The 576,716-nt window shown below is 42.4% G+C and overlaps 13 protein-coding genes across 51 annotated transcripts in view; 4 read left to right on the forward strand and 9 right to left on the reverse strand.

The window, feature by feature from the left end:
- Window positions 1-24,860: 24,860 nt before the first annotated feature.
- Window positions 24,861-142,245, forward strand: PPFIBP1 (PPFIA binding protein 1). Of its 15 annotated transcripts, none has more exons than XM_052789194.1 (31): window positions 24,861-24,964; window positions 57,292-57,367; window positions 86,423-86,584; window positions 88,616-88,821; window positions 99,627-99,713; window positions 100,940-101,053; window positions 101,607-101,738; window positions 108,191-108,283; window positions 108,783-108,875; window positions 110,649-110,763; window positions 112,329-112,361; window positions 113,688-113,749; window positions 114,465-114,549; window positions 118,093-118,250; window positions 119,189-119,319; window positions 120,868-120,918; window positions 122,099-122,159; window positions 123,271-123,309; window positions 124,495-124,666; window positions 126,161-126,193; window positions 128,489-128,630; window positions 128,911-129,039; window positions 129,711-129,861; window positions 131,098-131,209; window positions 131,359-131,447; window positions 135,497-135,619; window positions 136,443-136,568; window positions 137,427-137,615; window positions 138,171-138,350; window positions 138,709-138,774; window positions 139,541-142,245. In XM_052789194.1, the coding sequence occupies exons 3-31, from the start codon at window positions 86,521-86,523 to the stop codon at window positions 139,625-139,627; spliced, it is 3,123 nt and encodes a 1,040-aa protein (XP_052645154.1). In that variant the 5' UTR covers window positions 24,861-24,964; window positions 57,292-57,367; window positions 86,423-86,520; the 3' UTR covers window positions 139,628-142,245. The 15 variants fall into 15 exon arrangements, with proteins under 15 accessions (XP_052645154.1, XP_052645155.1, XP_052645156.1 ...); XM_052789195.1 differs by having other exon boundaries at window positions 123,271-123,300; window positions 124,492-124,666; XM_052789196.1 differs by having other exon boundaries at window positions 123,271-123,300.
- A 2,122-nt stretch (window positions 142,246-144,367) lies between these two features.
- On the forward strand, window positions 144,368-147,820 carry REP15 (RAB15 effector protein). The gene has a single exon (XM_052789210.1). The coding sequence runs from the start codon at window positions 144,524-144,526 to the stop codon at window positions 145,274-145,276; it is 753 nt and encodes a 250-aa protein (XP_052645170.1). The 5' UTR covers window positions 144,368-144,523; the 3' UTR covers window positions 145,277-147,820.
- A 1,722-nt stretch (window positions 147,821-149,542) lies between these two features.
- Window positions 149,543-171,455, reverse strand: LOC128142872 (NADH-cytochrome b5 reductase 3). Of its 5 annotated transcripts, none has more exons than XM_052789520.1 (9): window positions 171,395-171,455; window positions 166,497-166,628; window positions 162,145-162,217; window positions 159,416-159,522; window positions 157,914-158,043; window positions 156,077-156,160; window positions 155,854-155,939; window positions 153,459-153,558; window positions 149,543-151,866 (listed from the first exon to the last, which is right to left on the reverse strand). In XM_052789520.1, exons 1-9 carry the CDS (start codon window positions 171,413-171,415, stop codon window positions 151,694-151,696), a joined length of 906 nt encoding a protein of 301 aa, XP_052645480.1. In that variant the 5' UTR covers window positions 171,416-171,455; the 3' UTR covers window positions 149,543-151,693. The 5 variants fall into 5 exon arrangements, with proteins under 5 accessions (XP_052645480.1, XP_052645479.1, XP_052645478.1 ...); XM_052789519.1 differs by having other exon boundaries at window positions 156,077-156,155; window positions 157,909-158,043; window positions 171,395-171,444; XM_052789518.1 differs by lacking the exon at window positions 171,395-171,455 and adding an exon at window positions 170,631-171,104 and having other exon boundaries at window positions 156,077-156,155; window positions 157,909-158,043.
- Window positions 171,456-175,421: 3,966 nt separating this feature from the next.
- LOC128142762 (poly(U)-specific endoribonuclease-A-like) lies at window positions 175,422-185,615 on the forward strand. The gene is made up of 7 exons (XM_052789160.1): window positions 175,422-175,722; window positions 180,474-180,573; window positions 182,506-182,617; window positions 183,835-183,956; window positions 184,042-184,154; window positions 184,780-184,933; window positions 185,358-185,615. The coding sequence occupies exons 1-7, from the start codon at window positions 175,712-175,714 to the stop codon at window positions 185,613-185,615; spliced, it is 870 nt and encodes a 289-aa protein (XP_052645120.1). The 5' UTR covers window positions 175,422-175,711.
- A 1,459-nt stretch (window positions 185,616-187,074) lies between these two features.
- LOC128142760 (lactosylceramide 4-alpha-galactosyltransferase-like) lies at window positions 187,075-217,311 on the reverse strand. Of its 8 annotated transcripts, none has more exons than XM_052789154.1 (5): window positions 216,205-216,554; window positions 194,539-194,759; window positions 194,107-194,287; window positions 190,735-190,845; window positions 187,075-188,392 (listed from the first exon to the last, which is right to left on the reverse strand). In XM_052789154.1, exon 5 carries the CDS (start codon window positions 188,336-188,338, stop codon window positions 187,256-187,258), a length of 1,083 nt encoding a protein of 360 aa, XP_052645114.1. In that variant the 5' UTR covers window positions 188,339-188,392; window positions 190,735-190,845; window positions 194,107-194,287; window positions 194,539-194,759; window positions 216,205-216,554; the 3' UTR covers window positions 187,075-187,255. The 8 variants fall into 8 exon arrangements, with proteins under 8 accessions (XP_052645114.1, XP_052645115.1, XP_052645116.1 ...); XM_052789155.1 differs by lacking the exon at window positions 216,205-216,554 and adding an exon at window positions 194,893-195,949; XM_052789156.1 differs by lacking the exons at window positions 194,107-194,287; window positions 194,539-194,759; window positions 216,205-216,554 and adding exons at window positions 213,964-214,051; window positions 214,396-214,952.
- LOC128142761 (lactosylceramide 4-alpha-galactosyltransferase-like) lies at window positions 199,806-216,904 on the reverse strand. The gene is made up of 2 exons (XM_052789159.1): window positions 216,828-216,904; window positions 199,806-203,681 (listed from the first exon to the last, which is right to left on the reverse strand). The coding sequence occupies exon 2, from the start codon at window positions 203,634-203,636 to the stop codon at window positions 202,554-202,556; it is 1,083 nt and encodes a 360-aa protein (XP_052645119.1). The 5' UTR covers window positions 203,637-203,681; window positions 216,828-216,904; the 3' UTR covers window positions 199,806-202,553.
- Window positions 217,312-241,523: 24,212 nt separating the features above from the next.
- Window positions 241,524-276,651, reverse strand: ARFGAP3 (ADP ribosylation factor GTPase activating protein 3). 2 transcript variants are annotated; one of them, XM_052789831.1, is made up of 16 exons: window positions 276,502-276,651; window positions 270,338-270,456; window positions 269,042-269,114; window positions 266,020-266,151; window positions 263,869-263,952; window positions 262,101-262,188; window positions 261,645-261,701; window positions 259,823-259,869; window positions 257,470-257,615; window positions 253,818-253,943; window positions 253,109-253,231; window positions 249,866-250,003; window positions 248,476-248,599; window positions 247,362-247,452; window positions 243,325-243,446; window positions 241,524-242,633 (listed from the first exon to the last, which is right to left on the reverse strand). In XM_052789831.1, exons 1-16 carry the CDS (start codon window positions 276,568-276,570, stop codon window positions 242,616-242,618), a joined length of 1,557 nt encoding a protein of 518 aa, XP_052645791.1. In that variant the 5' UTR covers window positions 276,571-276,651; the 3' UTR covers window positions 241,524-242,615. The 2 variants fall into 2 exon arrangements, with proteins under 2 accessions (XP_052645791.1, XP_052645792.1); XM_052789832.1 differs by lacking the exon at window positions 249,866-250,003.
- A 10,977-nt stretch (window positions 276,652-287,628) lies between these two features.
- PACSIN2 (protein kinase C and casein kinase substrate in neurons 2) lies at window positions 287,629-351,359 on the reverse strand. 6 transcript variants are annotated; one of them, XM_052789546.1, is made up of 11 exons: window positions 351,206-351,359; window positions 316,312-316,422; window positions 304,102-304,258; window positions 303,113-303,348; window positions 302,257-302,412; window positions 300,975-301,150; window positions 298,024-298,144; window positions 295,808-295,932; window positions 295,010-295,123; window positions 293,855-294,051; window positions 287,629-289,451 (listed from the first exon to the last, which is right to left on the reverse strand). In XM_052789546.1, the coding sequence occupies exons 2-11, from the start codon at window positions 316,369-316,371 to the stop codon at window positions 289,339-289,341; spliced, it is 1,455 nt and encodes a 484-aa protein (XP_052645506.1). In that variant the 5' UTR covers window positions 316,372-316,422; window positions 351,206-351,359; the 3' UTR covers window positions 287,629-289,338. The 6 variants fall into 6 exon arrangements, with proteins under 6 accessions (XP_052645506.1, XP_052645501.1, XP_052645505.1 ...); XM_052789541.1 differs by having other exon boundaries at window positions 295,010-295,126; XM_052789545.1 differs by lacking the exon at window positions 351,206-351,359 and adding an exon at window positions 349,748-349,766 and having other exon boundaries at window positions 295,010-295,126.
- An 8,070-nt stretch (window positions 351,360-359,429) lies between these two features.
- On the reverse strand, window positions 359,430-379,681 carry TTLL1 (TTL family tubulin polyglutamylase complex subunit L1). Of its 4 annotated transcripts, XM_052789569.1 has the most exons (11): window positions 376,183-378,770; window positions 375,167-375,286; window positions 374,646-374,778; window positions 372,639-372,847; window positions 370,648-370,828; window positions 369,426-369,560; window positions 369,152-369,260; window positions 365,739-365,882; window positions 363,911-363,997; window positions 362,806-362,969; window positions 359,430-361,264 (listed from the first exon to the last, which is right to left on the reverse strand). In XM_052789569.1, the coding sequence occupies exons 3-11, from the start codon at window positions 374,756-374,758 to the stop codon at window positions 361,135-361,137; spliced, it is 1,272 nt and encodes a 423-aa protein (XP_052645529.1). In that variant the 5' UTR covers window positions 374,759-374,778; window positions 375,167-375,286; window positions 376,183-378,770; the 3' UTR covers window positions 359,430-361,134. The 4 variants fall into 4 exon arrangements, with proteins under 4 accessions (XP_052645529.1, XP_052645528.1, XP_052645530.1 ...); XM_052789568.1 differs by lacking the exons at window positions 375,167-375,286; window positions 376,183-378,770 and adding an exon at window positions 379,570-379,681; XM_052789570.1 differs by lacking the exon at window positions 375,167-375,286.
- A 22,338-nt stretch (window positions 379,682-402,019) lies between these two features.
- Window positions 402,020-404,555, reverse strand: MCAT (malonyl-CoA-acyl carrier protein transacylase). The gene is made up of 4 exons (XM_052789050.1): window positions 403,910-404,555; window positions 403,486-403,573; window positions 402,987-403,204; window positions 402,020-402,710 (listed from the first exon to the last, which is right to left on the reverse strand). Exons 1-4 carry the CDS (start codon window positions 404,363-404,365, stop codon window positions 402,288-402,290), a joined length of 1,185 nt encoding a protein of 394 aa, XP_052645010.1. The 5' UTR covers window positions 404,366-404,555; the 3' UTR covers window positions 402,020-402,287.
- Window positions 404,556-404,613: 58 nt separating this feature from the next.
- TSPO (translocator protein) lies at window positions 404,614-417,561 on the forward strand. 2 transcript variants are annotated; one of them, XM_052789051.1, is made up of 4 exons: window positions 404,614-404,713; window positions 412,408-412,608; window positions 415,757-415,895; window positions 416,793-417,561. In XM_052789051.1, exons 2-4 carry the CDS (start codon window positions 412,421-412,423, stop codon window positions 416,967-416,969), a joined length of 504 nt encoding a protein of 167 aa, XP_052645011.1. In that variant the 5' UTR covers window positions 404,614-404,713; window positions 412,408-412,420; the 3' UTR covers window positions 416,970-417,561. The 2 variants fall into 2 exon arrangements, with proteins under 2 accessions (XP_052645011.1, XP_052645012.1); XM_052789052.1 differs by lacking the exon at window positions 404,614-404,713 and adding an exon at window positions 405,267-405,435.
- Window positions 417,562-419,346: 1,785 nt separating this feature from the next.
- TTLL12 (tubulin tyrosine ligase like 12) lies at window positions 419,347-449,220 on the reverse strand. Its single transcript, XM_052789049.1, has 14 exons — window positions 449,036-449,220; window positions 442,417-442,592; window positions 440,189-440,387; window positions 438,189-438,348; window positions 437,410-437,543; window positions 434,120-434,196; window positions 427,927-428,043; window positions 427,625-427,819; window positions 425,870-425,981; window positions 424,814-424,965; window positions 424,648-424,729; window positions 424,208-424,276; window positions 421,819-421,957; window positions 419,347-419,876 (listed from the first exon to the last, which is right to left on the reverse strand). Exons 1-14 carry the CDS (start codon window positions 449,153-449,155, stop codon window positions 419,725-419,727), a joined length of 1,884 nt encoding a protein of 627 aa, XP_052645009.1. The 5' UTR covers window positions 449,156-449,220; the 3' UTR covers window positions 419,347-419,724.
- Window positions 449,221-456,346: 7,126 nt separating this feature from the next.
- Window positions 456,347-576,716, reverse strand: part of SCUBE1 (signal peptide, CUB domain and EGF like domain containing 1) — a 217,630-nt gene continuing 97,260 nt past the window's right edge. Inside the window, exons 5-23 of one of the 4 annotated variants that reach the window (XM_052790179.1) lie at window positions 566,817-566,942; window positions 558,697-558,813; window positions 555,737-555,826; window positions 534,629-534,745; window positions 513,620-513,742; window positions 491,090-491,206; window positions 486,412-486,534; window positions 482,874-482,993; window positions 481,145-481,237; window positions 479,492-479,608; window positions 476,959-477,096; window positions 475,698-475,901; window positions 474,099-474,260; window positions 470,792-470,959; window positions 469,733-469,894; window positions 468,062-468,259; window positions 465,432-465,584; window positions 464,317-464,396; window positions 456,347-463,167 (exon numbers count right to left, since the gene is read on the reverse strand). In XM_052790179.1, the coding sequence (XP_052646139.1) occupies window positions 463,015-463,167; window positions 464,317-464,396; window positions 465,432-465,584; window positions 468,062-468,259; window positions 469,733-469,894; window positions 470,792-470,959; window positions 474,099-474,260; window positions 475,698-475,901; window positions 476,959-477,096; window positions 479,492-479,608; window positions 481,145-481,237; window positions 482,874-482,993; window positions 486,412-486,534; window positions 491,090-491,206; window positions 513,620-513,742; window positions 534,629-534,745; window positions 555,737-555,826; window positions 558,697-558,813; window positions 566,817-566,942 (2,561 nt within the window). In that variant the 3' untranslated portion in view covers window positions 456,347-463,014. Of the gene's footprint in view, window positions 463,168-464,316; window positions 464,397-465,431; window positions 465,585-468,061; window positions 468,260-469,732; window positions 469,895-470,791; window positions 470,960-474,098; window positions 474,261-475,697; window positions 475,902-476,958; window positions 477,118-479,491; window positions 479,609-481,144; window positions 481,238-482,873; window positions 482,994-486,411; window positions 486,535-491,089; window positions 491,207-513,619; window positions 513,743-534,628; window positions 534,746-555,736; window positions 555,827-558,696; window positions 558,814-566,816; window positions 566,943-576,716 lie in introns of all 4 variants that reach the window. The other 3 variants (XM_052790178.1, XM_052790181.1, XM_052790180.1) reach the window with 3 other exon arrangements.

Genomic DNA, 576,716 nt, shown 5'->3' on the forward strand with positions numbered 1-576,716 from the left:
GTTCCTGTTCATGATCCAAACTGAAATGAAGAATTTATTCTTGCATAAGTGATGCTGCTTCTCCCCAGACCCTGGCTTTTGGCCTTTTTCACTTAGTCTTTTACTTCCTTTCTGTGGGTTGACATATATCATGTAAATTCATAAAATGTCCTTGACTTCCGGGAAGTAATCATCAGCTGGAAAGCTTTGTGCCACTTAGGACTTCTCTGGGGATGATAATTTTATTCCCCATCCCCGATGAGAATTATTTTGTTGTATGCAAATATGGAGGTCAAGAAGATACTTGGGGTTATAGGTTCTTGCAGGTTAAAAGATAGAAAACTATGTTTCAGAGCAGCAGAATTAGAGGATCCAGGAAAAAAAGCAATTGGAGAGTGGTGAATGAGCTGGTGAAATACAGCTGCTGCTGCTGTAGCACATTCTCTGTGTACCTCATTTCTAGAAGATTGATCTAGATAGCTCCCCTTTACTGTGACAGATGGCTGTCATGGCTAAATTTTCTGGGTTGTTCCTGGCTTAATTGCTTTCAGAAGCTTCATATCTTCTTGGTGAGGAAAAGACAGGCTTCCTGAGACGTCCTTCAGAAGTAGCCAGTTTTACTGGTGCAGATCCTGTGGTCCTGTGGAACTGCTGCCAAGCTATAGCAGCCTACTACTTTGTGGAATAAAAAAAACCCCAACCAACCAACCAACAAAAAATTAAGGGCCCAGAGAGCTGTGTATATTATGTGTCAGCTTCTGTGAAGTGCTTTTACCTTAGGTTAAATAGGAGAGAAAAGGTAATAAAGTACCTCAGCATACCTGATTTATAAGTTCATGTGTATGGGCAGTTACTACACATAACTTTTTATTCTTCATTTGTACTCTTCATGTCAAAACCTCTAGAAATAAACACGCAGTCTTTGGAAATCATAAAATTTTGTGGGAAAGATCTTCCTTGGTTGTTGCTCCCTCAATGCTGGCCCTGTCTGGGTGGTGAGTTTTCTTCCTTGGCATTTGCGGATCCCGAGTGTATACGACCTGACATCAGTAATCTGTCCTACAAAACTGAGGGAACTTTGGCACAACTGAGAGAAAGTAACATAATTAATGGGCTCTCTTGAAACAATGAAGTATATCGGTGTGTTTCTAGAAAGGACTGTAAGGTGAGCAGAAGAACTTTGAACTATACGGTATCTCAGGTAATATGCCATGCTTTTAACAAATCTGACTTCAAAGATTACTTCTTTCATAAATCTTACAGATAGGGCTATATGATAGAGAAGACTATTACCGGGGCTTTTGTATTTAGATGAAATAATTTAAGATGAGTTGATGAAAATTCTTTGACAGGAGTGGTTCCATCCTTAGACTTTGTCTTGTCAAATTAGGATGATAAGTAAATTGGTTTCTTAATCCCTTATACTTTATACACGTTTGATTTGCCAGGTCTTTAAGAATACTTTTTTTTTTTTTTTGCAAATATAGTTGCAGTATCAGATAATGTTTTTGTTATCACTGAAGAGATGGTAAATCTCTTTTAAAAAATCAACACAAAACAAAAAAACAGGCAGGTGAACTTGGTGTTATTTCAGCAAGATACAATCAGCTCTTACATGCTTGTGTTGAAGAGCTCCGAACTGGTTGCACTTCATTCTGCATGGAACGTTAAGACTAGCTACAGTGTTTAAGACTGCCCATTCAGCTGTGGGCAGCAATGGACATGAGCTGACTCCTAAAGAAAAAGTTAAGAGCAGGATAAGCACAGCAGCTGCTTCAATTGCTTTCAGCTTGGGGGATTTCCTGAGCTTGATTTGGTTTGTGCATTTGGTAAACCCTGAGGGATGTCGATTCCAAGTGTGTCTATTTGACCATCCCTCCACTGAGCCCATGGACACTACTTGTATCTGCAGATTCTGATAGGGAGTGCCACGGGCCTCCTCCCTACTGCAGGAAAAGCCACTTTTCTTTGTTTCGCTCCTGCTAGCTTCATTTGCAGATTACTACTTCATTTGTGGATAGCTGCTTCTGGTACTGGAAGAGACCGCAAACAGTTGTTTATCTTCTGTCTCTGTCCTACTCATGACTACTTAGGTTTTTGTGATGGTCCCCCTTTATGAACCCCCAGCTTTCAAACTTTTTATATCATACAGTTTTTCAGAGCTGTCTTGGTTGTGGTTTATTACAGTAATTTACAGCCTGCTCCTAGATTGTCTTTTCAAAAAAAAAAACAAACCCAAAACATGTATTTAGTTTCCTGTGGTATGTTTTAACTCTTGGGGGCATTTTGTATCCAAGTTCTGTAAGGAACTTGTAGTTTCCAGTATAAAAACATGTGTTGTGTATCTCAGAAATCAGAGGTCATTATTCCAGAGTTCTTACAGTTGCTTTGGTAGAAAGCCATGGGAAATGCTCCAATGTTGTGGGAGTTTGCAGATAAACAGAAAGATCAAATGGAGTGAAACTCCAGATACAGTTGCAGGAAAAATACACATTTAAAAAAAAAAAAAGAGAGAGAGAGAGGGTGATAGTCAGGACAACTACTTATATAAATAATCTAAAATGCAAATCTATACCATGCTGCAAGCACAATGCTTTTATGAGTGGGGCTGTGGCATGGTGCTCTGTCAGTTCCTTTGTAATAAAGCAAAGGGGGCTGGATTGTTTGTTCTTTTCTATCTATTTTTGCTGTATTTAAACCAAGTTACTGATTCTGGTAAGCTTTCTTATCATGATCGCTTTAATGGTGTTTCAGATTTGGTGATAAGCATAAGGGTTAGTAACTTTAAAAATGGTGAAGAGGATTACTGTTAGCAGTCTGAGGAGGAAATATTTTCAAGTAGATTATTTTCCTGCTTAGGCCAGTATCCAGCTGCTGCCTTTTCAGGCAGTCACTGAATAATCAAACCCGTTTCAAAATTGTTGATTTTAGGTTTCGATGGATTATCTAAACAGAATTTTAAACTTCACCTTATCAATCTGGAAGGAGCTGGGCACAGTGCTGAGTGGAACTTGCGCTGTTGGAACTGCTTGTTTGTGTTAGCAAACATGATCCTTTTTAGAAGGACTAGCAGTTACCATTTCTAACTCCTCATCTTGCTGCTTTCAGCCTGGTTTTGGTACCTTGCTTTAACCAAGCTAAGGCATTAAGACAGGGTAGTAGGGAATAAGGCTTTCAAAATTTGGATTTGAGACATTTGCAGTCTTGATGACTGTCCCACTCAAATACAGTGTCAAAGTTGTTCAGGTATTTTTGGAAAAAGAAATTTGGAAGGTGTAACTTAGAGTCCAGTAATTTACGTTTTTATGGTGGTGTCCTGGTTTCAGCTGGGATAGAGTTAACTGTCTTCCTAGTAGCTGGTACAGTGCTATGTTTTGGGTTCAGTATGCGAAGAATGTTGATAACACTGATGTTTTCAGTTGTTGCTCAGTAGTGTTTAGACTAATGTCAAGGATTTTTCAGCTTCTCATGCCCAGCCAGTGAGAAAGCTGGAGGGGCACAAGAAGTTGGCACAGGACACAGCCAGGGCAGCTGACCCAAACTGGCCAACGGGGTATTCCATACCATGTGACGTCCCATCCAGTACAGAAACGGGGAAGTGGGGGGCAGGGATTCGCCGCTCGGGGGACTGGCTGGGTGTCGGTCGGCGGGTGGTGAGCAATTGCACTGCGTATCATTTGTACATTCCAATCCTTTCATTATTGCTGTTGTCATTTTATTAGTGTTATCATTATCATTATTAGTTTCTTCTTTTCTGTTCTATTAAACCGTTCTTATCTCAACCCACGGGTTTTGCTTCTTTTCCCAATTTTCTCCCCCATCCCACTGGGTGGGGGGGGAGTGAGTGAGCGGCTGCGTGGTGTTTAGTTGCTGGCTGGGGTTAAACCACGACAGGTGGGAAGCTTTTCATTGGACAGAACCAACTTGTTCCAGTAGTCCTAATTCAGTCCATTGTATGTCAAGAAATAACTCTGGTTACTGATGTGGGAATTAGGCCCATACTGTATGGGATGACCAGATTGTCTTTTCCTCCTAAGTGATCAGACTTTCATAGGTATTTTCATTTGGTCACTGATATGCAAGGAAATTTACGGGCTCTTCTATCCGTAATTCAGTGAAATGACTGGTGTAACCTTATGTATGCCAATGGATGGTTAAGCCCTTCCTTGCCATTAAACAACTTGGGAAACTTCTTCCAACCCTTCATATAGCTGTAATGGAGAATGAGCATTTAGCTCTTTGCAGTTTTGTTTCTTCTGAAAGTTTCACTGAGAATGCAGACCAGAATTTATAGGACTTATTAATAAGTCCCAAGTGGACTTTAACTTGTAATTGATTTAACTAGCAAAAACTGAGTGCAAAGTTGACTCCACAACAATCGCTAAGATTCTTTGCCTTTAGCTTCAGCATGGCCAAGATCAATATTAAGAATAATTGCAAGGTGACTCTTAAAATTGAAGTTCAAAGTAGAAAAATGGGCTGGGTATAAATCCTCTACAGACAGGCTGTATTTTTTCTGTTCTTTCTCTGCAGTTAACATTGGATAGATGTATGGGCATTTAGATATGCAAATCAATGTTTATTTAATTCACATAGGCTGCAGATGAGATCATCATAGCAGAATTTGTTTTGTTGCTTTATAATAATGCATCTTTTAATAAGACCAAACCTTCTAAATGTAACTTTTCAGGAACTGATAAATTTAAGTCATGTATAGCTGTTGATAGCTAAGAAGCAAAAGAACCCCATGCAGCAATGCTCATGTACTGCACTCAAGGTTAGTGCCACAGTTAATGACATGGAAAACAAGTTATATTCAAAACCAGCGTTTTGGCAAGATGTTTGTGTCAAAACAATGAAATTAGTTCACATTTCACATAACTTCATAGATAAAAATAACAGCAAAAAGGTTCTTCAGTATTTCTACTGAGGATGCAGTGTGTTTCTGTGATCTCAGGGAATTATGTCTTTGAATAGTTTTTAAATTGTGTTTCACCATCTCAGCGGAAATACAAGTCGTATTCTAGCTAAGATATGCAGATGTCCACTTCACATTTTAAAATTAATATAACAGATTTTGCAAAAGGTGTAAATTGTTATAGAGTCTTAATGCTGTTTATTATCATTACTCTCTTTCATGATGGCTAAATTTAATCATCGGTTAAAAAACTGCAGTCCTTGGTAGCTGTTCAGGAGAAGTTCTACATAATATGATGTTCATTTTATGAGCTTTAGTTTTTAAATACTGGCCTAAAATTGATTATACATGTTTAATTTGAGCTGGAAATAGTATGACCAATAATTGGTTTTAAACAAGTGCTTTAAAAATATCTGCTGTGTATGAAAGGATGCTGGTGGTTTGGTTTTTTTTTTCAAAATGATGGAGCATTTTCCTGCAGAAGGATCCCTGCTTTACTGATACTACTAATGATGTGAAAATGCTGTGCAGTACCGTCTTGAGAAAGTCCAGGGCTAGTTCTGAACAGGTTGTTTTGTATATGGCACATTACAGCACCATCAGCACACCAGTGAATCCTAGAAATAATCTAGTTATGATAGCAAAGCCTGTAGGTCTAACCTAATAGGCTTGTCTTCCACCATGTACCTCCAGATCCAGCTTGGGTATCTCTACACAGCACTACTCAGCATGGTGTAAACATAGCCTAAAAGCTTAATCGCACAGATATTTTAATGTAAGTAGCTTTATTCACTTGACCTCTGTTTAGAATTAGCCACATGTTTAAATAATTATTTGCACATGGAGTGTACAAGGTAGAATTAAACTCCACAGCTTAAATTGCTGCTTTGGTTGGTGGTTAAGTGAAAGCTTGTGGCAGCACAGTAATTCTGCACTGGAAGTAAAAAAGAAAATAAGAAAAATGGGTGGAGTCACAGACAAAAAACCCCCCCCACAAACAAAACCAAAGAACTTTTTAGCAAAGGTTGACAGCATCAAAATTATATTGAGATATTTGTAAAATTGTAGTTAAAAATTAAATAGAAGTCACCTGCACCTCAATTTTAAAACTGATTTGATTTTTAGTGCAGCAATTTCAGTCAAAATATTTCTCAAAGAAACTCACAGGATCATTAACATTAGAAAAAGTATTAATAGCATTTTCTTGAGAACGTATTTCAGTAAACACTGATGCAGAAAGAACTTGATGATTTGTTAGAGACAACACTTTGGAGTTCAAGGGCTGTTTCCTGAAACTTCAGGACAAATGTTAATGACAGGCTGAGCAGGGCTTCTACTGTGGAAATAGGAAACTTCGCTGAAGAGCAAAGCCAGGATAAACATGTGAATTCAGCCTTCATTTAGCTTAAGCAAAGCCATACAGAAATAGCTGCAAACTTTACTAAGCAGATGTGACTTCCTTTTTGTAAACTTGGGATGCCACTCCCAGATTTTTAACTTTGCCTATCAGTTCTCAAATGTTATAGCTATTCTTACGATTGCTGTGTATTTTTAGCAATTAACTTACTTTCCCAAAGCCTATAAACTGAAATGAAAATGTTTTCCAGTACTGCCTGTTGAAATTCACGCCACTGTGCAGGAATAAGGGAAAGATTTGTGGGGCCAGAAGGAGACTGAGGAAGGGAGTATACTTCTGTTCACTAGAATGAATGAGTCTCTCCTGAAATGACCACATTACTTGTAATCTAGCTCAGGATGAAAACTGATCATTCACTGCCCAAGTTGGGTTGGTTTTTGTGTTTTTTTTCCAAATAGGTGAGATCTTTACGTACTCCTGAATTGTAAGGAAAATTAAGACTAATTGTTGGTTGGGATTTGAGTCGCCCAGCTGGCCTCACTACATATGCTCTTCTCTTTAAGCCTTTCTTTGGAAAAGGAGTGAGTTTAGTACTCTCAGTTGGCTTGTATTTTCAAAGTGTGTAATGGAGCAAGGTGCTGTCTCTGGCTGCACTTCATGAGAAGGGAAGGCGTAACCCTCTCATGCTTCTTCAAAAATATCTGCTCTTCAATCAATTGCACATACCCAGGTTTTTCCATATATAATAAGTTTTGGTGTAAAGACAAGTGTAAATTAAAACAGAGACATACTTAACAAGACTGACACTTTCATGTTTGAGTGTTATGCACTACCCCCAATCTCACTGTATGTGGTAGCAGAGGTAACTCAGAGCTGTGTCTCACCTCGTCTGCCTTCTGAAATAAGGAAGATTCAAATAGGTTTTTACCTAGTCTTCATAATGAGAAACCTGGAGTGAGATTAACTTAATCTACAGAATCTCATTATCTGGGTTTTCATTTGGGGCTATTTGTCAGTACTGTGGCAGAATTGCATCACTTAAATGAGTTTAATGCTGAGAAGAGGAATTGGACCATCCAATCTGAAACCCTGCTGGGATACCATGGGTGTTATTGCTGTTTGGAGCTCACCAAAGCCTATTACTGTGGGTTTTTTACCTGTAGTTTTGGAAGAGGAGGTCTTTTTTCTTAGTCTTTTACTAATGCTAAAATAACCTGGATTGATAATGTTACCAATGAAGTTTTTCTGCTCCAGGGACTGGCACAATGTAAACTAGCATAGGTATTTGTAGGTATAGGTTTGTGTACATTTAGCCACTGTGCAACTTCAAACATTACCCCCTGAACCTACATGTTAGTCTTTTTACAGAAGCAGAAACTTGGATTTAGACATCAAATGCCTTTGTCCCAAGGCCATGCTCAGAGATCCGAGTCCATCGATTTTTTTCATGCTGTGCTCTCTCTCAACACACCTGAACTTGGATGCAGAGATACTTCCCTCAGCCTAAGAGGATGCATCAAATTCACCTTCAGTTTCCTTGGCTGCTCTGCCAAGTTTGCAAATCCAGGTTCTAGCACAGCACCAGTTGTGATTGTATTTGTTTTGTAGTATGTAAATGCTTGTGCCTCCAATACTGGGGTGGCCCTACTCACAGTTTTTAATCCTCATTAATTTAGTAGGTTTGTAGTCAAAGGGTGCTATGCAGATGAGAGATGTTTGCAATTACCCATTCTGAGAGCCTTCAGGTAAAGGGTGATCCCTGCAACTGGGGCTTATGAGAGCAGGCAGGAAAGAGAAAATGTTGAGCTGAGACAAAACAAGCTAGGAAGACTCTTGGGACTACGCTCCCTCAGAGTTTTATTTCAAAGCTAGTCAGGATCCTCGAGCCAAAGTCAAAAACCTACTTGCTATTTTCATTGGTGTGATAAGGCTGAGACTGTCAGCCATGCGAAACTTTATTGCTCATAAAATCCCATGGTTTTGGGTAAAGGGCACAAGTGAACCAGTAGCTTTACTTCTTGGCAGTGTCTGGGGAGATGGATGGACTCCAGTGCTTTAACATCAGTGTCTACAACTTCACTTGCCTTCACGATGGCTACTGAGAGTTTTTCTTCAACCTCACAAGGAGCTAGGGCAGGCTTTTTAAACACAGTTGCATTCAAAGATGCGTGTTGATGTGGACATTTTTGTAAACCCAAGAAAGAGAAGGAAAATAGAAGGGAGCTCTTCCATTGCTATTTTTATTCTACCTTACATCACATATACAAGGATACCAAGTTCAACAACTGTGCATTTTAAACAACTAACCTGATGCTTGGATTAGCTGTGTCTAGTTTTGCTGCTTTGCTACAGGCAACATGTGTGACCTTTGGACTTCACTTAATACCGTTGTCTTTGTTTCCCACCTGTGAAAACAAGGCTCAAAGTACTCCACAGTTCAAAGGGCTTTTTTTGAGAATAATTGTTTTACTGTTACAGTAAGAACAATCATAAAAGTGCACAAAGCAGAGAAGCACCACACATTAGTGATACTCACCTACCTGGGAAGGTGGTGTGGTTTAACCCCAGCCAGCAACTAAACACCACGCAGCCGCTCACTCACTCCCCCCCCAGTGGGATGGGGGAGAAAATCGGGAAAAGAAGTAAAACTCGTGGGTTGAGATAAGAACGGTTTAATAGAACAGAAAGGAAGAAACTAATAATGATAATGATAACACTAATAAAATGACAACAGCAATAATGAAAGGATTGGAATGTACAAATGATGCGCAGTGCAATTGCTCACCACCCGCCGACCGACACCCAGCTAGTCCCCGAGCAGCGATCCCCCACTCCCTGTTCCTATACTAGATGGGACGTCCCATGGTATGGAATACCCCGTTGGCCAGTTTGGGTCAGGTGCCCTGGCTGTGTCCTGTGCCAACTTCCTGTGCCCCTCCAGCTTTCTCGCTGGCTGGGTATGAGAAGCTGAAAAATCCTTGACTTTAGTCTAAACACTACTGAGCAACAACTGAAAACATCAGTGTTATCAACATTCTTCGCATACTGAACCCAAAACATAGCACTGTACCAGCTACTAGGAAGACAGTTAACTCTATCCCAGCTGAAACTAGGACAGAAGGCAGCGCATATGGAGAGTTAATAATTGCCAAATGTAATTATTGTCAAGCTAAGGCTGCATTTCTGAACAATGTATAGAGTAGATAGCTAATGCCATACCAATATAAGGAAGTCGGTGTTGTAGCTTGTACTGTAGCTCAGGTATGGATGGAAAGTTCTTGCCAATTTGTTAGTGAATTAGTGTACCATTAGGTTAAAACCAAGAAGAGGAGTGTCAGAGAACACTGGAGTGGCTGGACTTCAAGACCTTGAGAAGTCTTGTCTCCTGCAGTTGGCTCTCCTTGCCTGTTAAGGAATGCTGCTGCAGCCTTAAAGTGATGGTTTTGTTGGTAGCTCTTCTTGAAAAGCAGAATAAGCATGGTGAACCAAACTTGAGTTGCGTATGAGAAGCTGCACTTGCAAGCAGCAACACCATTTTTCAGCTTGATTAATTAAAATGTAATCAATAGCTGGGACACAGCTGTTGACTAGAAAACCAGCATATGGAGCTGATCTGTGATTGTCTGAAGACAATAAGAACTTGTGCGCACATTAGCCCTACGCTTCTGTTATGGCAATCGCTGTTTGTATTTAAATCTCAGCAGATTGATGGTAAGTCTGAGTTCTTACTGTGACTTGACTTTTTTAAGGTTTTGGAGAAAATGGCATGTGAAGATGAGCTTTCTGCTAAAAGTGAATCCGGTACTGTGCTGCTATCTATAGTATTTCCTGCCTCACAATAGCCCACCCAGCTGTCTTCTCTATAGCTGAATATTCAACCCTGAGTAATGATGCACAGAAGACGTAATTCTGCAGTGCAGCACAGTGCCAATGGCAGCTGTAGATTTGCGATCCCCACACTTTAATACAGACTACAGAGACTTCGGTGTCTCACTGAAAAGAATTGTGTGGCCAAAACATGCTGTGTGGGAATTGCAGGTTTACCTGGGGGATTGCTGGGTTTGTACTTGTAACTGTTCCCTTAGGTAACTTTAGCACAGGTTCCCTGCAGCGTGCAGAGTGTAAACTGATGTTACTCCCTAAGACTGAGAGAGGTTTGAAATCTCTAAGAGGAGGCTATGTGTAACAGTACCCGAATCTACACACTTCTCTCTATCGGATGTAGCTAACCTCTATTTTGCACCTGACCTTGATGATCCATTCCTCATCATCAGATATTGCTGCCAAGTCAGCTACTTTGAGATGTATCTAGGATTAAGGGATTCTATAAAAGAAATCCCTCCTTTAGTTAAATGAGATTCCCAAAGTCAGGACTCTCAGTGCCATGTTTACTGCCAGTTACTGATCTGAGCAGTGCTGTTGCTGTGTGGTGGGTTGACCCTGGCTGGACACCAGGTGCCCCCCAAAGCCGCTCTATCACTCACCTCTTCAGCTGGACAGAGGAGAGAAAATATAACGAAAGGCTCGTGGGTTGAGATAAGGACAAGGAGAGATCACTCGCCAAATACCGTCACAGGCAAAACAGACTCGGCTTGGGGAAATTAGTTTAATTTATTACCAATCAAATCAGAGTAGGATAATGAGAAATAAAACCAAATCTTAAAAACACCTTCCCCCTACCCCTCCCTTCTTCCCAGGCTCAACTTCACTCCCAATTTTTCTTTACCTCCTCCCACCAGTGGCGCAGTGGGATGGGGAATGGGGGTTGGAGTCAGTTCATCACACATTGTCTGTGCTGCTCCTTCCTCCTCAGGGGCAGGACTCCTCACTCGTCCCCTGCTCCAGCATGGGGTCCTTCCCACGGGAGACAGTTCTCCATGAACTTCTCCAATGTGGGTCCTTCCCACAGACTGCAGTTCTTCACAAACTGCTCCAGCGTGGGTCCCTTCCATGGGCTGCAGTCCTTCAGGAACAGACTGCTCCAGCGCGGGGTTCCCACGGGGTCACAGCCTCCTTCGGGCACCCACCTGCTCCGGCGTGGGGTCCTCCACGGGCTGCTGGTGGAGATCTGCTCCACCGTGGACCTCCCTGGGCTGCAGGGGGACAGCCTGCCTCACCATGGTCTTCATCACCACGGGCTGCAGGGGAATCTCTGCTCCGGCGCCTGGAGCATCTCCTCCCCCTCCTTCTTCACTGGCCTGGGGGTCTGCAGGGTTGTTTCTCTCGCATATTCTCACTCCTCTCTCCGGCTGCAGAATGCCTAGGGGTTTTTTCCCCTTAGATCTGTTAACCCAGAAGCGCTACCATTGTCGCTGATGGGCTTGGCCTTGGCCAGCGGCGGGTCCGTCTTGGAGCCGGCTGGCATTGGCTCTGTCGGACATGGGGGAAGCTTCCAGCAGCTTCTCACAGAAGCCACCCCTGCAGCCCCCCCACTACCAAAACCTTGTCACACAAACTCACTACGCGCTGAAAGAGTCACCCAGAACGTTCCGTCACAGAGACGGCACTCAGATTAAGCCAGAAAAAGCATTTAGGTTTCTCTGAAATTCTGCAAAATGTTGGTCCCAATTACTAGAAAGCAGATGGGAGCAGATGATTCGCTATCTTGTGTGCGTAGCAGAGGCCAGGAATGTGTGAGGAACCCCAATGGCTCAAGGGGGGATCCTCCCTGGGTACCGCGCCTCCTCCCCAGCATGCATCGCCACACAAAATCGCGGTAATGGCACTGTCTTTCTCAGCATCTGGCCCGATATGTCACCGTGGGGAACCTTTGATTTAACTGACAGATACGGATGGCCACGGAGCCAGGTAAGTTCCCAGTGAGGGCACCAATGCACATGCAGCAAAACATTATGCCAAACAAAGTTTGTGCTAGCTTAGGTTCAGAAACAGCCCCTCCAGATCTGCCTGCTCTGGCAGGTAATGCTTTGCTTTAAATATCATTCTGTGCTGTTTTGACGTTTCTCCCTCCTGCAAGCTGCAGAGCTTGTCTAAAAGCTGGAGGGGCTTTTTTCATGAAGCGGGAGCATTCAAGCAGATAGGCAGACCTGCTGTAGGGCACCAACAAATAAATGATACCAACCCTCACTGAACATAGTGCAGATGCAAATTTCAGCTGCCAAAGAGATGCATTTGCTCCTCCTGTGCTATCATGGTATATACCTCACAAAGATGGAGGCACAGCTCTGCGGTGTCCTGCAGTGACATTACAGGTCCTTGCCTCCAGAAGCTGCTTATGTAGTTTCAAACAGAAGGTAAGTATCTATGACAGGTTACAGCAAGGGATGGAGGAGAAAGACAAGGGTAATACAACTGGACACTGCAGTTGTGTGTCTTGGCATCTCTTCTTCCTGAGATTCATTTCTGGTTTGTGTTCAAAGTGACACTGTCCTTGCCTCCTCAGTCCCCCTCCTTGTACTGCCTTGCTGGAGGAGCTGCTGCCCCCGGCCCAGGCACTCTGTGGGACAGTGGGACACATAAGCAAACTTTTCCCATAGCGTTGGAGTCACTAGAAACGGTGCATGTCCATCTGAGGTGCACGTGAGCGCAACATCTCCCAGTTTGGATGTGTACTACGCTTGTCCTCCCCGTTTGTTTCCCCCCAGACTACCTCCTCTCATTCTTGTCCTCCCCATAGCAATAGCCTGTGGAGTCTCGTTCAGCCATTTTCACAATAACACTTTACTGATGCTGGAAGTTCAAATCATTATTTACAGAGATTATTTCCCCCTGTGAAACTCCAAAAGTTACTGGCACAACGCTTGGGCTAACTGTTTCCCCACAAAAGCAAATTCCAGATTAAATCAATCTTGAGGCCGAAGGCAGGAGAGGGGACATGAGCTCTAAGCAGAGCGAGAACTCGCTTCCGATGACCCTCTTTTGGAAATGCCGTGGCTACATTTGGGTTGGATGAGACAAATTTTTTGAAACTGCCTGAAACTCATTTTGGTTGAAGTCACTGGGGGCCCGTGTCAGTCTCCTAGTTCTCCTTTGATGTGTGTTTCCCAGTTAATGCAGGAGCAATCAGCTGCATAATTTTTATGAAAAGCAGGAGTGCAGCTTGCCTTAATGTCCTTCTATATGTAAAATAAGATCTGTTTAATTTAAAAATACCACCACATACTTAATGCAGCTTTGGTACCTGACAGCCCAAACTGATTACTGTAGCCGATAGGGATCCTGTGGGCTGAATGACGATAGAGGACATGAAAGGCCTGTGATTTTTAAGTCTTTTTTTCCATCATACTTTATCAAAAGAAATGCAGCACAGTTTCTGTCCTGCGTTACCGAAACGTTCCCTGTGACCTCCTGTGTTCGCAGGAGGGGGCAGGTTCAGTTTGAAAAATTTTGCAGTAACTTCCTCATAATGAATTTGTTAGCAGGGGTTCACGACGAAATGCCAAACAACGTCCTTCCAGCACGCACGGCGGGGGGGGGGGTGTCTGTGGTGCTGGGCTGGAGGACTGGAGAGCAGAGCTGCTGGCTTCTGCCGCTGATGTCTAACCTTGGCAAAAGCCTCGCCTAAGTTGCTCGCTTTTGCTCGGCCTTACCAGTGAGGCAGCAGCAACGTTGCCCCAGGGGAAAGGCGTTGTGGCCCGGGCAATACAAACCCCCCCCGGGCAGGTGCCTGCGGCAGACCTTCGGCAGACCAGGGCCCCCGAAACAGCCGCCCGCCGAGACCTCGCTCGACCCCGCTCGAAGCCACGCGGCCGGCGGCTGCTTTGCGTCCGCCCGCCAGTGCCACCGCAGCGCCGCGAGACGGGGCAGGGGCAGGGGCAGGGGCGGGGGCGGCCGCGCGCGGCGTGTCCCGCGTCCCGTCCCCAGCCAGCCCAGGTGGCAGCCGAAGAAAGGAGGCTGGCCGCCGTGGCAGGACCGGGGCATCGGCAGGGGAGGTGGCAAGGAAGAGCTTGTTCAACCGCCGTCACCTGCTGAACCGTGGGGGCCCAGAGGTGCCCCCGAGCCACGCTTTTGCCATGAGCTTGCTCCGGTGGGCTGGCGGGGTGCCTACCCCAGCCACGGGTGGCCAAACCTCCCGCCTGGGGGCCGCCCCGGGTGCACCAGCAGGTCTCATCCACCCCAACGTGTTCCCACGGGCCGGGGCACCGTTTTGGGGCCACCCTCAGCCCCGGCCACGCACCCAGCTCCATCCCTTCCGTCCTGGCTCACAAATCCCCCCTTGGGGCTGGGGGTGTCTCGGGAGCTTTAGGCTGCTCCTTAAATTAATTTTCCAGCTTGCCTGAGTGGAAAGTTTTGGTTTGCGTTGTTTATTTGGTGGAGGTTCGTCTGGCGCGGTGGCCAGCGAGCCCCTCGAGGCGGGGCGGGCAGGGAGGTGGCGCGGCCAGCCCCGGGCGAAGCAGCGGTGCCCCGTGCGCTGCCGACGGCGCGTTTCATTCATTCACTCTCTGCCATGCCAGCTCTGGAGGACGTGACTGACTGTGCAGTACGGCCCCTTCCCCGTCTCTCTGAGGGGGTCACCTGCCGCTGCTGTGAATTCAGCGTATTGTTCAGAAATGTCTTTTAAGAGCGTATGTATCACGTATCTATGTCATATGTATCGTTCTCCCCTAACAAAGGTACTATTACTTACACAGGTATGGGTCCTGAGGCTAAAAATAAGTGTGGGCTGTAAGAGGTAAGCAAAGAGAAGCCAGCACACAGCAAATCAAGCTAAGCCTGGGCCAAAGGAGGCAAAAAAAAAAAAAAAAGTACCCATCTCACATGCAAGAATGAGAAAACGGAGTATTTACACGTCAGTGGTCAGTGTTTTACCCCTGCAGTGCCCATGTGCAGGGGTGGAAGCCCACTGCTTCCGAGCAGCCGCGGTGGGTGCTGGCATCTGGCTTGGTTCGTGGCTCGGTTCTCAGGGCACACGCACTGTTCAAAAACCCTCTCTCCTTCAGTATTTTTAACTAACCACCATTACAAGCATGCTGTCCACAGAAGAAACCATGCAAAGCTCATCGTGGTATATTTTTCATTAAAATGTAACTGATTTAGAAGGATCGTTTGCAGCGAGTGAATCGAAGTGCTTGCTGCTGATCACAGTGTCCCTCAAAACGTAAGCATGAAGAGAGGTGCTGCTTTCAGTCCTTGCTTTCATTCACAGCTAAGCAAGGAACACAAGCTTTTTGGTGTTTAGTTCCCAGTTCATTTCTTGGCTTTGAACTTATTGCTATATCTGTTTCAGATTATTCAACTTGTTCAGCTCCAATATTCTTTCTGCACATGTAGAAAAATCGCTTTTATCAAAAGCTCGTTCAGTTCAGCCAATACTTGTTCCAGATGGTAATTCCATTAGTTTGGTGATTTTATGTTCTCTAAAACTTTAACAGCAAACATTTATGGTTTTCACCTTGAATTTTATTTCATTCCTTTTAAAAAAAAAAGTATTAAACTTATGTTTTAATACCCACTGTAAGAATTTCACGCTTTATTTTAAATAGGCTTATGTCTTAAGTAGGCTATTGAATTATTAATGAATCCAGCATAAGTGTTTACTTATGTATATGTAAAAGTATATGCGTATACTTCAAAAGAAAACAAGATTTTAAAATGTCATGCAGTCTAAAGTCCTGATTTCTAAAGATTAAGGCGGACATTTATGTTTGCAAAACCCTTGCCAAAAGATAATGGTTACTTCTGACTCCTGTTTTATCTTAAATGTGAAAACATCATTTGTCAGATGCCTAAGATGGATTGAAAGTTCTTTTGAATGTTCCTTGCACATGTTTTGTATATGAATAAAAGACCTCATATGTGAACTTCTTGACATTTTTGTTTGAATTTTAAGGCAGTTTATGTACAAACATAGTAGCGCTGTATGCAGTTATACAAGAAGCCATCTGAGTAAGGGGAACTGGAGAGTAAGTTATTTGGAAATGCTTGAATAGTTCTTTACTGAACCCAGGCTTAGAAGAAATAGCCACAGATGTTAAGAAGAAATGACAATAACTTTGATCACTTAAGCTTGAAACTTTCTTTAAGAACCTTTTTAAGATAAAATATTTATTTTTAGGAACCAAAGACGTTTTTATAGAAGATGGACATAGATGTTCTCCCTGAAAACAGTTCTTCAGCTCTTGGAGGTCTTGATGAAACCTGCAGTGCATGGCACAAGGTTACCTGAATTAAAGGAGAACTGTCTCTTTAAAGATGTTCTCAGAAGTTTTTGGCACAAAGACAAAACCGCCACAACAGGACCGCTGATGCAGGATCCCGGCCCTCATGCCTGTGCATTAGCAAATTGTGCATTATTGAGCTGATAGGGCTAGTAAAATCATTTTGCACAACGGCATTTAGTCAACGAGACGTGACAGCCGCAGGTATTTTCATGAAGCCGAGCTGCTAGAGGAGGTGTGCCTTCCATCTTCAGCAAGATTAGACTCAGAGTATAGTTAATCTCATCTGAGATGCACATTTACTTATCCACCCTTATGTTGTTGTTGTTGTTTTGTTATGCTCGCCTGCTTTCTATGCCTTGCTTTTTCTTTTGCACGTTTAACCTTTCATCATTCACAAGCCCGCTCACTTCTGCAACCTGTGTTGCATCTAGCCTGTCCATCTTCTCCCTGTGAAGGACCTGCGGTGGTAGCGGCATACCTAAAATGACTGCAGAAGGTACAGCTCAACAAGACAGCGTGACCCTGCAGCCTGGCAGTACTTCTGTGCTGTTTGGTTTTGCCACTGTGCATCCATCCCAGCCTTCACCTCCTCGCTTGGTCAGCGCTGCTCTGGTTCATCCAGGTGGATGAACATTCGTGCGTTCCCATGAAATAGCTCAATATTTATATTCTGATTTTCCTATTAATTTGCTCAGCTGCTGTTCTTGGAATATTTCATTTAATGAAATCCTAAATACTCATCTCTTCATCCCAAATGCATTGCTCTGTTTCTCTCAAAATGTCAAAATCAACACTTTGTCTGGGATGGAAGTTAAAACATTTAACCAGCTTTAACAGAGACATTGTTGAATAAATGCAATCTGAAAAAGCATTTTGACATCGAGATTTAAATTGTCTGTGTAATAACTTCAGTAAGATATTCAGTGACTTTTGTAATGGGAAGAGGCAACTATTTCTCCTGTTAAGCAGCAGATAACTGAAATTCAGTTCGTCCTGCACACCTCCTGACAAGAATGCAGAAGTGTGATTTTAATTTTTTCCCCATTGCTTGTCTCATGAATGGTCCTTGTATTGTTTGGTTTTAGATAAATAATGTAAATATTTTTAATTCTATAGGTTTAGTGAAGTTCTATTTATAAACTGTTCGTATCAGCCATACTGACTCAGACACGACTTACTCCCCTCTTAAAATCCCTTTGTCTCCTCTTCTACTTATCCTTAACACAAAAAGACAGGGCTCACAAGCGATGTGGAGAATACAGATCATTTTGATGTTTTTTCTAACCTAAAAAATGTATCTTCCATAAATGGAAGCTTTATTCTCCTCATTCCTAAGGTGTAAAATCTCTGGAGAGAGAGGGAGGGAGACCAAAACCAATAGTAGCTAAATTGATGATCACCATCTCCTTGTGCTACCTCTGAGCTGTATTTTCCATGTTTTTCTCTTCTTTCTTTCAGAATAAAATAATCCCTGTTTTATGGTTGTCTGTCACTTTGCTTGGAGCAAGGCAAGTGTCACGCTGACTGATACAGTAAGGCAGCTTGGTGACTATCCTAGTCAGCCCCTAAGCTTTCGCTTGCCACCTCTTGTTTCTCTAGAGCAGAATATTTTAGTAACTTCAAGTGATTAATTTGCTTGGTGGTTGCCACCTGAAAGCATGCCTTCCTACCCGGCGTGCGCCCGGCGTGACTCAGCCTGGGAGCCTGCCCTCGTTTCCCACCTCGATGAGTCACCAGCAAAACCCATCTCCAGAGAAGTCAGCCCAGGAACAAACGAGGTGCGCCTATCTCGGGCTCTTGGAAATGGGAAGCAGACGCAGTTCCTGCTCTCGTCTAGGCAGGATGCTCTCGCCTTCGCCCGCAGCCCTCGCGGCCCTAGTTTTAAGGAATGTCTAAACCGGCGTTGCTTTCCTCTCCTGAAGGACGGTTAAAGCCTGAGCCTAGCGGCCAGCTGGCTGAGCTAGCTTTGACACTGACTCACTGTGTGATCTGGAGTAAGTCACTACAGTTACGTCCACAGTGTGCCGGGCAGAGATGTCTGCAGCTCTGGAAGCGGGGCTGGCACTGCACCGCGGCTGCTTTTGCCAGCTGTGCGGCAGAGGGGCTGGAGGGCTCGAAGATATTCAGCTATTCGGCTACTCCGCATTGTGCGAACGCACCGCCTTGCTCAGGGGTTGGCTCAGCAGACTCTACGGTGTTACAGTGTGAACTGAGATACACCCTTCCCCTTTTCATCCCTTGTTTTCTTCATTGGCACTGTGGAGAGAATAACTTCCATGCGGTAGGATCCAGTATTTGAGATTCTCTTAAGAAAGGCACTTTGTCGCTGTACTAGTGCTTTACTGGCTGGAGAGCCCTGCTAGAACTGCAGAACTGCAAAAAGACTGCATTCAGTAGCACTGGCAGTTTTTCATTGCAGTGCAATCTAGAAGTTGATGCTGAGAACAAATTGAACCAAGAGATGTGCTTGGGCGAGTATCTGAGAAACTGAGGAAAAACTTAAGGAAAAAACCCACATATTTCCCCAGGGAATGGGAATGGGAAAGTCATTATGAAAGGAACAAAAGGGTGATATCGCTGTGTCTGTATGTAAACAGTCCCAGGCAAACTGGAGCAGTATGAGCTCAGAATTAGTGGGAAATGAAAAGCGCGAGTTATCCCAGTGGTGAGGGCACAGAAGCTTGGCTGTAGGGTGTCATCACCGGCCAGGCACAGACGAAGGGTAGTGGTGAGGTCAGACATGATTAACAGTGTGAGTTGTACAAGGGATGAATTTGGCTGCATCTAGAAGAAAAGTCTCCTTCAGACTAGGCAGATGCTACAAACCGAGTTTCTGGCAGGGTTGTTATGTCCTGCTGCATCCACCATGCCTGCTTTTCTCTGATAACATTTTGCAGTACTTCATAGACCCGGGTATTTGCCTTGCTGGCTGGTCATTGTGCAAGCCGCGTGTGCGTGTTTCAGTGGAGATGTGCTTATTTGGTACATTCCACTGCGAGGTCTACCAGTAAAAGCTAGTGCCGCTACCTATACGCCAGTTCCTGACTACTCTTACACCACTAAGTTGTTGAACATTTTTTCCTGTGTCTGAAGCTAAACACTTTGAGTACCCAAAGGGCTTCCCTCTAGCTCTTGATCAAGCAGTCATCCTTGCTGAGTATACCAGAAAGCAGCTCCTGAGTGTAAGTACAAGAATTATCTGCTGCTAAAGAAACTGAGAACGCTGTGAAAATTGCATATGCGTGAACCTAATGAGGATTTCAGCCCAGTTAAGGTACACTTATAGCTAAACTAGTGAGTGGGAGACCTCCAGGGAGAGAAAAATAATGTTTTGTAGGCCTACAGAAATTGAAGAATGTAAAACTTTTGAACTGTAACCTCTCCTTTCCTGCTTTTAATGACAGCTATCATTCAAAATAATGGGAAGACAAAGCCCACCTGAAGCACCCAATCTTTTCAACAGCTACACTATGGCCAACATGTACGGATTTCTCCAGCCAAGCCTGTTGTGGTTCCTGCTCGTGCCAGGAGGTTTTCTCTTGCTTACATTTTATGTAAAATGTGCAGCATCTTCACCTTAGTAATACTATTTTTTGTGATTTCCAGATGCACACTGACACATCTCTGACGTTCATCTCAGTGTTCAGGCTGGAGAAGTTCCTGCAGCTAATTACTTTTTCCACCCTCGTGGGTGTGTGAAGTTTTATGGGAACCTTTCTTGCCCACTTGAGAAAGAACTTGAGTTTGCTTTTTCTTGGTTTTCAGGGGCTAATTGCACAAGGTTCCAGATAAAACACACAAGACTGGTCATCTCGATAGGCTGGTGATGGCCACACCAAGCACCTTATCAAAGACAGCATGGACAACACAGTGTGAAATAGCATCTCCTCTCCAGCACTTTCTGGGAGACTCAGTTTTATCCAGCCTTCAGGAAGACTCTTCACAGGTGGATTTCACTATTAACCCCTAGATCGCAGATTCTCCAGTGGAAAGGTGATGTGTGCTTTGCCTCCTCCTGCTGCAGTACCACCCCCTACTGCAGATGGAGGCTCTTAGGCCTGCAGGTAACCCCACCTCAGAGGATTAGGGGCACCTGAAACAATCCCATGCACAGGAGCAGATCGGTCGTTTCTTGAACGGCCGCCTCCTTTCTGGGGGGTTCAACTAGAAACTCTAGAGAGAAACTGCTTGTGTGAAGCACTTCAGCCCCGAGCAGGTCTGTTTGGCCAGTGCAGCAGAGCCGAGGCAGCATCCCTTCTATCAGTTTGGCAGCAGGTTCAGTGCGCGGGGCTTTTCTCACAGTGTTTTCCAAAGCTTGGCTGTGGGAAGACTCGGGGATGGGACAGCCGAGGTCAGAAGTTTGACTGTTCGGGGGGGGTATGGTTTGGGGGCATTTTTTACTTCAGCTGCTGTGGATTAAGTCGATCCTTTGGGCACTGAATCTCTCGTCTCCTCCTCTCCTTTTTAGGAAGGGATTGGAGGGGAATTTAAACATGAGGAGGAAGGTTAAATTATTGATTTGACAGCTAGAAACTGTGCAGTGCTTTGTCCCAGGACTGAAAATAGTGTCCTGCTGAAGCGTGAGGTTTTGGCTAAAATAATTTGCCCTGTTGAGTATTTAACAGTCAGGATACTTCAGGTAGTTGAAAGCCAGGACAGCTTTGATAGCAAAGCTACAGTAGTTGGTCAGAAGAGCAACCATTTCCAAGGTAGATGCAGCTTCTAACAGTAAAACCACGCTTTTGCTGAGACAGTGAATTCCAGCTTCCTCGAGCGAAATAAGCTACCCGGACAAAAGTGCCGTTTTCTCTGCTTATACCTACATCTGCACAAGGTGCTTTTGCTGGCACAGCTCTGCCTTCAAAGGACCTTATCTCATCACACCTCTGGCTGACACAACTGTGCCAGGACAGCCGGTAGCAGAGACCTGACCTGGCTCAGCTTTGGGGTTGTCCTGGTTTTGGCTGGGATAGAGTTAATTTTCTTTCTTGTAGCTGGTATAGTGTTATGTTTTGGATTTAGTATGACAATAATGTTGATAACACACTGATGTTTTCAGTTGTTGCTAAGTAGTGTTTATCCTCAGTCAAGGATTTTTCAGCTTCTCGTGCCCAGCCAGCAGGAAGGCTGGAGGGGCACAAGAAGTTGGGAGGGGACACAGCCAGGGCAGCTGACCCAAACTGGCCAACAGGGTATTCCATACCATGGGACGTCATGACCAGTATTTAAACTGGGGGGACTTGGCCTGCGGGGATCACTGCTCGAGAACTAACTGGGAATCGGTCAGCGAGTGGTGAGCAATTGCATTGTGCATCACTTGTTTTGTATATTCCAATTCTTTTATTATTATTGTATTTTATTATTATCATCATTATTATTTCTTCCCTTCTGTCCTATTAAACTGTCTTTATCTCAACCCACAAGTTTTACTTTTTCCTTCCGATTCTCTCCCCCATCCCACTGGGTGGGGGGGAGTGAGCGACCGGCTTCATGGTGCTTAGCTGCTGGCTGGGGTTAAACCACAACGGGGGTTAACACCCATCTGGGAATAAAGAGAGCGACTCACAGAATCCACTTTCTGAGCTGTCCTGAAATGAAAGCTGTGCACAACCTGGGTGTGAAATCATTGCCCTTTGGAAAGGAGATCCCTCGGCTCTTTCAGCTGCTGTATTTTGGGGAGTGGGTTTGGTCTAAAGGAAAACTTCCTGGGCCCAACAAGGTGCTGAAGTTTAAAAAAAAAAAAAGAAAAATTAAAAATTGGCTGCGATGTTCATGGCTTGTTATTGTATTTCAGGGCCCTGCCTGTGAGCTAGCACTGATACTGAGGCAATGGGACTAAGGACCATCATGCTGCTAAAACCAGATGACTTCCAGAGAAAGCTGAAATCTGGATCACTACAAGTCATTAACGCTCCCAATTAACCAAGGTGAGTCACTTAAACTATATAAAATGAGATAGTAACATTTGTGAGAATGTAGTAAGGATAACTGCATTAAAAACTGCACTATGTTTATATCACTCGGCACTGAGGCACGGGCAAAACCACAGAATAGATGCACTGCAGATTTAATAGGAGTGTTATTCATTGCTGTTTTGCAAGGGGCTTCATCTGAGAGTCACTGCCAGCGGGAGGCATGGTCCTGCTCGTGCCGCCACCCCTGACACCCAGACACCCGCTTTGTGCCAGTGATCTCGGAGGCTTGGAGCGTGTCTGCTCACCCCACTGATCCAGCTGAAAAATAATTGCGCTGCAACACCATATCTGTAGTTGTACCACACCGTGAACGTGCAGAGACTCAAAGTATCACCCAAAGAAGATCGTGTAAGACAGCATGTGCTGTGCCTTCAAAATGCCTCTGACAGCTCTTGAAATACTAGGCTTAATGCCATTTATTGATTTGTAACCACGGAGATGGTACGTGTTGCCGTTGCAAAGCGAGGGAGTAGCTTTTTCCCTTTGCCTCCTCAAGCAGTGAAGAATGTTGGAAAATACTCTTGCTCGTTGTAACCTCCTGCAGCCTTCATGGGAGGGGCGAGCGAGACGTTTGCCTTCTCAGAGGCTGCTGCATTTTCACAAAGGTGGAGGAAATCAACCTTCCCTTGCAAACCAGCCTGGAGCAAAAAGGGCTAAGCTATTTTGGGAGATGAGAGATAAGCAAGCCAGAAAGCCTTATCAGAGATTTGTCTTAACTTGCAAAGGTATTTTCTTTGATGAAAGAATTCAAACAGTTGTTTGCAATGTTCTGTCAGCTCAGATTTGTTTTCAGAGAGATCTCCCTCATACACCATGCTGACTAGCGAAGTCCTTCTGCATTAGGTTCTTTAGTAAGAATCTTCACTTTCTGAATTAAAAATTAATTAAAGTGTAAAAAAAGGAATCGACAGAATGGTCAATTCAGAAAACAAAGGCTGATGAATATCAGCCTTCAGCAGGGATCAGTATTTGTTCCAAGCGCTTGTTGTAGGGTGAGTCCCACTCCAGCCATTTCAGGAGGGACGCTTGCGCTGGATGCAGGAGCCCCGTGATTCAGCCTGGTGCTAGCACCTACCCATCGGCTGACAGCGAACTGGTTACACTTCCTCGAGATTTGATGAGGATTAGAGAAAATGGGCAAAAAGACCAGTTGTAGAAACTGATGCTACAGCATCAAAACCCATAGTTAGTCACCAGAGCTTTGAAACAGAAGTACTAGAAACAGCAGTCACCAAAGAAAACCAGGTGCTCTTAATTGCATGGCTGCACGGAATTCTTTTCTGGTAGCGTAAAACTCGGTCCTCCTGTTTAACCCGAGACACACTACGGCTGCGTGTGCGGCCAACACCAACAGGCTGGTCACTTGCCAGAAAAAAGAGTTTTGAATCGACTTCTGCTCTTTGCAAACTATCCTTAAAACAGCAAATGGTACCTTCCCATTTTCGTTGAGAATTCAAAATGTTTACTTTCAACGTGCTTTTGAATGGAAACTTCCCCCTTTTCAGAAGTTACGGTCTGACATGAAGCGCAGCCAAATCATTTTTTTCCACACAGAAAAACGTTACGTTAAGAGTTTTGTCTAACCCAGCCTTTGGAGAGGGGACGGGAGGAAGAGCTGTGAAATGAAAAAGGTTGGGGTCAACTCGAAACCAAACTAGGGCTCGCCAAGCCGAGCCCCCCCGCTCCTGAAGGAGCGCTCTCTCAGGCCTCTGCCGACCATTTTGCCGTGCCGGAGGCAAAGCCTTGCCTGCTCTTCGGGCTGGGACGCGAGGCAGCCGGCGGAGCGCGCCCGTCCCGCCGGCGGCCGGTGGGCTGTCTCCTTCCAGCGGCGGGAGCCGGCCTGCTGCCGGCGGAGCGGCGGCCAGCCCTCCTCCCCGTCCCACGGAGGGGTGGGGGGGATTCCACGGGCTCTGTCAGGGCCCGGGGGTGGAACCGTCGGCCGAGGGCCGCATCGTGAGGCGCGAAGGCGGGCGGGGGGAGCGCCGCGGCCCCGGGCCGGGCCGGGCCGGACGGGAAGGCCCGCCGGGGCGCCCTGGGCTGCTCCCCCGCGAGGGGCGCAGGGAACTGGGGGGCTCGCAGCCGGCCCGGAGCCAGCCCCCCCCGCTCCGCCCCAGGCGGGAGGCCGGCCCTGCCCTGCCCTTCACCCCGCCTCGGGCCCCGGCCCCGGCGGCGGGCGGTGCCTCCGCAGGCTCCCGTCGGGCGGGGCGGGGCGGGCGCCCCGCGGTGGGCAGGCCCGAGGCTGAGGCGGGGGCGGGGGGCTCCGGCCCGGGCCCCGGCGCCGAGCCCGCTCCGCCCTCCGGCGGCGGCGCCGAGTGACTGCCGTCGAGCCCAATCAGGGCGCCGGCCCGGCCCGGCGCTGCCGCCCGCCCCGTCGGGGAGGCCCGGCCCCGGGGCGGGGAGCGAGGCGAGCGCCCGGCGCGGCCCGGCCCGGCCCGGCCCGGCGCGGCCCCGCTGGGTCCCGGCCGCCGTGCGCGAGGCGGGGGCGCGGGCGGTCCGGGGCGGGGCGCGGGCGGGGCTGGCCGGGACGGGGCGGGCGGCGCGGAGCGGAGCGGAGGGCGGCGGGGGCTGCCCCGGAGCCGGCGGAGGCGCGGCCGCCGCGGCGTTTGAGGCGCAGGTAAGGGGCGCGCCGCGGAGCTCCCGGGACGCGGCCCCGCTCGGCCGTAAACGGAACCGAGCCCGACTGCGGCAACTTCGTGTCCCGGCGGGCCGAGCCCCCGCCGTGCCCTTCCCCGCGGCTGCCTGGCGCGGGCGGCGGCAGCGCGCACCGACGGTCCCGCCGCGCCGTGCGGGCCGCAGCGGGCCGGGCTCCGCCCGCCGCCATGGGCCCGGGCCGCCCGCCCCGCCTGGGGGCGGTGGGTTCCCCCCCCCCCCCCCACGCCGGGAGGGGCGGGAAACGGCCGCCACAGCGCGCCCCCCGCGTGGGCTGGGAGCCCGCCGTGAGCCCAGCGCCCCGGGCCGGGCACCCGCCGGCCGTCCGCCGGAGCGGCCGCGCACCGTGCGGGGAGCGGGCGGCTCTCGGGGTGGCGGCGGGGGGTGCGAGGACGGGCTCCCCCCCCCGCCTGCCTTCCTCCCTCCCTGCCTGCCAGAAACCAGCCGGCCCTCTGTCCGCAGGCTACGTTTAGGTGTTCCCGTGCTGCGTTTGCTGCATGCTAGCTGGAAGGGGGAACGAGAGCGGTTTCAGAGGGAGCGTCGGTAATTGGCTCCTGATCTTCTGTAACGTATCTATGTGCTGGCACCGACATCGTTTTTAGGGGAGTTTTGGGGAGAGGTAGGCTCCGGCTTAATCTTTTCGGGCTTTAGTAGGACGCTTCAGCTGCAAGTACTGTGAAACTTCAGTTGTGAGTTTTATCTTGAACTAACAAACGTGTTTTGATTTAAGGCTTGGGGTTCTTACATCCTGTAATTATTTCTTTTAGGTGTGTTTCATTTAGGTCTGTGACTTCTAAAAACTGAAATAGCTGTGCTAGCTCACACCCTGGCTGAGGTGCAGCTGTAGCAGTAAAAAGGTACTTTACACCTATGCAGTTATTTTTGCGGGGGGAAAAGTAAGCTTCAGTGTTAAATGCTTCGCTGTGGTGTAAAAACACGTGGGCTCTCTCGTGGAAGTGCAGTGCGGCCCATCTCGTGCAAAAACGCAGATGAAGGGTTCAGGACTCAGGCTTGGCTGTGTCTGAGCCTTCAGAGACTCTGCTGGCTCTCCTTATTTTGGCCCAAGCACAGATAGTACCAGCAGCACAATGCGTAAGCTCTGGTATGTGTTGCAGTGGCAGCACGATTGAGCAATACGACTGTCTCTGCATTCCAAAAAGTAAACAGCAAGAATGGGTCACAGAGTGAGAATATTCTCTGTGCTCACATGATCGAGTATCTGAGAGGAAGATGTTTCAGTGTGCCAACTCCGAATTTATCGCTTCCATTCAAGGTAGTAGCCGTAGCTTGAGGATTTACGTTTGTGAAGGACAAAAGGGACTTGTAATTATAATAAAAACCATGAGTATGGGTTTCAGTAAAACCAGTGCGCGCAGTGAGGCGGCATGGCAGGTTGGTTTGAGAGGCGTCCTGGAAACTAGGAAAACTGAACTCTGCTTAAACTCTCATTTCCAAATGCAGCACGGATTTTGGCTTCTTAACTTCCTCACATCAGTAAGAAATTAAGAGCCGAAGTGCTCCCTAGTTTGGCTTAGTACCCATCCCGGGGGAGTTTTGACAATAGGATTTAGCAGAGTTTCTTGGAACGCTGCATGAGATAGATGAACTCCTAGAAGCAGAGGGAGTTGTTCGGTTTGCCGGTTAGAATGACTGTCGATGGCGTGCTGCGTTGCTCGTAAATTAAGGTCGGTGTTCCCGTGCTTGGAGTATGAAGTTGATGTTTCTCTCCTCCCCGAAGGCAGTGGAGCTCTACCTGTTTGCCTGGCTGTGGAGCGGGGGCCCTTGGGAGCGGGTTCCCTCTTCAGCAGCGTTGCTCCTGCTTTGAGGCACGCTGCCTTTGAGCAAGGTGCTGTTAGGTATTCAGCAGCCCCTGTAACCCTCTCAAGTGAGATAAGGGCAAGAGCCTGAGTCCAGACACGTGGGTCCAGATTCAAGCGCTTCTTCAGCTTTGGTGAGTTTTGCCCTGGGTTTTCATCTGTTTGTTGGATCCGTTCTGGGTTTAAGAGTTCTGCTGAAGAATGTTTAAGTTGCTGTGTCCTGTACACGTGTGTCTGCAGCAGATCCGTGCCCTGGAAGAAAATTGGTGAGTAACATTTCCACTTGTCCCCGAAACGCAGGGTGGAGCGAGCGCCTTGAAATGAGGGTTGTCACGTGGGGCAGATAGCTGTGGTGAATGTCATCTTTTTTCCCCCTGCTTAGATGCAAGTCCTGTTTCCATTTTGCGTTGCACTGCCTATGCGGTGTAAAACACGTTGCAGGAAGGAATGGAGTCCTGATGAAAATGTCTGTGGAGGTGTGTGGGGAGACTTTGCTTGTGACCTGTGTCAACGTGAGGATAATTGTTAACATTCCTGAAATTACAGTCATTCCCAGGAGACTGAGGTTCCCAGGTGGTGCTGCCAGCCTGTCTGGTCCCATTGCTCGCTGGTGATGAGGAGGACAAAGTCTGGTCCCTGCTCACTGGTCAGGCCTGGATGGCCTGAGGACAGGCAGTGCTGCGTGTTATGAGGCGTACGGTACAGCATGCTTCACGAGGTTTTGTGTCTCTTGAGTCCATCCAAATGGGGTTTCTGTGATGTTTCTTTCACTGCTTCAAGGAGTAGTTTCAACTATGAAGTGAAAATCCTTACCCTGAAGAGGTTTAAAACCAAAGAAGGTTTAGTCACTTTCTTGACAGTGGCGTGATTGCATCAAAATATACCTTTGGCTTACTCGGGACCAGATAGTGTTGCTGTAAACTAGTTTGAATAACTGACTGATTTCCTTTGTTGTGCTTTGCATTATGTGTTTTCTGTGGAGGCGGGGGGAGCGCAGAGGTGGCCAGATCACAAATCCAGTACAGATGGTCCAAAAATGTATCCCTGACTCCTGGGGTGGGGCAAGAGGAGCACAAAAAAATGAATGCCTGTGACTGGGGAGTCCACTGGTTTGCAGTAGTTTTCAACAGATAAAGTAAGAGCCCAAATATTAGGCAGGATTTAGGGAGGTAATGGAGCATTCTGGAAATTCTTGTGGTGTTAGAGGTGGTCAGTAAAGCCCCAGCCCCTGCTGGTAACGTCTGCCTCGGCTTGTATGTGGCGGTACACAAGTTAGGCTGGTATGCCTGAGACAGCTTCTTCTCGCACTTACCTTTGTTATTCTCAGGCTTCAAAGCAAAACTCAAGTTACATTGCTTCTTTAAAGCTGTGCAATTATGATCTGACCTATTTCTGTCTGTCCAAGCCACATCTGTAAATTTATAAATGCAAGGAACAGGTTTATTGGGAGGTTCAGATGTGTGTTGTGTTCACTCTTCCTCTGTGGAGTTTGTGCATACAGCTGTGCATTAAGAATACATAAAACCACTTAATATCTTCATAAATAAAACCAGTTAGTACCTTCCTGTACTTAGGCTGAATAGTGGCTCCCCTCCCCCATTTGTAATTGTGAGATCCCATTAGTCATCCCATTAGCGACTTCGCTCTTGGATCCAGCCCAGGAGAGGTAAACTACATTGCCTTGCCTTGTGTTTACTGCTGGTGTTTATACCCAGGCGTTTATTTAGCATTTATTTAGCATGGAGTATAAATTCCCACCCTGACTTGCCATACTGTAAATTTCTTTGTGTCCCCAGAGCCTAACTGGTGTGTTGCAGTGTCTGCTTAGCAGATGTACTGTGCCTAGGTCTCTTCCTTTGTCAGTCTTTGCATTTGTGCTGACTTTTTTTAGTTTGAGTAGGACTAGGGCATCAACCTTCCCTGTATCTTGGTAGGAAACTTGACTGTTAGTGCTAAAAAGTTGGCTGCTGAACAGGTGATCTGTGAATGGAGAAAGGGTGGCCATTTAATGACAGCTTCAGAAATCAGTGAAGTTTACTGTTCAAATAGCTCTTTGAAGGTGGCAGATTTACAGGCATTAATCTCTGCGTAACGTAGGAAAGGCTCCGTGTTATTCCTGAGAGATTACATCTCTTGCCCCATGTTTGGAAAAGTCGGCATCCAGTCCAGAGTTAAAGCTTGGTCCTTCCTTTGGAAGACAGTGTTTCTCTTGCCGTGGGGTTATTAGCTGCAGTTGTTGCACATTTCCAACTTCAGGCAACTTTAGCAGATGATCACGCTAAGTCATAACATCTATCTCAGTGGTTTTCTGGTGGGATCTTTGCTTTGGATCTCTCCTTGTTTTGAGTGCCCTAGCGAGGGTGCTCAGCTGTGAACGCAGGGAATGATGCATCCATTTTTTCCCTTTTTTTTTCCCCACCTCTCTCTCACAAAGTGACTTGTGTGTTGGTTCAGCTCAGACTGAGGATAGTGGTTGTGTGTTATTTTTCTAGTAGTGTTTGCTGCCAAGATACTATTTTATTTCTGCTTAAAGGTTGGAATTTTCCATTAATAATTCAGTCATCAGACTGGATTCGCAGTTGCTTGCCTGTGATGTGTATTGCCCTTGCTATGGGCATATATGATTTCCTGATACCCTTTAGCTTCCAGGGCACTTTGTTGCTCTGTGACTTCTGCTGTACACAAGGAAAGTGTGGTGGGTTAAAACTTTATCCTTTTTCCAGCGGCTGTGCTTCTGTTTCTGTCAAAAGGCCAAGATAAACCAATTATGTAAAGAACTGATTTCTTTCATCAGTGGAAATATATTTAGATACAGGTCTTGCACCCAGTCATAGCTATAGCCTTTCTTCTCCTTGCCCCTGCCTGGGCCATCTTCATTGACGGGGGAGGCAGGTGGAGCACTTGGGAAGAGCTTAGGCTGTGCAGTATGGCCTCGCAAACCCGACATATCTCCTGGGTGGGAGTCCTGTGCTCTCTTGCTGTTGAGTGCTTGGCCCCTCTGGGCTGACGGAGCTAATGCTTCATCAGAGCACTCTTCGTTAGAGGTGCTGTCTTGGGGGAATGCTGTTAAATTCCACCCTCATGCCTTGCATGTTGCATCTTCTCCCGCATGTTATCTCAGGACCGTGAGGAATGGCTGCTGGTGAAGATCAGAATCGTTCTTCTCTTTCTTCAAAAGCATGGTGCAAGTCTGAATCTTGCTAAAACCTCTGGGAGATGCAAAAGCCTGGTTCCCCCTTATCACGAGAATACTTAGGCAGAGAGATTAGATCTCCTGTCCAGCGCTGGGCTGGAAGCCTGTGTCGCAGCTTATGTTGAGGTAAGGATGCTCACTTTCCCTTCTGCCATTCTGCATCATTCAACAGTGCAGGTTGTGTCAAAGAACCAGGACCAGAGGCCATTTAAGCAGTCTCTGGCTTGTGGTGTTTGAGGTAAGATAGAAATAACAAAAAGTGTGACTTTAAGCAGCCATTTGCATACGTCTTGATGGTAATCACACTTCCAGTAGGCACAGTGTTGTAACTCTTGCGTGAATAAAATCCCTTCGAATGCCACCTGTGAACAAAAGGCTCCAAGATCAAGTACACTGATCCAAACGTTGATTTGTACTTGCACCTTTCTTTCTAGGCTTTTTCCTAAATACTAGTGGAAAACTTAAGGCTAAGACTTGAGCCGGCTGTTTCAGCATCTGAACTCTAAACTGGAGAATCTTTGTGCTGTCAAAGACAGCTGTCTAATTATGTCTTGGATCCGAAAAATCTGATAACCACTAGCGTGAATCAGCACACTTTAAATCAAAGAATTCTCTTGGCTCCAAATGTGACGGATTTGGGAGAACAACTTTATTTTCTTGCTCTGTAATGCATGCGTCAAAATAAGAGGAAATGACAATGATTTGATCTTGCATGCCTTTTTTCAGACTGATCAATTCTGAAACAGAAATCTAGGGAAAAATATATGAATGTAGAATATAACCCCAAATAGTTCATGGGCACTGCAGTGGTCGAAGGGAGACAAAATGTACGCAATTTTTAGTTGGTAACAAAAATAGCTTTACTACTGTAAAAACAGACAAACTGCCAAACAACCCCCCAACCTCCTCATTTTTGAATCTTTGCCCCGTAGCGCTCTTTTAGGAATGACAGAAACAGGAACTCATATGCGTTTACCAGACCAGCACCAGGATCTGGTTTGGGGGATGAGGAAGGGCGGTTCCTTTTGTTGATGCTGTGGCAGCTGTGCACACAGCTGTCCATGTGCTCCGTCAGCAGGCATGGTCATGGGAGTCTGGTTCTCTCCCAGCTTCGTGGTTGGGCATTCACGGGCTAAAAGGTTCAGCCTAGCGCGGTGTGAGTCCTAAGGATTTCAGACCAAGTTCTAAAATTCAGAAGGAAGGTCCTTAAAAATGGTGTCTTTACTTGCTGTAAAGAAGAGTGGTTCGGTGAGAGTCTCAGGGGCTGTTTTGTTGGCCTTTGCCCCTCGATGCAGAGTTTGGCAAAAATGTCAGAGCTGGTTTCTCTCTCTGCAGCGGTAAGGTGTGGTTAAGGTTTATGATCTCACTTGTGCTTAAAGGAGTGACCAAGCCATGGCTTGCAGGCTGTGTGCTGTTCACAGTAGTTTTTGTGGCCTGTGGTTTACTGCTGGCTACCTGCTGTCCCAGGGACACTGCAGGTAGAGTGCAGGAGGAGTGTGGTTGATACACGCACAGAGCTTCATTGGAGGTTCTTGCAGTACGTCAGACGCTTTGAGGGTGTGCTTAGATTGTCTGTTCTGCGCTGCTGAGTGTCTTTCCACAGCATGGGTCTTGATCTGAGCAAAATTTAATTTCTGATTACCTACTCGGTTCAGGGAACTTCAAGTCCATTCAAAGGATCCAGAATAATCCAGGAAGTCTAGGTAGGTGTTCTACTGAAGTCTTGACTTGATATTTTCTCTCTAAAGTATATGTAGTCACTAGCTATAGCTATGTATGAAGCTTAGACAGAAATACAGCCTTTGCAAAACATGGGAAAGGTGTCAGCCCTGTTGAAGGAGGTTAGCTATTTAGACTAGCCCAGATCATAGGGAGTCCTAGGGATGGGGAAAAGAACACACAGGCCCTTTGGAGGCTGGTCTCCCTATTTTTGGATGTCATGAGATTGGCACATGAAGGTGTCTGTAGGATCAAATTAAGATTCTGCAGGGTGTAATGCTGATAATTAATGTCTGCCTTGAAGAGCAGGTGAGGAAGAGTATCTTAATTGTAAAAAAAGTGCTGAGCTGTTGCTGTGTTTCTGAAAATAGTTATTATCCCACGCGGTTGTAGCACTTGTGGTCTTGGGTTCTATACAGCTTAGCAAGGACACAGCTGGTGTGTGTTTGTAAAAATCAGTCTTGCCATATGGAGACTGCCAGAATCTGTTTTCCCCTAGGCTTGGATCAGGTAGTTTACTCGTATGGAAGAAGTCCTGTGGAGACAAGGCGTTGGCAAGGAGAGGGTGCGTGTAGACTATTGGGATCTCCTCAGCTTGAGCGTGAATGGGTATTAGATGTCCGCCGTGTGATTGTGTTGTTTTGCCTTATTTTGGAAGTTTTTCTTGTGGATTTGAAGCATCTCCTCTACCTCCCTGGTTTAGGTTTATAAATCCGCTAAAATGTAGCATGGGTTCATCTTTGTCCATCCCAGGGGAGCGTTGGGAGCGTGCTGCCTCTGAGAGCTGCTGTGTGCAGGATGGAGGGGAGGCGAAGGTGAAGGCCGGGGTGTGTATGAGGCTGTGGCTGCGTGGGAGCAGGGAGCGTTCCTGGTGCTGGGACCTGCATAGGTTTCCCTATCCAAATGTCCAAGCTGGGGAGCGCACTTTACGGTGGGAGGTGGTGGTCTGATGGCTGTGCTCCCTTTGCTGCTCACCTGGGGCCTTTTTTCTCACTGTCCTGCACTGGGAGCATCTCTGATAGACAAATGGCAGGGCGTGGGGTGGTACATCAAGCTCCTTTTTTTAAGAACCAGACAAAAATTTCATCCTCCCCAAAATGCTGGCACACTGAAAACGCAAGGTGCTCCGCACCACAGCTGACAAGCGCTCTGTGTAACCTACCTCCCGGGGACCTTCACATTGCAGCTGCAGGCTGAAGTAGCCGTCCTTTGTGGCTTCTCTCAAGATCCAAGTTTAAATGGCTGTTCTCCTGGAACGGCGTGTGTATTATAGACAATTTCAGTGGGTTAGTGGCTTACATAGAGGGAGGGGTATAAGGACGTGTTGGAGCAGCCAAGGCACACTGAGTGTTCCCAATTCCTGCCCACAGCTGTACGCACAGTGGAGCAAAGGTCTTCGAGAAGAGGTGGGTGTGTTGAGCAACTAATCTCCGGGAAAGGCATATGGTAGCTGGATGCCTCCTGGTGGGTTCGGGTGCCAGCTTTGTTGTAGTATCTTCTGTCCTGCTTCCAAAACAGGATTAAGCAAAGGAGACTGTTTCTTTACTCTTAATTTAAGTCTCTGGGAAGTCGGTTTTGGTTCAGAGCAGACCTGAAAAGGCTTGTCAGTTGGATCTTAGGCCATCAGCATTTTTTTTCCTTCACTTAACTGAAGCTCATTTAACTTGTGACAGCACTTTTAATTTGTTAATATTTGTAAAGGAAACATCAGGGGAAGGTTCAGAAATGCGTATTAATTTGTCTCTAAGAACTTGTCTTTCTTATTTCAATAAAGAAGAATATCTTGTCTTAGGCTGGGATTTTTTTCTGGGGGGCGTGTGTTTTGTTGTTTTTTGTTTTTTTTTTTTTTCCTTCTCCTCCTCCAAAAAGAGCGTATAGTGGCTTACCTTGGTCTACACCTTCCCTTGGATGTGAAACATCTAATTAACAGGTCCTAAACAGAAGTATCCTGTCAGAGGTTTCCTCACTCATCCTGGAGCTGGTGATGGACCTTGTGTGTAGTGCTGGGCAGGACCACTGCAACCTCTGATGGTGCTGGACAGAAACGTGGTTTTTTGGGGTATCCTCGGGATGTGCAGCACTACTGGCAATTTGGACACTGTGGGGGAGCGTGCATCTCGTCCCACCGCCCGTGCCTGGGAGGGCTGCAGCCCGTTTCGGTGGCGGACCCCAGGGAGGTGTGCGCAGCATGGCTCTGCTCTCCGAGTGAGCGGGAGGAGTGCTGCTGGGTCAGGGGTACGGATGCGGCCCCCTCCCAGCCTGGTGCCCCGGGGGAGGCGTGGAGCCATCCAGCAGCAGCGGCTGAGGCCGGGCTGTGCCCTGCGGCATGGGGATGCTGCAATCGCCTGGCGTGCCTCTGGCGCCTGGTGGGGCGTGCGACCAGATTCGTGGTACTGCTGCGAAACTGGGATGCTGCTGGTGGTGTTGGGGTGGCAGAAACATCTGGGAGCGGCTGGCTGTGGGATGGGGCGAGTCCCGTGGCCACCCTGTGGCGTTGCCCCTCTGGCTGGCTTGCCCCGCTCGCGGGGCAGCCCTGCGCTGGTGGGCACCGAGGCTGGGCGGCCTTGCTGGCCACTGGCTAGTAGCACCAGCCACAGAAGCACGTGGCAAAGCTGTGACCGGGGCGTTGGGAATGTGGGCCGATCGGACTGTCGCTGAGAGCAGTGAAAGAGTCTGTGTGCTGCCTAGACCGAGCGCTTCCGCCCGCAGCGGCTGGTGGCACCCGTACACCCCGAGGGCGGTGATGGCACTCCTCAGCTGGCTTCTTGGGGAGCTTAAAGGATGATTAATCCTTCCCCCCTTTCAAGCCTTCACATGAATTAACGAAGCAGTGGGGATGATGTGGTTGCGTAGACAGATGGGCGGGCATTGTGCGAAAGGAGCAGTAACAGGTCTGTCATAGGTGCAAACGCTTCTGCAGCAGCAGCATCTTGCTTGCTCTCCCTCCGTACGCGGTATTGCTTGAGCATGTCCTTTCGGTGAACAGCTGTGAGGCTTTAAATGCGATGTGGAGATGAAAAGATTGAGATTTGTTTTCAGGGTGGTGCTGGTAAACTTCCTGCAGCTTGGTGATAGAGATAATTCTGCACGCTCTGGCTCCATTGTTGTGACTGGGTCTAAGGTGAATTTAAGAAAAATGTTTTGGTCAAACAGGCTTTCCTTTCTGTTTTATCCAAAGGGAAAAATCTGTTAAGAGCCTGATCTGTTGCTGTCATTACTGAGGGAGTTTCTGAATGGGACCTAAATCCATAATTATTTGCACGTCCTTATCTGTGCGACACAGTGTTTCCCAGGACGGTATCTCGGGTTTCAGACTCGCTTGTTGTGATGCACGGTCTTAAATCCACATACGCAGAAGTGTTTGATCACAAAGGTGTCGTCATGGTGAAAGGCATTTCTCTCGGGATCATTTTGGGCACCATGGTAGAATCGGCTGCTGAGGACCAGCATTTGCTCAGCTTACAGCAAGCTCTCGAGCTGTTGTCGGCAGGAGGGTAAAGTGCAGGATTGTTCAACCCGTAGTCTATCGCAAGGCTGTAATGCCTGGGGAGGGTGGAGAGGAGGCACTGATTACCTGCAAGGCCTGCTGGGGATGAGGCTTCCATGTTAACTGCTTAGAGGGAGAGGGGAACATCCTGTAGACCAGCATGATGATTGCAAGGATGGAGTCCCACCATGTCTCCAGCGAGCTTTGTATCAGAACAAAACCACAGCATGCTGTTGAAGAGTGCCTCCTTTTATGCGGGGCGATGACAGTGGCAGCTAGAAACGTTCTTCCTTTCGGACTTGGTTGGCAGGCTACCCCTCTGTTGCCTGCATGCTATATAGTGGTATATGTTTACCTCCTTACTTGCAGAAGTACTAAAGCAGGACCTGGAGTTCAAGGCTACCTCCTGCAGGGAGCCTCCGTGCTGCCGTCTCCATCTGAAATCTGTTTCCATTTTCTTCAGCTTCTTACTCTCAGACCTTGTGGTACTTAAAACTCCCCCTTCCTTCCCCATTCTTCCAAGGAATTTTACAAAGAAATCAATAGCTGTCTAGTTATGACAGCAAAATGAAAAAGGCTCTAATGTCTCCATAGCTACCTAAAAAGTACTTGTAAAATGCTGGTGGAAGAGAGTGCCCTACAATTATCCCATACATTCCTTACATGCAGACTGAAAATCATTTGCATTAGTTAAGTAATCACTGCACACTTGTCCGGTGAGGAATGTTTGGTTACTGCAATAAATTTTTGTTCCTTTAACCCTGTGAAGCTCAAAAAAATTAATTTGTTTTACATAGAAAACTGACCTGAACTCTCAGTAGATGAACTGATTGTAAACGTACCAGCTTAATCCAGCTTGTATTTTTTTTCTTGTGTTTCATGTAGCATCTGAAAAGAGACCGCTTGTGGCAAATTAGCCAGGGTGAGGCTACAAAAAGATTGAATTATTCCTGTTTGAACAGTTCCCAGCATGCGAGCACTTGCTGCTTGGTTTGTACATCATCTGTATCTTGAGTTAGCTTGCCAGAGCTGCTGTGATTGAGGCAAAAGTAAATAACCTCCAACTGGAAATCTTGCCTTTGATGTAAATGATAATTTATTCATTCATCAGTGAAAATATCACGGAGATATGATGAACAAAAATTGTGGTTACTGTGTGTTTGAGTTTCTTGAAACAAATGTCTTGCCCTGTTGTGTTTCCATGAAGAGAAACTGTTTGACACGCTGTCCTGCGCTGTCCTGAAAAGTCACTTTGCTCCTAGTGAATCCCAACGCGGGTATGAAAATGCAGTTGTCAAAACATATGTGAGGTTATGCTTGGTGTGTGTCTGTGCCTTACACCGCTCCATTCACTTCGGGGCATGGCATAAAAATAACAGGCTGCAGAGTTAGGTCTGCCACGTTTAGGCAAGGCTAAGCTTACTGTCAGGCATCTGTAGATGCAGAAGTAGCTGAAACAAGATGATGTTTCTGTAGGGACTCGCCTTGATATACTGATGTATTGCAGCGCCTCTTTCAGAGGGGAGGGACTAAAGGGGGTAGGGAAGCTACAGCACATGTGGCAATAATTTAGGATCGGCTACCCAGTTGTTTGGAACGGTGTGTCCAGCTGGACTGCTGATGCCAAATTGGAATTTGGCTGTGATATTGCAGTTAATTCCTCTTCTTACTAAGTGTGCTGTATCATTTTTCTATGGCTGCAGTAATTAGGGCCTGGCTTTACTGTTGCACATGGTGAGGAACAACATTTCCCTTCCTTAGATCCAGCTGTGTTCATGTAGCTCCCACAGGGTGTGCATTTAGGAGCAAAACGAGGGGGCTGTCTCTGTTTTTCGGTGTTAAAAGGAAGAAATGGGACCCTGCCACCTTTCCTCTGAGCCTCGTTGGGTTTGCTGTCTCTTTTTGCCCTAAGATGTTGGGCCGTTTGTGGGTAAGATGTTACTTGCCATAAGCAGAGCGAGAAATAACAATGCGGTGCGTGAAATACCTGCTAGAGGCGATGGAAGTCCTGCTTTTGCTTCTAGTGAGACCTCAACTTTGCATTGTCTGACTTCCCTTGTTTTTCTGGAAAGGGAGAGGTTAATGGGGATGGAGACCCAACGATGGCCCAAGTAGAGGTGCCTGTGCTGTTGTCCCTTTTGTCTGGGCGAGCTGTTAGCGAGATGGTTGGTGAAGGGAGGAGGACATCCTGGTACTGCCTGCCCAGTGTGGAGGGGGTGGTGAGGTCTCTGCTGCTGAAGTCTTTGGGCATGGAAGCGAGAGGCAAGGAAACAGGCCCCCCATGGGGTGTAGGGGGGACTGGGCTGGTGGGGGTAGAGGTGGGCTTGTTGGGTGGTGAGGGCTCCTCCAGAGCCAGCTGCCGCAGAGCAGGTCATCCTGCTGGCTTGAGGAGTTAGAAGTCACAGGGTCGAGGATACAACAGCACAGTCCAAAATACCGTCGCTTGACGTGAAAATAACAAAAAAGACCCTTCCAGGCTGTGAAATTTTGGATCGGACGTGCTCAGCTAGCTGGCCGTCCCTGTGTGGCAGCTATCTGTCTTGCAAGCCCACATCGCTGTGCCGCTGCCTGGCTGGAGCCAGCATCCCCTGTCCCGCTGGTCCCTCCCGAGAGCCGGGGAGAGGAAGAGTGACCTCCGCAGCTGAAGCGTGTGTGACCCTCGGGTACCTCCACGGGACCTCTTGGAGGACATGCTCCTTACGTGGGCTGCCCCGAGCCGTGGGGCCCGGCCTCTAAGTGCACGTCCCTGCCCTCTGTACCGCAGCCCGCGGCCTCCCGCAGGCACACAAGGAAATTGAGAGCACCGTAATTTATGCGGTGTCATTTCCTTAATCCTTCTTATCTAGCTTGTACTGCAAAGCTTTGAGGCAGAGGTTTTGCCTCTTGTATCTAGAGCATCATGCCTGGATCTAGTTGATGTTTATACAGAAGCGTGAGGGCAGCCAGAGGTTCTCCAGGGTCTGATAGAAGCCATACGTGATATTAATCCAAATTAAACTGTGTTACTCATTCTGCGATAAACAGGAGGTTACAGCACAGACTCAACGTGTTGCATAGCTTTGAGACTATGAAGAATGAAAAGTGAATCCTCCTCTAAAAGTTGGCTGCGCCTGTACGAGGCTTGATGAAGTTTTGAGACAAGCCAGTACACCCAGCTCGCTGTGTAGGCGTTTGCAAGAAACGAGGCAGATTTATGGGAGAGGACTGTGGGTACAGGGAAGCAGAAGGGTGCAGGAGATGAAGTAAAGTAGCTGAACAAAACGGGGGCCTACTCGGGACGGATCTGTGCTTGTGGGCCAGCACGCTCCCCCTGTGGAGGAGGGAGAGGTCAGGCTGTGTGCCCTGCTAACGTGGGCCCAACCGGAGCTGGTTCGCTGGTGTGACAGGATTTCGCGTGCCGTTCTGGAACGCCTGCTTCCTCCTTGTGCTTTGCAGCGACGGAGTGTGTGGCGGGGTTGAGGGAAGCAGGGCAAAACAATCTGGTCGGGGCAGCCTTTGAGGGGGTGGGCGACAGCCCTGTTCGTGCTGCAGAGCCGCTCGTGGGGGTCGGGGAATGCTGGGGGTCGGTGGGTGCCCCAGCTGTCAGTGGGGGGCTTGGCACTCCCCACGACAGCAGGAGAACTGGGGCTGGCTCTGGCCCTCATCCCCTTTTCCCAGCACTGGGGTGGGTGTATGGTGGACTTCACAGCAGTGATGGCATTAAAGACAGCCTCAGAGGCTGGGATGATTTTCCCTGATGGAGTCGGAGTCGGCTCCCAGAGGCAAAGGGCTTTGCTGGCTTGTGTCTTTGGAGTGGGCACAATTCTCCCAGTGAGGTTTTTAGGCCTCGTGGAAAAAGCGTACAAAAATGCGCGTGCTCTGGGAGATGTGCTGGTGTCAAAGAGCAGTGGAGGCAAGAGGTGGACTGGTGTAGTTTTACAGCCCAGTTTATTCTGGGCTTGAACAGTCAGAGCACTGTGGTGCTCTGGAGGGTCTGCAGCGCCACGTGCTTCTTGCGAGGCTGGGAGTGGGGAGGGATGGATGCCACCTGGGAGTTTCAGACTGCAGGTCAGCATGGGAGTGCAGTGGTGCTTCTCCATGGGAAAGCAGCGCCCACGCGGTCCGGCTGCCTCTCCTGCCTGTGCAGAGATCGTGTTGGTCTGGTGGATGTAAATAGACTTGCAGCCTTTCTGCAGAGCTGTGATGGCTGAGGAGAGGCAGTTTCTGAGCGAAACACCGATTCTTAGGTGGTCCTGTGTGCTAATATTGGAGAAGAGGAGCAATTCTGTGTTACAGCGTTAGAATCACACACGTTGGGGTTTTTTCAAGCGTGCTACTTAGGAATAAAGGATGGAGGAAGGTACTGCTGGTGGTGAGGAAGGAACTTTCTAACTCTGCACTTGTGGGTCCCACCTTCACATGGGCCGTCTGCTTGGCACTGGGACCATACTAACTACTTGTGTTTGGATTTCCAGAGAAAAGGCTTCCTCTCGAGACTTCCTATTGTTACTCACATCTGTGAAGCTGAATGCAGATGCTGCCTGTCAGGCTGCAAAGATTCGTGTCCAGCTGTTGTATGTACAGAGGGGGAGAGATGTTATTTTGGCATCTGCAAAGACATCTTACTAAAAATAGGCTAAAGCCCATGAACCCGGGAGCAAAAGTAGTTGTCCCAAAAGACTTACTTGATGCATCTTTCTTTTTCTTTTTTTCCCCCTTAAGGAATATTTGTTTGGTATATGCTCTGTGTCTCAGCGTTTGCACAAAAGCTGGTTGTGCTCATGCCGGAGATGCTGCTGGGTGAACAGGGCCAGACTGAGCTCCCACTCGTTCCCTCTGAGGCTGGGATATGTTGCCTCCCTCGTTTTCACTGCTTTCCTGCTCTCCTGCTTTTTATCTGTCTTTCTACTTTTGGATATTGAGCTCCTCGCAGACGGGGCTGCCTGATGGCGTAGCATGCCGAGCCCTTGTGGTGTACAAGGGCGGACCGTGCAGCTGAGCGGGAGTGATGCTTTTCAGGGGGGCACGGGTGATCGAGTGGCATGTGGGGAGGTTGGTATGTTGAAGTGAGAGCTTTCCTGTGGTTTGGGCTGCTGCTTCTGGCCATGTTTTATGTATTCGGTGGGGACAACTGCCCACGTGCACGTAGCAGCCTTTGTCCCTGGGTTTCTTTGTTGTTTCGAGTCCTCTCTGCACCTTGATGCTGTCTGTCTTTGCATCTCTTGCGCTCATCCTTCTCGTGTGCATCCTCTGAGGTGACCTGTACTGAGGAATCCCTGCCAAGACCCCATGGCAGGTTTTGAGAGTGGAACTGCCAGGCTCCCTCCTTCATGAGTCTGGGGCCTCTGGCGGTGCAGAGCTGGCTTCGTTTTGGGAAAACAGAATAAAGCAGATCAGTATTAACTTGCCTTCATGGAGCTGATCCTGGCTGTGGCTCAGTTGGATTATGTTAGCTGGTACCCAGAGAATTCCAGGTTTTAAGACGGTGAAGCAACTTAGCCTGCGAACAAAGTGAGCAGTTGCTTGGCTGTGCTCTTGTAATTGTTTTCTGTTCATTGACTGCATCGCAGGAATAGTACGAGGTGGTGTTAAATTTCTGGACAAGGCTTTTAACAAGATCTTCCGTCAAAACACTTGATAAACCACCTACTGTAATGCAGAATGCTAGTCTGTCTTTTTGCAAATTGAATTGTCGGAGAGCTCTTACGATTATTAAAAGATGCTTTGTGTTAATTTAATTTCCTGTAAAAGACACAAGCTGGATGATTCAAAGAAACAACGCAAACAATCCAGCTAAAAGCAAAATTTCCATATCTGCGCATATGCAATACTTAAAGGTTTCCAATGGCATCATGTGCAGGGAGGAAGTATAAAAATAGACATAAAACCCCAATACTTTAAAATTTGTCAATTTTGAAGAAAGCATTTAGTTGTTGGGGAACTGAGTAATGAAAAACAGTCAAAGCAAGAATGGAGAAAGCATAGATTTAATATCTTTCCAGGGTGATGGGAGGTGGGAATTTTTTTCCCCATTGTATTTTAAATGAGTTTAAGACAGCTTGTGAACAGTCGAAATTCAGCGGTGGTTTTCTGAGCAGAAGGGCTATTATTTGGGCTTTCTGGCTGGGTTCCAACTCAAGGGATCCTGATTCAGGGTGAAATGCCTCCTTGCTCTCGGCAAGCATGACTGTTACTTCCCCCTCCTGTTCCAGAGGGACCAGCAACTTTACCTCCTTTTTTCCTGCTGACATCCTTCAGAACTGAGTTAAGCTCATAGCTATCTTGCCCACGTATATTGAGCTTGATATTAACTCCTGCTAGTGATGAAGGGCTTGTGTGCCCAAAATACTGAATGATGCTCTCACCACCCCTCCCCTGGTGAGTGGCCAAAGAGAAGAGCTTGTGGGGAGAGGTGGTCCCAGCTTTGTGTCCTGGTGGAGCTGGCCCCTCTTGAATGAGTTGAGCTCAAGCGATCTTGGGCATCCTTTGAAGGAAGGATATGGCTCTGGATAGCAGTAGCTGTGCTTGCAGGATGGCAAGGAGTCTGAATGCTCTGCTATATTTATATATAGCACTAAACTTTTAAAATAAATATATATTACATATATATATAAAAACATTGTGTTATATATAAATCTATATTAAAAAGTTGTGTTGCTTTCTGAATTTGTCCACAGGGTATGATGGTGTTGCAGTTGTGCGCACGGCAGGGGGAAAATAGCGGGGAAAACTTGGAGGACTTTGGTACCCCTGAGTGTTGCCTGCCTGTACCGGTGCTTAGGTATTGCTTAAATGTGCTTAATGAAACTCTTGCCTGTGTCTCCTGCCAACTCAAGTGAAAAGTGCCATGCTCAAATTAAAGATGTAGATGGGAGGTCAAGTTGGGGACAATGCTTGAGTTAATTTTTCAATGTAGACAAACTGTCTGCTAATTAGCTTGTTTATCTAAGTCCTGCAGCAGTTTAGCATTCTTGTTCTGTAATTTTTTCCCCCCTGTACCCTACCCTCCTGCTGCAATGCTGTTCAAAGTCCATCTTGCCTCAGAACTGGCTGCCTATCAATACTACATCAAGTGATGTTCCTCGGCCTGTGTGTGCATTATAAAATGCATTGTGTGTATAGCTGCTTGTATCATTTCCAAATGCTTTTTATAGCAAGAAGCATGCTAATACAGCATGGTTCATCAGGAACTGAATTTACTACTTAGTAATGTCTCTCTTACAAATACCCAGCCCGCCTGAAACTGTGAGTGAGGATGGCACGTGCATGTTATCTCGTTGGCGTTCTCTTTAACTGTGTTGTTAAAGAGCTTTTCTATCTCCCGTCGCTGCTGCAGACTCTGCTCTGAAGGAGTCCTAAACCTGCTGCTGTGTAGGAACTTGAGCAGGTGCCCTTTGCAGGACTGCTCCGTAGATCAGTAGTCCTCCACTCCTGCTCTCGCAGCGTCTTTCAGTCCATCTCTCTGCCCCGGTGTAATGCATTTCCGAGTTGAGTGCTCTGCGTGTGCAGCGTGGGTGTACCGAGCTGTTCCAAGGCGGTGACCTTCCTTGTGCTCCCAAACCGAACGCTGCAGGTCACAGGAAGTACAGCTGCATCGCTTGGAGTCTCCTAAATCCTTTAAAAGGATCTCCTGGTAATAAAGGCTCTTATTGCTCTTTTTCTTCGATTTCTCCCTCCGCCCCCTTTTTCTGTCTGTGAATAATCTTGGCTTCTTGTTCGCTGTTTTCTCCTTTTTTAAAAAGACTGGGGAAATAATGGTTTCTTTGTCTTTTCTTTCTGAACTGAGTTTGCTACGGCATCTGTAGGGCAAATAAATCTCCTTTTTGCTTCTTCCTGGCATAAGAATACCTTTCATTTGAGAGAAACTATAAATCTAAAATAACAAAAATTATAGTTTGACCTTTATTAGTTAGGAAAATAGTGATGTAATGAAATGGCTACTGGGAGGACCAGTGAGACAAATCACATGGGCCTTTATTTGTCGTTTTCCTGGCTCTGCTTTCCAGAAAGCCCTGCCCTTTGCCAAAATTAGTTCCTCACCATTGCGGCTATAACGCCCCATGGGGCTTTAAGTTTGCGTTGACGTAGGCACTCGCCCGGGTGATGAGCCCTATTGAATTTAGACCAAGCAAAGCTGGAGGGAGGACCGGCAAGGGGCTGCAGCAGAGTTTCCTGCTGCCCAGGCCGGCCCGGAGCAATCTCGCCCTGCTGAAGCTGGTGGCCACCCGTGGGAGCGGCTTGCCAGATGTGCCTGCCTGCAGCACAGCCCTTCTCCCTCCCTGGCTGGGCAGGCTGGAGCAGGAGGGTGGTGGGACAGCCGTGTGGCAGGGAGAGCCTCTCCCTCCAGCCCAGGTTAGAGGCAGCCTCCTCGGGGAGGGCCCTCAGGTGGCCGCACAGCCCCTCTCTCCTCCATCAGTCGTCTTCCCTTCTCCCACCCCACCCTGCCCCTTCAGAGCATCTTGGGTCTTAATTGCAGCTGCTTGGGGGAGCAAATGGCTCCAGCTCCTGAATCAGTGGGTACACGTATGTCTGGATCGCTCTCCCTCGGGGTTTGTGACTAGACTGTGTCTTCACAACTCCCACTATAAAGGATCTGCGACTGACATGAAAGAACTCAGAAAACATTCAAAATTGGTTTAGGCCTACCCTGCCACCTTCTCCCTCTGCTTTCATGATGTGCAAGGACGAGTGTCGGAACTTGGCTTTCTGGGACTAATCCAGCCTTGGCTCGAGGAAATGGATATTTAGATGGTTCTCCATTAAGTCAATGCTATAACCCTGTAAGAAGTGACCTTTGAATCAAAACTGCCTCCTTTATGTTCAGAGAGAACGCTTGGTGTTAGCCTGGGTTAGCAGACTCTCCTGTTGATCTTGTTCAACGCTCTCTTACTTTCTTGACTTGACAGCACTGTTGGTCATGCCTCATTTTGGCTCTTTGGTTTGCACGGTTGCCATATGGGAAATCCCAGATGCAATCCTCAAACTCTTGCAAATCTGATGGAAAATGTTGTAAAGCGCTTTACTTAAGCAAGGAGTTGAGGAGACTTGTAGTGGCTCGCTGACCCTTTGAAAAGACACTGAGGATGGGTTATGCAAAGTTCAGCCTTCAAAACCATTTCCTGGACCCTTGTGTGTTTGTTTGGTTTCGCCTGTACTAACAAAGCTTATTTTTAACTCTGTATCAGCATCCTTGTATGGAGGCTCAAAAATCACCTGTGCGTTTATTAGAGCTGACTTCACAGTGTTGGATTTGCATAGTCTTAACGTTACAATGTGCAATTTTAATTAAAAGTAGTAGAGCTGCTGGATAGGAAGTCAAAACCTTAATTGTTAATACAGTACAATTAAGTTTCTCAGTACCTAGCTAGTAATTATACAAAACTCACTGCAGTATGGAAAGACTGTTTGGAAACACAGAAGCATAGAGGTATGTAGAAGAAGGTTTTTGGAAATACCAACTGTCTGAATTGTTCTACTCTTTAAAAACAATTTCCTCCCTTTTGTCCTAAATAGTACTATTTTTGCTGTTCAGAGTCTGTAACTACAGCCTACTCCTTTGCTTGGGGTGGATGGTTTTAAACAGCTAAAGCAATGAGGTTTGTGTGTCAGGTGCTGCAAGCCAGTGATTCATTTTTCCTTCTTTGGCTAGCATTTACAGAAATTTTGAGGGTTCAGCAAGGACTTGGACTCAGCCAGAAGCAAAATAATCTGTCATGAACACTCTTGAATTACAGGGAAGGCTGGATACAAATCTGTATTCCCTATTTTTGACTCACTTGTAGGGAGTGGTAGTCAGTACAGGACAGTGGTTATTTCAGCAGTGACCTTTTTGGCATCCGGCATATTTATTGTCAAACAAAATGTTGAAAAAGCTATAGTGAGATTGGCCTTTAAAGTTTGGATTGCATGCACAGGACTGTAGTCTTAGCATAGAGTAACAGCTCTGAGTTTAGGCTGTCTTTTCTTGCTTTCCCTGAGGGAAGCCTGAAATGATATGGTAAAGAGATGTGCTGGAGCCCCCAGATGAGTTGGCAGCGGAGCCCCGAACCTGAAGCCAGAAGCCTGTGGCTTGCCAGACCACACTGCAGTGTAATTACCAGATAGCATTGCTGCGACTCCGGGGGCGAAGCGAGCCGGGGCAGACTGAGATCTGCATCGCTCTCATGCTCTGTGTGGTACGGGTGTCGTGCTCTCCTTTCCTGTGCTTGTTTTACATGGGTGTGACTCCTGAGCATCGGGTACACTCCATTTACTCTGCTCTGAGTGGAGAGTGGAATTCTTCAGTGCTCTCTGGGTTTTAGTTTGGTTTTGGTTTGGTTTTGTGGTTTTTTGGGGGGGGGGGGGTGGGGGGGGGTTGGGGTTTTGTTTGGTTTTTTTTTTGGAAGGAAGTTCATGGATTTCTTTTGGCAAGAAATGCCAAGTAAATTTAAAGATGTAAAGCTTCCTAAATTACTCATCTTTTCCACACAAAACTTGATGAAACATTGGGTTTCTCTGAGACATTTTCTAATGACCCAACATATCTGGCTTCATACAGAACATCTGAAAGAAACTTTTGGGAAGGAGAGCCATGGGATAAACAGCAAATGAAATCACTTTACAGCTCTGTCTCATTTGTATTACCAGGGGAAGAGGAAAGCGATTACTTCTTGGCAAATTAGGCTACATAAAGGAATTCTATATAAAGATTGTATGCCCTAATGAGTATGAATCAGTGATGCAAGCAGAAAGGGGAAATGCATTATCACCAGCTGCATTGCTGCCATGTATGTGAGGGTCACTGTGGTTTAATGAGCCTGGCAGGACGTGCGGTAAGTTGTCTTAGTAATTTCATCTTGAAGCAGGTGATCTCTCAGCCTGCAGGTCCCCAGCTTGCATAAAGAAGGGGAAAAAAATCCTGAATTAAAAAAGAATGTGGTGTTGCGTGTTGGCAGCCCTGTACTTGAGACGCATTTCTCTGCAGAAGAGAGCTAGCCGGCTTCTCTGTGTGGCAAGCTGTTCAGTGCTGCACACATGGCTCGTACAAATCTTCCCAATCTGTCCTTCTTTTCTCTGCACTTCATTTCTCATGTTCTTCTGGTTCGCCTAGATCACCCTCTGTAGAGCATTGCATTTGTGTAGTCCTGTCTGATGCTCGTATTAACTTGCATCCTCTCTTAAAGTCAGGGCTCTGCAAGTCTGGCATCTGCTAGACCTTGTCCTTGCTGGGGTTAGAGATGTGCTACATACCTAAGGAGTGTACAAGATAGTAAATGAGGAATGAATGAGAAGTGAAAGTTGTGTTGGAGCTCAGTAGCTAGGGTTTTTTTCAGAAATCAAAGTAAAATGGTCTTTGCCTCTTTTGGGGGAAGTGTTCCTGTTCCTAGCGAAAATCTTAACAACTGACTGCTTATGATCACAAAAGCACTTAAGGCAGCCACTGGAAAGTACTGGGGTACAAATTCAGAACAACTTACCTGTATTCTTACATCTTCCTTTGTACTGTACCCCATAAGACCCAAAGTTTTTGCAAGTGATGACTTGCCCTGTAGATAAAGCAGGAGCTGTATTTTGCTATTTGGTCAAGTATGGGAGGCTATTTTTTCCCCTTCCACAAATGTATAGGATTCTTAGGGGATCTTTGAGGATAAAAGGAACTGAGGCAGAAACCTGCTGTCACCTGAAAGCCTTTTCTCTATATCCTGACACCATCATTGAAGCAATCTCTCATATTGTCTGTGGAGGGGGCTCTAATGAGTGTAAATCACCATGTGTGGTAATGAGGGGTGGGTTGGATTGCAGAAGGTGAGAGGTATGATGGTGACTTTCTCTGAAAAGACCTTGTCTGCTTCTACCATCTCCATTGCTTCCACCATCTCCTCCATGGGACAGCAACACGTGCTCCTAGGTATGGCTCAAAGGGGTGGACTCTGCAGTCTTCCAGTCAAAGGCTTAGGTTTCACCTGGCCCTTCTGTGCAGGGGATGGGATCTCCCTGTGCTCCACCGCCTCTCAGAATATGCTCCTGAAGATGGTCCTTTGCGCAGTTTGTGTGGTGGAAAATAATCAGATTAAGTGACGTTGAAGTCTTTTTGCTATGGCCCAAAGTTTACACAGCAGTTAAAAATCTGTTTTGTGAAATTACTGGATTCTAGGAACATCCTTATGTATTATGTTTAATAGAGACGTGCTTGTGTAGGATGTATGTGGCTTCTAATATTAACTGTCCTCCATGGGAGAGATAGTTATTAGGTGATTTCTAAATGAAGATACAATGCAACACATACTTAATGATGGACTTGTTTGCCCCCAGCATCTTCCAAGTCGTTCTTTCACATCTGACTTTCGTTTTGGAGGCTGAGCAAAGTTTGCCTCTTTCCTTAAAAAAAAACAAGCAACCTCCCTTCCACAAAACAAACCAACCAACCAGTTAAATGTGAAATATTTATTCATATTTCATGTGAAATATGAAACTAGCTTTCACTGAACTAGTTTCTGCTTGGCTGCTATGGTGGTTAGGGCTGCTTGTTCTTCCATGAGAGAGAAAACTGGGTGGGTGAAGTAGGAGAGCTAATAGGACCAAGTTGAGTGGAAAGCTTGTAGGTGAATATACTGCTTTCTGGGGTCAGATATCCCCACCTGGCTGTTTCAGGCTCTACTATGATGCATTTCTTTGTTGTAATTCATTGTGATTTAAGGCTTATTGTTTTTGTTGGACACCTTTATGTTTATGCTCAGGCTCTGTCTTGTTCCCAGCCCCAGTGTTTTGAAGCTCTATTCCATAAACCTTGCCACCTTGCTCTTGACACACTGCAGTGCTTGGCTCAGAGCCCTGGGCTATAGATGCCAGTGCCCTGCTATTAATAAGAGGAGCCAAACTATTGCAGCTGGAGAGAGAGCATCACAGGACAGATCCAGCGCTCCTGACAGGACCAGCGTCTTTTCCACGCTGCCGTCAGGACATGTGTTGCTCTTGACCCGGGGCGTTTGCTGCAGCGGTGGAGCTCTTGGGGCTGTTGTGGCCATCCAGCCTTGCTTCCCGCAGAGCCTGCTGCCTGTGGTCACACAGGGCTTCAGTCTGAGGGCTGGATAAAGTGCCTTCTGGAAGGTGGGCTGCCATCGCAGACATTGTTTGCATATTAAGACCGTGGAGAGCTTGCAGGGAAGCTGGTGCTGGTGACTTTTTAAATTGTTGTGTAATCGGTCTGAACTTGAAGTGATGGTCTAGAAGGGGAAAATTATTTTGCATCTCGTGGTTTGTCCCGTGAGCCTTGTGCTCTGCCTGCATCTTTTCTGTGTTCCTTGAGAGAAAAACTGTTTTTTCTGTTGTTGCAAGACACTGACCTCTTTAAAGGAGAGAGACTGAAAGCTAATGAAGATTTTCCTCTGAGGATAATGCCCTGTAATTGTTAGTGAAAATGTGTTTAATGCTGGTGGCACCATCCTTACTTACTCCTTAAATAAACTGCTGTAATAGGTTGGTTATAAAGAAGATTCTTGAATAAAATCAGATTAAACCAGAAAGGCTTGTGGGGGTGTGGGAAGGAGATATTTGCATTCTGCTTTCATGGTGTAGAAACATTTGTGTCTAAGAACTGAGACAAATAAAGCCTCCTGCTGTCTATCTGCTAGCTGCTAAGCAGAGAGGGAGAGCCTCACTTGCCACTGGTGGCTGTGGGACTTGCCCTGGGGCTGCTCAGCCCTGGCTGGGGGTGGATGCCCATCCTGGCTCTGCAGGGTGCTCCCCTTCCCTGTGCTGGCTGCTTGGCACCTCTCAGGGTTGTTATTGCTTGTTTCTGGCCTTCAGCCCTCCCCTTCTTCTGAAGTAGGTTTAATTTGATCATACTTCTCATCCCCTAATAGCTGTCCAGGTTTATGATGCTGAGACCTCCTTGGGCAAAACCAACCCACATAGGTTGCAAGTGATCTTGATTCAGCTCGTAAGCTTTTGTTCCTTTTGTACTCCTTACAGGCAGTATTTTCTTGGTCATGTTTCAGTAGTGCCTCTGGGTTGCTTCCATTCCCTAGCAAGAGCTTCATGGGATGCGGTGTGCATTTCTCCTTCCCTGGGATGAAGAAGGAGGTGGCTGCAATTCATAGGTGACAGTTCTGGAGAGGGGTCTTACTTTCTGTTGCAGCTGTGACACAGGTGGGTTGAGGTGGATCTTGTCTACCCTGGCTCTTTCCCAAGCATGAGCTTAGTTGCTGCTGTGCTGTTCCTGTCCCATCTGCCAGCTGAAGGCATGGTCCGTTTGTGGCCCCAGTAGCGTCCAGCATTATTTGTGGGTATCTGAAGATGAAATATGGCTTGTAAAACAACTAGCCCAGCATGTGATGGGAGAATGGTTTGTTGTGGTCTTTCCAGGGGGGGTAGAAGGAGGGCAGGGAAGGGATGTTACTGTGCTTGTAGGTATGGAGATGGCAAAGAGCTGCCGCCAACTATCCCTCAGGTAGCAGAGCTGACAAAACCTAGTTCTTCAAAATTTTGTTTCCCCTGTGTGCGTTGGCCTTTTGTCCACCATGACCTGTGATCCTTCTCTTTGGACCTCTTAATTTTTGCTGTTCCTTAACTCCAGATTATCTTTTCCCTCCCTTTTGGCTTGGTCCATGGCTTCTCTCCGATGTCTTTCATGTTGGCCACACAGGAGTCAACACGTGTGCTGGATGCCCATGTGCAGATGCTGATGGAGCAGCTGCTGGGCCAAACAAAGCAGGGAGTTGTTGACTTCTTGCAGCAGAGTCTGAGTCCATGTGAAGCTAATTTGGATGTCTCCTCTACCTACATACTAATTTCTCCCAGAGATGTAAGAATGCGACACCTATTAGGATCTCTTTGCTTTCTGCCAAATGTGGTCAAAATTGACTAGCGAGTTGAAAATTTAATAGGGTGAGGACTGACAAACAACACTACCACATAAACTTAATTTCCTTTAGAATCCAGGCCAAAACTAAGTGGTAAGGGTTTTATTCTGCAATCATGTGCTTTAAAACTGTGTGGAACAATGTGATTAGTAGAAATGGTATTTTCAGGATTATTTGCAGTGCATATGATAACACGACAGCTGAATCCTGTTGTGTGCATGTATATCAGCACGTAACCAACTTAAAAGGGCTGAAACAACTGAAGTGTCTGCATGGAGAAATAGCAAAATAAATGTATAAAACTTTTTACTTGTGAAGCTGGCAAAGCATCTAGTTATGTTGGTCTTAATTTCTAGGGTTTTTAACTCAAGTCTTTTGGCTGCCTCCTCTTAACAACAACAAAAGAATGTATTTTGTTCCTTTTCCTGATAAGTGCTTTTGGTTTTTGCTGTTTGCATAGCTTCCACCTCACTTCTGAGCTCTGGAAACACAGAGTTCGGATGTGTGTGCCTCACTAACAAGATTTTCTAAGTTTGTGGTGTTGGAGCTATTTAAGTTCCTTCTAGGAATGGCAAAGTATTGCTGTGACTGAACTTCAAAGTGAAGGATGCCTGTTAACAATTTTGGATAATTGAAGGGTGGGCATCTTCCTGGAAAATGTTATGGCAAACCTTATGTGTGAGCCCAATCCCTTTTTGTTAAGGAACGTCTTGTGCTTATTTCTAGTAGAGTTGGGAAGGAAGACAGAAACCAGTGTGTGGCAACACCGGTCAGATTAAGAAGATGAACAGCACTGGTAGAGCAGCGCCTTTTGCATTTGACGGAGCATGCCAAGGTTGAAGGTGTCCCATAAACCTCCAGCCAAGAGGCACATGGAAGCTTTTGTTGGCTCTTTTACATGTGTAGAAGAGTGAGACCAAACTGGTGCCTATGAGAGAGAAAACACTGTGCTAATCTTAGTGTTAGTTTAGTGATAGCGGTGTTACAGCCCGTTGTGATCATGTCACCCTGAAAAGCAGTCTCCTGTGATGAAACTCTTGCAGCCTCTTGGCTTCCAGAACCAGGGCTGCTTGAAACGCCAACTGGTTATTGGTATTTACACAAGGACAGAAGTGATGCCTGAAGATGGCTGTCCACCCTGTGTGCTCTGGCTTGCTGTGTGATTAACAAGATCAGTGGCTTTAGTCACCTTGGTGTCAGCAAAGGTGACATAACTATGAAGGAGGCAGAATACTGACAAGACCAGTATTTGGTGGTATCAAATTCGTGCTATGGAAAATGTCTTCCAGGAGATTGAATTCTCTCATATATGACCGCACAGACTTCTTATCACACCCCCCATGGGTGCTGGGGGCATGAGATCTTCAATTAAGTTCATAAAATAATCCTCCATGTCTTACAGCCACTTCTACATCTTCCATCAGCTGATGTCTGCATTTACATAGACAGTAAGTTGCATATAACCCGTTGCTTTGGCTTGTAGAATTAAAACAAAGCACTAGCTGACAGAAACTGCATGGAGTGGCACTCCAATTCAGAGATGGACTCAGTCAGTGATTAATATAAAATTAGTCATAGATTAGTCATAAATTTTTTCCTTGCATAAATCATGCCTAGTTTCACTTAAAATCTGATAGGTTAGTAATTTGAAAGCCTTTACTTAAACCTTCTGCAGTTTGTTCTTGCTACTGATCTTACAAGTACTTCATTAAATGGTCTCTCTGGTGTTACTCTTCTCTGACTGAGGAGATTATCTGTAATATTTCATTATGCTTCCCGAAAGTGTTTCTTTGCTGTGGCAGTTGGCTATGTTGTCTATATCCTCCAATGCCGGTATGTTGATTCAGTGATGTTTGTGCTTGTACATTGTTCAAATGTACTGGTTTATGGTAGGAAATGTTGTTGTATGAGGTACCAGCTGCTTTGGTCACTGGAGTTAATGATGTGGTTAGTTTTCCTCAGGTCCCTTTAGTTTTCAGTTTGGGTTTCTGTGTGTGCCAGACCCCCTGTTTTTGGGTCGAAACTTGGTTTTGAAGCTCAAGGCTGGCACTTGCAGGATGGACAAGTACTGTTTCAGGTTTCAGCTGTGGGTTTAGTAATATCCAAAACCAGACTGGTTTGCTAATGTGGATGCTGTATGGTTTTTGTGTCAAAAGATGTACAGCCTTCTAGAAACCAAAAATAAAGATATGGGCTAAAGCATCTGTGTTTTATGCATTTGTCTCAGTGCAGCTAGGCTGTCCCATCATAAATAAGAGATGTGTTAGGTGGTCTGCAGCAGCTGAAAAATGTATCCAGGGACAGGGTGATTTAAATGTGAGAGAGATTGTGTGTTGGTGGGTGATACTTGGTGTGGATAGATGATGTATATGAATGTGGGGAAATGACTCAAGCTGCAGCCCTGATTACTTCCATTCAGGTTCAAACCAGCCTTTGCCCAAAGGCCTTTTACAAAAAATTGTACCATTGGCATAGCAAAATAAAAGATATGCGTCAAAGACTTTTCCCACAGAAAATCATTAGGTCCCCAAATCATTCCAGTGTTTCTTCATTGCTTTACTTCTTGGCTTTAAATCCTCTACCCACCTTTCCAAGTAAAGATAACTGGACGTGATCAGCCTGCATTGGTGACTTCCTTGGAAATATACATGTTATTAATCTTCCTTCATAAATTTTTGAGTCAAGTTGTAGCTATTGATTCATTCTTTAAAGAGCAAAGAAAAAATTAAAAAGAAAAATGGTCCATTAACACAGACTAAAGGCAGAGTGTACAAGCATCAGATATGCATCTCAAGCAAGAATCTTCTCAATGTAAGCTTTAAAAAAAATTAAAAAAAAAAAAAAATTCTTCCTACTGCCCAGCATAAGCTAGGTATTACCTACCATTGGAAAGGGTGAAAGTGTACGGCCAAGTTCTGCAAAAGTAACTTCTAATACATGGAGACCCGGGGGAAGCCGAATAACGAGATTGCAGAAATGCCTGTGCATGCCTCGACAAGAAGCAGCGCTGTGCCTGTGTGGGAGCCTCTGGACGGCCTCCGCGTACACTCGTGTGAAGCAGGGGCTCGGCCAAGCTCCTGCAAGTGTGGCTGGGCTTTCGGGAAGAGGGGTCTTGGCCGCGGGTGGAGGGTGGCTGGAGGAAGCCGAGCGCTGGCTCGTGTTTTGTTGCCCAGAGGGGTGTCTGTGGCAGAGGAGGCCTCTTGGCACCTCTTCTCCTGGCGGCCAAGTGGCAGAAGGGGACGGCTGCCAGAAGAGATCCAGGTGATCCTGCCTGGAGAAAGCAGAGGCTTTCGCGTCCCCGCTCTGAAGGGATGAGCGGTCAGGATGCGCGCGGAGCTGCTGACCGCCGGGGAAGCGCCGGCTGTGGCGAGATGTCTCCCGGAGAGGGAACCGTGCCTGCTGCGAGCTGTCGGCGTTACAGGCAGCAGCCGCTTCCATCGCAGGGCAGAGCGGCTTGTCTGAACCTTTGCTCTGGACTTCAAGAAGCACTCCCTGTCTGGGAAACTGTGGCCGCCGCCTTTTGTGCTCTGCCCTGCGGCAGGCTGAGCTTTGCTGTGCGGCTGATGCTGTCCTCGGCAGCCGCAGCCCCTCTGCCTGGGTCCCTTCTCCCCGTGTGATTTCTTGGTGCCGAAAGTCCCGAGTCCGTTGCCCAGATGACTTGCCCGCCAGTCTCACCATGTCCTCAAGGTGTAAATGGCCCAATTACAAAACCTTCCTTGATCAGAAACGATTAGGCAAAGCAGATCTTTATTTTTGTCCAGCAAAGAACAGACATAAACCAGATTATTTGCTTGCAGTACTCATGCGTTCTTCCAAAAAATGTTCCTGAAACAAAGCTTCTAGTAGGCACAAAGCAAAGAAATAGTGCTGCACCTTTCTTGCTAACCTGTGCCCCTTAATGCAGTGCAACATGAGAATTTTTCAGGTCTTTAGGCATAGAGTTGTGTCCTGTTTAAATTCATACAGCATGCAATTGTATGCAGTCGTGCTGCTTGAATTTGAAAAAGATGTGGGTGGCTATTGTAGAAAACCGTTGATTGGCAAGGAGAAATATTATTGCTGAACATGCAAGATTATAGGATTAGGATTTGTGTTTTCTTCCTGGTTAAGAGATTATAGTCTGGAAAGGACAAAAAATTTCATGTTGTGCACCTCCTTTTCTTTTGTCTTGCAGTACTTTTTTTTGTTGTTGTTGTTGTTGTTTCCTGGGGATACTGGAAAGGTTCCTCCAGGGCATCTATATTTTGCGATGTTCTCTGTATGAAAGCAAAAACCCAATTAACTTATATCTCACCTGGTTTGCCTAGTCTTGCACTTCTTAAATGATCGTTCCTAAAAATTGGCTCTTGATTATGGGAGTGGTTTTCTGGGAGGTTGGTTTTTTGATACTGAAATTGAACTTAGATTGAACTTGGTGGAGAGCTTATCTCTTGCTGTCGAGGCTGGAGAACTCCCGTCCCCCAGACACCTGGCTGCCTGTGTGCCCACTGATCGGGGCTTTGTGGCACATTTATCATGTGTGATGTAAGAGCAGCTATTCCCTCAGCTGCCGTTCTTGGATGATAATTTACCCTTCCAGCTAAACCAGGAAAACTCCACCCTTTCCCAAAAGTCCCCACAAGTCCCAGTTTTCACCCAGCGTCCCTGAGCTCCAGACTTCCCCTGGGGGCTGTCAGCCTTCCTGGCATCCTAATGCGGGTCACAGGGTAAATCCCCCCGGATCTCTGTGTCCTGTGGCCCGTTCAGCCGGGAGAAATACTGGGGTGAACATCATAGCCAGCCCTATTGGAATTACTTTTGAAAACAGTCTTCAGAGGCGAGGTGTGCAAGAGAGGTTTCCTTATCTCTAGGATTAGAGGGAGTCTGAGATTTCTGGGGAAGTTTGTTAGTAAAAATTAAATTGAGTTTGAGGAAGGAAGGAAACGGGGGGGTGGGAAATGTAGACTGCTTCCCTAGCAGCCTTTGAAACAAACTGAATCCTTCTGGTGACAGCACACAAGGCAGGGTCTTAAAGCGGTTAGTTCACTTTTGAGAAATGCCTGCAAGTGGTCCCTTCCTCGTTCGATAGCGAGCAGCCGTACAGCTTGCCCGAGGTGTGGGCTGTGTATGTGTAACTCTGACTCTGTTGAGAAGGAAATGACTAAACTTTCTGTCAAACCACAGTAACAAAGGACATCTTTGATTTACCAAAATAGTCACGGCAGAGAGGCTCAGGAATAGCTGTGGTGCTGCTGGCACCCCACGCCAGGGAGAGCAAATCAGTTGGAGATCGGTACTCACGGGGAGCGAGACTCGCCTGTCCTTAAAGACGGTGTCGATGGAGGGAGACAGACCTGGCAGGGCTGGGAGGGAGCTTCATTCTGAAGAGCTGCGGGGACTTCCCAGTGGCGGAGAAGACGATGAGGAAATTGGGGCAGGGTTGTTGACCACCTCTAAAGCGGGTGTCAAGACGGGCAGACCAGCTGGCCGGCCAGCCTCACGCCGCGGCGCACAGCATCAGAATCCCACAGCCGCTGTGCTCCGCGTCTCCTTCCCCGCTGCCCGACTGCTGCCTGCGGGTCCTGGCAGCCCGGGCGGTGGGAATCCCAAAGATGTCCTGTCAATTTGTGAGCCTCGTCTGGCTCAGCTGGAGTTGAGTATTTGGAATGAAGGGGAGAAGCTCCATCTAATTGTAGGTTTTCCATTTCAGCCCTTGGTATTACTTTAAGCAGACTTAAAATAACACTGTTAACTAACTTTTTTTTCCCTAGCTTTGTGGTTCCATATATGACATTCTGCAGTACCCTTTATAGAAACCTCAAATATTTTTTTTCCCCGCCTACCATGCCTTGTCTCTTTTTCCATCTAACAGATGTTTTTTTTTCCTGTCTTGTACAGGGCTCAGTACATAATTATTCTGTTGCAATAGCCTGAAGCCCCAGCTCTGTGACTGAGTCTGCTCGCACAGACTTACGTGTCCCTGTCATTTGTGTTCTGTGTAATTTTTTTCCATGGTGTTTTTGTTCAATCTAGTCAAAAAAACTGCTCTGAGAAGCAAGGAGCACCCAAATATTTGTGTGCCCTGAGACCATCTATTATAGCTTTTTAGTATCTAGACCTGAAAATGCTTTTGCCTTTTTTTTTTTTTTTTTCCTTTTCCTTCTGCTTATCTCCCAGTCATGCACAGGCTGAATTCTTTCTGTTCTAGTTTACACCTTCTGGATATTTGCAGTTGGTCTTTGTTGCCTCAAGTCAACAAGTAGTTAGTCTGTGTCTCTTTAGCCCTACATTTTTTTTGAGCTGATTCTTTGCTTTCCGATCGTATTGCTTGCTTGTCCTAAACTTCTGTTGGTTTGGCAAGATCTGTAATTGCTCATAGTGTGATTTTTGTTCAGAGAGCAGCATCTCACCATGTTGGTGCAGTGTCCCAGGTGGGGTACACTGGAGTGTTCCTGGTTGTTTCAATCATTCTACCAGCTGTATTTCACTGAGCACTCATATATGAGTTACTGATTCTTCTGTCTCTTCTAATGGGAGCTGAGTAATTGCCTAGGTTTAGAAGTTTTTTGTTATTGGTCTAGAGTTTCATTCCCCAAACTTCCCTTTTGCATTTCAAATTCAAAGTTTACCCAGAACCTTCTCCTGGAACAATTTTGTCAAGCTTCCTGCACCAAATAGCTCTTATTTTGACCACAGTCTGTAGATGGGAGTATCCGTGACTAAAACTTTCTGTCAAACCACAGTAACAGAGAACATCTTTGATTTACCAAAATAGTCACAGTAAAGAGACTCAGGAATAGCTGTTGGGAATGAGCTGTAGGATTGGTTCAGTGCTATGGGCTGCTCTGACTTCCACTGGCTTCACTTCACGCTCTGATCTCTAGACGTTCAATGCCGTGGGGTGCTTGGTTGGCGTTTTTGGAGGTGTCAATAGTAAGAAAGAAGCCTTGCAAGGCATCTTCACCTTCGTTTTGTGTTATATGTGTATGGTCAGCTGGAGAGGTGGAGGGCAGGCACAGGCCAACCATGTAATGTAGGAATACTGAGAGATAATGTTGCTGGGAATTATTTGGAATAAACAAGCTCATTTCCCTTTTGTACATCAGTTGTCATCCTTTAATCTCTTGGTATTGGCTTTTTTTTAACGCTGTTATGTACGTCATCCACTGTGCTTCCTGTATCCTGTGTCACATGATGATAAACTTTTATAAGACATCACTGTTAAGTCATCTCGGACTTTGTAGTGATTAATTAAATTATTTATTTCTCTCTTTTCAGTGTCAGAAGTTTATATGGATCAGTGGTACTCGCTCAAGAGTGACAGTGGAGATCAGCATTAAGTCTGCTCCTCTGGGTGAGTAATTAACCCACTGCGTCGTTGATGTCTATTATCTACGTATCTGCTGGTTTTGCTTGATACCTTACACAACAGTTCCTTTAGGCTTTTATTTCAAATGTCATTAAAATTATGTTGTATACAGCTTCCAACTGTTGGAGTTGTAGAAGAATGTCATGCTGCTTCTGCTTGTATAGACATCCATTTATTTGGTATCTTTTAAAGGATAGCCATCATTTAACACAGTCTGAGCTGCTGTTTAGATTCAGGGAGGCTTTCCACATTTTAAAGACAATGGATTTGGAGTTAACATATGGACTGTGGCAGAGTAATGAAGTGTATTTTGATTATCCAAGAAATAAAACTGAAGTGACCACTGGAGCTGTTCTGTGGCATATGATGGGCTCAAGCAGTGCCAGTGCTCCAGTACGAGGCCCACTGGACTTGCCGTGCCCGTGTGATGCAGCTGCGCTGCGTGCGTGCAGTTAATCTGACTCAGCAGGTCTATGGCAACGTGCAAAGAAACTGTCAAGAGCTTTCAGATTACTGGGGCAAGGTTATGTGAAAACGCATTCAGCAAGATAGACTATCTGTTGCATTAGCCCTTGGAAATGACCCAGTTTAGTTGACTTCAAGGAGTGGCATTTTGCATTGGTCCAGACTGATTTGATCCAAGTAGCTTAGTGCATGTCAGAGCTGGCAGTCTTGTTTCGGGGATGGTTATCCCTCATCTAGTTTGTTTTGGATATTACAGTATGATCTAGCATGATTTAGCACCCTAAATTCCAGCAGGAAAGCTGGGTTGAATTGCTGCGTCTGCACTTCAGCCATGTACCCTGCAGCTGGGATGTGCTCGCCCCTTACCACCACCCCGAGGTCCCAGCTGCTCGCTGGGTCTCTCCTGACTCGTGCTGCTGCACTCTTTCATATTCTACAACCGCTAGCCGAGACCAGCGTCTACCAGCATGCTGTATCCCGTGTCTTGGCTTGCTGCCCTTCAGCTGCTCTCGTCTCTGAACCGCTCATCCTTGCCTTGTCACTGGATGAGGATTGCAGTATTCGTTTGTACCGTCCTCTTTGAGGTGGTGTGTGTTAGCCTGCCAGAGAAGCAAGTGTACCTCCCTTTCTGTGATGCATCTACGTCAGGCACATCTGGTGACTTGTTCATATGTCCAGGGCCCCTGAAAGTCTGCCTGTGTCAGCTGCCAGCTTCTGCCCCAGAGCTCTACTGGGCTGCTTCATAAGGCTGTGTCCCCACTCCAGCTGGGACTTGTTGCCTTTTTGTCTACCCTTTCTGTGGTGGATGGGCTGGATCCCCCTCCTATTTCTCTGCATCCCAGATCTTCCCTGTGCCACCCTGGGGCCAGCTGATAGGGTCAGCGGTGGCTGCTGTTCCTCACGATGTTTAACAGCCTGAGACCCAAGGGGTGCTTGCCTTGCACCCACAGGTTTGCTAACAGTCATTGGGCTCTGGAAAGGGCAGCACGCACCTCCTCTGCTGCCTGGGACCACTGGTGCACTGCCACCAAGGGCTCGGGGCTCTCCTGGCTTTGGTCATTGCTGTTCCCTCGCGCTGTCCTACCTCTGTAGCCTTGCTGCAGGCCCACAGTATGCGAGGACTGGTGTCTCATTTGAAATGTTATTTCCCTTCTTTTACTCCCTTTCCCTCTCCATAGCCTTTGGAGTGCCTTTTCTTGGATCTCTGACACTTCCCACGCTAAATCACTGTGTGTGAGCTCTCTCTGGATTTCACAGGGTGCCTGAGGTCTCGCACCGGACCTGGAATGAAGTGGGTGTTGCTCCTTGTTTGTCAGGAACCCTAAACTCCAGTGCCAAATGCTTTTGTTCCCTGGGTTTTTAATCAGAGGTCCGCTGGCTCCAGGAGTGGTTATCACCTATTGTCTCTCATACTGGTAACGTTTCTTCAGTTGTATTGCTGCTTATCAGAGTTGCTGGGATTACAGTCCAGCTGGCCCTACACTCCAGCTGGATTTGAGTTGGTCGTGGCTGTAAAAACATCATTAAAAGTCCGATGCTGGCTGGCAGCCACGTTCTGCTGGATGCATGTTTGGAGACTTTCAGTCTGCTGGCATCACCGTGCAAATGTCTTGCCTTCACTGGAAGTCTCTACCTCTTTGCTCTCCAGATGCTGTGCTGGTTTCCCCTCCCAAGGAGCAGCAGAAGTTTTGGAACCAAAATCTGCTTTGTTTTCCCTGTTGCTTGTGCTATTGCTCGTGGGAAGAGGTGTGTGTGTCCATGTCCATCCTAGGCTGTGGTAGCAGGTGCTCAGTTCTCCTTTCTTTGTTCCTGTAGCTCCAGTACTGGTGTGTTTCTCTGGTATTTGAAGGCACGCTGCTTGAGTCAGCTCCATTGCCCATAGCAATCAGTCCAGAAAGCTGGAGCTGATTTCTCTGGCTGCTGCTGGCTTTCACCATTAAACAAATAAATAAGAGCCTCTCCTAACAAGATGGCAAGAAATTCCCATGCTTGACTTAGCGTTCACAGGAGCAGTGGGCTGTGTTTCAGGCAGCTGTCTGCTTCTCCCAGCCAGGGGGAGGAACACGGCCTTTCTTGTTGTGTTGCCCCAACTTCAGCCCAGATGTCTGAGCTCCGATCTCACCACACAGGATACCCTGATGTGTTTTGAGTGGAGTTTCAGTGCCTCTGCCTGCTGCCTCTATTTAGCCGTAGAAGCACAGATTCCCATCCCTTTGTTCCCTCCCTAGCAAGCACTGTGTTAAACATAGTGCTGACAGTCCAACCGTGACCCACAGCAAGGCAGCATGTATAAGTAATCCAGAAAAGCTAAATAATGCTTTTAAAATAAGCCTTAGCAGAGAGAGATGCTTTAGTGTGGTGCCATGAAGACACAAACCTGGCTATGTCCATGTAGCCAGATCCAGTCATACTTTCTGTGGCTGCTGCTCTTTCCTAGAAAAATCCGCACAGGTTTTCAGGTACATCTTCACCTTGTTCCACCAGTTCTTGGGACCACTTTTAGTTAAAGTCTGCGCTCCATGGCAGCAGATTGTCTGGGTGTCCAAAGCTGAGACAGAGCATGCACATGCAGCACTGAAATAGCACATGTCCAGTCCACCCTGTTACCATGCCTGCGTACAAAAGGCAGAAATTAGTATTTGTTGGTTTTGTTGGGGTTTTTTCCCCAATGTCGCTTTGAATATGGGAGGGACAGAACATCTCATTACTGCATTTATTAGCACTTGCTGCCTTGTTCTGCAGGGTCCAGCTGTCACAGAGCTTTTCTTGGGCTTTTAATAGTTGTGCTAAACTGAAATGTGCTCAAAATAGTTATAATTTAAAATATTTCCCCAGAGCCTGTGGCTGCTCTGCATGTTTGTGGGAGGTGTAACACTGCCCGCGGACGGGGTGCAGGGGTCCCCAGTCCCCCCCAGTCCCGCTCCTGCCTGGCTGCTGGAGCAGAGGGGTCGTGGTGTGCGTGCTGGGGCACGCGTGGGGCAGAGGCCCGTCGGGGCCAGGGCAGGGAGTGGGGCGGCTGTGGGACACGGCGCAGGGAGTGGGGCGGCTGTGGGACACGGCGCAGGGAGTGGGGCGGCTGTGGGACACGGCGCAGGGAGTGGGGCGGCTGTGGGACACGGCGCAGGGAGTGGGGCAGCTGTGGGACACGGCGCAGGGAGTGGGGCGGCTGTGGGACACGGCACAGGGAGCGGGGCAGGTGTGGGACACGGCACAGCTCACACTGCTGCAGCTTCAGGGTGCGTAGGGCAGGGGTATTGCCTTCGTGTTGACGTGTTACCCGAGACCGCTGCACAGCGAAGGGTCCAGTGCAAGGTAAAATTTGTCATTTGTAGGAAATGTGGTGCCTTCCCCTTGCCCAGACCTCCCCCTGCCATAACCCAGTATGTTGTCGGAGCAGTATTAGGAACCCAGTATGTTGTCAGAGCAGTACTGGGACATTAAATGACATGGGGATACTGATCAGAGGTCAGTTTTGATCTGATTTGCTGCTGGGTTTGGTAAGAGTTAAAACCACTGATCTATTTATTTATTTTTGAGTTAAGGTTTCTCTGGTGTGAATGACACCCTGTGTGCCGTGTAAGCCTGTCAGCTAAGCAACAATCCTTGGACTGGAGGCGATGGGGAAGGAGAGTGCCACCCTGGCAGGCAGTGGTGGGGATGGAAGGAGGCAGGATTTTCCGGGTTGTTTTTTCCTCCCTTTCTTCTGAGACGCAATATTGCTGCTTGCAGAAAGCAGTATGTCGTTATGCTTCTGCTCTTCGCATTTTATGTGATGTGGTTTGGGTAACGTTAATGTAACTTAACGTCATGCTCACCCACAGTACTGACGGTGGCTCTCCAATATACATAAATCTCTGCAGAGAGGGAGGAAGTTGTATTTATCTGTAAATAGTTAGCATACTGCCCCGTTTATCTAGCACATGACCTCTCTGTTGCACACTGCACTTCCCTGCCTCCCTCCCATCCGGTCCTTTTTATTTAATTGACTTTCCCAGTCCTGACAGTTGCTGTATGTTCACAAAGCATAAATTCATCCCCTCCAAAGCTTTCAAATCTAATTTCATTTCTTCCCTTACTTTTTGGGAAATTTTTTGCTCTCTTAAAGACTGAGAATGTATGTTTTCCCTATTTATTTAGACAAGCTTATTTTGTCTGCAGAAACCTGGTCAAATGTTACATTTCTTTTCTTGCATTTATAATTCTGTGAGGTTTATGTATTGGGAATAATCTTTGTGAGCTGGAAGAAGATTGTCCAATCTGTTTTAAGATGTCCCACTTTCTGAGTATTGCATCTCATTAGGAATACAGTTGGCTGTTTGCATGGCTTTTTTCTTCGTCTGTATAGCTTGGGGGAGAAAATACATCATTTCATCATCTAGTAATAATGCTTGGCACTTTGTTTGCGTCTTCAAAGAACTATACGGCTATGAATTGAATAATTTCTATAACATTGTGTAGTAGTTTCTCATTCTTATTTGCCCATTTTACAGATGGGGAAAGTGAACAAGAAGTCAAGTGACCTTAGGCCATGAAGGGAGAAACAAAATCAACTTGAGTTCTCAGCTCCCTGACTTGTACTAGAACAGCACCACACCTCTCTCTTGTTTAAACTAAAGAAGGGGGGTGAGGGGGGGAAAGAAAGTTTGATTCTGGTCAACAATAAAAGGAAAGGGAGAGCTGTTTATCTTTAATGATCTTGCCTAACCTTGTTAACTACTTAGTTAAGTGCATTTGGTGGTGGTGGTTTTTTGGTGTTTGTTTTTAAATATGTTGTCTAACTTACTGATGTGGTTGTCACTTCTCAGCGTATTGTTCGAAGTATGCGAGGAATTGTCTGGAGTTTATAAAGGCGCAGCAGTGTGTAAATTGGGTTAGGGTTGTTGTGGAGGGGAGGGTGTTGCTCACTGCCAGCTGGGGGATCTCTCTGCTCCTTCCCTCCTCTTCCCCCTTGAACCAGAAGAAGGGGAAACATTTTCTGTAGTATTTGGAAATATTTTTTCCCCATTTTGTTTTCTGTCTGAGACTGAGATGGGAAAAGCGAGCCATCCTAAGTGGGGACTGTGTTAACACATGGCATATATAGAAACTAATCCTTCTTGTCTCATCCACCACATGCCGTGTTAGGATTTTTTTTTTTCCCCTCATGGGCTGTAGTGGAAGCTGTTGGCTAGAGTGGTGTCTGGGATTACTTAATTTGCAGAAATAATTTTAGACAACTGCACTAGGCTATAGGGCTTGATTTACAGCTGCTTAATTAACTGACAAGGCCCCCAAATGTGTTGCATGTTGTATAGAAAAGGTGAGTGCCGCAAGTAGTGAACAGTGGAATTATGAGCTCTGTTACAGAGGGAAGTCATGGTAACAATATTGTTAACTACTTGTTTAAAGTTAGTTAAAACTACTTTTTTCAGGAACTCTGGCTTTTTACAAAGGTGCTTTGGAGCACCGGGCAGCGTTAGAACAGTTTAGTCCTCTTGGGGAGGACAGATAATCTGCATGGTGAAAAGTGGCTTGGTGCAGAGGAGCATGGAAATCACACAAAGAATTTCTCCATCTTTCTTTGGAAAATCCCGTGGCAGTTTCTCCACAGGTTCTCAGAGGTTCCCTGGCCACCTTCTGGCTGGCTTCAGAAGCCTTGTTTGATAAACTTTCTGGTGAAAGTCTTGCGTGACTCAACACAACTTTATTCTGGGCATGCCCTGCTAGTGAATGCAGTGGAGAAGGCAGCTGTCTTCAGCCACGCGCTCTATCTGGGGATGAAAAACTTTGCTGAGCCTTTTTTAGGGGCTGAAGATTTAACTCCAAGATTATATTTAGTTTTCTGTTTCTGGTGAATGGGACAGATATCCTGATGCCTTAGATGAGACCTTCAGTGCTGAAGAGCAGCACCGAGGTATTGTAGCCAGTATTTTTTTTTTCCTTTTCCTTTGAATCTTTTACGTAGCTGATAACCTCATTTATACATGCTTCCTTCTCCTGAGCCATGGCATGGTCACAGGGCTCCGGTTTCATCTAGCATTTCTCATGATACCCAAATTGCTGATTACTTGTCAGCTGACTTTTTGAGCACCTGAATGTGACTTTTCATTAATCTGGATGTTTTTCCCTTGCTGGGCTTGGGGAGCCTTCAGGGCTGGGTTGGGACCTGAACTTTGCAGCAATAAGTGCAGAGCAGCTGGTACGTAGGCTTTCATGCTTTACTTGCAGGGTGCGAGCACTTGTGGTGGGGTCTTTGTGTCTCTCCTTTGTCATCTGACAACTTCTCTCACTAGACTTTGATTTCAGCTGCTTAGAGGAAATGTCAGCAGCTCAGCGTCTGAGGAGCTGCATGTTTGCCTTGGGCTGTTTTGTTGTGTTTATTTTTTTTAATTTTGTGTTTTGTAATTTTTTTGAGGTATTGCATCCAAAAACGGGGAGTGCTTCCAAGAATGTGTTCAGGGCGAGTTGCTCAGAGCATGCTGATACCTTTACCAAGGAATTCTTTTGAGATACTTCAGCTATCTCTGTGTGTTACTTCGATATACAAAATTAAGAGAGGGAGGGAGCTACCTGACTGTCTGGATACTTCTTCCTTCTCCTTTTCCCCCCAGTGCAAATTCACCAAAACTCAGGTTAACTTCTCAGCTGTGAGAAGAATTGCATATCCTTCTGCTCGGCAGAGCCTGGAGAGTTGGATGCTGCACCTGGCCCCGCGTGGCAGCTGCTCCTTGGAGCACGGTTGCCCCAGGGTCCAACACAGTACTTGCGGGGCTGAAGAGGGCTTCTCCTGCTGTTGCCTCTTTGTGGCTGTGGTTGTGCCAAGCATGAGAACCAAGAGCAAGGTTGTTTGGGATTTTTTTTTTTTTTTTTTTTAATGCTTCCTCCTAACTGTTTGCAAACAGCAAAGAGAAGGGAGAAGCTGTCATGTATTACAGGTTGATTGCAAATCACAAACCATGGGCACTCAAGAGAGCAAGAAAGTATCGGGAGAGGGAGAAGGGTGGTGGGAGAGGGGACATCAGCTTGAATGGAAGGAAAGAAGTGGGAGATGGCAGCCAGAAGGTGATCACGGCCAGAGGGAAGCAGGGGGCAGGTACTGGGGTGGGTACCAGAGCCAGTGCGGTTCCCTGTGGTGAACTTTACTACTACCCTCCCCAGTTTTATTGGTATAACTAAGAAATTCCATTCTGCAATAACATAAGGGAACACAGAGTACTTTTTTCACTCCGAAGATCTCAAATTTGCAACTTCCATGCTAAACCTACCTGCCTAACCACCCATATCCCCACACCCTCATGTGCAAACCTTGCATGATAGCTGGACTTCTTGTTGCCCCCCTTTCTTAACAGTTCTACTTGGTGTAGTAGGTCTATCGTAATGTGACTCCAGGATTCGGGGTGGCTTTGGGAAATGGCTAGGATTAGCAGGACAGGTGATGATCTTTGGCAAAATTAAGTGGTATGAGCCAATGTTTAAGGGAAGCCACCTCAGCTGCTGCTTCAGGAGGAAGGTGTGTTGTGCCATGGGGTGCACAGGGTGTCAGCAGGCACACACCTTCCCCTGGGACCAGCTTGGGCATCCCCGGGCTGGGACGTGATGGCCCAGGTGTGCAGATGGCTCTTGGCCAAGAGGGGCTTGGATGGGGCTTTTTGTTTGGGTTTTTTTTTTTGTTTTGTTTTTTTTTTTGCCTGGGGCATTAAACTGCTGTCAGAAGGCTCTGGGAACTTTTAAGGTCTTGACAGAAAAACCAGCTGTTGTCATCTTTTCAGCTCTCCTTACAACAAATTGGCCGGTTTTCCGTTTCTCCTGTTTTTGAAAGGCTGAGTTGATGCTGACTAGGTTTGACAAGTGATAACCAGGAGCCTGGCTGTGTTCTCTTTTGTGATTAAAGCTATAAGCTGGCCCTCTGAAGTTAACATGGCAATAGCTTGCAGGTTGAGGTATCTGGAAAATATCAAGGAGTAGGCGACAAGGTGTGAAAGGCAAGGGCTGCTCAGAGTGGTGAGACCGCTCCAGAAACCTGCTGGGAGCAGGGACTGGGGATGGAGCAATGCTCCGCTGGCAGCATGGTTCACCACTGACAGTGGCAGCGATGGCAGCGCGAGTGGTGCTGGTTACAGCTAAAGATGGGCCGAAGCAGGAGCTCTGTGTCAAACCTCCCTGAGTTTTTCTGTTTGTCTGAGGGAGGCTCAGATCCATACTGCATAAAACTGATGTCTGTCTCAGCCTGCTTATCTGCTGGCCAGCCCATACACTCACTCCCAGGTGTTCTCTTATCTCAAAACCGGAGATGCACCTGAAATTGTCCTTTCAGGATTTGGAAGCTTTTTTGATAAGTCTGTCTGTCTGCAAGTGCTTTCAAGGACATGTCACACTTTGAAATCACGGTATTAAAATAATTGCCTTTGAAATGAAGGGAGGGTCATGTGCCCTACATCAGAAATTCCTCTTAGTGCTTATTAATCCAGTATATAAATGTCATGGCTTACATCCACAGGGTGTTTATATTGAATTTTTAGCTGTATCAGTATCTCTTACTCTTCAGAATAAATGCCGTATAATCTAGTTATGAGCAATATTCTTAATTTAGATACAAAAATAGGACATAGACAAATCTGAGTTACGGTAAGAAAGTAGGAGAGGAAATAGCCTTGCCTCATGAGGGGAGATCAAATTCAATTGAATCGTCTAGTGCTTAGTGTAATGGTAAGGCCAGAGAATTCAGTCTGTTTCATTAGGATGGCAGAACAATTGCCAAATTTTTCTCTTATCTTTGTTTTTTTTCTGAAGGCCTGATTCTCCTCTGGTGTGTCTGTACTGAGGTGTGTAACAAGGGGGTAGGTTGGGAAACACCCTTTCTCCTTTTTCCTCCCCCCTGAGCAGATCAGTGCACACATAAAGCAGTAGGGGCTTACGCTTATCCACCACCTCCAACCCCTGGTTTGAGCGAGATGAAGTTGTTCTTTAGAGACCTACAGTGAGCGACACTGACAAGGAAAAGATGCGCATTTTGGGAGCAGAATCATCCTTGCTGTGGCAGGCAGGCATCATCCGAGAGCTCGGACGTCTGAAACACCTTCCTTGCATAACTAAGCCAACGGTCCTACGCCTGGAGGAGGTCCATTTTCTCATGCCCTTAGCAGCTGTTTTTAAATAACAACAGTGAAACTAATAATCATGTAAGCATCAACCCTGTGACCTCTCTCATATGGTAGAGCAGCCCTTGTTTGCCCTGATTCGCTGAGTATTTTTTGTTTTCTGTATGGAGTCACGCTTATAGGTCACAGTGGTTCTATGTAACCGTAAGTAAATTTTTCCTAGAAATATCTTGGTAAAGAAGTTGCTTCTCTGTGCAATGGTGGTGTCACACTGAATCAGAGTGATCTGGAGCAAGATCCTTATCGGAAGAGAATGTGTCTTTGTTGCAGGTTTGATTTGAGTTTTGTAACTTCAGCATTTCCCTTGGGCCCAAACCACTGCCCCCCTTCCCCTGCCACCATAGGAGTGCTCTGGTAGTGCCTCGTAAGTGGAGAAGCAAGGCAGGCTGTAGCCACAGTGATCAGGATGCTTGTGGAGACTCGCTCGTGTTCAGTTTGTGACAGAGGTCGTGTCTGGTGGCTGATGGACTGAAGTCAGTCAAGGTGAGGAGAGCTGGTATTTTACTGTGGACCTTATAACAGAGGGCTGATATTACTGAAAGCACCCGCAGGTTGCACAAAGCTGGCAGGATCTGTATTTCGAGGGTCCTGATTTGGTCACTTAGTCAAACAGGCAGCCAGTGTTAAACATGTGCCCAGTACCGTTGACTTCAAGTGGCATGCTTTTGGACACAAGTGGTGTTTGGACACATGCTTGTCCAAATGTGGGCTTATGCAACTTGCTGATCTCAGGCTGGGTGGGTCTTGCTGAAAAGATCCTGTGCTGACAGAGAGACTGTCTCTGTTTCAGGCTGTGGTTCAGCCAGGTTGTCAATCCAATTTAAGGGGACCAGATTCTAAACACTGTGCAATGCTGAGCTGATGTAAAGCTGCTTTGCTGATAAGGAGCTGTTTAAAATATTTGGAAAGTTCAACTCTGCTGTGGGACTGGGCAACCAGTCCTGGCTGCACTCACAAGACTCAGCGCCAGGGGTGTTTTGGCTGGTTTGCCCACTTGGCTTGATGCTGACCGGTCGAGACTTGATGTGCCCTGAGTGGAGTTCTGCCTGAGGTCCACCAGGCAATAGCAGTGGTAAAGTAGCTGTGGTGGTTCTGCCACTTGGGCAGCAAACAGCCATCTGTGTCCATGTGCAGACAGAAAATAGGGTTATGCATCCCATCAGGTGCTGCAACGTTGCTGGGAAAACCAAAACTGAGCTGATGGCAGCTCTGGTCCCCTTTGTATCTGTTCCCAGCTCCCACCATGAGATGAAAATCAGATAGGTGTGGGGGGGTGCCATTCTCTGCCACATCTCTGGCTATCTGGGGGAGAGCCTTGTTGACTGTCAGTGTTTCATCCCAAAAATAGTCTGGCAACGGAGCAAAGACAGTCTGCAATTGCCAGCTTGCAAGTGCTCGCAGGAGCCTCTTTGTGGGTTTGGTGTTTTTTCTGTCCGAGACCTAGGCACGGATTTCCATTATTGCTGCCTTTCCTTTCCTTTCCTTTTTCCCTGCCTTTCCTTTCCTTTTTCCCTGCCTTTCCTTTCCTTTTTCCCTGCCTTTCCTTTCCTTTTTCCCTGCCTTTCCTTTCCTTTTTCCCTGCCTTTCCTTTCCTTTTTCCCTGCCTTTCCTTTCCTTTTTCCCTGCCTTTCCTTTCCTTTTTCCCTGCCTTTCCTTTCCTTTTTCCCTGCCTTTCCTTTCCTTTTTCCCTGCCTTTCCTTTCCTTTTTCCCTGCCTTTCCTTTCCTTTTTCCCTGCCTTTCCTTTCCTTTTTCCCTGCCTTTCCTTTCCTTTTTCCCTGCCTTTCCTTTCCTTTTTCCCTGCCTTTCCTTTCCTTTTTCCCTGCCTTTCCTTTCCTTTTTCCCTGCCTTTCCTTTCCTTTTTCCCTGCCTTTCCTTTCCTTTTTCCCTGCCTTTCCTTTCCTTTTTCCCTGCCTTTCCTCCCTCTGCTTCTGGTCCTTCTCAGCACAACAGTTTGCTACTGTTTATTGCTTCCCTTGCGGTTTTGGACACTGCTGGAAGTTAACACCTTTGCATCCTGTGAGTATCTAGAGTAGCTAACCTTGCCTTCGCTTGCATGTTCCTCCTCTTTTATAGCCTATCTTGTCATTTCATTTAGGGAACTTCTTTGCAGCTGTGCTCCTCTTCACAAGATCTCTGCCAGCTGTGCTGTGGTGCTCTGGGCAGAGAAGTAGGAGTGATGTGCACAGACCAGCACGAATGTGGTATTGTGTGCTCTGGATAGTTCCTGCAAGTGCTGATCTGGATCAGATGTCTGGTGCCAACGCGTTTCTTGGTGCCTGGGTGCAGTATTAAGGTATGCTTCTGTCTTCAGAGGGCTGTTGTCAGCCAGTGATAGTGCCCTGTCACTGAAGGTGGGGGCAGCACCGCTTCGAGCAACTGAAATAACTGCCTGTTGGGAGGATGGGAAAACAAGCCCAACAACATTTCTACATCAGAAGAAACTATTAGAGTAGTCAGTTATGACGGCAAGAAACTGTGTGCATACGCAACAAATAGTAATGGACTATGTCTGTCTGCTTTAATGCTTCTACTATCTGATTAGTTGTCAACGTCTGTTAATTTCTGCTACTGCAAAATATGTAGACAGTTCTGAGGTTTGCATTAATTGAGGGTGTGTGTTGTGTATAATTTACAGTGTATTATGACAGCCATAGTGAATGCAGTGATCCACACCATGGAGCACTGACATATGGCTGAGTTGCTATCTTCTGTATTATCTAGAACAAGTTTGGAGCCTTGCTGGCATTACAACAGGAGAGGAAACATGTGTAGTCATGTTACTCTCATTAAGCATTTGCATATGGCTCTTTGGAGCACAGCACAGCACAAGGTCCCTGGGCTGCAGCCACACCAGCTTCTTGGGATCTTGTCAGATCTTGCAAGCAAAGGAGCACCAGGCTGGGTCACAGTTCTTGAACAAGAAACCTCCAAGGAACAGCCTGCTCTTGCAGAGATACTGGAGATGTCCTTGTGGTGCCATGTGTGTTTTGGTTTTCATGCATACTGGGTGTGTTTCTCTTTTTTTTTTCTTTTTTTTTTTTTAATTGTTCCTTGATATTTTCTTACTTCAGAAGAGCACTGTATTATTTTCTGGTGTTAGTGGGAAATAACACTTGATTCTCCTCTCCCCCATACTGTACCCGGTTCTAAATGATTTGAAGATGAATTGCTTGAGATCTGTAGACAGGTATAGCGTTGATTATTTATGAGATAATGATTGCTCAGTCACAAGTTGAATATCCATCCACACTAAGTTTGGCCTTAGTAGCAGTGTGGAGCTGTGCTTGAGATTCCTGGATGCTATTTGCACGTGGAGCGCTGGCTTTTTCCCTACTGGTGAGAAGTTCCTACAAGTGAGAAGTTTGCACGGGTAGATAGATGTTCATGTGCTCTAGTCGGGTAAGCTAATGTGTTAAAATAGCCATGAAGACGAGAGTAACAGGAGTCCCAGCTCAGGTGAGCAACTTTTAACCTAAGCCCTTCAGGGCGACTGGTTTAGCTAAGATGTTTCTTTTGATTTAATGCCCAATTTACTTCATCTTTATGCCTGTCTTCAGTCAGGTTAGCTCTTTTGAGTTTGGCAGCTGGAATTAGGAAAATAATATATTTTTCACAGCATATCCTTTGTGTTGGTAGACTGCTGCATCAACACAGGACACAGGATTTGTCCTGGGGTCTGTCCTCAGCTGTGCTGTGTCGGAAGAGGGCGACTGGAACTGGGAATGCTCCCCAGCACTGAGGACAGAGTTGGTGTTGCAGTGTAGCAACAGCGAATTAAGGTTTTTTCTCCTTAAACAAAGAAATTTCCAGAAATCATAAGCAGCGTTTGCCTAAGTAACATTAAAATAGGTTTGCAGAAGCTTCAAACAGGCACAAAAGTGTCAGAAGTGTTGGCTGAGCATCAGTGTTTGTTTCATTGATAACTGAACCTCGGTTTAGAAAAATGGAATGCCATCTAGTAGTTGTCTTATTCATGTTATTTTCCTAAGACTTTTTTTAGAAATAATAATGCAACACAGGGAATTAAACCCCTACTTTTTTGAAGGTTTTTAATTGGCTGACACTACTGATTCAGGTCTTGCAGCCTGTAAAATATAGCACATCACACTACTTCATCTTGGATAGCGCTCCCACTTTCGTTTTAAAGACAATTTAAATAGAATATTAGGGGAGGGGAAAAAAAAAAATTAAACCAGAGCACAGAAATGGCAGTTTAGTATTCTTAACATTTCTCAGAAAGCTGCTTAAGATTATCTCCTTAAAATGGCAGATTTTGCCTGCAAGTCAAGTAGAGGAGCAGGAACTGATATTTCTTTAAAATACTATGAAAGGCCTCAATGCATTTGTGATCCTTGAGACATTTGCAGGAAAGAAGAGCTTGCTATTTGGAACTGTCAAAAGTTTTAATAAAGGGCAAAAAACAAATCCTAAAGGCCAACTGCATGACTCAGATACCTCCACTGCTAGAGATCTCTTTGTTACCACAGAGATACCTCTTCCTGGCTTTTTTTTTTTTTTCTTCTTTTTCTGAATGTACTTGTGAAACCTTTTATTTTAATGTTGGATGTTGAACCAGAATTTAGATAAACTGGAGTGATGATTGCTGTTATACATTGTTAAATGTACGGCCAGATGGACTTTTCTGCAAAAATTTATCAAGGATTGATGAAAAATGAGGAGACCACGGCTTTCTCAAGGATCTGCCATGTGGACAATGCTTTTTGGATGTTTTTTCATAGAATTGAGAGTTGTTCTGAGTGTTTTCCTTTTCTCTCACATCACAATATCAAGGAGTTGGGCTTCTGTCAAAGATTCTTTACTTTAGCTTGAAAAACAGAGTTGGAAAAGTTGGGAGATCAAAAGATAATCTGCTCAGTAAGGCCTGTAACAGCAGGAGTAGTTGTGTAGAGCCTGTTATTGTTCCATTTTGGAAAGCACTACTTTGGCACTTCTAATAAACTTGTATTTAAGGCAGCAAGTTTAATATCCGTCTGTATTTTCCGCTCAGATTGTATTGCAATAAATCTTACACTCCAAAAATGAGAAAGGAAACCCTTTTTTTCGATTTCTTACCTTCAGTCACTTTTTAAAGTAAGGCATGTTCCAGTTGGGGGAATTTGTTAGTGAAATGGAATTCACCGTAGCGATTTTGTAGTGTTGCTGGAGGGGGTGAGAGAAGCAGTGGACCTTTCTGTGAGCAGTTCAGCCCACTTGTGATCCAGAGCTACCCCATTTCTGTCTGGTGACTGAAGAGGCAACTTCACATAGCTGCTTAAATGCCTCTGCTGCAGGCTGTTACTGGATAGCGGTAAATAAATGATGAGCTGTAATATGACAGGGCCTCTGCATGAAGATGTATGATGATTTACATCCTGAAATAAGCAATGTTTCTTTTCCTAAACAGGGCTGAAGCTGTAGGTCTATTGTATATGTAAAGTAAACATTCTTGCCAGTTTTGGATTTACTTTTCCCTTTCTACGCAGCAGGATCATCATAGTTGGAGCCTTGGCATCACCAGTGTCTTCTGCAAGCCCAGACTGTCTCAGTGCTTGCTTTTTGTTCAGCAGAGTAAGAGTAAGATTCTCCTCTAAGGGAGGGTCCCATCCTAACTTTAGCCAGGGAAACAAAATCTGCAGTGCTTCAGAGCTAAATATAACCCCCCAGAATCAGTCCCTCCAGTGATGGCTCAGTAGGCACGTAGTCTTAATATAAATAATTATTTTTATAGATCTATTATATATGAAGCAAGAATCAACCTTTTAAAACTTCTTTAGTGCTTGAGAACAAGCAAGACATATCCAGGTAACTCTTGAGGCCTCCATGTATACCATGAAGGATTTGGCTCCAGATGTTCAAATGGTTGCTGAGGAAGCTGCTAGATCACAGTGATAATGAGAAGGTGTCACAATTTGTTTACTTGTGGTTGGTTTTGTTGGGTTTTTTTGGCATGGTAATAGACAGTGAGGACAACTTCTAGGACCTTCTTTTTTCAGCTGGTCCAGTGAAGTCCTTGGTTGAGGCACAAAAACCTGGTTCTATTTCAGTACATCTTGCCAGCCACCCCCTTCCCCTTTCACTGGCAACATTGGCAGTGTTTTGAGAGTCCTGTTGAGTTCTCCCCCTTGTCTCTGAAGAAGACCATTGAAGATGATCACCTCAGTTTGACAGTGCAGGTGGACCTTTGTTTTTCCCATGAACAGCCTCTTCCTTCCAGTGGTCTTCCTGGACTGGGCACTTGCATTGATCCCTCTCGATGTTGGCAAGACTATTTGCATCCTACAACTTAAACCTGTGCTGCTCATTGGGACCAGGACCTTCAGCTGAAGGGAGCACTGGGGCTGTACCCTCTTTCTATTTGACTCTGATATATGAACTTTTTCTTGATCAGCTGGCATAGTGAAAATCTGCATAGAGTTAATATATAACTTTCTACAAGACTGAGTTTTACCCCCCACCCCACCTGAAGGTTGGGAGAGCGGGAAACACTTTTAATGTCTGCTTCTTTTAGCCTCAGTTGTCTAACTTGATTTGTATGTAAGTAGGAAAACTTTGAAGTGTTGTTGAAATACAAAGGGAAGGTACTTCAAAGGAGTGTAACATTAAAAGTGTATCTGATCCCTTGAGGTTTTTGAAGTTCTATCTTGAGATTTTGTATTCGGAGGAACATTTTTATGGAAGTACTAAGGCTCATTAATCTATCCAAAACAGTTGGCATGCTGTGGTGTGTTGACCCTGGCTGGACACCAGGTGCCCCCCAAAGCCACTCTATCACTCCCCTCCTCAGCTTGGACAGAGGAGAGAAAATATAACTAAAGGCTCGTGGGTTGAGATAAGAACAAGGAGAGATCACTCGCCAGCTACCATCACAGGCAAAACAGACTCAACTCGGAGAAATTAGTTTAATTTATTACCAATCAAATCAGAGTAGTATAAGGAGAAAAATAAAACCACATCTTAAAAACACCTTCCCCCTACCCCTCCCTTCTTCCCAGGCTCAACTTCACTCCCAATTTTTCTCTACCTCCTCTTCCCAGTGGCACAGCGGGATGGGGAATGGGGGCTGGGGTCAGTTCACAGCACATTGTCTCTGCCGCTCCTTCATCCTCCTCAGGGGCAGGACTCCTCACACTCGTCCCCTGCTCCAGCGTGGGGTCCCTCCCACGGGAGACAGTCCTCCACAAACTTCTCCAACGTGGGTCCTTACCACAGACTGCGGTTCTTCACGACCTGCTCCAGCGTGGGTCCTTTCCACAGTGTGCAGTCCTTCAGGAGCACACTGCTCCAGCGTGGGTCCCTGCTCCAGCTCCCACAGCACCTCCTCCCCCTCCTTCACTGGCCTGGGGGTCTGCAGGGTTGTTTCTCTCGCATGTTCTCACTCCTCTCTCCAGCTGCAGTTTCTGTGCTGTAGCAATTTTTTTTTCCTCCTTAAATCCGTTAGTCCAGAGGCACTACCATTGTCGCTGATGGGGTCGGCCTTGGCCGGCAGCGGGTCCGTCTTGGAGCCGGCTGGCATTGGCTCTGTCGGACATGGGGGAAGCTTCCAGCAGCTTCTCACAGAAGCCACCCCTGCAGCCCCCCTCTACCAAAACCTTGCCACACAAACCCAATACACACGCATTGAACCGTTCTGTACTAGTTTTGATTTCACATCGTTGCGGGTGAGCATTCCCTCACTCATCTGTCTGCGTTGCCAATGTCCGTGACACAGTAAGAAGTTAACATAGTCTCTGACAGGGAAACCAGAGTGTGATGCTGCCACAGCGTGAGACTTCTTCAGTATTCTTATCCCATGTCCAGGAGAGATTCCTGGATATGGCCAAATAAAACCGCAGCGTGTTAAGCTCAAAAACTTCTGATTTGCATCGGTTGCTCTGCTGGAGTAGGACCATGGTGGTCCTTGGGAGGCAGTGGGGTGCTGGATTACAGATTTCTAATAAATATCTTGAACTTTGGGAGAGTTCAGATCTGAGATTTTTGGGCATCCACTCCTGTAAAAACATGCCCAGCTGTTCTGGTGGTTGTTCTTCCTTTTGGCAAACAAGGATTCTGGCATCGAAGTTTTTAATTGCAGGAATTATACTAGCAGTTCCCAGAGCTCAAGGGTGGGTGTGTGTGGGTGCAGGAGGAGCTAATTAGATGTGTATAAACCATGGGCTAGGCAGAGCTTTAAATCCTAGGTGTATTGTTCCATCCTTGCTATCTTCTGTTACATTGGGGCTTTGTAAAGTTAGAAAACTACAAAGTTACACAAGTACCACTTTTTTGCAGTACAACTATGAAGCAGCAGTGAGGTCTTTTGGTCTTTTTATGTTATAAAAACAGCTTTTAATTAAAATAGTATTACATTACTTTGAATTGTTTTTGAAGCTTTATTTTAATTACATCTGTGGGTTGAGGGAAGAGAAACAGTTAAGCAGCCTAAGCTGGTTTGGTTTTTTCCCCTCTATTGCAGACTTTAAAAAAAAAAAAAATTAAAAAAAAAAAGTCAGGTGATCCTGCTTCCCCCATCCACATCTAGTCTATGCCTTACTATATTACATGGCAAATAACGGGCTTCCTGTGTTCAAACTTTCAGGATTCCTTCGGCAACCATGTGGCTCAATAATATTTTTTTCTTTCTTAATGAAAACTAAGATCCTAGTGGAATTACTTCTCTGTAAGATCTTGAGTTTTGGGAGAAATTGGATATTGCAAGGTTTATGGTGTAAAAATGGCTTTCCAGCAGAGTCTGTAAACCCGACTGGCATATCAGTGTTGTAGACTGGCTTAAACATGTTGCAGATACTTAATAACAGAGAGGGGCAATTCACCTCTTGCACAGGACAGTATTTCTGCATTATTGTTGTTGTTGTGTGATTTAACCACACCTAAGTTTGATTCAGACTCACTGACTTGATCATGGCACCGCTGGCCTGGGCAGCATGGGGTGGTGTGTGTGCTGACCCATTCACTGCTTATCCTGTTGCCCGAGAAAGCTTTGCAGCCCCTTGCTTCAGTTAGACTGTTCTGAGTACCTGAACCAGGTGGTTTATAGGTGTGTTCACACTGTACTGCCACAACTGGATTGTAAACTTTCTTGCACTGCTCTTAGAAGTTACCTTATTCTCCATTTTAGTGCATTGTAGCCCTGTCTACTAAAGGCAGCCTACTGTTAGTAAGGTCAGTAATAAACCACAGTTTATTGTTGTATCTAATGAAACAGGCATTTTGCATTGTTCTATGTAAAAAAAAAAACAAAACATTGCTTTACATTTAGCAGATCATCTGTAGCAAGTAAACTCAGTCTCAGTAACCTTGTTAGCCCACAGAAAGCTAGGCAGATTTGTAGCAGCTACAATCCTGTCCCTAGTTGGGCATCAAACACGCATCGATGCAAGCATGTCTTAAGATTCTGACTGCTGAAATTTTTCTTCATCTCATGAGCTGCATCTTCCTCTGTTGTAAAGCCAGCGCTTTCTGCTCATCTTGCTGATGGGGCCATGGGTGATGCGTGGGATATTCCCCCCTCCTACATCTGTACAGAGGCTTGGCCACAGGATGGAGAGTGGCTGCTCCCCTCCATCCTAAGGTCTCTCTCTCTTCCTGGAGAAGAAGCAGAAAGAAGTCACCTTTTCCTCTGCCACCTCCTTTCTTCCCAGCTTCCATCCTCTTCCTGCTGCAGAAGAAAGGAAAGGCAGTAGGGCGAGGACCAGGTTTGTTTCATGCTCTGTTCCTGCAGAGGTCACAGCTCTGGCTTGATGCTGACCTCTTGCCTCCTTCCACCCTGCTGGTGAAAACCCTCCTACCCTTCAGTATCACCTGCCACCCCATGACCACATTATCAGTGTAGCCCTCCAGCCTGCTCCAGCATTGTTCCCCTTCTCCTAGCAGTGATATCTTCCTCTTGTGAGCTCCTCTGAGCCCCAGGCACAGCTCAGCCCCTGCTCCACTGAGTTTTTTAGCCTTGGGTGATGCTGGAGGCCAAAGGGCACCAGGGCATGAAAATATCTTTCTGCAAAGGGTGGTGAGGAGGTATCAGTCTGACAAGAGGAGGAGAGGTGGAGATGGGATGGAGAAGGCAGCACCTCTATCCTGAATAGCCGGCTGCGGACTTTCATGAAAAAGGAGTGGGCAGCAAGAGAGCTGGTTTCTGTGTCCTAGCTGCAAAATAGTCTTTGTGCTGAGAAGCGAGGCTGGCCCAAGGGTGGGCAGGACACATGGCTCCCCAGCTAAGCAAGGGTGAGCATTAGGCAGCAGCGAGAACAGCGTATGGCTCCTTAAAGCTGCACTGTAATAATAGGGTTTGGGGGTGGGATTTGTTTGCTTGCTACTCATCAGTGCAGGATTCGGAAGAGAAGAGAAGGACCCTTTCCTCCAACTGAGAGCATACGGCTTTTGTCCTTCATATCTTGGCACTGAAACTTTGGTGTTGAAAAAGCAAGACAAAATCAACAGTGCTCTGATCCTGGCTGAAAAAAAAAATAAAAAAAACTTTGCTTACTCCAGCGTTATGGAAATCTCTGGTTATCAGGCTTGGGGCTGTGTTGTCCTAGGAACTGGAGGTTGTATCCTGGGAAGGGACGTGGGGGACAGAAGCCGGTCAAGAGAAAGTGTGCAAAGGGCAGCGCTGGGAAAAAGCTATGTCTGTGAGTGCCTTTTTTTCACCTTGGGCTTGAATGAGCAGCTCTGGAGCTGGGCAGCAAACACAGACTGTGTCCCGGAGGAAGGGGAAGATGGTCCCAAGGGGACGGGGGAGAGCATCTCGCAGCCCTGCGCTCCCTGGGCAAGAGGTATCTCCTTGTCCTGCAGCGGGATAGTGTGTTGCACTGCAGGGTCCTTATGTGTGGCTGCTCTGGTTGGCAATGGTAGCACCCACAGCAGTTGTCAAAACACAAAGGTGACTACGTTCGCCTTTGTTTTCTCATTGATGAGAACAAACACGCACATTTCAGAATGTGTTTTGCACATGAACTACTTGGAGCCTTTTCAAAGCTGAGAACTAATTCAAATTTTGAAGTCTGTGTTTTGAAGTGCACAGTACCTACATCTGATATTTCAGGAATCTCAAAGGTACAATGTCCATTTTTAATAGTGATTAAAGTCATGTGCTGCCTTAAAGCAGGTTGTCTTCATGTAGAATGTCTCAGATTCCCAAGTGTACTACCTAAATATAAGCTGTTGGCAAAGCTCCAGCGTGAGCTATTGGCAAAGGGCTTTAGTTTGGGAGAAAAGATGAAAGAAGATGAAAACACATGTGTTTGAGGTGAACAAGAGAAAACTGGAGTGAAAATTGGCCTACAATTTATTATTTTTCACTTTTCTCCCCTATATTTTTCTCTTTAAAATTCAGTCCCATTTCCCCCCATAAGGGGGGAAAAAAAAAGTCCTCAACCATGTTGAATTTTACCCTGCTTAATTTTTAAAACGCCAAGAGGAGAGAGGTGGCTAATCGTGCTGTATCGGGATTGTTGGTGTATCAGTGGTTCAGTGGTGATACTGGCAACCTCAATTTCTCAGATAATCATGCGTCTTTAAAAAACAGAAGTATCCTCATGCACAAGGCATATACTTCAGATAATCACATTCTTCTTTTACATATTCCTCCTGGAAAAATAAATCTTAAGATAACAAAATCAGAGGCAGGCAGAAGGGCAAGGATGTAAAGCCTGGGGCTTTATATGAAAATTTTCCTCATGTAACAATTGATGCTGCAGTGTTACAAAGTATTGGTTTTTCTGTTGTTCTTTACAAGTGGTTGGTAGTTAAACATATGAAAATACTGTTCAAGCTAAATATATTTTATTTACTTTCTGGGCTTTTTGGTGGTGGATGCCCTCTACTTTTGCTTTGTGCAGTGACAACACTGAAACTGTGGATCTGGAAACTCCTAGACCAAAATGTAAAGCCAAACCCTTTCAAATCTGGAAGTTTGTGAATTTGATCTTTGGATCCAGCCCATTAACAGAAAGCGGCATGAGCTATGAAATTGGATCTAAACGTGGGTCTGCGCTCAGGATTTGGTGGTTCTTAAGGTATTTTGAAGAGCTACCTTTTGGACTCTGACCCAACAGTGCCTCTTTTGTTTCGTAGCCGGTATGGCCACAGTGTGTCAGTAACATGTTGCTGGGGAATGTGAGGCATTTCCTTGCTTGCATTAGCAGTCTCAGAGTGAGGAATGAATATCTCAATTGTTTTTTCTAATGACTGGACCCAAGCAAAATGTGAGAAAATAGCGTATTGATTTCTCAGACTCTCTAAGGTGAGTAGTTGAAGGCATTTACTAAATAGTTAACCAGTAAAACATGAACAGCCTGAAGTGAAGTATATCTGTGGGGTTTTTTTGCAAGCCTCTGTTTGACTTTGGATTGCTTGTGGGTAGAGTGAAAGTGAGTCTGAAGAGCGTTTGCAGACAGGTATTTGCATTACATGGCTGCTTTGCAGGTAAGGTACTGCTGCTCTGGCTGCCTCGGCGTCGTCCAGCGATCACAGAGCTCGCTTGTGCATCACGGAACAACGTAACCTGTCACCTGCTGTGTTTTGAAAATTCCTTTCAGTTACAACAAAAAAAAGCTGTTGGAGAATTGGGCAGCAGAGATAAGCAACCAGAATGATTTCAGTACTGCAGACCAAAATAAATGGTTTGTTTTGTAATTGGATATGAATCTAAGCCATAAGCCTTGACTCAGAGACTTTGGGCCTTTATATAAGCTGTTTGCTGTGTATACATCTCTGTCAAAGTGTCTGAAGGATGCTTAGCTTGTTGAGGCTTAGCTTTTGCATCATGACTAATGTGTTTAACAAATTTTAAGGCAAAGCGCAGAACGTGACTGAGCTGGTTGGTTACAAAAGTTGTTGTGTGATTTGAGGTAAGTTTTTCCCAGGTATAAACAGTTATATCTTGGAAGGACTTCTGTGCTTTATGCTCTTAAAATACTTTCAAGTGTCTTCTGTGCCTTGATACCTTTTATCTCAAGATGCTTCTTACATACTGTGGGATAGACTTTCAGCCTCAGTGTGTTTCCATTCATTTTTATCAGTTAGAGGAAATAAATAATGTTTGTTGTATAATAAAGAAATAATGAAATTCAGGGAGCAAAGAAAGGGTCTAAAGTTAGGGAACAAAGGGACATTTGTTGCTTTTTTTGTAGTCCTGCGTAATACGAGAACAGTATTGCTTTGATGTCACTGACTAGAGTTCAGCAAATTCAAGAAGAAATTTATTTATATACATATAAAAATAAATAGGCATTATCAGTTTAAGTAAGCCTTTGCCAACGTTTGGGTCGTTTTTTATTCCTAATAACGTTTATCCTTTTTGCACGGTCGAGCATTGGGCTCTCGGAGGGTGCTGAGCCTGCAGGCTGGCGGGGCCCTGAGCCTGGCCCCACTGGGCTCCCGCTTCAGGGCCAGGGCTCCTGGTGGCCATCCTCCTGAAAAGGAGGACTTGCGCCTGGAAGGACCAGCCAGAGGACGTCCCCGCTCTCGCCAGGCCGTCCTGCTTCATCCCGCGCCTAACGGCCGTTCGGCCGTCGCGGGGCAAGAGAGCGGCGGTGCCCGCGGAGGGGAGAGGGGGTGCCGGGAGGTGTCCCCGTGCCCGGGGGGACCTGGGCAGGGAGGGGTGCTGCCTCCACGTGGCCCCGGCCTCTCCTGGGGACGGCGAGCGATGTCTGAACGGCGCAACTCAAAGCATCTTGGGGACCTGACGGGTTTCCCGTCCCGGCCTCGTGCTAAGGTACTTCTCTACGTTATTCACATTAAGATATATCCAGCGTTTCCTGATTTTACTTTTTAAATTTCATTTGCTCGTCTCTTGCAAAATGCCAGAGCAATATATTCAGCAAGGGTCCGTTTTCTTTTTTAGTTTCTTCTTTCGGGCCTGGAGGGTATGAAATGGAGTCTTTTTTGTGTTAAAAGAAATGTCAATGACTCCTAGTGTAAATCAGCTGAATATGTTCGTTATTAAGTGTTAAAGTGCTACTGACTGGTGGCACTATACTTGAGTATCTTCAAAACATCCCGTGAGAAATCGTGGCAGAGATTTAGACGGAATTCATTTGAAGCCTGTTTTATTTGTGATTGAAATGCATTTTGCAAGTAAGTCTCTGTGTGTTCGTGTTTCTCTTCTGGTCAGCCAGAAGAAGCACAAACAGATGTGATAATGTGTCTGAAATGGCATTTATCTTCATGAAATAGAGCTTTACCTTGTAAAATTAATTGCTAAGGATGGCTTGTGAGGCGAGAGAGACAAATCCAGAAGATGCTTCAGACCTCTCGCAGTCGTCTCGTAAATGTAGGACCAAGAATGCAGGGACATTAATTTTGACAGCAAGGTGAAATTTGGGGTCTTACTTTTGCCATGGAACAGGTTCTCTCCTTCCACCTTTCCCATAAGAGGTGACTGCAGTTTGTTGGCTTTTTCATTGTATTTTTGTGGTAGACTGCTCTGGGGTAACAGCCTGCTCTTGGGGGTCCTTTTTTTACTCTCTGCAGTTCTCAGAAGCAAGCCCTAATCGAGATTTTTCATTCCTGTGTATCAAAATTTCCTGATTTAAGGAGTGTTATGTAGGAATGGGAGAGCTGGGAAACTCAAGTCATCCATCTTATTGCATCATATCATAAAAATAATCTGTAGCTGATGCTTTCTTTCCAAAGGCTGAGCGTTTGAGGAGCCTGTGCACAAAGAGGAAGGCGAGTGGGACGAAAGGCCAGCCCTTGCCCTTCCCCAGGGAGGTTGCACACAGGGTACGGTATGTCCTTTTGGCCTTCAGACCTGCTAGCAGGCAGCGGATTCTCCTCAGCTCTGCAAACCTCTGGGTTTTGAAGTGTGGTGTGTTTTGCAGGTGGACTTCCAGAATGAGACCACCTCAAAAAGAAAGAGGCTTGAAGATGTTGCCCCTAGATGCCTGTCTGTGTGTTGTTTGATCTAGGAAAGAGAGAGCCTCTGGGTGGGGAAACTATAATTTCCTACATATGTAAAATGTTTAAGTGCTTTTTTTTCTTTTTTTTCAAAGTCTGCCATCTTAATTAAATATCTGATTTTGAAATCCATATTCAGGCAGTTTTCCTGTTTGCATCCAGCAGACTGCAGTTCCCATTCACAAAGCCCCTTGTTTTTTTCTAGCTTTCCTTGGCTTTGCAGTACAGTGTTTTGTTTTCTCTGTAAGCCGTTTGGAATACATCTTCACTAGCGCTGTAGCCGGAGGGTTTGTATGTCATTCAAAAATAAAAATAAAAAATCTCCACCTACTGAAAAGTGAACAGCATAGCCCTAGCAACCGGCTGGTGTGTTCAAACCAGAGAAAGGGACATTAAACAAGTAAGACCAAATAACATCATCTCTGTAACAGCCAGGAATGCAGTAGAAATGCCAGCTAGTGATAAGATTAATTGTAACTGATAGTGGAGATAGCTGCATTTGTATTTTATTTTTTTAATGGTGGATTGTAAATACAGCCTTGATGAAGTGGTGCTTGTTCTTGCTGGCATGAGCGAGGTATTCAGCTGGGAGCTCTAGAAGGGCGATCGACTTCTGTAAAAACATCCCTCCCCACCCCATCTTGCACTGATTGTGTACGTATTGAAGGAATAAGGAAGGTAAGTCGTCATTTTCTTGGAAAGCAAGGGAAAACTTATTTTAAATGGTCTGTCACACAGGGTACTGTCAGTACTTTCCTCCCAGGTGTGTTCTTGATGGCGTTATGCCATGGGTGGCTTTCGTGCATCTGCCTCTCCATCTCTTGTGTGCCCCTTGGTTTCTCATTCATCTGCCATGTCATAGATCCATCTGTGTTAAAATGATGATTTTCTTTTTTTTTTCTCTTCCTTTTTGCTTTTGTGAATGAAAGGAATTTAAACTGCTTGACATCATCTGAAATATTAGCTATTCCTTATTTTCCTAAAGAGCTCCATTGCACTTATTAAAGATGGATTTTCATTCGTGTTACCTGACTGTGGTTTTCCTTAGTCACTGCCAAAAAAAACAACCCTGAAGCCTTGAGTTTTGTCTTAAGTTTTATTTCTATTAGACCAAAGCCATAAAAAACAAAATGAAGAAAGGAACATGTTTATCGGGGAAGGTCAGCCCAGGATCCTCTCAAAGTTTGTGAAGTCAGAGGCAGTCTCAGACCCCTTCAGCAGGTGGAGGGATTGGTCCGCTGGCGTTTCAGTATTGTCTTCTTCCCTGTAATCCATAAAGACTGCTGATTTATGACTTCTGTCTAATAACTGCCTTTATTTGACTCCCTCTGCACCTCCCCTTTTCACCCCCTTCCTCCTGCGGTTTGTTGTCTTTTCTTGTTTCATGCAGTTTGGTTCTTTGGTCTGCTGGTGTATGAGGTCTTTGATTTCCCCCTTGCCCATCTGTTCCCCGTGTGCCGGTGATGGTGTGCAAAGAATAAAAGGAATCCTCTGCCCTTTCTGGGGAAGGATGCCTCCAACAGTACTTTGCTATCACAGCGGTTTACTTCCTGACTGCTAGATGCGATGCACTGTGCTGGGAAGGTGGCCAGAGCAGGATGTGCCATTCCAGGCTAGTTTTCAATGACCACTTCCAGGACCAAATAACGGGGGAAATGGGATTTTGTTGCATCATCTCCAGCTGTTTGGCTTGAGGGCTTTTTGTTCTTTCTATTTCACCTCTCCCAAGTTTCTCAGCTGCAGGCTTGGTCAGGCTGCTAACAGATGCTCCATGAGTGTTGGAAGGGTTTTTGGAGATCACTGTGTTTGCATGGTCTCGCTTCACTATGTTTTATCTTAAAATTTCTCACTGCTGCTCTCGGCAGCACAGGTCCTTTTGCAGTAGCAGTGGAGGAAACACTGTAGACTGACATCTCTCCTTCCTTGGAGGTAGGACCTGGTAACACTGGGGTAAATGCTGGAGGTCTCCTGGTTGCTGTTAGTACCGCCGTCTGCCACTGCTGTTCCCTTCAGTAGAGCTGTCTTAGGGATTTTTGATAACCATGGACAAAACCCTTGTTTAGGAAAAGCAAGGAGTGCTTTTTTTGGAAACGTGAGGAGTGATTGTGCCTGGATGAAGTCCAGGGATGGTGATTTTTCTGTGCCTATGAGCCATGGCTTTATTGTGCAAATGTAAATTAGCAGTTCTTTGCTCCCAATTAATGTGTCTCCTTGACAGAAGGTGAGGAACAAGGGGTGCACTGTGAACAAGCGTGATTAGGGAGCACTCTGTTCCTTAGCACGTTTTTAGCCTGCAGCTTGGCTTTGCCTAGGCAGCCGCCTCAGTACTGTGTTTAATGATTGATCATGAGCTGTGCTGAGCTTAACGATGGCCGAGGTGGGAAGGCACCTCCGGAGGCCTCCAGCGCACCCCCTGCCCAAAGCAAGGTTGCCCAGGGCAGGCTGTGCTGGGCAGTCAGTCGTGAGTGGAGCTGTGAGTAGCTCCAAGGATGGAGACCCCAAAAGGGCAACTCCTTCCAGTGCTTGCCACCCTCACAGTAAAAACGATTTTTTTTTTAAACTTTTTTTTTATGCTTAAGTGGAATTTCCTTTGTTTTAATGTGTGCCCATTGCATCTTGTCATGTCACTGGGTGCCACTGAGAACAGTCTGGCTCTGTCTTCTTTACTCACCCCATCAGGTGTTTATGCACACTGGGAAGATCGTGGGCACTCCCAATTCCCAAGCATTAATTGGCTGTCGCCGGTTTGTGGATGCTTTGCGTTGTTGGTCCTTTTCCACTTAGAGCTGTGAGGAATCAGCATTTTGCCTGGAGCAGCAGCAGTCCTGGGGTGTCTCTGTGTGCTCTTTGCCTTCAGAGGGAAATCCAGCGCAGATGCCCATGTTCACTAGACTTCAGCAGGACCTGGTTATCCAAGCCAGGATATCCTAAAGGGGAAAGGACAAGACTGTCCTCAGAATTGTCCAAGTGAATGTTTTTGCAAAAGCTGTGTTTTCTGCTCATTTTTGTCAGGCGTAGAGGCACCAGACCAAATATCTTGAAGGATCTGCATATTATGGCAGGTATTGTACTGCTTGAAGTTTACTGTTTACATTGTGTTTAAATTGGGGGGCTTCCTTCTTGAAGCTTGGAAGTCTTCAGTTATGATGCTACTGCATTTTTTAAGATTTGCAATACCTTTACTTTACTTACAGGTATTTTGACTTTTTAAAGTTCTTTTGGCTTTTCTGTCTCTGGCAACTAAATAATAAAGCAAGGCATTTGTCAAAAGCATAGCAGTCTTTGTGCTGTCCTTCAAAAATTATCTTTGAGTTTGGACCTACTTTATGTAATAAAAGTTTTGATATGGAAGTTTAAATGTTGGTGTTTTACCGTAGCATTTCAGCAAAGCTATCTGGCGGTCTCCAATAAAAGCTACCTTCCAGCTGGGTCAAACCAATAAGGTGACTTGTAGGAGGGAAAATTCAGTTTATAATGTGAAGTTTTGTTTTGGTTTGGTTTGGTTTTTAGTGGACTGTTTTCCAGGACTTATGCCAGAGCAACTGTGAACAACTTTCTTAATTGCTTATGTTGGGGCAAATGTCAGCAGTGGTGTGGCCTAATACAAAAACCAAATGGCAGGGTATGCAAAAGGTTAAAGCGAGTTTTCCTTCCTGGTGTTTGTTTAGCTTTGTTCCCTAACTGTATTTATAGCAGAAGTAGTCTCGCGTGTCCTAGATTAAAGCCACTGCAGTCTGGGCTATTTCGGTGCCTTGTGTGTCCGTTGTGCTGGGGTGGAGGGATCGGGCACACCTCTGACCTCTGCAGCTCCGCTTCAGCAAAGTACCGACGCATGTGCTTAACTCAGGATTTCGTGTGTGGTAGTTCGCCTGCCCAGACAGCACATCGGGCAGGTTTGCTTTTCCAGGCTCTGCTGGAAATACTCCTCTGGGGACCACTTCTGGCTTTCAAAAGTTTGAGGGTAGGATCAGACTGCATCATTACAGTGTGAATCTCTGCTAAGCTCGGAGCAACATTGTCAGGGGGGATAGTCTGTGCGTGCATGCTGTGTCTAGTGAGTCCTGGGCATTTGAGATGTGCTGCCTGTAGGTAAATCATTGCATGCCCAGGACTTCTGGATTGTCAGACATCCAGAGATCTTGGGCAAATGGTCAGACTCTTTTTCTGTACCAGCAAATTCCTGGGGAGAAAAAATACACTGGATAGACTTGTGGTTTGTTGCTGAGTTGCAGCTTCCTTTTAGCGATAGAAGGCCTGTGTCTTCTATGCAAGCTTCCCTGAAGTGCCGTGTGGGGTTTCTGAGGTGCTCTATAGGATGCCCCTTCAGTGGCACGGACCTGCGGGCAGAGCAGGCCACGGACTGACCGACGGTAGGAACTGGATCATCAGGTTGGTGCTTTGATTCTTTGATGCCAGCTCATGCCTGGTGGTGAACAACTCCAAGTCTTGTGGTCAGCAAACGGTCCCAGTCTACCAGCTGGTCCGGCAACGGTGGTGTCTGAACTCAGAGAACATGCAGTGAAATGAAATTCTCTCTTGCAGATTGAATTGCAGACTTGAGGTTCTGGATCCAACTCACACTACCGGTGTTTTATTGCTCCTTATGGTGTAGCTGGTGATCGTTCCTGAGAAGAGAGAAGATGATGAGTGATGCAAGTGACATGCTCGCTGCGGCTCTGGAGCAGATGGATGGCATTATAGCAGGTAAACACTTGGGGCAGCTTGTTCCTTCAGCTGTTTCAGTCCTCCTTTGTCATACCTGGAGGGCAGAGTTTCAGGCTGAGAAGGGAACGTGTTTGGTGTCTTCCATTACAGCTCAGCGACTACAAATAAATGGAGTGGAGGGATTGCACAGACTTTCACACACAGACATGGCTAATTTTTACGGGCTTGTAATTTTTCTCCTAGCCTCCATCAAAATGCTGCTCAAAGTAGCTGAGTGATGCGGTTCAGCTGGTGCACACAGCACCATGAAAGCCAAGGACAAGGCATGTTTCAAATCAGGCTGAATGTGTTTAAAGAGCTGCTGCAAGGCAGGAAGAATAAGTTTGCCTAATACTGGCTACTCTGAACTTCTCTCAACTCTACAGAGTTAAAACATTAATTGAATTTTCCTTTTTTCAAAATTGGAATGCTCTGTGTCCAAACATTTGGTTTGGACCTGCCTTGAACATTTGAGGGTTTTATAAGTACTTGTAAATTGTAAGTGGACCAGGGAGAGGCATCGCAAAGTATACAGCCTCTGCTTTTAAGTTGAGTCTAGTGAGTTAGAAAATAATATAAGTACACAACACAGAGGAACAAAGCAACAAGAAGTTAATAGTTTAATCCTATTCCAGCAGAGCTATGCAAACAGCTACCCAAACTGAAAAAATATTCTGCAAGGATAGCAACACAGTTATAAAGTCTTTAAGAGTTCCACTTAAAATAATTTCCCTTAGGGAAAAAAATCATCGTACAGTGCGTGCTTTGTTTGAACAATGACTTTTCTCTGCAGTTTTCCTAAAGATATTAAGGACACATAGCAGGAACACATGTAAAGTGGATTCAGTTGGATCATAATGATCTCTAAAAATACATATAAGCTGTGACTTTAGTCATTTCCATAAGTAGATACTGGTATTTGGCTCCAATCATGTATCTGTGTTTCCAAGAGCCTAAGTTGGTTATGGCAGGATGAGGTTTAATATAAAAATAAAATGTGATGTTGAGATGTTTAAGTCACCACAGACTTCATTTACCCATGTGTCTGAACAGACCTATAAAGTAATGTAACAAAGGGTTATCAACTCCTATGCTGCTGGGGATTTTTTCTGTTTATTTTTTTCAAAGGGAATTAGCAGAATACTTGCATTTTTGTGGCTTGCCAGATGAGGTGAATGAAAGTTCGTGGAAGTGCATATATGGCATATCACTGTAGTTTCCAAAAGTTGACAGTACAAGTGATGCTCTGTCATGAACATGTCTCATTGTGCTGAGGCATTACAGTATTAAGGTCACAAATCAGTGTGCTGGAATTATAGTTGGAATTAGCTAGGTTGACTATAATCAACCTTAATCCTGAATTCATAGTTTCCTTCCTTACTTAATATATAGCGACTTTTAATGTAGGTCAAATATATGTACTGTGAGTTTATGCAAATAAGAGCTTTTTTCTTTATTAACATGCAAATGTCAGTGCTACCCTGTCATGTTGGGTTTAAAATCTATTCTCGTGTAGAAGTGATTTGGTCTTTTTATTTATCTTCATATTTTTCTTTATTCTTTTTAAAACATTCCAGTGCCTTGGAGCAGCATAACATACTCCTACATGAAAAATGCAGAGCACGGTTTCCTCTGGACACCATCACTGTCTGACTTGGGTCACGCAATCCCTACAGGGTGACTAAAGCATTAGCAGAGCCTGTTCCCCCCACGATACTTCCCACCTCTGATACATCCCGAGGAGCAGGAGCCCAGCCCGCGCCTTGAACCCGTGGGCACGGTTGTGGCGTACGCGTCCTCCGTCGGATCAGCCCTCCTCGTTCCTGCTGGAGCTTCCACCCATGTAGCATGCCAGCAAGGGCTTGCCCTTCTCCAAATTGTTGTGTGGTGCGGGCAGAATCGAGCACCAGCGCCGAGTTCGGTTCAGACAAATGCCTGCTGGGAGCAAACGCTGCCTAGCACTTCTCAACCTTGCTGTGTGTCTGACCCGCTTGCCTCGTGCCTGACCCCGCGTGATTTTGCTCCCCCCAGGTTCGAAGGCGCTGGAGTACTCCAACGGCATCTTTGACTGCCAGTCCCCCACCTCCCCCTTCATGGGGGGCCTGCGGGCACTGCACCTGGTGGAGGACTTGCGGGGCTTGCTGGAGATGATGGAAGCAGACGAGAGAGAGGGGCTGCGCTGCCAGGTCCCAGACTCGACGGCCGAGGCTCTGATCGAATGGCTCCAAAGTCAAATGGTACAGTCTTGCCTTGTTTCACCCGTAACGCACGCGCTTTTTTTGTATGTTAGATAGGCTGGCTCTGGCAGTGGGGCTGTGTTTTATGCAGGCATTTAAAAGTTTTAAAGTAGGTTTCAAAGAACCAAAGGGAAGAGATTTTGGTTTGGAGATGCTGCTGTGGGGCCTTGGAAAAGCTGTTGCTCAAATACCTCATGCAATGGGTTGGCCTGTGCTTTCTTTGATGTACCACCATGCCTCGATCTAGGGAGCAAATATTTTTGGTAACGAGTTTCATCTCAGAGGGTTGGGGAAAGACATTTTTATAGGAAACAGATGCTTAAATGTGGGGGGGGGGGAAGTTGTTTTCAATATGAACTTTTCACTAAAAAGCATTTTTGGCAGCTTATTTTCTACAAGGACCAGTGTTGTTGCTGAGCTTCCTTAACTGGTTTATAACAGAAGTGAGTGGTATAAGCTCAGCATCTCTTTAATCTGGATACCAAACCAAATTTTTATTTTCTGTGTTTGGGAATCTGCCAGGTTTTGTCACCTTGCTTTAAAAATACACCAAAATATACCCGACAAGGCTGTTTTTTCCCCCAAGACTTGCTTTTCCCAAAAATTCAAGTATTATTAGAGTAGAGGCTACTTGAAGACTACCCTGGGAAATAAAATGTTGTGCTTTTCAGAAGATGAGTTACATGGCATCATTTCCGAAGGACCCGCTGGTTTTGCCTCCGGGTGCCCTGTGACTGGTGACTTCCTAGCAGGGCCAAAGACGAGTCCTTGTGCTCGTGGTCTGTGGCAGGGTTTGCATTGTGGTAGTCCAGGTGTGCCCAGGTTTTGGGAAAGCTCCAGCAGTGGAAGTCAAGACTTATTTCTAGAGGCCATGCTTCAGGTTTTAAGTCAGTCTCTAGCTGTTACAACAATGGCAGTGGGTGTGCGCTTCTGCATATTTTGCCAAATCGGTTTTACAGCAGTGTCCAGGTCCTGTTGTCTCATACACTTGGTATTGGCCAAGGTAACACCGTGCTGCTGAAATGGGGATGCCAGATCTGATGAAGTCTGGGTCTGATGCAGGACAGGCCACCGTGGTGGCTCTGTGTTGCACCCTGTGCATTGCTGCTGTTGGGATGGGCAGCCACCGTCGCCTGGTCCCTTCCCAGGACGGGCATCACACCGCCTCAGAAAGGGTTTGGTCACCCTGGAGCCACCTCTGATCTTGCAAAAAGCGCTTTTATCTTGATAAATGGATTTATTTGAGCGCTGAGTTGCAGCCCGGAGTGGCAGGTGCAGGACTGTGCCTGCCAGACTGGTGGCTGGGGCTGGCGCTGGGTGACCCGACGTGCCGTCCAGTGGCACGGGACCTGTGCATGGCGCGGTGGGAAGAGACAGGGACCTGGGCTCGCTTCTGTAGCTCTTGCAGAAAGGTTTAAGGGGGGAGCTTTTTTTTTTCCCCTTTGCTTTGAACTACTCATTTGAAAATGCCTGAAACTTAATGAAGCACGTGGGAGCTTTCCCACTGCCTCCAGTGGGATTTGGATCTCGCCCCCGCTGTCAAAACATGGCAGCCAACGCTGAGATCGGGAGGAGGAGACGGGAGTGACATTCGAGTAGGATCTTTAAAACATGCAGAGTTCTCGCTAACATCAGCGTTTCCTTCCTGCGTAATGTACAGCAGTGAACATCGCTGTAACTAGTCTCTGCTCTGTGTGGAGCAGAAATCAAGGGACATAACAGGTTTCATGCAGGTATGGCCTTTAGAAATAAAAAAATGATCATATGCCAAATAAACAGCCTTGGGAAATTAACTGCTCCCCATGGAGTGCACAGACATCAGTAGTCCACGCTTAGTGATGCTGATCCACAGCACGTTATTCTGGAGTAAAGGGGCCCAGCAGCGTGGCTGGAGGCTGCAGTGCCTGTTGAGATTAATGAAGTGAAGGCCAGTCATTGCCCCTTGTGATGGCAAATGTGTGATTTAGGGATGTCTGGCTGTTAGGATCTGGAACGAGGTCCTTCAGACCGGTGTGATACGGATCACTGCATGGCAATGAGACAGTAATGGTTTTCATTGGAGCCGTGGGCTGAATCCAGGAAAGGAAGAGCTGTGCTGTGCCATTCAGCTTAGTGCCTCCTGAGCACTGGAAAAGACGTGCAGGGGTTGTGTGTACAAAAGATTGCAGAAAATGGCTATTCCATCTATGCTTCTCCTCAGTCTGCCTCAAATTATTCCCCTGTACTCTCTGGTATTCTTAAAGCCTCTAGTAGGAAAGACTGAACGTTACACTTTGTACTGTGCTGCAAAGCAGGGGATTTGCAGGTGTCACCAGTGTCGCTGGTCCCTGTCTGAGCAGGGAGGTGTTACGTGAATTCCCCAGATGATTTGCAGGAAGGCTTTCTGCAACTATGCCCAACCTTACCAAGGAAGGGAAGACACCTCCTTGGTTTGAAATTGGTTTAATCTGCCACGCATGAAGTAATTGCATCCACCGGGCTATTCCAAGCTGGTGGAACTGGTGTGTGACATCCCATCTGAAGCTGTAAGCAAGTCTCTTGTGTCTCAGAGGAAAACAAAAATAGTGTTCACTGCTGCCAAACAGTGTGTCACAAGAGAAAAATCCTTTCCTGGCCCCTGCAGGGAAACTGCTGATGCCCTAGTTGGGAAAAGGGTCTGACAGCGGTCTCCCAAAGTTGCTCGCTTCTGTAAAATGAGGCAGAGCATCCAGTTTTGCCATGCCAGAATTAGCTGCCCCGGGTCCCTGTACCGCTCTTCTTAGTGACCACTTCCTTTCTGCTCCTCTCGGTGTGTTAGACAAGTCTATGCAAGGACTCAAAAAGGGCCAACGAGTTAAAATGCCTCATGCTGATTTTTTTTAACCAGTGGATGTCAGATGGCCACGTGACACCAGGGTGCGCGTACAGTGCCCGGACATCTGGCAGAGCTCTTCCAAGAGAATCCATGGGATGGTCCCCACGGGGAGTTCAGAGAAGTTGTATGGGCAGCTTTCTGCTGCACAAATAAGCCAATTTAACTATAACACATAATTTCTAGTTGTCCATCTACAGCTCTCTGTGTTGCTGAAACCCTCCCCATGTCTCCATGCGCAAATGGAGGGCAGGTGAATGTCGTGGTTAAAATTACAAACTAGGCCATTTGTTCAAAATCTGGAGAGGGACTGAGGCCTTTTCTAAGCTCAGACGTGTTGGGAGTGTGTGCTTTCACTGGGGACCAGACCTGAAATCTATAGCCAGATCATAACTCTTCCAAAGTTTTGGAGTTTTTTCAGATTTCTCCGGATCAACAGAAATGTTTAATGTATTCTGACGTATACTTTAATAAAACATGTGCTGTACTCTGTGAAACGGAGCTTGTGGCTTGAATATAGACAGCGCGTGAGTAATCTGTAACATCGTCACCAGTAACAAGACCATTTTAAATGAAACTTGGCCTTTTGCAAGACCAAGGCAGCCCTGTTGTGTCTAGCTGGAAGTTGATAGATCCTTCTCTTGAAGAATAATTCTCAGAAACCTTGCTCCCAGTCATGAGTGTTGCTCCAGTTTTTCTTCAGTTGAAACAAACGAGACAGTTTTCTTTCAGGTTATTATTTTTCTTGACAGTGTTTTTTTGGTGTTTTTTTAAAAATTCATCTTATGCAACAACCTTCCCAGAAAGAAGAAACCAACTGTGTCTTGTTAAAAAGGAGGGTGAAGGGTAGAAGTGGGTGGACAGTCCCTTCCCACACCTCAGAGCCAGCTTCCCCGAGCTCCTGATCTGAACTTGTATATGTGGGTCCTGTTGTGTGCCTTCTCCTCTTTAAAGGATGTGCTTCTGGAATGAAAGAGCCAGGATAATACTTTAAAGTCCACAGCAAGTGCAACTGTGGTTTTAGCTTTGGAAGTGACTTTCTGAATTTGAGAAAAAAAAAAAAAATATATATATATATATATATATATATATAAAAAATAATTTTTTTTTTTTCACTCCAGAAGTGAATTTCTGAAGTTGGCTGTAAGATCATTAAAGCAAAACAAACTTTATGGTCTCCAGAGGTTTCTTGAAGAACATTTTTGGCTCATTTGAAGATGATAGTTAATTTGAGCTGTGATACCCATAGTGGCTTGTGCAATCCAGAGTGTTGCTGCTGTGAATAGCAGATCTGTGATCTCACGTTCCAGCCTCAGACTTTGACACTTCTTCAACAAGTTGGTTCTTCCAGAGAGTGGCTGGGAATAATGAGAGTTAATAAAAGGGGATATTAGATTTCAGAGAGAAATTTTCCTGGCTGGATAAACATAGCTTGTAATCTTACAGAGATATGTTGGCCTATTTGGACAACAGGGTAATTCCCAAGTGGAGGAAGCGGTTTGGTTAGCCAGAAATCATCTCATATTTCCTATTCATGGAAAAATCTTGTCTTCAAACCAAGGTTTGTTGTTTGATTGTCTTAGTGTGGGCGTACTGTGCGTTCATTTGGCTCTGCTTGTGCTTATGTTGAGTTTAGCTATGGAGAGGTCCTATGGTAATGTGTGGCACAGAGGCGTTTACCACCGAACACCCGTTTGAGATCCCTCCTCAAGTTGCAATATGAAAGGTGCCTTGTGATACCGTTTCAGCCTGTCATCATAAACTGCCTCCTGGCAATACTTTTTATCCATGAGAGAGAGATCTACCTCTCAAAGTTCTTGAAACACAGGACCCTGCTTCTTACTAAAGGTGATCATCCAGACTGGTGTGTTTTTGACACTGGAAGATAATACGGGCTCATTTATAGCACATCTTGGCATCTTCATGCATTGTGGATGAGTTCATCGGCAGTAAGAACAACCCCTGCGGTCCTATGCTGGAGCGTAGGGCAGCCCTGATGGCAGAGCTGTTGAAAGTCACCATTCCTAATCCAAAATGCATCAGTCTGGCTTAAAAAACTCAGCTTCTGCTCTGCTCTTTTGTTCTCGGTTATTCAGTATTCATGTTTTTGAGATTTTTACGTATCAACGGTAGTTGTAAATGTTTCTTTTTTACTATTAAAAGCTGTGGGTTTTGAGATAATCACAGGACTCCCAGAGCTAGGCTCTGTGGTCAAAAATACTAAGGATTTGTTATGCTGCTGCTGTTACTGGGTAAACTGGAACTTAAACGTGAGGACAGAGGTTGGTTGTAACCGTTGCATTTTACATCGTTTTTAAGTACGACATAAACTTCAGACAAGCCGCTCGTGAGACCTGGGACAGTTGAGTCAACTTTTTCCTTCCTCTCTTTCTTGGTGCCTACAAGTGAATTACACGTGTTCTTCCAGCTTTTACGATTAATCGCCCATCAAGAAAAGAAAATTCCCTCCCGTTTACCTTGTCAGGTGAAGGGATTGGAATCGCTCTTTTCTCACGTGTTTTTGCGTTGGATGATTCCCGCAGAGCCGGGAGGGTGCAAGGAGGGGGTTGCGTTGTTCGGTGAGGAGCGACAGCGGAGATGGCCAGCTGCCGCCGGCGTGGGGCTGTCCTTGCTCCCGGTCAGGTTTACACAGCTCCGCGCTCCCCTGCCTGCATCCTCATCTGCCTTGCTGCCTGGCCTTTGTGCGTCGGGATCCCGGTGGCAGGCTCAAGTTGGAAGAACTCCCGGGCTTTGATGTGTTAATTCCCCAGAGGAGCTGCTCGCTCTGCCTGAGGAGCGCTGCTGCTTCACGGCTCCGCTTCCCACATCTCCCGCTCCGCTGCCGCGTTCGCCTCCGTCCTGGGTTAGGCAAGGAAACCTGCCGTCGCTGAACCTCTCCGTCCGGGTTCGGAGGAGCCCCGACGGCACCGCTTGGCACGGCGGGCGCCCGCGGTGCTGGGGCTGCAGCGCTCAGCCTCGGCTGCCTGCCACAGTCGCTCGCGTCCTCCAGTGCATGAAGGTAGTCGTGACCAGCATGGAGTATAGCTGGGACATTCACGGACACTGCATCTGGCTAAATAAGGTAAGGCTATCGGTGTTTGTTCTGGCTCTTGCATCTCCCTGAGTGACAAGCCATAGCTGGGCGATGCTGGTAGGGAATAAGCGTTTTGTCTTTCTCTTGTATCAGATATCAACTGAGCTGCTGTTGGAGAAATTGAATATTTTGAAACGGTTGCATCTTCCTTATTCAACAGCCGTGTTACTTATATTTAGAAAATGTTTCAGGTAAACTCCTCAGAGTGAAGGTCTGTCTTAAGCTGGTTTTCTTTCAGAATTCACTTTTATTGTAGTGATTTTAAAATACAATGCGGTGGTGGGTTTTGAGTGGGTTTGTGGGGTTTTTTCCCCTGCTCATTCTGTGAGGAGGAACTAATCCATAAACTTTAGGAAAAGCTTAGCAGCAGGTCTGCCTGCCTGCTGCCAGACCATGTGGAGCAGGCTGCAAATATTCACAGCAGTGAGTAGGGAGGTGTGAAATGCAGGAGATGCCAGTTTTGGAGGGCAGTGGTGGGCTCCCACACAAACTGGTTAAACACTGGTACAGGTTGCATTCAGACAGACTTGACCGGTATGAATTTGGGACGGAATCAATACTTAGAGAGGGTAAAGCTGTCACAGCTCTGTATTGCAGAGGAAAGGGTGGCGAATACTTTGCTTGGAAAACCTGGAGGCTCTGCCCGTGGCACACCAAGTGATGTTGAGGTAGCTGAGGCTGGAGGAGCCCCCTTGCAAGGGACTCTCTAAAACTGAGTGAACAAGCAGAACAGCGTAGCTGTGCTTAACTAAGCGTAGGTAATGTGTGTTATAATGATCTGAACAACATAAGCATGTTGATGAGCTCTAATTTAACTCCAGATGGTCAGGAGAGAGATGTCAGGGACAGCTCACTTGCTCAACTGTTGACTGGACTGTGGTGGTCAAAACAGTCAGTGCAATCTGCCGTACAAGAAAATAATGCTGTGGAGTGGCAGCTCCTTCTATACAAATCAAATTGCATCTACAGCAAGAACAGTGTGATTTGTGCTGCTTATTTTGTCTCAAAAGCTGAAGAGAAAATGAAGGGAAATGAGGGTATCAGCTGCAGTAGGCTAAAAATGAGTTTTATTTTTGAAAGGAGAATTCAGCAATTGAGAGGAAATGGATTTTTTTTTTTCTTTTTTTATTATTGAGAGGTTGAAAACAGCAGCTATTAGAAACTTCCTTGTGGTTTGGAATGCTAACTCGCTTCCAGGGAACAGGGATTAACGACTGAGGGCAGGCAAGCTGTGAAAGTTTGGTGATGCATCTACTTATTACAGGAATAATTCCTTCCAGAGTAGTGTGGATTTTTACACTAACATGATTGCAGACAAAGCTTGCACACGTGTTTACCAGATTAGTCATGGATTGATCTTGCAGAGTTTTTAAGTGCACTGGGTCTGATCTTATAAGGCATTTTAAGTAAATGCTTAACCTCAAACTTCTGTGAAGCCTCAGTGGCATTGTGACAACTGTTCTTTTGTTTTTAGGATTAAGATCGGTATTGGTAAATCTGCATTCTCTTCCCATACAATGTTTTGCAGTTAATCCCTAAATTGAAAACATGTGCAAAGTCTAACTGCTTAATTGAAGATGGATTTTAAGTTGCTGATGAAAAAGAGCCTTCTTTGGAAAATGGCTAAACTTGTCTTACACAGCTAGTACACTATGTTAATCCTGTATTGACTTTGATGATACAAAATTGATCCAGAACTACCAAGTGCCCCAAATATGCTTGTAGTTGCTGTTGAATCAAATATTTAGTTTTCTTTTTTTCTTCTTTTTTTTTTTTCTTTTCAAAGTGGAGCCATTGCTCTGCAGGGTGAGTAGTTGCTACACTCAGTCCGAGGGGAGGCTGCGGGTTCCCAGGTGGAGAGAAACTCCTCTTGAAGGACACATCAAATGTTGCTCACCCAGGTTTTGCACACACCAGGTCTCCTGGCATCTTTCAGACCTCCCTGCAGCCCATTCCTCCCCGTTGGGGCTCCTTCCACCCCATCTCCTGATGCACTACTTTCCCGTATCCAGTGTTTGGGCATCTTCCCTTTCCATTTCTCTTCAGTCCTGCTCACTGGCCATCATTGCCCTGTTCTTTTTATGTGTTTCATCTCCTCTCTTCCTTCCTCATCTCTCTGGGAAGAAAATTGTGCCAGTTATCAACTTTTTACCTTTGAAAACAGCGAAACAGCGCAGAGGAGAGATGCGGGAAGGCATCATGTGGCCGTTGCCTGTGGGTCCCTGATCTCTGCACCACTATAGGAGATGCTGGGGCTGCTGCTCTGTGAAATAGCTGCCATGGCCTTTCTGTGTTGTCCTTTCTCCAACTCTCATCTTTTTGCCTGCTGAAACCAAAGTCAGTGACTTCCTTGCCTTTTCATACCTAAAATGAAGAGTTAGTCCCAGGTATTATGCAGAACTTAACAATGTTTCAGGCAAAAAGCAAACTGCTGTTGGGTTGTACACAAAGTTTTCTGTTTTCAGTGGACTACAGAAGGTTTGTTTTTATGCAGATTTTACAAAATATTTCTGGCGACAGCCAGCAAAGACATCTTTGTATTTGGTTTTGTGGGAGAGCAGCCTTTACTCCAGTCCTGTTTGGGGTTCCCGACACCTCCTCCCTCTTTCTTACAGCAATGTGCAGCTGCAGGCTGAACTCTTACTCTCTAAATGGTCCTATTTTAAAGCCAAGTATGACGTGCTGAGCAAAACAGGATTTTTTTCAGAAGCGTGAACGAAGTTTAACAACAAAGGTGTCTTGGCAAGATGCTAAGCACAATGACTAACATTCTACTTTAACACCTCGTTGGTTTTCACAGCATCATAAAGACATTTTCATTGTAGTGTGAAACCAATACTTACCTCCCTGTATTTTCTTCACGCAGTCTTTGGTTTTAGTTAATTTGTGTCTGGTTACTCTGAGGAGAGGTACCAGGAGGTTCAGTGGTTAGGGCACTGATGTGGTGGTGGTTGGGAGGCAGGGAGTTGAGTCTGCTTTGACAAGGACTTTCATGTTAGCCCCAGCAAGATGGAGGGGTGTCTTTGCACCTCGGCTGCCTGCTTGTAATGAGGGGTGAATATCACTTTCCTACATCAGACACGCACACTGGATTGATAAATGTGTTGTATATTACAAAATACAGATGCTGTTCTTATGGAGGCTGAGTAAGTGACTGAGATGTACTGGAGGACTTTAAATGAGAAGGGAGCTACAGAATAGCAAAAGTATGCAAAAACCTCAATTTTGTATTTCACGTACAAGTCAAGTTACAAATTAAAGCGTAACCTGTTAGTTGAGCAGCTAACAAGTTTATTTTGGAATCTGTTTGACTTCTTTCACCTAAATTAAAGTGTTACAAAACTGAAGATCTCGCTGATATTGAATGGAAATCCTATGGCATGAGCCAAATTCTGATAGAGGTCAGGGGAAAAACAGGGCAAACTCAGAGGTTTAGAGTACTTCTGCCTTGGTGCTTAGTGGCTGGATGGTCAGAAGGCCTAGTAATTTACTGCTAAGTAATTCAGATACAGGGTACCTTTACGATACGAGGTATTGGTACAAATTACTAGAGAGCATCCTTTCTTAGTCTGCTGTAGCTCTAGTGATTTCAGGGGAGATACTATGGTGACCTTGTAAAAGTTGCCCATGTATGCTTGGGAGACACATTTGCTACTGCACACTGATATAAAAGCTGCCGGGACACAGCCTGATTTCTTGAGAGCACTAAGGTGAGGTCAAATACTTTGTACCCCCTCCTGTTTGCTTTGTGTCTAATCTTTAAGTGGTGCTGGTGGGAGTTTTATTCTTTCAGTTTCAAGTGAGGCAGTTTCTCCCACCACCCAAGGTCAGACATGTAACTTAGAAAAGGAGTTCTAGCCAGCAGGTTTCCTGAGGCATCCTCTGAAATCACGGGAGATGAGCTGCTTGAAAGGGAGATTCAAAGCAGGAGCCCGAGGCTTGCAGCTCCTAAGTGGTGGTGGCCTCTCAAGGCAGGGCTGTGCAGCAGACTCACCGGGGCATGAGGATCAGTTGCCCGGCTTCTTTTCATCACATATTCAGAAGGAAATCAAGGCTTCTCAATGTTGGTGGGAGTCTCTGCTGAGTGCGCTGGATTTCAGAGCAGCTTCTCAGACTCCTCTAAACAATTTATGCAGTGACGGGAACAAGAATTTCTTTTCTGAGCTGAGATCTGATTGTGGCATCCATCACAAAGTGCTTTGAGACAGCTTTGAATATGGATAGAGTAAAATCCTTCTCGCTGCTCAAGAGCATTGAAGTTATTATGAAGAAAGAAAGTTGCTGATTCCTCTGAACCCTCTGATAGCATTAACATGTATTCTTGTTTCTCTTTAGCCTCAGGCAGCTTTACAAAGAGATGCGTTTAGAGTGCAGACATTCACCCATACCCAGTAAAATGTGCCTGATGTAAAAGGATGTCTCTTACTGTGTGTTTTAGAAAAGATTGTTTGACTTGCAAGAAGCATAATGCACATTTTGTAGATTGTATGTTGATTTTTTTCACTTGCTGAATGTCTCAGGGTATTTGTCTCTTTGCAAGTATGGCTTAGCATAGTACATCACTGAACACAAATTTTGTTAACAAAACGCTGAATACACAGTAAGTGAATTTTGCAGAATTGGGTCACCAGAAGGTTCTTCCTTTCTCATCTTTAAGCCCCTGAACAATTCTTGTCCTGAATGGTGGTACTGTATCCTTTGTTGACAGTTTATTTGATTTGTAACCCTTTGGGGGCTGGAGAATACTTTCAACCTGTTCTTGAACTGTGCAGACTAAAAATAATCCTGAAGCGTGTTGGTAAAGTTGAATTACACTTACGGTACAGTTGCTGACTATGCAGTATTTGCTGTCTTTTTCAGACGAATGGACACATATCTGGGAATGGAGATGTCTATCAAGAAAGGCTGGCTCGTCTGGAAAATGATAAGGAATCTCTTGTTCTGCAAGTGAGAGTCACCTAGATTAATTTTTTTTGCTCTTGCATTCATAAGACTTTTTGATAGTATGTGATAAAACCTCTGAGGATTTATTTGCAGTTGTGTCGTCCTGAACAGTGTTCAGAAGGCTTGCTGATACCTGAGAGTTAACCCAGATTAAGGATAGGTGTGAATTTAGATTGCAGGAAAAATCTTAAAGGCCTTTCTTTCTGTGTATCTGATATCTTTTTGAATCTTGTTATCTGAGCAGGTCTGCAGAGCAACCACCTTCTTACATTCATGTGTATCCTTAAGATCACCATTTTCCATGACCGTTCACATGCTGTCTGCATCAGGTGACAGATGTCCTGTCCTCCTGAAAGGTGACAAAAGCTGTGGGACTGGCCAGTGGGTGAGAGGAGACAAGCAGCTCCTCAGAGGTCCTGCTCACCTGCTCCTGGGCTGGACTGGGTCAGCCCCGGGTGCTCTTGCAAGCTGGCTTACTCTCGCCGTCGGAATTGGGACTACCTGGCACCCCTTGGTCGGCGCAGGTGTCCTGCCATCCCCTGATGCGGACATGTCCTGGGGATGTGACAATGCCAAGTGCTGCTCTAGGCAGCTTGCCCTCGTTCCCAGAAGTACTGCAGATTTCCTCGAAAGACCTGTTTAAAACAAAAGGTTTTCATTCAGAAAAGGCAAAATGGGAATCGATCTGCAGTCTCAAAAGGTGATGTCTTGGTCTTGCCTAGGCTCAGTCCCTGTGTTTTAACCTCCTTTGCTTTTATTGTTCTGAAAAGGAGAAGCTATGTGCTATGGTACACTGTGTGCAATCATTTGGAAAGGAGAATAAATGATATGCAGTGATGTTTAGCTATTTGGTTGTTAAGGTAGGAGCTAGTGGGTTTTAGTTAATGTATTGTCACAATAAAGGCATAATTGTTGGCTGTAAAATGCAGGAGCCACCCCTTATGAAAATTTCCGGGACAAGTCAGAAGGGGAGATGCAGAATTGCAATGCATCCACCAGAACTTTGGCTGAAATTCCAGTAAGCGTGAGGGGAGAGCTTTCCCTCCTCTCCTGTCGCCTTTGCCACATGTTGTGTCCACTGCAGAGCTCTGCTGCAACTCCTCCTCCCGCCATGGTCCCATTTAATCTTTGGCCCATCCAGCACTGTTATTCACATACAGTTCTTCAGGTGACACATATGGCGTGGGTGCAAGGTACTAAACGTGCATCACTTTTTCTCCACTGTGCAGGTAAGTGTGCTTACAGACCAGGTGGAGGCCCAAGGAGAAAAGATTCGGGATCTGGAGTTCTGTCTAGAGGAGCACAGGGAGAAGCTGAATGCCACGGAAGAGATGCTGCAGCAGGTATTTCACAGCCCCACGTCCGTCTTGCTGTCTGTCTTCATTCTGTCTTAAACTGCATTTTGCTTTGGTGAGAGCAGTGCACGTCAAGGTGTTGCACCCCTTGATGCCTCTTAACTAAGTGATAATTTTCTGCCATATTTGCTTTAAAGTTTTTGTACTTAGCAAAGTCAGTGCTGCTTTACACTGTAGGAATCCAGTTCTGCTCTTCTTTGAGCCTTTCCTCACTGAACTTCAAAGAGACTTGGATTAAAGCCTCTGGCAGGGTGGGTGGATTCTCCTCAAAGCTCCTTGCTGCCCAGAGCAACTGTGATGACAGAGAAGCTTTTTTCTTGTCCTGGCAGCCAACCCATGATAATGCCCCTGTGATCTCAGATGCATCCTGGGTGCCTGGAGTCTGTCAGATGGGTAATAGCTGTGTCCCAGGGCTCCAGATAGTGCAAGGAGGAGGGTGATGCTTTTCCCCATGAAAGAGGCCTTTAGCTGTAGAAATAAATTACTGATTTCTTCCTCTTGCCTGCATAATTCTGTTCTCTTCCTCTTCATGTTGAATCAGGAGCTTTTAAGCAGAACATCCCTTGAAACTCAGAAGCTGGATCTTATGGCAGAGATTTCCACTCTGAAGTTAAAGCTTACATCTGTAGAGAAGGATAGATTGGACTATGAGGACAGATTCAGAGACACCGAGGTGAGTAAAACCCAACTGAATAAATTGTGAAAGCTGTGTGTGGCTTCACGTTACCTGAAAATTTCCTGGGATTTTTTTTTTTTTTTTTTTGCCAGGCAACAGGGGAACTCACCTTTAAGGTTAAAACATGTATGTCTTAAAATAAAAAAGCGTCCTCTATGGTAAACTCTGGTTTTACAAAGAAAGATTTCCAAAACAAATTTTTGATTCTTGCCATCAGATCTCTGGAGGGATGGCATTTAGGAGGGATTTAAATAAAATCATGAACATTCTGCACTCTCCTGTCCCAACTTGAAACTGTCATCTTCCTAGTAAGGCGTGTCTGAGGCAAACACTTAAGCCCATTGCAGGTACAAAAAGCATGCACATGCGAAGACAGAGCACACTAAAAGACATAACTTTTGGGTTTGGTAACAGACAGAATGCGGTGACTCTGTGTGAGGGCAATTTGAAGCCTCACTTCAAACCCCAGCCTTACAGAATCCCAGGACTGAGAGGCCAGCAATTACTCGTCTCAGCCTGGCTTCAAGCCCAGCAGTGTACCGTGCCAGGCAGAGCTGCCATCCCTGGCAGCGCTCTCCTGAGGCATTGCCCTTGGTGTGCCGCAGATCTGTGTAGCTGAACCTTGCTCATGTTTGATGCCAGAAAGCCTCAAAGCAGGTGGGCAAACCCAGTTTTTCCAGGAAACTCCAAGAATCAGGCTGAGTTTTGCTGCCAGGGTGACATACCCTGTAGCAGAAGTACCTTGGAGTCTGCATAGGAAGCAGAAGAAGATTTCCAATTCTGGGTTCATAAATGAGCTGAAATGTCAGATGTTTGTATTGTGGATGTTCCAGATGTCATTCATTTCTAGAAGGAAAGAAGCCACAATGTCATCACAGGAGAAAAAAATTGCCCTTTCCACTTCAATCAGTGGTTTACCAACTCCCTTCCAGTTTCCTATATATTTTCCAGTGAAGTGTCATTCCTCACTTGTATTGCAAGCATAAGAGCAAAAGTTAGGCTTGCTTTTGAATTACTTTCTTTGGACCTGTCTGAAGTAATCTGCAGACCCAAAGAAGTCCACAGGTTGAAAACTAATGACTTGAATCATGTTCAAATTTGAAAGGTGGTGATCGTTTACGTAGCAATGGCAGCATCCGTTCCTGCAGTGTAGCACATCTGGGTGTTGCCAAGCTGTGGGTTGGATTCATGTTGCCTCCTGTAAGGTAACAGTTTGATACCAGGTGTTATGTGAAGCATCACAGCATTGCCTTAAAAGCAGCTGATTTTGCAGACCAGGTGAGTACTGTGTGTGGCAATGCTGGAGAAATTGGCAGGGGGAAAGGTGGAGGGAATTGCTGAAGGTCTTCTGCATCCATAGGAGGTGTGTTTAAGAGCTGGCTGCTTTCATAGCTCCCATGAGGTGTCTCTGCCCACACAGTGCTCGGCTCTTCCATGAATTACAGCATACAACAAATAACTCTCTTCACCCGTATAATGACTCCTATCATAAGCAGCCCAAATGGTAGTAGGGGAATGAGTTGACATCAGCAGTAAATGGCTTTGGGGAGGCGAGGTTTGGTCCAGGTGCTTTCAGAACTGGATTCCACTGCATCTCCACTTGTAGACACCCTGTGGTTTCTTGTGCTTTCCAAAACAGGTAACGAAAGTGTTTGGGCTTTGAGTGATTTGCTTCCTCTATTTCTATGCTTATTTTTACTGAATATGATTCATTGTTGAGCTTTCCTCTACTCCCCCTTCCTTCGTTTCTCCCCTGAACTGCAGTGTCTCTTAGTAGCACAACTCAGCATACCAAGAAGGTGGATATGGAGCTACCTCTGTTGCCAGAAAAGTGGTTACAGTGTGGGGACCACAACATGCACTGCAACTCCGTAGGCTCTCTGCAAGAGGCTTAGCTGCATGGCAGCTATGAAGACCTTTTTCTGTGAAATACCTTGAAATACGCTTAATGTCTTTGATAAAAATAAGATAACCTCAGTTATGTTTAAAAGGTTATTACTATAATTAGGGGCTATATAGATTTATATCCTGGATATTTATGCCAGAACTAATGAACTATTACTAAATGTTCCTCGCTCCCTTTGAAAACCAGAATGATGTGGTTTAGTGTGATAGAAATTATTATGTTGTTTCTTCTTTTTTTCAACACTTCATAGCTGTAAAAAGGCTTAGGCTTAGACACTGAAAGGGATAATATGTCTTAATTTCCATTTTGTTCAGTGGAAAACTGAATGGCTAATTAGTTGTAAGGGTCTCAGCCATGCAAAATCTCTAATAGGTATTTACGAGGCAGTACTTACTCAGAAGTACACGATATTTTGTTCAGTGTTGATCTAATTATATTCCTGTTTAAAGTAGTAGATGATCAATTGTTTCAGCATTATTTAAAATATTCAGCATTATTTAAAATATTCTACTGTAAAACACATTATGGCATTTACATGCAGTGTTCAAAATGGAAAAAATTTCATACCCAAACTGGGAAAGAAAAACTATGAATATTGCTTCTGGTTTTATTTAGGGAAAAGAAAAAAAAACCACTGACATCTTACAACAACTTTTGTGAGCTACTGTCTCCTACAGAATTACCATTTAGATTAAATCCTTCATAATATTGAGTTTTTACTTATGTCTATCATTGCAACTTCCCATTCCAGCTTCGTAGGTTTCTCATGTTCACCATTCTTTGTCTAAACAGATGCTTCACTAGATAGGTAAGCTTTTTTTGCTTTGTGCTCTAGGACTTTACTGTCTAAATGTTCTCAAATACACAGCTTTTTCAAAGCGAATTGTATACTTAATAGAGATTCATAATTGTTCTGTTCTTTAAGTCATTCCAGTCTTTCCACTTTCTCAGCAGACACCAGTATTATTTTCCTTAAGGAGCATGGGTGGTCTGAGTTGGGCTAGTTTATGTAAGAAAATATCGTACAAGGGAGTTTATTTAGGGAGGAGTCCATGACCAGACATGGTCTTTGAAGCAGCAGCCAGAGGGTAAACTGGCTCACTCACGGGGAGTTCTTCATAATTTAAACACCACCAGTCTCCTTTGTGCAGCTGAATTTCTGAGTGGAGCAAAATGACGAATGTAGTTTGTGTTTCCAGTGCCAGTAAGGAAGCCTCTGACCCCTGAAGCTTAAAGTTATCATTGCTTTTTTTGTGCCTCCCTGGCCCTGCTATGAAGAGCATGAGTAACATGAGCAGGGAAGTAAAAGGCTTTGGGAAATAGGCGTCTGTGTGTCCCACCCCATCAGCAGCATTCGCGGATCCATGCAAGGAACAGCTCTTGGGTGTTTGCATGGGGGGACCTGACTCTGGATCAGAAGAGGACCATTCCGTGGCTCTCTCCTGTTTTGCAGGTTTTTAAGACGGGAACGTGCGTTACGCCCAGGGCTGGTATTTTAACCCGTTTACAGGTGCCCGAAGAGGAGGTATTAAATGCAAGCAAAGCAGGTGCCATACACTGGCTACCATGTGGGTGACTGTTTTACTGCTGATTCATCCAAGTCAGCCAGGGAACTCAGTGGGTTTTTGGTCTGGTCTCAGATCCTGATGAACCTGTATAACACCCTGAGTGCTACGGGGACATACACACCTCAAGCATCACATTGGTCCCAAAACCTCTTTGGGTCATAAGCGGTTATAATGGTTGGCACCTTCAGATTTCAAACAATGCTGTGATCTCCTTGCTGGGGCTGCTGCAGGAGGGGGCAAGGCACAGTCCTTGCTGGGAAAGGTTTGCAGTCAAAATCAGTTGAACAGAGAATAGTGGAAGAAAAAGGTTAAGTGTTTCAGGGCAGCAAGGAGGAAAGTGAAATACACTGGGAGGATTAGGATTTCTTAGGGAACCTCAGTGCATTTGACAATCTCTACCTCCAGTAGCTTGCCCAGAGTTAAATAGTAATTCAACAGCAGGGGAGACAGCCCTGTTTGGGCCTTTTCTTTTTCCTCTGCTCATTTATGCAAGGCTTGACCATCTCTTTTGTACTAATAAGGATCTGTACATGGATCCTCACGAATCTTTGATGTACTCGTCTGCCTCAAAAAGATGAGAATGAATGTCATTTACAGTTACTGTGTTGTAGATAACTTCAGACATGAGTTAATGTTGCACTTGTAAGAGAGTTACTGAAAATATTTTTAGAGCAAAGCACGCTGTTAGGACTTGTCTTTAGTTTTATTTAACCCTTGAGAAATTGTACAGTATTTTTGGTGACCAGTTACCAGTGGTAAAGGATCCGATTACCCATGAGGCCCATAGCAGTTTAAGCAGAAGAATTTAGTTTCTGATCCAAGATCTTACACTCTTGGATTCTGGTTGCAAGATTGCTCTGTTTTCGGTGACATTGTGAGTGCATCTGGACACCGCTGTTAATCAATATGGGTTGTGCTAACTTTTTTTCATAAAAGGAGAAGAGTTTTGGTTTGTTACTCATTTTGCCTCACAGGGGCCTTTTGAATATGGATAACTGGTTTCCCTCTTCTCCTTCAGTATTTTAAAAGTCACACAGTTCAAGTGATAAATAGATAGGCAACAACGTCAGCAGTTACTGCTACACAGCATATTTTGATGTTGGATCATGCCAAAGCAAAAATGATGGCTGCAGGAGAGAAAAGCCCCAGACAAATCAATTGTCATAGCGTCAAAGCTGACCATCAGACCTGGGAACATAGATTTGTTAGAGATCTTGAACTCTTGCTGTTGATAAGAAACAGCTCAATTAATGTAGTCATGCAGACATACATCCATGTACATTTATACTTACAAAAGTGATGTGCTTTGTAAAGGTCACATTGAAGAATCAGTGAGGAATTGCAGGTGTACCCAAATCAGTCATACATTGGTAGCAGTAATTACTAATAGTATCAAAATGTTCTATATTTTTATTTTCCTTGTTGTTCTGGTAATTGAGCTTGGATCTTGCTAAAGAAATGCAGATGCTGCTCTGTTGCCATCAGATTCATTGAGCACAAAATAACAACCAGAGGCTTGTAAACTCAGAAAATGTGGCGTGGGGCTGGAAGGCAGGTGTTACTAGGGACCCATGAATACCCTCTAAATGCCAGCTGCTGGTTTGTTAATTTATAAATTATAAATCTCTATTAATTACACAGCTCTGAAAAAGTGTGCTTACAGTCGTTAGGTCGATGTACAGCGTTGCTTGACATGGATAGGATTTGCCTTACCATAGGAAGACAAGCAAACCTAAGTACCATACTACCTTCTTGGTAGTTTAAAAGCCGTTATGCTGCAGTTCAAGTCCTCTTACATTTTGTAGGGTGCACAAAGAGCTTATCTCCTCTTTTGAAGAGTTTCCTGGTGATTCAGCATTACAGTAGCTGTGAGAAACTGTTTTTCTTTTTTTATTTCTTTTTTTCACACAAGTGTAACACTGAGCTGGTGTCCATACATAAACTAAAGGTCAGTGAGATCTATGTGAAGCAGAAGCTTGCTAGACATCTTTTTGCTGTGTGAAAGCCACAGCTCTCTGGTAACGTGTTCCCCTGCTGAGCAGGAAGATCATTTTCCTAAAAAGCTGTGGTTTGTTATTTCTTATATGGAGGGACACTCTCTCCTGGCTGTCCCCCAGGCTTCCTGCAGGTCTGCAGCCAGCCACTTAAGATCCCATTTCCCCATCTAGAGGATGGGGAGGTTTGGAGAAAGAGCACCTTGCACCTTGGTGGGACAGTCAAACTCAGGGGTCGTTTGACCACTGCAGGAGGGGAGCTGTAGACCTGATGGCACTCAGGGCTGACGTCCAAACCTGGTACGTCTCGCCAGGAGGATGGCCAGGAGGTCGAGCCATTCTCCTGAAGAGCTCAGATGTGAGTTAGTGGTGGCTCTGAGTTTCTTCCAAACCAGGCTGAATTTGCAAAGCTCAGATGTAGTGTTGTCATTGATGCTTAAACACGTGTGCCTTTGTGCTTGTAGAAACTTGTGACAGGTCTTTCATTCAGTCCTCAGTTAGAGGGGCTCATTTGAGTGGCAGAAACATGGACTTACACTGTAATCACTTCATATTTTGAAAAGGCGGGTGATGGCTGGCGAGCCTGGGGAGAGGAGGATGTGGCTGCTGCATATTGCAGGATAGCTGCCACAGTTTTCCATTGCCTACTCGCAGTGGTGGACATCCAAGCAGTTGAGCAGCCAGAGGGGCAGGAGGCCTCTCTTGGCCCTCAGCACAGGGAACACAACTTCAATTTATGTCTTCCTTTGTCCTCTGTCCTCTTGCATTCAGTACAGTAATGCAGAAACTGAGAAATGCTGTCCCTGGATGTCTAGGAAGCTCTGAATTGCTTGACTTAAGCTATGAATTTGAGTGATGTGTTTTTGTGTACGGAGTGCCTTTTATTGCCACTGTGTTTTTATGGTCCCACCAATGGGTAGCTGTTCTGTTTTGTTTATTGAATTTCTTTGTTGTTTCTGGTCCTGTTTTTCCCCTACTCAGGATTTGATCCAGGAAATAAATGAATTGCGGTTGAGAGTGGGAGAAATGGACAATGAAAGACTTCAGTATGAGAAAAAACTGAAAACGACCAAAGTAAGTGAGGCTGAGGGCAAGAAGCAGAGATGGGTGTAAGTCAGGCTTTAGAAGTTTGTTCTTTTCCCTCGTCTTTGCCTGCACCCTGCAAAATCCTGAGTACACTCAGGCCCAGGGGTTTCATGGTACTCACTTAGCAACAGGGGTTATTTCCAAATTTCATGCCATGGTTTTCAGATCTGGGCATTGTTTTTTATGAAGGATAACTTACCATGCAGCTGGCTGTTAACAATGAATTTATTACCTGTTTAGACCCATTTTTCACATGTGTGTCAAGAGACACCAGTTGCAGTACATAAGGTGTGTGCCATAGGTGAGACCAAAGCTGAGCATTTATTTTCTCCTAAATGTGCTAAAAATCAGCCACTTCTGAAGAGAAAGCATTCACCTAAGTAATTCTAGGAGCCTGTTTCTCTAAGTGTCTAACTTCTCTTTGCCATTATAGCCTTGTCTCTTTTCTATCTTTAGTTTTCTCTCACTCCTCTGTCTCTGTTACCAGTCTTTAATGGCCAAACTTTCTAGTATGAAAATCAAAGTGGGTCAGATGCAGTATGAAAAGCAGCGGATGGAGCAAAAAAGCCAGATGCTAAAGGTGTAGTAGTTTCTGGGTAACATTGGGCCTGTTTTGAATCCTTCATGTTCCACCATTTTACGGTCTGTCTTGCATCGTGCTGTCATGCTCTGTTCTTCATTAATTGCTGTGTGTTGATATGCAGTGCACTCTTTCCCATTAGATGTGGAAAGCTCTTTATGTAGATATTCCTTGTAAACAGCTTTTACATTGGATGGGAGAGGGTTTTAGTGTTGTGAACTCTGCATAGGTTACACATAATGGAATTAGACTTGGGTTAAAATCATTCCCCTTCCAAGGGATGATTGCCTGTTCTGTAGCTTATGTCCATTATTCAAATGAAACTCTTTCTTACCTTTTAAGAGAAAATATATTCATGAAAACTAGCTAGAAAATAGTGTTTCTTTTATACTGTCCCCTCTCCCACCTGTAAATTTACATATTTTGTTTCTAATTCAGGGGAAGAAGTACACATCAACAACCACATGCAGCTCTAGTTGCCCATGGGTATCACAGCAGCTTCTCAAGTGACCAAGAGATGGTCTTGTTTTGGAGAAGCATGGGTCCTACACTGGCAGAAATCCCATCAAAATCAGTACCAGGTTGGAGCACTGGAGGATTGTATTGCCCAACCACTGTTCTGGAAGAAGCTTTGATTTCTTGAAAATTTCAAGATTGATCTATTTTTTAATGGTGCTTTAGAGCAAACAGGAACCAATTTCAGGAAATTCTGTAGTCTGGGCCATAGTTTGGGTCGCAGACATCATTATATATTTGCAACAGATCTTTTGAGGGAAGCTCAGGAATATATCTAAACCACAGTATTCTAGTTTGGTTTATTCCTTCAAGATTTTAAAACTTCAGTTAGAAGCTGTAAATGCCAAAATTATGAGTCTTGCCTTGTTTTGTTTTATTTACAAACTGAACAAATTAAATTTTCAGTGTTGGGTACATTTGCACTGAGGGTCCTGTCTTGATGATGCTGTTGCACAAGATATCCTCGGACATCAAAGAAACATGTTACTAAACTGGGTAGGATTTGACTCAAATTTTAAAAAGTTAAATGCATGGATCCGTGCCAGTCACTTGCTAGTGCAGATGGTTAGATCTAAGTTAAAATTTGACAGCATTTATCTAATACACCCCAACTCCCCCAAACACCATCTGTCTTATTCCCATGAATCTCAACTCTAAGCTTCCTTTCCTAATGCTTGATCAGCAAACCCAAACTGTGACAGAGGTACCGCATTTTTGTCTGAACTGCTTTCCAGTATGTGTTTATGTGCTTGATGGTGTCGTGATTGAGTTTTCTTTCATAGAAGCAGTGGTTATTTCTGAAACTGTCCTCAGCCTGGTGTAAGCACAGTTCCATAATTGTCCAGCTTTGAACATGCAAAATGCCCTATAAATACCGGAATATGTGTTCATAAATTTTAGCATTCAGCCTCATCACCTGCACTTTTTCTGTCTCTGCAAGGTTAAATAAATAAGAAAACTGCTTTTTTTGCTTTACTCTTTCTTTTTTAAATTTAGATGTAAAATCTCTTTTCAATTATACATGAGACTGACACTTTCAGACCATAGGCCCCTGGTTTTGCCCCCTTATGGACTCAGTGGTCTGTTGTGATGTTCAGAGTCAGTTTGGTGGGTGTACCCTCAGCCAGTGTAAATGTCGGGGCCCTCAGTCATTTCCACCAGCTGAGGACCTGTCCACTGTGGTTTATAGGAGGGAATTTTGGAAACGTCTCAGATGCGTGTGGAAGCTGTCACTGAGTGATTCTGTGTCTGTTACAGGATGAGCTAGCAGCTTTGAAAGACAAACTAGAGCAGAAGGAAGCCGAGGTAAAAAGGTTGCAAGAAAAGTTGGTTTGCAAGCTGAAAGGAGAAGGAATTGAAATACTGGACAGAGGTAAGAAGAAGGGAGGCTCTCTCACTATGTCCTCCTCAGTCACCTCATCTGAGATCGTGTTTCCATGAATGGTTGTACAGGATATAACAGATAAAAGCCTCAATTTTCATACACTTTCTGTCTTTGTGTTTACTTCTTTTAATATATTTAGTGGGTGTTTATGATGCAACTGCTGAACCTACTGGCATAGCAACTTCTTGATCAACTTAAAACTAGCCTCAGTAATCCCTAGTTAGCTCTTTATGTGGCTTGCATGGTGCCTCAAAAGATGCAGTTTATATTGGCAGAGAAATCCTTAAACTAATTTCAACAAGTTCCCCCAAAAGATTATATTGAGAAGGAAACTTGCTGTGTGGGTATCTATGCTGGGCTTTGCTTGTACACCCCTTACTGGTAAGGAGGGGCAAAAGCCATGCTGCAAACCAAAGTATGACGTGTACCAGCAAATCTTCAGTGTGGACCTAGCCTTAAGTAGGTGAAATTGAGGACTGGTTCTCGATTTGTGCACTGGTTAAGTCTAAATCCTAATTAAGCTTGAGTTAGCACAGAAATTTTACATGTCAGATAATTCTTTTATTTGCTTGCAAAGAAGCAGCAAAATCAGTATCTATTTGGGGGCAATTTGGATTCGGGAACTTATTTAAAAATATAAATTTTTCTTTAAAGCCTCACAAAAATTTTCCACAAGCTTTTCTGATGCAATTTCATTTCTGAATATATCTCACTGATAGTTACTGCTGATTTTAAGATTGTGCTTTTAAAGTATGTTTTTTAGAAAAATAAAGCCACAAGAGATTAATTAGTCTCCTCCTCTGACCTGAGGAGGAAAACGCTGTGTGTAGATTGTTGCATTTTATTTAATAAAATGATCTGTTTTCAAAACCACTGCATAAGATCACTAAAAGTGACCACGTTGAACCATGATTCCGCACCCCCCCCCCCCCCCCCCCCCCCCCGCTTTTTTAAAAGAACATTTAAATGTGAGCAAGGTCTGACTTTATTGCATTTATGACTACTTATATGGGGCTTTTCTTCCTGGGGGCTGCTGTGTATGTTGAACTCCTATTATCCTCTGGTTCTCAGCTTTAGTTGAGTTTTCAGTATAGCTCAGCAGAAGATCTTCTGCCATGATGAACCATGATTTTTCTGCCTTGGACGAATATTAAGTAATGCTGTCTGCAGATAACACAGGTTATCTGCCCCATTAGCTGAATTGTGCTTTCTGAACAAGTATATATATACGTTATCACTTAGCTGGCTTTTGCTAGTAAAGTGTTAGCTTAAGAGTGATCTCTTGGCATAAGCCTTTTCTGAGGCCTTACAAGTGAAAACATACAGTTGAAAAATATATCCTTGAGACAGGTAGTTTTGTATGAAAGCAGTGAGACTATTTTGTGTCATTAGGAAATTTAGCACCGGGGCAGTGCAGGGTGAAACCATGAACTGCTTGCTTCTGCAATAATAGTGAGGAATAGTTGACTCCTTAAGTATCAGTTTGGTCTTAAAAGTTACTTAATGTCATAACCTTCATGCTAATTTCAAATCCAATGGATTTTCCTGCACAGATGAAAATTGTAAAAAGAAGCTCAAAGATAAAAGTAAGGTTTCTGGTGTCTTTCCACAAGCATTTGCATTTCAGAAGTGCTTTCGAGAATAGCTTTCTGCATGTGTTTGCAAAACTGCTTTAACAAACATTGTTAGGTTGCATCATCTATAACCCTTAGTTACACTTACAGTAAAATTTGAGAATAAGGGTGATTATATCATACTTGAAATACAAAGTTTTCTGAAGAAAAGCTGGTAGACAGAGAAAGATTTGGTCTCAAGGAGACTCACAAAACCGTTGCCTCTCAATGTAATGCCGTCGCAATCCAGTAAACCAGATTTTCAGTTAGCATAACTGAGTGAAAATCATTGGAACTGGATCAGTTGCTGTTTTAGCCCAATGTGTCCAAATGTCTTTCATCTAGAAAGCCATCCAGGCAGCTTGTTTTCTTCCTGCATTTAATTAAGGAGGAAAATGTTCTTCCTACTCTGTTTTCCAGGAAATTTTAGCAAGTTAAAACAAGGTAAAATCCTTTCTTGCCTGTGAATTTGGCCACCTGCTTATGTTTGTAATGAAATTTAAAGTTTACTTCATTTATGCAAGGTAGATTTTTAGCAAAAATGGAGATATTTCCATTCTTTTTGAATTTCTAGTCCAGAACACCTCCAAAATCTAACCTTGTTAGAACATATATGTTTCTATGTATTTATACTTCTTTGTAAATAAGGATTCTAGATGAAGCACAGAACACTGTCATTTCTACTGGGGACCTTTTCAATGTCTGAACTACAATATATATTCTAGCATGACTGCTTATCACAGCAAATACTTGTATCATTCCATTGTGCTATGCTCATTTCTACATCCATACTGAATTAAGACTAAGCATCACTGCACAATGCTTTCTTCATCATATCCATTAATCCTGTTGCTTTGTATAGTGGGTTTTTGAGATGCCATCTGGGCTGTTTGTTGACTGTTGTAATGAGGATGTGTTTTATTGCACTCCAAATGTATTATTTTATATTTTGGACTTTTTGTTTTGCAATTATTTGATTATTTGAAAGATGGAGATTGTGAAAGTCAAGCAGTAGTTTTACTCTTGACTTTTCCATTTTCCTAAGGCTGGGGGGTGGGTAAGGAAATTTCCTGAATTTCATCATTTCCTTGATAAAAATGTCAGAGAAAAGATTTTGAAGAAAAAGGGTTTTCTTCTATATATTTCCATCTAAAATAGAATTTAAGTGGCTTATGTTTTGTCTTTTAATTTGTAAATTTACTTTCAGATATTACCGAGTTGCTTCTAGGTTTTTTGTTTTTCTTATTTCCTTACACTGTCTGATTTAAATTGACTTAGAGAACTGTATTGTGTTTTTAGATATAGAAGTACAGAAAATGAAGAAGGCGGTAGAATCTCTAATGGCAGCAAATGAAGAAAAGGTAGCAAAGTCATTATTTTTTTGGTAATCATTCATCAGATTGAGTTAAATCCTGAAAAAAATCTTCACATATGACCTTGTCACAATTCAATTAAAAAATTAAATTGTAAGAATCAATGATTCACTGTAGTAAGAAGCACTGCAGTGCCTTTAAGGGACTGTAACTGAGCATTTATGAGCTCTGTCGCATGTACACAGAGTCCTTATATTGTTGTGTCATTCAGTTCAGTGCAACTGTGATTTACACTGTGTTCTGAAAATGTAAAGAGCTCCATACAAGTCCCATGAGATATCACAGGCTGCGTTTCCAATAGGGCTTCCTGTAAAGTACGAATTGTTTTCATGTATGATTTTGCACATTCATATGCATGTGCATTTTGTAGGATGTTTTCTTTTGATCACCAAAGCCCTAAATCCTTTGATTACTGCTTTCTTTGTAGATGACAAACTTATTATACTCTACCTTTGACTTAACAAGGGAGCTGAAATCCACTTTCAAGGCTGGGACAATTCTGGTGATTAACCAGATGATCATTTTTGCTAAATACAAGTTTCAATATTTTCAAAGCCTCTTGGAGTTCTTGGTCCTGTCCCATCCACACATCCCATTTCTTCTAGTCTCACAACCAATTAAACTGAAGAATATCTAGTATTTGTATTTATTATTTTTGATTTGCTGAAGGAAGAAGCACAGTCACAACTTCCCTTTATTTTAGGATAGGAAGATAGAAGAGCTTCGGCAATCTCTGAATAGGTACAAGAAAGTTCAAGACATGGTGATATTGGCTCAAGGTAAAAAAGGTATTGTACAATCAAAAAAAATGTAAACTCTGCTCTTATTTAAACTCTAGGTGCATTGTGGTAGTGTTACATCGACTCCTAGACTTATTATCTTTGGAGGCATCTCTCGGGTAGAGTAAAAGCCAGGTCTTCAACTGGTGTGAACTGGTAAATTGCCTTTTTTCTCCAGGCAGCTGCACGTTTGGGTGCTGTCCCATTTATCATCTGGTAGTAGTAACTATTATTGTCACGTTGCTGATTTCCCCCTTGTAAAATTAGTTTGAATATGATAAGCTCCCAGGCTCTTTCCATAGCCTCCTGAAATGCCTTTCAGGGCTGGCTGCTACATTAACTGCTAAAAATTGCTGTTCCCCTCTCTTGCATGTATTCCTGGGGAGGGGTTGGTAGCTGAGCAGAGCAGTGCCTGAGCATGCACATTCCTACAAGCCAAACCAGCACCGCCCCAGTGGCTGCGCACGCTGTAATAGCAATGCCCGAGAGCTGCAAAAATGTCTGTAGCAAAGTGGATGTGCTGCCAGGACTGTGTTACGATGACATGCCGCATCTTTGGCATGTAATGAAGCCTTCACAAACCACCACGTGCAGCAGCTGTGGAATAGTTTCCCTTCCTTACCATAGTTGGGGGCCAGGCTGGCTTTTCTACCAGTCTTTTTTCACTTCGCGGCCCCCCCCCCCCCCCCTCAAAAAAGTCTTCTCTGCCACCAGATAATGAGCTTAACTGTGTGGCTGAAATGGTAGCTATAATGTGTACCATAACGTATGTTCCAAGACTGGCGGAGGTTTCCAAATCCAGGAGCTTCTGATCCCCAAAGGTGATAAATGTTGAGGTGGTCATCAGTTTGATGTAATTGCATTGAATACCCTATCTCTCTCCTTTCTCCCTTAGAAGAAAATTAGAAGAAACACATGTAGAACATTACACTGAAATCATTCTGGGTTTTCAGATGAAAACACTTAGATGTTAGAAAATTACCATATCCCTTTACAGCAGTAATCCTGCCCTGGTGGGGGTTTTCCCTGCATCATCCTGTTCTTTCAGCACTCAAGTTGCATTTTGTAGGTCACTGTCCTCTGAAAGACCTGTCCTCAACAAATTTTAGACATTAGCATTCTGGTAATGTATGCACATATAATATATGCACAACGTAAAAGTCTGTGGGCCCCAGTGTTGTATTACCACCTTATGGAAACCTCCTTTGTCACTGAGTCCTCTGAAGGCCAGAGAAGGCCAACCCAGCCTTCCACAGACCTCGAATTGACCCAGGCTCGTTACCTGAGCTTCTTTAGGACAGACAAGGGCTTGTGGCTTTTGTTGGCCATGCAAATGTTGGAGGTGGATGACCTTCCTAGGAGAGGGATGTGGGAGCCCCCAGGGCTGAAGATTGTTAGTAGCCAGAAAGGAGTGAGGAGGCACAATATGTATTTTTGTGGTGGTGGATTCACGTTTGGGCTTTTGGGCCAAGGCAAGTAAAGTAGACGGCAGAGCCCTATCTGGACACGCTGCCAAGACTGGGGCTAAGACCCAGGGAAAAGAGAGGTTCCTGGTGCCCCTCTGCTTCTGCCTGGCTTTTGAGAGGCCATCCCTGTGGGGAGGCGGTGATTGCAGCAAGGAGATCCTGAGCTCTGCTCCTGAGGGCACTGCCGTGGTTTAACCCCAGCCAGCAACTAAGCACCACGCAGCCGCTCACTCACTTCCCTCCCACCCAGTGGGATGAGGGAGAGAATTGTGAAAAAAAAAAGTAAAATTCCTGGGTTGAGATAAGAACAGTTTAATAGAACAGAAAGGAAGAAACTAATAATGATAGTAATAATAATAAAACGGCAATACTGATAGAACGATTGGAACGTACAAAACAAGTGATGCGCAATGCAATTGCTCACCACCCCGCCAACCGATGCCCAGTTAGTTCCCGAGCAGTGATTTCTCCGGGCCAGCTGCCCCCAGTTTATATACTGGGCATGACATCCCATGGTATGGAATACCCCACTGGCCAGTTTGGGTCAGCTGCCCTGGCTGTGTCCTGTGCCAACTTCTTGTGCCCCTCCAGCCTTCTTGCTGGCTGGGCATGAGAACCTGAAAAATCCTTGACTGAGGATAAACACCACGTAGCAACAACTGAAAACATCAGTGTGTTATCAACATTCTTCTCATACTAAATCCAAGACATAACACTATACCAGCTACTAGAAGGAAAATTAACCCTATCCCAGCCAAAACCAGGATAGGTGCCGGCTGATTTGCAGGTCTGCCTTGAAAGCCCTCGACCACGGTCTGCAGCTGCCTGTCCTGCTGCCCCACGAGCACTGCAGCCCTGAGGTGGGCGCAGCGGTGGGTACAGGCAGCAGCTTCTCCTCGTCCGGTGTCATGGACGTAAGCCTGGACGGGACCTGGCATGCGCCAGAGCACGCTGGGCTGGAAACTGTCTGTGGGCTTTGGATCTTGGTACGTAAGGACTTTTCCTTCCTCGAAACGACGGAGGGGCACTAAGGACATAGGTGCGTGTCTTCGATCTGCAAGGCTGGGAAAGCACGTTATCAGTGAGGGAAGAGGAAAGGTGGTGATGAGGGCGAAACACTGTGCCGAGTGTTGGAGGAGTAGCATTTTTTTGAATAGGTATGGCTCTTTCATGCAGTGCTATGCCTTCAAAGACAGGAGGATGTTAAAACAGACCTCAAGTCTCTGGGAACCGTGCTTTCTGGTCAATTCATGGACCATGGACAGAGATTTCAGACAGTGAAAAATGGGCGAGAGAGGTTTCTGCTGTGAACAGACTTTGGCTTGTCTTTGCATCAGATCTTTGGCGATGAGTGCTAGGTTTCTGCTCACTTTTTAGAAAGTATTGCTTGCCTTGAACTTTTTCTTGTCAGTGTCAGCACTCTGGTATCAATGGCAAGTGTGGAAATCCAAGCCTTTTGGTAGTACTGAGGTAGTTCAGGAGCAGCAAGTCGCTCGTTGGGAGCAGAGGATGCCAGATACTGGTGCAGTGGGGCTACAGCATTAACTAAATGAGACACACTCAGTTTGTGGCAGTCTGCAAACATAATGTAGTAACTTAAAAGCTGGTGTTAGACTCTTGGGCAGTGGGCTGCATTTTTCCTATGGGTAACTTGAAGATACCGTAGAGACATCTTAAGTTTCAGGCAGATTTGACCTCCTGGTCTTTCCCTAGTGAATAAGGGAAAAGAAGTGTTTAGAATGAAATTCCAGAACACGGGACAGGAAATAACTACTCCAGTTTATTCAGCTTGTTGAAACTGATCCCACTAAATGCCCTGAGCGTATTTGCTGGGCTTTTTGCTGTCAGATGTATGTCCTTCCTCTGCTCCAACCCTGCTGTGTTTTGGTGGTTGAATTGGGAAGTGACATTTGTCAATGACTCCCCTTCTTCTATTGTAGTCTGTCCTAAACAAACAAAGAAACAAACAAACAAAACCTTAGCTTCTTCCCTTTTTGGCCCATAAATGAGCACACCTTGTGTGGGAGCGAGGGTCATCATGTATCCATAAGTAAAGCCAACAAGTTTCCATCTTCTCTCCCTTCAGGCAAGGAAAGTGATGGTGAAGACTTCTTGAATTCAGGGTCTGTTTCCACGGTTTTACTGGACACACCAAGTCTGACTGACCCAGAGAAAAGCCCATCCCCAACCCCAGTAACAGCATCTCCAATCCATGATGAGTTTAACGTGAACATTCATGAAGAGGTATCTTTTTTTCTTCCTCATTTAATGCCATCACTCCTTGAAAACATTGCTTGTGCTGGATTCATATTGCAGATGCCAAAACTCAGGTTTCTGAAAAGATCTTTTTCTGGGTTGCACAGTTTTTAGTAATGTCCCATATCCTTTTGGAGAACGTAGTTTTCTTGTGAAAGCTGCTGAGGAGTTACATTTGAGTTTAAATTTATTTTTCTTAATCATCAGATGGGATCAGGAGACAGCAAATAGTTGTATTTGTCATGAGAATGGGTCTAAACTACTTTTCCTATCAAACATAGAAATTACTTTTCATATCAAACATAGCTGTTTTAGGAGCTGCATTTAATTTGTCAGGAACCTGAAGTAAACATCTTGGGACTTATTAAATATATCCTGTCATATTTAAAAGGATGCAGTCATCATTACATCCATTCAGTTAAATGGTAGGTAGGTTGTGGTCCAATGTCTGATTTTTACAATCACATTTTCCAGTAATAAAACTATAGATCTCTCCTCTTAAAGGTCTGAGAACAGGGACTTGACTTGCTTAACTAAACAGCATGAACACACCATGAAGAAAACCAAATTTAATTAAATGTTTAACAGCTTTTTGGTATTCTCTGAGTGGCTGAGGACAGGAGTAAACCTGAAAAGTGAACTACCCTTCATGGGGTCTGTGGTAGAGATAGATTTAGCAGGCAGCTTTGGGAGACTTGCGAGATTTTTGTCTATGCTGTAGCTTATCTGTGCAGTGATTCATGTTCTGTCTTCAGTGCCATCTTTCAAGTAGTAAATCATTGTATTACAACAGAAAGAAAAAAATCACTTTTAAAAATCTTATTTCAGAGCCTTCTTTTCATAGTTTATCTGTTACTCTTTTTTTCATTTATGAATGCTTAATTTCAGCTCAAAACAGTATAACATGTATTCTTCATTCTTTTTAGAATTCCTTACAGATCCACACCAGTATTTTACAGATTTCAATCCCTTCTTTTTCATCAACATCCAAGAGTTCAGAAACTGTTGCAGAGAAAGTGAAAGCACAGCCTAGGCCAGATCCTGCAAGTGAAACAAGGTATTATTGTTTCCAAGTATTTTTCAGTTGTAAATCCAATATTCTGTGGCATTCAATGAGAGTAATAATCTGTCAGTTACTGTATTGTCAAGTCATTAAGTCAGTTCAACAAGGCTAGCAGTCACTTGACTAGCTATAGCAAACTAAGCTCATGTTCGTGAAGCGCATCGATTAGATCTTTTCAGTAAGCAAGGATTAGTATGCTGTTGCTTGTAGCAGCACTCATACTTTATACCCGCTGCTTTGCAAGAAATGAACAGAAGGAGGGAAAAACTGATCTAACGTAATGAAGGACACAGAATCGTTATTTTTATCTAGGTTTACATCACCTAGGTATGGCTGAGATAGTGTTGGCTGTGCTAGCACAAATGCATTCCTGGTGATTTGCATTCAAACATTTTCCACAGTTGCTTAGAAGGCTGGTGTAAGGCACTGCCAAAACTGCAACAAAAGGACTGTCTGCCTCTAGCCTCGAGCTGTTAATGGAGCCCCAGAAGGAAACCCAAGTGGCGTTTCAGAAGATCGGAGAAAGAGATACCCTTGCTGCTGTCCTTTGGCATGATGAGATGCAAAGATACTTCTTCACTCGCTCTTAGGAGAGCCCTGCCTGAGACTTTGAAAGCCAGACGAAGTGTGTAGGCTGGGTGTCCCAGGGACGCTGGGGTGGGGATGCGTGGCTGCACCCCGGGGCTGTGGCTGAGCTGTGGCACCCAGGGGCCCCCAAGCTTGAATGCAGCGGCAGCCTCCTGGGTGAGAAGTGGCCGTGAGTTCCCTCCAGCCTTTCCAAGCCTGCACCCTCCTTGCCCTGGTGAGGAAAGCTGGCCCCTGCAGATCTGGACTGGCGCTGCAGGGAGTACTGAAAAGCACACCAGACTCGCAGGGAGGCAAAGGCTGTGCTAGGGTTTTTTCTTCTGGGTCCAAATCCCTGGCTTTATCTAAATGAGTATCAAATACTGAGAATCCAGAGGCAAGGAAATCTTGTGGCTGTAAACCATCATCGATCTCGATGTGAAAAATCAGTGCAAGCACAAGTTGATGTGTGATTTTTCCAGTTCCAGTCAAGGAAAGCATCCTATCCAGAAGACCAGCTTTGCTTGGTTTCTGCTGCGCTGTGCCTCATGCAGCTCTAGCCACCACCAGCAGGGATTTAATCTGTGTCCCCTCTTGGAAAAAAACAAACAAAGCACTAACCTGCAGCAAAATGCCCTGAGCTGTGGGTGACTCAGAGGGAGCCGGCGACCTCCACTACTTGGTGCTGCTGCAGACCCTGCACATGCTGTAACCTCTGCATTTATTTAAGCTGAATAGTGCAGTGTTGTCATCACAGTGCAAGCTGTCTTCCCTGGGGCTCTTGAGCTCACCTTTGTCCTTCATCTTTCACAAGACTTGCCACCGTAGAGGAGAAAATTTGCCATGCGTTAGTACTATAACAGCTGAAGTGAAAACAGGATTAAAGCAGGCTGAGATGCTAGGATTTCTGCATCAGCAAGGTGTTTGGATGGGATCCCCAAATGCCTTACTTTTTTCATATCTTTTTTGGTTTTACAGTGAAGGAAGAACAGGTTCCTCCCCAGAAACTCAGCTGTGTGATAGTCCAGTGTAAGTATAATAATCAAAAATGTTTAGGAAACATACTTACATGTGATCATTGACTTGAAACCCCCCCAACGCACCCCCCATATTTTACATACACATGTAAATATGTTCAACTAATTCTAGCCAAGATGATGTGTAGTGGTGGTGGTTTTCTGCTCATGTTCTGTGTTTTCGTGATCATTATTTTCCAATGCTTTATCTGTGCACATGTGCAGTTAATTTCTTCTACATTGTGAAGCATCTCTAATTGGGTTGTAGACTGTCAATATACTTTGGAATTTACAGTTTTCTGTAGTATATGTGCATGTGATTTGCTTTTTTCTTTTGATAGTGGGGGGAAGGTGATCAGCTGACTACAATGAGAAAATAATTTTAATTTCTGCCACAGAGCCATATTCCCTAGGGAAATCAGTGGGACTATTTATGAACTTGAAGTTGAGTCAAAGCAAGTTGTTAGTAAGGAGCCTAAGTCAACAGGGTTTGTCTGGTGCACAGTGTGAGGTTCAGCAGCTGTTTCTATTTTGAGTGACTTAGCGCCACGAGAATATTCCCAAAGCCAAATTCTACTCCCCTTATGTTGGTATAAAGATAGGTAACTTTGTAAAATTCAGTGAAGTTACTCTTAATTTATACCTGGTTGTGGGAAAAACTTTAATGGTAACTTTCTTTTCAACCAGACTTAAGTGTTCTAGACTGTAAATCCCACCAGAAGTTGGGGGATATCTGATCTGAAATGGAAAATGGAACTGAAGATAAAATACTAAAACATGCATGCTTGACTTAATATGCTTGGCTTCTTTAAGGATTAAATTAGTCAGAAGCCTGTTGCTAAAAATACTGGGTTTCATAGCTTTTGTTTATATCACTTCCTTTGCCTGTGTAACTTCTGGTTGTGCTTCTGAAAATATAACATTAAATAAGAAGCCAAAAATACCCAAAGGTAGGCATCATGTCACTGAGGCATTAGCAGCAGTAATTACGATGTGGAGGTTTTTACAGTATCTCATCAAATTGCGTGGGCTCTGATTAGTGCATTAGTTGCCTTAATTCAAAATGTCTTTGTTTTTAGTATATCTCATCATGTATTTTAATGCTTCCTTTCAAGCTGATTCCTGAGAGTGTGTTTATCTCAGCAAATTTAATTCCAGTAACTTGGCTTGGTTTTTTTATGTCGTTGTTTCAGAACTTCCTCTCTGCAGAAGTCCAGCAGTCTGAGCAGTTTGAGAAAAGAGACATCCGAAGCGGTTGGTTTAGTCTCTTACTTCCTCCCATCCCCTTAGAAATAGGGGTGACGTCTCTGTTGCAGCAGTGACCCTGTGGACGCTCTGTTGCCGCCTTCTGAGAAATTCTGAGTCAGAGTAGGGCTGCTCATGTCATGTGTTAGCTATGGTCACATACATGTGACATCTTCCAGATTTTATTAAAGGAGAAAATCTGTCCTTGAAAACACAGGTGCTTTTTTTTTTTTTTGCTTTTTTTTTTTTTTTTTTTGCATGAGGTGTTTACTTGAGAATCTCTTGCTGTGTTTTTCCTCAGATAATGAGGTGGGGTTTTTTTAGCTGATATGCTTTTCTGATTTAAGACAAGAAGAAAGTCCCACTACCACTTCCTACCCGTGTTTAAGGTGAAGAATTTTGGAAGGCCACGTAATTTATGCATTATAAAATACAGTCTGGGGTGACTATATGTTTTAGGTGGTCGGGAACAAAGTACTGAGCCTTTGTATGTCTGGTGATAGCTTCAGTTCAGGTCTCTTCTGAAGCGACCAAAAGCAGCTAGGCTCTAACAATATCACCAAATCAGGGCAATTCCTGTGCTCTTTTTTGACAGCCTAAGCTCCTAAAAGCTGAGTTCCCCAATACCCAAGCTGCTGAGCTGTGCCTTACAGCTCAGGAGGGATGTTGACAGAACTGAAAATGTAACCAGAACTTGATGATGAGAGCTAGAGTTCATTGGTTAGGGGTTTTTTTTTGTTGTTTATTTGGACAGCCAAGGAGTGGAGGCTGTGGATGTTTTTACCTATTTGGCTTCTACCATGTCTGATTCCTGTTTTGGGTCCCCTCAGCCAGCTGTGCCAATTAGTGCCTTAACAGACTGCATGTCACTAATTATGTACACAGCTAATCTTTTACAAAGTAAACCAAAGCAACTGTATTGTCATGTCAGCTCACTGACCTCAAAGAAAGCAGGAATTAATCTGTGTGAAATACAGCTCTGAAGAGATTTATTTTGGGGGAGAAAAAATAGGCAGGGAAGGGTGTTTCAGTCAGAATTTAACTCAGGGTAACCATAATGAATTGAATGCTGGCTATAAACCATGACTTGTTAAATGTCTTTCTTAATCTTCCCAAACAGGACAGAGACTCTGCACAGAAGCCAACAGAGGTAACGTGTGTGTGCGCACTCGTGCGTGTACATGGAGAAACACAGACAGTGAGCGGGTGTTGAAAGGCTCAGTTGTGTGAAATTGCGACATGCAGTTCCAGAGGGGGAATAGGAGACCTGCAGACAAAATAGCGAGGAGTATATGTGATGGTTGTCACCATCACTTCAGCGTCAGGCTTATAGTGTCTCGCACGTTCTTGTCTTCTTGCACATGGATTATGTTTCAGTCTGGTTGAGCAGAAGGTTGCCATCTAAGCTAATGTTTCCCCCACATATTCTACCACTAGATAATTAGCAAAGCTAACCATTAAGTATTTTACTGACTCTGTAATTACCTTTGATTAGTGTCTCTTTAAAAACCTTTGGCTTTCCAAATGTGAGTAGCAACTGTGTTCCTAAAAAGACTGTCATTGCAGAACAGTTACCCTGCGGTACTGTATGGCCATAGTTTGCATGCAACAATTATTACCTATAGGAAGACCTGAGCAGGGACAACATACCTCAGATACCAGTTGTAAGGTGAACGCTGTATCAATTCAGCAAAAGCCAAAGATCATATTTGGATTGTGAATGGGTTTGCTTCCTTCTTCTTTTAAAGAGACAGTGAAACAACCGGCAAGGTTAAAACTACTGCTTTAAATTGGTTAACTGGTGTGTCTGATGTCAGTCCTGACATTTATTCTTCTCGCTTGGTATTTAATTTCCTCTCAGCTTTGGCAGTGGACATAGTCAATTAATCCATTAATTCTGAAATTGCAGAGCAGTGATAGACAAAAAAGAGCTGTCTGACACTTGGCAGAGAACCGATATACTGTGGGGGTCCCATCTCTCTCTTTGCTTCCCACTGCCCCTACAGCTACCAGTGGGGGAGACAGAAACCCTGGAAAGCTGGAAAAGTTCAAAGCCTTCCAGGACTGTATTTTTACCTTTTCCATACCTGTAAGCCAGCCTTGCAGAAACTGAGAAACATCTTAGAGAAGACATGTTACTCTTAGAAGGTAGTGCTAGTAATCCTGCATCCTGAACGTATTCAAATGAAGATCTTGTTTATGTTTTCCTTTATGGCTTTTACATTCTGTTTTCTTGTAGTAACAAATGAGAGGGACTCTCCAGATTGTCTGCACTTTGCAGTCTCTCTCAAAAGGCCTTTTGCAATTCCCTGATACTGAATCTTTATTCCCCTAACTTCAGCAGGTTAAACCTCCTGTGGAAGGTAATAATTTTGCAACCCTCCCTCCAAAGTCTCCTTCTCATGGTGGCACAGGCGATGAGGATAGTTTTGGTACCCGTAAAGCCAGATCTTCGTTTGGACGAGGCTTTTTCAAGATAAAAAATAACAAGAGGACTGCAAGTGCCCCCAATCTGGGTAGGTATGACGCACCTGCATGCAGACTCTGTGCATTTTGAAGGGTCTTAACAACAGCTGTAGCTGTCTTAAGAAGTAGGAAGGCCAGCCTTAGTCTCACTGTGACTTGGTGGCACTTCTCTCAGTAGAATGTTTGGAAAATATCAAACAGCACCAAAAAAACCCAGAAAAAAACCTCACTGATGTAATGAAGTATTTGACCTGTTTCAACCTCTGCTGTGATATCTCCCCTGGGACCTTGTAGTGGATTGCTGCTGTTTTGAAATGCTAGCTGTCTGGCCATAGTTCACACATGGGATTTGTGGGCTTTGTTTCCCCCTGGCTCCATCCTCAGTTTATCTTTCCTAAGATTTTCAGATGTACAAAAACGAGGCAGCAGCACTCAGTCTTCCTCTTTATTTTATGTGTATTTAAGCAGCCTAGCAAAAGAGATGGTGACAACAGGAACAGGATTGACATGTTATTCAAGCTCATGTTGATTTTTGGACGTGTAATGGAGGGGGGGTTATTTTGGTATTGTCATTTGATTACATTTGCACGTGACAGAGAAATAAACAAAATGTTCTGCTTAATGCAGAAGTCGCTGTTGCCACCAACTGAAATCCTACTTGCATTCACTGCTCTGCTATAGTGGTCTTTCCACTGTTCCAGTTCAAGCATCACGTGATGTCTGTGCATCAGATCTACTGCCATTCATCTAAAGTTTTTGGCTTTCTCTTGCACAAGATTTAGGAATTTAGCTCTATCTTTCAGAAGCCTGAAGGGGGATAGCTTCTGCTTTGTTGAGCAGAAGAGTCTCCTGTTCTTACTTACTCAAAGATAATTTTAGACTTTTGTTCAAAAGAAGTAACATACCTACACATTTATTATACATTGCCCATATTTGCCTGTGACATCCAGCGTGGGAACTTGCTAGCTTACTTGGAATAGATGTACAGTCTATTCTGAGGGTTAGACTCTTTGCTTTGGTTTATTTCATGTGTGCTTTTGTGTAATCACTTGTTTCATCCTGAAATTAATTTGTCCAACAAAGTGGAGTACTTGTGGCTGTCTTAAAGGACTGGAAGATGGGCCATCTAGATCAGGGTCCTGTGAATTTGAGTAAGTTATTTTGTTACCCAGATTTCAGTGCTTCCATCTGTAAAGCTGGTGTCCAGATATTGCCACCTCATGGGAGCCTACCTGAGTCACTTGTCCAAAGTGTCATGGAGCAAGTGACCTCCCTGCACCAAAGTGACTGTGGTGTTGTTTTACCCTCTCCACCACAGACCTCTACTGCATTTCTTTTTTGTGAGAGGGGGATTAACAGTGAATTGGTAATCCCAATCTCTGTGTGAATTCAGCATTGCGTGTGGCGCATGTGTCTCATGTACCTCCCTCCTTTTGTCTTGTATTTTGCTGATGTAAGTTTTGAACTGTGTTTTACCTTGTCCCTCTGCGTGTTCTTTCCCGTTGTGCTGCGTGTGGTTATGTGCGTTGTTTGGATATCTGAAGATCGCAGTCGAAGTGCAAGTGCACCTACTTTAGGTATAGTAATCCTGCATGTCTGCCTGTACCAGCGCTGTGTTGTGACTGCTGCTAACAGCTGGTTATGGCCACACACTTTTCAAACAAGAACTAGACACCAGAGCTCTGCATCAAAACTTTTGTCCATCACTAAAAGGAGTTTTCATGTAACATCTGCCCTCTGCTGAAAGTCAGCTGCACCATTTCTCAGTAACTGCTACTAATGAGAGAGATTGCGGGTTAATTTGCAGAGTCCTTTGCCGTAACTTTGGGCACAAAGTTACCCACAGACTGAGGTAGCAGGTGAGCAGCAGTGATGTTTAAATACTGGACGCACCTTTGTGCTGTCATCTGTCCTGGAGTCCCTAGAAGAGCTTAAAGGGTGGCAAAGCAGGGAATGAGGTATATTTCCCAGGCATTCACTTAGGGGAGTTCTGGGGGGAAGGATACGTAATTCCTCTTCTAAGATGTAGTTTATTATATAATAAACAAATGAGAAATAATCGGGGCAGATGGGGATGGAGCTATTTGTGTAGTAAAAACCAGTCTTGTGTTGTGAGTGTTCCCTGGGTAGTTCTGGCAAGGGCAGGTAAGACCTGCAGGGTCTTGCCTTAGCAAGCAGAGCTGTGTCAGCTGGGGTGGTTGTACAGCCACCCGGTGTGCCCCTCGCTGACAAAGTGCTCTGGGCCCTCTCGGTTTCCTCTGCGGCCCCTTAAATGTTGGCTGTTTTATGGGGTTGTGTCAGTGCATGAAAGGGAGTGAGGTACAAGGAGCAAATGTTGCAATACCCGCAAATCTCTGCTACTAATGCACCCAACCTTGTCCTGGTATTCTCTCTCTAGAATGCTCTTTAAATGTGTTTTTTCTAAGCTAGCACTTTTTCTTATACAAGTAAAGCAAAAACCACAACCACAAAAGCCTGGTTTGACATTAGTGTTGTCTCTCACTGGCAGGATCCCCATATTTGATAGCGGTCAAACCAAAGTGCCTGGAAATAATCTTTTACGTGACCTTGTTGCTTCACTGCAAGGTTTAACATCTAAGGTATCGATGGAAAATGGGACATGTTCAGGTGTATTCTGGCTGAATCATTTAAACTTTGCCCGGCAGAAAGATAGGCTGGCAAAGCCTGCGGTTTGTTGCTGTTTGTGGCACATTGTGGCCACCTCAGCATTAACTCTGTGACTTGAGACCATATGTCCCAGCAATATATGCTCTACCTTGATTTACCTAACTTGTTTGCTTTTCTCCTGGAACTCTGAGAGTCAATTTCAAAAACAAATGATGGTCATCTAATTACACAGCCATGTTAAAAGATGGTAAAAGTGGTTACAGGCCTGACTGTCAGCCTGCTGCAGGCTGCCTTGCCATGGTTGCTTCATCTGAACAGGCTCATGCTGACACTGTTCCCCAGCAAGTAAGTGGCGTAAACTCCATGTGGTAGTTTTATTCAGCTATCTGGCACTTGCTGGCACATCTCTGCTTACGTAGTCTAGTAGATATTGCAATTCTTTTAGTTTTCTTTTTAAATGATCTTAAAATAGTTTTCTTCTTTGTTAGTTTAGCTTTTGTGACAACTTCCCTTTTGGGGACAGGAGCCCTCAGGTTTGTTGTCATAGAAAACAACACCTACAGATCAAAGATTCAATGCTTTTAGAGTGGGTGGTAATGTTCAGGGTCTCTAATCAGAGATGCTTTGTGCATCGCTCAGAAGATCTAGTTCAGACAGAGCCTAAACTCCATGGTGTTCCTCTGCAGAGGAACAAAATGTTCCACAATTTGCAGAAGCGAGGGGAAGAGGGCCCTCCTGCTCCTGGGGCAGGAGTTATTTGTTGCTGGAACTTCCTGGATGGGGAACTTACGGAATACTGTGGGTTATTAGGAAAGATGCCTGCAGGGAAATTATTTATTTTTCTGTGCTTTGGGGACTCCTCTTTTGGTTCCCTGCCTGTGCACTGAATTGTTTCTGGGCATCCATGTGCCTTGGCTCTGTCTGTGAAAGGACTGTAGGAGCAATCCCCACAGAACAGTAAACTTGGGATTTAATTCACTGATTGATTCACGAGGTGTTTTTCGCCCACCTTGCATGCAAGGCACTTAACTGGCGTAGAGCATTCATTGCATTGGAGTGTTCCCAGTCAGGCCCATGAAGGAGCAACATGTGTTGTCTCTCCTGGATTTTCCCATCCCTCTCTGCCCCATTTTCTTAACACGGTGGCTCTCAATAATTTTACCAAGAGTCCTTCCCAAGTTCAGGAGTGTGTCTGTACAGTCCTGCACAAGTGGGTTCTTGATGGGGCTTTTGTTTTCTAATAGCTGAAACAGAGAAGGGATCTGCAGATCACTTGGATCTGGCTGGCTTGCCCCCTCGCCCAAAAGAAACGGATAGTCTACAGATGACACCACCTTCTCCGGATTCCAAGAAAAAGGCCAGGGGGATCAAGAAGTTATTTGGAAAGTAAGTAAAAGATACAAAATGACCGTTCTCCAGAGCTGGGGCTTGCACGGGGGTTTGCTGGGAACACATCTTCCCTTTTTCCCCCTCCAACGCGTGGCTCCATGGTTTTCTGTCTCAAGACCAGGAGCCAGGGTGGCATTTGAGAGAGCTAACGGTAGGTTAGTGGCAGGCAGAAGAAGAGCTACAAACCCTGTAGGCGATCTTGCCTGTGTTGGTTGCAGTAGTAGCAGCATGCCTTTTCCTTAGCCAAATGTGAATATGCTTTCTTCCTTTAAACTAGACTTAAAAGAAGTCAGTCTACCACCTTCAACCCAGATGACATGTCCGAGACGGAGTTCAAAAGAGGAGGGACAAGAGCAACTGCTGGGCCACGACTGGGCTGGTCTCGAGACCTGGGGCAGTCTCACAAGTAAGACGAGTGGTGCTGAGTGTGCTGGTGCTTGCCTTCCTGGTAGCTCTGGTCGAGCACGGGGTCCAAAGGAGAAGCGCAGTGCAGAAATGAAACGTCCCCTCTCCTGGCAAAGGGAAACCTGTGGATCCAGGCCGTTTCCTCCTTTGAGCGATGGTCTTTGCAGGGCTGAGGTTGGTTGGGTCGTGGGGTCCTGCTGCTGAGCGGAGCCTTCCTTGGTCATGGCTTCACAGGGCTGCAGCTGTGGGGCCGCGTGAAGCAAGGCGTGAGCCTTCACGTGGCAGCGGCGGACATTCCTCTGGTGCGTTTCCTGCCGCGCTTCTGGGCATTAAAGGCTGAAGTGAAACATTATGGTCTCACTTCAGAGTTTTAGCCACGCTAGGTGGCAGAGGCGGCTCTCAGTAGCATTCATAGACCGAGTTTATTATGATAGGCGCAGGAGATCGGCCGCAATCAGCACTTCGTGGTGCTAACAGTTCAGAAGTAGAGGCACCCTCTTCCTCGCGAGGCTTACCTAACAGCCGACCATGATGCATGTTCTCCCCCGGCGATTGTCCCAACTTCCACAAAATACTCATAAATTAGGCTTAGGTTTTGGTTTTATTGTTATGTATAAGAACAGGCGATTTGAGGCACAGGATTTATCAGTCTTTCTTTGGTAAAATCTGTAGTGAGCTGGACATGCCATTTGCAAAGTGGACAAAGGAGCAGGTTTGCAGCTGGCTCCAGGACCAAGGGCTAGGCTCATACATAAGTAATGGCAAACACTGGATACTCTCCGGGCAAACACTTCTGCAGGCTTCTCAGCAGGATCTGGAAAAGGTGAGAAACACTGGAAACGCTGCTTTCAGTTAAACGTACAAAAAACCTGCTATTTCTGTGCATGTAAGCCATGTCTGTGAGGTGCACCCAGTAAAAATAAAAACATAAACAAGATGAGTGTTTAAAATATTGTCATCTGCAGTGATGCCAAATCCATTTCTTTTTAGTTGAAGTTTCACGGAAATTTAATGCTCCGTAATGAAACTAGTAATTATAAATATGTGATTTAACTTCATTAAGCATGGACATATTAATCAGCTATGCCACCTTCTAAAAATATGCATGCGAGAGTGCCTCATTATCATGGGTTTGTAGCCCTGATTCATTAGCACTCATATATGGTACACTTTTTATGCCTGTGTGAGAAGGGTGTAAAAAGCTGCTCATTTGGTCTGATGGTATTTTCTGCCCAGTTTACACGAAGAGGAGTGAGGACTTGTTACACACAGGGTGATCAGTCTCTTTGTCTTAAATCATTAATTTTTTGTCTTTTTTCTAAAACTAGAAACAGAAAAAAGTTGATTCAGTTTATACTTTGAACCCACAGTATTCGCTAACATTTGAATTTTCAGCTTTTAAAAAATCCCTCTCCTCACCAAATAGTAAGCTCATTTTCTCAATTAGGCAGTAAGCTGATTCAAAGTTGTGGTTATACTACAATTGGAATAATAAAAGTATCATATGAACATAGTGGCTTGTAATAGTGTTATCAGAGGTATCATTAACTAGCAAGCACTGGTGAAATTGTATAGGGGATTGAAGAGATCCTGGAATGGCTGCACTTGCACCTAAATTGGGGAAGGTGTTATGCATTTGAAAGCGTTATTAAATTTCAGTAATTCCTGGGACCTTTGTATGCTCTTAACTAAATAATTCTTTTAACCTTACCTGCCTAAGTGGGAGGGAAGGAAGTAATCCCATCAAGTATTTTTCTGAATGCTAACATGGTTTATATTGTGGGATATTTTTAACCTGGTATGAGAATATTTTGGCTGGCATTTTCATACACTTTGGAATCCACCACGTTTTGAAATTAATCCACCACAGTGAGTGGATCTTTCCCTAGTGCTGAACATGTGCTAAAATGATGCTGATATTCAGCAAATAGAAAATACACCTGCCAGGTCACCAGCAAGTGCTGTGTACAGTGTGACTCTGAAGCCATTTGTAATTCAGCAGAGGGAGAAATAAAATACAGTATCGTCTCTAGGTTTGCTGCTTTCATTCCTTTCACAGGAGCTTGGGATAAAGCACCCATTGCATCGGAAGAAGCTTCAGCTTGCTCTGCAGGCACTCGGATCTGAAGAGGAAAACAATCATGGAAAACTGGATTACCACTGGGTTACCAGTAAGATTTTTATTACATACTGAAGCAGTAACTTTAGGTAGGGGTTCCTAATCATGGCTAATTTGGGGCTCAAAGAATATGGGAAGAACACTAACTGGTCCTAGGTAACTTGGCTACCACACTAACACGAGTGTCTGTCTCTGCCTTAGGGTGGCTGGATGACATTGGCCTCCCCCAGTATAAGACCCAGTTTGATGAAGGAAAGGTGGATGGCCGAATGCTCCATTACATGAGCGTGGTGAGTCAATGGCTTTTCTTTTCCTGACATCTTTTTCATGTTCTTGGTTTCTCCCCACTTTAATGCACGCTGGCATACCTCCAGATAGCTCAGTAAAGACCAGGTGAGACTAGAGAGAGACCTGCTTTCACTATGCTTAGATATTAAATGCACGTAACACCCTCCAACCTCTCAATCCCAGCCTCCCTGTCCCTCCTGCTCCCTTTGGGTCAATTTGCCAGTGACAGCAACCTTTTTTGCACCCCACAGCACAAGCAGCCGTGTCCTACCATGCACTTCTGCGAACAGCCTCCTCCCCTTCCCACGTTCACCTCCTCTCAGCTGCCCCCAAGCCTTTCCCGGCAGCAGCCCCAGCCCCAAACGCACTCCTTGCCCCTGCTATACGTGGGGGGAAGAGGGGTGCAGGCAGCAGCTGGCCCCAAGAGACAGCTGGCTGCGGCTGGGGAGGAGGCACCGCCATTGCTACCTCTCTTCCCCTCCGCCCTCCCACTGGCCAAATCCCGGCTGGCCCCACAAGCGGGGTGCCCAAGGGGCTCTGCGGCTGCTTGGGCAGCTCTCGGGTCTCAGACAGCCATTCTGTCTGTCCGGGGAGAGCAGGACCAGACGGGCATCTTGGGGGGGTCCGGTGGCTGCAAAGAGCCAGAGAGCTGGATCGCGGTGATCTGGCTTGTAGCTTCCTAGAGCAGAAAGTCGGTGCCTGCCTGGAAGCCGGCAGACCACGTGTGCATTACTCTGGGCTTGCGTTAGAAGTTTTAGAGAGGAACGTAGAAGTGCCACATGGTCGCTGTCTCTGCCTGTGAGTTTTGCCCCAGATGACTAAATCTACTGAAAGGAAGCTAACGTTGGAGCTTACCCCGACTCGCTTTTGCAGCATCGTAGAGGCTACACCTATGCACATGCAATGTACCAAAAGTACAGACTTCTCTCCAACAGCTAAACATCTTGTGTGTCCCATTGGACTTCCTGACGATAATTTCAAAGCTGTTGAATGGCTCATAAATCAGGTCTTCAAATTTTCTGGGTGCTTGTAGGGAGAAGGCTGAGGGAGGTTAGTGTCAGAGGCATCGCTACTGCTAAAAGGATCTGCCGGAATGCCATATTTGTCTGTGTGCTTCACTGCAGTGTTTAAAGAACCCCTTGAAACCGTAGTGGGTGTCCTGTGTTAAGCTAATGCTAATAGCTGTAACCTATAGAAGACAGAAGGCCTGATACTACTACTCACCTGCAAGTATTTCCTATTTTTTTTCCAGCTTTAAAGATACTATCTTAAGGTGGAAGAGCAAACATAATAAGCAAGAGCCCAGAGTCATGCGTGAGAAATGGGCAATCTTGTGCTTAACAGTTGTGCATGACACCGATGTGCTCAGGCAGCATTTTTAAGTCCACAAAAGTGTGCAAATTCTGTGGTCACAGTTCATGCAGCTGGGCCTTTGATGTTCAGGTTGTTATTAATTAATAGAAATAGGTGGAATTTTTTTCTTCAGTGAGCAAACATTCGGTGTGCTTACCTATTCATGTGGATGCTTGGGTGAAGAAAACCCAGGCAATTTCCTTTGAAGAAAATTGCAGTTTTAAGAGCCAACTTGTTTGAAAACAGGCTACATTTAACAGCTTTTGCATAATGTATTTCAAAATGCTTAGCGCCAGCGTCAGCTCCCCACTTTACTGCTGGTCAGGTGAAGTCAACCCAGCAGGTTTCCTTTGTGTAAGGTCTCGGGTAAGATGAGATAAGACCTTTGTTCTTCTCTGGAGACAAAAATGCAAACTAAGCATCGCTAATATTAATTCCTTCTGTATAACAAAGAGCAAATCGATCACACTCCTGTTCTCTCATGAGCCGTGCCATGGGCAGAGTAAAAGTTACCTTTTTATGCCGTATTTGCATGTATTTTGTATAGGCTTTACAATTGCACCAGGAGAAAGCCTAGGGTTGATCCACCTAACTCTCCTCCTGTAAGACAAGCACAGCGCTGCTGAGGAACTGCAGCCGTTGCCCAGAACTGACATGCCTCGGCTACCTGGCATGACTTTGCTGTTGACTCCATTTCGGTCAAATGTTAAATACTCACTGCTTGTGTAAGTGGGGTTTGGTGTTTGTTTCCTTCAGTTCTTTTGAGTTCAGACATTAATATAAAAGTAGGAGGCAGTTTCTTTCTTCTGGTTCTTAAGCCTTGGAGATCTGATGCCGGTAAGCTCCATTGAGCTTGATCTTGTGTTGAGAGACTTTGCTACCACTGTATTAACTGGATGAGAATTGAATGCAGATAAGACGCAGCATAGGCTGTAATGTAAGGGAACTTGTATTATTCAACAGTCAGTCTTTTTTGTATTGAAAAAAGAAAGAAAAGTGAGAGGTGGGCAGAGAAAGGATGTGTAGCAGGAGCTTTGCCTTTTAAATAGGTATTCTTCCTGTCACTTCCCTTTAATTGTAGATCACTAGGGATATTTTTAGACAGAGTTTAACCATCAAATTATAACAACAGATTCAGTGTAAACGACCAACTAAATACAACTGTGTGCAAAGTATGAAAGTAATACTTTTAAAAATCTCGTGAAGTTACCCTGACTCAAAATAAATAATAGCAAATATTTGTTATTTTATAATGAATAAAATAGCAAACCATGACATAGAAACTCTACTCTTAGATTCATCATAAGGTTAGCCGAACGCAATGAAATGTTTGGGTAAGCAAAGAATCTAGTCATAAATGTTCTGACAAAATAGAGTCCAGTATTCATAACACATAAGTAATACTAAAACATATTAAGCCATGTTAACCCTGGCACAAGGACGCATCAATTTATCTAAGTCAGCCAACTTGCACCAGCAGAGAATTGGACTTTGAGACACTTAATGGCACAGTTAGGACTGAATTACAACTGAAGAGCCTACTTTAGCAGGAGTGCAAGTCCCGCAGCATGTGACCATAGTTGCAGTGCAGGGGAGGTTTTTCTTTCGTAGCACTCCTCTGGAGCGACAGCAGCAGCAAGCGAGCTGGGAAGTCTAGCTGGGCCTGTCACACAGTCCTCCTTCCAAGCTTTTCATGGCTGGGCTCCCTAAATCAGGGAGAATCTGATTATTTGGGGTTTGAAATGCTAAATTTCTGGGGCTAGACGTGGCCAGGATTGAGCTTTTGGAGGGAGAACCCGCTGCTTTTGTTAGAATCACTGATGCGTTGCAGGGAGGCGTGTGGCCATGCCTTTGCAGGCTCTTGCCCTGCAATGTGTGAGAAGTGGCTTATCCCACGCTGAAAATGGTGCGGTGTAAAGTGCACGGCCAGGTTGCCTCGCGGTGCCTTGTCACAGAGCCAAGCTGCAGGCTGCCTGTGTATCCAGCGTGCTCCTTCGGCACACGTGAGGGGGAACTGGTGCTCCTGGCCAACCTGCCCTCCTTCCCCCAAACCGTAGCGGGTGCCTGCACAAGGTAGGAGCTACAAAGTGATGGTGAGCCCCTCCGCAGCCTGGGTATGGTCACCCTTTCCATCATTCCATCACTTGTGACAAGCATTTTAAAAAACATTTAGCATTTGCTGTTGTGGGAGACCAACCTGACACAACATTGTATTTTTCTCCTTCCCTCTTTTTTTTCATTCTAACCATACAGAATGCCTCAATTTTCAGGGTAATTTATTGTTTTCAGCTAAACTTTTAGCTGGACATTTGTGGTACTAAAACTTTTGGCAGGATTAAATGCGAATGCCAGGTGAGTCTGATGCACTGTGTTTGGAAAAGTGTCCTGGCTGTAATCAGATCGCTGAGGATGTGTCATCTCACCCTCTCCCCTCCTTGTTATCCCAGGTTTCTTGTACTAAGCTCTGTAGCCTATGTGAAGAACATCGCTCAGGAGCTAGTACAGTGTAACACGGGAAGATTTTATTTTGGGACAGGTGGTTTGACGTTAATCACGTGCCTCTCATATTAAGATCTTACCCCTTAAAGTGTTAGATATGCCCTTTTAAGTCAGAGTGTGAAGGACTCTCCTCCAGTCAGGTGCTGGTTCCACCAATAAGTACATTTGTGTTTATTAACTCCCCCTTCCTCTTTGACAGGATGATTTGCTGTCCTTGAAAGTTGTCAGTGTCCTCCACCACCTCAGTATCAAAAGAGCCATTCAGGTTTTGAGAATAAACAACTTTGAGCCCAACTGTCTGCGCAGGAGGCCGTCTGATGAGGTACCGCTTTAAGATGAAGCTGTGAAGAGGAATCCTCTGGGGTTTTTGCCCTGGTGTTTCTGATTAATCCTGCTCTGCTATCTGCTCCTGTCTCTTCCCTCCTATTTCATTCTGTTTCATTTTCGGTTTCCTTTTTCTCACATTGTTCTTCCAGTCTCATGCTCTGCCATCACTACCTGGAACACTGCTTTCTTTCCTCCACCTGCCATGGCCCCAGACTCATGTCCCCTTTGCCAAGTCTCCTGCCTATCTTCCTAGCCAACAGCTGGCTGTTTTGGCCTAGTCTCTGATGTGCTGTCTGGAACTTAAATCATCTTGAACTCAGTGCACTGTTGCCGTGAGTCTTGTGTAACTCTCTGGAAAATTGATGGCTGTGTCAAGATTTTCTGTGTGAAAGGAGTTTGGCCCTGTTACCAGACAGGAGACTGCCATCAGTTTGTTTTGGAAGCAGCATATGCTGGATAGAGCAATGGATGATGAAGCAACCCATACTTTTGGATTTAGATTCACGATGCGTATCTGCAAGAAAAGCACAGTGGCTCATGGAGCTAGCTAAATTTTCAGTTCTACTTGTAGAAATTGCAAGTAGTCCTAGTGCACAGCAGGATAATCAAATGATGTGAAGCATAATACAGACCTGCCCACTGTCCAGACCCATCTCCACATTGGTATTGCTGCAAGGTAGCAATCCAAAAGAGCTTTTTCTCAAGTGCAAAGTGGGCTTGCATTCATTAAGGGCAGGAGAGGTTTGTTTCAGTAAAGACTGGGGCTGGCACAGCTGAGTTGGGAAGTCTCCTTAACTGCCCATTCCTCCTGTTCACAGAATAATGTCACACCTTCTGAGGTCACCCAGTGGACCAATCATCGTGTGATGGAGTGGTTACGCTCCGTTGATCTGGCAGAGTATGCACCTAACCTGCGGGGGAGCGGTGTGCATGGGGGACTGATGGTAAGGTTTTAGGCTGGCTTGTTCCATTTTACGAAAAAAAATACGGGTGAGAGTCGCTCGAGCAAAGTTCTGACATTATCTTTGCTGCACACACCTTATCTTCTTATTCTGCTTAATAAGAAGTCGCTATTAAAATTTATTACCCTATAGTTCAAAGGACATGAATGTCTTGGGCAGCATTAGTGTGGGTAGCAATGGGTTTGATTATCTGTATTCCCCTCACAATTTAATTTAGGTATGGCATTTTCCACCTCCTGTCCTATGATGCTGTACACTGCTATCATGCTGTTAAACAGCCACTGTCTTCCTTCCTAGACCTGGATATGTTTTTATTTTGTGAGGAAGGCCTGTTACTTTTGTAAAATTTGTGATTTCAATGTCAAAGCAGGATTGTTTTTAATTGCTCTAGCATCAGATACTCCAGACAAGGGACTTACACTTGTAGAAGTTTGTTGTGGTGATTAAGAGGTATATCCCTGCTGCAAACATTTTATGTCTGTTTATTTTCCATCATTCCTCTGGCTACGTTTTCCAGAATTAAAGAGGATGTGGGTAAACATTTTGTGGCAGCTTCACACATTACATGAGTTAAGGGTGGATTTATCTGTTCCTGTCGTCTTACCTGCCAATTTGTTTCTGTTTATAACTCAAGAAGGAAAGCCTGGAGGTAGCATTTTATGAATCCTTTAACTAGGTAACTCTCTTTTCTCCCTCTTTGTTGTATGTTTCCTCTCAAAAACCAACAAAAACCCCAAAGCAACCCTAGGAAGTGACCAAGATAGATGTGCCTGTTGATGTCCTTGAGACCTCATCAGACAGTACTGGCTTCAGTTGGGTTCTCTGTGATTTGATTAATAGGTTTTAGAGCCTCGTTTCAATGTAGAAACCATGGCACAGTTGCTGAACATCCCACCAAACAAGACGCTACTGAGACGGCACTTGGCGACTCATTTCAACCTCCTCATTGGGCAGGAGGCCCAGCAGCAGAAACGCGAAGCCATGGAGTCCCCAGACTATGTCCTCTTAACAGCAACAGCCAAAGTAAAGGTAGGTCACTTGTTCTGAGTCGGTGCATGAGCTTCCAGGCAGACGTTTCGATCTCCAGTGTGCTGGTTTTATCCATGTTTGGAGGGCAGTTCAGTAAGGTCTGAGAAAAGGGGATGGCTGCTAATGAAAGAAGCATGAGAGCAGGACTCGGCAGACCTGGGTTTGACGCTTGGGTCTGCCATGAACGTACCACACCTCAGCCTCTCAAATGCACGGACAAGAGGTAGCAGTCTTGTGTGTTGTCCTTCTGTCTGTACTATAAAATGTTTGGGAGGGAGACTGTCTCTTACTGTTCATACGCTCATGGTTTAATGCAGTGGGATTCTGATCTCATTTGGGATCCTTTAAATGGTGTTGTCTTAACAATGGTAGAATGAGGGCACACATCTTGTTCTTTCAGATGCAATTATCGTGAAATACAGCTATTCAGAAGATCTTTGTTTAGGAGAGCAGTGGGGTTTTGACCCTTTATCATTGAAACACCAATGCAAGAGTGAGAGATCTGTTAATCCTTTGCTGATTCTCTTTCTTGTAAATTTTCTCCTCACTTGTAAGCCAAAGAAACTTGCCTTCAGCAATTTTGGGAGCCTGAGGAAGAAGAAGCAAGATGATGTGGAAGAGTATGTGTGTCCTATGGAGCTGGGGCAGGCATCTGGAAGTGGGTCGAAGAAGGGTTTTAAGCCTGGCCTGGATATCCGAGTATATGATGATGATGACTTGGACAGGCTGGAGCAGGTAAGCCAGTTCTAGCAGTTTGGAGTCCTTGACTGTGCTGTCGGGTTCGGTGGAAAACCTTCCTTTTCCCAGGGAAGCCTTCCTTTTGCTTTGGCCTGTGAAGGTCCTGGCTTCTTGCAGTCACATAGCATTACTAACAAAAGTGTCTCTTGGCCCAAGGAGGTTCGAGCTGTGAATGCAGTGCCCTTAGGACCTACTCTGGCATAACTGTCCTCTCCCAACAGGGCACGCTCCTCCCTTGCTCTGACCATGTCAGGTGTAATCAAGCAGTTACTTATGTGCTGCATTTAATTGCCACTCTGTTGTGGCTTACAATGAATTTATTATTGATTCATTATTCATTATCTGTCTTTTGTAGATGGAAGATTCAGAAGGGACAGTGAGGCAAATAGGAGCATTTTCTGAAGGCATCAACAACTTGACAGTAAGGCTGAAAAGTGGGGTCTGTGGAATAAGATCTCTATTTATGTAAGATGGGTATAAACCCCTTGGCAGTTACTAGTATTAAACAGTGATGCTATTTAATACAAATACACGAAGTACAACTTTTGTTTGCTATTACTGGCTCTGTCAAGCAGCTGAGGTTTGTAGTTTTTGGGGCAATTGCTTTGATCGATTTCAGTGCGTAGCGGGACCTAGTCTTTGGATAGAGCGAAGCGCCACCGGTCTCTGAGGGCTAGAGTATATAAAATACTGTACAAATTGTGGGTAACAGCGAAGCCTCATCAGAACTAGGGGTCCACCGAGGTCCTTTGGTTTTTGTACAGGACAGAGGGGAAAGGAAAAATTAGCGGTTCAGGAAGATACCCGCCCATCCTGGCGCGGAGGTTGCCCCAGCTGGGAGTGGTGGCCCGGGGTCACCAGCAATTCCTCGCTGGCTCCGCACCCTCCGGGGGGGGCAGAGCATGGGACACCCAGCTCCAGGCCGGCGGCTCGCCCTTGGGCGGCCAGTTGCCAGCTGAGGGTAGTGGCACGTTTTCTGGGTGGAAGCTCAGCCCCAGCCTGCGCTCCCCGAGCCGTTTGGGCCAGCGGACAGCAGCGAGCTCGTTTTCCACAGCGTGGGTGAAAAACGTCCTCCGCAGAACGAAGCGGTGGCTGCAGGGCCGATGGCGGTGTGACTGGACCGTCACACGTGCCTGATTTTAGTTGTGAGGGCCTGAACCTTGACTCTTCCCTCCTTTCCTTTCTAGCACATGCTGAAAGAAGATGAAATGTTTAAAGACTTTGCGACTCGCTCTCCTAGCACCAGTATAACAGATGAGGACTCCAACGTGTGACAGTCACCACCAGGCACTGACAAAGGCTCACTTTCCTATGTACAAGAAACGTCATCATTATACGTGACGGGCAGCAGATCATGTACATTACATTGCTCTTGCTTCTGTTTGTTAGAAGTAACATTGGGGGGTGGAGAATTTTTAGAAAAAACAGGAGAAAAAAAAAAAGGTGCCTACTCCAAAGTTGCCATAAGAAACACCCAGACACTGGTGAATGGTAATTGTTTTTACTATATTTAATGTACAAACTGGTGATATGTTTCTGAGTGTTGCATTTAAATTTACGTGGTATGATAGTGCTCCTTTTGCTTATTCACAGCCTCAGATAATCATTTATACTGTTTCAAAAGAACAGAAGATGTTAGGTAGAAGTATTGCATCTGTAGATATCGTGCATCACCTTTCTCTAGACTCTCAGCAGAAAAAAGATGCGACTGCTCTTTTTCAAGTGCATTTGTTCGGCACAGATACCAGTTCTGCCCTTCCTACAGTATCCAGTGTAGGATTTTAGTCATCCATGCCTTGCATAAACTCCCCAGTAGCTCTTGACTGTTGCTCTTACTTTTATACTGTTTTATTTAAAAAAAAAAAAAAAGAAAAAGAAAAAAGAAGTATATGAAGTACATATAAAAGCAAAAATTTAAATTTTGTGAGATAAAATGATGGAAAGTTTGAGGTGTGGGGGAAGGGGAGAGGGTTGTAAAAAAAATTATGCCAGTTTGCATACCAGCTGGTTACTGGAAAAGGCAGGCTGACCTTTGGAACTGTTTGCTTTCGTGCTTTTTACAAAGTGCACAGTTTAATGATCTTCCATTTGGGATGAAACAATTATAACGCATGTTTCTTCTAGCAGTGACTTGCACGGAAACTGCACATTTTAAAATGTCTTCTTTCTTGTTCCCAGCAGCAGTAGTTATAGCATTCAAACAAGGTTATTAACACTTCTGTGATTTAAAAAATTTCCTTAAAGTTGAGAGTACTCCCTGCATATGGAAGGGATATTTCTGTGCTGTGACTGATGTAAAGATGATGTAGTTGCAAAAAAAATAAAGTTATATAGAGAAATGTATAGGAAATATATTATTTCATAATATTAAACCTAAGGTGGGACTTCTCCTCCAAAATTCAAGTATCAAACATGTTGCTCATTTTACTTTCTTAAAGCACAGCTCCTCTGCTTTTGAAGATCATCAGATTTTAAAAATCCTAACTAGCCAGTGAAAACCTTCTGTCAGACTTTCGGTATTGCAAGGTGTACTCACCGAATGGAAACAAAAAAAAGTAACTCTGTTTATTACAGTGGTCATTCGTATGGTGTTGAACGTTGCATGTATTTTAGCACAGTGGCATGAAGCTTCTTTGCTTTGTAAAGGCAAAAAAAGTACAGCTGGAATTGTTCCTTGTGGTGGTGTGTTGCTTTACCAAGTGTTTGTCACTCGTTTCATTGCTCTCCTTGCTGGAAGTGAGACCGTTTTGAACACATTGCTGGCATGGTGCAAGGGATGGTGGATTTGCATTGACTTTGTGGGTATTTCTGAAACACTATTAACAAAGCTAGGAAAGGAAGAAAGGTTCTTTCAGGGTTTTCCAGGGAGCTCCTATCAGATGTTGGGGTAGATTGGAGACGTATTCCAGCATTATATTATTGTAACCTGATAAGCTATTACCAGCCTGGTTCTTTGAAGGATGTGCAGCATAGGCTATTATTTATGTACCAAGATGAAAAATATGATGTGGACTGGTTGTGTTACACATAACATGAAGCTCTGCCATTTTCTCTTTGGTAACTGGAGCCAGGCAAACAATCCATAATGTGTGGTTTGCGCTGCTTACCATTTTGTCTACAAACAGATCACAACTGGTGCTTTATTCAATATTCCTGACTAATTCCTGTCTGCAGATAATTTGCTTTCTGTTGTTTCTTCCTCTGCAGTCTTGGGGGTGTTTGAGCTATTTTATTCGGGCAGAAATACTACATGGTGTAATGCCTGCTTGTCAGCTTTAGGGTGCAGATGCTTGGGATGTGAATTCAGGGCTTGCTTTCTGTGAATACTCTGCAATACAGTTGTTATTTACACGTAGGTTGAGCTTAAGGCCCTGCTCTCCCAAATACTGCAGAAGTACTGGGAAGATGTGGTGCAGGCTTCTGAGCAAAATTATTCCTCCAGATTAGCTCTCACTAGGTGCTGGCTAGTGAACATGATGGGATATTCACGGGGGGGAAAAAGGAGGGCTAGTGATACAATATTATGTGCTGAAATAGGCACAAACAAATACTCTCCGATTTCTCTTCAGGCCAGTGCTATTAGCAAGCATATCAACAATGGCAGATGATGGTTTATTTAAGTCCAGTGTAAGTAGCATTCTGCTCCAAACAACCCGTTCCTGCATTCAGTGGTTGGAAGCCAGGTCATCCCCTCGAAGCTGCTTATCATCTGAACCTTGGTTATTTTATGGGGGTGGAATATGAAAGTAAGTGATAAAGTCAGGAAGTTCATGAGCATAGGTGCACACAATTGATACCATTGGGGTATTTTAATTTGTGCGTGTTTGAAGAGGGCATCTTAACTACTGTGTATTGCCATGTAAAATCCAATAAAGTCTGTGGAAAATGCCAAGTGTTTCTGGAAGCTGGTTCTTTTTTAATTTATCCTCTTTTTTCCTTTTTATTTTCCTAGGAAGCTCATTTTGTTCTATTTAAAAGACAAAGGAGGGAGAATTTTTTGTGGACTCATTAGTTTGTCGATAGTGCCTGCAGAAGGACTTAGGTAACAGCTAAGAAATCAACTGCCCCAAGTCTTTTTACATATTTATGGGATCCAGATTTGAACCATCTTGGGTTGTTTGGTATGGTGTGATGAGAAAGCGCTTCCCCGTTGCTCGGTGTGTGCTCCTCAGGGAGTCCTCGCAGGGTGCTGAAGGAAGGACCAGCTCTGGCCCTTCTTGCTGTGAAGGGCAGTGGTCTCTCTGGTCCCAGGTGTCATCCCCCTCCCCGTGCCCTTGCAGCCCTCAGCAGTCGTAGGAGGTCCGGCTACTTTGCCAACAGGAGTTGAGCTTCCCCAAACTGCATTTTGTTGCTGGGGTGCAGGTACAAATGATGATCGGTGTTTTGCCTGGTGTAGCCCAGATAAGGGACCAGAAAATGCAGAACCCCTATTGTGACCTTCATTTCTGTGGTTTTGTTCATCAGCTCAACATTTCAGTGGGAACGCTGAGGATAAGCACCTTGAAACCTAGAGTATGATAAACTTCTGTTTGTTTATTTACAGTGATGAGGAAAAGATAGATGTGTATTGATCAAGAGCCTATGGAGATTAAACCCAGCTTTTTTCAGTTTGCTTAAATTACATGTATGCTTAGGAATGGAGAAGTAATCCAGAATAACTTCTGGAATGACTCTTCTGATTCCCATCCACCAGGTATTGTTGCATCCTGGCTTTCCCTTCAGGAGAGAAGTTGCACTTACCCTACCTGCATCCTTTTTATATCTTGCACCGCTTTGTTGTTTACGAATGTTTAGCGCCTACTTTATGCTTCACCTTAGTATTTTGGCATTTTCATTTGCAGCAAGAGCTTTTCCTACTGAGCCTCTTTATCCACAGTTGGGAGGAAGAAGATAGTGCTCTTTGAGGCAGCTAAGAAGCAAAATCATCTGAGTTACCAGTAGATTTGGAGCAGTCGTCAGCAAGGAGAGAGTATTAGGTGCTGGGGAACCCTTGAATAGAAAGGAAATCAGAGTTACGGTGAGAGAGAAGAGCAGAAGCAGCAGCATGCTCCCTAATCATAGCTGTGAGAAGGTCCTGAAGGAATGGAGATGGGCCCATGACACATTTGAAGACCTGTGGAAGAAGAGACACGTAATATGTAGGCCATGATCTGTTTCTTAGAGAGAGCGACCCAAGCGCAGCAGCGGGACTGACCAGCCTGTGCACCTGAGAAGGTGTTTCTCTGGGTTGGCAGGAGTACAAGAACATCTGTAGGCAGAAGGAAAGAGATATCAAATGAAGATGTTTCGAGCAATGAGAGTAAAGAGGGCAGAGAAAGACATATCCTCGATGCTTTTTCACTCATTCAGAATGAAGAGGAGGAGGAAGAGCAGCTTTCAGCAGGACAGAGCCTGTTTCTTAAGAATGGTGGTGGGATCCCGGGCCAACGAAGAGACCGTAGCGGTGCATTTTGGCACCAGCAACATCCAGAGCTGAACGGGGCTGGCTTCTGCTGTAGTGGTAACGTATGTTCCCGCTTTCACAGCTAGGGAGATGGGATTTTGTGAGATTAGGAAGCTTGTTTATTTGTAGCTGTATTTGATAGTTGTGGATGGTGGTGCGTTGACTGTCCAAGCTTCCCTGAGATAACCCAGTTACAGGCAGCAACAGCACGAGCTTCTCGGTTGAGCCAGAAGTCCACCTGATTCCGAGTGCATTGCCATGGGACAACTAATGCCACTGACAGCAGCAGCACCCTTCTCTGGGTGATTAAAAGAAAAAGGTTGTTTCATCTCCAGGAAACACCCAGCGCCAATCAAATGGCTTCTCTGTAATAGTCCTAGAAAGGAGATCAAAGGAGATAAGATCAGACTGGAATGAGATAGCATCAGCTAAAGCAATGGTGCCAGAATTAACAGTAAGGAAAACAAGCCCAGATGAATTCAGGAGGTGTGAAAGTTACTGGGCCTGTTGCGCTGATGGCTGCTCAGTCAGCTGTGGAGAAACACACCCAGGAGAAAGCCATCTGCCTGCTGGGCGGCAGCTTGCTCGAAGAGCCCATCTCTGCTGCTGCCGTGACCTTCATCTGGAAGGCAACGGGTAACCATGTGCATGCTTGATAGGTCTGGCTGAGCCCAGCACCTACAAAGCCTTCGCTGGAAAAGGAAGGGACTTCCCCGAGGCAGTCTGCATGTGGAAACGACCTCCTCCTGCACAGAAAATGGGCCAGAAGGTCTCACACGAGGACAACCAAGAGAACAAGGCTGAAACTCTGGTCATCTGCGAAGTCTTCAGCCAAGGTGTGGTCCATGCATCTCAAAGGCTGAAGGACTATCTTGGGGTTGTGGATCCTCAGAGCAAATTCCAGCCAGCCACAAACACACTGAGCGAGATCTTTTTGGTCAACTTCATCAGCTTCTGCGTGGAAAAGGGAGTGGAGGAACGTATCGTGACCAGCAAAATGACCAAGCGGCAGTCCTCCCTGTTCGGGGTGGACTGGGTTTGGACTCCGTCTGGAGCTGACAAGCAAATCAAACTTCAGATCGCTGTGCAGGCTTTACAGCTGGCTGAGCTTCCCTGCAGCGACGGCGGCCCCGCTGAGGCGGTGGAGGGCTGCTGCCGGGAAGCCGTGCTGGCAGATGAGTGCTTCCAAAACGGGAGCAGGTTTGAGGAGCTGGCGGAGTTCTGCCACTTGGTGGGACGGGACTGCCTGGGCTTGTTCATCATGTTCGGTGTGCCAGGGAAGCCCAAGGCCATCCGAGGAGTCATGCTAGACAGCATTGCCAAGGAGGAGCAAAAATGCTGCCTGTTGGGCAGGGATGCGCTACGGCAATTTGTCACCAGTACTGACAGCTTCCTGCCCACAAAAGACATGCTGGAAAACTGCCTCGGTGCAAAAAATGGACCGAAAGAGGTGGGCAATGTGTACATAAACCTTCTGTAAACCACTGGTTAACGGCAGTGGCTCTCTGCATGCCAGCACCAGAGGCTGCGTGGGGCTCAGCTCTGCCTCCCTCGCTTTTCTGGCATGCCGTTCCCTCCACCCCCTTATTTCCCACCTTCCCCTCCACCCATCACATTCCCTTAGCTCCTGCAGAAGGCGGGCTGAGTCAGTCTTTCCAGGTTTTAAAACAACAGAATGTACCTGCCAGAAAAATGTGTTTATAGAAGGTATGTCATTTTTCCAGAACGTTTTGTTCGCCAGACATTAAGTCGTGGCCAGAGCTGATGAAAGCTTTGTCACCCTGAGCCTTTAGGAGGCCATGGTAGATTTGACTCACAGCCTTTGTTTACTGTGTGGCAGATTTTTTTTTTCTGCAGTAGGAGGTTGAGTCTGTAATAAAATATACTGGTGCTGGTCAGAAGATTTGCACTGAGCGTGAAGGACAGTACTAGGGCTTAAAAATGCTGGTTTGGAGGAGTGAGCTGGTTCCCAACTAAGAGGAAAAGCACTTCCCCGTGATAGAAATGGGCTATATGAGAAACCTATTAATTACCTGCCCCTTAAAAGTAGATCAGTGCCAGGCTACGGAGGACCTTGGAGCTGTGCCCAAAATGCAGGGGTAGGGTTGGTCCCAGCTGCAAAGCCTGTTCTTGCTGAGTGGCTGTCTCAGGTCATTGTGTGGCAAAAGGCAGTGGCAGTTGTTAAAGAAAACTTGGGGGGAAAATCAACCAGGGAGACAAAAACCTGGCCCTGGAGATGCTGGTGGGTTTGTGCTTTTCATGGCAGCAGGGGCAGCTCCTGACCACTGGTGGCAGAGAGCAAAAGTCTGGAGGAGGCAGAATTATTTCGTTTTGAATTTGTTTTCAGTAGCTTAGCAGCTGATTGTGTTTATGGACTAATTTATTCCATTTCCCCCAGCTTTTAGTGGACAAAGTGAGACTTTTGGGTTGCACAATTGTGATTACTTGCTTTCAGCCACTGTTAACCAGTGAAAGAAGACCTGATCAGTTTTCAAACTGGTAAACTCACTTTTTGTTCATAGCTATCCGAATAGTTTTGTCAGTGCAAACCTCCTCTACCTGTAGTTTTCTTGTAATTTTATTCATCTTATTTAACAGAATAAAAATAATTTCAAAAGCTCATGCATATTTTACTATTTACTATTTATTTGAGTTATAAGATGGGGCAGCTGCAACAGCTGAGAAATAAAGGCTGTTCTTTACACAGCCATTAAAAAAGGGCATAAAGAAGCTGCAGCATCAGTGCCAGAATTGTTCGCAGCTTTTCCATGGCGTAGGCACAGAGGCTGAAAGGTGAACTGAAATAAAAACATACAGAGAACTGTGACATTTTTGCCGAATCACAAATATGTAGATGGGTATGGAGAAGGGAGGCCTTTTAGTTTTGAAATAGTTCATTGAGATACAGTTGTTTTTAAAGAGCTAGTGTCATTGTATTTTTTGTGTGTAGCAGGGGTTTGAGGGGATAGTTCTGGTGTTTTACATAGAAAACACGCATAGCTATGGCGATATGTGCAGAGCATGAGGACTCCTCTACACCTGTTCAGGAAGGTTGGGGGTTTTTTTGCCTGTTTAAAGTTACAGCATAACCAATACTGCAGCAGGATTGATTGGTTTATAAAAGATCAGCACAAAAGCTTTAATTTTGCATTAAATTGGTATCTTATAACTAGTGCGTGTCTCTTAAGCTATTCAGTTCTGCAGGAATGCTGTCTCTGAAAACTGGTTGGGCTTTCTCCTTTGGATGTTATGCATGCTTTTTCAGTGTTGGAAAGGGGAAAATCAAAATGTCTTGACTATATGGAGTTGGAACTATGGAAGTTACACATTGGGGCAGTTGCCAATTTGATTTGTGTTCTCCAAAGTGGCTCTGGTACCTCAGAGATGTCAGGCAGGCTTGGTGTTTATTCTGGGAGCCAGGGTATATCGCCCAGGCTGCGCTGCACTCTGCCTGGTTGCCTTGTGGGTTTTAGCTCAGGAGCCTGGGCCCTCAGCAACGGTGGGAACTGGCCAAGGCTTTGTGCTAGGGCTAATAATGGTGCAGATGCACAACAAAGTATTTAACAATGTAAATTTGACCATGTTCATTTATTCAGCCAAGCTGGAGTCTCAGCTCAGGTGACTCACAGCCATACCACAAGCTTCTGTAACACCAAATACTGATTTACCAGGTAAGGTGCTGACCGCAGACAGTTTAATCCCATGGTAATTAAGGTTAGTAAAAGCAAAGTGAACGGGTTGGGTTGGGTTGGTTGTTTGGGTTTTTTTTGCTTTGGACACCATTTGCTAATGTATACGTTATTACAATTTGTACAGTTTATAGTGTAGTTGAGCTCGAGAGCTCACGGAAGCGTAGCTCAGTGAAGAAAGGCTCTCAGAAGAGGAAACATGCAGCACTGCTGCTGTTGGCTGGTTTGCTTAGCCAGGTAGGTCTTCCTAGCAAGAAAAAAAAAGCACAACACCTTACCCCACCCTTTTTAAAGAAACTTTAATGTAAGAAGCATTAGTTTATCACAGGATACAGGTATCCACCCTACCTGGGTCCACCAGGCACTTCTGACTCAAGCAGAGATGACCTGGGCCCTTGGCGCCAGTCCTTAATTACTCCAGGCGGGGGTCTGGCATCACCCCCCCACCGTTTCTGCTCCCCTGTTGCAGAAGTGGCAGCGTGGTCTGTGTACCCCGAGCTGTATGCTACACAGACACTACCTGGCAGGGGCCTTCACCTACAGCTGTCCCATCCCTCAGCCACCCCGTGACCCCTCTCCTGCCCTTCCTCCCACCCCCACTTTCTTTTCTGTCTCCCACTCCCTGCTGTACAGACATTTCCCTTCCACTGCTGCAAGGACTCTTGTTCTATGGTTAGCTCAGCACGGGATGCTGCTTGATAGCATCCACCACAAGCGAACAGTTGCAACGGAGATGATTTGGTTAGACACCATGTACTTGCAGGAATTTGCTGCAACTAGCTGCCTGTGTATGCTCTTAACACCCATTGCTGGGAGCCTGATGCAGGTGTCTTGTGTTTGATGCAGTGGGAGTGCTGCATGCTGACTGTGGTAGATCTGTTTAAAAACAGGGCCCTGTTCTATTAATTCAAACTGTGGAGTGGGGTGGCAGGCAGGGCACGATCCCCAGAGGCATTAAGCAAATGCTACCGCTCACCTGTTAGGCTGTTCCAAGCAAGAAAAGTCACAGATCCCTGCTGCTCCAATCCTGTCCTGCTCTTCCCCACTCACACCCAACGCATACGTCTAAGAAGTTAACAAACACAAGGGAGAGCCTGGCTGCTGCACTGGCTTTGTGCAGGTAACACTCCTCTTCACTGAGGCAGGCTCAAGAAGAGAAAAGCTCAGGAACAATATGAGGCTCCTTTCTGTAAACCAAGTTATTTTTATCAGAAACTTTTGGAGAACACTATTAAACCCCTAAGGCAGTATGTACTTCCTTACCTGTCATATGGTGCCTTGAAAGATTAAAGCAGAGCCCCCCCCCAGTCATACAGGCAGCTGGGAAGCAGGACAGGCGAGGACTTGCTTTGGGCAAGCAGCCCATTCACCACATGCAGCCCAGAACCAAGAGCTGCTCGCAGCTCTGGCCCCTGTGGCTGGGACAGGGCCAACACCAGCACAGACCAGCAGACCCACAGCTGGGACTGCTGCGGCACCCCTAGAAGCGCAGGCTCAAGACCCAGCTACGAGAGCGAGATTAAGGACCAGCTCATTTCTCACCTCCTTCCTCTCGGATCCTCTGTTGCAACAGGAGCAGTATCCAGAGAAAGACCCCGCCGTATGCCAGCACGCCTTTGCTATTCATGGCACAGGGATACCTGCCTTTGCACAGCGGTAAGTGGAGGCAACCTTCCTCTGGTAAAGCTGAAGCTGCAGCAGCCCTTCCAATCCTGTTTCTCTCAGGAAACACCTTTCATGCAGGAGGTTCATGTTTCCCCAGCTGCTTTATAACATGGAGGTTAGTAGTACTCAGCACATTCTGCCAGAAAAATGACAGAATACTCATATTTTCTGTAAGACAGATGAATTGGCTCAAAGGAAAAAAAAAAAGTAAAACCAACTTTAACGCTGACTTGTTTAAATGGTATAGTACAGGACCATCAAGCCAAAGGGACTGTGACTCAGTTTTGTTTCAGTAGATATTATATAACAAACATCCCTCTTTTTGTTTATTAAAAGGGCCTCATGGTCACAAGGAAGATGTACAAAATAAAGGTAAAAAGAGGAGACTGGAGTGATAGGGAGAGAAAGACAGTTTACTCCTTGACTCAGCATCCAAATACAACAGTTTTCACCAAACTCAAACAAAAGAAAGAGATAAGCACTTGGGTAAACAAATCTAATGCTTTCTCTTTTTTTTTTTTTGAACCTTCACTTTATAGAGTGTTTTACAATTACAGTCTGTCTCTTATGAGGTTGAAGATGATGTTCTGCTCAGTAACACACAGGTGATTCACCTGCAAGATACTTTATTTCTTACACAGATATGAAAAAAGCCAGTAATTGAATAAGCAGAGTAAGTAATACAAAATAGTTGATGAGTAACCAGGTAGAGTTATTTTTTTACAAGAAAACTTTATTAAATACAATAATGAAAAAAATTTATGTGTATCCCACAGTGATATAAACCAGCAGCAAGATAATTTCTCTCATATTTCTGCTTTTTGCCTCCTAAAAAAGGGACTGAAACTTACTTGAGGAGTAATTGAATTTTGGAGCATAGTATTAAAGAACAAGTTTCAGAAGCGCACATCAAAAATTCAAGACTTCAGAGGCAAGCATCTAATTAATAAAATTAATAACAGTAGTATCCATTTGAGGTTCCTTAAATTAACTGTACTATCTTTTTCTCCTTTTAATTCATGCTGAAAAATTAACCTTTTAAGTGCACAGTACCCATCTGCTGTACAAACACAAGAGAAAACATGGCAAGCTATAACCTCAGATACCTACCCGAATCTTTAAAAAAGTGGTATTATACACTGACATTTGTAGCTAACTAACTAGCATCCACATTACTTCATATATGACTAAACATCCTTTTGGTCACTCTGATTTCATCACCAGAGCAAGATTTTTAGTTTCACAGATTCCTTGCAGGACAGCTCCGATCTCAGCAGCATCTCTGCTGTTCAGAAGCAGAAGGTTTGGCATGCAAGATGCCTTAAGTTTACTAAAGGCTGCTGTAAAAAAAAAGTGTATTTAAAAAAAATAAAAATCAGAGCTATAATAAACAGCATCTAAGAAACAGTTTTAGATTCAGTGAAACATCTGAATTTGCTGTCAGTTTGGTGACTTAAGGCTGTTCCTATGCATCCTTAGCAAGCAAAACCCTTTGGAGATTTGCCTGAGCAAGACACACAGGCGGGTCCCCCGACTGTATACATACCGCATCCCAAGCTGGGCTACCTGCTGAAACCCACCCTGTCAATGAAACCTGAGCTCCCTTTGTTCCAAATCCATCTCTGGGAAACAAGAAACTAAAACTAGATCCAATTTTCACCCAGCATTTTTTTTTCACTGCACAGGACATGCAGAACACATGCTTTTGTACTCCTATGGCACCACCCACTATTCAAAAGTAAATGCAAAAGTTAGTATTTTTTTTTTTCTTCAGTATTCCACACACATACAAGCAAAAAATTCCAGCTATTTGTGGAACAGTGCACAAAGCTGCTTGCTTTCTGTAGCTTCTTTCATTGCTCAGGGATGAAAACTGTGACCAGCTGGAAAAGTGTTTGCATTTGAGAGGCTATTCCCAAATACAAAGCAAACAAATTTTGTGCTGCTGTCTACCTCTCTGTTTTGATTAACAAGGCAGCTTGAACAACTTCAGTCGTAAATGGTTAACTGTCACCCTTCAACTGAACAAGCATCTTCTTTAAGCTTCTGATGTTGCAAAGATTATGCATACAAGGCAAACACTCCTGGCCCTCATAGTGTAAAAGCTCTGTAAGTATTAAAATTTGGCATAAGCAAGGTGAATAATCCAGCACTTTCTATATATTTTCATACTTCATACCATAAAATACTGGGTATGCACAGTGTTAGGAAGTAGGATATTACTGCCATTTGATTACAGTGCTAAGAAAAAGTGTAAATGAGTGTTTACTGTCCTCCCTTGAGACAGAGTATACAGTATAGCCAAGCACTAGGCATGACTACCATTCCACAATACAGTTGTTTCTGTGCAACATACAGTACAGTTTTAGTACAGTTGAGCTTAAGTGTCTTACTTGCCAGAGATTCAGAAAAAATGAAGCATTTTTTTAATGTAAATGCAGCTTCCCAGCACTGTGCATCAGCCATGTCTGTAGCTTTGTCCTGTTCCCCATTAAATGTTTTTTCTTCCCTTCTACACAAGATCACTGAATTATCAGTCTTCTTTAGAAGGAGAACCTCATGTCCTTGGTGTAGCCCAGTTTGTCCAGATTGGGAATGCAAGCATACTGGATCATCGGAGGAGGTCCACACATGAGGATCAGAACATCATTTTGAGGTGGGGGCAGGTGGTCTCTGATCATCTCTTGGTTCACAAATCCTTGGCTGTAGTCCCAATCTGTAAAAAAAAATGAAAGTAGGGGAAAGGGAACGAGGGAAAAAGGAGGAAAAGATAGACACAAGTCACTTTAGAATGAAGTGTGGGGGGTCTGGGGTTTTTTCGTAACATTCTGGAGTGTAGCATTTGTACACTCCACTCGCATTAGTGTCCTCAACACAGTTATGCTACATGGAAAAACTGTCACCTCTGCTTTTCAGATGCAAAACTGATGTATGGAGAAAACAAGGGCTAACTTTTAATAAAGCTTGCTAAAAGCCCCAAGGAAATCTCAAGCAGAGCTGTGAACAGAAGGTGAAACTCTTCAGCTCCAGCACTGTGAAATAACAACATCCATCCTCCCTACCCCACTGTTTACAAGTTCACTAGGGGAAATCTAGCTGGTGAAGTTGTTCCTGGTTGGAACACTCACGGTGCTAATCAGTTAATACTAGGATTCAGGTTTACCCATCACATCTCCAGCCCTGGATGCAAAAAGCTGCCGACCCAAACCTTTGGACACAGTAAGACTGACACATTTTTCTCCCACAGATTATCCAAAAATTTCCAGGTTTGGTCTGGTTTGACATAGGGTAGTCAAAGTCTGCAGAACAGCATTGAGCGGGTCTAAGGAGGAACTTTTATGGCAACTGCTAAGATCAGTTCACAATTCATACATATCAAACAAAAGGAACAGTGATTAGAAATTCCAGAACACTAATTGCAGAAGATGACATGACAGCAACAGACTGTGGGGACAGCAAGACCCTTCCCCCCACCCTACCAGAGGTGTATTCTTGGTCACAAGGTAGGAGAAGGCATATAGCTTTTCCTCCTCTGCCCCAAACTACCAGTGAATAGGAGTATGAATCTAGCCTGATGTGGGTGGGTGTGATGAGGAATGGTAAGAAAGGAAACGACACGGAATGACACAGAATCTATTGCACCTTTTCACAACGGCAGTAACTATTTAGCCTTTTCTTCCTCAAACTTGCACAGCTGAGGGAGGCACATTCAGCTGGTTCATCCTCCCACCTAGACCAGCCAACTATATCACATTATCTTTAAAACTGGACTGCACCAAGCTGGAACAGTATTTTCATTGAGAAACACTGTTAATACAAAGCCAATTCCATTGCCTAGGAAGAAGATCAGCTACCATGAACTGCCATACAGTGACAGCTAGGTAGGTGTCTGCACTTGGCCACATCTCCGTGAGGTAACAGTGCCTCTGACACTCCCACTGCAGCTGCCTTAATGTATGCTTTAAACATAAGACAGTAAGATAGCACGTTATATTTATGTCTGTGGGGAAGAAGGAAAGTCACCTTCCAGAGTAAATAATGGTAAATATTCAGGTGTAGTCATGGAAGGAACACCGCACTGCCATTCACCTGAGGTGAGCTTTGTAGCGTTGCAAACACTGCCTGATTACATCTAAGAGTTTCTGTGCATCGCTGTGTGAAGAGTGATGCTACTGGATGCATTCAGACACAATTCATTAAGCAAGAAAGGAGCTCAGAAATATGAACATGACATAGCATGTCTCCTGTCAAACACATGCATTATACTCGTAACTTAAGCTTCAGTGGAAGTAGCATGTTAGATCTTACTTTCAGGTGCTCTGTCCAGTGTGTACCAACACTTAAAGCGACCGGGATTCTGAACCTGGATCTCCTCTAGGTCAGAACGTAACAGGATATCCTTCTCCGTCTGCAGGGTAAGGAAAACAACAATTATGCTCTACATTTGAGTGCAGCCCTCAGATGACCACAGAGCATTAGCTACTCTACAGACCTATGAGATGAACAGATTATTCAACTCCATTTTACAGGCTGAAGAGAGCAAACACAAGTTATTTCATGACTATCCTGTGGCAGAGCTAATAAAAGGATTCATAACTTTCCCAAATCCTGACCATGCAATGCCTTCCCTCTAAAAAATAAAACAAAGCAAAACCTGTATCAAAACACAGAACCTTCTTGTTCAGAGAAGTAGTGGTAGAATCAGGAGAGTAAAACCCTCTTTTAGCACTCCTATTACAAAAAAAACTTTCATCAAAAAATAACCATGACTGCACACAGGTATCTCCCTACCCCTCCATACTGTGCCATTCAGTCAGGAAAATGCCCGGTTTTTCACCTTTGCCACTTCAAATTTCATCAGCACCACCATACAGAGATTTCTTGTTTTTTTTTAAACAGGATGTGGAACAAATAACCAAAAGGGTATCAAGTTGTGATTGGAACAACAAATATTACCCAGGGTATCAAGTTCTGCTCCTCCCTGATGCAACATAATTGAAGGCCAAAAGAAAGCCTTATTCCTGTAACAGCAGCGGCAGTTTGGGAAGGAGGGAAAAGGGTAGAGACTAAAAGTGGTACCATCCTCTGCAACCTTAATAATTCAGCACTGAGGGCACCACTATGTCTGTAACTGTGGGGGTAAGGAGGAATGTGCCAGCAACTATTGCCGAGAAGGTGCCTATTTCTGGATCTGCAGTTACATGTGTTCCAGAAAAGCTATTACTGGGTCTGACCAACTCAAAGCATGCCAGTCAGAAGCACAGTATTAGCCCACGTACATTGTCATCTGTAATCCAACACGGCTCTTTCAGGAAGGCCAAAATAAAAGATCAGCAAAACATGTATTAAAAAAAAAATCTAAATATTCAGTATTAAAAAACATCTAGTCTGGAGGCTTTCCTGACTGACCATTTGTCACGAGGCTGCTTTATATTTGTGCAGTTACTGGGTACGAGGACTCTTCAAAGCCAAGGATTGATGTTTGTTTACACAGGCTGTTGCTAATACACAGGCAACTGTTCCCCAAGTCCTCCCTGCAAGAAGCAGTAGGTTTTCTAGGTTGCTAAAGCAGCAGCTCTATCCCTGTAGTAGTCATTCTGAATTACTCATAGCAAATCCTGGCCCTTTTGCCCTGATACCGGCTGCACTTTATGCCAACTCCTAGGGCTCAGCAGAGACCAGCTGCTGCAGCCGCACCAGCCAGCACCAGAGGGCACCAGCAGGGCTCTTGAGGAGGTCTTACTGGAATAAAGCATCAGAATAGGGCATCTGTTGGCACTTGGATCGTAGCTTCTGGGTAGAAAAATCTTGGTTTGTAATTCAGATGTGGTACAAAGAAAACGAGGACACACTGAGTATCAGAGGAGAAAGGAATGACAGAGGAGACCCTAAAGAAGCTAAAAAACACAGGCATGAAGTGAGGTTCACCACAAACAATGGCTCATAATCCAGAAACAAGTACTTATTTTGATGGAGAAATTTAAAAGCAAAATGATTAGTGCTAGAAGAACATCAGGCAAAGAAGGGGCATTGCAGTTCAGCAGCACAACACCATTTGGGTTGCCTGGTCATCCAAGAAATCTCTCGCAAGGATTCCATGCATGAGAGATCTTCCCTTTGTCCAGCACAGCAGTATGATACATCTCAAAGAGCAATAGAAACACACGAAGAACTGACAGAGGAAATGGAAATGAAAGGAGACAGCCATGCAGAATCACAGCTCCATAGCTGAGGGAGCTGCTGGAGACCACTGTTAATTTTAGCCTCACCTAAGGTGTTCTCAAACAGAAAGATTCCATGTACAAACCCTGCTGTGAAGTTGGGGAGTTTTACAATCGCTGAAGGAGACACATGTCCACCTCCTTGATGTTTCCACAAAGAGAGACAGCTTTGAAAGTCTGCCCAAAACATTAACAACTTCCACAAAGGAATGTAGAGTTTTAAAACATTTATAAACTGGATTAGAAACAGAGCAATAAGACACAGGAAAGCAAGCATTAGCTGGGAGGAGAGTGGTATTTCTGTAGAAACATTAAAAAAACAATTCATTATAGTGCTTTTATATGGGAAGTTTTCAACATTTCAGTTCACTTTTCCCCTCAGAGTTTGTATTTCTGTACCAGGCTTTCTCAGCAAGAATATAATTTGCTGAGTGGAGTTCTGTTAAGTAAAACTTTATAAAAAGAAAAAAGGACAGAATTACCTGATTAGCAAACAGCAGCTGACAAATGGTAGGGTCATCTTTGTCATTTATGATTGCTTTAATGATCTGCAGCATAGGTGTTATCCCTGAAAGAGAAAGGCAGGTCAATGATGCGAGAATGCGAAGGAGCAAAAGAAAGCACAAGTGAGCACATGAGAGAAAATATGAACAAATACATCTACCAGCTGTCAGAAACCAAGGATTAATCTTTATATATACATACCTGTCCCGCCTGCAATCATCCCCACATATTTCACTTTCTTAGTAACCGGTTCAGCTTTCTTTTCAGGCCGAATAGCAAACTCGCCTGGAGAGAGAGAGGGGGGGGAACGGGGGGGAGAGAGAGATATTGATGGAAAACATTGAAGAAAGCAGGAAACAGCGCCTGTGATCCCTTCCCAGCCTATTCAGCTAATTGACTTTGTTCCAGCCCTGTCACCCTTCCCCCTCCATAAAGCAGGAGCAGGAAACGAGACAAAGGTGAAGAAGTCGCAAATTAAAACAAATCCTGGAAGATGATTAGAGATTGTAAGACACATGATGATAACAGCCGACGCCGACATGGGTTATTGCTTACTCCTGACTATAGCATCAAGCCATCACTACCTGTACTTCTATTTGCTCATGTCCCATACCCCCAGCGATATTCAGAAGCCCAGATTCTGGAAACAGTTCTACACAAAGGAATTAATCTGCTCGGAGAGGTTTTTTTACCCCATGCAGATTATTTTAAGGGAAAACCTGAAATAGGCAGGGTGTACTTTTTTGTATATTTATCTCCTCTTTTTGAGCTGATTTGCCAGTTTCAGCCAAACCTGACAGAGTTTGAAATTGCCCAAAATGATGTATTTGTTGTATTCACACCTCTCTTCATCCAGGATAACATGAACACAATATACAAAGCTCTGGAAAACCACGTCTCTGAGTTCTGCTGCTCACAAAACTGCCAGAAGGCTTTTGTGACACATTTGTGGCTGCACTATGCCAAAGTGAGATATTTTATATTGGCATAAAAGTACTTCCTACTGATAACATTCATCTTCACTTGGGAAATTAGCATTGCACAGCGCATATACCAAGTGTTTTTATCAGTGTATAAATTGTGTCCATATAAGCAGGGAGAGAATTCCCTTCCTTGAGATTAGTATCAATAACAAGCACTTCGATAGTCACATAACAATCCCCCTCAAGACGGCTGTTGACTTAATTAAGACACTAGAAGTTTCTTTTGTGCAGAGATGCTAACAACAGAAAAGAATCCCCATGTCTAGTGGGAGAGCGTGAGTATACCGAGAGTATCAGCCCAAATAATAAACAGAGGTGATGATAGCTAAGGTTCAGTTTATGCAGTATGTGTAATCAAAATGTAGCCACAGACTTTCTGCCCCTCTGCTCCGCTCTGGTGAGAGCCCACCTGGAGTACTGCATCCAGCTTTGGAGTCCTCAGCAGAGGAAAGACATGGACCTGTTGGAGTGGGTCCAGAGGAGGGTCACAAAAATGATCAGAGGGCTGGAGCACCTCTCCCATGAAGAAAAGCTGAGAGAGTTGGGGTTGTTCAGTCTGGAGAAGAGAAGGCTCCGGGAAGACCTTACTGCAGCCTTTCAGTACTTAAAGGGGGCTTTTAAGAAAGATGGGGACAGACTTTTTAGCAGGGCCTGTAGCAACACGACAAGGGGTAATGCTTTTAAACTAAAAGAAGGTAGATTTAGACTAGATATAAGGAAGAAATATTTTATGATGAGGGTGGTGAAACACTGGAACAGGTTGCCCAGGGAGGCTGTAGATGCCCCATCCCTGGAAACACTCAAGGTCAGGTTGGACGGGGCTCTGAGCAACCTGCTCTAGTTGAAGGTGTCCCTGCTCATTGCAGGGGGAGTTGGACTAGATGACCTTTAAAGGTTCCTTCCAACCCAAACTCTTCTACGATTCTATGATACTATGATTCTATAAAAACTTGAACCCAGCCGGAAAAAACTGTGACCAGTGTTACTACTACTTTATGATGTTTTTTTCTGTATTGTTTACTCTGGATAAACTATATCTTCCGAGTCAGCCTTGCCTTTTCCTTTGTAGACAAGTAGACCACTTGGTCCTCTGAAGTCAATAGTATCCCCTATTTTCAGGCTGTCTAAGTATTGAGACATCTTCCCTCCATCAGGAAACTTCGGATGGACACTTCTAAAGTAGATCTGTTAAAAATAACAATGAAGCAATTAATCTCACAGCTCAAAGACGAGCATTTGCCCTTTAAATATTTAGGTACCCATAATCCTCATGCAAAGAATACAATCAGTACATAAAAACACTACCAATGCAGATTTGACTGACAATAAAACAGAAGCACTGAGTTTTCAGAAAAAGATTAAAATGCCAGCCTTGCCCTAATTTTGATCAGATTGGACACAGACTGGCAATTTCTCCATTGTATTTCTGTAACATAGAAAATATATCTAAATAATCAGCATGATTTACACCCAAGTTCAAAAGGGGAAAAAAAACAAAGGCAGGAAAAAAAAAAAAAACCAACACTGTGATTTCAAACAGAAAAACTTCTGAGAAAGATCCCTGACAGCTCAGTTGCAAAGGGATATACCCAAACCACCTTCTTGGGATGCCGACTATTTGCACCTCAAAGAAGTTAGAGTAACCAAAAAAGTGGATACCAACTAACTGAATATTCAACTGTTCACCAACAGGTATCAGTGGGTGTAGTTACATTGCTGGAACTGTGCTGGGGTTTGTTTTAAATCACATGGGTGTTAAAGACTTCAAGCTGAGACTAGCTACACTTTTACAAGAACAGCACCATTTGCATACATGGAGAGCCACACTGGGAAGGAGGAGTCTTGTGAAACATTTCTGAGTCAAATATTTAAATTTTTCCCTTGTCATGTCTTTCATGTGCAACGCCATACTCATGAAGGTAAGTAGGTAGTAAAAGGCAAATTCATGTCTAGTTTCACAATAAACAAAGTGTTATTAGTTGCGAAGAAGAAAGAAACTTAAGAGTAAAATTCTAAGAGGAAATCCAGTGCAGATATTCAGGTTTTAAATTCCTGCCAGCTTTAAATATATTTGCTTAGTCTAGCTACCAAGAGACAAAACAAAAGGACATTATCACAAGACTCAATCATATTCTTGCCAATTAAACCAGTCATTCACACTGTCTGGATCAGTAATGATAATGATCACCACTCTTAACGATCATAATGACCGTATTACATTAGCTTCAGAAGAAGCTGACAGTTCAGGCAAGGTTAATTCCTTATTTCAGAAGGATTAAAAAAGTGTGTGAACATCTGCAGGTCTACACAGATTTTGGAAAACTGCAGTATGCAAATACAGAAAATCATGCAGCATCTCATGAGACACACTCACTAAAGAAGTGCTTGCAAATGCCATATGGATTGTAGGTAATTGCAGATCACTTGTTACAACAGTGGAACTCCACAGTGGCACATACCTGAACAGAAGGCAGCACATCAGACTACACATAGCACTGCAAGTGTAAAGGTGGGCTCAGAAGTTGCCCAGCCTGATAAAAGAGCATGACATTCTCACCTTGACAACAAGGTCCACAAAGCCCTTGTCACCATCACTGGAAACTGGAGTGTAAGGTCTGACAACCAGAGCTCCATCAATCCGTGCAGAAAGGTAGATATGCTGTCCTGTACGCAGGGAAGAAAAAAAGCAGTCTGCTTTCAGAAGATTTTTCTTTCAGTGGATGTATTGAGTTGGCACGGACTGCAAACGCAGTCTCAAAGTTCTCCTAACTACCTTTTTGGGGGGCACCACATTTTCCTCTCTCATTTTCCTGACCTTGTAACGCATTGCCAGAGTTGTTAACCATGCACAGATTCAACCTGGAAGGGCAGACAACTCCAGTGCTAATTTTATATGTTAGTCATATCTGTTCCGATAGTTTCATGCATTTACATTTACCAAAGCCCTAACTGTACGTGAGATCTTGCAAAAGATGTGATATGTCTCTCCCATACAGACACGTAAAAAGGACAAAGGAGAGGAAAACCATCAAGTGCTGTTCACACTTCTTTATTAACGTGTTAGTTATAAACTGTTACAGTTTAGTTACAGCTGCGTTTATAACTGTTCTTACTTTGACAACAGATCGTTCATGTCTACCAGGAAGTCTTCTAGCTGCCATTGCTAAGGCTGCCTAGACATAAAGCACTTTTCTAACCCTGCTATTCCTCCAGCTTAACATTTGAATGTAGCAATCACGTTTCAATGTCGCACATTCACCGAACTTTCTACAATAGTTTCTTTTCTCAATGTCTATGTTTCTGATGAAAAAAACTAAAATTAACACCTTTGAAAGGTTTTCCTATAAAATTCCAACACCCTGAAGAGACCCAAATGAAGAATACCTAGGGGGGAATTTGTTTTTTGTCATTTTATCACCACTAGGTCAACAGAACAAACTATCTCTTAAGATGAACGCAGCTCCCCAAAGACGGTGCAGCTCCTCTGCCTGTTACAGGAACACAAAGAGGAGGTTTTACTGGGAGCTGGTTTGCCAAGCTGGAGGGCCAGTGAGGCAAACCAGTAGGTGAATGAGGATGTGCTACCTGGTGACTTGGGAAATGAGCAACCATACCTCACTTGAAGCTGTACACGGACATAATGCAAGGGTGATTCAGATAACCCTCTCAGCAAAGCCTATACACATCTGGCAGCACATGTTTGCTGCTAGGGAAGACCTGAGGGGAGCTGCAGGAGCAGCCCCTCATTCCTCCTCCAGGCAAGGGGTGGCCTCGCCGCCCCCCCTCCAGGAACAGGCCCATGGGGACCACTGCAGACTGTGAAACTGGGCAGACGGGACTGCTGCTGGGGCATGCGTCACAGGAATTAGTACAAATTCAAAAAAGGTGCTCCTCCCAAAGGGAAAACATGCCTTACGCTTTTACTGTTATGGTTTAACCCCAGCCAGCAACTAAGCACCATGCAGCCACTCAGTCAGTTCCTCCCCAGCCAGTGGGATGGGGGAGAGAATTGGGGAAAAAAAGTAAAACTCTACCCCAGCTGAAACGAGGACACCCACACTGACAGGACAGCAGCTGGCAGCCTCTGCATGGGGCCATACACAATCCCACTCTCCCTCAGAGTGAATCGCGTTCTTTCCTGTAACGCTCCAGCTGGTGGTAAAAGCGAAATGCTGGGGCTGGACTAAACATCCAGGCCAGTATCTGTGCCACGGCTGCCAAGCCTGCTGCTCCCAGCTGCTTCTACCACCCTCACCAGCCTTCACCCATCTTTGCTTCCCCAGTCGTGCCCAGTAAACCACTCCCTCAGTCACCCACAGATTAGCCCGTGCAGAGCACCTTCGAGATCACGACTACGCTGCTCCTGGGATTGTGCAGGGCAGGCATGCACCTTCTCGGGCTACGCTGAAACAACTGGCTGATTTGCCCTGACCTTACTAAAACACTGGAGGAAGCCGTGGCATCCAGCAGGCCAAATTCACCCCAGACGGCTCCTTTTCTGTTGGCGTGTAGGACAAGAACAATTACAGATGTGAGACAGCTCACTCCTCAATGTTCATTATGGGCAAGGGAGGGAAACTAGCTTTGCCCTCGTGGCTACTTAACAGGATCAAGAGAATAATATATCCCAAACGAGAGGGAACCTAAACACGATGGACCGTAATGCTGGAAAGGTGCTGAGGACTACCGCGAAGCACTTGATCCACAGATGATTGCAACAGGTTCTTAAGGCAGAAGTCCCTATTAAACACAAGCCACAATTAAATGCTTTTTATATAAGCAGTCGGAAACAATAGCACTAAGCTATTATGGAAGGCAACACCCCACATGGCAAGGCCTAAGGAAACATCTACCCCATGGTGATTAAGAAGTTCCATGAGACTGGCTGCAAATTCAGAAGTGAGCAGATCATCTGGTAAACCGCATGTGTTAGAGGAGGAGCAGCTGAGTGCGCTGCCTCAGGGGATGGAAAGGGACCACAGAGACCAAGCACCACAGGAATAACACACGCTGGAAAGTCGAGACTGGAAAAATACAAGTAACGACCAGTCCACTGTCTTTACAGAAACAAGCTGGATGTACACTCTCTGTAAGTACACAAGATATCAGACCCTGCAGATGACTCACAGCATGAGGATAATGTTGCAAAGCTCTAAATACTGGCTCAAGCCATGTGGACAGTATTCGAAATTCAACAGTTCAAAATGTAGGAAAAAAATCCCCACAAAATCTCTTATAGTATACGTAACAACACTTGGATTCTCAGTAAGGAAAGACAGAACGTACCTACAGGCAGACCCAGAACGTGATCTATGGAAGGGAGAGCAAATCGAAATCTTCTTGTGTCATGAGTAACTTCCTGAAAGAGGAAAATAAAAAGAACAATCAGCTATGTTGTTGGGATTTAATGTTTGTGATTTCACTTGTAACACCAATACGCTAGTCTTGCTTCCTGCAGGATTAAATATTCTGGGGAGAGCAGCATCCTAACTGAGATTTTTGCATAATGCAAATATGAACTCCTCTGAAAATGGCAGTCCAGCAGAGGTCAACTTTTCATTCAAACTCCCTGAAAACTTAACTTTATCTCAAAATATTTTGAGAAGTAATACAGAAGTAGAAATAGAAATAAAACAGACAAATGCAAATACGGTTTTGATGTATATTTAAATGTGAATAGCAAAACTTAATAAAATACTTATATACAGATTAAGACTAAACAATAACTTTCTCAATAGTATGAACATTTACATTGCCTTCTGTGAGAAGGCCACAAGATAAAAATTAATCAGTTCTTCAGTTCTCATTTAAAGTTTAAATATGCAGGAGTTAAAGGCCAAAAATTTTGATTTTGATGTCTCAAAATCAGACGAATTAACCATTTCAATGTAGATGATTTCAGAAGACACTAGTGGATGTCAAGAAAATCAGGAAGTAGCAACCTGGTCCCCTTTGCTATGCTGAGAGCCTTAAAAATATTTTCTCTGTAAAAATTGAATTAATTCTTAACTAAAATTGAAAAGAACACTCTATCTAGATAAGAATTTCATTATAAAAGTATTATGGAGTCCAGCTGGGATAATTATTCTAATCTTTTACTAGGAAAGTCATATCTTGAATAAAATGTTTGTAATGAGTAAATAAAATGTTATTTCTTATACTATGTAATTTCTATCTCTTAAAAATCAGGTCACATTCATGGGACTGAAAGACAGCAAAAAAAGACAGAAACAGCATACAGCCTAATGCCTCATCCAATTACTTTCTTTTTTTAAAGCCCTATGGGACATAATATCCCTTCTAGAGAAAATTTCATAAGCATCCTATAAAATATTGTAACCCTCTTCTTGTTTGTTTTTTTGTTTTTAAAGTAACCAATGGAGACAGATTCCTTTCTCATCACAGTTCGTCTAGTCTTCCCTTCTGAGTTCTGGTCACACCGATGAAATTTTCTTCACAATAAATCATTTTAAGGTAAATGCGGAAGAAAGAAGGGAACCGAGCAGCAGCCTAAAAATGACTTCTCTGTACTTATGTCTATTCAGGAACAGTAACTGCCACTGAAAATTCCACTAGAATGACAGCTAATGTGGACTTAACGCTGCTACTCTCGCACTGACCGCTGCTGTTTCTGTATGGAAATTTCAGCACCAGCTTCACTACTTCAAAGCTCAATTTTGCCAATAATCTTTTAAAATGCTGTCTTTAACAGCACGCAGAAAGAACAAAGTTCTGAATTCCCAGTTAATCATCTCATGAATTAAAGTCGAGACAGCTTGGCCAAGTGGCCAAGACACTGAGCATGCCATTCAGCAAGTTGTTAGTCAAGGCCAGATTAAAGACAGCCTTAAAACAGGACAAAGAAGCCACTTCCAGTATGGGGGCATCTCCACTGCATTCCCCAATGCTATCATCTGGCAGCACTCTAAGCCCTTGGCCTCCAGACACCAGCACGCATTTCTGTCTCAAGTAGCAGGTGCTGTGGAGTCTTCCACACTTGCAACTGCAAATGCAAAGCTGGAGAACAGTTTTTGCAGGCTGGTGCTTTGCTGAAGCCACTGAAAGGCAACAAATGAATTATGCTTACCATCACAAAAAAAACCCTGAGGTTGTCGGCTTTTTTAAGGCATAAAATAAATTAGCACACCTAACCATATTATGACAGTTTTTTCCTATGATAAAACACTAGAAAGCAGCCTTGTGACCCCTATTTCTCCATTCAACAGACGGGAGGTATGGCATACCCAATTTGGGCAGATGTTAACATTTCAGCTGGTGGGTAAAAGGCAGACAGCAGGTAGAGGAAGAAAGGCTTCTGCTCGCAACAGCTTGACAACATGGTACGTTCGATTTCCAGCTCTCATACACAAAAATCTAAGCTGCGTTAAAAGATACTTATATGTCAAACTAGGCATTCGCTAGACCAGTGCTTTTCAAACTTTAGCCTGGAGACACCTAAAAACTGTTTCTACGTAACTGCGGAATCCTTCTGAAATTTCACATACATGTATTGCTGTATGGCAGCCCAGTACATGCAACTCAGTCTTCCGTTGCCACCAGCAGCCCATTTTCTTTAGCTGTAAAATCAGTCTAAGCAGTTCCTGCCACTTCCCTTCCCGGTCAAGCTTCTTGTTCCTTTGCTTGGGCCACAGTCCACTAAGAAAACTTTCTGCAAGGCCATACTCTCAATTATATCATCAAAATACATCAGGTTAAAAATTACAACCCCCAAAACAGGGAGTTCATTTGTTCATTTTTTGTTTTAAACACAAAACATTTTGGTGCTCTGCCAGTGAAAGTACCAGCAGCTTCATAGTCACAAAAAGGGAATAAATACCAACATGGTAATGGGAATAGCAGAAACTTTTAAAATATGAGGGTCTTTAGCTAGGCTGGGCACTAGGTAAAGGCAAAACCAGCGTACTGAAATTCCTCTTACAATGGAAGGTAAACTCTAGCCAACCATACAGATGTCTTGAGTAGGCTCCACAACCACACCGAGAGCCACGATTCTCCTCCCAAGTTAAAACATTTTTGTGTAATGACAGGTGGGTTTAGATTACAGTTCTCATCTACTTCAAATTTAATAGCTTGTAAAGTACAAACTGAAGCATGTCAGAAAGACTCTGACTAATTTCACCTTTCACAGACAGGTGGATATGGCAATGTTGAGAAGTTTAGTACCAAAGATCAGAGCGTTTGCACCAGATTTTTGGCAGGATGTTAGAAACTACTAGCACTTACTGTACCAAATTATTATTTTTCAAAATTAACTTCTGTTCCAGGACACATTTCCCATTTAGGCAAAAAATTATAAACATCCATCAGTCAATATTCTCAGCTGATCAAGGTACCCCTTGCAGCAGCATTTGACCTGGTTATGAAAGAGCTGTTCCTCCATCCCAACGTTAAAAAAAAGTATATAAAAAATAACAAGAGTGAGAAAAAAAATCAGTATTTAGCCAAAAAAATCAAGTGAACTGTGAATTCTCTTCTGCTACAAACTAGCAGAAACCTGCAAGTAGCTTGGTTCTCAGAAGCATGTGCAGTGCCTCAAGCTTCCCTCCCCTCCTGCAGGTCAGGCAGACTGTACCTGCAACCACGTGCTACAGATCTCATGAGAAAGTGGGGAGTATATAATAATAGCATTGTTCCAGTACATATGGGAAATAAATTTAGGAAGTACACACAGGAAATAAATTCAGTAATGCCACCCAGCCCAAGCCATGGGGAAGCTTTCAGTTCCCACGAAACTAGGACTCGGAATGACAGTAACCGTTTTCTTAGACAGACAGAACAAACGAAAGCCAAGCTATCAGTGCACTCCCTATACCTCAAACAAAGCTCTGTGCCAGTCCAAAGTGCTTTTCATTGAAATTCTTCTGATAACTTTCTGACTAGCTCATTGACTTAAAAAGTCAACACTAAATATATCTTGAAAAGCCAAGATTTCTCTCTCATGCATTTGATGGTGCGTTTATCCAAGGGAAATCTGGACTTTTCACCTTTCATGGCTTTGGTCTCCTTCCCACAAGTTGAGTCACCAACTTCTGATAGCAAGATCAACTCCTGAAAGGGTCATGGCTTTCCTCTGAAAACCCAGTTGAGCAGCCCAGGAGGTACAGAACAGCTTCTACTTTTAACAGAGAGAAAGAGAAGCTGAGACAGCTCAGGTGCTGTCAGGACTACACCATCTAAACACCCTTCTTCCTGTAAAACATTAGAGTACATAAATCCAATAACATGAATCAGTATCAACATAGTTCTGACAACTACTATGCTGAATGCTACTGACCATGAAAAAACTGCCTGCTCTGCCTGACAGCATGACTTCTGTCTCACAGCCAATCTAGTAGTGCAGAGTTTAGGAATTTCTGCTGATGTACTCCATGACATGAGACACACCTGACAGAAACTATGAGTTTGGTCATTTCTAAAGCAGCATTCTCCTCTCTAACTTGCTTGGAAACAAACTGCTTGCAGAACCCAGTTATACTAGGCAAGGAGCATTTAGAAAGAAGTCCTTTCCTTAAAATACAAGTATTTGCCCTGCTGCAACATTACCCAAGATTTAAGATGCCATAAGCATTTCACAGTATCCATGGAGAAGTCATGCTCAGCACTGTACATGCACTTACCTCCTTATCAATCAGCCTCAACGCATACTTCAGTTCAGGATCCTTCAGAGTAATCGCAGGATGGGGATTCCTGAACAGCCTCAGGAAGGTGGCATAGATAAGCCGTACTGGGTATGTCACAAGCCAACCCAACTGCAGCAATACAGAAAGAGTGTTAAGACACGTGTGTATAACAAGAGAAAGTTATTTTGGTGAGAAGGAAGATGGTAGCATGACATGACAATCTAACCACCAAAAAAATGTGTTTCTTTGTACTGATATGAGCAGCAGGAGGAAGTATTAAAAAAACACCAGCCAGCGTAACAGACAAATTTGCTTTATGAATACCTGACGTTACTCCTACATTGAGGCACTTGGCATACCGGCAGAGGGTTACCAAACCCCGTAGCTCGACAGAAACAAGGCTGTCACAGCTCCACGTCCCCAGGTCCAACCATTAGCAAGGCTGAGCAGGCATGTACATGGACACGCATACACAACGCGTGCCCAAATATGCACGTGGCTGGCCACACTGATCAACACAGACAGATGCTCACACAAACAGTATTGATGGCCTCATCCTGCTCCCCTCCCTGACTGATAAGGATGAAGGTCCATTATTGGGAAATACACATACATGCATGTGTACAAGGTGGATCCAGCAGTAGCTGGCTTAGTCTTCGCAGCAGCTGTCCCCAGACTCCAGTCTCCCCAGTAGCTGGCATCTGGACGTAGAAGCCACTGTTGCACAGACCCCTTCATACACCCCCAAGTAACTGGGGGTCTCACACTCGACCACAGACTCCACTGTCTCTCTGGCAACTGGCCAGGACCCGTGGCCCCTCCGGCGGCCAATGCCTTCGGTGGTCTCACCCTCAGAGATGCACGTACGCCTGCCACCCAGGCCACCTCGCCTACTTCCTGGCTAGTCCGTCTTGACCTTTGCTAGCCATCACACACTCATGCTGGGTGCTGGCACCACAGACACACAGGCCCTCCGACCCACCATCTGGCTCCAGGTACTGGTGCTTACACCTCCACACAGACACGTGCGTGCAGAACAGCGTCCCTTCCCCAGGAAGGCAGCTACGGAGGAGTTTAATGAGGACACGGGACAGACTCCGCTGACGGGTTGCAGGACACAGCCAGATAAAGGTACACACACAGCAGACCTGTTGACGCAGGGTCAGTCCTTTTTATCCCTTTATCCTTTTATTTTCCCCACATTTGTTCCTCCCCAAACGGCCTCGATCCCTGCCTTTAGTTCCTCCCCTAAACGTCTTCACAACCCCACGCGCTCAACCCCTGCATCCCGTGCCCCCCCCAGCCTGCAAGGGGAGCCAGCCCCCCGCTGATGTGTGCAGACAGGGGTCACCCCTGGCCCACAGGGCAATGGCTCCCCCAGGCAGCTCTGGGAAGGCTGGGGCTCATTTCTGGGAGTGGGTTATTGGGGCTCCCCCACCTGCCAGCGTCTCTGTGCTCCTTTGCGTGCACGTGTGTAGAGACAAGCCTTCGCAAGTTGGCTGCTCTCCTGTGATGGGCCTGGTAGTAGCTGGGTCAGGGCATCACCCAGGCTCCCCACCCACCGTTGTGCCTCTGTGCTCCTTGGTGCACGCAGGCGCAGACAGGCCCCTCAACCACATCACCTAACGTGCACCACTGCTTTGGGCCTTTTACATCACAGCACTTGGAGGCAGATAAGACATGGTCATGTCGCCTGCTGCAGGGATAAGCTTCACCCCCGGGGTTAAAGCCCCAGAAGACGGGAGCAGGTTATGCCCCCACACCACAGCACCCTCTCCATCCCCAACACCGCACACAGGCTGCCTAGCCAGGAGAGACCGAGCGGTCACACCAGCCCAGGAAAGCACAGAAGAGGCCACGCTGCTGCAACTACAGCTGTGCGGACAAGACGGAAGGACGATGTCACCTCCCCAGCCCAGCGCCATACGCCTCAGGCGCTTGGTGGGTCTATGGGATCGAAGATGGGTCACTCAGACTGCAAGTGCAGAGCCTGCCGGGATCATGCTCAGCTAGAGGCCCGTGCCTTCGTTTCTAGTGCCTGTTCCCAGGGACAGTCCTATGCTTGCGAGGTTAGATAAGCACTACAACAGCCTACAAACTCACCTGTGTAAGCAGACTTGGTCCTAACTTAGGACAGGAGAATACACTGAACAACTACTTATAAAAATCCTCTCCAACTCTGTAATTTATTATTCAACACTTCAACAGAGGGGAGAGAGAAAAAAAAAAAAAGCAGCAAATACTCAAGATTGCATACAATGCACTAATTTTTGAAAGAGCTCAAACTCCTGCCTGGTTAACTTTCACTTTCATTTCACTTTAAAGGGACCTGACCAGTCTTTTAGAAGCACATCTCCACCAGTGTGACATTTCTCAGGAGGCTATAAAAAGAAAAAAGTCCTACATTATCATTACTAAAACTGTGGCAAGTGTAAAATTTTAAAAAAAGGGACAGCATAAACTCTCTCTTCTTAAAATGCTGCTGTACAGGTTTAAAATATATCAACACTAGGTACAGCTTGAAGGCACACCATGCCATACACACACACACACACACATTGCATTTCTCACTTTTATTTGAAAATAGTGAAAGACCTCCACACAGGTTGCTTCTGAAGAAGCTGAAGTTTACAGGAATATTATTCCTTAATTCCTGCAGATCCACCAGATTACTGCAGCTCCAGGAAGAACTTTTGTTATTGAGTCATAAAACAGGGGGGAGGGAGTGGAGTTGCTAAAGGAAGTGAGAGAGCAGCAAATAAACTCCCTACTGAGAACTGCAACAAGTGAATTGAGACCTGATGGAGATAGCAAGCTGTATCTGCAGCAGATGATGTTTCAAATAAGACACTAATATGTTAAAATAAACTAGTTTCATTTACGGATGCGGCTACCTAAAACAGACCAAAAAAAGCGCAGCTGTGGTCTAGCAAAATTGCAGTTGAAAATGGGAATTCAAAAACTTAGGCTCAGTCCCAGCTTCAACACTAACGTATGTCAGTAACATGATCAGGAAGGCAGGAGGAGAGTGGAGTTCAAAATATCATCTCTGCAAGTCAGCTTCTCCACCTGTGTGCAAAGATAAATGTTTTCTCCCATCTTTGCAAATAATTTCCGGGTCATCAGATGTCAAGTGAAAACTACCGCAGCTGTTCAATAAATGAGATTAACACACCCCTTCCCCAAATGTGCATAACGATAACTTTTCGAAGCAACGCACCAGATCTGAGTCTATTGGAACAGAATGTAGTTTAATTTTGACAAATACTTTTAACACAGTGTCAGCCTCGTGGAAGGCAATTTGTTATTCATGGTCAATTAGTGCAAAAGCCTCATGGGATTTAGCCTGGAAAGAAACAGCACACCCACCAATTCAGATAGCTGTTTTAGTTCCTTACTCAGAAGGTATCAGCTGGTGGGCAGGAAAAAAGGGAAGAACTGAAGGCTGAATGATTACAAGAAGTTATCCTTGCTAAGAATGCATTCTATGGGTTAAAAGTTATCTATATACTCTTACCACAGGGTATATCAAGATATTCGTGAAGATAACTGCACTGCAACCACGGAAGCTGTGTCAGATCTACAGCAGCAGAGGGAGTGGCTGGCTGACCATAAGGCCAGGAATCACTAAATGAAGATCTGGCGACTCATCGTTTGCAGTTGCACAAATCTTTGCTAACAGAGATCACAAAATAAGTAACTGAGCAGAATTTTTATTAATGGAAACAGACCTCTGCAGGATAACAAAAAGGCCACAAGAAAGAGAAAAGCCATAGCATCGAGATTGCCAGTCCTTTCCACTCGGGCGTGGTGAGCAAAACACAGTTAAACGCATAAGCTTATGGCAGGACACTCCACTACTGAACGGCCCTACAAACACACAAACCAAATGCTGCTTTGGCAAGAAGAATCTTGTACCCTCAGCTGCAATCCCCCCTCCCCCGCTTCCTCATTCAAACCCTATTTTTAAGTGATTTTAGTTAAACATTCTTCTCATCCGTTTTAGAAAATTATGAGAGGATTAAGGGACAGGCATTTCTTCGCTTCTGCAGGTTTAGCATCTGCCTCATCCTCTTCTGTTCAAGCAACCTAATAAGCAGCTGTAGGCAAACTAGCGTATGTCGCACCCACCTCCGTCCTGCTCCTCTCACAAATCCAGAGCCAGAAACGTTTGAGCAGGTGCATCAGAGGAAAGGAACGATGTGTCAGGCAGCCGCAGAAGAGGGTAACGATGCTCGCTACAGATAACACCACCGCAAACCCCCTGCTCGGCAGACATGATCCCGAAAGAGCTCTCCACTACAACAGCAGCCGCCAGGCTTACGGTTTTAAGGCCATCGGCGCGGACACCGAGGAACTACTCGGGGAACCGAGAGAAGAACAACGCCCGCACCACGGCAGCCAACACAGGCTCCATTACCCCAGGCACACGAGCGGCGGGCGTCCACGCTGGCACACGAGCCCCAGCCCACGCCAGCCGCAAGAAGGTCCCGGAGCCGCCGCACCGCGGCGCGGGGACGCAGGCGGCTCCCAACACCGGCACCCCCGCTCTCCCTCCCGGATGACGGGGACACGGCAGGGGCCTCGGGCACCCCGTGACACCGCCCGACGGCCCCCGCTCTGCTCAGGCACCCCGGGACGGGCCGGCCCGGCCCGCGGCCGCCGCGCCTCTCCCTTCGCCCGCGGCCAGGCCTCGGGGCCTCAGCTGGCTCAAGGCCTCGGGGCCTCAGCTGGCTCAAGGCCTCGGCGGGAGGAACGGGGCGGGAGGAACGGGGCGGGAGGAACGGGGCGGGAGGAACGGGGCGGGAGGAACGGGGCACGAACGCAGCCCCCCGGCAGCCGGCACCCCGACGGCCCGCTGCCCGCCGCCGCCGCCCGGGGTGGGCCGCACTCACCGTGCTGAGCTGCGCCCCCATGGCTGCCCCCTGCCAGACGCGAAGGCACCGCCCGCCCCGCCCCGCCCCGCGACGTCGCACGGCGCCCCGCCAATCAGCGCCGAGCCGCTGCCTCCCCCCCCCCCCCCCGCTGGCCGCCAGCTGCCTTCCCCTGCCCTACTCCCCCCCCCACCCCTTCCCCGCGCGGGCCAGCGGCCCCGCCCACCCGGCCGGCGCCCGCCGCGGCCGCCAGGGGGCGCCCGCTCCCCGGCGGGGCTCCCCGGGGCGGCGGCCGCGGCACCCGGGGCCGGAGGGGGGGGGGGGGGCCGGGCCGGGCCGGGCGCTGGGCCCCTCGCCCGGTGCCAGCGGGAGGCGTGGAGATCACACCGCGGGCGAAATCGGGTAGTTCGTGCTCCCACCGCAGGCGAAATGCGGTGGCTGATGCTCTTCTCACCGCTCGCCGCCCCCCCGCTTACCTTCCGCGCCCCCCGCCCCCAGCGCAGGCGGCACACCGGCGTGGTTTCCGTTACCGCCACCGCCTCCGCGGGGCCGCGTCTGACCGCGTAACGCCCTTCCGCCCTTCATTAACTGCGCAACAGCCGGGGGGAAAGCAAGGGTAGTAAAATTACAGTACCTTCCTTTTCTAACAGCCTAGCCATCGAAGCCCTGCTATCTTTTCGAGATAAGAGGATAACTAACTCCTGTATGTCCACGCTTCAACATCTCAAATAAGCGTCACACGCCTTAACTTTCCCCACCTGTACTGCTCGGAGCCCGGAGGAAGGCGCCAGGATGGCCTGCACTGGCACTTCGAATCCCTCTGTGAATCGACTCCGTCTCGTCTAGGCCAGTGATGGCCCACAGCCTGACTCATTAACGGCGATGTTTATCCAAAAAGCACAAGAACTGAGCTGTGCGACAAGAAAGGATGTTTCAGCCAGACCGCCTAAAATCTTGGTTTACATCGATGTGTACAAATTAATGACTAATAAGCAAATGCGTCTTTGTGCTAAATGTGAAGTGCTTCAAAGCTCTTTAATTAATACGTCTTAACTTGCAGTACACAGGCCTCGATGATTCCTAGACACAGTTTCTCCTTACAAAATCAAGGCAGGCATATGCTTGACAGTCCTAATATTAAGATTAAAAAAAAAAAAAGCAATAAAAAATTTCCTCCCTTAGCCCCTCAGCTCACACGGGGGTACTGAGCCACCTGCATCCCCAAGCACCTGCTTTCTCCCAGCCTCTGGGTTTGCTGACCGTGCAGGCACCTTATCTGGCCGTAAGAACATTCATAAGTGAGCCATGGCTTAGCTATTAAACTTGGGAATTAGCACTGGTAAATAAAGGCAGGTTAACAGACCAACCTAAAGGTAAGCAGCTCACGTCACTGCACAGGCTAGGTAAAGACATCTAGCTGCAGGAATGGAGTTATTTATTCCCAGCATTCCTATGACAAAAACACACCTGGCTGTGTAATACTCTTTTCTCTTTGAGGACAGCTGCTGCACCAGAAACTCCCGAGTAAGCGGAGGGATTATGACACCACTGGCTAGAGAGAAGGACTTCAGGACTGAGAGGCTGAGGCTTAGGAAACTGGGGAGATAGCTAAGAGACAGGCTGGGCACAGGGACCGTGGAGTTTGGTGGGAGACAATCTGCCAGGTGAGGCTCCAGCTTGAGAATTAATACTTAAGGAAGGGTGGAGACCTCACAGTCCCTGCTCTCAGTGAGCTCTGACTGGGCTAGGTTCCCACCAACCAGCCCAGGCTGAGTCTCCACTGCTTTTCAGTGTTGGTCAGCTTGTGGAGACTTGGCAGCAATAGCCAAAGCTCCCATGGGAATGTCCAGCAAACTCAGTGTCTCAGAAACTTTCCTCTTCCCTATATCCATGCACAAAAGGATATCCGTGACCCAAAGGCCTGCTCTGGCTTCTCTGGGGAAAGGACCGAGCCTGCTACAGATCTGCACGCTGTTTGTTCCAGCTGCCGGCTTTTACTCAGTCTCCCTGAGTGAGCCTGTCCAGCCCAAATGTGACCTTCATGCATGTGTGAGCCCTGGCTGCTTTGGTCTGGAAGCCTGTAAAAGCACAGTGTTTCCGCTCACCCTCTCTAAATCCACCAAAGAGGTTTAAATTAACTCTGAATGAGCCCTTTCCCTCTTCAGGGAAGTTTAGGCACCTGACTAGAAGCGACTAGCACTTATCCGTTGGCCACCCTGGTTAGAAAAGCAAAATACTTGGGCCAGAAATGCACAGAGATGTCTACATGCTTTAGAAACAAGTCTTATTCACAGGGTTTCCTCGACCTTGGCAGAGGTCAGCATCTGATGCTTAAGGTGGCAGTTTTGTTAGGCAGAGCATCTTCCACAAGTCTATTGCTCCATTCCTTTGGAAATGCTGTTCGCATGTGAGTGACACAGCGCCAAATACTCTCCCCATTCTCTTGTGCCAGAAAAGAGGGACAGAGAGCAGGGGGAGCCTGACGTCAGCTCCTGTGCAGCAAATGTACACTGCCCTGTGCAATGGGTTTGACAAAGCATTGCCTGATCTCTTCAGTAGAGAAAGCCAACCCACGGTGTTAGCAAGGCCGCTCTCTGGACACTCGGGTTTTCTTACTGCCTGCATTAGACCTGGGAACGACCCAGATTCTGCGCGGATCTCATCTGCCTTTGATCAGCGCTTCAGTTCTGTTGGCAAACACACCCTTTTATACTCTTCGGGATCCTTAAGTTTTTCTTAGCTCAACATCTGAATCATAGGACAGAAGTTTTACAACAGATTTAAGTACATATTTGGTTATGAAATTGCTAGCGATGCTACTGATCAGACCTGTAATTTTATCACAGATTAACTTAAATCCGCTGATTCCAGTGATGATGCTTGTAAATGGAAATTCCCTAGGCTCCCACCTGGGCTCTCTTTGCTAATGTGAATAAAGGAGTTGCAACTTCCTTATAGACAGAATATGCCCAATAGCTGTTGTATTTTAAATGAAAGCCTAGAAAAAGCGTTCCTGCATTCAGTTGGTAAACACAGGCACTCTATTTTTTTGTCATTTACCTTGCTTACCCAGAACTACAATCAACACTTACAAAAAATGGTACAGAAAATTTCTGTTAAAATTAAGGATATTCAATTTTCAGATACATTAATTTCCCCTACCAGTGTCAGAAGGAAGCTTCACTTTTAAGTGTTTTAAGTGAGCTAGCTGCATGCCTTGCTCCCTATGCAATTCCACGTGTTGGACATCTTTATTACTGGGAGCTTTGTTTGGCTCTAATACGATTCTGTGAAAGGGTACATGGACCAGATGTGCAGAACCATTTGTATAACTGGTAGCCTAATATCAAACCATTTTGGCTTCTGTCTATACAAATACACAGCTTAAACCTGAAGCTATGTTTTTCGGGAATTAATTATTATGAAGAAGAAAATTTTAAAAGTATCAATCGAACAAAAATAAGCTTTAAGCCATCTGAATGTTAATTTAGCCATATAATGAATGCACGCTTCCCAGTGCAGGCACTGGAGTGGGTATCTGCACTTACCAGCATCTGCCACCACTTGCTTCCAGCCATGCCTGCAAAGTGCTGCCTTTGTAAAACACTTCCTGATTATAATGCCTCCTAATATTTACAAAGTTGCAACTAGCAATTTCAGCTGTAAATAGAGAAGCATATGTTGGGGTTTTTTTCTTCCCCACCTCTAAGTTTTTTGATCTCTGCTTTATTATTATCTTCCCTTCTATTGTCAAATAATAACTGTATATAGACCAGCAAGACTAGAATGCCCCGTCCATCTCAGTCAAGGTTTTCAGACTTCAAGTGCTTGTATCTGGGCCCAAAATTCACACAGAGATCTAAAATCTGTTACCACATAATCCAGCATAACTCCAGACGCAATGCCGTGACTCATGTCTGAAGTTCGTGCAAGGACCTCGGGATTGCATCCGAAAACCCAGGTGGGAGAAGGCGGCGGTCGCCGTGTGTATCTCTGCTGTCACCTTCTGTATTCCCTGCCAGACTGGTTATCTGCGGCGATAAGGCGAAGCAGGAGCCCGGTAAAGGTGCCTCCGAGTTCCTGGTCTGAGCGTGCCGGTGCTGAGAGGCGCGAGACGTAGGACCGTCCTTCCACTCAACGTCTTCTTGCGGGGTTGGCCACCTCCTGCCTCTCCCCTGCCTTCCCTGCGCTGCGTCAGTCGGAGTGACAGTCCTCAGCGCACAAGCCGAGTATAAGAGGGAGACAGCCCTGCGCCTTGGACTACCAGGAGGATTTCTGAGCTTCAGGTTGCCTTATCCCTGGTCAGTGTATTTGCTAAGAGAAAAACTTCTTCCTGGCATGGCTAATGGGTAAGAGAAAAATCATACTAATTCTTCTCTAACACAAAGGGCAGTGGGGATGGGATATATTCGTCTGGGAGATGTGTGTGAAATGCAGCACTGCAACAACCCTGCTTCCTGTTTCTATTCCGTTTTACTAACCTCAGCGTCAAAAGTTGGTGAGACAACTGAATCGTAAGCTGTTTTAGCTAAAATAGGCGATGCTAAGATTGATTTTGCTTAAACATAGCTAATAATGTAGAATCAGTTCTCCAAACCACCACCTGCCTGCTCAGGACCTTGACAGAGTGTTTGCCAAGTAACTGCCCACTCAATGTTTGTCCCTTGACAATGCATTTTTCTTTCCACCTACAAAACCTGTCTTATTTATCCTTTGGTATTTCAAATACCAGCTTTAAACTAAGAAAAACATCACGGGACTCAAGCAAAAGACATACACACTCGCATAAGAGGAATATCGTGAGAATTGCTTGTATCTTCTATTAACCATATAAGCTGATGCATGTATTTCACAACATTTGAACCGATTTTTTTAAACGATTGGAAACTTCTTGTGAACAGCTGCTCATCAGTCAGGCTGTCCAAATGCTTTCCTTCTCTATGCCAAGATTAAAGGCTTTTTAAAATTGGATGTTGTTCAAAGGATCTCTGAAGGTAAATTTACTTTAGAGAAGATGTTCAATCAAACCTTCTTTGCAGGGCTTCATGTGACCCATTTCCAATATATGTTTTTCTTGCTTTGACACTGTTGACTTGCTCACATGATTCACCACTGACCCTTTAATTCTCTTCATGTCTCGAGTCATTTCTGGTTTATAGCAATAAAAGACTTCTTCTTGGGGCATTGTTTTGGATAGAATGAAGGTTTCATACAAGAAAATCACTTGGAAAAAACAGGCACACCATGTGAATGTTTCACTTGAAAGCTACAATAAAATGGAGATGTTAGCTTCTTTTGCTCTAGCCACACTGCTGGTGCATTAGTTACTATTGCAAAGAGCCTCCCCCTAAAAGTTCTCAGCTCTTACAAGTGCAGACTAAGAGTTCTTGTTATTGGGGTGGTGCTTTGCACACGTATGCACATCCAAGCAAGACTCCAACTGCACAAAATCCAACTGGCCAGACTTCTTGCACAGAAATATTCTATGTGAAAGCACAAATCTAATAACTGAGAGATTTCACCATAGGGAGGGGATTGAGAATTAATGATAAAAATCTGTCTTGAGTCATACATGCAATCGTATTGAAAACCAGAGAGTAAAGACACAATACTGTGTTTCAGGAAAACCCTACCTAAACGCTGTGTGTCACAGATTTGCATGAAGGTGTTGGGCGGCTTCTCTTTGAAGTTGTCTCACCTCATATGTGTAAGCTAAGTTTATGGACCTTTTTTAAAGAAATACTGTCCAGAGAGAGTTTTTACAAGATGACTATGTAAGTTGCTAAACAAGTTCTTTGCTTTGGCAGGGATATATTTTTCTTTATGCTAACCTTCAGTTACAAAGTACACAGGTGCTCTGCTCTGTTTGAAAACTAAAGGGACAACAAAAAGGAGAGGAAAAGTCCATGATGATATTGTGGTAGCACCCAGCAAAGAAAAAGGAGAGAAAATACTTTTATTTTATAAAATTAAGTGACTTCAGAGCTTTGGGACACATTTTCTGAATGCAGGAATACATTTAGTAGAAGTGTATTTATTAAATAAGTATGAGGATTGAAGTCTGTAGGTACACTCTTGCTGTAACCCTCTCTGCAGTAGACACCTTGAGCTTGCCTCCATGAGCTCATGCAATATTCCATAACATTTCTAGAGAAGGAAAGATCAAACAGAGCCCTACAGTGCTCTATAAACACAGGACAAATCTGCCAAGAGCAGACCAAGAACAAGCAGTGGGTATTGAAGGAATGACAGATTTCCTGTATAAGTGACTTACCAAAATACATACATACTAAAATATGTGTATATAAAATACTATATATATGGAACAAAATATTAAAAAAAAAAAAAAAAACCAACCTGACATCCCCCCTAATATTTCACATACCTTGGATGTTCAACAGACAGCAGACTCGTATCTGCCACTGGTAGTTACTTCCAAAGTAAAAACTCTATTAAACATATGGCGGTAGTCAAACAGATGGGATAAACTGATGCAGAGGAGTAGACATCAGGAGGGTCCAGAACCCAGGAGAAAAGTAATCCAATAAAATTAGGTCAGTCCAAGGTAACATGAATGCAGACATGAAGTTTGAAAAACATCTCCAGTACTGCTCTGTGAACTTGCCAATCCAGTTCTTGGGACTTCAGCTGAGCTGGTGAGATGAACCATTTTCTGTTTAGTGTTGTTTGTAAGCTCTTTTGAGAAGGAATTGCTCTTCTTAAGACTCTGGGAAGAATGTGGAGGTGCTGCTGAAAAGAAATAAAAATGCCGCTGTTGGTGGCTTCTGTGATATGCCGTGAGGCTGACTGCCTGTGAAGTTGAGCAGGTTCCTCGTTTGGGCTGCACAGCCCGTATTGGTAATGGGATGCCACAAGCCACACTTCTGCTGTATAAGCAGAGCCCAGGCTTTAGGCAAGGGCTGAATATAGCTCCTCTGTGACAGCCTCCTTCTGCTCCACTGCAAGATCCATGCAAGTACTTGTTCCAAGCAAAAATTTTCCTTCATTTTTGTGTTTAACCCTAGCAACAAACATACCCTCTGGCTCACACATACTAGGATTTTTTAGTCCTTTTCCTTCTTTCAGGTATTGACACCTATTAAGGCCCAGTTCAAAATTCAAGTGATCCTGTAGATTTCCCATCAACAATGATGCCAAAGTATCACAGAGCGGAGCAAAACCAGACTGCAAGTGCCTCCAGTGTAGGTGAGGTACAGGGTGGCTCAGATTCCCAGTTGCAGGCAGACTGAGGTGTGGCAGCCCAAGCAGTTACAGTTGTCTGCCCTGCCCTTCTGTAGGAGGTTGCTCTCCCCACTCTAATGCTGTGTAGAATATGAATACCATATATGTTCTTTATGCTCCTCAGCTGCTGCAGCTTATCCTCTCGTGCATTAATGTAAAGTGGCTGCTTTGGGCTGTTAATTCAGGGATATGAATTCCTTTGGGCAACAGGCTGTCAAGGAGTTAAGCACAGATTGCTTATGCTTTTCAGCATTTTAATCTTAAGGCTGTATGAGTTCCATCCCACAGTTACACAGACAATTCTGAAGAAAAAAGGATTGCTCAATAATGGGGGGGGGGGGGGGGGGGGGTGTCTCAGTTCTCCAGGCACAGCTTGCAACTTTCTGTTTCTTTCAATATGGAGCTTAGACCAGCAGTTTCTGAGCCAGCCAGAAAGTGCAGTCCAGGACAGGAGCAGGCACATAAAATCTTGCTGTATTGCTTCTAGACTATTCTCCCACTATTTGATTAATGCCCTCTTTTCTGCTATGACTTCTATTCCCTCCCTGCCAACAATAAGGCAGGTGCCTGCCTGGCTCACTTTTTGCTCTTCCTGGCTCTCAAGCTGCCTCACATCAAGGCTGCCATGTCAGAAGACTGTGACCTTATCACAATATTTGTTTGCTCTATCTGCTAGAGAGCATGGGATTTGCCACTGGCAGGAGACTGCAGCAAGCAGCTCCATCCTGGCCAGAACAGAAGGAGAAGACGTAACAGTAATCAGTTAGGAGGTCTACAGTTGGGCTTGAAGGTGCCTTGGTTCAGTGTGGGAGAACCAGTTGTTAAAATCATGGCAAGTCACGCAAATGGCTATCTGAAAGAAGTGCCCATTGTTGACAAATTTATGCACTTTTTTTCTTTTCTTGAGAACATCTGCTTTGGAGCAGAAATTCAAAATTATCAAGTGGTTCTTCTCTGGACTGCAATGCATGTGCTGGTTTCTAACCGATTAATTCAACTGTCAGTCATTTAAAGATTAATCCACTTCTTTTTTTTCTCCACTCTGTTCTTTGGCTTGATCTTATGTGTTAGTGTGGACATAATGCCCTTGAAACTGGAGATACCTTTGGGTGGTTCATCACATTAAAAACGCTTCCTAAACCTTGTTGATGGATAGATAGACTTCTGAAAGCTATACATTATTATGTGGGACAAAATTCCATTAAAATGAGGAAAGGACCAGCCTGGGTAGGTTTGTATGTGCATCAGAGACCAGTGCATGACAGAATTTTATTTTATGCAGACCCTATGTTTAGAGTCTTAGTCACCCTCTAACTTTATGCTAGGATAAGCACACATATGGGCTAAGGAAAGCATCTCTAGTGTGGAGTCTTGCACGAAAAAAGGTAGGAAGAGTATATGTAAGATTGCTGCTAGAAAAGCTTCATAGAGAGAATTCTTTGCGTCCTGTTCTGTTGTGTAGTGTTGCTGCAGGCTGATAATAAGCCCCTGCTTGCCTCTGGTTTGTACATAGAATCCTCCTGAATGAACCACCACCATCTTCGTTTTTATTTCAGTGCACGGAAAACCACAGGAAGGCTTATTAACAAGAACTTTGTTAAAATATACTCCAAAATAACCTTAGGGAAGGCTCAAGTTTCCTTACAGGCTACCTGCATTCTTTACATATCAATATGAACTGTAAGCTCTGTGGTTTTTAGAGCAGAAGTGACAGGAAGGTGTGGGGAGAAGGGAAAGCTCTCCTGATGACAAGCTAGTATCCAGAACATAGAGTGACAGAAGACTCTAGAAGTGATTTGCAGAAATAACAGCATGTGTCTTTTTTTTAACATGTGTATTTCTCCGCATTTCGTGGCAGGAAGGCCTTAAATCATGAACTTTCTAAACTTTTCAATGAGATGTGGGATATGGATGTTAACCGCCTTATGCCTGGGAAAGACTACACAATCGATTTGCAGGTAACCAATTGCTAAGTCACATGAGGGTTAAGGGCAGTACGGCACTGCAGGGAGAGGTGTCTGCAAAACTGCCTTTTGCTGAAAGAGTTGCCTGTGCTTCGTCATTTCCACTAATGGCATAGGCAGGACTTCCTAATGACAAAGAATCACTTAGGAGAGGGAGCAGTACAGAGAACACATTAATGGCCCACACTACCTGGACGTTGGTTACAAGTGGAGTCTCTCAGGTGTCTGTCGTGGGCCCCGTAACATTTAATATCTTTATCAGCGGCCTGGAGGAGGAGGTGGAGTGCAACCTTTCCGCTTTTGCACATGACAGCAAACTGTGGCAATGAAGTTGGTACACTCAAACACAGGGCTTCTCTTCAGCTGGACCTAGGCAGGCTGGAGGAATAGGCTAAGGAAGGAACATCATGAAATTCAACAAGGACAAATGCAACCAGAACAGGATGCCCAAAGAAGCTGTGAAATCCCCATCTCTGGAGGTTTTCAAGACCCAACAAGATGACACCCCGAGCAATACGGTCTGAATTCAGTGTTGACCATACTCCGAGCAGGACTAGAGATGTCCTGAGGTCCCTTCCACCCTGGATGTTTCTCTGTGTGTATGACTGCTTGTGGGTATGGTCTGGGTGACTTGCAGCGAGGGAGAAGGGGAGATAGGTCCCAAGTCATTCTTGGGGGAATAAGGGAGGAATTTGAGGAATTCCTGGGTCCCCCCTGGAGAGTGTGGTGTAGCACAGAGGTGTAAGTGAGGAGGGTTTCAGGGTTGTTGCTACCAGTCCCAGGGAACTGTGAGGGAGGAGCGGGTATCAGATTTGATGAGCAGCCATTTCACTCCTTGCCAGCTCAGTGGAGTGCAAACGTGACCATGTGTTTTGGCCACAAATTGCAGCAGGCCACTGAATATTCAGTATCCAATTTTGTACTCACACAAGTGCTCGAACACTTTATTTCAATGCTGCTTCCTATTATAAGATATATTTTTCTGTTGCGGATAAACTTGAAAAAGGGGTACCTACCTCAGGCCAAAATGTGTGTGGGGAAAAATTCTCCCATATGGTTTCTCCATTTCTCAGAGCAAGGCTCTAGTCATCCCTTGCCCATGTTAACAAATTGCTACTCATCTTTTCTCCTCTTTCCTTGAGAATGCCCTTTTTGGAACAGAAATTTGAAAATTGTCAGGAAAGCCTCCTTTCCGTTTTAGATGTGCTTATTGGTAACGTTGATAAAAATGCCCTTAAATATGGCCAACCAGAAGTCTTTGAAAACTTCAGAGCACCACGATGCACCAGTCCAAAGCTGGTGGAGGTGCACAGAACTATCCTGGCATCTCCCTGGCCCTCGGGCAATGGCTGGAGCTGCAGTCACAAAGTCAGAAAACAAAGGCTGAGACTGAGGGAGCCTACTCAGGAGTTGGGTTGCTTAAGCATTTATTACGGAGGAGAGGAGAATTAGACTGGCTAGCCTGGGGAGTAGGGACTCAGGACAGAAACAACCCCTCTGCCGCACTGCACGGCCTCATAAATTGTATGCAGTGGGTCTGCGAGTTACAAATGAGCAGAGAAGGAAGGTGCCCAAATCTCCTTTTATTTATTTGTGGTGGGAGGGAGCCTTGGCTCTATGTTACTTCTCTTTAGCATTTGTGATGTATATAGCATAGTAGCACAGCTGGTTACTGATCAGAACTGAGCTATCACATGGGTCATCACAATCATCTCTGAAAATGAGTCAATGGAGAAATTTCAGGCTCTTACAGTGTCAGAGATTATGTCTTTTCTGTAACATGTTCTCTTGTCTTGTAGGAAGATAATTCCTAACAAAGAATCCTGATGGCATTATGGGTTTTGTTTTGATGATTATAAAGGCAGGCACTGTCTCCTCTAAGGACATCTTACTTCTTTCATTGTTTCACTCTGGTGTTTCTCCTAGGGAAAAGCAGGTGCCGCACAGCAAGGTGACAGTGCTGTCCAGGACAGCGCAGCCAGACATCTGTTTCACAACGTAAATGAAGAACGCCTGAAGAGCATAAAAACTTTTGCAAGTGAGACCCATTGTTTTGTTAATCGTGGAAATGACGTGAAGTATCTGTGTTGGGTTTTATGTGTTTGCCTAAAATATAACATCATACATAATTTGGATGGTGGTGAGGATCATCAGGCCGCATGTCATTTGAAGGTAGTTTCCACAACATTTGCATGGAGATTACCCGTAGCCTCAGCCTCAGGAAGAACATCCTTTTGTGCCTTAGCCAAAATCTGAATTTCTCTGTGGTTCTTCCACTACAAAGTGAAATGGATGAGGCTCCTGTCATTGCTTTGATGTTATTCTATGTATTGAAAAAGACGCCAAAGTCATCTTTCCTTCTTTGCTCACAGCTTCTAGCCCTTTCAGATAGCACTAGGTCCACAGCTACTTCTTGCATTTCTGTTGGGAGCTATACTTCAAGCATGTGTATGAATGTATGTTTCCTTCCCTGATTTTTCTTTTCCCCTGATAGAGTTACATCAGGCTGATCAAACAGCCAGCATAATGGGGAGCACCATTTTCCTCTGTTCCCCCCACTCCTCTCTGAGCCGCGCAATCCTGTGTCTCGCGAGGGCAGCTCTGGTACTTGCCGAACCCTACGCCGAGTCCCCTCAGCTCACTAACCTGGCAGGAATTTACTTCGGGTTTTGACCTCAAGCATTTTTCTATCCATCTGGTGTGCTGAATCAGCCCTCAAGAGTCCACTGAGTGCCAGAGCATGAGTAGATGAAGTGACGGGAGGAGGCAGGTGGCAAAAGGCGTGCAAAGGAGAAAATGAACCCATCCACTCAGTGGCTATGCACTCAAGCCATCTCATGTAGGTTTATGCTGCATTATTCCTCTACTGAAGTAATGCCCACAAAGCCTTCTGCCAGCACAGATCAAGTTCATAAGCCTCTATCTGTAATTTTGTTGTTCAGATATGATTTGTTTTGGTAGAAGGTCATTATTGCTTCAGCACTTGGTTCTGTAAGGAAGCTTAGTAGCGGGCTGTTTATCTTAAAAAGAAGTACAGCAGTGGTCTGGCCTTGAGTCACCTCTAGACCTACACCCAACAGTGCACCTGAGAATGAAATTTGACATATAAAGGAATGTCTTTCTCTAAGGGCTGTCAAGGCATATCATATGGCATCTTTTTATGATGGCACTCTCTAATGTCTGGATCACAGGTACGATTAGGCATATGGCCTGTTCATCAGGATGAGCATACTGCAAGTTTCTCTTTTTCTGCAGCCTTTATTTCCTTATTGGACAACTATGAGGCATCAACCGGTGTAGCAGAAGTAGTGACTCCAGAAGAAAGAGCTGAAAACAATTGTTTTCTTGATGCTATCTTAGCAACAGAAGTCATGAAAGTGAGTAACACAGATCTTTTTTAGTTGCTGAAAACTCTGGATTAAAAAGTAAACTGTGTATACATCTTGGTTTTCTATCCTTCAGCTAGCTCATGAATATCTGCTTAAAAAAAACCTAGCAAAGCCAAACCTTGCCGATTTCAAATACCAGCTCTATGACATCTGGTTCCAGCTCTATGCCAGGAAAGAAGGAGACAGGTATGTTTGATGAATATGGCCCCTGATAATCTCTACACTATTGTGACTTTGGTAAATATAAGCCCAAGTGCCATCTGTTACACACAGAACTGGAAGACAGCCCCTGAATATGGCCTAAATCAGGTGTTCATTCCTTCCACACAGATTGTGTTTAAAGGCTTACTGATCAGATACTAACAGTATTGACCCTTGGGCTACACCACTGGTGAACTGCCTCCAGCTGCACTTTGTGTCCCTAATCACAAGCCTTCAACCGCAGACATTCATCCACTTTTCAGCCCACCACATCATCCACTTTTCTAATCTGTGCTTCATCAGTTTGTCTATGAGTCTGTTATGGGAGACAGTGTCAGAAGCCTTGCTAAAATCTGGATAAGCAGCAGTGAAGCCTCTGTGGCATTTACTAGCAACCTTCATCATCAGATACAAATATAGACTTCGTGGCTAGATTTCATTGCAAATTTTGTGCAAAGTAAGAAAGAAAACCCAACAAACCCAGACAAATAAAAAAACTGCTCACAAATCAAGCTAAGCAAGCTTGTGCATCTTCTTGCCTTTTACCTCTGCCAATTTGAACTATTTAAACACATAAAAGACCTACATATTATTCTTTCGTTTATTACAGACCCGATTCTTGTGGTTTTGAACATGTTTTTGTTGGAGAAACAAGGCGTGGTAAACAGATCTTAGGTTTGCACAACTGGGTGCAGTTTTACCTTCAGGAAAAGCGCAACCAAATTGACTACAAGGGATATGTCGCTCGGAAGAACAAAACCAGGGTAAGAACAAGCAGGTGCCTTTGCAAATAAGACAAATGGATACAGAAATAAAAGCTGTGGTTACAAATCAAGGCACAATGAGGTAATCATAGGCTCAACTGTTTTGAACCTAATTTGCCCAGGTGTATATAAGCAGAAAAAATACTAGCATGCCCTCAAGTCCAGCTTTTGATTTTTCACAAAAACTATTTAAAAAAAGTAGTGCTGGTGTTTACAGAATTGCAACACTGCTGAAGCTTAATTGAGGTAAATGATCATGTATGCTCCAGAGGACAGGGAAGAGGCTGTGCTCCAGCTATAGCACCCTGGCACAGCAAGGATGGCTGAATTTTGCAATGCTCTCAAAAATCTGGAGTTGGAAATTGTATCTGTCTGGTCACAGCTGTGTTGGGAGATTATTCTGTTGTTTTGTTTATGCTTTCAGCCTGACAAAGATGACCAAGTTTTGAGCATCCAGTTCAGCTGGAAGGGCTCAGTCAAGCCAATTGGAAGCACCTTTATTGGTGTCAGCCCAGAGTTTGAATTTGCCCTTTACACCGTCATTTTCCTGCTGGCTGAAGAAAGAGTCACACGTGAAACAGTGAAGATAGAGGAATATGAGCTACAGATGGTTGTTTGCCGTCATGGGCACCACATTGGAACAGCATATCCAGTACTCCTCGGCACCAGTAGCGAAGGCTAGTAGTTAGAGCGATCAGGCAAAATTTACGGCGTTTTTTGGGGGGAGGGGATGGACACGGGACCGGTCGGCAGAGTAAGTTGATGTGTTGTTTAACACAGCTCATTTTGAGTAAAAATTGATGACTCACTCGATTTTGGTCTGCAATGGAGTGTTTAATCAACAGTGTGCTGTGGCTCAGCGTCTGACAAACCTTGAAACGTGCTGCTGCTCATATTAAAGGCTGGATCAAACTTACATCAGCCTTCCTTCGTGCATGACAACACTGTACTTTTCAGCAGATAATGGAATTTAGGAAAAGGCCATATGAAAATTGATACACATATTTCTCTTACTTGTTAGCTACTGCATATCTGAAAGAGCAATAACCACACATTGCTTACACTTTGCCTTCCAGACAGGAACGCTGATTTGGCACGAGCAGAACCACAGTACATTCTTTTTCTCCATTCCTCATTTCATAAGAGGTCAATTTCAAATGCGTTTTTACAATTACAGTGCCCTGGACACACAGGAAACATTCAGATGCGAGAACGGTCATCAGAGCAACAGCAGGTCTATCACTGCATTGGCTTTGCCCAGGTTTGCTAGAAGCCACAGTCAGCTTTATCTCACCTAACTTTAAAAGTCCGTGGTATGGGCACCTGTGTTCCCATTACAGGCAGCGATGTCTGCAATCACTTATCTGCTTGTGTAATCTGCAGTAGGGTTAGATGAATGACCCCACATAATCCACTGACTAGATCCCCAGTGACAATAATAAGATGTCACTGGGGACACTGGTCCTAGTCCTGGACATGGTCACTGGTCCTTCTTCCACAATGTGTTCAATACTCCAGTGAAAGGAACATAATGCTTTTCCTTCCCATACCAATGCAGAAACGGGCAGATGCTGAGACCTTCTGAGAGTGCGACAAGGACTGGTTAGATACTCACATGCCACAAGAATTTCTTCAACAATCTTTACTCACACTGGTAAAAGAACAGCTTTTGTCTATTTGTTTCCCTGAAGAAGGCCAGAAAAGTCAGCCTATCGCTGTGGAATGTAAAACAGTAGAAAAGATCATTTGAAATAAAGTACCTTTGGAAACCAAGATAAACTTTACACTGAGCCATGCAGAAATTTGACATGTTTTCCACTTCTTAAAGCAATTTTCATATACTCCCCATATACTTCACCAGCTGTAAGAATCTTTACCCCCCAGGGAATTTGGTCCTAAGCTCCAGTAAGCCGTGTACTATAGCACCGGCTGGCATTTATTTACATACTTAGAAACATTACAGAGAGCAAGCCAAGGGTTCCTACAGCTGTTGAAACTACACGAGAGGCTTTTCAGGCCTGATACACAGGTGAAGCAATTGAGAGAACAGCAACAGGGGAGCAACTGATAGGCAGCGATGAACAAGTTCACCCTTCCCTGCAGCATCAAGGGCTACTGAAGAACAACAAGAGAGTCTGAACTCAGGTTCTGGTGTATATTTGAAGCATGTAGGATCTGAGGCAGATATCGGAAATGGTACAAAATCACTGAGCTGTCACACAGAATACCTGCTTCATGGGCTAGAAACCAACTCTGGGGAAGGTGAAAGGCACTCAGTTTCCTTCAGGGTGTGGAACTTCCCTGCAGCCAAGGGCCCACAGGTCACACTGCAGGCCTTGACTGCTCTTCAGAGTCCTTCTTCATCTTCGTGTATGTGGCAGGGCAGAACTGAGAATACAGCTGAGCCAGCAAAGCCTGGGACGTTATGTCTAGCTTTGTCCCATGGCTCAGTTTGTTCCACACATGCACCGCGTAGGTGTTCTTAAGGAGCTTGTGAAGGTCTGAGGAGCTGATTGCTTCAAATAACTTCTTCCAGTCCTCCCAGGGAATAGGATAAAAGGCTTCTGTGGAAAGAACATTCATGCCTTTGCAGCTCATAGGATTCTGGATTTGACTGGTGGAGCACCACTTCTTGAAGACACGTGTTAGGAGCTCTGGGCCCTGGTGCGCCCAGATCCAGCCGTTGTAGTTATCCACAAAGTCCTGCATGCAAAGCTGCATGAACTCATACTTGGGTTCAAAGGACAGAAAAGCTCCGTTCAGTACATCCTGAGACTGCATACCGAGGGCATTGGTGAGGTTCTTTAAGTTCTTAAGCACAATGAAGTCTGTGTCCAGGTAGATGCCACCAAATTTCCACATGATGGTAATTCTGCAGGCGTCAGACAGGACGGGTAAGAAATAAGGCTCCCAGCGCTGCTGAGCCTGCAAGTACCACTTTGCCAGAGGTGTGCCAGAGAAAAGCTCTGTCAAGTCCAGGGGCCGGACTTCCACGTTGGGGAAGCAGCTCAGCAACGAGAATGCCCAGTTGTTGGGTAACGAGGCGTTACCACTTGCCAAACCTTTCATGAGCACCACGACCCTTGTCTCAGGGTGCGTCCGGGCCGCTGACTCCACGGAGCACATGAACAGGTAACTCGGGTTAGTTCGCTCCGAGGTCTCCACAAAAAACACATCCCCTGGGGAAGGAGGGGGCCCCCCGACAGTGGGATGGGGAGGAGGAGGCACAGAGTGAGCACAGTGGATTTCAGCGGGCAAGCTGTAGAGCTGGCCCTCAGCATCCTCCCCAGTTCTCCAGTAGAACATGACAGAGGCAAAGAACACAAATGAAATGGTGAGGATAAACAGAGCCCCGAGCCTGTGGCTCAGCAGCACCGTGGTCAGTTTTGGCAGGCAGCTGGACATCCTGGGCAGTCTCGCTCCCGTCCGAGCCTGTTCTCCCAAGACAACCGTCGTGATCTGAAGGGGAGGAAAGAAGAAAAAGAAACTGACAGGCAAGGCAGCGGGCCACGAGCCTTGGGACAGTGCCCCAGCAGAGCAGAACTCTCCTCCCTTCACCTCAGGGCAGCATGCTTAAATTAGGCCTTTTGGTCACTTCTGAAACTGTCTCCTGGCTTCTCTGTATTGTCACAGGGCCTTCAGATCCCTACATCAGAAACCACTGCCCATCTTTGGATCCCTCTTTCAAAACACAAAATAAGGACAGGTTTCTCCATTCTGTATATCACAAACCAAGACCTGATCCTCAGTTCTGTCCATGTAAGCTGTGCTTGCCACTTGGAAGGATATACAGCATTTGACACACAAATGGCATGCCTTCATGGTGGTGCACAACAAACTCTGGGAACAGCATTAGAGACCTTATCTATCATCTTCTAGAATTTCAGGTCACCCTCGATATGAGACATATATGCCAAAAACCCTAGGACAAGGAAATAGGAATGCTCCTTATGAACATTCCTGGAGCTCTGTCTACAGACATTGTGTGGAACTGATGCCCTGATGATAGCTTTTTCTGATTATGAGAGTTTTTTCTCCTGATACACAACCTGTCCTTCCCCAAAACCAAACACAATACTAAAATCCCAGTGCTGTCATCAGTTCCTATTAAGAAGCCTCAGTCTCCCAGGCTGTTGAACCAGCAGTTGTGCTGCCTTTCAACATCAACCACTCATCCCTACAGAGAGCCTGGCTCATTTTTCATGGCACTGTAGCATAGCAAAATGGAGGGACAGTGGGAAGGGAATTGATACAAGGCAGCTCTGGAGGCAGATGCAGACAATAAGGACAAGAACTGCCTAGGTAATGAGAGTTTCAAGGCTGCTTCCCAATCCTGCTCCCCTGCCAAGTCCTCACTTCTACCTCCTCTGGTAGATGGTGCTGGCTAACCCAACTGTCACCAATCCAGGATGCAAAGGCCACGCTGGCTGTGACCTGCTCAGCTCTGCCAGTAGAATCACCTGGTGATGGATATGCAATCCCCCCTCCACCCTACCCTTACTTCCTCTCTTCCTCCTGCAAAAGGGAGGGATGGAGAGGAAAAGATTATTAACAAGGCAGCAACAAAAAGACAAGTCATTCTAGCTACATTCTCAGCATTAGCATCAGCATTTCTGCTCTTGCCTCCCCTTAAAGTGAAGGACAGCAGAACCAGCACCTCCTTGGCCCACCACTGGCGCCCCAAAGGTCAATGCGCAAAAGCACGTGAAGAAGCAGCGAGGAGGATTGTGGCATTTAGGGTAAGAGGAAACGGCCTCAAGTTGTGCCAGGGCAGGTTTAGATTGGATATTAGGAAAAATTTATTCACTAAAAGGGTTGTCAAGCATTGGAACAGGCTGTCCAGGGAAGTGGTTGAGTCACCATCCTTGGAGGTACTTAAAAGATGCGTAGATGTGGCACTTAGGGACATGGTTTAGTGGTGGATGTGGCAGTGTTAGATTTATGGTTGGACCCAATAATCTTAAAGGTCTTTTCCAACCTAAATGATTCTATGATTCCTCCTGCCTCCCTCTGCTTCATCTCCAAATCCAAATCCCCATGCTCCAGAACAGAGAGCTTCAGGAAACAGCAAAAGCTTTAATCAAACAGCTGTAACCAAACAGACAGGGAACAGGACAGAGAACCCAGCTGGCACAATCCCATGTGTCATTCACCCCTGGTAACTGCGCCTGGGTCACATACTAAACTCTCCATGTAGCCAGAAAATGACTTGTCAGCTGCACTGGGAGGTTTCCAAATGCAACAGCACAGAGCCACTGCTCTCCACTAGGCACTGGGGTTTGGGGGACAGAGGAGAGGCAGCCGAGATACAAATCATCAGCTCTGGATTCCCAGAACATTTTCTTCTCCTGCAGAGAAATGCCAGCATGTGCTGTGAGTGTTACAGGCAGCAAAAAAACCCCACTCTGCTTTTTACATACCCATTTCCCCCTCCCTCCATGCCACAGCTGGTTGAATCCTGTAAATCATTTTTAGCTTGGTAAGTTGTAGAAGAGAAAGCAGGTACAGGCTTGAGGGGACAGAGCCTTTGCTGTAGAGAAGGCAGGAAAGCGCAGCTCTAATCTAACAGTGAGCAAGCTTCAAGGTTACATGCATATTTTTAGTAAGAGGAGGAACTTCTGCTACAATTGCACTTCTATGTATTTAGAAATACATTTCTGCTTCTGTAGCGGATAAGAGGACATTTTAGATGCTGCATTAGCCAGTCCGCTTATTTCACAAAACAAACACAGGAAATCTGGCGCTCTACCTTCCTCTGAAATTGCAAGTGCCATTGCACAGAAACTGCAAATACTACTCACCTGTCCCCGCTTTCAAGACACCACAGAGGTCACTGCTCAGCTGGACAAGATTTTCAAGAGGATAGTGTCTCTGAGAGCGCCTATAACTCTATGGTCTGGCACTTCCTTTTTCTGAAAAGAAATTGTGAAAGATGGAGTCTGAACACATGGAGAAAACAAGCAGATCAAGGAGGATGTGACGACATACGTTCAACTAACAGTGGCCGATATAAGGGTCATGCAGCTGTGCTGTGAAGAACCCATCTAATTAGAAATGAATCAGAAAAAAAAAGAAAAAACAAAAGAAGGAGGAAATTGAAACTCCATTATTGCTACACATTAAGCTTTATACTGTGGCAGGAAACTGGTTGCTGTTTTGTTTTCTACTCCTTTGCTAAGAATTCCCAGTGCTCACACGGCTTGGGTGGCTGCCACGAGAACTGAGCTGAGAGTTTCATAGACCTGCCTCTTCCCACCCCAAGACTTCTGTTCTGAATGCTCCTTTGAACATACACTCTTTCAACCAATTAATTTACTCATTTGTTTGGGAGTACTCCCTCTTATGCCAGATACTTCATTGAATGACTTTGCCAAATTGAAGTGTCCCTCATTTTATGATAGAGTTCCCCCTTGTCCCTGTGCTTGATGGCAGTTGACCTTCCCTTACAGAAGGCATGTTAACACGTTCATAAAATACCGCCTTTATCCATACAACCACTAAGTTTAGGGTTTAGTGCAGTTTCTACGCAGTTGCCTACAACAAATGTCAGGCCTATTGCTCTGTAGCTTCCCCGACCCCTCTCCCCTCCCCAAATCCTTCCAAGCACCGCAGTACTACGGACAGACTCATAAGATGCCAACACTGGGGAAGCTCTTTGGAAAGCACCTGAAGCTATTCCCAGCCCTTTCATCGATGTTGCTCTCCAGGCCTCAGATCAGGTCCCATCTAGTCACAGAACCACAGGAGGGTTGGGGTTGGAAGGCACCTCCGGAGATCATTTGTCCAACTCCACTGCTCAAAGCAGAGTCATCTACAGCAGGTTGCTCAGGACCATGTCCTCTTGGCTTTTGACCTTGTCCAAGGACAGACTCCACAACCTCTCTGGGCAACCTGTTCCAGTGTTTCACCACCATTTCTTTCATTCTAATTTCCCGTATTTCAATTTGTGCCCATCGTGTCTCATCCCATCACTGGATTCTACAGAGAAGAGTCTGGCTTGTGTTCTTTACCCCACCCGTCTTCAATCAGGTTATTTATACACTTTGACAAGACACCTCCCAAACCTGCTCTTCTCCAAGAAAAATGATCAGAGCTCCCTCAACCTCTCTTTGTACAGCATGCGCTGAGTCCCCTTCTCATCTTAGCTGCCTTTTGCTGGACTTGCTCCCATATGTCCACGTCTCGCTTTTACTGGGGAGCCCAGAACCAGCACTCCAGATGTGTCTCACCAGTGCTGAACAGCGGGGAAGGATTGCTTCCCTTGGCCTTGCACACAGTGCTCTACGTAACACAGCCCAGCAGGCTGTTGGCCACCTTTGCCACAAGGGCACACTGCTGGCTCCTGGTCAGCTTGTTGTCCACGGGACCATCAGGTCCTTTTCTCCCAAGATGCTTTCCAGCTGGTCAGCCCATGTACTTTTCTCCTCTCCTCAAGTCTGTCACTGCATCAGCTTTGCCCAGGTTTGCTAGAAGCCACGGTCAGCTTTATCTCACCTAACTTTAAAAGTCCGTGGTATGGGCACCTGTGTTCCCATTACAGGCAGCGATGTCTGCAATCACTTATCTGCTTGTGTAATCTGCAGTAGGGTTAGATGAATGACCCCACATAATCCACTGACTAGATCCCCAGTGACAATAATAAGATGTCACTGGGGACACTGGTCCTGCTGATGTGGACATGTCTGCCCCTGTTCTTCCACAATGTGTTCAATACTCCAGTGAAAGGAACATAATGCTTTTCCTTCCCATACCAATGCAGAAACGGGCAGATGCTGAGACCCTCCGAGAGTGCGACAAGGACTGGTTAGACACTCACATGCCACAAGAACTTCTTCAACAGAGCAAGAAACGTGCTCATGCATATTTTCTGACAATACATGATTTGCAAAATACTGCATATAAGTTTCACAACCTTGCTTGCTAAATTTAAAAGCCTAGCTAAGCAGTGCATGCAAAGAAAACAAAACAAAACAAAAAACCCGGTCCAAACAAAAATTGTAAAACGTACAGAGACACCTTACTGCATAAGGTAAAGGCTGACCATTTAAATGACAGCAAGTCTCCCTTGTTCCAAGCACAAAAAGGATAAAATGTAGTACAAAGCTGTGCGAGGACTTCAACCAATCTGATGCTGCTGGACAAACACATGCTCACATCTACTCTTGGTGCCCCTAAGGGGTACCGGTGCACCCTGCACTGAGCAAAGGGGTTTCCTGACCTACGTGACTGTAAATGTGCTTCACTGATATTTTCCTTGGTAGCAAAACCACAGACAGCAAAACATGGCAACAACCAAAACCGGATAATTCGATGACTGGGTGATGGTACAACATTAATTGTACATGAAGGCAACTGACATGAAGCCAAACAAGCATCACCAGTTCCTGCAATCCTCTACTTTTCAAATTGTAACAGCAGATACTCAGAAGTACCTGAAACCTGGCAAATCATTCCTAATAGGAAAAATGTACACTGTTGAGTGATATTGTTATAGAACATCATCAGATCTTCATGACAGTTCAAGTAGTGATAATAAATGGCAAGAAATAAGCTGTACAAATTCTTTAAGGGCATGCATTTAATGACATCAGAGGATGAAACGTTACTTTCTCAGTTTACACGGAAAGCAATTAGAATTGCTTTTACATAATTACATTAGAACTGTATAATTCTCAGATTATGACTTCTTCTCAAACCTCCAGGCCTACACCTTAGTATAACCACTACAAACAACTGTCTTAGCCAGAGGCAATCGGATGTTTACAGGAAAACTGTGGCTGTGTATATTGCAGATGTTGTTTGCAAAGTAGAATATAAACTAAGGATGCGAATAAGGACTTTCTTTTCTTTTGTTTTCCTTCTGTGATTTAATTGATACAGCTTATGCGTAGGCAATTAGTGGGTTTAACCTATGAAGCTGGACACACCTGCAAATAAGCAGAAAATTATAGGAAAGAAGGTGCAAAGGGATCATCTAGCTATTAGCAAATACACGTGCTGAGCAAAAGGGGAGAAGAGGGAGAACAGAGAGCAATAGAAACAGAGGCACAGACTAAGGATTCCGTTTTGCCTAAAATGTTGCAAGAATAGAACTGCAAAAGAGAAGCCAAATGATCCCTGATACCCAGGCACTCACTGATCACCTGCCCAAAAGGACCGGGAAGGGTGATCACCTGGGTGCCTGTGACTTTGGTCGCCGGAGCTCATGCTTGCTGTTAAGTACACTCTTTGTCTTGACAACCAGGCTGCGCTCTCCTAAGCTGGCCTGCCTGTGGAGTGCAGGGAACCAACAAACCCAGCTCCTAGGCTGTGGAGAGGAGAGAAGCTGAACTGTTGAGCAGGCAGCGGCTGAGGCTGTAGAAAACAGGAATAAGAGTCAATTTAGAATTTTAATATTTGATCAATTCACAATACTCCCAAACGAGAGGACCCCTAGGAAAATGGGAATTGTGACTGAGTGTTCCCACAGTGTAGAAAGAGGAATTACAATCACTAACAGCATTCAGCTGACATAACCCCACGTAGAGGGAGAAACTTCTCCTTCCAGTCTCGTGAGCTCTTTGAACCAGTCTTAAAAGGAAAATAACGAGTGCCTGTGAGCCTACCTGCACATACTGCACATCCCTAGGGTTGCTGGGAAGAAGACCCAAACCTAGTGGCCCTGTGTTCAGAGGAGATGAGGTGGATTCTCTGTCCTCAATGCCTTCCCACCGCCCTCCCTTTTTGTGCATTGTGTTGGCTTCTTGGTCCTCACATTTGCACAATCTCACCCAGCAGTGACAGAAAACACAAGGTGGCTCTCACACTCATCCCTGAAGAAGGGAACCTGTAAGAGAAACATAACCTACATCTACCTCTATTATTAACTAAAACAGATCGAGAATGTAATTCTTTGATGTCCCTCAGAACATGCTTAAGTACAGATTTACAACAGAGACTGGTTAGAGATGGTTTTTTACCTTAAACCGAGCAAGATGCCTTGGATGGTCCCTTTCATAGCCATTTTAAAGCAACAGCTGTGCCCTCTCATGGTCAATTCCACTATCATTCCTGCAGTTCTATGCATTAAAAATAGCCTTCTGGGTTTAAGGCAGGCACTGCTGGGGAAGCAAAGGAGAGAGTTGCAGCTTTTAGCATGGGACCCAGTGCTAGAGGCATCGAGACTGGGGCTGGGCTGGAGAATCTTGTACAGTTGAGATTGGCCAGAATGTGTCATGAACATCCAAATCTAGCTTCACAGGCTAAATGAAAGTACTCTGTGGTATACCTTCCCTTCTTTCTTTGTCTTATCATTGCTTGTCTTTGTTGCATAATTTTAGTGCAACTTCAACTACCTTATGCCATTAAACTATTCAAAAGCTACGTTTATGGTACATCAAGTAGAAACACGGCAACATAGCCCTGATCAGCCGTGGAAGAATTGATTGCACCAGTCCCAGTTGTCTTTAGAAGAATGAACCAAGTACTCTTGAGTTTAGTGATGTCCCTTCAAGTAAGCGTGTGGACCTATGAACAGAAAAACAGTGGAGGGGGTGTGTAAATTTGCTACAAATTCAATAACAAAAACAGAGAGGAAAAAGGTCCAGCAAAGTGCTGTTGCATACCCAGGTAGCTGCTAGGGGTCTTGAACGATATCACTGACCACAAGCAGCCTAAGAGCATTTTGGGGACCCACCAGAAAACAGCTGAAGATCTCCATTTTCCCCAGATTTACATTACCAACAAGAGTAGAAGAGGTAAGTTTAACAATACCAACATTCAGTGGGTGACTAATCGGTCTGTTAGGCACAGAAGAGCAGAGCGGTGCCAAACACGGATGAATCCACCTGCTAATTCCCCTAGTATTTAGGGGAAATTAGTATTTAGCATTTTAGCAACAGCTTTAGAGCTCCTCCTTCTGACCCCAGAGAGAATGGCAGACCAAGCACGAGCGAATATTTGAGGCGAGATGAGAATATTGTAATTGTAATGGGTATATTAGACCAAGCCATAAGATACTGCAGCTATAGACAGAGGAGGCTTAAGGCATCTGCCTCTTAACTGCATCCTTTGTACTTAATCACAACTTCACCTTTCCAGAGTGAATCCTGCAATACCCAATTTCACTTACATGTTTTTTAGAACTAAGTTTTCTCCGGAAAAAAAAGGAAAGAACAGTGAAAATACCCACTCGTATTGGGTATGTAGTGCTGGATAGACACTCCGTGGGGTAAGACGAATTAAAAGCAAGCCACAGCAAAGAGTCAGAGGATGATATCAGCAAGTTTCTGCAAAAAATAAACAGATTGTGGGGAGAAATGATATGGCAGTTTTTATAGCTGTTCATTCCCAAATCACTGTGCAGAAAGCAGCCATAGGTGTGATGGCATCTCGCTGAAGTTTGGCATCTCGCTGAAGTTATCCAGAAAAAATTATACAGACTGTCTGTTATTTGCAACAGAGAGAACCAATGAGGTAAGTAAGTAATGGCCACAAACAGAAAATCACATAGCCAGTCATGGTGACATCATTAAGCTTCAATTCAGCTTCATCCTCCCTAAATACAATAAGCAGTAGTCTAACATTAGTGGAAAATGGTCAGTAATGCTATTACATTTAGACAGAATAGGAAATTTATTGAATGAATTAAGATAGAGCTGTAACAGGTTCCAAAAAACCAGGCATGCTCAATTTCAGTTAAGTGAGCTTGCTCAGTAGCTTCATCAATTGTAAAAAAAACGCTAGCAGGAGCTGTTATTTTCTCAGACAGTAACCCTCTGACAGGATTAGTTTGCACCCAGTGATGGTGCTATTTGAGAACGGTGGCATATGACTTCATAACAGAGAAGCGTTCTTCTAACGTTACCAGTGCTGTTAGCTACAGCCACAATGTAAGCTGCTTGCTGGGCAAGCTCAGAGAGAGTGCAGCGGTGCTCCAGAACAGCGCACGCAAGCACTAACCCCTGAGCCAACTGGGGAGCCCAGAAGCGGACACAGCACCCCAGACGCGTTTCACCAGCACCGAGCAGAGGGGAAGGATTGCTTCCCTTGACCTTGCAGGTAATGCATTACATCACACAGCCCAGCAGGCTGTTGACCTTCTTTGCCAAAAGCGCACACTGCTGGCTCCTGGTCAACTCCTTGTCCACAGGTGCATGGAGTTATCCCTCACCAGCTGCATCTCTCTTTGTTGAACTTCATGAGATTCCCGTTGGCTCGTTTCTCCACCTTGCTGAGGTCGCTCTGAAAGGCAGCTCAACCACCTTGTGTATCAACCATTCCTCCCAGTTTTGCATCATCTGCAAACTTGTCGAGGTTGCCTCCATCCCACCATCATCAAGGTCATTAATAAAGACATTAAACAGTACCGGCCCCAGAGCAGATCCTTGGAGTATACCACTAGTTACTGCTCTCCACCTGGACTTTGTGTCACTCATCACAATCCTTCAAGTCCAGACGTTCAGCCAGTTTTCAGTCCACCTCACTGCGTTTATGCAGTCCACGTTTCATCAGTACATCTACAAGGCTGTTATGGAGACTGTGTCAAAAGCCTTACTAAAGTTGCAATAAACAATATCCGATGCTCTTCTCCTGTCCACTGAGCTGGTCATTTCATCATAGAAGGCTATCAGTTTGGCCAAGTATGATTCCCCCTTTGTAAACCCATGCCGGTTACTCCTAATCACCTTTTTGTCCTTAATACATTTGTAGATGACTTCCAGGAGGATTTGCTCCATCACCTTCCCAGTGTTCAATGTTACACTGACTGGCCTATAGTTCCCTGGATTCTCTTCCTTGCATGTCTTGAAGATAAGCAAGATAGGAGTGACTTTTGCTTCCCTCCACTTCCCCCGATCTCTATGACCTTTCAAGCATGACAAAGAGAGGTCTCACAATGACATCAGCCAGCTCCCACAGTGCTCATGGATGCATCCCATCGCCTCCCATTATCTGTCTGTTCATTCACTCCTGATGTGTATTCCATGGACATGTGATGCACAAGAGACTGTGGCATGCATCCCCCACAAGGAGGGATTACAGTGTAGAGAAACATCCCCAAGTTCCTCATACCTGTAGCCAGATGCAGAAATTAATTTTGGTTTGCTTCAAACTGACCTCTGAACTCCCTTTCAATCTCTCATCTCCTCCTGACCTTGCGCCTCTCTAGCAGGCTTCCTGTTCCTTCTGCAGTTGGAAAGAAAGAATAACAACATTGGTAGCTTTAATATCTTTTGGAAATTGTTTCTCAAACAATGTTTTCTATAGCCTTATGGTGTTTTCATATTTAACTTGCCAGACTTTATGCGCCTACGTAATTTTCCCCCTGGACATAGATTCCACTTTGTGAAGAGTACTTTCTTACTTCTCGTACCTCTACCGACATACTGCAGAGCCATGGCAGCTACTATTTGGCTCCATCATTATATACAAATTTAAAGGTCAAGATCTCAGCTTGAGCTGTAATAGCAGGGTGCAGCTGAAATTACTTCCTCCTGTAGTTTTCTCTTTGGGAATATGCCTATTCATCTGAGTTCCAGGCACGGTTGCAAAGAAGATACCAGAGAGACCACAAGCCAAACGCACGCAGGGAATGGTCACAAATACTTGAGACAGTTGAAGCTGAAGTACACATGAAAGACCAGAGTGCCAGTGTTCGCAAATGGCATATCCAAACAGAGCATGTGGAGAGCTTTGTTCTTCCTCTTCTCTCCTGCTGAGGACCAACCAGCCCTAGGCAGACCTCAGCTCCCAACACATATAGGATTGAGGCAGGTAGCTGCACTTCCCCGCCCCCCCCCCCCCCCCAGGAAGGGCTCTTAACTTACTTTGCACCACAGCCTTCCTGGACTACACGTTTTGGGAGGAGGAAGAAGAAACAGGGAGGAGAAGAACAGGGAAAAAAGAGCCCTACAGAGCATTACTACTTCCTGCGCATCCCAGATCCCCCCAACACAAGAGGTCCTGGCATAGGAGAGCTCTCAGCCAGTACAGAGAAAGTAATCATAATTCAGTCTCTTCCCAGGAGACTGGATCCAGGGTTACCCTGCTGATCCTTCCTTACTCCTCTTCTGTTGCACTGTCCAATTTTGCATCTCCAACCCCCACCCCTGGCTTCTCTCCTTGATGTACTGCACACCTGTGTACCCGCTAACCTTCACGAGCTCAAGGATAAAGGAGACGGGGCAAGAAACAGTTAGTGCCTTCTCACCGCTTCCATCATCTTGACTGCATATAAGCAACGAAGAAAGCACAGGCAACTATTTTACATCTTAAGGGAAAACTGTTTCCCTGGCTCTTGACTCAAGGTGTCACAATAAAACTCCTCTGCACACCAGACCCCACCAGTCCTTTCACAGCCTCTCAAATGCTCCCCTGGACTCCAGGGTCTTTACATCAGGCTCTGAAAGGCAGGTGGGAAAATGAATGCCTGCAGCACAAGCTTGCCACTTTTAGGTCTACACGAGCACAGACGCTGTCACTACTAAGGGACGCTGTAGCCCATCACCCAGGGAAAAAGCAACACAACTTCTCATGGAGTTTCCTATTCCATAACATCCAGACCTTCAGAGTGAGACTAAAATGCCTTGCTTCAAATAGATTGCAGGTCACGAATGAAGGGGTGATACCTGGTTGGATAAGGAATCAGTACCACACACTGTGCTTTCCTCTGTTTCCTCTGGTCAAGTCCCAAAATGGCATGTAGTCACGGTCCGCAGAGCCTTCCTTCCACGTGTGCTTATGCTCAACTTGTCTCATGTTCATTCCACACTCCTAATTTTAGTGAGTCACTTCAGGACACAACTTTAAAATGCTTTTCCGCATAACTAACAGATTGCTCAGACCTACCACCAATGCCTTGCAGAACAAAATGGAACATCTTGGCAGAGAGAAGTAATAGTAAAAACTGTATTTATTTTTCTTTCACAAGACAAAGGGAAAAAGGCCAAAGGCTGCTTTGGTTTGACTCTCTCCTTATCAAACCTTGGAACATTGACAAAAACAAAGAAAAACAACAACAAAAAAATCACTCCACTTACCCAAAAAGGCACTTTTCTAGAATAAGCAGTGGTACATTAAGCCAGATACTCATTGCAGTGGGTCCCAAACAATCCCATAATCAGTTCATGGTATTGCCACAGTGGAGTCCCCTGTGATGCCTTTATGATCACCAACCACCATTTTACCATCTCTGACAGGGGCTCCTAGCTCACTAGGATTTCTGTTGTTTAGCCCAAAGGGCCCAAAACAGAAGGAACCAGTAGAAGGAGAAACCATGCCTCACTGACCACACGCTAGGCCAGGGCTGACAATTTTGCGGCTGCTTCTAAAGAAAGCAGTGAAAAAAACCCCACAGAGTAGTGATAGTGAGAATAGGGAGTGAAAAGAACATCCACTTATACCACTTAGTGTGTTGAAGAATGCTTATACAGTCAGGAGGATCTGCTGTTTCCCTGTGAAGTCTTTGCTCTTAAAGATGTTCAGTGTTGGGAGAGCTGCAGACATTCAAAATCCTGAATGCCTCCAGGATATACCATAAAGCTGAGCGGAACAGAGGGGCAGAACTGCCAACATACACGCATGTGGTGCCAGCTGCTGCAGGGGTGTTTCCAGCACCTTCTTCACTCCAGAGTAGCTACTTGTGCACAGACCTCACACCCTGCCCAACTCACAGGCAGGTACCTTTCAATCAAAGCAGCACTGGCCTCCACAAAAAAAAAAAAAAAAAAAAAAAAAAAAAAAAAAAAAAAGTGCACACCCTCCTCAAGCTCCCATGGCCATGTCCCTGAGGGACAGGGAACTGTAAAAGTGATAGGCAATTTGTCTTTCTTATTTTTATCATCAAAGAAGAGACAAATAAACCCGAGACAGAGAAATGTATGCACAGTCTTTTACATTTTTGACCACTGCCTTGGCTGAACTGAGCAAACCTCACTCTGCTTATGGTTGACCTAGGAAACAGAAGAGGCCTCAGACAACTGCAGATCTAGAAATCATTTGAGTCACACTCAGAGGACTTGCAGGAAGCATCACGTGAAAGAGCTGTCGCTTTGGGGCAAGGTGACATTGAAGATCTCACCAAGTTGTGGTCATCAAAGGGACCACTGGACCACCCCACTGCTGTTCCCAAGCATAAGAAGAGGAGGCACACTGGAGGCAGAAAAGATTTTACAGTGAGATCATAATCTCTTAGTAGTGTAGGAGAGGAGAAGGCCAATGCTCTGCGCATCTGCATTAACTCTATCATAGTGCCAAGCTCATGTGCCTCAGCAATCCCCTTTAGATTGTGGTGGGAACCAGATGTAACAATGCTGACGGTCTCGACCATCTCAACCATTCTTGTTTCTCGCTGCTCTTTCTCCATTATTTTCCAACAAGAACTGTAAGAGCATACATACATCCTTTTGGGCATCAAGGCAAGGGACGAGTTTTCTCCCACAGTTTGTCCAACAAACTCGCCTCTGTGGTAGGAACCCTCAAAGGCACAACAGCACCTTGCAAGAGATATGTTAACTTTCTCCAATGCAATTCAGGAAGATGCTCAGGGTAAAGCTTTCCACTGCCCTCCTCAAGACCTCCCAGGAGAGATTTGTACTCCTGGACAGTGAGTACTCCAGGCTACTTGAAGAGGTCCACCATAAATGACTCATAAATGGACTTGAATTTAGACAGTACAGGCTCCCTACCAAGCTCTCTGTAACCTTGGAAATACTTGGAAATATCATGACTTTCCTTTAGGATCCATCCAAGTGCTGAAAGATCTGGTGCATCTTAGACGCAGTTATGGATATTTGGTCACAGAGACAAACTCAGTGTAAAAGATAGTTCAGCTCTTCCTGAGTCAGGTGCAATGTGAGGTGTGATTTGGATGAGCTCTCCTGCTCATTGTAGGGTGTTAATTTGCCACTACTATAAAATAAATCATTGCTGTGCAAAAGCTCCTTCTAAACGATGAGCTGGCCTCAGATCCTCATGTTCCGATTCACACCAAATTTCCATGTCTTTAGATCTATGACATTGAACAGAGACTGCAGCATCCTGCTGCCTCCTGAAACCAGACATGAGAAAGTCTCCTCCACCAAAGGCTTCAGAAGAGAAGGGAATGAAAAGAAAAAGAAGTTGCTTTAGCCCTTTCTTTCTTCTCTGTTTTCCTCTACGTTTTTCGCAGGACACCTCCTGTAGCACATCCTTAACTTCATCCTCAGTTCCTGTTCTTTGCTATCCCATCCTTTTGTTGCTTTGAGGACTGCACTTCAGAAGCCCTGAGAATCGGGTGATGAGATATGCGTTTCTATGAAGGCCTCTTCAAGGTTTACAGTTATAGGAAGGGGCCTTACTCCTCTGAAAGGCTGATGGAGGCTGCCACAAGTGGCCCAGCACTTGCTCCCCTCCTGAGATTTCTCTACCTGACCAAGCGGAGCAGAAGAAAGGTCCTGCAGAGAAACAAAACGTTGCTGGTAGGGAGCTAAAGTCAAGACAAAGAGCTGCACAGACATCAGCTGAAGCTACAGGCTCCAGCTACGTCCCACAAATGGCTTTCGTCCTCAACTCTCACCACCTCACTTCAAAAGAAGGTTCATTTGCGATGGAACAGCTGGAGACTTGTGGGCTCCCAGGCAGCATCTCTTAGCTGACCCTTGAGTCACTGCCGTTCAGAGTCCTTCTTCATGATATCATACGTGGCAGGGCAGAAGTGAGAATGTAGCTGAGCCAGCAAAGCCTGGGATGTGATCTCTAGCCTGGTCCCTTGGCTCTTCTTGTTCCATACATGCACTGCATAGGTGTTATTAAAGAGGTGGTGAAGCTCCGAAGAGTTCACCACTTCAAAGTATTTCTTCCAGTCCTGCCACCGAATGGGATAAAAAGCCTCACGGGGCAGAGCACGCACTCCTTTGCAGCTCGTACTGCTCCGAAGACTCCTGATGGAGCACCACTTCTTGAAGACACGTGTTAGGAGCTGTGGGCCCTGGTGCCCCCAGATCCAGCTGTTGTAGTTATCCACAAAGTCCTGCATGCAAAGCTCCATGAACTTGTGTTTGGGCTTAAAGGACAAAAAGGCTCCGTTCAGAACGTACTTGGACTGGGTACCAAGCACATTGGTGAGGTTCTTTAAGTTCTTAAGCACAATGAAGTCTGTATCCAGGTAGATGCCACCAAATTTCCACATGATGGCAATTCTGCAGGCATCAGACAGGACGGGTAAGAAATAAGGCTCCCAGCGCTGCTGAGCCTGCAAGTACCACTTTGCCAGAGGTGTGCCAGAGAAAAGCTCTGTCAAGTCCAGGGGCCGGACTTCCACGTTGGGGAAGCAGCTCAGCAACGAGAATGCCCAGTTGTTGGGTAACGAGGCGTTACCACTTGCCAAACCTTTCATGAGCACCACGACCCTTGTCTCAGGGTGCGTCCGGGCCGCTGACTCCACGGAGCACATGAACAGGTAACTCGGGTTAGTTCGCTCCGAGGTCTCCACAAAAAACACATCCCCTGGGGAAGGAGGGGGCCCCCCGACAGTGGGATGGGGAGGAGGAGGCACAGAGTGAGCACAGCGGATTTCAGCGGGCAAGCTGTAGAGCTGGCCTCTGCCCTTAGGGTGCTCCGCGATTCTCCAGTATAACATGATGGAGGCAAAGGACATGAACTTAAAGGCGAGGATAAACAGAGCCCCGAGCTTGTGGCTCAGCACCACCCTGGTCAGTTTTAGCAGGCAGCTGGGCATCCTGAGCATTCTTGCTCCCGTCAGAGCCTGCTCTCCCAAGACAACCGTCGTGATCTGAAGGGGAGGAAAGAAGAAAAAATTGATAGGGAAGGCAACAGACCCACGAGCCTCAGGACAGTACTATGGCAGAGCCACATGCTGAACTCTCCTTCATGCTGGCATGCTTGAATTATGCCTTGAGGTCATCTTTAAAAAGGCATCCTGGCTTCTCTGCTGCCACAGTGCCCACGGGGCCCCATTAGAAACCACAGCCCACGTTCAGGTTGTGAGGTTACGTGACAAAGCTCATCTGCACATGCACAAAAAGCTCAAAGGGACAACGGCAGGAGGGGGAGCCCAAACATACCGTGCCGGGCTACTCCCAGGCCCATCACAGGGGCCATCAGAGGCCCATCTGCCCAAGCCCAGAGGAGCACGGGAGCACAACGGCAGGCGGGATCCCAGATCAAGGACTGGAGGGGAACCAGCACCTTGCCTGGGCTCCTCCCACGGCTGTCCCAGTGTCCAGCCGTGAAACCCATCACCAGGGTCACCAGAAGCAGCTTTCCACATCACCCTTCAGACTAAGGGGGTCACTGCCTCGGGGCGGGACATATTATGGCGTGCAGGGGAAGAACAGTTTGGAACTGCACAGGACTTATTACGAGATATTTAGCAAAGGAACCAAAGGTGGGGCAAGGGAGGGGTTTAGGTGATTTTGGGAGGAACAAGAGTGGGAAAATAGAAGTGTAAGGGGATAACAAGGGCCAGACGCAGGGAAATAGCTTGCTGGTCAGTACGCTTGTCTGGCTGTGCCCTGTGACTGATCAGCACAGCCTCTGTTGTCTTCTTGCTAAATTCCGACTCTTTCGTGGGTGAGGGCTTTTGATTCTGTGTGCACGTGTGCATATCGGGGTGTGGACCCAGCAACTGGGGTCAGACCGCCGGTCAGAGGGCCCACGTGTCCGCGGTACCAGCAACCGGAGTGCCTGCGGGCGTGCAAGCGCGCGATGGGTAGCAAAGATCAAGTGGACCTGCCCATGAGTATGCGAAGCAGCCTGGGAGCCAGGAGGGTGCGCGGGTCCCTAAGGGCCAGCTCTGGGTGTGAGAGCACCTGCGTGTCTCTAAGGGCGAGAGCGCAGAGGGGGCAGCTACGGGACACGGAAAGTCCCGGCCAGTTGCGTGTGTGTGACAGTTTGTACCAGCAACTGGCACAGGGCTGTCGCCCTGGGGACTTGCATGTCCGGGTGCCAGCAACTGGGGAGACTGGGATCCAGGGGCAGCTACTGGGCTGAGTGTCTAAGCCCAGCTGCTGGAGGGATCCACCTTGTATGTATGTCTGTGTATATTCTCACTTGTGGACTTCCATCCTGTCCAGCCAGAGAGGGGAGCAGGATGAGGCTGCCGGTGCTGCCTACGTTCACTTGGGTGCTCTGAGTGTCTGTCTGCCTGTGATCTGTGTGGCCAGCCATGTATATGTACATACATATGTAGCCTATATGTGTGCTTTGTGTGCCTGTGTCTGCTGAATACATCTTCAGCCTCACTACCCTCTGGACATGGAGCAGCAGCAGTCTCACCTCTCTTGGGCTGTTGGATCTGGTATGATATATTGTCCTCCAGCAAATATAACTCTCCTTCAAAGACAAAGTATGGTCAAACCTCTCCGTTTATCACAAACCAAGACTGTCCCTTACTTCCCTGGATGCACACTGTGCTTGCCATTTGTAAGGATATACAGCACGTATTCCATTTTATCTTCATCAGTCCATTATTTTCAAATCAGACATGTACAAGAAGAATTCTAGATACTGGGATTTTAGATTCTCTTTTGTCCTCCAGTTTGCTGCCATACTAATGATCCTGAAACCTGACAGTGAGCGGGACAGCTGCTTCTGAGGTGTTTCATTTCCCCAGAGGAGAGCCACCTGCCAGCCTTCCCCAAAACTGAGAATTCATCTAAAACCCCAGTGCTATCATCTGTTCCTGTCAAGAGGTCTCAGCTCCCAGAATCACAGAAGGGTATTTGTTTCCCTTCCATTTATTCCTCGATAACCACCCTGTGTCCCATATTTGCTACAGAGCTCCACAACATGGTAGTCTTTATTATGTTCCTTTGCACGGCACCTCTGTTCTTGGCCATGCTCTTAATTTTATGTTTAAGCCTCTAGACTTAAAGTACTTAACACTTTCCTCCACTGGAAAAAAAAAAAAAAAAAAAAAATCAGGTTTTTCCCTTCTTTCAGCATTTAAAAACCACACTTTGTAAAAGAGAATCGAACATGACTGTTAAGCCTTCAGTACAGCAGTTGTCTTTAAAAGACACATTCTCCTCTTTTCCCACCTATTCTACCCACAGAGCCAGACCTTCTCCAGCAGTATGCTCAAGTGTAGGGGGACACCTATATTCCCTCCTGTCAGGCATTTGAGCTGGGATACACAGTGCTATTTCTGCTTTTACAAGCCTAGTGTGACTGTCCTGGCCAGCCCCCAAGTTTAGATCTCTGAAGTCCAAAGTGTAGATTTAACCATAAAGAGATATGTTGCAGCAGATGGAAGAGCAGAGCTGAGTTTCTCTCCCAGAAGGTCCAACAGTTTTTAATGGTCTGAAATAAGGTGTATCAATGCACAGTCTAATTGAAGGGCACTGTCATCAGTGTGCCAATGCCTTCCTCAAAGCCTGCATAGTCAAAGTGGTGCCAGGCTCTTAGTAAAGAAAAAAGAACAGTAAGGTTTCACAAGGAATATACTCTTTTAGAAAAAAAAAAAAAAAAAAAAAAAGAAGTCTGAAAGATGCAAAACATTTTAGTGTCTTCTCTGCTTTAATCCCTGTTTCCCTTTTGGTAAAAGGTTGCGTAATTTAAAAGAAGTAAAATCAATACAATCCAACAGTAAATATAGAAGTTTTGTGAGACAAACCAAAAATGTGCAGAATGTAATAGAGAATTATATTATGCCTGCTACAGATAGGTACGGATCAGCTTAATAACAGAACAGAATTTTCCATTTCAGATTAATCGTTCTTCAGTTGAAAAAAAAAGAAAAATCTCCTCTGAGATTTTTTTCTTTCTCAATTTTTTTCCTCCATTTGAACAAAAGCCATATCATCCTATGATTTTTCAGCACATGTTCAGTCTCTCAGAGAGACCACTTTGGAGCGTTTCTACTCTACCTGTAGACAATGACACATCATCCGGCTGGTAGCACCAGGCACCGGCCTGCCTGGGAACAGCCACGTCACGGTGAGCTGCCTTTCCCCTCCGTACCCTCTGCTTTCCTTCACACATTAAGAGTCTTTCTTCCCATATAGCTGCAAGAAATAGCAAGACCCTGCCATCTTCCCTCCCCCTCTTCTCTCCCTTTTCTCTCTATTGCTCCACTCACGTTTGGAAGGAAGAGGAGCGAGGGACTGATTTTTTTTTTTTTAACCACATTACACCTGAAGTACACGGTATAGTTACTACTAGGCTAGCAGTACTGCACCAGCAAAGAGTTTGGGGGTGGGGGAAAAAAAGAGATGGCTATGCAACTCCACCCTGCAGAAACAGCACATCGATGGCAGAAGTTTACTCCAGCTCTGCCCCACAATGAATCTTTTTCAGCCTGAATATAAGGGTTTACAAACAAAACTGCATCTATTCTATGGCTTTTGCCTACTCAACTTGTTCAAAGATCACCACCTGTGAATGCCTGCAACTGGCTGGTGCTGGCCCTTCTCTAGAAAGCTGTACTTGGTAAAATGCCAAAGCACAGAGGCAGCGGTACAGGGGTATGCCAGCCTCGCACGTGGAGAAGGGAGACTCAACCCAGATGACACCCACGTGGGGTTTGTACTGTTTGGCCATGTCACTGCTAAACCACTTCACATCCCAGCATAATGAATATACTGCCATAGGCAAAAAACATTCTTGCCTTGGGAAATTTCACTTAATTTAATTTATTACAAATTAACATAAGCTTTTAATTACTGATTCAGGTACTGGGGCGGGGGGGGGGGGGGAGACGACCAACCAACAATTAAACAAGCACTTTGGGAAACACCTTTCCTCCTCTCCTCCTCTGTCCCCAGGCTCATCTTCAGTCCAACACCTCTCCTCCCCCCTTCCTAGTCTCAACTTCCCTCGTTATCACTGTGGGTTACACTCAGTCTGTCTCAAGTCCTTCAGTGAGGCAACAGGCGGCACAGGAGGCTATGGGTCGGTGCGTAACCGTTTCTTTTGGTTGCTCCTTGCTTCTTACTGCTCCTCTGCCCCAGCACTGGTCCTCCACAGCCTGCAGTCTCTTGGTGCGTACCTGCGCTGGCACAGGTTCTCCATGGGCCACAGTCCCTCCGGGGTGTCCCTGTCCCAGTGTGGGTCCTCCACAGGCCACAGATCCTCAGGGGTGTCCCTGCCCCGGCAAGGGTGGCTGTCCCTCAAGGGTACCTCCTCCAGCACGGAGCGCTTCCTTCCAAGAGAGCATCTCCAGCCAGGTATCCAGCCATGTTCCCAACCCTTCCACATGTGTCCTCCACTTCTTCCTCCCTTTACTCCAGACACATCTCTTCACATATCTCCTCGTATCTCCTATTGCACATCCTCTTGTAACTCCTCTAATATCTCCTCCTGTGTCTCCTCACATCTTTGCTTTTGTGTCTCCTTTTATTTATCCTCACCCACGTTCTTTGGTGCCTCCTGCCTCATGTCACCTTTTCATGGCCTTTTCTGTGACTCGTCATGTCTCCTTTTTTGCATCCTCACGTGTGTCCTCCCATATTTGCCCTCACGTGTGCCCTTCTGTGTCTCCTCACGCACCTCCTCCCATGTGTGTCCTGTCCCTAGCAGCTACCACCCTTTCTGAAAAACATTCGAGCAAAGGCACCGTGTGCTGCTCTCACCGGTTGCGGTTTTGGTGTGCAATGGGCTGGTTTTGTCTGTTTTGGAGCTGGCTGGAATGACCTGGAACTGGCGCAGGGCAGCTCATGGCCCCTTTCCACACAGGTCACGCCTGCAGCCCCCGGCTCCCCAAACCCTGCCAGTTACACCTAATAGAGAGTACCTTGTAACGTTTAAATACAGAGAAGTCCCTAGCTTTTTTTTTTTTTCCCCCCTGTAAGAGTGAAATCTGGGTTTGGATGTTGGATTACCAACTGGTGAACAGTTCTTAACTACCTAGTGCAAACAAAACTGGTTATAAAACAGGTTAGGTGGCCAAGGTTACTAACTTCCTGAATGACTCATGTATTTATTTCCCTTTGTGGTAACATCTGCTTCCAAAAGCTCCCTGTACAATTCTGTAGAAATTCTTTAAACAAAGAAAATGAGCAACCCTAAGTGACACATCATCATTTACCTACTTGCAACACAAACGGCTTGCCAACAATTTACTGATGGCTTCACATTCCAGAGAACGCATTTTATTATTTGCTCAAGCCTGTCAACAGCTTACCCTAAATGGCTCCTTAGCACATGCCAAATGACTATCTACCAGTTAAGCAGGAGGGTAAGGACATCCCAGCACTGCCACCCGCCCATACATTCTTCTCCAGAAAGCAAGGCTTTGTGTTGCAGTTAAACCAACCTAAGGAGAAGTTTCTGCCAAAAGGGGGATTCCCTCAGGTATCTGAGGCAGAAAATTTCACCTACAAAATAAATATGAAGCTTTTCTGATAGTTTAGCTTCCACAGAACAGCTTGACTGAAGCACAAATCTGAGGGAGAGTAGTTAAGAGAGCACTACTGCTCCCTCAACACTTCTCCCTTATGAACAGCAAGGAAATAGCAATGTCCCAGTCTGATTTCTTTTAACAATACTCAGTGGCTGAACAGTAGAGAAATATCTCAGGCAGTAAATAGGTGCAGTAGATGACAACAGCTGTTTCAGCAACAAAGTGAAAGCACCAGGGAAATCACAGGCTCCTTCAAGGGCAGTGCAAGCACCTCTAGAGCTAGAGCAAAAGCTCCATTTCCTCCTATCACGTCTGCTGAAGTCTTATCTGAAGCTACAAGATAGCCGATGGTGATACACCACTGAAGTCTCATCCAGTAATTTTGATTAATGAAACAAAGCAAGAGGAAGTGACCACAAGCACAGAAACGACTGCCACACCAACACAAACATGCAGCTGCGTTTGTTCAAAATTCACTCATGTTTTTACTTTAGAGGTGCTTTGTGTCCAAAAAGCAAAGCAAACATTAATAAGCTCTGAGCAAGGGAGTTTCCTGACCCTGTCAGGAAGAGGCGCTTAAAACTTTTCTGGGACAATGCAGAGATGACTTAGCAGCAAACAGGTATCACAGCAGCAAAAGTCAAGAGCCAGGTCCTCCCTCACAGAAGCCAGGCTGCACTTTCCATGGGGCAGGGGACCGATCTGTTGAGTTCTTTCACTGTGGTGCACACGCCAAGGAAGAAACTTGTTTGTTATTTTAAAGTACCTTTAGTATAGTATTTTCTGTGCAGGACAGTGTGCCACATCCCAGCATCAATCACAACATCCATCCCACAAAGTGTCCTTCACATGCTGCCAGGTACCTCCTCCCATTTCAGCCCCGATGGTGAGTTAATCATGGCTGAAGCAATATACTGTTGGCTCAACAAGGCACAGAGCATGCCATTCAAGTGTTTCCACAAGGCAGACAGAGCTGCAATTCACTGAAGATGACATAATAGAAGTTTAGAACTTTTAGAAGTTTCTACATGGGTCAGGTAAAGTGCTGGTTTTAAATGCTTTGTTAAATACGCTCCCTAACATTGAGTCCAGGATGTTTTCCCAGATTAACACTTATTAAAGAGCCAGAGTCTTTTTGCTCCTGCTTCGTGGAGATGGTCAAATCCATAATTCCATTCCCCTCTGCCGACAGGTTTTAGCCCTTGCTTTTGTTTTTCTCGGAAAGCCTTGACAAGTTTTTTGGGGGGTGCACCTATAGCTTTTCCTCTAAAAGCCACTGGAAACATAAGTCACAAGAAAGTATACGAAGTCTTAAAATCTCAAACTAGTATCAAAGGAGAATTGTCAAGGTAGGCTTTAAGTAACATTTGGTGCACCAAAATTAAATACATTAAGCTTCAATCTAGAGCTAAGGGAATTTAGAATAACCAGTGATTCCCATCAAATACATTTGGTGTTAAGGCACCCTTAAGTATAACCAAAGAAAAAAAAGCTCCTGAAAGTTTACATAAATCAGTTCCCAGTTACTGTGTTTCAGAGCAGCTACAGATAAGCATTTCCTTCCTTACAATCACAATGGAAAATTAGAGCTTGCAAAGCTTTCATCAAGAACAAATTAGGAAAAAAACAGATCTACAGACTACGCAAATTGTCAAAGCAAAGTGTGCAGCGTCTTTCAGTCCAAAGACCATACACAGCACTGCTCTGCACTGTCCCTTCTGCTTTCACCCCTTTGCTCTTGCAAGTTTAGCACATTTGCCAAGGACAGTAAATAGTAACAATTCAGAACATCTCTTCCTATGCGCTGTGGAGAGTTATGGTCAAGAGCCGTCTCTAGAAATCCTTGGAATAAGGCAGCCTGCGGCAGAAAGGTGGACAAAGGACTCACATTTGGAGCTTTTTGGCTCTGCCCCTGTGCTACAGATTGTATGGAAGCAGTTGCGGGTCAGTTTGTATGAAGCCATTCCCACAATCACAGCCTAAGGGGGAAACACGGTGGCCTTTCCAAAGGGTACACCAGGTACCACAGTTAACACATTTAAAATGCCTTGACTTTTTACACAATCTGAATCTAAGTTTATTGCTTATTAAGGCTTCCCTCAATACTAATACTGTACATATGAAACACCAAGAGATAATGCATTTGATTCTGTTCACTTCTGCACACTTCATGATAATATGCTATTTGCACTTCGCTCAACCAGCGCGTATCAGCATCATACGTAACCGCCCTGAATGCGCTCCTATTCACACTCCACACGGCGTTCACGTAGAGAATTTAGCTACCCGATCCAAGAGCAGAGATTTCCACTATTGAAATCGTGACTGCCTGCTCAAACGAACACAGGGCTGAACGGCTCAGACAAACACAGGGCTGAGGGGGCAGCGTCACTGCTGACTCGCAGCTTCCCCAGAGCCTGCCAGGGAGCTCGCAGGCGGGAGCAGCACCTCTGCGGCGAGGCCACCAAGGTGCGGGGTGCAGGGCAGGAGGACCCTCTGGTGGGTATCTGCTCCTCAGCCCCACAGGCTGCACCTGCTCAGGGACACCCGAGGTTACCCAAAAAGCCCCAGGAAGATTAATTTTCTTCTTAACTTTATGAAAAGCTGTTGCTAGTATTTAGACTATTTATTGAAATATAAGACTCCGCGTGTCCTTGCAAGGACCTCAAATGATCTTGATTTCTTCAAGAAGCTTCATAAGCAAGAGTAACACACTACAGCCTGGTGTCTTCCTGAGATTTCTATGCCTATTTCATGAATAAAGTGGTGAGATTTACACGCACCTGACAGACAACAGCAGAACATACCGCAAAGCCCCAGCACCAGGTATTGTACAGCTGGCCAGCACTCCCAGCCGCAGAGTACAGCACCCCAGTGATGTGGGAGCTGTAACCTGCCTCCCCGCTCGGAAAGCCCTGCGGTAATTTGAAGCACACGTGTCATTTTCTTTTTTTGAACCTCCATCCCTCCTTCACGGTGGACCGTAGCCCCTTCACCTCCTCATCGCAGGTGCACCCTCCCCCCCGTCACCCTGCTCCACACCTTCCTCCCCGCTCTGCCACGGCCCTTTAGCCCAGCACAGGAGACACTGGGGAGCAGCAGCTACGCAGGACAGCGCCAGCAATCAGAGATGGCAACAGCAAGCACCACCAACCCAGAAACCCCGACCCGCGAGGCAGGACAGAAGATGGAATTGCTCAGCAGAGGAGAAAGCACTGTATGAGGCAGCCGGGTTGCAGGCAGGGAACCGGGAGGGAGCTGAGAAACGTGGAGAGGGCTTTTAAGCTGAGGCTCTTGCCCCTGACATTACAGCCATGCCTACGTCTGGCCCTGTACCCCATCAACCCAGACCCTGCCCCACAGACTGACCCCAGAGCCGCGTCACCTCCGTGGCCGGGTCTCGTGTGGGGCTCCTGCCTGAGCCCACGCGCCCCACTCGGCTCACGGGGGCTGGCGTGGGTCAGGGTGGGCCTGCCCAGCCCCCTCATTCCCCAGTGCCCCCCGTGGCTCCCCAGCGTACTGCTGGGGTAACACCATACAGTGTCGGGGTGCTGGGCTCCACTGTGCCAAACCAAGGTCCCTGGCGGAGCGGTGAAGGGTTTTGCCTCGGTGGGAGCACCAAGCAACCCGACGAGTGCGGTGGAGCGAGGGGATACGCCAGGGTCACCGCGGTGCACAAAGGGGAGCAGGAGCATTTAGGGACAGACCTGGGTAGAGAAACACCGGCAAAATCAGGAACGCAGCTACAGTGCGTAGTCAGACTGGTATCTCCCCTTCTTCTGTACTATTGTACAGGAGCATCTTACTCTGCATCCTGTGAAGAAAAGTTTCCCAACGCTTTTTTTCTAGGTCTTAGCATTTGGGTCTTCTTTACCTGAAAGGAGCAGGTTTTGTACCTCACAGCTTTTAGCTTTCAAGAAACAGACCACATAAACCCCTCATCAATACTTAAAAGAGAAGGCAGACTTTGGCTGCGGAAAGCTGCTGGAAAGGACAAACAGACAAAAGGGACAGATGCTAGCAGCAGATCAGCTAGCAAACTGATACAGCTCTTTGCCACCAACAGCTTTCAAATAGCAGTTTCCTATTACTGCGTATTTGTAGAAAGCCACGCACACTTACTGTATAACAGGGCTGGAAACTGTGTATAAAATTAAGTCTAAACACTATTTTAACCCTCACAGCTCAAGAAAATACTGGCACATGGCTAGAAAAGGAGCAGCTCTTTGGAATGACGTGCACATATAAAGAGACTATGAGAATACGGAAGTCAGAACTACGCCTGGCCAGGAAGTGAGCAAATCCCGTTAATCACCAGTGTGACTCCTGCCTACGAGCTTATGCAAGGGCTTCGCAGCAGATCTTGCAAAACAGAGCGAAGGTACTGAAGATGCTGTCCGCTTCTACGGGGAGGTTGGACATATGTGACCGGGCATCCAGCAGCATTAACAAGTGAAGACATACAGCGTATCAGAGCATACTAATAATTAAACACTTCAAGCCTAATAGGCCAATATGTAGTGATTTTTCCTTCCCCTAATCTGGACAACAGTTTCTTTCTCTGTTTTTAAAATCCAGAGACACGCTGGAAAGATGGTCCAACAGCAGACTGCACATGGATTCAGGGGATTTCTATTTGTTTTGCTGCTTCGGAACAGGTTTCTTATAGGCCAAGGAACAGGTCAGTTAAAACTGAAGCATAAAATCTCACCTCCAACTTGAGATCACAGTGAAGTCAATGTCTAAGTTTCTTCAAGGATCTCGGGGGTTGTTTTTCTGTCTCTAACACAACCTTCCTCCTGTGAATATGGAAGAAGTACTTTCCTATCTGAAAGAGCCACTGCAAGGCTAAACATATTAAAGACCAGGAGGTACTAACCCACGTATCTTGCACAGACGGGAGGTCCTGTGCAATTATACAAAAACATAGAGTGCGAACACTCTCCTTTTTAACAGAAAAATCTAAATACTAACATGATTGTACTTAATCTTTCACTCACAGAGGAGTGGTTGGTTCACAATGCCATAATCTGAAGTTCCACCAGACCTCATTTAAACTGTTGGGCAGAGTTCCCAGCCCTGGTTTAAGATAATTGTAAAAGCCAGTAGAGACAAACGAAGAAGTGAGTTGGTAACATATCACCTGTTTCCCAGTGAAAGCACCACCCAAAATAAGATCTGTGAATCTGTTCTGGAATCTGAATGACCCAGCAACTCCAGTAAGGAGTTTTAAGTGTTTGTTCGGTCAGGAGTGCCTGTGAAGAAAACCAACCCCAGAAGAGAGCAGAGAAAGGGATCTCAAAGCCAGAAGACACAGTCCAAGCTTTTAACAAGCATGGGAAGCACAACCCTTAGGGAGCTGAATGATAGTACAGCTACACTAATTTACTGAGGGGCTGCCAGTAAAGACAAGAGGCGTGTCCCCAATCTCTCCTGCCATCACACACTGGAACTTGATCCAAACCACAGCAGCGCTGATAGCAAGACGCATCCAGCGCTATACACTGCTCGTCTGGTCTCCCCTCTATATATGGAACAGGCGCATCTGTATGATTTTATATGGTAACTGCGACAGAGGGTGGCTTCTCTCTGTACTCATGACCAATCAAATGCAACGAAGGTAAGATGGAAGCAGAATTACACCTAAGTACCTTGTGCCAAAGTATCCGCTGATGACACAAGAAAACCAAGGCAATGGCTAACTGTTGCTAAAGAAAGTGGCCCCGCTTCCTTCCTCCTCGGGCTCTTCTTTGACACTCCTCTGACCCTGCTGTGACCAGCCCTGAAAGCTAAAGCACCAAAAAGCCAGTTCTGCTGAAGGATTTTATTTTCTTACTGGAATAGCTCCCAGAACTGGTTTTGCTCCACTGCAGGGTGAGACAGGCACAAATATTGGCAGAGAGAGAGATGCAAGAACAGGCAGCCAGGAGGCTGCATCCTTTTAGTATCACTGAATTTAGCTCCGTGGTAACGCCAAATTGCACACCGAGGCCTTCACAGTCCACAACTACTGAGCCTGGCCCTGTGATACTCCTGAGCAAGAAAAACTTCATTAGAGCCACTGTCAGATGGAGACAGCCAATGCCTTGAGAGCCAGTAGAAGTTCCGTGAGAAGGAAAACTTGGGACACAGCTACCAGCTGCTACCTGAATGACGCACCTAAAACTAACTGACAGCAGGCAGATTGCTATTCACCCAAGATCACGCCCTCCGGCCCTCAAGAATGACTGCCATTTTTGTGTTGTCAAATGAGGGGCATGCAAACAAGAGAAGGGCATTCACGTATGACTCCTTAGTCAGTGCTTCCTCCTACAGAGCCCGTGCTTCAAGATGCTACTGGAATTGCTACAAGAACCAAAAAAAGGGAATTTGAGTTCTGTAAGATTTGCTCCTCTGACTTCCACGGCAACAAAACCCATGAATAATAGTGCAGACCTACTGGAGCTCAGCAGAAGCTAGAGAGGGTTTCTTCAGGGTTAAGAAACATCCAGTCTATTCTGAGCAACCTCTCATGCATTAGGAAACAACACGTTAGTTTAACTGGGATAGTTCCTTCTCAGCCAAAGCTTCTAAACTCGCCTTCTTTCAGCAGCATTGCTAGTTTTAGCTTACTACAGTTACAAGAGTTATGCATTTTCTTATGCCTCTTTCACAAGAGCTTTCTCCCCCCCCACCCCCGCAAGCATTTCTATAGCTCTATTGCGAGTCTCTCTCTCTTCCTCAGACCTTATCCCTGCTCAGACTCCGATGTTTTTCAGGGCACGTCTGCCTGGGAACACGACGGCCACCTGCACACACACACACACACACACACACACCCCCCCCCCCCATCACCAGCGCTGCTGTCTTTCCACCCCCTCACCCAAGCCAGCCTGTCGCCGCTGGCGGAGAAGAATTCCACATTTCTCCGACCCTTCTCTCTCTGTCCTCCCACCGCGCTGCTGCCATTCACCTGGACCTGCAGTTTCAGCGGGTGCCTAGTCCTCCTCAAGCGGGACGGAGCCCTCCCAGCCGGCAGCACAGGCGGGCACTGTACGCGCAGCTCCCGTCCCCACGGCTGCTATATTCAGCCGCACCTCCGCCAGCTCCCGCTGACAGCGATGCCTGCGCAGCAGCAACCCTCACAAAGCCGTGCGGGGATCCAAGAGAAGCTCTCCTTCGCAAACCCCAGCCGAAAAGCCTCGCCGCCACCGGGAGGCAGACCTCCCCGTCTGCCCGGACCGCAGGAGCCGCTCTCCGCAGAGCTCCGACCGGGCACGGCGGCCGCACGGAGCCAGCTCGGAGCCGCCCGGGGGTCCCGGCCGAGGGCAGACCGGCTGCCAGGCCTCCCCCCTCCGCTCCCCGCCCCGGCCCGGCAGCCCTCCCGGCCGCTGCGCCCGACGGGGCGAGCGGAGCCGCCGACCCGCACGGAAGGGCTGCCCGCGGGGCGGCTGGTGGCCGGCACCGCGCCGGACGCGGGCGGGCTCCGCTCGTGGAAGAGCTCCCCGTGGAGAAACGCACCTTCCCCCCGAGCGAGGAAGGAGAGCGAAGCCCCCCGAGACCCGCCTCGTCGTCCCCCCCCCCGCCCCGCCTCACCTCCGGGGCCGCCGCTCCGCGCCCTCCGAGCAGCGCGGCCGCCCCCCCCCCGCCCCGTCACCCCGGGCATCGCCGACGGCGCCCGCCCCCCGCGCCGGTCCCGCCTCCGGAGGGGCCCCGGCCGCCCCCTCCCGGGGCCTCCCCGTCGGGTCGGAGGGAGCCGGCGGGGCAGCGCAGCCGTTACCCGCCGGAGACGCGGGGCCGGCGGCGGCGGCGCCGCCCGAGCCCCGGAGCGGGCGGCATCGCTCCCCTGACGGCCGCGGGAAGCGGCACCTCCCTGGGCAGGGCCGCTGCTGCTTTTGGGGTGGTGGCTTTGGGGTTTCTCAGCTTTGCTCCCTTCATAACAAGGCATTTTAAATCGCCGTACGGCTTTTTCTCTCTCCCCCACCTCCAGGAATTGCTCCTCTCACCCCACGGCCGGTCGGGAGCTTGTAATCCGAGCCACGCTTTTCGTCGCAATTTTACCTGTTGTCACGCTGCGATACCTCAAGCGGGGTCGGGATGCCCGTCGGTGGTTGGCAGCGCACGGCCCTCGGCCGGCGGGGGCTGAACCCGAGGCCGGCTGGAGACCCGAAGGGCTGGTGAACGGCGGGCAGAAGGAAGAGCGGGGCCGGACGGGCGCTTCCTACATCGTTTGACGGCGAGGCAGATGATTACAAAGCTGACACGAGTCAACAAAGACGTGAAACCGAAAATTTTAGTTAAAAAAAAGCAAACCAAAACAAAACGCAGCCCGCAGATGAGCTGCTTACATGTTGCAAAGCAAGTTTCATATCTACCCTCAGGCAGAAGGAAGTTTTGCCCAAATTATCCCTGGCAAATGATTGCTTAACAAGTTCTTAATGAGCGCGAATAAAGGAGGGAAATGTGGGCTTTCATTTAGAAAAGCACTTTTAACTGGAAGGCTGTTATGGGGTGGAGGAAATTGCACGGGAAGATCACCAGAGATTTTGGGAAGCAGGTTAGATGATAATCGGGAACGGTTTAGATGGACGTAATCCTACCTGGAGCACGGCTTGGACACAAGCTCTTTTGAGATGCCTTCCAGCCCTGTTTTTTACGATTCCCATGATACAGTATGTTATTTACATGTTACAAAACAGTGTACCTATGACAAACACTTCCATGAAAGAAATGTTGACATTGCTTTAAAAAAAAATACATTTTCCCCACAATTTAGTAGTCCAAAACTGCCCCCCCCCCCCGCCAATAATGTTAAGCCATTTCTTGTATGAGAGCAGGACTTAATCAAATTTGAAGTTAAAATGGACTTCAAGATACTTTTGTCTGCCCCACTGAGCAGAATTTAGATTAACGAGACAGAGTTGCTGCTGAAGGTGTCAGTGCTCACCCTCCTTGGAGCAAGGGTTTGGACCAGATGACCTCCTGAGATCCCTTCCCACCCTGGTTTTTCTGCACTTCTGAGCTGCGCGGGCAGCACCCTCAGCAGCCCGTGGTGCTGAGCCCAGAGGTGCTGTTCCTCACCTGGTCCCTGAGTGAAAGCAGGCGTCGGACGCAGGGGAAGGCAAGATGGGATTTGTGAACCTGGGCTGGGTGTGTTCAGGGGCAAACAGCTACATCACGGGAGCTGGCAGGGCAAAAGCGCAGGGCAAGTGCAGTACCTGCAGCGCTGCCGTACACAGGCACCCTCTGGAACGGCAACGAAGTGGGGAAGGAGGATCTGAAGCCCAGAGATCTCTCCAGAAGATTGCCAGAGCCAGGATTTAATTCCTGTGGGGCTACTGCAGCAGGGACAGTAAAGTCTTTGTCTCTGGACATGCAGACGTGTCTAAACAGCAGAATTTGGATCATGCATGTGCCTCCGGACCATTTTATCATTAGTTCCTGAACTGTCAGCTTACAGCCCTGTGTCAACTACCACTGGTTTGGATTTGCCTTAAAGCGCTGACACGCAAGCGGCACAGCTGCCCCCGTGCTTGAAGGAGGCAATGACCTGGTGAGCACCCCAAGGATGCCAGCCAGCCCCGCTTGCAAATCAGAGCTGGGGTACGCTGGGTTTCAGGTAGCCGAGACAGGCTGGAGGAGGTAAACGACCTACCCCAGCCACCCTAAAGAGCACAGCACCATGCAAATCATCCTTCAAAGCACCTGGCAGAACAGCATCGCCTGTGAGCTAATTTCACAGCTGCAAATCGCCTCAGTAAACAGTTTTTAAGTGCTTTCAGCTGGTTTTGATTTGATGAGCAGTTTCCTACCTGGTCTGTCAGCCAGTGAGGTGGCTTCGGTTTGAACTGGGAGAGGACAGCCGCTGGGGAGGGTTGCTATGACACTACAGGTGGCTTCATCTTCATCCCTGTTTCAAAATAAGCCAGCGAGCTGTCAGCCAGGGCTGAGTCCTGCTGCTGGAAAGGTCTGTGCGTCAGGTGCTGGCAGGAGCATATGCAAAAATTATTCCTCTGAAAGACACGTAATTACGGCACCGGTGTCTTAGCCTGGGAAATAAGTAAACGGCTTACCGAAGGCGGGGAGGGAGAAGGGTGTGGTGTGGCTGGCACTCAGCAAGGAGATCGTAACATCCCGATGGGGAGCGGGGTGGGAGGAGGAGGAAGGACACATGTCTGTTCATGGGGGCTGAAGAAGCAGCACATGCCAGAGGCTTTGGGTCACCTGCATGCAGTTCAGGGGGAAGGAAGATGGCCAGCGGGGTCACTAAGCCCTCGTGGTATCAGTCTCCCAGATATTATACATGCTTTACTGCTGTTGTACATACCTTTTCCTTGATGCACAGGCTGTAGCCTAGATGTCTGTGTAGCTGAAACGCCCGAAGTGGTAAATGGGCATAACCGAGGGCTCTGCCTTGCCCTCGGGGCTGTGTTTCCCTGCCCGAGGCCTGCCTCCGGCTGGCACCGGAGATGTCTGGTGCAGCGCTGCTCCCACCTTTCCGTCCGGCAGCTCCTCACGGGCTCGCATCAGGGGGTGGCTCGTCCCCAGGGGCTGCAGACGGTGACTGAGTGGCCGGGCTGAAAGACGCCCGCATCTGCTCTCCTTCCTCCCAGTTTTCAACCTCAGCTGTTGGCTTCACTCCTGCTGTCTCTTCTGGCTTTGGTTTTAAGCAAACCAGAAGCATTCTTCTCTCTTCGGAAAAGCAGATCAAACCCTCTCATGATGCAGCCGCCAGCCCTTGTCCGGTCTTCTCCTGATAGGAGCTAGATTGCAGACTGAGACCCTTAAACCACCTGCCTTTTTTGTGCTACGGTGCCAAAGGGATGGTATTCCCAATCAGCCACAACACAAGCGAAACTGGAGTGTGTTCCTGTTGCTGCGTTTTCTTGATCAAATTTCTGTGAGAGGAAAGAAGAAAAAAAAAACCACAGTGAATGGTTTTGCTAGCAGACACTCGGCCCTTGAAATGAAGTTGCTGAGCCTCTACCAAGAGATTTTTTTTTTTTTTAAATGAAGTTGGCAGATACAAATAAATCCTTTTAGAAGCATTAGCTTGGTGTTGTTAGGACGTCATCATATTTATTGATTAGTATGCACCAACGAGGGAGGCACTCTGATAAATTTTGCCAATTGAGTCAAGCGTGACAGTAAACGCTGTGTCCAGCGAGCGGATTAGAAGTGAAGATGTGATCAGAGAGAAATTGGAACAGCGCGGTACCTTCAGGCAGAAGGCAGGGTGGCTGCTACGTAATTTAAACCCAAAGGGAGATGTACTACCACAGGTGTAAGAGCCTTCAGCTGGACAAAAGGCCAGGAGCCATCTGCTTTGCACAAAAATGGGCCAAGCACATCTCTGCTTCAGCTTTCTACCCGGCCAAGCTCACTCTGGACAGGAATCAGTAAGCATGATGCCCATGTATCTGTAGCTGGCTGCAGGGGAGCCGCAGGAACAGCTGGCAACATTTGAGTAGTGGAAATCAAGGACTTTTTTTCCCACTCTATAGGAGCCTGAGATTGCAAAAGCTTTCCCTGGCCCAAGTCCAAAGTAAAAGAGTATTGAATTAATACTCACCTCCACATTGGGTTGGATCATATTTAAAAGTTTTGTGCTTATTGTATCAAATAATTTTAATTTCTATCGTATTTAAATAACTCAAAGTTCAAATAATGTTTCAAAAGGAATAATTGTTTTGAGTTGGAGGGAAAATATTTGCTTAGAAAGTGTCAAATTTGGAAAATTTTTGTCCATCTTTATTTCCCTGCACCACATTTTCTTCTATTTTTTGATATTCACTAAAATTCACTCCTTCCTGCCAGAAGGCCAGTTTGAAAGAAATGTCAGAAAACCCCAGATCCTTGGAAAATCCCAGACTGACTCCACCGATTATAGCAATGGTTTTCTAGGGCAAATTTTGTGGCTAATAATAAGGGCCCAAATCTGTAAAGCTGTAGTTGGAAAGAGTTGCCCGTTCCCATAAATCAGGTGATTCTGATCTGGGCACCAAGATTAAGTCACAAACACCCAGTGTTTGACTCTCCCCTGACCCTGTGTTTCCATGTATTTGTTAATGCTTACCGCTTATCAGACTAATATTACCATCCACAGGCGTAACACGGAGTTTTCCTAACATAAGGAAAGCAGTTGTAGCATTTCCCAGGTCCAGTGCAGCATGCAATAAAGTACTCCTGTTTTTCACACCTAAACCTACCATGGGGCATAGATGTAATTAAGACGGTGAGGGTGGTCCTAAAAACAACTGACCACTGTGTTCCTACAAAAATAAAGGTCATTAATGAAGTCCTCTGCTACTCCTTTGTTCAACATGGGGTTTAAGGGTATTTGTTGAGTTAAATATTACACTTCAAATGTGAATTACTCTTTACTCTGAGGCTATTTGGAAGTAAAATACATTTAGGACTATAAACATAGGCAGATGCCGAAGGTCCATTTGCAAAAAATCTGGCTGGCTAGTTATTGATCTGGGGCTGCTCCCTCGAGGTCCTAATGCACCTTCCAGAAAGCGGATGGTCTAGTCTGAGTGCTGGGCTTTGGGGAGTTGGACGTTTTAATCTAAAAGTTTCCTGTTGACTTGAAGTAGATGTACCATTTTGATATGAAACCTGTAGCAATTTGAAAGCAGCGCAGGACTGACAGATTTCTGGGCCACCGAAGTTAACTTCTACAGGCAAAAAAGACTCAAGTAGGGGAATAGGCGTGGGTACATTCATGCTCGTCAGCCAGCTCACAGAAATATTGTGTAATAGAGGGGGTTTTCCACTTCTTTGTGTGTTGCAAAGGGTTTGACGTTTGTCTGGGCTAGTTCCAGAGGAGCTGTCTTGTTTTCCCGTCAGCAGTATCCCTCCTCAGTCCCACCTCGGTCCCTGCTGGTCCGGCTGGGCAGAGCTCCAGGCTCCTGAGCGTGAGGCCAGAGCCTGAGTCTGAAGGATTAGCAGGTGCTTAAGCAGTGACCTAGCCATGTACTAGAGGTGCTGTATAAGCCAAAAAGCCCACAAACCAGAAATTACTCGGCCCCAGTGAAATCCATCCAGCTCCAGGATGGGGCATGACAGCAGGGTTAAGAGACCCACCAAAATACCACGAAAAGCACAGTCACAGAAGATTTTCACTCCCCCTGAGACAACCAATGCCAACACACAGCACTTATCAAGTTTAAAGTAAGTATTTAACTAGTGAAATAGAGTCCCTTTGTTCACACGCAGAACTGCTGATATTTATTGAGGTTTTCCTGGTCGCCAGCAGGCCGTTGATTAGGTAATATTTTCTGCAATTCATCTTCTCCTTAAAGCTTAATGGTCTTTCAACAATCCCAATGTCTTTCCTGGGTATTGTGTCGGGCTTAATTTCATTTGGTTTTAATTTGAAAAGTAGAATTGGTAGCCCATGGGTAATATTTGCCATTTCCTCTAATCACGTGTCCTAGCCACCTCTGAGTTGATGAGGAAGGAGGAGCAGGCATGAAAACCAGAGTGGTTTTCTGCTGTAGTCATAGAATCAGTAAACACGGCAGGACCGCGCTGCTCTTACCAACTGGTCAGGAGTAACTAACTCGTGTATTCACCGCTAACAGCAGACAGGTCTGCCTTAAGCCCTTGGTACAACAGAGAGAGAAGGAAAAACATCATTGCTTACAACGGCAGGGGAGGATTAGGAATTCATGACACCGCCATGACTGCAGGGCTCCTGGCACCGCGGCCTCCCAGCCCTGGGAAGACAGGCACTCCCTTTCTTGGGAAAACATTTGCTTGGGTTAAGAGCCCAGAGCAGGCACAGCCTTGGGGCCAGCTTAGGAGACTCTTGCACGGCAGACGTCCCCTGCGCTGTGAAGCTGCGGTCGGTGCAAACAGAAGGTGCCCACGCTTTCCCCAAAGCTGCTGCTGCCACTCAGGGCTCGCCCACCGCAGGCAGCTCGCTTGGAGAGCTGCGGCGGTCAGGGGAGCCTCGATAAGCATTGCAAATTTTTGCTTTCCCTGGCTTCAGAGCGAAAATAACAGCCAATCCGCAGTCGGTTAACTAAAATAAAATGAACCTAAAATAAAATGAAGCTAAAAACAGCAGAGCTGTGTGCAGTGGTGTTAGCGGTTTGGGGACGGTCAGCTGGAGAGGCCACGCTTGCGCGTGTCCCGGGCAGGTGAAGTTCAGAGGACCTTTCCCAAGCTGTGATGTCCATCTCCAAGGGCGGGGGTGGCGGGGGCAGTAGAAACTCATACCCTCTCCACATTTTCCTCAAGAGTGTCTAAGGCGGCAAATGCCAGGATCGCCGGGAGCCACAACTCTAATTTTGGCTCTGATGCAACACTTGGCCCTGGGAGCAGCGGCAGTAGGGACTTCCCTGCCATAAATCAGCACTGAGAGCAGAGATCTCCCAGCTGGAGGCATCGTTTGCTGAGAGCATGGCCCCTGTGCTGGCCTCTTCCCAGCCCTTTTACTCCATGAGTAAAGGCACAGGTCCTAAAAAAAGGCCGCTTCAGCTCTTTCCAAAGTGGATGAGTTGGCAATACACCCCGGCGCGGAGAGCAGGCAGCTGCAGCCCGGGCAGGTCGGTCTCTCCTGGTGCATCTTCCCTGTGCCCTCTCTGCACCCTCCCTGCACCCTAAGGGCTTTCAGGGCTCCTCTTCTTAAACAGAAATGGCAGGCAAAGCCTCTCCTGTGTTTTACACCCCTTCTGCTCTGTTCAACTCCAGGGCCAAGGCTGTGGCGAGGCAGTGCTTGCTGCCCGTGGCCAGACCTCCTGCCGAGGGGATGGCCGCCCCACAACATACCTGCTCCTGCAGCTGGAAATGGCCCTGCCAGCTTCCCTGGGATGGGAGAACCATCCCCAAACCCCGGTGCTGCTGCCGCACAGGTAGCGATGAGAGCACTGGGATAAGCAACGGCACAGAGATCAGTGGGGAAGCGAGGGTTTGGTGACCGCCGGCGCACGCGGTCCGGGTGCTGTCCCCCAGCAGCGTCCGCCCTCGCTTACACGTCGCCTGCTCCCGGCCCCTGCCTTTGCCAGACACGGAGGTGCAGAGCCCTGGGAAGCAGCTCCCGAAAGAGCTGACCCGGGGGAGCCTCTTAACACGCCCGTGGCTGCCAGCACATCAGGTACAGGAGCGAGTGCTGTCAGCTGTCACGATCACTGGGGCCAGAGCTGCCTTCTTGTGCTCTTACATGCTCCACTAACACGTAAAAACAGCCGTCGAGACCACTCGTGCCCTCCTGGGGCTTTGGGGATACCTAAATCATTCCAGGTGCTCGGACACCTTTGGTTCCTAGCTAGTAGCTTCCTAATTTTGGTCAGTAAGGATTTCTCTCAGATGCCGATGGCTCTGCATGTTAATGTCAGAACAAGGTTCGTGTCCTGGCTGGAAGCCTAGAGGTGGGATCTCGGCCACCTGGAGGGACTTACTGGGGGGGGTGCTTGTTTCAAGCTATTGTCTCACCTCCTGCTTTTTTTCCCCAATAACTCAACCGATCAATACATCGTTGCAGTAAAAACTTAAACTGTGTTTGGATTTGCACAAAATATTTGGACATTCTGCCAGACCAGGGTTTGGCCTGCACGCTGCATCTAGTGCCCTGAGTTCCCGCAGTCAGCACGAAGCTGCTGCACACCTGTACGATGCACCTGGCTAATTCTGCTTGCTCCCCTCCGCTCCAGATCCCGGGTCTCCTCGCCGCTCCGATGGGCTGTCCCTCCTCCACGGGGTAACATCCACGCGCAGGAACCTACCCATGGAGCTGATCCGGTTGCTCCAAGCTCTTTCTGAGTGACCGGCCCGCAGCAGGCAGATGTACCCCGCTGACGCACCCCTGGGCGCCCAGCGGGTACCCGGGTCCTGTGTGGGATGCTCCCACTCAGCCCTTCCCACGGCGCCCTGCTTTCCAGCTCTGGCTCTCACCCGGCCGTGCAGCCAGCCCGACCCGCAGGGACATCGCCGGGCTCCTGGGGAAGCCGGCCAGGAGCTTCACGGCACACCTGGGTGATCCTGCCTGTCCGGCTACAAGAGGCACATTGCTTCATCTGAACAACTTAATGGCAGCTAACGACGGCACGGTCCACCGGCGCTGCCTGGTCAGGATGCTCCTTCCAAAGGCCTTGAAAAAATACAGGGCATTCTGAACTGCAATGGTAACTTTTAAATGATTGCCTTGAATAGCTCTTAGTCTTGAAGCAAGTTTAAGAAATTAAAAAGAAAGCAAACCCCATAATAAGGAACAGCAGCAAAGTTTTCTGTCTCTTATCCCTCAAATCCCCCCACACTTTTAAGGAAAAGCATTTTTCTGAAGAAAAGGGTAGGGGGAAAAAAAGGCAGAAGAAAGGCCACCGACCCTAGTCTGCCGGACAGTTTTTTGGTAGTGTGTGGATTTCGCGGGGTGTTGGGTCTCAGCTGGGGAATTGCAACACATGTCACAACACGGGGAACGGACTCCTTCTGCTCTGTCCTGAGAGCAGGGATGGACATAAAATTATTTTAAAGTTGCTTGCGAAATGGTGTGCGGGTTCGCAGATCGCATTTTCCCTTTTCTAATGATGCCAGGGGATTGCCTCACCCATGAACATGAGACCATCTGGAAAATGTCATCTGGCGCGTTATTCCCTGTGCAGAGGGATATTTATAGATAAAGTAAATCATGTTGTCATGATTGAAACAAATAAGGAAAGGCCCCAGGGGGGTGGAACGCCTCTGCCCCCGTCTCTGTGCATGGCTTTGCCCGACGAGGGGACGCCAGTGCCCGGTGGCCCTCCATGCCCACGGGGTACCATCGCCCCCCAGAAGCTGGGTGTCCCTGCCGCACCACGCAGGACCGGTGCAGGACCAGCCAGACACGCGTGCCCAGCCGCAGCACCGGGGTGGCACGTGCAAGACCAGGCACACTGAGGCATCCTTGTTTTGCGAGCAAGCCGTGGCGTGATGCCTGCCCTGGTCCAAAAGGCGAGCGAGACGTTGGCTCCCCCCGACGCAGCTGGGGGTGGCCTGGCCTCTCACTCCCACCCGTGTCCAAGAGGGGCCGAAATACCTCACCAGCTCGGGCGCAGCCCCACCACCACGTGCGGTCAGCGCAGCCTCACGTTTTGATGGCGGCGACCAGCGGTTCCCGCACACCGCCGCCGCGCTCCCTCTCCTTCGGCGACGCGCGTGCCAATAACAGAAACCCAGAGGCTTTGCTTGGTCTTCACCCATCCTCCAAAACTCTGCTTTGATACGGCAAACTGAGGAACTGAATGTTTTCACCTCCAAAGCCAGTCTGTTTTGAAGAGCAGACAGGGGTACTTGAAGCACTCCCTCCAGCAGATGTGCCCTTCTGTGACCAGGGCCCCCCTCAGTCCCTTGCCCAAATTTGCTGCATTTCACCTAACTTTGCATCAGCTGGGATGGCCAATGGTGCAGCCACAAAAGCAGGTATGGCTCAAAAGTATGTGTATTTTGGACACAAAATGACATCATTTCAAAGGAGTTTCTCACAAGAAGTGAAACCCTTCCCCTCAGCTGAGCAGTTCAGAGTATTATTAACCATTTGAACGTAACCCACTTATCAAAATACTGCCTTTGCCTTCAGGCAAGTACAATCTATTGAGTTCAGGCCAGCTCTCACTGCAGGCTTCCTAAATTTATTAGTGGAAAATTAAATACTCACTTTAGATAGGCATGTATTTGCACATCTGCATCTCCAAAATGGTTTTGGGTTCTCCATTTGTAAACTAATCAATATTATTTGCTTTGCAGTGCTACCTCGGGTGACTGACCTACCACAGCTCAGGTCTGTCTTCCCAAATGCTTCTGGCTGGGGATCACCAAGTGTCTGTTTTATCCTGTATTTCCTTCCTGTTGAAGGTTTATCTCATCATTTGCAGGAGCGTAGGAAATCGTGTTGCAAGACAGCCCATTCCGGCCCACTGGCCCTGTGCTGGAGGGAAGGCAGCATTGGGTTTTGGGGGGTTTCCCCGAGGAAAAGCCAGGCGGCTTTTCCTGCTGAGCGGGTGTCACAGCCCACACACAGGCGGCGGTGGGGCCATCGATGCCAGGATGCCCCGGTGAGCGACCTTAACTGGGTGCCCACCGTGGAAAAACTAGCAGAAAAATAAGTCGCTCTTAAAAAGTGACACAGAGAATTATCCCCGCAGAGGTTGTACCCAAAACCCGCCGCCATCAGCTCTAAAAAAACCCCGAACGCCTGCCCTGTACCCAAGAGCCGCTTGTGCCCAGCGCGGCGCAGCTTCCTTTGCCATCCCGGCATCTGCGGCAAACACCGGCCAGCGCCGCGGCCCTGCACCGGGGTGTAAGGCTGCTTTACCGGGCCGGCAACGGGCTGCAAGCGGTGAAGCGCTCGCATGGGTTTCAGAGGAGGGACACCCCTGCGTGTACCGGGAAGCCCGAGGAAGCGGGTGGGAAGGGGGGTCCCCAGGCACGTTTTGGGGGAGAGGCACGCCAACAGGTTACGCCCACACGCAAACACCTACGACTCGCCACGGCGAGCCAGGGCTTGCCAAGCCGGGACGGGAAACCTCTGACGTGCCACAGTCGCCGCCCCGGTGGGACAGCGGCGGGAGCAAGGACTCCCTGCAAACCGCCGGCAAGCGCGGCCCCGGGGAGGTTAATGATTACACGTCGGTGGGAGTCAAAACCGTGACACTTGAGGGATGCAGCCGCCCCCCCGGCCCCTGCCCAGCCGTGTCCACCAGCAGCAACGCATGAGCGGCCCCAGGTCAGGTCACCCTCAGCTCCCAGCATGGGAGGCTTTAGGTCAGACCCCTCTGTGGCCTGGGGAAAACAAAGGGAGGAGAGAAAACAGAGTAATTTGGCAGAAGAACCAAGCTAAGTAGGGCTTGCATTGAACAGGTATAGCCAGACTGAGATGAAACTGGTCCGTGTTTCCACAACAGTATAGACATCTTATTTTCAAAATGTGCAGACCAGGAATGCTTGGTTTTACATGAAAATATCAAATAATGTTTTGAGCATTTGATGAAGAAAAGATGGTCCTCGGGATGCAGCACTTTGCAAATTACAGAGAAACAGTGATGAACCCCATGCTGGGCGGGGGGATGTTATCCATCAATTCAGTGGACAGCAATTTCCCTCTGCCTGGTTTGGGGGAAGCTGCTGCTTTATCAAACAAATACTGCTGAGTTTTGGTCCTCTCTGCAGCCATGTATCACACGCACTTGCTATGCAAATTCCCAGCAGTTTCAGATATCAGGAGAAGGAAATAGAACGCTGCAGCTGCAACAAAAGGCTTTGTAGAAATATTTTAACACCTCAAAAAACCCCCCCAAACCTGAACTAAAAGAGCAAGCCATTTTATACAAGGCACTACAGTGCTGTTGTACTCATCCCAGCGGACTTAAGATTAACACAACAAGCCCACGGACCTTCCGCAGCACGCTCTTGAAAATCAAGCACGTGCAAAACCCATCCCGGCAGACCTTGCCTGTCACTGCCCGCCGATTTTTGGAGCAGGGCAGGCCCCCCGAGAGCCTCCTGCCCGTTCCAGCAGCCCAAGCCACAGCACTTGCTCCCCACAGAGCACCCAGCCCCAGGGGTGGGTGCCTCCGTGGCCGTGGTTGGGGGCGTGCGGCCGCTCTGACCCCACCTGGCCGCAGGGACCCGAGCTCGGGCGCAGCTTTCTCCCCCTGCGCTGCTTTGGCCATGCCACTGCCTTTTGCCTGGAGGTGCTCCCTTGGTGGGGGTGTCACCCACCTCGCTGCCTACGGACGCGGCTCTGTACTCCGTGGCTGGAGATGGCGAGCAGATTCTGCCAAAAATCACACCAGGTGCCACCGATGGACCTCCGTTACAGGACACCCTTTTACTGGGCTGTCAGGACAAGCGGCCGTGTCCCCGAGGTCGGGGCCGGAGGGCCAGAGCTGGTTGTCCTCTTACCAGGAGATCCTCGTGCCAGGAGGACGAGGAAGACAGAAGCTTAAAATTGCCCTCCATCTGGCCACCCTGCTGATGGAAAAAAGGAAAAAAGGAAAAAACCCAACCAGGTACCTGCTGCGTAAGCGGCCAGTCGCCCCCATCTTGCACGTCTTTTCCAGCTGGGACCCCTCGGGGCGGCCGGGCTCCTCGGTGCAGCTCTCCTGATTGTGGCCATCACACGTGCCACCTGAACAGCAGGAAGAGCTGAGGGGAACTGGGACATTAACCTTGCTACTGCAGGTTTTGTAGAGGGTCAGGCAGAAGTGACTCCTAGTCACATTCATTTTAAGTTATTTCCTCAACTATGAGTGTGAGATTTTTTTTTTTAATTCATTTTTAGTGAAAACTTGGATTTTGCCTAAATGTGAATACTCTCATGCAAACAGGAATCTCCCTAAAGATACTTTACTGGAGGTTTTGTTGTGTAACTTCATTATATTCCTGTAGTCTGAATTTCTTAAACATTAATTTTTTTCATCAAAACTGATGCCTTGAAAAAAACTAACATACTCAGCTAACATACTCCCTTAAGTTAGCTTTTTATTACTGTCCACTCTCCAAATACCCTGCTGAATTTTCTGGCAATTAAGATATAATACAGACAAAAAGCCTTAGGGGCCAGCCGCGGGCAAGGCATGGAAAGGCTGGCAGTGCTGCGGCTGCTGGAGCCGGAACAGCCCTTCCAGATCAGGGTGCGGCAAGCTCTTTACATCCGCAGCGCTACCGACTCACCGGGGCAGGCTGTGGACACCATTTGGCCTGAGCCGAAACCAAACAGAAACCGTAAACACTGTTGACCAGCGCAAATAAAGGCTTGCTTTAACGTGTCGGGGTGTGCAGGTGTGCGCACACAGAGCGGCCGCACCTTGGCGCAGGGATCCAAGGCCGTTATCGTGGCTCCTGCCAAGGCTGCGGACCTGCTCGGGCACCCGACCTCGCACCTGCCCCGGGTCTAGATGGAGAGATGGGATTTTACTTATCTGCTTCTGAGGGAATTGCTAAATCGGTGGCTCGGTGCCACGGGAAGCATCCGTGGGTGGGGGGGATCTCCGGTGAGCCCAGCTGCTCCAGCCAGGGAAAACCAGACCCGCTCTCACCAGCTCGCCTGCGGGGCTGCCTGCCCGGGCACCCCCCGCTTCTCACGCCTTAGTATCTTGCCCTTCCTCCTCCTCTTCCTCCTGGCTCTGCTGCTTCGCCTGCAGCAGCCCCCCTGCCGCAGATGCCGGACGGAAGCTGACCCCCTCCTTTCGGGTGCTGAGTGCATGGCTGAGCATCCCAATTACTTCTTTTCTCCCCCCACCCATCTCTCAGGCTCCTTTTTAATCAAGTAAAAGATTTTTTGGAGCAGGGTGTGGGCTTCCATCCTGACCCAAGCAGGCAGGAATTGAGTGTGGGAGCCCAGTTTGGATGTCTTTTAGCTACAGCTCCGCGTTTCTCTATGAGGATACCGGGCTTTCCTCTCCACCGTGCACTGGGGTTACAGCCCCCCCTTCACCCCATGCATCCCCAGCGAGGGGATCTCTCCTCACCTGTACCAGTGGAGAAGGGAGACTGGAAGCAATCTGGGAAATGAGCTGTAACTTACCCTGTGCACACAGTAAGGGAGAGGCCAGGAAAAAGACCCAAACAACCAAACAAAAAAAATCCCCCACCAAACCCAGAAGAAGCTTTTTCCAACACAAAGCACAGATTTGATGCCAAGAAAACATTTTGTGGATTCCAGACTGTTCATGCCAAAAAACCAAATGGGGAAATAAAAGGAAAGGGTCAGAGAAAAGATAATTTCTTCCTGGCGTTTTTGATCAGTCTTTTTGGTTTTCATTTAAGTGCATTTAAGATGTCCTTCAACTGAAAGGTCTCCATCTTGAAAGAAAATATTGCCTCTCAGGCTGAACAACATATTTAGTTTGATCCAAAACTTTTTTTTTTAACCTGATATTTTTTAATTGCTTCGAGTGAGAACAAAACTTTTTTTCTCCAGTTTTTTTCCAAACTAATTAAAAAAGGGAATTATTCACATAGCTCTGTATACACTGCTCTGCATGATGGACTCACCAGTGTCCACAACAGCCTGTACTCACTCATACTTATTTGCATTTACATCACAGTTTTGATGCTTCCCAAAAATGACACACCCTTTTGCTTGAAATCCTGTAAGATTTCAGAAAACTCCCTTCCCTTGGTATTTCTGGCATTGTCTGCTATAGGAAAGGCTGCAGCTGGAGCTGAACCACCTGTATGTGTCCGCTCACGGCAGAGGGGCTTCCCCTATAGCCTGGGACCTCACTCTGTGCCGCTCATCTGCTGCCGGCGGGGCGATGGGGGCTGCAGCTCTTCTCCCCCACGCTCGCGGCACCTCAGTGACTCTCTGAAATCAGTGAGGTAGCTTTTCCTCTCTCATCCATGAAGACGGGCCGGTGCGTCCAGGGGATGAGTCAGAGCAGAGGCCATTTTTTCACTCCCTGAGGTGTCTGGACTTCATACCAAACTTTTCTTTGGGGGGGGGGGGGGGGAACAAAAAGTGCATTAATCTAGAGCGGTGCAGGAGCCAAGACTGAAGAAAACCAGGCTGCAGCCCAGGCCTGCTTGCTCTGCCTGGCAAAGTCAAGCAGCTCCGCGCTCCTGCACACTTGCTGCCTTGCCTGCCGCTCAGACCCACCTCCCCGGCGGCAGAAACCCGCTGCAACCAGGGCAGATGCGCACAGATCCAGCCCGCTGCCGGGTCCTGCAAAAGGCGGAGCGCCGCAGCTTTCACGCAGAGAAGGTGGAGACGAAAATGTTAAACTATATTTCTATGGATGCTTAGAAAACTTAGAAAAAAGAGAAAAAAAGCCAGAGAGGGTGATGTTTAAGATGAGGCAAAAAGCTACTGTAAACACTTGCTGCTGCTTTGCTACATCACCTCTTCTCTGTTGGCCACGTTTGATCAGAACAGCAGTTATATCTCAGTTATGCAGTTATATATCAGTTATACACTTACGTAATGCCTTACTTAACATTTCTGCCCACTCCCCATTTTCTCAAGCCTTGGGTGCATGCAGTCCCACCTCCCTGGTCCATCACGTCATTCAGCATCTCATTTCAGGCAAGCACATTTTATTTGCATTTGAAGCCTGCAAACTGGGTTTGTAATAGCTTCCAGAAACAACCGTTGCTTTCCATCAAAGCTGCGGGAATGAGATCCCAAGGCCGAGCAGCTTCTTCCCTGCCCTGCTGGGCCAAGAAAGCTTTCACGCTTAATGCCGTGGCTCCGTTCCTGCATATTGCAGCGGCTCTAAAGCAAAGCTCAGATGGCCTCAGACAGAAGTGAGTGCCAGTGTACATATCGTAAAAGCAATTACCAGTAGAAGAAATATGGGAAGGAGGATGCCAGGAGCAGCAGGGCGAGGCTGATTTTGGGAGACAAGGTGCGGTGAGCAGCAGTTTGGGGAGCCCAAGGATGCCCCGGCTGCACACAGACCCACGCTCGGTCTCACCGTGGCCAAAACCAGGTCAGTGCCAGGCACCCCATATTATTAATTCCTTGTGGAAATGTTTGCTGTTCAAAGCAGTGCAAGTTAATGGCTGTGCAGGAAGAAACTAAGGCGTTTGGGGAGCGGGGCTTGGGGTGGCAGTGCCCAAGCTCCCTCTCCAGCCACAGAAGACCCAGGCAACACCGACCAAACGTAAACAGCCCGTGGCTCGCCAGCCGCCTGCTCCTGCGGGCCCAGCGCCCCGGTCTCTGCCGGCTGTGAAGGGAGCTCAGACGCTGACCTGAGGTGTCGATCTCAAACCAAATCCCAACAGCAATGCCCAGCCCATCAGCATGAATGATGCCTACAGCCACAGTGCCCAAGAGTCTCAGCCCTCCATCCATCCCCAGCAGGTGGAGGAGCTGGAACTGGTCATCTGGGAGCATAAATTTGAATTAGTTGGTGCTCTCAGCAGGACTATAGCACTGTAACATCAAAATAACCAGCAGTGTATAGGTGAGGGAGGAGCTGGTGTTCTGCATCAGGTCTCACCTCCATCCACGCCACCAGACGAGGCACCAGCCTCAGCCAGGATCTCACCCCACACCGGCCATGTGGGTGACGGGAGCACATCTCCATAACTTTGAGAACGGGGAGGAGGGGGGGGAAGTCACTGTGACTAATATGTGCTGGAGGCCTCCCGCTGCCACTGTGGAAACAGCCCCGGGGTTTGTGAAAACTTGTAGATGACAGTTTTCGTGAAGAAATTTTGCACTCGTCTATTAGGTCTCGGGAAATGAAGAGAAATTGAGCACAGAACTGAAACTGGCATCAGTAAGTGCTATTAATGTCATTAAAGAATGGGAGGAATCAAACCACTGTAAGTACAAACAGTGCATAATGTTAAAAATAGCTGCAAGGCAAATCACTTGAGGGGAAAGAAACGAAACAGAAAAGGACGAGGGGTAGAAGTGCCGAGAACAGGAGGTCAGAAGCTACAAAAGCTAGCGTCGCCTAACTGGAAAAAATGATTGCTGAGAGATGAGCACAGATAGCTCTAGGCAGAAAAAAGACGTGGGAGGAGAGGAGGAGAAGGCGACGTGAGCAAACACGACAGAGAAGGTAAAATTTCCGAGAGACACAGGACATAGTTAATACTGTCACTTCAGGAAGGATAAAGAGCTTGTGAAGTGAAGAGGATGAGCAGGGAAGTTTGTGGAAGCTGGTTTTTGCCCACGACGCCGCTTCCGGACCTTCTGCTCCTGGTGGTGAGGGTCCAGCTTGGCGGGTCGATGCCCGCTGCTGGTTTCTGCCCATCTGCGCACCTCCCGGCTCCCCGCTCAGTCACCCCTCCAGCAGCTGCTGGCAGAAACCGGTTCAGGCCCGGAGGCTCTCGAGCCCCCATCTTCTGTGTTTCTCAGGCCGAGACGGCGAGCCGTCGGTCCTTCCCTGCCTCGATGCCCTGTCCTCGGCTTCCAGTCACGGTCTGTCTTCTTGCTGTGGCAGAAAGCCCAGGACAGGGAGGCGGGAGGACACACGCCCGGGGTGGCTGGGCGAGAGCTGCCAGACAGGCTGCGAACGACTGCCAGAGCACAAAGTCTTTTGTCCTGACCTCTGCGGTCCTCCCATCACCTGGCACCAAGCTGAACGCTCCTCTGGGGAGCTCCATGACAGACACCCCCGGCATCACCCCAGCCAGGCGCAGGGAGAAGGAGGCGCATCCTTCCAGGAGCGGTCCTCTTCCCTCCGGCCCTGGCAGCCTGGGACCCCAGGCACCCTCAGCAGTGCAGCCCCCTCCCGCCACGGCCGCCCCTTGCCGGCACTTCCATTTAGAAAACAAGCAGCTGCCAAAAACCTCAGTAAAACAAGAGAGGCTTCACAAAACTCACTCCCCTCCCAGGGAAGGAACGCGAGGCAGATGCTGGCAATGCCACGCGGTGACAGAGAAGTCCCTCGGGCAGGAAAAACAGGGCGCAAGAGGATGAGACGTTCATTAAGCAAAAGTGGGATGCCAGAGTCCGGACAAGCGATCACGCACGCCTTTTAATCAAGTATTGCCCCATCTTGGCCAGCTGAACTGCTTGGCATTCATTTGGTAGAAATGCCAGTAGGATGAAAGACACAAATAAGGCGCACCTTTGCAGGGGGGGAACAATCAACATTTGCTTTTATGTATTTTAAATCAATTTTCCCCAATTTCATTGATAATGTCTCACAAGTCATAAAGCAAAAGAAATGTCCTAGTTATTTGAATGCTGTTCATGTATTTTGTTTCCTTTGTTTTTCAATTCATTTGTTCATCAGAGCAGACTGGTTTCATTTTGTGGTTTTCATAAATTACCACAGTTAATGTTTTTAACAAATTTTTAACCTCAAGTCCTACTTCAGGAACATGAAGTAAGACTCGACCCATTTGCCAGACTCGAGGCCAACAGCTTTGTAAGGCTTTAACACCTTTATACCACACAGTGAATTTCAGAAAATAACCACTGAATAACTTTGTAACAGAAAACTGCCTTTAATTTTTTAATGAGGTTGGATACACGTAGGTAATAATGCTATGATTTAAATCATTATTTTGGCAATTGACTTAGCACTTAAAATGACCACAGCAGTTCATACCTCTAAACTACAACATAAGCAAACACAGGCAAGATTATCTAAGCTGAAAGTTTCCTGAAAACCTTTTAATAAACTTCGTAGCTGTAAGAATAAAACCAAACGCGAGTCCACCACCCCCAAACTCTGGAGGCCATGCAAAGCAGAACCATCTTGTGCATGGTGGCCCTTCACCCCCCCGAATGAGCAGCCCTCCCACCCCCAGCAGTATGTGACACACATCTCTGCTTCCACTCGGAAACTGCCAAGGTGGGTCTGAAGGATTTAAGGCCTTCCACTCAACAACAAGAAAAAAAATAATTTCAACATTATTCTGCCCAGAGGTACCCAAACCCTCTTTTCTCCCCCTACATTTTCCTTTTGGATATGACTTATTTTGCAGAAGAGCAGCATTTTCAGTATAAACTCATAGGCACAGATTTTTTTTTTTTTTCCCCCAAGAGCAGGATGTTTGGGTTCACTTTATCATTGTTATGTGCTTTAATTCTGCCCCTTCACATCCATAATCACAGGTTTCCTTCACATTTCAAGGTCAGTTGAAAGCATTTAAGGGTTTGGGAACACTATGATGGCCTGTGTAAGTTCTTCATCTGGCCTTCACAAACCAGATAATGGTGGTGGTGCTTACCTCCAGCAATGGTCTTCAGGGAGGAACTGGAGCTCTCATCATGTCTCAGGAGAGACTTCTCTCGGTGCAGAGAAATCCTATTTCCAGTTGCATTTACAGAAGCGGGACAGCAGCCTGCAGGTTTCCTTAGGTCTGCTGGACAACTGGATGTTGCTGCTTGAGTGCCCACAGTTTCGCCAGGCCTAATAAAGGGCAGACCCAGCAGGCTGTGGCATCAGAAAACTTCCCTCAGACATGATAGCAGCATTTTGTCTCCATGTCCATAACAGCTGCCAGGGAGGTCTGTGGAGCACCTTTAGAATACAGCTCAGAGCAAAGCTGTCCTCCGTTTGTAAAGAAGCTAAAACAGCTGGGGGGGGTGTCAGTGGTCTCATTTTCTCCTCACTGAATTTAGCAAAGGGTTTCAGACAGCAAAAACTATGGAGACAAACATCAGCTTATTTTTAAAATGAAGACAATTTTGTGTTAATCAGAATTAGAAAAAAGGGAATCGTTTCTTTCTCAATTCAGCCAAACTGGGGAAGAGAGGAAGAGATCTTTCCCCTAAGAAAAACCCAGCCTTGGTGAGCATTCCCCTGGGGCTGAAGCCAGGTTGCTACGATCACCTTCATTCTCTTCGTGAAGGGTCGACTTCCAAAATCTTGGGAAAACTCTCACTGAACATAGCCACGACTTCGTTTTGCCTGGCTGGGAAAGCCCACTCCAGCAGTTGCCCCCTCAGTTCACGACCTTCCACTGTGACTACACGGTTCTGAAAGACTGGCTCACCCCAATGATCAAAGCACCCGAACCAAACCCATCCCTGAAGCTGTGTTGCCTCTCCGTTTGATTTTTCTTACCCAGCTTCTTCTAAGCTTGAACAGGAGGGCAGGGAAAGAGGGTGACAAAGCATAGCCCAGGAGCAGGAAAGGGACATGTACCAATAAAAACTGCTATTAAATCCATCATCAGATTACTAGCACACAAGCAGCAGCACCTGCCTTATCTTAGTAAGGCGCTCAGTTCCATGGCAGTTATTCCCTGTTGCAATCAGATATTAAAAACACGTTCCTCTTTGGTGGATGACTGGTGTTAATTAAGATGCTAGCTAGAAAAATTCACCGATAGCTCTGCATTTCCTTTATTTTCTAATGTTCTCGAATTTGAGACAGAAAAGGGTGGTATTTAGTATTGCAGAATGTAACCGTCATCTTCAGATATTGAAAACAAGGAGCTGCACATGTGGATTGGAAAATTCGTGCAGTCCAGCCTGTTACAAACACAATACAGCCCATTCACTTCCAATTGGTCAAGCTTCTTGTGAACTGTGTGTCTCCAGAGCATCCTATTAATGCTTCTGGATCCCCCAGCATTGCTCACATTTGTAACTGCATTAATCATGAATTATTACTGTGTCGAGTAATTTTGATATAAACAGGAAAGAACTGTCAGACAAATAGGAGACATTATGAGCACATTATGTATTACCAGAAAGGAACGCAGAAATTCATATCAATATAATGAGAAAACTGAAAAAGAAAGCGGGTGCCTCTTCAATGGCTGGCTGCTATACTTCAGAAATCCAGCTCTACATCAGCTTTTAAAAGGGATTCCTATGCAGAGTTAGAAGTGTTAGCTCATGCCCAAGCACTGTGAGCTTCAAATGCTGCCTTTCGATGAAGCCACTACTCAGAGATTGCACAGAGTGTGGCAGATGAGTATGTTTGGGTAACAAATGAAATTTTTCTCTGCAGGAACACTGGCATCTCCACTTCCTTTCCCTTTTAACATTTTCAGTAATAGCTCCTAGATCTTTCCCTGCTATGGGCACATGTTTTGTCATGCAACTGGTCTTCACAGACCATGACAATGGAGCTTCTCTTAGCAACACGAGTGCATCAGCACCTTCCCTCTCTATACGTCAAACCACTGGGCGGGAGGTAAGTAATGGAATGGCAATGCATTCATCAGTATAATTTAATTCTGGAATCTATATAATTTCTGATCAAGCTGTTCTGCTAGCAATCTTCACATCCCTAAAGCACTGCACGATGTTCATCTCCCTAAGGATTTTGTCGCCTTAATCATTACAGTAACAGAAACCAAGAGAAAACCACATCAGTTTATAAATACAGATATAAATGCTGGTTTATGTTGATTGGCTCATTGGGTGACGAACCAATGAAGAATTTGACATACAAACTTCAGACTGCAGAATCTTCAGTCCTCATGCTGTAGGATCCTGCAGTGTTGAGGATTGTTGAGGACCTGCCTCCTGCGTATCCCAGTCTTCTGCACCTTGTCTCGTGGACAATCCTGCTGTGTGTCCTCTAAAACCAGCCTGTCAACATATTTTCTCCACCCTCCACTAAGGAAAGCCCCAGCTCTTCCATAGCAGTCTCCCAATTAAGAGAAAATGTAGGAGTCCTTGCTGTAAACACATGGAGCATCAGAACAAATGGTGGGGAGTAGATATCTATATTGCTCAATGAACACCAGCTACACGGGGCCCAATCCTGGTGCCCACCTGTAGATACTGTAGATGCCCTTATGACACAGCACTACAGGAGACCCACACCTTCTGGCGTCACAGCCAGTGATCAGGCAAGGTATGCTAAGACTTTTCTAATGGCAACAGATGTCCATAAGTAGGCAACCGATTTGAACTCTCAGTAGCCAAGATACAGAAATGGTTACCTTTAAGGTCAAACTCTGCTCTTAGACACAACTGAAGAGAACAGAAAGGTCAGACTAACCACACAGAATCCAAACATACAAATGAAGAAATAAATGTTGCAGAGCTTCAGTACAGAGCTGCAAGCCAAGCTGTAGATGGAGAGAAGTTCCAAGTCCTCTATCACTCCTTTCCTTCTTTTATGTCTAAAAACAGGGAGGTTGTTGAAGAAGGTGCACTCTTAGAGGCTTGCAAACCAGAGGCGAAACTGTTCTTGCATGGTTTGCAAACAGGACGGGCACAACCCTCTACTTACCCTCCAAGCACCACAAGGCTCTCTGGACTGCTTCAACAGGGCTATACTTCTCTGTTGTCACATCTTCTTGGGAAGAAAGCAACATTGCTTACCATGTAAAGGGAAGGAAAAGTCTCACAGAAATTGAAGTTGAAAAAGTACCATGAGATCATACTGCTTTGTGTAGTAGACCACATGGCTAGACTCCCTTTTAAAGTTTTAAATAGTAGAGACTAAGAACAAATTTAAATTGAAAGCACTAAAATTAGAAGTAACATATTCTGACGGTTTGCAGCTGATCTTGCAAGAAGACAAAGGCAGTGCTACTGTTTGTCTTTGAAGTTGTGAGCAGCAGAGCAAAGGATGACTACAACTTTTTCTGTGTTCTACAGACCTCCAGGTCTGTAGGACACCAGTTTGACCATTACTGATCAAAGAGAATCCAGTCTCATACACATGGATATGCAAAAAAGCTAATTTGTGTAGAAGCCCCTCAAAACCAAATCAAGCACAGACCATTTTATGTAGTCTTCAGCTTCACCCTTGATTTACAATGACAGCTAGACTTCTTTGACTCAAGAGCAGGAAAAAAGCAGTGTTAAGATACATGTAGCTAAAGCAACGTTTACAGACTCCTATGCTATGGAGCCACTCAGCCCACTCTTGCACTACAAAATCCTTCTAAAACAAAAGCTTACAACAGCATCAAAATGGCTCTGGAATTGCTTCTCCCAGCAGTGGAACAAACTGATGTGAAGCAGACCAGAAATGACAGCATTGAGCATTTCCCATTTTGCAGAAAGCAAGAGAAACAGACGGTAACAAGATTCCCTTCATAGTTTACGCAGGGAAGGAGACTACAGGTCTCTGCATCGAATTAATGCTGGTTCTGGCATTTTAATAACTAACTTTCAACATTTTTCTAACCCTTTTCAATTTAACCTACAAAAATTAACTCCCTGAATGATGAAGTATTAAATAATTCTCTTTCCCCTCCCCTTACATGCAGTGTCCTTACTGGACTTTAAGAAGAGGAAAGTTTACCTTGAACGGTTCACAGTTGCTGCTGCCATCATTCGGTTCCAGCTTTGAAAAAGCAAGATGTGTAACGGTAGTAAAAGAGGATTAAGGGAAGAAGAACTGCAACAAAATGCAACTGGTGACCAATGTCAAGTTTCACTTGGAAACTTGTCACAAAACCAGATCCAATATGTGGTTTTATCACACGTTCTAAAACCTGTGATGCCTGCAGCAGCATCAGTCACTTGCCCCTCTTTACCAGAGGCTGACAAATGTGTTTGAAGGCAAAAGATGAGAGAAAGGAAAAGGACACACAAGAAAGCAGGAATGCAAACCTAATTTTAGGTTTAGACTTTTTCTGCCTTTGATCCAGTCCAATCAAATCCTGCAAGGTCAGCGGTGCCATGGCATCCTGAATTCCCAGGAGACTAGGGGAGTTATAGCTGGCTCTTCCAGTGTACATGGCAACCCCTCCCCACCTCTATTTGATGAAACGCAGTGACAACTCATGGGTTTATTAAAGACACAAACAGGTGTATTGGGGGTCAAGAGCTATTCATCCACCCATTACGTCAAGAGAATGTCAAGAGAACGTATTAGTGGTACACAAGTTGCCATAATCTGCAAGAATAAATCCAATTTATGTTGAACTGGACAGTATTCCTGAAAGTATTGAATTGTTGTTCATGTGTAAGAATTCTGTGGTGTAATCTTCAGATTGCAGCAAAGAAGAAAAAGATTATACATCTGTTAGAGAGTTGCAGATGTTTTATGGCATTTAAGATAACCCCATAGGTGTTTCCTCCTAGAATTTCTTCTTATTTTGTACTGAAAATGTCAATTTTTTGTATTTTTCCATCTGTCAGTGGTTCAATGTATTGCAATGATGCATAAAAATGCACACAGTTATTTCAGTGTAGGTGATCTCACATACATTGTTACATATGAGAAACCACAAGAGGGGAGAGAACTACATTTTGTTATACTTCACTGCCTTAATTTAAGCAACTGCATCCATACACAAAGGTCTAAATATGCAGCCTAGTTATTGGAGGAGCAGCTCTTCTGCAAGTCACAGGATGCTGCTGGTATATTGCAACTCTGAAAAGCAGATCACTTATTACTTGTAATAAATTTACTACTGAGTGTACACTTAACAGAAAGAGTAGTCTGAAAACTAAGAATCTACCTGTAATTAGGGAAACCAAAGCAAGCCCTGACCAGTACATTTTCTTGTTATATTAGCAAAATTATCTCTATACAGTGGGAAAGGAGAAAACAAAGCAAGTCTTTTATTGTAAAGCTCTACAGTTAAGCAGAATAAATGCTTATCTTGTGCTACTCTTAAAAAAAAAAAAAAAAAAAAAGGATCATTTTTGGATTAATAAATCTAAACGCAACAGCCACAAGAGAAAGTTACAAGAACGAAGAGTTAGATATAAGAGGCAGCTAGAAATTAAAAAACAAATACAGCTATACTGTTAACTGTATTTCAACACAGTATTTCAATACAGTAGCTTATTTTCCACTCCAGCCTTAGGGTTTTGATTTCTAAATCACTATAGCAATTTAATAAGAAAGCGTTTCACTAATTGAAATGAAAGGCTAATTTTACTGGACTATTGTATAGATAGAATACAGATGGCAGTATTTAGAAAGCTGGAGACTGGTGTCTGCACACAGAAATTTAATTAAAAAATGAGTTTGTATCAATTTTTTTATTAGATATCAGCAGTTTACAAATTTGCATTAAGAAATAAAGTTACAGAACGGAAATAGCTTGAGCTCATTCTTGGTTGTGAGGTTTTTTTTCTTTAAGGTCATAATCATTTTTATACAGGATGCTATCAGCAAGAAATTCTAGACTGTCTAAAACACAGCCCCACTATTTACTCATTCAATATTTCATAATTTATCAAAAAACTAAGATTGTTCTAAACATTTTTAACAAATACTTAATTAACTACTCTATTAGGCCCTATATATATTTTAAATTTTTTTCAATTTGTACACAATACAGATTTTTAAAAAGCACTTAAGGATTCTATATTGCAATTTTTTGTAACTTTCAAAACTAGGAATAAAGAGATTGTTCCCATGACAAGATGAAATCCACTATTCAATATACCATGTGTCTTGTCTTCCCCATACCTCACACCTAAGCATACAATTTTCTAGCAGGAATATTGTTTTAAAACACTAATTCCCCATTGTTTTAATAATGCACATCAATTTATGACTGCAAGAGGTTCTATTTCTTGATAAGCGCAGGTATAACTTAATTCTATATTTTGTTACAGTCCACTAAATACCACCTCAGCATATGCTTAATTTACATTTTCTTCTCCACAGCTCATAAGACAGAAGACAAATTATGCCTGGTGAGTAAGGATGCAACTGCACTGAGATTTCTATCGGGAAGCCTCATTTCCAATATATGTGTTCATCCTTCTTTCTCTTTCCTGCCTCACAGTCAAAACCAGTAATACAATAAAGCTCCCAACATCTAACATTAAGGTTGCTAAAAAATACAGGACTGTTAAGGAGGGGAAAAAAAAAAAAAAAAGCATATGCAATGTAACAAGTTGCTACAAGATTTCTGCTCTGTAAAGATGAAATAGCAGTAAGAAGAGGTTGAGCCAGAAAGCTGCACAAGGGAACAAATATGCTGGAACAAATAAAAACATCAACAGTCTTAAGGCAACCTTCATTTGAATCAGCAGTGTGATTACTTGTATATCTGAAGAGAAATCCTTCTTTAGTTTACTTAATTATGTCAATACAAAAGATGTTACGAACCATATCGATCCTAAAAAAGTAAAAAAACCAGACATGAGTATGTTTTCCATTGAAAGAAATTACTTTTACCTACATTTGTAAAATAAATAGTACTTTAATTCTTAAAGACTTAAAAAAAACCTGACCAGTGCTTCCAAGAACTGGAGTTTATAGTTAAACTCCAGGATAATTGGCCTGATTTTCAAACACCCAAGAGCTCCCACTGACCTCATATAGGAAATGCAAATTAACTGGAGCATGAAGGATGCTTTATACTATTGAGACAAGGATGTCTTAATTTTGTGCACAAACATGGATCAAAGGTATTACTGTCAAGTCATTTAAAGAGCCAATAGAGTTAGATGATTGCTGTGGGTCCCTTCCAACTGAACTATTCTATTCCGACTTATGAACTATTAATACTTTAAAATAAAGTGACAGCAAGTAACTTCCATGATGGAATTTCTGTTTCAATCGTAAGAAAAGAAATAAACTATATAAGGGAAAAGGCAAAAAAGATATTCTAAGGAAGGTGAGCTATCAGCTACAGATGTGGTTTTAAACAGATAAAGATCTACTGTCTACCATGAGAGGTCTACAAAGCTCAAAACCAAATTCATTCTGTTCTCCCTAAAGACGATTCAATGGCAGGATCCATGATACTAAATCCCTACAAAAAGAATTCCAACTGATGGTTAATGTATTGTAATATTTTTACTAACCTGTATAGATGTCATGACCCCATTAGCAAGTACAGAAAGTTTTCCAGCCACTGATTTCACTCCTTGTTTAAACTGAGCTATATCAGGAGCTGAAGGCAAGACATTTGTAATATTGTAGCTTCCTAAAAGGGGAACACACACACACAAGAAGAAAACAATTTTATATTAAAAGCAGCCTTTTTTTTCCTGCTGAAGTACAATATACTACTAGGAGCACTAAACACCAATATCTGCTCAGCACTGTAAAAAACACTAGGCACAGATCTCAAATTTCTTAAATGCATCTTCCTTTTAATTTTTTTCAGTTGTTCATAATTCCACCCAGAGTGTCATCTTCTATACTTTGTATTCCCAGCTGAGCAATTAATGTTTGGATAACGTATGATTTATTCTGCACTTTCAATCTGCTGCAATGTTATTTGTCTTGTATCCTAATCAGCTGTTACTACCTTGCAATTTAAAGATGAATGCACTTCAGTGGTGGCTGAAGTGATGAACCCTATTTGTGTGCATGCATAGGTATGCTTTGCGTGCTGTATATACACACATATCTTGCATTACTATGTCTGAGGCTTGGAAAATTCTACAGAAATTATAGTAAAGGTAAGTAAGTTTTAAAACTCCAAAACAAAGCTGGCAATCCAGCCTTCCTTAAAGCCAATGTAGTTTGGCCAGTGTTAGCTCTGCTGCTATTATGAAAAGTATAGGCCTAAAGGTAACAGAAATTAAAGATGTTTCAAAACTAACTGCATGGTAAGTATTAACATGCTAATAATTACAATCACCGGCTCATTTGCAAAAAGAATTACCTGCACACCTTAATATTAAATATCTGATACTGTAAAAGGCATAAATGGCAGTAAACCAGCATCACAGAACTATGATCTCAGGAATAAATGGGGCTCCTGAGAGGAAGCATCCCAAAACAGACCATTTTCAAAATGAAGACTGCAGCCTGTAGCCTTAATTCAGACACATAGCCAACTGATAGTCGTGACCAGTTGGGACACAACTGGTAAGTTGTGAGCAGTTACTGAACCTCGGACAAGCTTGTCCGCCACAGACTCCACACCTGCACAACTCCAACTCCTTTTGCCAGCAGCTCCGTGCAGGACATTGCTACACGCTGGCAGCCCCTTCTTCTCCTTTTTTTCTTTTTGAACAGGGGTGGAGAAGAAAGAGAGAGACAACCTGCAGCTCCTCTTTTCATGGGAAGTTAAAGGCACCTGCCTCGTTAGGCAGGCTCAGAAAGACATTAATCTAGATAATTCGATTTACCTACGGTAAGTGGCTAGTTCGTAATGGCAGATGCATAGTCACATTCAGAGAGCTTCCCGCTCCATTCTTTAAAGCCAGCTAGTAGCTGCTTCTGCAATGCATGGGCACACTTGTTTATAGATTATTTTCAAAAATTCACTGCCACTGAGGCAGACCTATTTCTGAACTGTAATTTTGACCTCTGTATGACCTGTTCCACTTATCAAATGCTTCAGCATTTTTGTTATTAAAGTCAGAGTCATGGAAATAAAATTTGCAGATATAAATAACCTGAGAAAAGCTCTAACCACTTCTCAGTGACATGAATTTTCTCACGTTTTTCTGATCATGTATGGTCATCTGAAAAACTTTTGTAAATGAGACAGGAAAGCCACTCCTTTTCTTGTGATTTCCTTCAAAATCAGCACCTACAAGTCAGCCGTCTGACATGCCATCTTTCACAAGCAACTGGTCTGAAATAATGCAAAGTAAAAGCATTTTCTTGCAGCCCCCTCTTTTTGGTAAATGGCTCCTACAGCATTCTGTACAAAAGCAAGCATCTCAAGACTGTTCTACCCTAAGATCTCAGCAGTGCTCATAAAAACAACTTTAGATTCAAAGGACATTTTATTCTGGCAAGGACCCCAGAATTACAGCAGCATTTTTGTTGCCAGCCTCTGGTCTCCTGATTACCTTTATTTTATGGAACTGATGGCCTTGGCATTAATTCAACACCAGACAAGCTATTAGTGCAGTAAAATTTTTCTAAGAAGGGCCACTGTCAAAAGATAAGTCTTTGGGGTGGGGGGTGTAACAGAAAGACATGCAGGAAAGGAAGATTCTGTAGATTGAATATAGTGTGAATTTATAATACACAATTATTATTATAAATAATTCCTGGTATATTTTTTCCTCACTATTATTTTAGAGCAGTTAACAACCTACAAAATTTAGCAGAAGTTTAGTCTTTGTAATATAACTTTACATTTACTGTTGGGTTACGTGCCAGTCACAGAGAGTAACTAACCTCAAGTCGCAGGCAGGTATTTTTCATCCCATTATTAGGAATCTCTGCATTCCCCCACAAGACCCAAGAACCTTTCCAAGTGGTCAGTGATGAATAATCATGTGTGCACAATTCACATACACCCAATAAACATTATATAATTGCCTGTAAGTACCCTTATTCAGAACATGGTGAGAATTTTATCACATATATAGGTATGTGTACATAGAAAGGTACATTCATATATATACACACACAGATACACATATATATATATATCTCAGATCACACAATTTGCCCCATCTTTAACTTGTATTTACCTTTTCCTAGTTCATTCTCTTATTCATTACTGTGTAAAAGCCCCACATATATTACACAAATTAAAGGAAAGATTAATTCCATATAAAATAATCTATATGCAAGAAAATTAAAAGAAAAAGGACGAAGAAAGTTCTAGTCAATGATAGATTGAAAAAAAAAATAGTATTTGTTATCACAATCCCATGCATAATTGAAAACACAGTTTACAAACTCAGAAAGAAACACTGTTTCTTTGCTTATGTTCCCCACATCTTTTTTTCTTTTTTTAAGCACATGTACAACACCGTGTTGCAAATACTCTTTCAAGTGGCCAAAGTAAGTTACTGCAATTTCTGCTTTATGTTTCCTCCCCTCCTTATGCGATTTCTGCTCTATGTCTCTCCCCCCCTTAATTTTTTTTTTTTTTTAATTTCAAATCACTAAAATCCAGCTCTTAAGTAACTGGTAACAGGAGTTATTTCTCTACTAGCCAGTGTATTCAAAACTTGCTTTCAGGAGATCAAAACTGAACAGTCACTGTTTTTCTTTTTCCCCTGACTTTTCCAAAGTAAAATCAGATGCTGAATACTGTTTGCTTTTCTAGCCTATTTATGTAATTACTCACAGATTTCAAGTTCTTCAGTAATTCTTTTTTTTCCATTTCTTCACAAGTTAAGGAGCGAAACCCAACTGATCAAGTCAATAAAATGTTCCAGTATTTCCTACCTTCTCTATTTCACATTATTGCACTACCCAAAAAGGGTGTTGGAAAAAAAACATGCGAGATTTTCAATAGCCTAAGGGGCTACTTTTCAGTCACTCTAATGTAATACTTCTATCTTTCTAATTTGATGAACTATACTCTCCAATGTAAGATGTTCCAACAAATCTTTTAAACAGACAAACCAATTGAAAAATTTCGTTAATAATTTGGCAAGACTGGTGTTAGAAGCAGATATCCTGATGAATGAATATGCCATGCAACAGATTACATGGGAATTTCAAGGCTACTAACATTTTATTAAAGATTCTTCTTAGATTCAATATTATTAAGACAGCTATTTTCACATATATAAATATACAAGTCGCTTAAACATAACTTATCAAAAAAACTACCTGATAGTCAATTTAGGTGTTATCTCATTTTTGTAACAAAATATTACAGTTTTCCTTTGATAAAAATTATTTACAATATAGTTAGTCTATTATTTGCAACAATTCACATAAAAAACCCGGTATAAAATATTGAACATACTGAACTGAAAATACAGAACTTGAAATTTAAGATATTAAATTTTTTAAAATAATGACCACACCTGCTAGGCTTGTTTGACCTATTAGCAATACTAATGCATACTGCACTTTGCACACTTCTTGCAGCATACAGCACCAGCTAGCTGACAGTGTAACTAGAAGCAGAGTAAAGCAATGTATTCACTGCATGATAAAGTTTCTCACTCTGTTCAATATGTACCTGTTGGTTGTTTTTTCTGATCTTCAAACAAGTCAGCTGAACTTATAGATGAGCTTCCAGAAAGTCTTTCTAGTCGAGCCCTTGCTTCATACTAGAAAAGAATTGAGAACAAAAAGTATTCTAACAGTATGCTGCGATCTTTCAAGGTCATATCAGATAATTCATGAGATTATAGATACAGTTTTAAAACATACAATCCAGCTAAAGCTGACTGTTCTGAAAGTTGTACCCATTTCATAGTTTTCACATGACCTACATGGTGTTTGTCATCATCTCAACTCATTTCTGAGTTGATCAAATAGTGACATTTACCATTGCAACACCAAGAGGCCTACTCACTGTTAGCTACCCAAAAATTGCTGAAAAACTATGCAACCATTAAAAACAACAACTAAAAAATGTGAAATAGAGTGGTTGAGTAGGATAAGGAAAAAGCACTGCAGTAACATCATGTTAACCCTTCTAATCACATGATACTTTTAATTCAACTTTTTTCCTGAGTTCCCTGGGAACAATATACATTGATTGTATTTTTTTACATTACTCTTTACATTGTTATTTTTTCATTAAAAATAGATTTTTTAAAATGATCCCTTGCCTCCAAAATGCAACACAAATATTAATCTGTTTTTTATTTCTAGTCTGATTCAATTACATGTCATTTGTCGAACAATTTATCTGCTTAGTTAGCCTTATAACAGCAATAATGTTTCCATGTAACAAATACAGAGGGGACAGCTGTTTTAACAACAGTTTGTTGGCATCAGTTTGGGTATTTAGAACAAATGAAGTAGGCCTTCACCCAGCATCAGGCTGATTCTTTCAAAACTAAAGACTGCTGAATCATAGTCTACCACTTCTATCACAGAAGAATGATGTTGGAGGTAAGGTCCTACTTGCAGCTGCAACTCCTTAAAATGAAATACTAAACTATCAGAGTTATCAGAAACTTGTACATTTCTAACAAACAAATATTCAAGTGGACATAATTCTATAAGCTTACCAATTCTACCAACATTAACTATTTATTGCCTTCTCTTTATACAAGAGCACCATGTTTATAGTCAAAGAATATTTTAACATTTAAAAATATTTATCACTGCTTTCTACTTACATCAGCATGATCTTGTCTTCCAAAATACATGTCTGATGAAATTGCTTTTACATTGCCAAATTTTTTTTGTGCCTCATCTGTGTTTAAAGATGGTTCATATTCAGGCTTACGACGAGATGCAGGCCTAGAAGAAAAATAAACTGCATTAGCGACCATAACTTATTTACATCATGGCAGAATGCAGTAAGTCAAACAAGAAGCACTATCATCTTTGCTTTCTGAAGCCTAAAAGTATAATAATGATTTTTTTTTTTTAATAAAAATTAAATCAGTATCAACCCAGGATAAAGATAACTAAAGATAACTAAAATAAAGATAACTAAGTTGATAGAGCAGCAAATAAAATTTCAGTGACAATTGTACAAGATGGTGAGCATATAGTATTTCAAATTCATTCATCTTGTATCTTTATTTTCAGAGTTCATTTAAAAAGCAAGCTAAATTATATGAACAAGGACAGAATATGTCTACAAAACTTCAAAAAACCCAAAACACAATGTCAGTGAAATTCAGATTTAAACGTAACAGCACAAAAAGGTTTGACACCTTTTGAACTGTCACTGCCTTCCACCTCAAACATACATATTCAATACCTGCTCCTCCTCCCCCCCCCCCCTTTTTTTTTTAAAGTAAATGTAAATAAGGAAGTAATAGTGTTATGGACATGAACCCCTATTTTGTGTAATATGGATCACTGGTCCACTCTTTAGGAAACAACAGAATATGCTTGTGTTAAAAAAAAAAAAGAAAAAAAGTTGTACTTAAGTGCACAAACTGCATTTTACAGGTAAATGAAAAATACAGTTTTAAGTAAGAAGAACAGAAGCAGGAAACACCAACCAAGCACACAAAACCTCACATTCTTACATTTTCCACTTGAGTACAAAGATAAAACCACAGCTGTCAAAGAAGAAGTACATTCATTTTCTATCATCACAACAATCAGACCTGTGGTTTGCAAGTATCTTCAATACCTTCATCCTAAAAGCTGAGTACCCTACAGTTTTACTCATTTGGTAACTGGGTTCTCTTTGGTTCATTAGGCAATAAACAAAGCAAGTAAAGCAAGTATGCTTTCAGAACAGTGCAAATATTTGAGTTTCTCTCCACAACTTTTGTCTACTTCTTTTTTTGCTGAAGTGCTTTGGAAATTACCTCCAATACATATACTGTACAGCACTGAGCAAAACAGACAAGTGCTTAAAATGTAAACAGCAAATTCAGCTTACAAAAGAAATTCAGCCAGGAAGTCCCTTGACTGCTGATGAAAGTTATGGCCAAATTCTCCTTCTAGACTAAAAAAAAAATCCCACTACTACGACCAGGACTCAAATCATATTAACAAACTTGGGCTTTCTGTACAAAAATTAGTTAGGTTTTCTTGGTTTACCTGTCTGAAAACCCTGTACTTTTTGAAGTTAACATTATATCAACGTCTCTACTATTATTTTCTTTCTTCCAAAAAGAATCTGAATTGTCATCCCATTTAGAGAAAGTGTTGCTCCTCAAATCTGAAGAATCATAGTACCTAAAATAAAAGAAGCAAAAAAAAAAAAAGTATTTAAAAAGTGGGAATTTTATATTGTTAGGTAAATATTGCTATAATAAGTGTTCACTAGCAAGTAAGTTTTCAGCACAATGATAGTTGTCAGAGAATAATCTGGATTTCATAATATTGCTTAGACGCTTTGTACAGCTGAATCCAACGGATTTTGGGGTTTTTTACACGTGTATTTAACCGATTCAAAAGTTCAGCCTTTCTTTAGGCTGGATAGGGTGATGCATATGCAGTGGACTGCCTGAAAGATGTGGTCCGCCCAAAACCAGCAAAGTTGTTATTACTTCAAAGTATTACATCTTTAGTGTCAGGCAAAGCACTGGGAAGAACATTGTCAAGATATCTGGCTGGTTTAAGAGCAACGCTAAGAAAACTTCAGGATAGACCCTGCGAGCAAGGCACCATGATGACTCTACAAGGTATTCTTCTCATAAAGGCCTGGCATTCTTGACACTCCACGCTAAGATACCAGCTATGAAAAAAGCCACCACAACTTTCGAGGCACTTTGAACACTCCAGAGATCCAAGAGCACCTAACTAACCCATGGCGTCCAACTGCGCTGTGGTTCCACATGGGGTAAAGTTTTCTAACTAAGGGGCTGATGGTGGCTAATCTCACAGTTCCATATGAGTCAATCTGTAAGCTATGCAAGCAGAGAATCTGCTCTCATTTTCTGAGGCATCAACAAACACAGTTCAGAAAAGTAAGGAAAGCCCTCATCTCTGGTTCTGTATATTTTTGTTTAATACAAGTATTAAGTACCTCTGAGTTTTGTAACATGTTTTATTAAAACAATGCTAAAGAACATATTTCTTAAAAGCAAGTCTTAATTTTATAAGACAATCTTCTCTTGCATATCAAAACTGCAGGGAAAACACAAACAGAAAGAAAAGTGAAAAAAATGAAGCATGTTTGTCAATTCTGGTGGTATGTTATCTTGACCTTTTCCCCTTTTATTACCTACACATATCTAAACATCTATGGAAAATACTTGGAAAAAAACACTATTAAAATGCCAAAGACTAAGAATTTCCCTTTGTGGTTAAATAAATTTTCTTAAAGTTTGGATATGACCAGGATAGGGAGTAAGATGATCAAAACAACAGGAGGCTAGCAGTATGGAATCATTCAGTAGAACAAGCATGGGATATTGAAGTCTGCATCTGTATTTTGTGAAAAGCACTCTTTAAAAAAAAAAAAAAAAAAAAGTTCTCCATGTTTGTGTTATGATTAGTCAGGACGCTTGTTTTTGCAGTTTATAAGAAATGTGACACCTTCAGCAGCAAAGCTTCCCACCACTGCACACAGAAAATAGCAAGGACAGATCTGGAATGAACTTCTACAAAAAGCAGGAGTCTCTCCCCTTCTCTCCTGACAGACAAAAAGCCACAGCAAACTTTGTCAGTGCCATATGGATGTGTAATAACAAACAAGGTGTTCATATACATATGAAGCTATCCAATCTCACAATGGCCATCAAAACCATGGGATGGGGCAGGGGCTACAAGAGCTGATTTTAATAAAAAATGACTTATTTTCTCCATCCTTCCCCCAGAGATTTTCATAACTTTGCAAAATACTTCTTCAGTATTCGGGGGGTGGGGGGAGGAGAAAGGAAAAACTGCATTCAATAGAAAATAAGATTTTACATTGTTATGTTAATAAAGATTTTATTAATTGTAGCAAAAAGAAAAATCAAAATCCAAGGATTTTGAGAGGCTTCAATTATATATATAAACCTTGAGACATTTAGCTTGCTTAATTTACAGATACTTATCAGCACTCTAATATCCAGCATGATTATTTTGCTTTTGGGCATAGACTAAGATGATAGTAAAATTACTTTATCTCTATTTCAAAGTCACAGCTTGGAATAAAGGAGAACAACCACCTTACAAACCTTATGAAGTCCAACAATCTGACTTTATACTTTCTTTGAAGAGAATGAATTTGTATACCAACTCCAATTAGATTCTACTATTGCTGTAACTAGAAGAACAAGAGCCGGGAACAGCTAGGTTACAATTTATCTTCTAATTATTGAACCAAAACACATTAAAAAGCCTCTTCCATAATTTATCCTTTGCCTGCTAGTAGGCTTATGAATAATTTGAGAGCAGTAACAGTTCTTTTTAAGGAACAAATAGGGAAGCACTGAAATGATACTTTCTATTCTACAAGACTGCTGCCAGTTCACTTGGTACCACATTTGCATTTCTGCCACTAGTGATTACACTACAAAGTAATGACACAAAGGCCTTTGTGTTTTTATTTTCCTGTCTACAAGTAATTAGGTACAAATTTTCATATTTCTGTGGCACCAATCCAATAAAGGCAGTTTATAAAAGCAACACCTGTTGCCATCTATCAGCCCAGAAACAGCTGTTTCATTGCAATTAGTGCCTGTAGGACTAATTATTTTTTTCTCCCTCCCAACAGCAGTATTTTATAATTTGCATTGCATTCATACGCTGATCAAAAATTCGTCAATTATTTTTTCCTTACATTTTCTGTTCAAATACATAAAAGTCTATCAAATAAGACTGCAGACACCTACACAATACAACCAACACACAATACCTCAAAAAGATTTAAGTTTTTGCACTTGGCATGCATCCATGCAACTGTAGGATATCTAGTATCGCACTTCAATACTTGTTTAATTTTAAATTGGAAGTTGAAGACAGTACCACAAGAAAGAAAAAAAAAAAAAGAACAAACACAAGTCATTCTGACAAAAATTCATTGGATTTGGTATACAGTAAATAAAAGCTTATATGGCAACTGTCTGTAAAAGTAGAGGCTAGACCCTAAAAAAGACAAAACCTGTAAACCCATAATTCAGACTACCTTCTCAGAAAAAGTAGCTCTTCTTTATAAATACATCTGTCATTGAGGTAAGGCCAACTATTCCACAACTTTCCTGATTCAGATGTCCCCTGAAAAAATCCTAAGTGTGTAGACATGTCCAATGTTTTCTGTTTTGCTCGTAAGTTCCAAATATATGTGTATACTTGAATACATAACTTGCGTATACTTCTGCCCCCACTCAAAATAAAAAGCTTACACATTACCTTGAACTTGAAGAGAAATATGAGTCTTCTACATCATCAGTGTACTTTTTCTTCGGCTTTGCAATTGCAGGTGTTTCCTGCTCTATTGTTTGCATATCTGAGGTGACTGAGTGAGAAATGCCACTGGGGACAGGAAGAAAATAAGTATGTAAAGAGATGACAAAGCTCACACCCTAAAAAAAAAAGAAATGAAAGCCCAAATCTAGTTTCTGAAGCTTGCTGATAAAACCCAAGCTACACAAACATCTAAGAATAAAGGAGGGGGAAAAAAAAAAAAAAAAAAGGCCCTGGAAAACTCAACTGTCGTTCTCTGAAGTAGTGACAGGACTTCTGAACACACAGACCATTCCAACAGCTGGAAAACACAGCAATGTGACTTTTTAGAGTTTTGGCTTGTAAAAGACAGACTATACTTAGGTTGGTAGTGTTCACTGAAAACATCCTGACTACCTTCCTCAGAGTCAGCTAATGGAGGCAAACATCCTACAGACATCCTACAATTTAGGTTAACACCTGTCTGGCAGGTTAGAACTTAAATCTATCAGAAGCAAACCTGCCTCCTCCCCCTGACAAATACTAGATTCTTTTATGATATTGTTTAAGTTTCCACAACATACTTTAGTATATTTTTTCATTTCCTAAGCAAAATGAAGGATAACTGCATAAAGCCACAGAGTATTTTAAAGACAGTTTATAGAACTTCACATACCTTCTGTTGCTGCCAAATCCCATGCCAAGTCTCTCCAATTCATTTTTCTTCTTACCAGATAGATTTAACTTTTCTTCTTTTGTTTTGATATCAAGATCTCTGTAGGCCAACCGTAAAGATGATACGCTAGAACAAAACATGCAGTTAACATATAACTGTAAAATGCTATACTGAAAGCCCAACCCAATAATATTGGTAGAAAATTAACAATATATATTGTAGCACTGTATTTTGTATGTTCTGTGTTTACTGAAAATAATATTAATTGGATTAAATGCCAACTATAAGGATGGGAGAAAGCCAGTAGAGGAGCCTGTCTAAACAGTACCCCAGCCTGTGTATGAGCAGGTAGTCTTTTTCAAAACAAATGTGAAACATGCTACCGCTAAAGTTCAGGATGGAGTTTTGCATCACCATTAAGTCAACCTGGAAGAGTCTTTTTTCCACAGTCCTAACCCTATATGACACCAAATAATTGTCAAAATTATCCAACTCTGACATACTCAAGTACTGTGGCATTCATGATATAATACGAATAATGCTTTCCCCTAATGCACAGCTTGGCCCTGCTGTGTCTCCCTCCCCTCACTCCCTGCATGCTCCTACTGGTTTTAACACTTGCTATACATACACTCATGAGACAAGTGCTAGAGGCAGATCACACTACATTGATGCTGCCCTTCCCTATGCCCCAAAAGGTGTCTCAGAAGAGGGGAGAGAGTCTTTGTACTCCCAAAATGGAATATACTCTGTATTACGGAAACTTTGAAGCATCCAAAACTTATCAGTTCCTGCACAGCTGGCAACACATTTTCTCATCTGAAACATCCTCACAGTTTAGGTACAGTAAGCTGTCTTTCTGAGATGCCATGAACCTTCCTATACCTCAAAACAATCTTAACTATTTTCCAGTAATACCAGTGTAGCAGAGACAGAAGTTTCTAATCCTGATTACAGAATTGTAGAAACACTGCTTAAACTTAATTTGTTAGTTTAAAAAGGACACAAATAGTAACTTGAATGAGCAATGAAGCAATATTTTAATTCATAAGTTGTGACTGGCATAAAGTATAAAGGAACACTATCAGAAGAAAAGTAAATGAGACTTGGGATGCTGCTGGTAGACATCCTGCTGCAAGTAGAAAGGAAGTATATAAGTCTGAAAATCCCTTGTAACTTTCCATCCATTTTGTGCAGAAGCAGGAATGAAAAGACAAGTTTTTGACCAAGAAGTATTTTCTTCCAGTGTCTCTCCTAACTATTTGATTACTAACAGGCTCTTCCGAGCTTGATTTTTTCTGGTCCGATGCATACTGACTTAACTTTAACCGAGAGTACAAGATGCCCCTACCAAAGTTCATACCCTGCTGGTTAGTGCATCTCCTGCAAGACAGGAGCTGTGTGGCTGAACCTGTCAGAACGAAAAGGGCACAGCATCTAGTCATCTCCTTCACAGACAAGGGATGTAAGTACCAGCCTGCTATAAGGAACGAGACATCACTCCTCCGCTGACGAGGCATTTCAAAAAGGAGGAGAGCCATCACAATCTTGCGATGATTAGGTATCCTTTGACTGGGGCTTTCCAAAGGACTTGGAGCCAGGACTAAAAAAAATCACTACATCTTATGTTTAGATGCTTATAACAATAAAAGTCAGACACAAACCAGGATGCATCTGTGGAATGACTTCTGAAACCAATAAAATCAGAAAAATACATCTTCAAAGCACAGAGTATGTTCAGGGATGTTTTAAATCAATTCTTACAGTTTAGGACCAACTGTTACACAGAAAATTGAAAATGTTCTCCAAAATTCAACTTGAAACCACTACTGATAAAATCTACCCAGCAATTTAAGGTAGACTGCTAATCTTTCTACTTATGAAATCTGTTTTATGAAAATCTTATTTGCTGTTGATTAAAACAAATGGGGATACTGATCAATTTTTTTTAAAGTAACTCCAGTTACCTATTCTCTTGTCAGTGCACAGCAGAAAATAAAGAAACTGTTTACCAATTATAAAATCGCATTTTAAGTTTTAAGCCTCAGGACTCTTTCTAAGTACTAGACTATAAAAGCATCGCTTCAATTCCCACCACGTAACAAAGCCACACCGAGTTAATTTACTAAAGGTCATTACTCAAACTTTTAAAATTAAAACCGCCACACAAATTAGTTGGAAGCAAATGCAATTTTAAAAGTATTCACCCTTCTTTAATTTTGGTATATACTGCCATCTACAGTTAAAAATCAAAAAAAATTAATCTCAAGGGAAATGCAGTTATCTTGCCTCTATTGGGATTGGATCTATAAACTGAGGTGTATGTGCACCTCTCATGTTTGCAGACATTTCTAGAGGATTCCGGCCACTGCAGAAAGCTTGTAGCGACCTTACAGTAAAGGTTGCCTTGGATCTATACAGATTTATACACTTCTGAGACAAAACCCAAATCACTACTTGGGACTTTCTTCCAAACTGAATAATATCATTAAAGAATAATAACAAATAATAATGAACAATCATTTTTTCTTGTTATTTAGTAGTCCATTCCTCCGAGTCACTCTACAGGTAGTTTTTGGCAAGCACTGAAAAGCATGACTTTGTGGTAAAAATACTTCAGAAAAAATAAATTATTCCCTTGTGATTAATATTTTCAATGCACGCAAAACATCTGTTTCTGCAGAGGCTACATAAAAGTGAGCAAAAGGAGTAGGGAGGAGATTACAGACCAAAGAGCTTGGTACTATGAGCTCCAACTGATCCTGTAATTATGTAATAATTCAGAAAATTTCTCAATAGGTTATAAAAATGATGCATCTTAGCACTTGAGAGGATGTTAAACTTTACAACAGTAAAAGTGTACACTAACCAACTCTTTAATAGTCTACTTTTGATGACAACTAACAAAATGTTAGAAATCAAAAACGTGTAGCAGAGAAATGTAGTGGAAGGAACCAAGAACAGCACCCTCTGAGCTTTAGGGTTCAGTATTTATTAATTAAGATGGACTAACAGATTTGAGGCCTCAGACAAAAATATTCAAAGGGTTTTGGTGAAAATGAAGGCAGTTCCAGTATAAAACAGCTGAAACTTAAGCAGATGATTCTAGCCATACTTAAATTCCCCCCTGCCTTCAGCATAGAAACTATTGCCCTGAGCTGAGTATTTGTATGTTCCCTATGCTCTTAGAAAGACTGTTTCAAACAGTATTCAGTTCACTACACCAAAATAAACTAGGTAACTAGCATGGGGTAAAGAAAGTTCAAGAGGCAAGAGTCTTCTGTGATAATACTTAAATTTAACATATTTTAGATTTATTTCACTTTTTATTCACATGTATCAGTAGAATGACTCCTAATTTTCTGTGTTAAATAAGAATAACACTAAGGTTATTTTTAAAGATAGCGTTTGGCTATTTCTACAGTAAATCATCAACTGTAGAAACATATACTTAATGGCAAAAGAAAAAGGGCAATGGCAGAATTACTGTTTGGCCCACCTCATCCACATTTGTTTGTTATTTTTTTAAACCAAGAACTGAAGTTTTATTTGCATGACCTAATCTCTGGTAGTATTTAAAATGTTGACAATTACTTCATTAATGTGAAATTAGGCTTCATGGTTTACCATTGTATATATAATTCATACTTACAGTGGCTCTTCCTTCTCAGTTTTCTTAGTGCTATGAAGATCCTCTTGTTCCTTCATTTTATCTACAGCTTGTGCTTGTTTTTCAATCTCATTAAAGCTTTGGCTGCTCACTTTTTGTGCCCCCAAACCACCTTTTTTGGCACCAAGCTTGATTTATCGAAAAATAAAAACAAAAGCCCCAACATTATAACTGAGACAATCACCTCAACTGACTTAACAGTCAACTTTGAATGCAACAGCAAACACTATACACTGTTCGGGAGCATATGCAAACAACAATGAAAATCTGGAGCAGAGAAAATATTTTTTCATGTTTTGAGCCTCTACACGCTCCTTCTAAGTCTTACAAATTTATTTAGCTCTGCAGTCAACCATCTCAGGGTAACGAAACTATTATAGTTTTAATTGTTCAGAGGTTGGCATGTTCAAATAAATATTATAATATATAGCACAACTTTAGTTTCTTAATAATGATTTTGTTGCATAGGAATAACAACAAAATTTGTTGCAATGGAACCCTTTGGTGCTCATTCACTTAATTCACAATTTACATTTAGAAGTTGCAAAGATTCTTGATTTAGTTCTCATTGGCCAGTGCTACTGTGTTATCTTAAGTATTGATTTATTCATATTTTTAATAAACATGTACATAGGTATTTACTGATTTATGGTAGGAGAGCAATACACAAGTTTTGTATATACTTATATGCATGATTAGCCTTTGCATGTGACAAAGCATTGTAAACTTTTTCTAGATAAACACATCAGCTGAGAGGTTCCAGTTTTGCACTCGTTCTTTTAAAATAATGCTATTTCTAGTTCATATTACTTCAATACAGGGATACATATTCTTTCATTCTGATTATCAAAGATTTGAAAACACTTAATACTACAAATACGAATAGATACAATGATGCTGATTCAGATGGTGGCACAGCACTCAAACTGCTGTTCTTAGTCTCCTGTGTGTTTAGTTCCTCATCAGCAACACTGCAGCAATATTAATTTTCACAATACATTTCCCTTAACCTTTTAACACTTTAAAGTCTTCATGTAAAAGCTCTGGTCTATGTACATACAGTTTTAGGCTCTGACACTACAGTTCACAAACTGTATGTGCATCTGTGAACCCAGTTATGTTGTTCTTGCTGTAAGGGAACATACCTGCATATACCACTTAAAGTAAGAAATTCCTCTTGCGTATTAGGGCCCTCTAGTGGGAGCAAGAAATAATAGGTTTCAATCTAAATTAATCTGCTCCAACAAACCTTCAAAATCTTTTGCCATACAACAGCCCAGACTTAAAAGAAGTGACTCTCTGTAACATATTATCACCCTAATAGCGTAATATTAGGGCTAGTTTCATGGGCCTCAAGAGCCATACATTCAAACCCTAGCTTTTCCTAGCTAACTTGAGTTAACTTGAGCTGTCTTACTCAGTTTTCAGGTTCCTTGAACCATCATTCTGACATACTCAACTCTCTCATGCCTTCTTTACAGAGACCAGATGCCTAAGAAAGTGCTAAGTCCCCATACAGAAATAAGTCTGTAAACTATCTTGAACCTATCTTGAATTGAATGCAGCTGCAAGTTATCTATAACTACAACCAAATACCATAGTGCTGTGTGGTACGAGATAAGGACTGCTCCAGAAATACAGGTCTGAATGTCTCAAACTCACTTTGTATTGACAGATTACGCCACACATGCACATTTAGCCACTCAAAAGTGCTACTGGAACTCCCTCTATTTTCAGGATTTGCTACAAAAAGATCTCAGTGCCAACCAACTTAGGTGAAAGCCTGAAGAAGCCCTGCAACCCAGTATCAGCAAGTGAGAAGAAAGGTTACAGGGCACCAGCAGAGTTACAGGGACAACGGTTGTGAGAAGAACTGAAGAGAAGTGGGATACAGATCTTGACATCAATATATGCTTTGACATTTTTATTTTACTCATTTTTGAAAAAATATCACCTGCTGTTCAGGTCCAGACAGCACAAAGAAAATGACACTCAGATATGCATGTGGACGTCTAGACAGTTCACTGAGCAATATACATGCAAACAGACTTAGAATTTATCTGAGATCCGAAAACAACCCACAGATCTGAAGCACGCTACTACATAATAACAGTAACCTGTTAGACAAATTCATCTTAACAGTAATCCATTTTCAAACAGACCACTGAATGTTTTGATATAGAAATGGTTTTCAATTCCATTTTAGTTTCATAAATTGTTACCGATGCAAGTACTGTTTAGTGCTAACTTACATGATACATTTCCATATTGCAATCTACATATTTCTAGAGATCTATAATACAGTTAAAAATATGCATTATTTATATACACTTACCCCCTTCTTAGCTTGATTTGGCTTCTTTTTTAGGAAGGTGGTGTTGTCTGCAAGGGTTAAATGTACATTACTTGACATACAATTTCATTAATTCCAGAACTGCAGAAGATAATTTCCACAATATCAGCCTCAAAATAGTTTTTGGAATTTATTTTAACAGTTTCTGCACTAAGAGACTGAGATACTAAATGAGTTACAGGGAACAGAACTGTGAATATCTCCAAGAAAATGTGGGAAACTGCCTCTGTTGGAGGATACGGCATCTCTTGCAAATACAATAGGAATAAAATTACAGCTCAGTTTTCAGTTGTGGATACCTGCCAGTAAACAGACCAAGAATGCAGGACTTGCTATTCTGAATCAGACTAGAGGTCCACCTGATCCCATACCATTTCCAAGACGAATTGTTTCCTGGATAGAAAGGTATTGGCTATGTTTAAACCCACCAATGATACAGATAAAACATACCTGTATCATCATAAACAAAATCACAAGCATTATCAGTGGGGACAACATACTCTATCACTAGATTGAACAGATTTGTTCAATTGCCTAAGTACAGTATTGGGAGTCTAGATTTATACATAAAGTTTGAAAGTCCCCGTCTTAATGCTTTGTATTAAATCTTGAAACATAGAAATGAACCTATGTTCTGCTCTGCATGGTCTGACACAACTCCTAATCTTGATATTTTTAATGAGACCCTAGTAGGACTCACTACATTCTGTAAGACACTGTATTGTGCCTTCTTGACAGCTACCCTGAGCCCAGGTAAATCTCCCACAATCAGAAGTTTTCAATCAACAACTCCTATTGAATGCTTGTATATAGAGAAAAACTGGTTCGAGCTGAAATTTGGTTGGAAACAGGCATACACAGGACAGAGATTCTTCATAGAAGATACAACTTGTGATGTCCAAAACAAACAAGAAAAGCCCTTGCTTTATGACAACATGTGTTAAAGATACAAATGAGAAAACCAGGAAGTGTATGCAGTTAACTATTTTTCCTAGTCTCCAGCTCTCAAAAAAACCCCCCAAAACCACAACCAAACCCAACCAAGTGAATATAAAACAGTGAAGACGACCATATCTTCCTGAAGTACTGAGTTAGTCCCAGCCACCACTTCTTTACCACCCCTGTGCTGCTGAGAATCAATACTCTTTACTCTCAGAAACCTGCTCCTGCAGGATGATCCTCAAAATGATAAATCACTGATGTATTTTATTCTATTCTATTTTCCTCAACTTCTTTTTACTTACTTATAGTATGATACACTCTTCAGTGTTAAGTAAATTAAGACTCTGGACATTGAAGATATTGTATTACAAATACAAGATTTTTCTAGTCTAAATTTTTGTGTTCAGTTTTCTGAAAAGGGAGCCAAAACTGCATCTACATAGAAAGACTAACTATTAGTACAAGATGTGTTTGCTTAACATAAGTAACAGGCTATTAATCACAGCACAATGCTCTATTTCACCCATGTGCTTTAAATGCAGAACTTAAAGCAGTCTAACAGGAGGTGTAAAGCATTAATGGTCACCTTTATTAGGTGTGCTACCTGTAGCATTTAAATTCATCAGGTCAGCTAAGATAAGATAGATAAACCCAGAAGAACACTGACTAAAATTGATTTCTTAGAAGGAGTACACTGTTTAACAGAAGAAGTTGTAATACAAATTCAGATGTTTCAACTAACTCATGCACACTGATAGTAAAGTAAGAATTCCACATCTCTTCCCAGTCATATATTCCCTGTACAAATGAATATTTAAGCACACTATACTGGCTGCTATCTTCTTCCGCTTACACTCATTACCTAATGCAGCTTTTGGTGATGTACCAAGGCAATCAACACTTGGTCCATGATCTGGTCCTAAAACATAATGAATAACAAGGGTAAGAACATCAGAAGGCTCTTTAGAATGCTTAAAATGCCAAAACACAACTCACTGTACTCAGGGTACTGTTTGATACATATAGTGTAATGTGTTATTTCTATCACAGCTTTACCAGTTACTAAAAGAACAGCAGGCACCCAAATTCATCTGGAATCTTTTGAATCAAATTTTAATTTGGATTTCTATTAAACATTATTGAAGGAACATGCAGTCCCACACATTCTACCATAACTCTTCTAAAAGTCCATCCTCTCCAAAATTCTTGCATTACTAGCATGGTTAGGTTATTTAACTATTAAAGTAGGGTAAAAAGAGCCTAAACAAAGAGACTACCAGAAAGATGCAGCTTATTGTTAACAAAAATTCAGTCGTACCTTCACAGCATTCTGGAATATTTTCTGAAGTTTTCTGCTGTAGAGAAACTGGGTCTGGCTCTGATAACACCCACTCTGTATTCTTTGCCTTGAAAAAAATTATAAAATCAAAAATGCACACAAAATAGAATACAGCAAATACATACAAGCACTAAGCTCAAAGACTGCCTAAGCATCACTGACTACTTAATATTGGATTCTTATGACTACAGCTTCTAGGTTTAAAACCTGTTCCCAGAAGGGCAGTTATTAAAGTTACAAGAAATGCCTACCCTTATTAAAAACGAGCTCGTTTCAAACCGCTCCTGAGCACCTGTATTTCCCTCTCAGGAATTTCAGTATGTTTACCATCCAAAAAATAATATGCATTTTAATTGTACTTTAGGTTTATTTATTGTATGCTGGCTATTAATTGTCTTTATTCATAACAGTAATACAGTACAGGAAATCTGGATCATTTATTTACATATAATCACCAAGCCTTCTCCCCATGCTAAGCTCTTGCACTTCCAATTTTCTAACACTTAATTTTTGATTGTGAGCAGTCCTCCCAAGTCCTCCTCATGAGTCCTCCCACTTCCCTCAGACACATCCTCCCCTACAGGCAGGTTTGTGACCTGGTCACAACAATATCAGCTTAGTATTATCTTTTCCACCAGTGCTGTGCCACTGCCAGTTCATGTTTATTCAATCTCAAAACTTCCTGACATCTCTCTCAAAACATCCATACCCAAATAATCTCTTGCCCTGAGGTACCCAGACCGCTTGTCTCTAACCTCCTGCCTTTGCAGCTACCCGAAAAGTTTGCTGTGAAAATTTAATTTATCCTACCCATACATTCTCTTAAGAGGGTTTGTATCAAGTTCCTACTTCTTGTCCTCAACCACAAAAATATTTACAACACTTTTCTGCTTAAACTTCTTTCTCTTTAGCTTGTCTCAGTTTATGCTTTTCCCACTCAACTGCAAGCATTCTTCCAAGTTGCCTTTTGCAAACAGAAATATTCCATTTATTTTTCTACTATCAGGACAGATGATCTTCTGGTGAAGACACTAGACTAGAATTCACAATAACTGATTTTTTTGGTCTTGGCAATGACCATTTCTGAGTAATACAACAATGTTCCCAGTCTGTAAAATGTAAATACTCTTTCACTGTTTCGAAGATGCTGAAATTAATTTTTATAAGACATTCAAATATTTGCTGAAGTAGAAGTTCCTAAAATAAAACAAATAAATAGCAAAAAGGCTGAATTTCCCTTTAAAATGCACCATTTTTGAAACCTCACAAATACAACAAAAACCAAAATGAAAACCAACAGTAGCCATAGTCTTCAGAAAGCTACTTTAACATTTTCAAAGAGGATGCAAGTATTCTGGAGGAAGAAAAAAAGCTTCTGCTTAGCAAATGTTTTAAGAACCATTAAACTTCACTGATTAAAAACCAAAGTTATCACATAGTATACTTAAATCAGAGCACTCCCAAGCAAGGAATCATGAGTCCAAGTGGAACTGTATGCACACAAAAAAACCATAGTTTCATTCCACATTTAGCTACTATTTGGGTCATTCTAAATTATCACCTTAGAAAGTGGTTCACATCCAGGAAGAATTCTGAGACCCACAGAAGGAAAAGCAGATAAATGTTAACTCACTGACCTACCCTTTCTCTGTGAGGTTTTCTTTCAGGGTTTAATCTTCATCATAGAGCACACAGTTAACCTAAGTGTTTAGAAAGCTAGCAAGAATTAAATACAGGTAATCTATACCTTGAGAGAAACATGGGATGCAAAAAAGTCTTCCTCTTTGTTTTGAGGTGACACAGGTGGCATTCCACATCCATCTGTCCACAGCTAGAATTAGGAGAGAAAGCGAGAGAATTTTACAGGACAACACCATTAATATATTTTTTTCAAATGCACTAATCTTATAACTACTTTTTTTTTTCCAGGTTAAAATTTCTGTGATCTTTTTTTTCCTGGTACATAATTTTTCCTTACAAATTTATTCAAGCTTCAATATATGACATTCCTTTTTTTTTTTATTTCATACATCTTTGATGTGTTCCTTCACATTACCCATTTCCTTCCTAACAAAATGCTCAGTATAAGCTCTGCTACAATAATACTATCAATATTTAGTATCACTAGACCTTTATAATAAGTAAGGTTTTTCATATTCTCATATAAGGTATTTTCTCTCTAATATTCTTACTTTGCCCAAAGCAAAAAAACCTGAAAACATAACACTAGCAGTCACTGGAAACAGTTTTCAGAATAGTACCAGTGTGGCCTGGTACTCTGACGAATTTTCCCACCTAGTCAGAGAGTCCTCAAACCTGTGCTACACTTAAAGCACAGTTTTGCAAGACGCTAACAGCTTTGAGCAATGCCTGATCTCAGGGCAGGCTGGAGGGCCCGCAGTGCCACAGATCGTTCTTAGCATCGTGCAGGACAGGACTATAACCTGTGATCTGCACTCCAAGGTTACTCACAGGCAAATAATTTCTCATGGTTCTTCCTACTACGTGCAAAAGATACATGACCAAAAAGAATTACCTCTGTCAAAAAGGTTACTGAATGTGCAACAAGCTTACCTCATCATTCAACAATTGACTCTACCAGTAAGTTAGAGAAGAAATTTTTTAAAATGTGACAGGGGAGGGGATGGTTGGTACTAAATCGAATTATCTGAATAATTTACTTCAGCAATTTAGATAGCACATAATCACTTACGTTTGCAATATATAATTAAGAAATATATTTACTAATTTTTTTAAATAAAAAATACATAATTAATATCAAACAATTGGGTGGAATCTGTAATTGAAGCAAGATAATCACAGTTCTTCAAAGTGTCATTTGGGGAACTTACCCTCAACTTAAATGCACGTGGTATATTATATTTACTTGAACACGTTTTATGTCTAAAGCTGTTTAGTAAGTCAAAAGAAATATCCTCCGAAGTTAGTGATGTGAACTATACTGTCTATAACATTTATAATATAGCATAATTACAATCCATTAAATTTCATGCAATTTGATGCATAGATTAGAAAAAAAATGAAGCTTTCTTGCGTTTCTTTTAATTCCCACTCATCTGATCAACTTCAAATGAATCAGTCATGGACTTTAACAAGCTGAATTAAACAATCAAAGCATGCTTTCTGTGTATGCAGAAGAGAACTGTTGTCAAACTTATTTAACACCTCAGCAAACTAATTCTGCATATTTTTCTAATAACGTCTTCCTGTCAGCAACCTCACAATGTTTTGACAGTATGCATGAACTGTTTCAGCATTTTTATGGAGAACAACAAGTTCAGGACATATAAAACCTGCCAATTTTTCCAATATTATTTTTGTAGGGAAAAAAGCAAAACCACACATTTATTTACCTGTTCAAATCAAATCCCAAAGTACAAATATTTTGTAGTTAATTCTATTAGCACTTTTACATTTTTACATGCTGTACTTCTCAATAATAATTCAGTTCCAGATAAGCAAAAATAAAACCACTACATCGTTCACGGAGAAGTGCTGACATTTTTGTTATGCAATACCACTAATGTAATTTTGGAGCACACCTGCAAACAAACAAATTTCCATTTTGTAGAATACCTGAAGTTTCTCCCTAGAACTCCTATAAGTTACTGCAAATGCTAAAAATTACTATTTTGAATAACGCAGAAATGATCCTGAAATACCCAGTTGAGCTCTATCTCAATATTCTTTTTCCAAACAAAAAAGGTAAGCTACAAGTAGTTTACTCCCCAGCTTGCCTATTCACTGCAATGTGTACCAGTACCTCCCCAAGACAGATAATCTTTTGCATTACTAATTAGAAACTTAAAATGACTCTAGGGAGAAAGAAGACAAAATTTTTCAGAAATCTGAATGACACAGGACACACACTACTCACATCAGTACCATACTTTCTTGTTGCCTGTGTTGCAAGAGATTTAATCTTCTCCTTGTAAAGCTGAGCACCACGACTGTTATACTTTGCATTGCTATCATTTGTTGTGCATCCATGTTGATGGAAAAAAGCAGACTATGAAGCAGAACACAGAAAATGCTATGAGAAACAGGTTTGAAAACTAACATCATTTAACATAAAAATATATCGCAATGCAGCAAAATACTGTGCTCCTCTACCTAAATGTAATCTTTTAAATTATGAAGTCCATGTGTATTTCCGAAATAAAAAGAAAACTCCATTCTGGCAACCTCTTTACATATAAATAAAACAACAGAAAAAACAAATACATTAGTGGGATGTGTTAAAAGCATATACAAATGCAAGCTTGCCATCATATACAAAGAATCCTAGTTCTGAAATTAAGTGTAGAAAGGAAGAGGTAAAATTGATTGCCAATACCTGTGCTTCAAAGGACACTCCTGATACTCTAAAAAGCATTGCTTGGCTTCATCTCTAGCATGCTAGAGAGAACAATGTATGTTCAATAGCATCAAAATGACTGTATAAAAATGGTCTTCCTTCAAAAGAAAAGTGTGTATGCACATATATATGTACCCATATATATTTATATGCTTGTGTATTTATAAAAAAATATAAATATGTAAATGAAAAATTTTATTCTGATTTAGGATCTTAAAACAAAAGCAAATCAATACATTTATATCAGAGTTCCACAAGTGTTTGAAAGATAAAAAAACAACAAAAAAAATCATTTTCTCAGTACCTATAATTGACTAGCAAATCATATCATACATTCTTGCATGGAAGAACATGTCAGACTATTACAGTAAAAAATAATAAACAAGTTTCTGATAGGATCAGCAAGTCTAGATAACCTAAGGTTATGACCTCATATGCTGCAATTGCAAAGCATAAATCTAGCATACAAGTACCAGGCTTCATATAAAAATTCAGCAACAACCATGCAGGAGAGAGATAATGCCAGTCACTTCAGCGATTACAACAGAAAGTCTTGAACATCACAGATGCCAAAAAGACTGCATTTTTGCATTTAATTATATACACCTATGAACTTGATATCAGAGCTTTTTTTTGTAAGCCCTAATTCCAATCATCAGAGAGATTTGTTCTGAAAATAAAAGGAATTAACATTTCAGATTTTCTAGCAATCTGATACACAGCTACGAAGCTCGGGACTGCTGTTAGCCAAGACTCAGCATCATCAGGCAATTATAGAATACAAAGGATTAATGTTAATCTGATAGTGCTTCTAAACAGTAGTTAGTAAAAATAGAATTTGGCATTTAATTGAAACAAAAAGGGAATTTTTTTTAATGCAATTAGAAGAAAAATGTTAATTTTACTTTTTAAAATGTCTAGACACTTTACTAAACTGGTCTTTAAAGGTTCAGGTATTAATCTTCCTAGGCAATCCAAAACAGGCCTTAGTGAATTTGAGGTATTTGAGGAGTGGCTATGGGTATATATCACCTCTTGGTACAATGTATGATAGGAAACAGTGACATCCAAACAGAAAGACAAAAACTCATAAAATTAAATAATAAAGGTTTACTGTTATTCTTCTGGTAATATACTTTCTAAGATTAACTGAAGTACTTTTCAAACTTTGCCGTCTCTTCTTTCCAACTGCCTTAAACCCTTTGCATAGCAAAGTTTATATTGTCTAACCAAAGCTTTTAAGCCTTTGGCTAAAAAAGAAAATATTTTTCATGCAAAATCTCTTTCTTCTGATTAGCCAAAACTGTGATTTTTATGTACTAAGTGGCATAACAGAAACTCAAGGGCAGTATTAAGACAGAAAGGTGTAACTTAGAAAGGACAGGCAGAAGAAAAAGAGGGAGAGGACACCATGCAACCGCTCAGATCTGTAAGACAGAGGCAGTGACCTGCTGAATGCCTTATTCAAAGAAAAAGGTTTGATTGGAAAATGCAGAAATGGAAGATAAATAATAACGATCCTGAATTAATAATTTTTTGTATGGAAATAGGAAAAAAAAAACAAACCAGCAGAATATTAAAGTGTTAGACTTAAGGAAAGCAGATTGCTAAGAAAATTGTTAAGAAAAAGCCTGTGGAAAGCAAGTTTGGGTGAAGTTTCTTAAAAGAAACAACATTAAGGACAAAGCACAAATGAAGAAAGATAAGGGGTAAGCATTCAGGGAATTAGAAGAAAAGCAGAAATTGCTTAGGGAAGTTGCATGGTGGTTGCAGGATGGGTCAACTTAGGGAAGCAATCTCAGTTGTTGATGGTCAATCTGAAAAAAACATGCAAAAACAAGCAAGATTCCAAAAGAGTTGACAAAGGAAAACATCCTCTTTTTAAAAGGAGATTGAGAACAATACAGCAGTCAACATAACTTCAATTTACAAAAATATTGTGTAACAAACTTATTCGTAAGTACATAAAAAAATCAAGTTGAAAGTGACAGCCAATATGAAGTGGCCCAAACCAAAGCACTGCTATTCCCTCTCTGACAGTGTAGCATGTCTTATCGTGACTTCAGTTGTACCTCAGGTATAAGTCAGATCTCGACTTCAGTGTGACTTTTGACAGTGACATGATTTTTGGCATAATATTTTCATAAACCATGTAAGGAAAACACAGTCACAGGAAGATACTCATAAGCTAGGTTTACAAGCTGTTGGAAAGCCATCTTTCAGCAGCTGTCAAGGTTTCCCTGTTACATTAGACACGTATTGACGAGGAATCTGATCTGGCCTTTTCAGTGATTTTTATTAATGACTTGTAAGAAAAAAATAAAACATTTCCAGATTATACCAAGATGAAAAAGTTGCAAGAAGTATGGAGGATGAAATCAGCATTCAAAGGAATTCTTAAAAACAAGAGGGGGGGGGGGGGGAAGAGAGATATGGACTGGAAAAATAAAAATATGTCCAAGATGCGAGTCGATAAGGACAGACAATAGCTTCCAAGCCTAACAAGCTTCAATGTGCAAAGCAAATTCTCAGGAGTACATACAGCATTTGCATTTCCTCCAACTTGCATGCATCTCAGTTGAAACCAAGACCAATTTGAATCCAGTTCTGTAGATCTAAATAGAAGGAAACATTTTTAATGTTATCTTCAAAGCCATTTAAAATCTCTCTTCCCTTTTTTTTTTTGTAAAGTGTTTCTCTCCCCCCCTTTTTTTTTGTAATGTGAAAAACAGGCATCTATAGAAAAAAAAAAATCTGTGACAATACGCTATGTGCAAAACAAATTAATAAAGCCATGTAGAACTGCCACAGTTTTTCAAACTGTAAAAGCTTGAAAAAAATGCACCCTCTGGCTGACAGGTTTTCCCTTTTAAAAAGCACCAGTAAGATACATTTTCAGGAATCACATTTTAACTCTGTCAACAGCAGATGACAATCGCATGTAACGGACAAAGTGACAATTTGCGTGTCATATCACAACAAAAATTTGGGGCTCAGTAAGTATAAGGAGAATTAAGACTGTGATCATTAGGAGTGGATTCTTTAGAGGCCTCTCGTAATGCTCTTGTATACAGTGAAAAGGCAGCAGAGGAAGAATTTTAGTTGATGGAAAATGGCTGCTTTTATTTGCAATCCACTCTTGGACACATTGCTCTCACTCACCTCAAGCAGAACCTTCCATTTCAAATATGTAATTATTTATTAGGCCAAAAAGGCCCACAGGCCATCAGTTAGGATACTCACCTGAAATGTGACAAGGTCAGGGTGCAGATTTACTGCACCGAATGATTGACCGAGCTAAACAGCTGCCAAAACGGGTAGCCCTTTACACCACCCCAGTACTAGCAGTCAGGTAACACCATCATGAACTGCTTCAGGAAGCAAAACTGGCAAAACGCTACTTAGCTCTCTGAACTAGCTTTGCTGGGGGTCAGATTAGCTTTATGATCAATACACTGTAACACTGTTGAAGATAATAAACTAATATTTGCCTCAGTCTTGATGTGGAGGAATGATAAAACACTTCAACATGCTTACTCCGTTCTTCATTTTCATCATCTCCAATGTAGAAACAGACCTGCCAACAAATGCGCGCTACTAACACAACAAGAAGGTAATGGGAATGGGTGCATGGTACAAATTCTGCTGAACCCTATCTATTTACCAAATTCCCAAGCAGCTACCAGATACATCAAAGCCAATACAAACATTAAAAAGGTCTGAATCAGTAGTTGAGAGAAGAATGGGTTTTCCTCTCTGAGCAGGTATCTGAACAAACAAACAAAAAAATTAAAAGATGCCATTTTTACTATAAAAATATACAAACTTATATACTTACCGAATGAAACTCAAATGAACACCAAGTGATCGATGGGTCCCTGAACAATCAATACAGAGAAAAACTCCATACGTTATGCTTGCCCAGCTAGGGTTCTTTGCTCCGCAGTCAAAACACACCTTAAAGAAAATAAAGATCGGTAACAGGACTTGAGCATAACCACATCTTACAGTTGTATTATAGGTCATGCTAACACCCTTGCAGTGATCAAGCTTAATTAACTCACCCTTACAGCATTTGTTGACATGACAACTTCATATTATCCTAATTTTATAAATATAAAGAGGAGTTACACAATCTGCTCACACTTGTGTGTCTTTGCCCTAACTAGCCAGGACTGCATGCCTTCCCGGTTTCCAACTATAACCAGTGTACACAGGGACCACAGGCTGAGAAACCGCGTCAGAGAACCTACATCAGTCTAGTTCAAACACACATTTAACGCAGTACTTCCAGCACTTCTGAAACACGAAAGCATTTAAGAAATATTTTCCCAAGGGCAGGCTCTCTTCATGACGTACCACTGAGCCTACTCTTTCCTCAGAGCGTACATGCTACTGCAGTTATCAGCAGCACTAATGACATCATTAGCTACTTTCATAAATAGAATCCTTGACCTTTAGAGCAAGCCTCTGAAATCCAGCTGTGTGAAGAAAGCGTCCACACTGTACTGCCTAGCCTAGCCCTCTCTGCCAGACGTGACTATTTGTAAGATATATCACACACATGTATTGCTGTATCAACCTTTTAACTGTCCGTAACACAGACCGGTTAGAAAGCAAATATGCCCACAACTACTGCATAGACAAACCCAGGAATTTCTTATCCTCTGCCACCACATTAGACTCCTAACATTCAACTAAAACTGCAAGAGGTATCTGTGTCTATATCTCATATACTTTGCAGGTCTGCAGGCCACAACTTTTACATCCTGTGTCAGTTATTCTGAATTTTGTGCTTCTTTGGCCGAAGAAAGCAAGAACAAAAAATTTATCTGACACAAATCAATTTTCAAATGCAAGGAAGAACACAAATTTAAACAGAAACAGCTATTCCTTATAAATGCCATGTGCACACGTCTGTTCCTGTATGAAAGCACTTCATTATCTGATCAATGCTTTTTCAGTGGTATTTATAAAGGCTGCAAAGAAGTACTTCTACTGTAAAAGCATCCATCTATAGGTACAGTCAGTGGCATCTACTAAGAATTAACTTGAGAGAGACAAGCTTTTACACAAAAATTGATGGAGTTCCAATCTGCAATTTTATCCTTTAACATCCTCCTATAAATCTAATGCATCTTCAGACAGCAAGGGAGGTTCTAGCTATACACAGAAAGAAAAAAGAAAGTTTCTTCCAAGTCAGCTGGGGACACACAGTACACCCTACACGCAGGCCACAATGCTTCCAGCACCTCCTCATCAAGCTGGAAAAATAAAAAGTTAAGAAGTCTCCTTGCTAGAAACTCCATTCATACAACTCAATAGAGATTTTTGTCTCTATATTTTTGTACATACCCAGCCAAACAAGACCCGGGTTTGCACTCAAGTCAGCTCACCTATCATTCACCCAAATTAATTCAAGTGCACACCCAGGAGTAGTTTGAGGCTAAACTCCTCATTTTAGTGTGGGTCTATTTAAGCTTGTACAGTCCAAATTTATCAGGTACAAGCAAAGTTCACCAGCAGATCCAGCATTAGCTTTTCCGACACATCAACTTTTTAAGCCTGAGCTTCAGGTAGGCTAATGATCGGTAACACAAACAGAAAGCATGGAGGTCGCAGTTTCTGCGTGTGCAAGTCCCCTCTTTCAACAGAGACTTAACATTTATTAATGTTAAGTCATTTATGCATCCCATATCGTATGTGGAAATGGGGTCATGCACTGACATATAGCAGAAAGAAGAAATAAGATAAAAGCTACAGAGAATGAGTGACAAAAGGAATATTAGAGGGTGTCCCTGAAACAAGCACAGGTGGAATAATGATATAGAGGGAGTTAGGGAAAAGGAAGAATGAGTAACTTCACGTATGCCATTTCTAAGAAAACACATCGCCTTAGTAGTCAGAACTCATTCTCTTTTTTCCAATTCTCTCCATTCTTTGAAGTACTTCCTTAAAAAACAACATGAGCCTTGTCTTAATTTTAAATTGGCTATTTTCAGGCTTTTTCTTACAAGGCCAAAAGGAGGATGAGGACAACAAAACAGGAGAAGATTCTGCTTGAAACCAAAGCTAACAGAACAGCACAGCCTCTCTTCTAATACAGGAGAGCAAAGCAGGCTTACAGTCCTAAGTCTTGTGGAAATCACCTGGAGTACAAATAGGAAACAGGAATCTTGAGTATCAGTGGGTGGTTAAAAAAAAAATCCCATGTTTAAAAATGTTCAGCTATAAACATCCCTAAAGATTCTCCTCCCCTCCCCGGTACAATTATAAGCACTTCTTAATTTCAACATCTTAAAAGTCAGTTGCATCACCTTGGAAGCTAGCTGCCACAAAGCAGTACAGCTCAGTATCTCACTCCCGCAGGACTCTCCATCAGCTATTTACCAGACACGTGTGAAAATTATTCATATGCATAAAACCTGTAGCTTTTAGGATTGTGATGCAAGTAGGAACATCTAATTTTCTTGTGAAAGTAATGTAAAAACTGCCATTTCCATCATGCTATGCAACAGATATAGAAGCATGTCATTAACACTTACTCATTTTGCTTAGTTTTCTCAATTTTTGAAGTGCTTCCCACCACAGAAATTGTAACAAGAATTAAAAAAAAAAAAAAAATTAAAACCAATTTCAGAGCCATCCTACAAAATCATTTCCATTTCAGAAACAGATAAAGTGTATTTTCTGTACTGATTTAGGTACAACTACAATATCAAAATCATTATAAAAATCAATTTGAAGGAAATGCATAAATAAGTTACTGCTTTTAAAACACACTTGAATTCTTTTTGCTTATTTTGTGTTAAAGCATTTCAGGACAGCCTAGATTCAGTAAGAGTCACTTTGAAAATAAGAGCAAAAGGCCTAATCAAGAAGTTTGTACCTGAGCAAACACAAAGACTCAGGTATAATCCACAGCAAGTGGTCATTAAATCCATCTTGCACACGATAGCCATGTTAATAAATAAATATATAGTTTATATTGTTATTGGATATGGAAACACAATAATATATAGCCTATAGAAATGTTAGTTTTGGCACTTTGGAAGAGGTGAGCAGGTTCAGCAAGCTTATCCCTGAGCTGAGAGTTACGTAGACACTTCCAACCTCCCACATAGCGGGGCTACTGCCACAGGGTCGCTCGGCATCTCCTTGTGCTTGCCATTCCTAGCATGCAAGGCTACCATACAGCTGCATCAACACTAAACCAGCTAAAACTCATTAGACAGTTTCATACTTGGTCGAAGGTGATCTAAAACCAAGCAGCTACTCTCTTAGTTACCAGCCACCGTATCCCGATATGCTTTCCTTCTCTTGCATCAGCAATAATAATCACACTTGTTGATCCTACTGGAAACCAGCACTGCACTGCTTTGACTCAGAGCAAAGGTAGGTCCAACTCAGATCACAGCCACATGACCAGTAATGCCAATATAAGGGAGGGAACAGGAGTGTTTGCCACAGGAAGAAGACGGGACTGCCCATTTTGGAAGTGTCATGGTCTTAAAATGACTTAAGTGAGACATTATATACTACACTCTACTCTGGGGCAAAAAAACCCCTGCCCTCCAACACACACACAAACCACACCTACAATACACACTGTAATAACAAAACTGAACAACTGATAAACCACCACCACAACACACATGCTTAGTTTTCAGCCAGTTCAGATCCTTGATCTGGGTGTCCAAGCAGAGACACAAATACTATCATCAACAAAAGAACAGAAAGAACCAGAGAGAAAAGAATGAAAAACTAACAGTTTCGGAGAAATAGATCTACGCCAAATTAAAAGGAACTATATAGCACAGCCTCAGGGTGCAAGTCTTCAAAACAGGTGAGCTTCACAAACACTCAAGTTAACAATACCAGGTAGCTTAAGGACTATGAACATTTTTATATGTACAAAATACATCCCATTTAATAATTGTAACATGTTTGTTAAGTGTGGTCAGGCAGCTCTATATTACGTAATACCCAAAGACACGTCAAGAACTCAAAAAAAGCTATTTCTCATGCTACACAAAGGAAAGGAAACTAAGATCAAATTACAGATACGTTAATTTCAAGACAATTACTCAAATACCAGTTTAAACACACTATAATCCACAAACTAAACTGTGCATTTAAATGAGAATTGTTTTCCTAAGCTCATGTGCACCAAGAACTGCTGCAGAGCACCTAGCCCAGTGTAAGTGTACATGCCTGCTTATAGTAGGCAGTCAGTAAACCCAGATGCTGCATAGAAGAGATCCCAGTTCTTCCCAAACTGTATAAACAACACAGTTAAAGCATATTACTAAGCTTCTAATACAGAACCTTTCCAATATTTGCACCTTCCTGTGTCTGTCTTTCCCAGCAGAAAAGCCCTACAAATAAAAGGGGCAGACTGCATAAGAAGAACACAAGAGAAAGGACACAAAACAAGATGTGATGAAACACAAGAGGATAAACTGATGGCAGCAACAACTTTTACTTAAGAAGACTGGTCAGATACATGGGCATGGGAGAGTTGTGAGATCTAAGCTGTTGATGTTTCCCACTCTCCTTCCTCTCTGTCGTTATAGGTCAGTAAGAGCAGGCTTCATTGCAGTGCTAATATGAGTTATCTGCACCTGAGCTACTTCTTTCAAACTGACCTAGTCTGAATGGCAGCACACACTGTGCCAATATTGCTTTGTTAGCGTTGGCACTAAATTTCTATGTAGCACCTGACAGGACTGCAAGGAGAGACAGATATGCCTGAGCAACCACAGGTACCACAACCACCTTACTAATGTAGCACAGTAACGACGAGTCCAGAACCGTTCGAGGCACTCCATCCTCGGGTTTTCCATCCTCACCAGCTATGGGCAGTACCTTCTGATCCTCTTGTGATCCCAATACAGAAAAAGCACCGCGACAGCATTACAGAACTACTCAACCTCTTAAACACAGTGCCAGTGAATTTCAGGAGCCTGTAGACTTATCTTCTCTCTGACTCTCCCTGTTGGGATTAGGACCTTTTCTTGATGAACAAAGGCAAGTTTTAGGAACGCTTGTGCTAAAACTAATCGGTGAGGGCTCATCTTTGAGCTCTGCTTTCTGAGAAACCAGATGCATGTCCATTGCCTGTACAGTCTTAACGATTTGTGTTCAAAGTGTGGGAGTCAGTTTTGGACCAAAGACAGACCTCCAGACTCGTATTCCCAGAAAACAAAACCAAGGTGTTTCTTCACAATGCTAATCCAAAGTTTCCTAGTGTATTTTTCAGATACGTTCACAGCATATACCATAATGCCAGTACAATGGAGCAGATGGCACTAAAAAGCAGCACAGGAGCATTTAACTGCAAACAGTACTTCTGCCGTGTCACCTTGCAGTCTGAGGCACCTTTCCCAGTTCCCGGCTAGCCACTGCACACCTTCATACGTAACGAATACTAAAAAACCAACCGGGCTTCACAACACTGAAAAATCAGTCACCACCGGACGAGTCCAACGCGATGAGAAAACATCAAACTTCCATTGCCACAGAAGCGGCTGTGCCACAATGGGCTTTTGCTTCTTTGATTACAACAAAAAAAACCCCACATTCAACAAGCTACGTTGTCACCGTTTGGGAACTCGCTTTTTATTTTTAGCCGCGCTGACCCTCCTTCCAGCAATCCTTGGACACCCGGTACGCGGGAGGAGCTGCACTTCCCCCGGTGAGTGCTCGAACGCCCAGCCGGACCCCGGGACGGCCGGAGGGCGGGCAGAGCTGCCCAGCCGACGGCGACACGGGCTTCCCCCGGTTCCGGGACGGCCGCCGCCGGGGAGCTGCCCGGTCCTTCCCTCCTCCCTCCCGCAGAGCACCGCCGGCAGCGGGCCGGGCCGGGCCGGGCCACCGGGGGCTCGGCGGGGCGGGGCGGCCCGCGTCGGGCCCTCCCCCTCCCCGGCGGCAGTGCGACGTGTCACAACGGCGGAGCGCAGACCTTGCCGCCCCCCCCCCCCCACCCCCCGCCGCCCTTACCTTGTTGGTGGGGACGGAGCGGAGCCGCTTGAAGATGGCGGAAATGTCCTGCTTGCTGGGCTCGCACATGGCGCCGGGGGGCAGGTGGGGGCGGAGGCGGGAGGGCTGCGCAGGAGAACCGCCGCCGCCGCCGCTCGCTCGCACCGCCGGGACGCCCCACGCCGCGGCGGGACGCTCCGCCCCGCCCCGCCCCGCCCCGCCCGGGAGGCGGCCACGCAGCGCGCGCCCCCTCAGCCCGGCGGGGCGCGGCCTGCGGTCGCCGGCGTGGCGCGAGGGGGCGACTGCCCCCCCCCCCCGGTCGCTGTGGAGACGAGCGGCTCTGCTGCGTCAGCGCCTGCCGTTGGGCGCGCTAACCGCCGCGGGGCGGGGGACGGCGGTGAGCGGGAGAGGGCCGTGAGGCGGCCGGCTCGGGGCTGAGGCACGGGAGGGGGCGGGGCGGGCCCGCCGCGCCGGCCTCGCTTCCTCGGGGCGGCGATGGGGCCGCGGGAAGAAAACCCGCGGAAGAACACCACCCCGCGGCCTCTTCACTGGACGTGGAAAAAGCGGAGCGGCCGCATTCCCCTCGAGACAGGTGGTAAAGCGCGTTATTACGCTTGCGGCTAGGCCTGTTTGTGCTCTTGGACTCAACAAGTAGGTTTCAAGGGCTCGGTGAAAATTCTAGTTAGAACCGTCGTTCCCGCTCCTCGCTAGCACTAAAGTACGCAGTCAGGGACAAATGAGTCGGTGCCAAACCGGCAGAACGAAAAGACGACAGGTTTTAACTGCTTCCGAAAGCAGCATGCTCAGATCGAAAATCTGAAATCATAAAGCCTCTCGGAACAGGAAACAGAATAATAGAAATATAATCAGGAACCGTGTAACTTACTGGTATCCCTACTTGGAAAACCTTGAGTGCCCAAACCACACCACACTGAAATTGGTTGCGCGCAGAGACCTTCTGTCACAGCTGTCTGCCTCACGCTCCACCTTACAGGAGGATTCATCACTCGGGCCATGAAGCTCAGCAAAGGCAGAGATGCCAGGCTAATGAACCCTTTTGCTGGAACACTGGCCAGGATGCTGCAGAGGTCCTGCGGCGGCCACTCCAGGTCCCTCATGGCCAGCACTGAACTAAACGTTCAGTCCTTAACAAAGCCCTTAATGGCGGCCCTCGCAAAACAGCGCAAAGACAACTTTGTGGCTCTATAGAACTCGGCTCAGATCCATAACAGGATCTTCAGAGCTTGGTGTCTTAGCACTCTTCTTCATCAGAGACCATCAAGGCTCGCAAGGCTGTATTCCCTTCTCCCTTACGCTTCTGACACAGACAGGTAAGACTGCATGGTTATCCGTATATGGAAAAAACAGAGTTTAGACAAAAGTTCTATAATTTATCATTTTCTTTCAGAAACGTCTAGGTTGGAAGGGACCTCTGGAGATTGTCTGCTCTAACCTTCTTTTAAAAACAGGGCCATAGATAGAGTTATCTAGCTATCTAATTAGTCAAGTTCAAAGCTTTGCATGAAAATCCAGCTTCAGCCCCTCGGCCTCAAACCTGCGTCACCTTCAGTGCCTTAAGTACAGGAGGTTCACTGTCCCCCATGGAAGCTAACAACCCCCAGTTCTTACTGGTCAGTTGGGGAAGTCATGCAGGGTGAGGAGACGCATTACTGCCTCAGTTCTGGCCACTCTGCATGAGGCAGTCACGTGGTGAGCACAGTCTTGAGCACTGGATTTCTGCTGGAGCATATGCTGCGTGCTGTCCCTGCGCGGGGCCCTCAGCACTGCAACTCAGAGCCATGCCCTGACCCTGTAGCACCTTGCTGATCACCAGGAGTCAGTCAGTAGTTATCCTGGCAGGCAGCTGAACGCACAAACGTTTTACTCTTATTTTCAGAGTGTGGATGTTTGCCGGCAGCAGGCCAGCAACTTCTTTACTCCAGGTTAACTTTGTTCAGTCTGGCACTATCACAGGTAGGGGGCCTGATCAAAGTATAGGATAGCTGTCCAAAAAATCCATCTGTATGCATATAGCCAAGTAACATGGAGTCTAGACTTAAAACATCTGAGCCTGTAGAAGCATAAGTTGTTACCTATTCCATAGCAACAAATACAATCACCCCCTTCACAATCACTTGGGGTCAAGAATGCCTATCAAGAGACCTCCCTTTACAACTGAAGTTTACATTTCAGGAAGACATTGCCTGTGTAGTCATAGGTGCTCCCTACAGCGCACTCCCCTCCAGAGATACTTGCCAAATCCCATCTGACTGCATGAGGATTGTCATCCCAGCCTACAGCTGCTGGCCTCACAAAGAGAAAGAGTTGCCAAGTTTCCACAAAGGAAAAAAAGTCCATTATGTCATCTTTATAAGTACTATTAAAAAAAAAAAAAAAAAGCAGGAGAGGTACAGTCTTGCCAGTTAAATTGGAACAATTAACAGCAGAAAAACAAGGTCATTCTGAAGATTGACCTGTCTGGCACAATCCTAGAAAAGGATACTTATCGTCCCATACTTTCCCCAGCTGCACTGCTGCCTCCCCAGGCAATGGCACACAAAGGCAGCTACCTCCTGCCACTGTGGCAACCTGAGAGACCCAAAGTGCATATTTGGGAAGCACAGGCAAGTAACACCATAGCGGGGCTGGTTCTTCTGTCTTCTGCTGGCTTCCTATTTCAGGAAGTGGTACCTCTCTGCCCCTGAGTTGGAATGTCAAAAAGCTGCTAGCTGTTCAGGGCCACCTTGCACACACAGCTCACAAGTCTCTGTCCAGGAAGTAAGAAGTATATCAGCCCTTGACAGTGTTCAGAAACACACTGCGCTGCCTCTACCTGGACTCACACAGCACCTCTGTCCTAAGGCCGTACTTTGCAATTCAACTATGTGGGTGTGCATGCTAGACAGATTCCTGTTGCAGACTGCAAGCTCAGCTGATTGCTAGGAGATGAGTTCTAGACAAGATGGAAGAAAAGCACTTAGCACATGCTTATGAACCTGAGGGAGGCAAGCAGGTCCTGGAGGCAATCTTAGAGCAGCCTCTAAGTTGTGGGAGAAAGGTAATGTAGCAAATGGAGATAACAGTAGAAGGAAGAGATGAGCTGGTCCATCTCCGTCAGGGAAAAGGCAGTGCTCATAATTCACTGGCTGTTCTGCACGTTGAGTAAATAAAACAAACAAAAAACCCCAAAAACTTACCTTCAAGGGTGCCTGTAGATTAGGCACTGGAGTGTCCTCTGCTTTGGCAAGCAGCTGTTACGTGCAATGCAGGTCCTTACTCAGACCCAGTAGTAAACCAGCAAAGCAAGCAAGACTGACTCCCCTGGTCTGACATTGCTTATGTCCTCAATCCTCAGCAGATTTTCATCTTGACAAAAAAACTGTCCAAAGAGCACAGATTCCTTTCCTGGTCCCATTATCCACAGCATGTTGTACTGTCATTTTCTTTGTCCGTGCAGAAGAATGCCAATTTATTCAAGAGATTTTGGAAATAGCCTCCATATCCTATTCTCCCCCTAATGGTGACCTTGCCCAGCCCCAGGGTAGAAGCAAACTAGAGTCTAAATAATGGAAACCATCAGAATAAGCCCTGAAAGGTGATGAATGTTTCCAGGAATAGAGGTGGGCCTCTTGTTCTTCAGCAAGTGTGTGGTTTGAGTGGATTGCAGAAAGAGGGAAGGCACAGAGAAGAGCAGCAGTGGTGGGAAAGCGGACCACAGCTGCTGCTTTGCCAGTTATGCCTCAGTGTAGTAATATCATGTCTTGCTAGTGGTTTCCAAGAATGTCCAAAATACACGCATTTGTATTCCCACTGCACACAGTACCATTTAAAAATTGCTTCCATGCCAGCTGGTCTGACAAAGATATACATGGAGGAAGACTGCTATATGTGTACCCTCAGAAACTAATGCCTGGCAACTATGGCATTCCCTAGAAAGGCTGTGTGTATTATAAGCCCTCTCATCAGGTGCAAATGCAGAGCAATTCACTGCCCACATGCTAGAATATGACACTGGGCGTTGCTGTTTTGCAAATCAAAACCCAAGTGCTCTTATTCTTACTAACAACCCAGAATACAGTTCCAGTTTGATATGAAGAGAAGATTTCATGATGAGGAGAATCAAACATTGGAGAAGTTTGCCCACAGCAACTGTGGAAACTCTGCCCTTGGAGGTTTTTAGGACCCGACCAGACAAAGCCCTCAGCAGCCTGCTCCTAGTTCAGTGCTGACCCCACTTTGAGCAGGAAATTGGACTGGAGACATTTTGAGGCCCCTCCTCCCTGAATGATTCTGTGCTAATACCCCCTTCTCTGCCTAGCCAGGCTAGGCCTGAAATGGATGGGTTCTCCCTGTAATACTTTGTTGGCACCCAGTTTTGGGGTGCCAGAGCAATTCTGTGAGCTGGTGCAGCACAGGCAAAGCAACCTGTTCCAATGCTTTCTCCTACTCTCACCTATCCAACTGCTGCAACACAGGTCTTGGGCTCCTGGATCTTGCCAGCCAGTCCTGCCAGGACGCATGAACACAAAGGAGGATAGCCGTTCAGGATTATCTCTTGAGAAGTGTCTGTTCTCTAGGTCTTTGGCTGATTTGATAACCAGAGATAGGCACTTGCATCTGCATGGAGTTGTGTGGAATTACAGGTTCAGTGGCCACCTGCTGTCTCACAGGTCTAAAAGATTTGCTGCCATTCCCAACTTTCAAAGCTTTTAGTTCTGTAAAATTCTACTAGTGCTGTTCTCCAGTTATTATCAAGCCTCCCGTTTGCTTTCTCTTCACATCGCTGCTGAGAAATGATGGAATATAGGTATAGTCCCAGGTCAATGCTAGCTAGATCTTCATTACCCTCCCAGTGCCAAAGGTTCTCTTAGAGCCAGAAGATACATATGAATTGGGCGTGGTGCCCTTTGGAAAACTTGGTCACACTGAGCAAAATTTGTCACCGCTCACAGCTACATTGTGCATAATGAAAATATGTTGCCTTATGACAGTTGTAGCCTGAGAAGTTTTAGGCCAGGCTCCCTCTGCAAATGATATCCTCAAAGACACAACGTAGTCCCAGACATGTATCATTCCAGTACAAACAGTCCATACAGAAAATCTCTTCTCTAGAGCAGAAAGATCAAGCATCCAAATGCCTACTCCCACAATATGGAAATGAAGTTTAGTAACTACATTAAAAACCAGTTGAAACTAGTTCAACACATCAATAATACATTTTTATTTAGTACTAATGCATTGTTTGTACTGATAACATCAAGAAGCATAACCACTTCAAACAGGTGAGGTTTTTTGGAGCTTTCCACTCATGAAAGTCATCTACATCTCAACAACATGGACCAGTACAGAGCCAGAAAGTTACTATACTGTAATTTACAGACAACCCCTCTGCACACTCAATAATCAGTTGTGCTTAGGCAAGCCTGTTTGTATTAGCAAAGCAAGGGACTTGCAAAGCTACAAGAGGTAGCATCCCATTGCAAAAACCACCTACATTTGCCACACGATAGCATTTCATCTATGCCAGGGTAATCAAATGTCAGTGTTTTCTGCATAGGGATTCTAGAAATATCTGTCATCATAGTACTTCACAACTGATATGACTGTTTACCTCACACCGTTGGAGATTTCATGGAAAAGTGATCTAGCTAAGGTAATAGGTGACTTGGATTTTCAAAGAGTTCTTGCTAATGTCCCTCAGAAAAGCTGAAGCAAACTGCCATGAAATAAAGGAAATGATCATTTAATAAATCAGTTATTAACTACAGTAATAAAAAGTGGAAAGTTAACAGTGTCCCCTCCAGAGGGATTCATGCCTGGACTAGTAGATTTAAGTATTTATTTACAAAAAGGGCAAGTAGAAAGGTGGCAGTTTATTGATATTAAATTACTTACAATCACAGAAGTAGAAAACAGCTGCAAAGGGATCTTGTACAGGACTGATTGACCAGATAAAGCAACAAGGGAATTTCAAAGTCAAATGCAAAACAAAAATACAGTCTGAACCTATCTAATGGGGTGAGAACTAGCAACTGCTAAGAAAAAGCATTACTGGCTGTCTTTCTGGAACTGATTACAGGTTCTCTTTTCTGAACTACTTCATTTAGATCTGTATGAACAATAGTGTGGTGTTCAGTGGTTGCCAAAGCAGTGAACTGAATTTTCAAAATTACGAGGAAAGAATTAAATTTTTCTTATTTAATAGGACCAAAGACAGAGATCATTAAAAATTGAAAATAACATGGCTGAAGTATCATTGTGTGTCATCCTGTTCCTACACTCTTCCCAAGGCACCGACTACACAGCACTGACCCAGACCTCATCTGACCTACTATAGTCATTCTTAGAGAAGAGGTTGCACCTTTAGAAATGTGGACAGGCACACAGTAAAACTTTCAGATGTACATGGGTACTGTCCCCCGAATGAAAGGTTCAAGAAGCACCTGAAGTATTTTTGAAATTTTGTGCTAAAGGATTAATATAGTATCTCACAGGAATCTGAATTTCTAACGGGAGAAAGCAAGTAAAGCAGGCTGATAATGATACATACTGAGCATTAGCAGGTAAACTGCTAGGTGTCAAACACACTGAAGGTATTGTCTACTGCAGTAATTACCAAATGACCCTTCTCAGGTTCTGAAATTGCTGTTTATATTTTAGTTCAAACAAAATGAGGAAGTATTCCAGTAAAACTGGGATTATATTGTATTCTCTCATTTCAGGAACAGAATCTGCAGCTCTTCAAATTGACCACTAGGTATGCTTTCAGCCACAATTAGCAAGCTCCCTGTTGTTTTGAGGTGAATGAACAACTTTCTGCCAAACCAGAAATGTTAGAGAAAGATTATGTAATCTTAAATTATTTTTTAAAACAGATGCAACTCCAGGAGAACAGGAAGTATTGCTGCTGGATATCCAACCCTCAGTATAGCATTCTCCATTCTATCCCTTTTCTTCTTTGTTTTACAATAATATACAGCGAACAACTGTTATTTTAAAAATCATGCAAATCATATCAGATTAGTACAAAACCATCCCGTTTATTGTCTGTTTGGATTTCCCACTAGAAGCCTCAGTATTTCTATTTATCTCCAATTGTGAAGTCTGCCTTAATTTTTGCTTTGCAAGTGTTATGAATAAAGACATAATTGGAAGAAAGATGTTAGAACAGAAAAAAAAAATCAGTTTAGCCATCGTGAGAACAGTATTAGTACATCAGACAAACTTCACAGACATCTCAACAGGAGGTAATAGGAATGGATTTATTACACTGAGGGTATAGCTTTACTTTTGGCTTCTTGTATGTGTATAGCAAATATCGTATATATGTTCATATTATAGCTTACAGGTAAGTTAAGTTAAGAGGCAGTTTGGGGAAAGTGTGTTCAAAATTTTGGTGTCAAGCTTTCAGTCTCAGAAGCAACAACTTAAGAGAAATTTTAATATTACTTTGTATTGTGTATCAGGAACTGCTTACCTCTGCACCTTCTCTAATAAAATAGCCTGTTATTTTCCTGAAAAGATTCTCTGGATGTTCCATCTTAACTAGATGAATTCATCGGTGTTATCAATTACTGGAAATAAATACCAAAATTATACTAAAAAAAAGACAAAGCACCTAATTTGTTCAGTGATCACTGCAAATATCACTGTGGTGAATGGATGCAGTTGGCAGCCGGTCACAAGTGGTGTTCCCCAGGGCTCAGTATTGGGGCCAATTGTCTTTAATATCTTTATCAGTGATCTGGATGAGGGGATCGAGTGCACCCTCAGTAAGTTTGCAGATGACACCAAGCTGGGAGGGAATGTTGATCTACTTGAGGGCAGGAAGGCTCTACAGAGGGATCTGGACAGGCTGGATCGACGGGCTGAGCCCAATTGTATGAGGTTCAACAAGGCTCAGTGCCGGGTCCTGCACTTGGGACACAACAACCCCACGCAGCGCTACAGGCTTGGGGAAGAGCGGCTGGAAAGCTGCCCGGCAGAAAAGGACCTGGGGGTGCTGGTCAACAGCCGGCTGAATACAGGCCAGCAGTGTGCCCAGGTAGCCAAGAAGGCCAACGGCATCCTGGCCTGTATCAGAAATAGTGTGGCCAGCAGGAGCAGGGCAGTGATGGTCCCCCTGTACTCGGCACTGGTGAGGCTGCACCTCAAATGCTATGTTCAGTTTTGGGCCCCTCACTACAAGACAGACCTTGAGGTGCTGGAGCGTGTTCAGAGAAGGGCAGTGAAGCTGGTGAAGGGTCTAGAGCACAAGTCTTATGAGGAGAGGCTGAGGGAACTGGGGTTGTTTAGGCTGGAGAAAAGGAGGCTGAGGGGAGACCTTATCGCTCTCTGCAACTACCTGAAAGGCAGTTGCAGCGAGGTGGGTGTCAGTCTATTCTCCCAAGTAACAAGCAATAGGACAAGAGGAAACGGCCTCAAGTTGCACCAGGGGAGGTTTAGATAAGATATTAGGAAAAATTTCTTCACTGAAAAGGTTGTCAAGCATAGGAACAAGCTGCTCAGGGAAGTGGTTGAGTCACCATCCCTGGAGGTATTTAAAAGACATGTGGACATGGTACTTGGGGACATGGTTTAGTGCTGGACTTGGCAGTGTTAGTTTAACAGTTGTACTCAATGATCTTAAAGGTCTTTTCCAACCTAAATGATTCTATGATTCTATCCTGATTAAAAAGTCAACAGCTTTTGTGAAACCAGGCACTACGTGTTTTCAAAGCATTTAAGAAATGCTGTGCAAGTGGCAAGTATTTTCATGCTGTAAGACTGAAACATGCCTAAGGTCACAGGAATGTTTGGGGAGCTCAATCAGTACAAGCAAATATACACAAGTAAGTTTTGAAACATACTATTTCCCTTCAGAATGTTAAGGGAAATGGGACAGGATGGGGAGAAATTACATTCTGAGCAGCATACTCTCCTTTTATACCTTGTAACTTTAATCCTGTGAAAGTGAAGTATAGCTGCTTAAACACAGGATAAACTTACAAGGAAAATTTCTCTATTGTTGCTCAACAGGCTTCATTACTTACTTTTACTGACTGTAGCAAGGCTTTTGACACAGGCTCCCATAGTACCCTTACAGCCAAACAGGTGACTAAATAGACTGGGTAGAAAATTGTCTGGACTGTCAGGCTCAAAGGGTTGTGACTGGGCATACAAAACCCAACTGAAATCCTGAGGGATGGACACTAGGGCCAATATTATTTAATGCCTTTATAACCTGGATGATGGGACAGAACACACTCTCGACAAGCCTGCAGATGGTACCAGATTAGAGAGATTATAGAGGGCCACTGCTTAGAGGGAGCTCAACTCTCGAGAACCAGGCTGACAGGAACCTCATGAACACCAAAGGCAAATGCAGCGTCCTGTACCTGCACGGAGTTACTCCATCTCAGCAGGACAGATTGGATGCTGACAGGATAAAAAGAAGCTCTCCAGAAAAAGACCTAGGTATCCAAGTGAACAACATGAATCAGCAGCATGTCCTTGCAGTAAAGGCAGCCCACGGCACACCAGGCTGTATTAGTACAAGTGTAGCTAGCAGGCTAAAGCTACCTAATGGAAAAGCATAGAGAAGCTGGTGCCAGACTCTTAAAGGTGCACAAGCGAAGTGCAAGAGGAAACATGAGAAATTCTTATATACGTAAGGAAAAAAATTCCTCATGGTGAAAGTGATGAACCACTAAAACAGGCTGCTCAGAAAGGTGGTGGACTCTTCATCCTTGGAGATGTTCAAGACTCAGCTGGACAAGCCCTGAACAACCTGCTCTAACTGGACCTGCTTTGAGGTTCCCTGGCTGGGCTAGGCAGCCACCAGAAGTCCCTTGCATTCTCATTCTAAATTTGGTTATGATGAGTATATGCAAACTTTATATACTAGATAATGAGATAAGATCCATGTTCTTAAAGCAAAATTCTCAACTGAATTCATCTGTGCAAGGTAAACAGCTGTCCATTCAAAATGAGGATGAAACTAGCAGTTTTCATTTGACCAAATCCAAGTCTGTTAACCAAAGCTCTCATTGAAATTAAGTCTAATAAGAGCTTCAAGCACTTAAAATGGCCTATTGTTTATACTTGTTAGCAGTCAAATAAAAATACTTTATTATTTTTAAAATGTTTTATAAGTAAGTTTGCCATTAGCTTCTGCTACTCAGTATTATGGAAGACTTTTGTCTGGTTTTGGACACCCTCCCCACCCACACTTAGTATAAGATCCTGATAAACTTGAGCAAGTACAGTGGAGGGATGTGAGGGGGCTGGAGCACTGTGAGGAGAGGCTGAGGGAATGGGGCTTGTTCAGCCTGGAGAAGAGATTAGTCTGGGGGTCCCAAGAGCAGCCTTCCAGCACCTATGAGGAGGCTACCAAAATGACAGAGCCAGGCTCCATCCAAGCCCAGCAGAATGACACTCAACAGTCATAAATTGCAATAGGGCAGGTTCTAATCACAAATAAAATGGGGAAAAAAATATAATTAAACATTGTAAGAATTGGAACAGAGAGGTTTGGAAGTTTTTCAGACTAGCTCAAAGGCCTGAGCAACCTGGTCTGAATGCAGAGTTGACTGCACTTTAAATAGGACACTGGACTAGAGACCTCCCTTGGTCCCTCCCACTTGGATTCCATGGTGCCTTCACTGAATTGGACAGCCAGCATAAAGAACTAGTACTTTATTTAGATTAAAAGATGCAGTATGGATGGGGGAGACAAGATAAACTTTCAGCTAGCCATCACAAACACTACTACACTAATCACTACCAGTCAACCAGAAAACTCAAAAGAGGCAGAAAAGATTCAGATATTATTTAATAAAAAAAAAAAAAAAGCCTAGCTGCTCACCCAAGTTATATCAGACTTGACTCCACCACAGAAAGCAGCATCACAGTAGATTCTGCATACCCATAAAAGACATGGTCTCCTCTTCCATAAAGGTTTTGCTGGAATGTCTTGCCAAGAGCTGCTATGCACTGCAGCTCCCCTTTTTTGTTAACAGCACAATGCCACTAATGTCCTAATCCTCTTTATGGCTCTTTTAGACAGTGCAGATTTTGTCACCTTGAATTGCAATGAAATGCACAGATTATTTGCTTCATAAGACTATTTTCACATACATTGAAATAGTAAAAGGTGCATTCTGTGTATTTAAGAGATTAACAGATTTTATTGTTTTCTAAAATATTTTACAATACAGAGACCCAAACCAGTAATTCCTGACAATTTTAGTAACCATCTTGTGGATGAACAATTATGTTGGTAAGTTTTCCGTGACAGACATATACATACATCCACTTTCTAAGCTTGCACATTTTGATTCATTGAAAACGATGACTAAATATATCTATAAGCTCAAAAAGCAAATGATAAAGTCCAAGACTACCAACAGTGTTCTATAGTTACCTCAAAACAGGTTTGTTAGCTTCATTACAGTGTAGCTTCCTAACATAAGCATATCTACTTACCTGATACTTAAGTTTTTTTAAACACAAATCTGCTGTAATTTTACAACCCAGTTTTAAGTGTCACAAATGCATACTCTTTGACATGATTACAGATGGCCGAGTTGTAACTGCAAACAAATGTAGATTTTACAGTGTTCTGCTACAATAATCCATGTAAGGACTAAAGCTAGTTTATATTTTGACCCACAAATTTATCCACAAATACTGATTTTGAGTATGTTACTGTATTTACTGTACTTCTGAAAAATCTAATCACAGAATACTTTGTCTATGGTACAGTAATGAATATGGCAGGAAAGCAGATTTAAATATACCTATAATTTAAACTCTTAAAATAGTCTAAATCTTATTGACATTGAAAGGCTTGATAAGTAATAGCCATGCTCTTTATATTTTGGAATATCAAATTATATGTACATATACACAACATAGATATGCTCTTAATAAAAAGCATTTAGTCTATTTTACAGTCTTCTCTGTTCAAAAAAGTTAGCCTTCACAGATTTAACATTTCAAACCACCCAAAAGTCATTAGCAGTTTAAAGGAGATTATTTTGTTTCCCTGCAAACGTGCTGGAAATAGCTAGTATTCTGGGACTTATGCATAATTCATCTTTGAGTGCCATTTAAGATCTAGATGGAAAATCTTAGTTTAAGTGTCAAACCGCATAAACAACATTCATAATAGAATCCCAACCCATGACACCTGCAGATATCTCTGCTACAAATAACCTCCTGTAACAGATATTTATTAAATACAGTATTTGTTTTACAACTTCAAGCCATGCTGACAACATAGAAAGATTACTACAACATGGAAAGAGTTTTCATTCAGTCAACTGGTGACTAAATCTATGACATAATTTAAGTAAAGATAAATCCAAGCATACAAAAAGGTGCTTAACTACGTAGCATTTAAATAAAAAAATACTGCATCTTTCAGACATCGCTAAGAACAAATAGAAAATTAACTATAATCTTTAAAATTCAAGTTGCAAGTTACTGAAGGTCACTTAAAATAACTGATTAAACAAAAGTGAGCATAAGCCACATACCTAGGGTAGGGTGAGGCACAAGCATAGAAAATGCAAAAATGTTTAGGATTCACAATAACAGACCATGTGGGAAGAAAAAGCTTAAAAAGTATTTTTCCTATCATACTATTTTTTCAACCTAACCCCTTTCCTTTACATTGTGCACAAGTTGTGAAAACAATGTCAAATTATTAGTTCAAACTTTTGTCTTTAAATCACCATGATTTCAGTATCAAGCTCTCACCTTTTCATTAAAATATATACACTCTATACATCATTCAGCTTCCTCTCACTTTAAATATATACTGTACAGGCCTACAGAGCTTTTGTAACACTTCTTTATTAACTTTGTCCTTTGTCACTGGATTGGTTCTACATAGTTTGCTGGGTATAAACCAACTTGTCCGTTGTCCAGACGTCCTTTGCACCAACCCTGCTCATCTTCATTCTCCATTTTAGTTAACTCATCCCCTGAACAAAGAATGAACATTGTTAACGAACTGTAACCTTTGAAGTAACACCAGGAAGATATGACACATGTCCCCTTTTCTTCCCCTGCCCACCCCAGGCCCCAGTAGAAACCCTCCCTTCTTTGCTCTTCATGCTTTTGATACTAAGAATACCACTCACAGATCTGCATATGGGATGAAAGGCCCCCAATTTCAAGAAAATGAGAAGCAGCAAGCTACTTTGAAACTAAAACATTACATTGATGGTGTTTCAAAAAGGTCATAGCATTTTTTAAAGCACAATAAAGAATGCAAACTTTTGAAGCTATATGCAGTGTTATTTCACTATAAGATCAAAGACACCCATATATCTAAAGGGTGTGAACAGTCGAAGATAGTTGCAGATAGTACAACTACCGCTAAACAAGCGGAATAATCCTACATTTATGACCCTCAGCAAAATGTCAGTGCAAGTGAAATAAATGTTTCGTTAGGCTTACTGTCAGTATATACTCCTCTAAGAGTTTGTGGAACATACGGAGGAAAATGCTACAAAAAAAATCAAGAGAATTTTACTGCCATGCCTTAAATGATACTTGCAGCTTTTCAGTATACCACTACTAGGCTGTGATGCAGAAAGATTTAAAGGAATTTTCTACCTTACACTTTGTTACATCTCTCTCTCTCTCTCTCCTTTCCTCATCTTTTTAAGAAATACAAGGATTGGGATTTAACTTCCCCTTTTACTGCTCTAGCTTTATGTTGTTGGAAGCTGATGTACAGTTGTAGCTCCAGAAAAAGTAACTCAGAATTTGCTTCCTAACTTGCACAGCAAAAGCTGACACTGATTATCCATTCAGGCACTTAGGAACTATAACGTGACCTCATTTTGATTATCATGCACATCTAATCTTCTACATCCTCAGGAAATACTGTGGCATTAGAAAGTCTGCAGACTCCAAGATGCTGTATATAAGCAAATGAATGTCCACCTCAGCCAGGCAAAAAAGGCTACGTTGAGTAACAATTATTTCCTTGTACAACTTATTTGTGTCAAATTATTTCCCTAGATAAAACTGATTTGTGTTTCATCTTAGTTAGCAATAGGAAATACATGCTGAAGATACTAACCACTTAATACAGTCCCAAATGGCTATGAATATACAGAGTCTTGGTATCATTTAGGAGAACGTGAACTAGCCTGGGGACTATAAATTCTTTGGTAGAAATGGACAAGCTTCATATTAAATCTCCACAAAATATCTAGCTTCTATGGCTCCTCTGTTAGATAAAAAAGGTTAAAGCCTCAGATAACTAATTAAAGAACATTATGAACAAATGTCTGGCATTGCAGACTGTACTTGGCTTATGGAGACAATTTACAATTTTTCCCACCGCTTCTAGTGCTGCAGAATGAGAGAGTATACAATTTCAAGCGTTCCTACTACTTCTATGCAGTGTATGTTAATAAAGAGTGAAAACAATGACTATCAAAAAGCCACACTGCATTAACAGTAAGCCCCAATGCAATTGTACTTGTATTAAAAGCTAGGACTTGGAAACTCAGTGATCCTGGAGGTCTATGAAAATATTACCACTTTTAATGTCATCTGCACAACAGTTACAATGAAAACAGTCTAACAACTGTGATAAAGATAGCATATACAATAACACATTTTGACAACATTGCATGGTCTACATTTACTGTAGCTATTTATTCTCAGCCACAGCAGAGAGACAGTAGGGCGAGAGATACATATGGTAGATGGTTATGTCCCATCCTGTTACACAATTATAAAACCTCTCACAAGATATGAATAAACAAAGTTATTCTTCCTCTTTGGAAGACTCCCACAGTTGTTTGCCAACAAAAAACCCACCAGATGTATAAAGTATTCCACTAATAAAAAGGAGTTTCATGTATTAAAGTACATTTAATGGACACTGTGCAGAGCATATATTCTACAGCATGTACCTAGAAGTGATCGCAAAAGCTTTGTAGCCAAATTCTTTGAATACCCAAGGAAATCCCATCTGAGAATATCTGAGTACATTTAAACCGATCCCTAAAATGCATTAATCCTCTGTTGACAGCTGCTTAGGAGTCTAGGCATAGTCTATGTAGGAGCACAGAAGTGAGTACATTTTAAATTGGCTCCTGCATGACCTGGTGATTTTTTTTCCTTAGTCTTTTGTATGTTCAGTGTAAACCTAGTCACACTAATACTTCTACCTAAAAACTAACTAAGTTTGACTATAGCCATACGATAATTCAGCTTCTGTAAGGGGATTCATAGCCTAGCATGTCATCCCTTTCCTATGATTGATAAAGTCATGTAATTTGGTGTTATAATGTACTTTAATGCTCTTCCTGCAAAGGTATTAAGCTATTTTTAAGTTAAGTGTACGTACATCTCAGTTCATACTTCCTGTACTTTATTTCTACAGACCTCACACTGAGAACTACTTGGTTCAAATAGTTTAATGCAAGTCACACAGCTGCTACTGAAGCACAGAATACCTAACTTTGTATTTAACTATTACATCTGTGTGTATAAACATTGCATAGTTTTGCCACTGAAAGGCCCGTTACTGTAAACCCTTGGAATGCCACCCTGTTGCTTCACAGGCACAATATATATATTTCGAGAGGATTAGCATACTTGCATCCCCTGCTGACAAAAAAGGAGCAGTTAAAGTCTACAGAATGAAGAATAATTTTAGCTGCTGTGCATTCCAGAGAAAGCTCCACATATTTTGTTAGTACTGTCCTTCTGTCAGGGCACAATTCAGCAAAGTTAATGGAGAAACCAACCCATTCCTCCTCTCCAGAAGCCTACAATACTTTTCTACAAAGAAGAAAAGTGAGATGTATAGAGTTTCACTACTGAGAAAGGAGCAAGGCGAGTGAAAGGCAGGAGCACTACCACCTGAGTTTTGGGGCTTTCTAGTTTAAAAACCACAAACTGCATTTAGGATATGACCTAGAAATACACTGTTCTGAGCAGCACCTTTCTCCATAAGCAGAATGGAAGTCTAGCAGTTCACTGACTAGCTACATTATTAACTTTCAGCTGTAACATCCATCTAAGACCCATAATAGATGGTGTAGAAGTAGCATACTTCTTAGAAACCCCAGCCGAAAGGGAAGTAGAACCAAAAGTTCTCTCAAACTTTTTTTCAACACTTGAATCCTGTTTCTCCTCTACAACTAAGCTATTACAGAAGGGAATAAACAACAAGCAAATGGGAAGAGACAAGATCAATGAGACTGCCTATCTCATTTTCACAAACTGAAGTTCTGTTTGCTTTTGCTAAAGTACTCGTGCAATCTTGTTCTGGAATTCCTGGTTAGTAAACTTCATGTGCAATTCTGGGAAAGAGTAGAATGGTTGGCTGAAATTAGAGCTCGGAAAGCATGGACAGGGTGTAGCTTTCACCTTTCATCACTAGAGGGTGCTGCCTCCAGGCTGGCCAGATTATTAAAAACTTGGAAGTCTCCTGCTTTGGGGGCTGAGTATGATGCCCAGGCACTTGCTCAGCACACAACGACTGGTAGAACTAGCCCAGACAAACTGAAGGCCACAGCGTCCATGGCGTGCTGCCATCATACCCCTGTGCCAGCTTCGTATGTGTGCAAACATACTATGGCATGAGTTTCTCCTGTCACTAGCCTCTATTGTGTTCTCTCAACTCCTATAGCAGCGAGATAAAATGTAAAAAAAAAAAAAAGAAAAAAAAAAAAGAAAAAAAAAGAAAAAACAAAAAGAAAAAACACCTCAAGGGAACTACCACATCCTAAGAAGGGAGATGTATAGTCAGTGTACTGTAACATAATGTAAGATTAAAAAAAACAGGTAAAGACAATTACTGTGCTTAACATACACTGAAGGGGGATGGAAAGAGAGAACAAGAAATTACGTGTTCATGACTAAGTTTTCAACCTTAAAAAGTTAGCACTTGTAGGCCAAAAAAGGGATGCTTCCAGTTTAAACAGAATAAAAATCAGTTGATTAGATATTGTTTTAAGATTAGCTGCTGTGGTCTTTTCCTTTTAAAAGCAAACTTTGTAGGTTTGGCATTTCTGTACAGCTAAAAGCAGCAGCTGTTACTGTCACCAGCTAAGAAAAGGAGGAGATAGGATTATCAATTCTGCAGCTCATTTTGTTTAACACAAGATGGTAAGAAAGGAATAGCCCAAACAGATGCATCCCAACACATTCCAAACAGATTAGAAGCCAGTGCTTCCAAACAGGGGATACTAAGAAGCACTATCAGGAGGGGTGAGGGTTAGATAGGATCCTCTAAGTGGAGTTGTACATTCAGAGAAACAGGGGACTTCAGAAAATAAAACCTGAAGAGGAAAAACACCTCCCCCCCTTTCTCCTTTTGATAAATATGTTAAAGTGAATGCTGTAAACTTACCAGCTTTAAAGCTGAGTTCATCTTGCTCTTGGCCCTCATAGTCATAGAGTGCACGTACTCTCACCTCCATTGCAGGAGAGGTATCTTCATCAAATGGATTGGTGTCTCCATTTGCATCAGTGGAAGAGAAGGGATTATTGGACTCTTCATCAGACCAATCTGTAGGGTAGCTTTGGTTTTTTTCATAGCTGCTAACACTGAAAACAATTTTTAAATTATTCTTTTCTGCTCTTAAAACAGGACACTGGAAATACCACTAAGATATCAGTTCCTCTAATTAAGCTTAAACTCCACTCTAAGGCCCAGTTTTGAAACTTTATTGCTGGTATCTTCTCTATCTTTAGCGGACAATGCCTCATTAAAAAAAATAAATTCTTGCAATATATTTACAAAGTTAGAAAAAGGCAAAAGAAAAAAGATATCAAAGATAACCTCCCCACAAACTCCAAAAACTTCTCTATCAAGAAATCTATATAATCCATGGGATTATTTACTCTAGAAAGGTAAAAGGTGTGCAGGCAGTAGATGAGAGCAATGATCTGGTTTAGGGTAAGACATTTACATTGTTTAGTGGAACCTTCCTCCCAAATGTCTATGCACCTCTACAATAGCTTTCAACACTTTTTGTATGTTGCAATCCACCAATAACGAAGCTTCATTATACTGCAACAACTTGATCACTTAAAGAAAAGTTCACTGTTGAGCATGCACATGCCATTTAAGAGAGTGGTATGACATCCCTAGGTGTGCATACTGAAGCAACAGGCAGCTGTTTGAGAAGGTCCTAAATAAAAAGAAAGCAATCGTAAAAGCAGATTTATTCAGTGAGAACACACAGAGCAGTAAAGCTCCAGAAGTAGTTTCACTAGAAAAACCCGTCGGTTTTAACATTTTTATAGGACTGTTATAGGAAGGAAAAAAGCAACAGCAGTTCTGTTAGCAACTACCAATAACCCCAGCTGTTTCAAACCAAAGATCACGACAACAGATATGGCATCTGTTAGGAAAGACAAGGTAGGTTACAGTGTTGCTTACATAACCACTCAAAAGGACTTCATGCACTGACCGGCATAGTGTTATAGAAACCAAAACCAGAAAACCCTGGATAGAGAAAGTGCAAGTGTGAAAACAATTAAAAAACAACATTTCACCAACTTTTTGATCTTATTGTCCTCCTTTTCACTGACAGTACTCCCAGTATCTTCTTCATCTTCAAAGGGATTGTAACTTGATTGTACTGACTGCACTGTGTTACTCTGGACACTAAGACTGCTAATTTGGAAAAGAAAGAGCATTATGGTGACCCTATCTGTTTAAAAGTAAAACAGTCATTGGTGTCCCACTAAGTAGTTTCTTAGCAGACCCCTTCTCCAGCCAAAAAAACCCAAACAAACCCAAAAACCACCAAATGAAAAACCAAACGTCTATCAAGTGTAGCATAAGACCCAAGAAAGTTCGGAAAGTCTCACATACGATACATTTGTCCAGAATTAGAATATCCTTCGTGTACCATAATTTCTTTTTCTTACTGCCTGCAATAAAAGGCAGTGCGATTTTTCTAGCCAGTTTCATTCCTTTCTAAAGCAGCGGATGTTAACAGTTTTGTATTAATCACATCCAGAATTCTGAAGTGACTAAACGCTTTGCAAGCTACGATTTCAAAGTATAATTGTCATTTCTAGAAATAGGAAGGTAGCAACAGACTAACTACCAGATTAGCTACAGAAAGTGCAGTTTCTCATGAAGTTTGGTTTCTTTTAATTCCCAAATGGAAAGAGAACTGTAAAATGGAGAATAATTCTCAAAATATTTTGTGAGCTGCACAATCACTAAAAACGCTCACAGATAATTAACATTTGGTTGGACAGCAACTTTTTGATCCTCTAGAGCTTAGTGTTCTTGAAGTTAACAATCCTTTCCAAATAGTCTTTTTAGGCATGAAAAACAAAATACCTGCTATGTTTGTTAGGCTGCGAAACTTGATCTCCCGTCTGATTAATACCGGTCAGAGTCACTCCATCAGAAGCCTTCTTCTTCTCTCTTCTACTGAGAGTGCGATTCAGATCTGCAGACCACTCCTATCAATGAATGCAAAATGTGATTGAGAAATTTAATTGAACAAGCAATTATCACATTTAATTTGCAGGCTGAGTAATGGAACATACATTTATACATACAACAGTACAAATAATTATTAAAAAAGATAAGTTACTCTAAATGTTTCAGTTATAGTTCTCATCTAGTTCCTACCCTAGCTATGCAAACAGATACCTGTGCTACTTGCAAAATCCCAAGGTTACCTGTACTTCCCTGCTTAGTATTCTGAATACCTTGAAAAGACTTAAAATACCAGATATCTGGCATATAACTGGAGAAATCAAAGGAGCTGGCCAGTGCAGGTCTTTATAAGTTGTATTGAGAGGGCTTACTGTTTCAAATAATGCCAAGACATCTGGCTTTAAAAGGTAAACCTTACATTTAATTTAAAAAGGTATTATAATCTAATTTAAGACAGGGCTTACTTCTCAAGAAGTCATCCAAGTATGACCTACGAAGCAGCTCATTTTTAAACTAATTGTATAACACTTCTCCTGCCCCTAAGATTTGAGCCCCTAAGGTACTTCAGTCTAGATTTAGTGAAATTTATTGTCCTTAAAAGCCATCCATAAAAGTTAAGGCTCAAATCAACACAACAATTCAGATGTTTTTAGAAGGCAGACAGACAGGAATGATGAGACCTAAACACAACTTCTCCCTATCAAGTCAAACTAAGCTGCGTACTGATATAAACCAGGAACCAACAGAGAACAAACTGGATGCCAGCAAATATCCTATGCTGAGGCATTTTTCATCTCAGAAGACTTAAAGGTAAAAAGAAGTCAGAAGATAGTTTGCTATACAAAAGATAGCATTTGAGATAAGTATTTTTAACAGGAAAAGAAGATTTTGCGAGTTGCTATTACTACTGCTTTATATATGTAGGTCAGTCAGTCTTCAGTGATTTCTGGCCAACTTTTCAGAGATAGTTCATCATTTTAACTTTGTACAGATACTTATTGGATTTCTGAGTTACCATAGTATAAAGACCACTGACCTAAGCATATTTGCAGTTTATAATGCAATTTCATATTCATTTGATCGTGACTTTTTTTTTTACTTACGTCATCCTTGTAGCATGTAAATGAGAAAAAACTTGATTAGAAAAATAGTAACAGTATTTAATCTGTTAATTATAATGCTTATGGAAAAGGATGATAATTTCCCCACGCAGAAGTAACTGTAGTTCAGTGTTTCAGGCAAAGAAATTCTGCAGTACTGTTACGAGCTTTCTTCCTCAAACCGTCTAATCAAAAGTTACTCAATATTTTAAAAACAAGTGATATTTTCCATTATGGTTAATAAGGGAACAGTGAACACTCCAGAGTTGATGCTTCCACTCCATTAATTTAATGCCTAGAAATTATATCAACTAAATCCCTGATTCTGGTCAGACAAACTCATCTCAGTTCCAGACATTTGATACTTTGATAGTATGATCTGCACTGATACATTCTGGTACTTGTTTCTTGTAAGCTATGTTGGCAGAACACTACTTCAAAAACCTCCTTTCTTTTGAAGATGGCATTCAGCAGTAAAATTACCAACTGGTTAAAGGTGGAACTTTTTTTACTCAAAAAGTAGTTAAGACTTATAAATACCAATTTTCAGAACTGACTGAAGTATTTAGTTCAAACTTTTTCAAAGTCTTTGCTGCCTGCACTATAATTACGTGCTAACAGCAAGGAGATTCAAATTGAAGTCTGACACCAAAGGGGAAAAGTAAAAACATATAGGATAACATATACAAGTGTCAGAGGTGTATCAACTAAACCATGGCTTACTAATGAGTTCAGTAATGACTTTAGCTTAAAAAAGAAAAATCACTATAGAGTTTCCTGTTTTACCCCTTTTTCTCTTTAAATAGGTGCCTGATATAATCACCTCCAAAAGTTGGAGGATGAGGAGACCCAATGGAAATCAAGAAAAGAAAACTACTATGACTTGTAAAAACAAAAAAAATTCACTGCTAGAAGCCTGAATTTAAGAGTTACACCAGAAAGGAATATGACAAAAAGCAAAGAGGAAAAAATAGACAAAACAAAACTGGATTTTAAGTACTCTGACCTTACCTCAAACTGAGGCCAATTCATTGACATCCCTGGACCTTGATTAGCTCTAAACCACCGCAAGTCTTCCACAGCATCTGCTGTTTTGATATTCTGTTCCAGTTCACGGTAGATATTTTTGTAACTGCAAAACAAATTTGTCTTTGAATTTAGTATAACATTCAGAAACATGGCAAATCCCCTAGTCAAATTAAAAAAAAAAAAATTTCAAAGTTCACAACAGTATTGGAAAAAAAAAAACTTACATCAAGACAGACTTTTAAAAACTTTATGACAGACCTATTAATTGCCTGTAAAAGAAGAATAGTAGTCCAACAAGTAAGCTTGCTGGAAGTTCACAAAAACATAAAATCCTTATTTGCCAAGATTTTAGAATTCTGACTCTTGTGTAAAGTAACTTAATGGGCTGTCATTAAATGTAGGATTTACATACAAATGTATTTAAATTACTGAATGCCAATCTTGAAGTTTCTTGAATTTAAAAGCTTGCCTACAAAACAGTAGAAACTGGTTTTGTGATAAATCCATAGCATTCTATGAAAACTCCTGTCTTAATCCAATGGGAATTATAAATCATTATAAAAATCTCAAGCCTGAAGCAGAGTTAAATGGATTAAACATTTTCCTGTGCAGGTATAATATCTGCTAGCTGCTTTTATTGTTTTAGGTACTCTATGATATTACTAACTGTACTATTTATACAAAATATCAAATACTATAAAAAAGAACCTTACTACTTTTACTTATCTCTTAGTCTGTTTTTCATTAAAGTTGAGTTCTCATAAGTATAACATTTTACAGAATAGAAGTCATGGTGCAGATACAACTTTGATCCCCTGATCCTAGACCATACACATGATGTATTTGCTCTACAGGCTGTGACTACAAATACAATTGTTTTATACAAAAAAAAGGAGTATAAAGAGGTCTTAACACAACAGCCACAAGGCTTAAAATAAGAGACGCAGAACTGCTAGTCTGTATTCAAGCTAGAGAGAATTTGGGGAAATCCTTCCAGACTAAGTCACACAAAATTTAGAACTAGAATTCATTAGTGCTACATTGTCAAGGAATCAAACTTTCTCAATATACTTCCAGACTTCTCAATTTCTATATATTACTTGACTAACATGTATGTGGTACGTTTGGGGTTTTTTTGCGTGGGTGGTTTTTTTTGTTTTTTTTTTTTTTTACATCAGTGGTTCTTTGAAAGCATTTAAGCAATAGAAAGGCATGTATTTTGAGAAATGGAATAAATAATTTCAGATGACTCACTGGCCATCAGTTAAATAACGATAAACTGGAGGTCTGCATCTGTAGAAAACCAGGCCGGGCTATTTTCTGGACTGTGCTCTTCAGCATTATTAGTCTTAAGAAAGTTAAAAATCAGACTTCCTTTTGGGAGTTTATTCTACACTTTTAATCTCTGTGTATTCAAAGAGGCAGAGATTAGGAAATAGACAAACAGTTACAGTTGCTTTATCCCTAGTTTTATCCTAATAGTTCTTTTATTTGTTTGCACCTTATTAACATACCATAAGACACCAATCCTGAACCTCTTGCATATCTTAAAAGGAAATCATTGCCTCTCCACTTGGTCATCTTCTGTAGTCTTCCCCCACCCTTACCCTTTAAGTCAGCTATTTCTCATTTATTTCTGTTCTGTAGTTTCTTTCAACCTGATTAAACTGAATTCAAATGGGCAGCAATCCTATCTATCTACTCTGAGAATAAAAAGAAACTGTCTTCCACAGCAGTTCCATAAGAACTTTGAAGCAACCCAGAATGATAATGATGCTGAAATAAGTGATCTTGCCCTTACCTATTGCTTGCTCTGTATTTGTTCTTGCCCCTGTGTCACCCCCTTCACTTATGCCAGCGCTAACATTCGTGTGACTGCATAGCAAGTCAATTTGGAACACTAATCAGGGTTAAAACCAAATTAGATTCTTCTTGCCCTAGGTTACTTTGATCAGCTCCTTAATTCCACTGGTTGGACTACCATAAGAGTTTTGACACTAGCAGAAGAGGGAACAGAAATGAGCGGCTAGCCAGGAACACACTTGTCTCCTTTTAATTAAAGTGCCAACCAGAATGCACATGAAACTCTGCTGTTGCAAGTGGGATTTAAAATTCCACTAGTGTTACAGCATTTGCTGCTGGTATTCCAGTGTCTGTCTTCTCAAATGCAAGAGAAAACAAAAACATTATAACCACTGGCTTGCTGACATACTGAAGTAGCTTAGTATCAAAATGGCCTGTAGTAGTTGATGACATGCCACACAGTCTGACAAAATAAGCTGTATGAGCTCTGGTTTTAGTTCACTAGCAGAAGTTTAGATTTCTTGGAATGTAGTGAGGAGGGTCCAGGCAGAAAGAACAAAGTAAAATAAAAGACATGCTTTATCCATACCACAGTATAAAGAGCAGACTTTAAGATGGACAAGTTTTCAGTGACAGTCAAACAATTTATCAACCAACATTTATCCCCTAGTTAAGGTAATTACTTGAGACTGAGCTCTCATATTTTAACAATAGATGTGTTTATGCTATGAAGTTCATGTGTCTTACACTAATAAATTCTAGCTTGTTCTCCAATAAACATGCAAGATGCATAATACACCAAACCCCTCCTTTCCCAATCTTTGATCCAGCATTTTTTGATTCTAGGCTCTGAAACCATTCTAATTGGCACACATTTGATTATAAAAATACAAGAATGAGGGTTTCTTGGTTAATTTAACACGGTGTTAAATAAAACTAGTAAATGTTAGAGATAGATGCTAATCTGATCTTAGACAAAACGAATTAAGCTCTTTCACTTACACTTTAAACAAATTGAAGCAACACATTAGAAACAAATCAGATTCTAAACTCTAATCTACTTGGAAGCATGGATTACTTTTCATTGAAAAGTATTAAGCATTAATTTTTGAAGTCTTACACAGTTTTACCTTGCAACATTAGACAAGTCAAGGTGTTTTTGAACTTCCAGCAACACTTCTCGAAAGAAACGTAAGCGTTTTTCCTCAAACTGCTGACACTGTTCAAATACCTGCTCCATGTTTTCCATATATTGAGGAGTGGCATTATCTAATTCTTTCAGTGATTTTTCATACTTTTCTTTTGTCTGGGGGTGGAAAAAAACCCAATTAGTAATGTATTTTATTACTACCCTACGTAACAGACTTATCAATGTAGTAATGGCCAAGATTTAGACCAGAAGTTCCCAAAACGCATTCTCTCTTCATGACCACAGTACCTAAGTTAGGTCACGATGAGAGTTATCTAACAAAACTGCAGAACAGTTACAATAAAGTTCTAAGCCCCTTACCTGGCTTTTTAACAGAAGCCATGACAAATGTTAATGTAATACTAAAGATAAAAACCAAAGGAGCAACAGAGTAAATCAGACCAGGCAGTCTTTCAAGTTACAGGTCCCTTATTTAAAGATCTCCAAATAATTTCAAAGTGTTGTCTTTTCCCCTTCAGTAATTTACATAGTCAACTGAGTTATGACCAAAACAACCAAACATTGTATGCATCCCTGTGAATATAAATTGCGTACACTGTGAGCTCAGTTAACAGATAGAACCTCAGTGTCTACACTAATTTACAGAATTAGTCCACAGACAGGAATTAAAAGATCCCATCCCATGTAACATCAGCCTTCCAGATCACAGAACAGCATTCTCAAAGGGAAAAGATGTCTTTGAAGAAAGTCACACAAGAAAAGCCTTTTGGTAGCAGCCCGCTGAAGAGAGAAATCAAACTGGACAATAGAATGGTATTTCCACAATTGTATTTACTTTTATTTAAATGGATTATATCAGTTTACTTTCTTAAAAAATGCATTCTACAGTCAAGAATGACTACAAGTTTAGACGTTGTCAGCAAGCTTTAAGCACCTATCTCAAAGCCTCTCAAGTGAAATAACTCAACCCTCACTACTAAATGAGTAGAACTCTGTCCTAGAACTTCACTGTCTTTTTCTGCTTCCTTCCCTGCTGAAAGTACCTACATGAAATAGAGGCAATACATAATCTATTCTTCACAGAAGAACAACTTGGCAATCACATATGCTTTGAAGAAAACTCTAAGTTTTGGTATAGGACCGTAACTGAAAGCTGCACTGCAGTCCAGAGCACATTAAGGAAGAAAAAAAAAAAGCTTAAATATGCACAAGCTATAGGTTAAAAATACTGCATATGAACAGTATGTTAGTATACAGTATACCTTTAGTACATCTTGTTTGCTTCTCTCCACTTTGTCTTGTAATTTCTTAAGTTGTTCAGGATTTAGTGCTGGATCAGCTTTGCTATTTGTTTCTCTGGATACAGCCAGTTTCTCCTCTTTGCAGGCCGCATGGTATGCTTTCTTTGCAGCTTCCACCTACAAAGTAGATTTGAATCTTTGCATCTGCGACAGTTTATAAAACAACCATCAACTGAATTGTTTAGCCTTATAATTGTGTTGCAATGAAGAAAGTGTCAGGGTTTGATTCAGGATGTTCTTTCTTTTTTTGAAAAAAAATTTTTTTTTTTCATTTAGACCAAGGAATGAACAATATACAAGAATGAAAGTAAGGAAATTATTGTAGTACTTATGAATCATCATTCTCTCACCATACAAGAAATGTCACTCATACAGCTTAGAGAAGCGTGGAACAGACTCAAGAAAAGGTTTACAGAAAGTGCCCAATAGAACGTTTTTTCTTCATGCCCATGTTCTCCTGCTCCCCTTCTTCTACAAGCCTCTTATTTAAGAATAATGTTGTATGACAAGGAAAAAAAGCCCACAAATACTTTTCCCCTGCTCATTCCTTTGAGCAATTCATAACTTTCAAACGCATGAAATCAGATACTGTTAAAATGATAGCTTAAATTCCACTTTTTCCGGATTTTCACTGAAGTCATCAAGATTAGTAGAGACCAAGAGAAAAATACTTATTTTCAGAAGAGGACAGAAAGCAAGAGATCTTTTTGAGAAAGGAGGGTCCAGCAGAGAGAATAGGGAGTGTACTCCCTTATAGAGATTTGAGACATTAATATATTGTAACACAGGATATCTAATACATAATCTACTGCTGTACCTCTTTCAGCTTTTTTGCCCAGGGTTTCTGAGCTTTCCTAAATCCATCTTCTGCTTCTTTGGTTTCCTTAAATCCTCCCATCATTTGCTTATGAAAGGCTTCCTTCTGCCAGTTCTTGATTTTTTCAAAGTCTTCATTCATCAGTGAACCTTTTACTTCTAGATGTAGTTCACTCACTTTTTCAGCTTCTGACATAAAAGCACACCAAGCCCTTTCTACTGTTCCATACTGGGGGCCTAAACACAACAGAAAGTGTCATTCTCAGTAACCATCACCCACATGGAACTTATATTCCCAAGAAACTTCCTGAAGCTATTGACTTATATTCACTTGTAAACAGCAATATTGATGCAAACCTAGAAAAGGGAACAGTTTCTTTTCAGATAAATTTAGAACATTACAAATTTTTACACCAGAAGAAATAATACTCATTTAGTCTGGCCTCCTTCTCCCTGTACTATGATTCTCCATATTCCACCTATTAGCTCCTCTTTGAACTGCCTTCAATTTCTCAACACACTTTTTGAAGCATGAATAACCAGGAAAGGACAAACTGTTTCAGAATATATTAAAATGGTATCAGGTTAGTCTTCCATTAGAGCAATGCCTAGCTCTTATTACTAGTTTTTCCCCCACAACCACTGCCCCTCATTGTTCAGATACACTTCTCAAACTGTGTTCTATGCCATTAGTTGCCTAGAAACAGCCAGTTCTCTAGAACTGAATCTATTTGGATACCCCAACACTGGAGGCAAGATTCACCTGCTTCAGTAAGAAACAAGCAAACTAGCAAAGGAGCAGGGCTTTGTTTGTTTGTTTTTAATCAAGAAAAGCTTGATCATTTGTTACATTACTGAGCCTTTTGCAAAGGCTCCATTATAGGCTAAAAAGTACAAAATTTCTACTTTGTACTTACCAAAACAAAGATATACAGAAACATTTCTTTCCATTTGAGAAAGTTTTCGGAGTTCAAAATCAGAATGCATTACCTTTTTCCACAAGCTGTTTCCACCTTTTTGCCCATTCTGTCAGCTGCTGAGCATAGACCTTCTCTATTCGTGCCCGTTCATGAATACAATTCATAAGATCATTGCAAAGTCTGTGACCATCATCAATTCGTTTTACTGTCCGCTTGTAATTTCCAACCTATAAAGAGACAAATACTTAACAATTCCTGCTTTAAAGCTCTGAAAACAAGAAAAATCTCTGATTAACAAAAATACTGTTACCTAGGAGCAAGATAATCTACTAGCAGGAATTAATCAATTATAGCATAAGGTATTTTCCAATTAGTCTTAACACCTAACTGCAACACCACCACAAAGGCCACAAGTTCTTCTGTAAAAAAAGTTATTAAATTTAAAAGTGAAAGCTTTATTATATTTTATTAGTCCCGCAATGTAATTATGGACAGTCATCACAATTGTTCTGCATTATTATTGCTTAGTAATGTTTTGGATAATCAAGATATTTAACACAAATACAGTATTTCCCTCTTCCATGCTTATTATTAAGTACCTAATACCTTAATTTTATGCTGTGTTTAATCTTTCAGGATTAATAAAACTGTAAAGACATGCAAAAGAGTATTGCAACATCTCTATCAAGCATAATAATAGTTTTTGTTTAAGAATGCAGTACAGAAAAAGCACAACCACTATACATACAGCAGAGACCGGATGTGCCCTTTGTTACAGCTGTGCTTCACTGCTGACAAACTAGATAGCAACTATTTTGAAAGTATATGGTAGAATTTCATGTGGGAAGATACTGACAGCAATGACGTGGAGTTCCCATACCTAGAATTAACTTGCGAATGCTAAAGAAAAAAACCCATAGTTGCTCAGTGTACAAGCTACAAAAGGATGAGGACAGAGAAAAATGCACACTATATAATGAAAGTCCATTATATAATGAATCCTTTCACTTTTGTGTACACACCAATATGGAATCACCAATCTAGATAACTGAAGGGGAAAAAAAAAAAAAGCAGCCTGATACTGCTCCCAGAGTAATATTTCCACCAATTTCAAGGTCACTCAAGTTGGCTTTTGTAAACATTAAACAAGACATAAGAACTTGGATAACAGAATTTGCACAGCCTATTAAATATCACAGTTTCTTATCTGCCCTAACCACCTGACTGAAAAATAAAGATTAGCAGTAAGGCAGTAGATTAAACATTCAAATACTTAAAGCATGTTTGTAATTTTTACATTTGAATCATATCTGATTCACATCTTAAATACATTAAACCATCCAACTTTTAGGTTTGCATTTATTCGCAATTTTGTCAGCAGATGTACATGCAAGCCATCTGCTTGAGGAAAAACTCCTCAAAGTATATAGGGAAATACTCTTAAAAAGGGAAAAACCTCTATTAAGTGCTGGAAAAATGGAAAAATAGGTGACTATGCTGATAAATATAGATGTATGTTAGGACTCCTCATCAAAGCGGGGGGGATCAAAATCATCAGTGACAAGGACAAAACTAATTCCTTTAGTGGCCTCAAAGCATTCATTTGGGCATGGTTTTGGACTAGATCTGTTTCAACAGATCAAAGAAATTTAGGTAGCATCTACAAAAAGCATTAGTTAGCAGTCACTGATTTGTCTAAATCATGTAAAAAAAAAAAAGTACACACACCCCACCACCACCTTTAAACTTAAGTCACAATATAATTGAAGATAAGAAGCTACCAGCATCACAAAGAAGCTAACATCAAAAATCGAGATAGTCAATTCATCCATGTCAAAACAGATTTCATCTATTAACAAGAAAGTATGAAAAATAACCTCTCATTTTCAGGAGAAATAGAAATTGAGAAGTAGGTAGTTTCAAACTAACACTGTACGCTAACAAATATAATATACATATGTAATCAAAGCATTAAGAAAATTAAGTATCTCAAAGAATACTTTCTAAAGCCTTTGTATTGGAAGGGCAAATCATTCATCTGCTCAAAATTACTCCAGCTGTAGGTTCACAGCCAAGCAGACTTAAAACAGGTTATGCTAGCTTGGCACAACTACTGAAGCCTTACATTAGCATCAATTTGTGTCTCCAGTTATATGCCCAGGGATTTATGTCTCTAGCACGAACACTTCCTTTCATAAATTTTCACTATTAAATTAGCATTTTAAATGCTAATATTGAATGGGAGCTGGCTGCCTGATGGTATTTTTAATGCTTTCATTTTGTGTTGTCTGAGCAAATTCTAACCTCATGGTAATATCTAGCAGTTGCCAAATCTCAGGCAGGTATTCAGAGAACTGAATTAGTTTACCTATTATGGTCCACTCACTATTATCGCATAAGGCCACCTTTAAAGAACTGCATGCAGACCACAGGTAATTGACCCAAGCCACCTCCTTCTCCACAGGAGGACTGAAGGAACTAGCATCACAGTTTAGAACCAGTATAAAGAAGAACCAGGCCTACAATACTAGAAAATAACAACCTAGTATTCCAAAGAGAGCTTTTTATACTAATATTTTTTGAGCAAAAAAAAAAAATTCACTTGATTTATGAAACAGTAGTTTACAATATGTTAGACATCACATTCAAATTTCATGCCCTATGAGGAATGCTAGAATTTTGGAAATACAGCATTTTCCTGTGTTTCATGACACAGAACTTAAGTTATATATGTGGCATTTAACATTTTTAAAAACCCAGTGGTTTATTAAAAAAAAATTTCCTTTTAAGTTATGGACACTGCAATGATAAATGTTTTTGAGAAATGGAATGTGCAGCCTGCCATTGTAAGAGGCAGACTCAGAGGTACAAGAGCGCAGGGTATTTAGACCACAGAGCCAAGTAAAGGGAAAAGAACTCTAGTCTTTATGCAGCCAAGGAACTACTAGGTTAACTGTAGATAAGTTAAAACAATTAAATTAAAAACCTATAAACACACTAAAGACACACTGAATTCTGGAGAAGAAAAACACGACTTAATACATTGTTTTATTCAATACTATTTTCTCCGATTCCCGAGGTAGACTACAAACATTCTGCAACACTTCCCCCTTCCCCTTCACAAGAAGTATTTGAGCTAAAACAAAAATGACAGATTCCTTTATTTGTAGGAACTGACCGGGGGGGGGGGGATAAAAAAATCCTGTGTTTCTTTGTTTCAGTCAGAGCCACATTTACATAACGCCTTGCAATTTTCAGATTTCTCGATTAGCACTGTTCAGTACATGAACATATGATTTTACTAGTTAGAATAACTTTCTGATGATTCTGAGCATTGGGCTATCGCCTGTTAAACAGACAGCAGACAACAGAGACATGAAGTTATTAGTTCCCTTGTCCTACAATTGAAAATTTGTTTCAGAAAGGTAAATAGCAAGATTATAAACTTTCTTACAGTTTCAAGAAGAATATTTTAAAACTATATCCTGCTTTAATTTTAGCACCAACACTTCACCCATCTGAAAGAGACATTTTATTACACAGTACCAAATTCAGTTGCTGTTTACCCTTAGTTGCCAGAAACACTTCAAAAGGAAGTAACTCCAAGAGTTTATTTCTGCAAAATACCACTATAATCGTCACTTTCTTGATGCAATTCTGTGAAAATTGTGATTCAGGTTTGTGTCACCCCCCCACCACCCTTTTCTAAGTTGAGTTATCCACCAATTTCCCCTTTTCCACTGCAAAAAATAGAGCTTTGCTACTAATAAGGCTCAGCTGATCCCATTTTGCCCCATTTATCTCTTACAGGCATTATAGATGCCTTCAGATCTCCATTTTGCTTAGTCAATAAAACATTCCTTCTCATTTTGATATTTCCTCTCATACATGAACACAGCAATGTCACCTCAAATTCTTTGTCAAATCTAAGATTTAGGGAATCTGTAATAACCAGAGAAAAAACACACAAGCACACTGTGATGAGGCATTTAGTATTGTATAGTTAGCAGTCCAATCATCTCTCCTTTGTGACTGCCAGTGTACTAACGTAGCCAAACACCAATATGATCTTTAGTGGGAATATTTAAGAGCTTACAACCTCATTATTTTACAATTTCACAGCACTAAACACAACAGGGGAGTCTTAAATTATCTAGGCTCCTTTACCTCAAATAGACTTTTTCTTTTTAAGCATGTTCATAGAGCAGGATAAAAGCCTATAGAGAGTTAAACACACTTAGCAGGTTTTTCTGGTACACTGAATGAAAAATAAGGGTATTTTAATTTGTTAGCAGCCCAGAAGGTGGCAAACGTTCAGCTATTGCTAAACTCCAGTCAGTTAATTCTAGTATATCATGATAATTGTTATAACCACAAATATTTCAGGAGTTTCAAATGCCTCAAGTAAGATTTGATGTCAACTCTTTTTCCAAGCTTGCCTAGCTTATTCATAACTAGTCAGCCTTTATGAACTGGAACCATCTGAAAGAAAGTCCGTCACCATAGCATACAACAAGGGGTTTTTTTATGGGCAAATATTCATAGGGAGGAAACACAATAATGAGCTTTGAAGGCTCGTAGTCAAACCCACGCATACCGATGGCCAATGTGGGGACACACTTACTATTTCCAGCATTCCATTTAACCACGAGTACAATTTCTTTCCAGTTACGTCAAACAGGAAGTTTCCAAACATTTCAACCAGCATTAACATCTATAATACTGTGGGGGTTTTGTAAATAAAAATAATTATCTTGGTGCATAATTAGCACATACACAGTCCAAGTACCTATGAGCACTAGCTCTGTGTAAGTTTTGTAAGTTTACCCATATAAATCCACCACTGGTTGCAAGAAAAATCCTGAGGAAGCTCTTAAACCCACAAAATCTAAAGCCAAACATACCAGTAAACAAACACCTGGCAATATAAATGGAGAACATTATGTTGCTCAATGTTATAAGGAGAAAAAAAAAATGCATATAGGAGATACGACAGGAATCCACTATTGCAGAGTCCAAATATTTTTAAAATGAAAAAGCTAAACAGTCCAGTTTGCTTCATCAGCAAAAAGCATTCATTGACAAGTAACTGAAATCCCTCAACATAGGAACAACTTTTCATTATTCAAGAGTGAGTTTTGGGAGCTTCTCCCTCTTAAATTCCCTGCATTCAACATACACCCCCTCAACAGATAACCTCATGTAGATGTTGGCTGATAGTAGTAGGCAAGAAACACAGGTATCAAGAGTACCAAATGGGCAGGACCAAGACCATCTGAGCAGACAGCTTATAATGCAGTTCGTGGGAAGCATGTCCCAGATCGGCTGCTTCTGCTATCCAGAGTGTTGGGTTTGGGCCTTGCTTTGGGGTTTCTTTTGGGGGAGAATGGGAATGCATATGGTGGCCAAATTTGATTCATTCATACTACATAGGGGACCAACTTCCCCCTTCTGAATGAATTATCTTGCTAATGGATACCTTCACACATACTTCAGAATGCAATGAAAACCACGTGCTCAGTACCTCAAAATGCACACCAGGTCCTGCCCTCCAGGGGAATCAGCCACAGGCCTAAGTTCACAGTGCTAGTGCCAGTTGCTGGTTTAGCAGCTGTTCAGAATGACTATTTTTGTTTGGATAAGTAGGTGTTTTCACAGGGCAGTTAAACACCTCTGCAATAAATGGAGAGGGCTCCATATTGCTGATGCCAGCAGAAAATAAGGGAGTAAGGACTCACATCTACGGTATAAGTGGCACACAGTCTGTGAGGTACCCATGGCTCATTAAAAATAAGTGCTTCTATAGGCAGGGTAGCTCTTTCTTTTGATGTCTTACCTTGCAAGATATGCACACACTTCTACTTTGATCTCCTTTCTTACCTTCCCAGGTATCTAAGTGAACAATAGCATTGGTCTCAGCTTGCTCAAGGCATTTTTCTTCTATTGTGACCATAACAGTGATTAGCAAGCATAAGGCCAGAGCTTAATTAACAAAACACATCACAAAAATTGGCCTTCCATTTATTATTAACATACCAAATTCTTTCACGTGCATTTCAAAACTTCTTCAGTAGAACAAAGGCAATAGGGTTGTCCATGTCTTGTCTTCTACTAGAGCAGTACAATGTTGGAACCAACCAGTTTTGCCAGTCTATTTTTGGATGCAAGAAAGTGGCATGAATGATTATGACACTGAGATGTATATACAGCAGTCATGCAAATGCTGAGAGTCTATGTGACAGATGAGAAAGAAATACAAAGGGTTTCAAATTGCACATCGGGTTCCAAATTTTCCACTTTCCCTTGGAAAAGTTACTGCCATCCTGCTCCAGGTTATCAGCAATAACCTTTGATTACCCAAAGCATGCCACCCTTGTCAGCTAGATAACAGAGATGAAGGAATTCCTTCTTAGAGCATATCAACAAGATTCCTTGGTCTTAAAAAATTTCTGCACCCTGAGAGAGCCATAAGCTTAACCAGATACATCAAGGTACACTGAGGCTTGTTAGAAAGATGAAGAATGAAAGAGAAGCTTCCATTTCTTAAGTAAATTAAGGCATTACTACAACTGAAACTTTGATAAAATCTTCCACTGTTATTGTGGCAATATCTTTCAGAATGTCTTTTCTTACTATTTTGCAATTCCTTGCTCTTGAAGCAAGCTTAGATGAAAACATCTACAAAATTGTCTGTTTCCTAAAGTACTTCTACTTGGTAAACACCTGGACATATCAGAGGAAAAAATAAAGATTTTTTCCTCCTGAAAAGGATTTATCCTGCTAGAAGGGAAAAAACTTTAGTAGTAGCTTGGATTCACTAAATACTGAGAAAATTCCACAATTTAATTGTGAAAGCTGCTATTTCTACTGCATGCTAAAAATAGATGCATATTTCTGAGCTCCTAATTTTTCAGTTATATCAGCTGTTCTGATACAAGATACTACCTATGCCTAAACCTTATCCTACCTACATTTTTTGACTGATACATCTACAGTAAGTCAACACCAAGAACACAAGTCCAAACAGCAACTTCTCCAGTTCCCTTTCACTAAGACGACAATTTCCCAACCACAAATCTGAACCTGATAACAATATCTATGTAGTAATAAAAAAATACTAGTCTTTAAAGGAAACAAATTACTATTTGTATTGGATTTCAAGCATTGAGCTTGACTCTCAATGCCAGAACTGGAAGTTTCCATGAACAGTGTTGAAATAGAAACCTAATAAAAAAAGCTTCATAGATGAAGTAACCTGCATTGAATTGCTCCATGGACAGTTTCAGCATATGCAACCAGACAAAGTTAGAGCAGTAAGTTTAGTACCATGCAACCATATACTACAGATTCACATTTTTAAATGTGATCAGACTGCTAGTAATTACCTTTGTAATAAGGAACCCTAGCAAAGGCAGTGACAACTCCAAAAGAAAGCAAACACTTCTAGAGCCAGAAAACTGATTAAGAACTGTTTTATTCCCTAAAGACAACATTGTATGAAATTTCTGTCAACAGCAATGGCAAAAACTTTCAAGTTGGTTTATCAACATTTTATTAAGTGTAGTTCTTATTGTCAGCTCAACAGAACATCAACATTCAAGAAATAAAAGTGGTTTAATTTCAAAGATATGCAGTGAGCAAAAAACAGGTTTCACAGTAAGTTCTTCAGATAGGTCCCACACCCGGCCACCTCACTCTTTCCTAAATGTCTTTCAAGAAAAAGATGGGCTTTGCAGCACACTCCAAAGGTAAATAAATTTGAGTTATTTTGGAGTGTGAGGCAACAAACTCAAAAGCTCATCCTGCCAGACTGTGTCTTCTGTGCCATGGCCAAATTTAAATACTTTCACTGCTTTCAGCTGTGGCAGTAAAACATAGCAAGGTAGCTTTTAACAAAGTGCAGGCTGTCTTTAAAAACAAAGAAAAAACCCTATTGTGTCAAATATCTTAAAAACCTCTAATGAAAGAGTGCAAATGACAAAATCCGCAGTGATGATACAACTTCCAAATCGATTAAGAGTTCTTTACTTCTTGTTACCTGAGACATGAAGTACTGAGGCTGGCATTCCAGAGACACCGCATCTTTTCTAATTAAGTCAGACAAAACACATTAATCAAAGCAGTTTAGTTATCCATTTTGAGAAAGATTAAGACTAGAATTCAAAGTTGCAATCTTCAGAAACAAAATAACTGATTCAGAAAATATGGAAAAGGGACAAGTTTTAGACTAAAATTCAGCCAAATTTAGTTTGGAAAGATGGCTCCAAGCCAGAAGTACTTAAACAAGAGTTTGGTAATTAAGTTTGACAAGCTTGCTGTTAGTTTCTGCATGTCACTTAACACTGAAGAGTTATTCTTAAGTTAAATTTATTAAGACTTGCACAGGGCTTCCTTTACTTTAGGTTTGTGTTCTACCAACAGAAGCCTGGCAAACCTCCCCCCTCTTAACTCTTGATCTGAAGGGTAATTCCAGTCTTACTGTTTTGTCAGGCTTCTCTGTAGAAAGGTAAGGTTTAAAGTCAAATGGTACATTCTGCCAAGGCATTACTTGACCTAAGCAAACTGCTGGATACCTTAATTATTCACTCAAATAATCAGAAGTATATACAAACCAAAATACATTCCAGGCTAGTATCAGGCATGCATGTCAAAATGCAGTTTCCTCACATAAATGCACAGAAGTAGAGTGCAGAGGTCACAAGAAAAATACTCCTGGACAAAAGTAATCACTCAAAATATCCTATATAAAGGCTACACTGCAGCGGACAGCACAGCTTTAGGTACTTTACCACCTTCCCTTATGTTGTGTGCTTTAGTCCAAGCATTTTGTTCAGTGTGGGACAAAACCCCACATTCCCTGCCACACAATGCTACATGCAACTATAAAGGCTGTCAATGAACACGCAAGTTCCACATTATTCACATTTCTCACTATAATAGGGTATTGCCAAGACTACTGGTCTTCTGAACAGTTTAATACCCAGTAATAAGGAGTCATCCCATGATAAGTGTCAGAGTGCAAAGAAACAGCAGTTTCCACTGAGAGAAAAGTTTATATACATGTTTTTCTTAAGACAGCTTTGTAAACATGTTAATTCTCTCAAACTACACAAACTTTGTAAATTTACCAAGCATAGCATGCATGAATGTCAAAATTCACTACCATGTCAAACCTTCCTGTTAATAGTTCAGCATTACTATAAAATAAGCTATCATTTATATCAGAGTACTCTTTTTCATGTTTAGTTCAAAGTAACTTAGTGAATCCATAAAAGCTCCATCTCCACAGAATGCCAGGGATGTCATACCACACATTTTTCAACTCTCCATGCAGTTACATAAACATTTAGGCATACCTACTACAGTCTTTCAGCTATACATACAGCACTTTATGATAACGTGCTATATCTTTTGAACTCGCTAACCTATTCTATGTTGGTTTTTGCTTTTCTTTTTTTAACCACCACACAAATGTCAGAGTTGATATTTTAAGCACTAACCAACTATAAGACTTTCACAGCCTCCCCTGTTTCACTGAAATACCACTTAATTTCAACATATTGAAAATTCAAGCCTTTAGTCACTTTGCTAAAATAATGACAAAGCCTTTAAATCCATAGTAAGAACACAACCATCTCTATTAACGTTTTTTAAAGAATTGGCATTGGTAGCCACAAAACTCCCAAACTTGTCTGTCCTAAGAATCAAACACCACAAAGCAGATGAACAGCAAAACAAGTGGTGTTTCCTACATAATTCAATACTCAAAACTCCAAAATTCAGTGAAATATTTCCTTTTATATTGCTAAACTGTCAAAAGCTTAGTACAAGGAAATACAGGATTTTTTCTTTTTTTTTTTTTTTTTTTTACTGTGGTCATCAATTCCATGGAAAGTCCAATTCTGCTTTCAGAAATACTGTTAATACTTTTAACATCCTTAACGTCACTTCAGTAACAAAGCCATTGACTTATCATTGGGATTGATTTTTTTACTGCAGCCAAACCTTTGTTTCACTCCCTGAAGAATGAGTGTGAAGATGGTCTCTAGAATTTTTAATTAACTGAAACCATTCCCTGAGAATATAATTGCATCTTCAATTTTGGAGACTACTTTTAACCGATTTTAGCATATTATTAGTTAATATGATCTATGCAATGCTAGTTTTCCCCTTTGAACAACTTGCATACCTGTTCTAGTCAGCATTTGTCAACTCTCAGAACATATTACTTTTCCAGCCTGATGTACTTAAAGTTTCAGAAAAAAATAAACTAATTATTCAATCTGTATTTTTTCCTTTTGACCATTTTAATTTAACAACCTTTGTGGTTATACATCAAAAAAAGAGAAAGAACAGAGAAAATAATTAAACCTATAAGGAAAGAAACTGATTGCAATACTGAAGTCAAACTTTTTTATCCAAGGATAAATAAAGATATACTCATGCATTACACATTACCCTACTGACATTGCTTATGAAACAGACTGCAGTTCTGATCTTTTGGAAGGAATACATAGAAAAGTCCAAAGAAACAGATTAAGAAGTACTGTTTACAAAATGATATAAGTCACCAACGGCACAAACATCTTTAACCCACCTACAATAAGCATCAAATACATTTAAGCTATGCTTCATAAAGGTCCTAGCTTAGGCTAATTGCTATTTCTGATCATCTATCATCCTTTAATATTAAATGCTTGAGTTCACATTTGTCCAAACAATCATACTAGTTTACAGAATTCCCATTCTCATTCATTCATCTTTTATGCTTCCAGACACGATTACTTGATGGAAGACAACAGCTTGGTACAGAATAACCAGGCAGAAGTCGTGTTTTCCTGCCAAGTATAGGATGCCCAACACACATCCAAAAAAATCCCTTTTGATCCAGGATTCTTTTTTCCTGACTGCCTCCTTATTTTGTTTTGAAAGACTTCTACCAAGGAAGCCTGCCCAGAAAGTTGCCTCAGCATAAAATAAAAAACACAGAATAATTGAGGTCGGAAGGAACCTCTGGAGATCATCTAGTCCAATCCCCTGCTCAAAGCATGTCTGATAGATCAGATTGCTCAGGACCATGTCCAGTTGAGTCTTAGACACCTCCAAGAGTAGAGGTCCCACATCCTCTCTGCAGTCATACCACAGAGTACCCATACAACAAAAGGGGTTAAGACTTAGAACCCAGTAATTTTAAACCCACCTCTTTATAAATAGGATAGACATATTTAACATAATAGTAAATATGTCTCCTCAAAAAACGATAGCTGTCTACTAAACAAGAACCTCACTGGCATTAGGTCTTTTAGATAATGTATCGAAAAATAATGGCAGATCTGCATCAAAATGCAGTATGTCACCACCACCACCACAGGTTAGTGGTCTAGAAAAGCTTTCATTTAAAAGGAAGCACAGTGTTAGGGCACCAAAACCAAGCTGTCTTACATAGTCTCTGGTAACAGAAATATTCAGACATTTTCCTCCTAGCCATTTTCATCTTTGCTACAGTTCAAACTCAAAAGACCTCCGAGGCACATAGTAGAAATTTGCCCCACTGAATACAGTTCATCTGGACAGCATACTTACCTCCAATTAGGTCAGTATTGACACTGTCAAACCTTTCCTTTTTCTTGCAAGAAGCTTTTTTTTTTTTTTTTTGTAAAATGCTTTCTGCTTTATGAAGTTTGCTCTCTTTAAATCTTAATCAAATTATCATAACATCCAAAAGCCTTCTTCAGATTTGGGCAGCACAAATTATTGATACTACAATATGCTTTGTACTATCTTTCTGCATGTATGCTCTTACATTGAGATAAACATAAGATAACTTCTCTCAAAACAGTTTATACTTGTATCTAGACAAAAACAGGAGGCATACAGTACTTTCACACACTATCTCATATCTGTAATTTATGTACACTTACAGTAGCCTTTAACCAGTTACTTCAGATTTAACATTGATCACTCGACCCCCTTGGTAATTTTAAAAGCTATCCACTCACACCCCTCTTCAGCAATAAAAACTGACAAAGGTTTAATTCTGAATTTCATATCCTACCCAAATGGATGATCCTCAAGTTTTTTGCCAGTTAAAAACCCTTGACAGAATTAGGCCAAAATCTGAAAGGTCATTTCTACACTGAAGGCTATTTCTGCAGATCACAATAACCAAAGGCATCTTGTATTGCAGCTCTCTCCACAGTTTATAATGTACAAAAATCAGATTTTCTATAGTAAGGGTAAGAAATAAAATTAAAATATTGTGATAAAACATTTGGATTACCTCCCAGAAGCTATCACTAGAAACTTCTACTCCAACAGAATCATCGTATGAGCCAGACATTTCTAGGTATGAAGAGCTTGTAAGTATTCAGAGCTTAAACACCTTCAGAATCTGTAGAGAGATACAAAAAATTATTTATGAGCATTATTAATGAAAAACAGTTATCAAAAGAGAAATGAAGTTAGGTAGCATCCTTCAATTCTTTGATATCTAGGGATGCCAAATAAAAACAAGAGGTAACAACGCAGGGCATGTAAATAAGTGGGTTTCACAACAGAACACTATTCTACCACACAAAGTTCTTGGCTTTTATGACATAGGTCATCCAGAAAATCTGCCTATATCACTTTCACCGAACTCTTGAATTTATTTTATCATAAAATTTCCTATTACAACCAAAAGAAAAGATGGAGCAGCGTGATGCTTACTCAGTAAGTATTCTGCTTCAAAGCATTCCACAAGACAATCAACTGACCTTTGCTACTGATACAATAACCTGCATTGCTTCCTACTCCTTTTTCACTGGAAATCTATATTACATAATGAAACCCACTGGAAATATTTAAGGCCAAAACCACTTGCTGAGTTAAAGAAAAATAAATAAATCTTTTCAGAAGGAAAAAGTTTTATTTCTGTAAGAATTTTAGATTCAAATCACCTACTTGAAATCTAAAGGCATCCACAAATGCAAAACAGATCTTCCTCAGAAGCAACATAAAGCAAAAACAACGTGAAGGGCATTGCAGCTACGCAAGTCAAATGCAGGAGACAAGACCCGCCTCCTTCCCCAAAGTCTTTGTACAGTTTATGATATTCAGACAGCCCCAGTTATCTCGCTCAGCCAGCTGTGACTAGGTCTCTTACTGGGCTAGTAACTACCTGAGCTACTTTTGTTACTTTCTTGCCACCACTCTTGTGCATTTTAAAGCAGATAATAGATTCTAAATGATGGTATGATGCACATATCTACTGTTCCACATGTACCAAGTAAACGGCTATAGGCTCCATGACAGAAGGTCTCCTTGAAGCTGAGAATTACTTTCCCTAGAAGTTGAAACTCCTGCACCTAGTTTTACTGTATTTCATTTGTGACATGTTACCATACTATTTCATTTTTTTTCTTTTAGCAAAACAAACAAACAGAAAAAAATCAACTTTATTAAAATCAAGTCATTACTTTAACAGTTCAGGCATTCTCACTTATATAGACACAGCTGCATGGAAGAAAAACATGATCTATCCTCATCGAAGGAGATGGCTCTTTATAAAGCACTGTGTATAAAAAAAATTAGGGTTACAGTAAGCTAACATTTAATGTAAGTATCAAAACCAGCACTGAGGCAAAAATTCAGGCAAAAATTCACATCCACAAATGCACTTTGCGGGGTGGAGACCAAGAGGTAGGAGAGGAAGGAAACAGCTCCCTCACACAACACACACATGCAAATCCCTGCCTGATCTCTATAGATAGTTAGTTCATCAAGTTCTGTTCAGATTTCTCCTATCAAGTTTCCCTACAACTATGGCCAGGGCTACATATGGGTAAACAGATTTTACCACCCCTTCTGGGATGAATACCTTTATTAGCAGACTACAAGGTAAAGCTCCCTCTCTCTTTTGCCCTATGAATCTTACTTGCCATAATGCAACAGGGCCACTTCAAAAGGAAGAGCAGAAAATGCCTACAAACCTGGCCTAACTTGCAACCTAGTGGTTATGACATGCTGCTGAGAGCAACAGAATTGAAAGCCGCCAAGGAAAATTCAACACTAACTTCGCATTTCTTGGATATTCTGAAAATAACCATGCCATAAGGGTAGGCATACACCACTTGTTTGTAACAAAAATGAGCTACTGAAACAAAACAGTTGTTTGGACAGTTACAGCACAAACAGAACAAAACTGCTGTGGCTGGGAAGGCAAGCTGCTTCTCCTGAACAGTTTTTCATCCAACTCATCTCCATAATCCAATTCACAGAAAGCTTAAATAACCATAACACTGAATACAGAACTGAAACCTACAACAGAAACATCAGTTGTTAGATTTTTATTTTGAAAAGAGAGCCAAAAATACAGGAAGGGTTCTGCAAAATGGCAACAATTAGAAAGGAAGATGATACATTGAGACAAAGTATTTTTACATGTTAGTGTAACAATCTTCAACTTGATTATGTTATTAGTAATTACCAAAAAACCTGCTTTTCCACCTGTGCTTTTATTGAATCAAGAGGGAAAAGTGCATTAAAACACTGTTCAATTGTCAGTTTCTTAGCAGCACACCTGTACATTTAATGTGTTCTTTCCAGATAAATTTTGGCCCTTGCAATTCTTACAATACATCAAGATAAGCAAAGATCACATTTGTCAGCATTTATATTTTCTGATAGCCTTTCTTAGATAGCCATAAGCAGCATGAGGAGGAAACAAAAGTGCAATAACTTGCAACTAGTTGGACATACTCAAAAGAATAGTTTGACGTTAAACAGCTTTTTCTAAGAAGTTTGTTTTAAAGTTTTCACAAAAATATAAGGTTATGCAGTGGTATCTTTAACCATAATTTCTGGTATTATTTTATCTGATCAAAAGGAGACCTAGAGTTTAACAACAACTTGTTAGATTGATGAACATTGCTAGCTAGACTCTTAGCTGTTTGCGTCCTCTTGCCTTTTTCCCATTAAAGCAACACTAACACTTGCATTATTCTGAAACCAAGTAAGCGATTGAAGCAAGCGTGTGACCCAGGCATGCTATGCAAAACAAGGGAAGGAACAAGATTCCAAAGGTTCTCAGGAAGGGTTATAGTTGTTTTTCTATAGCACACAAAGATCTTTCAACCAAAGTGTTTACTGCCATTTGGAAGAGATCAGGCAGACAACTGTAGAGTTCAGCAACTTGGAAAAAGAAACCCTTACGCAAAAATATAAACCTAAGAGAAAATTTCAACAGGTCATCCATCATCCCAACCCCCCACCCCCCACCAGAAGTATTTTGTCCCCTCCAGTTACAAAAAGAACAGACAGTGATAGCGTTCTGAAGTAATAATACAGTGTCCACTTACCTTTAACAAAATAGCCTAAACTATGCCAGTGCTGGAAATTTAATCTGAAAAGCTACATGGGAAAATTGGAAAAGCTGAAGCAGAGGAACATTTTCTTAAATGAGGGAACAGGTTGTGGAGACTTTTTTTTCTTTTTAACTTTTATTCCTCCTCAACTAAAACTACATAATACACAGAGCTATCCCTTTTTTTTTTTTTTTTTTTTCCATAAAAGCATGAAAATGATCAGCACTCCGGAAATTCTGATGGATTTAAGGTTTTTATATGCCAAATTCTATGCTGTGAGAAAGTATGAGCAAGCGTATTTAGGGAAATATTATGAAGTCATAGCAACAACTGGCACAGAAAAACACTATTTGTACAGCGCTACTTAAAAATAAAGTGAATACTGAGATAGGAACATTAAGCAGTATGAGTCATGCTACCCTCATGAAACAGAATTATTACAGCAGCCAGTCTTTTAGCACATTTTTTGTTAGGGTTTGGTTCTCCCATCCTTCAAGTGAATTTGCAGAGGTTTCACAATGAAAGTTCATTGCACTTTGATTTGCAGGGTCTTCCATTTCACTGTAAGAAGTAAACCTATGAACAACTAAGGCTGTCAGTATAAAATCTGGGAAATTTAGATCAAGACAACAGAAAAGATGAGTTCTGCACAGATTCTCCACAAATGATCACCTACATCTCACAAAATTGGGGGTTCTTTGGTCAGCTAGATTGCAACAGAACCAGTAACTCCATAGGAAAGCATGGTGCACACACCCAGTTCCTACATTCCCGCAACAGCTTGGCTTCATCCGCTCTGGCCTTTATCTTCTCATTCCACGACTCCAGGCCAAACTCTTTAGGAGTACCTGCACTGCCTTTTTCTTGTCCCTCTGCTACTCCCTGAGCAAGCAGTAGCACAGTGCTCTAGTAGTTTCCACCCACCTTCACACTGATTGGTAAACCAGCTCGCCAAACAGGACAGATTATTACTGAGCTCACACTAAGATTTTCTTGAGTGGGTACATCAGGTTTAGATTTCTCCCATCCAGCTGCCAATTTTCATGAAACTGATAAGAAATGTGTATCTCTATATCTGCTCATCTTTAACATCTGTCTGAAACTGACCAATCGATTAAAAAATTATGGAAGCGGAAAGTTAGAGAAGGCAAAGGTCTAAGCCTCGTTTACCTCAGAAGGCAGATTAAAGATCTTCACTGAATAGAAACCACCTCTGGATCACGCTCTGTGCCTCTTCCTCAGCATGCTCTTGGCCAACACAAATGAAATCTCATAACTTTCATACTTCTAAGGATATTTTCTTCCCCTGTGCCAAAGAACTTTGGCATTTCCATTAAAAAAACAAAATCTCAATATTTTATTAATCATCAAGTCCAAAGGTCTTTAAACAAATTTTTACCCATGTCACCACAGGCACATAAACCACCAAACATGAAGCAGCACAGAGAAAGCCATACCAGTTCAGAGCCCTTGTTGCCTTTTGTCATAAAAAGTCCCAGCACACATTAGGTAAGAGAACTTATACAGGCTAAAAATAAACCATGAATTCCAACTGAAAAAAGTAACTATATACTGAATAGTACATACTGTAATAGCTACAGAAATGGTGCAAACAAGCAAGGCCCAAGTTTCCTGACAGTGATTTTTTAAGCAATTCCTGTAAATTAGTATACACTGATCTTAGACACAAGGAAACTGGCCAATAAGTGAGACTTTTTTTAAAGCTTCCTCTTAGGGAACATTCTAGCAATACTATATGCTAAAGACCTTGAATTTCTTCTCTACTGCTAGTGCCCTACAATGTGAAAACAATTGCTATAAATATCCTGAAGGCTTAGCACATGAGGATTTTAGAAAATATTAACTAATAATGAGCAAGCAGACCTTCAGATACTGCACACAAGAACATCTGAATAGAATATGCTGCCTCTGCTCTCAAGAAGATGGTTTTGATGCTGTTATCTTGAAAGCAATTTACAAAAATCCTTGCTTCATTCATGTTGAAATACTTCGGGGGTTTTTTTTTTTACTCCCTTTTTCTTCATGTGTCAGGTGGCAGAGATTAGCACAACACACAACTTGCAAAAAATCTGTGCAACAAATGCAGACTTTTAAGATGCTAAAATAATCCAGTGAATCCCAAAGCTTCTCTTAAGGTGTTTTCCAACAGGAAGAGGGGAAGAAACGTTTAAAGAAACCCTTCAGTTTAGCCCCCCCCAGCCACCAATAACAGATTAATTTGTTTTATGAACTCTTACTGTGAAACGGGTAGGGTTGTTTGTTGAAAGATAGGTCTTAACGTTCTGAACCCCCTTGGAAGATGTTTATTTTGATTAGATACTTCACTATAATTCAAAAAGATAGTATTAAAAAGAAAAAAAAAATCTAAGGTCTCAGTGCTGCCTACTGAATCCTATGATGAGAAAGAATAGATTCTGAGTCTGATATTCCAACACAAAGAATGTCTGCAGACAAAACACAATTTCAAATACTTGAAACCTGAAGGCAATACCACACAGCCTTGTCCTGCAGACCTGATCAACATTTCCCAATATGTACAATCCAGATGACAAACAGATGTGACTTCTCATACCTTACTTCCAGAACTTCACAGTTTCTAGAACAGAAAGAACTGACAGAAGTTCTCAGTGCCAACATGACATAATACTTATCTCTTCAATTATTCTCTCATGTATGATAGGCTGCTTTAAAGCAAGGCAATTGCTAGTACTATGGCTCTAGGTGACAAACTGGTCCCCAACAGAGAAAAATCTCAGAATCACAGAACGACAGAATCAAGTAGGGTCAGCCCAGGTTGCTCAGGGCTTTATATAGTCAGATCTTGAAAACCTCCAGGGATGGAGACTGCACAACTTCTCTGTGCAACCGATTTCAGTGTTTAGCTGTCCTCAAGATGAGAGACAGAAGAAAATAAATTAATCCATATTTAGAAAACCAAACGATCTCTTCAGCTATTAATATTAACCTTCTGTTGTCTCTAAGGACTCTACAGATGCAAGCTCAGACGAAGACAGTCCACTAGCCTCTAGAAGAGAAAAGCACCTGGTCACATTACCTTTTAAACTTATTTTTAGAATGACAGGACTTGTCACTATGGATCTGACTCAGCAGGATTCCAAGTTTCATGACTAGGGAATGAAAGACTTAGGTATAAGGACACCATTCAACTTGGATTAGCTGCTCATAAAAACTTTCAGCCATAGTATTTTTCCTTATTACTCACTGAAGTCTCAGGTTTTGTTCCACACAGAATAGGAAGGAAATGGGACTTCATTGTACAGAAACAAACATATCCTATGCTTTAAGTGCAAACTATTGTGGCTCGCTACCAAGTGTAGCTACCATGAATATGCTGTGTCTCATATTTCCTGATTAAATAAAGCAATTTAGACATTGCTTCCTTTTCTATTCTGTCTAAAGAACTTGCTCTATAAGAGTTCCCAGTTTCTTCAGGGTTGCAATTTCTTTACTGTTTACATGGAGAGAAAAAAAGTGACATAACTTCTTTAGCAATTTTGTGAAATCACATACCAAAACCTGTTTAGAATCACAGCTATTGACACCGAAAAGTCCATAAATTAACAGGACAAGTAACTATAGGAAAAAAGGTTGCTTTGGTTTACACATTCAAGTGACACCAAGAAATTCTAGCCCCTGGATGCAGGGAACAAATGCATCAAACCATGATTAGTCACTACTACTCATGCTGTGAACTCTTCTAATTGCAATCAGTAGATATGAGTGCATGCTCTACTAATAGAAGTCAGGCCTTAGACTTTCAAAGGTAGAGCCTCAAATCAATGACTTTGGCCTAATTCTTAGTCTTCAATCTATAAAATAGGGAGAACAGCACCCTCTCTCACAGAGATTTAAGAAAACCCCTTAGTCTCTGCCAAGAAAACAATTACAGCAACAAACACCAGAGAGAAGTCCATAAAAGGAAGCTGAATCACTACTTCCTGGGGAATTCAGCATGTCTGTTAAAGTTAGCAGAGCCACACAGCAAACGATTTTTTGAAACAAGTTGACAGCAACCCATTTGGTGAACCCTATATCCTGAGCACTAAAGGAAGGAATCTAGGAAACGCACACTATCACAAACTGTGTAAGCGTATTTCCTATTATGCATGCTCCTCTGAGACTGGGAGCTATATTTTCTAGTTTGAATACCTGAGTATTTTGCCACCTGGACATTTTTCAGTTAGCAAATTCTATTTAATGTAGTTTTACATTAAGAAGCTACTAGTTTGTACTAGCCATTCATAACTGTAAGAGTAACAAGAGATTCATCGCACTCTGTGGCCCGCAGGTGCTGGGAAAAGGAGCAAGAAGCAGCCAGAAGCTGGTAGAAACTGGAAGGGACAGCGTACGAGCCACCAGGGTAAGAGGGACAGTGGTGGGAGTGGGGAGGACAGCAGAGAGAAAAGGCTTCCACAGGCGTGTGATTGCTTCTGGGTCATGCCCCCTCCCCACGCTCCAGTCAGAAATCAGAAGCTGGTGTTAAATGCCAGTTAAATTCCCTGAGTCGAGGCTGCTTGGTTCCCCAACAGCTTCCTTGCTGCTGGATTATGTTCACCCATACCCATGTTTGTTAAATGCTGTACGTGTAACATGCAATAGAAAACCACTGAAAGTAGCATTAATTCACTGCCTAAATATGCAAGCAACGAACACACATTCAAGCCATAGTTCTAGCACACATCAGAAGATCACTAAAGCAGTTAAAATTTCCTTTTACCACATGTAATAAAAACCACCCACACAACTATAGTGAGAAGGCAGTATCTCAAATTAAACTCTCCAGGCATATCAACACTGTGTGACTGAAATTTTACAACGTACAAATTTCACAACGCATAATTATAAGGAATAAGAACAGCTATTTTAGTCATTACATTTTATTAAGCACAGTTTGAATATTTTATTAAATAAATGAAACTTAAAATTACTGATTAAGCTCCATCATTTTGAATAACATACACAGCACAGAAATGCATCTCTGAAATGCGAGACAATGACCCAAACATTATCAAACAGACTCTTAGCCTGCACGTTATGTTTCATATATGTACAAGTATTATCTCACTCTCACACTCTAGAGAAGATAGGCCCAAGTAATGAGCCACTGTTTCTGTCTGGTTTTATATTCAAAGACAATATAACCGAACCCTTCAAGCCTCTCGGGAATTCTCCCTTGGAATTGCATGTCTTTGCTGCAGGCATGAGCAGCAATGGCAGAGCAATGTAGTTGTCAGAGAACTAGCTCTCATCTCCTATCCTTCTTCGCCTTAATTTGCTATTAGACATGCTGGTTTTTTGCAGATTCAAGACCTTACGAGCTCCTACATGCTGCCAGCATACCTCACTCTGCATTTTTCCAACTAACCAGGAGATGCCTTAAATAGCAAAATACTAACTTTGGGGAAAAATATTTTTTTATTCTTTGCCTGACAAGCCACTCTGTGTAGATGTATTGCTTTAATTGTGCATTTTTTTGTTTTAACCAGTAAAGTTATTAATCGCCTTCAGAGGCTTTGCAGAGGTTTCTGATTTTAAGATAAATGGCCACTGACCACAGGAAATTATTAACACTGCAAACTACAAGCTTTAAATGACATAGCTATACCAGCTAAGGACACAAAGTCCTTATGCATATATGGCACAAAAGGAACTGTGCAATTAATATGTATTAAACAGACATTATAATTTGTTTGATAAAGGATCTGATTTAACCCTTATTTAGCACTTGTTTTTTAGGCTAACGTATTCAACATAGGCTTCTAAACTCTTGCATTACCACTAAAATTTTTTAAAATTCTTAAGATTAGGAGAAATCTGAACTCATTACAGGAATTAGATAGAGCCAAAGGCTCAGCTATTTCATTTCATCCCACTGGAGGATATAAACACCTCATCTGTTTGTACACTATGCTTTAAAAATTAGTATCTTCTATTTAGAGTAGTTTTGATACACTATACAGAGTTGTATCTTGTTCCTGGATCAACAGGACTTCTTGGCAAATTAATTCTCCCTGTTGAAATCATTATTAGCAACATTTCCTTCAGGATTCTTCTGTAGAAGAAAAAGGCAACTTAGTAACATATCTGAAGCTGAAATCAAGGTGACCTTGATACATGAAAAAAAAGTAATTGCTAAATCACATGAAAAGCCCTAAATCATAAGCATTATGTCTTTACTTCTGTAAGTTGTAGAATATGTATCTTAGCACAAACTCATTGTATATTAATCCGTAACCATTGAAGGGAGACAACTGATCCCTAAATTCTCTCTCCAAATTTTCAGCCTGATTTCTATATTGACTGTTCTTATAAGCATAAAAGGAGACATTGCAAAATAATGGAATTTTAATTTAAAGTACTGTAATTAGGCTAAAAAACAACTTTTAAAAAAGCATCTCAGAAGACTATTTCATAATGAGTAAGATGAAGATTGTATTAAATTGTTTCACACACAGACTAACAGATCCTGGCTTTAATCAGTATTTAATTTTTGAAACAAACTTTGGAGGTGTGCTGTCTTGTTGAGTACTGAGTGCTACCTGCAGATTCTTCAGGGAACAAGGGAAAACACATAACAAAGTACACTTGAATAGTATCCTTCACTGACATTAGGTGCAGAACCTAACCATAAAACATAAAAACAAGTAAAATGTCCTCCTGTTTCTGTTATGTTGCTTCTTTTTTGTGCATCTCGAGAGAACAATTTCACAGTAGACTTTCTGGTCACAAAACACTTGTGGTTTAGATTTTAAACCCTGCAACACTGTTGTTTATTATGGAAGAAATTTCCCATTCTAAAGACGTACTGCTTGAATTTTAGATCCAGGAAAGGACTGTAAGGTACCTAGAGCCATAAGACCTAGGTATTATGCTATCTAAGTGGTCATCCTCTAAATAAAGAATCTTAAAACTTTTTTCTTTAAGAGCCTTGGGCGTTTCTGATCAAGGAAAAATCCACATTAACATTTTCTTCACTGCAGAAAAAAAGCACATCAAAATTGGCTTTGAGTAAATTTTGCCAGAAAACCACCTGAAAAACTCAGGACCATTTGGCAATGAAAATAACTTGAAAGATCGAAGAGTTTTTTTAAATCAGAGGTTTCCATTATTTAGGTTTGAGTGATTAAAATGTTAAAGTGCAAAAAACCCTTCAATTTTTAATTAGGATTGTTCACCATTTTCTAACGTTCACTTTTGTAGTGCCTGCGACATCACCCACTAATTCACATGTCCTGTCAAAGTCTCCTAAAACGAAATTAACCTTAATATTTTGGCATCCTCCCCAAATAAATAAAATTGAGATAAATATGCCTTTGGGTTTGTTTCAAAGAAGCAAGAAGGGGGCACAAGACCACATGCGTTCAACTTGCAAATTAGACTTGGTTAGCATTTAGTTAACAAGAAATCTTTAAAGTGCCCAGATACTTTAAAAATAAATAAATAAATCTTTAGTTAGTGGAATTAGATGGCTAGTTATATGCATTCATAATGAAAACTTATTTTAGCAAAATCTTAAGGCAAATACCTAAAGCATACATGCTTAATATTTACTTTAAGTAGAATTTTACAACAGTGCGAAAAGAAGAATAGTGCAGAGGAATAGTACTGATGTATTCCCTAGCAGAGAAAACATGAAACAGCATTTATAGCTGCACTGGAAGCAGCTGCAGAGAAAAGTGACATGTATACAACTGTTCTAAAATGGCACATAATTAAGATGCAAAATAGAACATTACAGGAAGCACTGCCTCAGACATCAAGACTTTCTGAAGAGAAAAGGTACCATGGTACTTCTCTGACCACGCAAGTACCACAAAAAATTAACACTGCTATACTTGAAAATAGAAAATCCCACAGAATTACAAAAATAAAAAGTAATACAATAACCATTCTAGAAAGAGATGTGTGTTTTAGCAGACTGAGCCCAGAACCACCATTTCAAACATGATCAAACACACTCTCTTACATGCAAACAAACATTGCAAATTATCACATTCACTTGGCCAAAAATACTTTACCAGCTATGACACAGATAGTCAATTTTTGGTAGGAAAAAAGCAACTATGAGAGTTGTTTGGCAAGTCATTCAATATACTGTTTGCAAAATACTTACCTTAAAAGACATGCCTTAATTCACTTGCATTTTTTCCAAACACTGAGTTCAGTAACAAAACTGCATGTATAGCTGCAGTACTTGCACGGCTTTGCCTGACCTCCATTTCCACAAACAGAATTCTCTCATCAAAGCGTACTTCATAATTTCCTGTGGGCTGATGAAAACCTTGTAGCTCAAGCTAAGGTAATTTCCCCCCCCCACACACTGCAGCACTCAAACCAACACAGGGTTTTCAGTCACACACATTTCTAATGGTTCTGTATAGCCATGAATTTGAGTATTCAGGTTCACTATAATTTTTAGGAAAGACCACAGGTAGCCCATACTAAAGTAAGGTACTTTTAATGATACAACTGGCTTTGGTGGAGAAGAGTGTTTTTAAATACCTCAGTGAAACATGTAGGCACATTTTGCAGATGTGTCACTTAGGAAGCAGCTGTGTTGTTTTGGTGTTTCACAGTCAAAAGCCATATTTTTCCATCTCAGGAAATATGGGGCTGTAATATTAATTAAATACTGACGTGCATTGAATAGAAGCATATCTAAACCCTTAAATTAAGGTGAAGCATGCCAGTCTTCCTGAATCTGAAGGTTACATTAAGGACCTACTGCTCTTTACTTCAGGAGAGAACCAATTCAGAGACCTCATTTGAACCAAATCTAGCCCTGAGATTTGTCTCTACCAGGTATTTGTTTCCAAAGACTAACACACTGTTAGAAACTGTAAAAATGTGCATTAACAACATGTCAGCATACTCTACCCTCTGTTATTCTTAGGGAGATACCAGATGATTATGCTTGGTAGAAACTAGTAAGACTGACTGGGGCAGGGGAAACTAGTGGCACGGGTGGACCTAGACAAACCTGTGCACTCTTCAAGTTAATTATCCTGTCACTTTTTTGAGATGTAAGTAAAATCAAGAAAAAAGGAAAATGGGAAGTGATGGTTTTCTTACCACGGTGAAGGTAAGGGAAAGCACAAACAAAAACAGGCCTTCATATATAGTGTCTCAGAAGGACGTTACTGAAGATGATAGAGGAAAATACTCCCAGACCTAGTAAAATAACTCATTTTCTCAGACCACAATGCACTCATATTATACTTAATTTAAAACAGTGCAGAGGCATCACGTTTCCGCACAGAACTCCTTGGGGCTGAACAGATTATTCTCTACTAGACAAAAACACCAGCTTTCTAGGACTCAACACACAGACAGTACCAGAAATATCCTATAACATCAGAAATGTTTTTCAAGTATAGCTTTTTGTTCAAGGCACCAGCGTAAGCTAGTAAAGAACTGTACTCTAGGACCCTTGCTAAAGCAGAAATGAAATAACCACCCCATAATTGTCAGCTTAGTTCAGCACTGCAAAACAGTTCTAAACAGTAGCTTCAATTATTACCAATTCTTTCTGCAGCCATTATCCCCTCACTAGCCCTGCTGACAAAAAGCAGGTCAAACCATCATGCAACATTCCTCAATTCTCAAGATACACTCAAGAGTAATTTCGTATTTGGGGACAACACTACCAATGTAAAAATTGATAATGAAGATAGCCTTACTACTTAAAAGCAACCTTTCCAGCTGTGATCACTGTCAGATAAACTTTATACATCACTTCAGCAGTGTAATTTCTGGAACTGACACAGAATTTATAGACCTCTGCAGAATGCAATTCATAAATGTAGAAAGAAAACAACAGGCACACTTAGCCTCGACTATCCTTTCCCGTAAGTTAAATAACCAATTATTCTTTCAGGAACAATAAAAGATCTGTTCAAGTGTTTCAAAATCAATGCTATACTGTAACAGTACAAAAGACCATGTGACAGTATTTCATATTTCAGACTAAATAAGATTAATTCAGATTTTAAGGCAAACTGAATCCAGCTTCTAAAGAACAGTTAGGAGCATTTAAATCGTTTGCTTGTGTTAAGGTGGGGGAGAAGGTTGCTTAATATTTAGTTTCATTAACATGGCCACTGAAAAAAAAACTCAAATTCCATTTAAACAGATTTTCAGCTCAGTCAATCTGAGGTAAACTTTAGCCAGGACTTCTCATGTTTCTAGTCAATTTAATTTTCTGGTCCTGAAATGGTAATTACTGCAACAAGGACAGAAGACCTTTACTTACCATTTAGTAATCTGCACAACATGGGCTGCTGACCTAGTAGAATTAAATATTCCCTAAATCCACTTAATTTTTCTTTTAAATAAGTGTAACAAACTGGCTCTTTACCATGTACTAAACTCTAAGCTACCTGGAAGTATCACTCAAATATTAAGGTCACAGATCTCATTTTATGGCCTTCCTTGTACACATGATTTGACAAGCTAAGCTAGAAGTTAATTTTTTTTGTGTGTGGTGGGTTTTTGGTTTTTTTTATAGTCACATACAGTACACTCAAACCTACTTCAACCCTAACGCAACTGAAAATCTAAAGTTTTCAGTGTGCAAAACAAGGTGCTGCTTTACAACAGGCATATGAGATCAAGGTTAGGCAAAAAAGGTGGAAGTTTTTCTTTGGTTCTCAAGGTTTCAGTAATCTTATTAAGGGTTTAGAAAAAAAAAAACAAAAAGAAAAACACCAAACACAACGGAGTAGCCAGTCCTCCTTATGATTTTCAGAGATCTGGTTACACATTACTTGACCTTACATAGCTCTCAAACACACAAATCACTCAAATGTACAATCTCTAAATGCAACAATGTGAAATGAATGCTTAATTTGATCAACTAATCTCAGAAAGACCAGTCTTTTCTACCCTTCTGCTTTTCAGGAAAAGGAAAGCTTTTTATGCTATTTTCAATTAATGCTTGACTGAAGTACAAGTAGGTCAGCCATCTACTCTACAATCTAAATTGGGCTTAAGTTCAAGGAAACTGGGACAAGAGGCTGCATTAGCTACCAGTTCTTACAATTGCGATTACCATTGTGTTTTTTCCATTTAATAAGGCTGTGTCATCACTGACTATGGAGCATTTAAACAGCAGCCTTTAACCTGCATCTCAGCAACAATTAAAAGACAGAAAGGAGAGAGGTAAATAATACAAAGTTCAATTTAGTGCTCTCTCAAGATTAGAGTCTGAGAACCAGTAGTGATGAAAATTCAAGTATGCAAGACTACTTTTTCAAATATATATGGTCCAGATCCAGTGGATCAAACTGTTGAAGCAAAGTCTTAGTAAAAGCACATAATACACAACTTTTCTTGTCATACATGCTGCTGAGTAACTTCAGCATTTTAAATAGTTCCACAATGATTCTCAAAAACAGAATCAATTGCTGCTAAAGGTAGAATTATACACCTTTTTTGCTTTATGAACTAACTTAATCTAAATTCCAATGACAATAACCTCTACACTCACAAACTAGCAGTATGATAGTCACAACCGTTGAGAAATAGCAGGCACAAATAGCTTCAGAATAAAGTGATCAAATTTCATAAGCTATTTAGTTTACTGTAAATCATTCTACACATTGTAATCAAACTGAAAAGCTGTATAACATTAGACTCCAGAAAGTCTGGAGTCATTACATTCAAATGCAACATGCCATTTTAAATTAAAATAGAATTCAATTTTTATTTTTGCATGGTGCATAGTAACATGAAGTAATCAGAATAGAAAAGGCTAGTATCATGCAATAAAATCATTCTGGAATCAAAGTACCAAACTTGCACACACTCAAAACAAATGGCTTAAGCCAGATTTCTAAAATGTACTTTGTGTATAAACCATATATATATATGGCTTATATGCACACACATATAAAAACAGCTAGGAATGGGTAATAATTCTCCTCAGTACTACAGAGTTTTTGTGCCATTAGCCTAAAGCTATGTTTAACACATTGGTAATTTCCAGCAATCTTACAAAAGGTGCTACCAGAGTCCCCCTTCAACTCAAGATTTTACTAACTAGCTAGCAATCTTGTGCTTGTGAATTCAGCTTGAATGTCTGAAAAGATTACACACCATATTTCCCTGTGAAGTGCTGAATTTGTCTTCCAGGATTTGAATGCACTGTATTCGAGCTGACAGCTAGGATGGTAACACCATGCTTATTTCCAGGTAGGGGGGTTGGGGGACAATGACATATAGACAGAACTGCACCATGACACTATGAAGGCAGGTCTCCGTGTCACTGGTCACACTAATATCTCAGCCAGTGTTCTAGAATAGTTCGTGGTTACTGAAATGAGTCACCTGTCTACATATGACTACAGTTAGAAAGCTGTATCTCCATATGGCTCGTCAGTTAAGAGGTTGAGCAGCAAAGGGATCAAAAAAGAAAAAGATTGAATGGTTCAGCAGCTGAAACAGCTGCAAGTTGAAAGCTTCAATTATGCAGAAATGCCTTAAAGGCATCACTGAAAATAAGATTTCTATTTGACCAAATATTGCCCAAGAATAAGAAAACCAAGCCATGTGCTTACTCAATGAATAATAAACTTCACGTTTAACTGTCTTTACCATATGGTAGTGGGAAGAACAAAAGAGGTAAGATTGTAAAATACTGCAGAAAAAAGCTTAGACAAATAAAGGCAATGAAGAAAGTGGGACAAAAACTGATATACAAAGTATATTACAAATAAATATTTACAAGTAACATATAATGATCTTTTTCAAAATCATACTCTTTAATGTCACAGGTCAAGTCAAGAACATTTCAGCTGAGAACACCTGTGAAACTTACATACAGGCATTTTCCACTTCTGGTTCTGAAGACTTAAAAGCCTTAATGTAATCATCTAATATAAACAACATTAGAAAAAGTAAGCCTGCATCTAAAAAGTCTCCTAAAACCTCTTCATTTCTTGTTTCTGCACACCATTTTTCAATTTTCATGACTTCAAAATACAATGGCTTTACTGGAGGGGCAAGGCATTCTCCCTTTAGTTCCTAGCATAAATCAGAGGCAAACTGTGATCTGCCCAAATAGCAAAGCATAGCAAATCCAGGAGGCTTTAGACTGACAAAAGCCCAACTACACCCACAAAGGTAATGTCAGCTCTAGTAATAAATAGTACACATAGTAACTCTAAGTTATTCATTGTAAGCTTTCTTGGGAAGGCCAGAAGTTTCTCTAACCCACTAAGAGAACCCCTCCAGTAACTACAGCTATTATCTCGGTAACATTTGTTTTTAATAGAGACAGCTCAATAGCTAAAGAGTCATCATCACAAGTAACCTTCACGCAATCAAGCCAGGTCTCAGACCACTGTTTTAAAGAGCGATCAACTGTCCTTACTCCCTGTACTGGCGACGATAAGCAGTACAGCAAACAGTGAAAGCAAAAAGCAGCCACTAATGAGCACTAGACTCTAATATACGGTAAGGGAAGCAAGCACCATGGCAAGCACAGGAGCCTGCCAATTAAAAGCTGAACAGCAATAACAGCTATAAATTTGATCTAGCACATTCCAATCAAATCTGTTGTTATCGCAAACCCTTCGAGCCCCATCCAGGGACACCAAAAAGTACTGTCATGGTTTAACCCCAGCCAGCAACTAAGCACCACACAGCCACTCACTCACTTCCCCCCCACCCAGTAGGATGAGGGAGAGAATCAGGAAAAAAAGTAAAACTCATGGGTTGAGATAAGAACAGTTTAATAGGTAAAGCAAATGCCAGGCATGCAAGCAAAACAAAACAAGGAATTCATTCACTAGTTCCCATCAGCAGGCAGGTGTTCAGCCATCTCCAGGAAAGCAGGGCTCCATCACACATAACAGTTACTTGGGAAGACAAAACGCCATCACTCCAGACATCCCCCGCTTCCTTCTTCCTCCCCCAGCTTTATATACTGAGCATGACGTGATATGGTCTGGGACGTCCCTTGGGTCAGTTGGGGTCAGCTGTCCCGGCTGTGTCCCCTCCCAACTTCTTGTGCACCCCCAGCCTACTCACTGGTGGGGTGCTGCGAGAAGCAGAAAAGGCCTTGACTCTGTAAGCACTGCTCAGCAATAACAAAAACATCTCTGTATTATCAACACTGTTTTCAGCACAAATCCAAAACAGAGTACCACACCAGCTACTATGAAGAAAATGAACTCTATCCCAGCCAAAACCAACACACTCCTAAGCTTAAGGCTACAAAGAACTCAAAAGAACAAAAGTAATTTCAAATATATTTTACAAATATACTTTGGGGATGTATATTTTGATTTACTAAGGTTATTTCAGAGCATGCAAAGAAGTGTTTCAGACATATGTACAATTAAAAAAAAAAAAAAGAACACTAAAAATATGAAAGAGATGAGTCTAGCTGTAAGGTTTTTCTTGCCATTGAGTATTATTAACCTCTGGTACAACTATCTGAAGTGTCCACACATACATACTCCTGTAGCAAAGTTTCTTCCCTTTTGTAACAAGGAGGCTATCATCACAACAGAAGTAGGAATACTAATATTGCTGTTAAACTTGAAATTCAGTTTATACCAAAAGAACTGGTACAACTGTCCATATCTGAAAGATAAAATAGCAGCTGCTTCACTGAGGCAGAATATCTGTGTATCTGATGCAGAGCCACCCAGAAAAACAGGTATTATACTTAAAACTTAATTGTATTTTACCACATCTAAAAAACCAGCATTAGTAAAGTATGCTATGTAGAATATTCAAGAGCTCAATAACCTTAAGTTGATTCCTTAGACAATGTGTATTTATTCTGTACCTTGCAATTTATGAAAATGAAAATGAAATTATGTCCAATTCTAACACCTTCAAACAAATTGCTTACCTTTTTCCCCTCATAACTGCTACAAATAATTTGAATATTCAGTATGTTTCACAGGAAAAGAAACAGTTTTATTACCTAGTTCACATTTGCCACACTATCTTAAAAAGCCTGTAGCCATAATCCCAACTTGAAAACAAAGCAAGCTAATGTTTATTAATCCCTTCACAGACTGGTAACACTTTAGCATTGGAAACATTTTGCTCCATTTGACTCGGACAATCAATGAGCTAGTTAACTGTGACAGAGGACAGTCTACCAGACTTTGTTTGCAACAGGAAAGAAATCCCTTTCCTTTCAGCCTCTCAGAAAATAAAGGTAAGATCTATTCACATTTTTAACACTAGATTTTATGGGAAGTCAACGCAATAATTGATTAGAATGGCAAAAGATTAGTATTATAGTGAAGGTCACAGGGATCCTGAAAACAAGATCATGTCCATGGAGTTGATGAGGCTGGACTACTCAATATGTCAAGTAGGTCTTCAGAAGAATGTTCAATAGCCACACTTTGCTACAGTAATCAGATCCCATAAGAAATACTTCAACTGAGTATTTTTCAATTTCTAATGATCGCAGAATCACAGAAAAGCCCAGGTTGGAAGGGGCCTCCAAAGATCATCTAGTCCAACCTTTCATGGGAAAGGGAGCCTAGAAGAGATTATCTAGCACCCTGTCCAGTCGCATCTTGAAAACCTCCAGTGATGGGGACTCTATCTATGGTATCTATCAGTTCACAAGACATCTTCAATCATTCAACTTCCAAAAGACAAGAACTAGATCACTATCACAAGAGCACCATTCTCACAGCCAGTTGCATTTCATTTGCTTGTTTACCTCCTGCACACAATTGTAGTCCATTTTTCTTTTTTCCTTATGCTAAAGGAGAAGGCTACACAGCTGAATCTTGCAAAGCCATTAACTAATCCTTTAACTACGAATTCCAATACCTTAAGAAAAATTTCATGGTAACATAACATTTTTCTGGTACAACACAGAAAATTTAAGCTATACCTAATTCATGTAATGATATAGGATTTCCATTATGGTCCACTTTGCATAACGTAAATTGGAAATATGCAACTAACATCTTGAAAGAACACTCATTTGGTACACACATACTCAACAAAATAGTCTTTGTCCTGGGCTTGTTACATCCTGGTATAACTATCTGTTTCTTATCATGTGAATATCCTTTTATTGTAACATCCATTGGCATGAGGTTTGTCCTCTTTATTACCCCCCTCCCCCGCAGTATTTGCATTATCTCATATTACCCTCACACAATTATTAAACATTAAATTATCTGATCTTGGGCTTAATGCTGCTTTGAGACCATAGGCAATCCAATATTAGAATTCTCAATTCAAATCACAAGAATGTGAAGAGACTCAGTAATGATCAATGCCCAACTACATTCCCCAAAAAAGATAAAACTCTGAACTCAAATTATTTCAGTCTTGCATTTCTACCACTAGCACCAAAAACTCCTTTCAAAGGAAGGCAACTATTCTTTCAGAAATGTTTATGTGTTTATTCTTATTTTCACGCAAATTGAAGAATTCTAATGACATCAAACCAGTCTAAGTCTAGCCAACTTTTTGTTAGAATATAGTATCCACCTGTAGTTCAGATTTGAGAGCTTTTGGTAAAAGAAGCAACAGTAGTTGACACAAATCTGTTGGTCTTCATTCTGAGGCTTTGAATAACAATGCCTGGTACTAACATGAACAATTTAGAATTGCAGCATAAGGAGTGTTATGCGATACCAGAAGAGTCCTAAGGGTTTTTCCAAGTTCTCCCTCGTTGCTCGTATGAGAATATATGAACTATATGCCTACAGTATTCATCAAATAAAGAAGTTTCTAAAGATAGCCTTTTCAACCTAAAAATAGTGCAGCATCAAAGGCCATTGGAACAGGTTTAGTGCCGACTCACAGCTTTGACTAAGTTCTAGCAAAATTAACATTGAAATTAGTTTTACTAACTCCACATGGTTCCAATTGACAGAGGTGAATCAAAATACAACACAACTGTCCATTTTCTAGTGTCTGTGAAAGTCAACAGAAGCTAGCACCAATGTAAGAAGGATCAGAAAAAAGAAGGAAAAAAAAGTCTTAGTAATGTCACTGACACAAAGTAAATCGGAATACAATGCCATAGAAAGGGTTCTTTTAGCTACGCAAAAAACTTCTGGCTCATGGTCCAAGATACACAAGTACAAATCCAGCACTTTTGCCTATAAGATAAAAGCACCGAAAGCTTATCCAAATTCTTAAAATCTCTACACTCATCTTTTACAATCCCCTAGTTAGGGTATTTCAACAGTAACGTTCCAAGAATTTATTCAACAACTTCAGGTCTGGATGCAAGTTACCATCTGAATTCATTCAGCTTAACCCAGATAACCAGTAATTCTATATCAAGTTTTCAACTGTAGACAAAATCAGAAGAAATCCAATAACAAATTGTTCAATATTTAAGTTTCAGTAGGCTAGCTTTAGACAAAGCTTTAAGTTGTTCCATTGCCATTTTATGCATTTGACATATGTATGCCAAATCCCTACTTGTACTTGTCTTTCACCCAAGATGATGATTTTTTTTTCTTATAACAGAAAAACATTCATAAAAGTTAGCCAACTGAGAAACAAGATTTTAAAATGTCTTTTTAAGCTTACGTAGTTAGATTTCCAGCATCCCTTTTAGTATTCACAGCTACATAAAGGAGTTAAGCACTTGAAATTGGGCGATGGTGAAATACATGGAAGACATGACTTGCATTCCTTCCTCTTTTAGGGCAGATACTATAGCCAGATTGAGATTTTTCACGGTAGTCCAAATTTAAACATGCATGCTGACTCTGATGTACATGCCTAGGTGCAATATGCTATTCTTTGCACATTCCAATAATTCTCATAAGCCAACACAGCTGCATAACTAGAGAAAGTAGCTCAAATTTAATTCATTCTGGAAGACAGACCCATGCTCTGAAGAACAATGCAGAGATTCCTGGAGGACTGTAATTAATTTTAAAACAAATTCAGACACACGTATCCTCTTATTTATTACATAAATTAATAGGACAGGCAGCAACTAACCCTCAACTAGTATGGGGTAGTGCTCCCTGTTTGGAAATTTTAGGCTATTCGTAATTAATGGATACAGTCTTAATACTACTTAAAATGGGGGAGGAAGTTAATGACAACCTCATTCAGACACACATCCCCCAAACGATCAGAAGCCCCACATCAATTGTCCAATAAAAAAAAAAACAAACAAAAAACAACCAACAACCAAACCACGCCACAAAAAAAACCCCCAGAACTGGGAGAGCCATCACAACAGTGCCAAAGCAATTTCACAATAGCTGTAAGTTTTACATTGCATATTTCTCCCCATTTGCAGGGCTAAACACTGCCCAAGTCAATTGCTATTGCATTATAAAGAGTGTTTCGGAAGATTTTTATAAAAGCTTTTTTTCTGAAATGAGATTACATAACTTTGTCCTCTAACCATTCACTGCAATAAAAATTGAAAGTTTCATGTGATATATTTTTCCTTAAATTCAAAACACATTTTTTAAGAAGCATGTTTATAAAATCTTCAGCTTTAAAGAGCCAATTTGTACAACAGCTTTTCACAGTATTTTTCCTACCTAATAAATTGCATTCCAGTGAGTATGCTAGCCAAATTAGATACTTTACACATCCCTGAAAATTAAAAGTCTCATAGAAACTTTATAAACTTCACAGTTGAATTACTAACATAATTCACAACTCAACAGATAATCTCAAAAAACTATGATAATGGGACAGCATTATTCATTCAAAAAATGTAGCATTTTATCCATATGTATGAAAAAGTGAAACAAAGACTGCAAACGCAAAAAATATAAGATGCACACAATGAAAGTATCTTTAGATATACTTGAAAACATCAAAACCTGTTCAACTCTTTCCATATTTCCTTGCTGTGCAGTAAGATCTCTTGGAAACAGCATAAAAACTGCTAAAATTATACTGTAACACTAGTCATTTTGTTCTGCAATACATTGGTAGGCATTATGTGCTAATTTTAGCACAGTTTGTCCTTAATTACACAAAGGAAAGTGTTTCTGCAGTACCTAATAATATGTAGAAGCAAAGGTGCTTCCTATCTAGCCTCTTTTGCAAGAAAGGGGAGGAGGGAAAAAGGGCAGAAATATCAGAGATCTCCAATTGCACGTTTAGTTTCTCTACAGAGCTAGTAAAATACCCCAGCTAACTGGATCTTTGGAGAAAGTGAGACTACATCATATTTTATTAGACTGATCAAAGTCTAAAGCAAAGAAGCTATAAGTTGTCTTGCATAACCTAAATAAATCCAGAATTCACGTATATTTGTTTTATCTATTCATATGTATCAGTTACTGAACTGCTTGTTACTGACTTGACAATGATTAAAATTGCACGACACAGATTTTACTTGTGATACCCATATAACTCACAGGATTTACATTCTACCAGAAACTATGCAATACCCTGATCTACACCAAGTGCTAAAAATACAGTAATTAGATACAGACCAGACCCACATATTGTTCTCTGATACAGGGATACTACAAGCCAAAGCAGAAGCAGCTGCTTATATGCTACTTTGGACAAAGGATTTCTTATCCAAATTCAAACCAATTTTAAGATCAAATCTTATTTCAAATCAATTTTAAGGTTCACCTACAGAGCCTTTAAAACTATATGGATCGTCCTTTAATCTCCTCGATTTTGTGTTTAGAAACATAAATAACAGATTTGGTCCTACTTCAATGAACGGACAAGATATTAATGAATATCTAGTGAATGAACTTTCACCTTTCCCAGTGCAGAGAACAATTAAACAAAGAAAAGCACAAAGTGTCCTGCAATACTTTCAGCCTGCTTGCTTGGAAAGATGTTCTCTGCTAGCCAATCTGTGCACCTGCTTCAAAAAAAACATCAGGTGGAACAGCACTTTGCTGAGAACAGCCAAGAAAGCAGACTGGGCAGTATCATAAAACAAAAGTAACAGGAGGATCCAACTAATTCTATTCAATTATTTTTGTGAGAGAAAAGAGAACAAAACAAAAACACAAAGAGGTTACAATGAGGTAGGGAAGCAGTTTTTCCAGTCTAGGAGATGAGAGCTGGCATGGTCTTTATGTATACCTAGATATTTCCCTGTTAAAAAAACCAAAACCAACTAACATTCTAAAAACCCCCTTGATTCCACAAGATTGACTCAATTTTGGAAATTAAATATTGAGTTGGAATTCAAAGCTAGCTCTTCAACACCTGGTTTAACAATAAAGTGTTAATAGATTAATTTAAATCTTCTGCTAGGAGTTTCAAAAAGTTATTTAGCATTCACTTTTTTAAAATAAATATAGTATTTCATTACATAAGAATATATATCAGCGTTACACATTAGAAACATCTAAGTTACTTACAAGTGAGTATTCTAGAAGTCAAAAGCCAAAGATTTTTAGCTCCTTTCTACTTGGAACTTGTTCAACTTCAAAAAGTATTTCAATTCTGTCTTCTGGTCCTTCCACATTAAAATATTTTAAGCAAAAATTCAAGAAAAGAACAGCAAGTTTACCTTTAAATTTATGAATTCGAGATCATTTGATACGTATTACCTGTTCAACTATGCATTCAAAATTGGTAAAAATCAAGAAACTAAGTTGAAGCGCATCTTCAATTGCCTTAACTATAAATAGTTTAAGGGTACAGTCTCTAGGCAGTAAGTGTTAAAACCTCTCAGCTGTATTTCAGCAGCTCATGTAGCACAGATTCAGCTGGTAGGATGAGCAACGCTGTTTCATTTTCCTTACTTTGTTACAACCTGACCACCTTTGGCATACATGGGATTATAAAAGCACTTATACAAAGTCTTGTTTACATCCAACATTCACTTTATAGCTCAACTTTATAGAAATTATTCACTGTACTGCTCATCTGAATACCTAGCCTGATTACTTTATTACAGTATAAATTTGTTCCACTGACAAAGATTGATCTGGTCTTCTCCCACATCCCCAGTCACTCCTCCTGACTCATACCTATGCCGATTCTATTTGGGAAGCCAGGTGCTAAGCTTTATGCAGCTGAAAATTACTCTGGAGAAAAAAAAAAAAAAAAAAGTTTCTTGCTGGAGCAGGGAACCAACTCTGGTCACAGCACAGCCACATGCATAGAGCCAACACAGAGCACATAACAAGAACAAATAGCTGGGCACCAGGTAAAGAACCTGATTTGCTGTTTTAGTAGCAACACAGACTGTCACTGGTTTTGAAGTTACTTGCCTTATCACTGTGAGTAGAAGTGGCAACAACTTCTGAGCTAGTTTAATGAGTTACAAGATGTTATGCTAACAACAGGAGTAAGCAAGTACACATACAACACAAAAGATACTCTTCAGAAAGTCTGAGACCCTGAAAGACAGGCAAAAAGGTATTGTCATTTTTTATGTGTAAGTGATAGGCATACAAGAAATTAGATTTTTGCATTTGGGAACATAAATCAAGGCCATTTAATATCACTGAAGCTTCACTGTACAAGTCACATGACTGAACAGTTTGTAAGTTGTTATAATGTAGGTAGAGAGGATTAAGTGGTCAAGAAGGGAGTGGTGACACTGCAATAATATTCATTACTCATTTGAATTATTAACAACTTTAAAGAGCACTAACACTCCACAGATGTTCTGGAACGTCTTCCAATAGCTCATGCACGACACGGGCACTAACAGGTATCTACCAGAGACCACTAAAACACGCTAAACAACACAGCACAGCCAGCTCCTTCTGCAGTGAGCTGCTGTGTGAAGGAGAATGCCGCATTACCATGGGCCCCTGTGGTCCCACTGACATATATTCCATGTTTCACTTTCTCAATTCTAAAATTGGCATGGAATTTAACATGCGTTATAGGTCACAATGCCCTAACTTAAGGAGCACATTGCATCCAACATGAAGGAACTCCATGTATACCGTACCTCAAAAGAGAATGGATGACTGTCCTGGGTTCAGCTGGGATAGAGTTAATTTTTACAGGAACCTGGGAGGTGGGGGCCATAGCCGGGGCAGCCGACCTGAACTAGCCAAGGAGCTATTCCATACCATGGGATATCATGCTCAGTATATAAACGGGGAGCGGGCCGGGGGGAGCGCTCTGGACTTTCGGTGGCGGAGCGTCGGGTTCCGGGTGGTGAGCAGTTGCACTGTGCATCACTCTTTTTGTATATTCTTTCATTAGTACCGTTGTTGTTGTTGTAACCTTTTTTTGTGTTGTCCCAGTAAACTGCCCTTATCTCAACCCTCGAGGTTCCAGGTTTTTTTTCTTTTCTCTCCTCCATCTCCTCCCTATCCCACCGGAGGGGGCGGGAGGAGTGAGCGAGCGGCTGCGTGGTCCTTTGTTACCGGTGGGCTGAAACCACGACAATGACAGAAATAAAAGAAGTGACCACCTGCATACCAGTCCTGAGCTGACTCAGACCATTTCCAGCTTCAACTGAGAAGACTCAGATTTGGCAATCTGATAAAATAATATTACTTTATCACACAAGAATCACAGGGAATCAGATAGGATTTTTTAATAGCTGTCTCCAAAGCCACAGTAGAAGAAGAAAACAAAGTAACTACAGAAATAGCTATACATTAAGTGAAAAAGAGGAGAAATTCATGGTAACAAATGTAACAAAAGCTAGCAATGATGAAAGACAGCAGAAAGAACACTGAAATCCTTGTAGTGGTAGACCTCAAACAGACTTAAAGCTCTTTTATTATATAACAACCTTAGCAACAATGCTATCATCCATAAGGTATTAACATTTTAATGTAGTAACAGAGGCAGAGGATCTATGAATGCTGACAAATAATCACATCTGAGTGATATGATTATTAGCCCTCAAATTGGAAAACAAGAGAGCTTAGGAGTCCAAACAAGCATGTTCGAATTAGCTTTTGTTCAGGAATTTTAAAATATCATTTGGGAGGCTGTAAGTCATGAACTTTTAAGAAATTCTGAATAATGGGGAAGTTCCAGAAGACTAGGGAAAAGCTGGTATCACACAAGCATTTCAAAGGGGACATGGTTAGTTTAGTAAAGACAAGTCAATCAAAATGGAACAAATAAGATTCCACTTAAGCATAACAGGTTGATAATTATTATTACATAAGTAAAAAGAAAAATCAATACAACCAACTTCTTAACAGCATCCTCTTTGTATGAGGTCACCATCCTGAGTGATAATGATTATACTGAGGACAATAAGTTTCAACACAGCATTCAACTTGCTGTCACAAGGTATTCAGATTAAGATACAGAATGATACAAGCTCAGTCTGATATTACATTTATTTTAAGCTCTCAAAATACAGAGTCAAGAAATATTACGAAGCAGGATGTGTCCACTGAACTACCATTAAGCTATTTACCATTATTATCAGTGACCTCAAAAAAGATCAGGAATCATGACTGATCTACTGCACAGCCAATTTAAGAAAAAGCCTGAGGAAACAGTAAACAACAGAGAATCCAGTGCTGATAAACCTGTTTGGATTGTTTGCTGAAATGAGCACAAGCTAAAGACACTAATTTGGAAGTCACATTGGGCTGTACCAAGACAAAGTTTAATTTTCCTATCTCATAAAGATGGCCTAATATTTTAGGCATAAAGTTGGGAGAATTCTGAAATGGAGAGGAATACTCCATTGAATGTGCTCAATGAATTGTAGGATATAAACAAAATGCTGTGAGGTAGGCAGCTAGAAGGATGTATTATCTGACTATACATCAGAAAGAGTACCCCATTTCAGACAGCAGGACTAATTAGCCAACTGGGCAACTAACAGGGTTGTGGTGGACTCTACATCCATTCTTTCTAAGTGGGAAGCTTTCTTTGTGGCTATATCAAATTCCAACAGGGATTCATTCACAGAAGTCCTATGGCTTGTCTTTTTCAGATAAAACCAGATGGTTTAAAAACAAATGGTTCCTTCCTGGATTAAAATCTATTAACCGTTCTTTTGCATTTGTACTGTGTACTATTAGCAACTGGATAATCAAACTACTTTAACTTTTTAAGAGCAGCAGCAATTAAAATCTGTTTATGCAAAAGATCATCTCTTTAGATGTCTATAGAACGTCAATGCATGATCCACACATTTAACAGTGCCTATCCATTTAAGCTATCTCCAAAACATGCTCCTGAGGATATACCCAAAATTGCAAGAAAAGAAGATAAGGAACAAACAGAAGAATAGGAATTTAATTCTAAATTTGCAAATAAGTTTACTTTTCCTGCACACTACATAAGTGGGGTACATCTCATTAAAACATCTTAAAAAAAAAAAATCTGCATCAAATCATCGCATGTATTAAACCAAAAGGCATAACTTCCAGTATAACACAACTGCCATCAAATTCATTGTTAGGCCATGTATTGGGTTTGTGTGGCAAGGTTTTGGTAGAGGGGGGCTGCAGGGGTGGCTTCCGTGAGAAGCTGCTGGAAGCTTCCCCCATGTCCGACAGAGCCAATGCCAGCCGGCTCTGAGACAGACCCGCCGCTGGCCAAGGCCGAGCCCATCAGCGACCGTGGTAGTGCCTCTGTGATAACAGATTTAAGGGGAAAAAAAAACCTGCTGCACAATAGCAGCTGGGAGAGAGGAGTGAGAACATGCGAGAGAAACAACCCTGCAGACCCCCAGGCCAGTGAAGGAGGGGGAGGAGGTGCTGCGGGTGCCGGAGCAGAGATTCCCCTGCAGCCCGTGGTGATGAAGACCGTGGTGAGGCAGGCTGTCCCCCTGCAGCCCATGGAGGTCCATGGTGGAGCAGATATCCACCTGCAGCCCGGGGAGAATCCCACGCTGGAGCAGGTGGGTGCCCGAAGGAGGCTGTGACCCCGTGGGAAGCCCATGCTGGAGCAGGCTCCTGGCAGGACCTGCAGATCTGTGGAGAGAGGAGCCCATGCTGGAGCAGGTTTTGTGGCAGGACTTGTGACCCCGTGGGGGACCCACACTGGAGCAGTGTGCTCCTGAAGGACTGCACCCCATGGTAGGGACCCACGCTGGAGCAGGTCGTGAAGAACCGCAGTCTGTGGTAAGGACCCACGTTGGAGAAGTTCGTGGAGAACTGTCTCCCGTGGGAGGGACCCCACGCTGGAGCAGGGGAAGAGTGTGAGGAGTCCTGCACCAGAGGAAGAAGGAGCGGCAGAGACAATGTGCTGTGAACTGACCCCAGCCCCCATTCCCCATCCCGCTGCGCCACTGGGAAGAGGAGGTAGACAAAATCGGCAGTGAAATTGAGCCCAGGAAGAAAGTAGGCATGGAGGGAAGGTGTTTTAAGATTTGGTTTTAGTTCTTATTACCCTACTCTGATTTGATTGGCAATAAACTAAACTGATTTCCCCAAGTCAAGTCTGTTTTGCCCGTGATGGCAATTGGCAAGTGATCTCTCCCTGTCCTTATCTTGACCCACGAGCCTTTTGTGGTATTTTCTCTCCTCTGTCCAGTTGAGGAAAAGAGAGTGATAGAGCGGCTTTGGGGGACACCTGGTGTCCAGCCAGGTTCAACCCACCACAGGCCATCAACGATACAGTAACAGTATACAACTTGTTTCACTTACCTTTCCATTTAGGACTCTGTTCGCTTAAGACAGCATGAAAGTTCGCTTTAGGAAGTGACACTATGAATCACAGGTTATTGATTGATCATACTTTATCCATATGTGCTGGTTGTTCCTACATTCAGTTGAACCAGCTGTCAAAGACGACAAAAGCCTCAACTCAAAGCAAGAATGACTTGCAGTCCTAAAAGTTCCCTGGGCCAAAAAAACTGCTAGTAGAAAGCAGAACAGCAGTAAAATACACTCACCTTGGTGTAAACCAATGGAAACACTAGTGGCCTACCATAATAGTGGACCAATACAAATAATCAATGAGATGGCAATACTCCCAGCTGTGGGCATAAGAGTTTCTAAGAAATTTAATTGCCCAAAAGAGGAAAAGCTAACCAGTCAATTTATTTCTCACTGTATTTGAATGACATAAGACTGACGGCGTTCTTTATAGGAAGTTCTCTCCTAACAAACAAAAATTAAAGAAAAGTTGTTTAAAGGAAATGGTTATCCAGTTTCAGTTCTCACGTGTAAACCAGAGGGCTCACATTTTGGAATGGAACCATCACCTCAACCCAGCAAGAGCTTAGGAATAATTCCCTTTGGTTAAGTTCATCCTAGAGCTTAACCAAGCTATTCAATAGCTCCTTCAAGTTAAGCACAATTGTATGCTGACCAGATATTAATTACTTAGATTGTTAGATTATTTCAGGTAAATGACAAAAAAAAAAAAAAGTTTTGAAGCTTTTTTCTGTAACAATTAAGGGACAGAGAGAGCCTGAAGCCTTTGGAAAAAAATGCTTTTAAAAATGTTATTCAAGGACTGTGGAAGTAAGCATGCCTACAAGTTGATGTTGTATACATGTGGTTCCATTAAATACAAAAAGAGTTGCTTTAACATACCTAGACCTGTTTGTTATAGATTTATCAATTCTCCTGACAAGAAAGCAGTGTTGTTCCACTCAGCAGTGATCCAGGTATCTGTCAATCCGCCAAGAAAGCCTCTATTGAGGGAGAGGATCAGAGGCATAAGTCAAACTAAAAAGATGTCCTGTTTGTCCTATGACTCATGGCAGATCATTTATTGAAATCTGTACTCCACATTACCCCTTTGAAGAAGGACACATTAAGCATATTCACCCTGCGCCCTTCATTTGACATATTAAGTCAGCAATTAAAGAAAAACAAAACAGGTAAGCTTAAAAGAATAGCAAAGTATGGCTGTGCATCTGCTGTTGAAATAAGAATTTTATTTGTTCTCAATATTCACCTACCATTACTATGCTAAGTAAGAAGGTCTGTGCAAGTTGCTATTGGAACCCAGAACCCTTGGCTATGCTCAGAAAGCAGAGTTTGAGATGCCAGGTACGAGAACTCTGCTAGTCCTTTCAGAACTCAGTCAATACACACTTTTTGTTGTTACAGTCACGAGCTGGCAATGCATCAGCCTGATATGTGGGGAAGATTAACTTATTATCATACATAAAAATCAGATTTATGAGTCCTATTTGTGCTACTCATGTACAAAGACACAATAAGGCAGAAAGAATATCACCCTTCTGTAAAAAGACACTTCACAACGAAGATTACAGGAACACCACAGTCATCCAGTGTTAATACTAGTAAACAACCCACTACTTTATAATCAAAAGCTAAGAGTCTGCAAGTACATCATGATTCTGTGATACATAAGTCACAACAGGCATGAGAAGATATTTAAAACACATAACTCTGAACTCCTCCAAGTTCACTGCGTCACTTAAAACCTGCATGGTACCCATTCTCAGGGCATCTACTATGTTGCATCTGTAAATTTATGTCAAAAGATTACATAAAATCCAGCCTTTTTGGTTTCAGTAAAACTGTTTGAAACAAATATTTAATAATATTATTTAACAGACTGTTCTCATCATCGCCATTGTTGCTGTTATATTGTAGTCTGGTTTGTTATTCAGTGGTCTAGAGTATATGATAAAAGGCAAAGAAGCTTGTTCAAAATTTTTGGTCTGTAGATGCCTTGGAATTAATTCTTAACTTAAAGCAGAGTCCTACACAAGCAAAAAGGATTAATAACATGCATTGGCCCAAAAAACCCCAATGCAAGATACGGGTTTCCAACACTGTCAAAATATTTACAATATGTTGTGTAAACCAGGAGATTTTTTAAATATTTGCATATTCTAAAAAGTTGAACCAAACCACATCACTTAAAGTCTTAGAGATGTTTTCTTTTTGCTTCAGAGCTCATTACTGTGCAGCGTTACAATATCCATGCTAGCTCTATCCCTATTTACCATGTAGGGCTGGGTACCTTCTCAAATATTGACACATCCTGTCCACCAAGATTCACAGGACTCGACCAATGCACACCAGTTCACAGTGGCTCAAGCAGAATCACTCACACTCCAAGGAGCACACATCAAGGCAGATTCTAGACCAACATCATTAGAGAAATTTTGACTGTTCCCTTCCCTCAAGCAAGGTACCTTGCAGGATAGCACATAGAGAAATGACATTCAAGTCTTGTGACAAATTTGACTATGACTGTATACTGGAAATCAGCCCTGGGATACAACAGCCTTTTTACTATCAACTTCAGGTTATTCTTCCCAACCCCAGTGAGCCGACTAGCCAGGTAACATTCATATTAAGTACACCATTCTATTCAACCACAGACTCAGAATACTTAGCTCGGTTTATCTTAGTACAGTTACATCACTGTTATTTCCTGCTTTCTTCTTTTTCACGTTCTGAGAACAATTCATCATTGCATTAAGTCAAGCCAAAAATCAGTAACTAGGTTTAGTTGAAAGGAACACCACCACTTCTTGAAGGTTTATGGATTAAGACAGAATTTGAATTTAATCCTATGTTACAAAAAAGTTGTTCACCTCATAGACTAGTCTTCAATTCAAGCATTAGAGACTTCATTCCAGGTCTCAGGCAATGAGTAAGTCACTAAATCTTAGAATTTATTTTAAAAAGCAGAGATCCCAAGAAGCAACAAAACACTACTCCAATGTATTAGTTTACATGCATGTTTAAACATCTATCTATTAAAAACCCCTTCAATCTGCATCCACCATTCTCCTGGCTCATTGTATGAGAAGATGCAACTTTTTCCAGAACCTGCTACTCCCACCACATTGAGAAAACCATGCACCATCTTGGAAGCAGAAAGCTACCTTTTAGCTAGTTTGTATTATTCCCATAGATTCATAGAAGCACAGGCAATTATTGACTAGCAGCACTGCTAAGCATTTTATCCTTTGCCATTCCTGTGACAAGCACAGAAGTCTCGTCCTGCATTTACAGGCTGCCAATTCGAGTCACAGTAACCTTCAGGCTCATTTTAACCACAATCAGGGAAGTACAGAATTGACATAAGGACATCTTTAAGCAAGTAGCTCGCTCAGCTCTAGAGAAGGAAAAGGTACTATTATGCTGCATAAACAGACCATGAGAACAAAACTTCTCATGCCTAAGACTAAGTCATCCAAACACGTCACCTGGTAAAAATAACAGGTTCACAAAACTGATTTTCAGAACCCTTTACAACAAAAGAAAGCAGACATCTACCCATTAAAAAAATATATCATCTAGGTATTTTCTGAAAGTATTACTTACAAACATTCATAGATCAAAATGGTGCCCGGAATATCACTGCACAGTCAGAAAGCCATGTTACTATAATGGTATTTCAAATACTAAAGGAATAAAAAAGAAAAATCAGAAGAATACAGTTAAATATACACTACAAAGTAAAATGAAGTTTTTGTTACAGAGATGACTTGTGGAATTTAGAAACGCTCTCATAAAACTATGACAGTTAAAAAAGTTAAAGAACACTTAAGACCATCCACAAAGACACATACAGCTAACAAACCATCCACTTAGACACATACAGCTAACATCAAGCCCAGCAATCACAAATGCCATCTAATTTGTCAGCTCAATATTAACTACTGCATCTTGCAGCACACCCCCTTCAAAATGAGAGAAAAAACACTCCAAGCAAAAAAAAAATTCCAAAACAGTTTTGCCTATCAACCATCAATAAAACTATTTCATCATTAAGTACAATTGTGCTATGCATCTTCCTTTTAATACTGATATTGTTGCTTGATGTGTGGTATGCAGTGTAACCCCCAGGGCAGTTTTTAATGTTTACTCTAGTATGGCACTGCACAACACATAGACCCTGAGCCAAAGAAACTGACTCTAGAACTGTAAACTATGCACCAAGGCGAGTTTGGAGCACTTGAACACTGAACAGCCACGCCAAGGCTAACACTACAGAGGATGAGGTAGCACCTGCAGTCCTCTCCTGCTTACCATACCTAAGCTGTGGCATAATATGATCAGAGACCTCTGAAGTGATGCTGCATTGTGCTAATTAGACATGCCCCGTGTGCTAATACATGCTACTGTTTAAGCTCATTCAGTCATAATTAGCAGAATATAACCCTACTATCTTTGAAGGCAAATTGCAAGTTTGACAAAATATAATTTCAGGCAGGTACAGGTATGAAAGAGCAAGCACATTAGCCCTCAGTGCTAATAACCTTAATAGTTAAAAACACAGTTAAGAAGTTTTGCCCATCTGAAATATAGTTGGCAAACTGTTTTAGTTACCTCTCACGTTTAGGCAGAAATACAAGTCTTCTTCCACCCCCTCCCCTGCCCAACAAAGCAATGAAGCAACATTTTTCTATTGGTCTCATCACAGATGTACAAGAATGAGCTTTTTGTTGCACTAAAACCAGAATGAAAACTCAGTTGCTTACATAATGCCGTCTTCACTACTACTATTATAATAACGCACTGTTAACGTTTTTACCTCTTCAAAGTAGTGGAGAGGTTTTGTCTTTAGAGAAGGGTTGAACAAACTCTGGAATTAAATCCAAGTTAGCAGAAGGAGAAAAATCCCCCCTGCAGCAAGAAAAAACAGCCTCATGGCAACCTTTGAAGCAGTCTGTTATGAGATAGTGGAGTGCAACAGAAGAAAGGAAAAGCGTCTAGCCCACCTGAAGGCTCATTTTTTACCCCAGTCTGGGTCACGTACAAACGGTCAAACTTACTGAAATAGGTACAGGAAACGTGAGCAGTGGCGTACTTGTTTTAAATTATCTTAACTAATCTACAGTTTTAATAAAGAATGGCTACCAAGAGAACTGAACATTTAAAGATTACATTTAGTTTTCAAACGTTCAGTTTACAAAGGGCAGCCTATTGTCACTTGCACCTTTCTGGCTTCCTTTACCGCTAGGGCAAAAGGGTGAAGCTTCAGAAGATTGAGTCTATCGGCTTCTGAGTCACTACAACCAGAGCAAGCCAAGCAGCTGGGAAAGATGGATACAGCGAGCCAGGCAGACACTGTAGATACCCGCTCTTTCTCTAACCAGGTAGCGTCGATGCACATAAGGAGACTTCTGTCTCTCACACCGACGTTTCACTTCGGGAGACGAAAAGATTCCTTCCACGAGCCAAAAAAGGGAAAGTCAAGAGAGAAGGCGGCAATGGCAAGCCCAAGAACCCTGACTTAGCTGGGTTACTACCGGTACTCAGGAGGCTGTGAGCCCCTTAAAACCTCACTCTCCCCCGTGGGAGAAACACCTCCTCCCACCAAATCGGCATCGTTACGTGCCATCATCCCGGACGCCGGGATTGCAAAGCCGGGAGGAAAAACCCAACGGCTCGACCTCAGGTCTCCCTCCTCCTCCCCTCCCAAACCCAAAGCCGTCACCACCACCGAGTGGGTCACTAAACTTCCCCGAGCAGCGAGCCCTTCCCTCCTACAGGAACCGAGCCTCCCCACAGCCAGTGTCGTCATCCCTCGCAAGCCCCAGCCCTGCCCTTCCCCGCCGGGCGCCCAGCAAGGAGAGCTTCACCTTCCCCGCGCCCGCCGGAGACGAAGCCCCGCACCGCCGCGGGGCTCGCCGGCCTGCACCCCCCCGGCCCCGGCCCCCCGCTCCCTCCCCTCCGCGCCGCCGTCGCGCCTCGCCACTGCCGCTCCCGCCCGCCTCACCGCAGGGGCGCCGAGCCCCCGCCGGTACCCAACGGGGCCTTCGCGGCGCGGCACCCGCCCCGCCCCGCGCGGCCTGACCCCGCCACGGGGCACGGGCGCGACGGCTGAACCCACCGCCCGCCCCGCCGCCGCCGCCGCCGGTGGGACCCCGCTGCCCGCCATCCCGCGCCCCCTCCTCCCTCCCAAAGGCTCCGACGGGGATCGAAGCCCCGGCCTCCGCCTCAAGCCTCCCCCTGAGGGTAGAGCCCAAGACGACGGCGCCGCCCTCACCTGAAGGGCCGGGAACCGCCCGTCTCCCGCGCCCACCGGCGGCGAAGGAGGGAGGGAGGGAGGGACGACGGGGCTGACGAGACGGCGAGAGAACGCGGAGGAACGCGAGAGACGCCCCGCTCCGCTCCCCGCCGCGCCGCCGCACCGACTGCCGCCCGCCCGCCTCCGCCCGCCCCTCCGATTGGGCGGACGCCCAGCCGCCTCTCCATTGGGCGAGAGCGAAGGGCCGGCTCCCGCCCCGCCGCCGCCCAATTGGCTTTCCGCGACTGCCAATTAACGCCGCTTCCTTAGTCGATGGCTGGAAGGGGCGGCGGGGGCAAAGGTAGTTGGCGGGCGGGCGGCGCGAGGCCCCCGGCGGCTGTGGGAGGCCGTTAGCGCCCCTCGGCCCGGCGGCCCCTCATGAGGGGAGCACGGCAGGGCGCGACGTGAATAGAAACGTTGCGTCCGTGTCCCGTTTCCACCGGGGAGGGGGGGGGGGGGGACGGGACGGACCGTGCGTGAGCGGAGGGTTTCGTCTCCCGAAGCGGAATTTGCCCGAGCCGGTAGATCCCGCGAAGTGCCGGGGCCTTTTTAGCGCCCGACAAGCGTCGAAGGCTGCCGCGTCCCTTCCGATGCCCGCCGTGGAGCGCGGTGCCCGCTAACGCCGCGGTGCGGCGACGGTGGGGCTGCGTTTGTTAGCGCTTCTCCCCGGGCTCCCGCCCGCCAGCCGCAGCCGCGCCGTGCGGGGGGAGACAGCGCAGGACGCGGCGGGCTGGTCTGCCGGCTGCGCGGGAGGCAGAGGCGGCTGAAGGACGGAGCCGCCTTTGAAACGAGGTGGCTGAGCGGGTTAAACCTCTGCGGGAGGCGGTACGGGAACGGTATCACGGGCAGGACCGTCGCTCCAGCCCTCGCCTATCTTTGGGACTTATTTGTTTTAGACAGAGGGTTACTTCAAGTTCCAAGCAGCGGCCGTCACGGCGACCTTATTTTGTCCCTTCAGCCTTTGCCTTCTCCTCCACCGGCCTCAGCATTTCCCTCCCACCTGCCCTTCTCATCGCTGATCTGCCTCCGGCGTTGTCCCAGAGGACAGCCGGGTTTGAGGACAGCGAGAGCTCTGGATCATTGGGTAGGGCCGCAAAACAGTCCCAAGAGTACTTTTCCTCTTGGCCGTGCTTCTTATGCAAGTCTGCATATAATCAGCATAGACGCCAAGTCTTCCTGTACTCTTTCGCTAAACGCGTGACTCATTAACTTAAGGAGTTTTAAGTTCACCGGGAATTTAGATTAGCTCGGTAGGGCTGCGAGGCCATAGCACGGGGGTAAATTTTACCTTCTGAAGAAATGTCCTGGAAAAATGGATTTTAATTAATTGCAATTAACGTTACTGCAAAATTTGGTCAGGTTGGTAAGCTTTCCAAGATTTAACATGGTTTCTCCCTTCCCTAATCTTTTCTTCTCTCTCCTGTGTTGAAAGTTAAAAGTTCAGGTCTGAGAGGAGAAATCTTGAAATTTACTGTTTCTTCTCTCGCTTCTGACCACAGATGCACTTCAGTTTTCCACGCAGCCTGCCTCATTAAATAGGAGATCAAGCTTTGCATAAACCAGCTCTTTACAGGAGATTACAAGTGATACATATAATCGTAAATACAGCTCTTTCTGTATGGACACGAATCAAGCTTCCGTTTTGCCTAGAGCATTGTCAAAGCTGGAAATCCTCCCTGCCAGAACACTTAGACTTTCTTCAACCTCAACATCAAAACAGTCATTCATCTCTTTGTATGGTCAAATAATGCTCAAACTTGTTTAAAGATTGAAGAAACAGAACAGGAATTCAGCGTAAATCATAGCGCTCCCTCGTAGAACTAAGTTCATGCTATGATGAAAGGGAATTCCATTTTGGTAGAGGACAGAAGTTCAACCTGCAGCCGGTGGTGGACTGACACCAAAAAACCCCAACTATTCCACACAGAGTTGACTGAATACTGCCTTGTGCCCCCCAAATCACTTCACTGTGCACAAAACCAGTGCCAATCACATATATGCTACCGCCTGTGAAAACCAGGGCTCACGTTCTTATATAAAGCCAGTATGGGGGCAATAACTGCAAATGGAGCAAGAGATGTATATTCAGGCCCTGAGTCTGGTTGCAAAAACTGTCAGATACCCTTTTAACAACGAGGAAAATAGTGCCTTATTCTTCAAATCAGCTACTCTCGTGCATGGACTTTGCTAGGCCTCTGTACTGCTTATACATTTTATATATATATCTCTCTATAAAATATACATTATTATATATATTACATTATAATGTCAATATATACACAGTATATATTTTATTACTATATTTACATACATATTTACATATATATTTACTATACTATATATTTTTAAAAATACATATACACATATAGGTACAGTAAATTTAGCCCTTGTGTCATAGTGCAAAGGCAGCGGCATTGTTTTGGGATTCCCCTTCATATGGAACTTGAACTGGTTCTGCCTTCCAAGGGAATGGAGGGTGATCAGAAATGAGTAATTTATACAACATTTTTGTCCTAACAACTGGATTCAGATTTTAATACAACTTGAGAAGTAACAATTGTGTCTTCCAACTTTTCACTTAAAGATCTTTATAAATCTATTAACATCTTTATAAATGCTATGAAATTATAATTTTAAAGATAAAAAGGTAAAGGCAGGACTATTAATTGGAAAACAGAAAGATCACCAAATGACAACAGTCTTATGAACATTTTAATTTACTATTTGGAGGTTTCTTGAGGCACCACTTTAGGGAACAGTATTTTCAAGCTGCTGAATATTCTCTTCTGTTTGCAAGATCTTTCCTGTGCTTTTTACGTTTAGATGAAAAATGTTTAGACACCTTTGGAAGCCAGTAAGACAATAACAGCTATCAGAATTTTAAAAATACATTTTTACTTGTAAAGTTTTTGCCCCTTTTCCAAGTGTACCATTTGAAACAATTCAGAAACAACAATATTAGAGTCGTCTTAGTCTACTTTTTGGATCAACACTATTGATCTTCCTGTGAATTACCTCTATACGTGAAAGCAGAATTTGTCTGCATTGGGGTTACATGCTGGTGCAGTAATTTGACTTCATTACTTAGAGTAACACAGTTTAATGTATGTATAAATATATAAAGGCTTGAGGCCACATGCACTGAATAAATACATATATGCACTTGAAAAACTGCTTGGGGAAATATACCTCCCTAGTTAATAAAGTACTATTTTTTTTCAATTTATAAAATGTAAATTATCTTTATACATATTCAAACACTAAGTTTTTCTTGAAGTGAATTAAAAGAGATTACTGGTCTAATTATATCTGTCATCAGTCATGCAGCCTCCCAGCATGATGACACTATTATGATGCCATAAATAATTTACTGATATAGTGAATCATACTTTAACATATTAAACATTTTGATTTTAGTATTTTGATATTTTTTTCCTAAATATTAAAATTCAGTTGTTCTCTGAACATTTTCAGTTATATTCAGAATGTGACATCCTGGGAAAGATTATCTCAATCTTTTTTCTTAGAAGAAAGGCTAACAGTCTATGCAGCCCTGCTGCTGAGCATTTGATTTAGACTGTTAGGAACAGGACAGGAAGTTTCAGGGGGAAAAAAACCAGAAAAATCCTCTCTCATTTTAGATAAGTATCCCACGGTTATTTTTACTTTTAACACAATCTATTTTTAACTATGCTTCTTGTGTCTTCTGCTGTCCTCAGAAATTCCATGTGTCCTTTTAAGCACTAATACTTTCTTTGTAAAGAAATTCTCTTGGCTTCACTCAGTGCAAATGTTATTGGTGTTTCTTGACTCCTGCAATAACATTTCAGCATTCTCTTCAGAATGTTTCTCTACCTAAGAAAGCCCAGGTGTTATATATATTTATTTATTTACACTTTAAATCTAAATTTAAATCCCAAACTATATTTTGATTGCAAATGTAATGTCATTAGTGATTATATATGCCAACCAATGACACAGAATTTCAGAATATTAAATTTAATTCCACTCAAATCAATCAATTTCACTGTTTCACTGCTCAGCTTTCACTGGGAAAGAACTTTTCACATGTAACACATGTCCTTGTCTGAAATATTCTTTATTATCTCCTTGGTTTTCACATTAATGTTTTTAATTACTGTTTCATACTGTCCAAACTTTTCTATTTCACGACAATTGTCTATGATTATCTCAGATGTGAATGATATGCTTTTAATAGGTACAGAATTTGAGAATAATTAAGGCATAGAAGACTCTCTGTCAATGGTAAAGATATCTCTATGTCATGATAACAGTTGGGAAAGTTCTGGCTATGGACTGCTTCAAGAATGGAGAGTTTCTTTAAGCTTGCCTAAGCTTTGATGGCAACTTTAAAGAAGTGGAAAAAAAATATGGTCTAGCACAAACAACTTCCTACTATTCAGTAAAAACAATCAGTTTTCCAAGATACTCGTTTATGTTCCTATTTCCTCTTAATAATACAATTTTTAACAAAATTGTGGCTAAAGTCAGCTTTTCCCAGCTATACACATTTAATTTATTTTCTGCAGAGAATACAGAAATAAAGTTTTTGTTTGTTTTTGTTAAGGAACCATACAGGTTAGCATAACTAGCTATGGACACCAGTGTTATATTTTGATACCTATGCACCAGATGGCATGGAGTCCTTCCCACTGACCTGAAGGCTTGAGTGAGCTATTTTAATAAAGTGGGCACAAAACATAAGTTGCCTTCTGTTTTTTCTACCTAAGTAAACTGACCAGTAACTACTTCAGAAACAGCACTGTTTATGATGAAGTAAAGCCCTTCCTTTACTACAGATAAATGAGCTCTGCCTGACATGTTCTGCTGCTGAAATGCAGGACTATGTATCTTCTGTGAAATGTCTATTGTTTTGCTAAGTTTATAGCAGGAAGTGAATCAGGAGACGGGGACATTTTAGGCAGAAGTTCTATTGTAAAGCCAACAGCAACAAAGTAGCTTTAGGGATAATACTGTTTCTTTTATTCTAATTAAGTTCCTAAAGCCATATAAAGAAGCTATTCTGTGGGAATCTTATTAATTCCTTCCATGTCAAAGAATTAATAGGGAGAAAGGTTAGTGCCCAGGAAGCAAGCCCCACTATTCAACCCTAGCAATAAGCTCCTTCTACACTGATGTCATTATAACAATTCCCCTAGCTGTTCAGAGCTTGTCTATTTAATTCTTCATACAATACTGTCGTTATGCCAGTGATCACTTGAGCATATGAAGAACAGTATTTTAGGACTGAGACGCACATTTATTTTAGCTCTGCCTGGCAAGTTATTACACTAGCCGGTCAGAACTTTTGAGAACTGTTACTTCTGATTTATTTTGCTCCACTGAAAGCCAAAACAGTTTCTTTATCCTACAGTTAGATACATTTGGAGGATGATTGGCCTAGGGCCACAGTTAGTTACTCAGAACTAAGAGCTTCTCTGCTTGCAGTCACTCAGATTTAAGCCCACTTAAGCCCTCTCAGTCAGAGGTAAAACAGTCTTTAATCTTTTGGAGAATTAGGCTCCAGCAAAAAGAGCTACCTTACCTTTGAATGAGAGCATCCACACAAGGTATAACATCTTTTATTATCCATGTTAGCATCACACCTTTAGTCAACTCCCCTTAACTCCTATAGTAGACACATGCCCCAAGTGGCGTACACATCTCCCTAATCACCGCAGTTCCAGCTGATAGCAGAGCACGCCCCAGGCTGTTACCAGCTTGTACACCACTTTGTACCATCAGTTCTATCCTACGAAAGCAATAGATTTAGTTAAGGATGTAGAAGTGAAAAGTTAAAGATTTTATCCCTGAGTAGACAATGAAAGTTTTAATTTCCCGTTTCTCTTCCTCCTTAACAGATTTTCACTTTTACCTTTCAAGACCATGTACAGACAAGCATCTCGCAAGGTGATACCCACATACTACCCTCCTTCTCCTCCCCCTGAACTATTAGCTATGACTGCTTTTGTTTCCTTGTCATCCTCCTGTTTCTGAGTCTGCAGACAAGCTGCTTCATGCACAGAGCAAACTCTCATTCCAGCTAACACAGACCATGACCCTTTCCTTATTCAAATTCCTTCAGAGAACCATTGTATTTTTCAACAGGTCTTACACGGAAAAATAGATGTTACGTAGCAATGGAGATTCCTAATTTTGAGTTTCTCAAGAACATTTCACTTACGTACGTGAGGCCTCAAGTTCTTCATAGAAAAGGAAGACTTCCCGCTTGCTTACAGCTTTTTGGGGGTTGGTTTGTTACTGATAATCAGAAAGCCAATCTTAAGTCATCTAGAATTTCATGTTATTTCAGTTTTGTTACTTAAAACTCCCTTTGCATCCACAGGTTTTTCAGGTATTAGAAGTGAAAATATAGTTAGGCCTTCAAACTTCAACCTCTGCAAAAAGCCTGTTGGAAAAGGAAATGAGGAGAAAGCAGTCTGATGTATCTAATCACTAGTCTATTGTTTTTAAAAAGAAAGTGGAATGAGATCAGGAAAAGAGGGTCACTGTATCTGCAGTCTCTTTGACTTTTTGCTCTCTGAAAAAGGACATTGCATTACTGAACTCATGTTTGGGTCAGCAGGATAAATTACTAGCAATACATTGGTTGGAGATATAACTGTGTAAAATATGACATCATAAACGCTAGTTCTGAGATTAAGTACTACATAGTCAAAGATTCCTATCAGAGGTTTTTTTTCTTTTTTCTTTTTCCCCCAATTAGTAATACTTGAATGTTTTGATTTTGAGTTAGTAATGATAATTTACTAGATATTTTACAGAGATGTTTCATCCTCAAGTGTTTGAAATATGCTTTCCCAATACTACAGTGAGTGGCCAGAGAGAAGGATTTGCTTGTTCCAGATAGCTCTGCTACAAAAATATTTTCCATATAAAATACTGCTCTGCAAATACTATATGTGAATGAAATATATCTGCTACACACTGGGACAGAAATCCTTATTCTTTGAAAGCAATAGTAAGATTTCCACTGATTTAACATGATGACAACTTTTCAGAAGTCAGGACTGGAAGAGATGCATTCTTATACTGAATAGTAAGAGTGCAAGCTCAAATGAGTTGACACTTTCCAAGCCATTAGAAAACCCCCAAACGATTAAATAAGGATTATTCAATATTAGTAATATTACACATAGCACCATTCCTATTCTGTCTTGTCAATGTCTGTGTTCTGGAGGCCCTGATTCGACTTGCTGCCCAGCTGTAAAGACACCACTGCCAAGACAGAGTACCACCTACAAACAAGTTTGGAAGAACAAGATTGTTTAGATGCTACCATCAGTTTTGGTTCATTGTGAAATTACAGCTAAAAAGTATCCCCTGGATTAAGTCTCCAAAGCTTTCTACAGCAATAAATCCTAATAACCCAGACCTGTTTTTGCTTTCACATTAAGCCTTCCCAAAAGGGAGACTGAAAGTCACTGCAGCTCAGTTAGTATGTTATGACTTCTACATCCTTAAAAAGTAAGTGTGAAGTTGACTTTTTTACCAGAATCTGCATTTCTCAATATATTTCTTCCCTATAAAGTCCCACCAGTGTAGGCTGCACGAACAGGAAAGAAGATAAAGGAAAGGAGTAATCATTCTATTGTAGCCATCCTTGCTAGTGCTACTGTTATGATAGAACAAGACTACTACAACAACATCCTCCTTTGTCCAAGCTAATAAAGAAATGAATTACAAGCAGTGGAAATGAAAGTGAGAGAAAGCTCCATTTTCCTTTTATCAGAGTATCCTTGTTGTGTTGCCTGTCTGCAAGAAATATAACCATACTACCAAATACTATTTACTACTCATAGTTCCTAAGGCTGTCACTACTTCCTACTTTACCCCCAACAGGCAGTTGGGGGTAAAGCCGGAAACATCTGCCCACTAAATATCACATCATTAAAACAACACTTAATATCTGACCACACATCCACTTAAGAGTAGCTTAACAGTCAAGGTTCAAATATACAAGCAAGACTCACACTTAGGAACTAAGAAAAACCAAACCAAACCAAACAGAAAACCCCAACCCCCAAAACTATGAGACCTGGAATGTAGATGAGCTTTACTATCCTGCAATAATCATCTTTTCTTAGCCTTATTTCAAGAGCCAACTTGAATATGCTTTTGTGAAGACCAATGAGAAGATTCAAGTTTGATGACCAGAGAATCAGTTGGATTTTGGTCTTTATTTTAATGGAATATACAGATCAGTCAAGATGAGGATTACACTTGAAGTGACTCATTCAGCCTACATATTTCATTCTTTATTGCAAGGATGAATCCCAGATCATGTGTAAGAGTATTGGTCAGCCCAGCCCACATCTGCCCTTCCTCCCCAGCCCAAACTGCTCTAGCTGGATTGTGTTCAGACTGAGTTATCAACACCAACTGTCCCAAAGACCACAGCTTGCGAGCAGCTACCCTCTTCTAGGAGGACTTTCAAAAGCAGGAAAAGGACTGACATTTTCTGTGATGCAGGTAGTCTGTTTTACGTGTTCAAGAAACTCAAAATTTTGGGAGAGGTTAAGTTTACTTTGCATGCACTTTACTGGCCTGCCACATAGGAGGGCAAAGCATGCAGCCTGCTGTGGCAGGCAGATAGAGTGTCACTGCACTAGTGGCATCCAGATTAGAGTGTATTATGTTTACATGGACATTTGCAAGTCTCAGCCTCCTTCGGCTTTCTCTCCGCAATACTCCACTATCAAAAAAAAAAGAAAAATAAAAGGGATGAGGGGGAAGGAGAATAAATACAACCAGAACTGCACATTGACATTTATAAATAACTGCCCAATAACTGGTGGAAATGCAAGTGGAAGCAACAGCCAATCACAGACCCAACTAGTTTATTTATATGCTATGCTGTTAGAGGACTGCAATACCTATTTTTAACTTTTGCTCTATACATTTTGGTAGCTAATCATCACAACTTTTGTTATCATAGCTACCAGAAATAGCTTACCATGTGCAACAATTTTGTTACAGTGCACACAAAATATACAAAAATATATAGATATTGTACTTATATTCATGCATAAATACATGAAGAGATTCTGATGGAAATAAGGATTTATCATCGGCTTCAAGCAATGAGATATATTACAGTATGTAGTTGTTTTGTCTGTTTTTCCACAGACATATATTATCTTGAAATAAAAATTAATGGCTAGTGAAATAATGCATCAATATACCACTTGAAACACTCCTTCAGTCCATGAAACTTTCTACCTTTAAAGAGTTAGCAGCTTAAAACACTTAAACGAAATAAACCAACCGAAACCCCTCAGCATATGAAGAGTTGCTTTTCATTTTCTTAATACTGGTTATAAATCATTAGCTGCATTAATTGACAATAGCCTCAAGCCCATGTATTACTATTTTTTCTAGTTGCTCTTCTTTTACTAGCAAGAATCTGAACCATCACTGTGACAATATTAACACTCACCACTACCACCCTTTTACCAAATCCACAGCTCATTTATTATAGGGGGCTAGGGATAGGCTACTATAGGAAATAAATTATATCCAGAACAGCAAGGGGTTTCTTTCAGAATGCATATTTTGAGTTGTCATCTTTATAAAGAAAGTTCTTAATCATTACTAAGAGAATATTAGTTTATACGAAGTATATATATATAAAAAATAATTATATATACATACATACTACATGTATTATTGTAATAATCATCAAGTCAGTGTATGTCTAGTACAGTTGCTGGTTTTAGAGTGTTTGTTTCACTTCTTTTCAAAGGCTGCATTGTCCTCTTTTAATATTTCCCACATGCAATGTAGCAAAATAGAGGAATCTGTTCAAAAACTGCATTTTTGTTCATGATGTCTTCCTACCAAGAGTGCAGCTGTTTTTTCTGTTATCACTTCCAGGTGGTTAGCACAGGCTTTCCTGAATCTCTTGCACGATTTCCTTTTACTCCCATTGATTGTCCAGAACGACTTCGTAAGTCACGATCAGGCCCATCACTTTGTGCCATCTCTTCATCGTATCTGAAAATAAGATAACCCATTCAATGCTTTGTCCTGCTATTCACTACACAAACAAGAGTGGGTCCCCCGTATTCTATTTTGCTTAATATCTAGCACTCAAATGTAATACAAGCTGTTCTACACACAGGTTTACATGTGCATAGTTTGATATGCAGCTATTATTCAAGGAAATATACTACCACATGATGTTACAATACAGATCAACTAAAACATCTTCAGCTACTTTTTGAAAGAAAGAAATCATCTGGTAGCTTTGGTTAAACTCCAGAGTCTGTGAAATTTTGTGCTTGTGAAATTTCCCCTGTACTTCTGTATTTCTCCTCACTACATAGGTCTGTAACCACAGCAGGAACATCAAACTGCTGGCAGTTTAATAAAGTCTTAAGTTATTGCTCCAGAGGATTGTTAGCTGCAGTGTTAAAAAACTCCATTGTTGCATCAGAGAGCGAGTAGGGAAAGAACAAGGTGAACAAACAACAGTGTGCTTAAATTAAATGCATTTGATGACATATGTTTTGTAACACTTAACCACAGTGACAAGTAGTTCTTTAAATATCCAAGCCCATTATGGCCTCAGATAACCTCAGTGTATACTTACCTCTCAGCTGCTACAAATTCCAAGCACAAATTGGCTATAGATGCATAATTATAATTATTGAAAGATAATACTACAATATTTTGTACAACAGTCATAATATGTACTTAGTTACACTATTGTATAGGTATTTGCAGCTACCATGTATATAACATTCATTAGAACTTAAATCGTAATTCAGCCAATATTATATTTAACTGTCTTTACTAGTATATAGAAAGAGTATTTAAGATCAGTATGAACTAGTGGATCAACTATGTACATAACCACATTCCTGACATACTGAACAATTGTACCACTAGTGCTAGAGAACCCATCTGAACATTTTCTCAAAAAAATATGAGAAACTGTATCATCAATATGATATTTATATCAGTGTTCCTCTGCATAAGACCAATCAATCCTAGATAAATCCTTCAGACACTCCAATATAAAGATCTCTGTCTCCTTCATTTCTCTCTTTCTAATACAGATTGGGGAATTTAAAAAATATCTGACAACTCATTATTATTACATCCATGAAATACAGGAGTCAAGAGGCATCATTTCTACGAACTGAGACAAAATTTGTATCAAATAGCTATTATATCTATGTAACTACCATCTATATATTACACTCAATACAATTAAAGTTCTACACACGTAGAAGACAAACACTCTCTTTGCCTCTATCCCTCAAATCTAGCTGCTGGAAGCTCAGAAGGTGCAGGCAGGGGCTTATCAGACAAGTAACATTCCCTCTGGAGATGGGGTGAGGCAACTCTGCTTTAATGCACTCCTGCCTCCAACATTGCTATTGCAGCTCCAAAAAGAAAGAAGTGGTACTTTCTGCCCATTTTTCACATCAGAATGAAGTTCACCTTATCTTTGTGGTCTACATTACACATTAAAAAGGTGAGGTGACTGAAAAACATTTGCATTTATATAGAACATTGATAAAACTTACAAGACTTCATAATTGCCAAGAACCTCTTTTGGTGGAGATTTATTCCATTTACAGTCCGGAATTTCCCCATTAGGCACAGCAATGTTAAGTGTGTCATTAATAAGATTATACTTCAAGATGCGATCATTAGCAGTACTGGAAGTAAGAGAAGGGGAAGCATTAACCTACAAAAGAAAAAAAAAGTCAGCATCAATTTTTTGAGTGGTATATAGTTCTCCAAACAGCATGTGTGATGACTATATGTACTATTTGGGAAATTAAGACTCAGCGTCTCACAGCACATCTTTCAGTTCCTCAGACAATGGAAGGAATCCCCTACTGGGTATTTTTCTTTTTACTTAAAAAAAAAAAAGCAGCACACCACTAAGTGTCTGCAGCGTCAGCCTGAAGATTTGTGTTGAGACTAGATTCATCAGGGTTAATCAGACAAGACACAGATTTTTGTTTAATTTTCTAAGCTTACATGGATACAAACCGCATAAATTTCGGTGCTTACAATTTGCCTGGTTCACTCCAACAGCTGTTATATACAGGAATCTGTGGGTTTCTTCTAAGTAAACAGCTTTTATTTATGTTCTTAATCCGAGTTCTCCCCTGTTAAACTGTGAGCTGGAGAAACACATACATGCTGTCTATTCAAAGCACTACATTGCATCTCGTTTTAATTACAACTGGGCTTCATTTAACTTATCTCTTGGGTTCCACCCCTCTTCCTTCCCCTCAACCTGCAACATTAAGGACATGACAGCATTTAAAACTTAAGTTTGATGTTACGCTCCATCAAGCCAATGCCAATTTACCAGCTACTGATACAGTATCTAACAGGGCTTCTAACATTCAGACTGCTTCTGAAGTCCAGTTGTATGGACGCACTGTATTTAAAACACAAAACAGAAAGCCACAAACAAATAGAAACACTGAACAAATAGGAAACAAAAGCACATGCCAGCTTGGTCATCACATGGCCTATTTTACTTTCCAACATTTTTCTTAATCCACTTACCTGAGGAACAAAAGATATTTTTTCAAAAGAGGAAAGACTACCTTGAAATCTACTTAGTTTTATTCTGTGAAATGAGAAGGAAGTTATTTTATGTAACTTTACCTCAATTAGCCATGGTTTAAGCTTGTCATCAATGATAATGTCATATCCATAACACTCAAAGCAGTGTTTATCATTATTCATTACAGGCTAAAAAAAAAAAAAAAGACAACAATATGTATTAATATCAACAATTCAGTACGTAACCTGATTACACACTTTGTTTGCTAGAACAACAACAGTTTTCAGTGTTGCAACTCTAATATAAGCTTGCTAACTAGTAAGTTCAGGATTGCCTCTTTTTTCCAAGCTGTTAAGTCAATATTTCAGTATTAATGATCACATTAACGCCAAGTACTAAGTTACATTAATTTTCCATTATGTTTCCAGCGTGAAAATAAAAGTGTTTTCATATTTTGCAAGAGTAATAATAATATTTAAAGCCTCCATGCATCAGGAGAAATCAGGAAGTTTTAAAATTTACATAACACAGCTTCACATAATTGTGAATTCATTAAACTTCAGAAAATGGAGACTTATTCAAAGACATTTCTTTTATTATGCTGCTGTAACTACGCTGAAATTTGAGGTCAAACAATTACCAGATACATTTTAGAATTATAATTAGCTTGTCAACTATGAGCCCGAACGCCAAGAGAGACCAAGGACCAAGTTGTGCTTAGATTCACATCCTCTAGAGAATCAGCAGTTTTCCAGCATCTGCTAAACATTCGCAGTATGCACGGTAAGACTCGTCTTCTACACAAATCTCATCAGATCTTTTAAAAAAACCTTTGTAACAGGTTAGCAAGACGTTTTCCCTTAGACTAATAATGAAAGCTTTTCAGTTCTTCAGAGAGTGAAAGGAGGAAGGAGGAACAAGCATCTCTCATTACATTTGCCATTGTCAGAAAGACAGAGGACCAAAACATTTCATGCTCAATCATTCTCAACACTTTTTCTCTTCTCTTTTAAGGTTCTGCTAACATTTGGTTCAAATCCTTTTTCTTCTCACATCTGGTTTCAAATATGATTGCACAGCAGAGGCTGAGTTGAGCCATGCTTCCCCACCTCCTACTGATCCTACCTTCATGACCTTGTCCCTCTTTCTCGTGCTGATTCTGGTGTTCGTCTGGTCCTTCAGTGAGGTGATTCAGCTTACTACACTGGCAGAATACCAACCCATCAATAAAGACAGTAATTGTCAGTTGGGCAAGTGAGCTGATTCAGCTCATGATGGTGCCAGGACCAACTCAGAAGAGATGACAGGACCACGCACTTGGGAACAGGACATTCCTTGGCACCAGTGAGCTCTTCAGTTTCCCCAGCTGACCCACAGAGTGATACCTGCTCTCTAATGTAATCATGGGATATTACCCAAACACTAGAAAGTCACTCAAGCAGAGGATTGGTTGGTTTTGGTTTTTTTTAAGTAAGAGTTCATGATAACTACGTGACTCGTGTATAAGAGATCAAAGTAAGTTATGTAACTCTGCTGAACTAATAGCCTTACCTTTTCTTTGACAAATTGTCCTCCAGAGCTATTTTTTCTTTGACACATTTGTTATTGCTGAAATGACGTCATGCACCTTGGCAGAGCTTAATACTATTCACAAGGGCAGTACCAAGTCATATTAAATAGTTCACAGAGCCCTCAAGGAAAGAGATTAATTCACTTAAATATGCACAGATAGCTCACCCACCCAAGATTCAAGTTCACTCAGCTCAGAGAAATCAAGAGAGAACAGAATTGCAGAAATCAGCATCAACACCATCACTCAAATAGCAGGAAATAGATTTCAGGGGGTTTGATGGCAAACTCACTTTCATGGTTATGAGAAGCCTGCAGCCATAACGCTATCGCTGGCAGCATTCCAGGAACAGTACTCACCGCAACAGCCTTTAGTGACTGCACAATTATCCAGTGAATTTCATCAAATAATTTGTTTGTGACTTCCTTTCCACGGGTGCTCTCCAGATACAGGCGTAAGTTACTCACTGTCCACTTGCCTCCATGGATATGATTGTAATCATCCTGAAGAGTTAAGGAGTTAATTCAGTCTAAGATTTTGAAGTTGTTCAGCAGTTTTGTTTCATTCACACAAAAAGCCCACTTATACTTACATACAAGTATTGCTCTAAAAACAAACTCAGCAAATTTTTTTCACTCTATTTTACAGCTTTATGAAGACTTCAGCTTTACTTTGAACTGCCCTCTCTATAAACAACTGTTTTTATTATAGCTGTATATGTTTATATCACACATTGCAAATCAAGTAATAAATCTTTCTTAGAACTAAAAAACAACTGGTACTTTGACAGTTTTATGGTAAAATGTAATTTATGATTTGGAAATACAAGTTTTAAAATGTGAAAGGAAAGAATTGAACTTTTTCCTCCTCTGGGGATAAGGGAGAAATAATTAAGTGAGCAATAGCTAAATTTCACTGAAGTTTGCTGTTTTAAAATTCAGCACTTGAAAGTGCTTGCCTGTGTTTTTATTCATTTAAAATGCAACTTGACTATTTCCCAAAAGGCAAACACAGTATCTTCTTAATGGTGCTACTGACAACAGTTACATTCAAGACGACAGTGAAATGACACCTGAATTATTTTTAAAGGTTAATTTTTCAAGTAATTCAGTATTTTGATATAGAAAAAACACTAAGTGCTACTGAAACAGAACAGGGGAAAAAAGGTTACCTTGTATTTGTCTTTTCAGAGGCTATCAAGGCTCTGCATTATATTCTCTTTAAATGGAAAGACAAGAGCAAACCGAGGGTATTCTTACTGATGGAAAGACACACATTCAGCCCTTGAATAACTCTCAGGACAAATGCTTTGTCCCTTTATAAAGGTTCTCCTCAGAGCATTTCTAAGAATTAATGATTGTATGCCTGCTAAATTATAAAACACAGAATGCACAGAGCAGAAAAAAGTTCTCAGAGGAACAAAATCTGTCATCCTCTAAGACAAGGTCAGAAAAGCCTCTATCTATTTTTAGGCTTTTTCTACAGCTCTCCCCTTAGTGAATTTGGAAAACTGGACTGTACAAATAAAGATCTGAAACATGGTTCTCAGGACTTGTTGCATGGAAAAAATGTCTTGAGACCAGATTCCAGCAAGGGAACAGAGATCAAAGTTTCAACCCTCTTTGCATTTCAGAACAAGTACTCAAATCAAAATAGATTGCAACTGGGTAGAGCTTTACACAATCACAGCTGTTTAATTAAAAATATGAAAACAAAGTAGAATATTGCAGGCTACATAAAAGATCACTAACTGAAAATAATTAAGTAGAAGAATTACTGTTGTTTTGTTTGTATTACACATGCAGTGAATAACGACTTAGAACTGTATTTTCCAGCACAAACATTACAACGGGTATACTGACTTACCCTCCTTCCTTCACTTTCCTTCCCTTTACCCTTTCCCTCTCCCTGATACTGACTTTTACACTTTTCAAATTACCGCTGTTTTCCCATGAGCTTGTAGGGTACAAACACACTGGAACTCTACAGTTCACATAGGGCTTAGAATAGAGATTAACAGCTAGAACTTAAAAGAGTTTTTCCAGACCTCATCATAATTTGGATAAATTACCTGACAGTTCAGATTAGGTTCTTCTAAAACTGTACAGCCTAAGTGCCTCCAAAGTTACAGACACATTTAAAACAGAAGGACAGATAGGATGGATAGAGTGGCTTTACATTAAATTTCTCTCACTTCTTTCTGCAAAACTCAACAGATATTAGTGGTTCAGAATTTATAAAAAGTTTTTCAAATACTCTAGTAATGACTCCACATTTTTAAGCTGCTACTTCTATACCCATTTCTGTTGTTCTTTCTTCTCTCAAAGTGACCTCACCACTATTTTTACTTCTACTTTTATTTGGGAGAGATCTTGAAGGCCATTCTTTAACTGGTAGAGAAGATGAAAGGGTGCATAATAACGGGATAGGCAACATATCATATGCCTCACTTCTTCACTGCCACTGGCAACAACAGCATGATTTGTGCTCTAAGTTGCACGGGATCTGCTTTCACCACAACTAATTCTCAAGTGTGCCCTGTCAAACCATAATGTGTTTGAAGCACTTCACAAATCAGCAAAAGAGCAAGAAAATGTTTGTATTACTGAAAAATGCCACATTTTGACACTTTACCTTAGTTATAACTACCACCATAAGTGATATTTGTAATTCACATTGTTGTTACAGGAATATCCAGATAAAAACAGTTCTGCTATGCTGCACATCTTACAGAACAGTAACAGACAAGGCACATTTAGCAAGGTTGTAATTTATTATACATCATATGTATCTTGTGTGTGAGTGTATGTATGTACATACATGTTTATTTTCCATACTCTTAAAATAAAACCTACGAAATTAGGAAGTGCGACAATAGAGTTTTAATTACTGTAACAGAGGCATGGTTTATAAATCACAGACATCTGCTAAAAATGCAAAAGGGACAGTCATCATCATCAAGTGGATTCCCTGAAGAAATAAGGCTTGGGCAGCGATCGTGTATGCCCATCTGCTCATGTCACCCTTGACCCACTAGCCTTTCCTCCCACTGGTGAATTTCAGCCTATTTTGAGATAGGGAAGTGCCGTCAAAGCTATCACGTTTCCACATGTTTTATAAATGTCAATGGCAAATTACAGGACAGAACCATTCTGCAGGCAGAACTCCATCTTTGTCGACTCAAGAGGAAGTCACCAGCTGGCCAGGCAGCAAACATTTAACTCCAAGCTCACAACTGCACATTCCCTTTCTTACCCAGAGAAGGAAGGTGGGGGCAGGAGGGGAGGGAAACATAGGAAGAAGTTGGAAAGTACTGTGATGAACAAGTGCTGTAAATAGGAAAGCTGAATTAACTGCATGGGAGAGAAAGAGAGGGAAGGAGAGATCAGGAAGGTGATATTAAAGTGCTATTATAAAATACAAATCCACAGGAACCAGGCTTCATTAATTCCACTGCTCACAGAATCAATTGCTAAGTGAGCATATTAGCATTTAAATGACAGGAGACTTGAAAAAGAAAACCCCTGCTTTCAACTGCTGCAAGACAATACTGAAGATATCACAGTCTATTACAGAGCTGCAACTCATTATCTTGCATACTTTTGATCTGCAGTCTTCTAAAATTTATTTACTTGTAAGTTCAAGTTGAAGTATTTTAATTGCAAGATTATGAAGAATATGACAAATAAAACCTTTTTATTCCAAGTTTTTGGGACAATTTAAGAAAATCAGTCTTGCAACAAAAGAGCACCTAAGAACTCGGTACACTTACCCCATGTTTCTGAATGGCAACATTTGTAAGATGGACAAACATGTTATCCAATTCACTTGTACTTGGTGTATATTTTACTGTGCAAAACCGGCAAAATCCAAGTTTATACCTTAAATGCAAAAAGTCATTAAAATGTGTTAAACCCCAATAAGAAATAAGGAAAAGAGCATCCTAGGATACCATGTACATGTTAAACTTCTTTGTACAAGCACAACGTTATTTTCACTACATTAAACATTCTCTCAAAACAAAATACAAATATATAAAATCTTACATGTAACATCTCAGTGGACGATATGTAGATACTAAAACATATAGACGAAGATCAAATTTCTTTCCACCAATAAGTAACGGATTGTTGATATAGAGAGAAATCACATAGGCTTCTTTGGAAGACTGAGATACAAACCTGAAAAACACAAATCACGTTTCAGAATGTGACAATTGCAATGATATAATCTGATAAACCGTCATCGTCTTTAGAAGCAGTCTCTAAATTTGGGATTGACTGAAATCTTGCATCTTTTGCCAAGACAATGTATAAAGTTGTAGTGGTTAATAATACACACTTGGCATCAGGCATTATATACCAAAAAGTTAAACTAAACAATGACCAAGATCAATTAACCATTTAAACTCAGTTTGGAAGTTAACAGGGTAGCTGACCAAGCCATTCAGAAAGCAGCTCTACAAGACAGTCTTCCTTGGAGAGCATTTAGAGCTTGGCATGGTTCAGACAAGCCAAGAGTACGTATTACGTTACCTTCATTAGTCAAGGTCTTATACTCCTAGAATATTTGTAGTTATGCTTGGTGTGCAATTGCAAACCACTGTGAAAAGCTAAGATAACTTTCAGATTGTGACATTCTTCAGATTCCAAGTCAAACAGGAAGGGGGTGAAACACTCAAGTGATATTCAGCCAGTCACTTTATAACATGAAAAAAATTAACATTAGTTGTGTGATCAAAATTTTTACTAGGCAGAGAAAAACATAGATTGCTGACCTGTTTCATCCATTTGGAAGCAGATCACCAACATGAAGTGTATTATTTTGTGCTCCAAACGGATAATGTATTTATTTCCTATAAATGCATTCTTCCTTTTTAATAATTTAAAAAGTCATTTAATATATATTAAATAAAAAAATGATTGAAATTGCTTAGGGAAATATTTTTCTCTTGCTTCCTGGTATTTAATACTATGAAGCAGAACAATTTATTTTTGTGCAATTTTTTCCCCAACAACATTGAAAGCATTTTTATAAAGAATAGTTAACTGAACAGTTCTTTATACCTCCTCATACCAAAACAAATCGTAATAAAACCTGCTTGAAGGAGGAATTCAGATAACAACTGAGATTAAATGCAAAACTAACTATATAATGACAAAGCAATAATAATGGAATACTTTTCCCATGCATCAGACAATTAGCATGTTGATGTGGTACACCTGATTACAGAAAGTACAATAAAGGGTTTGGGTTTAAAGAACTTACGAAGATGTTTTGCTATCTCGAGACCATTTTTTAATTTGGGAGAGTTTATTGATTAGAAATATTCCTTTTCCTTGAGCTTTGCCACAAGGTTTCATAATCCAAGTGCTGGAGGGATTTTTTCTGAATTCTTCAACGAAGAGATTATAATCGGCAGGAAGCATAAAAGTAACAGGAACAAAATCTGAGTTAAGGGGGGGAAAAAAAAAAGGTGCACAATTAAGGACACTATATCTGATAAGGCTATTGACACATATAGACTAAGAAAAATTTCTGTCTTTTCAGTTTTCCAGTCTGGCATGATCCACCCTCATCAAGACTCATGTTGCTTTTTATCTCATTTAAATTCTGGTTTTTAGTTTTTACTTAAAAAAACACTTGCAAAATACTGCATGCTGCTAACTTCAGAATAATAGATTTTAATTCACATGAATCAATTTTCTTCTTCTGTTTCTATGCTGTGAAATTAGAGTATTATACACCATTCCAACTTAACTTTATCAAACTCTCTCAATTTCTTATGTCAGCTTTTACCATTCCACTAACCACCGTATCATCCTCTGTGCATGCAAAAATGTGAATGTTGATGTTGCTTCCCCTTTGGATGTGGTAATTTTTATTTCCATGTAACTCCCATTAGTAATTCTTATTTGCTGCCACAATTGGTATTACCATGCCTGCTGAAATCTAAAGAAAATCTTGCTTTTTGTCAGATTATCTTCACTTCCATCCATACAGAACTGCTTCTTCCTTACATGGATGAACAGTGCTTTCATTTCACTTTCTCAGGATGTAAATCAACTCAACATATCCCCACCTCTGTTTCACTCCAATGCTTTCTGAGCTCCAACTCTCGTCATTCCTGATCTATTGCTAGTTTGGTTTGGGGCGGGGGGGGTGTTTGTTTTTTGGGTTTTTTTTATTTATTTTCTAGCAGTCATTACTTGCACCCAACTTCCTCCAAATTTCTCCTCTGAGGAGTTTATTCATTCAGTTCTGTCCAGACACTTTCTGCAAAAGTTTATTTCAGTTTTTGCTCTAGTATAAGATTTTCAGATAATGTTTTTTCACTTTTGAATTAAAGAAACTCCAATCCTGTCTCATATGAAGTTCCAGAGCCCTTTGGTTTCACGACTAATCTTATTGCAAAGTACCTTAATCCCAAAATTTTCCCTCTTCAAAATAACTTTAAAAAGCCCCAAACAAAAACCCAACAAAACTCCAACCAACTAACCCCTCCCCCAGGCTCCCTCCCCAACCACAAAAAGCCTAGTTATAAATCTATTTCTGTACCCTTACATTTAAAAATAATAATTTAATTATCACTTCATCCAATGTTGCTTCTGCTAATGCTACACTGTTAAGTTCAGTCTTCTTTAAGGACCTTACTACCTACAAAGCTAAGTCTAAATACAAATTCCGTGCACACAAACTGGATTTGTGCTCCTCCTTGAACACTGCTGAATACGAGCAAGTACACAGTGAACGAATAGGGACTTAGTCCTGTGGTAATACAACAGGGAAACAGAAATGTTCAATCTTTTATTCCTTCTTTGCCTCTAATTTCAACAAAGACCCTGAACAAGTGGCATCCCCTCTATTCCTCTCAATTTGTAAAATATTAGCCATTATCCTTCAAAGCAAGGTTTGTGAAAAGCTTTGAAAAGATAGTATTTCATATGAAATATTCACTACTACTGTTTTTATCACTTTCCCTATTCTTGTGCTTCCTTATGCTCTAAATGGCAGCTTTGAGGGGAGGGAAAAGGAAGAGAAGACAGAGAGAGAAGGCTGTTAGGTTTGCAGAATGCAGCAAACAATTTTAGGATAAAGTGCACTTTATTTAATTGACAGGGACAGAGCATTTTAAGATAATCACTTTAATGTTCTAACACTTCAGAGGTTCAGTGCTTTATGCACAGAGAAGCTGGCTCAATTCCAGGTTATTGACTACATAGGAAAAAAGATTAATGCTGATAATGAGAACCACATACCCAAATAAATATACTTCCCATTTTCATCCTTTTCTGCAAGAGGACTTCCTTCTTTCTCAAGTTCTTTCCTGTATCGCTTGATATTCTTTACCATCAAATCTTTTCTGGTCAGTTCATAATGGTTTGGAAAATGATTGACAATTTGGTCATCAGAGAGGCGGTAACCAGTTTCCACACTGAAAACATTTCTGATTGTTTGTACGCTCATCCTGAAAGCAAAGACAGATACCAAATGATTTCTCCCAAGAAACACAATTCAGGACAAAGTTGAAATTTTTTTGTTACATTCACTTCATCTTTTCTCTCTTTCATTTCTCTTTATAGTATAATATTTTGCTGCAGTAACAATCCTACACATCCTGAACTTCTATTAGCAAAACCAAATAAATCCTGCTGGGTGTTTTATCGATCCCTCTACTATTACTGAAACTGGTGCAGAAAGTGAGGAAAGGAAGACGACAACTTGGCCCTGCTGGATTCTGGCTTGTTCATAGTCAGGTGAACCCCCAGCGGGGCCTAAAAATGACTGAGGCACACCCAAATGCTACAGAAGCATCTTTCCAAATCTGTTACTCTCTGGCAACTCAGCCTTCCTCTTAAAAAAAGCCACAAAAACAACTCCTACTGACTACCTTGCTATTTGGATTGTAAAGGACTTCAAGCATATGAACTGAAAACAGTGATTCAGAGATTTTGCTAAAAACACCCATAAATGCCAGATCAGAGAGCTGCAGTGACAAAGTCATCAAATCAGTTATCTACTTCATTTTTCACAGAGGAGAAGAGCAGGGCTGTAGATATGAAGAATTTTCTGTATTAGATGTCTCAAATTGGAAATTTAAGAATATTTCCCGAATGCCATCAATCTGCTACATTATCATTTCAGGAAGAAAAAAAACCCCAAAACCAAAACAACCAGTCACACAACAATTTCCATGAATGCCCTGTTCCCCCACTCCCCCCTCAACTGCATTCCAAAAGCATGAGCAGATTACTAGATTCCTACCCATTTAAATAAGTGGTTCACAAAGGGTACATTTGGCAGCAGAAACCGCCATTCTGTCCTATTTGAAAGGGACAATATAAATTGTTTGGCTTACTTAGAGTATTGTTTCTGCCAATTAATAGATTACTGCATTCTAGGGCAGCATTTCATGGTCTTATATTAGACAAATGCCAAATAAGAAGTTAGATTATCTACTCTCCTCCTTTCACCATTATCTTGATTTAATTTCACATTCACTCTCAGTAATGAAATGTTGAATAATGAGTCTGCATATAAATCATTATCATGAAGGAGAAGGAAAGTACAGTTCTCAAGGCCTTTATTACAGGAGCCTGGACTCTGGTAACAGGGCAAGCCTCCATTACACTGATAAAAGAATATTTTATCATATATTGGAACTGCGTACTCTTGGATTATTTTGCTTATGTTGTGTTGTCAGAACATTTTGGGAAAAGATACATTCAAAGATTCCCCTCAGGCCACAAATCCCCTCCAACAGTAAGAGAAAAATTCTGCTTACTGCATACAAAAAAATTGAATAAAGTCAGGTATCACATTTCAAAACAAAAAACACTGAACACAGCCTTTCCCCTAGGCTTTTTACAATTGGTATTCCAAGAAGTGATCGATATCTCACCAGGTCACTGACTTTCCACTCCCTGGCAAAACCTTTGGCAAACTGCAAAGATACATGAGATCAGTAGCATGGGAATGGATCCATGCAGATGGGACCTTCTACCCTGAGGAATCCCAATGACTTTAGCAGGCCTGCACAGATACAGGAATCTACCAATGCAAATCTGAACAGAAGACCAGCAATAGCCTAAGAAATTACAGAAGAAATGAAACAAAGTTACTCTCTTAGGAGCACTGCAGTAAATCAACAATAATTTCTGCATCCTTCATTTTCCAATATGCATTTTGTTATATTATTAATGGTATTAACGTAAGACATTAAAATGCTTCACAAATTTAGAAATTGATATTTTTAATGTACTTACCAATAAAAATTCCAGTCTTCATTTTCTGCCACTTGAATCCAGCCTCTTTTTTCAAAGTTGTTTATTAGAACAGATTTTTCTATGTCAGTTACCCACTTTACTTTTCCTGCCATTATCGTAATGCAGAATCAACCTGTTAGTAAAGAAAAGTTTAAAGATGTGAAGTTGAAAACAGGGGAGAATACAAACTAGGAAAGCCAAAGTGGAAGAAAAGCAGCATCTAGGAAGCACTTCAACGTAAGTAAGATAGAAGAAGTAAATTAATTTAAAAATCAAGGAAAATAACATCTTAGGTTCAGACTGAAACCCTGCATTTGTCAACTGGACAACTGCAAACAAGCACACCAGTTACAAGGACCTTTCACGCTGCCCAGTCAATCCACCTTTTATGAATGGGCACACAACTCATGTCTCCCCTTAAATACACTAATGACAGAAATCCCTATTGTACACTTACTGGCTAATGTTTACAGAACCAAGCGTAGAGCACAGACATTTTATTATTTCTAACCAAGACTTACATGCATATACTTTTTTGCTTTGTTTTGAAGTAGAAGAGTTCATATGGATCACTCAGGGACTGCAGAAGAAAACGATTCCAAGAGAAACCCATTACATGCTCTATCGAGAATCATGATTTGCTATACCGCAAGGAAGGGAACCAAAGTAACGTTACCAGCTTTGTGTTGTCTTCTCTATATCTCATGCAGCCATGATTTTGCCTTCTGCTCTAGCTGTGGGGGATATGGATAAGCTGATATCATTTAAACCCTGGACAGCAGGATTTCCCCAAACCTAAGGTTGTTACAACAGTATCTATAAGCTGCATTTCAATTCATGACACCTAGGTGTCACTTTCTACATTAGATCTCTCGCTTGTCCAGATCGGTCTTTTCTGTTAGCATCACACAACCATTCTGGCTGGAAGCGACCTCAGGAGGTCTCTTGTTCAGCCTCCTGCTCAATGCAGGGTTAGCTATGAGGTCAGACCAGGTTGCTCAGAGCTTTATCCAGCCACGTTTTGAAAACCTCCAAAGATGGAAACAGCACAGCTTCTCTGGGTGTCCTGTCTCACTGCTTGACTGGCCCCATGGGAAAAAGGGTTTTTTCCATGTATTTTTCCATATATTCTGAACCTCTATTCTTTCAGCTTATGCCTGTTGTCTCTCACCTTTCACCACGCTAAAGAGCCTGTGTCTGTCTTTTTGACAACCTCCTCATAGGTACAGGCAGGCTGCTAGTAGGTGACGCCAGAGCTACCTCTTCTCCAGGCTGAAGAAACACACTTGCGCCAGCTTCTCCTCACCAGACAAGTGCTTCAGGCCCCTGACCATCTCAGTAACCCTCCGCTCAAGGCAGTCCAGTTTATGGATGTCTGTCTGGTTCTGGGGGGCTCAAGTTACTTTTGTCAATGCTCTGATATATTGTGTTACCTCCTTGCCCTTTTTGTTTGAGAAAGACAGCCAAGTCTAGCAAGGTGGAAATGCACAACAAATGCACTGAAGGAGGAGTGAGGACAAGCACCCACCATTACTACCTCTCTGAAGTGTAGGCTGAAGCTTTCTGACAGCAGCAGGCACTCACCCACTTCCACTCCCCTTTACAAGGGCTGTTTGGCGAGCTCCCCTTCACACGGCGTCTCATATCGTGCATTAATGTAATACCAATGAAGATGGGGACAAAGAAACATTAATTGAAGCATGTCGTCCTTCACGCATACATACTCTAGAGCAAAAAGCCTACAGTCCAGTTGATGTGGACAGAACACAACGAACAATGTATTTACCCGTCTCTAAGTGCTGAAGCCCAGCCTCCCAGTATCTAGGCCTGATTAATATACAACTATTAAGCAAGCTAACATGTATTCATGAGCAAATGATGATAACTGATAAAGTCAAGGGTAGACAGCTCTCATAAGCAGTTTCTACATTGCCGTTTAGTCTTTCTGCAGTTCATTCCGCAAATTAGTTTTACAATTGCAGCCTAGTGAATTTTCATAGTTAGGTTTCACAGAAATCAGCTGCAGAGAAGTGCTAATTCAGAAGAAAATCTCTTTGAGCCAAAAGCCAATTCTTTGGCACACGCCTCTCCCAAGAACAAAAACGGCCATACAAGGGAGTGGGACAGAGCGGAGTTACACACACACACGTAACACCATCTACTGCTCCCTCTACATATAATTTTCCATTGAAAAGTCAATTAATACTTCAAATCACCTTTACAAATGCAGTACTGTAATTAATGCAAGTAATGAATGTAGTTAATACAATTTCTGCAACTAAGATATTGGACTGGAATTCAAGGGGTCTTCAGTTTCCAGGACTAGATATGGAGATGTACATTTGCCAGCAAGCTAACACCCCTATGGTTTCTCTCTTCCTGGGAGGCATAGCCCATTATATAGTGCTGCCACCTTTTCCTTCCTAGACTATTTAAACTACCAAATTCCACAAGGCAGAAATGTTTACTATTAGACTCCGATTTTAGAGAGTTTTAGACACACTTATTTTTATTCCTGTTGGTAAAACAAGTTGAAATCAAGCTTAAATAAACAGATAGAAAAGGGTATATGAAGGCTCAGGGTCTGTCTTTTTGTGCATGCTTATACAACACCTAGTTCTACAAGGTCATGATCCTTCTCTGGGCCTTCCAGACACTACCAAAACAAAAATAAATGAAACAAAGGGATTCATTTATTTGTACTGAAGCATGTATGATTCACAATCAGTGACTCACTAGTACCGCACGCCATCTTGTTGTGGTTTTAAAAGTTCAGGGATTAGTCAACTTGGAATAGAATTGTCCCTTCAAAAGGAAATGTGTTAAATGCTATGACAGCATTAACCAAACACAATGTAAAATTTTCAAAGGGCCTTAAAACATATCCTCCACATCTCCAAGCTACCCCATTAGGTTTACCAACATCCAACACCAACACTATACCTGTTTCTCTGTCACCCAACTCCCTGATCTGGCTCTCTACTTCCCAAGCGTGTCTCACTCCAGCAGCCTTAGTACCTAAGCTACAACTGACCTCAGGGCTTGTTCTTCCAGAAACGCTGAATCAGACAAATGTAGCTGCCTGTGCCTCTGTCTTTACAGGAGCACGTAGCTGCCGCCTGGCAAAGATTAAGAGACCGGGTGCACTGCCACAGGCAGGGCTACTTTGCCAACACTTCTGATGCTGCAACCTCATTTCCACCCTGGAATGCAACAGCTGTCACAGCATCCTTTCTATAGGACTCGTCATGAAGAGATTTCAACACATGCTATACACCCTATGGCAAGGAACCCTGAAAGATTGCATGTACTGATCCAGCAAGTGAATTTTGTGGTAGCAGGTGGGACTGCTCCACGACTAGTTATGCTATCTGACCACCAGAGACCACGCTGTTTGATTTCAGAAGCCAGAGACAATTCAACCGAAGACTCACCCACAGGAAGGCGAGTTAAAACTAAACCAAAGCTAAAAATTTAAGATAACTTTTACCACAAATAAAAAGAAAAATTACAAGAGTGTCATTCTTTTCCTATTTTGGGAACTTTAGGCCTTATAGATCCATCCCACTGCAGGAGGATTGAAAGGACAGCCATACAACAGCAGACTGAAAATTAGTCCTTGGTTTATGTGGACAGTTTGATCATCTCAGATGATGTTTAACTGGCCTGTAAACAAAATCTTCTGATTTTGTGTAATTTAATTACTGAAACCCACAAACAAGGAGTCATAAAAATAACTTTTATTAAGTTGTATCAAAAACTTTCTTATTTTCAATAACATAACTTTAATACAATATCATTTTCTATAGGAATCCTCTAATCCGCAATTAGGTATTCCAGATAACCCGATAAGATTGCACGACATAGCCATGCATTCAAACTTCTGGTCAGCTGAGATTCTTTGCTTCGGTAAACGTCAAAGAAGAGCTGTATAACACAGCCCTAGCCTGCGTACAGTAGGGTAACGGTACAGTAAGTCAAATCCTTCGCAGAGCACCAGACCTCCTACTCAGGAGACAGAAAGTATATCACACAGGCCCAGCAGGCCTGACGCTTCCCCAAAACACTGCCAAAAAATTTGCTGGTGCCAGGGGCAGCAAGTAAACGTAAGGAATCCCGGCAGCAGCCTAACAACAGCCTAACCCAAGGCGGGCGCCTCTTGTCCGGGCACAAATTCACCAGGCGATGGTGAGATCCGAAAGCACCCCGGTCGTCACTACCGCCACTACAGAAGCTACTCATGCTGATGGCAAACCATCTTTTCGCACTGCAAAATAAGCGTCAGTAAGTGGTGCTGGTGTCTGCGGCACCTGATCTAGCAATGTCTGTTTGCTTCTCACAGTTGAAAACGCAACTGCAGTTCGTTACTGAGTTTATTACTGGAAAATCCAGTTCGGCTGATGCGGCTGTGCCATCAGACGAGACCGGGAGGGCCTGCCAGAGCAACTCCCAAAATGTTAGGGACAAAGAGGAGCCGAGGACTGCAACGGCCGCGCCGCCGACCTGTCGGAAGCGAGGGGCCCGGGGGAGCAGGTCCCCAAACGCCCCAGGAGCACACGCGTGCAGGCCGCACGCTCCCGCAGGGAACCGCAGGGGAGGCAGCCGCGCTCGGGCCGCCACCAACGCCTCACCCGCGGCGCCACGCGCCATGTCGCGACAGCCGCACGAATAGGCTTGACCCCGGCTGGCTTTGCCCCCGTCCGTCCCAGGCACCCTCCGAGAGCGGGCCCGCACGGGGAGCCCGGGCGAGACGACCACCTCCCCCCTCCATCTCCCGGGAAGCGTCGCGATCCCGCAGCCATCTTCAGCTGTCGCGACAGCCCCGGGCCGAGCGCCTCCCCCGACGGCGGGCGGTTGCAGCCCGCAGCGTGCGTGTGCGTGTGTGTGGGACGGGGCCACGACACGACCCGCGCCCCCCGCTCACCTGCCGGCGGGAGGGGCGGCCGCGGCCCCCCCTCAGGCCCAGCCGTCCCCGCCGGCCGCTCCCATCGCTCCCGCCGGCGGCTCCGCGCCCCGCCCCTTCCGGCGCCGCTCCCTAGCAACCGCGACGCGCCGGGGGCGGGGCTTCCGGAGCGGAGGCAGCGGCGGGGGGGGGGCGTGGAGCTCGGTTGCCAGGGCGACGCGCGGCGGCCCCGCCCCGCGAGCGTCAGCGGGGTCTGCGCAGCCCGGCGGGGCCGGCGGCCATCTTGTCCGCCTAACGGGGAGGACTGGGGCGTCGGTCGCTGCTCGGGACCGGCCGCCGCGGCGGCCCAGACTCTCGGTAGCCGTGCTGCGAGGGAGGAGCGGTGCGGAAGGTGCCTGGCGAGGCCGGGGCCCGGCGCAGGCCCCGAAGGGAAGGGTGGTATTCCCTTCGGGGCCTGCGCCAGGCCGTGGCCTCTCCCGCCCTTTTCCGTCCCCCTTCACACGCTGCGAGCCTGACAGGAGGGCCCTGAGACCTGCCCGTCCCTCTCGCCATCATCCGCTGTGCCCGGGGACGTTTTGATCTTAAGCCGCTGTGGCCTGGGCCTGCCCCGTTGTCGGAAAAAAAAGTCCCTGGCAAACATCCTGAGTAAATGGAGGCTTGTGGAAGGTCATAGCATGACGAAACACGCCTAGATGTTGCCAGAATACCTAAAAAATCCCAGGTCGCTCACGCCAAAGCTCAAGTTCCTGTTGGAGCGCACCAGGTGTAAGAGGTCCATCACCATATGGCTGTAGGAATATCTTTTTTTGTATTGATACTGTTCTGAGGAAGTGTGCGAATTTTCCCCAAAATTACCAACACCTGTACATTGCAGTGAAAACCGGGTGAGAGGAATAGTACCTAAGAAGTTACAGTATTAGTGTCTGTGTAGAGAAGCCTGATTTACGCATACAAAATTCCTCCCGGTACGAGAGATTATGTTAAGGCACCTGACATATATTAAGGTTACTGACATTTTGTCATAGGCCCAATACAAAACAATAAGTTATTACATAATGAACTCCAGAGATTCGAAGAGTCTCTGAGGAAAAAATAAAGGTGAAATAAATTACTCATTCGTAATGTAAGACAAATTACTTACTAAAAAATGGATCTGTTGAGACAGTAGCTGAAATAAGCAGTTTGCAGTGTGTTGGTGCACAGCAAATAACTCGGATACAAATCTGTATTCCCCAAGAACCTTAATTCCCCAAATAATCTGAATATAATAAATATGCTCTATGATGTACCATATCATCCTATGGTAATCAGCTTAGTTTCATGGATGCAACTACAAAGAAACAGTTAAATTTAATAATCAATATAACCGGAGCTATTAAATATTCTCTAGTTTAACTATGACAGCAGCCACAAAATGCAGCGTATCTTCCTTCGGTCACGTGGAGTGGAAATTTCCTGGCACCACAATACCTCTTGGCAGCAGAAGAGAGCATGGAGCAGCCTTCACAGCCTTCTTTCAACCAAGAAGGTATGTCTGCTGTGACAGCTGGCAGCAAGTAAAGTGAACCTGAATCTTCTCCTTGCTATCAATCCTTTTTTCGTCCCTGCATCCATCATACCTCAGGGCAAAGCTGAAAAAGTACCACTTTTTAAATGTATTATTAAATAATTCGTTAAGGACAGAAACAGTTGTTTGGGGTTTTTTTACGTTAAGAGTCTTTTAGCTTAATTCAGCAGTCCTTAATCAAAGTTACAGTTCCATGGTATAAAAAGCTGTTGTTTTGCTGTCTCTCTGAAAATTACATCAACAGTATTGCATCACAGCTAATAATAGATGCTCTAGCTTTTTATATTAATGGGTCTCCACTGTGTAACTTTATTGTCCCAACAAGGGAAGCCAGGGAGAATCTGAGAGCAGCTCACTAATGCTTACAATTTATTGTATTGGGAAATGCCGTAGCAGCATCGGTGGGCTATCTTTGTGACAGAAATCACTCCTACGATAACATTCGTGTATTTTATTTTAAGCTTGAGTCAGCTCACTGAATTAAGCAAGATTACCTGTATGTGCAAAATTAAGCCTGGTTTCGGGAGGGGAACTGTTATTGATTTGAAGCAAAGTAAATACGAAAATTGAAATATCAGAACTGGTAAGTAGGACAATGTCTTGGCAAGAAGTGATACTACTGAGGCTAATTTCCCTTTTACTATATTGTACTTTCGAGGCAATTTTCATCTAGCCTATTGCTTGTGTAAATGTAAACACCATCCTCGCAACACAGTCCTTGGCATGAGTTGGAAGATAAGCACTGTCATGTTCATTTTACAGATGAGTAAATCTCATGTACGGAGCTTAGAAGGTGAGAGAAAAACATCCACGTTACAAGGTGGGTTATTACACATCGCACAAAAAAGAAGTGGTTTGCCTAAGCGTGTACACACACACGCACAAGCACTTTTCTACATTTAAAAACTTAGTCGCGCAAGTCTACGGACATCCCAGCTTCAGGCGGGGTGCTGTATCTACGCCACTGTTCTGCTTCTCCTGGTGTTTACTTTTGCTCGCGCAGAGGTGAAATCATACTATAAATAGAGGGCAAAGTCCGTTCTCAAGCATTACCTGGTAAAGTCTCCTGTCTGACATGACAATAAAGTGTGGAGCAATAGAGGGGTTTAGTTCTTTAAAGCTCTTCAGTGGTAAACTGTGCTCTCTAGCGATGGGTGATCCTGACCGAATCTGTCACCACACTGTTATCAACAGCACAAAAGAAAAACACTGGAAGTCCCATGACCTCACTAAACCTTTTGGGCAAGAGGTCAGTAGGGTTTCAGTAGATGTCCCTCTCTTTAACCCCTCAGTAACTCTGCCCCGGCTGTGTTGCCGAGGCTTCTGCTTTCTGCCCCACACCTTTCCTCCTCAGGTACCCTCGGGACAGTTGGGAGTGCATGCGTGTCTCAGTTGCTTCTGCTAAGCCGAAAAAAATAAGAGGGCAGCCTGTGCCTCCCCGTTCGGAAGCGAATAATACCACAACATTTCCAACGTTTTAAAGACTTTCTTTAAGTTACGAAGTACGTATTGAAGCCCGAAGGGGTTCTTGAGCGGCACTGGTCTCTGCCACCAAAACCAAAACCACGCTGAAGCCCACAACCAGCGCGGTCGTGGCTCCCGCACACGCCGGGTGCTGAAGAAAACACGTGGCCCCGCTTACGGACAAGCGAAGCCCTTTGGAAAAGGGGTCCTTCGGCAAACGGGGCCCGCGGGGCCCGGCCGTGCCGCTCGGCAACCCCACCGGTGCGAGCGCCAGCCTCGCGTGCCCCGGTGGCCAGAGTCCCCCCGCGTCCCTCCGCCGCGGCGGGGGACACCCCTCCGCGGTGGCCGCTGTCCCACCGCGGGCTCGCCCCTCCACCGGGGCTCCGACGGCGCCCCCCGGCCCTGGGGGGAGTGGGGGTTACACGGCCCCGTTCCCCCCCCCCCCCGGCCCCCTCCCGCCGGCAGCGGCCGCCCGGGCCAGCGGGCCCGACCCCGCGGGGGCGGCGGGTGTCCCCGGCGGGGCGGCGCGGTGCGGGGCGCGGTGCGGGCGGGGCGGGGCGGCGGGCGGACAATAGGGGCAGTCTGCGAGGGACGCCGCGGTGAGTGGCCGGCGCGGTGGCGCGGTGGGGGCCGGGCCGGGGGCGCGGGGACCCCCCCCCTCTCCCGACGCCCGCCTGTGTGCCCGCAGGGCGGCGGCGGCGGCTTCCAGCGCGGGCCGCCGAGCCGAGCCGAGGTGAGCGGCGCGGCCCCGGCGGGAGAGGAGAGGAGAGCAGAGGGGCGGCGCGGCGGCGCCTTTCCCTCAGGCGGGCGGGGGGGAAGCCGGCCGGGCTGTCCCGGGCAGAGCCGGACCGCGGCCCCGGGGCAGCGCGGAGGGCTGCGGTCCCGGGACCCGCCGCCTCACCTGCGCGCCCGGCCCCGGGGGCGGGAGGGGGGGTGCCCCGGCTCCGTGGCGGGCGTGGGGGGGGGTGTGTGTGTGTGTGTGTGCGTGCGCGCGTGTTGTCCCGGCACGTTTCCACAGGCAGCCCGCCCCCACGCACCTCCGCCGGGTCTGGCGCCGCGACGCCTTCGGTGTCGGGAAGGGGGACGGACGCGGTTTCAGAAACGCGCCGGGCGGGAGCGAAGGCCGGGAGCCGAGCGGGCGGCGGGCACGGCCGGGCGCGGGGCGGGAGGCGCCGCGGAGCGGAGCCGCGCGTCGGCGGGGAGCGGCCCGTGGCGGCTGCTCAGGCTCGGGAGGGGCGTGCGGGCCCCCTCAGCCATGCTGCGGGGACCGGCGCGCTTTGTACGCGGCTGCTGCCTTCTAAGCAAAGGAGGAGCGGAGTACGTGTACTTTCACTCTTAGCAAAGCAGGAAATAAGCCCTCAAAATAAGTGCAAGACGTATCGCGAAACGTGCCACCGGTAAGCGTTTTTAGGTGTTCCCGAAGAACCCGTGTTCTGTGTCCGCGTATGTTTACAACAACGCTACAGTTAACAGGCACCAGGTGCGACAGCAGAGATGGATAAAGAAATCCCTACGGCAGTGAATAGTAACGTTTAAGTCATTTCACGAGGAGCGATTACAGGAGCGTGGCGAGTTGAGTTCTGTGATTAAGCAGATTTCTAGGCACTTAAATTGCAAAGTGAGTATTAGCCTGAGTCTGCTTCTCTAGGCCGTAGCAGAAAGACGTATGGATGTATGACAAGATGGAACGGTCTCCATTATCATTTTCTCTCACAGGTACATGGACAAAGTTACTTGGAGTTAATGTATTATGGGTATGTGATTTTTTTTTCCCCGCCATTTAATGCATGTCAGTTGAATGGGAGTTAGGACTGAGTATAATGAAGAAGAAGATAAATGTTTGTTCAAGGCATTTGATCTCTTCTGATGTCAAAAAGTCACCGCTGTAGAGACCCTGTCCCTGCAAAAGGAGAAATTTAAGAAAATTGCCTGCTTCACCTGGTCGGTAGGTGTCTGTGGTAGCTCTTTTTAAGGATTTTTCTATCAACAGGCCATTGACCGTAAGACCATAAGACCGTTTAGAGAGGACTAAGAAAAACTGAATTCACTCAGCTTCTGCAGGTTGACAGCCTGCTAGCCAAAGCACGAGCTGGTGGGAGTAGGATACTAACTGTGAGCTTGATCTTACAGTTACCGAAGGGAGTAGCAAAACCCCTCCTAATGCAGTATGGATCTGAAATGAAACTAGGAAGCCAAATACTGAAATCTAAATTTATGAGAGTAAGGGCTACAAATCTACAAAAAGAAAATGAGTGAAGAACACATTGCGTTTGAAAAAATACAGTGCCGTATCAGGGCAGGATGACTCCTGTGCATAAAACCTTCTTCATTTGCTCCTCACAGTCAGTTTTATACATTTGATCTATTTAATAAGATGCCCTATTTTTATTGTCAGTTACACTGTCTGCAAGATGTGTGAAATATACCTTACCAATGGTAACTTGGTAATTTTATTATGTAAAAATGCCACTAAAATATTGTAGTTGAACTAGATTTTAAGTCCTAAGTCATTTTATTGCAGTGTTTGTAACACTGTTACTATCAGCATTTTACCAATACAGGAAGCCTCAGTAAAACTGAGAACAGCGTGGCACTTTAATTCTTTATTCTGACATGCAGAACAAGAAAGGCAGCATCAATAGTGAGTTAAATTTGAGTTCTTAGACTTAGTTTCACTGTACCTGCAAATCAACAGTTTCTCTCATCTTCCCAACCTGGTAGCAGTACGTGGGATCTCGGAGGCACCTGTAGGAGAAGACCACCAAAGGTCATAGGAGATGCTGAGTTTTCTGACCACAAGTCCAATAAAGTCCCCTTGTTAAACGGGACAGGATGCAGGTGCGAGGTGGCGATACGTGACAGCACGCGTGCCGTGCTGCGCAGTGCTAAGGGGGACCAGGTGAGGGAAAACGGCAGCCCATAGCTAGCCCAAATGTGCCAGCTTTTTAAGAATATGAATGACCATGTTTAAATTAACAATTATGTTATTTGGTCCGCTGAAGCTAAGCATCTGCCTGTGTATTTTTCTAGATTATGACCTTGGTGATCAGGATATTTAATCCTGAATTTAATATCAAGGCATGAATTCTGTAATCTGCTTGCTGAGGATGCCAGCAGGCTCGTTGCAGGTACTTCACCCTTCAAGTGGATGGGATGGTAGAACAAGGTCTCCTAAGTACATCAGATTTTTTTTTTTTTTTTCAGTTCGATTGAACAGATGTTAATGTTAAAGTATTCCAATTTTATTATATAACTGTATTAATAATTATGAGCATTGCATGAACTCTTCTGACTACCAATAACAACTTTTCTATCTGCATCACTTATTTCAGGAGCTTTCAAAAATAAAAAACCTAAGATAAAAGATTTTAGAATAAATGTGAACAAAGAAACATTTTCCATGGCTTTATGGTTCATTCATGGATTATTGAACTATATACATTGTTGTACTTGCCTCCTACAACTTGGCCATGCAATTCAAGTAACAATTTTAAACAAATTCTTGTTTATTATAAAAGAATCTTGACCTTTTGGTGAGACTGAGAAGTGCAAAGGGCAGAAGATGTTTTGAAAAGGAAATGTAAATGTTAGAGCAGAAGCTTTCTGACTTAATCTAAACCTTAACTCTTTGTGAACAAGTAGAACAAAGGTGACATCCCTGAGATACATGGTGCTGTCACAAAACAAAAATCTGAGTGTGGCAGAAAAAAATTTGTTTTTTTTAAATAGAAATGGTTAGTTTCAGTTTGGTATCAATATATTTTTCTTTTCAATGTTCTTAGTTCTTCCCATAAAACTTCTTGGGAATTTAATGTTTTCCTTTTAATAAAAGCAGACCCCCCCCTCATTTCTCTTGAGCGTTTAGAAGCCATTGAAACAGGCTTGTGAGCACTGCAGGAACCAGTAGACTCCTCAAGGAAAATGGCACTTTGTAGGCTTATCAAATCATGGCTTTTTAATGCAGACGTAACTGTGCTATCTACTTTTTAACGCCGAAACCTCTTGTTGTTCTCTACAGTCACATGTTAAATGTCACAGTAAGGACTGGCGCTCTTTGAGTGCTCTAACAGACAACATGCAAATGTTGATGCAGCATAAAAATCTGGAGAAATTCTTGAAGTCTTGACTCAGAATTTCAGTCAGGGCCCCTTAAACACTTTCAGCAGAGACTGAAATAGAAAATACCTGTGCAAGCTCTCTACTTCAAAAGGTTTCCTCCATTTAAAGTCTCCTGCATGCATTTCTTTCACTACTGAGGTCACAGGACTTGCTTAAGGAATAATTTTTTTATTTTTAAATATATTCGAACACTTCATTCCTATCCTGTTTTGAGGTGAGAGAGCCTGTGTTAAATTCCCAGCGAAGGCATGTTCTCATACTGACTTACTGAGCATAAAAACGTAAATGGAATACAATGTAAGAACTAGAGCCTGTATTTTTTAGATTTACAGACGTGTGCCTTTAATAGCTGTTTGAGGCAATATTAAGAAGTGTTTATGCGTAAACAGTCTCCAAGGTCATTGATGTTAAGCTGACTGGGAACACAGTACGAGACAAAGAATTAATTTATCTTTGCTCCTTGACCTGATACTGATTTAAGAGTTAATCCAGCAACCTGGGTTAACTAACCTGCAGTATTCAAAATGAGTAACGATGACTTAACCTCTCATCTTTCTAAGAGAAACTGAGCTTGCTGATGGCTACCTTGTGATGCTTTGCCACAAGCTGTGGTGGTTTAGGTGGGAGCCCAGGCGTCTCTGCGAGGGAAGGGGCAGAGATACCCTGTAGCCACGTCTGCCTGCGTGCTGCCCGTGGCTTACGGCTTCTGCCTTGCAAGGGAGGAGGGTCAACAGCCGAAGGCAACCACTGCTAATCTGACGGGGGTCATAGGAGAGCCCGGAACTGAAAGAAAACAAAACAAAAAAACGCCTGGGATTTTAAAGAGTGTATTTTTTCCTCGCTACGGCACCCTGGGTGTCCAATATTCCCATTTCTCTGAAACCTTAACTAGCTCTTAATCTTTGGTCATCTTATCAAAGGCTTGTCCTTGTAAAATGGCATAGAGATTTGTATTTGCAACAGCGAGGATGATGTCATGTTTTGAAGGAGTTGGCTATGGATTGGAGGGATATATGCAAACAACCAAGCCTCTATTTGTTTTTCATTTAAATTTAGTTTGCATGGGCAGCTGGCAGAATCTGAAACAGTTTGAGATATGCTTTCATACCTCAGGGGTAAAGGATGAGGGTCCTATCCGGCAATCCATATTTATGTAGGTAGGTGCTAGGAATTTTGAGCCCAAACGTTGGAATTAGATTATCGGTAGTAGTTTTCTACTTTCATAACCAGCTTTAAAACATACTAAACTGCATATTGGAATTATTAATAGTTTTACCATGTCATGTCTGCATAAAATACCTAAGATTGTATGCATAAGACAAAGTGCACAAAAATTATACTATAGATAAGTCATAAAATACATAAAGATAATACATAAACTATAATTAATGCATTCAGTGCATTATACTGAAGTATCATTGTGCCTGTTGTCTTAAAAAATATTACCACAGCAAATCTAATTGAACTGACTACAAGTAAACTTCACAATCTTTTTTCTTCCCCAACTCACCTGCCAGCATACTTGGTTTAGCAACATGTTCCTTTTTCAAGATTTTCTGTTCCCTTTTGCTAGGTAAAAAAAGACACAAATAGAAAAAACTGACTATGCAAAGTAAAGGCAGCATCAACATACTCCTCCTACCGAAGATGCTTCATTATTCAATCGTAACAGTTTTCATAAAAAGCCGTAACTTCCATCATATAATTAGGCATTGAGACGGTTGGGTTTCTTTAATTTGGCTCTAGGCCTCTATTCAGCAAAACATTAAGTCTGTATTTAACTTGAAATACATTATTTATTCTGCTGAAGGCATTTCACCATTGAAGCTAAGCTTCTAGCTTGCTCGGTCAACGCCTTACAGAGAAGCGTGAGCTTTTCGGTCTGGTCGCTAGTCTGGAAACGATCCCTGTCGTTGGCATGGGATCCTGCTGCCGCTTCCCGAGCGGCGTTGCGAGGACTCGGTTGTGGTCGCTGCTCTCTAAGTGACAAGCCATTCCTCACACACACATATGGCCTCTTGGTTTCTGTAAACCAAAATCAGTTTGCCTTTTCTTTCTGTATAAATGAGAGGAGGAAGGAAAGCGCGAGATGGGCGGTGGAAGATCAACACGTCCTGCTTTGGAGAACCGGGAGGGCCTATGGCGTGTGATATACAGTCCTCTTGCCCGGCTCTGTGCAGATCCAAACGTGAGGAACGAAACAGGTCCATATTAATTTAGTTTTCACCTGCATGTCTGTATATACCTGCATACCTAGATTTTAAAAAAGATGCCAGAAATCAGTAAACGGCCTCAACTTGTTCCTTCCTTGCCAAGGCGGCAATTGCTAAGCTTTGCCGTGAAACTAAATTAGACCCATCTTGTATATCTTCAAGACAGTAGCCCTTCCAGACTGCCTTTGCGCCCAACACCGTCCGTCCCGTAAAATACATTATAAATCCCCTCATTTGTTGGATTGCCCTTACTTGAACATTGAGACAAACCGGTGGGCAAAGCCAGCATACCAGGCTGCAGCCGAGCTGTGGAGAGCATGACCCAACAGCTACGACAGTTTCTTTTTTAGCCTGTGGGAGGAAGGTATTATCATAACAGGTGTGAGGTAGCATATGTTGCGCTTTGGGCTTTTGTCATGGTATTGTATGGTTTGTTTACACATCTGAGTTCTGTAGTGCATTGACTTATTATAGGTCTTTTTCGGAACACAGTTTTCATGTCTCACAGATACAGACATTCCCATTGTGTGGCCCTGTGAATGTGAAACTAGCATCTAGTCTAGAAATGAAAAAAAAACCAAAACCACCAAGAGAGAAAATACCTTTTTTAGATGTTTTTTTTTTTCCCACAATGCACGGTTGTAAAGGCCAAGAATAGTTAGTATACATGTGCAATAGACAGCTGACTTCTTATGCTGGGTTTTAATACATTTTATCCACTATAGTACTCGTTTTACTAGAAACCTTTAATGAGTCTATAAGCTGTGAAGAAACACGATTAACACATTTCCATTTGTTTGAATCTTCCTGTGGTACGCACAGGCTACAGGAATACATCACTACATACCTAGATGTTTACTTTGTATGTGTGAGCAAACATTTGGGTTGTTTAACCCTGAAAAGTCCAACACTCTGTGCTTTGACTGGTTCTCTGTGTGGTCCACTGAGACTAACTGCATCCAGAGAACTGACACTTTGGATGTCCAAGTGAGTACTTCAGCATCCCTGGGATGTACTTCAGCTCCAAACCTTGCTCAGCCGTTCCCAGTTTCCCATTTGTGGATCGTCAGGACCCCCTGGAGCTCCTGCCTGAGCTCTGGCGGAGTTCTCAAACCAGGAGCTGCCTGGGGTCATCCAGTCTGTACTGCAATAGTGTACGCGTCGCAGTGGACCCTCCACAAAAAATGGACAGGGATGCACTTGGGGGAATGTGATCAGCTGTTGACTACCACTACATCCAGTAACCCACTGGTCTAGATGTTCCCCTGGGAAATGGAAGACTCGGTTCAAGTACCTGCTCCAGCGAATATGGATTTATTTAAGGTGATACAGCTTCACTGTGGGGTACGCATGGAGCCTTGGCACCTGATTCAGAGCTAGAAAGTCCTTGGGGTGACTGGGTATCTGGAAATCAGGTATGGTGCTGGAATGCCCAAAGGCCCTCTACGGACATTACCCTTTTTTCATTATTTTTGCTTGGACTGGGGAGAGAAACATACAGCAACGCATAAAGGAAGTGTTTAAAACAGGACAGGGCATCTCTTGAAGCAAATATAGTACCTGAAACTACTATTCCTATCTTTTTTTTGAAAGATGGTCTTATTTAATTAAGCATTTTAACTCACCTGTAAAATATGTTCAGATTCTGCCGCTGTTTCTTACATACAAATCCATAGGTGCCCCCTTGGAAGAAAGGATTGGGGTATTTCCCCTCAGGAACACAGTCAGGTCACAAAACTCCCTGATAGTGGTTGCAATAAAATTCAGCTCCTCTTTGTCACTGCTGAACTACACAGCTCTTCTGAAATTCGGGTATATTTAAAAATCCTAGATTATAAACATCTATACGAGTAAAGCAGAAATGCTACAAATAAAAGGAAAAAACCCCGGAATACTAAACTGTATGACACATGCTAATATCTACCCAGCAGAAACTAGTCCATAGCATGCTTTTCCACAGCTGCATTAAACATCAGTAAGAGGAGCCTTCACTTCTGCAGAACTGAGTATATTTTCATTATTTAGTGTCACGTTTCTGTCTGTTTGCTTATGCAATAAGGTATACACATTAATTATTAATACTTTTGCTTTGTGGAAAATGTAAATTTCATCTAAATATTGAAAGAAGATCAAGGCTCCCTCAGGGCACAAAGGCCCCGACCTCATCCCAAGTGTAAAACTTGAACAAAAAGCATTTACAGGATTGCAGAAACGTGGCAAACCAGATCCCCACTGAGCAGCATTATGACAGCTACCTTTTGCTTGGTTTAGCTCCATCTCTGAGAATATTGAATAAAACGTGAGTTTTCTTCATTTGACCTGCAGACAGCATGCTTTAAAGAAGAAAGGAATCCAGTTGGGGAGGAATCCCCTTCGTTGCTGTCTAAGATCACTCCATCGACAAAGGGGGGCAGTTCTGTAATGATGGAGCTGGGAAGCAAAGAGATCATAAAAGAGCTGGCCAAAACCATGCCAGATAAAAACGGAGCACCTCCAGAAGACGCTCATTAACTTCATCATCAGGCACCCTCAAGACAATGGGCAGAGCCTTCCGCCGCAGCAAATGTCCAAGGGGCAGAAGGAGTGTTACCTGCCCAAGGGCATGTGTGTAGTTTGAAATAATCCCCTTGCACAGCTCTGATGTCATCTCTCTTGATAAGCCAAATAAAAACAATTGTAAAGACTACAAAAACATCAGCTCCGCTCCGAGCTCTGCTGCTGGTGAACTGAACCTTTTCAGTGCTTTCAGGAAAGCGTTACCAAAATACTGGAAATCTTAGAGATGCGCCACTTATGCTGAAACCCATTAAGTTTTGCCATTTATTTTGCTGAGAAGAGGACCACCTCCTGTGATAATGCTTACGAGCTAGAGCCTGGCTACTGGTTGTGAATAACTTTCCCATTGTACGAGCAGGCAGCTCCATTTTTAGTGGCTCCCACTGTCTGCTCTTCCATTTGGAAAGCTATTAATCCATTTAAATCTTTGCTGTTTTCTATTTCTATGGTGAGCTGCTTGTAATTTCCATGGTGGCGGACTCCAGCTAAAGAAGATGCACGAACTCAGACCTAAATTAAAGACCCAGGAAAACCTGTTCAAGTTGTCTGGTTTAGGTGCTTTGCTGCCTAGGGACCTCCATTGGTTGGAGTGATTTAATGCCAGGCAGGGCATCGCAAACAGCACAGGAAAGCATCTTGTACTAAGTGAAACTACTGAGAAACTATACTTATCTACACTAGCTATATTTATCTAGATTTTCCAATTTCTAGGTTGTTTTGAGCCAACATGAAGCAGCAGCCATCTAAATGCTACACGTTTGAATTGCTGTACATCTGTTGGGTCACTGAAACTTTCCTTTGACTACTCTCAAAATAGTTATCTTAGCAACGCTCGCGTTCTGACTGGAGAAGTAAAAAGGGTAACTTTAAGAGCGCTTTAAACAATTTCCATCTAAACTGAAAAGATATTTGTTACAAGAAGCCACAGGGTTGTCTTTCTTGACTCGTTGCAGAATAAGATGTCTCAAACAAGGAGAATCCCCGGGCACTTTGTCCTCTCCAGCTACCCTAATGGAGCACCAGAAGAGGAAATCTACAGTAACCTCCAAACAATTCCAGACACCACAGAGCAAATGGAGTTTAATATCAGGTATCACGCTGCATTAATACTCCTTCTGTCCTCCCCAGCTTCCCCTCCCCCCCCCCCAATACAAATCCCCAGACTTTCAAGAAGACTTTGCTAAGCCAAATAATCATAGTGGATACTACTGGAAAAGGAATAGATGCAAGTGTAGATAACCTTTAGTGCTTAACACTGACCATGCAAGATTATGCTGCATTAAATGTCTCTCAGTTTTTATCCTGCACAGGGACACAGATGTGCCTCTTCATTAGAAACCCACCTGTTATAGCAAGCAGCTGAGGAAGCCATTTTTACATAATTCTCTAGGCGCCTCTCACAACAAACTGATGGTGCTGCTTTGGGTTTTTCTTAATCCCATACATACATTTTTTCCAGTTCAAGAGTCAGGGGCTGCCTTTCCCCCATCTGTGAAAATTCCTTTCTGCGTTTTTTTTTTTGTTGTTGGGCTGACCAAACCAAGCCCAAGTTTTTTTAAGCAGATCTCTAGAATTAAGCTGTTAAGCCCACTTACTATTCAGCAGATCTCATAAACAGATCTCAGCAGAAATACAAGTTAAATAAAAATGTAGTCATATTATTTTTCTACCAAAAACAAAGAAAAAGGATGAATGTCTAAGAGAAGCTAAATCTAATTGGAAATTTCCATCAGGAAAGCATAACCAGTTTTTGGCATCAACATGTGCCACAGATGTTGTAGTTCAAGGTTCTGCATGCCCCAGGACCTCCCTCCCAGCCTTTAGGTTTTGGTCAATTCATACCCTGGTACCACCTATTAGCTGCAGACCTGCACTGCACCATGGAATTCATAGGAGTAAACCTGTTGGATGACAAAGCCAGCAGTTGTGTAAGATTAAATATTTTGAAAAGTCCAATGTAAAGGCTGTTTCAATATTTTGACTTTGGGGGGGGAAAAAAACCCAACCCAAACCAGAATTCCATTGCCTTGTATAAAGAAAGGAGACACCTAAAAAACCAACATGGTTTTTCAAAAGTGCCAAATACGCAGCTTTTTATGAAAACATCAAAGCACTTCTGTATGCATATAAATATGGGCGTAAGATGCCTAATCAATAAAACCATAAATAACAGGAAAAAAAAAACCCTTAACATTTCACTTTTACATGCCCAGCTTAGTCCAACTGTTAGGTGAATAACTATGCCTGACATTTGCAGAGTGCTTTTTAGAGTATTATTGCAGTATTTTCCTCTAACGTGCACACCCCAAATGCTTTACAGCTCAGCTACCCAGGTTGGCCATCAGCTGGCCCTGATTGGGGATGAATTTAACAGGACATACCACAGAAAGCTTGAAGATACACTGCTTCACCTGGCACATGGGTAAGTTACCTTACTGGCACTGTCAGTCTTCAGATCCTTTTAAAAGCCATGTTAGATAGATAAATGGGAACAGTTTGTTAGACAAACAATAACATTTCTGTACATAAAGTAAAAGGATGTATTGCTACTACTACTGCTTCACACAGAACCTAAAAATCCAGAACAGATACTGCAGCTTGTTTTACAAGGAAGAGCTTTATAATGTAAACAGTTTCCACAGACTACAGCCATTTACAGTCAAAAGACTTAAATAGTTTCTTGGTATTTAAAATTTCACAGTAGCACAGTAGTTTTCTAGGTTAGACAGTGTCTTTAAGCACAACTGAGCGATGAGAGATCTGCAGCCTACTAAGTGTGATGCTTCAAGGATTAACATGTTACTGCATGTCAAATAACCCACCCATGCACATACAAGAAAACGTAGCTAGACTGGTTTGAATTGCCTTTTATCTGCTGTGAGCCGACAGGGTTGTTGTGGATAGTTATTAACTGCAGATTAACTGACATGCAGTAATGTCCTAACCCGAGATACATAATCTGGGTCTGAACCCCCAAGTACTCATGTGCAGTTCTACCTCTTCTCTCCTTGCTTCAGGGAGAGGACAGTCACTTATTGCAGACTTACAGAGAATGCAATTCAATTACATCTATGTTCTGCACATAGCATATAGTCATATAACTTCTACCTCAGCTGGATTCACACTGCAGAGACCCTGCAGGATTGCTGCGTCAGTCCTGTGTTCCTGCCTCAAACTCCGATTCATTAGAGATCAAGAGCTCTCTGTTGGGTTGCGCTGTTCTAAGTTTGAAACAAGAGCAAAGGTGCAAGATTGCTGTTCAGGAGCTGTGCTGCATGTTTCCTTGTGTGATGTTAGTAGGGCTTTGAAAGCTGAAGATAATTTGGTTTCAGAATTAATTGATCACTAAGTTGCCAGGTCTTCTTCCTGAATACTTAGAGAAATACACATGTACACATAGACTTTCAGGAAGGAACATACTGGAGTTTTTTGGTTTCTTTTCATAGTTTTCTAAACCTTGGTATTTTATTTGCCAATTTTTAGAATAAATTTTCTATCCCCACGCATTTGTTTGTTTTTTTTTTTAAATCATCAGGGTTGCTATCAGTGTTTTCCAGACATGGAATATTATTAAAAGTGTTATAAGAAGCTTTGGAAATATTTTGAACAATAACTGGACAAAGAGGATCATTGGTTATGGAAGCTGGGTATGCTCTCTCCCTTTTCTCCCACCTTTTTGTTGACAAGTAGGTAACAGCAATACCTAACTCCCATGTAAGCGTCAATGAGTAAAGCATATAACGTGGCTCTCGCTTTGGGTTTATTCCTTAGCTTGTCGGTGTCCCCCCATTGCCCTGTTTTTTCTTTTTAGGCTGAAGTTTCTCATTTATAGACAGAGTATGCCAAATGTCTGCAAACAGCTGCCCAAGTCCCACACAACTAATGGGGGTTCCATGCAGAAGGAAGGCGTCTCCTGCCATAAAAAGCTGTAAGGGTCTACTCTAGGGGAGATAAGCAGACCTGCTACTGGCTGTGTTTTACCCCATGTTTACCCTGGAGAAGAGAGGAGGATTCTTTAGAGGCTAGATATGACCCTGCCACTGCAGCAGTCCCAGTAGCCACCAGCAAAACTAGACCCTGACGTGCGTTTCCACAGAACTGGACTGTACTCTCCATTTCACACTGACCTTGCACGCAGGCGTTCTTGTTAGCTTTTCTGCACCAACTTTTTGCTGCTTGTTATTCTAATTACCTTCCCTTTTCTTCCCGCAGATTTGCAGGCTTCCTTTCAGGTGCGTCTGCCAGAAGCTGGTGCCTGCAGCCTTGCTTGTTGTTGCCTTTTGGTGGGCCATGAATTACGGACTGCAGAATTAACACTGAGAATTACAATAGGAGGTCATGGCTGGACTCTGACCAATATCATTAACACCCAGGTGGTGACAGTTGGTTTGTTTTTCAAATTTACACTGATAAAAATCTCTTTTATATTTAAAACCTAGGCTAGTGCTGGGTCACTGCTGTTTCATACCTTTTTTAAAAAAGAAAAATGTTTAAAATAAGGAGGTTGTTGCTGGATAACTGCCTGACTTGCTAGTTTTGAAATGTGACTCCAGGTGATTAGAAAGTCTGTCTTTTTTGTGTTTGTTTTAATGCAATATAAAGTGTCTATTTCATATAAACGAGTTTCTTAAAGAGATTCTGGATGTGGGGAAGACTGAAGGCATGCTGGACATCCTTTAAATTTTAACACTGTAAAAGCAATAGTAAAGATTAAAACCATGATACTTTTTTAAAATTAAATTGTTGCTTCAAATGTTTTGCTGTGTTATCTACTTTATTTCCAAGATTGTGCTATCATACATTAATAACAATATCTTTTCTTGTACATTTTGCTATCTAAGACTACAGGACAGGTTTTATTTGATTTTTACGTAGTAAAATTAGCGTATGAAATGATAGTTTATTGGAAAAAGAGTGGTTAGGATGAGCTAGCAAGCAAGTTGGTTGGTTGAGGGCCACTCAAACCAAGCTATTACTTTTCCAGAATTTTTTAGAAATCTAGTAATAGATTTTATATTCTTCTGCCTCTTTTCAAAGGAAAACTTTGAGTTGCCCAGAAAAAAACCAAGAATTTGATTGAATTTGGAACAGGCATTTTTTGGATGACACACGTCTTTTCGGAAGGCATGCGCTCAGGGGGAAAGAGATGACTAAGGGAAACTCGAGCACAGTTTACAGGATGGAGATGGTGTAGGTGTCACCCTCGCGTACTCCAGAGGAGGCCACTAGGACACAGTTGGGTTTCTTCTCTCCCAACAACACGCCCCAAGCGTACCAAGTTATCCTCTGTACCTGGGGACATCTTCCCTACCCCTTGCCGTTGAAGCTGTTTTTCACGGCATACAGTTACAGACTCTCTCAGCGAGAGAAAATGAAAGTGCATCTCTGTGGTCTGGGTATTCCCCTCAGCAGAGGGGATACCTGCTTCCTGCCTAGTCAAGTGACTACTATGGTTAGTGCACTATTGAAACAGGAAAATACAGTATTTAATGGCCTGGTGATTTAAGCACTCATCTGAGAGGTTGGAGTTTCAAGTTCAAGTCCCTGCTTTAAATCAGACAAGGAATTTGAACCACTCTTTTCTTCAGTGGAGACAAATGCCAAAGCCCGTCAAGTTCAAGCGGGTTGAGGCACGTGTTCCCCCTCTTTCATGAATGATGCCCCAATCCCATTATGATCCAACTGCCCATCTCAAAAAATTCTTCTGGGGGGAAAAAAAAATAAAGAAGAAAAAAGGCTCACCTAGAGCATTTCATTCAACCATTTCACATTAAAGGACTTTGAAATATCTTTGATTGACTTGAAATGCAAAGCAAAAAGCAAGTACACAAAGAAGGTAGGTAGAGGGTGATGGCTCCAGCATACCCCGAAAGTTCAAGCAGCAGCAGCACATATTCTAGTGTCACCTTTTTTCGAAATGCCCTCAAGCCGAACTGCCCTTCAGCAGCAGGTAGGCAAGTTTTTTCTAGAAAAGCATGGTTAGCACATCTGGTACCTTAGTCTCACTCGGGCCAGAAGCTGGCCAGCTGAGTTGCCCATATAACCAAAAACCAGACCAAAGTTTCATCAGCGAACTGACAGCTCTGTTTAACTCTGTAACAGCAGTGTGATAGAAAATACGTTAAAGTTACTGTTTAGTGAAGGGTTAAGAATTCCCATCAAGAGGGTCCAATGAACAAGTGTAATGGAAGTACCAGCTGCCAAAAAATTGATTCTTCCCTGCTGAATCACTTTAACACTACGAAATAATTTCAGTTATTTCTAGATAAATAATCTATGCACAGGGGAGCAATGATAAATGGGAGACTGCTGCGCTGCCTATTCCGTCTGAGAGCTGTGTGGGATGACTCTGCTTTTTCACACTCTTGCAATCAATAACACTTTGAATCACAAGAGAGGGGAAGTTCAGCATCCAGCACATATGGAACAAAACACAGTCTCAAGGAATATAAAATGCGATCGCACCAACAAAGCAAGTGAAACACAAAGTAAACAGCATCTGCAACAAGAATTAGCACAAACTGGAGTACCACAGCGAGCAGTAATTACCAGGCTCCCCTCTCACCTGTAGAGCTGAGCAAAGAGCCTCTTAGTTAAGGCTCCACACTGTGACGCAGGAGACCCAAATTTAATTCCTTTTTCTTTTTTTTAACTGCACACCTCCTCATGTGACAGACTTTACGGCACTTGATTTTTTTTTTTTTTCCACATCCTGTTTCTGCTTGTTCCTAGGTGAAGGAACCACGCTGACTTTTCATGTCTTAAACATTCAGCTTCCAGAAGCAGAAGGGGCAGATGAGTAAGCACACAAAAGAAATGCAGATAACAGTACTAACATCCAGGAGTCTTAAATTACTCCCCATGCTGCTCTCCACCTAGCCACAGACAGGTTTTACAACACACGAGACACCGTTCTGCTCATTTATAGCCATACACCAACGTGACGCCGTGCTGCCAGACACTACACGAAAGCAAGCCCTGAACGCTCTCAATACAGAGGTATGAAGACCTCCATCACACTTTTTTAGCTGATACAAACTGTAACATCAATACAAGAGTAAGATAGTGCTTGGCTTCTAGTTTTGAAGACACAAGGCTCACTAAGGAGCTGAGGAGCAGCCTCAGCAACGTACGGCTTGCTACCTCGGCTTAGGCTCAAATGCCGCACAGGAGAAAAGCAAACACCTGCGCAGTGGCTACAGTTCCTTCTACCCACTAATTAAACATGGCCCACAAGAGTGGGATGGATGTTCTCAGGATACAGACATCCCTTCAGCACTCTGCATCTGATGAAGGCGCAAAGGTTATCTAATATTCTCCATTTGCAAACAGAGATTTTTAGCAGGATTCTCCCAAAGAGCTTTTATTCCAGGCAAAGTGTGCAACAAAGTGAAATGGGGGGGTGGAAGTGTATTTATGGTAAGAACACCACAAATAGAAAAGAGGTCTCCAAAATTTCCACAAAAAAAGGTAAATAATTTAAAAAAAAAGTCCAGGAACTATAAAGCACTATACTAAAATCAAACGTAGTGCCACCAACATGCCATGCTCAGTTCCAACTATCATAAAAGATGGTTTCAAAGTCATTAACGTCACATTTGGTCTTACGAGATGTAGTCAGAAACTTCTAACACAGCACATAATTCAATGTTTAATAATATGAATGGGATTTGGTTGAGCTATTCTAACCGTCTAGTGATGACTTTGGTATGCTTTATTGAATAATTAACACCTTACCTGTAACACAGGAGCCTTCACCGAAATACTTTTCTTTACAGCAATCCCAACCCTTAACTGGCAGCCTCTAATAGTCCAATAGCTGACAAATTCTTCCGTATTTTACTCATAGTTAATGTTTACACATGCCAGAAGTGGAATTTGTACTGTAAATGTAGGCTCAGCTACCAATTTCAGTTCACAAAAGAACTGTTTAGTAATACACTCTACTAAGCAATCATAATTGAGGCTAGTATTTTAAAATTCACTTCCCTTTCAGAAATGTGGTATTATAGAATCATAGAATCATTTAGGTTGGAAAAGACCTTTAAGATCATCGAGTCCAACCATCAACCATGCCCACTAAACCATGTCCTGAAGTGCCTTGTCTATGTGCTTTTTGAATATCTCTAGGGACGGTGACTCAACCACTTCCCTGGGCAGCCTGTTCCAATGTCTGACAACCCTCTCAGTAAAGAAATTTTTCCTAATATCCAACCTAAACCTCCCTTGCTGCAACTTGAGGCCATTTCCTCTCATCCTATCACTAGTTACTTGATAGAAGAGACCAGCACCCACCTCACTCCAACCTCCTTTCAGGTAGTTGTAGAGCGCGATAAGGTCTCCCCTCAGCCTCCTTTTCTCCAGACTAAGCCACCCCAGATCCCTCAGCCACTCCTCATAAGACTTGTGCTCAAAGCCCCTCACCAGCTTGGTTGCCCTTCTCTGGACACGCTCCAGCACCTCCATGTCTGTCCTGCAGTGAGGGGCCCAAAACTAAACACAGCATTTGAGGTGCAGCCTCACCAGTGCCGAGTACAGGGGGACCATCACTGCCCTGCTCCTGCTGGCCACACTATTTCTGATACAGGCCAGGATGCCGTTGGCCTTCTTGGCCACCTGGGCACACTGCTGGCCTGTATTCAGCCGGCTGTTGACCAACACCCCCAGGTCCTTTTCTGCCGGGCAGCTTTCCAGCCACTCTTCCCCAAGCCTGTAGCGCTGCGTGGGGTTGCCGTGACCGAAGTGCAGGACCCGGCACTTGGCCTTGTTGAACTTCATACGATTGGGCTCAGCCCGTCGATCCAGCCTGTCCAGATCCCTCTGTAGAGCCTTCCTGCCCTCCAGCAGATCAACCCTCCCGCCCAGCTCGGTGTCGTCTGGGAACTTACTGAGGGTGCACTCGATCCCCTCGTCCAGATCACTGATAAAGATATTAAACAGAACCGGCCCCAACGCTGAGCCCTGGGGAACACCACTTGTGACCCACTGCCAACTGGATTTAACTCCATTCACCACAACCCTCTGGGCTCGTCCCTCCAGCCAGTTTTTCACCCAGCGAATAGTGCACTTGTCTAAGGCGTGAGACACCAGCTTCTCAAGGAGTATGCCATGAGAGACAGTGTCAAAGGCCTTGCTGATGAAATGATTAATACTGTAACTGGAATTTATTCTGCATTTCATAATAAACTACTGAAGACATGCATGGTCATTTAAGTAATATATCCTAAATTTTTCCTGTATATCTGTTAAATACACCATTAAAATACCAAAAAAACCCCCAAACGCCCAAAAGCTAGAGTTCAGTCGAAGCTTCTGGTCACACTATAACATATACCACGTAACCTTTCCCTGTTTGTTTGTACATGATCCCCTAGCAAATACTCTTCTCTCTTATTTCCTAAAGCTTTCAGTACCCCTTACAGACAAAGAGCAAACAAAGCAAGCATACATTTTCTGCACACCCTGCAGGTATCTTGCACAGGCAGCACAATGTTGTAACACGACCAGACCTACTTTAATAAGCCAAAGGTTGGTCACAGAATCCAAACCCATGGATTTGGTGCTAAAGCCATTTCGAGTGTCACCTTGAGCACTGCAGGCACTGAGGAAGGTGCTGGAGGCAGCGGGTGCTCTCCCCACAGCCAGCCAGCCCAGGGACCTGCCACCAGCCCTCACCCATCCAACAACAGTCAGTGCCAACAAGGCAACTGGGAAGCCCTTTCCAGGAGGGCTCAGGACAACCCACTCCTCTCCAGCTCATCTCCTGCTTTCAGAAAATGTACAAGCTGGCAAAACACAGTAAAAAATACAGAGACAACCAAAACACCAGCATTCAAATCCTCCTCCCTGGCACTCTGCTACCACAGGGTTCACCCTGTCACCCCTGAAAAGATCTTTGCACAAAGTTTCCAGTGCTACTGTTTTCTGCTCCATCAAGAAGTCATCCAAGGGCCAACTGAGCCTATGCAGCCTCAGAGGCTTGGTCAGGGATGACAACAGCCCTGCACCTCTGGGGAGGTGGGGCATTTTGTTAGGCTTTTTCTTTCAGTTAAACACTTCTTATGTAACTTAGCAAAACCAACGTGGCACTGGACAACTGGAGGGAAAATTACTTCCATCCACGTGTGGACTAGAGGCCAGTAATGATGCACCCCACAGCATTAAAAATACCAAGAAAAGCTTTAGAGTTTATTTATAGTTTAACCTTAAGAAAATCATGTTCCTAATAGCATCTTCTGCCTTACCCGGCTGCTACCTGGCAATACGGACACAAAATAAAAGAATTTTACACAGACGAACATCCCACAAGTCAGCAGAGTTAGAAAACAGGAACATCAACATACCAAAAGCTGTACCAACTGGATGGCTCCTCTGAACGCACCCTCAAGCCTGGCGCAGAGCCCTCCACAACCCGGAGCCAACAGCCTAGTTCTACCCCTGTATCCACGCAGAAGATCCCTGCACCAGACAGCCAAAGCTACTGACCTGAATTCATGCTCCCACCCAAATTGAAAAAAAAAACGGAAAAAAAAAAAAAAAGAGGGGAAGTTGCTTGCAGGATTGAGGCCAAACAGAAGCCTATTTGGCATGTTTATTGGCAGTTTTGCAGTCCCAACACAGATGGAAGAGCCAGACTTTGCTCTCTGCCCTTCCACACCTGAGGCACACGGGGAAGGAAAACGTTCATTGCGATTACGCACAAGGTGCTCTTTTCATCACGAGAAGTCGTGAATGTTTAAGACTTCCTCTTTTGGGAGCATGAAGGTATTTTTAAATTAGGCAGAAAAAACAAGTTGCGTGGATTTTTCTCAAAAGGCTACTTAGGTCTCTGCCGCTTCCTCATCTTCCAGAGCATCTACATGGTTATATTGTTTCCAGGCCTTTAAATTACATTTTTTGAGAATGGCTCCTAGTTGCTTTCCAGGCCCCACTTCATACGTGTAAGGAAATTCTGCTCCTTGCTTTCTTTCGTATACAGAATGCATGGTCTGTTCCCACAAAACAGGTGAAACCACCTGCTTCACTAACAGCTTCTGAATGTGCTTTGAGTGCATGTACTTTTTGCCATCAACATTGGAATGGACACAGACCAGTGGTTTCTGAATCTCAATTGATTTTAGGACTTCAGCCAAGGGCTCTACTGCTGGTTCCATAAGTCTGGTATGAAAAGCCCCACTGACTGGAAGCATTTTTGTACGTGTAAAATAATATTTTCGGGCATTCTCCTGCAAAAACTCCAAAGCCTATAAAAGAGAGAGAGAAGTGAGAGTCTTGCACGACAAAGGTTTACTCAGTCACCCCACAACCACCACCTCGTCAGACTTGCTGTGATAAAGGGATTCCCTTCCCTACCCAAGAACTGAGCACACGTGGGACCCCCCCCCCCTCCCGCCCCGATCAAATACTTTTGTTTGGACAAACTAAGGCCGTACATAACTTCCACAAAGAAGCACAACGTAAAAGTTTTAAAAACTGAAATGCTAAATTCAACTAAAGGGATAGTTGTTCTGAAGCAATACCTGTAGGTGTCCTGCAATGACTCTGCTGTCTGGAAACAAATAGTTTGAGATTTGACACACGGGGTTTTCTATACCCAGTGATTCACAGTGTTTACGGGCTTCCAAGCAGGCAAATTTGTAATTTGCCTCTCGCCGACCGATAACCGATAGCATTCCACTGGGGACAGCTTCCGACGCCTTTTGCATGGCTTCGGCGCGCACTTTCACCGCATACAGCGCTAAGGAGAAAAACAGAGATGCTCGGTAAATATCAGCCCGGAGAAAACACCGTTACGGGCGCCTTGCATCTGCATGCAAAAAAGGGTGGCTGTTCACTCTCATGAACCATCAATGCTTTTAATGCCGTGTTACGCATATTAAAGTGAACAGTGGAAGTAGAAAGTAAAATCTGTCCTCTAATAAAAAAAAAGCGGGAGGGGGACAGCGGTAACGGGCGATGCTTTGGAAAAAGCACGGGGCGGGAGATCCTACTAGGGGGTTCAGCACGTTCCCCGGGCACCTTCGGCAAAGCCCAGGGCTCCAGCGAAGACCAGCGCCGCGAACTCCCCCACGCTGTACCCCGCCGCCGCCACGCAGCTCTCCACCACCTGCACGGAGACAGACCCGAGGCCCAACATCAGACGGCTCCCGCGGGGGACGCCCGGCGCGCCCCGTCCCCACCGTCCCCCCGGGGGCCGAGGCCGGGCGGCGGCCTCCTCGCTGCCGGGGCCGGGGCCCGGCCTCAGGGCGAGGGGGCCGCGCCTCAGGGCCCCCGGCCTCAGGGCGAGGGGGCCCCGGCCTCAGGGCCCCCGGCCTCAGGGCCCCCGGCCTCAGAGCGAGGGGGCCCCGGCCTCAGGGCCCCCGGCCTCAGGGCGAGGGGGCCGCGCCGGCCCGGCCCCGGCCTCCCACCCAGCCACCCCCCCCCGCCGCGGCGCGCCCCTCACTTTAGGCTGCTGGTGGTTGAGCTTCTCCACGGCGGCCAGGGAGGCGACGAACACGGCGGGCTGGCAGTGCCGGGTGCGGTCCAGCTCGTCCCGCGGCCCCTCCAGGCAGAGGGAGAGCAGGTCGTAGCCCAGCACCTTCTCGGCCAAGCGGTACATGTCCCGCACGCCGGGGTACTGCAGCAGCCCGCGGCCCATCCCCACGAACTGGCTGCCCTGCCCGGGGAAGAGCAGCACCGTGCCCTCCAGGGGGGACCGCCGCTGCCGCCTCGCCTCCGCCGCCGCCGCCGCCGCGCCCGGCTCCTCGGCCGCCACCGAGCTCTGCAGCAGGTCGCTCAGGGTCGCCGCCCGGTCCCCACCGCCGGGGCGGGAGCTGCCCCGCCGCCGCGGTACGGCGCGGAGGCCGCCGCGCCCGCTGCAGCCACCAAGCCGCCATGTCGCCGCGGCCCAGCTGCCCATGGCGGCGGCGGCCGCCGCCCGGCCGCCTGCGCCGCCGCGCCCCGCGTTGCCACGGGAACCGGGCGGCCCCCGCCGACAGCCGGCCCCCCCCCCCCGCGCCGGGAGGGAGGGAAAGGGAGGCCGGTCGGCCGGCCCCGCCGCCCTCAGCCGCGCCCGCCGCCCTCGGCCCGCGCCGCGCTGCGCCGCGCCACGCCGCTCGCTCCCGCCCGGCGCCGGAGGTCCCTCCCCGGGGCGGGCCCGGCTCGGCTCGGCTCGGCTCGGCCGCGGGAGGGGCCCGGGGGGCGGGCGCCGCCGCCGCCGCCTCACGGCAGAGGAGGCGCGACGGGCGGCGGCAGCGCGGGAGCGGAGGTAACCGCGGGGCTGCCCGGCGCCCCCCCGCCTGCGGGACGGGACGGGACGGGACGGGACGGGGCGGGAGAGCCCGCGGGGCCGGCACAGCCCCGCAGCGGGGCCCGGCTGAGGCGCCGCTGCGGCCGGGTCTGGGGCCCGCCCGACGCCGCCTCGCCCCGGAGCGGTGCCGCCGGCGGGACCCCGCCGCGGGCCGGCGGAGCGGTTCGAGGAGGGCGTGCTGTGGCGAGCGCGAAGCAGCTGGCGACAGCCCCGCGTGCCCGGGCCAGCTTGCTCCCTCACGGCCGGGCCGCGGGCGCCGGGTGGAGACGCCGGCCGGGGGGCATCGGCACCCGCTGCTGCCCTTCGCCGTCCTGCCGGCGGGGACGGGCCGGCACCGCAGCCCGCGGGCGGAGGGGATTTCGCCAGGCAAACACCGACTGCTTTTCCGTGCCGGTATTTGGCTTAGAAGGTGACATTTTTTTCAAAAAAAAAAAAAAAAAAGGAAGAAAACAAGGAAGCAGATTAGTAATAATTTCGGGTTTGCGTGAGTTTTCCAGTCGTTCACAGCTGTCCACGCACGTGGCTTCGCAGCTCTCGGTCAGGCAGGGTGACCGAAGCGCAGCTACCACGCTTCCCATTCCTCTGGTCTCAGGGGGACCTGCAGTTCTGCCTTCTCACACAGCGCACATCTACCCTCTGCACTCGTGTGAAGGTTATTTCAGGCTGCTGTTTAACTGGAGGTATTTTCTTTCAGTGGCACTGTAATTTGCTTTTAATTGCACATTTCTTCAAGGGCGAAAGGGCTTGGGTTTTTTTTCTTCTGAATTTCCCAGTAATGCTTATAAATCAGCACAAAACGCACTTTACTAACTTGAGCATTTAATGGCAGGATTTAAAAAAAAAAAAGTGAAAGTTGCCATGCCGGAGTTGCAGTTGTGCAACGACTTTGCATCACTGAGGGTTATGAAACAGTATCAAGCAGCAAGTCAGACTTCACAGAGCAGCTCAGTAAAAGAGATTGTATTAGTATAACTCAGCAGAAGGAAAATGGATCAAAATAGCAAGAAATTCTGTTGACTTTTTATTCAGGCCAATCCAAAAGGATCACGGTGAGCAGATTTTGCTCACTTTTCTAATCTCTATCCTATGTTGCTTCATAAGATGATTTCCGCCATTTTTGTCAGCCTCCAAGTAAAATACCTGAAAAAGCCAGTGACCTTCTCAAGGTAGCTGAAATATATGGGCAGTAATATAGGATATATATGACATATATATGACTACATCCCGCTCTGTAGCTGCCTCTGCCCGTAACTTAAGCAGTAATACATCGTGTGCTAAGCCAAGAGGAGACACTGGCTGGCAAGTTATGAGCTGGGCCAACTGAGACAGTACCTCAGTGAGAACTCTGAGAGTAACTGCCGCTCGCCCTGCGTTTAGCTTGTGCGCTAGAGCTTTTAGGCACCCTTACTAGCGGCTCCCCAGGAGCCCCGACAGCAAGGGACACCCCTTTTGCACTGGGCCACCGGCTTAGAGTTCACCCTACCAGACACCCGTTGAGCCCTGGGAAGAGTCACGGTTGTGACCTACACGTCTGATGCCTTCAGAGGCACAGCCCAGGGCGGACTCCGGTTCCTGCAAAGCACCACAGCAGCCCAGGTAGTAACGCAAGGGTGTGAGCGCACCTCAGCACTACCATTTTGTCTTTGGTTCGCCGTAAAGGGCACAGACCACTTGTAAAGCACTTGAGGCTTACCACTGGTGACGCCCCATGAACATCCCACTGCTATTAAAGCGTCCCTTGGATGTGGTGCTTCTGGTACGTTTTACTCTGCTCAAAGAATACCTGGCAAGCTGAACAGAGTCAGGCCTGGAAACTAGAAATATCCAAGAGAAACTCCAATTTTTTAAGAATAGATATGGATGGCACTTTCCAAGTGGGTGGACAAACAAGAAGAAAAACCTACAGCAGGATGTTGGGTAGCTGTTTAGAAGGAAGGTAGTCAAAGGGATGTTAGGTCTTTAAAGTACACTGCGTCCAGGGGATTTTATACAAACACACATGGGGAAAAGTAGAAGAGATTGAGCAGTAAATGGCAATTTATCACCTGGGAAGATTTTGTTCTAGCGTACATTTCAGTTCCCAGTATATAAATCTTCAATAAATCATAGATTTATTTGCACAACTTGTGCTCTGCCATTTTAAAAGAAGTATAGCCTAGGCAGTGAGATTTGTTGTCTCTAAACCTGATGAGTACACCTCACATCCTTAAATAAATACCACAGTTTTTATTTTTAGTTATAAATACATATTATAAACATATACTATACACTTACTTGTTAGATATTTATATAGTATATATCGTTTTAAGTTTCTCTTATTACTTGAGATTAGATAACGAAGATAAGACTGCTTTTTTCCTGGTAGCTGTATTCGGTGTCACAGACTGTGATATAACTTTCAGTGTTGTGGTTTCCCAGGAGTTAAAGCCACAACAAACATAAATAGTTTATCAATATAAATTAAGTATGTACCCCTTAATTCTTCAGACAGCTATCTCGGGAAGAAGCCCCAGGAGAAATTTGCATGCTGCCCCTCAGACCTGGGTAGAACCTTATCTGCCCTCAAAAAAATACACTGTAGAGGATGAGAGGGAGAGTATGTCTTAGGGACACCCCGTCAATAGTATGCTCACAGCTTTGTCAATCTACCCCAAAACAGTGGGGACTAGAAACCCCAAAACCACGTGGGTGATTTAGCCCTGCTGAGGGATTTTCCTTCATGTTTTTAATGCAATAGCTATAATTTAAGCCCCACGTGATTGGGTAGCCAGCACTAAGTTGCACAAGAAAGGGATTAGTCAGAGGTTTATCAGCACAGGGACACAAGAAAATGCAGTGAAAGTCATTGTCCTTCTTTCTCCTTCCCACTGACTGAGCTGTCCCTGGGAGTGCCTGGAGAAGGGAAGGGGACCCACCTGCCTTTCAGAGACCTGCTCAAAGCAAAGTAGTTCATTTTTCATCAGGCTGAAGCAAGCCAGCTCCTCTGTCATGATATACCTAGTCCCACCCATAGTGTACCACCTCCCTTTCTTTGGGTGTGCAGTGTTTTTCCAGAAAGAAGAGAACCCAGAAAGCTTCTGTTTGTTTTTCTGCATGTTACACCACCATAGAGAAACAACCTGCAAAAAGATAGAAGCCCATTAGGCAGCAAGTTGTAGTATGGGGGGGGGGGGGGGGGTTGCCCCTTTATTTCTCCTTTTACTTTATGTAGCTGGAACCAGCTTTGGGCAAGACAGATGTTTTGAATACCTAGAAAAAATATTTTAACATGTTTGTAAAACAAACTGGCCTGCTGCAGCCCTCAATGCACTGCTGAAACTGCCTGAAGTCAGACTAGGGCTAAACAGAAAATGGGCAGGATGATGAAGAAAATGTTGCACGGCATAGATAAAGAGTGGAAACAGAAATAAACAAGTTAAGTGTGTGTGGGAGGAAAAGATTCCCAACTGTTGTGGTTCTTAGAGGCAGATAATCTGCTGGGCATGCTGCAGATACCATCCACAGACATCCAGGTTTCTTCAGTATGAAAATCATGGTGCAAGAATATCATGCAACCAGATCTCACCCTTAAGTGGACCTGGGATATGCTTGGGAAAGTAGTAATTATTTCTAGGTTGTATAATACAGATGCAGCCAGAGGGGCTGTGTTAGCAATTGCAAGCCTGTGCTATGTAAGTTATTACCAAGTAATTTCAGGATTATCAGCTATACACTAAAAGGAAGTCAGGGCTGATAATCGTTAATATACTCTTTAATTGCATTACTTTCAAAAAATGTACCGGGCATTCTATAAACGTCACACAGATCTGGTGCTGCACGGCTAACCAAACAAACACTACAGCACTGACCAAATGCACTGAGTCTCCGGTGCATCCTTACCTTTTACTTACTCTCTCACTACAGACCTATACCAAGTAACCAGAGGAAGATGGACATGGCTTCTTCCAAAATCAGCTAGTGCCGTTCCCTGAGTTAGCTACTGCTTTTTATGGGAAATTGATACTAGTATTTCATTTTTGGGGAATTAAAATACAGGAACTCCCACTACTGATGGACAGCTGTGGTCTACTAGGCCAAGCCTACCAGCACATTCTGATCTTGCTGCATTGCTTCATTCCTCTTTCTCCTTGGTACTATGCAAGAGAGAGTATTTTGCCATGCTCAGGAAGTCCTGAGAAATACTATTGGAAAACATAGTATACAATTAGTAGTAATAGTAGTCAAAAGACTGGGACACCAACATTCAATTCAAGCCAGTACATTCAATCTCTTCACTTCTACTTCTTCCCCTTTCCTGTTCATGCACAGCTTCACTTTATCATAGAATCATAGAATCATTTCGGTTGGAAAAGACCTTCAAGATCATCGAGTCCAACCATTAACCATGCCCCCTAAACCATGCCCTGGAGTACCCTGTCCACTCGCTTTTTGAATACCTCCAGGGATGGTGACTCAACCACTTCCCTGGGCAGCCCATTCCAATGTTTGACAACCCTCTCAGTAAAAAAATTTTTCCTAATATCCAACCTAAACCTCCCTTGCTGCAACTTGAGGCCATTTCCTCTTGTCCTATCTCCAGACACCTGACAGAAGAGACCAACACCCACATCACTACAACCCCCTTTCAGGTAGTTGGAGAGAGCGATAAGGTCTCCCCTCAGCCTCCTCTTTTCTAGACTGAAAAACCCCAGATCCCTCAGCCGCTCCTCATAAGACTTGTGCTCAAGGCCCCTCACCAACTTGGTTGCCCTTCTCTGGACACGCTCCAGCACCTCCATGTCTTTCCTGCAGTGAGGGGCCCAAAACTGAACACAGGACTCGAGGTGCGGCCTTACCAGTGCCGAGTACAGGGGAACAACCACCTCCCTGCTCCTGCTGGCCACACTATTTCTGATACAGGCTAGGATGTGATTGGCCTTCTTGGCCACCTGGGCACACTGCTGGCTCATATCCCTGTTTCTTTAATTTGTGCCTTCCCCATTTCCACTTGCCTGCCTGATTTTCTTTCTCTTGTCACTTAAGAATTATTTCAGTGTTCTTCCTCCAACACGCCAAGGGACAAATGTGTAGCTACATCATTTATTCACTAATGACTGCAGCAGAGCAGTATTTTTCCAATTTGATAGCATTTAGCACTTTCAGCTTGCAGAACGCTTTCAGACTTTCTTCCCTGGGGGGAAGCTGACAGAACCCCTGACAAAGTCCAGTTGCTTAATACCTACAGGAAGCCACCCTGATATTGTTATGTCTAAATAAAGTGTAAACCCCTTTGGGTCCCTGCTTATCACTTAAAAAAAAATACTAGCATTTGACAGCCACACTGCAGCTGCACAGATGACCAGCACTTTACAGCACGTGTAGAGAACTAAGCCTAGTGTTCTCTCTGTAGACAAAGCAAGAGTGACAGGGTTAAGAATTAATGAGATCTTAGTAACTTTAAATTTTTAACTTAACCTTTGGGAATTACTTATCTGAAGGCAACCAAAAAGAATCATTGTCCTTGGAGCTCTTGTTCCCGTTACACCTTGTTGCTCCTGCGCGTAGCAACTCCTTCATATCCCAGTAAAAGCAGAGCCTTTCATGCTGTCAATACGGGTGACAAGCAGTGTATGCTCTGTCAGGAAAGTAACAATACAGATCTAGGCACAGGAGAACACATTAACTCCTTTCCTCCATTGAAGATGGTCCCCGGTAAACAGCAAGTAGAATCCATTAGGCAGGAAGTATGGCAGCAATGACTACCGCAGTGAGCTATGCAGATTTTTCCCCCTCTTCCTTGTTGTCAGTCCTCCACCCAAGACCTAATTGATACTATTCCAGCAGACTAGCACATTGTTCTCCCACTTCTCCTGCTCCCAACCTTAGTTCTGAATTCTTCCCTACTTAGTTTTTCTTTCACTTGTTCATTCTTTTGTTCTGTTTTTGACTTTGACTGTTGTACCACTTTGTCTGCTGCCTTTTTTGTGTGCATTCCTATTTATTGCCCTCCCACGACTCTCCCTTAAGGCATGCCCACAGCCCTTGCAGCCTACATGCCCTTTCTTGTTTACTCCTTATAAACTTTCTAATCCTGCATGCTTTACCAGTCCCTCCACGCTCTGTTTTGCCTTCAAAATTCTGCTCTGCTTCTATCACCAAGATTTTTCTTGATCCCATGTAATCTGGCTTATAGTCCCAGCCACTGAAATTTGTTCATTAAATCTGCATAACTGTATGGGCAGAGCCCTGAGTACAGGGACAAAAACCATAATGCAAGAGAGCTTCCTTGCTGGCCAAGCTTATACCTGTTCTCCAAACAGAAATTCCCTGTACCAGCAGAACTGCGACAATGCAACGTCATCTGTGCGCCATTTCCTCTCAGTTCAAGCACATCTGTTACAAGTGGGATTTCCTCTTCCCCACTCCCTGCCTCCTCATCCCAGCAGTCATAACTATAGCAATAAAAACTTTTAAACATAGGCCAAGACAACAGCCACCAAGTCAATAGGGCGCTTTGACAAGCCTCTGAAATGCTGGTTGCTCTAAAATTTTATTTTTTCTCCTGAGGCTTCCACAGTTGCTCTTTCCCCACTGCTGTACTCTTATGATTCCTTCCTGCTGTCTCCCCCTCCTGCATAACAGATGAACAGGAATTGGGTGTATTTGCCTACTGTATCTTTGAAAAAATAACGCATTTCAGTTCTGCCCTTTTTTTATCATACCTTTAATCTATTTACATTTTAGCAAACTAAACACAGCTCTTCTGTAGCATTTGGCTTTTGGCTAGAAAATCTGCAATGAAGCTTTTTCCTGCTTACTTGCTTAATTTTTTTACTGCTGCCTGTACTCTAACTAAAGCAGCGCAGCCTACCAGAACAAGGCATTAGTTAGTCTCACTTCTGTAGGCAAATTTAATCCAGTGCACTTTTTGGGCTTGGCAGCTAAGATTGCTGCAACTGATTGATTGAATGCTTCATGAAGAAGCTACAGGTGTACTCCCCATTTATCCACTGAGATGTCCTTCCTTGTTTAGGAAAACATCATTTAAGGACTTACCTTCTCATTTTCCTCCCTGGTGTTTATTTTCTGAGGCAGCTTCTCAAGTGTCTGCTACTAATTCACATCACTTATTAGCCACTGAGCATCTTCAGCACCCTTTTGAGGCTAAAAATGCAACACAACATATACAATTATTTTGCTTGAGCACAGGAAAGCACACACTCTTTTCTTACTCTTGACTATGCCATTGCATTGAGTGAATGGGCTTTTTGGTGAATACGGAAATACATGCTGCTTGGTGCAATTTTTTTTTTTTTCCCCCAAGTGCAGTTCATATAATATCAAACTGCTTTATTCCTCTGGCATACTTATGGGTGAGGGTATTTATGTAGGTAAAATTCAGTAATCTTAGTGCACAAAGCTGAGAGGGAAGTAACACCTCACTTCCCCACCTCCCCCCAATGTAAATGCTAGGTTCCTTTATGGGGGTGAGTATTGTCCAGTGAACCTGGTACAAGATCCATTTATTTCAGCTGCAGTCTTTCTCAGTGACAAGACTAGGCTGTGGATCAGATCCTACTCGTGTAGATTTTAAAAATCTGCTAAAAATGGAAAAGTTTTGTAGTTGCATTTTAAAATTGCTCTACCAATCAACATGTTTGGGTTTGTTTCAGATTCACTGTCTCAATGGAAGTGGTACCAGCCTGGGTCCCAGCAGTGGGTTTCACACTCCTGCCCCATGCAGGAGGATTTTTAGGAAGCAAGGTAACCAAAAAGGAAATCCCAGTGTGGTATGAATTTCTACAGAAGCCATCCTGGTGTCCACCTAACTGGGTGTTTGCTCCTGTTTGGGGAACTCTCTATACATCTATGGGGTATGTTTTTCACATTGTATTAAAGCACTTATCCGATCTCAAAGTTGCTTATTGTATTGCTGGGCTGTATGTTTGTAAGAAACTGTCAAGCTGCCTGTTTAACAGGTCAAAACACGTTTTGGGAGTTGTATGTGGGTTTGATAGGACATTTTGTATGCACAAGTATCCACATCAAAAGTAGGAGTTTGAAAAGCTGCCATTAATTTGCTTTCCTCATTCATTCTGAGGGGAAGACCTTCCAAGCTGGCAGCGATGGAGCAAGGCAGTACTAGGATTTCTTCTATGTATGTCCTTCAGTAGCTTTAGGAAAATAAAAGGGGAGGGGGGCAGGGGAAAGAATTTGGATAGAACCATTCTAACAGAATTCAATTAAAAGAAAACAAAATCAGAACATACATGTCCTTTCAAATAAAACTGCCAGGCTGTTAAACTGTAAACGTTTGAAACCATCTACTCATCTACTGTCTCCTTACTTAACTAGTTTAAAATATGTGACAGCACAGCTATTACTGTCAAATGAGCAAGGAATCACAAGGCCAAATACCATTCCCACAGGAACCTTAAAAGTTTAATAATACTCTATTTTGACAGCTGTTACTTTTAATAAGATGTAGCAAAAATACTTATAAAGGTAGGTTGTCTCAGGAGATGGTCTGGGCAGTTTTGATACTCCTCACAGACTGCTCTAGAAGCTGTCCACCCAACATTATGTGTTTTTATGTTAACTCCGGTGAGCTGTGCCACAGAGGAGAGGGAGCACTCTGCTCCTAGAGCCTGAACAGAGGTCAGTGCAGCCCCCAAGCACAAAGTGATGCTTTGTGTCTCTTCTGCACTTGGTCATTAAGAACTAGTTACATACCAGGATTCAGCACGGTTTCTTCCTAGCTATCAAATACACATTGTTGCTAAGTGATTTGTATATAGCACTGGCTTAACTACATAAAGTTTCAAAGAGACCAAATCTTTTCCAAGTTAACATTACATAGTCATCCTGCAGGTTATCTTAAATACCACACCACCTGTTGCAAAATACAGCAATGATGCAATATCTGAAACTATCTGAATGCTAAACTGGCTCTCACACATTCTCTCATTTTGATTTCTTTCTCTTTCCAGAAAAGCTTTGTAATTTTTATAGCCTCATGTACTGTCCCTCCTTTCCCATCAGTATTCTCTTTTATTTCTCCTCTTAGAGTGTACTTTTAAAAATTGGTCTCTACTGTTGTATATTCCAAGAGTTAGCATTTGAATCAGATCAGTACTGTCCTGTGAATAAAAAAGTGCCTTTTATCAAAGAGATGGGAGCCAAGTGGCTTTCCCATAGAAGGGCTTCCTTCAAGTTGACTGCACAATTTGTAACTCTGTTTCTGGATTCCTCATCATAAACCTGGATATAAAGTTAATATTTAAAAAATCCCAATTGTGACAGCTTATCACTTACTTTGATAATATCAGAATCAGTATATTCTGAGGTGGATGGTCCTGGTTATGTACTATACATCTAGCTCAGTGAAAAGATCATATTTATTACCAGGCCTTTTCTTCTGTAATCCATCATGTGCACGCATTCCTGGAATGATCAAGACATCTCATTCCTTTAGAATCTCTTGAATATATTAAAATCAAGAAATAACTAAAAGGAAGATTTAATAAGCTTACATGCCTTTCTTGACATTTAGCTTCCTAGCAGATTTGTACATCATGATTTTGGTCTGAAGTCAAAGTTAGATGTACAAACAACTAAATCCACACTGTGGCTCTGTAAATCACTTAGGAACAGATTTGGGTCCTGATGCCTTTTACAAAGATAAACTGTTAAGTTTCTAATGCTTACCTTGTCCCTCCTTTTTTTTTTTTTTTTAATACTCTCTGCAATCAAACTGCCAAGATAAAGCTGTATTGTTCAGTCCTTATGAAAGTAATAGCCAAGAAGCAAGCTTGGGTCACTAACTGGGTTAAAGAGGAAAAACAAAATCCTTCCTGTATGATCTACAAATGAAGACAAACTCCTTGCAATTACTCCTCTGGATGTTTGTCTGCTCCTAAAAAAAAAAATAACACAAGTTGGTCTGCCAGCAGAAACACGTATAAGCCCCCTGCTGTTCAGTACGGTGCACAGTCCAGTCGACTTTCCTACCAGGATGGAATCAGTCAGTACTCAGTTACTAATTCTGAAACAAAGGTATAGTTCCAAATGTTGGCATTTTATCCAGGGGATTGTACTGTAGTCACTTGGAATGGGTGTGCAGTCATCTGGACTGAAATCTAGCTAATGTCTAAAGGGAAAGTCAAACAAGAGCAAAAGAAATAGTCTCAGGTGATGAACGCTCCCCATTCTAATCAGGCTCCTTCAGTGCAAGAATAAACCTTACATTAGTAAATCTCCCAAATCCTGAGAATTCCTGTCTTTAGCAGCTTACATTCTGGGATCCTTCCAGTGAACTGTTCTTCTGCAGCATTAAGAAAGTCTGTTCAAAACCTTCAAAATATTTTTGGAGTGTCTTTCGGTAGCCAGGATCCTGCAGACAGGAAGGGTGCTGGATGCTCCTTGTGGCTAATTCTTTCCACAGAACTCCTAAAAATCTTTGTTGTCCCTATCTTCATCCCCTTCCTTCTGAAAACTGACTAAAGGGTTCCTCCTGCTCTAACACCATCCATCCCCATACTCACCTATGCTTTGGGATGCCACTCAATTGCTACTTCTCCTGTATTCATTTAATCCAGTTAAAAAGTTATTGGGTCGTGGGTTTGTTTTTGTTTTTTCCTTAATTTATTTTTAAAGCACCATCTCCCAGTACCAAGATTAAGAGTTTCTTCACTATTTAGAAACTTACCTCTTACCCTTGCACCTTAGACTTGCTTCCATCTCAACATGGCATTCTTTTTTAAGACTGAAATGCAGTAGGTCATCTGCTCCTCTGCACCTGGAAGTGAGAACTCTGGCAGGATAGGGAATTTTTCTCTGCATATTGCTATCCACAGCAGGTGATCAACCCTGTGCCGTCAGTTACCCTGCCAAGTAATGCCTGGATATCTACTCTTCCAAATGAATCTAGACCCTAGCACTGAAGTAATTTCCTTTGATCAAGAATGTGTGGTTGCTTTCTAACCAGTGTACTGAATAACACCTTCCATTTGCTTTCTCCAGATTCAGCTCCTACCTGGTATGGAAGGAATTGGGGGGCTTCAGTGAAAAGTCGGTGGTTCCTCTGGGTCTGTATGCAGGGCAGCTGGCATTAAACTGGGCATGGACTCCAATATTTTTTGGAGCTCACAAAATGGGATGGGTAAGTGGAAAAGTAAGTTTCTTAATCATAGGCTTCTGCTATCATTTGCAAGATGCTAAGACAAAAGTTTTATGTCATAATCTTTTCTCCCTGAAAATGAGCCTGAGCACAAAATATGGCTTGCAGAAGTTTTCTAAAATTCTCTTTAATGCATGCTGGCAGCCACCTAAGAGAATTTACATATCTTACAACATCCTTAAATGTTTAGATTTCAAGAAGCTCTTTCTGCCACCCTTTGATAAGAGTTCTGTGTGACTAGAAAATGTAACCGTTTATGCCTTACTAAAATTCCTAGGTATCTGGCAAACAGCAGTGATAAGCAGCTTATAACATTACTCAGGTAATCAGCACCCATTTTAGACTAATTTTCTGCAGTCTGAAGAGAAACAGCTTGCCTTAAAACTAAGAATCAATAATAAAAAAAATATCTATATTTGCCTGGTTCTCTAAATATACATGCAATGCTGTAATAGTGGAAGGCTTTGCAATCCATCTTTGATTCATTCACACCGCATCTCTTCAGGCAGCATCTATGACATGAAAAGACTGGGTAAGTTTACTTAGCTAAGTGACTTGCTCAAAGTCACACCGGGTTTGTAGTCTAACATAACACTTCCTGCTGCCAAAAAAGAGGGTATGGGTGAGAGGGGTTTTATTCTCACTCTCTTGCTCCCAGCTGCAATGCCCTTTCTTGTGGCTGTTGTATCGTTTTACAAGTTGAATTGACACATAACTCAGCAGATATCCTTTTTTTTGCTGGCTCGTTTTCTGAGAAGGAATTAACTCACAGAGGGATCCAACAAGTGCCAGAGCTAAGTGGAAAGAGCCACACAAAGACTATCTAGTCAAGAAAATGCAACAAATAAAAACAACACTAACCACCTTCCTGTGTTTCAGGGGTTGGTGACTCTTCTGCTCACAACTGGTATGGCAACAGCTACAACTGCTTCCTGGTATAACATCAACAAAACAGCAGCTTATTTGATGGTTCCTTATTTAGCTTGGCTAACCATGGCTTCTGCACTTAATTACCGTATCTGGAAGGACAATCGCAACAAGAAACAATCTGAATAAAGTTTTCAGCCAAAAAGATATTTTTTTTTCCCCACAAGAATTTTCTAAAAAAAGTTATGGCCTTATTTTATTTTTAGCTGAACTACTTATACCTTTAGTTGCTAATTACAAGTTGATAAAGCAGTACTTCTTTAAAACAAATATGCCTTTACTAGGCAAGTCACAAAGGGGTGTATGCCTGACTGGGTTTTATAGCAAACTGAAAGATAGTGCTGATTGAAAAGTACTAGTTTTCTATATTACAGCATTATATTTTATACGACAACAACAATTTAACTCTTGCCAAAAATAAGCATGAACTCCAACTTCATTATGTTCAGAGAAAGAAATCCAGCCATGTATTAACACAGCTCCCAGAACGCTGCTCCTAACAGTGACAGGCATGATTGTGGCCTGAATCTTTCATGTTTACCACTAGACACAGGGCTTTAGTACTACGATGTGTCCCACTACAGCTGCCAGATACTTATCTTCTGGTCATTGTACTCCGGAAATGTTTAAGACGAGATCTTTTTCACAATTTGTGCCTTGCCACTTTGAAGAACTGTACAATCTAGTGTCAGCTAAATGCATTAAACTACATGTAAACTTATTAACCTTGTCCCTCTCTTTTTAAAATACTCTGAGCAGAAAAATACTGAAGGCAGCAGGATGTTATAGCCTCAAAGATAGCCCCTTCATCTCTTCTCACCATTGCAATGGGCAAGACAAAACAGGAAATTCAGAGCACCTGGGCAGAAACTGAGAGGACCCAAATATTCAGCAACCCCCTGCACACACCTCTGAGGCATCACCAGCAGCACTGGCCAAACGGCACTAACGTACTCTACCTGGACCCTCAGTGTGATGCCAGTTCACCACTAGACCTGGACAGCAGAGCCAGCAACCAGGCCACGGGTAGGTCTGTTGCCCAGCGGGGCAGTACATACACCATGGCTACTAGTGTCTCCTACCTGCACCTTCTCGCTTTAGCTGCTTAGAAATAGAAACCAGGGTTTCTCCTCTTCAGGGTTATGGTAGCTAACGTAGTAAGATCTGGGATGCTTAGTTCAACCAGTTGCTTCCCGTAAGATAAAACCATCTCTTTTGTCTAAGAGCACAACAGCAGACTATTTTTGCTCACAGCTTATGGTCCCACTGTACAAATCTTACTACTTTTTTTGAAGTCATTCTTCTGGTTTGCTAAGTGTGACATCACTTTTCCCTTTATGATGAGGGAAACCTTCCCCTTTACTCTAGATCCACAGGCATTTTGTTACATGTTTTCAGGTACTTTGAAGGCAGAAGGTGCCTTTTGCTCTCCTACAAGTGACAAATACATCCACTGAGCAGCACTGCATGTCCCCTTATGTCCACTCTTGAGCACCCATTACTATATTCTGTATCACAGACAAACTTTTTCCCTGCATCAGAAGTAGTCACACCATCTATGTTAAGCACTTCACCATGTTTCTTTAATCAAATTTAAGCAAGGAGTCCAAAAGAGTTCTGACTCCTGAGGAGACCGATACCGCTGTCAGCACCACTTCTGGCTGTGCAATCCAGCTCTCCCTTCTGCCCCACCTCTGCAGTGACTGAATTTTCATAAGACACAGATGGTTTATTTCTCCAGCCTATGTCCCCGTCAGTGGGAAGAAGTAGGTTTCTGCAGACCACCCTGATATAGTCTAAAATATCCCTATGCCTTCCCAATTATGAGGGATAACATTGCATATTTGCAAAGCTTGAAGCAAGGTTTAGAACACTTACAAAATTCTGTAAGTGTACTTCGCTCTCAAACAGATCCTGATTGCTGCAACTAGCTTAAAAAAATACTACCCACATAATGTATACTTCATGACAGACAGCAGAATTTTCGCAACTTGTACATGCATACAAAGCAACATAAAGACAGCCTAAAATTGCGAAGTTTCAGCCAGTTACCCTGATGCGAGAAGGGACAAGAGATTAGGAATAAGTAATTTCGAACTGACACCCCACTCTCAAGTACCTCTATCTTAAGCCCTAAACTTTGAAGTCCAAAGATTGCTTGGGCTTCTGGCAGAGTTTCCCAGATCCCTTTCATTCCTTCAGGCTGCTCCTGCTTTCCTGTGCTGCTCTAGACATTGCATCCTTCTCAATTCCTGCCTGACCACTTCTGAAAAACTCTAGTTTCTTTAAGGGGCAGGCTAAGGATGACAGCCAGCAGTAGAGGGTTCCTAAATGTTGTGAGTTTTGTTTGCCTTTTTTTAAACAAGCAAAATGGGAAGAGCCACCAAATCGTTAATCTCACTACCCTAGTAGTTCACTGCACTGAAATACCATATTATTTTCCCATCAGACATTTTAGATCTTTGAATAAGAGGGAAAGATTAAGAAAGAGATATACAAACTCCAATATGATTCAGTAAATTATAGTTTTAATGTTGACATGGGGAACTTGTGCAATGTTTCCCAGCAAGCAAGCAATCAGGCTACCTGAAAAACAAGTCAATTGCTCCAGTTACTGTCCTATTTTGAGGTCTCCCATATTCAATAAACAAGACATTTGGTCAACACAAACTGATGATTTATAGAACTAAGCAAGACAAGGAAAATGCAGACAAAATGATTATCAATACAGTATATAGTATATGCATATTCTTCTGATATGAATTTTTTTTTCCTGGGTTACCAGTATAGGAAAATAGTTGCATCAGCAGCTCATAGAACTGAAATATAAATCTTGCTGTTAAGCATATCTGGGAAGGAAATAATAGAGTCAAGCCTCCTGTGGCTAGACAATGCATGTCACATGGCAGCTGTCCGTTTCATCCAGAAACAGGGTGCTGAAGACATCATTAAAAAAGGTAGGGTGGTATTTGCAGGCTCTATCACAGTCAGGATTAAAGTTCACCTCCAGGATCTGAGGCTGCATAATTCTTTTCCCTGTAAAGGAGAACACAAACATTGCCTCTTAATACAAGGCTCTATAGAGGTCCTGAATCACTACCTGTCTTCAAGCCAGAGATTATAGAAAATGACTGGAAAAAGCCATCTTATGACCCAAGCTGGCAAGCCGGTACAGTGTTTTTATTTCAGTGGGTTTGGTTTTTTTGGAGGGACAGAGGTCTGTTCTACCATCATTATACAGAAGACAATTATCCAACAGATTCTGTAATCACGGTGCTAATTCAATGACTCATTTAGAATGAGAATTTGCTGCAACTCAATAGGATCTCCCCAATACAGCTGTCTTGCTTGACAGTCTGAAACATCTTCCAGAAAACTCTGCTTCTCCTTTCACTTTTCAGCACAAACCTTCCTTTCTTAAAGCTCTTGGATATCTACCTTTCTAGTTCTAGCAGTCCTGTTCCTTTATGTTCCAGACACTCCCACCTGCCACTTCATCTCACTCCTAGAAGGAAGTCAGGAAGTTTAATTTTCTCTTAAAACTTAATCAGTACAGTTCAGAATCAAATGCATTCTGTGCAAACAGAAACCAAGGAATTTATTTCCTGTCTGGTGTTGAGATTGAAAGTGAGGGTACAAGCTTCTGATGCATAGGTAAACCATGCTCTGCTCTGCACAGAAGCAACTAATCTGTTTGTCCACAGGCTGCCTACAGCATCACAGCTGTGACTTTTGTACCCACACCCCTGTCTTCAAAAGCCTAGGCACCCACGCAGCTCATGTTCAGCCAGGGCTGTAACATGAGGTTGGTCCTTTTACTGCAATAGTCTTCCTCAAGCTAGTAATATTAGTGAGTTGCTTTGCCTCTCCCATTCAAGACAACTCTGGGACAGGTGAAAGAGCATTCAACATGGATGTAGCACACCCAAATTCAAACCCTTGCTCCACCTGATCTGAACAGTAAAGGCTCAATTCTACACCTCCCGTTTCCCAATCATTTCCCTCCATCAAAGTGATTCAATATTTACAGAATCAGCCACCGCAGCAGGGGGCTAGGGGCACCCACTCAACATATACAACATCTAATCACTCCTCCAGCAAACCTGGGCACAGGCAATTAATTTCTCCTGTGTCCCAGGGACCACAATGGCACAAGAAGAGTACACTCAGTTCTGTTTAATACTCTCCTGGCAGTCCTTTTTGTTTTGGTGCCTCTGCTGCATTTCTACCTACAAGAGACACGTGTCTGGGTTGGGCATGCTTACAGAACATTTTTGAGCCTCCTGGTGAGATAATAAAGAATTCACCCTGTTTGGCAAATTTTGTTACCAGTCGTCCACAACTGGCTGGAAGAAAGGCTCCAGGTAGTTAGCCATGCTGTGGCACTAACGTGAAGCACCCTCACATATGTGTTCTTGTAGAGACTTGGCAACAACTGAGTGACAGTCCTGAGGACATCAACAGCACTGAAGTGGTGAATGTAGTCCCTTCCCTGCTTTAGCAAGTAACTGTGCATTGAAGACACTGGTCCAAGCCTGGAAGCCACAGACAGTAAGGTGTCTCTTTAAGGCTTTCATAAAGAGACAGGTATTTCAGACATTCTCTCACCAAAAACGGTAAAGAAAACTTGCTGCTGTCAGAGTGACTAGACTGCTGTACGGTTGGGTTTTTTTAATGCGTGTGGTGGTTTGCATTTTTGTTTGTTTGTTTTTACAACAGAGAACAGCAGCAGCAGGGGCACAAGAGAAGCAAGGACTCAGTCAAGCACAGTTAACAGCTCCCCCATCATTCCTGTTAACCAGCATGGCAGATGCTAACCCCACAGATCTGCAACTCCAGATATGCTTTGATGTCAGTGGAAGGCACTGAGCACACAGCTCACACTGCTTGAAAAACAGTAAGAGTTCAGACAGAAATAAATTTCTGAAAAGGTCCACAAATATAAAGAATTCAACATTCAAAGAAATGAGCTTCTCACCATCCCTGCTGGTGTCCCATTTAAGCATCAAGTCAATGGCATATATTGCTCTTGATGACGGATAGTCGCAGATGCCAAGAGGTGCAGGTTTAGCTGAAGCAACTTGGAACACTTCAGCAAATGCCTTAAAAATATTTGCCTAGTAAGAGAAAAAGGTCTCTGAATGAGAAGTGAGGTTCCATAAAAGCAATAAACGTATTTTTAATCACTTCACTCATACAGCTTTTTAAAGAGTTTGTATAAATTACACTAGCCAACCGATGAAACTCTGCACAGTATCAGCTTCAAAATGCACATTGATACCTAAAGACAACACAGTGACAGTGCCGAGCACCCAGCAATATCCATGGACTTCTTCTGGGGACCAAATCAGTACTACAGAAATCCTGAAAATAGGGCATTTAATATTAGAATTAACCCCCTTCTCAGGCATTATGTACAGTATTGCACTTATGTGTAGAGGAAAGGGAAAAGAAAATCCCAGTGAGTTCTGTGAACACCAGCAGTACAACTGTGAAGTTCTAACTTTCCCCTGCCTATTAAGTTGTATTCTAGCTTTGTTTTGTGTTGTTCTGCAATGAAAAATCTTCAACCCACTTAACACCCCTCTAAAAAGGGTAGTGGGGACGTGGAGATTTTAAGAACATACTACATTTGTATTTTGAGAAACAGTCAGATATCCAGTGTGAAAGTGAAATAGAAAGAACATACAGGTGTGAATTTTAGCATTGAGTTTATAATGCAGTGAACCATTTGTTCTGCAAATGAAAAGATGGTGTAATACTTCCTATTCTGCACACAGTACTACTTTGGGTAACCTACAGCACATATTTTGACATCTCTCTTTTCACTCCTTGTAGTCTCTTCCAGACTATTTTAAACCTAATGCTGCAAAACCTGTCATACTCTGAGAATCACTGATTGGATATGAGGTTCTACTTAAAACTGATGTAAATTAATTTATGGAAATCAACCCACAGCTGGGTAATTTATTCACTTTTGAAAGCATATGCACATATAAATGCTCAGCTACCATTCATTCTGCATCTTCTAGCTCCTGATAAATATGGAAGAATGCAACAATTCAGTTTTGTGCATGTTTCTGAACCACATCTTCACATTCAGCTTTTTCTTTCAAGCATGAACTACAGGCAAAAAAAAAAAAAAAAAAATCAATAAGGTGGCCCTCATCCACCTTCCTGCATATTTTATGGAACTATAGTATTTGGAGCTTACTATTCCCAGATAAAAGATGCCCTAGTATTAGGGAACCATCTGTTTTCTTGTGAAAAGTCATCAATGCAATGACCAGGGACAGGGCTCTGGCCAGCTCGCTAACACAGAGAAGCTGGGTCAGCAGCTGGAAATTCTGCATTGCAGACTCAAAGGCAAACAGGGTTTCTAACTTACTAGCTCAGAGATATTACGTTGGTGGAGGAGGGCTCTTTAGGAAAAGAGAGAAGACCAGCCTAACTTGTTTTCTTTTAAATATGCCACAGTATACAAATGCAGCCTCTGCACCATCCAATCTGGCAGCATAACCCTTCAAGCATATTACACCTGGAGCAGGGGCAGTGCTTATTTCTATAAGCCACTTGGGCACAGCTGGGCACATCCTTGTATTGTGAGTGAGCTCCAGTGCACTGCACAGCAAGCTAACCTGAAAGTGTACAAGGAGATCTTTAGACTGACAGCTCTGCTTAAAAAAGATAAATCAAAACCTGTGATGCCATTCCACTGAGATTACTATATACTGTAATCTCCTATTTACTTTAGTTTCCTACTTGTTCTGACACCTCCTTATCTTGTGAAAGCATTTGGAACAAAGGAAGCAAGAGCCTGAATATCTCAGTGGTTCAGCTTTTCAGAATCAGAGTTAATATTCTGCTGAAGAGTAGTGAAGGCTTTGAAAACAACTTTTCCACAGTCATATGAGCAACATCTGTAGTGATTAGCACACTTTATATTCTGGACTTCCCTGCCTTTTTGCATGAAATACCAAATCTTTCACAACCATGGGCTTAGATTATTGGCAACCTTCTGCAAAAAAGATGGAACTTGCAAGAAAAAAGATCCTGGTCCCAGGATCCTGAGGGTAGTCAGGACTGGCTTTATTACTCAGTCAAATATAAAGAATTCTCATAGCGTAATCATGAAATAAAATTCTCAAATGCTAGCAACGAAATGTTTGAGGGGGAATTATGCTAAGTTAAGAAAAGCTTCTAAAGTAAAGGTTAACGTTTGATGCCCTTTGTGGAACGGATACACATGAAGTATGTCCTATAAGAAAAAAAAAACCAACCCAACACATTTGGAAAAGCTAGTTTGCCGAGTAAAAAAAAAAACAACCCATGAACATTTACATGAGAAAGATAAATTGCTGACTTACTTGTACCGTTGCCCAAGGATATTCAGGATATTGTTTTTCAAACAGAGGAATAAATTCTTCACAGTGTACCTAAAACAGTTTAGCAACATCAAAGACTGTTTTGGTTGGGAATGACTGAGCAATCAGATGACAAGAGAATGGAACATGGAATATTTTTTGCCAGTCATACAAACCCAGGTAGAGAACTGGGGCATTAGACAGTTCCTGAACACCTTCCTTGTTACAGCATTTCTTGTTATAAAAGATCACACTAAAGTCTTTGACAATGATTAGCTGCCATTTTAATAATTTTTTTACTGGTCTCTATCAGTGTGGGTTATATTCAGGATGTAGGTTTGTATTACCTTACATAATCACAGATGATTAGGGGGGAAGAGGGGAAAGAGTCTAGGAAAATATTTGACAGAAAGGTGAGGGAGTGTTTTGGACTGTTTGCTTACCTGTTTTAATGTTACACCGGGAGCATAATTCATGACTGTGAAATGCTTCTCGTAGTCATCCAAGTCATCAAGTGAAAATGCCCTAAGGAATAAAACAACTCCTTAGTTTCCAAGGTATCAGATATAATTCTAAGCCCCTCCACACTAACAAGGGGAACGTAATTACCGATTTGAAAAGCGCAGCCAAAATACATCATAGATATACAGCTTGAGTGGTTTTACGGACCGCAGCAATACAACATAACGGATGTCAAATTTAACCATCCCCACATCTTCTCGGTGAAACAAGACTGGATTCTCAATATATTTGCAGACTACCTACAACAAAGCAAAAACACTCACAGTAAATATAATTCAACTGAAATAAAAACAAAGTGTCAATGGATCTCCAACAAAGCAAAAACACTCACAGTAAATATAATTCAACTGAAATAAAAACAAAGTGTCAATGGATCTCGATGATTTAGGGTATCCTTGCATGCATTTCAGTTTTTCTTCAGAAATGTGCACAAATACGCAACGTTGTTATGCAAATAGGTACCTTTTATCAAACTCCCACATCTGGGTGGGGAAAGTGGGAAGCCAGAATGTACTCAAAAAAAAAATCTCAAAATTAATTTTATTTATAATGTTGGTGACATTGTTGTTTAGAACTAGAAATGTGAAGCAATTCTTTGTGCATTTCTGCATTCCAGAAAATACATGCAGTCCACACATCAACAGAAATAAAGCTGGAGTGACACTGAGGTATGACCGCATATTGCACACTCCCTATAAAAGAGCTCCATGATTCATTTATTGTTGGCAAAGACAGTACTTTGTGCCACTGAGCAGAGCTGTGGATCAGCAATAACGATCAACCAGGAGACAGAAGCAATAATGTTCCAAAATTTATGACCAACGCTAACTATAGCTAATGTGTGTTCATCTGCCAGTCTGAGGATTAGCGTTAAAGCAGCACCACACTGGCGTATTCATTACTGTCATGGCAAGTTTTACTTTTTAAGTAAGAAAACACCAGGCTCTGAGTTCATCACTGCAACAAACAGAGCCGATCAGTTTGAATCTGAATCAATTCTGAATGATTGAAACCATATGCTTCTGGCCAGCGTATGAATTTTGGAGAAAATTAATTTCCTTCTTTGTATTTTTAGACCTCCTTTTATGAAGCAGTATTTTCATCTCTCCTCTTTAAATCACATTCAAAACCATGCTCTCTAACCTTTGGGCTGCTTTCCCTATGCCTGATGATATTGTTAAGACTGTTGGTGATGTGGGTATCCAGACTTCTGGCCAAGTTCCACGGTTTGCATATCCAGTGGTTGTCTTCTCCTCTGAGAGAGAGAGGGAGGGAGGGAGAGAGGGAAGGAGGGAGGGAGAGAGGGAGAGAAGCCAACACCTGTAAGTATCCACCTCATTCATCTGTCTGAACATCCACTTGAACTGATCTATGTACTCCCTTGAATAAATAGTTTATAAAGTTGTGGGCTACAGTGCAAGAACTAAGGACCTTTGACTGACAGCTGGGAGTGGCAGGCCTTAGGCATAAAGGGGAGAAAAGGCAGTGCTAGTTTTCACTGATCTTTTCAGTTAGGGCCTAGCATGCTCTCACTGTTTATTTTCTTCTTCTGCATCTGACTCCTTCAAAAGGGGAAAACAACCCATCAACAGGACAGCATCATCAGGAACATGCACAGGTCACAGTGTGGAAATCATTCTGCCAGGAGCCTGAGAACATTCTGGCAGGGTATCGTGCAATTTTCCAAGTTGATTCCCTAATAACACCTCCAAATCATTCACATTAAATGATACCATAACTCATCCCTTTGGGAAGAAATCACACAATATCTCAATGGTTCATTCTGCAAGAAAATGAAAGCACACCAACATCTTCTCACTTTTTAGTACCTAGTCACCTCAAGGGGCAAATTCTTTGAACTGTCCTTGAGGAAAACAGGCAAAATGCTGGTCTTTCAATGTATCTTTCTGAGTAAGGGCAGCGTGACACTTGATGTCTTCCTTCTCTCAATCTATTAAAGCATCCTCAGAAAATTCTTGAGCTTCATGACAAACAGCATAAACTGAGCTGAAGTTAGCCATGTTAACTTAAGACGGCCTGTTATTTATTTGAAAATTCCTATCCCTTCCTTCCCACTCCCTACATACATATTGCATTCACTGTCAATCCTTGATATTAAAAAGGAATTAAAACACCACATGCTAGGGATACATGAACGAGCGCTCTCTCCTGGTCATGCCAGTCAATAACAGAGTATGTAGAGCAAAGAACAGCCAAATGAAACGCCTGGCAGGTGGCACCATAAGCAAGCATCACCAAAGAAGCAACCTTTCAATCAGAATACTCCATGCTAGGCATAAGAGGTTATTCCACTAGCAGTATGCAATGCTTGCTCTCTCACCAAACGAAAATCTTAGTTTCCATCCACTCTGAGGCAGCTGCAGCAGTAGAAAAAGTGTGGATTTAAAACCCTAAAGCTCCAGAACTGCTTTAGGCTAACACTAAAATTAAATTTTACTTTCACAATCTTACAGAACCCAAGTACATTAACTCTAAACATCTTCCACTCTGGCTTAAGTGCAAGAACAACTGCTACTGGTCCCCTGGAAAAAAAAAACAAAACCCAAAACATTTGTTGGAAATGCATTTTGAACCTTTGTATATCTATTAAATATAAGAGGTAAGATCTTGACTAGACAAAAAGCAACAACCTTCAAATCTGTATTCAAATGATGGTGAAATTTCTGTGTTTCAAAATGCATTGCTTAACTATTCTTACATTAAAGAAAATACCTAAAAAGCTCACACTTTCCAGGTAAAATTCACTTGAACATAAGCACAGCAAGAGCAAACTCATGGTAGCATAACAGCTGTCAAGCCCAAAATGCAGGCTACTGGTTTTTGAGGAACGTGGAATCAAGAAAGCACAAAACGTAAGGAAGTAGAAACACAAGCCACCTTCTGTCACGTTGCTGAAAGTAGCTGATGAACTGAGGCAATTCTGTTTGGAGGTTAAAAGTACGAGGCAACCATCTTGGCCCATCTGGTCCTCCAGCTCGTCTAGAAATGGATGCCAGGCAGTCTTTGACAGTCAGAAGGTTCTCACATGGGAATTGATTCAGCATTACCTCAGGCCTTTCCTCACTTAGCTTCCTACAAAATAGATAAGTTGCTGGGTGAAGGAGGAAGGTTGGGGAGGCCTTTGGGAACAGTTTTTATAGCAAATAAAGAATTTGTATTATCAGGGGAACAATTGCAACCTATAATCTTTGAAGTGTGAGAAGTTGTAGAGGATGTCTGCTTTTCCCTCGTTGTCTGTGAATACAAAACGGGGATGTGTCAGGTTGTTGAGGACTTGCTGAATGTCTGTGAAAACCCTAGAAGAAGAAAAAGGCATATGAAGAAAAATGTCAGTTTGGTTTCTGAAACTGATCAACTCCTGCTTGAACAGAAAAAAGTTTTAAGCTTGGTTTTCTACAAGCATTATGCTTTACGAATACACACCATCTGTGACAATCTCTTCTTAATCCACAGAAACATTTTAAATCGAAGTGGGACAGATTAAAAATACTGTATTTTGAGACAGAAATCTCAAAGAGAGTTTAGCTCCTACAACTTAACAAAAACAGCAATTCAGAAGACAATGACTAAGTCCCTGACAGAGAAGCAGTAACATGAATTCACTATTCTACATGAGAAATCCCTGAATGAGAGACCTTGTAAACACCTTCATTGCTGGAAGAGCTCTAAAAATCAACCTGCTGTCATCCATGAGAAATTAATAGGAAATCTTGTCAGTTTAACTCGGTAGCTTCAGAAGACTATTTTCATTTGTTCAGAATTTCACATACATAGAGACACTTCCAAACAATCAAAACATATGAAAGTATGTACATCGCATATGCGCAGGAAGTATACACAACTTTGAGGTTTAATACAAACCCCCACCCAGCCCCATTAAAAAACCACACCAAAACCCAACCCAAACCTGATACACATTACAGAATGTAACAAAGAATGAGGCAAGATGTGGCATATCTTAGGAAATTCCCCTCTCAAATAAAACCAGTGACTTGGCTATCTGACACGCTAAAATAAGCAGATAGCAATATAGGTTATTTTGATGATTTTACAGCTTGAAGTGAGGTCACTTAATTAGGAATTCAGCATGATGACTCAAAAAGCAAGACTGACATAGAAAACAGTTCTCATGGTAAGGGGACATTTAAACAGACTAAGCAACCGCTAATTTTTTCCACGAGAAACCACTATATTCTTCTTCCTCTCCAGACCTATTCTTATCAGCTGCGTAACTTTCCTCTCCTCCTCTGCTACTAACCAATTGGAAGATATATTCCCCCGAGAGAGACTTCTCTGAAATGATGAACTGTAAAAATAGCCCAGTCACAGAGGGAAATATATTCTTTAAAAAGAAAAGGATGTAAGATGTTTTGCATAGCTCCACGTGTGACATACTACGATGGTTATACTATTTATGCTGGAGCCTAAGACTAAGAGAGGCGACTTCACTGTAGATGAAGAGTCAGCCTAGCATCCCTGTTGAAAGAAGTCACCAATCTTTCCCCATTGTTGCAACAGACCACAGTATCTTCATACAACCCCACTAGCATTTCTTTCTGCAACATGTGGCTTCACCTTATAAGTCTGCACATTAGGGGAAAGTACAATACCAAATTTGATGTAGTGGATCCAGTACAAGTTCTGCCAAACCCATTTCATATAGAAGTGTTGTGATTTGGAGCAACTTTTAGTCCTTGCTGAAGCAAAAGGAAATCAAATTGGTGACCTGAAGATAAAAGGCCTTATAATGCTGTAGCAAAGTCTTGAAGCATCCAACATCCCCCCCAAAAATATGCATGCAGGAACACATGTAGCACAAATACTAGAATTTAAGTTGCTAATACAGTCCCAGATCAGTCGCTTACAAACACACCCTACAATACAAGTTATTATTCCACAAAGACACTAGTCCTGCGTAAACCTAGCTAATAGGTCTTAGTAGCAAGAGGATCATCACATCTACACAATGGACCTATACTGGTTATTAAATCCACTCAATAAATGGGAGCAGCAATAGTTTTGGTTTGGGTTTTTTTTTTTTCATTCTTGTGATTAAGCCTCTTTAGCATGGTATGGAAATATTTTGCCAACATATTGCACAATTTTTTCATGGCAGAGTGCTGGAATGCTGGCTTTCAGGATTCCTGGCTTCTGCTCCAGAATATGTGAGCAGTATCTGGTTTCCAGCTCAGGAAAAAGGGCAAAAGTAACATAGTCAAGTGTAGAGTTTGGTACACTCATTCTGAAAAACAATGTGGTTGGATAAAACTTGCATAATGTTACATATTTAGAGTACAGCTACAGTTCTAGTTGGGCTAAAGCGGTACAACCACTTGGTTAGTTATCTGCAAAAACAGTCCAGTTACAGTTGCTTTCCCCAGGACAGAAGTGAAACCTTGGTTCAAAATTAGTGTTACGCTAGAGCTATGAAGAGTCACAGATAGGACTCCTTTGCATATGAACTACCAGAGACCTTGCATGCACTTACAGGTAAAGTTCAAAAAAAAGGTTTTTACAGAAACTGGTGGAAGTAACTCAGTAGTGGATCTCTGGGAGTCAAAAGAGTAAGGCTTCCCTCCCCTCCAGTTGCAGTTACAGCAAATACCTTTGAAACCTCTGGTTCATCAACTGATGGTTCTCACAACAGTTCTTCCAACTGGGGTAACAATGAGGCTGAACTATAATCTAAGGTGTTAAAACAGATTAATCAGTGCTTAAGGCCAAACAAAAACATAACCCGTGTGGCAAACTCCCTTACTCCAGTCAGAAAGAGGCAATGATATTAAAAATGCTACTGTAACAAAGGCCTGAGGCCAAGGCATTTGGCCTTACACAGCATGGAAGAACACCTGGAGAGCCTGGCAGCATCTGGTAACTCCAATAAATCTTATTCCACGCCATTCCCTAGACATCATTTAATCAGTCAGAGGTTCCCTCCCCTCCACCCCCTTTTTATTTCATGTTTCCAAATACATAATTTAGTAATAAACTCCCACTGCTGGCTGGGCATCAGCTACTTTTCTCAGCTGAAGAGCAGGATTATTTTTATACAAATCAGGCATTCAACTGAGAGATGGGTCACCTCCTCTTGCACATCCAAAAATCCATTTACCCTAGTGTTAATTCACTTAAATACTCTACATAAGCTCTACACCACACAGAAATACAAGTAGTGACTTGCATTAACTCACTCCGAACAGCAGGCTTAAAGAAAGATTCTGGTACTCTTTTTCCCCCAGTTAAGTACTAAAAACTAAGAAACCCCTTCCTAACAAAAGGAATACTTCTCTTTCAAAAATTTCCCACTACAACACTGAGCTGCCTTTATAGATGTACAGAAGATAGTGGTATCTTCTATAATATATAGATATCAAAGACTATTAGACCTTTGTTTTTTTCCAGTCGCTTACAGCTATAAACAAGATTTCACAGAGCTCCTACTCACATTAACAATAAAAAGCTTACTTTCTTAATGCTGAAGTCTTACTAAGAAATTAATGTGCCAGAGCATTCTGGATTATGTATTTTAAGACTTGCTTATAGAAAACACAAAAATGCAGCACAAAAGAAACAGGGGGGCTCAATCTATCTTTGCTAAGTGCAGGAAGACCACTGAAATAAGCTGATGGAAGTTAAGATTAGAGGGGAAATAAGGCCATTCCACTTGTTCCAAGTTTAAGTTACTCCATCCGTTCTACACACAATCCTCTTACCATAAAAATCTTGGGACAGTCAAAGGTTCTGGGAAGGCAGATGATTTAATTTCAAGAATGAAGATTTCATAGAAACACTATATAAAATTAATGTATTTCACTGCCAACATCTATCACTGAGTTTAGCAGTCAGATTCCCTTAGGTACTTTAGTATATCCAGTATTAATGCATACATTTGAAAAAAAAATCAGACCTCTGCACTGAAGAACACAAACTATAACAGCAGGCACCTTACAACTACTGGGCAATTCCTTTGTCGTTATCTAAGGAGCACATAGGATCTTCTATGGTATTCCCTTGTGTTTAGTTAAATAAGTTGGTACATATTGCAATGTCTACTCTGATAATACACATCCACATATGTACATAAAAATACAGACAGATAAGAAATGCACCAAGTCCTGTTCTGGGTTTCACAGATGACAGAACTTCTACACTGCAATACTGTGGTATTAGCCAACCTGTTTTGGACCTTTCATTCCAATATCAACGACATGCTGAACTAATGAAGTCAGCTAACTATACTTCCTGAATGATATATTTTTTTTTAATCGTCATATAGAATTCCTAGTAGGGATGCTATAAAGTCTTGGATTAAAGAAGATATTGTTCAGTGGAATTGTGCAAATTGTGCAAATAAGATGAAACATGTTAGATGTTACTTAATTTACTCAAAGCATTTAAACGTAAGAAGCAGTTATGAGAATCAACTCCCAAAGCACAGAGCTGACAGAAATTGGTCAAAACAGAGTTGCTGTCTCATAACAGCTCTTTGGGTATCTTTAAAAAATGACTGATGTAACCGAAGAGAAACATGAAAGAGAAGATCAAGAGAAAAAGAGATAATCAAGCTCAACACAAACTAGAATGTCTTTTCATATGAATTTTGTCTTTGAAACATTTAGTTCTTTTATCCACCTTTTTTTCAAGCCAGCAATCAGCACAGCTGGATAGAACAATCTCCCTAGGGCAGCAGTTACTATTAATGCTACAAGACCTACTTGAACCTATAATTTTGCTATATCAAACTACATGTACTTGCTTGCCTGCTTTTCAGGATTCAGGTTAAACATTTATTTCATCTTCCCTTTATCTTAGCCTTACTTGGAAACAAGATGACTAAGAATGTCTCAGGTTCTAAACTTTGCAACCTCATGCATTTAATTTCTTCTGAATCCCCTAAACCAGTGGCAATACACAAGGCAGAGCATACACATTAACAGGCTACATCTACTCAGCTTCACACACTCCCATCTGCCTGTCAATGGTGGCAGCCTTAAAACCTTTAAAGCTTTGAAAGAGGCCGAGAGCACTGGAAGACTGCAGCTTTCACTAGGTCATCTGGATTCTGAGACATTACCCTGGCTCCTGAAGGAACTTTAGTAGATGAAATTCAGAACATCTTGGCCTCTGGAGGGCAAGCTGCTCTCTTTTCTCCTCTCCAGACAAGAACTGGTTAAAGAAGAGAGGAAAACCCTTAGGAGTACATAGCCAGGGTGTTGATGACATTCCTTAGAAGGAGAGCAGGAAGGATTTGGCATGTGTTTCCCTCCTCCTTCCCTCCCTGATATGAATGCCATTCACCTGAAATATGAGACGCAAAATAAAGAGGTGGCAGTGAAAAATAAGTCGACATTTCCCAACATCCTCAGTGTTTCTTTCCATCTCTATTAGAATGCATCTACCTTTGACTCTCTTATGTGAAATAGAGGCAATTACACTGGATAAAAACAGCTTTAGCTTATCCTCAGTCTCTTGTAACCAGAGATTTCAACTGCATAATGAAATCTAGACTATCACTGAGCAAGTTAACAAATGCCTCTCAACTCAAAGTGACTTTGATTTTCAGTAGTTCTTCTCAAGTAAAGTTGACCTAGTGAATAACAAATCCCCTCACCACAAGAAGCTGGGGTGTCAGTATACCTACCCAATACGTTTTAGCCTAACCTCATGCCTTAAGCAAAATGTTGCAAACAAGAATTCAGATCCCAGTGTCAGACTCCAAACACCCTGCAGTGCAACTCGCAGCACATGCTATGTAATAGTATGTTTTTCTGGAATAAAACTAGTAATAAGGCAGTCTAGCCATGCAGCACCACTGCTTTTGCTCACAAAAATCCCTTATCTTTGCAATGTTCTTCCAGCTTTCTTCTGAAATAGTTTCAGACCATACACTCCATTTTTGTAGTAAGGCACATATCCAATTTAAAACATCCCAGGTTTTGACAAGACTCCCGTTTGGCAATCTCATCTCAAGAAGGGGAAGAGTGTTATATTCACCCAGCACAGAGAAGCACGTGTACACCCTATGGACGTACAAACTATAATGCAGAAGTCTTTAGTCTCTTGTATACTTTAGTTATGCTACTTAGTGAAAACAGCGTTACAACATTATGCAACTTTTCTTTCACCCAGACGGTGGCACTTATTAAAAAAAAATCATCTAAATTTATTTTTAGAAATTCCATGACAATCCATTTACTCTGAAGAGTCCAACAAGAACAACTAGTAAGTCAGAATCTTAAGCAAATGGCTACATATAAACACACCTTCAACTTGCCTCTATTGTTCAAGGCTGGAGAAGGCTGTTCAGCCTCAGCACATTGCAATTATTAATCTTAACCCTGGTAAGAAAGCATTTTGTTTGCAAATACGTACTTGAAAACTTTGTCTTTGTCATAAACTGGTGGGTTTATCGCTATAGGCAGTTTTTCCTTGTTTTCTGCTAAAATAGCCTAAAAAACAAACAAAAAAGTCCCACAAAAAGTTAATACTAGGCAGAATAAGTGAGCAGCCTTAGGTCAAATTCCACAATATTCAGCGGATATGAACAGCAGCTTAGACCAAACTGAGTTTCAAAGTGTGCATAATCAGGTTTATAAGAGAAGTGATTGAAAAACAACATAATCTTTATGGAGAAGCTACAGGTAAAATATTCTGTATGACTCAATGTTCATCCAAGTGTTTTATTAGCAATAGCCTGTTGAAATTTTCTGAAATTGTAAACCTTTACAGATAATTTTCTGCAATTCCTTATCTCCATGTAAGTATTTAAATACATGTATACAGGTGCATTTGTAGTCACCATAAAAATGACAGTCCATCTGCATGTCTCATTGGTCCGTTGTCTTCAGCACAACAGAATTCCACCAAAGCTGCATTTTGAGAAATATATTATGTTGTGTAATACGTTGCTCAGAAAAAAAAAAAAAAAAATCAGTACAAGAGCAGAGGCAGAAGAGAATCAGAAGTGAGAGGCTACTAGTAAAAAAGGAACAAGAAACATGGCTTCAAGACCAGAGCTTATCAACACTGTCAAAGCACCCTGAGAAATTCCTGTTTCTCCTAAGCATTAAACAAAATATCAAATCACAGATGATTTTATGCAGTAAAAGACAAAGTTACTGTATTTCCAACAAAATGGAAGATTGACCATTTAGCCATGATGTTTTATTACAGATAACTAAAAACATTACAGGAGGCTGGAACCTAATTCTGCTCCTGTAAAAATGAGCAAAAGGCTTTTTGCAGTCTTCAGCAGTAAACATGCTTGAAAAATCTCACTCCATGTTTTACAACACCTCTGACTGATAAAAGGAAATACACAGTTGGATCATTGCTGATACCCTGCCAAAGGAAGTAGCTCACAGAAACTCTTGGGATGGGAGAAGTGCATCTTGAGAAAACAAAGTAGCTGCTGTTCCACAACAGTTCCAGCTGCTGCAGGCTGTCCTCACAAGTTGCAGTGGTGAAATGTCTGTCCAGCCATAGACATACCTCTTTACCTTTAAGGCTGTTATAAGGAATACAATCATACATAATTGGAAAGCATAAACAAAACCACAAATGCAATCAAAGATGTCAGACACCACCTTCTAAAATAGACTGGACAGTACAAATACAAAATAATTCCTGCAGTCACCTAAAAATAGGAAGGGAGCCTGTACTTTTAAGAGAAGACTACAATTCTCAGAACAGTACCAGAGGATTCATTACTGTCTTTTCTCAACTTGAATGCAGGGAGCTGTTGCAGAACATCAACTACTCTAGCCCCTCTAAGAGATACTTCTTCCATCCCAGACACTTCATTAGAAGCTACCTCCCCTGACACCGGTTTCTGCAGTCATTGCCCAATCATTACCCATAGTACCATTTAAGTTACAGCCTTTGCGGTCTGTGTTGGAGACCAAAATCAGGGAACAGAACAAAAAACAGGTAAAAGTTAAGCAACAATGTTGCTGCAACAGCCTGTGATTCTTTTAAATAGAACACTGAAGCCTTCAGGTTTATTTAAAGGAAAATTAGAATAAAAAAATATAACATCCTTAGCTACAGTAAAAACCAACAACACAGCCCATTTAACAACAAATGATTATTTGCACATAGTAGTAAAGCAGTTGCAGAAATTGTACAGTGATAGCAGCAAACAATTTTGAAACAGTATGACTTGCATAAACATTTAGAAGCATTTTCACACAATTTTATTTCCCTGCAGAACTGCTGGCTCATGTATTAATGCTTTAAACAGATCTCTGAAGTTGACTGTACTTTTTTCAGCACGCAGCTCTGCTTATGTGAAAATAGGGGAATTTAGAAGCGTCAGCAACATGGTATCTCTTTCTAGCTATGTCCCTTTTGGTGTTTAAGGATGTGCTATGCCCTAAGCTATTCTTCACTGGTCTGTCACCAGTTAAGACTTTAATCTACAGCTAAACATTCTAGAGTAAAAGAAAGCTCTGTTGGTTGGTTCTAGCACTGATATTTTGCTGTCACCTCTTCTCAATAGCTGAGTGGCAGAGACACAGTAAAGAAAAAAAAAAGGGTATTTTGAGAAGATGTTTTTAAGGTGGGGTAGTAAAGGAGGATACTGTTTGCCCATTTGCCACACAGTTCTTCAAGTTAACTTGATCATCACAAAACAGAATTAAAACACATGCAAAAATTTGCCTTATCTGAGATCCTGGCACTTTTGCCAAGAGAACACCTGTAAGACATAAACTGTGGGTGCATTGTTGTTCCTCATCTGTAAATGCAAAGTACATCTATCCCTCTTCCAAAAATGCAAAATCCCAACCAACCAATCTGACTTAGGTTACAAGACAGCCCAGCTACTTTGAGTGTATACCTTTACTTCGCAGACGCGGGTTAACTTCATTTCTGACTAGATATTGTTAATAACAAGCTGGATCCAGCACTTTCTGCCTATTCTCTACCATAAGAAACACATAGTTGGGGTACAAATTCATCTTCAAAGCTGCATTTTGATTGCTATTAGTGGCAACTACAGCATCCTCATAGGCATCAAGTTTCTTCATTTTTCTTAAAAAGGAATCTCATGCAGACTTCACTCTTGAAAAGGAGATTCCAAACATTTCACATCCTTAAAATATCACAAACCTTAGTAGAAAGGAGAGCTCAAAACAAAACAGACAAGTACTTTGTAACAGTGCTATCAAATTAAAGATGTCTCTGCTCCAACATTTAATGGTTCTAAACCATGACATTAAATGAGTAGCCAGGCTGAAAAACATAACCACTCCTAAAATACTAAAATATTTCTGTAATTCAAGACCAACCAGAAGTGCTACCATAACAAATCCAATTGGTAAGCCTATTAGACAATGTATCAAATATCTAACTGGGAGGTGGGTACCTCCATATGAAGTACATTGTAGCATGCTTATATAAAAAAAAAAAGTTACACAATACTGCAGTAACATATTAGAACTCATTTGTGTTGCTTCAGTTTTTAAACAGTTAAATATTATATGCGAGATTTCTTCTCTCACCATGCTTTCTTTGAAATAATTTTTTTTTATTTAATAACTATACTCTGAATCAATCTTTAAGCCTAAGCAGCAGCAAAATCAGAATTCTTGCAATGTTTTTTTAGACACTGCCTCTTCTTAAAAGAGATAAAACACAAGATTAACTTGTTAAAATTATACCTGGTAATGCTCATCTGATGGCTCTGGTGTAAAACAGTTGACATCCAACACTTCAGTAGGCACCCATGGTAACAAAACACACTTCCTGATCAAGCGATCTGTTTCCCCATAAGCATAATCACGAGTCACTTCGTCTGCAGCAAAACAAGGAGAAACACTAGAAACTGCCTTTCATTCTCCACTGAAAATCTTCCTCATGGCATATCACATATATGACAGTCGAACAGTTAATAACACCACAACTTCTGTTATTTAAATGTAAAATCATAGATAATTAAAGAACTACATTAAAAAGCATATTGTTTAGGATGCAAAAATTAGTCTGAAACTATTAGTCAAGAGAGTTGGACACTTATCTCCTCCACATGATGGGGGCATAAGGTGGCCCCCAACCAAGATTACAGGAGTAAATCTTTGACCTGGCATTTCCCAACTTCCAGTACTTGAATTTCTGACTCAAAGCTACAAACAGACTTTTAAGGAAATTTTATTAAACTCTCAGATGACTGAATCAGTAGTTTCACTAAGACAGTGATGCAAGATTTAAGTTCTCTGTCAATAAAACTTCAGCAACATTTTTGGACTGATAAAGGCCTTACATAAATTACAGAATTATCAGGCAGAGAACTTTTAAATTTGATAGCATTACAAGTATGCCATCATTTTGGTCTTAAAATATTTGTTCTACTGTGAAGTGCTCAATGATTTGTAAGAATATGGCCTGTCTTCTATTGTGAGCTTAAAAAAAAAAAACCAAACAAACTCAGACACGCACTTACCACCAGTTTCAAGGTCTCTCAAAGGCCAGAGAACAGTGTAAGCAATTTGTTGAGGCATATAAAACAGAGGTGCTGTTGCAAAACTAGGCTGATCTGAATGCTGAATGCGTGATCCAAATTCATCCATAATGTACCAGACAGGAACCTTCTCCTCTGCAGTCTGTACAATTAAAGAGTGAGACATCCTGCACATATCAACTGTTAGAAAAGCACTGCAAGACAGAAGGCCCTGGCAGCACCCCCTACACCATTTCTCTGTTTCCTACTCTAGCCAAGATTGTGAGCAGGTGCTAGGTACAGAGTAACACTTCCATCCCTACAACTCTGGGGCTAAGCCAGCCTAGCATCCAGCCACTGCTGGGAACAGCCTGTTTCCATCTCAACTGCACAGTCCCATCCTCTTTCTTATGTTACTGCTATTGATTACCAGACTTGCCTCCCCTCTACCAAACTAGCCAGTTCAGGGAGCTAAACCAGCAGAATGCTGTTTGGTTTTTTTGGTAGGGTTAGTTTTCCTGCAGTTTCTATCAGAACCAGTTCACTACAAGGACGAGCTGGAAGTTTACAGCCTAAGAGTAAACGAGACCAGAACTGCCCCTGCAACAAGAGCTGGCTCTAAGAGTGTTGAGGCTGCATCACCAAACTACCCCTTCCTGCAACACTTGTCATAATAAAATGCTAAATGAATGAATAAACCTTAAATTGCTGGCTAGCACTACTGTCACCCTTTTACAGATGCAGAAATGGAGGCACAGAGATTAGGCTTAAGATATTCAAGCAGCCCAAGGCCAGAAAGGGGAACAGAAGACAAATTCAGTTACAAGTTGAATTAATTGTCTTCCAGGAAAGCACTTTCCAAGTGGTAAAACAAATAATTCCACCTGACTCACAAGCCATTCATGACAATTAGATGGGAAACAAGGACATAGGATAGGAAGATGGAGAGATACTGTTCAGATCTCCCTTTTATTCAAAGAAAAAAACCCAAACCAAAAACACTAAGAAAAAAAGAAAGCAGTCAGAACTAATCCCTTTTTCAGGGATTTTTCAGGTCTAATACTACTGTGAGCTAAGCTGATACCTTAATTGATAAAGGTGTCTACTCCAGGGAACAACCTCAAGCCCCTGAGTTAAGAGCTGCAGGCTGGTCATGCTCACACTGCTCAGAGTTAGCCCTGCCCATTCTGCACAGGGCTTGGCCCAAAGAATTTGCCTGTCTTCTCTTTAATCCAAAATACTCACAATAGCCTAGGAGGTACATTGCAGCCCCTATAAAAGTTTTTAACTGAACCCTGAGGGTTGTATTCCCTCATAAATGGCACATATGCACTTGAGAGTGTTTGAAGACTCAAAAACTGCTGGTACAGTGCTGAAGGACTACGTAGGCCAGAGGGACCAAACGTGGTGTGGTCTTATCCACACTACCTAAAAGTAGCAGTCCTTGGAGTAAGCTATGCCAAGAAACTTAGGCTCCATCTCGAAGCTAGTTGGTTCTCACCTGAGGGTGAGCTAATATTTACACAGTACAGCCAATCAGTTGCCAAATACAAACCAGGAAGTTATCTGACAGCATAGATATATCCCTGATATGTAAAGCACTCTACACAGGTGAGGAAAACTGTGAGCACAGCTGAGACACACACTTTTATGTGAGACAGTTGATTCATGAGAGGTTCTTTCCTTCACTATGAGAAAGTTTGAGCAGAAAAAACTCACATAACATACAAGCAGATCTTCCATCTTCTAGCTCCCTTCTTTAGCAGCAGAGTCTTCTCCTTTCTATAAAACCCCCCTCAAAGTTCTCATCAGAAAGCTGGCAGCAGGCCACTGTGCATTTTAGCCCTACGTGGCATTTGCTCTCCTTCCAAGTAGAAGTTTACTCTGAAATACCTGTAAAGGGCCTTTTTTGTATTGAAAATATTAACAGCCATATATCGAAATGTCTTCACTCAGGATTGCTCAGAACTTTTTAGCATCCTAATTAGGCTTTAGATACTTACCCCTTGAGAAAGCTGGTAGGTCTGATTGTATTTCCACATTTCCCGCAACACCTGCTCAATACTGCCCTCATCTGGGATCTCTCCGTGAAAGTCGATTCCCATGAGATTTGTCATTCTGTGCAGTAAGCCGGGTACGTGAAGCAGCTGCTGACGGGCATGTTCGACACGGTAAGTCCAGGCATGGTCGATAAGGAAAATGCTTAAAGAGAATTTTGGTAGCATTACAACGGTATATTTTTACACATATATAGCCAAATGTTCTGTGAATAAGAGCTACATTTCCTTGTAGATGGTTTGATAACTAAGTCTTCTCTTACTCCCAAAGTCACTCCCAGAGCACACATGGTGACATTACAGGTTAGAACAACTTCCCAGCAGTATCTTACACTCTGCTTTTGTTCTAGAAAGCTTATTATGCATTATTTAGTATTGCCATGAAAATGGGGAGCAAACACATAACAGGGCACTTAGTTTGTAAGCCCGGGTCCCTTTAAAGGGTGGGAACACGAGAGTTTCTTCCCTTTTGATCATTATTAACTCCAGTGCATCAACCTGATATTCTTGCCTGAAGAAGGAAAACAATACATTATTTTGCAAAAGTATTCAAGGACTTTGTTAGCCATGAGCTCTGTGACATCTACCGTCATCTGTAAAACTAGGTGGAGGGATCTGATCATTAAAAGCCTTTATCATTTGCTATTAAAAAAAAAAAGGATTAAGTTTTTTTGGTTGTTTCTCCTTGGGTTGTTTGGGGTGTTTCCACCCCCCAGTCTTTTTAGAAAAAAGTGCATTGTTTTAAAAGAATTACCAATCTAACCCAAAACAAAAATCATACACAACCGGCACAGCTTGCCTTGACAAGTTTAACCCTTGTTTAGGCTGCCTGATTTTTACAGAAAACACATAGCTATTCAAACAGAAGGGTTCTCCACATTTGGTTATATCCTCTTACTGAACCAAGTCAGAGAAGAATCTGAATTCTACTTGCTAAAAAAAAACCCAACACAACAAACAAACAAAAAAACCAAACCCACCCCTCCTGAACAAAACCACCCCACCACCCACATTTCAGAAAGCTAAAAACAAGTCAGCTGTCACGTACACTGAGTATCCTTGAACAATTATTGTATCTCAGATTCCACATACAGAAGAAACCTCATTTAATCTTAAAATTAAAGACTCCAGAGAATGCTAAGGTCAAGCTCTTCGGAAATCTGTTAGCAAACAGGTGTGCTGGTGCTCTGCTCCTACATTCCCACACATCTGAATGCTGCAAGGAAGCCCAAGATTATCACAGGAGCTGTTTTGAACTTCAAGTGTGTTCTCAGATTTAGAAAGGCAATGACTTAGGTTAAAGCAGGCATGTAAAGGCAGATACCTACGCTCTATGCTGGTTTTACTCATCAAGGCTAAATTTAGATTTTTAGACTTTGTATGTTTATCTAAGACCTAAAAAGTATGAAAGTTCTGGCAAAAGAAGTTTTATAGAACTGAGCAGAATTGTTTTTAGATCTCCAGCAGAATTGCCTTCATCTCACTGCCATTTATTTATATATGACAAATAGCCTGTTCCATGTTTGAAATCAGTAAGAACACAAAAAGCTGTGTGGTAACACTAAGTTCTTTCTTATGGTACTTTTTTCTAGTGTTATAATTGCATACTAGTCTCATATTCACGACAGGTAAGCTGATTCTGAAGAAAGTCAACAGTAACTTGATGTATTCAATTATATACATGTGCAATCACATGATCACACCCTTGAATTATATTTTAGCCAACTGGCGGAAATGTAATAGTCCATGGATCATTACTTTGAAGCTGCTTAGCACCTCCTTAGCCTGAGATTTGTGAAAGTCACAGTTATTTCTTAATTTCTTTTTTTTCCAAGGGCACACAGTCTTGCAGGTGCAAAGTATTGTTTTGTTTCTCCAGAATTCATTTCAAGGTTGCCTTTTCCCTATTTTCTCCCTCAGTTTACTAAAATCAATTTCTAAGCATCTTCCCGCATGATTTAAAACGGAACAATGTTAAGATACTTGCACTGCTAGTACCCTTTGCAAGATGTGCCTCATAGCATGCACCTTTCCTCAAACAGGCAGCTATGTCTTATAGTAAGAAAAGAGGATTTCTGAATAGGATCAAACAAGTTTTAAAGCAAACTCTCTGTATCATTTTAGGGGTTAAGACTACCCAAAGACTGAATACTAGTTCTGAAATCACTACTCACCTATTGGGATTGGAGGCTTGAAGCCCATTCTCATTTGTTACAATAACTTTGAAACATGGTTCATTTCCAGGATTTGGTTTCTTTTTAAATTCTTCTTCCATTTCTTCATCATCATCTTCTTCCTCATCTGCCTCTTCTACTTGCATTATCCCGAAGTAGTCACCAGCATCAAAAACCTGAGATGGAAAATGCACAAAGTATCAAGCAGCTGGTTGAGGCAGTACCCTGATACACATTAATGCAACACTGAAATGCACTTGTAGACAATGTTGACCTGCAATCTGATAAAATTGGCATTTTTAACTTAACAGATAAGTGAACAACAGTATTTATTCTTCCGCATTTTAATAGAGCAGTCTGTCTGGGAAGTTTCTTTAGTTAATATTGGCAGGAAGCTTTGCTGGTTTCTTTGGTACCAATAGGTCTACTGACGATCATCTATTAGTTTAACTCCTCATAAAGAATTTTAGAAGCTGAAAACAGAATACCTTTGCTCAACTTTGCTAAAACCAAGAATTTAAGACCTGCAAAACCAGGTGTTACCCAGGCTCCACAACTATACTAAAGTACATTAAGGTCCCTGAAGAAAAAGAGCTCTTACCAATAGAGTTCTGAACCAGTTAAGAAATCTCAGCATGTTTCCCCCTCTCTTTTTTCCCTACAAAAGGAACTGCCTGTGCTCGCTCACCTCCAGATGAGTTAGAAGATTCCCTATACTGCTGCAAGTTAAGGTCTATACACTTGCCTCCACTAATGTGTTGAAAGGGGTTTGTTTACATTCTTGCCTACTCTAGATGGAACACTTTCATCTAGAACCTACATAAATTAAGTAGGTTACTATAGAAGTTTCCCTTCTGCCCAAAATCTTGCCAAATGGTGGGCTTGCATATCTTTTGCAGAATCAAGACTCTGCTGACAACTTTCATTATTTCAAAGTGAACATATGCTTTTAAGAATTTAAAAAAAAAAAGTGTAAAGCCTCAGAAGACTTACCAAAATAACTCCCTCTGAAAGGATTTGAAAAGTCACTCACACTCTATATAATGAACCAGGCAGGAGCAGACAAATCATTTGCCTCAATCTAATCTCACTAGAAAGTAGCAGGGAGGGAGAACGACCTAGAAGCGTGACCTCTAGAGTTACTGGTTTAACATGCCAAGCCCAGGTACACCTAGCCTCTGACACCACATTATTAGAAGTCATTACTTCTGGATATCGACGACTTATTAGCTATAAAATCCCAGTGGCAGCAACAAGCTTTTACTTGAACAAGGGAGTGTTCCTTCAGGATAACTATTTCGGCTAAGCCTGAACAGAAGGGTAAGGAAATCAACTCCCCATGTGTAAAGCAAGGCCACCTAGACAAAGCAGATAGAAGCCCAAAGACATCTAGCAAGGGGGGAAGACAGCAGGGAAACACCTGCTTCAGATCTTAAGCCCACAGCACGGTATCATAGACCAGATCCAAGTGGAGAAGTGCCTGAAATTCCCTTCTGAGGAGCACGGAATGGTATTTTCCTTTGGGCTGGGGGGTGGAAAAAGAAGATGCCAGCAATATGTTCGCTAATTCCACATAAACATTTTTCTTAAATAAAATTATTTTGCAAGCCACCTCACTGGAGATTAAAAATACACCTTTTTTTTTTTTAATCAGAAACTGACTTACTATCTTCCACTTCAGCAGGCATCAAAATAGCTAGCAGTTCTAATTTGTTTCTAGTTTTCCAGTTTAGCTAGAAGAGAACATTACTCAATAGTAAGCAATATCACAACCTCTTGCTGTTACAACAGTAGCCACCAACATTTCTTTAAGTCTCTGCTCGGTTGCCTGCAAAATTCATAGTCATTCACGTAACTGCAGGCAGGTCCCAGCAAAAGCAAGAGTCCTTCCTTGTGCAGCCATCAGTGGTGCTCAGAATTTATTTTCCTCAGGTTAGCTCCCAGCTGGATCAGCTCCCTTATCTGGCTCACTGCACAAGCGCTAATCCCAGCCCACGGCAGGCAGCAAAAAAGTGCACCAAGGCACATGCACATTCCATTCCTCCCTGAAGTGACACTTTGCTGCTCCATCAAGGGCTGTCCTCATCAAGCTCATTAGCTAGCAGAAGAAACCACAGCCAAGTGACTGGAAGTCTTTAGAAAATTAAAACCGCGAGTGTGATTCACTGGAGTCCACTTGACACCTTTTACAGTATGGTGCTATGTATGCTTTCTACACTTAACATTTGTGTTAAGGAGTTTGTAAGAGGTGAGCCAGCTGCTGACTTGGAGGTTAGCCTCCACCCACCACAGGCTCCAACCGTTTACAAACACACCCATGATGAATGTTAATTTCAGGTCCTTGTACAACTAAGGGAAGCAGTTGGCTTCATATTTTATTAATTATCAACTCAAGACCTAAAAATGAAGGGATTCCAAATCCTCTAAGCCAAAGTTTTGATCTCTCCCTCCCACACAGGATCAGTTGCATGAGATTGTACCAGTTGTAGTTAGCAAAAACTCTCCACTTTTAATACCTTTTCAGCAGAATTATGCTAAAAAAATTTCTCCTTGAGAATTTATAACCTTGAAAAGGTGAATTAGGTGTAGTCTTCTGAAGCAACTCATACTTCTTTGAGCAGCAGCTCAAGACCACCTTAATCAGTGGCTGTTTGTGAGGTGGTTGGTTTTTTTTAAATTCATAATTGATAATGCAAACAGTTCAGTAATGAACTGACTGACCAGTTTGGCAGAAGCACCTGGTTGGCAGTGTGGACACACAGCCTGTTGAGCAGGTGGATGCCACTGTTCTCTTCTCTTCCTCCCTCCCTTTGAGAGAGTCTGTCACACTGTGAACCTGGTAACACAGCTGCACCATTAAAGGAATCTTCAGCTACTTAAGGCAAATATCAGCTGGAAAAGATCACACCACCAATTTGAAAAGTATAATCTTTTGCTTGGAGCAGAATAGGGAGAACTCACATGAAGTACTCCACCAAAGTAACAATCTCTAGAAGACAGCAACACATTTCCATGGCACAACTATTTGCAAGAAAACATGCTTGGGCAAAATCTCTCCCCTCTTCATATTCAGGTGCAGTTCCAACCTAACAAACCCAATGAACCAGAGACTGTGATAACAAAGCAGACACATCATGACAATTACCACGCACAGGCATCTTCAGTGAATACCTTTTAGGCACATGGCAAACTGCTCTGAAGGCCACAGGTAGCCTCTGAGCAACAGCTTGCCCTCCCCTGCTCTGGAAAATAAAGTCCAGTAGTATTGATCATGCTGCATTCCTTCCAGTAATTAATTAAAAGCCTCCATTTCTAACTGGGATGAAACTCTAAGCAGTCCTTTGCCAGAGACATTTCAGGGCCACAAAAATCTTGCTGCAATACACAGAAGCCTGCCACAGCTTAGCATACGGCTGGCATAGAAGAAAAAAGATTATGAATAGAATTAGATGCAGGTACTGTGTTTCTCAGGCTTATAACCAGGCTATACATAGTTTCTTCAGTAACGTAAGAAACAACCACTATATTGAAAATAGAATTTTAGTGTTTATAGTAAATTATTACAAATGCATATGTTTTGTTTTTCAAGTTTCTGCCAGAAATGCAGAACAATTTGCCTCCCAACAGACGCTGAATGCTAAATGCAAAATAAATAGATAAAAGCAGGTTTCTTGATCTGGCAGATATACCATATTTTGAACAAGCAATCCAATTTAATTCATGGTTACATAATGCTCTCAGAAGGAAACCTGCTCCAGCAGATCTCAAGGTAAATGGAAAAAAATAAAAACAAAAACCCTCCACTGCTCTCGCAGGCTTTAACATACACATAGGAGGGAGGGTGCATTCACTCTGTATGTTAAAGCACATGTGTGTGTGTTGGAAAACAGCTGCCTGGGCTGGGTTCTAGAGGTACTGATGTAAGAGAGATTTTTATCTATATTATGGATGCAAATTTTCCAAGTTCTGTGCTAGAAAGTTTTAATCTTTGCAACAGGTTAGAACAACTGAAAAATTCCTCCCATCTTCACACATGAATCAAGGAGACTCATCCTATGCTCCATGTTGCACTGATTACTAGCCCCTCCCCCCCTTTATTCTTTATTACCTAGACTCCCAAAACATTTTTATCCTTTCCCTTCACCTCCTTTGCTTTCTTTACTGCTGCTCCTCCAGCCACTCCACACAACCCCATTCTAAGTAAGGTACTGTAGCTCTATCTCTACCTTCTCAAGAGCTCATCCCAGTTGACCACACTCCTCACTGTAATTTTCCCAGTCTTCTCCATATTCTTCTGCCCTTCTTCTGGATAAAACCCAGAAGCTGCAACAGTAGAGACAAGCACCATCAGCAGCCTAATTTATCTTTGTAAGTACATTGAAATCATTAAACTTCTCTTTCCACGTGCACTGGAACGCTTAGTACAAAAGAGCACGCTCAGCCACCACTGCAAGCAAAATGAAACAGAAGCAGCAGCCTGCCACCTTAGGGCATATGCTTTCTCCATCCTGCCTTTCGCCATCCTAGCCTCTGTAAAAAGATCAGGACCATGGGTCTCCTCTCACTCTATTGTCTTACCTTCTAAATTTCACACCCCCAACAATGTTGGTAACATGCAAGGGTTTCAGCCACAGGACACAAATCTTAAGCCTGCATTTTGTCACAGTTTGCCAGCTACCTCCAGCTTTCTAATACTGGCATACAGCAGTGCAACAGCTTGCAACTTCAGTTTTCCTTACCAGCTTTGTACTGCCTTCTATTTCATCCTGTTTCAGTACATCCCTACTCATACCTTCCTATTTAAGCAGAGCAGTAGATATTCCCTGCTCCAAGTCACTTGTACATATGCTTGCTAAGAGAGGTATAATATAACAGGAAGTTTGTGACTGGGCATATGCTTGAGTTAATGTAGATTTATTATCTCTGTAATACACATGCATTCCTGTTATTAGCAGTACCAGATACGCAACAGTTAGAAAGCAGCAGGAACATATTCAGACCCTTCCTGACTGTATGTGCTATAAACACGTCCCTCCCGTCCCAACTTTAAAGTTGAGATGGGGAAGAGAAGTGTTCAAGTAATTAGAAATTAGTTTACTTGTACACAGGTGTTAAACTACAGTCCCCTCACCTTCCCCACTGTCCTGTATTTCCTGTTCAAATTTCTCATCCCATCTCGCCTGTTTCTCTACTGCTCATCATGCCCTCCTGCACCCCACTCCCTTCTCTCCCCATACCTTGAAGTTCCCATCAGATCTCTTTCTCTCCCCAAGACTAGAAGTTCACCTCATTCTTATTTCCTTCTCCAGGTAGGCTCCTCCAGACTCCCTGGAGCACTCTCAAGTCTCCAGACAACTAGTTTCAGGTTGTGCCTCTTTCCTGCCTCAGTTCCTTGTTCCTTTACTCCACCAAATCCAAGTCAGCTTTCCTCAACACTGAGGCTGGCTGCATATGTGCAAAACGAAAAAAATTTCTAAATTCAACTTGTGTCTTTACAAGCTCTTTGTTCAAAATGACTCCTTTTCTCAACTTTGTCTCCCTTCCCTTTCTCATCACAAAGCTCCAGAGAGCAAGTGGATGGTTGCTAGAAACATGAGTGAAAATGGATTCTCCATCCTGGAGCTGGCCTGTGCCCCTACACTCCCTTTAGTTCAGAGCCATGTCCAGAGACTCCTGGTGTCAGCTTCAGCTGAAATATACCCAGGCCCTGCAAAGGGATGGTCTGTATGCAGCCTGGGCAGGGCTACAACAGGGGAACTCAAAAAGGCTCACAAAGGCCAATGTCCCCAAATTTATGTCATTGCACATATGAGTGTTGATTTTACAAAGGCTTACAACTTGCCCAAAATTTGGCCTGATAGAAGTCACACAGCACCACCACTCTGAGATGCTCTACAAAGTGGTTCTTGCATTATTATTTTAACCATTGCCAGAACATTCTTCTACCACCATCCCTCTTCTCGGAAAGAGCTGAACAGCTTTTACTGGGATCAAGAATAAATGAACAAACCAACCAGCCAAAAACACTCCCAGAAAACAGCCTGAGACAGGCAACTCGTGCATATGCAAGACGAATTGAGTTAGCTCTGCACAGTTATAAATGACTGAGAACAGGGCAGACCAGTGTGGAAGCAAACTGGGCTGAAGGTTTTAGGACGTATTAATCACCTCTCTCCAATATTGGATCTCCAATTACCAAGATCCCCAAACGCTTTCAAGCTTTATGCCGACAACAATAAGACGAAATCAGATACGCACCATACACCTAATCTCTTTTACGGTCCCAAGCTGCAGCTTCCGTAACACAACCGGCACGAAGCTTTTCCCACCCTCCGCTGCTAAGCAACCTCTTGGTTCTCTTCAGCCCGGCTCGTGTGAGGCGAGCCTGCCCTCCACGCTCCCCTCACCATCGCGGGGAAGGGGGGGGTTGCTTCGCACCCAGCTGGGGAAGGGAGGAGAAGGGACCCCACGCCCCGCCACCGTCTCCTCACCGAGGGAAGCCCCTTCGGCGGGAAACACCGCGCGGGGCGCCCTCCTGCCCCCGGCCCCGCGCGGTGTTTCCCGCCGAAGGGGCTTCCCTCAGCGCCGTTCCCCCCGGCGACGGCCCACGACCACCCACCTCACCACGCAGTTTGCGGCACAGGCTCTCCCAGTAACGCGTCGGGACCCTCGACGCCCGGAGCGCGGCCCCATGCAGGGCCACGAAGGCCGACAGATCCTCCTCACCGTCTCCCGACATGGCCGGGCACCGCCGCTAGCCGCCCCGGCGCAAGCCGGAACACGGCGGGCGGGGGCGGCCCCTAAGTGAGAGGGAGAGAGGGCGGGAAGGCGGGAGCTGCGCGCGCGTGGCGGGGCGTTGCCAGGGGCGGGGCTTCGCCGCGCTGAGGGGAGGTTGGAGCCGTTGGGCGGTCGCTCGCCTCAGGGAGGGCGCGGGCGGTTTCCAGTCAGCCCTGAGGAAAACGGGCCTGAGGGGGGCTTTAGTCTGCTGAGCAGGTGTGGGTTCTGCTCGTGCTTTGTTCTTCTCCAACCCTTAAGCTTTAATAAAATCACAGCATTCGTGGCGTGGTGCTGGCCACAAGATTTTTGAGTTTCCCAATGTTTTGCAATGAAAGGACTTTTCGGGAAGGCCCCAGCTGTAGCCTCTGAAGTGGGTTGCGGGTGGGGCGTGAGGCACCACAGGGGCTAACTGACGGCTACAGCCACGGGAAACGCTCTCTTCGAGTTGTGTGCGCAGAGGAAAAACTGGCACCGTGTACCGTGTCAAACAGCCATTTTTTAAATTAAAGGCTTTTTTTTTAAATTTTGACAAGTGAATTTTAACATACAGGCCTCTCTTAAAAGTCTGTCAGTGTAAGCGGGAGGTGTGTTTTTTGCAAGTGCCTGTAGCAGGGAGGTGGCTTCCCAATATTTTTCTTGGGTTAGAAGACATTTCTAAGAAAATCCATTCATTCTTAAGATTTTGTAGGGAATAGCCTAAACCAGTTTAATCCGAGGCTCCCTAAACATTTACTGGTAGCTTTGGTCTCAACTCAGGTATGGTTATAAAGCTACAAGAGCAAAGCAAGGCGTCTTGACACTGGTGGTTGCTCGGAGCGCAGGCCGGGGCTTTGCTGTGCCTGTTGTGGCTAGCCAAGAGGAGCTGCTGCTGCTGGAGTGCCTGCATTGCTCCAGGGAACGTGGAGCTTTTCCTGCCAGCCTATCCTCAAATCAAGCCAGGATCCCACTTCAGCACTGCTCCTGCTGGCAGCATGGCACGGCACTGGGAGGGGTGTCCTACAGCCCTGGAAATAAAAGGCAGGTTCTTGAAATAGGAATTTAGGGTCAGTAGCTGGTCAAGAAAGCCTCAAATTCACAAAGTGCCATCAGTAGAGAATGCACATGAATGCCATGTTGAAGAAACCTCTTTGCTCACTGCCCTGTCTTGTGTTTTTGGACTGGTGTGCTATATAACTACCCAGAGCAGCAATCCCTCTCTCCACATAATCACAGAGTTAGCAGGAGGAGGGTCTGTATATTAAAGAGCTGTAATAGCTTGGCCAGGCACAGAGAGAGTAGAAAGAGATTAAAAATAATGCCTACGTGCTGTAACTATACATCACCTTTCTGCAGCTGAGGATCTAGCACAATCTTCAGGTTGCATATCTGAATAGTAAATGCAGGCAAATCTTCCTCTTTGCCTAAGACTGTGCCTGCCTCACCACGTGCTGTGTTCCCACACTTCCCCAGCTTTACTGGGATGTCACTAAGGAGACCTACCTGATTAAACAGCAGAAGATAAAAAAATAGTTGTATTTCCAGTGTTCCTTGACTGAGTTCCCACCATGCTACTCTTGAGTTTGAGGATGGTTTTGCTAATACTGTGGTTTGGAAAAAGAGGATGGCTGTGGTGGTGATCTTGCACTAGTATTATGAAGTGTGGAGACTAGATCACTCACCAGTCCTCATGGGGATCTTGCTTACTGAAAAGGTTCCCAATGCCACCCTTCCCTCATTTCTGTCTTTGCCACAGACTCAATGCATGAAGGCATGTTATATATTCACACAACATGATATGGTTCTACACAGACTATATTGAGTATAGCAAGTTACAGGACTTGTTTTTTTGCATAGATTTTGTTCACTACACAAAATGTTGTCTCAGGCTGGGAGTGCTACTACTGCTAATTTGAACTGGTTGGTTGTTTACTTCTTTTTTGCCAGATGACTTCATAAAACCAAGAAAGTTCCCAGAAAATACATAATAATAATTTTATAGTTAAGTCAAACTTTTTAATTACCTAAAAGTCAATCTTTTTTCCCTAGACAGACCAAGAGAAGTGGGACATATTTTCATTTCTTTGTTCAGTAGAGCCACAGTGATCATGCCCTGTCCAGAGGCAAGGGGAATGTGATCCTGTTCCAACATGAGATTTACGTAATTCTTCTCACCAAGTGCAGGCAAGTGCTTTCTCACCGCTTGTTTGCAATTCCACCTCACTTTGGATAGGAGTTCTGGCCACGGGCCAGCTGTCTGTGGTTCCAGGCTCTTCGGGTGAGTTTGCAGGTCTGGGGGCAGGCTACACTGCTGCTGATAAACTCTGAGTAATAATAAAACACAGTCAGAATCACTGGGGTTAAGAGTAGAGAAGACTCTGAGACACAGAAGCAACTGTAAGTGGGCTATTCCCTGAGTTTGTCTAACAGTTACTTAATGCAGTCTTACTCAACTGCTGTGCTTGGCAGACTACCACACTTTTTTGCTGTTTTCCACAACAGGAGTAATTCCTGGAGCAGGGAGCAGAGTCCAGCACTCACCACTCTTCTGTCACCGTTTCAGTTGCCAGGTGCACAGTGAGGCTCTTGGGAGCAATTGTTCCTACTCCGTGGCGTAGATCACCTGTGATGCCAGAGCCGTAGCCCAGAGGTACCACTGTCAGCCTCTCATTATGAAAGAAGGTAACTGTGGATAATCTTTGTAAAGAAAAAGTTACCGCGGTATATTATTCTGATTGTTTTCTTAGGAAAAGTGACTAATTTAAAGTATCTGAACAATGCAGTCCTTACTCAGGCAAAGTACTTGTTAAATTTAATGGGTTACTTTACATAGGTATTTGCAGAGAATGTAAAAAAGTCTCAGCAAGGCTGAGCTTACTAGCACTATCCCAGTCTAAAATAAGAGGATTTAGCCTTCTGGCACTATCTGTAGGGGGCCAACCCATGCAGCTGTTGTGCCTCTCTGTCACAGCAGTCCTGATGACTTATCCACCACTACCTTATTTAGCTCCTGCCCTGTAGCAGCCTGCAGCAGAATTTATCATTAATTAGCATATGTGAAGCAGCATTTGCCCCCAACAAATACAACTAGAGTTTTACAAAGTTTTGTGAGTCTGGCAGTTTCTGGCTTTATTCCAAATGTTTACGGCTATCTGATCCCGATAGATCTGACGTGCATTCCCTGCTTCATTTTCCTGTCGTTTCGTGTTAGAACCTTCCTCTTCGGCAGCATGTCATGGAAATCTCCCAAGAGAGGTAGGGATGTAAGGGGCAGAAGAGACCCTTAACATAGTAATAAAAAGGAGATGAGGGGACATATTTCTGGTGCATTTTACAATAAATGCTCTAATATGTTATCAAAGAAACTATTTGCTTTCAAATAAACAACTTTCTCAACAGTAGAACTAGAACTTCTAAGCATGGAAAGCTGAGATGGGGGCTTAGATGAGAGGAACATCATTTGCCATAAATACTTTATCATAGCTCTATCTGCAAGCCTAAAACCTCATAGATGCTGTTGTAAGAATGCAAAATGTACTCTTCTGCATCAAGATAGCAGTGACTGTGTGTAGCTTTTGCTTACCTGCTTTTGTGGACAAGTGTATTTTTGGGAAGGTACTGCATCCCTCTAACTGCAAGAATCCCCAAAACAGCATTGACTGTATTTTCCACTCACCTGGCAAGGAACCTGTGCAGAGGCAGTGACAGCAACCAGCTGTGAGGCTGTGAGCATGACTCTGTGATGAGCCACATGAGGCTCAGACAGCCAAGGGGTCATCAACTCAGAGCTACAAACTGCAGTGATGTACCAGCATGTAGCTGCACACAAATGCTGCATGTACAGCTGTAGAAAAGATTTCTGCATATGCCATGGCTGGAAGCTGAATGACTGACTGAAGGAGGAGAGAAAAATAAAGCACCGAATTTAGTTAAATTTGCAACACCCACCTGTCAGCTGGAGTCCATCAAAGGCCTTATACGAATTCTCTTTCCCATACCTTGGCTACCATGTGACAGTGGGGCTGCACTGTCCTGTTGTGTGGCTGGGAACCTGAGTGAGGAGGGAAATCCATGTTTTGGTCTTGGAGCAGGTGCCCATGTGAGCGTGGAGTTTGGAAAAAGCCCTGGAGAAAAAAAGCCATGGAGGGCACCTTGCAGGTAGATGAATGATCTTAGCAGGTTGGACTCAAGTCTCTGGCCTAAAAGTCTGACAAGAGATCAGTGGCTTAAGGGTAATAAGCCAAACAAATTGTCTGGCACAAACAATACTTTCACTCATCGTATTCCCCAAGAAATGTATTTACTGCATTTATATTATGTGCTGACATAACATACACTGACAAGTGCAGGTCTTTTCATTCAAAGATGCTCTCTCACTGCTCATGCTGAACTGGGGTGGAGGGAGGCTGCCCTCATAATGAGGGTACAATGAAAAGCCAGCTTGCCAGGCAGCTCCAAGGATCTTCACCTCGTGTCATGTCCATGCAGGCAACCCAGCTTGCTGCCCTTAGTCCCAAGGCACCCTGCTGCACCTCCACAGCCAGTGCTGCAGTTTGTCACAAGCAGTTTGGGTGTCTTCAGAAAGGCAGACGCCTGTTCTTCCCTTTCCTGTGTCTTTAGGCATACATAGCATGTCGTGTAATATATTACTTTTATAAAAAGTATGACTGTTATGTAGGAATACTGTTGTACACAGAATACAAGTGAGCTGGAGGTGATGTTATTCTACACGTTACAAAGGACTGTTGGAGTGTAGCGTATCTCACCATGTGTCAGCAGGCACACAGCAGAGGTGACAACTGGTATGTGTGTCACCTTCATGCTGGAGTGGCTCAGGATGCTGACGGGCCAGGTGCCCACAATCCATCTCCTTGGGCAGTGCTGGGGCTCTCCAGAGCTAGTCAGTGAGGGTTCTCCTCAAATGAACATAAAAAAGCTGTGGCTGGTAATAGTGCTGACTCCTAAATAAATATCATATTGGATAAAATGCAGAGATGGGCACTTACAGTTCTTCTCTTGATTTATGTTTTAAACATAGAAACATGTTGTAGAGAAACTAGTCTGTGGCTACCTAGAGCAAGCGCATCTATGTTTATGCTGCCTGCCTAGCAACATGATAGAATGAAATTTGTTGGGGCAAAAGGCAGCAACAGCAGCAGCAAGCTGCACACAGAGGCAGGAGAAAGCAGGCTGCAGCCCATTATTAGCTTCATGTGCTACAGGAGTTCAAGCACAGCTACATAAAGCAGGAGAAAGAAAATGCACCATAGGCAGGTCACCTAAAAATGTTCTGGGAATAATGTCTGGTTTGCAACTTACATAAAGATTTGGAGACACGTTGCCAGCGATTCACTGCTGACTGCCCATTTAGATGTTATTTTTAAGAAGCAAAAATAGCCATTTATTATGATTGTACAGGACAGACCCCTTCTGTGACACCAGGAGTGAGTCAGTGTTGATGGCTGAACAAAGAGAAGACTAGATCTATGCCCAGTCTGCCTTCAGTTACCTGCTGGGTTGCACCAGAATGCTGTTCATCAGGCCGTTATGTTTTGTGAGCTTGTTGGGAAGTCATGGAAAGAACTGAAATGAGAACGGACCCCTCTGTGATTTCACTAGGCAATGCCTATTTCAGTAAACTAGAATCTTTTACTCAAATGCGCATTGTCACAACTGCTGAACTTTCAATGGCTTTTGCACTTGTAAACAGATACTTCATTACCAGGAATTAATTTGACTTCCAATGACCTTTAGGAACTTTTGAGTTCAGCTTTTCTCTGTCTTTGATAAGAGCTGATTTTTCCTATTACTCCTTTAAAGCTCTGAAGCTGTAAAGACAGCTGAGTGCCATCTCACATGGCACCATCTGTAGCCTGATAAAAGTGATGCTGTATCTTCTTGGCGTGTAATGACGATAACTGCCCGTATTACCTAAGCGGATTGCTATTAGCTGAAAAAGGCAGTAATTGATTTTTTGCAGCCAGTCAGAATGTAGCTCGCTCTCTTCGTGCCTTTCAAACCTGTCAGTGACACCAATAGTTGCTAGTCATACCGATAGTATTTATATCATTTACAACATACATAAAATCAGCAGAGCATACTGTCATATGATAAATGCTTTCTCTTAACAAGATAAACTGCTTACGTGAGAGTATCAGCAGGATACCATGCACTGTGCTGGTATATGAGGTCTCCTGCCTGTTCTACAGTAGGTGGCTGCTGTAGCATTAATAATGCTCTGCAGGCTGTGCTCATCCCCTAACAGCCCCGCTGAGTGACAAACCTGTTACCAGGTGTTATCAATTGAATTAATAACATCTGTGCTTTTTGTCTGACCTAGCGTGCTGTGTACCCTTAGTGGCAACTTGCACTTCTTAAACTGCAAAAGATGATTTAAATCAGATCTGATCTCTTGATGTCACTACATATAGTCTATTTTCTGTCAGTCTGTCATGATCCATTTTCATCATTACTAGCATCAGGAGTTTCACTCAGGCCACTGATTGTTCAAATTCTACACTTGCTTTGTAATCTGGGACTGCAAAAGCATAACTATCATCATAAAATTCAGCAGCAAGGAGGGCCTGGGCAAATATGCTTTTTCTACAGCAGGGCTAGAGGGCGAAAGGACACTTTTGATCTCTCTTTAAATCATTATAGGGTGCAAGTGTAGTTTCCTCTCAGCCTAGTCCTCAGTAAGACAAGCAGCAGATGAGTTTGGAAGTCACCCGTCGTCTTGGCAGCTTGTGGTAGAAATAGCCCATCAGGCCAGCAGTGGAAGAGAGCTTCCTCTTTCTTTCTTTGAGGCTGCTTCTCAATAGAGGGGTGTGGGAAAGGGCACCTGCATGAGATATACATAGTAACATCAGAGTTATTTTAAGAAATGCTTAAAGGTCCTGGAGGGATATTGGTGATGTGCTTTGCTGTAGCCAGGATTTCTTCTTGCTCTGAAAAAACTCTCCTTGAAGTCTATTTGGAAGGAACTTAACTCAGTGTCCCAGCACTTACAAATTCCAGTATGAGGAGAAAGAAAAAGCTCTCTGTTGCCTAAAGATGAAAATTAGACCAAAATATGTAAATGCTATCAAAAAACAGCAGGTCTCTTCTGATTCCTGTCTACATTACACTGGTGCATGGAGCCTCTTCCACGTACACAAATAAATGGCAGGCAGGGGTATCCATTCAATTTTATGTTTATTATGAAAGCGATTTTAACAAAAGTTTTATTACATGCTTCATTTTGAGCTCTGACATAGAAATCAAAGCTATTAATATACAGAGGCAAAAGGAAATGTATTTTCTTATAAGGTACATTTACAACAACATTTTCTACTACAAATCTGACAGTATTGTTAAAATACTGGTAAAGCTTAGACCACCATAGTTTATTTTCTAAGTATCAAATTTTGTACAGTTATTCACTATCTTTGCTCTAAACTATCGTGGTACATTTCATATGGAAATAGCTGTTTGTACATAATTTACATCGGTAATAAAGCTTAGAAGTCCCAGCAGCATCTACAAGGGTTTAGTTCAAAATGTCACTCTTGCCCAGTGATTTACATGGAGCAAATTGGTACACAAACCAGTATTACACTCCAGGTATTTTCCCCCAAAATCTAGTCTACCAGAAATTCCTGTTTAACAGATGAAGGACATGATCATAGTGAACTTTATGCAGGTGAAACTACCACTGACCTCAGTGGCAGTTTCGCCTAAAAAAGGCTCTATGATCCAATCCAATATGAAGTTTTATCACTTCCACTGCTACCTAGGAGCACAGAGATACCATACCTGTCCTTGTCTTTATATTATATTTGGGCATAATCTTTTGAATTCCCTTTATTTCTGAATTTTGTGTTGCTTCTTATCCTAACAACGGAAGAACTAGTACTAACTTTAAAATGCATATTCTTCATATGTTATGAAAATGGTAAGCGCTTCAGAATGACACTTGATAGTCAATTCTATGAAAATTAGCAGGTTAAATTGCCCCAGAAAACTCTTCCTATGATGCCAGTGAGACTGCAGAAATAACAGGAGCAGTAATCTGGAAGGATGAATCTGACTACTGACCACATCCACCCCAGTCTCCTAAAGTACCTTTTTAATCATTGTGTTGAGTATCTGCTGCTGTCAATGCAAATTAACGGCCTAAGGTATAAAACATAGAAAACAATATTTACAAAATAATTTTAATTAAAAAAGTAACAAAAACAAACTCTAAAAAAGATATTTTCACAATCATTAAAATAAAGTTTAATTAAGCAAAGCCACTTCTTTTTCTAGATATTGAGAAATTCAGCTAAAATTGAATTGCAATTGTTTGTATATCTTTAAACTTGTTATCTCTGCTTTCTGAATACAGATGGTTTAAATTATTACATCTAAAGGTACTTCTGTACATTTTACTCTTGTATATTACATATTAATTTTATAGATTAAAAGCTTAGTGATGAAACAGAATAAATAAATGAAATAAACTGGAGTTGTATCTATTCAGATACTTAGATAACAGTTTTTTGACATTAAGAGTTTATTTCCCAGTCTGTTTCTATTCAGATGAAAAATGTTACGGTAAAACATGAGACTTCTCTCTGAATCCAAGTCTCACACTGACGAGTAAGTTCATATTACCTTACAGAAATTTCCCTTCTTTCATAAATCCTTATGGGAGACAAAAGTCTTCCCCACCCTCCCCACCCCAAGTGCTTACAACAGTCTCTCATCCTAGAAAACTATTTCATTAAAGTCTCAAAGTACTGAGAGTCTACAGAACTTCTCCAGTTACTACCATTCCTGTCAATCAGTGGTTTTAAACTATGAAAAAATGCAACTACTTGAACTCATGACACAGGTACAAGTAACTGTGTGTTTTGCTCATTCCCATCATTAGAAAGGAAAAATCCAGACCCCTGAGGTGGCTGAGAAATTTGCCACTAGGTTCAGCTGTTGAAGATTTCACTCCAGCTTTTTTTAAAAGCACTCAAAGGTATTTAGAGTCCAGACATGGGAACTGTCACAGAGCAGTTAGGTTTTGCTGGCAAAGACCTGTCAGCAGTTCCTGTGTAAGAATCATACCACTACTTTTGCTCCCGATATTCATAACTTGTTATCTGCAAGATTAAAACTGGGTTTTTCATAGGTAAGACTGACCTGAGAAATTTGAATCTGTTGGGCACACTTACAACGGGGCATGTGGTGGGGTTTGACTTTCCTCTTTGAATGTTTAATGCATGTAAGCATGTTTCTTGTTCATGTGACATCATCCTTGCATTCTGCTTACAGACAGAGGACTACAGGTGAGCTGTGCTCTTTCAAAACCAGCTGACAACTCAGAATGCAGACTCTCTGAAAACTCTGTGACCAAGCCTGTATTTATTTAAGCTAGTCTAAAACTAAACTGAACTTAAACTAAACTAAAACTAACTTACTAGGTAAGCTAGTTTTAAGTAAGCTTACCCTAGTATGAAGCTGATGCATAGGAAAGATCAGTCTAAATCATTAGTAGTTTTAACACACTGTGATTTAACTTTATTCTATGGGGGAGGCACAATAAGGAAATCAATTTCTTTTGAAAAGTTGGTCTTCAGGTAAAAATCTAATGTATGATGGAGGAAGGAAGGCAGGGCAAGAAAATAGGCTGAGAGAAGACTTCAGCAGCTTTAAATCCACTTTTGGTGAGCTACATCTTCAGGCAGAATAAATCTTGCTATTGCAGGCCGGATGCAGGTGGCAATCTATTGAACACTGAATCCTGATGCTTCCTGTACTCAAATGACCCACACAGGCACCTTGCCCACATCGATCACTAACAAGCACTTTTACAGCATGACTTAGGGCTTGATTAGCAACTTCTGATCCTTGCAGTCTCCTGGACTGCAGCAGGTATGCAGGTGGTGATTTGGTGGCACATGAGAATGTTCAGGGATGATTCACCACCACCTCACTAAAAATAAGTGCAGTATTTAAAGAGGAGGAGAGGCTTAAAATGGTAAGTGCTACAGGTGCAGCTTTTCAGCGTACAGCCATTTGCAAATTGAAAATAAAAAGCTCAGTTTGTGACATGGAATTGGGCAATCACAAGGGGACACTCCTTCAGCCTTCTGGTAGTAACACATAAATGTGTTGTTGCACCTATCCTGCATACAATGTGTAATTCTATAAGAACAGTGTATTTATTGAATATGTTTAAATGCAATATTTAATGTTTAGGGTTAAAAGCCAAAGTTTTATATTCTGCTATGTATCAATTCATTTCATGAAGCTGGTTTTCTTAAAGGCAGCCATATTTCTCCTTGTATGGTTTTTGATTCCCAAATGTGTCTAGGTCTTCTCCATAGACGAAGACATTCCTTGTTGTTGTACTGTTATTGTATAGTAGCAATATGTTCTCTGACTTCTGACAATGAAGACATGCTACACCTACATTAACAAGTGAAGAGCTGAGCTCACCTCCTATTTGGTGACCACCAGTTTCTGTAACTATAAATCTAGTATGAAAGTCAAAGCATTTTTAACTTAAAGCTGATGTAAAAATTCTGTGCTGTTGTACAAATCAGCTGAAATCAGTTCAGGCAGTCCTATATACCACTTGTCAGTACTTATTTCACATTAGAAATCTGCACATCCAAGGGCATTTCTATGCAGACCTGCAAACATTTAAACCTGACTCATTTTCTAAATATATCACATACGAAACCCCTATACATTCAGAAGCATTTCACTGTATACTTTCAAAGGCTACAAATTATTCTCTTTCTTCCACTGCTTTCAGCAACACAAAGTCTGCATTTGCTACAGAAGTCCCTGAGCGCCTTGTCCTGACTGTGGAGTCCATGCCCTGACATGGCTCTGGGGAATATGAGCTCACACACACTCTCAGATTGTCTGTCAGGATGAACTAGACAAAACCCTGGTTTTGTCTAATGTGGTTGTAAGTCAGGGCGAGTGTTACCAGAGCTAAATGCAGCTAGTCCCTCCTGTATTCACCTCTCACAGCTCTACCAACGTCCCACTAACAGTGGCCACAACCGGAACACGTCCCTCTCATAGCTGCTATCTGGCACTGGATTCCCCATGTAGCTAAGAACCCAGAAAATGTTACGGTGCTGCCAGTGGTTTCTGGACTCATAAGGCAATTACGTTCAGCCCTGTTCCAGAGAGGAAGTTTGTCCTGCTTGGCACCAGTGTTGTACTGTGGTATTATGTCCAAATGTGTGGGTTGTTAAGCAAAAATTTTAGCAAGGATTTTACTAAACTCACTGCACAGCATCAGGTTCCAAGGTTGGCTTACTGAAGTGTGAAATACTAAGGATTGCTGTAAATAGTTCAGCAAATGAGGAAATTATTTTTCTCCGTATCTTCTTCACATCTTCCAGTAGAATGGCTGCAATCCTGACCCATTGACCCATTCTAATAATTCTGAATAACCTATCAGACTTTGAGATGCTGTTTGGCTGAAGTAGTTTTTTTAGCTGTACACTTATGCATAATTGAGTACCTAAAAAGATTTTTCCTTTTTTAAGATTTAATTTTTTTCTACAAATAACTCCTGTTAATGAAAAAAATATATGTAACTTTTTTTTTGTTCCAGGCATGCACTGAATCTAGGACTGATGAGATGTTCTCCTTCAAATGTCCACCTTTAGTAACCCATGATGAATATTTAATAAAAGTAGTTTCAACATCCTCACAAAAAGTTAGGTTTAACAGCCTTTAAAAAAAGGACTTCTATGGAGATGTTACATTTTGAAATTAATATATATATTTATATATTAACCCTCAAGAGAAAGCTCGTGAAAGACCTAAGATCCATGAGTGAAAAAAAATGAGTTGTTAGACCCCAAGTTGAAACTGTTCATAGAAAGAAAAAAAAATTATACTCTTCAACAGAAAAAGAAAGAAGGCAAGCAAAATTACAAGATGGCTAAATAGAAAAACTCAACAGAATACTTAAGGTGTCTCTTAGAAATGGAATATTCAACCACTTGTAGCCAACAGAAACCAACTTTGTAAATTCAAATGGTACTTGCTCAAAGACAAAAAACAGTGTAAGAAGTTAACCATAACCACCCTTAAGGTACGTCTTTGAGAGCATCCAAGGGTATGTTAAACTACAGGGTAGATATGCAAAAAAAATGCAGTGAAGCAAAACTGTATGTTAGTCTTTTTCTGAAAGGATGCTGGCATGATAGTTAATTTCTCCATGTAATAAACTTGTAGGATCAAAAGGCAAAGTGATATACAAGAGGAAGGGCTTAAAAGTAAAGAGGCTGAAGTACTAATTAAAAAAAAGCTACTCTCTCGTTGAAATCAGCACCTGTACCAGGAAACACAGGATTTATCATCATCTTAACCCACCAGTACCTGTCACTCTGAGGAAGGCCTGACCACGAGGCTAATGCTGTCTTGCAGACCATACAGTCCCTGTGTTCAATGGGCACTGGGGTTGCAAATTTGTGATAAAAGGGAGTGCCAGGTCTCTGAAGACTGCAGGGCCTGCCCTCCAACTCATCTGCAAAACTGCGTCCTGTTCACCCCCTCACCCCCCTTAGAGTCTGCCCCTGTGACACAGGCATGTTCCCAGCATTTTAGAGACGGCAGGTCCAACAAAAATTCCTCCTTGGTGAGCTCCTCTCACGTGTGTCGTCCTCAGGGCTAACTCTGTTGGTCTGCATCTGAGGGGTGCCAAAGGAAGAGGCAATAGCTGACCCTTTACTGGACAGCAGTTGCATCTTAACAGAAGTTATTTTTCCTGGAATAATGTACATTGAAAGAGACTGTCCCAGAGTAAACAATTATCCAGTATTTTAAAACTCCAAAAGGCTTTAGTTTGGTGTTAAGGGAAGTGACAAGCACTTGGAGAAGTCATTTAATCATCTAAGCAAAGTTACAAATAGATATGAGTAAATGGGGTGTGGGGGAGTAAAGACTTAAGCATGAATAATATTTACAGTAACTAAAGATAACATTACTAATGTACCCACAAATAGAAGTATATATTTATATATTTATATATTGTACTTAATTAGATGCTCTATTAACAGAAAGAAAAACAAGACTACTACCGTTGTTCATTTCTCACCTATCCTATTGTAAATGCCTTCAAAGGGACTAACTGGTGTACTGAAATCCAAAGCTAAATCTGTTTCAGTGAAGTAATTGAGAATGGCAAACCTCTGAAGAAGTTTAGAAGAGGACAGATAAAAACATTAGGACATAAGGGCATAGGACTCAATCTCATGTAATTCATAAAACAAAATTACACATCTGTTTTTTTTTTTTCTTTCTTCTTTTTTTCCCTTTTGATTTCTACTTGGGCAGAGGTTCTACTAAGCCACAAATGAGAAATAACAAAATTTAGGTTGTTTTGTTTTCTTCTAAAGATTCAAATATAAACTTCAAGTGCAATTCAAAATCCAAATATTATTTATACTACATACTTCTTTCTACAACAGAAATTATCTGCAGGTAGTTTAATCAGATTTGAATAGATTCCTTCTTTGCTTTGACCAAAGTTATTGTTGATGAAAAATAAAAAGCTAAAAAGACTATTTTCTACATAATGTAATTTCAAATGGAAAGTGAAGATACACTAGTGCAGACACAAATTTGGATCTTCAACTAGATGCACTCAGGGATGCACAATTTTTTTTTTGTAGTAAAAACCCCATTCAGAACATTGGCTTTTAACGATTATAAAACATTACAGGTATTCTTCAATATACAATTGAAAACAAAGACTGCAAAAAAAGAGCCTTCAAATTAGCAAATGTTTCTACTATGGAGGAAAGACAATATTTGACAGGAATGCAAAGTAACCAAAAATTGAATACCACTAGACTATTTGTAAGGTCGTAGAAATCTGGAAACTTTTGATCGCAGTAGCTTTATAAATGATCTTGGAAACATCTCTTTTGACTCTTGTGCTGTGTACTTGAAATAGTTTTGTGGATGTGCCAGTACATCAAAGAGAGCTTTAATAAGTTTCTTGTCCTATGGGAGACAACATATGTATTAGATAAAAATAGTATTTGGATTTAGTTTCTGAACAACTTTCAAAATTAATGAACAACAACCAGGTTTTTTTTGCAAAACTCGATTCTGGGTAAAGCAGTGTAAGGAAACTACTCCATGTTGCTGTGGGGTTTTATTCCGACGAATCTTTCTACTGTGCCAGACCCTTTTTTGCAGTTAGCATTCCTGGAAGGTCCTGAACTGAGAGGGTAGCAGCTGGGTTAACCACAAACTGGCTGCAGAAGTTAGGCATTAGAATTGCAAACTGCCTCTGACTGCCATTCCAGCCTGTTTCAGGCTGTTGTCCAGGGCCTTTCCTCCACAAACAAGAGAGAGGGCTGGTCTTCAGTGACACTGAGCTCTTTAAGGACCTTCTCCTGTACCTTGGTAAAGTCTTGATTCAGAGCCTCAAGTGAGCCTGTGCCTGACTGTATACACTGGAGTTAAGACCCGAGTGACCTCAAAGCTCTAATGAGCAAATACTGGCAGGGCTGGGGCAGGGATGGCAGGGGAGCTGGCTGTTAATCAGTTCCTGTCCTTCCAAGCTGTACATTTACAGGGCTGAATTTTGCCTTCTGAACAGCCTTTTTTTAGTTTTAATTAGTTAGTTGTTATAGGTGGCATCCCAGCAGTCTTCCTTCACAATTCTCTCCAGTGTGTTGCTTGTGCCTTTGGAAAACCACTTCATGGACAGCTTACAATGCTACATTATGGTTGTGTCTTGTTGAGGCAGGACAGTGATTTAGGTAAATACATTTTTTAATGCGCAGGAAATTCTAACTTAATGACTCATTTAAACACATGCCAGACTGAGGCTGAAGAAGGCTCTTCAAACAATAGGTTCTTCATTCTTGGCTGACTAATTTTTCTAATGAACAATCATGATAGCATACATTTCGTCTAGTTCCTGATTCAGTGAAGGACGTACACACGTGTTCAGCCCAGCTGAGCTACTGATTTTGTGCTGCTCCAAATACCAGCATAAGCCTCAGAAGACAGAGAATTTAATTTGGGGTCATACTTGAGGTTTAAATATTATGACCTTATCAGGGTAATGAGAACTATCTTGGGAAAATATTTAGGAAAAGGAATTCTTGGTTAGCCTCAGATAAAGCAGAATTTTCTTACCTTTAGAATTTCTTGATGATTTTCTGATGCATATAATCGTCCATCTCGAACAATGTCTTCTATTAGTTGTTGGTAATCCTCTGCAAAATAAAGATCAGTTGAGTGACTGTGACATCCTTTGGGAGGATAATAGCCAGACATTAGCTAGACCTCCTCTTCAAGACAGAGCTGAGAAATTTAGTATCCAGTTAATTACTCAGTGTCTCTCAAGCTGCTGTAGTCTAACCGCATTAAAATTCTGTACTGCCTTAGAACAGTAATTTTGAGTCATCCTTATAAATACTAACTTATCCCTAGAAAACTACTCAGTCCAGATAATAATGCTTTATTATCTGCATTTAGAGATGAAGAAACAAGGCCAGGGATATGAAATAACCGTCAAAGGTTATACGTGAAGTCAGCAGCACAGTCAGGAACAGATCCTTGTTTTCTGCCCTGAGAACAGCTCTCATTTGGATTCTTGAATCACCTGCTTAATACACATTTTCTCATCATTCACAAAATTGCACTGCTGTTTGGAAAAGAGATGGACTAACAGCTGCCAAAGGTATCATAGAAAAGTCTTAGTTTTAGCTACATCCCAAAGTCCAAAATATACAGTTTAATGCATAATTTATATGACAAGCTAGATTGTTTTAAAACATGGATCTATGACAGTGGTTAATGAAAGGATATTTCTTTTTGCATCACTGTTTTAGTTTGTTGGACTTGTGATTTTATTAACTTATAATTTTCAAAATTGTGTGGGTTACCAGTAGGACTTGATTGAAGGGGCTTCCTAAAATGCACAGCAATTAATGGTATTCTCATTATGCATATGATAAATGCCAATTAAAAGGAGTCTCACTGAATTCAGTGGGATAAGGATTAAGTTTAAAGAATTCTGTGTAACCTTCTGTCCATCCTTTAAGTATTAGGAAAAGTAATAAAATTAAAATTAGGTATTATTTCAAAGTCTTTGTAACTGGTTTTGAAGTAATTCACTGGACTTGAAATGAGTTACATCAAATTTTTCCTCATTCTTCTGTCTCTGTCATCAGCATAAGAGAGATTCTAAAGGACAACTTTCTATAATTCAGATATAACATGAAGATGGAAAACAATCCCATTCTCACCATCGTAAGTCACATAGGGGACCTGAAATCCTTTGCCACTGTTTCCTTCATTTGACTTGAACTGAATCCAGAGCTTCCTCGATCTTGAGGTAAATGCAATAGGTCTCTCATAAGTCTGACATGTTTCATATGTAGTAATTGAAGTAGGAGAAGCTAGAAAGAAGGTTAAATAAATAAATAAATGTTCTTTATCAAATAACTTTTTGCACCCTTCCTGATCTAGAGGTCAGAAATATCAAATTGATAAGACACTTCTCAGCTGATGTATTCCTGAGAGCAGAAGTTTTTTGTGATAGAAGGGATGTTGCTGCTACCTGTCTATAAGGAGCAGTTTTTCCACAAAGGTAATGGGAACCCCTCTGTCCCACAGCAAGAAGCTTAAGTAGACAGCGAGGTGTCAGAGATGTTTTTTTGAACATTTATAAAATTACTATCAATATTACTTCTTTTGTGTACTACTCTAGCATTGAATTCCAGGGTTCCCATATGCTGGGCCCAGATAGGTAAGAACAAGTCAGCTGCATCCCAAGCAGATGTGGTAACCAGCTCCTTACACGCCCAGTTCGGGGAGTTCATCTGAGAGCAATAAACCACTTCTCAGAATGTAATAGCCTGGTGTAGTGATTCTGACCAAAAGACCATCGCACACCAAGGAGGTGGTGATGCACCAGTTAACCCAGGTATGGCCAGGCCTGTGCTGTGCTGCTTGTCCAGTGTGGCCTTCAGGTCTGTGTTGTGCTGCACAAATCCCATGGCTGCAGGATAACCTCAGCCCGCTGGTGGTAATGAGAGGAACTTGCAGGCAGCTCCCACTTGGTACCAGTGACTATGCTACTGTGTGGCCTTGCCTTTAACTAAAAGTGCAGCAAGAAGCGCTCATGAGAACATTGTTTCTGCTTGACAGCAGAAATGATAGAGTTGTTTCCTTGTAAGAAAATCCTGTAATGGCTCGAATGAAAGGGCAAAATCTCTTATAGAAGGGATAGGACAGGGTGTGCCCAGCATGCTGTGTGTGGATCGGAGGCCATTTGATACCTGTGGTTCCCACCATCTAAAGGGATGTAGGATTATCTATACTGTTGTCTCCTTATAATGATAGCTGTAATAAATAGCATTTAAAATGATACCTTACAGAGTCTCAGTGCCTTTCTTACTGGGATCATCATGGACCAGCACCTCCCAGTGCAAAACACCTGCTTGCAGCTTTGAAAAGAAAATGTCATTTTTCTATACTGAAATGGAGCTAATAGCTGGGAACCAGAAAGACCCCCATTTGCCCCTAACGTAAGTAACAGATGGAGGGTGCAGGATGTCTTCAAGTCATTATGAATGTATCATAAGGCTCCTCTAAGTTGAAATGAATTTCAAACAAAAGTTAAAAATAGCTTCTTACCTAGTTCAAAAAACCTACTCCGTAGCCACAGGATGATTAGGGAAAATAACAACTGTAACCTAAAATCTGAACTTGCTAGGGCTGATTCAACTTTCACCAATGTTAGCAAAAAGAGACCTTTTGAATTGAATGGGATTTGGATTCTTGAAGTGCAAAATAGTGGATCTAACTGTAACTCTGGAACTGCCATTAGTTTTTTCACAGTAATGTTAGCAGCTGACTGTACATGAACTATAATAAATATTCGTAAGATCTACTCTTAGGATGCCAAACATACAGTGATCACAAAGCAGAACTCTGAAAAACTGCCCTCATTTTCCAGTGTTGTTGTTCTGGTACTGTTATTGGTACTGAACTGGAAGTCAAACGTTTCCCTGACGTGCCTGGCTTTACTCACTGTTGGAACCACAGTTTGGGATTAGAAGGATGACTGGTTTGTTTTGCTACAGTAAGTGCTTTGCTTTCAAAAACCTCATCTGGACAGATACAATTTCCTTCCATCTATAGTGAGCAGGTTTCTTCTGATATACAGAGATGTCAACACAAGCCCTCAAGGATAAAAAGTTGTGAAAATTGTTTCAGCAAATAAAATACACTGTTTTAGCAAGTAAAATATGCTGTTTTAAACAAAGCTCCATATGAACAACTGCCTTTCAGGTTTGGTGCTTCTTGGAGATTTAACAACAGATCACCACAAGCTGGATGCCTGCATAGGACTGAAGGAGGAGTGCATCTTATTGGTGTGTCAACTTCAGAAGTTGTTGAATTAACTTCATAATCAAAGACACAACTCACCCCCCACTCCACATAAAATTGGGAAAACTTTGGATTTCTTGAGGGTGTCAGGTGTACCAACCTGTGTCACTGCCCAGACTTAGCAGTATATATATACTTGCAAATGGTGAGAGCACAATTTGTACAGATGAGGAGACAGCTCTCCCAATATAACGTAGTATAGCTTTGTTGACTTCTAGAGTGGCAGTGATCTATCCCACGTGATAACTGGGCCAGACAGAAGCCCATTAACTGATTTGTGATTCAGCCAGGACACTTGAATAATTAATATCACTCTGTTAATTGTTATTGGTACAGTGTTCTGTTTTAACCTGCAGTGCCAGTTCATTCAATAATCCTTTTAGAAACACCAGATAGATGAAGACAGTCATCCCTTCAATATGAACTTTCCACTCAGCCAGTTTGCAATAAATAGTTCTATAACCCATGTCTGGCAACTTACCACTTTTTCTCATTACTAAAACATCACCACATTCATCTTCAATTGGGAGAAATATCTCAGGTACTACGATGAGTATTCTTCTCTTTGGGGGTGGATTTATATTCCAAATGCATTCAACATTAGCTGGGTAGTCTCCAGGATAGTTGGGTGATTCAATGTAGCCAGTATAATCCCCAAGTTCTCCTCCACAGTGCTGGTCTGTGGAGAAACATAAATTAGCATTTGTGTTAGCCGATTAGCTAATTTGAGGTGTTTTTCTAGATCTGTCAAGAGCAAGTCTAAACTCCTCCTTGTGGCTTTAGAAATGCATACATTCTCCAGCTGCCTCTTTGTTTAGCATGGAAAGTCTTTAAAGGAATACTTGATCTGCAGGGCTGCTCCAACTGATTTGCAAAACCTTAATGCTGGGTGTATAAACTGATTCAACACTTCATTCAGGCTGCTTTAACATTTCATTAAGAAAGGAACACAGGTAAATAAGCATGATCCCATTGTGGAGGTACTCACACGGTCGTTACCACTGAGACCATGCTGATGTGCAGAAGGTATTCTGGTTTAACTTCGCTTGTTTTTTAACCTGATTTAGCTGAATGAGTGTGATGATCCTAACAGCCAACCTTATCTTGATTACAGATCTGCCTTGCTTTATCTTAGATTAAACCAGTTAATAAGGAATCTCCACTGACAGATCAGTTTTACTTTCTGAGTTTTCAAAACTCCTATTGAATTTGCCACAGAAGCCTGATTCAGTAAGTTACTTAAGCTTGATCTCTCCAGGCCTACTCACCCACATGAAACTAGATATTGGTTTAAATATTTTGCTTAATCCAAGCCTCAAAGATTATGAAAGGTCAGAAATTGGCTTGAAAACAGGGAGTATCTAAGACAGAGAAGTGAAAAGGATGGTTTTATTTTACAGGAAAATCATCAGACTTCTTCAAATTCCTCACAAATATCTAATTTACTTAAATTACATTAGAAATTATGATAGCCTTCAAAGACACATGGCACATCATCAAAATAAAAACTTATGATAGACTTGCAAATGAATAGTTAGTTTAGATGACATTACCTAATTATTATAGAGATGGTCTCTTAAATTAGCATGGTAGAGATGAAAAAAATTGCTTCCCTAAAGGAATCAGCCATTCACAAAAGATCAAATAAAATTGCACTGCAATCCTTAGGGATATTTATAATGTTAATTGAAGATAGGAGGCTGAGTACTGCAAAAAAGCCTATGAGAAGATTTCACTGTCGTGAGCAATTACCTGGCAATTGCAGTATGCATGACCATATCTCCTAGTATTTTATAATTATTATAAAATGGCAGTTACTCTGATAGAAGATATTGTGCTCTACAGAGACACAGAGGAATATGCATCACTGCAAGCCAACTTAGAGGATCTGGAAACCAAAAGCTCTGTAGTTTTAACTTGTAGCTGGCACTCTGCCAAATTACATTAAAGCTAAAATGATCATATGCATCAAGTGGCACTTTTCCAGTTTTTTTTCTCATTGTTTTCCCAATTTTTACAATTCCCTCTGGCAGTAGATATATGCTAATTAGGAAATACAGAATTGAAGTCCAGCCTGACAGATGGAACCTTCAAGTTGCAGTTCAGATCCAAAGATAGGTTTCATCTCACAACTAATATAAATGAAACTTACTTTTGCAGTGTGTAACGTTAGTGGAGCCATCAAAATCAGTACTTGTGTTCCCAGGGCAGGTGATGCAGTAGTTTTGACCAAACTCAGGCTGGTATGTTGCCACAGGGCATCGGATACATCTGTGTGTTGTAGAGTTGTAGTAGTGTCCAGGAGAACAATGAACTGTGAGGTACGAGGTGTATTATTTTCAGAAAGTAGCAATCTTCAGTGCAGAGAGAACTTTCCTCTACCCTGGACATATGTCATGACCCCTGTTTCGCAGTATACTTATTAGACCATAAAAGGCAAAAAAGACATCGTCTCCCTGTATTTGCCATTATAAAGGACTTTCTAACTAGGATTATGTTCCAAAGACTAGAGCTAAACCCTTACAAACTTGTAACACGTGCTACATAGGTCTCTCACTGTATTTAATACAGTGGTTTCCAATGAGTTTCTAACAAATGGAAGCTGATACCTATCTGCCTCAACAATAAAAATGCCTTTCACAATAGCAAGAGAGAGGTTTCCATTAGTGTCTGTTTGCCAGGGCCAGCACGTCATTCCAGTAACTAAACCAAAATGCATTTGGGCAGATTCCTTCTTCAGCATTTGCACTGCAAGTTGACATTATGGAACACGCAACGCGTTGCACGCTTACAGTTTCTGCCTAGCCCATTAATAATCAATCCTTAACTTCATATAATTTTTGTAGTGTTTAGTTTTTCTAGTTTGGTAAATAAAAATATACAGGATGTGAAGGCTAAGGCATTGTCTAATGTAAGTTTGTCTTATTTCTTGCCATGCAGCAGAGCCAATTCACTTACCAGTTGCAGCGCTGACTCTGCACCTGCCTGTGGTAAATTCCAAAGAAAACCATAAAGCCTGTTAAGTCTCTGCAGCTTTGGGAGATCACTCCTAGTTTCCGGATTTCCTGACCATTTAATTTAATCACACACCGTGTTTCTACATACAGTGACTATGTTTGTTTTGGAGCCTTTCAAAGCCCCTTGGCATTGAAGATTACAAACAAAAGGGCAAGCAGCGGGAATATGAATTGTGGAGAGATTTTAAATTCACCTTTGGTTTCGCAGTCTTGAAAGGAAACAGCACCTTCATACTTGGTCACAAGCCCACCGCCACATGGAAAGCAGAGGGTCCTTCCTGGTTCAGGCTGGTACGTACCAAGAGGACAGACTCTACAAGGTTTAAAACCATCTGAAGAATAGTGCCCAGGAGAACACTGCCCTAGAAATTGAAAATTATCATCTGTATTAGTGAGCTGACTTTTCTGGACAAAGTATAAAACCCACTAGTAATTAGCAATACTTCCTTTAACTTAAAGACGTGACAACAAGACAGCTGCAGATCAAATTCGAATCTTACCTGCTGATTTTGTATTGTTCCTGTAAATGCTTCCTAAAAACACCACCAGTAAATTCAACTAGTTTCTTAATAAGCTCTTTGCTACCTATGTTTCTGTTTGGTTTTTCTTTTAGCAAGGGCTCTATTAAGATGTTGTTAGAATACTTTGTACTTTCACCAAGTCTTTCATCTGAGAATTTCAAAGCACTTCGTAGGAAAAAATGAATCTTTGCACCAGATCTATGAAGCAAGTAATTGTTTTTTTATATCTCCATTTTATAGATACAGAAACAGTAGATTATGGGATTTACCAGACTGGATGGGACCAGTCCAGCACCCTGTCTGTGAGAACAGCTGACACCAGCAGCTTTCCAGGTAGCTGTGAAAACTAGTCAGAAAGAAAGCTTGTCAGAAGCTCTTCTGCCAGAAAATGGTGATTTATGTAAAGCAAAGCACTTTGTGAATGAGTCTACTGACAGATACAAGGTAGTTTCCAAACTTGCTCTCCAGGCAATTTCTGATAGGTGTGTGTTTGGCTTGGTTCTTGCTAGCTTGAGTACTTTACTCCTTGACAACCTACCTGAGAATCAGGATTATGGCATTAATGCCTATCTTCACACCACCCCAGCCTGGGAGACCAGCACCTTGAGATGTTAGGTGTTCCCTGAGGTTGCCTAATCCCAATACTTTGTAATTTAGCTTCCCTGAGAACTAAACAGCAGGCAGAAACAACTGGCTTGAAAACCCGAAAGTTTTGAGGGCTCTAGGTGGGGTTGGGGTCTCTTAAGAACCCTGATACTTACTGGGAAATGCTGGGGGTTTCCAGTATCTTGGGTACTTGGCACTTAGGATGAACCAGAGCTCCAGAGCGAAAGCAAAGTTCAAGTTCTGTCCCCACAAAAGTCAAACTATGGACACCTGTGGGACCAGGATCTCTGGGATTTAGTTGCGCTTCCATCCCAGCTGGCTGGAATATGACTGTAGAAGCTGGCTGTTGTGACACAGACCTCTGAGAAATATTCTATTACTAATTTGAAGACACTTCTGCTATTGTTTTTGTAGCAAAACTGATCCATCTGGTCTGGTCCAACTGGTCACTGTACTTTAATATGAAGGCAGTTAATGAAGAGCAGATTTGGATCTGGATTTTAGTATGAAAATTAAGTACATGTGGAGCATGGCTTACACACATCCTTTTAAAGAAGTGGTACAGCTGGGTTTTAATACTGCTAAATATCTGATGCTTTCAGCACTCATGTCTCAGTCCCTACCTGTATATAAGAATGAGCTAACTTGCTCCCTTCTTGCCTTCTGTATTGAAATTGCCAACAAAATAGATCTGAGGTGATTTCCCTGAGAAATGCCCCAAATGACTAGGTTTTCTAATTGTGTTTTGGCCTTGTACCTACATGGATCACATGTAAATTAAGTAATCACAGCATGTTATTCACTTGCAGCTACAACATAGAGTTCTACACAATAGGCACTTAAAACCTCTTACATAGTTGTTGTATGTGCCTCACCTGTAGGGGTGAGGATTTCAGTCATAGCTTATTTGTTACTACACAGACATTACTGCTCCAGAAGATATGATGCAAAAATACTATTGACTACAGCTGGTGAGCACATTTCTAACCAAATCTGTGTTCATCAAAATACACTGTTTCATCACATATGCTGACAGATTTTACGGAGACATACTGATTTTGATAAAATCTTTGACAGGGAGGTTTATGAAGTCCAAAGCATATTCTCTCTTGCCACTTTCAGAGAAAGAAAAAAGGGGAGAGTTGAGCAGAAAAACAGACTGTTGTGATCTGACAACAAACATTTTGAGACAGATCCACTCTGCAAAAATAATCAGAAGGGTTTCTTTTTGTTGTTATGCAGAACAATAATTCAAATGCACACCTTGAAACAACACAGTCTTTCTCCCCTGGTTGTTGTGCTGCTTTGGTCAGTATTCTATATAGTCAACCTCTACAAACTCAGTTTTTATTTTGATAATCTATTCTTGTTGGATTTTGGATAAATACAAATCAACATAACAAAGATGCACAGGCATATCAAGAATTTTCCTGTGATAGTTCCTTCATACAGTAAATCAGCAAAATCTACTGTATGTTTGGACTGGAGACACTAGAGTTATTTTTTATTCAGTGAATGGGGAAAAAGCAGCAGTTTCTCAAGTGACATTCATTGTGTGTTCACTCCAGATATCCTTGAAGAAAGCATTAATGTAAATTACAGGGATGAGCTTTAAAGTTAGAACTTGTGTCGCAGATAGGACAGATTTCTTTCAAAGTCAAATAATGTATCTGCTGTAAATTAGATTTTGGTCACCTGTAATGAAATAAGGTAAAGAAAATAATTAACAGTTGTGTCTTAAAACCTTATCTTGATCAAGTTACAGTAGAAGAACAGCTCTCTTCTGAAATCAGGTATTCTCATCATTATCATCTAATTTATGTATCATGAAGTTGAGTCAGAGATGCTACATCACTTGCCAAAAGCTACAGTGAATTCAAGCAGCGTTGAAACTAGCAGACATTAGCTCTGAGTCCAGGTTACAGATCCCTGCAGCATAACTATCTCAAAATTATGGTTGCTGCTGATTAGACCAGGTAAACTGCATCTCATGCAAAACATTAAATCAGCAAGTTCATTAGACTCACCAATACCAGTCCAAAGTAATCCATCCCTTTGGCTCACAATATACCTGACGAGTCCTTACAAGTCGAGGTATGTCCCGATTCCATACCTGACTTGAAGCAAAGTGCTTTGCTTGGCTTGCTCATTTCCATACCACAACTCACATTGCTGTAGCAGGTCCCATCTTCTTGTCGGCAGTGCCAGTGCATGGAACAAGCCAAAACATTTTGCGTATTGCTTGTAAGCACATAGAGATTTCTTCTGTTACCTTTACAAGACAGAAGTGTGGAAGGCTCTCTCCTCTTTTAGCCTCCATGCCTCACAGGCTCTGTGGCAACACCTAATCCTTTTATAATCAAATTAAACTTGCCTCCACATTCTGACACATTCCGGGCGCCCGCTACTCCCTGTCCATCGTTACTTGGGCAAGGCTCACAGGTAAGTTGACCTTCTGTGTCTTGGTATGTTCCTGGTGAGCAAGGAATGCACTGATTATGTTCTCCGCTATAAAAGGTGCCCGTGCTGCAGGTAACTGAGAAAAGAAAAGGGGAATCTACATAAGGAGTTTCATTTTGATCACATTATTTGCCTTCATATCAAACATTTAGAGAAGATGGATCTCTTTGGCCCCAGTATTATAGTTGCATATGTTTTGCGTATGTTAGTCCAGGATCCTCACCTAATGTAAACAGGCCCAGCTCCACTGCGGTCTAGGTCAATTTACATCAGGGCGAGGTCCTTCTTCTATTGTTTAAGCTGTTAAATGGCATTGTACTGCACTGAAGTGTTTATCAGACATATGTTGTTAATAAAGCTGATGCAGTCTTAAAATGGTATATTGCAGTTTAATTAAAACAGTGGTGCATAACGTATGGGAAGTGATGTGAATTCTTAGTTTACACTAGGTGCATTTACGTGTTGGTTTTATGGCAGACAACTACAAAAAGTCTGTCTCCTGAGATCAGTTCTAGAGATTTCTCTGAGGGCAATGTATCCCATGTAATATTTTATGTCTCCTGACACTCAAACACCCCAACTGGAAAGTGTTTTCAGCACAGATATGAATACACATGCTTTTCTTGCTGCAACAGGGCACATAACTGCAGTAAACATTTTTCTCTGCTGGATATAGGTAGTTAAAATGTATGGGTTTCTAGACACTAATAGCAACAGTCTTTCCATACAGTTTCTAAATCACTGTTCCTATATGAAAACATGTTCCTATATGATGAAAACAGCCTCTGAACCAACTCATTAGAGGCACCTACCAGATCTGCACTTAACTATTTGGTTTTGCTTGTAAATCACTTGGTGTCTAAAAGAAGCTGGAAAAATAGATACGTTGATTTTGAAAACATGACTCTAAGTTATTAGAAAGCTCGCAGTGCTGAGAACTGCCATTAATAGGTTTGCGCTAGCACACTGCCCCCAGTAAAGCACTAGAGCTTGATAACCTCAGAAAAGGCTTAAAGAAATTAGGTATTCATAAAGTTAAAATAGATTTCTATAGATTCTTTTTTTTAATTGGACCTCTTGAGTGTTAAATATATATATATCCATGGGTCACGGATTATTTGGTGGTGAGGAGAGTGAGAGAGGTGATATAAAACTCAATACAGAGCATCTAGGCAAACACCATATTATTGTTTTACAGAACTGTAATTATGTTTTCGTAAGATGCTGGGAGTAACTGGGAACTATTTGCCAACATTGCCTTGTGGCAGGCCTTGATACATACCAACTGACATCATGGGAATGTACGCATATATATGCTTTTGTTTTCCTGCAATCATTTAATGAACTCCCTTCAAAGTCTTCTGAACTGTCAATGGTCCATGCACATATGCTGAGTAATACTGATCTAAATTGTCTGTTACCTCATAGATTTCCTGCCTGGCTCACTATGGACAAGTTAATTTTGGATTGCTTGTTTTGGGGGATATGGCTGAATAGAGTTGTTGGGACTTACCACATTTTCCATCCTGCAGCACTTGCCCTGTACTGCAAGCTTCATGCCCTTCAGTAGCTTTAGCTGGCTTCTGAGCCACTTCATACTCTGTCCCAGAAAACTGAATGTAAAATTGCTGTTTATTAATAGATTTCCTCAATGTTTTGATTGCAGTTTGCAGCTTCTGCTCCATCCTTTTCCGAACACAGTCAATGTTACAGGTGTCTAGATGGGAAATGATAACAAAACTAGAAGCAATTGAGATTCATGTTTAAAAACGGTGCTTAACAAAAAGCTTAGCCTGCATCGCACTATGACACCTCTGTTTGCTTCACTGTCTTCTCCATACAAATTGTAGAAGCAGCTTACTGTATTCAAAATCAGGCCTTTTAAAGGGACAAGACAGTACACTGAGGTCCATCAAACTGAGTTTCATGGCCTGCAAGTGTGTACCGAGTGCTGCTATCGTGTATCTAGCATTAAGAAATTGGTTATACTGAGCGGACAGGGAGAGGGCTGCAGAAGGTATCAATCCCACTGTGTTGTACTTCCAGTTATGCGTTCAGTCTGCCACCACTAATGTTTCTGAATTTTGTCTGCCCATGCTTTACTCAGTTGATTGGGAATTATTCCCACTTCCCTGACCAAAATACTCGACTGACATAAAGAAAGCTGCTTTCTGGCACGATTACCGTTTGAATCACTTTGCTAGTGAGGTATCCCTCAGGGTTAAGAAACCTGCCTTTGAGGACTGACATGTTTATAGAATTCAGACCACGTTTTCTTTGGCTGGGTTTTATAGCATAATATTCCATCTCATGAATAACTTGAAGCAATTCTTTTTCTTCCTTGAATTTGTTATGCAAACATGAATTTTCCAAATGTGTGATAAAAATGTTTGATTCTCAGACTGAAGTTTCAGCAACTTAACATTTTGGAGGATATTTTTATCATCATCGTTGCAGAACTTCTACCTAATCCTTACATTCTCTGTGCATCAATTAGCACTTCTGCTGTTTAAAGAAATCAGACTAAATTGAAGTACAGGACTTAACTCGAGGCTTTGAAGGAATTTTGCTGCAGGTTCAATCTTTGTTCCTTTGGCTTAATTTCATACCTGATTCCTTTCAATTAAATCTCTGAAACTTTGAGTTTGGAAGCTGTCAAATGAGGCTTGTGCTAAAAGGTTTGTGTGGCAGCTTGATGAAATAGCATCAAAGAGATTCTAACACACTGAGGAACTGAATTCTGATTTCCCTCCACAGACAGATCTTTCACAAACCTGTGACTTCTTCTGACTTCATCTCCACTTCAAACTCTGCGGTGATATGGGATACTTCTTTTGATGGTGACTTGCGGCCTCGGCGTTTTTTCTTGGAGGAATCACACTTGAGATTCACAAAGGTCACCTGGCAGTTGTCTGTACAAGGGAATTGACCTCCTTTGCATAAGAGAAGCAACATAGAAAAGAAATCAAGTAGCAAAGTAGCAAGTGGCACGCTAATAAGCGATATCTCAGCTGGGTTATCATGAATGCAGTGACAGGCTTCACAACATTTCACATGCGTTGTTAGACACCTCCTTCTCTGTGCAATTTTGGGTTCGCTCATTTTCCTAGTGAACGCAGGAGGCAAAAATACGGTGTGGTGATGCTCAGCTGCACAGTGGTACCTTTCATGCCTGTAATTGCCTGTCTCTCTTCTGCATAAGGATTAGAAAGCTCTTTACAGAAACTAGTTAAGATCAGCAATACTATATACAGTCATTTGATGGTTAAACAAAGCAAGAGAGTCAATTTTTGTAAATTCATGAGAGCTGCAGGCCTGGGCCTCTAGAAACTACCACCTGGTATTCCAACCCTTCCAGCAATGACAATCAAAGGTTTTAAAAGCCTTTGATTGGGAGGTTATGAAAATATACTGGAAGGCTTTATCTGAGGGGAAATCATAGAATGACAGAATCATTTAGGTTGGAAAAGACCCTTAAGAACATCGAATCCAACCGTTAGCCTAACACTGCAAACTCCACCACTAAACCATGTCCCTAAGTGCCATGTCTATACGTCTTTTAAATACCTCCAGGGATGGTGACTCAACCGCTTCCCTGGGCAGCCTGTTCCAATGCCTGACAACACTTTTGGTGAAGAAACTTTTCCTAATATCCCATCTAAACCTCCCCTGGCACAACTTGAGGCCATTTGCTCTCATCCTATCACAAGCCAGAGGAACTGAATGCCCTCATCGGTTATGTGTAACCACTGAGGAGAAAGGCCACAACCTGTTGGGACACAATCACATAAGCACCCTCTCCCTATATAAAGAAATCTATGTGAAAAACATCCTTTTTGTCATAGGCAATGGACCTTCCAGGTCAGGGAGAAATTTCTAGCACTCAAGCCACCAGTGTGTGGTTGTATGATATGATCTTTCTGTTAGACCCAGAAGTTCAGATGACATAACGAACACAAAGCAAAGCAAGCAAAGGACAAGAAAACGCCTCCAAGAAATACATTCCTGTGGTGACTGTATGGACCAAAAAAACCAACTTCTATGACTTTAAAAATGAGTCTGATAATCACATGTTATTAAAAGAAGACAACACATAAGGACAAGGTAAGCATCTTGACAACTGAGACTTGTTTTAAGCTTATACTTGGAAAATTAGAGAGATAAATGTCTAGATTGCAGGGTAAAGATAAAATATGAGTCTAAATTTTAAAAATAAAATCTTTAAACCATTAGCATTTTTTTAGGATAGCTATTTTTACTCTTCTCTTTTCAGGGCTCAAATATGGCTCCTCACTCACTAGCAAAAGTGGTGGTAAGACAGATCCACAACAGACTACATCACCAGCAGACATTTGCTGTAAGCTGTTAAATTGCTTTAAGCCACAATAGGAGCTGTTGCAATTACACCAATACTGTGTATTAAAATCTGGAAAATTTTGAGTTAATATTAAATTTAAATGAACTCCAAATATTTTAAGCTGTGGAAATGCACAGCAATAACAGCCAAACACTCTTTAATTGTCCCTGTCATAATATCAAGGGGATGGAGGACAAGAAATAAATGTAATGAAGATATGTTAAATCCATATAACTTTTAAAATCTCTTTTTTGTTCAACTTTAAAAGTGATGTTCAAAACTACTAATAATAAAACCCCATACCTAGTCATACTGAGTTTTAAAAACATTTGATTACTTTGATTCAGCCTGAGATGGAACTTTTTTTTAATTTCAGATTTTTGGTAATTATCTCTAAATTTTCTGAATATTTTTTCTAACATCATAACTACTCACTCCAACATAACAAAAGATCTAAGGCTATGTAACATCAGATTTTGATTATAACTTTCCCGCTTAGGGGTTGTCTTTGCTGCTGCAATAGGATATTAATTCACCATAAAGCAAATAAATAAAAGCTTTTGTTTTCTTTTATAAACCTCATTTTGGAAAACTAAACCAAACCAAACTGACATTGTTTCATCTAACTTTGCATTGGTCATTGCTTTTTGTCTCAGGATATTTCTGCCATTACCAATGCCAGAAAAAGGATCAGCTTAATTCCAAACTCATGTACTTTTGAACAAAGATTTTTCAAAGCAGCTGGTGACACTTCAGCACTGTTAGATCCAAACCCAAGGCACTGTTCAGCTAGAGTGTGAACCTTGGCCTGAACTTAAATTCAGATCCAAATATGAAAACCATTACTTTTTTTTTCCATCTGCAGTGTGAAAACAAAATATGCAAACAAGCAAGCAAGCAAACAAACAAAAAATTAGAATGCTGTTTACATGTTAGAAGAAACCACGTACCTAAAACAGCTTGCTTCCCAGAATCTTTTGTTTTTTCTTTGCTGCGAGGCCGTAAATGGCACTTTGCGTCTTTAATTTTAAAACGAGCTTTCTGCTTGATTGGAGGGGCTAATGAATCTGTTGATATAAAGTAAAAAAGCTATCATTTGCGATGCAGATGAAACGAAGTCTGAAACTTATTTTTAAAAACAGACTCAAAAGTCTTCTTGTGACATAGAAGACAGCGTACAAGTGGATCCATTTCCATGAGTTCATTTTTTCACATAAGCACTCTTGAGCCCATAAAGATCAATGAATTTGCTAGTATCGCACATGCTCTGCACATACGCTTCCCCTCCAGCAGGCCTGCACATCTTGGTGGAATTTGGGTGAATTTGTCTCTTACTATGAAAAAGGTTAATTCCTACCTTTTTTTCCTGACTCTGTCTGTGACTTCCCATGTTACTTGGCTGTAGTTCTGCTCTTGCTAACGCCAACCAGGAATAAGATTAATTTAGTGGAGCTACGCTGTTGGCAGCTGAAAACCATCCAAAGCAAACGTCTTTATTTGACTGTGGTCTATGGCTCGCAAGCTTTATTCTTCAGCTTTAAATCCAGGCCAGTTATGTCTTGTGACTTTAAAGGCTGTTATGCAGCCATGCACTGCTTAGAAAATGTAGCTGCTGGCCGACTTCCTCGCTCAGCCCACGGTGGAAAAGGCTGGGCCTGGCCCGTCGCCTGCCAGCCGCTGCGGGCTGCCCATGGGACCTGGAGCAGGCGGAGGGTGGTCGCAGGGAAGCGCCGCAACGTGGGTCCCTCTTTCCTTGGGAGGGCCTTGCCGAACCAGGACTATAGAGGTAGCCTGCCCCTGGGCCACAGGCAGACATATCCTCTGCCGTGTTACCTCACTCCACAGCACCGTACCTCCTAACGCATTCCAAGTATGTAAGAAAGTCAAAGTTAGAAAACTGGCAAATCGGAGAGAAGTACAGCAGGTAATGACACCTAAAGTGGGCTTGCACTTCCCACTGCTAGATGCTGTTTCAGCTGCTGCTAGTTTTGCCAGACTTCACAATTTTGAGCTGAACTTTTCTTTTATGCTGAGTATCAGCTTTAAGACACATTTTGAAATGTCTCTGCAAAAATAATCCAGCCATTCCTGAGAACAAGATGAATGAAACACAGTATGTGCTCATAAAAGCCTCATAACCTTTTTGTTGGGAATCCCCAGTAGGAGGGCCTGTGCTCCTGAGGAAGGACTTTGCAGGTGAGGGCTGGGACCCACCGTAGCCTTCTGCTCTTGTGCTACTGATGGGCCCCTCTGGCTCACTTCCAAGTCTGGGAAGAAATGCCATTTTGATATGCTCGCTACCGCCTTGCTGGACTACGGAAAATAAATTACTCCTCTGTATCCTTACTGAATGTATCTCAAACCTTCACCACTTCCACAGTGACCTACCAACACCATGTCACAGTGGAGGGCAACTACGTACGCTCCGGCCCCTAAGGAGAGGCTGCCGAAAAGCAAGTGTGTGCATGATGAAACACAGGCTACCTTAATTCTGCCCTTGTGTAACTTGAGAGCTGTACGTCTTGCAACTCCCAAATGGTCTGGGGGACCTCCATCACCTACCTCCTAGACGCCAAGGACCAGGTGAGCAGGAGAGCACCTACCTGCGCAGCTGGGCAGGGTCGCATTGCGTTTCTGCTGAGCCTTGCCTTGCTGGACAGGAATGCCACAGCTCAGCGTGTAGCTGTTCTCCGAATCTGCGGGGCAGAACTCACAGTCAGCACATGTGGCAACAGCCTCGCAAAGCATCTGCTCCCCTCGCCACACCAAGCATTAACGTTTGGTGCTTGAACAAAGCTATTAATACTGCTAAATAAGGAGACATTTTAAGCGCTGAACTTGGATTTTAAATGGCTGAAATAGTTTGCCAAGGGCTACTGCTTCACAGTGTTGACTACACGTGTTGTTTCATTTCTTCCAGCACTGAAATGCTACATTTTATAAACAATTTGGCATGAGGTTAGCTGTAAATAATTCCATGGTGCACAAGTAGAAAATATTTTGTGTTTGTCCATGGCAGAGTCCTTGTGCTTTGATCATCTCTATAATTTAAACAATAAACCATGTGCTTTCATAATAATTTTAGCTTCAGACTCTGACAGAATTTATTGGCAGAAACAAAAAAATAACATACTTAGAACCATAACAGGGTTTACATATTGCACAGATAAAACTGTGTATTGGTTCATACAAATTAGATAAATGCATGGTTCCAGTAATCTCTGCTAAACTGAAAATAAAGTGGGAACAGCTCTACCACATATAATGCCAGGACTAACATGAAAAGTAGAGACACTCTTGTGGAAAATAATCCTGTGTCAGAACCAGAACATATATGGAAAAGCAGCAGCAATCCCCCCGCCCCACCTGCCCTGCAAAACTCTAGATGACAATTACATGTAGCAAATGATACAACAACAACAACAACAACAAAGGGGGGTGTGTGTGGGAAGAAGACGAAATGCCTGAATTTCTATAAATAACACTCAGATGAACTATTACCAGCAAAATTTATTAAAACTCAGCAACTGCAGCAACTAATACTGAGAGATCCTTTTTGCCATACAGCCTCCTGAGACAGATTTAGTTGTATCCATTTTGTATGAGACATGAAGACAGGTTTAAAGCTGTTGCTAGGTCATCCTCCGCACCACAGTGCCCGTGGCTGAGCTGATGGAAGTTTTACGCTACCCTGGCTGGCGTGGGAGCTTGATCGTGTGCTGTGGCAGTCACAGCATTAAATTTCCCCGTGTATCCCACCCGTCCCCTCCTGCCCCCGGCTCGGACTGCGCTCGCCGAGCTGAGTTCCTCTCAGGGGGACCCTCCGCTTTGGGATTCGTTTCTGCTCCTGCTCAATCACACAATTACAGGGTATTTCAGGCCGTGATGCAGGGTCCATCATTTTAAGCAGATGCCTGGATGGGCACAGGGGACTCGACTCAAGTTGAAAAACATGGTACTAAAAATTAGCAGGAATTCACTGAAATCAACTGTGCATTTTCTCCCTCACTTTTGACATGGCAATTCAGTATATTAGAATTTTTCTTTTGTACCATCCTGGTTAAGGTAGACCTGTCTCTGAAGTTTTTGTTAGAATTTCCCCACTCCCGCAAAGGACACCTCCAATTAAACAAAGGGCGAGACCTCTAATGTAACCGACAATCAGCTTTTCTTGTATTTGGTGATGTGCACGTCTGGCCCAATTTGATGTATGTTTTTGTTCATTTACAGCTGTCCATAACAAAAACTGAATGCAAGAATCACAAACGTGTTAGCAGAGAAAAATCATCAAGTCACGTTCTAGACTTAGGAGGACAAATACTTTGTACAAACCTGGAACAAAAAGAGTATTGGATGGGCATGACAGGAAGCAGCTCTCTATGCCTCCTGTCTTACTACACACTAGCTGAGCCTTGGGAGCTGGTTTGGCATTTGGGAGACATTTCACCATCTCTGAGGAGAAAAAAAAAAGAGAAATGAAAAAAAAATCAGACGCTGCCCAATGCAGAACCTTGTGCATCCACTTGCATACAGTGGTGAGGAAAGGTAGAAGTGGCAACAGAGCAAAATTACAGGCCCAGGCATTTCTGAAGTAAGCACGTATTAGGGAGAGAGTATCTGCATCTTGAGGACTTGAAACTCCTTCACAGTTTTAGACCTAAACTCTAGATCAGTCTTCCCCTCCTATCGTCCACTTTGGGACTGCTCAGGTCCAGACCTGCACTCCAGAAGGCAGGTGTGTCTCTAATTACGAGCACAATTCTGCGTGCACATCTTGATCTCAGAAACAACAGGTAATACTAATGACCCGAGATGTTCTCTCCCCACTTTTGGAGGCACAGCTCTCTGGCTTAACAGGCCAACTACCACCCCACGCACAGGAGTCACCCTCACAAAGATCTGTTTATTTAGATGACTGCTAAAATGGTGTTTTCCGCTTCTCTCTCAAACTCTCAGACTTTTTAATTTTAGCTTCATGCTCTAGCTTCTCTAGTAGAAAACTTCCCAGCCAGGCAGAGGCAAGGCAGGACATGCTGGGATGGAGATGGACAGTCCCACCAGTCCTTTCAGCTGCTGCCAAAATGATCCAAGGAATGCTAGAACGGACACTGTGACACACACGGACATCGGCCATTTCTCATCAGCGCCCACCGCACGAGGCACATTGCGGCTTGTGCGGTGGAAACACCCAGCTTCTCCTCTTGGCTTCATGGCAGGATGACGACAGAGTATCCTGCAGGTCTCCCAAGGTGCTCTTAGTATTTAGGTAAAGGACTGTTTGTGTTTTAGCTGAAATGACAAAGTTGTTATGAAGAGTTGGACCAGTCTCTGTGCTTCACCCTGAGCTGATGGTATGCCACTGATAACTATAATCCTGCACTTATTTTGATTTGACATCTTTTGGGACTGAAGTGTTACTTAAGTACATCTTTCTCCACACAGACGACAAGGTTCACTCTCAGCTGGCAGGTGCCATCACTACCTGTGCTGAGGCAGCCTCGCTGCTTCCCTCCTTTCCCCCAGAGATTTAACCTCTGCACTGACTGCCGGCCAGCTGCAGCTGGGCACCTCTTCAAGCAGATAGTTCACACTGCATCAGCTGGTGAAATCTCAGCCAGGTGTCTGGAGAGCAGTTCTTGCTCCAGCCCTGTAAAAACACCTGTTCAGGTACATACGCTTTTTCTCCGACTGTTCCTTGCTACTTCTTCCAAACATGCTCACCTTACAGGAGGGACTTGGCTGACTCTTGTTTTGCTCATGGATGACTGTGCTACTGCGAATGTCCTTCTTCCTACCTGTCAGCTCACTACTGAACCACGCCAAGGTAGGGGGGAGATCAGAGCTGCAGCAGCCAGACTGGTTTGGGTCTGCCAGGGTTTGGGAAGAGCCCAGAAAAGCTGGGATGAAACAGGGCAATTTGAATGCAGCAGCTGGAATGAGCCTTGCCTGGCTTGGCTTGAGTGCAGAAGAAGGGTCCCAGCAGCCACCAGCTGGTTCATGTTCCTGGCCCCACTGCTGGTTAAATATAAATGTATACAAGTCCCTTAAACAAGCCTGATGTTCACATCTCAAATATGGGAATAATCATCCTCCACTTACCTCCCTCCTAAGGTCTTTTATGTTACATTGGTGATGTTTTTAAAGAAATTTCTTTGGACTGAGGAGACAACACAAGTGCAACGTGTCATTGCTGAGCAAAAGAGGATTTTGTTAATGCAAATGTCTCCAAATCATGTGGCATTCAGGATCACTTAATATCATTCTCCTCCTTTTTATTGTGCTTTTATAACAATGTAGAATGCAGTTTCCTCTAAACAATGTTGGTAATAAAGGCAGGCGATCAGCAGGGAGATGACACTCATTTTAAGCCTCATTAAATTCATCAGATAAAACAGTGTGTATCAATAACGAAGGGTGCTCTATTTTCCATCTTCCAACTGACTATTACAAATAATGAAGAGAAATTTACAACTAGGAAAATATTTCCAATACAGCCTCTTACCCTGGGAACAGCATTCTTAGTAGGTTGAAAAGGAATATAGCACAAAACTTCTGTGGTCTAACTATATACCAGACCTCAAAAAAATCTTAGTCCCTGCTGTTAATTTACAAACTCATTTCCAGAGGACTAACTGGTACATTGCAAGGGAGACCTAGTGGAAAACTAAAAAACCAGAGTTAACCATTTCTTACTCCTACAGTACTTCATTCTCTATATAGCAGGGAAGGTAATATATGTAAAGGTGAGCAGGAAAAATGAAGTACGTAGCTGTGGTTAGAAAGAAAGTCAGTGGCAAAGGCTGAAACCCAACTTGAGATACTCATCCCCCACCCCACCTTGGTTATAAAGTGGTTTTCATACTGCAGTATCCATGTAAGTGAAAAAATGCCACAACTGCATGACCATGCAAGAGGCCAGTGCGGTGCTCTCTACTCCAGACTATAGTGCTTTCCTTCAGTATGTGCAGAGATTCCCTTAAGTAAGGTCCCACCCTTTCTTGTTCTGCCTTCCTCCCAGTTAGGTATTAGGCAACAGCCCCAAATGTATCTATGAGAAGCTATTCGTGGTTAAAAAAACCCACCAAACCCAAACAAAAATCCCACAACCTAAATTTGACTATGAAAGACCTAAGGTATGGCATTCCCATTAAAAACGTGAAAACAAAATTAGAATCTCACAGAAAATACTTTGAATGGCTATAGCCATGGCCAAGATTTGCTGTGCTTCAAATAAGACCCCAGGAAAAATGTCATCTACTTAAAGGATACAGAAATTCAGACCTGCCACAAAGTGGCACTAGCAGCAAGTGTCATAATTTTAGTGGTCTCAGGATTTGTGCTCATTGCAATTAATACTTTTGACACAGCTAGTGTCAGTACTCTGTACTAAGCGGGATACTTGAGATAACTTGAAAAATTGGGGTATAGTGCTGTGAATGTAGATATTAACCTGAATACCATGTCCTACTTGTAAACAGTTAAATATTTTGAATAGTCTAAATTAGTCTTAGAGGGAAATAGAGTTATAGCTGAGGTTACAGAGATGGACAAATGACAAATTAAGGACAAAAGTATAAAATGCATAAAATAGTAATAATAAGACTTAGATTTGTGTGAACGGATTTGTAAAATTAAAAAAAAAATTAACACAAATAAAATCCAACACATTGCCCATTCTCTAATCCACCTGCAGTTATATCCTACCCCACGGACTCCCATACAATCAGGTGTCATCTGAGTTTATAAAATGAATTTGGGGATCTGTATTATGAAAACGCAGCATCCCTCAGACAAAACCACGGGCTTTTTCACCCTCCTGGAGAACAGGACCATCACCACAGTCACCTCTGAGTCAGCCTCCCACACTTACCAACGCAGTCCTTTTTATTCCAGTGCAGTTTCTTTCCAGGCGGGCAGACACACTCATAGCTCCCCATTGTATTAAGACACCCATAGTCACAGCTACCATTGCTGATGCTGCATTCATCAATATCTGAAAATGTAATTAAAGTTGAGAAGACTATTAACCATATGTACACATGTATAACTGTGCATTAAGATATGTGCATAAGGATATGTTTGTACTATATCTTTTATATTTAAGTCTATACAAAGATATATAAATGCAGACAATACTCATGTCAAACAATTTTAGTGCATATTGCATGTATTTGTCCTCAGACACATGTATAGCTCCTACTCTTTCAAGGATTTATGCATACAATACAATTTACTCGCCAGGACTAGTTACACTGAAATTCTTGGAAGTACTCACAAGATACAAAACACGCTCAAAAGTGTCTGCAGCATGTGGACAATAATGTACATTACATTATATGGAAAAATGTCAAAGGCTTAAACATCTGTGAGATTAGATCACTTTTGCATAACAGGGAGATAAATTCTCCACAGTGATTCACAGAGTTTGCTTTTAGAAATGATTCAGATGAAGGAGGAAACTATATATTCGATAGGAACCTAGCAGCTGAAGTGTAGTTTATTCAGTCTTCTACTCCTCAAATAAAAATGAACGGTAAAAGCTTGCATGAAGGCAAAGCAATTACAGGACACGTTATCACTGATATTCCACATAAACGCTTTCAATTGTTGATACATTAGAAAAGTATTTAGTCAATATGAGGTATATCCTTTTTACTCTATGCAATCAGCATTTATATACTTGTGCCAACACAGCTGATCTCGTCTCCTCGCCACCCACCACCAGAGAGGACGTTTATCCGTCACGCTCAGCAGGAGCTGTGCTGCCATGTACTCACCCCTGCATCACGCTCAGGCACACCTGGGGCACTAGATGGCACAGGCCAAAACTGTCATATGGCACCTGTGAACCACCAGTTGCACATTGCTGCTCCAGACTCTTTAATTTACTAGTACAGCCATAACCTAAAAGCCCTTGTTATGAACCACAGCCCAGTTATTTCAGGCACTGCACTAACCTCAACAACAAGTGGTTTCTGCCCTTTGGATGCAGCTACCCATCTGCTTGCTGAAACAGTAGCATCACTGTAATAGACTTTTACAAGGCACATAGGTTGTGCCACCTGACATATGCTCAAATGAGCTAGAATGACGCCAAATCAACATGAAATATACTGAATTGCTAATACTCTGGCTTAATGATAGGCCTCAAAATGTAACCGTAGAAGGAAAATTGTCACTTAATGTGCTTCTAAGGGAGGTCTGGCCATAAATGCTCACAGCCCGCGTGTCTGACTGCCTTTCCAAACCACGCCTGAGCCCAGGCTTGCACTCCGATTGCCATGCGCTTGGCACTGCCTGAATCCGTCTGGTCTGCAGGAACACAGTCTGAGCTCAAGCCAGTGCTCCCCAGGCCCCAGTTTTGAAGCCCAGTGAGCCCACCTGAAGCCAGAGGGCGAGGTACAGGTAGGAGGTGGGATGACGAGGGACTGGGCTCAAGCACACACATAGGCCCTGCACTGGCTAACAAATGCAGGCCCACACATATTAGCCAAGTTTTCCTCTGGCATCTTGGGGAACTTGATGGGAACATCGGAGTATTTACTAGGGCAGCTGCTGAAATCCAGACAGAAGCTTTCTTTTTCTGATGCAAGATTTTAGCCTGTGTGGTTAAGCAAAAATCTAGAAAACATGGAGTACACGCATAAAAGAAACTGAGAAAGAGACCCTAATGCCTAACAACAGGCATGTTTCTAGACAATGTTATGATTTGGGTCAGAGTCAGGACTTCTGGAGGTCCTGGGTCAGCAATTCCAAACACTGACAAGGGAGATAGTCCCAGAAAAAACTTTTTCTGGGACAAATTTGTACATAGTGGTCAGGCTTATGCTGAGTGGGATCTACATGTGAACCCATACTTCGAAACACACGTTTAGTCCACAGTGCTCCTGCCACTGAGCTCTGGCCGAACTGTTCAAACCTGAGCTCTTGCTGTCAAGTACCTCAGCCCAGAACCAAGCTCCTGAAGAAGCAGCCGAATTCCCAGGGCATTGAACAGTCCCGCAGATTCTACTGACTTTCCTAATGTCACTGAACGAGCCAATATACACCGCAAGTAGGGCTTTACATAAACAGGTGGTGTAAGCGCTAGCACTGTCCTTCTAAAAGGTTCCCTTATGACACACGATTTTTATTTCAAGAGATGACATGAAAAGGATCCCAGAGAGCAACAAAGGTTGTCCCTCAGCATGGAAGGCCCAGAACAAGGATGTTGCCACGTGGTTTGTTCTTACTAGTAGAAGGGAAACAAGATGGAGAGAAAGCTTACTAAGGGGCAAGCTTGCACCAAATCTTTTTGAAGGTTCTCATTAATTCTCCCTAGTTTTGACTTCTGCTCAGTGCCACACAGATGGCAGCCAGGGTAAGTTATTTGTTCCACTGTAAACATCACTCTCCAGGGGCTGACTAAAACTAATGATAGGCCTGAGCGGCAAAGCTCAGGGCTGGAAAAGTCTGGATTCAGAGCTGTGATTTTGGATCTGTCCATTATGGAAAAAAGCAGGAGGTTTGGATCTGGTTATGTTTGTGCCCAAAGTTCAGCACTGAGTATTTCCAGTTAGAGTTTTGGTCCTACTTCAGTCTTATTTAAAAGACTGAAGCTGAACAGAGGCTGAAGATTATTTAAAGACTGAGGCTGAACCCCAAACTTTGAGGCTTTCCCTAAATTAATACATACATTAAGTCATTAAGGAATTAACAGTGATACTGAAGATCAGTCTCTCTACTGATCCCTCCATAGCATAGGTCCCCAAAACTTTCAGACACTGACTTTGCTTTCAGAACTGCCCTCATGTAGAGCCTTCTTCCAAACTCTTTCCTTAGATGGACTCCTATTTCTCTTCCTGCCTGCCTCTACTGTACAGCGAATCCATTACTTATCCTGCTCTATACAAGAGACACCAGCATACACCTCCTACGCCTTTCTCCCAAAGAGAAGCCAGGCAGAGATATCATTAGCAGTGTCTCACGTTAACCCTACAAAATCAGGTGAACTCAGCACTCAGACAGAAGTGAGGAGCTAGCATCTGTTTCTGCTACATCAGTTTGCATGGCACAAACCGAACCACATGGGAACAAACCAACATCAGCTTTTAACTGTATCTTTTTGGCTCAGTCTGTAGCACAATTTACTTAGGAATACATAGAGGATAACTCTTGCATATAATATGCACCACAATGCCTGCTCCACAAATTAAGAGCCATTATGGCCCAACACTGTTCTCAGCAATTCCTCTAGCGTGCTCTCCCTGGGCTAAGTTTGACTCAGATCAGAACCTGGCCTGAATACATGGCTTTTGTGGATTTAAAGTCAGGGCCTTGTTTATAGTATGATGCAAGCTTTACTTAGTTTGTCTCTTGAATAATTAAATAATCAACTATTAGCCATATTTTAACTAAACAAAACCATTTAGTTTTTACATTTAAAAGTAGCATGGAGAGTTTATTTTGTGTCAGTATTTTCTGACAAGTAATTTAGATTCAGGGCTTTCAGGTTTTATCATAATTTCCTCTTTCCACTTTTGTTTGTGTAATGCTGACCTGATTGATTAAAAGCATAATTTGGACTTAATACACTTAACAAATCCCTCAAAAAAACCCTCTGGTCTCCTTTGACCTGTATTCTGTTCTGAACACAACCAAAACCTACCCCACTTATTAAACGTTCAGGCAGGAGACCACAGTGATACCCGGGGGTGTTAGCTAGGCCGGTGGCAGGCAGTCTCATACTGTGATACCCCTGGCAAACATTGGACTTAGAGTGCTCTGAAATTCTCCTGCCTTGATCAAGTAGAAGCTGAACTTCTAATTTGGTCATTGTGGTAATACTGCACTTAAATATCCCTCTCCTGGATAACCAAACATTACAGCACTACTTCTTTCCAGTTACGCCAAAAAGGTTGAAGAGCTGAAGTAGCTCCACAGAAGGTGGGAAGAAGGTACCCCACAGCCTTCCATTATGAGTTTCACAGGCAGTTTATGTCACAGACTGGTCAGGACAAATACCAACAGAGCCAAAATTTGTAAACTTTGCAAAACTGACATCCTTCTCCTATTCTCTTTGCTGCCCATCATTTGAAGCCTTTCTTATGTAAATACAATTGTGACTAACCTCAGTCCTGTGGAAGTACCGACTGGCACTCTGTGCTTGTAAACTCTATAAGGAGGCTTACCCTGTAGAGTGCGATGAACCCCAGCCATGAGGCTGCTTCGCGATGGTTGTGGAAGAACGGCTGCATCCATGCAGCAGTGGATGCAAGTGTCACAGCTGCAGGCTTCTGGTCTATACTGAGGCTGATATGTACCACCATCACAAAAATGTTGTGGCCATTGCTTTTTATTTATGTTTTTCTGGGAACGCTTCAACAAATTTGAGATGCTCAAATTTTAGTCATACCTAGCTCATGCTATTTTAGCTTTATTTTAACTTCATTTTAACTTTATTGGTTTATCATCTTCAGTTCTAAAACCTTCAGCTAAAAGAAGGTGTGGCTCAGTAAACAGTTCACAAAGCAAACAAACAATAGATAAGCAAAACTTAGTTTCCAAACCTCCACAGTGCGTCAGTCCATACAAGGTGTAGCCTTTATGGCAGAGACATTCAAAGCTTCCAGCGTAGTTGATGCAGGTGTGATCACAGGTCCTTTCGAAGGAACACTCATCTATATCTGAATTCATAGAAAAAGCATTAAGAAATTAGAATTCAGTTAAACTGAATGGCTGGAATTTCACATTCAGTTGCAACATCTTGTTACTGATAAAGTATCAGGTATCATCCCAAGTAAAATCTGAGGAAAATTTCATTCTCATTCCTCTAGTGCCTTATAAAGAAAGGACATGCAGGTACATAGAGAAAGCCAAGAAGAGATGATTTAAGAGAAAACATGAGGACTGTATTATATATGTTCACCATTAGATGGCAACCTTTAACTTCTGATTACATCTACCCAGCAGGGCTGTGGAGGTATGAAGGTTTGTGGGGGTTAGTGGCACAATGGAAAAAAGTTTTGGGTTGAATCAAGTCATTCCCTCTTTCATTGACTATTCCACTGACATCTTGCCCACCAGGACAGGGAGTCACTCGCAGACTTCTGCTCTGCCTACGCAAGACTGTACAGACTGTTGCACAGCTACAAGGGAGTAAGGAAAACACTGCCCGAGAGTAAGTCAGCATCAGGAACAGACAGGCTGCACCTAGGACACAGGAAAACTTAGTCCAAAGTCCACATTCTAGCTAATTCAAGAAAATTTGACCTCTTCCCCTTAAAAAAGTCAGGCATCTCCAATTATCACTGCTCACTAATGTGAAACCCTTATTTACACACTCTCTTCCATCCACCAGCCTATAAAGCAAGCAATTAACAGCACATTGTTTCGAAGGTAGTACAAAGGTTTTGCTGAGCAGGGCGATATAAAAGTTTATTTGACAGCAGTCACGATGGAAGGGACTTGCTGAAAACCGTTACATTAAAGGTACCTTAAATAGCAATGTGTGCAAAACAACACTTTTGAGTGAATTTTATCCTCAGACAATTGTTTTTTAAAAAATCCTCTTCAGTGATTAATTTTTCTGCTAAAAGGTCAGAGAAATTAATACAATGACATTATTTGAGAGTAGTAATTTCAACGAATCTCATTCCTCCAATATTCCTGAGGTATAAATGAATGGAATAGTATTCCTCTAATAGCTTGCACACTTTCTATAGTTGCTTATTGAGAACATAATCTGAGCAACACCATTACTATATATAACTTGGACTTTCATATTGTACATGCTTAGAAAGCTGTGGGTGCTTGAAAAAACTTGAAAACTCACCAATACTTAAGGGTATGCTACCCAGTTCCTGTAAACAAGTATTATTTATATAGTTTTGATGTTTAATGAAACATTCTAGGTCTCATCCTATTATAAATGCAAATACTTAACTTCAAGAACTATAAAATCAAGACTTTGTGTATGTGTACACAAACCCAAAATCTGTGTGAGAGTTTATGCACAAAATTTAGAATGCTGTAAACAGCTATATTTTATATGATCTCCAATTTTAAGTGTTTCAAAACATTCACACAAAAGAGAATTCACAACGTGGAAAGCAACTGTTCAGGCAAATGCGTAACATAAAACAAAATACACACGATAAACAAAAATCTACGCTATACGGTTTTTATGTGTGCACCACAATCCCTTGTTATGATCAAGTAGCAAAAAAAGGACAACTGAGATTTTATCTTTTTTACATCTATTTAATTTTTAATGCATTTTCCTATGCATTTTAAAATATCATTATTTGATTTCTGAAAGTAATTTCTTTTTAAGGTTTCCTTTATAGTCTTGGAAATATGCAGCTTTTGAATACACATAAATGGCAAACTGTTTCAGTTTTCTCTAAATAAATACATAAAGTAAAATCATTTGGGAATGAACACTGCAGTTATAGTTTTAAAGGATTTTTAATGCATAAGAAGCCAAATCATACATCATGGTTTCATTCATGTGTAACCTTGTTCTCTATATGGTATTGCAGGAAATTTACAAAAGCAGTTCATTTTCTGGCCTCTGACTTACCTTGGAAGGCTCTTTTTCAAAACTAATTATTTCATATTTCTCAGTAGTGATCTTATCCTGTACTAGTTTAGTCAACGGGGTTTACGCGTTGCTTTCACACATACCGTTTTGTGTTGTTACACATTATGGCTTAGGCCTTTACAAGTTTTTCTTCACATTAAGAAGAATGCACGTCCCTCTTTGCCTGTGGAAACAACAGTCTGCCTAACAATATGACCAGTCATCTGCTTGCCAAGTAACAGGCACTCACGATGGACAAATGCATTTCTATTACATGAAGTATCAGCTACTCATAAACTTATATTGCTTACACTGGCTGGCAGAGATGCTGGAACAAACACTTTTATTATAATACAAAGACCACTATTAAAAGCTTTTTCGCCATTTAAACCCCTCATCCCACCTCCTGCTGCTGTTCTCATAAATTCAACCTCTGCTGAATTCAGCATCTTGCTTTGGCTGATCAAACATGGAAAGCCTCCATGCAGATTTTTCCTTGCTTAACGCCAGCCCCTCGGCCCCTCTCCTCCTTGCCTGTGGAAGGTAGAGCCAGGCACTGCCCGAGGGACCGAGCTTTCCGCAGCGCCTATCTGCAGAATCACCAGTCCCCTGAGGAATTCAGCACTGGTCATAGAAAAGGGAAAAATATGCACCACATACTCTTCACTAAAAAAACCCAGCGGTGCGATACAGGATGCTGAAATCCTCTCGCTTTTTTTTTTTAAAAAAAACCCTGAAATGTGTGCTCTGGGCCCTGTTATCCCCTCGCTACCAGAAACTTTGAAGTTGGCCCTCACACCTTTGTGGTGCTCCACACCACTTCTCCATATTTACCCTGAAAGGACGTGCTCATTTCCCACCACCCTCACGACAGAGGTGTATCTCGTAAGAGACCGGGGAGCAGGGAGTTACACCTGGTTTCACCTTCACAGCCCTGGGTTTCAAATCCTGCCTACCACACAACTGGCAACGAACGTAGGTGTCTAAATCTTGTCTCCTCTGTACAAACAACACAACACAATCTGGTAGCATTATCTGCTGAAGAGAAGCCCACAAGTACAAAAGCAAAGATGTGGCAGGTTACAGCTAAAGAACAGAACATATAATTTCTCTTTCAGCTTTGTGGTCAACACCCCCCCACCCAGCACATGTACACACTCAAAAACACACGCATTTTTGTATTGGGTTCCTCTGAATTTCCCCCCTTCCACACACCAAAATAAATACTGAGGAATTAACTTTCTGGGTCTGAGGCACTCTTAACACGATTTAAAGTTATTTAAATTAAGTTTTTGAACTGTTTTAACATGAAAAGTCAAAATGTTTTGTTTTCGAGGAACTGCAGTAGAAAACTTCAACTCGAGGTTGAAGTTTCTACTCTATTTTTAGTTGAATTTGGCACGAATTCACAAACAGTCCAAGCTGTCTCAGAACATTTCAGATTTGCTAATGCACTTATTTGACATCAAACACATTCTTTTTACTTTCACTTAGTCAAAAATTCATATCACATTCACCACTGTAATCAGCATATGCGATTGTGTCATTTCAGCATATTAAGAGACATCTTCACAGCTTAACTGTTTGAAGCTTACAGGAACTATGGGGCTAAATTAATCTCCGATTAGTGCACGATTAGTTTCCTGCCAGAGGCAGGTTTTTTTAGGATTACTAATGGTACCAGATAAATTCCAGGACGAGGACCTCCCTACTCCACAGCAGGCGACACAGTGGAAGTGCCAAGCTCAGGGGCTGGAGCAGAAGACCTCCAGAGGTCCCCTCCAACCTCCACCACGGATTCACCTGCACGCTGGCAGTCCCAGCTCTCTCTAAAGGCACTCTCTTTATGGTGTCCTGCGCTGCTGAGAGCTCTCCCGCCAGTCGCTGTTTCCATGACATCAAGGCATCATCTCAGGCTGAATGAAGTCCAGCATCTCTTCTATCAATCCATGTTCTCATCTCCAAAGAGAATGTGTGAACAGTGGAATCACTCCTTTATTTTTGCCTAGAAAGGATTCAACTCGAAGAGATTGTTCAATGGTTTAATAAAAGAGCAGGATTTCCCTGTGTTTTTGAGGGAAGCAATTGCTGCCAACGGTGGTCATGCCTGATAATATTTGTTTGGCTCTGTTCCTATTATTTCTAGTCAGCATTTGGATTTTATTGTTTATATTTCAATCATACCGAGCATATTTTTTTTACTTCATGCTTTCACACATTAAACAATCCCATCAGGATCTTTATTTTTCTTGAATATAATGTTTGTTAGTGGGTGTCGGATTGTCAGTACTAGAAAGTAAAGTCTTCCATCTATCTCCAGAAGGCAGCTACCACAGATCAAATTTCTTCTAAGTTTCCTCACACAGATGTCTCTCAAAGGTGACCTGAGGGAGCAGGGAGAAAGCGGCTCATTTTCCATGCTCATTCAAGTCCCTGCCCTTTCCACTGATTCTGCCAGTAGGCCCAATTACAGTAGCACCGATTGTTCTGGTGGTTTGTGTGATGTGGACACTGACTCATTTGTGGATGCAGAGTACAGGGCACCAAGAAGCCATCACACAGTAATGATTTTTGCAAAGTCTGAACCTGAGCTGGATTCCTACCAGCAGCTCTGGAGTGAAAGGCTCCTTTCTGTACTCTGTTTCTAGTCCGCAAATGCAGTCCCCTGTATTCTTGATTGTCATTGCTTTCTTCTCTAAAAGAAATTTCAGAGTAATTAAAAGAAACCAACGATCAGGAAATCAAAGTGTAAAGCAGGACATTTCCAAAGAGCATTAGCATTGCAAGCAAGCAGCTCAACACTAAACATACACAGGTGAGGCTGGCAAATAGCACTGGATTTATAGATGTTTTGATGACTGCAAACTGATGTAGAAACTGCTATGACTCCCTGACAGAACGTACATGCAAAATTCACTTGCACAGAGGTACACGTGCGATTTGGGGGTTGTGGTTATAGAACTGAACAATTCAATGCCCAGTTTGCCCAATCCCACATTAAAAATTTACTGCAAAAATAAGGACTTCCCCCTCTCTCTCTTCCTTAATATAATTTTGTTTGTTAATATTAATAACAAGTGAAGAAATTGGTTAGAGAAAACTAGTGGTAATCACGACAGCTTTTCTCCGAGACATACATTAAGCAACTAGGTTAATTTATGAAACTGGGAGCCTTGTTCCAAAACACAGGCCACATATGATGCTTGAATAAGAGTTTGGTCTTGCTGCTTGGAGTATTTTTCATGTGGTCTGAAAATAAACATGGCAAGGGGAGATCACTGTTATTCGATGGTGCTATTTGTGCTACAGAGAACAAGACAGGAGGGGCTCAAAGGCAATCAATGAAATCTATAACAGGGATTTGGGACAAAGTGCAGACTGTAACGATTCTGGACACTGTAAGCAAAGAACCCCTCTTGTATTTGGTTTGCCTGTGTTCAGTGAGGCAAGACATAGAGTAGTAGGTCACTGCATATAGGCAAAATATATACATTAAATGTAAATATACTATTTCAAATAGAAATAAAATATGTACTTTTTGCTTAGAAATAGAAAGTAAAAAAAAAAGAAAAGGAAATATCTATCTCTACTATCAATTCCTTCATCAGTAGAAGTGACTCATGACACCCTGAATGCTGGTAGATCACTTGAGTCAAAAATGGTCACAATATTACAGTAACACTTTGAGGTGCTATCACAGTCATGACTCCATACACTCCCAGTCCTCCCAGTAAGATTAAGTATACCTTCATTATGGCAGCAAAGATTTATATATATATCATGTAACTGCTGCCCAGGATGCTGTGAAGAACGTACAGAGAAAGGAATCTGTGGTTTTCAGATTCATGTATTAGTAGTGTTTGACCCCCAGGCTGGAGGGGATACCCAGGTGTCCCACCGCGCTGTGCACAGCAAAGCCACTGCTCAGTAGAGTGGAGTTATCTCCTAACGCGGCCACATTCTCCTAAGGCAGAAGTCCACCATACGTAGTTTTATTTTGTCTGTCTCACACACCCTTGGTTTATTTTTAACCCCCAAGCCAAACGTGGACTCAGTGTGAAGTACCCCACTCAACTGATCATGCACACACGCCAAACTCAAGGCTAGTCAGAACATTTTGTGTTCACATTTCTCAGCTTCCAAGTCATCGGCTCCTCTAAGAAACAGAGCCTTTTTCTCATTCATTAAGCACACATACATAGAAACTCTAAAGAAGTGTTACATGATGTTTTTAAAATAAACACTAATGCTTTTTTATATGTATTTTGGCTGGAAGTTATTTTCTGCCTTCCCCCCATCCCCTCTGATTTCTGCAGGGAAATGATACCACCCATGTAATGTTGTTCACCTTACAGCCTAGCCAGCATGGTTTCCAACAATATTTGATGGACATTAGGGAAACCACATATCTTAATCTGAGTGGTTGCTGGACCACAGGGAGTCATGATTCTCCAACAAATGCTGGTTTAAATTCAGTATTGGGAAAGGCATTATTTTGCTACAGCAGCCATATGATGGGCTTTCCACCACATCTCACGTTTTCTGATCCACAGTGACTTACCCCTGTTCACAGTTAGTAAAAATGCATCCTCCATCTGAGAACATAACTCTCTAATACACATCCAACACTGACCAGAAGGAATGGCTTACAGCTAACTTCTCCTTATGTTTCAAAGTCTACAATAATAAAACCAATGAAGAGGAAGCACAGAAAGATGTAGTAATGTACAAACCTTCTACTTCATTACCTTCCCAATGAGTGCTTCTGGAGCAGGCTAACACAAAGCGGGGGGGGGGGGGAAGCCATAACCCCAAACCTTTAAAAGTAACTGAAAAATCACACCCATTTAAACTTCCCACTGCATTGCTGACTTGCAATCAAGTCAACTTGTTGCTAAGACTTAGTTGTTGATAACATACTAATGACCTGCAGAAAAAACAGATCTGGCATTAACTGCTATACTTTTACTGTGAATGTAAGTGCCTAAGTAGCACAGTCACATCTTGTATTTCAGAAAGTGGGAAACTGTCCATTATGACTAACGTTGACTTGGACCAGAGCATTTATTTATTTAAGAACTTTATTGCTCACAGTTAACTATGTGATTAGTGAAGACCAAATGTAACACACTAATCAGGGAATGAAAGCCTTCTGAAGGAAATTGATTCTGCTCGCAAGGAAATGTGCTTTTTATTAGAGATGATTTGTTCTTAGAATGCAAAGTGGTAGTAAAACAAATAAATGTATATAAACTGCAAAAGAAACCTGCAAAATATACTCGAGACAGAAGCAATAAATAATTAGAAACCTGTGACTTATTACATAAGCATCCCACAGAGGAGGTATTTCAAGGACGTAGCAGTACAAAATGAAATGACTATTACTCAGCTTCAGGGATAGGCACACAGTAGCAGCCAGTGACAAATTCTGCAGACTCTTTGGTTCCTACTCACTCTAATGCAGGTAAGATCACTGGTCCATGCATCATTTAAACATGCTGCCACGGTTCAGTTCAGGAACGGAAATTTGCTTGTAGCAAATTAGAGCTAATCTAGTTTCCCCAGACCAGACAAAGCATTTAATTGTACCCTTGACTCACTTGTACCAAACAGTATGTCTCTGATCTCTAGCAACAGCTTTAGGCAGTAATGATATAAGCAAGTCCGTGCCTTGGTCCACATGGGAACCACGAAGTCAATGAGGACCTGCAGTGGCACCAGGGTCACGCAGATGTGCCTCCGGTCACATTCCCACTGGAGGAATTTGGGCTCAATTTCGATTCTGCTCTGCCACCCGCAGAAGGTACTTGCTGCCCCAGAGGGTACCACTTTCTAGCATGGCAGTGGCTTAACACGGACTTCAGTAATTATGACACATTCCTTCCTCTGGGTTCAACACCCTAAAGCGGCTGCTTTATTGCAAGCTACTTAGCAGCCTGAGCTTCTGCCACAGCAGTAGGGTCTCCATGGACCTTGAGCCTGCCAGCTCTTCCAGGGTAGCTAAGCAAGAAGTGCTCTCCCAAACGGCCAAATGCCCTGGAAGATGCAACCAGGTCACAGTTTCCACTTGTTTAATCCAGCATGGTATGCAACACCTGGAGTGGGAATTCTATCCTTTCCAATCCATAGCTGTACTAAGGACCACTAGTGTTATCGTCTACCTAGTTCTGCCTCACGGCCTCAGTATCCTTTTATATCTGTATGTTTTTATTCAGTATATCGAGATCCTGGAAACAGCTTGTCTTCGTCTTCCTCCCAGCCTATCTGTACCTGTAGGAAGTTAAATAACTCGGTATCTCTGTTCTTGAGGCTGTCAAACTGCTGATCACTCTTAAGAGAGGCTGTGCCTTTGTCTTCAAACAGTACTAAATGCAGTATTAACACTCTATAGCTCTGGTGCAAGTGCAGTTTAGGGAGCCCCAGTTGTCTCTGTTGTCTATCATTATGGTCTGATGATTTTAGATACTCTTATTTTGCTCTAAGGAATATCTGGGCATCACTGATTTCTCCCTTCTCTATGTGTTCTCACACTTCTGCTACATGTCCAAAGTTGAATGATGTCTTCCAAGTCTTAGCGGTGTAGACAGAAACTGGATGTTTATTTTGATAGAATGAGTATATTTAATGCCAGCAAGACAACCATACTCATTTAGTCTGACCTCCTGCACTTAAGCAGCCTCTAGCATTTTGCTTGGTAACCTCCAAAAGCATCTCTGTTCCAGAAAGGATTGTCTAGGTGTTTACCTGGATGGATCTCTTAGTCTTCTCCATCAGTTTAATTTTTAGAGTTCAAATTGGTGTGATCCTTTTTAATTGCTAAATTTGGTAAAGGCTGAATAATTTCTCTTAAAAGAGTGTAATGCATACCTGATCCTTCCAGGAATCAGCAGGTACCTCTTGATACATTTCTCATATTATTTTGTTGGGTCTGAGGTTACAAACAAGAAAGCAAGATTCCAACTAAGTAGTTCCCTTGGGCTGGCTGGCTGCCTCTATTAATTCATATCACCAGAGCAGCTCAGTTCAGAGGACAGTAATCTTTCACTGGCCCCTTCAGTGGTTAGAGGAACTGCGGTAGTCAGATCCTTCTCTGATGCTATGCACCAAGGGGACAACTCTTAACCCAGCAAACTCATCACCCTCATTAACGTCAGAGCAACTGGTTTCCCACTGTCTACCTAGAAGTTACAGCAAAGGGAACCGCTATTGGGAAGAACAAGACAGTACCTTTGGGAGAGTCTTTAAAGGTAAATGGCAGCTCATTTTCTTTATCTCTGCTATCAGACCTTATCAAAAGAGACCAGTTGCACTTTCTGGGAACGACTGTGCTACCTCTGGGATTTGAAAACAGAAGGAAAGCAGGTTAAAAAACGAGACTTGGCCATAAAATTGTAGGCCTAAACTGTTTGCTCCCTCTCCAGAGTAAATACAATCCTTTCTTTAGGAACTCTTCCAAGGGAGTTTTATGTGATCTCACGGACCAACAAATTAATTTTCCCTTCTCTTTTCAGTTTCTTTCAAAAATTCCCTACTTAATTTTGTTCCAGAGTCCGCAAGCTCATTCTCTTCCACAAACTTCCCTCAGGGCTTTCTCAGAGTCTGCAGAAATGAGGCTGCAGAATGACATCTTAATGCAGTAAATACCTATTCCCTATGTGTTACCCTTAACACATGTGCCAAGTCAACTGACCACCATACATTCCTCTTCCTGTCAGCACTGCAGAGCCAATTCTGCTCCCAGTCAGTGAGTACGGTTTTGTTCTGCCTCATGCATCGGCCACGAAACTATTTGCTTGCTTTTGGATCACCAAAAGCTTTGCCTGAGGGGCTGGGAAGATTTATGGTTTTGGATGGAAACTGCAGAATTTGGCAATTTCAGCCAGGCAAAAGTTGGCAGCTAACTTTGGGGTCTTTGGGGGTATCTTTGACTATAGTTGGTGGGATTTGGCCCAAGGTTTTTTACATTTCTATAATGAAATACATCATCATCACCATCATCATCATCATCACCACCACCGTTATTACTACATTATTATTTCTCTGCTGTTGGGCAAAGAAAAAGATTTCCAGCATTCTTCCCTGCAGCATTATGAAGGAGCCCACCACCTTCTTTTTTTGTAAGCAGCACCAAACTAAGAAACAGAATAATAGTAGAGGATTACCTGGTAAATTCCCTTTTGGCAGATACAATTTCTTCTAATATTTTAAACATGCTTGTGCAAAACTACTTGCTAAATCTCAGCACTGCAAGGAGAGCTGGAGAACAGCAGTGACAGCTTTTGCCCATGGGACTGCTGAGGAGGAAAAGGTGCCCGGTCTCAGAAGTGCCAAGCCAAGCTTCCCTCTTCCTCCGTTCCTTCAGCTGAGCTGAGCTGCTCAGCAATTCTGAATTTGGCCAGCTGTCCTAGCAGAGAGAGGAAGGAGAAAATCAGTGCTGGGTCCCGAGGCTTTCTGAGTGGCAGGCAGCAGAACATTTCATAGCTAATGAGGTAAGCTTGTTTCTTCTGCGCAGACACTTCACTTAGTCACTCACATCAGGATACACATGCAGAACTCTCCCTAGCCTTAAGCTCCCTGATGCCTCTGACCGTATTTTAACCAACCCTGCCATGGCTTCTCCCCCAGTTTGTGAAATCACTTGACAGATAACCTTAGTCAACCTGGTGTTCCATTTAATGACCAGCAGCACCGGATGAGCGAGCTTCTGGCGCTGGGGAGCGGCCACAGGTCTGTGCTGCGGCTGAGAACGCTCGCCTCCTGCGAGCCTGCACTCCAAGGTGCCTACGCGCCTGGCCGCGGGGCACCCTCTGTACATCCTCTCTGTACAGCCACCCTTTAGACACCCTCAGGCTGAGTATTCACATGCTCCAAGAGAAGAAACTTGAGGGATCCCCATCTGCTCTCAGATAGGGGGGAAGGAAGCAGAGAGGGCAGAAGAACTCTCAGCTCAGGGAGTCTCCCCAGAGGGTTTCCAGAGAGATGCGCCAATCACCAGAGACAGCTCTGCAGATACTTTCAAATAGAGAAGTTAAAAAAAGAAAGAATTATTTTTGCAGGTAAGAAAGTTTGCTGGGTCTCTTATGGAACATGAAAAAAAACTACTAATAACTAGACACAATGGTATAAAATTAGTAAGTCTGCCCAAGGTCACAGACACAAAAGGAGCCAGGGGAAGTGTTCTATAAAGGCATTTGGAAAGGAAGATTTCAAATCATTACTGGTTTTCACTACTGAGCGCATCACACTTAGCCTCACCATAAGCTCATGGCAGTTGCTCTCATCTTAACTTTTTCTCTTTACTGTTAACCTTGTGAATAACAGTTTTTAAAAGGATTTCTAAAGGATTTTTAAAAGATTTAAAAATGCACTATAGGGATCTGAACCTGAGTAAAGCACCACTATCTCCTAAATACAACCAAAGCTAATAGTATAAAAAATGCCTAAGGACATTTAACAGTATTGTTCATTTTTAGAACCTATTACTTTTAAAACCAATAGAAAATAAGTTGAGCTAAGCACTTTGTCAGATCACAGTTTTTTCCTAAGAACTATAAAATCTACCCGCTATTGGATCAGGAAGGGCTGGAACTGCTTGGTGAAAGGCCGTGTGCCAAAGAAAGTCTAAGTACATTTGCAACCTTTCAGTGATGGCAAATCAGAGAAAGGTCAACACAGCTGTAATAAATGAGCCTGACTTAAAACTGTACCTCCGAATGATTAGCCTGGAGAGTGAAAGTGCAACTACAGTCAATGGTATTTGTGATAAGTCAAACTTGTTATGTATGCTAGCACCAACAAAGTTGTAGCACTGTGGGCATCAGGATGTGTAGCTCTTGGATGACAGCTCTCCTCAGTGCCCTGTACGAGCACTTTGGTGATCAGTCTGCGCAACCACCTCTTCATTGTTACGTGAAAGGTGCACACGTGTGCTAACAAATGCACTGCTTGGCAGATGTGGGGGACCACCATCACCAACCCATCTCTGACGCTTACTTTATCTGCTTCATAGCCTCCCCACATTACGTACAGATTGTCTGATACAAGATTTTGAAACAGAATTATTTATGGTATGAAAGTAAAGATCCTCTTGAGCCAACTTGCTTGTATGGGTATTTCTACATGCAACAATTGGACACAATCACTTAGCAGCAACACAAGGGCCTCCAAACTTTGAGGGCTGAATCTGCTGTGATAGAAGGGGAAAGAGAGGTATAGAGACAAGAAAGGCAAAAGGCTAAGTTTCTGTGTGATGAAGATCTTGAAACTGGAGACTGAAGTTGTGTCAACACTTAGACTGTCTGTAGACTTCCCAGACATTACCCTTGCCCTTGGGTCTATGCTTACCTTTCCCACCCCTCCCACCCCTCTCCATTACATGAGGGCTTTGTTGTGCTTAGATTCCTCTACTAATCTGAGGAACCCAGTAGGAGGCAATTGGCTTTGGCTCCTATTACGTTTATCCTCTTACCATTGTTTTGCTACGACAATCTAAAATGCAATTAAAGTCAATACTTTCCCAACATTTTTTAAGAAAACAAAGTACTTTCATCAACACATTGCCAAGATTTTATAAGCAAACATGTACCCTTTTCCAAAATCAATCATTTTCCAAGGCAAAGGCAAGTTGAGTTATCTACTGCTATTATGGCAATAAACTGTGCTACTACTTCAAGTGCTTGGGATAGGAGAAGCCATATATCAAGAGTAGAAGTGCATTAGAAGAAACTTCAGGCAGGTTTATTTGTTTCCCTACAAACATAAACATGTTTAGTAGTCTGCACTCTGCTCAAGCCACTATTTACCCAGCAACTCTGTAAGAGCAGCTTAACAGTCTGATGAGACAACATAAAAAAGGCTTTATTCTCTCTGTATCGAGCAAGGAATATTCCCTCCACCCTGCAATACATTTGATTTTTAGACATATTTCTCAAAAGAGGAAACTGTTCTCTTTGCTAAGGTGTTTGTCTCCATCACCCTTTAGTAGGAGCTGCTAGTGAAACTTCTTGAAAGAACAAGAGACTAGTGTGGGTGAAAACATGCCTAGTGTTATTTGATGGTGCTGAAAGAGCAAGTACAACAACAGTTTCAGTTTTCAACTGAAAACTCAAATGCAGCACTTCCCTCACCTCCCATGGACCTGACTGTGCATTCCCAGCTTACTTCAAGCTCTTGCTGAAGACAGTGGCCACTGAATATACACAAGAATTGCTGTTCTCTCCCTCTGCCTCAAAGGCTTGCTTAAAAACTCTGCCCAGAAAGGCTGGCCTCCGTGGATTCGAGAAACGGCAGGTATCCCTCTGGAAACACTAACAGAAATGTTTTGCAAATATGCGCCAAAAAAACTCCACCAGCAAAACCCCAGAAGATACTCCTCCATTCCACTGCCTCTTGATATTTGAGCTTAGATTTTTGTTTTCATCTCACCTGTCCTAACTAAGGCTTCATCTCCAAGTTATCAAAACAAGTAGTAGCAGTTCATAACATGGCTACTGGAAGAAAATCACACCCCTTCGCTTCAATAGGTTAGGCTTTTTTTCTCATTAGAACAAAACAGGGCACTTTTAAAAGGCCCAGAAGGGTAGATGCAAGCACAGGAAAATAAAACTCTTCTGAACATTTGGGATAGGGTTGTCATTTTTTTGCAATTCTGTGTAGCACTTTGTGTAAAGGATATCTAACCTTAATCAATGTGATTAAGTGATTGAGTGCAGTAATATGGCATTATCTCGATGTGCACCACTGCAATAGCGGACAATATATATACATATAGTCTTTCTCTGGTTCTCTTTAAAAACAATTCCTATTGAATTACAGCTTTCAGCACTATTTATCAACAGATTATTGTTTGTGGAAGAATACTACCTTCCTGCTCAAACTATTCCAAGGCTGACTCATATCCTGGTAATTCATTAATACATAACATGATTCTAGTCCAGTAAAATAATTTCTGCACTATACACATCATAAATCCTGCAGCATCAACTGAAAATATATCTCAAATTCTCTTTCTAAACACTAATGGAATGTTTTGCTTGGCTTCCCACACACATCATCAAGGGGAGGGGGCCAGACAGAGCTGTAAAAAGCAATTTGATAGCAGTACACTTTATAGAGTTGAACATAGGAATATAAGAGCTACCATACTGAATGAGACCTGAGGTCAAACTAATCTAGTGTCTTACTTCCAACAGTAGCCCGTGTCAGAAGCTTCATGGGAAAACAGAGGTGGAATAATCTGTCCCATCTGCCCTCCCCACATTAGGTCTTATCCCATTAGAAATTGATTTAAAACCTAGATTGTCCTTCCAAGGAGCAGCAACCAAAGAAAATTCGCCTTTAACTTATGATAACACTATGCTGCAGAGAGGAGAAATGGAGGTGGGGAGGATGTATTTGTTTTCATGTTTCAGCAGACTTAATTGCTACAACCAACATGGGAGATACTATCACTTGGCAAACAACTTGTACTGGCTAGAGCTGTTTTTACTTCATGCCTGGGGCATTTATTGTTTCTGGGTATGATCCTGCAACCCTTTTTCTCACAGAGGCAGACTGTACCACTATTCACAATCTCACTGACACTAAGAGTAAGCACCATGTGTAACAGAAAGGATTTGAAAAGTATTGCTTTTATTGACAGTGTAACATGTTGCTTCCCAGCGGAGTATTTTTTTAATCTGATGCTAGAAGCAATATGGTGCTTGTCATAAGCAAGATATTTTTGTAAGGCTCAGTGACACAGAATGCCTTAGAGAAAATCTGCATAGGGAATGAACATCATCAGTGACAGAGAAATCATCCTGAATTTTCTTTCTGTAAGCTAGTCTGATTTCCACAAGCAGCTCCCAGTATCTCCTCCAGTGCACCACCAATTCTTCCTGGTTCTTGAGCTACATTGCCAGCTGAACCAGCACTGTTGTTTATATACCAAGTGTCCACACAATTAAACATACTGGGCCACACTCAGCTGGACTGGCTGAAAATCAGCCTGTATCAAATCAAGGTATTATATATCTTACAGCACGCCTAACTGATGTGGATGACTGTATGAGTGCATCAAGGCAAAATCCCTCTCCTTCATGTGTATCACACAAATGAGTACTGATAGGGGAATGGCTTGAGTCCCTTCATCCCTTTCTCTCTCATTAATCACCCCTGCACTGGCACTGACTCACCCTGCTCAAGCAGTGTAAGATAATGAAGACCAGCCGGGTTTCCTTAGTGTGACAGCACTGTAACTCTGCTGAATACAGTAGCCTTCTCTCTTGATACAAGTGAGAGTAAAACGAAGCCCTGGGTATTTTCTCTGACCGCTGAAGACCTCAAACTTACAGCAAATGCACATGCAAACTCAGGCAGAAGTCAGTGAGGGGACTTGTAAGCCTGCTTGCTCCCCACTCCAGACAGCAAGCGCGCTCTGGGATCCCCGCTGCTGCCTCCCTCGCAAGGACACAGGCAGCAGCACCCGAATGGCTTGCTAATGCTCTCCTCCAGCTACACTTCAGTCCTGACCACGAGGGTAACAACCTCAATGACAGGTTTGTGTGCATTCAGGTAAAAATGCATTTTAAATATTAAGGAAAAAACCCCACACCAAGATGTAAAATTTCTGCTGGTGTCCTCTTTATACCGTCTCACCGGGCTGTGAAGCTGTATGTTATTGCCACTCCAGAAAGAAGGGTAAGGCTAAATAAAGTTACTTTTATTGACCGTTTGCTTCTTTTATGTATTTAATGGGGGGAGAAAAGGGAGGGGGTAGACCAACAACAAAACTTTCCGTCATTTTTCACTGGAAAGTTGGCCAAACCGTAATGTTAATGCATTGAATCTGAGGGGTCTGGGCCTCACCCGTTGTCTTTTAAACTGACTTACATGAAACATTAGTTCTAGCACTAATACGGATTAGCTGAAGGGTTTAATCAGTCTCTTTACTGCTGTATGGTGCAGCTGTACCCATTTAACATTTCTCACAGCTCACTGCCTCTAGGACGGCACTAGGGTATACTCAGCTATAACTCAGAGCAAGAAGAGTTGGGGGAGTAGCAGTAAGGTAAAAAGATAGCTTGGCCTGGCTGGGAGAACCAGGACATAAAATTTTCCTGTCCTGCTATTCCAAGGAATTTCCTCAGGATTCCTGGGACATAGGACATGGGATTCTCCCTGTCCTCTGTTTTCACGATGCAATGAGAAAGAGAGAGGGACAGATGCTCCAGCCCTGACCTCTACTCATGCGTTTAGTTAAGTCATCTAAGATGGGTGACTGTGTCCTATACAAATCAATGCAAGGGGTGTATCCTCATCCTGAGACCTTCCTCAGGTTATGTGATTGGGACAAGGCCATTTGCTTTACTGGGTTACATGATCAAATGTGGGTGGCAGGTCACTGTCATGTAACCCAAGGGTGCAAACCTCTTTGGCCTCTTTTTTATTTTTTATTTTGGTCACTCTATGTCAAGGATGTCTGGTGATTCAGTGCTGCCGGCCTGGATGCACTGATTTATTTGGGATTAAACTGGTCCTGTGCAGCCATATTTATCATCAATGGTTCCATACAGAAGAGTATAGTGAGATCTTTGTAGCTAATCTTTGTGGGCTTCTTTAGGCCAAAAATAATTCCCACAAACACTTTCTATCTGTCCTTCCCTGTATGATTAATCCCTCATTTCATACCCATTTTCAAAATGGAGATACCATGCTGGGAGATTCAAATCTTGCCCTTGGAAGGCTAATAGTACATATTTTGTACAAATAAGTGAAAAGGTGGATGTTATGAGAAGGGATTACATATCCAGTTAATATGGCAATGTTTCAAGACCAGGCCTGTAGGATCCTTGGATCATAGACAGTTACTGTATTTTTCAAGGTGCTATTTTTCTCTCATTCTGGAATGAAAGAAGGCTCCTCTTGACAATTATGCATTGGGAGCCCTATGTAAAGCATCCCTCTACCAACAGATCGATCACAGGGTCAGCTAGGCCTAATCACATCAAATTCTCTGGAACGAAGACCTATTTGGCAGTAAAGAAAGGCCAGTTTCTCATTTACCAGTATTATTTTAGGATTGCATGGATTACAGTTCTGCGGTGCAGTGGGTTAACACAGAAGGCCTGAGGCTGGGTTCAAATCTTATTTCAGATCATAAGTAAAAACCAGTTGTGGATGGCAAGAGTTGGGACACTCATCAAGTCTGCTCAGAGACAACCTGAGAAACAAAAAAACAGAGCTGGACAAGGTTGGAGGCATTCTGCAGGTCAGCATTGCAATATGCCGGTAGAGTTACTAAGAAAACTGCCTCAATATCTGCTCACAGTATCCTTGGCTCTAGCCATTACCTCCAGTTGCTCCACTCTATGAGCATCAAGTTTTTGAGGAACGCTTGCCTGGAAGTGAAGCTGAGGAGAGAGGTAGCAGGGATACAGTGGGGCATGTAAGAAACACATTTGTTTTAAAAGAGAGAAAGAAAAGTCCAAATACACAAATATGATAGTGGATATGTTCATGTCTTTCTCTTGTAATGGGAGGGAAAAACCACCTCAAATCAGCTATACTTGGACTTCTATTGGATAGCTTTGTACTGTTAAAAAACCCCAAACCTCTAGCAAGATGTGCCCACAGAAAATCACTAGAGGGAAAATTCAATACATCATGAAGCTAGGGGGGCAAATTCTGTTTGGGATTTCCTGTTGTATAAACCTGCATCACTGAATATCCTTTGGACAGACACCAGCACTACCAACAGCAGACTACAAGGCCCTGTATTCCAGCGCCTGGTTACAAAAGAGTCAATTGCATTCATTTAAAATCTGGTAGGAAGGTAGTAAAGAATAACCAATAGTCAAACAGGCAATACATCAAAGCAAATAAAAAATACTGTCACCTACTGTTTGTGAACACATGGCCTTAAAGAAGCCCCAAAAATGCCAGACCCATGCAGGTATTCCATATGCCCCAGAGGTACTTTTGCCTGGTGGAGTTTTTCCTTTCACAGTGGCTGTATCAATTCAAATGGTTCGTGAAAAGGCTACTTGGGCAGACTTCGTCATGGCTGAACATCACGTCTGTGAGATCTAGCAATCACCAAGCCCCACTTAAGCCTGCTTTGGAGGCTGTAAGTGGACCAGAATGATGCAAATGCCTTGAACTGCCCCCTGCAAAAGTTTTAAATTCCTCAGCATAGGAGGATTTGGCTGTATTTTGGACAGAGGCAGAGGGGGCAGAGAGCGGGAGTATAGATTTAGCAGGCCAAAGTATTACATATCGATCACTGGGTGTTCCCACTAAAATCACTTTTTTCTGAATGTAACTCATCTGTCCAACTCTACCACTCCCTGGAGAGAGTTACAACAAATGCATGTGCTGTCTCTCCTTGTCTTGCTTTGCAAAAGGCAATTCCTACAGCACGAAGAGAAAATTATTTATGATAGAATTTCACACATTTTTCTGGGTGCTTAATGAAGCTTGAACTTGAGTGGAGCAGAGAGACTGCTCATTGTTGAATTTTTTTCGAGATCACTGCACAACAAACAGAAACTGAATAAGCAATTAAGTTAACTGGCTTTAAAACTCATATTGGCTGAGGATTAAGGTAATTATGTCTGTGCTTACACACATTCATTGCAGCTTTAAACAGTCTTGCTTGCTGTATTGTTGCTGATGTGGTTCTAAAACTCATCTGAGTTGTTGTCCTGCTGTTAATTACCACAAAGGTTAGAAACACAAGCTCTCCTTGCTATAAATACAGCTATGTTATTTGTATTACATGCTCAAAGGAGATGCAAGCCTCTTTTGCTAGGTTTATACAAACAGATCCAACCGTTTCTTCCTGTATCAAAAAATTTACAATACCTTAGACTTAAGGGATCTGTTAAAATAATACAGAATAGGTGGGTTTGGTATTGTCATACAATGATTTCACCGTTGAAGGAGAAAAAAAATCTATTTTTAAGTTTGCGTGATAAGAGAGACTCTGGGAAAGCAGTATCAGTCTCCACAATATCACCGGCAGCGCAGTGTGGCTTCTTCACCTTCTGGGTTACAAATAAGTTCCCTTTTAAATGGCTGGAATGCAGGGGAGGGGAAAGGAAGGGAAACCCCCACATTCTCCTTGTCTAACAAGGAGCCACATCGTGAGAACCACTCCCTAGCAGAAGTAATCTGTGATTGACAATGCTTTTCTTTGCAGCCAGGGCTAAAAATGGTTTAGCTGTAAACAGACAAATGCAGAACATTTTAATGCCCTTTACAAACACAAGGGCTGCTTACACAAGCATTCTACATGCAGGATGGCTAACTAGTGGCACCAAGTGAGCAGCAAGCTTCAGAGTTCCTGAAAACCGATGAATTTTCATATCAGGGTATGAACACAAATGGAGAAAAAAAAATTCTTGTAATGGGCAGATTCACAGAGGGCAGATTCACAGCAACTGGAGGCTTATTCTCCAGGTGGTCCAGGCATTCATATGTGTGATCTTAGGCAAGCTGCTATATTTGGCTTCACCCTTCCTGCCTGAAAAACTGAGAGAGAAATACTTTCCTCTTCACAGAGAGGCTGAATGTGTGTAAGGCACTTGGTACGACAGGGTGGGAGCTCTGCAAACAACCAGAACAAAGTCTGAGACTTTGATACAACTTCCCTGCAATCTTGAAGTCAGCTCTGAGGTCTACAATGAAAGGACATGAAGGAAATGAGGTGAGGTGGGAAAAACTCAGAATTTCACAGGGAATATGAAGGAACCTTTTTATTGAAACATGTAAAATTGCCTTGTGCTGAAGTTAATGATCATATGAAGAAAGTTATGCAGCAGCAGCTTACTTGTATTTTTCAACCGCTTGAAAAATGTTGCTAACATGAGCTGTACCTCTGTGGCTTTGTTCTTCTTCACTGATTCTTTCCTGTGAATCAGACACAGTCACAGACTTATCCAGGGGTTCTGCAGATTGTAAAAGGGCAAGCTTACCAGTTGTCTCCACAGGCATTTTGCCTAAGGTTAGCAGAATCTGTTCCCTGATGTTAGTGATGAACTCATTGGAGATGAACTCCCTATATACCAGGAAGGCCACCTGAACTTAAATAGGACTCAGCCCCAAACAGTGTAGACTTCTAAGGTCCTAAATCAGTATTTGGTAAACATGTTGATTCATAACTGAAGGAAATCTTTAATTTAAAAATGAAAACCAGAGGACAAAGGCAATGTTGACAGCAAGATCATAAGTCATAGAAACTCTATTACGAATCAGAACAACAGATGTAACATGAACAACAGCATCTTTTGTAAATACAAATTAGACTTTTCTGTTTCATGCATTGGGAAGGCTAATATGCCCAAAATAAATTTCCCTGAATCTCTCAATAATGTTCTATGGTCAGTGTTGACTGGCTGTTACCAAAAAAACCCGTGGATGATTTATATTCCAGCAGTCACTAACCCCAAACCACATTTTTCTGTCAGACCTGACATTAATAACTATAGCCACTTCCACTAACTACATTCTTTTTGCAGCGGAAGAAGCAAAGCACAGGTGATTCATACACCAGTGATTTCTTGATCTATATTCACTTTCCTTCTTTATTAGCAGGCCTACTGACCGCATGAGTCACCAATTATCACCTTAAGCAGCAGACAGGAACTACATTATCACAGTGCTCCCTCCACAAAGCAGGCATCATACCATGTTTACTGTAATCAGTCTCTGGGGCCCAAATACCTCAGACTTCAAATAGGAAATAGCTTTGTCCTCCCCATTTCACAGCACGAAGAATGAGTTACGAGTTCACAGTATGAGTTTCTGGGACCAGAGGAACTTCTCCAGCCCCAAAATTCTCTGGGTTTGCACTAATCTATCTGTTACAGCAACAGATAAGCTACAGCTGATGAATCAAAGTACCATGTAGAGGCAGAAAGAGTGCCTGCCCTTGCTCACTGACAATGGAAAAAGTCAGATGGCCAGATCATGTTTATATTTCCATTTCCGATCCCACGAGGGAGAGGAAAAGATCAGCTACTGCTTCATTCCTTGCAGGGTATGTACTGTTACCAGCGACTCACTCATTCAGTAGCCCACGCACATGAAGAAACAAAACTCAGTTGAACAACGTTTACAGAGCTGCTTCTAGTTTCCCGTTATCATGATAGATATCTGATTATTTATCGGTAGCTTTCAAAGTCTATTATAAGACTTTGCATGATGAAGAAACAAATTTTGCTCCAGCTCTTGCCTAACAAGAATGCAGGGCTGGACTTTTCCCTTGAGTTTTTCACTGGTGTAATTACAATTACTTCAGTGGTGAAACCTCTGACTGAACCACAGTAAGAGCATGTCATGACACAGAAAACACATGAACCAGAAAGTATTCCTAACTATCTCTAAATACATCATGAAGGGAATGTTTCTTTTTAACACGTTGTCCCTATTTTTAGCAGGTACATCAAAACCTGACAACGTACCCTGACAGGATCCCACAATATTATTTCTGCCTAGCCATGTGGCACTAACTGTGCTCTTCCCATCCTGTCCCAGCTTGAAACCAACCTTGCACTGACTTCTTTGTGTCTAATCACGCCGTCAGGGTGGAGTAGGCTTCTCAGATGATGGAAGTAACTGATGACATGCAGTGGACAATTTTTTGAATGACATATGTATCTTCAGACCTTGGTTTCTCTTTTGTTGACGAACAAAGAAGCTTTAAAATACTAATGCTGCTTTGGACTTGACAACTCTTAGGTGTTCAAAACCCATGCAAATAATTATGTAGTAATAAAAAGGCAATTCCTACACAAAATTTTAATTGAATACATCCTTCTTCTCCTTCTCTCTCTACTGATGCATGCTCATCTTTCTAGCCTTTTCTAGGAGGCTTTTAAAGAGTAAAGTTACAGAGCTCAAATGCTTAAAGTGTCATTTCTCCAAAGGTACATGGTTAGTACTTAAGTTGGAAATGGTTATGCACATAATTAGTCACAGAATATGTAACATCATATGACTTAGATAACAAATCATGATACACACAGCAAACGATGTAAAACACACTTAATTTGAATTCTCACAAAACACCTCCATTATCCCTCCACAAACAGACTTGGTCAGGCAAAGGTGAGCTCACAAATTAGATGCCTTTTTCAGTTTAGATGTTGTAAATGCTCTATTCCAGTAAGTTACTCTAAATGACTCTGGTATAAATAGGATGAGCCTCTGTCCCATTAAGATCATAGCAAATTAGAGGATTTGAACATAAGGCTCTTTGCCTGAGGCTATTCCACTACACCACGTGGATTTTTGCACTTCAGCAGGACACTGGCATTCCTACTACTAAAAACATTGAAACAAGACATTTCCAAAAATCTTCTAACCCAACCTCAGAAAATGGAAATCTGGTAGGTCCTTTCTAACTTTACTTTCTATGACAGTATGATTAAAACCTGTAGTACAAATGACTTAAATACCAAAAAAAAAAAAAAAAAAATCAACTGAAAATAACATCCTCATTATACAAAGAGTAAAATAAATGAAGTATTACCTTGGCAGGTCCGTTCATCTGTGAGCAGTTTATAGCCTTTCTGGCAGCTGCACTCAAAGCTTCCAACCGTGTTTCGGCAGAAATGGTCACAGCCACCGTTGTTTACCAAGCACTCATCAATGTCTGCAAAGAATGAACGGGCAAAAATTTAGTTCATGACAGCAATTCAGTAGTTCAGGGCAGGAGTACAGGAGTTTACTCAGGTCCCCGAGGAGGCTGCTGTCTCTGTTAGGGATCAGGTTGGTCAGATATATCCCTTCCCAAACCTTTCTTGCAGGGCTTACAAAAGAGCTATGGGCTGAGTTGTTCTGGAGACAGAGGTATTTCTCTCAGAACTGGAACCACCAGATGACCCAGGCTGAGGCACTTTGATGTTAAAGAACATTCAGGGAAGCTTCTTTGTAGATGTAGTGGTCTGCTTGACAGAAGACTTCAGCCTGTGTAAGATGTGAATCCCTTACCTTACACAGGAACTATCAAAACCCAAGAACACATGAAAAATTGAAATAACAACAAACACGAAGTAAAACATATTTGAATTCTGAAAAATACTTCCATTATCCCTACATAAACAAATGTAGGGATACATTTGTTTAGAATTAGCATTATAGGCTAGTTTGTCCATTATGAACACAGTGTCACTGAATACCCATTTTCATGTCTAGTTTTCTTGATTTGATATAATAGAAGAGCAACTGCAAGTGCATGTGAAATGTTGCTTCTTCAGTTGTTCTGAAGGGTGAACCCCTATTGCCTTTATTTGAAAGTCATATATATGTATGGGGGATGGGATCAACGGCTCTTACTTTAAATAATGATTACAAAGCACGTTGATGAACTTGATAAGACCTCTGTTCTGAATTTCAGACTGGTGATTCTACTTCCTCCACCTTATAACTTCTCCCAAAGGTGTTGAAGAACTGGAATGACCAGTCCTTTTTCCAACCCATAAAAACTTGTGCAATAAGTATATAATAGGTCACAGAACCTCATTTGAAATACAGGGCACCTTTCCACGCTCCCCCCCACCCCCCTCCTTTATAAAACCATGGATCCACATTTATTTGAAAAAGAAAAGAAGTACTTTTTTTTTCAGGAGAAGAACAGTGCCAAAAAATAGCTCTTTTTAGGGATGCATACACTGAATAAGTAATATGACATAGAGCCTTGGCTGCCCACTTCTGGAAGCGAAAATAAGATCTCTCGGAAAAGCGAGTGGAGAGTGATGTTTCCTGTTGAAAAGCCTCTTGCTGTAGGAGCTTTGAAACTTCAAGGTAACAGCTCGCCATTTAAAAAGCAAATCTTGCAAAATGCAAAGCTAGGTGCCAAAAGAGCTAATATGTGGAGATGGAAATTTATCAAAGACAGCATGATTCTGGTGAATGAAGGGCACATTTAAAAATGATTTGAATTTAGGTTGACTTTTAGTGGACGTCATCCATTCATTTTTGAAAACATATGATTACCAACATGGGAGAGTAGTATGGCTCTTACCATGTTTCTGCATGTAAAATATAAACGGCAGCAAGAGGAGTGAGGCGGTAAATCTAGAAATTCTAATAGCTGAGAGGCAAATTCAGCCCTCTTTTCTAAACGGCACTTTGCTGCACTGACATTGACAGAAATATGCTCAGGAGGATGAACTAGTCAAATAAGCAAGAACAATGTATATTGTTATAAAGGGTTGCTTATGAGTTGCATTTGTGGCAAAGAGAAAGCATATTTGCTCTGAGACCCTCTGAACTAATACTACTGCTTATTACTTTTGTGCCTGGTTCTGCAGAGGAGTAGCTTTTGCATTCAGTCCTATTAAAAGCACAAGGGTAAAATGGTAGGTAGCAGCTGTGGTGGTATTATGCCCCGAGTGCTTTGCACAAAACCAGCTCAAATCTTTATGTCTCGGGTAATAAAGTTCTCAGAATGATCTGAAACCAGGAGTTGTGTTTGTTGTCTGTGGTCCTCCAGTTTTGGTGATTAGGCTAGTCAGGAACAGAAAACCTTAGGCTCCCAATCTGATAAAGCTGGTGAAGAACATACTGAGGGCTGCTCTACATAATACCATGAGACTGGAGGCAGCAACCCATTTGGTCTCAGCTGTCATCACCAGCACAGGTCAAGATCAGCGGTGAAAACACAAGACTTGGCCCAATTCCTTCAGGCTGGCATTTCCATTTGTAGAAGTGATTTCTCTCAGCTCCAGTATGTGCAACTGGGACTGCCTTGCAGGTCTTATGATGGACTACTACAACAGTCCCATCCTTTTGCACAGCACAGGTGTACCTAAGTAGAGTTTAGCTTGCCCTGACAAAACTGTTGGACAAATGGAATTGTGAATTAAAATTACTAATATATTATGCATCATAAACACACTGAGTAGTCATCCATCATGAAGATCTCTTTTACCCATGATAAGAACAACATGACCTTTGGGCTACTCTGCTGCCTGAGACCGCTTGAAGCAGATATTACTTGCAGCCTGTCAAACACCATTCTGAAGTAAGGATTGATGTTTTAAACGATGGCCCCTGGATTTCACATGTTAAATTCCAAATTCCAGTCTCACTAACTTTCTTTTCAGGGTCTCTGAAGACCATGAGGGACAAAAATGAAACCCTCCTGGCCTCAGAAGGTAGATTTGAAGTTGTTAATCATTGTAATTTCACTGACAATGCAGCATATCAGTTTTACACCAGCAATTCTTTGGAGTAATTCTGAACCAGGATCTGGGTAAAACCTGGGAGAGTCCACAGGAAAAGAAAGAATTTATTCATTTCTTCTAGCTGGAAAACATGACGTGGCCTTTTGAAACCAGGACCATCAAAACAGAATAGAGGTCAAAACTGTTAGCTGCAAAAACATTCTAAGCAACACAAACAGTACCAATGTCTCTGCTTTCACTGTATTTCTTTCCACGGCCATAGCGAGACTGACAAGGCATGTAAAAATTATTTCACTCTATGGAGAGCAGTGCATTGCTGGGCATGTAAAAATTATTTCACTCTATGGAGAGCAGTGCATTGCTGCATTTCACTTGGAAGAGAGCAGTATCCAACCGTATCACGTCTAACTGGTTCACAGAAATTGCACCAAGTTTATATCCCCACTATTTTTCTTTCCATAGCTATAAATAATTCGTGTTATGAGCCATGTGAAAATAAATTATTCCACTGTGTGAGAAGGTGAGGCCCCATTTATCTTTAAACCGACTGGTACCCAACCTTGTCAAGTGCCTGTTTGAACTTCACAGAGAGTATGCATGTCTGCCTATCATGTAGGTAAAGAAAACACAGTGGAAACCCATCATGGTATCTCTATGAGCTTTGAAATGATTTAGTCAAATATCCCCATACTATTATTGGCACTGTCTGTAGAGGAGTCATAAACCTGGTGTCTTCAAACATAGTTCTCAAGTGGGTCCTTTCCAAGTGATGACACAGGGTGCAGAAGAATGGCTCAAACTTTCCACAGTGCTCTGCTCCCCTGTATCCCCAGGAATGCAAAAGTACATAAAGAACTGTATTCCTCCACGGGGGGTTGTATGTAAAATGCCCTGATGATCAGTGTTCAGACAATGTGCCGGTCATTTCAGACTAGGAGGTCTGATGGGCTCTCAGTGCATTAGCAATGAAATCCCAAAGGATTTCTCTTAATGCAGTAAGTCAATATTGTTAAATGATACCTTGCTCATAGAAGCTGCTGATCTGCTACAAATACCAACTGATGTGCCCAGCACAAATGGGACACGTGCAGAAATGGAAAATACAGGCCAATGAAAAACCACAGAGGCATTAAGATTTACTAGTCAAAAACGCCAGGTGAAGCTATGGCGTAACAGGCAATTAAGCACTCAAGCCTCCCATTAGCCCTGAAAATGGTTCATTCCCCTCCCCCCATACAATTACAAACAAACAAAAGCAAACATATGATTTGCACGAAGGTAGCTAAAACCTTCTTTGAAGTTGTAATATTTGGGGGAAAAAAGCAATCATCGTAAATATTAGTCCGGAGATGGAACTCAGCACCACCATCACAAAAGCTGTGGGCCCGTCTGAACCCCGAAACAAACCCTGGGCTGTATTGCTGTTCACAAATAGTGAAGTTCCACTCCAGCTTCTGTGACTCCCTGTCATCTCTATGTGCATTGTTAAATATAAGTCCAGGCCTGGAGCAAATCCCATAAGCAAAGGCCTGGCATCAAGACAGACACTGTGGTGAAGTCAAGCACGACTACTCTCCCGGTCTGCTTATATGACCCTAGAGCCTTGTGGCATTTGCTGGTGAGTCACAGTTTTGGTACACAGATCCAAGTACTCTTTTAAAATGCCCATTCTTTGTAGTTATTTCACAAAGCTCTCTATATTCTTTTGAACACTCAAAAACTAATTTCAGAAGAATGGAAAGGGCAATGATTTTAGAAGTATGAAGGAGGAATAAATATAATATTTCTGAAGTAAGTGATTATGCTAAGTTTTCTGAGGATCTCAAAATATGAGGGAGTCAGTGGAATCAGCTTTAAATAAAGCTTTTCAGCTTTAAATAAAGGAACAGAAAATCAGATGCTTTGTGATAAGCTGCATAGCCATAATTTGACTAGAGGAAACAGGCAGCCCGTTATTTTTCTTTTCATGTCCTTGTGAAGATTAATGGGAATGACTGTTCCTGTTCCACTTGTACCTTTCTAAAATCTGCTCAGCGTAATTCAGATTTGGAAGGACCTGGTTCTGATCAGGGTGTGGGTGTGCACGCATGTGCGCATGTGTGCATATAAACTCACAAAGATTTACCTTGCTGCATACAAGTTAGAGAACAAATTAAAAAGTAGGGATTTTAGACAACTTAGAATTTAACATTTCATATAAGCTGCTTAAAGGCAACTGAAAGGGTAATCAAAGTGCAGTCTTCACTTAGCTGTTGAACAATTATGGATATGGAGATTTCCAAAGCCTCATCACAGGCGGAAGTGAGGCTTCTCCTTTCAATGGCTGGACAAATATTTGAACTGATTGCGTCTGTCTAATCCTTTGCAGTTTTAAAATGCTACCTAGCTCCAGGAAAATAATATACTCCCAGATCAACCTAAAGTAATTACAGAAACTTCATACCCTTCTTGTTTTTATTAATGACAGCATGTTAGGATTACTAATGCTATTTACCACCATTATTCAGTGGACATCAATATAGATATATTTTGTGCAAAGTGGGCTGCTAGTTCTTCTTATTCCTTGCTTTCATAATTTTCCTTTGCTTTTCTTTCCTTTCCTTTTCTCATGCTTCTACAAATCACCACTGTCCCCTAAACCTTTTAACTAGTGTTGCCTTGTTGACACAGGTATAAGTTCCCTGATGCACACAGACCACAAAGTACTTTATAAAGCAACCACAAAACTTTTTAACCCCATGTCAGAGGTGGGGAAATAGAGGCACAGAAAAACAAACTAACTGGTCCACACTTGAATACAAGCCCAGTGCACAACCCAATAGGCTACCTTGCTTAGACAGTGTGTCAATCAGCCCTGGCTTGCACAAAATACATGTTGTTCGACATGTTGCTCTACATTACAAATATTACTGAAGCCACCAATGCTCAGATTGCAATTATTTTAATATTTGCCTGTCACTTTGCAATAAAACTTGAAATATATTAAGTAACTCAGGATTAACATAAACATAACCTATCAGGCTACATTTGCAATGCTCTAAATAACATTTTCCATAGTGTTTTAAATAATGTATGCCAGGGATGTTTTATTAAGGTATAAAGATAATTTCATATCCTCAGACTCATTGGACTCAGTGCCACTGTGAGAAAATTTAAGTCAAAGTAGAACTTAGGTTCTGCTGTTCCCTCCAGAAAACATCAAGCCAGCTGTTGTCTGGTAGTTTACAGGGAGTTAGAAGTCATAGTTCCAGATTTACAGTGGGTTTATGGGCAAGTTGTAACAGCTCTTTACTTTACTCCATCTGTATAATGGGGTATTGGTAATTATCACTTGATATTTTCAGGACCAATACCTTAAAATGGATTATTCTAATTCAACACAACATTCTGAGTCAAAATAATTTACTGTCAAAATTTTTTAGTCAAATTACAGTTGTTTTTAATTGGTGGTCTGGGTTTCTGAATGGTTTGATGCAGCAGCCTGTTCCATGTTGGTAGTGTTTTGCCCTGGAAGATTTTATGAATATGTGCAGAACTGTACAGCATCTTTACTTTAGGAAGTAGTCGTGCTGTTCCACCACTTCACCTGTGACTGCACTCTCCCAGTGTGGTTCATTGCCTCGAACATGTTTTGCATGTTTCAGGGAGGAATAATTCTATTTATGCAGTGTTTTCTACTTGAGGATTTCAAAGGCCAGCATCTTATCAGCTTCATTGCATTAAACCTACACAACACTTCTGCAGCACAGATAAATTTAATTAATTCTCCTTTAACAAATGTGAAACTGAGGCAGGTAGGGTAGTGTGTGACTTCCCTGCATCAGATAGGTACCAAATGAAGTAAGGCATATATTATAGCACCTCTAATTTGAGTTTTGCACTTCAGCGACATCCTCATTTTCCCTCCCACAGTGCTAATTAACTGTAATGTATGATAATCATTACTGAACTGAAGTTCCACCAAATAGCAAATGAAGGTTCTCTGTTTAATTAGCTTTATGGCTAGGTTGTGGGGCAAGGCATTTTCCTAATTAACAGAATTAAAACTCGACTGGGCAGACAGGAATGAGTGTAATTAAAATTTAATCTCCCTCATCCTGAAAACAGGCTGCCCACAAAATAGAGAGCTTTGTGTAAATGCTCTTAGAGCATAGAAAGGTTGAGGCAGGTTTCAACACATTTCCCTTATGTCACTTTCTCCATTTTCACCTGTTATCTTTGCAATTTTATGAAGAAACCTGTCTTCCAACACAGATGGTAATCTGTCACATATGGATTTAGGTGTCAGCTATTCTCCTCCAGGACATATCCACTCTGACATTATCCACCAACCAATCAATAAAAGAGTCTGCCAGGCTGCCAAGAGATCAATCACCTTGTAAAACAAACATTATGTCCTATTATTTTCTTATTACAGTTAATTAGATTTATAAAACACGAAAAGCTTCAAAAGTGAAAAACTTAGAAATGCTGTCAGAATAGTTTAGGCCCTGATTTCTCATTTGTGAAAGGGAAGGGATTTACTAAATCTAATGTGAAAAGAAAGGATTTTCATTTACAATTTTTGCTGAACACTGAATTCTTTTTTAAACTTAAAAACATGTTAGTGCAATGCTACGAACCCAAACAGGGCAAGCTGTCTTAGGCTGTGACACCAGAATGTGAAGTGGACTGGAGACATAAAGAAATACACTGATAGAGTCTGTTACTGTCTAGGCTGAGCTAAATGCAAAAACTACCCCCCCCAAAGCCATAGGAATCCCAGAAAATAAAGTTAGTTTCCCTCCTACTGCAACATTTTATCAATCAAAATGCTTTTTGTAAAACCCTGGAGAGACAGAAATAAGAGTGCAGTCAAGACTCCCATCTGTACTTGGGGACAACAAATAACGTCTCTCTGTTTTACAAAGCTTGTGGAAAGTACAGTACATCAGACTCTGGGAAACTCAGATGGTAACAATGACTATGTAAGTACATGCAGACCTGGAGGCTGTCGTTAAAACGGTGGTACAGAATTGTGCAAATACATTGGGCTGACTACTTATCTACTTTAATTATTCACACAGCCACTATGACCACAATAATTCTATGTTTAATGTTTCTGCACTTTATGCAGGAGGAGCTGAGACAGAAGAACTATATGGGTTGCTGAAGGTTACACACAACAGCAGCAGTAAAGGAGTTAATTCAGTGTTTCTTAAGGTATAAATCAGACAAAACTGGGGAACTGACATCCCTGGGCATTTTCTCTGTACTAGGTCTCACTAAAAAACAAGGCCTTGCTCTTACAGTATTCAATTTTTCCGTGTAATCTCAATGAAGAGCACAGGGGCAAGTGAGCAAGCTGTGCACTACTGGACCAAGATACAAGAATCCCTAGACTTAGCATTATTAACTCAGTTTACCTTTAGTCATAGTTGTTTTCATTTCTCCCCTTGGAATTATTATCTGCTCAGGAAAGCTGTGTGCTTATTTCCTAGAATTTCAGTTTGCTTCTAAAAATTTTGTTTGATTTAATTAAAGAAAATGTAAAAATAAAATTGGTATTAAGGACAGCTGAAGATACAGATGCTCTCTCTAAAATTTCATTGAAACTATGCTAGCTTTCCTATGATAAAGCTACTTCTGCTGAAAAGGACAGCTGAACACAATTAGCCCATGATAATTCAAATGCCTCACAGCTGATAATGAATCGAAGAAATTTGGCTGGAGACTGAAAATTAACCCTCCAAAACTTTTTGAAGACATTACTTCAACCAACCAGGGATCTGTTCTGTACCAGGGAAGACAAATGCTTCGCTGAGAGCAGGATCTAGCCATATAAAAAACAAGCTGTATTTTATGATGAAAAAAGCAATAATAAAAGAATGAAAAAAATACTGTAAGTTTTGAATGTTGGTAGCTATGATTATGTCAGTAGTCAACTCCCAAATTACAGAAAGCACAGCGCACTTTTACATAATAAACTGTGGTTGCTGATCCTCAGGGAGCTTTATATAGTTGAATAAATGCAAGGTCTTTTCAACAACTGAAATGCAAAATATGACCCTCCCAAGCATTAATTTAAAGGATTTGGCATTTTCAAAGGGGAGGTTCACAAAGACAAATAACAACTGCAAGTTTCCAGGGAACAGGGATATTGCCTAGTCATGAAAAAACCCTAACTTAGTACACATGAATTTATTTTGTGGGGATAGATGAAACCCTTGGGAGGGAATGAAACTGAGTTACACGGCAGCTGACCCAAGTCTGCAATCTTTTAATGGAAGATAATCTGTTATATTATATTTGTCTGTCGTGAACAAGTCTACAGAAGACAAATGAATTGTATGTCTTTAACCTAAAAAAAAAAAGGCAGTAATTCCCCCCAAAATAGGGAAGGGGCAGTGAAAGTTTCATACACATTCTGGATTAGATAAATTTGAAGCAACAGTTAGAAGGCAGATGTTATCCACAGTTTTCTTTCTTGGATTGTGCTCTCCACCCTCTCTTCTTTTTTCTGTCTTCCATTCCATTTTCTTCTTTCTGACAAATTTCACCTGTGTTGGTATCTGAAATTTGCATTTCCTCTCATTTTTTTAAATCTCATGGGTTTATAATTTCATTTTTCCTCACTGTGGCCTGGAACTTCAATTCTCTCTGAGAAAGTCTGGATCAAATTATGTCTATGTATCTAAAATTTGCTGTTCTGATGCCCGGTCAACACACGTACCCATTAGTCACTGTCCAATTCTTCATTTTTCTGATCCCCTCGCTAGGCTTCTGACCACTTGCAGCCACCCACCACCAAGAGTTTTCTATCTTTTCCTCCCCCAAATCCCACACATTTTCTGCTGCTGACCAGCATCTGCCTGTCTCTCCAACATCTCCTCCACCTCCTATGGCTTTACCACCAACTCTGCTGACCCTTCTCCTCTCTCTGTGCCTCCCTCTGCCCCTCAGTCGGACAGACGCTCTGTCATCACATCCCAGACTTGCCTCTGCACCAACAACAGTCAACTCCCTCTTTTCTTTCAAAAAGTGGGGAAAAAATTAGAATCCTGAGTCACCTCCCAGTCTTACCAAGCCTTGAAACAGTTGTTTCCAGGGCAGCAGCACTGGGCCCGATGACTATGGCCCCCTCACTGGACATGACACGGAGCTTTCTACTGAGCTGCTGCAGCTGCCTCCAGATGCTGTTACCGTCTTCCTCACATTGGGTTGACCTTACTTGTTTCTTGTCTTGAGACTGGATAACATTGATGTAATCACTTAAAATGACTGTGGCCTCAGCAATAAGGCTATTGCAGACAGGCCTTAATGTCTGCTGCTTTAACCCACATTTAGGTAGCTATTTTGAAAATGTTTTTGTAGCTACCTGGGAGCTTGTGCTCTGGTCTGAGTTTCTAGTATAATCCATCTCTTCTAAAACAAGCAGCTCTTTTGATAAACTGAACTTGAGCATTGCTCTTCCACCAGTTACTCAGTTTTCCCTCTCTCAATCTTGATCTTTATGAGGTTTTTTTTGGACACAGATGGTCTTGCATCTTGCTTAAGCCCTACCAAAACAAAAATAACCTCAAAACTGCCTCTGTTATTTAATATTCCCTTTTGGCTTTAGTCTTGCATTTGTCACTCCTATCAAATAAATTTAGAAAATTTCCTTTGCATCGTCTTCTTTCACCAACTACATGTCTACCTGTTCTCTCTGTAGCATAATCCAGGCAGATGGTTGATTCATATGCCAAAGAATTCCCCATAGAAGCATTTACTGGGTTGCACTATAACACAATCTTCTCAGTGCTTTCCCAAAGAGGTTACAAAGTGTGTGTTCTCAGAAACTCTTGCCAGTACTCAAGCACTGAACAGGACCACTGTTTTCATGAGAGAAGTCCTAATTTTCCTCTCATTTAATGTTGTTTTTGTTACTTTTTTCTTTGGTTAGGCAGCTGCATCGATTGTTTCATAGTCCTAAATCACCCACTGGCTGCCTTTGGTTGCTTCTTTGGCACAACTGCCTCTTATTTTCTCAATCATATGGGTTTTGTCAAAAGAAGAGGAGAATTAAGAAGGGGAAGACACAAGGAGATCCTTTGCTGCTGCAACATCTAACAAGAAAATCTGTTGGTTTCTGTAAATCACTTGAGCAGTTTCAGATTCACACAAATTTGCCTTTACCAAGAAGCTATCTGCTTGCTTCCTGAAAATGGCATGTGATCTCAGGACGCTTTAAGTATGCAGAAGCACTGGAAAATGGTCAGAACTTGCCTGTCAGAAGGCAATTTAAAGAAAATTCAGCTACTTTAATTGCACATTTAATCGTACATTTCATCTGTGCATCACAAATATATAGAAAATGACTATTTTCATTCCTCCTAAAAGCACTAGTCTAGTTACTGGAAGACTCACATTTTCATTATCATCATTCTTCACATCAGTCTCATGTTCATGAATTTATTTAGGTGCTGACTTCTCATGCAAGGCAAAGACGTTCCTCTGTCCATTCTCCATTCTGTGTCATACAATTTACATATGCAAAGATAGAAGAGGTTTTTGTATTTAATTTTTTTTCTTGTTTTTAGGATAAAAGACAGACCTCAGCCTTGTGTTCAGCATGGAGAGGGCAAAGGTATTTTTTGTTTTGATTCATGGCTGCAGTAGCTTGTGATTGTATTTGATCTCTTCTATTTTCTGATAGCTCTTTGCTTGCATATACAGAGAAGCAAATGGTGTTTATATTTGAACATGCACTTATGTCTAATTACAAACACTGGAAGAGTAAGTTGTAGTTTGAAAGCAGAGTCATGTAAGGGGTCTGATGAAAGTACAGTTGCTGTATAATGAATTATGAAAACTAGATCTTGATTTGACTCTTGGGAAGCTTACTCTTGGTTTAAGTTGATGAGAAGCAGGGAGAAAGCCATCAGGGAAAAAGAATGGCTCAAAATAAACCACTTCAGTAAACACTTTCGGGTTGTTACAAGATAACACATACTTCAATAACTAACTTCTAAAATTTTATGCCCTGACTCCAGACAGCTTGTGGACTGCCTTTGACATAACAGGCTATGGCCTGCTGTTGATAAAAATCAAGGAAGTCTGACTCCTCTGGAGTAGGACGTTTTTCTGAGGGAGTGGCACAGAAGGTAGAAGGAAACCAGAGAGGGAGTGGAATTTTGTCCTGCATTGACTTTCACATGTGAGTGGAGAACACAGCCCTCTTTGCACCACTGTATTAACACCCACTTTTTTCTTATATTTTGTTTCTATTGTTGAGATCAAGAAGAGTCACTGAATTCCTCACTGGTCAGACTCTGAAGGGAAGTGGAATGGGTAACCCAGTTGAGAGAGATTTTCAAGGCAAGTAAAGTGGATACCCTATAGGCTGGGATTAGACTATTTGCGTGTGCTTATGAGCATGTTATTGCGATAGGTATGAGTTCAGAGAGTGCCAGCTGTTCCGCATTATTTCCCAATGCACATATCTTTAAGCTTGTGCAAATAGGAGGTAGCTTAGCCATATCATGTAAAACCTCTAATCCCACCAGGAATTACCAAGGCTGATGTGCTTATTTTTCCTCGTGGTCACCTATTCTTCTGACCATATTCTAAAAAATGGGACACTGTGGGATTCCTGAGAGAAGTAAAAGGCACAAGGTCCAAAGTCAAAGTTGATGCCCACAGAGAGCTGATGCATAGAAGCGAGGACAGACATTCTAGTTTGGTATCCATGGCAGCAGCAATATGGGCCTTGGGGATCAAAGGAAGAGTCGCAGAAGGTGCAGTCTATAGAGAGGCCTGAGGATGACAACCTCTATTTTAAAAATGAAACAGTAATTTTCAATGCCTTTTTTTCTGAGGTTCTTGACTTGAAATCCCACAAGGATCCAATCTTCTGAAATGTCTGAGAAATTTTCTCCTAAAAAGCCTGAAGTGTATCTGGCCGATCACCTAAAAACCTTGTATCACTTGCCACTCCCAGGAATCATGGTTAAAATGTTCTATCTGCTTGGGTCAGCTTCTTCATAGAGGGTCTACGCACTCAGTGTATCTCAATCTGTTTCCATTTGCAAAGTTTTGCATTTTTTTCCAGCGGAGATACCAAAATAGTAAATTAAAACCTACTGAAAGTAATCCTATCTTTCCCTTAGTTACTTTTGACATGACTCTGAGCAACATGCATACTACTGCTCTGGGATATCGCAGAGCAATCCAACCCAGATGATAGCTTTATTTATGTGCAGCAAGCAAAGAGAAGCTCCTTATTAGCTTAAAAGAAAAGCTGCTCTCACTAGTCATCACTGTACCTTTGACTGAGAGTAAGGCTAAGGGACCATTTTCCATATGCTACTTTCCAAACCAAACTATGAATATAAAGCACCGTATCAGCAGAATGTTAACAAAATTTAATGTGCTGTACACCAAATTACTCTGGCATCAAGCAGCAATGGTATGAACCAGTATTAAAAGTAAGAGTACAACCACTCAACTACATAAATTATCTTGAAGATATGACACAGAAGTAAATGGCCATTTCAGGTGCTGCAATTATCAAGGGAAATGTAATCAGAAGAAAAGGGAATAAGACAAGCAGGTCTCTGCCCTTTCTGCCTTTGCCAGACATCCTCTTCAAAAAACACACTGCTGCTTGTAAATCTTGTGACTGACATTTATGCTGACATTTGCTGGGACCACAGCACTCCGACTGCAGTGGAGGTGATGACTGCCAGCAACTTACTTCATTTGAGTTTATTCTTTCACACCATTTGCATGTATGTTTCTTCCCTTTTTTTGAGAGAACACTGGAAAATGCTAATGGCTCATTATGGCTAATGGCTCATAATGCTTATGTTCCTCAAAAACTGTGTCTAATGTGGAGGAAGCTGAACTGACCTCTTCGCACATGTTAAAAAAATCTTCATGTTGCTAGAGAAAGGTGAGCTGGAAGAAGCTCTTTTTGTATGTCCCAAGACCCGCTCTGTGTTCCAATACAATACTTATTGACACTAACGCCATATAATATAGAGCAGGCACCAATATTCCTTTCACTGTGTGGAGTACCACAGGTATCACACTAAAGGACGCTGCTAATGGGAGATACACAGAAAGTAGACTGCAGATCTCAGATAGGAGTAGTCAGGCAGCTATGAACAGATTTGCCTCTATAAGCAACCTCTAGAGGTTTAAAACTCTGGAGATCACTTAAATTCCTTCTAATTTAAAATGCTGATGTATGTGAATGAATTCAACAGGGAACATAATTCCAGCTTTATAGCACAGTATCTTAGTGATTCTAATGCAATACGTTCCTCAAAGTTATGCAGAAGCTAAATATCTAAATTCTGTGGCTGTGCACCTTTCAACCTGGAACTTGCATTACCTTTCAGCATGCTATTTTGGTGGTGTCTTCTCTAGTGCTTCTTATGCATTTATGAAAAAAGTCATGTATACCTTTGGTAAAATGATGGTCTCGCTTAAACAGAAACCTAAGAATTTTCTGTGGCAATCTAACCAAGGAAAACTTTGTAATTGGGTGACTACTTTCAAGGAGGACCATTTTTACCTAAGGAAGAAAACCAGAACAGGGCCCAAACCAAAAAATAAAAAAGTTCATTCACATGAATTAATTTGTGCTTGTTTTGCATTTGCCTTTTCGGTGAGACAAATGTTAGTTCAGAAGACCTGCTCCAAACCTATAGACTTGATTCTAAAGGCATTGAGACACTTACATGATGTGAAAAGTATGGTCGCATGTGCCACTAAAGTTCTATCTGCCTTGGTCTAAACTTGACTGATGCATATATTTTACAGAGGTTGTCTTGCACAGAGATATATTTTACTGTCAAACTTCTATAGGCATGTCAAGTTGATCAGGGGTATTAACTAAACAAAACATGAGTTCATCATAGGTAATTACTCCTCCTGCAAAAATCTCCCCATTTAGGCAATCAGTGAAAAAAATGTAACACTGAAACTTATCCAATCAATCACAGTCAAACAAAGGTAGTATCATAACTCAAGCAAGCTAATAGTTGATATACCAGATTAACAACTGCATCTTACCAATAATAAACAATAAAAATAACCTGCAACTCCTTCTGGTGTTCCTTTCTTAAAAAAAGGGGAAACATTTTCAGTTTCATATGAATTGATCAGGACTGACAAGATGCAATTCTAAAAGCTTTAGTAAATTTAATCCAATTTAGAGAAAAAACCTAAAACAAGTTTTAAGTAATTTCGACTAATGGAATGATGGAGGAAATCATAACTGTTCACAGATATTGTGTAGCCAGGAAATGAAGCCAAATTGGCCAGCTAAACTGTTCATTGTGAGCTTTTCACTTAGTGTTAGTGTGTTCTGAATGAAAAGAGAGAAAAGCCTTCAACATCTGAGTCATATTTTTGTACCAAACTGATGTCAAGCATTAAACATTTAAGTTAATGAAACTTTTCAGTTCATATTTAACAAAACGTGACATATCTTACTTCATTGAAACTCATTCTGTAACAAACTCTTTCCTCACAGAAACAATTCCATTTTCAAAATTTAATTTACTTTCAGGATTTCACTTTTTTGTATCCAAACCCAATTTAAAATGCATTTTCCTGCTGTAATAGGCTGCAATTAAGAAAGATAAAAAAAGAGCAATTACTATGTCAACCTAATAAAGCCAATGCAAAAATTCCCTTTTATTTCAATAAACTTTGATTCAGTCCTTTGCCTGAAATTGTTCATTAGTCTCTATGCTCCTGCTCTTCTTCTCTAGATTGCTTAATGATAAAGAAGGTTACAGAGTTGAGTTACTGGACAAACCATTCAACGCTAAGGCATTTCTGATGCTCCCACTGCAGCACAGTCAAGTATTTAAGCATGTAAGTGCCACATTTCTTTGCTGCATCTGAATGCAAAAGGATGAGGGCCTGTTTCAAGGAAGTAGAGAGCACACCACATTGCTGGGTAACCATGACAATGAGACAGCAGGAAGAAGAAATGTTTGCCTTAACAGCATCCAGTCACATAACCCCAGCGTAACACTGCTCTAGTTAAACAATATGCCAGAGGGCTAAGAAGGGCTTACTTAGTGTTGCACAGTAAATAAAATGCCCCATCTCTAGGTGAAGATGTGCAGGGACCTTTCTGTCTCCTAAATACATGTCCACGAGATCACCTGGGGCTGGCAAAGATCTATTCGTGCACATGAATTAATACTGCTGTATTTAGCCACAGCTGGTGGCAGATTATTAATGTAACATCATATTGCTACTAAAACCACTGACATGCTAGCCCAGCTAACTACCTGCCCAAAATCCCACTGTCAAGCTCGCCTATGAAAGTGATGCAGAATAGAAAGTTAGCTGAACAAAAAACCACACATCTTGCTATTACAAAACATCTATGGGGCACTGCAAAGTTAGGTGGCACTTTATAGATGTTTACGGAAAAGCCATATTTGAGATGTGGCTTTTGCTCCATAACCATTAGGAATCCAGTTATGCTTCTCTTCTCCTGCTTAAAAATTATATTTTCTCTGCCATTTGACTCTAGGAGTTCAGCAAGTGCTGCACCCTGCACAGTTCCTCTATGTCGATGTGTACCGTGCTGGGAGGCTGCATTATTCTGGGGCACAAGAGTGCCTTGGGGGCACAGTTTCTTTGTTAAATCCTTGAGGCAGAGACAGAGCACATCAGACACATGGTCCTACATTTTACACCATGCCAAAAGCCTGTGGCCCTTCCTCTTGCTCTAATTCACTTCTTAGAGAACCCACAAAGAAAGCCCCTGTCTCTCTCGGATGTCTTTTGCGGTCATTCCCAGTCCTTCTCTACTCTAAGTCCTGGAAGAAGAATGCTCCCTTGCTCAGCTTGTCTCCCATCCTTCTGTAGCTGCCCTCGGGCAGACAAGCCCTTTATTGTTTGATCCAGTTTGGCAGCTGGATTTAAACAATCTTCAGAAATCTGTGCTACGTCTAATCTAGTCTGACTTCACTCCTCTTGAACCTCGCAAGTTTTTTGCAAACGAGTCTCCTGCTATATCAGCTACATAAGTTGTATTTAATATAATTAAAATGCTAAGCTGATGAATCTTCTCACTGAGGGCAGATTACAGCTGGATGCATGAAAAGGGTACTCAGCAGGAAGGATGCACAGAAACCAACAAGCAAGGGAGCTAGGGACCACAGAACCTCCGATATGCATAATATAGGGGATATTAAAAAGTGGGTAGGAGGCAATGAGCAATAAGCATCCTGGGCCACTAGGTCTTTTAATCCTCCGGCTCCCTTTCTGTCTGCATTAGCTGACTTCTGTGGGATGACTTGGTCGGCATTTAAGGAAATGAACTACACTGTTTTGTCATATGTGGCACAATAATTGACAGCATCAAATGAACTCAGCATCAAGCTGGGATCACCCAGTTACAATGGTAGGAGAAATTAAATAGCATTAATTAGAGGGAGAATATGGAACTCTTTCTGCCTGGGATGTGTCTCTTCTCTTAGCTGACAAAAGCCTCCATGGTTTGGCTTATTAAGAGCCAAGTTGATAGGAAAGCTGAAGGGAAAAAAGGAGCATTCTCCATCGTGCGCCAACGCAGCTGAGGGAAGACTTGAGTTTGAGACTGACTTTTAAAGAACATCAAAATGTTAATGAATTTTTATCCCAGCCACGATCAATACACCTGAAGGTCTCTCTAACTAGACCACAGACAGCACTTTTGCTCTTATTTCACGGCGAGATCAGGTAAATAATATATGTAAGGGAGAAAGAATCAGAGACAAAAAAAGATTTTTTCATCTTCCAGAAACCAAAACAATCTTCTGCTACAGTAGTCTTCCTACTGGCTATGCAGCTACCTGTACACATTCCAGTTAGAACTTTCTGCACAACAACTTTTTTTTCCTATTTTATTGACATTTGATGTAAGCCAGACTGCACTGTGCATTAACAAAAGGAGCTTGATTCTTTGAGGTACAATGAAGTCTCATTTCCCACTGAGCCTGTGAAAGAGGTCGACGTTCAAAACTACTGAAGGTAGGTCCCTTGTATTACTTGGAAATTGCTTTCCTGCACCCTCCATTCTCTGACATGTTGGAAGGGGCCAGGAGAAATACCAGAGTTTCAGTCCTGACTCAGTTCTGTACTCTGTGATTTGAATCCATCCCAGCTTTTATGATAGAACTATAAAGTATGAAATATGATATTGCAAACAAAGTGTAGAACAATTAGTTACACTTAATAGAGTTTATTTGCCATCTTTTGGCAAATAAAGCATGTTTGCATATACTCTTTCTTAAAAAATTGCCTTTCCTTTTGTATGTATACTTGCCTTTTTCCTCCTATACTAAACAGTTAATGAAATTCCAAACTACTAAACAAAAACCTGTGAACATTTTGGACAGTAAACTCTTTTTCCCATTATATGTCTATACAATGCCTAAAACAGACTAGTCCTGATTTTTGAACAGAACCATCTAGGAATTTTTGTTATTAAAAAAAATATAAATTATTTTATTAATTTAAAAATAAAAATGTTCTTTAATTTACCTGATTCCCTTGTAAAAAATAAGGAAGAATAAAAGTGCACTATTGAGGAAATCACCTACAAGTGAGCTAGAATTACAGATTGATAAATTACACAATGTCCACCTTGGAGTACTCAAAAGTTCAGGTGTTTCTTTGTGTCTTATTTAAGCCTCTTGAATCTAAGCAACTGCATAATTTCAAATAATAGCTGCACTATGTAAAATGTCTTAGACAGGAAGATGCCAAAATGGACTGAAAAATCGTAGACTTTCCAATAAAAACATTCTTTTTGGTCAACATTATTTGCTAAATTCAACCCAAACATATTAATAATTTTGCTCAACCCACAATTGCATTTTTCTGTTAATATATTAATTTTCCCTCCAATTTCTCTCAGCCTCTCTTACATGCCCTGTCTCTCTACTTTCCTTTGATAGATAATGGCATATCTTTCTCCTACAGTGAGAAATATAACCTCTCTTGAAATGATGCTTATATGAAAAACCTCACTTGGAGATGCTGTGACACTTGATGGACTTGAAAACTCTGCCCAGGAAAGACAGGATGTGACAGCTGCATGATCCCTGAAGGTGCTTTAAAGGGCATCCAATAGATAATCCATTGCTCTTACCACGTGAATGTAATGTTACAGCTAGAGGGAACAATGAACTGTACAAACGAGAAATTGTGGGCCAGTCAAATCAAGGAGAGTAAAGAGAAAAAAATCAAAGGAGAAAACTTGATGTGATCACTTTTTTCTTTTGTTTCCTATAGAACTCAGAGGAATGAATATGTGCACACTGGATTTCCCCACCCCAGCCTTTTCCAGGCTTTAGCTATAAGCAAGAGGAGCCGAGAAGGCATCAATGTCACTCCACCAAAATGCTCACTTTTGCACTCAGAAGATGTAAATCTTAGAGAGCGGTCTTGACTAAGGGCTGCCTGCGAAAGCTACGGAAGAAGCTTCACTGGTCAGTTTAGCTGCAGTATCCTTTGTGCACAGATTTAAATGGGAAGTTACTTTAGCTTCAGGGAAGCAGAATCTAGCCAGAAATCTCACACTGCAATACATTAGATAAATATTATTAATTACAGTTAAATTAAATGCAAAACATATTTTACCATTTTATGATGAAGAGTATTTCCTAAAATGTCAATAAAGGTTAAAAAGAAATGGCCTGGTTGGTTTGCTAAACCATGTGAGTTAAATTCTAGTTGCTGCTTATTTTAAGAAAATAAGAAAGAATCTGCAGCATCATAAAAATACAGATTCTGTTTCTTGTATTTTCTTCTCATAAAAAAGGGGAAAAGAAAAAAAAAGTGAAACAGTTTAGAGCTAGGGTATTTGGTTTGAGGATCAGTTGAATATTTCATTTTGTCTGCAGCATTAATTATAGACTTGATGATTATATAAATATTGTTTCATATTAGTTCTATGGCCAAACTTCTAAATTTAGAATTAATCTTTTTCTTCATGATGCAGTTTCAATAATAAACATTATGATCAAGTCTAGGTGTATGTTACAGTATTAAAATGCCTTCTTTTTAAGCACTTGGTGGAATCACTGTTACTGCTCTGCTATGGCTTAGCTAGTCTGCCTGTAAAAATGAAGATTTATTTTTATGTGGCTTGAACTAAAACAACTGATTTTTGATGTGTGCTCACCCTTAACTATTAACATTGTGTGCAATGGCAGTTTAAATGTTTTATTTTCAAATAAACAGGCAAATGGACTGTTATTTCTATAAATACTAACAGGATCATGCCCAAGCACTGGGATTTTTCAGCCTGGAGCGAGGGGAAACCACACATTTTCTGTTTATTTTTGTGGGTTTTACTATTTTAAGTAACATCAAGCCCTGGACTGAAGTTATTCTGACATTTCTGGTTACTTTGAAGGAAAAAGGTCCCAATAGTTTCTTAGCAAGTTAGGTCAACTTACTCTAAGTCACTGAGTGATAAAAAAGTATTCTCTGTGACAACAATATATGCAGTGTCCTCCTGGATGGTCAAAAGAAATACATAGGAAGACGGGCATATGGTTGATGGAGGGCCTGGTCCTACTAACATGTATCCAAATCTACTCATGTGCATAGTGCCATTAAATGCGATTCTGCAGGGATATTTGAGAACTGTCCCTGTCTCCTTAACTGAGAACAGATGTTGACAGTGGTATCAGATGCTCCTTTCTGTTCTCTCTTCCCTGACCTCAGTTTTAACACACTCATGAAGGACAAAATGCCAAGGTTCTTGTGCTGCGTTTGGAACAGTAAAATCTGAGCATCAGCTATACAGTTTAGACCTGTGCACTAGTAAATGTTGTTTTGGTTTTCCTTTGTAGCTGGCTACTTGTGTTTTGAAGGGGCAGAAATTGACAATTATCTGGGGGTTTTTGAGCAATACCTCTGCATCTTTTGCTTGGCAATAACCAGTTGATTATCTGCAGGTAACAAAGTACCAGTTGAGAATTTTAACTCGCTTTTTGAATAGACAAATACAGACACCATTAGATGACTGAAGTTTTACAAGGGTATCAGACTATCCTTTCAAACTGAAAGCTTTTTTGCAGCCCAGGGTTGCTCCTCTAAATCTCTGGTCAGTTTGAAACAGTTTGACCTCTGTATCTCATTTCTTTGCAGTGATAAAACCCTCTAATAAATAGACAGAAAAATGATTGAAATAGGTAAATACAGAAAAATTAGGGAAGGAGAAAGCTAATGAACTCAATTGCAATCTCTATGCCAGTATTGCCTTAACTTAAAAGTATTGATTAAATAACTGAGTATTTACATCTTGTACTGGAACCGCTGAAGGCAAATGATGCATTGCAAAGCAAACAGAAGCTGACCTTTGCACGTTTTCCCATCAGGCTGCAGGGTAAATCCAACTGGGCAACTGCATCGTACCCCTGTCGCGGTATCCTTGCAAGTCCGATCACAGCCTCCATTATTGACAGCACATGTTTCTGCAGAATGAAAGAGAAAGAGAGAGAGAGAGAGAGAGAGGGAGAAAGGGAGTGTAATGAAATGGTCTGGGGGAGGGGAGAGGCACCGACTCTTTGGGGCAATATTACAACATTATGAAAGCAATCTAAGTTTAAGCAAGCCAACGGAAGCAAGCTCTCAAGGTCATCAGGGCCCATGTACTGGTTTTGACTGGTAAATCATTTCCACAAGTCATGATTTCTTTCTCCCCCCCCAAACTGGGTGTTTTTATTTATTATATTTAGTTAGTGCTTTTGAACTGCCTTAGACAATAGGATGGGTTATTACATACGAAACAAGTTTAAAAAGAAAAAAAAGTGACTGCCTTTAAAAGCGGAACCAAACATTCAGTCTGTTTCGTATCAGTTAATGTCTAGCCGAGGCTTTCTAAGGTTCATTTTTTTAAATGATGTTGTAGGCATAATGAACTTTAAAAAGCAGTAGAAAGCAAAGCAGAGTGCTAGACTTGGAACTGAGAATTTAAAATCCTTAGTTAAGAAAGAGTTAATGGAAAATGAACTACATATATCACTTTGACAAGAATCTACATGCCCAATCTGTTCTTACTGAACTACAAGCAAAAGGCATCTGGGTTTTGTCCACTTAAAGCTTTTTGCAAATTGAAAGGAGTTTAGAGTGGGTGGGAGGGCATAATTGAGGTCACTGAACCCATTCCAAGCTGTGTCATTGAAATTTCCCAGTGCTTGTAGTATGTAGAAGGGTGGCTGGGCAAACACAGGCAAGAGAAAGCTGCAATACTTCTGAGCTTTTACAACAGTGGGCAATGACTATTAGGTACCACTACATTAAAAAAAAATCTTCAACTTCATTACAGAAAAAGCAAAAACCCCTCCCTCATTGCCATTATTTTCTGCTACTCATGTGTGCACATGCGCACACCGTACACATACATACACACACATACCCACACACACATCCATAAAATAGATAAAAGGCAAGTGAAATGATTAACTTTGCTTTGATCCAGAGAATAGAGTGGATGTAAGGATGTCAATTTAGCATGTCAGTTTGAACTATGCATTTATCTGAAAAGTATTTACTTCAGAGAGCAAGTCCTTTTAATAGTATCTTTTTCAGTTGCTCTGGCTTTGATTAAATTAAAATACCCCCTTGCCCCCCAAGACTGCCATTATTCTACTCAGCTCACCTCATTCTGGCTTTCCCTAAAGAGGCTTTGTCATTACTTACTCAGATTTACAGACTCCTATTGCTGAATATTCACAGCCTGTGTCACAATTGTACCCTGCGGACAGGGTCTGACAATAAGCTATAGGATATGCTAATAGGGAATTGCCTTAGAACAGTACAGTGATCAAAAATTATTTACACAGAACAGAAAAGGCTTTATCTTTCAATTGACTAGTACTAAAAGATTTTTATTTTAAAGTAGCCTCTGCTAATGCCCTCAAGGTAAACTTAGACTGGCCCTTTGGACGCAATTCACTGCTTCAAAGTAAGAGAAAAAAAGTGTAACTGGTTTGTTTTTTTTTTTCTTTTGCACTGGCACAGACCTCTACATCAGTTGTGGAATAAGTTGCTGGCACTTACGAACAAACTGAAAGCAAGGGGTTGGGGCACACATGCATTAACAGCATGGGACAGAACTCTGCTGTCTATATACATTCACACATGCTCTACTAGATAGATTTTAATTTTTTTATGCCATGTGTGCTATGTGATAACATCATATAGAAAAAGTAATCAGTATACAAATGGATTTGCACATAACTGCCAGCAAGCACAGCTAACTAATGGACTGACATGTTTTCTGGAACAGCTTTCTGAAAATGGAGCTGAGTCTGCAACTCCTTAAAGTTTTCAGGTAAAGTTCTTGCTCACCTTAGGTATGACTTGCAGGATCTGAACCTAACTGCTGAAGTAATATAGTTCTGATTTTCATTTACTCCCCTAGGAAGGACTATTTTATACACTTAAAGGCTGCAACTGCTGCTTGAAGAATTCTTCTGTAAATGACAATGCTGGCATTTCCATTTGTATGTGAATGTGTGTGTGTGTCTTCATAGGCCAACATATCAAATGATTTTATGTTTCAGAGAAGGGAGAAAGTTTCAGGTAATTTAAAACTTTTTTACTTGGGCACAGTTTAATGGTAGGGTGATTTGCCAGGAGTACAGAGTTAAGGTTAAAAAACAGGAAAAAGTGCTGAAGATGTACATTTGGCATGGCACTGCAAAGAGCAGTAAATCTTATGTTAGCAGATTAACTTTGGCATATGAAGAGTCCTTTATTGCAGTTCATCAACATGAGATGAACATAAGCAGTAATATTTCTGCTTTCTGGATGACATCCAGTGAAAATGAATAGACACAACAATTTTTTTTTCCCATGGCATGGATGACTGGATCTATAGGGTAAGGGTCATTCAGTGAACAAGAGTTATTTCTATGCATAAATAGAGGGAATCAAGCCAGCTTTTCTTATTTTCACAGAGATTTAGTAAAACAAACCAAAAAGGATAAATACCCTTCGACTTTCCTGGTGATTCTGACTTTAATACATGATGAACTCTAACAGAATGAAGATCCAAGTGAGCAAGAAGACATCTGACAGTACCTCTAACATTTTGGATAATCGGAGAGATGTATTGATGAAATTCCTTAAACTCAAAGTCATGAGAAAACATTGGTAAAAGAAAGCGAACGTGAATAGCAGAATGTGGGAAAAAGGTATTACAGCTACATGAAATAGAATAGCTGAGGCCTATATACAACATAAACTGAAGCACATCACCAGCCGTATTCCTGTTAGAAATGACTTCAACTCATTCTTCACCTCACCACTATCAAACTTTAGTATATATTTGAAATGCAAATACAAGTTTTAGGTCTCAAATAAAAAGCAGAAGTGAATTACTTATTTCCAAGCTATCACACTGGAGAAGCTATATTTATATGGAATGGAGAGAAAGGATGTTCAAAATCTGGATCAGATTTTCATGGTGATATTGATCCTACAGACCATTTTCCACTGTTTTTTTTCTCTGTGAAAGGCAACCTCAGCATATTTATTACTCTTTTTGTTGTTGTTTCAGACTTTTTGGCACATTTCTGATGTTTTTTGTTGTGATGAGGGAGGAGAAAAAGAACTGAAAGACACAAATAAAGCAGTGTCATGTAACTGACATTTAGATTCCTTCTGAATTATGATAAAGCTCATCATGTGAAACTACTAGATTTTACTGTGAATTTAAAGTGATGTTTGCAGCCCCACTTACATCCTTATTGAATTCCCACCAGAAAACTCAGACAGAAACAGGGATCTAAAGAAAAGGACATCTGTTTACATAAGGCAGTCTGGGACAGCTTACATTGTGTTTTTCCACTGTAAACTCCTAATTCTGGAGCAATCTCTCAGGTATCTGGTCCCTGGATCTATAGACAAGAAGTGATCAAAATGATTACCAACATGCTATACCTATGGTTTACTCAATTAGGATACTTATTGTTTTAACAATAGTGCATTGCACCATGGAATATGCACTGCTTCTGGATATTAAAATATCCCATTAAAAAGTGCAAGCTTGAGCTGTTGGTTCTTCAGCACTGGATCAGGAATGTTGACTAAGTTACCAGGTGAAGTTACAGGGGTATTCAGTCTTTCATTATGGCACATCAGTGTCTGCAGGGGTTTAGCAGTGAAAGATCAGTTCTCCAGGTTCTAGTTCTGAAGTTTTTGAACTAAAGCGGAATCTCTACCAGGTGGCAATAGAGCCTGGTCACTTTCTTAAAAAGAAGACTGACACCAGACAGGAATTATTTGGCTTTGAATACTATTAAATGCCTGAAACTCTCAACACGGGTCATGGTTTGGGAATATTTCAGAAAACCTAAATTTCAGCCTCTTTTATGAAACAAGTAAACATAACCATTCAAAATGTAAGCTTCTATTCAAATCTGGTTTTTGCAACTGGCCAATTATTTCATAAAGCCACTGAAAAACTGCCTCAAAGACAGGTGTCTCCAAAATCTGCCTCCAATTTTTGTGACTACATTTTATCTCTACGATCAAAAGAACATGATGTGATTTTAAGGATATTGCTCAAAACCAGGCAAATCTTGGAATCTTTATTATTCACTTCGGCAGCCTGGGTCAATTTCAACTAAGATCCAAACCCATGTTTTAGGAACTGAGATATGCTGCAAAGCAGAAAAAACTTATACGGGTATATGGGACTAGAAAGGATACATCTGAAGATCATACAGTAATATATGTCTTAGTGAAGTCACTCTCTATAATCTTTGGTAAGTCACGAGAACAGGGTAGGGTTCCTGATGACTGGACGAGGTAAACATCAAGAAAGGCAGGAGGGGGAATCTGGGGAACTACTGGCCAGCCAGCCTCACATCAGACCTCTGCAAGTTTATGGAGCAAATCATCATGGAAGCCATTGGCAAGCACATGAAAGACAGGAAGATGATTGGGAATGGCCAGCATCGACTTACTGAGGGCAAATTGTGCCTGGTTAACCCAACTGCCTTCTACAATGACGTGACTTACACTGTGGATAAGGGGAGAGCTGTGGATGTTTTTCACCTTAAGTTTAGTAAGTGCTTTGACATGGTCTTCCACAGTATCCTTATGGCCACAGTGGTAAGAGATAGACTGGATAAGTGGATAATACGGGGAGTGGAAAATTGGCTGGACAGCTGGCCTCAAAAGGATTGAATGAGTAGTAGAGAGTCCAACTGGCGGTCTGTCACTAGAGCTATCCCTCAGCCTCAGCTAGTGATACTAGGGCCAATACTGCCTAATGTCTCTACTAACAACCTGGACTATGGGACAGGTGGCACTTTCCGCAAATTTGTGGATGATACCAAATTGGGGGAGTAGTCAATACACCGGAGAGCAGGGCTGCTATTCAGAGGCGCCTAAACAGGTTGGAAAAAATGGCCTGAAGGGAACATCATGAGCTTCAATGAAGGCAAATCCAAGTCCTGCGTATGGGATGGAATAATCCCATACAACAGAACAGGTTTAGAACTGACTGGCTAGAAAGCAGTTTTGGAGTAAAACCTGGGATCCCTGGTGGACAAGTTGAATGGAAGTCACCAGTGTTTCCGTAAGGCAAAGAAGGCCAACAACATCCTGGCTTATATTGGTAAAAGTACCAGCAGAAGATCAAGAGAAGTGACCCTACCCCTCTATTTGGTGCTTGGAGTAACAACATCTGGAGTGCTGTGTCCAGTTCTGGCACTCCAGTGCAAGAAAGACATGGACATACTAGAGCGAATTCAGTTGAGGTCTACCAAGATCATGTTTAGGGGGCTGGAGCTCATGATGACGCTGAGAAGCTGAGAGCTGTTCAGCCTTAACAAGAGAATGCTCAGAGGAGATTCTTATTTCTGTCTACAGCTAACTAATGGCACAGTATGAAGAAGATGGAACAAGACTTTTCTTGGAGGTGCACTGTGGAAGGACAAGAGGCAACAAACAGAAGCTAGAATATGGGAAATTCCAGCTTGATACAAGGTAAAAAATTTTCACCACGAGAGTGGTCAAACACAGGAAGGGGTTCCCAGGGAGGCTGTGAAATCTACATCCTTGGAGATACTCAAAACTCAACTGGACATGGCCCTGAGTGACGTGGTATAGTTGCCCTTTCTTTGAGCAGGAGGTTGGATTAGATGACCTCCAGAGGTCCCTTCCAACTTACATGAGTCTGTGATTCAATGAAACTGATTCACATATCTTACAGAGACTGAAGAATTTGAGTTTCACTTTTATTTCTGATAAAGAATACTGGGGGGGAAGAGGGAGAAGGGAAGTACCATGAACACGGCGTGTCAAATTCAAGGGCACAGTTCATGTCTACTCAGTATCCTATTCAAGCTCAAGATCTCTTTGGAATCTGACACATTTAGTATCGCCAATGATACTAAATTAGGAGGAGCTGTGGACTCCTGCATGGGTAGAGAGGCCTTACAGAGAAGTCTGAATAGACTAGAGAGCTGGGCAATCACCAACTGTATGAAATCTAACAAGAGCACATGCCGGATTCTGCACCTGGGATGGGATCACCCTGCTTATGCATACAAACTGGGGAGCAAGAGGATGGAAAGCAGCCCCGTGGAAAGAGATCTGGGGGTTTGGGTTGATGGCAAGTTGAATATGAGTCAACAGTGTGCGCTGGCAGCCAAAAGGGCCAATAGTGTCCTGGGGTGCATCAAGCACATCATAGCTAGTCGGTCGAGGGAGGTGATTGTCCCACTCTACATTGCACTGGTGCAGCCCCATCTTGAGTACTGTGTGCAGTTTTGGGTGCCTCAATATAAGAAGGACATCAAACTATTAGAATGTGTTCAGAGGAGAGCAACCAAGATGGTGAAAGGTCTCGAGGGCAAGACTTATGAGGAGTGGCTGAGGTCACTTTGCTTGTTCAGCTTGGAGAAGAGAAGGCTGAGGGGGGACCTCCTCACAGTCCACACCTTCCTCAAGGGGGGCAGCGGAGGGGGAGGTGCTGATCTCCTCTCTCTGGTGAGCAGTGATGGGACACGAGGAAATGGAACGAGACTGTGTTAGGGGAAGTTCAGATTGGACTTTAGGAAAAGGTTCTTCGCTGAGAGAGTGGTCAGCCACTGGAACAGGCTCCCCAGGGAAGCGGTCACGGCACCAAGCCTGTCAGAGTTCAAGATGCGCCTGGGCGATGCTCTTAGTCACATGGATTAGTGCTAGGTAGTCCTGCGAGGAGCAGGGAGCTGGACTCGATGATCTTTATGGGTCCTTTCCAACTTGAGACATTCCATGATTCTATGATATTTCCAATAGGAAATGCTCATGTTTGGAAAGTTGAAGCATGGAAGTAGAGACCTAAATTTCTTCCCTAGCTTCCCATAAGCTGCTATTTCATCCTTGGCAAATTACTTGCACTGGAATTCTTTCTCACAAGAAATTTTGTGACATACTGGTCTCCTCATTTAAAATACATGCAGTATTTCCTATACTCGTAAGATCTTTTGAAATTCATTAGCACACATGCTCTATAAATGTAAAATAGCATTGTTTTTTTGCTACCAACAGTACAGAAATTACTACCAATAGTACTGAAATTAAAAGCAAGACTTGACACTCCCCACTCTTTAATTTCCTTTTCCCCTGATAATATTTTTTCCTCTGTAAATGTAACTTTTTACAGGGGTAAGAGAATTTAATCTTTTCTATCCACTCTTAAATTCCTTTAGATTAGCATAATATGCAACAGAATTAATACGAAAAAGCATTATTTAACAGAGAGGTTGGTGTCTCTGTTTTGTGTTAACCAAGGTCAGTCATTTTGGATTGGCTCTATTTATGTTCTACTTAAAAAATTAACCCCATAAACTGGAATGTGTGCATATACCTGCACCTATATGCAAAACTCTGCTTTCCCAGTCTCAGTCAACCTGCTAAAACATTTGATATAATGTTCAGTGTGATAAAAATTTGCTTAATTTTCAAATTATTCTCTGAAAACACAAAAAGATTAAAAAAACCTAAAGATGCTGTACATGGGTATAAGGAATAAAACGGGCAAGTAACAAAGTGATCATTCATGTTTTTTAAGAAGATCTAAACCAAAATAAGCTTCTTCAGGTGGTAGGCAGGAAATTAATTTCAGAAAGAGGCACTGTAAAGGTGTAATCCTGCACATCACGCAAGAAGGCTGAGCCAGGTGGCAGTCACAAAGGGCCCTCAGGAGAAGATGCTGAATATAACTTAGGCTCGTACTATTACTGTGTAAAAGCACAAATGCAATTTTACAGTCACTGTGCCATTGTGCAGGCCACTGAGATACCAGTCAATGTAGTGTATTTCTACTGTGTTGACCTGTGCTGCTGTATCCTGAGCAAGACACAAGACAGAGGAGTACTATGTGGACCTCTGCATGAAGGAGGATGATTTTAATTTCATGTTATGCCCAGAACATATAAAAAGTATAGAAATATTGCACTAGTGATCCATGTCACTTCCCTTTGTCTGATCAATACACAGTTCTACCACAAAGAGCCTTTAAGCCACAAGGCATGAAAGCAAAAGCAAGCCATCTAGTATCAGGGTGTTTTCTTTGGAGATATGGAGAAGTGATTCTCTGATCTTTTCTGTTACCCAGCATGGCAGTCTGCAGTCAACAGGATTCAGAAAGCCCTATTTGTTTTCCAACTCTTGATCATAACACAATGACTGGAAAGAGTGGAGAACAACTGTAAATGAAAAAGCTGTTTTCAATAATGTTTGTATAAACATGAAAAGAAGGCTTAACAGAAGACCAAAAGTGGCCAGCTGTAGTGAAAACAAAAGAAATCATATATAGCCTCAAGTGAAAATGGAGAGGGAAGCCACTTAAGTCATCACTTACATTCAAGGAAGTCTTGCAGCAGCTGCTGTCTTGATCATCCATCTCTTAGGAAAAGCATGAAAGGGAGCGCTAACAGCACCTTCTCTCACAGAAAAAGTTGTTCTTGGAAGAAATGAAATGAAAAAATTCTCTATAGCTAATGATTGCCATCTCCTTTGAATCAGAGAGGAAGGTTAGACTGACCTCCTGTCTTAAGGCCTTGTGCAGAGGAAAAGGATTTTTTTGCAGCAACAGGTAAGCAATAAAAGATTAGGTTTTGTCACACCTGCAGGTTTATGACATCAAACTCCAAAGATAGGGAAATCCATACACTGCAAAATGTGCAGTGTGTGCCCCCTTTTCTCACTAATTAACACTGATTAGTAATTAGTAACTTGTTTAAAGGTAATTGCTGTTGGAAACATGGAGAGGCAGGTTTGTGCTGATTCTCAAATTTAAAAGGCCATTGAGGTGTTTAATGCTGTCCAAAGACACAAATCTGGGCAATGTCTGACTTTAGGACAAAAGGGAGACGAAGAGATTGCTGTCCCCCAAAACAAAGAATGTTCTCTAAGTTTGCCAAATTTCTGTAAACCATTTACATTGATAAGGTAAGCAGTAAGTACAGCTGAAAGGAAGACATGAAAGGCAAAAAAAGCTTGTTTTCCCTACATAGTTCCTACGATTGGCCAAATGATAACACTGACCACAGGGCAAGTTAAAGCAAACTAACAATTCAAATGCCTTTCATTTGGAATTCATCTGAAGTAGCCTAAAGCTCACTGGGGTCAGCAGAAATAGGGCGATTGGGCTTTGCTCCCAAAATCTGTACCACATTAGAGAACCTTATTTTGAGCCAACTTTTATGCCAGCCAAAAAGCAATTCATGATGGAGCAGTCTGGAGCTGTGAATTTAGAGTAGCTGTCAGGTCCTATCAAGTAGGTCATAGCCCAAGCAAAGTAATGAGTAATAATACTCAGAGTGTCATCGTATCTACTTCTACACTAGATCTGAATTTTGCAAAAGATCTGAACACAGTATCTTATGCTTAGAGTAACTGTCTTGAATTCAGGGCTCAGACACATGAACAAGTCAATCTTGATGTAAGTGAAAGCTAAAGATTGCAAGCAGAATGGCAGCTTTACAGCAGTCACTGTCTCAGCCAGTGCGACTATGAGGTACATGGATTACCTTAGACCATTTTTTCCTAATGTGAAGTAATATTGCCTGGCAACCAGAGTGGCAAAAAGGGTTAAACTAATAGCAATCTCTGTTCCTCAGCAGATGTGCTGTAACTAAAGCTGTTGTAAACTGCTACTGTGTCTGAACCAAGAGATAACCTATTTACCTACCCTAAACACATAAAAATGAGTTGATTTGTCTGTATTTAATTCAGTGAAACACAAACTGACTTTCCAGGCTACATATACAAGACAGGAAAACTTATATATTTGAACAAGTGAGGAAAGATTAAGGATATCTGTGAAAAAAACCCAAATATCTGGCAATCTGTAAGTATGAACACTGAAAAGCTGAAAAATGCCCTGTTAATGTTCGTCACCTTGGTAGCTATCACAAGACCTGCCATTCTCTCCTCATTTGCTTTATGTCCTGCACCGATTCACAACAGATTTTACAGTACATGTCAGCAGAAATGAAATTGCAGAACCAGTCCGAGGTAGTGCACACAGGATATCAGTGACTCCTATTTTAAATTCAAACTGGATTTATTTTTTTAAGTAAGATTTCAAAGGAAACTGCCAGGAATTGCGTGATTCTTTTAAGAGGGAAAAAAATACATACTCATGATTGTTTTTATTTTGAGAAGACCTAATCTTAAACCATTAATTGCCATCATCTGTAATGACTCTTTGCATCACTGTGGCATTTTGGAGCCCTCATAAGGACCAACACTAGGACCCTTGTGCCAGCTACTATTAAGTTACAGTTACAAAACAGTGATGATGCTAAGGTATTAGAGCAGTTCTATGGGAGGGCCAGATCCTGCTCAGCTCAGTGGTACTGGCTCCCTCACCTTAAAGAACGTTGAACTCATTCATTTTAATACAAAAAGTATCTGGAATCAAATTAGCCCATAACTTGTATGTCATCTCCTCTCACACCCAAAACCACTCTTGCTCAGTCTGGCTCAAAGGTAGCCTGTGCTGACATCTCATCTGTTTTCTTCACGTTGATATCACACCACAATCCCCACCAAATACAGCTCTTTCTGAATTCCAGGTATACTGGGTTTTTGCATAGTACACTCCTCCTCTTAACATTTATGTTCTATAGGAGAATCTTACAGAAATAATTTTAACCACTAGTGGCATCACTGCTGTATGCAGGTGAACTGCACGACCATGTCTAACAACAAAGACTATCTAATTGGATAAAAAACCCACTCAAAATCCCATTCAAATTCCAAGCAAAAATACACAAATTCTGAAAGCCTGAAACTTGGAAGAGATTAAAACTTAACTAGGGAAAGGCAATTTCTTTTTTTAAATATTCTGTTGATTATACAGATGAGCTTGCCTTTAAGTAAGAGAGAATATGCAATATGTGTAAGAAAGCAATGAGACAGAGAACACATGGTAGGACTGCTGCTGCCATCCATAAAAAGAATCTTACTCCAAGTGGCAGTACATGCGCTATATGGCATGAGATGAGGGTACAAGGAGGGACCCAAAGGACAACAAGCACAAGTAGAAACTAAACACACAACTAAGATATTTGAATTTTCAGTTAAGTGAGAACGATGTTATTCTCATGCAAATTATGCTCTGTGATGCTGAAAGAATAGAGAAAGAGCATTCAGAAGAATATAATGAAAGAAACAAATAGCTGTGAACAGATGAAGGAGAAACTGAAAGAGCTTCATATTCAGGGAATGAAAAAGGTGAGACAGAAAGGGTAACTTCCAGGATGTGGAATTCTTCACTCCGTTATGCCTGTCTCCTCATTTCCTTGCAATTTCATGACTGGTAGAATTTTATTTGCATGAAAATAGGATGACAATTCTGCACTGCCACATACAGAATGTGTGAAGAAACGACTAGGTGAATCTTGCACTGAATCATGAATCCCACAGCTCTCATTTCAGAAAAGTTTGATTCCTCTTCAGCGAACACTACATATTTAGGGAACGTCACTTGACAGATTGGATCAGATGTTTTATAAGCACTGGATGAGTCCAATCCAGTCCCTTTAAAATAGCACTATTGGTTGTGTTTGTGGTGCTTTTTCTAAATAGAAAAGCTGCATTTAAGAAAAACTGAAATACTCTGAACATTGAGAAGGAGCATTATCTCCTGACCTTGGACAAATCCCTTCATTTAAAATGGAAAAGCAAAACAATGGAAGGTATTGGTAGGAATTCTGGATAAGGTCAGAGTCTTTATCATCAGCAAAGAAATGAAGAAAAGGGATTTTTACAGGAAATAGCACACCATTCACAAACCCAATGAATAAAAGTGACGATAACTCAAGATGAAAGGATCTGCCCTTGGGAGAGAGAGAATGCATGAATGACCTCAGGGATTCCTTCCCCCTGTTTTCTATGATTTCATACAGCAAAGTAGAACTGACAGAAAGAGTTAAAGTGAGGTCTTGGTTTCACAGTTAGTAACTGAGTTAGAGATCCTCCTGGCAATATGCCTGTTAATAATATGTTTTAAATGCTTTATTGATTAAAGCACAAAAAGATTGTGATGCATACAGAGCAGCACACTTGGCTTTCTGACAGTGAGCCATTCAGAGAAACAAAGACATATTTTAAGTAATTTGAAAGAGTCCTAGAAAGAGTACAACAAAGCTAGGAACTGAAGTACATACTGAAAAGGTGCTCTTGGCTTAAAGTGACCCTTGGTAGGCTGTAACTACAATAGAAGTTAATTGCTTTGGAAGAACACTTGAAAACAAACACTAGCTTGTCCATCTCTCTGCTCTTTGAGACAGAAAATTGGGAGTAGGATCACCTGGAAACTCTCATTCCATTATGAAAGAGAACCAAAAATGAAGTCTGCAGAATCCTTTTTTAATTCACAGTGGAACAAAACAACCTTAGACTTTTGGAAATTTTGTAATGGAAAATCAGAGCTCATAACACTCTTTATTCCAATGGTTTGGTAGTTAGGGCATTACATGCCATGTTAAAACACCAGGTCCTGTTTTCTATTCTTTTATGTTTATTGAAACCAAAGAATCCCAAGCCCTTATCAGGCTATCAGTTATCAGTACTGGCCCCAAGGGTAGAGCACCTTCATGAGGCAATAATGAGTTAGTCTGACTTTACAGCCCAACATTTCCCTTGAACATGGGTGGCAAATCACCATGCAGGGGTCTTCAGTATCATTTCCTCACATTTCAAATGAATGTTCTAACCAGACTACTGTGTACATTCTGTCTCCCTATTTCTGAAGATCATTCCACGCAAAAGCACTGTGAAAACCAGAGTCTTCCCACAAAACTTACTTTTGATAAAAAAGAAAAGGCTTTTGCCAGAAAACTCTCATTAGATTAAAGGATTTTTTAGGTAAAGAATGCATGGCTTCAGTAAGTTCTACATTACTACAGCTCCTTCCTGAGCTGCAAAGGAGCTAAATATGGCTCCATCACAGAGCCCTGAAATCCAGAAAATGGTGGATTTCCAGATGAACTACACAATCATTGCGTGTTATACAGTAATCCAAGACAGAGGTTTGACTTTGGAGAAGTTATTCACAGTGAACGACCAGACGAGAGATCTTTGGATGACTGAAAGAATGACCGAGGAAGGTTTCCATATTGATACAATGTCATTTTACACATGGCAGGAGAAAATCACTTTAATTATGAGACTCTGGTAATTCTAGTTAACTTTGTCAATTCTATTTTCCTGTAGTCAAGAAAGAGCTGTATGTCTCTGCTGAAAAGAAAACAGTGATTCAAAGAGTTTAAGTCCTGAAATTCGTAACAAACAAAACACCAGACTGGAGGCAACAGCTTGGGTCAGGTAGGCACAATGGACTAGAAAGTCCACAAGAGCAGTTACTCTATGATTCCAAAAACCATAAGCTATAACAACCCCTGCTGCTCTACCAAGCTTACGGTCTTCCATAGAGAAGACTATAACCCTCAAATTTGCAATGTGTCATAGGGAGAGGAAGAAGCAAAAAGAAGACTGCATACTAGAGAAGTTAAAAGGTTTTTATGTTATTCACATGCATGTTCATACAGGGCATAGATCCCTGCAAGTTAAGACCTGAGATTTTTTAGCCTTAAGACCACACAGTCCCGTACCATCGGTTCTCAGCTCTGGAATCCCAAGAATTTCCAGGTGGACTAGGAGAAAAAAGGGGAGAAGGGTGGCTGACCATATGAATGTGCATATGGACAACGCATCTCAAGTAAGTGAGCTTGCTTTCTCCTCCAATGATTATCAATATGAAGTTCACACGTTGGGTGTGTGCCCTCTGTAGTCCGTATTTTATGCAACCTACCTGAAGGAGGATCTTGATTCATCAGAAACAGGGAATGTAGAGAACTGCTCTGCTAAGAGCTGCATAATGCCTGGAAGCCTCTGTGAGGGGCAACTGCAGAAGCAAGGATGGTGCTTCAGGTGGGCTTTCCCCCTTGAACGCCTGGGGAGTATGTTCAGCTCACATCTGATGGTTCTACCTCTGCTCATTAACAATCAGGCCTGACACAATCTGTTACCTGCAGCAGTAATCTGGGATGGAAATAGGTATAACTAGGTACCTTCCTGCCACTGAGGCAATCGGGTGAGGGGTGCTCCTAAAAGATCTGCTCCCAGACAAATAAAAGTCAAAGCATGCTTGATGTCCAGGGTGGATAGGGTAGACTAATCCTTAGATAATTGTGGTTTAGGAAAAAATACCATATGGCTGATGTCTCAAGATATGTAAAGTCAGGTACCACTTCAGGTTCAAATGGGTAAACCTTATGTAAGAAGGATCAGCTCTAAAGCTGTAAATCTCTCTGACTAGTTGATGTAAAAGATGCTAAAATGTTTGCCTTTGCTGCAAATGCAGTAAGTCATGACCATAAGCTCAAATTGTGTTCGTTTTTTAGTATGATGTGAGCAGCTCATTAAAATCCATTGTAGGTACTAGGCTAAAAATCCCCTGAAATCACAACAGCTTTGGCCAGGACAGGATAAACAGTTACCCTGGCTGATGTTTCTAGGTACCTTCAGGAGGCACAAGACTGAATGAAGGAGCTGACGAGCACACAGAGAAAGGAGTGGTGGCACATCATGACAGTGGCCAAAGCAGGACCTGCACTTGTGATCTACTAGTCTGAAATGGCTCTGGCTATCTGCCACAATGTTTGAGATCCTTGGAGTTGGACTGATAGTGGAAGTACACTTTCCAAAGCAAGCCCACATTAAGGCAAAAAAAAAGATTATTCTGTCCCATGTAACATCCAGTAATGTTCTCTGTCATAAGGTAATCCATGGCAGAAATGCCCAAATTGAAATTTCCACAGCTCACATCTCTCGTGATTGCTGCGGAGAGGAAATGGTCTTAGTGGACTGCACACTCGGCTCTCCAGGCAGGTAGCTGGGTGCTCATTATAAATGGCTGGAAGGCTACTAAAAATGGAAAAGGAGCCATCTGCAGAAATCAAACCATTCTTGCCACAACAAGGGAAAATACAGAACTAGTGAAAATACTACCTTAATTGCTCATTATGTGCCATGAATATAGATAGACCAAAGCCCTGCCTGTAAGCCACTCTTAAGAAATCAGGGATGGCATGTAATACAGGTACACATATAACATGTCCCAGCCTGGCAAAGCTGGTCCTTGTTGGTGTGATTCTCCAAATGACTTGAAGTGCTTCCTACAGTACAGAAACAATCTAGACAGAGGTAACCTTTAGCACCAGCAAAGTCCAGGACAGTTCCAATGCACTTTACAGTTTATACAAGCACTTCAATTGAGGGTAAAATAATTTGTAGGGATCTTGGGAGCCACCTTCAAGGGAAGGGAAGAGAATTACATTCCTGTATCTGAGGTGGGCTGCAAACAGCCTTTTTGATGACCTAAGAAGTCAGTGTGCAATGGCAAAACCTTAAGCTGTCCTGACACATGAGTTGAACATGTCTTGTGAAGGAGTGAATTTCAGTGTAGAGTTTGGGTTTCTGAAGACACTTGTAGCGATGGTATTACTGCCATTTGCACCATTATCCTGGCCTTAAACATGCAAGGGAAATGACTGCGCTTCCTTAACTTCAAGATGGGCTCAATGTTCTATTGCGTTGCTCTACTGAAAAGAACTTTGTAAAACTCTCTTCTTGAGACAAGAAGGAACCAACCTTACATCTTCTAGGGCCAGAAGAAGAACAATTTATTGCCAAAGTGAGTTCTTACAACAGTGATCTCTGGAAAGAATGGAAAAGGTAGATTGAAGGTGAGGGAGAGAAACCTAGCCTTTGCAGTTGTTCTGAAGTCATTTGGGTTCAAGCCCAAATGAACCTGATACATTGACTGCTAAAGAGTACAGGGAGGGAAATGAAAGAGGGTGAGTGTCCTGGTTTCAGCTGGGATAGAGTTAACTGTCTTCCTAGTAGCTGGTACAGTGCTATGTTTTGAGTTCAGTATGCGAAGAATGTTGATAACACTGATGGTTTCAGTTGTTGCTCAGTAGTGTTTAGACTAAAGTCAAGGATTTTTCAGCTTCTCATGCCCAGCCAGCGAGAAAGCTGGAGGGGCACAAGAAGTTGGCACAGGACACAGCCAGGGCACCTGACCCAAACTGGCCAACGGGGTATTCCATACCATGGGACGTCCCATCCAGTATAGGAACTGGGGAGTGGGGGCGGGGGATCGCTGCTCGGGGACTAGCTGGGTGTCGGTCAGCGGGTGGTGAGCAATTGCACTGTGCATCATTTGTACATTCCAATCCTTTTATTATTGCTGTTGTCATTTTATTAGTGTTATCATTATCATTATTAGTTTCTTCTTTTCTGTTCTATTAAACCGTTCTTATCTCAACCCACGGGTTTTGCTTCTTTTCCTGATTTTCTCCCCCATCCCACTGGGTGGGGGGGAAGTGAGTGAGTGGCTGCGTGGTGTTTAGTTGCTGGCTGGGGTTAAACCACGACAGTGAGAATGGGTCAGGTCCACCTCTTCAAAAAGTGCTGATCAGAGGGTAAGATCTAAGAAAAGCCCCGGACAGAACATCATGGTTGTGTCACTAAAGCATCTTAAGAATTCATGCAGTCTAGTAAGGCCTGTGATGATGACAATGTACCAAGTGACTGCATTTTTAAAGACAATATGAAAAATATATCATAAAATTTCTTGGTTCTAAGAGTTGATGTAAAGAGTAGCCAAAGAGCAAAGCATTACCTTTAATTAGGAGATGAGGACTTCTTGAGTTTTAAGACCAGACAGTTCTGCAGTTCTGGTTCCTCAAAGAAGATGTTTTCAGCTGCCTGTCACATCTTTGTAAGCAGTTGACTTATTTGTAATGAGGCAGCCCAATGGCATAACTGACGCTATAAAATCTTTTTTGTGTCCACAGTATCAAGTTCTATGTAAAAGAAAGCTTCAGGATATCAACAGACAATTGCTCTATAAAACCCCTGTAGCCTTTTCAAGCAAAAGACAGTGCCCAAGAGGAGAGTAATGCTAAGCCAGTGAGACTTGATAATTTACAATATATATAATGATAAAGTGCTAGACTGCTGGATGACTCATCTTTACAGTTGTAGACTGCAGGGCCACTGAACTTATGAATTCTATCCAGGGCTGCAATAGCAAAAAGAGATTTGGAAACTGGGTACATGAATAAAAGCAACTTCCATTGCTGAAGATGTGACACTGGACAAAACATTTTGAAGATATGTGTATTAGTAGGATTGAGTAGAAATTTGGTACTTCTAAAGTTGTGTGCCCACACTAGAATGGTTTTCATCCAGGTAGGCAGGGCATGATATACTGTGTTTCAAACTGATGCTGGATTTAGACTGAATGATATGTGAAATGCATTAGCACACTCCTCTAATCAGGTAGGGCAGTCTCATGCTATGATGGGAAAAACAGTCCTGGCAAATAGGTTCTCAAGGAAAAGAAGGTAAAGGAAACTGGGGAGGTCTCTGTGACTGCTCCTAAGAAATACACTGAAAATATTTCCAGAAAAAAATTGTGTTGTACTATACAAAACAGAGATTTGAACATAATTTTAAGAGCTGAAGGCAGTGCTCAACTAACTGCAAGATAAACTATACCAGATGTTTAAGAAGACCTGAAAACACTGGTTGTGCCCTAGATTTATAGTAAGTGCAAGGTGTTCTGCAACAAGGTGGATGTAAACATACCTTGCAGATAATGGTAATGCTCTGGTTTTAAATGCTTTGATGTGTGCGCTGTCCTTCCTAATCTACAGAACGTACATGGCTCGACATCCAGTTTATAGCACCCACCACAGAACTCTGGCAGATGGCAGAACCTCACCAGAGCCCACCTGGAGTACAATTAAGGCTGCACTCCTTTCCACTCTACAATGGCAATGGCCCAGGGGGAAGTGAAGAAAATGTAACTGATCTGTATGAACAGCAATGCAGTGCAACATTCACCGATCAGAGAAAAGTCATTCAGTGCCATCTCTTTAATGAGAGTGCTCTTTAATCTGAGTCCAAGTGGTTTTGTCTGAACAGGGGAGATAAAGGACAGCTGGAAGCTCTCGGGGTCTTTCCGAACATTATGAAAAAAGTTGCATAAAAATTCCTAGGAATCATTAGATGGCTCTAAAGGAAGGTTTCTTGTAGATCATCAGAGAAGACCAGTTTCTTGTCTGCCCCACAAGATCTAGATAAAAATGCATCTAACAGCAAGGAAGGAAGTGTATTTATCTGCTTTTCTCTGTTGAAGATTTAGCCATAAGTCACAGGACCACACCGTGACTACAGCACAGGCCCCTGTACGAGTCACTCTGAGCCACAGAGGTGGCCAGTGTTGCTGTAGCAAAATGAGTGGCATAGGCAGTCATGTCTGACAGCAGTCCTGTTCTCCTAAAGTAATCTCATGTAAGTTTATTCTTAGCCTTGGCTGATATTAAGGGTTATACAGATCATAGTCATTTTAATAGCATGCAGCAAATGACAGGGGACTAGAAATTATTGTCTCAGGGTTTGCAATTGAAAGCATCTTTCATCAGACTACTAAAATTACATGAAGTCATCTACTTTTCCTACTCTCCCAAGACTGCCTGCAGGAGGGTCAAAAATCACAGTCCATTTACAAAAGGTGGTGACAAAGTTTCCTGAGGAGCCTTCCAGTACTTTCTAAAACAGCTGTTTAGAAAGCATCTGAAGATACATGGAATTTCATGGAAATGTCACTACATTTTTGAGATGTAGTAAGACTCCATTAAAAAAATAAATGGTGGATTTTCTGAGCATCAGACATCAGTAGAAATAAACAAGTAGAAAAGTCCCTAGGTTATAAGCCACCCACTCAGATCTCACTTACTAATTAAATTTCTTTTCAGCTCTAGTTAATGTTTTTCTAAGGAATCAGTTGTTCAAACACAGCATGTTCATAAACTCTCAGCTCTTGGCTGATAGCTGCTAATACAGGAGGTACTGAAGAGTTAAACAATGTATTTTGCAAACTGGATTTTTAACTATCTCCCTAAACCTATTTCTAGAGTCTATGTTCAGCTTGGAACTTGCAGACCTGGTGTAACTAAGAAGCTTGTTGCTAATCGTAACTTAGTAATTCTGTTTGCCTGGACTCTTGTAAGCAGTGTGAGCTTATTTTCAGGTTGGGTAATTTTATCAGAGGGTGAGGCAGCAACGCAACGCACTATGTTGCCCAGTCCCTCTAAACCATATTGTACATACTGTTAGTGGCTGGGCAAACTCACCATTTAGACCCAGAGGACTGGGTTTTCCAGTGGTCTAGAGGTCATTTGCACATTTTTTTCCTGACTTCCTGTGAGACTATGGGTCTTACTGAAATTACAGCTAGAAGTGTTAATAGCACCTTAAGAAAGCAAGATGAGCTGCCTCATGGCTTTTGTTAGCCATGTTTAATTAATTAATTAATTATTAATTAGCATGTTAGCCATGTTTAATTAATTAATTAAAACAGTGCATCATGAAACAATAAATTGATATGGGTCACTTGATAGGTCTGCAAACTAATTACAAATTAACAATCATAGATAATCTCAAAATAAAGGAACATATGCCCAGGTTTTCACACGAGGGAAAATATTTTACCTCAATATTATCATCTAATACCATTTCAGAGTTGTAACACCGTGCCATTTCCTACACAGTGGTTGTATGCTGGCCTATGGTTAAGCGGCTGGTTTGTCATGGGTGACAAGATACAAGTGATGTGGAAACTTTATAAATATTGTCACCCACTCCAACTATTAGCCCAGCAATCAACTAAATATTCAAAGTGAGGCTTCTGGTCTCCTAGAGGCAGTCCTTCCAGATAGGTGTGGATGCTTACAGCCAGAGCTGAGCTTGCCAAGGGCTAGCTGGACAGAGTCTGCAATGGACTCAATGGATTTAAGAAATGAAATAACGACCAGGAGGGAAGAGAACAGAATCTTGTCCTGTCAGAATTTCTTCTATGGGTGAAGAATCCCTGTCTTATAAATGGTTCATTGGGCACATCTCACCAATGCTCACTATGTTTAAAACCTAGTGGAAAGAATTATAAGTGGTGAGTAGGGCATCAGAATGGAAAACACAGAGTAATAAACCACCTGAAAACCTCCAAACTGCCGGCATCATTCAGCAGTCTGTGCTACCCTGCGCTCTTTGTCACATGAAAAGACTCTGGCAGAGGTCCAGCCACTCTACCCTTTCTATTCCCGAAAGGTCATTCTCACTAATGGCCATAAATGTAACATGAAGAAGACAAGCACAAGGGTGCGCAATGGGTTAACTGAGAGCAAAAGCTACAGAACTATCTTCATTGTTCAATGCACTTCCTCATCCCTTCCACTCTCAGGCTCCAACAACACAGAGAAACAAGCCATGGTTCAGTCTTCAAAGAAGAACATATGGAAACTCACTCGTCACTAGGGAAAGATCTTTCAGTGGCTACTAACATAGCTGCATAATGGAAGTAAATGAATTTCCAGTCATAATGTTTACATTTCAATCAAAAGTATTGCAAATTTTAAGTAGGCAAATACAGTTGTTCATTTAACATCACATATGTGATACAACATTGTTTTATATCATCATCATCCACTTAATAGTCAATAGGCAGGTCTGCAACATGAGATTTTTCAGGAATCCTACAGCAACACATACACACAAACACACACGAATCACATGTAGGAAATAGCCTGCATCAGGTAAGTAAGGTTAATGGCAAAAGCTTCTTTCTATGCAGAAGAAATTGAACATTAAAGCTGCAGCATTAGGAAAAAAAAGTTTAAAAACAAGAAATGAAGTCGTACAACAGATGAGAACTTAACAAAATTGGTGACCTTTCCACACAGATGAAGTCAGGTTAAAAAAAACAAACCAAAACAAAACCAAAGGGACCAAATGAGACCAAAAGAGAACCTCCCCCCCACACACATACAGACAAAAGTGAGAGCACAACAAAGGAAGTGGAAGAAAAGTGTTACCCATAAGTAGCCGCCGTTTCACCCGCTTGTCCACATCAGCTACTGACGTGGCATTGTACTCAGAACTCTCAATTGCAGCCTCATCCTTCTCTAAAACACAAGTAAGGGACAAACATGGAGCAGTTGGTTAATCACAAGCCCAATTTTCCGCTGCCTAAGACAGTTTCTTGGCATGGCACAGCCAAAGCCAAGAAGCAAGGCATGAAAGCACTAAATCCCCGTTAGAGAGTTAATTCCCTTTGAGACCCCAGGATAAAATTAAAGGGTGTTTAGGTAAAGGAGGAAGAAAGAGGGGGAGGAGGAAGAATGGTCAACCATGAAGTAATTAAACCACATACAGGAAGCTAGATTCCTACTGGAGAACAAGACAGCTAACATGAGTGCCCCAGAGAGGTGTTAATGATAAAAATTAAAATTCAGGGATGCTAGTTAAACAAACTACAAAGACAAACTGTAAAGTGATTCAGGCTAATGGTGGCACCAGGATCTGAAGATGGCAGGCGGAAGACCGAGACAGACAGAGCGAGCTAGAAGAGTCCGGTGATGGATGGGCACGGATGCACCATAGTCTCGTACACATTGACATGTCGTGAGGAGAAATCAAACAACAGCATGCAAATTAAACAAAAACAACAACAAAAATAAACAAACAACAAACCAACCAAACAAAAAAAGATCAATTTGGGCAGTGCTGGTTGCCTGCTTGTCTATGAAACACTACTAGCTAAACATTCAATGCTAGGAAAGATGTTGCAAGAACAGGGTTTAGTAATTTTATAAGCATGCAGTAAGCGAGATGATGTCAGCAAAGGTCATTTTACAAGGTAGTCTCTGATATCCTACATGTAAGAGTTTCATACAGCATAATGAGGACTTTAGTTTGGTTATGCTTCATTAGGAATACACAGAAACAGTCACAAGTGTGGGAAGAGATGATCAGTAAGTGAAATAAAAATAAAGATTTCTGATACTGGAGAGCAATGGAGAAGCAGCAGCTGAGTAAATGAAAGGATTTATACGGAGAGGGAAATGCTTATTAGGAAAAAAACCAAAATGCAAGTGGGGAGTTTCACATGCAGCAAACATAAAAAAATAAAATAAAAGGATAAGTCAAGCAAACGAAGACAAAATATGTTAGACAAAGGGTCAACAAGTATTTATCTGGCATTGCAGAAGTTTGCATTCTTGCAGTGATGCCTGGAATATATACACCACTGAAGACAGCAAACACTGGAATCACTGAAGTGAGGAGGAGGAGGAGGCTGGCAGGTTTTGTTTGTGGCAACACTACATGGTTGAGTGGTAACAAGAAGTTGTTTTGTTTTGTTTTTAACAAGTTCTAGATGGGATCAGGCTGCAATAGAGGCTTTTGTTTGAGGTTTTTTGGGTTTTTTTTCTCTGTAAATAATTAATGAACGTCAGTTATCAGACAAGACAGGCAATCAGGAACCATCACCAGAAAGCAGGAATAAAAATTTAAAAAATAAATAAAAAAATTTAGAAGTATTCTAAGAGAAAGAACTACTCAAGAGGGAAGAAAATCAGCACAGGCACTTACATCACAAGACCAAGGAATGTAACATGGAGTTGTATGTATTACATTACACAAACAGAAAAAAAAGTAAAAACAGGTGCAGTGTACACAGCTTTTAAAATAATTTTTACACGCTGGACAAAATAAAACATCAATCCAAGGATATTAATGAACGCTAATAAATAGAAGATCAATTATCCATTCAATAAAACCTCCTCTCAAGGCCTCGCTCTTGCAAATTCTCTGCATCTGGAACCGCCACAGGCTTTAGGGAGGGTTATTTAAACAGAGGGACTGTACGACGGAGCCCTCTGTGTTAATCAAAAGTACTAGCTGAGAGATCCCGTAAGCTGAGACATAGCTTGTGTATACAGCGAGGCAGAGTCCAGCACTGAACCTTGTTCAGCTCTACCTCTGCCAGCATAACCCTCACCCCACCACACAATTTGTGCAATCAAACCCATCAGAAGCGAGTGAGGCTGCGGGCAGCCACGGAGTTTTATGCCGTGGATCAGACCAAGGGATCACTAAAGATAACTGACAGATTTCCATGGGTTTCAAGCGCTCTGTCTTGCAGTATTGATAAAGGAGAGAAAAGATGATAAATATGTGTCCATTCTTTTTTAACCTCAGGAAATTACTAGGAATTTGTAAGAATTTGAAATTAAACAAACAAAAAAGTCAAGATGACCACAATGCTAATGAAAACCATGATGGATTTTAGGTTCTGAGCTGTGAGTAAGAATTTCCAAATCTTAACTTGCAGTATGCAAAAATATCTTTTTTTATTAAAAAAAAAAAAAAGGCAGGGTGGAAAGAAATGGTGTTAAGCAAATAATATATTTTATAACCATAAATGTTTGCATAGCATCCCCCAAGATGCTCCACCTCTTGAACGGCTTTTTCCTACTGATAACCTGAGTGAAAGCTTATTCACTACAACTGCTGTTAATTTTTAGAATCATAAAACATACAACAGGGAAGAAAGCACATCATGATGATTAATTTTCCCCGATAACAGCTTAGAAAAGAGGATCATTTTCCTCACCTTGCTTATGCAAGGAAGTCTTGACTCCTGAAAGTGAATGGAAGAGCTGAACTTTCATTCATAATTATGAAAGTTCTACACCTTTTTACTTCAAAAATTATTAGAGTTATGAAAAGAAATAAAAGTTGCAGAGGAGCAACAAATGCATACTTCATTAACAAACATTTTGACAAAACACACACAAATGCTTCTCCCTCTGTATAGTGTGACTTTAGCTACTATGGCCAGGAACTGCTGTTATACACTTCTCTCAGCAATGGTGCTAAACGCCTGTGAGATACAAACACACACGTGCGCACACACACACACACATACATATGTGCACATATATATTCTATGAAGAATACAAAATAAAATGCACTGCAGAGAAGTACTTACCAATGCAGGTTCGGCCATCCGAATGTAGGGCATACTTCTGATGACAACCACACACAGGACCAGTATCTGTGTCATCACAGGTGTGTTGGCAGCCTCCATTCCCATAGTTACAGGTTACTAGTTAAGCCCCAAATGAATGTGTATATATGTATATATAAATAAAATGACAATGAAACCAATTAGTCTTGAGGGCCTTTCAGAATACAGAAGAGCAGTAACAAACCAAGACATAAGGCAACATCACATTTGTATTTGCAGTCATTTGCATTTCTTATTCTTTCTGACCACCCCTTATCCTAGCCACGCTCCTGTCTCACGCCCTACTCTTAATCCGTGCAGTGAACTAAAAAAGAAAAAAAAAAAAGCAGCATGTGCTACTTTTTCCCCAGCCTATTTGCATTCATAATTTTAGTATGAGTGGTTCCATCTCTGCCTAAAAGCTACATGCTTCATGTCCATGATGTACATGGCATGAAGAAATGAGCAGTCTACTAATACAAACGCATCTTTTCAAGTCTATAGGCAGCGTTTCTCTTTTCCTTCTCCTTCATTTTCTAAGTGGAGGAAGCAGACCAAACAGCAAGAATAGAACCATATAAGTCTTGAAATCTATTATTTCAAGTACCGGTCCTCCTAGAGTAGAAGATGTTTAAAAATAAAACAGGAAACTTGGTTTTTTTTTTTTTCTTTCTTCTCTGAAACAAAAAATACACAGCTGTTATGGCCCTGCAGTGCACTGGCCTCAACAAGAAAGGAAACATTGGAGATGTCACTTTCACTTCCAAGCATACAGTGCAAAATGGCTTTTAGCAATTAAAATGTCCTCCAGTGAAAAAATACTAAAAATACATTAAAGCAAACATTTTTCATGAGAGGTCGTTTTGAAGTTTACATGACTTAATAGGTCAGATTCAACTTCCTTTGTTACATGATGGATTTAATTTCTGACTATTAAGACAAACCAGTTTTTAAATACTAAGCTGGCTAGCACTATTAACAATGCCTCTCGTTTGCCCCTGTTCCATTTAAACCTTTGCAGTTGCATAGCTTGATGCTGAATAACGCAATTCTGATCTGACTGAATTCAGAATTCAATTTACTGTCTTTATATACAGGTAATTTGGACTAGGTTCTTTATTGGTATATACATACTGGCAGCTACAGGGGAAATCCAATATACCATTATTCAGTTATATCATACTCATCATTTCAGAGGACTTCAATGTTTTGAAATGTTACAGTAATTTAAATACTGACTACAGTAATTTAAATACTGCCTCCTACTAATCAGAAGGAACTTCCTCACATTGGTCTCAGCAGAATTTTCCATCTAGATAAAAGAGTTTATAAAAGAGCCAGAGTAGCAAACTGCAATATACAGTAAAACCCAGACAATGGTTAGCAGGATTTTAAAATCATGTATCTAATCTAAACTGAGGTTCTATCTAACCCAATAGGGCTAAACTCATACAATTTCCCACTGACCTCAGTGACTCTGCTTTAGCGCTAGCTTCTTAAAATGGAGTAGACTGGAATTTTCAGTCACAGTGACTCTAACTGAAATATCCCACCTCTGGCGTGAGTGTCCCAGTGCTGAATAGTCATGCCACTCTCAGTAATCACTTATGTATTTTGCTTAAAATAAAACAATTCTAAGAAAAGCAACTGAGGGAGACCCACTGCAGCATACCTAACAGAATTCCCATTAAAACCTCCTGCCAGCGTGGGAACCACAAGTTTACATCCGCGGTCCCTGAAGTCTGGCAAAGATCACAACAGGAATTGTCCATCTCCCAAGCGAGTACAGAGCAGAGGCCACTACAGGTGCAAGCATCCTTGGTCCTTCACATTGTACACTCCGAATAAAATCCCTACATTGTTCAGAGATAGCGAGGGAACAGACTCATGGCCTAGTGGTAAGAACCATCCCCAAGAAGAGGGCCTGCCTGGATTCCCACCTCTCCTCCCAGGAATATCGCTGTTTTATCCAATTGGAAAGAATGTCAGTGAGAAAGATGGAGAGCAGCCTGATCCACATTCCCTTATTGAAGCTTGACAGTTTGGGCAGTAGGCTGGAAAATGCGAATTGTGGGTTCAGTCCCACCAGACAGAGGAGGGAATTGAACTCATATACCAAGAGTCATAAGAATCCTAAAATTCCAAGGAATTACATTAAAAAAGCCCCCTAAGCAACAACCACCCTCAGGCATTCTTTCTCCTTCTCCAGTTTTAGAACATAGCTATTAATTTCTTCTTGTGAAAAAATACACGAAGCAAACCATTCTGCTTTGCATCAAGTGGAAGCAGCATTTCATTTCCTTCAATACACAATAACATTTTAGTTTTTATTTTTGATGCAAAACAAATTAAAATTTTACATCAATTCTCCATTCTTAAACCTCCCAGCTTTTCCATGCCGTCATGCTGAAAAAATCATTCCCTTGCTCAGCACAATGCCTGTCCTTATTCACCTCTCCTCTTTTTGCCCATTCTTTGATTTCCAGTCTTTGGGGGCTAATATTTTTCTTGCGGCTCGCTCTCTCTGCCACATTATGTGTGCAACAGTAACTTCCTGGTTAATCTGGAGGTAGATGAAATACTGGTTTGCAGCCTAGCTGAGAGCTAGAGGAACGGACAGAGGTTGTTTCAGTCTGCTGGCTGCAGCCTGACTGCAAACGTGAGCTCTCTTCTGGCTGGCTGCGTCTGGGATGGGAACAAGCAGGGGCAGTAAGCGGTACAGAAGGCAGCTGCCTGCAATATCCACGGTATTGGGCTCACACTGGCAGAGCTAATCCAGGATAAGGTAATTTCCATCTACCTATCCTCCCCTTCTTCTTGACCCCGTAAGCCTCTCGGACTACGTGGAGGTTCATTCTATGCTTCTATCCCTGTTGGACTGCAGTGCCATCAGAAATTAACTTAAATGTGTTGTTTATGCCAGATGTTTAAAAACATTTCTAGCCAACAGTACTTTTATTGAGGATTTTAAAGTGCAATCAGTGACAACATGTATATTTTGAACAACTTGACTGCAGTGGTTATTTTTGGCATTCCTTGCTGAAACCTCTGCTGGCAGAGATGAAAATATCTTAACACGTTTTCCCTGATCCACGTAATATGAGGGACTTTTCCTTACTGTATTTGTCTATGAAAAATCGCACTAGACTGATGGGGTTTATACTAAACCCTGCAGAATCACACACTTCTTTTATAGTTTCCCTGTATACTGAAGTTACTGGTTCCTATTCTACCCAGTCAATGAACACAGACATAGGTCAGTTCCTTTTCCTGTCTCTTACAAATATTAGTAAATCACATTTTTGAAGGATTTGAATTTCTGTCTAGACTACAATTTATTTATTTATTTCTTTTAAGCAACTTGAGCCAAAATTCTGGAGCTTGACATCTCTGCAGGTGAAATTGGTACAAAATCCTGTTGTAAAACGTGTCATTTCAATTTCCTTCCAGCCTTAATTCTGTGGCAATGACACACTGAGAAGTTTCTCCTGCTTAGAGGAAGAAAACCAAAACTATTTAAAAGCAAAGGGACATCCAGATCTACTCCATTTTTGTCAGAAAGCATTAAAGCAAAATTAATGAGAAATCTCAAAGTGTTCTTTTAAAAATTATTTCTGATAAATTTGGACTCCACAGCTATGCAAAGACTGTGTGATCATTCATAGCCTGTGACATTAAAAAGGCAAACAAAAAGAGGCAAAATGGTAACTTCTGGTAGATACAGATCACCTTCAAATATTATGAATCATGTTACAATAAAAGGGATGGAAAATAGTAAGTAATTTTTCTTTTTTTTTTTTTACCGAAGGAGAATATACACATATCTGTTAGAACTCAGATATACTTAGCCCCATGTAGCAGATTTAAAACCAGAGTAACACCATTGCTTTTGGCACTGCTTCAGCATTCCTGTATGTCTTAAGTGCAATCAAGATGCTGGGCTCTTTCCCTTAGTGATACCCCTGATTTCCCTTAGAAATACCCTGTACAACTGGCTAAAACCAGCACCTCATAGGGAAGGCTTTGCTCGTGTTGGCTACAAACATGAGTAGAAACAGCACACAAGCTCTACAAAGATGCACACCATCTATGTGAGGTGTCTAATGCTGGCGGCCAAGTTACCAGTCTATTCTCCCAACACTGTTTCTACTGTGAATGAAGAGCTATGGGGCATCCTGAGCCGAAGCCCTGACACTGATGCTTCAAACAGCCTTCAAACAAGATTAATTTTTTTTGCTGACTATAATGCTCAGGCTCTTGAACTGGCCAGCCACCTTTCAGGGCCTGCAAGCTGGCAGCGTGGCATAATCTCCCTGACTGTCCACCTGCCTATGCTGTAAGCAGCAGCACCTATTCAGTTTGGCTGGGCTGAGCTAAGCATTCCTGAGACACAGCTTTGCATGTGGGCCAGTGCTTACATCCATAGAAATAGATGGACTAGTCTTGAAATGACATCTTGATGATGAAAGACAAGAAACAACTGTCTGGGAGAGGAATGACATCTTAAAGAACCAAAAAAAAAAAAAAGTACTTATTCCACTAAATAATGATATTGATGTTTCATGCTAAAACCCCCAGAAGAGAGAAAATACCAGAATTCAGCCTCACTCTACAGGCTAAATTCTGTTTTCAGTGCTTCTCTGAACTTTCATATAATCCTTTTTCTGGTCTCTTCCATCTGACATGGCCATGACAAGGAGTATTTGAAAACATATGGTCAATTATTAAACCTAGCACATAGTACCCACTAACCCCAAAAATCCCCTAAGACAACGATGTCCTGATCTTGTCTGCATGTGGATTGAAATATATACTATGGCTCAGGTGCCACAGAATTTGCAATAAGCCAGAACTTTTGTTTTTGTAGCATGGCTTTCTGTGACTGTTCGAACCAGCACTTTGTAATTCCAGAGAAATTAAAAATTGCACTGTTTTTTAACTAAATTGGCCATTCAATATATAATTTATATAAATATATGAGCATCTCTTTCTATGTGATAAAGCTGTGCATGCAACATTGCTTGCATTATTTATTCTAGTATGGCCTTACATTTTTAACATTCTGGAGGTATTTGTACTGACAGCAAATAGCTGCATGAGAAGATTGTCAGCAGGGGCTGAAAAGCTGCCACTTGGCATAAGTGGGATGGCATTTTATTGTAAACATACTAGACAGTATTTTTAGCACTCAGAAACTACAAAATACCAGACTTCTGGTACGTAGAATTATTGCATCATGATAACCATCCTTAATGACAAATGCGGAAAACAATCCTGTCTTATTCAGTGCATAGTGGAGCTGGGGAAAGTCAGATCTGTGGAAACAGCTGGAGAATCTTGTCTCATTTGCTGCAGAATGAGTAGTAAATCAGAAAGGGACTGTCAAGAAAGGATGGTCTTGTTCAGACAGTGAATAGAGCTCTAAAAAACTCTAATCTGCCCCTGCCATGGAATTCCTACTTAGGGCTTGGCAAGTCACTTGAATCACATCTATTACAAGTTACTAATATTATATTTCTTTCTCCATGGCATTTGCAACTACAGCTGGAGCCATTGGGAGCTTGGCTTTATCATACTAAAGTGCTATAAATGCTGAGCTGGGTTCTGGGTGTTTCCTGTTAATCACCTACCACTACTAAATGACTTTGACATTAACATCTCTATATTCATTTCCCATTTGTAAGACAGGCAAACCAGTACTTCTTAACTTGACAAGAATGTTCTGAAAATACATTACCAATGCCTACAAAGCACTTCGATATTACAGTAATGAGTATCACGGGAAAATCCATGAGGAAATTAAAAATTTTATGTTCACAATAGGGTTTAAAAACTGCGCAGCAGGAAAGGCATGACACTGAATTATGGAGAGGAAGCTATTGAACAAAAGCCTATTTAATGAGCACTGACCATCATGTACACTGAATGAACCAAGACACCAATAGTGACTGCCTTATTAGCATGCGATGATATGATCAGGTGATATGTCATCATGTAATTAGGATGTAATGACAATCTTGTAATGCATGCATAAAAAGCAGGGGGCCTCCCTCCAATTTTTTATGCTTTCTAACTTATTTTAACATCTTTTTTTTCCTTTGAGGAACACATGTTTCATTACTAGTGGACTTGGGCCAATACATCTGAAAACCTCTCCCAGTATTCTGATTCAATTGCAAACTGGCTGATAAAAATTCACTTAGAGAGGTACTGGTTTTCTGTCACTTGTTCACATAAAAAACTACAGAAGCAAGCTCTGACAAACCCTGAAAGGCACAGTCTCCTGGAGGGACCATGATAAATCAGAATAACTGAGAGGGATACAGGGATATACTAGGGGTATATTAGACCCTACCAGTCCCTGGTATGCAGGGCTACAGACCCAGTCCAGGCTGACAAGGGGCAAGTGCCTCTTTTTCAGCTCTTCAACATAGCTGTACTCAGTACTTGCAAAGCTGCAGCTCAAGATTTAATTCAATTCCACTGAAATGGTTAGCTGTGAAAAAGTTTTCTTAAAAGTCAAGATTTGGTTTCAGAACTAGACCTTTATAAATAGCCTGCTGTAATCTCACAATTAGTGTCCCAGGCTATCTGGCTACAGCTTTATACTTCTTTGCTTTTGGAAGGGCTAGAAGTACAGTTATTTTAAATAAAACTCTGGAACATATTTGCAGAATGTGTTGTGGGTTTAGGGGTCGTGTACTCTGCAGCAAGCTCTGCGGCCTTGAAGAACTCAGCGTCCCTACTTAGAGGTCTGTCAGCAAAAGTTCATTATACTTCCAACTACAATTTGAACACCACAGGGCACAGAATAAATTCAAGTTTTTCACTCTACTAAACCTTGAGGCATTTAGAAATACTGTTCTAGAAAAGGCTCTTATCCTCCTGTTACCATCTTACTATGAAAAAGGATAATGTAATTCCCAAGGAATGTACAAATTTGTGGAAACAAATAATAAACAACATAAATAAACATCCTCTCCCACTTTACCAATGTAGCTGATGTTGCACTGCAATTAACAACACACAATGTTCACTTCTAATAAACATTGAGAATGAAAATTACCATAAAGGCAATTTTTCTCTGTGCTTTTGCCTTTGGCCCTGTGTAGCCTCTTAATACTGAGGAGCAATCAGGCTGTACAATATCCTGTGGCATTTCTTGACGATATTCAAAGGTGATTCTTTTGACTTTGTTTTTGGGAACTAATATTGTCTAAGCATGTTTACACAGTGGAGATCTCAGGAAGAAAAAAGCTGAAGTGGAAGAAAGGCTATCACAAAAATACCATCTCTGTGCAAAGCACAATACGTTTCATGTTATTTTATTGCACTGGCTTTTTTTTGTCTCTCACAGAGCTACCAAGTAGGAAAGCAAGCTATTGGAGTCAGCTCTAACACTCACTGAAGCCATCAGAAAGACTCCCATGCAATTCAGAAGCTTTCAGATGACGGTGCTGAGTTAGAGAGGGTCAATATTTTAACCTGTACAGAACAATTCCCAATTTTGTGGGCTAATGACTATCGGTATCTTCAGCATCCCAGCTTCAAGAATACATCACTCAGGGTTTTTCTTTGAAGAACAGTATATATGATAGAGCTGCATGTTTTCCAAGCAATAACAAGAAAAGTAGACTGTGTGCAGTAGAATCAGGACTAGAGCAAACATCTCCATCCTTTTAAAAAGAGGAATTAACACTCTTAACTCGATAGCTCTAGTGGGTTTATCATTAAATCCATTAGTAGATCTATCAATAAATCTGTCATTGTAGACCTTCAAAATATTGCAAGCCAGAATCCTCTATGCTTTATTTGTTTTGCTTTACAAGCAAAGCCTGGATTAAACTGATCCCTCACTTTTCTGAATTCATAGGAAGGTAGAAAAGTTGTTACCATTTTGCTAACAGAGTTACTGCCAACATTCTGTTACTCACTCCCTCTTATCCATCCCCAAGTACACCTTCTACAGCAAAAAACACATTACTAAAATTTGAAATCACCTTTGGCCAAAACGAATTTGATTTCTTGGCTTCTGGAAAATAACAACAATGAAGAAAATAAGACATTTTGGTGCATTTGAAATTTAATCTCCATCTACCTACATTTGCAGTCCTTCTGGTTTTTGGCAAGTTCAAAGCCAGGCCTACATTCACAGGCAACCCCACCTTTGGGCGTCTCCCGGCAGATGTGTGCACACCCATGATCTTTGTTCATACAGTTCATACCCTCTGTAAAAAAAAAAAAGAAAAACAGAAAATATTAGTACTGAAATAAAATTACAAAATAATTAGACACATTCGGTCCTCCAGTAATTTTAATTGTAATTTTTATTTTGCATCTGGACTATGTTCCACAAAGCAAAAGAACACAGCTGAAAAGAGGTATACAATCAACAAAACAGTGTAATAAATGACAAACCTCCTCTGGGCCAAATACAACAAGTACTACTGTAGAATATAGGGTGTTTCTGCTGCATGTAGAAACCCAGGACTTGTGATTTCCCCATTCCATATCCATATTCTAATCTTTCATGAAAATATCATGGATTTAAAGGATACTCCAGGAAGTTGTCTGTCCCACAGGTGATTATCAGAGTTGAATAACTGAGCTCACTGTTATTTTTAGTTTGTATAAATTTAATGGTTGTTACTGTCTGGTGCGTTTTTATTTGCCTGTTAATGTGCTTTATATTTTCTAACACACAAAATCTACCAAAGATTATATCTGAGCATTTTTGCTTGGATCTGTTTCTTCGCTATTTGTTACACATCTCAGTTATCTGTGTCATCCACCATAAGCGCAGCCCACTGCCAACAAACCTACTACCACTTTTCTCTTTGACTACATTAAACAAAACATACCAGCTGTTCGAGAAACACCCAAGTGTCATGGGTGGTATTCCTGTTAATGTTTATGCCAAGGAGCAGTATCAACCAGTATTCTCTTAATCATCATAGGGCCAATTTTAGCTTTCTAAATCATGTAAGTGATTTAGACACTGAATGCGCCTTATGCTCTCAGAGGCTTTCATTACAGAGTTAATTCAAATCCCACATATTCACAGAAATCTTGAACTCAGTCCTTATGGGTCAGCATCCAGCATTCCTCGTGTGAACGAAGGCTAGCTCCATTTGCATTACAAAGCCTTCCCAGACTTCCCCTTGGATATCTGACCTGGAAAGGAGAGACAAATTCTCTCAGAGTACACTGACAAAGAATTCACAGCGTAACTCAGCTTACTACAGTGAACACAGCATGTATTCCCCAAAACACTGGTGTATGCAACATCAGGGTGGACTCAACAGCTCACTTGTCACTTTGTAACATGGCTACTCCTACCTATTCTAGCCTAATTTCTCAAAATGGTGTAAAATGTTCAACTTAAACCCACGGTGACAATGTACTTCAAATAAATGTTTCTTCAGAGCTGTTGCAAAATTTTTGCTTCCAAAGGGGAAAACGATCACTGTCCTCCCTTTTTATTCTTACAGAAACTACACGAACGTACCTGCCACCTCTGGCATCTACACACACTGCCTTTAGGCTGAGGCTGGTCCCACACTATCAAATACTTGAAGCCAAGTGTTGAGGCTTTATGATGAATTTGAGCAGGAGTTTCTCTGCATACAGAATAGTTTTTCATTGAACACAAATTAGCATATAAGACACGTACTAAGAAACTTTGTGTACAAAATTCGGAGGAAATGCTACAGGAAGTCAGTCAGTGATTCCCTCAGGTTGACAGAAGCTAACGGCTTCAGAAGTTACTTGCACTGCTTGACTTTAACTCGGAAAGGCTTGTATTAGCAGAGCAATGAAAAACACACGCCACCAGTCTGAGTGGGTATTTTTGTTCATCTCTCCAACACAAAATATCAGGAACTTAAATCTCACTGCCTATGAAAATCAACATTATAGACAACAGATAAATTTCTCTCTTCTAAATTCCCCTCTGTGTTGGCCTTGATGAGTCTAAAAACTTGCCAAAGCACAAAATAAGTTATTCTCTGTAAACTGCAGCCTGGGCAACAGATGCTATTGAAGAAATAGTACATACAATACACCATCCCATCCCATCCCGTCCCATCCCATCCCATCCTATCCTATACATCAAAGTGAGGTATGAATGTTTTGTTTGGCTGAACAGATGTAAGAAACCTGGGAATGGCCTTATTGAAGGTTTTGAGGCATTTTATAATCTCTTTCTCTCCACTTCTCCCAACAAAGGATTTCAGACACAATGTGTTTGACAAACTGCATTCCTGTGCGCTATGCTATGTTCAGAAAAGGATCTGGGAAAGATAACACATGCCTGATTGAGTCACACTGCTGAGGCAATGAGAAGAGAGGAATTAGATAGATGAAAGAAGATATTTAATGGCCCAGAAGTGTAATGAAGCAAGTGATTTTCAGTGTTTACTTACAGATACTGAGTATCTGCCATTGTTGAAATCACTTGGGAAGACAGAAATTGTGCACTGCTAAAAACATCGGGAGAAATTGAAGATCAGAATTATTACATTTTGAAACAAAAGTAGAAGACAAAGCAGAATTTTATGCTGTTATTTTTGTGTAAGACCACAATATTTCAGTTACTGTATTAATCATCTCAGTTACTGTATTCATCAGGTAGTTGGAGCTGTAGAAAAACTATTTCAGTTCAATGTTTAGCTGGAGAAGAACACGACAGAAATCTCCTAAGCCTGAAAACGATTATTTCAGAAAATGTAAGTTTTTCTGGTGAAATGAAAGACCACTATTATCAGTCAAGAGCAGGAGCTCATCCACAACAAAACTTCTCATTTATATTTTAGTATTTTTCAAAATCCCTAAAAATTAAATTACAAAAAAATCCTAACCAGAATTTTGTTTAGGCCTGAAAAAATTATTTAAATAAAAATGCAGCAAATAAATATTTTGGCTTGTTTAAAAATGTAATCTAAACCAAATTTGTGTTAATTTGAAAATAGTTTCAATCATCCCAAATTTTAATTTTTCAGGAAATGCAGTATTTGGCCAGATGTCTTCTGTATCAATCTCCACACACAAATGATTTATGAATCATTGTTGATACATAAGATTTACTTTTTTTGCAAGCTGACTCTTCAGTCAATACTGAACCTTTTATGATATAGCATATAAATCACACTAAAAACCACAAAAATATGCTAAATACCTTCCTAATACTAGTTTAGTTGCTATACAAATGCATATAAATGCGAGAGAAAATTACTCCTAAAATGATTTTGTTCAGTATTCTCTTTAGCAGGACGTGCTAGAGTCCAAACTCTAAACCGAACTAAAAATACGTAAAACATCTCACACATATTTTCCTATACTGGAACTGGATGGAGTGCACTGCTGCCAGCAAAATCACCGGTCTGCTGACTGCACACCACTCTGCTGTCACAGAAGTAGTGACATGTCTGAGTTATCATCTCCGCTCACTATCACCTCCTGACAAAAGTTTTGCCTTACTTTAGTTAATGTTTAGCAGCCACCTAATGTACACGTGCTTTTTACATAAGGAGCCACGTGTGTGAATAACAGCATGGGAGAAGTTCCCCTGGTGTTAAAGGGGCATGTTTCTTCAGCGTCTCAGTGCCCGCCACGGCGCTCAGCCTCCCTTGGCCCCAGGACACAGGGTGACCCAAAGGGGAGGCAGGCAGCGTGACGGGCAGCGCGCAGCTCCAGCAAAAATGCTGCGTCCCCTCGGGGGTAACTGGCACAACCGAGGCCTAACAACTTGATTTGTAGAAATGAGTGGAAAACTAGTCATTCAAGTAAAAAACATTATCATGGAAAAATTGCGTGGGATTCTCCTGCTCATTTAACTTTGTTTGAAGCTTTTCTCATAATCACAATGAGCCCCGACTCGGCAGAGGGGCCCCAGCACCGAGAGGAGTGCCCTGTGCTTCACGCCTTGCTCCTTCCTAGAGCTCACCAATGTAATGCAGAACCAGGGAAAAGAGGGAAAACACCTATGGAATTATTCTCGGCCTTTCCCAAGACAGTACAGAATTATGCCCACAGCAGTCGTACTTCAGTATGTTGCACGGCCTGGGCAAAATATCAGGCAATGGATCTTTCACCTGAGCCTTAACCATAAAGCATTTGCAGAACTACATCTTTTACTACACAGCCGTGTGGCCACCCTTTCTCCTCCGTAGTGTGCACAACTGCGTCACTCTGGTTTTGAACACAAGGAGTTGTTCCTAGCTACTTCTCTTGATTTTTGCAGTGATCTGTGTGTCCCAGCTTCTAGAACTGATCTGACTATGGGTCAAATGAAAAACCATGGTTCCCAAATCAAGGGAAAGACTAAATGTTGATAAAAGAGAAGTCTGTATACCAAAAACCCCCTTACTTTATCGTCATGACACTAAAATGTCCAATGTTGAAAGGTTCTAGGTTTTTCATGTTAACTGTTAACAAAAGCAGTATCTTAATTCCATATGCTGCTACTCAAGGTAGTCTCTAAAGCGTAGCACAAAAATGGGTGCATGTTCTCTTCGGCAGTGCTGGCAGACAGTAAAAAAACCTTTTCAAACACAGACACGTTCTCAGCAAATTCACCTTACAAAAAGACAGCAAAACAGAATCCAATGGAAAATATAAACAGGAAAAGAAATGCCCCTTAAGAAAGGAAAACACTAATCTAAGTAAACTGAATCCTCTCTCAGCATTTTAGATATGACTTGAGAAACTCTCTCCTATTGCATTCCTGGATTTCTTCTGACTTTCAGTTACAAAAGATTGTTCATGGGAGAGTGGCAGACATTGTTGTATGACCTACAATCCACATTCATTTTTGTTCCTGGCCTAGGAGAGATTTGGGTGTGAGTGTACTACATTAATCCAGTCTGCCATCTAGTTATCACAAATCTCTTAAGAGTGCTGTTCTGCAAAATGTTCCGTCTGATACAATGACCTCTCCATTGTGTTATGCTCTAAAAATGTTTTCAGCTCAATACCTCTGAAAGTGCTTAAATCAGGCTGACTGTGACAACTCAGGTACTGATCAGCCTTTATTTTTCATTAACACTGCCTGTTCTCATCGTAATTAAGACAAATTATTTTAGCAATTATTTTACTCTGTGGTTCATCATATATGCTTACATTATCCTCTATGTTGTCATAATTTCACTCACTCTGGTTTTATATTGTTGCTGTTTTTTATAACTTTCAAATAAACACGCTGATTCCAAACACAATCTGAAAAAGACTACTTTAAATTGCACCAAAGATACCATACAGTAATAACTTTTAGAATATTGTCAGACTATATGTGGCTGAATGTGGTAAGAAAATACAAGAAATCTTGAACTTAACCCATATATACACACTGACATGTGCATCAATTATACACAATTCTCAAACCTACATAATTGGATTCTCTTTTTTGTTGATAAGTTAATTTTAGCACCAGGTACACAGTGAAATCTCTTATTACAGTTGCACCCTTATTTAACAAAAAAATGAATCTCATAAAGAAATCATTAAAAAAGTTGTGGACATGATTTAAGAAATTCATGCATCACACATAATTTGTATGATTCTGTCCCAGTAACTTCCAGAAGAGTTAAAAGACATTAAATATAAGTTATATGCAAGTCATTGAATTGCTGGACTCAGATAAGCCACAGTGTTTAATTATTTATGAACTGTTTTACACACTTTTTATGAACATACCCTGTATGTAAAGTAAAACATAAATCTTTATAACACAAACAACAAGCAATTGTTGTGGTTAGTTTCTCTCCATCAATCTTAGTTATAGGGGATAATTACTTCTGCTTGAGTAGGGGATCCATGTGGTGCTATGAAACTGCTACCGGTGATATTCAGGACTTTTCCCTTTTAGAGAACTGCTCATTTAAGGAATGGTAGAGTTCAACTGTATCACGATCAGTTGATAACAGTTCAACTGTATCAGTATGTATTATATATCACAGCAAAATATAATAATACCAAATATATTGTAATTATAAAAACTATAAAGTAGCAACAAATATGTCTTTAGATCACCTGATTGTCACTTATAGTTATTCTCTCAATGCCTGGTGCTAGAAAGGGGAATATATCTTCAGCAGCAGAGAGAGGAAAGAATACAAGAGGAAACAGGCGTTCTCATTTTAGTTGTTTACTAAACTATTAACATACTGGGATTTTTTGTTTTTTTTTCTTTTTAAAAATTCATGTGAGAAACTACAGCGCTACAATAAAACACACTGGTCAGTGACCAAGCAATTTAGAAGACTGACAGAGACAACTCCTCTCCCAGAGTTTTTGTTTTGCTCTGTTAGGGATGGAAGCCAAACAAAACACACTAACTTTCTCATGGAGACAGGAACATGATGTTAGTGAAAGTGCAAGATGGCCATTTCAAGACAAATGTTACATTATGCATGTAAATTTTGGTCATATAAATGTAGTTAGATGGTTGACTATCCAAAAAAAGCATACTGTTAACTTTTTGGCTGGCTTGTGGAAAGTAGCTCCCCATCTACACCTGTGAGTGTCCCTGCTTTGGCCTTCTAACTCCAGCTTCTTGTGTGCTTCACAAGAGTGATGAAAATCAACATTTGGCTGAACCAACCAATTATAGTCAACAAATACATATGGTCAGATCTTAGCTCCATTGAAGCCCAAGGATGGTTTTCCAACAGCCTGCATCTGACCTTTACGCTGCACAGTTGCATCAGATCTTCTGGACATTTCTGGCTCGCTAATAAGGACCTGATTCTGGGACGTGAAGAATGGGTGAGCTCAGCTCCCCAGTGAGAGCCTAAGATGCTCTCATCTCAAAACAGAGTATGTCCTTATATGAGCATAAAAAAAACACCACGAAGATTTGGTCTCTTCAGCAAGAAAAGAGAGGATGAAACTAATTGACTGAGGCAGCTATCCTTCCTCAGCCGATCACAATGTCATGGGTACAATGCATCCATCTAGGAATAGACCACTACAACTAAGTGAGAAACCTTGCATTGGGTATGCTGGAAATGTAATAATCTATGTCACGGTCTAATGGTTTTCATACTGTTAACTGAATGATCACAAGACTTTCTTTCCACCGTCATTCCTGAAGTAAGTTGCTTGGTTCTGCCTAAAGCTTTAGGAAGATACAGTTGTTTCAGTGACTACAACTCACCCCAACAGAGGCTGAAAAGAAAAGAAAGCAAATAAAGCAGGCAAGCTGACCCAAGGAACAAGAATTCTACACTATTAAGTAGGTTGGCTGGAGAAATCCCGGACATCATACAAAAAAACAGCTGCTGGTATATTACAAAATAAACAAATGCAAGTTTGTTTAGCAATTACAGGTGTTTTCAGTTTGGATAGAAAACATGCTTAGGGAAAGCATCTTCAGCGCGCAGGCTTGCAGTCTGATCTCTGACAAGATGTTCCTGCTCTGAGTGGCAGCCAGAAAACGGCATGTGTCATCCAGCCCTGAAGACGGCTTTTGTCTTAAGATTTAGAAATAGGCATGTGTCAGAAATATAACTTCATTCTATCAGCAGTAAAAGCAAAGGTCTGCAATTCTGCAAAGGTACTGTAATTTCAGAAAAGAGGTTAGAAAGATTAAATGAATGATGGGAGTGAACGGACCAAGTTTCATTTAGCAGAAAACCCATGCAGGTAGGGAAAGGAAATAGATTAAAAAACTTCCAGAAAATGTCAGCAATTCCTGTGAGACCAAGGATAAAGAATACGTAAGACTGGCTGAAGTCCAGCCCAGGTTGGTTGTGACCGACTTGTGATCATGTGATGGCTTTTTGGTGGATCACATGAAAGAAGTTTAGCAATCTCAGTCTGTTTCCCACATTGCAGAGCTACCAATAGAAGCTGGTGCTCACTGAAACTCCTTCCAATAGTCTCTGTTACCTTCTCTCATATTATTATGGTTTATCTCAAAGAAAATTCAGCAAGATAGCCCAGGGAATGTGTGTTGCTGCTGCTCTGCCAGAATCAAGGCTGTCAGTCTCTCCTAGTATCTACTTGGCACCTGACATTACCACTGATTTCGCACAAAGGGAAATAAATGGCAGGGGAAGAGAAAGATAAGGACAAGAAAGGAAAGCAAAACAAACCACAGTCAACACTACTACAATCTGCTTTTAATTTTGCTTCATCTTTAAATTGCAATTCCTTAAACAGGAAAGCAAAGCAAAAGAAAAGGTTGGGTTTTGGGGAGTCACTGCCACACAAAATCCCTTGGCAGCTGGAGGTGACCCTGAGGGCAGACATGGCCATGCAGGAGGCACAGCTAAGAAATGAGCTTTCTCCATTTGAGTCTTCACCACCGCTGTCATATATCTTGGTGCCTTAGTGGGAGCTAATAAACCTTGAGTAGCTCTCATATCCTGGCCCCTAGAGATGTGATGCTACAGCACAGCTAGCAAATGACATCGTCATCAAGGCATACTCAAATACCTACAGATGGGTAGGACTTCAGTAACTACAAAGTCCCACGTTGCCACAAAAATTAATAACTCCCAGGTTATTTTTGAAAAGATTAGGCCTTTGGGCCTCATAGCACACTAGAGATATGAACACCTGGCTAACTGTTTTCTAGGAAGTTCTCTCTAGGGATAAAAGTACCTATTTATAACGTAGGAAAATTGTAGAGCATTAGACCAGACAATGGCAAGAAAATATTTTTTCCCTCCCTGGTCACAGGAAAACTCAGTATTTAAGCAAACATTCTCCACCTCCAAGTGAAACTTCTCATAAAGATGTTGCAAAGTTTTTAGTCCCCCAATAAAAAGATTTAAAATAATCTCAGAAAGCAGACAGTTTCCACAAATATAAATGAATAATTTAATTGAAAATACTGCTTTTCATTAGTGTTTCATGAGAAGGTTTTGAACTGGGTCTAACCAAAGTTTAAATCATTATAGTATCATTTATGTAAAGATAAGGCAAGAGATGGGATGATGGGATTAAAAAAAAAAGAATACTAAAATCTTGTCTTTTTTTCCTTCTTCTGAAATCTGCACAGCTGACATGAGACAGCCTTGGTTTCCAGAAAGAAATATTTCTAATAAAATATTTAAAAAAAAAATATTTCTAGGGCACTTTTTCAAACACATAGAGTATATTCAAATAGATAGAATAACAGTAAATATTTCAACAACACTTTGCTTTGCAGGAACTCCTTCACATCCCAAACTCTTGCCAGCAAAATTTCATAACTTCTTGCAACATCATGTAATTAAACACAAAATGAGTATGTGCTGGATCAGGACCTTTGGAAGCAAGAAGAGATATTTAGCAGGTTTACTTTCTGACTCTGCTATTTAAGAAAGCTGTGTAGTAAGTAAACCTTGCAAGGCAGCAGGATGAAACAGATTCTTCTTTTGGGTTCCTATTAAGCTTTAACTAAGACACTTCATTCCTCATGGAACCAACTGATGATTAAGGGCCCCGGATGTGTGTGAGGGTTTACTTTCAAACTTCAAGTAGAAAAATGACCTCAGCAATGCCTATTCTGCATTGGGAATATTCTCACAACTCTCAAATTCTTTTTCAGGGAAGTTAACAGTCTCCTGTGGCCTTGACTTATGGCACTACCTTTCTAAGGCATAATACACCCCAAGTCAGACAATGTTGTCTGAAGAAATCTGATACTAATTTTACTATTCTAGTAAGATTATTTTATTACCTTGAACACAACATGTAAAGACATTTCTAAGCGTTGATGGCTGGAAAAAGTTCCATATATGCAATAGATCTTTTTCTATGTTCTTCTTTACATAAACAGAAAATACATTGTAGGACTAATTAGCAAAATTATATATGATATTATATTAATTATAACTGTATATATTAAATACTATTATAGATATGTGTATCATTATTAATGTACTAATTTATATATATAATGAATATTCATATTATATATAATGTGCTAATGCATATATAACCTATTTAAACCCCAAAATACATTGTGCAAGAAATGAAGACTGTCCACTGCTCTACAGGTATATATGGAGCAC

Source organism: Harpia harpyja, chromosome 6 (genome assembly GCF_026419915.1).
Source record: "Harpia harpyja isolate bHarHar1 chromosome 6, bHarHar1 primary haplotype, whole genome shotgun sequence".
Lineage (NCBI taxonomy): Eukaryota > Metazoa > Chordata > Aves > Accipitriformes > Accipitridae > Harpia > Harpia harpyja.

Excerpts from the sequence above, each read along its gene's own strand:
- PPFIBP1 (XM_052789194.1), top strand. The coding sequence starts at position 86,521 with ATGATGAGTGATGCAAGTGACATGCTCGCTGCGGCTCTGGAGCAGATG. Across the intron at positions 86,585-88,615 it reads GATGGATGGCATTATAGCAG|GTTCGAAGGCGCTGGAGTAC; the intron begins GTAAACACTTGG and ends TGCTCCCCCCAG. Across the intron at positions 119,320-120,867 it reads GATCCTGCAAGTGAAACAAG|TGAAGGAAGAACAGGTTCCT; the intron begins GTATTATTGTTT and ends TTGGTTTTACAG.
- REP15 (XM_052789210.1), top strand. The coding sequence starts at position 144,524 with ATGTGGAAACGACCTCCTCCTGCACAGAAAATGGGCCAGAAGGTCTCA.
- LOC128142872 (XM_052789518.1), bottom strand. The coding sequence starts at position 170,684 with ATGCACCTGCTCAAACGTTTCTGGCTCTGGATTTGTGAGAGGAGCAGG. Across the intron at positions 158,044-159,415 it reads TTGTGGACCTTGTTGTCAAG|ATCTACTTTAGAAGTGTCCA; the intron begins GTGAGAATGTCA and ends TATTTTTAACAG. Across the intron at positions 156,156-157,908 it reads TCTACAAAGGAAAAGGCAAG|TTTGCTATTCGGCCTGAAAA; the intron begins GCTGACTCGGAA and ends TCTCCAGGCGAG.
- LOC128142762 (XM_052789160.1), top strand. Across the intron at positions 180,574-182,505 it reads ACTACACAATCGATTTGCAG|GGAAAAGCAGGTGCCGCACA; the intron begins GTAACCAATTGC and ends TGTTTCTCCTAG. Across the intron at positions 184,155-184,779 it reads GCCAGGAAAGAAGGAGACAG|ACCCGATTCTTGTGGTTTTG; the intron begins GTATGTTTGATG and ends CGTTTATTACAG.
- LOC128142760 (XM_052789158.1), bottom strand. The coding sequence starts at position 188,338 with ATGTCCAGCTGCCTGCCAAAACTGACCACGGTGCTGCTGAGCCACAGG.
- LOC128142761 (XM_052789159.1), bottom strand. The coding sequence starts at position 203,636 with ATGCTCAGGATGCCCAGCTGCCTGCTAAAACTGACCAGGGTGGTGCTG.
- ARFGAP3 (XM_052789831.1), bottom strand. The coding sequence starts at position 276,570 with ATGTGCGAGCCCAGCAAGCAGGACATTTCCGCCATCTTCAAGCGGCTC. Across the intron at positions 266,152-269,041 it reads TTGGAGGAAATGCAAATGCT|TCTGCTTTTTTCCATCAACA; the intron begins GTATGTACTCCT and ends TCTGCTTCATAG. Across the intron at positions 257,616-259,822 it reads CAAATCAAGCTAAGAAGGGG|CTTGGTGCCAAAAAAGGTGG; the intron begins GTAAGTGTATAT and ends CGATAAATCAAG.
- PACSIN2 (XM_052789541.1), bottom strand. The coding sequence starts at position 316,371 with ATGTCTGGCTCATACGATGATTCTGTTGGAGTAGAAGTTTCTAGTGAT. Across the intron at positions 301,151-302,256 it reads GCAAACAAGATGTACTAAAG|ACAAAAGAAAAGTATGAAAA; the intron begins GTATACTGTATA and ends TTCCACCCCCAG. Across the intron at positions 289,452-293,854 it reads TGAACTCAGCTTTAAAGCTG|GGGATGAGTTAACTAAAATG; the intron begins GTAAGTTTACAG and ends TTCTTTGTTCAG.
- TTLL1 (XM_052789568.1), bottom strand. The coding sequence starts at position 374,758 with ATGGCAGGAAAAGTAAAGTGGGTAACTGACATAGAAAAATCTGTTCTA. Across the intron at positions 363,998-365,738 it reads AGTCACTAAAGGCTGTTGCG|CCTGTAATGAATAATGATAA; the intron begins GTGAGTACTGTT and ends TTTTTTTTTTAG. Across the intron at positions 361,265-362,805 it reads CTTGGCAATTATGAAGTCTT|ATACGATGAAGAGATGGCAC; the intron begins GTAAGTTTTATC and ends TCTTATTTTCAG.
- MCAT (XM_052789050.1), bottom strand. The coding sequence starts at position 404,365 with ATGGGCAGCTGGGCCGCGGCGACATGGCGGCTTGGTGGCTGCAGCGGG. Across the intron at positions 403,574-403,909 it reads TCAACCACCAGCAGCCTAAA|GTGGTGGAGAGCTGCGTGGC; the intron begins GTGAGGGGCGCG and ends GTCTCCGTGCAG. Across the intron at positions 402,711-402,986 it reads TCATTGCAGGACACCTACAG|GCTTTGGAGTTTTTGCAGGA; the intron begins GTATTGCTTCAG and ends TCTCTTTTATAG.
- TSPO (XM_052789051.1), top strand. The coding sequence starts at position 412,421 with ATGGAAGTGGTACCAGCCTGGGTCCCAGCAGTGGGTTTCACACTCCTG. Across the intron at positions 412,609-415,756 it reads ACTCTCTATACATCTATGGG|ATTCAGCTCCTACCTGGTAT; the intron begins GTATGTTTTTCA and ends TGCTTTCTCCAG. Across the intron at positions 415,896-416,792 it reads GAGCTCACAAAATGGGATGG|GGGTTGGTGACTCTTCTGCT; the intron begins GTAAGTGGAAAA and ends CCTGTGTTTCAG.
- TTLL12 (XM_052789049.1), bottom strand. The coding sequence starts at position 449,155 with ATGTCGGGAGACGGTGAGGAGGATCTGTCGGCCTTCGTGGCCCTGCAT. Across the intron at positions 440,388-442,416 it reads CAAGCCTCCAATCCCAATAG|CATTTTCCTTATCGACCATG; the intron begins GTGAGTAGTGAT and ends ATTCTCTTTAAG. Across the intron at positions 438,349-440,188 it reads CCTACCAGCTTTCTCAAGGG|ACTGCAGAGGAGAAGGTTCC; the intron begins GTAAGTATCTAA and ends TTAATTGTACAG.